Below are 468,428 nucleotides of genomic sequence, written 5' to 3'. Positions count from 1 at the left end.
GCAGGGGGAGGCTGACCTGGCCTAGAGCAGAGACTCCTGCCCTCTGTGCCCAAATGTTCTTCGGAAGGTCTTAAGCAGAGTCCCTCCACCTGTATTCCCTTTCATGCTGCACAGCAGCCCTCACATTAAAAAACAACAAAACAGCCCCTACCTACTTTACTGAGATATTATGTACATACAGTAAATACCAGATGTTTTAAGTCCTGAATACAGTATAGACAAGGGCTCATTTCCCCCACTCTGGCCCAGCTGGAAGGTGCTGTCTGCCCCTCCCTTGGGATCTTCATCTCTCTACTTGCCAGGGCAGGGCTTTGTCACCCTTCAGTTTCCTTGTGTCTAATTGAACTCTTTCCTGCTTTAACCTACTTTTTAATCAAAGTAATACATGGGCACAGCTAAAAGAGTTCAGATGGACATACAAAGCTTACATGAGAAGCAGCAGCCTGGTATGAGAGCCCTTCCTAAGCCTGAAGGTGTAACCATGTAACCCCGAGGCCTTCTCTTCTCTGGTCAGGGTCCCCTTCTTCCAGTCCTCCAGTCCTCCACTCCCCCCTGCTCTTCCTTTGTCCCCCCTGCTCGTTCATCTTCCTCCTCCTTGTCAACATCTGAAATCAGGACTAGACTCTAGGAAACTGAAAGACAGGTGCAGAGCCTGTGCTGGAACTGTCTTCAGTTCCTCCTCTCTCTGCCCTGGGCCCACATGGAGCGGGACAAAATTCTCAGGTGGTGCAGGCTCTAGAACAGCTGAGGTCCTGGCTCAGGTCCTCCTGTGGTTTTTCTAGCTCACAAGTCACAGGTCAGTTGTAGCAACAGTGTTTCCTGTCTCATCCGGAGGCTAGAAGGAGCTGGGATGGGGAGTCAGCAAGCACCTGGGTAATGACCTGGCTCTGCCACCAACTAGACAGATGTGTGACCCTGGGCAGGCTGATTCCTTTGTCTGTGCTCCAGCTTCTCCATCTGTAAAATGACACTGTCGTCTGTAGAAAACCGCAAAGCTCTAATGTCTTGGAGGTAAGTCACTTGAAATAGTCCTGGCCCTCTGCGGCCAGGATGACTCTGACCAGTATCCCATGGCTTGGCCATTGTGATGCCCTCCTGATTCGCTGTGCCCAACCAGCTCAGGAGCCTTGGTGGTGGGGGGCATCCTGCCTGCTTTACCATTTCCTCAGCCTGCCTAACAAAGCAGCTTCTTCTCTTGGCCCCCAGGCAAAGGATGGGAGGAAGCAGCCATGGCATCATGGGAGGGAGTATTTGGCCATTTGATTTAAAGGATGCTTTTTACCCCAAAGGAAGATTTGAATTAAAACACTTAATCCAAGTTACACAAATCCTGATTAATTTTTGGACAGAATTTTCCAGAGTGAACTTCACTAAGCTGACAATTACTTCATCAATTTTTTTGTGTGATTTTTCTTTCTTTTTTTAAAAAATTAATTTTATTGATTTATTTATTATTTTTGGCTGCATTGGGTCTTCGTCGCTATGTGCAGGCTTTCTCTAGTTGCGGTGAGCGGGGGCTACTCTTTGTTGCATGCGCGGGCTTCTCATTGCGGTAGCTTCCCTTGTTGTGGAGCACAGGCTCTAGGTGCGTGGGCTTCAGTAGCTGTGGCATGCAGGCTCAGTAGTTGTGGCTCGCGGGCTTAGTAGTTGTGGCTCGCGGGCTCTAGAGCGCAGGCTCAGTAGTTGTGGCTTACGGGCTTAGTTGCTCCATGGCATGTGGGATCTTCCCAGACCAGGGCTCGAACCCATGTTCCTTGCATTGGCAGGCGGATTCTTAACCACTGTGCCACCAGGGAAGTCCCAATTTTAAAAAAATTATACAGTTTTTAAATTTTTAATAGACTTCTTTTAATATAATTTTTTAAAACTATTGATTTAATGCCTACCTTAATGGTTCTACTAACATCTTCTGCTCCTGTATGACACGAAGTGCTCAGACATCAGGTGTGTGCACCGGAATCAGCTTTGCCTGGGACCGCTGTGAGTTTCAGTTTCCAGCGTGGAAGCCTCATCTTCTCCCTAAAACGGGAAGGGAAACCACAGAATGTGAAGAGTGTGACCTAGGTCTGCCTCCCTCAGCTGTGTGATCCTGCATCACTTGCTTAAATCCCCTGAGCCTCATTTTTCTCACCTATAAAATGGGGATAGTAATACCTACTGCCTACCTCAGAAGAGCTGTTTGTAGTATATAAAAATAAGTAATTATTACCATAAACCACAATAGCATTAAATAATCACTTGTGTAAAGCTCTAACCCCCAGCGCGCAGTGGGAACTCCCACCTGTTATTTCAGATAACAAATGTTATTCTGTTATCACCGTCATGATTAATGAAACAAGCACCATTTGCTTGCTCTGACCACTGGGTGGCACCACAGATTTGGTTCTGTGACTATTTCGGTCTCAAAGGCAGCATTTGTGTTTGAACCATGTAACAGAGCTGTTTTTGGAAGGTCAAAACTAGCTGATTGTTGACAGTTTCATATGGTTCCGCCTGAGTTTCATGGTGCTGCCTGACTTGGGCTGTTTCCTTTTGGATCTGTCTCAGCAAAGCAGGGACTAACCAGTTGAAGCCTTTAGGAAGCCTGGGCTGTATCTATGACATGGACGGCCTAGGCTGCTGGACTCGCCGCCAGAGACTTAGGGACAAGGGCCCATCCAAGCTGGGAAGAGAGAGCTAGAAAGACAGCATCAGAGTTAAGGACAGAGCCAGAGACACAGAGAAGCAGTAGGCTGGTGATCACAGGGACTTGCTCTGTAGAAGTGAAGGTCTCCCATTTTCCATGAGTTCAAATTTCCTTGCTGAGCCCAGAAAGCCATTTCCCAAGAAACTCACAGGACATAACATGCCCAGATGACACTGACCTTTGTTCCTTGCTTCCCGTTCCCTCACTCCCTCATGAGAAGTGCTGGCCTTGGGCCCCCAGTATAGTGAAAGAAGTTGAGAAACAGCTCTCAAATCATTAACAGAATTGACTGGTGACCCTAAGAGGTGGGAGTGATTCACCTGAAGGCTAGATGGGGCTCCAGGCCTCATAGCTCCCTGGGCCCAGGGATGGTCCTCAGGCAAGGACCTCCCTTGTCTGACCTAAAGCTAAGCAAAGCTTCATATTTATATTGGCAGGGAGGGGTTTCCTTTGGGCCATTTTCTGTGCCTCTCCAGCCATAGGGAACCGGGTTTTTCATATATAAATCAACTTGGATCTATTAAAGGAACAGGAGCACTTGATGAGTAGCTTCTTTGTATTTGCACATTTAACTTTTTTTTCAGAGACAAGGGTTCAAATAAGAAAGTTTCTTTGTGTGTGAAGAATTCAAGTAATTTAAAAAAAGCTATCTTCCAGAAATATGAGAATCATTTAATATTAGGAAATCCATCAATATAATTTACCATATTAATAGATCAAAAGAGAATCATATGATTACCTCTATAAAGGCTGAAAAATTCAACAACTGAATCTTGGTAAACACTCTTAATAAAATAGGAGTAGGTGTATACTTCCTTAACATGGTAAAATATATTTATCTCAGTATCAAAGGCAGCATTGTGCTTAGTAGAGAGAAGCTCTCCCAACTCAAAGTCAGGAACAACAGAGATCTGTCCACTTTTACAGCTGTTATTTTACAGCTACATCCATTTTTCTGTATGTAGTAGCCAATGTGATTTGACGAGAGTAGAACATAGAAGTATAGAACTCAGAAAGGAGGAGGAAAAATTATTATTTCCAGATAGCATAATTTTATACCTGGAAAACCCAAAAGATTTGACTCAAAATGTATTAAACACCAAATGCTGGTGAGGATGTGGCACAACAGGAACTCTCATTCGTTGCTCATGGGAATGCAAAAGGGTACAGCTACTCTGGAAGACAGTTTGGTGGTTCCTTACAAAACTAAACATATTATTATCATACAATCCAGCATTGTGATCCTTGGTATTTACATAAATGAGTTGAAAACCTATGTCCACATGAAAAACTGCACACAAATGTTTATAGCAGCTTGATTCGTGATTGCCAAAACGCTGTAGCAACCAAGATGTCCTTCAGTAGATGAATGGATAAATAAACTCTGGTAGAGGCAGGCAATGGAATATTATTCAGTGCTAAAAAGAATGAGCCATCAAACCATGAAAAGACATAGAGGAAGCTTAAGTGCATATTGCTAAGTGAAAGAAGCCAATCTAAACAGGCTACATACTGTAGCCAACTGTATACTGATCTCAACTGTATAATATTCTGGAAAAGGCAAAACAATAGAAGTAGTATAAACATCAGTGGTTACCAGAGGTTCACAACAGGGGAGGAATGAATAGATGGAGTACAGAATTTTTAGGCCAGGGCAACTATTTTGTATGATACTATAATGATAGATACATGCCATTATGCACTTGTTAAAACCCATAGAATGTGCAACACAGAGAGTGAACTCTAATGTAAACTATGGATTTTGGTTGGTAATATGTCAATGTTGGTTCATCATTTGTAATAAATGTACCACTCTGATGTAGGATATTGATGGTGAGGAAGCTTGTGTATGTGGCAGGGGAAGGGCAGGGGCAGGGGGTATATGGGGACTCTTTATATTTTCCATTCAATTTTGCTGTGAACCTAAAACTGCTTTAAAAAAACATGTATTAAAAAGAAAATATTACAAATAGCAAAATAATGCAGTAAGACGTCTGGTTTAAAATTAATATTCAGAAACTATAGATTTCACATTTACAAACAACAGCTAGTTAGAAAAACTAATGGAAGAAAATAATCTATTTAAGAATCTGTAATTAAAAAAAATCCATACAAACAAAAGTCCAGGACCAGATGACTTCACAGGAGAATTCTACCAAACATAAAAAGAAGAACTTAAACTGATCCTTCTCAAACTCTTCCAAAAGACTGAAGAGGAGGGAACACTCCCAAAGACATTCTGTGAAGCCACCATCACCCTGATATCAAAACCAGACAAAGACATGGCAAAAAAGAAAATTACAAGTCAATATCTTTGATGAATATAAATGCAAAAATTCTCAACAAAACATTAGCAAACCATAAACCAACACTTAAAAAGATCATACACCAGGACCAAGTTGGATCCAGCCCAGGGTTGCAAGGATGGTTCAACATATGCAAATCAATCAATGTGATACACCACATCAACAAAAGACATGACAAAAATCAAATGATCATCTCAATAGATGTAGAAAAAGCATTTGATAAAATTCAACATCCATTTATGATAAAAACTATTACCAAAGTGGGCATAGAAGGAACATATCTCAACATAATAAAAGCTATCTATGACAAACCCACAGCCAATATAATGCTCAATGGTGAAAAGTTGAAAGCCTTCCTACTAAGATCTGGAACAAGACAAGGATGACCATTCTTACCACTTCTATTCAACATAGTATTGGAAGTCCTAGCCACAGCAATTAGACATGAAAAAGAGATAAAATGTATCCAAATTGGAAGGGAAGAGTTAAAATTGTCATTATATGCAGATGACATGATACTATATATAGAAAACCGTAAACACTCCACACAAAAACTACTAGAACTGATAAACAAATTCAGCAAAGTAGCAGGATACAAGATTAACACACAGAAGTTGGTTGCATTTCTTTACACTAACAATGAAATATCAGAAAAGAACTGAAAACAAACAATCCCTTTTTTTTTTTTTTTTTGTGGTACGCGGGCCTCTCACTGTTGTGGCCTCCCCCGTTGCGGAGCACAGGCTCCGGACGCACAGGCTTAGCGGCCATGGCTCACAGGCCTAGCCACTCCGTGGCATGTGGGATCTTCCTGGACCGGGGCACGAACCTGTGTCCCCTGCATCGGCAGGCAGACTCTCAACCACTGTGCCACCAGGGAAGCCCCAACAATCCCTTTTAAAATTGCAGCAAAAAAATAAAATACTTAGGAATAAATCTCACCAAGGACAAGAAGACTTATATACTGAGAACTATAAAACATTAATAAAGGAAAGTGAAGCTGATTCAAAGAAATAGAAAGATAACCCATGCTCTTGGATTGGAGGAATCAATATTGTCAAAATGGCCATACTACACAAAGCAATTTACAGATTTAATGTGATCCCTATCAAATTACTCATGGCATTTTTCATAGAACTAAAACAAATACTCCTAAAATTTATATGGAACCGAAAAAGACCCAGAATTGCCAAAGCAATCCTAAGAAAAAAGAACAAAGCAGGAGGCATAACCCTCCCAGGCTTCAGACAATACTACAAACCTACAGTAATCAAAACAGCATGGTATTGGCACAAAACCAGAAATATGGATGAATGGAACAGAATAGAGAGCCCAGAAATAAACCCACACACCTATGAATAATTACTCTTCAACAAAGGAGGCAAGAACATACACTGGGGAAGACACTCTCTTCAGTGAGCGGTGTTGGCAAAGTTGGACAGCCACATGTAAATCAATGAAGTTAGAACACTCTCTCACACCAGACATAAAAATAAACTCAAAATGGCTTAAAAACTTAAACATAAGACCTGACACCATAAAACTCCTAGAAAGGAATATAGGTGAAACATTCTCTGCATAAATCATACCAATATTTTCTTAGGTCAGTCTTTCAAGGCAATAGAAATAAAACAAAGATAAACAAATGACACCTAATCAAACTTATAAGCTTCTGTACAGAAAAGGAAACCATAAACAAAACGAAAAGACAACCTATGGACTGGGAGAAAATATTTGCAAATGATGTGACTGACAAGGGCTTAATTTCCAAAATATACAAACAGCTCATACAACTCAACAACAACAACAACAACAACAAAAACTCAATTGAAAATGGGCAGAAGACCTAAATAGACATTTCTTCAAAGAAGACATACAGATGGCCAACAGGCATGTGAAAAGATGTTCAACATTGCTAATTATTAGGGACATGCGAATCAAAACTACAATGAGGTACCACCTCACACCAGTCAGAATGGCCATCATTAAAAGGTCTACAAATAATAAATGCTGGAGAGGTTGTGGAGAAAAGGGAACCTTCCTACACTGTTGGTGGGAATGTAAATTGATACAGCCACTATGGAGAACAGTAAGGAGGTTCCTCAAAAAACTAAAAATAGAGTTGCCATATGATCAAGCAATCCCACTCCTGGAAAAATATTTGAACAAGTTTATAATTTGAAAAGACACATGCACCCCTGTGTTCACAGCAGCACTATTCACAATAACCAAGACATGGAGGCAACCTGAATGTCCATCGACAGATGAATGGATAAAGAAGATGTGGTACATATATACAATGGGATAATACTCAGCCATAAAAATAATGAAGTAATGCCATTTGCAGCAACATGGATGAACCTAGAAATTATACTAAGTGACGTAAGTCAGAAAGAGAAAAACAAATACAATGTGCTATTACTTATATGTGGAATCTAAAACATGACACAGATGAACATATCTAGACTTACAGACATAAAGAAGAGACTGTGGGGCTTCCTGGTGGCACAGTGGTTAAGAATCTGGCTGCCAATGCAGGGGACATGGGTTCGATCCCTGGTCTGGGAAGATCCCACAGAGCAACTAAGCCCATACACCACTGCTACTGAGCCTGTGCTCTAGAGCCCGCGAGCCACAACTACTAAAGCCTGTGCACCTAGAGCCCATGCTCTGCAACAAGAGAAGCCACTGCAATGAGAGGCCTGCACACCACAACGAAGAGTAGCCCTGCTTGCTGCAACTAGAGAAAGCCCGCGTGCAGCAACGAAGACCCAATGCAGCCAAAAAAAAAAAAAAAAAAGAACAGACTTGTGGTTGCCAAGGGGGAGGGGTTGGGGGCGGATGGATTGGGAGTTTGGGGTTAGCAAATGCAAACTATTGTATATAGAATGGATAAACAGCAAGGTCCTACTGTATAGCACAGGGAACTATATTCAATATCCTGTGATAAGCCATAATGGAAAAGAATATAAAAAAGAATATATATATGTGTGTGTATGTATGTATAACTGAATCACTTTGCTGTACAGCAGAAATTAACACATTGTAAATCAACTATACTTCAATAAAAAATTTAATAAAAGAAAATCTGTTTACAATTACAAAACAACACAAAATGAAAAAATTAGGAATAAACTTAATGAGATTTATGCAATATATTTATTAATAAAACTTTAAAATTCTACTAAGGGATACAAAAGACGATTTGAACAAACAGAAAAAAATTCCACATTTTTAGAAAGTCCATTACTCTAGGTTGTATAAATTTAACAAGAGTCCAATAAAAATAACAACGGGTTAAATATTATAAGTCAATGTTACCTCAATTAAAAAAAATACCAACAGGATATTTTTTTTAACCAAACAAGTAGGAATATCCAGGACAAATGAGAGGGAGCCAGACTTATCAGCAATTAAAATGTCTTATCTTATCATGCCTGTTATAATTAAACTAGTGTAGTACAGGCACAGGGTGAGACAGATCAATGGAACAGAATAGAAAGTACAGGAAAAGATTGAAATACAAGGGAATTTAGGATATGATAAAGTCACAATTCCAAATCAGCAGAGGAAAACTATTCAATATAAAACTGCTAGGCAAACAGGGTAGTCATCTGAAAAAAAAATAAGAGTTTTATCAATACCATATACTTCACAGCAAGATAATTCTGAGATGGACCAAATATGTAAATATTAAAAAACTGAAACCACAAAATAATGAAGAAGCAATGGAAAAGTTAAAAAATAATTTTGCAGATGAGAAAGCACTTCAAAGTATGGCACATACCCAGGAGCCTTAAAAGAAAAGGAGAGAGCTTCCCTGGTGGTACAGTGGATAAGAATCCGCCTGCCAATGCAGGGGACACGGGTTCGAGCCCTGGTCCGGGAAGATCCCACACGCTGCGGAGCAACTAAGCCCATGTGCCACAACTACTGAGCTCACGTGCCACAACTACTGAAGCCTACACGCCTAGAGCCCATGCTTCGCAACAAGAGAAGCCACGTCAATGAGAAGCCTGTGCACCATGATGAACGGTAGCCCCTGCTCGCCGCAACTAGAGAAAGCCTGCACACAGTGACGGAGACCCAATGCAGCCAAAAAAACAACAGTAATTCTTTAAAAAAAAAAGAGAGAAAATGGTACTACATAAAATTAAACAAATTCTCTGTGGCAAAAGACACTATAATCACAGGCAAAGGCAAAAAATTAGGAAAGAATAACTATAACATGTCAACAGATTCATGCTAAAAGAAATGTAAATTAAAACTCACTGAGATAACATTTTTACCTATTTGTTTAGTAAAAATCATAAAGTCTGGTAATAGGTTATCAGAGAGTTGGAGAAATGGGTATTTTCTTATGTTGCTGGTGGCTATGTAAACTGGCAGAACCTCTGAGGTTGATAAAATCTATAAAAATTACCATTATTGTTTTTAAAGACAATGGTTGTTTGGTTTATATAATGTTATTTCCATTTACTTACTCAGCACACCCTCTTTCATCTTAAATCTTAGAGTGCTCTTGTGCAGTCATTTTTTTCCCCTATAGTACAGGTTTCTTGATGGTAAACTCTCAATTTTTATCACCCTCAATCTTGGAAGATAGTTTTATGGGTTCATAACTCTAGGTTGATAGTTATTTTCTATCAACATTTGCAAGATTATATTCACTGTCTTCTGACTTCTGTGTTGCTGCTGAGGAGTCCACTGTCTTTCTAATTGTGGATTCTTCGTGGGCCACCTCTCCTTTCTCTCTGGCTGTCTTTAAGATCTTACCTTTGTCTTTTGTGTCTTCAGTTTTATTGAGCTGTGTCTAGGTATGGATTTATTTTTATTTATCCTGCTAAGTATGCATTTTTGTTCCTAAACCTCTAATATCATGTTTTTCACTAGTTCTAAAAATTTCACAGCCATTATCCCTTTAAATATTTTCTTTCCTTCATTCTCTCTATTCTCCATTTTTGAGGATCTGATTATATACATTTGCTTATAATAGAGCTTTTTAGTCTAACCTTCCTATCTCTTAATTAGTGCTTCCTTTATGTTTTCTCTCTACTTATCTCTCAGTGTTGCACCTTTGGAGTTTATTAACTCCCACTTCTCTTTATCTGTGCCTAACTGATATTTTAAGAATTATATTTTTCATTTCAAAAAATATTAATCTGTCTGTTCATTCGTGGTATTCTCTTGTTGCTTTATTATTTCTCATCTCTGTGATTGCTTTATTATTTCTTTAAGCTTTTCATATATAGCTGTATTTTTTAAACTTCTATTTAAGAATAATTTTAGATTGCAGAAGAATTGTAAAGATAGTTCATGTAGCATGGCTTCCCTTCATGTTAACATTTTATATAACCATGGCATATTCACCAAAACTAAGAAATTAACATTCCACTAATGCCTTTACTGTTCCAGGATCCCATTAGGATATTGTGATGCACTTAGTCATCATTACTCCCTAGATTCCTATAAGCTACAATTGTATCTGTCTTTCCTTGTTTTTCATGACCTTAACTTTTGAAGAATGCTGGTCAGTAATTTCATAGAATCTCTCTCAATTTGGGTTTGTCTGATATCGTCTCATGATTAGTCTGGGGATATGGATCTTGGGGGGAGAATCCCAGAGAGATGAAGTGCTCTCCTCATCAAATCATATCAATCATAGGATTGATAACAACGTGATTTAGTACTGGTAACATTAGTCTTGTTCATGTGGTCAAGGTGGTGTCTGTCAGACTTCTCCACTGTAAAGTTACTATTTTTCCCTTTCCAGATTCTATTCATGAGAAGTCAGTCACTAAGTCCAGCCCATCTCAAGGGGAGAGGAGTTAAACTCCTTTTCCCTGAGAGAAGAGTATCAAAGAAAACTGTTAAAACTAGTGTAGTAATTAACAATATTTTGGAGGAAATACTTTGAGTCTATGCAAATATCCTGCTTCTTCTGAGGGTTTTGCTCCCTGATTTTAGCATTTACTTGCGGGTCTTACCTGCAGGAATCACTGTGCAGTATTCTAATGTTGATTTTCTATTTCACTCATTCCTCCTCCGTTTATCATTTGAAATTCTTCTGTAAGGGAGATTTGTCCCTCTCCTCCAATTTATTTATACAATCATTCACAGGTGTGTATTTTACATGGTTATAAAAAAAAACACTTTCAAACCAGAAGAAAATTGGACTATTTAATTGAAGGCAGGAAAGTAAAAAGCAACAATAAGATGTATATTAAATAGAATATATAAAATAAGGTAGAAATAAGTCCTAATATAATAGTATTAATAATAATTATAAACAAAGTGTCACTAATTATAATTATATAAAGGCTGTATATATCTAGACAGAAGCACTTACTGTTGATACCTTGACTATAAGGAATACACTTAAAACAAAATGATAGAGAAAGATTGAAAAGAAACAGAGAAAAAGGTGTATCAGGTGAATATGAACCAAAGAATGCCAGAGGAGCAATATTAATAACTAACAAAATATAATTCAAGACTAAAAAGCATCATATTGTCAAAGAGTGATATGACATATGGTAAAATGGCCACAAATATGTGCATCAAACAATAGTCTTAAAATATATAAAGCAGCCACTGACAGAACCGCAGGAAGAAAGAGCTCACCAATTGTGGCTGAAGATTTTAATGAAGCCATTTCCTCAGGAAGAGATAGTTTAGGGAAAAAAACCCAAAAAAACAAAAAAAGCAAAGATACAGATGATTTGTCTGACTCAGTTAAAAATCTTAAGAGTGAAGGTGTATCAGGAGATGGTGGCACCTGGTTGACCATCTCCCAAAGGTGACAGCCAGGATGAAATCCTCTGTGAATTAGAAGTACATCATGGGATCTGGACTGGTTTGTAAAACATCGCATTAAGTGAAAGATAAAGTGAGAAGGAGAATGAGATTTATTAGTACAGGACAATGTATATTAGTTCAAGACACATACCCATGAAAACACACATGCTTTACACAAATGCAAGGAAGCACAACAAACACAGTAGAATGGATGCCCCTGGTAGCGTCAAGGAGGAATGGGGGCAAGAACCGGGCCCAGGGATAAAGGGGGATAATAAATAAATAAAACAGGAGATGGGCCTTGTGGGTTGGTAATAAAGATAAACTCTGAACTGAGGCAGATGATAAACTCACCACCTTCTGGATACAAACCTGATTGTAATCTTTCCTATCAGCAGAAAGGTCTCAGCATGTGCTAAGTGACCCTAGTGGTCATGGGACCTGTGGATAGCAAATTCTCCCCAGAAAATCTCAAGTGACTGGGAGCCCAGAGGCAGTTTTGGAGGTGGGCACTGCCCATTCCCAGCACTAGGCACTGGGTCAGCTGCCCTCCCAGCCCAGGCAAAACCCCATCAAAACTGGCATCTCTTGGGGGAGGCATGCATTCTGAGCTGAGCCATCCAGAAACTGGCTCCAGCTCAACTCAAGCTTCTGGATTTCTCAAGGTTTGAACTCCTGAGAGCAAAGTCCTCCAGGCCAGGTTCCAAGCTGGCCGAGACTTCTCTTCATGGCTCCCTCACCTCCTGTTCCCACAGGAATGTCTGGGTGGCAGCAGATCTAGCCCCAGGATGGGCTGCAAGAAATCTCAGAGAGAAATGGTCCCAATAACAACCTTCAGAGCATTAAGAATAGGAGTTTAAAAAAAATCTTACATTGTCTAAGGACTTGAATAGACATTTCTCCAAAGAAGATATACTAATGGCCAATAAGCACAGAAAAGATGCTCGACATCACTAATCATTAGGGAAATGCAAAGAAAAGCACAATGGGAAACCTCTGCACACCCAGTTAGGATGGATAGTACAAAAAAGAAAAATAAAATAACAAGTGCTGAAGAGGATATGGAGAAATTGGAACCTTTGTGCATTGTTGGTGGGAATGTAAAATGGTGCAGCCTCTGTGGAAAACAGCATGGCAGTTCCTTAAAAAATTAAAGACGAAGTTACCATATGATCCAGCAATTCCATTTCTGGGTATATACACAAAACAATTGAGAGCAGGAACTCAAAAAGTTACTTGTACACTCATGTACATAGTGGCATTAAAAAGGGGGAAGCAACAGTGTCCAATGACAGATGAATATATAAACAAAATGTGATAGAGACATACAATGGAATATTATTTAGCCTTAAGAAGGAATGAAATTCTGACACACATGACATGGATGAACCTTGAAGATATCATGCTATGGGAAATATGCAATAAGCCAGTCACAAAAGGATAAATGATTCCTCTTGTATGAGGTCCCTAGAGTAGTCAAACTCATAGGGACAGAAAGTAGGATGGCTGTTGCCAGGGGCTGGGGAGGAATGGGAGGTTAGCGTTTAATGTATACAGAGTTTCAGCTGGGGAAGAGGAAAAGTTCTGGAGACGGATGGTGGTGATGGTTACAGAACAGTGTACATGTACTTATTGCCACAGAACTGTACACTTAAAAATTATTAAAATGCTAAGTTTTTATGTCATGTATATTTCACCACAATAAAAAAATATATAAAGTTGCCTAAGACGAGATTCTGCAAAGTAGATGCATTTCTATTAAAGCAACCTCCACCTCACCACTTGTAGGTCTCAGAGGAAACCTAAGGTTGGGAGAGGAAGGAGGCCTGACTTTTAAAAAGTTCTTTAGTCTCTGATGGAAATGGAAATGGGAAGAAGAGTAAGGGCTTTAAAAGCTTGGAGTCCTAAGACACCTCTGGGGGAGGACATTTCCTGTCATCCTCTCTTGAGCAGGAGCCAGCAACCCTGTCCTTTTGCAGGAGGAAAGGTCTGGAAATGGGTGTACATGCTTACACGTGTGTACACACATCCATCATGTACATGTGGGTACATGCACATACACTGATGCAGGCTGGCATCTCTTACTGAAAGAAATAAGTTAGTCAAACCACCCCCGAGCTTAGTAGCTGGGGCAGGTGGCCCTTGTCAGCCTGCATGTCCCTTCTCCCTAGTCATACCCATTCTTTGCTGTAGGTCTCTGGTCCAGGAGGGCTGATGGCACAGACCTGCAGGCAGAAACTGCTCTCAGCTCTTGGTAGCCCCTCAAAAGGAGGGACTTTATGCCCTGACGCTCAGCTGAGCAGCCAACGGCTAACAAGCTTTGCTGCAAAATTCTGTCCTTTCAGAGATAAGCTCAGTCCCCAACCCATCTCTAACCTGGGCGGAGCCAGCACTTCTGTTATCAGTGAGAAGCCCACACTCCCACAAACGTTGACCCAGGCTTCCTGGCTTGGGTCAGGGACCCCCCTGACCAGGGCCCTGAGATGATCGTGTGGATCTGAGCACAGGAGATAAGGGCAATTGCACCTGGACTTTGGCTGGGGTGTTCTGGAGGCTGCAGGCAGGCAGTCCTGCCCTCGCTATGGCAGGTGCACTGACGCCAACTTGCCACCACCGTGCTCTGCTGGCTGTGCCTGGGTTCAAATCCCAGGAAGTCCCGTGATTCTCATAGCCTCACTTGCCTGTCCTGTAGAATGGGAGTGGCAGGAGGAAGAGATGAGGTAACGACGAACGTTGGTAATTGATGGTACAAAATGCAACATCCTGGGAAAATGCCACACTGCCCATTTGCTTCCTTTCCAGCCCACAATGGGTGAAGCCAGTTTTGATACCCTAGGGCAGCTGGAGCTGAGAGGGAAAAAAGAAAGTGGAGGAGAGAAAGGAAGGAGGGTGGGGGAACTGGAGCTGGGGCATGAGCACACTCCAGAGCAACGGCACTGGGAGAGCCAGCTGCTTCTCTCTCCCAGATGTTTCATAGCTGTGGAGAGAGCTCTGAGCCAGGCTCTGTCTATCTGCAGGTCAGACCTGTCTGAACCTGCTCGTTTGCCTCTTCACTGAGGGAAGGTAAGTGGAGGGTCAGAGCACATCTTGGGGCCGGGGGATCCCACCCAGACATCATCCATCTCGATAGCTCAGCATTGGTAGGGGTAGGACAGAGACACTGTGAGGCATTCTCTGCCCGACCCTGACCAACAGAATACGAGCAAACTGTCATGGGTTGAACGGTGTCCCCCCAAATTCCCATGTTGAAGTCCTAACCCCCAGTACCTCAGAATGTGACCTTATTTGAACATAGGGTTGCTGTAGATGGAATTGGTTGAGATGAGGTCATTAAGATGGGCCTGAATCCATTATGACTGATATCCTTATGAAAAGGGGAGATTTGGATATAGAGACACAGGCACATAGGGAGAATGGCATGTGAAGATACAGGCAGAGATTGGGGTGATCTACAAGCCAAGGAACCAACCTACTGACATCTTGATCTTGGACTTCTAGCCTCCAAAACTGAGACAATACATTTCTGTTGTTTAAGCCACCCAGCAAACTATATACACATCCTGGGAAAGGGGTCAGCCTCAGGACCAGGAAGAGACACTGGCCAGCCCTGATGTCAACAGTAACCCTTTTTTTAGCAGCTCCATATTCTGGGAGTTGCCGGGGAAGACCAGGCCACTCAGCGCTCTGGGGACTTCCCCTGGAGCAGTCCACTTCCAGAATGCGAAACTACCATCTTCTCTCTCTCTCCCATTCTTTCTTTCTCTCTCCCATTCTTTCTCTCTCTCCCATTCTCTCTCTTCCTTCCTTTCTTTCTCTCTCTCCCTTTCTTTCTCCCTTTCTCTTTCCTTCCCCTCTTCCTTCCTTCCTTCCTCTTTCTTTCCTTCCTTCCTTCTCTCTTTCTCTCTCCCTTTCTCTCTTCCTTTTTCTGTCTCTCTCTCTCTCTCCCTTTCTCTTCCTTCCTCCTTTCTTTCTCTCTCTTTCTTTCTCTCTTTCTCTTTCCTTCCTTCCTTCCTTCTTTCCTTCCTTCCTTCCTTCCTTTCCTCTCTCTCTCTCTCTCTTTCAGCAAACACCTTATTAGGTCCTAGCTATGTTCCACATGGAGCTTGGCCCTGGGAATTCAGTGGACAGAGGGCAGGCTCAGTCTCTGCCCTTGAAGAACTGGGGTGGGGGGAGGCAGACCTTTCCCAAACACAAATTGTTAATTGAGGAGGGGAGAGAAGAGCCTGGGGAGAGCATGGCAAGGGGACCTCTGGTCTGTTCCTCCCTGTCAGCCTTCCATGTATAGCTGCCAGGCTTCGGGGCACATGGATCTGGGTTCCCAGGACAGCCCGTCATGGGTAGAGAGGGCTCCAGCCCACCCCAAGGAGGAAACACACTATTTCCAAGGAATGTGGGGTTGCTGGCTGTCAAAGGTCAACTTCTATTGGGGCTGGTGATGCTGCAGAACACAACTAGCACTTGTGGTTTGCAATGTGTATTATAATTGTTTCTCGCCAGCAGCCCTCTCAAAGGGACCTGCTGGAGCAAGGCAAGGATGATAATGGGGATGGCCCCCATTTACAGCTCTGTAAACTGAGCTTCCTGGAGTCCAAGGACCAGGGCTCTGCGGCAATTGTGGGGCCAAACCTTGGGTCACCTGGTTGGCGCCAGTACCAGTGGCCCTGCGCAGAGTTGAGCTGTGAGCAGAGGGGAGGCATGGACTCCTCCGGCCAGACTTAGAGTAGGGAGCCTGCAGGGCAGCACAGACCCCGGGTGGGCTCAGCCTCCTCAGCCAGCTGTCAGTCTGCAGACCAGTGGGCAACTCACAGAGGTCAAGTTCACCATGCTCTCCTCTTACTCCAAAAAACATTCAAAAAAATGCACATAATCCACAAGCTACTGAACAAGGATCCAATTTGTCAGTAAAGTATGGCTTTATTATGTAATGGTTCTGGGCTCAAATCCTAGCTAATAACTGAGTGACCTTGGGGAAGTTACTTATCATCACCAAGCCTCAGGCTCTTCAACTGTAAAATGTGGCTGTAATACTATATACCTGCTTTTGAGGGTTGCTTTGAGAGGTAAGCCATATAATTTATAGATAGTGTCTGGTACAATGCCCAGCACAGTAAGCACACCCTTTAAGCATTAGACATTCATGTGAGTATTGAGATTAAGATGTGGGCTTTGCGTGCTCTTGGGTTGGAAGAATTAATATTGTAAAAATGGCCATACTACCCAAAGCAATCTACAGATTTAATGTGATCCCTATCAAATTACCCATGACAATTTTCACAGAACTAGAACAAATAATCCTAAAATTTATAAGGCATCATAAAAGACCCAGAATTGCCAAAGCAACCCTGAGGAAAAAGAACAAAGCGGGAGGCATAACCCTCCCAGACTTCAGATTATACTAAAAAGCTACAGTAATCAAAACAGCTTGGTACTGGCACAAAAGCAGACAGATGGATCAATGGAACACAATAGAGAGCCCAGAAGTAAACCCACACACCTATGGATAATTACTCTTCAACAAAGGAGGCAAGAATATACAATGGGGAAAAGACAGTCTCTTCAGCAAGTAGTGTTTGGAAAGTTGGACAGCCACATGTAAATCAGTGAAGTTAGAACACACCCTCATGTCAGACACAAAGATAAACTCAAAATGGTTTAAAGACTTAAATATAAGACACGACACCATAAAACTTTTAGAAGAGAACATAGGCAAAACATTCTCTGACATAAGTCATACCAATGTTTTCTTAGGTTAGTCTCCCAAGGCAATAGAAATAAAAGCAAAAATAAACAAATAGGACCTAATCAAACTTATAAGCTTCTGTACAGCAAAGGAAACCATAAACTAAATGAAAAGAGAACCTATGGACTGGGAGAAAATATTTGCAAATGATGCAGCCAACAAGGGATTAATCGCCAAAATATATAAACAGCTCATACAACTCAACAAGAAAAAGACAAATAACCCAATAGAAAAATGGGCAGACATTTCTCCAAAGACAACATACAGATGGCCAATAGGCACATGAAAAGATGCTCATAATCACTGATTATCAGAGAAATGCAAATCAAGACTACAGTGTGGTACCACCTCACACCAATCAGAATGGCCATCATTAAAAAGTCTACAAACAATAAATGCTGGAGAGAATGTGGAGAAAAGGGAACACTCCTACACTGTTGGTGGGAATGTAAATTGGTGCAGCCATTATGGAGAACAGTATGGAGGATGCTTAAAAAACTAAAAGTAGAGTTTCCATATGATCCAGCAATCCTACTCCTGGGCATATACCCAGACAAAACTATAATTTGAAAAGATACATGTAGCCCTATGTTCATAGCAGCACTATTTACAATAGCCAAGACATGGAAACAACCTAAATATCCACCAACAGATGAATGGATAAAGAAGATGTGGTATATAAATACAATGGAATATTACTCAGCCATCAAAAAGACTGAAATAATGCCATTTGCAGCAACATGGTTGGACCTAGAGATTATCATACTAAGTGAAGTAAGTCAGAAAGAGAAAGACAAATACCATATGCTATCACTTATATGTGGAATCTAAAATACAACACAAATCAGCATATCTACAAAACAGAGACAGACTCACAGACATAGAGAACAGACTTGTGGTTGCCAAGGGGGAGAGGAGGATTGGGAGCTTCAGATTAGCAGGTACAGACTAGCATGTATAGGATGGATAAACAACAAGGTCCTACTGTATAGCACAGGGAACTATATTCAATATCCTGTGATAAACCATAATGGAAAAGAATATATATATATATATATATATATATATATATATATATATATATATAACTGAGTCACTTTGCTGTACAGCAGAAATTAATGCAACACTGTAAATCAACTACACTTCAATAAAATTTTTTAAAAAAAGATGTGGCTTTCGCCATCTGGATTTGAATTCAACTGCATCATTTACTGGCTGTGTGATCTCAGGCAAGTTTCTTCCCCCCGCTGTAGTGGAGGCTGTGGTCTGCTGCCCAGAGCCTCTTCAGGACTGAGGCTCTCATTCCCCTGCTGCTGGGTTTCCCTCTGGGACTTGCCCTCAGCTGAAGACAGCCACCCTGCTTAAAGTCATGTGTGCCCTCCCCCTCAAACCTGCATCGCTGGAGGGCTGAGGTAGGAGTATGAAGGCCAGACCCTCCTGCTGTAAGGCGGGATAACCTGAGGGACATCAGAGCTCCTTGTAGGATCAACCAGGTTCTGCGTTACTACAGCATTGCATTTCAACTCCTCTCTGCCCATTCCATGAATCCTTACTCCCTCGTAGGTATTGTTCCTGAATGTTCTCCTCAGTAAACCTGCACACATCTGTCTCAGAGCACGTTTTCTGGGGAACCAACCTACGACAGTGAATAGTGGTGCCAGGAGTGCTGATAGGAATAGACATCAAAATGGGATTTTGTTGCTGGATCACCTATGGTCCACTGGCCAATGAGGACTTCCAGCACATAGTTGTGGCACGATTGTTAAAGCTTTCCCAGGTGGTGAACTGGGTTGGGGTACTGGTGGAAGGGAATGCACTGGTGTGTGCTGGTCACTGTGCATTGTGTTCTGTTACCCCAGACCTGGGGACTAGACTCTGAGTTTGAACCTGGAGCTATGTTCCCATCAGTAGAAACTCCTGCCCTTGTAGGTCTTGTTTTCCTGAAAAATAAGGGCGTGGGTCGCACTGATTGGACAAGCTGATTTACTGAAGGCCCTTCCAGCTCTAGCATCCTCCACAAGCTGTGAACTACTGATGGAAGAGGGTGGGGGGCTGGGGGCTGGGATAGGAGTGCCCTGGAGCCAAGAGTGTGAATGAGTGTCGGGGTGGTGGGTGGAGGGGCCTGGAGGCGATTTTCTGTCCCCACCTTGCCTGAAGCAGCCTGTCTGATCCTGGGCTCAGGCCCCCAGACCTCCCCAAGGCTGGTGGGTTCTAATTCTGAGGCACTTGTAGCTGACCCCACTGAGCTTGGATTTTTGTCTGCTTCCCTCAGGATGATCCCGGCCTCATAGATTTCTCTTTCTTCCTCCCATGTCTGCCCACAGTCTGGCAGGATGGTGTGGGCTCAGGATCACACAGCTGCAGAAGCGGGAGGGGTCAGACTTGCAGGCATGGGTGTCCGGTCCATGAGGCCTTGAGTTTGAACTCCTGGACTGGCCTGGGCAGGCAGGACCTCACTCCATCCCCTCCAGAAGACCACATGGGCACTTGACCCACTCTTACTGCCTCCCACCAGCCCATGAGGCAGACACTCAGGGAAGAAATGGAGGCTCTGAAGGGTTCACTGGCTTCTTGAAGGTCCCACAGCTCGTGGTAGAGCCACATCCACATCTAGCACGGAGCAGCTCCCAGCCTGGTCCTCCCGCAGCCCTGCTCCTTGTTGGGGCCGACTCAGAAGCGCTTGGCAAGAGAAGAGAGGACGTGAGACATCAGGACTGTGATTGGGACAGTGGAAGGTTTTATTTTTTGTTTGCTTGTTTATTTATTCATTCCCAAGTGAAAATGATTCGTTATTTAGAATGCTTTAAAATTCAAAATCTAGAATTTAAAGAACAAAGTAAAAATTGCCCTTAAATTCCACCAACTGGAGATACTTACTGTTAACAGTTTGGTGAACAGATTTCCAGACAGCTCCGTGTGTGTGTGCGTGTGTGTGTGTGATATCTTATGATAATGGGATCATATATGGTTTCATAACCAACTCTTTTTACTCAACAATATGTCATGGAAATCTTTCCACATGGGTAAATATAGCTCTGTCCTTCATTTGTTGGCTGCAGACCATCCATTGTATTCCACTGCAAGTGAAAATATACATCATCTTTCATTTATCCAACTTAAAATGCTGGGCATTTAGCTAGTTTCCAGGATTTTGCTGTCACAGAGACTCTTGGATAAACATTATCACACCTCTACCTTGGCCATTTGTCCACCTGCTATCTCCAGGCACATTCTGATCTTAGAGAAAAATTTCCACAGCAACGGCAGTTACTCAGCTGCCTCATTCCAGTCACAGATTCTTGTTTTCCAGGGGCTCCTGAGGGGAGAGTGGCCTCCATTCCAGGTGCTCTCCCAGCAGCTCAGCAGAGGCACACTTAGGAATACAGCTTTTTCCTTGGGCAGCTGTGAGTGAAGGGCAAGGATGAGCCCTTGCCCCCGACCTGTGAAATTTCCAAGTCCAAATCCAAAGACACAACCAGGCCACATGAATCAGTCCTGTCGAGTTTGCTGGGGCTTGAGGGTGGCCTGCAAATCAGCAAGGTGCTTGGCTTTGCCCTCTAAGAGGCCAATGGGCCAGGTGGGGCCTAAAGAAACTTGGGCCAAATGCTGCCAGTGGGCCAAGATGGAAGTCTGGGCTTGGTGACCCACTGATTCATTTATCGATCTGTGCTTTTATCCAACAAGGCAGGTCTGTGGTAGGGCTGGTTATGCAGAACTGAGGAAAGGGAGGCTCACAGTTGGTAGTGTAGAGCCCGCAGACAGGTAGGGTGACTGATAATCCTCATGCATTTGAGGGGAGAAAGGTGGGGGATTGGAGGGTTTTGGGGGTAGTCACTTCATTACCAGACTGTAGGCTATACCTCAGCCAGGCAAGGCCTACTTTTAAAAAAAACAAAGTGAGAGTAACTTTCATCATTATGATTTCGCTCCCCCAACACTCACACATCACTTTTTGCCCAGGGGGTGAAACTCTTTTACCATTTTCAAAGGCAAGGTTTCCTCTGCAGCCCTGCAGTGTGTCCCAAAGTCACATGTTGGTTTACTGGGGTACAATGATTACATCAAGGGCTAGGCTTGGGGTCTGGAGGGGGCCTTCTAAAGGGGGTGAGAAGGGAGTGGGGGAGAGGACAGGAGAGTCCCAGGAGAGTCTTGGCATTGGGATCCTATTTACGAGGCCCTCGGGTTGTTGCCATAGAGGTGAGCATACATGAGCTGACTCCCACCAGCCTGATCATGAACTTGGCTGTCATGGTTGCCAGTTAGTGCCTCCACCCAGGAGACGGCCTTCAAAAGTGCTTTTGAGAAAAAACCTGCAACCAAGAATACTCTACCCAGTGAGGCTCTTGTTCAGATTCAATGGAGAAATCAAAAGCTTTACAGGCAAGCAAATTTAAGAGAATTCAGCACCACTAAACCAGCTTTACAACAAATGCTAAAGGAATTTCCCTAGATGGAAAAGCCCACAACTAGAAACAAGAAAATTACAAATGGGAAAGCTCACTGGTAAAGGCAAAATACAGGAAAGATAGGAAATCATCCACAGAAAATTATGATATCAAAACCAGCAATTGTGAGAAGAGGAGAGTACAAATGCAGGATATTGGAAATGCATTTGAAATTAAGAGACTAGCAACTTAAAACAACCTTGTACATATATAGACTGCTATTTCAAAACCTCATGGTAACCGCAAGCCAAAAATCTACAACACACAGACAAAAAAGAAAAAGCAACCCAAACATAACACTAAAGACAGTCATCAAATCAGGACTTCCCTGGTGGTCCAGTGGCTAAGACTCCATGCTCCTAATGCAGGGGGGCCAGGTTTGATCCCTGGTCAGGGAACTAGATCCCACCTGCCACAACTAAGAGTTTGTGTGCCACAACTAAAAGATCCCAAGTGAGGCAACTAAAGATCCTGCATGCCACAATGAAGATCCTGTGTGCTGCAACAAAGACTCGATGTGCCCAAATAAATAAATAAATATTAAAAAATGTTTAAAATGAAAGGATAATCATCAAATCACAAGAGAAGAGACCAAAAGAAGAAGGGAAGAAAAAAGACCTACAAAAACAAATACAAGACAATTAACAAAATGGCAATAAGAACATACATACTGATAATTACCTTAAATGTAAATGAATTAAACGCTCTAATACATACTAATAATTACCTTAAATGTAAATGAATTAAATGCTCTAACTGAAAGACATAGACCGGCTGAATGGATACAAAAACAAGACCCATAGATATGCTGACACACTTAAGATCTAGGGACCCATACAAACTGAAAGTGAGGGGGCAGAAAAAGTTATTCCATGCAAATGGAAATCAAAAGAAAGCTGGAGTAGCAATACTCATATCATACAAAATAGACTTTAAAATAAAGACTGTTACCAGAGACAAAGAAGGACACTACCTAATGATCAAGGGATTAATCCAAGAAGAAGATATAACAATTGTAAATATATATGCACCCAACATAGGAGCACCTCAATATATAAGGCAAATAAGGCTAACAGTCATAAAAGGAGAAATCGACAGTAACACAATAATAGTGGGGGACTTTGACACCCCACTTACTTCAATGGACAGACTATCCAGACAGAAAATCAATAAGGAAATACAGGACTTAAATGACATCTTAGACATGATGAACTTAATTGATATTTATAGAACATTCCAACCGAAAGCAGCATAATGCACATTCTTCTCAAGTGCACAAGGAACATTCTCCAGGATAGATCACATGCTGGGCCACAAAGCAAGCCTTGGTAAATTTAAGAAAACTGAAATCATATCAAGCATCTTCTCCTACCACTAACGTTATGAGATTAGAAACCAACTACAAGAAAAAAACTGTAAAAAACACAAACATGTGGAGGCTAAACAACATGTTACTGGGACTTCCCTGGTGGTCCAGTGGTTAAGACTCCATGCTTCCACTGCAGGGGGTACAGGTTCGATCCCTGGTTGGGGAATTAATATCCCGCATGCCGCGCATTGTGGCCAAAACAAAACAAACTACCAATATGTTACTAAACAATCAATGGATCACTGAAGAAATCAAACAGGAAATAAAAAATACCTAGAGACAAATGAAAACAAAAACATGACGATCCAAAATCTATGGGATGTTGCAAAAGCAGTTCTAAGAGGTAAGTCCATAGCAATACAATCTAACCTCAGGAAACAAGAAAAATCTCCAACAACTTAACCTTACACCTAAAGCAACTAGACAAAGAAGAACAAAGCCCAAATTTAGTAGAAGGAAAGAAATCATAAAGATCAGAGCAGAAATAAATGAAATAGAGATGAAGAAAACAATAGAAAAGATCAATAAAACTAAAATCTGGTTCTTTGAGAAGATAAACAAAATTGATAAACCTTTAGCCAGACTCATCAAGAAAAGAAAAGGGAGAGGGCTCAAATCAATGAAATTAGAAATAAAAAGGAGAAGTCACAACACCACAGAAATATAAAGGATCATAAATGACTACTACAAGCAGCTATATGCCAATAAAATGGACAACCTAGAAGAAAGGGACAAATTCTCAGAAAGGTACAATTTTCCAAGACTGAACCAGGAAGAAATACAAAATATAAACAGACCAATCACAAGTACTGAAATTGAAACTGTGATTTAAAAACTTCCAACAAACAAAAGTCCAGGACCAGATGGCTTCACAGGTGAATTCTGTCAAACCTTTAGAGAAGAGCTAACACCCATCCTTCTCAAACTCTTCCAAAAATTGTAGAGGAAGGAACACTCCCAAACTCATTCTATGAGGCCACCATCACCCTGATACCAAAACCAGACAAAGATACCACAAAAAAGAAAATTACAGGCCAATATCACTGATAAACATAGACGCAAAAATCCTCAACAAAATACTAGCAAACCAAATCCAACAATACATTAAAAGGATCATATACCATGCTCAAGTGGGATTTACCCCAGGGATGCAAGGATTTTTCAATATCTGCAAATCAATCAGTGTGATACACCACATTAACAAATTGAAGAATAAAAACCATATGATCATCTCAATAGATGCAGAAAAAGCTTTTGACAAAATTCAACACCAATTTATGATAAAAACTCCCCAGAAGTAGGCCTAGGGGAACCTACCTCAACATAATAAAGGCCATATATGACAAACCCACAACTAACATCAAACTCAACAGTGAAAAGTTGAAACCATTTCCTCTAAGATCAGGAACAAGACAAGGCTGTCCACTCTTGCCACTTTTATTCAATGTAGTCTTGGAAGTCCTAGCTATGGCAATCGGAGAAGAAAAAGAAATAAAAGGAATCCAAAATGGAAAAGAAGAAGTAAAATGGTCACTGTTTGCAGTTGACATGACACTATACATAGAAAATCCCAAAGATGCTGCCAGAAAACTCCTAGAGCTCATCAATGAATTCAGTAAAGTTGCAGGATACAAAATTAATACAGAGAAATCTGTTGTATTTCTATACACTAACAAAAAATCAGAAAGAGAAATTAAGGAAATAATCCCATTTACCATTGCATCAAAAAGAATAAAACACCTAGGAATAAACCTACCTAAGGAGGCAAAAGACTTGTACTCTGAAAACTATAAGATGCTGATGAAAGAAACTGAAGATGACAGAAACAGATGGAAGATATACCATGTTCTTGGATTGGAAGAATCAATATTGTCAAAATGACTATACTACCCAAAGCAACCTACAGATTCAATGCAATCCCTATTAAATTACCAGTGGCAATTTCCACAGAACTAGAACAAAAAGTGTTTAAACTTATATGGAAACACAAAAGACCATGAATAGTCTAAGTAATTATGAGAAAGAAAAATGGAGGTTGAGGAATAAGGCTCCCCAACTTCAAACTATACTACAAAGCTACAGCAATCAAAACAGTATGGTACTGGCACAAAAACAGAAATATAGATCAATAGAACAGGATAGAAAGTCCAGAAATAAACCCACGCACCTATGGTCAATTAATTTACAACAAAGGAGGCAAGAATATACAATGGAGAAAAGACAGTCTCTTCAATAAGTGATGCTGGGAAAACTGAAAAGCTACATGTAAAAGAATGAAACTAGAACATTCTCTAACACCATACACAAAAATAAAATCAAAATGGATTAAAGACCTAAATGTAAGACCGGATATGCTAAAACTCTTAGAGGAAAACACAGGCAGAACACTCTCTGACATAAATCGCAGCAATATCTTTTTGGAGCCACCTCTTAGAGTAAAGAAAATAAAAACAAAAATAAACAAATGGTACCTAATTAAACTTAAAAGCTTTTGCACAGCAAAGGAAACCATAAACAAAATAAAAAGACTACTCACAGCATGGGAGAAAATATTTGCAAATGATGCGACCAACAAGGGATTAATTTCCAAAAAATATATACAAACAGCTCTTGTAGCTCAATAGCAAAAAAAAAAAAAAGCACATGAAAAGATGCTCAACACAGCTAATTATTAGAGAATTGCAAATCAAAACTACAATGAGGTATCACACTGGTCAGATGGCCATCATTAAAAAGCCTACAAACAATAAATATTGGAGGGACTTCCATGGTGGCGCAGTGGTTAAGACTCTGTGCTCCCAGTGCAAGGGGTCTGGGTTCAATCCCTGGTCAGGGAACTAGATCCCACATGCATGCTGCAACTCAGAGTCCCCATGCTGCAACGAAGGTCCTGCAATCGGCAACGAAGTTCCCACATGCCGCAACTAAGACCGGGCGCAGCCAAATAAATAAATTAATTTAAAAAACCAAAAAACAAAAAACAATAAATGCTGGAGAGGATGTGGAGAAAAGGGAACACTCCTATGCTGTTGGTGGGAATGTAAATTGGTACAGCTATTATCGAGAACAGTATAGAGTTTCCTTCTAAAAATAGAACTACCATATGATCCAGCAATCCTACTGCTGGGGATATATCTGGAGAAAACCATAATTCGAAAAGATACATGTACCCCAATGTTCATTGCAGCACTATTTACAGTAGCCAAGACATGGAAGCAACGTAAATGTCCATCAACAGATGAATGGATAAAGAAGATGTGGTGCATATATACAATGGAATTTTACTCAGCCATAAAAATGAATGAAATAATGCCATTTGCAGCAACATGGATGGACCTAGAGATTATCATACTAAGTGAAGTAAGTCAGACAAACATCATATGATATTACTTACATGTGGAATCTAAAAAAATAATACATGTGAACTTATTTACAAAACAGACTCAGACTTTGAAAACAAACTTATTGTTAAGAAGGGGAAATGTGGAGGGAGGGATAAATCAGGAGTTTGGGATTAGACATACACACGACTATATATAAAATAATCAACAAGGACCTACTGTACAGCACAGGGAACACTACTCAGTAGTCTGTAATAACCTATATGGGAAAAGAATCTGAAAGAGTGGACATATGTATATGCATAACTGAGTCACTTTGCTGTACACCTAAAACTAACACCACATTGTAAATCAACTCGAATATAAATGAAATTAAAAATTTAAAAAGTGCTTCTGATGTATTCTTGCTCTTGCTGGGACAGTAGCGCCCCACCCTTGCGTGCTCAGGGAGCTCTCAGAATCGGCCGGTGCTGCTAGGAATCCATTTCAGGACAGGGCCGTGGCTGAGCCAGGGTGGAAGATGATACGGCTCCTAGCAGCCTCTATCCATTTCCCAGGCTTTAATCACAGTACTCTGATTTCCTCCTTCCTTCCCTAATCTTAGGCCTTGTACTTCTAGGGGGATGGCTCTGCCCCCCCACCCCCAGAACTGGGGCTCTAACATACGACACAGGCCTAAGCCAATCCATACATCACAGAGGACAACTCGTGACCTGGCTGACACCAATCAGAAGTGTCTCAGGCTTCTCTCCTGCCATGGCACCAGGCTCTGTCCTTCCCAGGGGCAGCTAGAGCTCCAGCTGGCCATCCACCTGACTACACGGACTGTGGGGCAGGGCACAGGTCTGCACAGCTACCCCAGGGCTCGTTTCAGGGACAAATGTGAACCACTCTGGGGACACTCAGAGACTTACGACAACTGGACTGAATTACTGCTGACACCTCTAATTCTGTGCTTCAGCTGAGCACTGATAAGACACAATCCTCACCGTTGTCACCTATTCCTAAGGTCACCTCCTGCCTTATCACTGAAATTCCCCCCTTAAGCCCAGCCCTGGAACTCTCAGGTGGGACCAGCTCTGGTTCTTGATTTTGAGCCACGGAAGGGCACAGAAAGACCCTGGAGACCAATTCATCCCCACAGATGAAGAAACAGGGGCCCAGAGAGGGGCCATGACTTTCCCTGAGACACACAGCCTATTACAAAGCCAGGACAGGTCCCCAAAACCCATCTCATGCCCTTCCCACTGTTAGTGCTGTATCCCTTACCCATACATTCAGCTGCAACAACGGATTGGAAAATCAAATTAGAACAGTCCTGGCCTGGGTGCTGTTGCTCGCTCGACCGCAGTGTTTTCCTCTTTTTGCTCTGCTGTGTTCACCGTGGCCTCTTCCGAGTGCTTGTTGCCTCGCACAGCAAGACAGCTGCTCCATCTTCCAGCTCTCATGTCTGCTTTCTGGGTATGAGAAGAGAGAGCGCGCAGGGGCGCAGGGCTACGCTAGCCCAGGTGGTTCCTGTTAAATGCCTTCCTGAAATCCATACCCTGTAACTTCCACTTATCTCATCAGCCAGGCCTGGTTGCCTGGCCATCCAGAGTGAATATTTTTAGCTGAGCACATTGCCATTCCGAAGCAAATTGAGGTGTGCTAGGAAGGAAGAAGGGGAAGGGGATATTGGAGGCCACAGGCAGAGTCGGCCGTGAATCTGCCTGGATGGGGATTTTGGCTAAGAAGGCCCTGCCCAGCATGTCGCCAGGCCCTTCTCTTCATCCCCCAGTGTCCCAAAGGCTGGCCACAGTAGAGACTATAACGTGGAGTTGGAGGTTTCTGGGGATGTCAGAAGCTAGGAAGGTGGAAGGGGGTTATTCTGACTACACGTCCTCCTCATGCTAGTCTTCGAGGGCTTTCCCCTTCCTGAAAGCCGCACTCAGAAATGCGCGGCGGGGAGCACGGGGGCATAGGACCAGGGGAGCCGAGAGCCACGTGCTGGGCAGGAAACTGAAGTCAGGACGCTGCTCCCACCCTCGGCTACCTTGCTGGGACCCCTGGGCTCCCTGCTTCGGCACCATCCTGCACCTTCCACCCCTCCCCCATGGAGGGCACGGAGCGTGGTCATAGGCCCAGCCCTCCTTCTGGGCTGGGCCCAGCTCCAAAAGGGCCTCCTAACCACTCGCCCTTCCCACCGGGCCTCCCGCCCCGCCGGGGTAGCACCTGTCACGCTCTCAGGACGTGTGTGCTCACCATCTTTACCAGTGAGACGGCCTGACGAGCAGCATCAGAAACGCAAGTTCTTGGGCTCCACCCCGGCCCCGTGGAATCAGACTCTGGGGGTGGAGCCAGCACTCTGCTTTTACAAGCCCTCCAGGTGGTTCTGATACACTGTCCGGTTTGAGAATCACTAACGTAATTACTTGCAGGCTGTGAAACAGCTTCTGGGCTGTTAGTGCCGACCCAAAGGCAGCTGGGAAAGGCAAAAATAAAAAGAGCTCACGTGGCCCCTCTGCACTCAGCACCCACCAAGGCAATAATCCTGGGAAGACTGAGATTTTTGAGTCTAAGAATAATTGTTAGAGCTAGGAACTACAGAAGGACCATCCAAATCTCCATTTTATAGACTTGGAAACTGAGGTTGGGATGGGAGAAAGCATTTGCCTGAGGTGAACACCAAAAGTGGAACTAGAATTCAAGTTTCTTGAATCCTAGGTTTATTTTTTCCCCAAATTGTAATATCTTTTGAAAAACTGTAGCATGTATACCTATTGTGTGAATCTTTTACAGGTACGTGGTCCTAAGGAATCCATCCTCAGTGCAAACGTGTAAAGAAAGCCCTGGGGAGGAGTCTGAAGGTGGGGTGATGCCTCATCCTCAATGTGCTGTGGAGCCAGGTGTCCCTGCGCCTCTTGTTGGGGGGTCACTCACCTTCTCCCGGTCCCTTCTTCCAAACATTAGCCCAGTGGCCTCACCAAATGAGCCCAAGGGCAGGGCCAGGAGGCTTTAACCGAACGTGTGTCTTCCAGAGCCCTGACAAGAGGGGTGTCAGAGCTGGACAGCTGTGCACACAGCAGGCTGGCACAAAGCTGCCATCTGCGGGGCCTGTGATAAGGGCACCAGTGGAGGCCCATCTACCACGTGGCTACAAATTTAAAACTTACAAACCAAGCTAACAAACTTAAATGTGTCCCGTCCTCCTACTTTGACAAATAAACCTTTATATAGACTCAGTCGAATGGAATATAAGTTTCAGAGGGTACAGGCTCCATCCCATAGCTCTTCTTACCCAGGCTCCATTCTGTACTTTGAGGGCCTGTGCACATGCAAGAGGACACTGTGGCCTGTTCATCAAGCTCCAGCTCCACCTCCCTGCAAAGGGCCACCTTTTGACCACCCTTTGGAGGCAAGATCTGGAGAAGAGGCCTGTCCAGACCCTGGAAGCTGGCTCAGGACTGCTTGGGATAAGAATTCCAGGAGCATGTCTAAAAGATGGGGTCTGGGCTTTGGGTGAACACCTCCCATTTCCCCACGACTCCTCCAGCTGTGGGGGAGGGATGTGGTCAGAGGAGGGCTCCAGGAGAGACCTCTGAGGGCTCGCCTCTCAACATGTGGTCCCTGGACTGGCAGCGTGGGCGCCACCTGGGCGCTGGTTAGAGCTGTAGCCTCGCTCCAGACCTACTGAATCAGAACTGGCGCTCTAACAAGATCCCCAGGGGATTCATGTGCACACTGAGGTTTGAAAAGCACTGTTCTAAACCACAAAACCCAGGCCCAGGGTCCCTCTTGTCCAGGTCTACGGGTACTAACAGTGGGTATTAATAAACATTTGCTCAGCGAATGCCAAACATCCCCTAAAGCAGCTGGGGTGGCTGGCTGCTCGCTCACAGTGCTTTAATCTCTTCTTTCTCTGGGGCCTCAGTGGCCAAGTTTCAGCTCTAGGCCCTGCTGTCGGCCTGAGCTGACTGGTCCAGCAGGAGTCACCTGACCCACATTGGGTCCATCAGATGATCTGTCCCAGGAATCTGCAACTTAAGCCCCAAAATCAGGTTCCCAGAGCAGCAGCAATGGTAATAGCCAATGTCTTTCTTGCACCGGTTATGTGCCAAGCACAGCACTGAGTGTTTTACATATAGTATAAATATCCCATCTTCACAACCACTTCACCAGGTAGGTATTATTATTCTGCTGTTGTTTAGATGGGGAGCTGTGGCTCAGATGTTAAGTAACTCTCCCAAAGGTTTGAGGGGGCAGGGACGGCACTAGGAGAGCTGAGCGACCGGCCAAGCCCGAGCCGTGTGGTGTACAACGTCATCAACGCCATTCACATATTTTTTTTTTTTTTTTTTGTGGTACACAGGCCTCTCACTGTTGTGGCCTCTCCCGTTGCGGAGCACAGGCTCCGGACACGCAGGCTCAGCGGCCACAGCTCACGGGCCCGGCCGCTCCGCGGCATGCGGGATCCTCCCAGACCGGGGCACGAACCCGCGTCCCCTACATCGGCAGGCGGACGCTCAACCATCACACCACCAGGGAAGCCCCACATATTTTTTTTATGTGAATATGTTTTTAGTTTATTTAAATGGTTTATTTATTTATTTATTTTTGCATGTTTAGTATGATCTTTTTATAAAAAGAGTGTGTATACAAACATGTAAGTACAAATACATAAAGTACTAGAAGGTTTTGGATCCAAGTGTCTGCTGCTGTTTCATGTGATTGGTGGAAATAGGGGCAGGACAGGAATAAAGACGCAGACCTACTAGAGAACTGACTTGAGGACATGGGGAGGGGGAAGGGTAAGCTGGGACGAAGTGAGAGAGTGGCATGGACATATATACACTACCACATGTAAAATAGCTAGCTAGTGGGAAACAGCCGCATAGCACAGGGAGATCAGCTCGGTGCTTTGTGACCACCTAGAGGGGTGGGATAGGGAGGGTGGGAGGGGGGCTCAAGAGGGAGGGGATATGAGGATATATGTATGCACATGGCTGATTCACTTTGTTATACAGCAGAAACTAACACACCATTGTAAAGCAATTACACTCCAATAAAGATGTTAAAAAAAAATTCGTCATCAATTTCTGCTGCCAGGGCCTGGGGCTTCCGGGCTTCATGGTGGTTGGGCGAGCAGGAGGCCCAGCTCTGTGAAGCGGCTGCAGGGAGGGAGGGAGGCCTTGGGGCAGAATGAAGGGCAGGAGCTGTGGGAGAAGGGAGCCCAGAGAACCTCCACTCCCCACGCGAGCACAGGGCCCCGGCCAAGAGCAGCCCACTCACCACACTTCAGTACAGGCCAGAGAGCCCGCCGTGAGGACTGACCCCTCCTTTCCTCTGTGGGTGATTTATTTTGGAGACATAGGGCAGGGGCGGTGGAGAAGTCTGCATCCTGCTCTGAACCTGGTCCCCAGAGGAACGGACACCTAAGAGGCCGAGAGGGTGGAGGCAGCCGGGATGTGCTGGGACGGCTAAGGCCAGAGAACCAGTCTATACTGGAGAAGGGAGCTGGGGGCCTCCCTGGCTGGAGGCCCTGGCTGATTCCTGACTCTGGCTCTGAGTGGAATCTGCCATTTGGGGTGGCAGGGGGATGGCCTGGGGCACGTAGGCCTCTGATCACCTAAGAGGAAAAAACTAATCGTCAGCAGCAGGTTTCTATCAGAATCCAAGCCTCAGCAGGTGCAGGGCTGTTTGGCTTTATTTAAAAAACAAACCAACATCTTTCATTAGCATTAACCCAGCGGTGGCCACACCTCGGCAGGCTCACAGTACAGGGTTACACCCTGGGCACCACCCTGGCCCAGGGCAGCCACACAGAAATACACTTCTCACTGCACAGATCTCCCTTAAAAAAAAAAAAAAATCAAACAATCATCAGGTCAGAGAAGAATCACTTGCTCCCCCAGTGAGTACACACTGGGTAGCGGAAGCCGGCTCCTCCTGGCTTCGCACAGTGGGGCGGGGGCCAGGACTCCTCAGGACCGTGTGACCACGGCGGGGACACTGCCAGCAGCCTCACTCCCTGCTGAGGGCGGAAGGGATCCACCCCAGCGCCCACGGGTGGCGGCGAAGTGCTGGGAGCCCAGCCTGTCATCAGCATCCCCAAAGCCCCCGCAGACTGAGATGCAAATAGCTCCAGGCCCACGCGGCTCCCCGTCTGCTGACGAGGGTGGCTCGCTCCTGTTTCTTCTCTTGCTTCTTACTTTTTTCAGGGAGCAGAGTTCAGAGTAAGAGCTGGCAGTTCTGGAAACTTTCTTGCTCCTCAGACAACCACGGCGATCATGGAGACCCGCTCCAGACACCTTCCACTGACTCAAAGGGGATGGGAAGGAGGGACCCTTCCTTTGGAGTGAGTGGCCCTCGGGCCCAGTCAGTGCACGGCTGGGCGAGGAGACCCCGGGCTCACAGCTGAGGAGATGGAGCTCCTCTCAGCACCTCACCTGGCCTGTAGCTCCTCTGACAAAGAGAAAGGCATCTTCCCCTTCCCGGCCCTTCAGAGGGCCTCCTGCTGCCTTAGCGACCTGGGCCACCTGCTGCTCCAGGGCCTGGAGATTACTGGGCCGCCCTAGAGGCTGAACCCTTCAGTGTGGAGGAAACTACCGCTGCTAGAGATACAGGAGTAGCTCCAGAGCAGTGGACATCACGCTGGGGTAGGAGGGGATAATCTGAGATGCCGCCTAAGGGGAGCAAACACAGGAGGAGGGATTCCTGCTGACTGGGCTTAGCCCCAGGACAGAGCCGGGTGCAGCTGAATCACCAAAGGGCGGGGCACACAGAGCACGAACGGTTCTGAGGCCTGCTGTCCTTACCACAGACAGGTATTCAGGCAAGATTTTAGACCCCCAACCCTGCGTCAAGCCCCCACCTAGTAAAAGTTCTTAGAAACACTTCCTTTGTTCTAGGACCCCTTGAGGGTTTCACCCCTAGGGCCCAGCCCTGGCTCCCTGCCTTCCCCAGCCCAGCACAGTCAGGGGCCCGGTGGTCTGGGCCACGCCTAGCCACAGAAGACAAGGACAAAGGGCTGCGTGTGCCCAGCAGCTTCGCCTCCTGGCGGGGTGGGGGGTCTGGCTCCAGCCTCATCTGGTGATGCCTTGGTGAACAGACACAGCATCCTGGGGGGAGGCTGGCATGGGGAGTCCAGAGGACAGACGGAGCAGGGGCTGACGGGAGGTGCTGGCTGTGGTGTCCCTTCTCCAGAGGGGGAGGTGGGAACTGTCAGGGAGGGGCCGGCAGGCCTGTCATCTCAGCAGGCCCCCTGGGCGGCTCAGCAGGGCAAGCTCCAGCAGAGAGGGCGTGTGGGAAGCTCGGGTTCAGCCTGTTTCCCTGGCAACCGGTCTCTTCCAAAGCCGAGGCTGGCGAGGATCCGTGTGGTGGGAGCCTGCAGATCTGCAGGGCAGCGGCTGTACCAGCCTGTGGGTGGGACGTGACTGGGAGGCGGGCCAGCGCACCACCTCAGGTAGCAGAGGGACAGGCGGCGCCGGGGAGGCAGCGGCTGGGTTCCAGCAGGAGGGAGAGACCTGCTCGGTCCAGCTGGGGGACTTTGCTGTAACATCTCTCTTTATCCCACTCTGGAGCGATCACAGAAGCTTCAGTGTTGGAATCGCAGCGCTGGGGAGCTCTGTGGTTTCTCACGCTTCCTCTCCCGGCACACGTTTCCCCCTGAGCAGTGTTAACTGGATTTACTGAGGAGAGCGGCCTTATTTAGGGAGATTTCTGAATAGGCTTCCATTCCAAGGGAGGGCGAGGCTTGCCCAGAGCGGCTTCAGAGGTAGGGCTGGAGGAGGCTGGCCGCGAGGGTCGGCGGGAGCAGCAGCAGGAGTGGGGAGACCCTGGAAGCGACGAGCGCTGAGGGATTAAACACAGGTGGTTAAGGCCTCCGAGGGCCGAGAGCCGTATTTGTGGCCCGCTGGCACTCATGTGCAGGACTAGATGGAGAATACTTTCGGGCACTAAACTCACCTCGGGCTCCCTCTGGCTACCCTATTACAATTTTTCTTTCCCCTGGTTTCTTTACATATCCATTTCTTTCACAATTATACTACATGTATATTTATGCAGTTGCCTGAATCCTCTTTGGGTGACTATTTTTAGCATTTATAATCATTATCCAGGTCTGTCTGGGTTCCACAGCCAGTGTTTCAGACCCTCCCAGGACACTTCACCTTGATCGTCTGCAAAGACCCAGAGTGCCCTTCAGTTCACTCAAGGTTTTGGGTGAAAGATGCCCAGGGAGTATGCCCACTCTTCCTCTGTGGGGTGTGAACCCGCCTGTCCCGCCCTACCTGTGTCTGAGCACTGCTGAGACAACATCCCTTCCAGAGCTGCCATGTAGTCGGGGCCTAGCCAGTCACGGTAAGTAGTCTTCTCTCCCACAGGTACTGCCCGGAGGGTGGCATCCTTGAAAAGCAGGTCTTGGCCATGGTAGTTGGAGGAGTCGAACATTTTGAACCCATTCTTATTGTGGTCATCTCCAAACAGGTCCTGGAAGCACACAGCAGACCTGCTTTGCATCTGGGCTCACAAAGGGTCACCTGGGTATCACTTGCCACTAACTGCTTTATACACCAAGGAGCAAGGAAAGTCAGGTGCCAAGACTCTGCTTTGAAATCATAAGCTTGACAACTCATTGACCTCTGTTACCAAAGCAGATTTGGAGGAAGAGATGACCATAGCCACCACAGTAAGACAGCCGTTCAGAAACATCACACCAAACCAGCTCTTGGATACAGAACTGAAGCCTGAGCCTTACAGGCAGAAGGACCCAGAAATGAGAGATGATGTAGTTGAGATAACCGAGGGGTTTGCTAAACCTGCTCAGCACTCCTCAACCTCTTCTACCAGGCTTCCTCACTCTATCTTATGGGTGTCCTTTTCCCCAAACCCAAATGATTTCATAAGACAGCCTTTTGTTCTGTCACTAGAAGGTACTAGGCGAGTTGAATATCCTTTACTAACCCACCCTCCTAGCACCCAAGAGATTCTTGCAGCAGCTGTTGTCTTCCCTTGCTGAGGGTCCTCGGGGTGAATGTGCTATGGCTCCCGCCCTGAGTCACTAAAGAGGCCAGAAGGGATGTGAGAAATTATGAATACATACAGGACATCAGGAGAACATGGACGAATGCTTCTGTCAGCTTTTAAATACCAATCAAGGGGGAAAGAAAGAGTAAGGTGGTTATTGATCTTTCTGGGGGAACTCAAGGATCCTCTTGAGGATCTGATGAAAGTTCTCAGCCTTCTCCCCAGAAAAGGGCACATCTACACAGAGCTCTTCCCCCACATCACTTCAGAGGGTTTGGGGACCCGTGGGGAAGCCCAAGGACCCAGAGTCAAGAACTCCTGGGACAGAGGGACTCTGTGGGGAAGATGAGAGCAAACATCATTTCAAAGGTTACGAACTGGCCTGGAGAGCCAGCTGGCTCTGCGAGTCTGTGGCGCTTATGGGTGGAGGGAAAGGAGGTCAGTTTCAGCCTATGTCAGGTTGGGGGTGCGTAGAGGGGGAGGTTGGGAACCAGGGGCCCTGCTGTCAGACAGCCTGGGTTCAAATTTTAGGTGTGTTTTAGGTATTTGTTTTTAGGCCAATAGGATTTGCTGATGCACTGGAAGTAGAGTGTTAGAGGAAGACAGGAGTCTGAGCTGACCCCTGAGGAAATGGAAAGGCTGAAGCTGCTATTCACTGAAGTGGGGAAGATGGAGGGAAAAAGGGGAGTCCAACTTTGATTTGTTCAGCTCAAGATGCCTGTTAGAAATTGAAATGTCAAGTAGGTAGTTGTTAAAGATGCAAGTTTGAGATTAAAGGGTGGGACTGAAGCAGGGCTGAGGATGTACACTTAGGAGTCATCAGTATATAGACTGTAGTTAATGACCTGTGGCTGGACGAGATCGATATGGGTTTGCAGGTGCCGACAGAGAAGAGGGCTTAGTATTGAACCCTGGGGCACTCAGGTGGTTACCAGCCAGGGAAACGAGGAAGAACCAGCAAAGGAGACTGGGAGGGCTTCCCTGGCGGCGCAGTGGTTGAGAATCTGCCTGCTAATGCAGGGGACACGGGTTCGAGCCCTGGTCTGGGAAGATCCCACATGCCGCGGAGCAACTAGGCTCACAACTACTGAGCCTGCGCGTCTGGAGCCTGTGCTCTGCAACAAGAGAGGCCGCGATAGTGAGAGGTCCGCGCACCGCGATGAAGAGTGGCCCCCACTTGCCACAGCTAGAGAAAGCCCTCGCACAGAAACGAAGACCCAACACAGCCAAAAATAAATAAATTAATAAATTAATAAATAAATTAAAGTACCCTTAATTAAAAAAATAAAATGTATTTCACACCAGGGTCAAATTAAAAAAAAAAAAATGGAGACTGGGAGGAGAGGCCAGAGAGGTAGGAGGAGAGCCAGGCAAGCGTGGGGCCCTGGGAACCAAGCGGGGGAACTGCATCCAGGAAGGAGGTGAACTTCAGGAAGAGGGAGCCGCAGCCAATGCTGCTGAGGGGTCAGGGAGAGGCAGACTGAGAAACAGCCGCTCTATTCAGCAACATGGGTCACTGTGACCTTGACCAAGGCAGTTTCAGGGCCCTGGTGGGGCCTCTCCAGAGTAGTCTCTATCTTTAAGAGAGACCAGGAGAGGAGGAACTGATGACTCCGGAATAGAGATGGCTCTTTGAAGGAGTTTTGCTGTAAAAGGGAGTGGGATTACGGCTACAAGGGGATGTGAGGCCAAAAGAGGGTTCATTTGTTTTTACGAGATGGTAAAAATAACAGCAGGTTTGTATGTTGGTGAGAATAGTCCGGCTGAGAAGGGAAATTAATGATGTAGGTGACAGAGGGCACAGTGGTTGGAGGGATGGCTTCGGCTAAGTGAAAATCAAATTCCCCTCAGGCTTGCTCAGTTTCTCCTCAAGTCTGCTCCAGGTAGACTGAGGCGACCCAGGGGCTTGGCTCCCCTCTGTCACCCTCCTCCCAGTGAGGCAGCCCCTGCCCTGGCTCACCTGGGCCTTGTCCAGCAGTCCATACACAGTGAAGATGTTGGTGTCCGGCCGGACCATGACAGCATGGGACGGTATCTGTGCCAGGTTGCAGGCTGCGAACTGGGTCACCTCGGCCCGGGCGCCATTGGGACACAGCAGCTCGTACTCCTCCGACATGAGCTCAGCAGCCCAGGGCTCAGAATTGTGGCCTGAGGGGATGGAGCAGAGGCAGGGAGAGGAATAGAGAGAGGCTGCTCTCCTCGGGGGATCCCCAAATCCTTGGCTGGGGAGGGGCGGTGATATCTGGCCAGCTCCCCAGCCCTCTCCATTCTTCAGTTGCTCTGCTGTATTGTCAGGGTGAGAGAACCCAGCTGGGCTAATAAGGTTATTCATAGGGAATAGGAAGTATGCACTATGTAACTCTGCACTGGATGATCACTCCCATTTTACAGGTGGAGAAACTGAGGCTCTTAATCACTCCCCGGCAAAGAACTCCATCTGTGTGTTACAGGTCTCAGGGTGGGATGGGCTCCTCCCCTAAGAGCTGGAGTTCTCAAGCCAGAAGAAGTATAACATCAAGTATGGATCTGTAAGATGCAGTTTCAAAGGCCCCTCCTTGCAAAGAATCTCATCAGGTAGGTCTAGAATGGGGCCCAGGAATCTGCATTTTAAACTAGCAACCCAGTCATTCTGATGCAGGTGGTTGGTCCGAAGGCTTCCTGACAAACACTACTCTTAGGAATCACATTATTTTTATGTCTTCCTGTATTTCCAGGAGGAACTCCAGGTGGGCTCACGAGCAGAGATAAAAGAATTTGAGTGACCCTGGGAGGCGGTCACCTCCCTGCAGGTGACCTCGCAAGGGCCCTGCCTCCTCCCCAGCCCTCACCCCAGGACCACAGAGGGCACAGGCTGGGACCAGGCAGGGCTCACAGCTCCTGCAGGAGCATGCGGTTCCCTCCTTCTCGGGGATGATCCCCAGTGTTCTTGGTGGGAGGTTGGCAGGGGAGGGGGGGTATGGCAACAGGGCCTGGAACCCTTCCAGCTCTCTTGGGGCAACTGGTGTACAGCTTAGTGACTTTCATAGGCAGGGTGGGATCTGAGTTTTGAAACACTGACTGATGTTTCTTCCCTGCGTGTCTCGCTTTCCCTTTGCCAATGTCCTCCTCCTCTTCGGGCCTTCTGCCTTTCTGCCCTGAGCTCCTGGGAAGAGATGTGTTAGAACAGAGTGGAGAAGACTTAACCTCCAGTGTTTGGGGTTTCAAAGCCAGGGGTGTAGGCAGGGTATATAGAAAATGCAAACAATAAAGTGTTGAGGGAAACAGCTTTCAGTCTTCAAAATGGGTAGATTCCCTGAGGAGGGAGAACAGGATGGGGCAGGGGAGTGATGCACGGTCAAGGGCCTGCACACCGATAGGACCTCAGGTGGGGGCTTAGGGGTCCTGGAGGAGTTCCTGGGCTCTTCTTCCCGGGTGGAGCCCACAAAGGTGACTCCAGAGAAAAAAACCACCTGTGTGATGTGAATGGGGGTGTGCCTTGCCTCACACGGCGTGGGGGCTGCCGAGTGATTTCCCTGCGCGTGTCATTGACCTGCTCAGGACCAAACACCAGATGCTGATGTGAACTGATAACCCTGGGGAGAGAGGCCCCTGCCACCTCTACCCACACACCTGGGTGCCATATAAACACCCCAGAAGGGGTTCTCTCCAAATTGATTGAGTTTCTACCATTTCAGTGGAATGGGGATTTGGATTCCAGACAAATAAAGACTGTCATGTGACCTGTGCATTTGGATACGTGGCCTGAGGTCTGTTCTTACCACTCGGCCTTTGGAGCTCCTGGGATCCCCAAGGGGCAGAGCCTTCTAGACTCAGTCTTTCCTGGCTGCCACTTGGCCCACAGTCCCAGCACCATCTAGCGCCTGGATTCTGCTGGAGATGGGGAACAGCCCCGCCAGGATCTGGCCCTGCCGTGTCCCAGCACCATCACATACCATTTGTGTTGTCGAAGACAGTCGTGTGCTTAACGAAGGCAACGTCCCCTGCATTCTCAGCCAGGCATCTGCCACACAAGAAGCCAAGACAGGTGTTGGCAGAAGGTCCCACCCCTGTGCCTGGCCCCAGGACCACCTCCCCACACCCCTCCCAGCCCGCCAGGTACCTGAAGGCGCCACTGTAGCCATAGTACCTCTCCTGGCTGTTTCCCACACACTTGTTGTGGCCTTGCTCATCTCCCACGCAAAGTGCGCACAGTGAGGATGGGTAGTGCTTGGGGTTGTTCACGGGCACACAGCTGGCGCTGAAGAACTCACTCACCGCTGGGGCAGAGGGGAAGGGCTGTGCTGAGGGGCCAGCAGCAGAAAGAGTGGCCAGCGGGGAGATGGGTGGGCTGCTCCCCGCACAGATCTGCCCACTGGCCCGCCCCATGGCTCAAGGCCACCCGTCCGCTCCAGTGCCCAACCAGCTCAGAGTGGCGTGTCTCCTCCTGTGAGGATCACAGGCACGGGGGCATTGCAGACGTTGTCTAGATACAGGAACCCCCAGTGACAACCCCTGGTAAGTGGCCGCCCAGCCTTCCCTTGAACTCCCTCAGGGACGGGGAACTCGCTACCTCATAAACTCTTCTGTTCCAGTCAGAGCAACCGCCCAGCTGTCTAGGAGTGGGAACAGCCAGTTCTAACACCTTACATGTGCTTGTGTGGGTGGTTAGGAAAAAAATGTGTTTTTTTCCCCCGAGGTGCCAGCCAGGACAGAGGTGTGTGTGCAGCCAGCTTCCTCCTGCCTTCCCTTCACCAGGAATGTGCATGATTTAACACCCAGGGAGGGCCCTGTGTATAGCATATGGTGGGTGCCTGGTGAACGTGTCTTCTTCAGCACTTATATAGATGGCTGGCCACTTTCCAACAAGGTCCCCCAGATGCCCAGGGGGACAGCCCATGACTGGATGGTGGTACAGCCAGGCCCAGGGCCAATGCATTCGCCCTGCTCCCCATGCCCATTGGAACTATTCCACTCTGAGTGAGTAAGTGGGTAGGGGCACTGGCACCTTCAACAGAACCAGACACCACTGACTGTCTCAAGTGTAGTCAAGAATATTCCCCAACCTTCCCAAGCACAAGGGGCATGTCAAGGAGGAAGAGGAAATCTCTCTGGGGCTGCCTTCTGTGGGGTCTTGCTGGGAGAGGACCCCAGCCCTCAGAGCTGGCCCTGATGCCAGCCAACCCCAAAGAAGAGCTTGCACATCTGTGTGTCTATAGAGGATGGTACCTGTGAGGACGTTGCAGTCCCTGGGCCGGATGAAGCCCCTCTGCACAAGGGCACCCACGGGGATGTCCCAGCCTGCAGGGCTGCCGAAGCCTGGGTGGCAGGAGCGCTTGCCCCGCAGCTCGTCCAGGGTGAAGGCATAGGAGCTGTTCCGCTTCACCACGGCCACCACGAAGTACGAGTTGCTCCTGTCCTCCGCTGGGGGAGGGAACACCAGTGAGGCCCCTCATCGAATGCTTAGTGGCCTCGGCTGAGCACGAGTCAGGGCTGGATCCTGATGGGGCGTTTCTTCCCTCAAACCCGTTCCCTCTTGCTGCTCTTGACCTCGGAGCAGTGGTCCTGGCCCCATACGCCTCTACCCGCTGGTACTAGGCCCTGGCTGCCTGGGCTCAGGAGCGCCCATGCCAAGGGCCGGGTGGGTGTTCAGGGAGCACATCCAGCAGCGGGACCCCTGCGTGTCCCCTCACTGCTGAGAAGCAGCCCGTGGGGCTCCACTTTTCAGCATTCTGTGCACCCTCCAACAGTCCTCACCCAGAGGAATTTGTTTCTTTCCTTACACTCAGGTGGTATTTTTCTCATCTCCTGGGAGAAAGGTGGAGGCATAGCTGAGGCTGCAGAAGTGCTTTCCCTAAGATGAGAGAGTTTTCACGTCCAAGTGGAGGAGACCTGAGGTCACTAGACCTCAGCACAGAGCACCTGGGTCCTGGCCCAGGCCACTGAGAAGGTGTTCTTGAGCCGACAGGAAGGAGGGTCCCAGGGCCACCTTCCGTGAGCCACATGGTCTGGATGGAAGAGGCCAAGGAGGCTTTCTAGTTCAGGGCTTGGCAAATTACTCAGCCTGTTTTTGTACAGCCTGAGTTGCAAGTTAAAAATAATTTTTATATTTTTAAAGGGTTGTTAAAAAGAAAAGAGAAGAAGAAGGGGAACATGCAGCAGAGTCTGTGTGTGGCCTGCAGAGCCTGAAGTGTTTACTCTCTGACCCTTTACAGAAAGTTCTCCAAAGCCTGCCAGACTTCCAGTGACTGGCTGGGCACCCTGTGCCCGGGGCCAGTGTGGCTTGCCTGTGATAGACAGCAACTGGCCCGGGGAGAAGGGCTCTGATGAGTCGTTTTTATAAATATAAAAATATCAACCACCTCCCAGCCGAGGCCAGGTGGCTGGCACCTGCACTCACGGGCATAGTGCTCCCCAGCTGCTGGAACCAGGCCGTACATCTTCCCCGCTGTGTAAATGTCCTGGCCCTTCAGGGTCACAGCGTCGATTTGCCCAGCCTGCAGGGGGACAGAAAGAGTGGCCAGGCTAGAGTGGGCCCCAGGACAGCTCTGGGTGTCGGGATCTGACAGAGGTGCCAAGGCTGGGTCTCCCGGGGACTTTGGCCGCAGGCTCCCTTCCCCTGGGAACCCCATCTTGCCCTATCTGCCCCTTCCTCTCCTTGTGAAGACGGGCAGGCAAGAGAGATGCTTGGAGGACCAGAGGCCCGAAACAAACCACCACCAGCATTCCCATTCATGGGTGTCTTTCAATCTTTCAGCAAGTGTTTTCTGAGGGTCTCCTGTTGCCAGGCCCTGTTCTGAGCAGAACCTAGCACAATGCCTGCTCTCGTGCTCGGTGTGGGTCTCCCCACGGCTTGCCAGCCTCAGAGACCTGGGGCACTGTACTGCATCCCCAGCACCTGGCCAAGGGCTGGCACACAGCACGAATGCAGTACATATTTCTCAAATGCATATGTGAATGGATGAATGAGCCAGGTCTGAAAAGATGGCAGTCTCAGGGTCTGTGAGAGGAGGCTCCAGGGTTGAGGGATAGAGTCCTGCCTCAGAAGCCAGCAGGAGGGGCCCAGGACCCTTCTCCCTCGGAAACCTCTAGAGCCCTCCAGGTCAGCTGCACCCCACCCCACGTGTCCATTCTGAAGTCTCTGGACAGGTGGCTCCTCAGAGCCTGCCAAGAGGTTAACTGATAATCAAGCCATACCCCAAGGGAAGAAGCTGGGGCCCGGGGACAGAGGGGACACCTGCACCCCAGGAAGGTGCCCGATGCTGTTCAGGGCCAGAGGCATGAGGTTATGACGATGGAATAACGGGCAGTGGCATTGACATTTTGAGCCTGGAGGGTGCCTCTCTGGGGGACCCCTTTTGCTCCCACCCAGACCTTCTCCACAGTGGTGTGGTGCTGGGGAGGAATCCAGACCCTAACCCACAGCCCAGGGGTTGAGCCAGCTGACCCTTCCTTGCCTGCATCACTGTGCTCAGGCAGGAAATGGGTGTTAGAGCTACACTGGACATCACCTCTGAGAACCTTAGAAGTTAGAACTGAGGATCTCTGAGCCTTTGGCTGGGGTTCTCAGGGACCCCCCAGATCTACTCCTCTCCCCACAGGCCCCTGCGCAGCCCCTTGGCCCTCTGTGAGCTCAGGTGGAGAGAAGGATTGTGCCTGGAGACAGCTGCATCTCCCTGCATCTCTCCCTGCTCTGGTGCCCCTGGAACAGCCGCTCCTCCACAGGACAGCCTGCCCAGGATGAGGAAAAGAGTCCCCACCGCTAAGTCCCCCTTCCTCGATTCCTGCTGGGCTCCCCTCCCTCGGTGCCACATCCGGCTCTCATCAACCCCTGGGGATAGGGGCTCCCCCGCCCTTGAGCTGGGTGACCTGGGGCAAGTTACTTCCTCAGCCTCTCCCAGCCCCAGTCTCCACGTACGATAGTAATCATATCCACCGCACAGTGTCGTTGTGAGGATTAATTGAGGAAACCCCCATGAAGGCTTAGCACAGTGCGCGGTACACAGGAAGTGCGCGCTTGTGAGACTGTTAGTGTCCCGATCCCGGGCCCCGGTCCTTCCTGCCCACTCGCCTCTTCTCGAGCCATGTGCTGCCCGGCTGGGGCAGGGTGGACGCACCTGAGGGGCTGTGACTTGGCCTGCACTCGGGGACCACCTTGAAAAGGGCTCCTCACCATCAGGCCCCACCTCATAGCTCTTGAAAAGCAGGAGGAAATGAGTCCAGGAACCCAGGGGTGGAGGAGAACCCTGTAGGACTTCATCCCTGACTGCAGGGCCTCGGGCGCGTCTCCCACTCCTGGTCTCAGTCTCCAGTCAGAGAAGCGAAGCAGGACAGAGCTGAATGGGCTTTCAGAGACAGGCCTGTGCTTTAAACTACAGGCAGCAGGCATATTAACGAAGGCTTAGTCAATTTAATGGGCCATGACAAGCTTAAAAAAAAAAGACTAGGATAGACTACCCCAGAGACTATCGGTGCACATTGCACTTAGTGAAGGTAAGTACTGTTTGGCTTCATATCTCTCTATAGGGGATACATATCTTTACATGTTTATATCTGAAAGAACAGTTTTTGTGTACTAGACTGTGATTGATGGAAAATGTATTTCTGACTGGGTTGCAGTTTAATAAATGATGAGCCAAGGCCACCCCGTATTGTGCACAAGGGGAAACTGAGACTCAGAAAGGGGGAGGGGCTTGCCCAAGGCCACAGGGTCATGAGTGCCAAGCTGAGCCAGTCTCACGGTCCTTCTGCCGCCTGCCCACTTGCTCAGTGCGGGGGAGCCCCCCTCTGCCCCGCCCCCCAGGTGGGGTGGCTGTTTGCTGCGGCCACTTCCTCTTCCCCCTTCTCTGTGGCGTTGTCACAGGACACTTTCTTCTCCTCCGCAGGCTACCCTGTGTCCTCCAGACCAGGTGGGACAGACGGAGGGCCGGGAAGGACCGACCATCCCACCCACCCCGAGTGTTACAGCCCCCCGGCAGCAGGGCTCGCCGAATCCCGGGGCCGAGGGAGCCAGACCCGTCGCCATGCTCTTCCCCCTCCCGGGCGCCCACCCCCGCGGGGGCCTCTCCCGCGAGGGGGCGTTCCCCGCGGGGTCGCGCCGGTGTCCGCCAGGGGGAGTCGGACCGCCCCTCCCACGGCGCGACCGCTCTCCACTGCCCACCCACCTGGCCCGCTCTGCCCCTCTCGACAGGGCTCCCACCTGGATCCGTTCCATGCAGTGCTGGGGGGACTCGGCGGACACACACTGGATCTCCGGCTTGAGCCTCTGCCGGCTGAAGGCCACAGCCATGTCTCCACACTTCTGGATCTCGGGCGTGGACAGCACACACCAGCGCAGGTAGTGGGGCAGCCCTGTGTGGGTGTGGGCGTGTGGTCACGCTGGCCTGCCTCGGGGCTGGCCCCCAGCAGGAGGAGCCTGGAGTCAGACCCAAGGGAAATTCTGGCTCTTCCCCTGGTTAGCTACAAGGGGTAAGTTATTTCACCATCTGATCCTGTTTCCTTACCCAGAAAGGGAACCACCGAACCTCTTTCAAGGGGCTGTGAGGACGCTTGAGGCAGATCATGGCTGTCGTGTATACAACTCAGGCCCGGCATACCATGTCCCTGGCTGTAGGTGGTGGATACGCGGGGGCGGGGGATAGATGCAAAACCCATTTGTAGACTACTTTAAGGGTCCAGGAGAGAGACAGTGCCAGAGCCAGGGCCGTGGCCATGTGGTGAGGAGGAGTGAGGCACGGTGGAGGGACAATGACAGGACTTGACACATTCTGTATGGAGGGGCAAGGAGACCCTTCGGGTCTGGATCCCACCCCCTGGAGCAGGTGGGGTTTCCAGGGTCCAGCAGGCCATGCGACTCCAGAGTCTTCTTCCCCTACCCCCAGAGGCAGGAAGGTGGAAGCAACAGGTTCCCATTGAGGCCAAGAGACACGCACACCTTCTGGGGTGAGTGTCCTCCTTTGGCCACCTCTCCAGAAGGCCTGGCCACGCCTGCGGTCAGGCGAGGACCGGCGGGAGAAGAGACAGCTGGACTTACGGTTGGGGTCACAGAGGAGACCCTTCATGGCATGCAGGTACTCGCGGCCCAGCCATGCCTCATAGGTCTGCGTGGCGATGGGCACCAGCTCGGAGGTGGTGTCTTTGAACAGCAGGTTCTTCTGGCCGTAGGCCTCAGAGCTGAACATCTGGAAGCTGCTGCCCTCATGGCTGAACAGGCGCTGTGTGTCAAGGGGTTGGGGTGTGGGCTGATGAGCAGCTGCAGGGGCAAATCCTTTCCTCCCAGTTCAGCCACCACTTCCTTCTTCCTGGGCTCTCAGGCCAGGCACCCACTCTGAGGACCAGGGGGGGCTCCATCTCCCTCCTTGCCCTGTGCTCCCCCAGTGCATTCTGCCTTCTCATACTCAGCCGGTTGAACACGTGGCTCGTGGCCCAGGTGTGCGATGGTACTCAGCACAAGCAATGGGGCTGAGCATCGGTGGTATGGATGAACAAAACTAACTAAAGCTGGTGTGGCCCACGGGCAGAAACTTGCTGCTCTTGTAAGCAGCGGTTTCAGCAAAACATTATTCACCACACTTAATTAATGGTATACTTTGACATTTATTGGTTTTGTCATTTTGTTTATTTGCTCATATGTTCTGATTTTCGTTTTAAGAGCCACAAGTGCCAGGAGCTTTCTCTGAGGGGTGCCTGAGTCCCCTGGTCTCCCCACTCTGGCCAGCCCTCCTTGCTGCCAGCTGGCACAGTTGGTCCCTTCTTCACGCTGAGTTGGCCTGAGGTTGAACGCCCCAGAGGTCTGGCTCCCCAGCTGGGGTCTGTCCCAGGGCAGGGCCTCAGGGTCCTGGCCCTCCTAGTCTGGCTGGCCCAGCCCCAGGATGGCTCTGAGCTCCAACCCCAGTGAGAGATGAGAAGGTCCAGCATCGCCCTGAGAAACTGTGTGGGGGACCCTGAACTCACCTGGCCTTCGTTGAGCAGCCGGAAGATGAGACCCCCATCTGTGTCGGCCCGGACCACCACGGCATGAGCAGGCACCCGAGCCAGGTGGCATCGCCTCCATTCAGTGACATCAGCCCGGCTGCCATCCCGGCACAGCAGCTCGAAGTTCTGTGACAGCAACGTCTGGCCCCAGGAGGGCAGGGTTTTCCCTGGGGAGATGGGAATCCTGTGGTGAGCCAACTCCCGTCCTGGGTGACGCTTGGTGGGGACATCAGGGAGGACCCTTGAGAGGGAGCCTGGGGAGAGCTTAGGGTTTCATGGCCACAGACCCACAGTGAAAAGAAACCCTTACGGGAGGTGAGAACCAGAACCACACCAGGAGGTGAGACCAGAACTCAGAATGAAGAGGAGCTCGGTGGCTGCACCGCACAAAACCAGGTGTCTCTGTAGACTGTGTCTATTTACTTACATTTTTTTATTTGTCACCAATTTCTAGTAATAAAATGGATTTGAAATCTCTGACAATAACTCAATATATATAAACAGAACTGCTCATTAAAGGTAAAAAGAGTAAGAAAGTAAGAGAAGCTTAGGATGAGAGAGAGAAATGTGTCAGGAGTTCACCACTGCTGTCTGGCACTAAATTTAGCCCTGAGCAGAGGGCAGGGGATGGGTGGGGCAGGCCATGGTGGAAACAAACCCCAACAGAATTCACCAGAACCGTGGCCCAGAGAGAAAAGGGTAAATTCCCAAAGCTTCAGCCACAACTCCAGCTATTAATATTTTGGTATTTTTCCTCCATGTCCTTTTTCCTATTCTATTTTCTAACTATTTTAAATATGGTTAAGGACGTACACGATAGGCAATTTTGCACCCTACTTATTTAAAAATATTTTTCCACATTACTGGAAGCTTTCCATAAAACTCATTTATAAGAGCGAATATCAACACCAAATAGGAATATTAAGAAGACGAATTTCAAGGATTGTAACTCATGCAATAAGACATACCACAGATGGCCCTACATAACAATATTTTAATGACTTTTAAATTTTAAAATGAGTAGGATAAACCTCTGCTAGAAAATAGGAGGGAAAAAGATAATTTGTGGGATCATGAACACTCTATTTACTATTTAAAAATAAACCAGAAAACCAAGAGAGTAATAGTTTGGAAAAGTCCATAAAGGTCATTTTTAATGTCTGCATGATATTTTTTTTTTTTTTTTTTTTTGGTGTAACGCGGGCCTCTCGCTGCTGTGGCCTCTCCCGTTGCGGAGCACAGGCTCCGGACGCGCAGGCTCAGCGGCCATGGCTCACGGGCCCAGCCGCTCTGCGGCATGTGGGATCTTCCTGGACCGGGGCACAAACCCGTGTCCCCTGCATCGGCAGGCGGACTCTCGACCACTGCACCACCAGGGAAGCCCCTGCATGATAATTTATAGCACTCTCAACAATTACTCAGTGTCATTCTCTCCCCACTCCCCAACTTTCCTCTATTTATAAACTGCTGCAAAACCTTTGCAATAGAGCTCCAAGGGATCATTTGGCCTTCCCTCAAGACAAATGCATCATTTAGGTATTTCGATCTGCCACTCCTGTTTTTCTTCACTAGGGACAGTTAAAACCATATTACTTCACTACTTTGAACATTTATGTCAATTCTACTCTTTTGCTCTTACCAACCTTTTTGCCTGAAGACAACTCTTTAAAAAATTACTTCCTTAGGTTTCCTTAGACTATCCTCAACATTTTAAAAGAGATGGGTTTAACCCAATACACCCCTAATTCTTTCTCCATCTTCCAAATTCTCGTTTGCTTGACTCATCATAGGATCGTCCTGCTCTGAAGACAATCCTATGTCTCCTTTTTCAGATCAGTTTTTTCTCCAATCTGGTTCATGTTGTTTGCCTTCATGAATGTCAGACTACATGATGGACCTTCTGATTTAAAAGGAAAGATTAACAAAAAAAAGAGATAATGATTCTTTTAAAAAGACAATGATCAGACATTATGGAACAGGCAAAACTGTAGAGACAAAAGTCTGACTGGTGGGCATCAGGGAGGAGGTTGGAAGGGATTGACCAGAAAGGGGTATGAAGGAACTTTCGGGGTGAAAGGTCTGCCACAGTCACTATGTTGATTGTGGTGGTGGTTATATAACAGTATGTTTTTGGCAAAACTCATAGAACAGTACTTCAAAAAGGGTGCATTTTGCTGTATGTAAATTATACCTCAATTAAAAAAAAACTAGAAGATTCTTAGGCAAATCCAAATTAGGGTACATTCTATAAAATAACCGGCCTGACTCTTCAAAAATGTCAATGTCACTAAAAACAAAGATTGAGAAACTGTTCCAAGTTAAAGGAAACTAAAGCAACCTAAAAGCTAAATACCACGTGTGATCAAAGATCAGGCCCTGGCCTGAAAAAATTGCTACGAAGGACAGAATTGGGACAATTAGTGAATCTGGAACATGGACTGTAGCTTAAATATTGTGTCGATGCTACATTTCCTGAATTTGATAATTGCACTGTGGTGAGGTCCACATCACCTTGTTCTTAGGAGACATGTACTAAAGGGTGTGATGTGGGCAAACATAGTCTCAGATGGTTCAGAAAGACACACACACGTACAGAAAGAATGATCAATTCCACGTGGCAAATGCTCAACGCTGGAATCTGGATAAGGAATAAATGGGGGTTCTTTGAATTATTCTTGCAACTTTTCTAAAGCTCAATTATTTCAAAATCTAAAAAGTTTTAAATGACAATGGTATAATGGATCAACACCTAACACCAACCCATCTTTAACAAGTCCTCGTCCAGGGATAAGGGATGGCTTCTTCAGGAAAAGGAACAAAGGCTGGAAGGGACAGTAGATGACAGCTAGTGCAGAGGTTTGCAAACTTTTTTTCTTCAAAAGCAGAATCTTCAAACGGAAACGGAACCCAAGGCCAGAAACGTATCAGAGCGCGGCAGAGCCGCTCAGCGGGTTCCCTTGCCCGCAGAGCCGCTGAGCTTCATCCGTGAGCCCCACCTCTTTCTTTCTGTCAGGGAGCGTTATGGGCCCTGAGATCCGCCGCTGGGGGCAGCCCCTCCACTCACCGTCTGTGTTCTCCAGCACCGTGCTGTGCTTCACAAAGGCCACGTCCCCGGCCCCTTCTGCCAGGCACCTGCACAGGTGGAAGCAATGAGCGGCCATCCTCCACCTCGGGAGGTCTGGCCTGGGCATGGGGGGTGGGGTCATGGAGGGCAGGGGTTTCACAGTCATGATGTCCTGGGTTCCAGTTCCCCAGTTTGTTGGCTGTGTGGTTTTGGCAAGTTGTGGAGCCCTCCTAGCCTCTATCGCCTGTAAAGTGGCGATGAGAAAGTGGCTCCCATAGGGAGAGATCCTTTATAAGCCGTATAGATCCTGTACAGCTGAGCTTGGGGCCTGAAAGGAGCGGGTGATCATATGGCAGCTGCTTGATCAGGAGCCTTAACACTCAGGATGTGTTAAAGATGATTCCTGAGGTCATACCAAAAGCCCTGAGCGGAAGGGACAAGGATTTTGTGGATCCTCTGTCACTGCCCAGTGACAGAGGCAGGTCAGGGCCTACTAGGCAAAGGGGCTGCCTGGGTCCCTACAGCCAGCAAACAAGCAGGGACTGGACTGGGGGGATGACACTAGGAGAGATGGGGTGGGCGAGAGTCTTTGGCTTGGAGGACCAAGAACTGTTTTTCTCTCTGTGCCCCAAACTGCATTTCCCTTATTACACCCTGGGGCATGGGGCCCCAACAGGCTCTTGGGTTCCAGGTGGAAACACTGTGGCCAGGGCCGTCAGAAGGACCTGGGAGATTCCCATGCCAGCCCCCATCGAGTGTTTCCTCTTTTGTGGACAGATGGAAGTGCACCACAAGCAGTTAGAGACTCTCTTGTCTCCATGGAGGGCTGCTCTAAAGTGCCAACCTGAACAGGGGCAGGGAGAGGCCAGCCCTGAGCATCAAGCCTCGGGGGTCCCCCCCATGCTCCCCCACTCCAGCATCCTCCTTCCAGGTCTCAGACACCAGAACGGGGATCTGGGAGCCAAAGGCTGTTTTGGCCATTTTCTTCTCTCTGAGCCCTTACTTCTCTAAATATACCAAACATGTTGATTTTATGAGCAAATCCCGCCAGGCATATACCAGTTTGAGGTTTTTAAACTAACCAGGCACATGGACTATATAAAGGGTGCTTTGATGAGAGGCAGCTGACATCACCACTGCCCCAGGGGCCCTCCCTGTGCCGAGGTGTTTTTCCCCTGCGCTTGTGGCCCCGTCCCAGCCCCTCTCACCGGAAGGCCCCGCTGTAGTCGTAGTATCTCTCCAGGGGGCTCTTGTCACACACCCCTTCCCCAGCGGTGTTGCCCCGGCAGAGTCGACAGAGGGACTCTGAGTAACTGGTCTCTCCCGCCCCGGGGACGCAGCTGCCCCCAAAATAGTCGCTGACAGCTGTGGGAAAGAGACAGAGGGGGTCAGTCACACAGCATCAGACCCCGCCCCATCCTCCAGGGACTGCTCAGGCCACTCGGGTTGGAGTCAGGAGGGCTGGGCTCCCCAACTCCCCAGGCTTCAGTCTGAGCAAAACTGGAGCACTGGATCTGCTCAGTGGTTCCCAGACGGGGGCCACAAAAGTGTGGGCATTGGAGAGTGACTGCTGTTATTTAAAAATGGCTCAGGGGGATAAAACGTTTACCCCCAAATGGCCACACAGGACAACTATCAACCAGATAGTGTTCTCATTGAGGGTTTCATTTCAGAAGGAGTTAATCAGTGAAAGTAGGGAAATAAATGATTACTTAAAGAGTATAATTAATTTTATAGACTACACTTCTCAAAACACAGGGAGGGGAGGGAAACAGCAGAGAAGGAGGCCTGGCTGGGGACGAATTCAGGATCTGCAGGATTCTGGGGCCCTTGCCAGCACCCAGGCCCCGAGTCCACCCTCCTGGCAAATATTTATCCTGCGCCCAAGAACTCCCTAGTGCCATGTAGGGTGAGCCAGTTGCATTGTGCTCGGCTAAACCAAGCTCTTCCAGGGCAGGTTCCTTTCTTGGTCTTTCTGCATCCTCGCAGGGGAGTGGATATTTAATAAATGGGCCAAATTACTGGTAAACCTCCCACAGCTGGGCGCCATCTGAGAGGACGTGGCTTCCAGGCCCTTGTGCGCGGTGCTGTACGGGGGTAGAGTATCCACGTGTATGTGTGTGTGCAGGTGGGGGCAGCATGCATGTGTGTAGTGTGTGGGTCTGTGCCTGCATGGATGCGTGTGCTCACGTACGCGTGCACGTGTGCACAGGTGTATGCGTGTGTGTGTGCATGTGTGTATGCATCACGTGTGTGTGCACCACAGTGACCGGGAGGGAGGGAAGCTGAGCTCATAATAACAGCAGGTCCCTGCAGTGAGCACAGCCCCTGTGCCATGCATTCTGCAAAGATGTTGTGGAGATTACCCCAGTCCTCCCAACGCCACAGCATTGGAGTAAGTGTTAATTTCCCCATTACAGGTGAGGAAACTGAAGTTCAGTGTGTAATCTTTCTGAGGGCAGGTCATGCTGAGCCCGGGTGTAAACTCACATGTACCCACAGCAAAGTCTGGGCTCTGAAAGACCAGGTGCTTGCCTATGTGCAGAGCAAACCAGGAAGCAGCACACTCAGGAACAAGGGGTTTGGGGACGCCTGAAACTCCTCAAGGGGTGGTGTGGTCCCAAGAGGGCAGTTTGGAAGGTGGTCATGTGTCAGGGGCCACCTCAGACTGACACAGCTGGGTGGCCAGCGGGTGACCGGGAAAAGAGGCCCAAAGCATGGGCCTCTGTCCAGGTCACCAGAACCAGGGCTCTGGGCTCCCAGCCAGGTCCCCTCAGCACCTCCTGCCCTCGCTCAACTTTCACGGGGCACATGCTGGAGGGCCCTATTCTCACCACCTGTGAATCAATGGCAGGTCTCTGATTAGCCACTTGTGAGCTTTCTGGGCACAAGTCCGCAGCTTGTTTGGGTCCTGAAAAAAATACGGCTTCTGACCCTGTAAAGCTAAGGACACATTCGTGGCCACGGCAACCATGTCTACACCAGGTGAGAGGTGCTCCTGGGCGATTCGCCACCTCCCGTGAGGTGGGCCTGCAGGGCCTGTGCTTGGCTGTGCCGGGGGCCCCGGGAGGAGTGAGTGAGCGTTGAGTGCCTGGAGGAGCCAGCCAGGCAGAAATGTAAGTGGGGGCAGGAGCAGGCCGGCCAGCGGACAGGAGGGAGTCATGCCGTCAACAAGGGGTCCAGGGAGGCCCAGGGGAGGTGGCTGTGCTGCCCCTTAAAAGAGGCGTAGTGAAGGTGAGCCCGGAGGGAGGCTGTCCCACGAGGGGAAACGCAGAGGCCCTGCGGGAGAAGCCGCTGGTGGCCAAGCCCTCACCTTTGAGCACGTCACAGCCCATCACCGAGAGGCGGCCACTCTCCACCAGGTAGCCCACGGGCACGTTCCAGCCCACCGTCCGGTTGATGCCCGTGTGGCAGGACGTCACGCCTTTTAGGGTGTTGATGGTCACGTGGGAGCCTCTCTTCACCACAGCCACGGCATAATAGGAGGTACCGACCTCTAGGAGGAGGGGAGAGGAGAGGAGTGAGGGTGGGAAGGAGGCTGGGACCCTGCCTGGGAGGGCTGCGGGAGAAGGGTGCGGGGGTGTGCACGGATGCATGTGTGTATGCGTGCATGTATGTGGATGTGCACGTGCGTGCGTGCATGGCATTCCAGTACCAAGAGAGCAAGTGGTTGCAATCCACGTGTTGTATCACAAGACCCCGCCCCCTCCAGCCTCTGCGGTAGCTATTATCTTGAGATGTTAATTGATTCATTAATTTCCCCCTTGTCCTTCCCGAGCCAGCTGGCACTCAGCTGGGTCTACATTTGCACACATCAAGGGAGCTCTGTAGCCAAACCAAAAGCCGAAGTAGCCTGAAAGTCTTTCGTCTTCCAGAAGTCTAGCCCCTTAGGAGAACTTAGAGGATGTGAGGGGATGGTATCACGTTATGGGAAGAAAAGTGGTTGGGAGCAGCAGGGGGAGCAGGGCAGGGACTTCCCTCAGATTAGAAAACGTGAGTTCTCAGCGCCGGGCCAGGGACGCAGGGGTAGAGATAGAGAGAGACAGACACACAGACACTCACACACACACAGAGAAGGAGAGAGACATGAACGATTTGGTCCCAAATCACTCAAGACCTGAATGGGGTGCATGTGGATGGGCGAGGGTCTACAGCCTTGCAAAAGATTCCCCTGGGCCAGAGGTTGCCTGGAAGAGGCCATTCAGACAAGACAGGGATGACTCCTCTATGGCGCTGATGACCAGAGGGCATCCATCACACAGAGACATGTACACGACTGCCCGGGGGTGGTCTGATGCCCATGATCATAACGAAGCTGAGTTCTAGAAAACCAAGCCAGTGTTATTTTTTGCACCCCTAAGCCTGGCCCCTGTCAACCTAAGCAGCCTGTCTAGTCCCACCCTCTGGCTCCCCACTCTCTTTCTAGCTTCTTGAACTCACCAAGCTCTTTTCTACTTGGGACACTTTTCAGAGTGCAACAATTTTTTTTTTTTTTTTTTTTTTTTTTTTGCGGTACGCGGGCCTCTCACTGTTGTGGTCTCTCCCGTTGCGGAGCACAGGCTCTGGATGCGCAGGCTCAGCGGCCATGGCTCACGGGCCCAGCCGCTCCACGGCATGTGGGATCTTCCCAGACCGGGGCACGAACCCGTGTCCTCTGCATCGGCAGGCGGACTCTCAACCACTGCGCCACCAGGGAAGCCCCAGAGTGCAACTTTAATGTCACCTCTCCAGACAAGCCCTCCTGTCTGCTCTATTTTAGCCGGTCTTCCACAGCCCTTATCTTCTCTCTCATGGCCTTTCCTTCCTTCACAGCACCCAGCACATTTGTAACTACAGTTTTTGGTGTTTGTTTACTATGTGACTCTTGCTCTTTGAGGGCAGGAATGGGTTCTCTTGCTTACTACTCTATGCTCATGACTGGCATGTAGTAGCTGCTCAATGAATGTGCTGAATTAATTAAAAAGGAAGAGCTGTGTTTGGGGCCCACGAGGCAGGGCTGTTTCTGGTCATTGAGTGGAAAGCCTGGCTGGTTTGCAGGGTTGGACTGTGTCTTGTGTCATCTGACAGTCATCAATTCAACAGGTGACCAAGCGAGGCCCTGTGCTGGGTACCAGGCACCAGGGGTATACAGGCATGAAGACCAGGCTTGCCTCAGGGGACTCGCTGTGGTGAGGACAAAAAAAAAACAGAGGGGAAAGGACCTTGTGGAGTGAGTCAGTGCTCTGGAAAGCAGGAAAGAGAGGCCCTCTGCAGGGGTGGGAGGGCCCAGGGGAGCTCTTTGGAGGTGACAGCTAAGCTGGGCTGCGGCAGACACTATGCACTGGACAGGTAGAGGCGAGGGGTGGGTATCCAAAGGGCAGGCTGTGCCAGAGGCATGTCTGGTGTGAGTGCAGGGCCGGGGCAAAGAAATGCACCATGTGTCAGGTGCACACAGACTGGCTCATTTAATCCATGTGCCAGGGCAGGGACCACTATCCTGATTTTATGGTCAAGGAAGTGGAAGTTGTTCAAGGTCACACAGGATGACAGGAAGGGGCAGAACGGGGCTTCCTTCTTGGTCTGTGGGCTCTGCAGCTCCTAGTCACCACTTCCTGAATGGCCCCATCCCCCCTCCACGCTGCATCTGACAGAGGGCACTGGAGAGTGCGGGGAGCTGGGCATCACTGATGCCTCGTTCACCTGGCAGTCATGCCCCGCACTACACCAGCCACGGGGTAGCCCCTCAGTAAGAGCTTGTGGGTGACGGTTAGGGGGCTGCTGGGCTCCCCACGAGGAAGAACAAACTCAGGTCAGCCCTTCGTGTCTCTGGCACCCATGGCTCTGGGGACAGGACTACTGACCAGCTATGGGGCTGCAGGGTCGGGCCAGGCCCAGCAAGGACATACTGCTGAGTGACCTCCTCTCTCCTTCCAGCCCCCTCCCACTTGGCCCTCTGACCTTGATCATACACCTCGCCCACCACGGGCTTCAGGCCGTGCTCCTTCCCCGCCTCGTAAATGGCTCCTCCATCCAGAGTGATGGCGTCAGCTTCCCCGGCCTGCTGGGAACAGGTGGGTCAGTGTAGGCTGGCCCCAGGGGCACTCAGCCAGGAGCTCAGGGACACCTGCTCAGGGCCCCTTGAAAAGCCCTGGAGGTCCACGTGGTCCTCATCATCTGGCCTGGGAGCCCTGTCCTGGCTCAGCCTCTCAGCCCCCTCCCTGCCAGGGCCTAGGTGTCTCCCCCGACCAGGACCAAGGGCTCACCTTGTTTTTATAATTATGTTATTTAAAAAATATTAATTTTATAGGACTACACATAGTTAAAAATCAGATAGCACAAAATGAAAAGTAGTGAAAAGTGAGCCTCCCTCACCTTCTTGTTTCTCAACCCCCTGCCTCTGCTACTAACCTGTTTCTCGGGTTTTCTCTCTAAGATGCAGATTGAATCCTACAAATATCATCTTCAATTGTTTCCTTTTTGTTTTAAAACACAAATGGGGTCCACGGGTAAAATGGTACTTCAACATAATTGTTTTCCACCTTCACGGTGGAGCCTGGCCCAAGCCCTTGGCCACATGGATTGTGACTGGATTAGCTCTGGGGGCGCACCAGGGGCTAAGCTGGAATGAAAACCCGGGTACCCTTGTGTTTGCCCCCGATGCTTCTCTCCACACCTCGTCCTGTACTGAAGTCCTGCCTCTTAATTGAGTCTGTGCCAGTTAGCAGATCTCCTGCCCCTCAGAACAGCTCTCCCACCCACCATGTACCCACCCAGGACTGCTGGCCCTGTTCCTCCTGCCCCAGAAAACACACAAGCCCAGTTCTGGAAAACTCCAAGGAGTGAGTAACTGCCATGGGCCGCGGAGGGGTCTGCTGTCTGGGCTCCCCTGGGTGGGGCGGGTCATGTCCCCCATGTAGAGGGGCTCTGTGCAGGGAAACTCTGCCTCTCAGACACCTTTCCCCACCGGTGCCCTGAGCAGGGCCCTCCCTGGGCCTCCCAGCGCCTGGGCAGGAAACAAGCTGGCCCTTGTTGTGGGGGAAACTCAGGAGATCCTATCGCGGGGGCCCTGGCGGTGGCGAGAACTCTGGAGCCTTTCCCGGTGAATGAGGCTATTGTGCGCTCCCTCCTGAGTCAGAGCCCTCTCGTCTGTGCAGAGCGGAAGGGAGAGGACTCACCGTGATGAGCTGGAGGCAGTGGTCAGCTGAGGTGCCCTGGACGCACAGGAGGGAGGGCTGGATGCTGGCTTGCTGGAAGGCCTTGCTCATGTCACTGCACTTTTGCTGCTCCGGGTCTGAGATGGTGCACCATCGCACCTCCATCCCTCCGAGTGCTGGGACCGGGGTGGGGGTGGGGTGGGGGTGGTGGGAGACAGTGAGGCCCAGCTCCAGCAGCCCCAGCCCGAGTGTCCCCGTCAGCATGTATAGCCAGTCCTGTGCAGCAGCCCTGCCCTCTCACTGTGGGGTACTGGGGCACAAAGAGGTGTCACAGGCTGGGAGGGGGCCGGGCTCACTGGCAAAGCTGTGCGTGGGCCATGCACTCCCTGCACTTGCCCAGCGCGGCTCAGAGCCGGGCCCTTTGCATAGGCCCTGGAGGGTTTCCCTAGGTAGCAGCTGGGCTTACCCCGCCCGCCCCTCCCTGGCCTGGAGCACAGCCTGGTGGGTGGAAGGAGCACTGGCTGTTTCCTGCCCCTCTTGGGTCTGTGTGTCTCCAGCAAGAGGGTGCTGGACTGGGTTCTCTCACTCAGTGGTGTCCCTGGGCCCTCCTCATGAACTGGGACGTGGTTGTGGCTGACCTTGAGGAGCCTTGCACCCTTTGGAGCATCTGTGATTATGCCCCCTGCAGACCTACCCTCTGTGGGCACAGCGCCAGGCCCCTGACAAGGGGAGGGTGAGGAGTCAGCAGGTTGGGTTCAAGTTCCTGCTCCTCCAGCTGGTGACTTCAGGTAACCTATTTGACCTCTCTGAGCCTGTTTTGTCATCTGAGAAAGCAGATGAGGAAACCACCTTCTGCGTTGTAAGTAAACCTCTGTAGAGCCAGGACACAAGGTCCTCAGTGGACTGCCTCTTAGGCCCCTCCTCCTGATGGGGACCCTCTTGGGTCCCGTGATCTGGGGATCCTGGGGGCCCAGCAGACATGGTGCCCAGCTCCCTGAGGTTGCTGCCTTTGCAGACCCGAGGTCCTCCACCACTCACCCTCCCAGCCAGCCCTGCCAGGGATGCCTGTGCTCCTGGGAAGCCTGAGGCTTTGGGTCCATTTCCACCCGCCAGGGACCCTCTCAAGGCAGCCTGTGCTTTCCATCCCCACCCCAAGGGTCAAGACTGCCGGTTCCTCCACAGCCTCCCTTTGGCCCCCTCCGCCTCCCCTGGCTCCGGGGGGCCCCCTGGAATGTGGAGGTGCCCTCGCCCTCTCCAGTGCTCCAAGGCTGCACCCTGGTAGGCCTAGCAACTGCCGGGCCCGGACCGGGGTGGCAGGTCCATTTTTTGTACTGACGAGGTCAGAGCGGTGGCTTGAAGCCATCCTTTCAGCAGCTTCCTCCCGCGATCCCCGCGAGCCGCTCCCGGAGGTCCGGCCTCACGTCTCAGCGTCCGGGACCGTGACTCCCTTGGGAGCGGCCCGTGCTGACGCGAGGAGTCCCGGTCTGCGCCTCCCACCCCCCCGTCCATGCAGGGCGCCCTGGAGCCCGCTCCCGGGCAGCATCTCTCTCCTCCTCCCCTCCAACCCCCCCGAATCTTCTCCCGCCTCCCTCCCCACGGGGGCTCAGGAGAAGTAGAGCCGTTCTGGCTCCCAAACCCTCCTTGGGCTTCCTCGCCCATCAAGAGCATTCACCCTCCGGACCTCCCCGCCCCTCCAGGGCTCTCCCCTCCACGCCTCTGCCCGCGCCTCTCCTTCCTCCAAGAAGCCCTCCAGACATCCTGGTCTGCCCCGGTCAGTGCTTGTTCCCTCCCCCGTCCTTCTTCGCGCCTCGCGCTTTTCTAGCCTCCCCTCTTTCTTGGGAGACAAAGGTTCAGGACACTTTTTCCAGCCCGCGGGACCCTCCTGGGTGGGTGGGTGGGTGGGTGGGTGTGTGTCTGGAGAACTCCAGGACCCCCGGCCCAGCTCCTACTCCCAGGGCCGGGCGGCGGGGTCTCACCAGTGCGCAGAGCCAGGATGAGCCACAGAGCCACGCTGGGGCCCCGCATGGCGCAGTCTAGAGCTAGCTGGGGCTGGGTTTGGCGCGGGTTTTGTCTAGGTGTGGGTCCAAGTGGGTCAACAGCAGCCGGGGCTTTCTTCCTCCTTCTTCCCTGGCACTGGCCCTCAGCTCCTTAAGTGCGGCCGGGGTGTGCCTTGGCGGTGTCCACGCCCCTAACGTGCACCCGCCCACCCCCGACTGGACACCTGGGCGCTGACCGGACTGGCCTTACGCTTCTCTGTGGCGCCCCCTGCTGGAGCCTGTGCCGGTGCGGGGGCTGAGTCTAACCGCAGGCCTCTCTTGATCCCCATGCTCCTAGGCCTGGACACACACGCTCAGCTGTTTCTGAGAGTAAGGTATCTGCTGCCTGGGGCCTGATTCCCGCAGCTCACGGGTGCTCCAGGGCTCTCTCACCTCAACAATCTGCCCTGAATTCCAGAACATCCCCACCTAGAAAGATCCCAAATATCTGGTCCAACTGGAGAGGGAAAAGTTCAGATTTGGAAAGAAGAAGAGGTCAGAATCCTAGGGCCTGAGCTGGAAGGAAGCTCGAAGGCAATCAAATTCATTCACCAGCATCTCTTCAAGCACAGATTGTACAAAGGATCTGGGGCTACAGAGATGAGCCCAGGTTGATGTGGCCCTGACTGGGGAGGAGCTGCCAGTGGGGGTATCTCACTGCCTCTCTTTGGGCTTAGAGACAGGAAGTGACTTGCCCTGGGTCACATATTTAGTCAGTGACAGTGCTGGAACTGGAACCCAGGTCTCCAGCAGAGCCTCGCTCATTCCATCATGCTTTGGAGGATGGGAAGAAGACCAAAGATGGACTAGGCTGGTGGCTCTCAGAGTGTGGTCCCCAAATCAGCAGCATCAGCATCACCTGGGAACTTGTTAGATACGCAGATTCTCAGGCCCACATGTGACCCACTGAATCAAAAGCTTTAGGGGAAGACAATCAACAATCTATGTTTTTGATTCTGGTGCACAGCAGGGTTTAAGAAGCACTGTTCTATGTAGACCAGAAGTGCGGTTCTCCATGTGTACTGGGGACGAGGGGACTGGACTGCAGAAACGGTTACTCAGTGATCCATTTATGTCCTCATCTTTTGTCATCGCCACCCCTCCCCCACCCCCGTGAGTACCCAGGAGTGAGCTCCTCCCTGTCTTGGGTAGAGGACATGTGTAAAAAGAACACTGAGTGAGCGAGAAGGGAACTTGGGTCTGGGTTTGTCAGTCCTTGAGCCTGCTCTGCTCGCCGGGGAAGGGAGCCCTGGGTCCTCCGACTGGGCCATGAAACTGTTGCTTATCACACCCTGAGATGATCTGTGGACGTTACATGGGCTGGGCTTTAGGAGACCTGAGCTGTACTCTTGTCATTACTGACTCACTGTGTGACCTTGGGCAAGTTCGTTCTCCTCTCTGGGCTTGTTTCCCCTGTAAAAGGCAGGTCATGATGGCTCTGATGTGCCATTCTTCTTTCCCCAGTAGCTGTCTGCTCTGGAGAATCTGAGGGGGGCATGTTTGGTGGAAGCTGTTTTTTCATCCCCAGCTGGATCCATCCGAAGGAGGGGCACCTCTTTCTAATTTGCATGAATAGATAGTAGGTGGCCCTGGCAGAAGGGCTATGGCTTGTCCTAAGGGGATGGAATAAATAGGTGTCCTTAGCAAGCCTCACCCCATGAGGATGAAGAGGCTCACCTTGTCACACTCAGGAACAACCAGAAGTTACTGGCAGGATTTGTGTTCATTAAGTCGTTCCTTTAGTAAAACTCCTGGTGACACCGATAAGGTGTCAAACAGCTACAAGCTAAGAGCTTGGGTGAGCTCTTTCACAACGGGTCTTTCCCTATCTCTCAGGAGTCATTCCTCAACTGTGGCTCATCAGGGAACTTGCTGTTGCTGGGCTCCAGGGGCTTCTACATCAGACCCATTTGCCTGGCCTTAGCATGGACATAGCTTTGGGTTGATACCTGTGTGTAATGGGGAACTCTGCCTCAGCTTGAGCCTGGATCCTAGTTCTGGGGTGCAGACATAGCTGGGTGAATCAGAGGAGTGGGTGGGATGCAGTGAGAGTAGTTTAACCCAGGAATAGCCTTATAGAGGGCAGAAGCACTGAGGATAGTTTGGTCCCCATTCTGGACTCATACTGAGGTTAGAGGGAGAGAATAAAAAATATAAGAACTGGTTTCACTAACACTTCCGTAAGATGTTAGGGCCTAAGCAACAATGCTTTGGGACCTCCTGACCCTATTCCATAATATGAAATACAGAGAGCTCTTCTCTACCAAAGACACAGCTCTGGTTCTCCAAGGATTTGGGAGCTTGCTTGTCATGGAACTCAGGAACAGTAGCAGATGCTATTGGATGGAACACACTAAAGATAGCCTCTGGGGACTCAGAAAGAAGAGGGGGCCTTTGACAAGGAGCAGAGAACCTGTATTGGCAGATATGGGGGCTAATGAGACAGCAAAATGTGAACAATTCTTTTACTCAGAGTCTTAGGAAAATTCATATTTTTTCATTTCAACAAACCATAATTTGTATTTTTCTATTTCTATGGGTTTTCAGGCCTATGACTAAGAAAAAGTCCAGACAATTTTTATTCTGGGGGACACTTGGAAGGGCTGGTATGCACAGAGAAATCAGGAATGGTGAACATTTGCAGCAGTAAATGTGTTATAAAAGGATATTACATTCTTACCCCTGATGTCACTCCCCAAGTATTTGCTGTTTAATACATCTGAATATGTATATTGAGATCAACAGTAGGCGTATTAAGCAAGTTTTGTGAATAAAAGCTTTTGCCTCTCTAAAAGTATTTTCCCTATGAAACTGGACTTAGGGGAAGCCCTGTGTATTTGGGCTACGTGATATTCTATGTGTAAGCTTTTCAAAGGCAGATTCTCTGTACTCATCACAGGGCCTTGAACAGGGAGGATGATTTCTAAGTGTGAGCTATTAGGTTTGAGGATGTTACTACTTATTGTTAAGGTGTCTTGTACTGCTGGAGGGGGAGGCTGAGAAGAACCACAAAATTTGGGGACTAGGTCCCCAGAAGCTTTGTCTGAGCTGTTTCAGTGGCAATGGCAAGGGCTGAGCCTTGGACAGGAGGCTGAACTCCACAGGGGCCTGGGTGGTGTCTTGTCTGCCATCATTCCCAAAGTCTAGCATCATGTCTGAGATAAGTAGGCACTCAATAAATATTATTTAAGTGAAAAGTGGACAGTGTGTCTCTTTCAAGATATTTGTCTAGGAAAGGAAGAGAAGAGGGGTTGTTTTCAGGAGATTTGGGGTCAAGGGAAAGTTTTTTTTTTTTTTTTTAAAGGAATTTTGCTTTTTTAAAAAAATTATTTATTTATTTATTCATTCATTTATGGCTGTGTTGGCTCTTCGTTTCTGTGTGAGGGCTTTCTCTAGTTGCGGCAAGTGGGGGCCACTCCTCATCGCGGTGCGCGGGCCTCTCACCATCGCGGCCTCTCGTTGCGGAGCACAGGCTCCAGACGCGCAGGCTCAGTATTTGTGGCTCACGGGGCTAGTTGCTCCGCGGCATGTGGGATCTTCCCAGACCAGGGCTCGAACCCGTGTCCCCTGCATTGGCAGGCAGATTCTCAACCACTGTGCCACCAGGGAAGCCCCAAGGGAAAGTTTTTATAGGATAGGAGAAATTTGATCATATAGTCAGAGCACAAGTAGCCCATGGAGGAAGGAGAATAACAGTACAGGAAAAGAGGGTAATTGAAGAAGATATGAGGAATAAAGACCAGGAGGACAAGCAGAGGGTGATCTTCAAAGGAAAAGAGAAAATGCTTCTTCCTCAGAGATGGGTAAAATGAAGGGTGGAAAAGGCTCCACCAGGTGTCAGACCTGCATTCAAGAGTAGGTCTCTCATCCCGGAGCTCAGTTTATTATTTAATTATCGAACCACAAAAGTTTTTTTCCCCCCTTAAAATTCTCCTTGCAGTCCAGACTTTAAAATTTAGAAGAAGATTAGAAGGCTCCAAGATTAACTCTGGAGATACAGGTTTAAAGCCATTAATAAATCTTCATCTATTTCATTGAATATAAGATTTAATCTGAGTGGAAACCAGTATAAAGGGAGGCTAAAGAGTAAAATCAAGAATACTATATTTGGCTCTGTCAATAAGACTTTCAGAGAAACTATTCATACCCAGCTACTTCCGAGAAGGTTTCAGATGACTTATAATGAAAACATATGCACAAGAAAGATAAAATTTATACAAAAAATGTCACAAAGCATGTTCAGGGAGAGAGATTGTTATTCCAGGAACCAGAAAGGAAAGGACTATAATTAAACAAAAAATTTAAGCTAATTTAGAGATTTATAGTCAGACCTTTTTATCTATTCTCATCCCCTACTCCATGCCCCCAACTCTACCAATTTGCAAATGAAGTCATTGCCAACACTTATACAAGTCTGTTTTCAGCCCATTAAAAACCACAGCAGTGAAGATGACCATGCTGTACAGAGGCCGGCAGGCTCTGGACAAGTAGAGGAGCTGTGTGCCCTGATCACCTGCCCCGGGCACTTCACTGGGGCAGAGGAATACAAGGTGAAGGCCACCTAATCTGTAAAGGCAGCACAAAGAGTGCACACCCAGTATTAAGTGGACACCCAATAAGTACTGCAGGAATTCAGGCATCAAGGGCTATAACTGGGAAGGCTTCTGTAGCAGGGATTTAGGGTGGGTCTTGAAGAGAGGTAGAGTCTTGATGAAGGGACTTGTGTGGGGAGGACACAGCAATCAGCACAGTAAGAATCTGCATGACCACCAGCCACAAGACAAGCGCTGCAGGGGGTGTGTGACTAAAGATGACTGGGGAGGTAGGTGATTTATTGACCACATATTACGTTCCAGGAACTATATATGCAGGTCAATTGATTCATTTGGATTTAGTACCCATGAAGGTCATGGAAGAGAGGAGATGCACAATCCAAGCTGCATCTTAGGAAAAGTCATCTGGTGGCTGACAGACTGGATTAGCAAGGAAGCAATTAGAGGTTGGGAGATGATTTAAGAGGCCACTGCAATAATTCAGGTCTGAGGGTGGGTTAAGGGCCTGGATTACAGTGATGACAGTGGAAATGACAGCAAGAAAAAATATGATGTTAAGGAAGAATCAATAGTATCTAGTGACTGGATATTTGAGGAAGAGAATGTCAAGCAGCACTAAAGTTAAAAACCTGGGTGATGATGGGGCTTCCTGGTGGCACAGTAGTTGAGAGTCCGCCTGCTGATGCAGGGGACACGGGTTCGTGCCCCGGTCCGGGAAGATCCCACATGCTGCGGAGCAGCTGGGCCCGTGAGCCATGGCCACTGAGCCTGCGTGTCCAGAGCCTGTGCTCCGCGACGGGAGAGGCCACAACAGTGAGAGGCCCGCATACCGCAAAAAAACAAAAAACAAAACAAAACAAAAAACCCCCCAAAAAACACAAACAAAAAAACCCCTGGGTGATGGAAAGAATATTCTATTAAGTACAACTATTATTAGCCACAGGTAGAAAAATAGTTAAAAAGTTAGTAAAGCTTTTTCCTAGTAAGGAAGTAGTGAGGAATGTCAGATAAACTAGATCTGAACCAAGTACTGAACTTTCAGAAAAAGAAATGGACCTATCATCAAGAAATATCCTTTCTAGTCTTAAATACCACTAGGGAAGTAGATATTTTTGTTCAAATGCCTCTCACAAGACTTAGAAAACCTTTCTGTAGAGATTTATAGTGTGGAACATATGGGACCTTTCTCTTGTTTTTAGCCCTCCCATCTGTGAGGTAAATGAACCTAATTTTATACATCCTAAAGAAAGATTACATCACTTGTTCTAATCTTTCCTTCCACCAGCAAATTCACTATATCTTGGTTCACATGCTAATTGCTTTGCACACTGACTTCTGTATAACTAAAAAAAAAATCATTCTACTGTGGTTAAAAACTGTCCAAATGAAATTTGTCATTAACAGCTAAATAGCAGAAGTAGGGATGATTATATGCTCGAGTACTTTATTCCTACTTTGGGTAAACACCAGGTAGTTCCTAAGGTTTAGTCTAGAACCAATTTAAAGGCATGACCTAATTTTGTTTTGAAAACACACACATGAGAAATAAGTCATATTATGATAAGAATGGAAAAGACCAACAAGGCTGAGTGTGCCATCCGCATGCAAAAATGTTGAAGTTCAAACCAATCAATCGGGGCCCAGCTCTGGTTCAGATTCCTTGAGTACACTGCACTAGAATTAGATTTCTGTTAATCACATATTAGTAATAATTAAGATGCAGAGAGAAACTCACAGCCAACATCATTCTCAATGGTGAAAAGCTGAAAGCATTTCCTCTAAGATCAGGAACAAGACAAGGATGTCCACTCTCACCATTATTATTCAACATAGTTTTGGAAGTTTTAGCCATGGCAATCAGAGAAGAAAAAGAAATAAAAGGAATCCAAACTGGAAAAGAAGTAGTAAAACGGTCACTGTTTGCAGATGACATGATACTATACATAGAGAATCCTAAAGTTGCCACCAGAAAACTACTAGAGCTAATCAGTGAATTTGGTAAAGTAGCAGGATACAAAATTAATGCACAGAAATCTCTTGCATTCCTATACACTAACAACAAAAAATCAGAAAGGGAAATTAAGGAAACACTCTCATTTACCACTGCAACAGAAAGAATAAAATACCTAGGAATAAACCTACCTAAGAGGGCAAAAGACCTGTATGCAGAAAACTATAAGATACTGATGAAAGAAATCAAAGACAATACAAACAGATGGGGAGATATACCATGTTCTTGGATTGGAAGAATTAACATTGTGAAAATGACTCTACTACCCAAAGCAATCTACAGATTCAATGCAATCACTATCAAATTACCAGTGGCATTTTTTTTCACAGAACTAGAACAAAAAAATTTACAATTTTGTATGGAAACACAAAAGACCCTGAATAGTGAAAGCAGTCTTGAGAAAGAAAAATGGAGCTGGACAAATCAGGCTCCCTGACTCCAAACTATACTACAAATCTACAGTAATCAAGACAGTGTGGTACTGGCACAAAAACAGAACTATAGGTCAATGGAACAGGATAGAAAGCCCAGAAATAAACCCACACACAAATGGTCACCTTATTTTTGACAAAGGAGGCAAGAATATACAATGGAGAAAAGACAGCCTCTTTCCCAGTGCTGGGAAAACTGGACAGCTACATGTAAAAGAATGAAATTAGAACATACCCTAACACCATACTCAAAAATAAACTCAAAATGGATTAAAGACCTAAATTTAAGGCCAGACACTATAAAACTCTTAGAGGAAAACATAGGCAGAACACTCTATGACACAAATCACAGCAAGATCCTTTTTGACCCACCTCCTAGAGTAATGGAAATAAAAACAAAAATAAACAAATGGGACCTAATGAAACAAAAGCCTTTGCACAGCAAAGGAAACCATAAACAAGATGAAAAGACAACTCTCAGAATGGGAGAAAATATTTGCAAACAAAGCAACTGACAAAGGACTAATCTCCAAAATATACAAGCAGCTCATGCAGGTCAATATTGAAAAAACAAAGAACCCAATCCAAAAATGGGCAAAAGACCTAAACAGACAGTTCTCCAAAGTAGACATACAGATTGCCAATAAACACATGAAAAGACGCCCAACATCACTAATCATTAGAGAAATGCAAATCAAAACCACAATGAGGTATCACCTCACACCGGTCAGAATGGCTATCATCAAAAAAATCTAGAAACATAAATGCTGGAGAGGGTGTGGAGAAAAAGGAACCCTCTTGCACTGTTGGTGGGAATGTAAATTGATACAGCCACTATGGAGAACAGTATGGAGGGTCCTTAAAAAACTAAAAATAGAACTACCATATGACCAAGCAATCCCACTACTGGGCATATACACAGAGAAAACCATAATTCGAAAAGATACATATACCACAGTGTTCATTGCAGCACTCTTTACAATAGCCAGGACATGGAAGCAACCTAAATGTCCATCGACAGATGAATGGATAAAGAAGATGTGGCACATATATACAATGGAATATTACTCAGCCATAAAAAGGAACGAAATTGAGTTATTTGTAATGAGGTGGTTGGACCTAGAGTCTGTCATACAGAGTGAAGTTAAGTCAGAAAGAGAAAAACAAATAGTGTATGCTAACACACATATATGGAATCTAAAAAAACGGTACTGATGAACCTAGTGGCAGGGCAGGAATAAAGACGCAGATGTAGAGAATGGACTTGAGGACACGGGATGGGGGAGGGGAAGCTGGGATGAAGTGAGAGAGTGGCATGGACATATATACACTACCAAATGTAAAATGGATGGGTAGTGGGAAGCAGCTGCACAGCACAGGGAGATCAGCTTCATGCTTTGTGACCACCTAGAGGGGTGGGATAGGGAGGGTGGGAGGGAGGCTCCAGAGGGAGGAGATATGGGGATATATGTATACATATAGCTGATTCACTTTGTTGTACAGCAGAAACTAACACAACATTGTAAAGCAATTATACTCCAATAAAGTTATTTAAAAAGAAAAAAGATGCAGAGAGGTTACCACCTAAATTGGTAGTTTATAATTGAAAGAACTACAGTCCTTAGGGTGTTCAACAAACTAGATTTTCTTAAGAGATTAGGGCTGTCTCCACGGACTGTTTTCTGAATTATGTCTATTAGACAATTTCATGTTTGACAAATAGCTCTTTTCATTTGTTGCTCAGACTACCTTCTTCTCACTACCGTCCTAAACAAACTACATTTCCCTTAGGACACTGAGAATCTGGCACCAGTAACTGGCACATCCAGCTACTGAATCATCTGTTGTTCCCGGGAATTTGAAATTCTACAAATCCTGAATTGCTTATTCTAGCAGTCTCCTACTTTAGGCACATGTTTGTTCTGTAAACAGGCTCTTGGGATCTATTATTCTGCATTTAAAGTTTGTTTTAGGACGATAGGATCCTGTGCAACTGCCAAAATGCATGGCTGCTCACGGCAGATAAAGGTGGGCGTGGGGAGGGCCTGCTGCGGCTGTCAGATTCGAGGCCCATTTCTGGCTTTGCTCCTTGTTCCTGCAGGCCTATGGTTGTAATAAAGTACAAAAGCATAGTGGGGAAAACTGGAGATAATCCCAAAGTCCTTCAATCAGTGAATGGATGAATGAATTGCAGCACATTCTTAAATGGACTACTACTCAGAAGTGAAAATTAACAAACTATTGCAGCAAAAGGGATGAATCTCGGATGCATTTTGCTTAAGTGAACGAAGCCACACTCCAAATGCTACATATGATATGATTCCATTTATATGACATTCTGGGAAAGGCAAAACTAGTAGAGGCACTAAGGAAAGATCAGTGGTTGTCAGAAGCTGGGGTTTGGAGGGGGTATTGGCTACACAGAGGCAAGAATAAGAGAAATTTGGGGGATAATGGAACTCTTGTATTCTTGACTGCGGGGGTGGTTACAGGACTCCACGCATGTCTCAAAACCCATAGAATTGTACACCATTTTACTGTACATAACTAAGAAGTATATACAGTAAGAAAATGAGGATAGTGGTTTCCCTTGCAGCAGGAAGTAGTGACTGGGAGTGAGCTGAGGGGTAGGGGTGCCTGAGGTGCTGGTCCCGTTCTGTTTTTTGAGCTTCACGCTGGTTATTACATGCAAGACACTGGTTTGTAAAAACTCACTGAGGTATATGTACACTTATAATAATGCATTTTATATATGTATGTTATACTTCAAGAAAAAGTAAACGAGAGAGGGTGAGAGAGAATTCCAGCCTTCACTGTCCTTTGGTCTCGTCCCCCTAATTCTTCACGTATCTGTTTACTAATACTATAGGTGACAGAAACGGCTAGTGTGAAACTCTCCCTGGTAAGGTTTCATACCTGTTCCTAAAAGTCTCAAACAATAATACCAGGTTACCTGACCACCAATTCTGTTCACAATGCTGTTTAGCAGACCAGGATGTTCTGCCAGTTCTCATGTAACCATATTTGGGGGTGGAATGGAGAAAGAGTTGGCAGTGGTAGGAAACGAATGAGAAACCAGTGAGTAAGTAGTGACTATTTTATTCTTAAATTGAAAGACAATGTATTTTATCTGGGCAATTTAAGTAATTTTTTCCAGACCTGTTTCTAGACTCTCAATAATTAATGTTCTGGAGAATCGATAGGGATGGTAGGGTCTAACACTGTACAGAGATGTGAGAATGGCTTATGAAATCTTGATGTCTTCCAGTTACATGTTTAAGGCTGTTACGGTAGGTCACAATCACAGCATCTCTGACAAAGAGTAGGAATCCTTAGAAGAGATGAGTTAACAAGATGATAGAGACTGAAATGTAAATAATTTAACTAAAAGTCTGTCAAAATTTCTCTATAGGGATAAAGAATGGTGCACCATATTCTTCTTTCTCACTCTTCTGCAACCATAAACACACTCTAGAGCAAGAGGAAGAACAGATATTGAGTCAAGTATCAGATGCTGTGATTCGTGTTTTGTACACACTGCTCTATTTAATCCTTATTAATAGTCCTGCAAAGTAGTCAATCAAATCTCATTTAAAATATGGCAAAATGAAGTCTCAAGTTAATCTATACAAGGGGAGTTGGAACAATTCCAGGCTTCTGATTCCAAGGAAAAGGGAATTAACTTTTAGGGTGCTCCCTTTATTTGTAATCTTACTGATTCTCAAAATATCTCCGTTTTACAGATAAACAGAAAGAGGGATGACATGACTTGCCCAACTAACGTTACATAACCAGTAAGTGGTAAAGCTGGCATTCAAGTCAAGTCATTCCATAGCCCACATTCTTCACATTATAGTACTCTGCTGCCAAAACCAACGAGAGCTATGTTGTGCAATCCTGGAGGGAGATCAATGGAATCTTCAACATTGGACTAAACCAGATAATCTAAATTTGGGTCAGAAAAGTGACATTTGTGTTTTTCCCTGATATCTTTCTAATCTGACCACCTCAATAAAATCTCTTAATTTCACTAATATTTACTTTCTTTTAGTCAATAATTCAAATCCCGAGGGACTGAACAGCCCACTAAATTCAGCTCACAGCAAGGGAGGAAAAGTAACTGGAATGGTAGAAAAGCTACTGTTCCAGGAGCCAGGAGTTAAAGGCTCTAATCCTGGCTCTGTTCCTGGTTGCAGTGCAACTTTGATTAGGACACAGGGATCTCTGGGCTTCTGTTTCACCACCTGTAAATTAAGAGTATTCAAGGCAGAATCTTAGAAGGTAGCTGTTTGGTACTTTAGAAAACAAATTTTTCTCATTAGTAAAGTCCCCAAATTGCCAAGTTTGGAATTTAAATACTGTGTGGTGGTTCAGCAGCTATTTGCTGACCAGAGTGTATTCTGCTGGAATGAGCCCGTCAAGCGCGCTCCCGTCATTTTTTGAAGAGCCCTGAGCAGATATGGAATAGGAAAGCAACCAAAGACGTATAGTCACATTTAAGAGGCATTTTTATTTTTGCCGAATTAAGGGTATTAAGAAGCATATTAAAAATATGGAGTATTTCATAAAACATTCAAAATAGTATTATTCCCTGTGTATTAGAATAGTGGACTTTCCCCCCTAATGAATAGAGTTCCATTTTTGGTTCTAAAGAGTTTCTTTCCTTGTATGTCACTATGACAGTGCTGGGCTGACTTGTTTCCCAGAAACAGTCCTTCCAGCTGTGATGGGAATGACTTGTTCTGTGGGTCTGTCCTTATGTACTATGAGACTCTGGGCAAGGACCTTCATCTAAGTCTATCTTTATCTGTAAAGGGGCAGTAACATAACATAATTTAAGTCATAGTGCCTTCCACAGTAGGGGCTGAGAAATGAGGCAGCATAGTATATTAGAAAGAACTTGGGACAGAGAAACTTTGATACCAATATCCAGCACTGCCATTTACTAGCTAAGTAATCTTGGCCAAGAGATTCTGCTTAAGCCTTATAGTGCGGCCAGTAATTCTTATATTCTTTTGAAAAATTAAATGATACTAAAGTGTCTGTTGCATAGTAGTACTAAACAATTAGTACTTTTATTAATAATTCTATACAATCTAGAAAGGTGCACAAAAGTATCTTCTTACAAAAAAATCACTTAACAAGGACATTCAGAAAGCAATGTCATATACATTTTAACACATAAATGGTGTCATTTTAAAACCTCCTGATATTTTACAACATTCGACCAGTAAATACTTCAAAATGGCTTATGCTGGGGTCCTGCTATAAGGTGATTTCTGAGGCTCTTGAGATCATTTTACAATAGTTTTCTTCTAATCTATTTATGTTTGGAAACAACTTATTATATTAGCATGTAACAGCTATGGTGTATATTTCAATGTGTTAACATATTCAATTCCAAACCTATAGAAGAAATATGATTAGGTTGCCTAATGATTCTTGAATTCAGTTTACAAATCATGTGATGCCCCAAATTGTTCCAAGAAAACGCTAGCTTGTAAAATAATTTTTTCTTTCAGAATACAAGACACATTTAACATACAGATTTTACAATAAAGTTTATTAGCTGTTCTCCTCTTTCTCATAAATGGAATGGATAATGTTGATAATTCTTTACAAACCAGTACTCATTTGTTTAAGAAACTGTAATGAGGAGGTTGTCAAAAACACATATTTAATAAACTCCAAAAAAGCAATGGGAAGCCAAACAGTAATATTAATATAAAAGACCAGAGAAATTGATTTCTGAAATTGTTATCTACTTTTCACTATAATTTCTTAATTGCTCACCATGAAGATCTGTGCAACTCTACTGCAGAGCAGCTACAAGAGATGAAAGGTGTATAGTCTGAGGGGAAAACACTCATACACATGAGGTTTTTGCCTGTTTGCCTATTAATGAAAGGAGAACTGGAAAGAGGTGGAGACCAAATCCAAACCCAATGACAAGAACAACGGGAACAACACCCAACCCCCCCTGAAAAAAACCCCCCACAAAAAACCAACCAGGAACCATTTGAAAACTTTTATAGAAAAGAGGAGAACATGCCCATATTTTTATGTATAACCTGATTTCCCTAAGGGGTTCTTTCCACAACCACCATCCTCCTGTTTTCACTTCACAAGATTAAGGAAGATAAAGTCCAATCAATTAATATTTAACTTAAAACCAAACCAACAGAGTAGGTGGCAAAAGAAAAAAAATATATTTTAAATATACATATATATGTTTGTGTGTGTGCAACTATGTAAAGAAAATAATTCCCATAGTTACAGAGTTTAAAGAAAGTTATATATATATTTATATATATATATTTTATTATAACAAAATAGTCAGTTATTGTGGGTAAAATATTCATTAAAATCTGACCCCTAAAATGCATTTAAAATTTTAGACTATGAATTGGACTCCTTTCCCACTGCCATAATGATTACATCATCACTGTAATGTCTATTTTGTATTTATGTCTATGAAATTTTCTCAACCTTATGTGTAAAAGGTAAACTCCCCTAGCACCTAAACATGGCCTCAATTCAGAAAATGTGATGATCATTATGTATGAACAACTTTTGTAAGACGCTATAAATAGTGTTGCACAAGTAGATTAAAAACATTTAAACATTGTTATCCTAGCAAATCTACTGGGAGGAAAAAAAAAACTTCAAACAATAAAAGACTTTAAGAAGATATGAATATGAATATCCCTTGTGAAATTATTAAAGTTAACTCAGATATTAATTTTGAAATTAAAAAACATATTTTCCTTATTTGTCTATAATGAAACATTTGCTTTGATAACGGAAGTCAATTGAGAAAAGGACTTGAGAGCTAACATGTTGGCCAAACCATGCTATTAAAGTTAAGCGTGCATTGTTGCTCAAAGTTTACTAAATCATTGATTAAAACCACTTTTCTTTCATTTATATTGAAATTTGGAAAGAATGTATATAAAGCTTCTCTGAAAATCTCTTAAAGTTACTTTCCCTTAAACATTAAGGAATTTTACCACAATTTCCCCGTCTCCCCAAATCCTATTAATAGCTGGTCAGGCCATTCCATCTTCATTTGTGAAAAATGGCCACAAACCAATAGTGAGATAAAATAATACAGATGTTACAACTTGAAGGAGACACTAAGATGTCAAAAATAAGTGCAACTGCAGACCATGATGAGTGGGATATGATTCAACATGGAAGAAGTATTGAAGACAGACTCCAGAAGGAAAGGGCAAAGAAGTGTCAGAGAAAATGAGACTGTGGAAAAGAGAAACAGAGAAACATCAGTCCTCATAACTTTTCTTTTGCTGGAACCCAGATGTAAGGACCAGACTGTTCTTCTATGATCTGCTTCACTTGGTTGTAAATGTCTTCCAGCGTATCTCCCTGTATAATAGCTGTAATGATAGAAACAAAATCAGAAACCTCCATTAAAATTGTCTATCTTCACCATTACAATCGTTGGTAAAACAGCAGAAGCTATATCTTAGAAATACTCATTCAGGAAGAGATACCATCTATGTATTGTTTGCTTAGAAAAGGCTCATTTCATGAATTTTCTTATTTGTAAAATAGAAAAAATTTTATTTTAAAAATTTATCAGAAAGCAAGATTTGGTGATTTTTTACTTTGTTTTGTGTATTTGGGAAATAGACACTGAAGTAATTAGAGGCAAAAGAGTATCTGTCTGCAACTTACTCTTAAATGTTTCAGCAAAATTATAAATGCGGTAAAATGTTAACATTTGTGGAATACAGGTATATGAGAATTGCTGGTACTATTCTTGTGATTTTTCTGTAAGTCTGAAATTATTAAAAATCCTTAAAACACACACACACACACACACACACACAGGTTACAACACCATGACACTTAATGGTACTTAATATGAATACCAAATATAAGCTAATCATTATTTCAAACAAACAATAAACAACAACAAAAACCTATCCAAAGATACCTAAGGAATAATTTAAAGAATAAAATGAATTTGGGAATTGCTACCTATTCTTCTCTTTTTAAACAAATAATATCTTAAAATGGATCAAAATTTATAAAGAATAAGAGAAAAGTCAGTTTCATTGAAGAAGTTAAGTCTGAATGTTTTCCTCTGGTCAGTATGAATTATTCCTGTACACGCTATCCTCATCGACAACCTAAGAAACACTAAATTTCAAGATTCCTCATCACTGCAACCTAGATTAGATGAATTATCCTGAAACTTATAGCACTTATTATTACTACTGGTAAATGTGGGCATAGTTCAAAATCCATTTCAATGGGTCAGTTCATATGGCTCCAAAGCAAAATTCTACCATAAAGGGCACTGCTACACATCATGCTAACCTGTGAAATGTTCAGTAAATTCTTGTTCCAGTTTCATGGCTCTCTCAAACGTCTTTCTGGCTTGTTCTTCCGTGAGACGCTTATTCATTTCCCTATACAAATAAATTTAGAAATTAGTAATTACTACATTATAATACTTTTGAAAAAGGATGACAAAGGAGAGAAGACATATAAAATCATGAAAAGTTGAGCTCTGTTGAGAATCTTAATGTCATTAAAAACTACATCCAGTCACTGACTATGTAGCTTTTTACTTGGAATGACAGAAGGGTTTCAACACGTTTTTGCATTAGTTCAAGACAGCCAAAAAAACTAAGCATTAATTTGACAGTTTTGACTTCGATGAAAATTTCATATTAAAATATGACTTACAGATCTACTTACCAATTTATAGATAGTAAAGGGGATACATGAACACATTAAATAATACCATGAGAAGGCAATCAGCAAAATATAGTCTGGGGAAAACTGCAGAATAAATGAGTTGGTTTCTTCAACAAATAAACAGAAAAAAGAGAAAGATATGAAGGGAGAATCTGTAGATCAAAAGACTTAACAACCAACTGTCACAAACAGACCTTGTTTGGAACTTGATTCAAACAAATTGAAAAAAATTAAACAAAACTTATGAAACAATCAAGAAAACATGAACTGATGATATCAAGGAATTACTGTTTTTAGTGTGACATAGTGATTTTTTTTCTTTATGCTTTTACATATTGCCTGAACCTTCTACAATGTGTACGTATTTTTTTATACAGCAGGTTCTTATTAGTTATCCACTTTATACATATCAGTGTATATATGTTTTAGTGTGACATCACAGTGATATTTTTTAGTAAAGAATTTTATCTTTCAAATATATACAAAGATGTACGGATGAGATCATATAATGTCTGGGGTTTGTTTCAAAATAATCTGGAGTGGAGGGGTAAGGAGGTGGGGGGATAGATGAAACGAGATTGGTCACAGTTGATAATTAATGTTACAGCTGGATGATGGATAAATGGAAGTTTGCTCCCAACTTAAGAGGGAAAGCTTTCAATGTTTCATCATCAAATATGATGTCTGCTTTGATATTTTGTAGACGACCTTCATCAGATTAAGGAAATTCCCTTCTATTCATAGTTTACAAAATATTTTTGTCATGAATAGATGTTAATTTTATCAAATGCTTTTTCTGCATTTATTAAAATGATCTTTTTTTTTTTTTTTTTGCTGTACGTGGGCCTCTCACTGCTGTGGCCTCTCCCGTTGCGGAGCACAGGCTCCGGACACACAGGCTCCGCGGCCATGGCTCGCGGGCCCAGCCGCTCCGCGGCATGTGGGATCCTCCGGGATAGGGGCACGAACTCGTATCCCCTGCATCGGCAGGCGGACTCTCAACCACTGCGCCACCAGGGAAGCCCAAAATGATCATTTTTTTAATACTAAAAGCTGTTTTTTTTTTTTTTTTTTTTTTGGCTGTGCCGTGTGGCTTGCGGAATCTTAGCTCCTCAACCAGGGACTGAACTTGGGCCACCACAGTGAAAGCACCGAGTCCTAACCACTGGACTGCCAGGGAATTCCCCGTAAAATCTGTTATACGGTCGGTACACTACACTGATTTTTTTAAAAACTGAAGTATAGTTGATTTACCATGTTGTTAGTTTCAGGTGTACAGCAAAGTGTTTCTGTTATTTATATATCTATTCTTTTCACATATATATATACATATTCTTTTTCAGATTCTTTTCCATTATAAGCTATACAAGATACTGAATATAGTTCCCTGGGCTATATAGTAGGTCCTTGGTGTTTATCCATTTTATATATAGTAGTGTATATCTGTTAATCCCAAACTCCTACTTCATCCCTCCCCCTCCCCTTTGGTAATCATGTTTGTTTTCTATGTCTGCGAGTCTTACACTACACTGATTTTTTTAAATTACTTTAAAAACTGTGGTAAAATATACACAATATAAAAGTTACCATTTTAGCCATTTTAAAGTATACACTTCAGTGGCATTAGTACCTATGCAAGCATCACCACCATCCATCCCTATAATTCACTTCATCTGGTAAAACCAAAACTCTATACCTATTAAAAATAACTCCGCACTCTTGCCTCCCCCTGGCCCCTGGCAACCACCATTCTTTCTGTCTCTATCATTTTGACTACTCTAGGTGCCTCATATAAGTGGAATCATACAGTATTTGTCTTTTTGTGACTGGCTTACTTCACTTAGCATGTCTGCAAGGTTCATCCATGTTGTAACACATTGCGGAATTTCCTTCCTTTGTATGCATATACCATATTTTGCTTAACCATTCATCTGTCGATGGACATTGAGTTTCTTCCATGTTTCAGCTATTGTGAATAATGATAACATGAACACGGGTGTACAAATATCTCTTTAAGACCTTGTTTTCAATACTTTTGGGTATATACTCAGAGGTGGAATTGCAGGATCATATAGTAATTATGATTTTTAGTATTTTGAGGAAGTGCCATAACCGTTTTCCACAGCAACTGTACCATTTTACATTCCCAACAGTACACAAGAATTCCAGTTTTTCCACATCCTTGGCAGCAATTATTTTCTGTTTTTTTGACAGCAGCCATCCTAATGGGTGTGAAGTGGTATGTCATTGTAGTTTTGATTTGCATTTCCCTAGTGATTAGTGATAATAGGTATCTATTCATGTGCTTATTGGCCATTTGTTTATCTTCTTTGGAGAAATGTCTATTCAAGTCCTGTGCCCATTTTTGAATCAAGTTTTTTTGTTGTTGTTGTTGAGTTCTAGTTTTCTATATATTCTGGGTACTAATCTGTTATCAGACATATGACTTACAGATACTTTCTCCCATTCTGTGGGTTGCCTTTTTATTCTGTGGATAGTGTCGTTTGATATAAAAAGTTTTAAAATATTCACAAAGTCTAACCTTCCTTTTTTTCTTTTGTTATCTGTGTCTTTGGTGTCATATATAAGAAATCACTGCCAAATCCAGCGTTACAAAGCTTTTGTCCTATGTTTCCTTCTAAGCGTTTTATTGTCTTACATTTAGGCCCTTGATCCATTTTTTTGTTTGTTTTTTTTTTTTTGCAGTACGCAGGCCTCTCACTGTTGTGGCCTCTCCCGTTGCGGAGCACAGGCTCTGGACGCGCAGGCTCAGTGGCCATGGCTCACGGGCCTAGCCACTCCGCAGCATGTGGGATTTTCCCGGACCGGGGCACGAACCCATGTCCCCTGCATCGGCAGGTGGACTCTCAACCACTGCACCACCAGGGAAGCCCCCTTGATCCATTTTTAGTTGACTTTTGTATGTGGCGTTAGGTAAGGATCCAACTTCATTCTTCTGTATGTGGATATGCAGTTTTCCTAGCACCATTTGTTGAAGAGACTGTCCTTTCCTCATTGAATGGTCTTGCATCCTTGTCAAAAATCAACTGACCATTTCTTCCCCCTGGTCTTTTATCTCTGTCATTATGCCAGTACCACAGCATTTTTATTTCTGTAGTTTGCAATAAAAATTGAAATCAGGAAGTGTGAGTCTTCCATTTTTTTGTTCTTTTTTAAAGATTGTTTTCGCTATTTGGGGGTTCCTTGAGATTCTATATGAATTTTAGTATGGATTTTTCTATTTTTGCAAAAAATGTCATTGGGATTTTGATAGGCATTGCATTGAACGTGTAGGTCACTTTGGGTGGTACTGACATTTTAACAATATTAAGTGTTCCAATCCATGAACATGGAATGTGTTTCTACTTATTTATATCTTAATTTCTTTCAGCAATGTTCTAGTTTTCTTTTTTTTTTTTGCGTTACGCGGGCCTCTCACTGTTGTGGCCACTCCCCTTGCGGAGCGCAGGCTCCGGACGCACAGGCTCAGCGGCCATGGCTCACGGGCCCAGCTGCTCCGCGGCATGTGGGATCCTCCCGGACCGGGGCACGAACCCGTGTCCCCTGCATCGGCAGGCGGACTCTCAACCACTGCGCCACCAGGGAAGCCCAATGTTCTAGTTTTCATTGTACAAGTCTTTCATTACTTGGTTAATTCCTAAGTATTTTATTCTTTTTGATGCTATTGTAAATAAAACTGTTTTTGTAATTTCCTTTTCAGATTGTTCATTGTTTATGTATGGAAATGTAACTGATTTTTGTATGTTGACTTTGCATACTTCTACTTTGCTGAATTTATTAGTTCTAATGGCTTTTGTGTGGAGTCTTCATGGTTTTCTACAGATAAGATCGTATCATCTGCAAAAAGAGGTAATTTTGCTTCTTCCTTACCAATCTGGATGGCTTTTATTTTCTTGCTTAATTCCTCTGGATACAACTTCTAGTACTACATTAAATAGAAATGGTGAAAGCAGGCATCCTTGCCTTATTCCTGATCTTAGAAGAAAAGCCTTCAGTCTTTCACCATTGAGAATGATGTTTGCTGTCAGTTTTTCATAAATGGCTTTTATTATGTTGAGATAGTTTCCTTCTATCCTGATTTTGTTGAATATTTTTATCATGAAAGGGTGCTGAATACTGTCAAATGCTTTTTCTACATCAGTTGATGATCATGTGATTTCCCCCTTCATTTTGTTGATGTGGTTTATTACAATGATCCATTTTCATATGTTGAAACATCCTTGCATTCCAGGAATAAATCCCACTTGTTCATGGTGTATAATCCTCTTAATATGTTGGTGAATTGTTTGCTAATATTTTGTTGAGGATTTTTACATCAATGTTAATAAGGGATACTGGTCTACAGTTTTCTTGTAGTTTTTTTTTTTTTTTTAAAGAAGATGTTGGGGGTAGTTTATTAATTTATTTATTTTTGCTGTGCTGGGTCTTCGTTTCTGTGCGAGGGCTTTCTCTAGTTGTGGCAAGCGGGGGGCACTCTTCATTGCGATGCATGGGCCTCTCACTATCACGGCCTCTCTTGTTGCAGAGCACAGGCTCCAGACGCACAGGCTCAGTAGTTGTGGCTCACTGGCCTAGTTGCTCTGGGGCATGTGGGATCCTCCCAGACCAGGGCTCAAACCTGTGTCCCCTGCATTAGCAGGCAGATTCTCAACCACTGTGCCACCAGGGAAGCCCTTCTTGTAGTTTCTTTGTATGGTTTTTGTATCAGGGTAATGCTGGTTACACAGAATGAGTTAGGAGGGATTGGCATTAGTTCTTCTTTTAAATGTTTGTTATAATTCACCAGGGAAGCCATCAGATCCAGAGCATTTCTTTGTTGGGAGTTTCTGACTACTGATTCAATTTTCTTAATATAGGGTGTATAAGTTATATGTATACAAAACTTACTATAGTTACAGGTCTATTCAGATTTTCTATTTCTTTGTGATTTAGTCTTGGTAGGTTTTATGTTTCTAGCAATTTGTCCACCTAGGTTACCCATATTTTTGGTGCCCAATTGTTCATAATACTCTCAGAATCCTTTTTATTTCTGTATAATCAGTAGTAATGTCCCTATGTTCATTTCAGAGTTAGTTTCAGAGTCTTCTTTTTTTTCCTTAGTCTGTCTACCTAAAGGTTTATCATTTTTCTTGATCTTTTTGAAGAATCAACTTTTGTGGCCTAACATATGGTCTACCCTGGCAAATGTCCCATGTGCCCTTGAGAAGAATGTGTATTCTGTTATTACTGGCTAGAGTGTTCTGTATATGTCTGTTACGTCTATCTGGTTTATTGTGTTGTTTAAGCCCTCTATTTCCTTATGTATCTTCTGTCTGGTTGTTCTATCCATTATTTTGAGTGGGGTACTGAAGTCTCCAACTATTATTGTAGAGCTGTTTCTCCCTTCAATATTGTCAGCTTTTCCTTCATATATTTTGATGATCTGTTATTAGGTACATAACTGTTTATGATTGTTATATCTTCTTGCCATATTGAAACTTTAATTAATATACAATGTCCTTCTTGTCATATATAACCTTTTTCGATTTAAAGCCTACTTTGTCTGATATTGGTATAGCTACTCCTGATCTCTTTTGGTTACTATTGGAATAGAATATCTCTTTTACTTTCTCAACTTGTGTCTTTGGATTGCATGTGTTTTATCCAGTCTGCCCATCTTTGTCTTTTGATTGGAGAGTTTAGTTCACTTACATAAATTACTGGAAATAAGGACTTCTGTACTTGATAATTCACTTCTCTCTTGCTGCTTTCAAAATTCTGTCTCTGTCTCTTAATTTAAATGTTTGATTAAAATGTGTTTCAATGAGGGTCTCTTTGAGTTCATTTTACTTAAAGATTGTTGGGCTTTTTGGATGTTTATATTCATGTCTCTCATCAAGTTTGGGAAGATTTCGGCCATTATTTTTTCAAATATTCTCTCTGCCTTTTCTCTCTTTCTTCTAATACTGGCACTCCCAGATGCATATGTTCTTCCGGTTGATGGTATCCCACAGGTTCCTTAGGATCTGTTCATTTTTCTTCAGTCCTTTCTCTTTTTGTTCATAGCCTTGATAATTTCCATTCTTCTATCAAGTTTGCCGAATCTTTGTTCCTGCCTGCTCAAATCTGTGTTTGAATCCCTCTTTGAATGAAATTTTCATTCAAAAATTTGAATGAAATTTTTCATTTCAGTTATTGTACTTTTTGGCTCCAGAATTTCCTTTTGGTTTCCTACCTCTTTATTGATGTTTCCATTTTGTTCACACATTGTTTCCTTGACTTATTCCACATCTTCTTTGAGTTTGCTGAGAAACTTTAAGACAGCTGTCTTAAAGTCTTTGTCTAGTATATATGCCATTAGGTCTTTTTCAGGGACAGTTTCTACTGATTTATTTTTTCCCTTTGAATAGGCCATACTTTCTTGTTTCTTTGTATGCCTTATAAATTTCTGTTGAATACTGGACATTGGAATCTTATAACGTGATAATGCCAGAGGTAAAATTCTCCTTCCTTTAGGGTTTTTTGTTTTTAATTGTTACAGAGGTAAAATTCTCCTTCCTTTAGGTAAAGGAGGTAAAATTCTCCTTCCTTTAGGGTTTTTTGTTTGTTTTAAATTGTTATAGGATGCCTCCATGCCAGGGATTAGCCTGAGGTATACACATAAAGTCTTCTCAGATCTTTTCCGAGCCTGTGCCTTTCCCTGGGCATGTGTGTTGACTTTCTGAATACTCCTGTATATGTGAACATCCTAGTCTGGTTCCCAAATGGAAAAAAGAAAACGTAAAAGAGGGGGAAAAAAGGCACCAGCCCCTTAACTCTCTAGAAGTCACTTCAGCCTGAGAGGTGGGGCCCCGTAACAGTGGCAGTGGGGTTTACAACAATGGCTCCCTGCTTCTGTGTCTGCACCTCCACAATCAGAAGCAGGAATCAGCTATCTGAGTACAGATTCCCCAGTGTTTGGAGGACAAGGTCCTTATTCCCCACCTTGGCTCCACAAACTTTATGTAAGCTGCTCAAGGAATGAGTGCATGGCTACCTGCTAGGGGGCTGAAGGTGGGGAAATGGGTAGTTGCTACCATGGTAAGAGGTGAAATAAATCAAATTTGACAGTTCAAACCATCCCCTTGAAGCTTCAAGCCTTCAATGAATTCCTGAGTTCCAAAATACAGTTGACCCTTGAACAATGTCAGGGTTAGGGGTGCCAACCAACCCTCCACGCAGTTGAAAATCCATGTATAACTTAACAGTCGGCCCTCCATATGCTTGGTTCCTCTGTTTCCATGGTTCTGCATCCACAATCAACTGCAAATTGAGTAGTACTGCAATATTTACAACGGAAAAAAATCCATGTTTAAGTAGACCCATGCAGTTCAAACCTGCAATGTTCAAGGGTCAACATCAGACAGATCCTGCAAGTCCAGCTGTTGTCTAGGTGGGGAGATAGATTCCTGGTGCTTCCTACTCCATCTTCTCTCTAGCTCTATCACTGATTAATCTTAAATGTTAACCTAGCCTTGCATTCCTTAAATAAACCCAACTTGGCTGTTGTATTTTATCTTATTAAAAAAACTGTTGGATTCAAATTGCTCATATTTTGGTAAGGATTTCTGTATCTATATTCATGGTAAGACTGGTTTGTCATTTTCATTTCCTGTGAAATCTTTCACAGGTTTTGGTATTAAATTAATGCCCATAAAATTAGTTGAAGAATCTTTATAAGACTGGTATTACTTCTTAGCTTTTGGTAGAATTCAGTAAGTCCTTTTGGCTCTTTTATTTGTGGGAAGGCTTTTCATAACTAAGTCAAGTTCTTTAGGAGTACAGGTCTAGATTTTCTATTTCTTTTTTTCCTTTTCTATTTTTTCAGATTTTTTTAAAGTATAACTTTCAAACATAGAACAGAAATATCATAAATGTATATCTTGATGAGTTTTCAGCAACTTACACTTACCTGTATATCCGGTACCTAGACTGAGATAAGAGAACATTACATCAGCACCTAAGAATCTGGGTGTCTTCAGTCCAGTCACCAACCTACCCTCAAAGAGTAACCTCTATTTGATTTCTATAAGCAATTATTAAATTTGGGATCATGGAATATATATACTTTTAGGTCTGAGTATTTTTTTACTCAAATTATGTGAGATTCTTCTATACTTTTGTGTGTAGTTGGAGATTGCTCATTCTCATTACTGTAGAATATTTCATTTTGTGTGAATATGTCATATTTATGTAGGCTCTGATGGGTATTTAGATAGTTTCAAGTTCTTAGTTATTTAGTATAGTATTTCCATCTAATCTAGTACATGTCTTTGGTAAACATACGTAAACATTTCTGTTGAGTATATATCTAGGAATGAGACTTTTGGGTCCTAAGTTATGTGTATGTTCAGCTTTAGGAGATACTGTAAACAAGTTTACCAATGTGGATGTACCAATTTACACTCCTATCAGTGTTATGAGCTTCAGTTGTTCCACATCCTTGCCAACATTTGGTATTTTTTCATTTTAGCTATTTTAGTATAATATATGACCTTGTGGTTTTAACTTGCATTTCCATGATTAAGCACTATCTAAAATGTTTATTAACTATTTGGATCCTTCTGTGAAGTGTCCAAGTCCTTTGCTTATTTTTCTACTGGGTTGCCTGTGTTAACATTTGTAATGTCTACTGGATGTGTAGTGATATTCCCATTTTCATTCTTGATGTTATTTATGCCTTTAAAATTTTCTTTCCTTGATCTTTCTTATTAATAGTTTATAGTATTTTCAAAGAAAACATTTTTGATTTCTTAATCCTCTCTACCATATGTTTGTTTTCTAGGCTACTACATCCTCCAAATTTATTTACTTGACAATTTTATTACCATTGAGTTCAAAACATTTATTAACTTATGGAGTGACTTATTCTTTGATCCACAGAATTTCCAAACATTTGGGGATTTTCCAGTGATCTTTAAATTATTCATTTCTACTCTAATTTCATCATGCTCAGAGATATTTGTTTTTAATCATTTGAAATCTGTGGCTTAGCATATAATTAGTTTTGGTAATTATTTTAAGTGCACTTAAAATCAAGGTGCAACTTTTGCAGATGTTGAGTGCAGTGATCTATGTATGTCAGTTAGGTAAAGTTTTTAATTTGTGTTGTTGTATATCCTTATTTATTTTTTTATTTGTCTGTTTTCTTATTCTATTACCTTGTGATTCTTCTGTTACGTTCGCCCACTATGATTGTGGAATTATTATTTTTCCTATATAGCTGTCAATTTGTGCTTTAGATATTTTGAGACTGTGCTACTAAAAGTGCAAAACAAATGTATAAATATATCTTTGTAATGGAGTGAACCTTTAACTTTTATGAATGTCCCTCTTTATCTCTAGTAATACTTCTTACCTTAAAGTATACTTTGAAAGTAGTATAAACCAGCTTAATTTATTTAGTGTTTGCGTGGTATATCTCTTTTTTCTATTCTCTTCTAGCCCTTCCATAGACTAATAATTAAGGTATGTCTTATGAAAGCAACATATAATTGATGGGTTTTATAGCACACTATCCCAAAATATGGTACCTTGGCATACTGAATATTTTATGTTGAAGGAATTTGAAAAATGACAGGTACAGGAAGGACTCTCTGACCTTCCCCTGAAGCAGGTCAATAAGGCCCTCATGTGAGAGGTGACCTCCCTATACCTGAAGAAAAGGACCATCTTTATCTCTGACGATGGAGGGAAGCTGAGAGGAATTTGAATGAACAAGTCTTACTAAGTTTCCACTAGTTTACTACTCTTAAGTCATATCGTCTGGTCCTATCACATTTTCCCATCACTCTCCACTCATCTAACCTCGTATAAAAATGTTCAGGTTTAACCATTTCTTTGGGTTTTCATTTTCTTATGAGGGTTCTATGTCATGTAAAACTTAAATAAATTTGCATGCTTTTCTCTTGTTCATCTGTCTTTTGTTACAGAGGCCCAGCTGAGAACCTGGAGGAATAGAAGGTAAAGATTCTTTTCCTTTTCTACAAAAGCAACATATAGTTATTTATTTTTCATTCCTCTATTCTGACAATTTTTGTATTTTAATTGGACCATTTAGTCTAGAATTTAATTAATGAAACATTTGGGTTAATTTATACTATCTTACTATCTGTATCCTTTTACCCCACCTATACTATGTTTCTATTTCCTCATTCCTCTCTTCTTTTAATATTTATTTAAATTCTATTTTTTGTCCTCTATTAGGTAAATATACATTATTTTATTCTCTTAATGGTTAACCAGAGCTGCACTGCCCAATTAAGTAGGTACTGGACACATGTGACTATTTAAACTTAAAAGTTCTAACATATGTTACTTTATACTTTAGTATATTAATGTTGATGATTATGATAGTTAATATCAAGAGTGCTTATTTAATCCTCACAACAACCCTCTGAGGTGGGTATACTATTATTACCTGCATTTTACAGATAAAGGAATTGAGATGCAAGAAGGGTAAGTAAATTACCCAATCTAATAAGTAACAGAGACTAGATTTGTACTTAGAGGCTGTGCCTTAGGCATTTACACTTACATGATATTTTCCATGGATTTGGGTTTAATAAAAATGGAGATTGGGTAAAGTTGTGCAATCTGTAATCTCTTTATGGCATTTCCAGACACATCAAGGATACAGTGTTTGCCCTAAAACAGAGGGAATAGGGAAGAAAAACAAGTGAACCAAGTATTTTCAACTATATCAAAGGTACATTTCCTACAAGTACAAAATCTGAATTATGATATGTTTGGATCCTGTTCACTTTAAGCAAACTTGTCATTTCTGTTATGAAGACAATGAATAATGACTATGGATAACTGGTTTTCCATTCTCAAATATTACATTTAAAAAGGAATGAAAATACAGTTCCCTTACTCCTAGCTTTCACAGATCAGTAATCTCTCAAAATGGCAACCGATATGGGGTTCCTATCTTTTACTTTGCTGAGAAAGGGCACTAAAAAATACCCTAAGCTACCATCTTACCACAACCATCATTTCATAAAAGAATATATGATCAAACAAGAATGTAAAAGTGTAGGATAAAGGCGAATCTTTAAAACTGAATAAATTTAAATTTATAAAACCTCACTACCACTCTCTGTTCTATTTTTCATCTTACTGGTGACCAGTAACAACTTTATCACAAACTGAAGCATTTGGAAACCCCAATTCTGAATTTAAGACGCTTTCCTGACATGCTTAAATTCACTGCCAAAGGCCATTAAGGATTTTAGTAAAGATGAGCATTTCCATGTTAAATAGGGTAGTACTTCTAATTTATCAAACAGATTTTATTATAACATTTAAAGTCAGGTACTACCCCATAACGCATCTTGTAATCTAAGGGCTTGAATCCACCTGACTGAGTGATAATTTCAACTCAGTAGGACTATTTAAAATAAAAAAATTAATATTTTATGAATACTTCAAACATATAGAAGGTAAATAACAGATATACATGTACCCACCACCTCCTTTTATTAGATATTACTATTTTACCTGATTGCTTAGAAATTAAAAAAAACTTTACATTGAAACATTAACATTCTATCTTGTTTGCTTTATTTTACCTCCCTCTATATATATGTACACAATAGTTTAACAGTAAATTGCAAACATAAAACTTCTTTACCCCTTACTTCCTAAACACAATGACATCTCTTAAATAACCACAGTATAATTTCAGTTGGTCATCTAGTATCCTTTACGGCAAAAGGAGAAAAAGTACTCTTGCTCTAGGGTCCAATCCAGGACCACACATTGCATTTAGTTGTACTGTCTCTTTAGTCTCTGTCAATCTGGCACAGTTCTTTAGTCTTTGTCTTTCATGATCTTGATATTTTTCAAGAGTACAGAACATTTTTTTTCATAGAATATGCCTCAACCTGGGTTTGCCTGATGTTTCCCATCAGATGGCAGGATACGCATTTTTGGTAGGAATACCACAGAAGTGATGTTGCATCCTTCTCAGTCCATCATATCAGGAAGCATAAGATGTCTACTAGTGATGTTAATTTTGATCACTTTTTAAAGGTTTTTGTCTGCCAGGGTTAGATTACTATTTTCCTTTTGTAGCTGATAAGTATTTGGGTGAAGGATATGTTGAAACTATGTAAATATCCTGTTTCTCATCAGGTACTGATCCACTCATTAATTTTAGCATACACTGATGATTCTTGCCTGAAACAATTATTATCATGGTGGTTGTCAAGAGAGGTCTCCTAATTCCATCATTCCTTCTAACCTTATTAGTAGACATTCTAATAATGTAAGGTAAAGCTTTCCCTTCTATCTACTTATTTATTTATTCATATATTTATTTATGCCATTATGGACTCCTGGATTCTTGTTCTCTATGTTATAATCAGTTATTATCATTTATTTTAATATTCCAATTATGCCAGACTTGGCCACTGGGGGGCCTTACAGGTTGGTTTCAGTGTCTTTTTGACATATTTGTATCATGCTTTAAGCACTTCCTTAGTTTTCTGACAGAGCAAAATGTTCTAGGCTCATCTTGTACTTTCCCAGTGGAATCAGCCATTATTCTAATGAGTTCTGGACCTTTTTAATGGAGGGTAGTATTTAGAAGCCGAGATCTAGACACTAGATATTCTCACTGTTTATTGAGGAGTCATCATTTTTAGCCCTTCTTTGTGGACAGAGCAAGAAAACATATATACACATTTATATTTCTATATCTGTATTAAGATGCATGGGCTTATATTCATATCTCTAATTCCAATCCAACTACCATAGAGTTTATTCTACTCTCTCCCCTTTCCATATTTCTAAAATCCCTTCTTTGACAGTGAGAAATCTAGCTCCCATCAATTGTCAATACATTAATTTATTTGCTCAACTCTAAAATATACCTTAAAGTAGTTTCAGACCTATTAACCCATACCACTCCGATTAGAGTTCAATATTTGTTCATAGGCTTTCTGTCTTTAGCCTGTCTTCAAGGATTATTGGGATTAAGACTTCTCCTCTCCCTTCCTCTCTTCAATGAAGTTATTTGAAAATTAATTTAAAAATAACTATTTGAAACAGACTAGGTTTAGTTTGCTTATATATCATTCGGCTTTCCCCTCATCTTCTCTTTTTGTTTTAATATACAAAATGTTAACACAGTTCTAAAGTCAAAATTATACAAAAAGGTATACTTGGAGAAATGCTACACCTCCATCCCTTCTACCTCAATCCCAATCTCCCATCCTTTCCACTCCTCCCTCGTAGGTAACCGATCTTAGGTTTGATTTATCATTTTTATATCTTATTTTTGTGTGAATTGTGTATTTATATCTTTCATCCATTTTCTAATAGATTTTGGTCTCTATTCACTCAATTTTTAAGAGTTTTTAATATTCGGGAATATCAACCCTTTTCTTGAAGATTTTTTCTGTCAGTTGCTTTTTGACATTGGTAATGGTGTTTTCTATTAGTTTTAGGAAAAGTTTTTTGGTCAAGCAAAAGTCTTTTTGTTTTCATGTGTTCAGAAGTTATCAGTCTTTTACTGCATATGAATTTTGATTCATGGTTAAAAAACCTTCCCTATGCCCAGGTTATATTTTCTTCTGTCAATTGTATTAGAGCCAATTTTTGTGTATGGTGTGAAGTATGGTTCATTTATTTATTTATTTATTTATTTATTTGGTTGGTTGGTTGGTTGGTTGGTTGCACTGGGTCTTAATTGCAGCACCTGGGCTCCTTGGTTGCAGCTTGCGGGCTCCTTAGTTGTGGCATGCGAACTATTAGTTGCAGCATGCATGTGGGATCTAGTTCCCTGACCAGGGATTGAACCCAGACACCCTGCATTGGGAGCACGGGGTCTTATCCACTGCGCTATCAGTGAAGTCCCCCTGAAGTATGGTTCTAATTTACCTTTTCTCCAGTTGTTCCAGCACTATTTACTTAAAAGCCCATTATTAAAAGCCCCAGTGATATGAGATTGCACCTTTGTCATATACTATATTTTCATATGTACTTGTGTCTTTTCTGGATTCTCTTTTCTATTCTACTCGTCTTTTTGCCCTATCCATGGGTCATTAACACACTGTTTTAATTAAGAAGTCTTAATAGTATTCTTTAATATCTGGTAGGGCTAGAATCTCTTGTAGCTTTTCTTTTTGTGTTGCCTTGGCTTCTCTTATGAACTTCAATTCAATTTGTCTAACCCCATAAAAAAGCTGGTAGTTATTTTTACCAGGATTGTGCTCATATATAAATTAGCTTAGACAGAACTGGCAGCTTTACAACATTGAATTGTCATAGCTAAGAACAAGGGATGTCTTTACATTTGATCAAGTCTAATATTCTGTCTTTCAGGAGTGTTTTACAGATTTCTTCATGTAAGTGCATATTTCTCATTAAGTCTACTAAGTATTTTACATGCTATTTCTTACATTATAAATGGGGTTTTCTCTATAATCATCTTCTGATTACTGTTCATGTAAAAGAAAGCTATTAATTTCTGCATATTAATTTTATATGCTACCTTACTCTAGCTTTTTATTTTGTCTTTGATTTTATGTTTTTAATTTTATAATAAATTTATATTTTACAAAATAAATTTTATAATAAATTTTGTATGGTTTCTAGGTTGCTATATTATCTGAAAACAGAGATAGTTTTATTTCTTTTCCAATTCTTATGCCTCTGATTGATTTGTATTGTGTAATAGCATTGACTAATACCTTGAGTAGTAGTAGAGATAATGGACATCCTTGCCTTGCTCCTATCATAATGGCACTGCCTCAATGTTTCTCCCATTAAGGATTTCGAGCCGTCCATCTCAATCTTTTTCTTTTTTCTCTTTAAAAAAATAACAACAATCTCTGTATTTTTGAGATTTCCCCCTCCCAGTAGAGGTACTGGATTTTACCAAATGCTTTTCAGGCATCTGTGAATATATGATTTTTCTCTTTAGATCTGTTAATGTGGGAGATTACATTAATGGATTTCCTAATATTGAGCTGACTTTAAATACCTTTAATCCCATTTGGTCATGGTATATTATTTTTCAATGTGGTATTGGATTCTGTTTATTAAAATATTTAACTTTTATATTAATATTTATCAGTGATACTGATCTATAATTTTCACTGTCTTCATCAGGTTTAGATATCAATATTAGACTTGCTTCATAAAAAGAATGCTCTTGAACAGTATTTATGGAGCTTTAGGATGATCTAACCTTTCAAGATTTATTAGAATTCCCCCATGATGTCATCTGGGCCTCATATTTTTTGTGGCATAGTTTCCTGATAACTTGCTCTATTTCTTCTAAAAATTTCTTCTTCTATAGAAATCTTTCCATCTCTAATAGGTCAACTTTGGTAAACTGTATTTTTCTAGGAAATTATCCATCTCAACCAAGTTTAAAATTTTATTTATATAAAGATATGCAATATAGTCTTTTATGATTTCATAATATTTCAATGGTTATGTCCCCTTGTCATTTCCTGTGTCTAGTGTTTGTGATTTTCCCCTTAAAATAAAATCAGGTTAGCTAGTAGTTTGTCTATTGTGTTATTTCTTTCTAGATCTTCTGCTTTTCTCTTCTCCACTTTAATTTCTTACAAAAATCTATTTTATTAATTATTTTTATTATAAAGAATATGTATGCAAGTGACAAAAATCTTAAGTAGTTCAGAAAGCATATAATGTTAAAGATACAAGTTCTGTTTTCCCCCAAAGCACTAGGAGGAATGTCAGTTAAAAGAAAAAAAGGCTCAGTTAAGGCATAACTGACATACAATAAACTGCAGATATTGAAAGTATACAATTTGGTAAGTTTTGACATGTGTATACACCTTGAAATCATCACCATAATCAAAATAATAAGTATATCAGCCACTCCCCAGTTTCATGCCTCTTTGTAACCTCTCCTTCCTGTCCTTCTCCAAGCAACCACTAGTCTGCTTTTTGTTAATATAGATTAGTATGACATTTCTAAAACTTTATATAAGTACAATTATTCAGTATGTAGTTTACTGTCTGGCTCCTTTCACTCAGCATAACTACTTTGGGATTCATCCATGCTGTTGTGTAACATCAACAATTTATTACTTTTTATTGCTGAGTAGTAGTCCATTACATGAATATACCACACTTTGTTTATCCATTCACCAGATGAGGGACATCTGGGTTATTTCCAGTTTTTGTCCATTATAAATAAAGTTGTTACAAATATTCATGTTAAGTCTCTGTATGGACATATGATTTCTTTCCTCCTATCTCTGTCAAAACTTGGTAATGGTCAGTTTAAAAAAACTTAGCCATTCCAATGGGTATGTAGTGGCTCCTCATTAAGGTTTCAATCTGCATTTACCTAATGACTGACTGTGTTGAGTATCTTTTCACGTGTTTATTGGCCATTTTTATATCTTCCTTTGAGAAATGTCTTTTCAAATCCTTTGTTCATTTAAAAATAGGGTTGCCTTTATTATTGTAATGAAAGAGTTCTTTACATGTTCTAGATACAAATCTTTTATGAAATATATGATGTGAAAATATTTTCTCCTAGTATATGGTCTGTCTTTTTATTCACTTAACAGTGTTTTTTTCTTTTTCCCCCAAGAGCAGAAGTTTTAACCTTGATGAAGTCCAATTTATCATTTTTTTTTCTTTTATGGATCATGCTTTTGGTATATTATCTTAGGAATCATTGCCAAACCCAAAGTCATGAAGATTTTTCCTATGTTTATAGTTCTGGGATTCAGATTTAGGATCTATTTTGAGTTAATTTCTGTGTATGGTATGAGGTGTGGCTAGTCAATTGTTCCATCACCATTTGTTGAAAGAATAACCCTTTCTCCACTGAATTGCCTTTGCACCTTTGACCACAGCTGTCCATATATACGTGGGTCCATTTACGGATTCTCTAGTATGTTACACTGATCTACCTATCTTTTTTTTTTGTGTGTGGTACGCAGGCCTCTCACCGTTGTGGTCTCTCGCACTGTGGAGCAGAGGCTCCGGACACGCAGGCTCAGCGGCCATGGCTCATGGGCCCAGCCGCTCCGCGGCATGTGGAATCCTCCCAGACCAGGGCAAGAACCCGTGTCCCTTGCATCGGCAGGCGGACTCTCAACCACTGCACCACCAGGGAAGCCCTGACCTACCTATCTTCATGCCAATATCTTTATGCACACCATCTTAAGTGTATTTTTATAAATTTCAAAATGAAGTAGGGTGAGTCCTTCAGCTTCGTTCTTTTTCAAAGTTGTTTTGGCTATTTTAGATCTTTTGCATTTCCATATGAACTTTAGTATTATTATCATGTCAATTTCTACAAAAAGAACTCCTGGGATTTTTGATTGGGGTTGTACTGAGCCTAAAGTGCAAGTGAACAAAACTGATATCTAAACAACACTGAGCCTTTCAATCCATGAGCATGGTGCAACTCTCCATTTATTTAGGTCTTCTTTAATTCTCTCAGCAATGCTTTGTAGTTTTTAGTGTACTGATCTGCAAATTTTTGGTAAGATTTATCTCTATTTAATATTTTTTAATGCTGCTACAAATAATGTTTTTTAAAATTTCAATTTGGTCTAGTATATAGAAATACAATTGATTTTTGTATATTGATCAATACTGTATCCTTTGATCTTGCTAAACTTATTTACTAGTTCTAGTAGCATTTTATTTTTTTGGTAGATTCTATCAGATTTTTTACATAGACAATCATGTTGTCTGCAAATAAGGACAATTCTACTTCTTCCTTTCCAATTTGGATGACTTTTCTTTCTCTCTCTTGTCTTACTGCACTGGCTAGAACCTCTAGTACAATGCTGAAAACAAGTGGTGAGAGTGGGTATCCTTGACATGTTTCTGATTTTAGGGGGAAAACACTGAGCTTCTTTTATCATTAAGTATGATGATAGGTGTAGGATTTTTAGAATATTATTTATCAGTTTGAGAAAGTTCTTTTCTATTCCCAGTTTGTGGAGAGTTTAATCAAGAATGGATGTTGGGGGACTTCTCTGGTGGTGCAGTGGTTAAGAATCTGCCTGCCAATGCAGGGGACACAGGTTTGATCCCTGGTCCGGAAGATACCATATGCTGTGAAGCAACTAAGGCTGTGCATCACAACTACTGAGCCTGTGCTCTAGAGCCCGTGAGCCACAACTACTGAAGCCCGTGTGCCACAATTACTAAAGCCTGCGTGATCTAGGGCTCATGTGCTGCAACTACTGAGCCCGCGTGCTGCAACTACTGAAGCCCGCGCGCCTAGAGCCTGCTCTCTGCAACAAGAGAAGCAACCGCAGTGAGAAGCCTGTGCACCACAATGAAGAGTAGCTCCCGCTTGCCGCACTAGAGAAAGACCGCACACAGCAACGAACACCTAATGCAGCCAAAAAAAAAAAAAAAAGGATGTTGGATTCTGTCAAAGCTTCTCCTAAACTATGGGGATAATCATATGGTTTTCCTTCTTTAGTTTAATATGGTGAGGTAAACTGACTGCTTTTCTCATGTTAAAATTTACCTGGAATTCACTGGATAAACCCTAACTTGGTGGTTATATTATCTTTTTTATATTGTTAGATCAAATTTGTAAAAATTTTGTTTAGAAATTCTGCATCTATGTTCACAGAAATTGGTCTGTAGTTTTTTTGGTAATGTGTAGTCAGGTTTTGAAATCTAAGTAATGCTGGACTCAGAATAAATTGGGAAGCACTCCCTCTTTTTAAATTTTATGGTAGAAAATGGGTATTATTTCTTATTTCTTCCTTAAGTGTTTGGTAAAATTTATTAGTGAAGCCATCTGGGCCTGGAGTTTTCTTTGTGGAAAGGTTTTTAAATACAAATCAATTTCTTTAACAGATGTAGGGCTATTCAAATTATCTATTTCTTCTTGAGCTTAAGTAGTTTATTCCTTTCAAGGAATTTATCCTTTTCATCTAAATTGTTGAACTCAGTGGTATAAAGTTGTTACTAATTTCTGACTTTTCTTTAAATATTTGTAGATTTTGTTATTTCTCTCATTCCTGATTTTGGTAATTTGTGCCTTCTTTCCTTTTTTCTGATCAGTCTGGTTAAAGGTTTATCAATAACTTTGATCTTCTCAAAGGACAAGTTTTGGTTTCATCGATTTTATCTATTGCTTTTATTAGTTTCCTCTCTGATCTTCATTTTCTTCCTTCTGCTTACCACATAATTTCTGCTTTTATTTATATTATGTTCTTCCTTTATCTTTTTCTAGTACTTTACACTAGGGATTTGGTTTATTTATTCTCATTCATTTAAAAAATTTATTTTATTTAATTTTATTTTTGGCTGCGTTGGGTCTTCGTTGTTGCATGCGGGCTTTCTCTAGTTGTGGTGAGTGGGGGCTACTCTTCGTTGCAGCACGCGGGCTTCTCATTGTGGTGGCCTCTCTTGTTGCAGAGCATGGGCTCTAGGCACGTGGGCTTCAGTGGTTGCAGCACGCAGGCTTGGCAGTTGTGGTGCACGGGCTTAGCTGTTCTGCAGCATGTGGGATCTTCCCCGACCAGAGCTCAGACCTGTATCCCCTGCATCGGCAGGCAGATTCTTAACACTGTGCCACCAGGGAAATCCCTATTCACATTCATTTTTCTTTGGAAAAGTTCTTAAGGCTATGAATTTTCCTTTGATCACTGTTTTAAATGTATCCCATGGATTCTGATATGTACTACTTTCATTTTTAAGAAATTCTGTAATTTCATTTTGTATTTTCTCCTTCACTTAAGAGTTAAGAGGTGGCTTTAAATTTCCTAACTGGGAGAGAGACTGGCCAAGATGGCAGAGCAGAAAGACCCTGAGCTCACCTCCTCTCATGAGCACACCAAAATCACAACTACCTGCAGAACGACCAGGTATGAAAAAGATCAGAACCTACCAGAAAAGATCTACAACTAAACACATAGAGAAGGAATGACAACAAGACAGGTAGGAGGGGTGTACTTGTGATATAATCAAGTTGCATACCCCTGGATGGGTGACCCATAAACTGGAGAATAATTATATTACAGAGGTTCTTCCATAGGAATGAGAGTTCTGAGCCCCATGTTGGGCTCCCCAGCCTGGGGGCCCTGCACAAGGAAGACAAGTCTCCACAGCATTTGGTTCTGAAGGCCAGTGGAGATCAATTTGTGAGTCCCAAAGGACTGGGGGAAATAGAGACTTCACTATTAAAGGGTGCACACAAAATCTCACATGCACCAGCACCCAGGGCAAAAGCAGTAATTTGATGGGAGCCTGGGCTGACCTACCTGCTGGTCTTGGAGAATCTCCTGGAGAGGTGGGGTGGCTGCCACTCACCCTGGGGACACAGACACTGGTGGCAGCCACATGTGGGAGTTTTCTACCATGTGGATACTAGTGTGGGTGGTCGTCATAGTGGGATCCTCCTTATGGCTCATTAGTGCCAAGACCTGGCCCCACCTAACAGCCTGTAGGTGCCACTGCCAGCACCAGGTGCCAGTGATGCCTCAGGCCAAACAACTAACTAGGTGGGAATACATCTCTACCTATCAGCAGATAGGCTGCCTAAAGACTTCCTGAACCCACAGTCACCTCTAGACATGCCCCTGCCCAAGAGAGGGCCATGACCCAGCTACATCTACCAGTGGGCAGGCACCAGCTCTGCCTTCCAGGAAGCCTGAACTAGCCTCTAGACCAGCTTCACCCACCAGGGGGCAGACACCAGGTGCAAGAAAACCACAATCCTGCAACCTGTGGACCCAGCCTGCCCACAGCAGGCCAACAGAAGCTTTGGGACTCCCCGGACACTAACCAACTGTATGAGGAACCGCTCCGCCACCAGTGATCTGACACCAGCTCTGGGATCCCACAGCCCTGCAGCCAGACTCCAGGACCTGGCTTTGCCTGCTAGTAGTCCAGCACTAACCCCAGGACCTGGTTTCACCCAACAGTGGGTGGACAACAGCCCCAGAGTCTTTTGGGCCATAACTCTGCCCATCAGTGAGCTCGCATAAGCCCTGAGGCATCCTGGGGTTCTGCAGTCACCCACTGTGTGACCAGGCCATGCTAAACAATAGCCAGCAGCCTCTGTACAAGGCAGGGCCTGGCAACCAACAGGGCTAGGGGCCAAGCAAGCCTACCACACTGCCCACATAGTCAGCCTCTCACAATAGAATGACCCCCCTTCATAGGGAGATCACCTAAAGCATGTATCTTGGATGACGAGACAGGAGTGTGCTGCTGGGACACATAGGGCATCTCTTACAGAAGACCACTTGTCCAAGGTTGGGAAATGTAACTAACCTACCAGATACATAAAAATACAAATAGCAACTTAGATAAAATGAGGTGGCAGAGAAACATGTTCCAGACAAAGGAACAAGATAAAACCCCAGAAGAACAACTAAGTGAAGTGGAGATAGGCAATCAACCCAAGAAAGAATTCAAGGTAATGATTGTAAAGATGATTAAAGAACTTGGGAGAAGAATGGATACACAGAGTGAGCAGGTAGAAGTGTTTTTTTGGCTGCTCTGTGTGGCTTGTGGGATATTAGTTCTCCGAGCAGGGATTGAACCTGTGCCCTCTGCAGTGGTGTGGAGTGCTAACTGCTGGACCATCTGGGAATTTCCAAATTAGAAGTTTTTAACAAAGAGTTAGAAAGTACAAAGAACAACCAAACAGAGATGAAGAATACAATAACTAAAATGAAAAGTACACTAGAAGGAATCAGTAGTAGACTAAGTGATACAGAAGAATGGATACAGTGAGCTGGAAGACAGAGTAGTGGAAATTACTGCCACTGAAGAGAAAAAAGAAAAAAGAATGAAAAGCAATGAGGACAGTTAAACAGACCTCTGGGACAACATCAAGCACATCAATATTTGCATTACATGGGTCCCAGAAGAAGAGAGAGAGAAAGGGGCTGAGAACATAAATGAAGACATAATAGCTGAAAACTTCCCTAACCTGGGAAAGGGAACAGTCACCCAAGTCCAGGTAGTGCAGAGTTCCAAAAAGAATTAATCCAAAGAGGAACATACCAAGACACATTGTAATTAAAGTGACAAAAATTAAGGATAAATAGAAAATGTTAAAAGCAGCAAGGGAAAAGCAACAAATAACATGCAAGGGAATGCCCGTAAATTTCTGATTTTTCATCAGAAATTCTGCAGCCCAGAACGAAGTGGCATGATATATTTAAAGTGATGAAAGGGAAAAACCTATAACCAAGAATACTCTACCCAGCAAGGCTCTAATTTAGGTTTGATGGAGATCAAAAGCTTTACAGACAAGCAAAAGCTAAGAGTTCAGCATCACCAAATCAGTTCTACAGCTAATGTTAAAGGTACTTCTCTAGGTGGAAAAGAAAAGGCCACAACAAGAAACAAGAAAATTACAAAATGAAAATACTCAATGGTAAAGGCAAATATACAGTAAAGGCAGTAGGAAGGTTAAAAGAGAAAAGTAGTAAAATCATCTACATCCACAATAAGCAGTTAAGGGTTATATAAAACAAACAGATAAACAGTAATCATGAGGGGAAGAGAGTACAAATGGCGGGTCTTTAAAATGCATTTGAAATGAAGAGATAAGCAACTTAAAACAATCACGTATGCATACAGACTGCTATATAAAAGCCTCATGTTAATCACAAACCAAAAATCTATAATAGATATACACACAAAAAAGAAAAAAGAATCCAAACATAACACTAAAGACAGTCATTAAATCACAAGAGAACAAAAGAAGGGGAAAAAAAGACATGCAAAAACAACTGCAAAGCAATTAACAAAATGGAAGGAAGAACATACATACTGATAATTATCTTAAATGTAAATGGACTAAATGCTGGAATCAAGGATACAAATATAAGACTGGTGTATATGCTGCCTACAAGAAACTCACTTCAGATCTAAAGACACACACAGACTGAAAGTGAGGGGATGGAAAAAGGTATTCCATGCAAATGGAAATTAAAAAAAAGCCAGAGTAGCAATACTTATATCAGATAAAATAGACTTTAAAGACTGTGACAAGCGACAAAAAAGGACACTACATAATGATCAAGGGATAAATCCAAGAAGACACAACAACTGTAAATATATATGCACCAAACATAGGAACACCTAAATATATAAGGCAAATATTAAGAACATAAAAGGAGAAATTGATAGAACACAGTTGTAGTAGGGGACTTTAACATCCCACTTACACCAATGGGCAGATCATCCAGATGGAAAATCAATAAGGAAACACTAGCCTTAAATGACACAATAGACCAGATGGACTTAATTGATAAAGAGCATTACATCTGAAAGCAGCAGAATACATATTCTGTTCAAGTGCATACGGAACATTCTCCAGGACAGATCACATGCTAGGCCACAAAACAAGCCTTGGTAAATTTATGAAAACTGAAATCATATTAACCATCTTTTCTGACCACAATGCTATGAGACTAGAAATCAACTACAAGAAAAAAAAACTGCAAAAAACACTAATATGTGAAGGCTAAATAATAAGCTACTAAACCACCAATGGATCACTGAAGCAATCAACGAGCAAATAAAAAAGACCTAGAGACAAATGAAAACAAAAACATGATGATCCAAAAACTATGGCACACAGCAAAAAGCAGTTCTAAGAGGGACGTTTATAGAGATACAAGCTTACCTCAGGAAAAAAGAAAAATCTCAAATAAACAACCTAACCTTACATCTAAAGGAACTAGAAAAAGAAAAAAAAACCCTCCAAGTTAGTTGAAGGAAAGAAATCATAAAGATCAGAGCAGAAATAAATGAAATAGAGATGAAGAAAACAATAGAAAAGATCGATGAAACTAAAAGCTGGTTCTTCACAAAGATAAAGAAAATTGATAAACCTATAGCCAGACTTATCAAAAAAAAAAAGAGAGGGGGTCCAAATCAGTAAAATCAGAAATGAAAAAGAAGTTACAACTGACACCACAGAAATACAAAGGATAAGAGACTACTACAAACAACTATATGCCAATAAAATGGACAACCTAGAAGAAATAAACAGATTCTTAGAAAGGTACACTCTCCCAAGAGTGCAACAGCAAGAAATTGAAAATATGAGCAGACCCATTACCAGTAATGAAACTGTATCAGTAATGAAAAACCGCCCAACAAACAAAAGCCCAGGAACACATGGTTTCACAGGTGAATTCTATCAAACATTTAGAGAAGAGTTAACACCTACCCTTCTCAAACTATTCCAAAAGATTGCAGAGGAAGGAATGCTTCTGAACTCATTCTATGAGGCTGGCATTACCCTGATACCAAAACCAGACAAAGATATCACAGGAAAAGAAAACTAGAGGCGAATTATCAAGGATGAACATACATGCAAAAATCCTACACAGAAATTTAGCAAAGCATATCCAACAGTACATTAAAAGGATCATACACCACGATCAAGTGGGATTTATCCCAGATGCGGGGATTTTTCAGTATACACAAATCACTCAGTATGATACACCACATTAACAAACTGAAGAATAAAAACCATACTATCATCTCAATAGATGCAGAAACAGCTTTTGACAAAATTCAGCACCCATTATGATAAAACTCTCCAGAACTTGGGCACAGAAGGAACATATCTCAAGATAATAAAGTTCATTTACAACAAACCCACAGCTAACATGATACTCAAAGGTGAAAAGCTGAAGCATTTCCTCTAAGATCAGGAACAAGACAAGGATATCCACTATTGCCACTTTTATTTAGTAGTAGAAGTCCTAGCTACAGCAACCAGACAAGAAAAAGAAATAAAATGAATCCAAATTGGAACTGAAGAAGTAAAACTGTCACTGTCTGCAGATGACATGATACTGTATACACAGACTCCTAAACATATCACCAGAAAACTACTAGGGCTCACCAATAAATGTGGTATAAAGTTGCAGGATACAAAATTAACATATGGAAGTGTGTTGCATTTCTATACACTAACAACAAACTATCAGAAAGAGAAATTAATGAAACAATCCCATTTACCACTGCATCAAAAAGAATAAAATATGTAGGAATAAACCTACCTGAGGAGGTAAAAGACCTGTACTCAGAAAACTATAAGACACTGATGAAATAAACTGAAGATGACACAAATACATGGAAAGATATATCATGTTCTTGGATTGGAAGAATTCATATTGCTAAAATGAGCATACTACCCAAGGTAATCTACAGATTCAATGCAATCCCTATCAAAATACCAATGGCATTTTCCACAGAACTAGAACAAATAAATTTAAAATTTTTATGGAAACATGAAAGACCCCAAATAGCCAAAACAATCTTGAGAAAGAACAATGTATGTGTAGGAATCATGCTCCCTGACTTCAGACTATACTACAAAGCTATAGTAATCAAAACAATATGTACTGGCACAAAAACTGATATCACTGGAACAGGACAGAAAGCCCAGAAATAAACCCATGCACTAATGGTCAATTAATCTATGACAAGGAGGCAAGAATAAACAATGGAGAAAAGACTTCTCTCTTCAGTAAGTGCTGCTGGGAACACTGGACAGCTACATGTAAAACAATTAAATTAGAACATTCTCTAACACTATATACAAAAGTAAACTCAAAATGGATTAAAGACCCAAATGTAAGACCGGATAGTATAAAACTCCTAGAGTAAAACATAGGCAGGACACTTTCTGAAATAAATCACGGCAATACTTTTTTGGCTCTGTCTCCTAACACAAATGAAATAAAAGCAAAAATAAACAAATAGGACCTAATTAAACATAAAAGCTTTTGCACAGCAAAGAAAATCACTGACAAAATGAAAAGACAACCTACTGAATGGGAGCAGATATTTGCAAATAGTAGAACTGATAAGGGATTAATATACAACATATATACAGCTCATACAACTCAGCATCAAATAAACAAATAACCTGTTTAAAAAATGGGCAGAACTGAATAGACATTTTTCCAAAGAGGAAATGCAGATGGCCAGCAGGCACATGAAAAGGTGCTCAACATCATTAATCATCAGGGAAATGAAAATCAAACCACAGAGAGATACCATCTCACACCTGTCAGAATAGCTATCATCAAACAGAGCACAAATAACAAATGTTGGCAAGGATGTGGAGAAAAAGGAACCCTTGTACACTGCTGGTGGGAATGTAAATTGGTGCAGTCACTGTGGAAAACAGTATGGAGGTTTCTCAAAAAACTAACTACTACTAACTAACTACTAGAACTACCATATGACCCAACAATTTCACTCCTGGGATATACCTGAAAAAACAAAAACACTAATTCAAAAAGATACACGCACCCCAATGTTCATACCAGCATCATTTACAATTGCCAAGATATGGAAGCAACCTAAGTGTCCATCAACAGATGAATGGATAAAGAAGATGTGGTATATATACATAATGGAATACTACTCAGACATAAGAAGAATGAAATTTTGCCACGTGCAGCAACATGGATGGATTTGGAGGGTATTATGCTAAGTGAAATAAGTCAGACAGAGAAAGATAAATACTGTATGACATCACTTATATGTGGAATCTAAAAACACAACCAACTAGTGAATATAAGAAAAAAGAAGCAGACTCACAAATACAGAGAACAAACTCGTGGTTACCAGTGGGGAGAGGAAAGAGGGAGTGGCAATACAGGGGTAGGGGACTTAGAGGTACAAACTATTATGTATAAAATAAGCTATAAGGATATTCTGTACAAAATGGGGAATACAGCCAATATTTTGTAATAACTATAAATGGAGTACAAGCTTTAAAAACAGTGAATCACTATAATGTACACCTCTAACATACACAATATTGTACATCAACTATACTTTAATATGAATAAATAATAAAAATTTTCCAGTTGGCCAGGCTTTCAGTTTTTGATTTTCTAATAATTTATAGCTTTACTGCATTGTGATCACAGTGTTATTTGTAATATTTCTACTTTGTGGGACCTCCTGATATTTTCTTCTCCACAAGGTTTGCAGAAGAAATAGTTTGCTACGATATGGTGTTATTTTTCTATTTATCAATAATCTGAAGTTTGGATATTATTTGTCAGGCTGAGGTGTGTTTTTTAAATTTTTAAAAAATTTAAAAGAAATACAATATTACAAGTAAAGCTAAAGCTACAATTTCCTTCCTTTTCTCCCAAAGGAAAACCACTGAATAGCAGCTACATATACACCTGAAGTAGATGTGTATCATTCCCATGCATTTTTTTTTCCTGGTAAATATTTTTTTTAAAATTGAGGTATAGTTGATGTACAATATTATATAAGTTTCTGGTATACAACATAGTGATCACACTTTTTAAAGGGTATATTCTATTTATAATTATTCCCTGGGCTGTACTATATATCCTCGTAGCTTATTTGATACCCATTCGTGTTTTTATGTTTATGAAAACACGAAATATGTATTAATGAACTACATTATGTTAATTAAAGTTTATAGGAATAGTGTCATCCTGTATATATCCCTTCCAACTTCATTCATTCACCATTATAATTTTGAGATTTATTAATGTGGATACACCTAACTAGTGGGTATTTTAGTTTATTCGCTCTAGTTTCTGTATCCTACTGCATGAATAAATAACAGTTAATTATCCATTCCCCTTTGTTGAGTCCAGTTCTTCACTACTATAAAGTGCTACTATGCACATTATTACACATAATCCTTATGTGTGAATCTCTACTTAGATATCAAGAAATAGAATTTCTGAGTCACAGGTTATGTACATTTATTTGGTATTGCCAAATCATTCTCAAATGAAGTTCTATTAATTTTACCCCCATTAACAGTATCTAATAAGATTTTCTATTTTACCAAATTCTTGCCATCACTGAACATGTCCATTTTTTCGATTTTTAAAACTAATCACAATTAACCAAACCTCTTATTAAAAAAAGGAGCAGTTACAGATGGAAAACTGAGATGTTGAATTACTGCTTTATATTTTGTAAGTATTTCATGACTAAGTCTTTAACTACTATAGTTTTGAAAGTATAAAATAATTTGTTGATGTTTATTTTCTAGGCCCAAAGACTGATTTAAGTATAGCAGCACATCTGGAGTACACTGTTTTGGCTTTACCATAAAACTGCCTTAACCCAATGTCAATATATCATCAGACTGCTTTCAAAAAATCTGTTGCTGTTACAATGTTACTGAGTATTTTTCCACACTGTCTTTTATTAAATGACCATTCAGGAGAAATTTTTTGCCTAGTCTCAGTACCAGGAACCATTTACACTTATCTTGAACATCTGGCTCATTTTTATTGATGATCTTAGCTTCTTAATTATGCTACTTGTTGGAAAGCTAGGGCTAAACACAAGGTCTATCTCTAGCAAATGTACAGGACCCCAAAATAATAATCTCCCCTCCTGCAGAGATTCATGTTATCATTTCTATTCTTATTTTCTTTGTTGATTTTCTTATTCTACTTTATCTTATATATATTTTTCTAAGTCACCTAAAAGTAAATCTTTAGTTGAATAAATTCATAACATTGCTTAAAGTAATCAATGCTGCAACATGTATCTATATTTTTTCAAAAACACGAATTAAAAGTTTCTATCCATAATTCTTTCATACTGTCAAAGGCATATCTGAAAAAAAAAAGCTTATCTGATTAGAAACTTTAGTCTGGGATCACTTTGATGCTTACCTTTTCTGCTACTTCTCGCACAGACTGAACACTTGTTCCATACAGATGGTTGTTATACTGCCCAGCTTCAATGAATTTATGCTCCTGGATATCTTTTTCCATTTGCTCTCTTGAAGTCACAAAATGATAATCTCTTCCATCTACCTCATAATCTCGTTTTGGTCTAGTTGTATCTTTAATAGAAAAGAACTTGAGGAAGTGTTTAATATTAAAAGGCACAACAAAGCCATTTTCTACTTAAAGGATCATTTTGTAAAGTTCACTACAACAGAGATTGATTTAAATTTGAAAAGTGACAATAATATGGAGGATGAATAACTGATAAAATAAGTATAAACCATTAAAAATTGATACTGTTTACTTTGACCACACACAGTGACAAAATGTTAAGAACAATAATTAAGAATTTTTATGTGGGTTACTCACGAGGAACACATGATCCAAATTTGTCAGGAAATTCTGAGATCAAGTCATCATTTATCCTGTCTTTCATAGGTCCCAATATGATCACTGGTCGAGTATAATTAACTATAAAAATATACTGCATGTTAAAAGAAATAAACACTCAACAAACATCTGTGTATTTTACTTCACTAGAAAACAAAAGTATCCTTAACTGTTATGAAGAATTTCTTTTTTATTCTTTCTCCACCAATGATGCCTAACTTGATAGTTTACAAGCTTTTATTAAAATCTTACACTTCAGTCAATCTCCTGTTGGAAGTCATACACTTAGATAATTCAACCAAGTTAAATTCAGCATTTTAGCAGATAATGTTTCTGTACACTGCTAACATCATCTCATTACAAATGAGAAAACACAGCACAGTGTTTTACTGATCCCTTTTCAAGTAGAAACTGTAGGGAAGCAGATCAAAGAAGGGCAAAAAAGAAACTGGGTATAATCAGAGTAGTCATCAAGAAAGATGATCTAATATATATGCTGGACTGTAAGGGACCATGTTGGAAGCAGGGAGACTGGTAGTGAAAATGAGACTTTAACATTGTGGTAGGAGGGGTGAAAGGTATGATAAGAATAAATAGGGCCTAGAAACTGACTAGACAAGGGAGATGAGGAACAGAAAGATCAAAGATGATTCCAAGATTTTGAACAAGGATAGTGATACTATTATGAACACTGGAAAGAAGTTGCTTAGGAAATAATACACCAATATAAAATGATTAGATTTTAATAATCTATGGGCTAAACCATGTTTCATAAAATACATATAGTAAATTTCTCTCTATATATATACATGTAGAGTAAGAAAAAAGACTCAAATTCTAATAAAACTTTTTTTAAGCTATGAGTTGAGTTAGACCTATTTTTCAAATTACTTTTTTCCATAAGATTGTAAAACATCAACAGGCTTCACAAACCTTCTTGTTGATTCACTGGCTCATAAGATAAGACATATTCTTCTTGACCACCTATTAGAAAGTTAAAATACAGATGAGAAAATCTATAAAGAAAACTATACTAATTTAATTCTTTAATATAACATATAGATTACTAGAACTTTCCCGAGAAAAGTAGCAAAGATGTAAGAAAAAAGGGTACTTTATAAATTAATTATGGCATAATTTAGGAAAAAAAGTGATAAATTACAAAGTTTGGTATGTGCAAAAAGAAAATATAAAATGTGCTAGTTGATAACTACCTTTCTGTTATTCTGGGTTTTACAGATTATTAATAGACCGAATTAAAATCTTCACTTGGGATGTCAAGTATAAGCTATTAATTTTTTATTTAGAATCTAAGAGCTATTAAATAGTTTTTTAAAAATTAATACTTTAATGAGCAGTTCTACATATATGCATATTAGGTAATTTTCTGTTATTAATATGCTGCTTTTTTTTGGTCCTACCAGGTATAACATTTAACATAGCACATACATTTTTATACCTACAACTATTTTCTAATCAAAAGATTTTAATGCAAAGGTAAAACTAGTGTCACTATTTCATTGATGAAAAAAATTCATTATTATAATAATTCATTTATTCAATTTTTAAAAAATAACATTTTGAGTTAGAAAAAGTTTTAGATAAAATTAAATCCTTCCCTTTCAACAAAATGAATCACATAGATAGTAAAGGAGAAAAAATATATTTTGCTTTGATCTTAAAAGCACTTCAGAAGTTATATTCTCTATGATTAAATTAAAAGATTAGAGCTTATAAATATCCTAAATAGAAAAGTCTACGAATTATATCTCGACTCAATGAAAAAAAGAGTTAAAAATTTCAGGAGTTCTTAGCACACACATACACATACACACGCACACGTGTAGAAAACAAACAAGGAAGAGCTGTTAAATTCAAGTGGTTCAATGAAATCAATACAGCAGAATGTATTTGAAGATTTTCTTCTTGATTATTATGATTCTATAACAATCTTTTCACTAAATTTGTCATTGGTTTATATTACATGTATGCAGCTGTAAATCTTTTAAATTCACATACCGACATAAATATTCTTTCCTGCTTTAAAGTATATTTTGTTGTTTTAAAATTTATAATACATAAAAAATATATATTTACAAGCTGCTTTTTAAAGTACTGTATGTTAAACATGTTTTACATGTTATCAGAAACATGCAATTTGAATATCCCACACCTAATAATTCATGCAAATGGTGAGACAGACAGTATATACTTTCATTACCTCTTTTTAGTCTAGAAAGCTACTCAGCTACTCTCTGGTGAGTTCTGACTGTAAGTTAATAAAATGCTAAAATACGAGAAATCACATTCCCATATCAAAAAAGAAAATCGCTAAATAACTATTACGCAGCAAAAATAACAACCAATCAAATGAATGAGGGTTAAAAGTATATACTGTCAACATGAAAAATATTAGAGACTGATATTAACAGGATGGACCTTTTGAGCAGCCATACTCATCTGTAATCAAGATTACTTTCATATTAGACAGCAGTAAAAAAAAAAGTTAGAAAAGCAATTTTAATTTTTAAAGTGCTACAACTGATAATATTCATGTACTCTCCCCTCCTCCCATGCCCAAATATGTTTAAAAAGTTCACATGCTTATATAGGTCCCTTAATAATATAATACCAAGACAGTACCATAAGAACCAAAAAAGAGATCAGTATTACTGTTTGAGCAACTGTTGAAAATTTTCCCTTCGTCATTTCCTATGTTCACCAAAAGCTGGCAATAAATAGTATCTTGACCCACACCAGTATTGGTGACACAGAATAAAAAAGGAAATAAAGCTAATTATAATTTAGCATTACTGAAAAATATTTTAATGATTAGTTAGAAACAGAATTACTAAATAAAATGGCAAAATACAAGTTTACTACTCATTTAACTAGATATTTACTTCTTATAAAAGATACAAACACACATACACATACTGTGTACACGAATAGCACTTTTGTAAAATGAACTTTTGTATTTTATGAAAACTTTGGAAATTAATTTCTGTACATAGAGTATGATTTATCAAGTAAAGAATTTTACTTGGCTCTCCCTGATTTTAAAATATTAAGCACCTAATTTTCAGTTTTCAGAATACATCACTAAGGGAAAAAAACTCCAAAGGATATATTACTTGAGATAACAAAAGAACAAACAACTGAAAACACTTACGGTAACTACTTTCGCTATCACTGGCATTAGAAGTTACATGTTCTGAAATTGCAGGACAATGGAAAAAATAAAGAAAACACAGTGTCATGAGTTTAAAAAAAGCAAATTATCAAAATAAACACAAGGCGACTTAACAAAATGTCGAGATATAAACCACAGATACCCAAAGAGTTTTTAAAAACATTTCTGATTTTCTTTGAAAAGTTTAATTATTTCAAATAAATGAATATGAATTAGCAAGGAAAAAAAATCTGCAATCAAGGAAAATGTCTCATTTTCTGTTCAACAGTTTATGAACAAAACCTTATTATGAATAGATTATAATAGAATATAACAAAGTAGAATATAACAAAGTGATCCTAAATCAGTCCAACTGTCGTCATAAAAACCACAAAGAGAAAATGTCATTGACACCATTTAATTTAGGTTATGATACAGTAATGACTAACAAAGGAGACAAGTTATATCTGAGCAAACAGATGCCCATTTCAATGAAGTGATATCTTAAAAAATAAATAAATGATCTTGCTTTTAGTTCAGCTTCTTTCTTGTTCCTGAAGAGAAATGAAAATTCATGTCTGAGATCATACAGATAAAGCATTTTGGATATCACAGATTCAGATGCCTCAAAAAAAAAGTCAAATGGAACGGAATTCTAGAAGGTGGGATTGTATTTTAAAGTAGATTAATATTTCTGAGAAACTCGGCTTTGATAAAACTGACAATGGTTACTTTGCAAAACAAAAAAGATAAAGTAAACACACCCATCTGCTGCCTGGCCCCTTCTTCAAAGTGACCCCCATTTCATAACTTGACTGTTCAGTAAACAGCCAGCACTTTTCTCGTGTAAATGTAATCTCTTGCGCTCTCTCAATACGTGTCTCCTTTAAATAAAAAAAGGTAATTTTATCTATGAAAACTAAAAAACTAAATTTTCCATGGGAGAGAAGTAAATCTAAACTTCTTATGTCAGGCAAAGGAAAAAAAAATTAACGGATAAGGAAAAAGCTTGAGGAGAGATATCTGCTGCACCATACCACCCACAGTCTCCTAAAATCAAGTAGCACTACTGAAAAGTTTAGAGAATGGTAGAACTTAATGGCAGTACAGTTCTTGAAAAACTGTCATAGTGAAAAATAAGTCTGTTATTCTAACCTACAAAGACAAGATACAACTTTCTTAATCATTATTATGTATATAGGAGGAACATTAAAAATTACAAGACTGAATAATGTAGAACAGCACATATAAAATGGTGGTTTTCTAAAGTTTATATTTAAAAATTTCTTCTCATGTTACCACACAGATGTCAAAACAATCATTTTAAATTGTTATATAATATTCTATTGGACTGTTACATCATGATTTACCTTACTACTTATTTAGATATTTTAGTTTGCTTTAAACTGTTTTCCACAAATATCAACAAATTATTATGAACGTCTTCATTTACATGGCTTTCACCTTTTGTCCTATTTCCTTAAAATTCATTCCCAGAAGTAGGAATGCCACATAAAAAAAATTCTTAAATTTATAGTAGGATTGGTATTACACTCTGCAATCTCTAATATACAAAAGAAAGAAATGTTATTTATTGCACTTGAGTGGAGGGGAAAGTGGGAGTATAGAAGAAACAAAATTAACCATGATTTGACAATTAGAGAACTTGGATAAATGAATACTTGTGGGGTTTATTTTATTATTCCTCTACTATTGAATATGTCTGACATGTTATACATGTATAAAAAATCGAAGTTACTACAATCTCTTTTCTGGGAATTTCCCCTACTCATCGTGAGTTCTCTAAGATTACCAATAAGTACGAAGCAGTCAAATTCTTCAAGTTCTTTCAAGTATCCTTTAAGTAACTCCTCTACAATAAACTCTTGCTACTTAAAGTATTGTCCTTGGAATGGCATCATTATCATTGCTTGGGAGCTTGTTAGAAAGTTAAAATGCTTTTTTCCTGAAAATTAAAAATAATCTTTTTCAAGCATGTCATCAAAGAAGACATTCAAATATCCAATAAGTATAAAAAAGTGTTCAAGCTTACTATCGGGGAAATGCAAATTAAAACCACAACATATATCTCTATCATCCACCAGATTGACCAAAATGAAAAAACAAAAACAAAACAGGTATGTCAAGCGTAGAGAAAGATATGTAGCAACTGGAACTCACATACTACTTGGGGGTGGGGGTGGGGGTGGGGTAAACTGGTATAACCACTTTGGAAAACTACTTGGCACTATCTACTAATACCTAACATATTAGTCTGTGACCCAGCAATTCATTTCCTAGGTATTTTCCCAACATAAAAGGCATATATGCATACCAAAAGATATGTATAAAAATGTTCAAAGCAACACTATTCAAAAATAGCCCTAAATATATGTGTTTATTTACAAATCTGAGACAATATATGTACAGTTTCATAGTTTACTTTTTTCATTTATATTGTGAGCATTTTCCAGACCATTATATTTTAATATGATTTTCAATGGCTATAAAATATTATACTATATAGTAAGTCATAAGTCATTAACCACTTCCCAACTGTAAGGCATTTTAGGATTATTTGAATTTAGGGGGTGCTCTACTTTCTAAATATTATTATTATTATTATTTTTTCTTTTCCTCTGCGGTACGCGGGTCTCTCACCGCTGCGGCCTCTCCCCCTGCGGAGCACAGGCTCCGGACGCGCAGGCCCAGCGGCCGTGGCTCACGGGCCCAGCCGCTCCCGCGGCATGCGGGATCTTCCCGGACCGGGACACGAACCCGTGTCCCCTGCATTGGCAGGCAGACTCTCAACCACTGCGCCACCAGGGAAGCCCCTCTAAATATTATTAAACAAAACATCCTGATATATAAACCTTTGTTTCCACCTCTGATTACATCCTTAGGATAAATTCCTTGAAAAAGAATTAGTAGATCAAAAGATATGTTTTTCCAAAAAGGCTGTACCAATTTACACTCCCAGTAGTAATATGTTAAAAGCAGTCATTCCACAGAACCATCTCCATCACTGGATTCTCCTTTAAAAGAAAAGTCTGCTAAGGTGATGGGTAAAACATACCATTTTGTTTATTGATTATTAGGGCCGTTAAACATTTCTTATATGCTTATTTCAGTTGCTTATCTTTTGAGCATTTTTCTTATATCCTTTGTCCAGTTTTCTAATGGGGAGTGTTTGTTTCTTATTGATCTGTTAGAAATTTATGTGCAAGAATATTATCCTTTTGAAATAGTATAATCAGATTCTTAAAATTTTAATTTTTGTTTAATTTATATGTTTGATGATCACAACCATTTCAAATCTCTCTGACCAAGTCTCACCTTTCTAGTCAAACATTTCTTCCTGAGACTATATCATGTGTTTTCTCTTTGCTCTCTCTAAATACAACACATCCTCAGTCTTAAACAATACTACTACTCTTAACACTTATTCTTAACACAAATGAAAATAAGTCTGGTTTTGGCATCTTAAGAGCTCTGTACCACTCTACTTAAATAAGTCTTTAAAATAGAAAAAGAAGAGATGTAATAGGAAACCTATGTGCCTAACTGTAGAAGTTTCTGAGGTGTTTTACAAAGTGGAAAGCTATAAAAATAAACTGCATACAAAAGACAGGTACAAACCTTGTCTGAAACTGTATAGCGTAATTTCATTTCTGAGCACCTTATATAACTGCTCCTGAACTACACTTACTTTTAGTCTCTTTTAAAGGAATCTTACCCACTTTTTTCCTCTTGAATGCTTTCAAAATTGCCTTCTAAAAGCATAAAAACTACACAGATTTCTATTTCTAGCTTTTTACAAGTACGATAATTTAGTTGTATCCTCCCAGATTTCCATCATACTTTAATTAGTTCTGTTAGTCAAAATTAGGTTTGGAAAGGCAATTTCTATTATTGTTTCGTCTACTGTCAATAGGATAAATCAAAAATTTATTTGATCCTCTTCTTTGTAGAATCACTGGATTCTTGTCTATGGAAAGTATTCTAGTGTACCACTTTTGTTTCCCTCTCTGCTTTTTTTTTTTTTTTTGCGGTACACGGGCCTCTCACTGTTGTGGCTTCTCCCGTTGCGGAGCACAGGCTCCGGACGCGCAGGCTCAGCGGCCATGGCTCACGGGCCCAGTCGCTCCGCGGCATGTGGGATTTCCCCGGACTGGGGCACGAACCCGTGTCCCCTGCATCGGCAGACGGACTCTCAACCACTGCGCCACCAGGGAAGCCCCCTCTCTGCTCTTTAATTAAATACCCTACTTTTTCATAGGTTGTGTGAAATTACATGCAGGTGTACATCTTTCTTGATATTCAGTGTTATTCCACATCTCTTCAACAGGTTTATCTGGAATAATCTGTCCTTCTGTTTTCAGTCCCTTCATGAGTCCTGTTCCAGCAAGGCTTAATGAATACCAATATGAGGTCACATTTATTTTCTTATATTAAAATCGCACAGGATTTTGCTTAGTTTTTTCCCTGTATCCTGAACTTTAGAATACAGGTAACTGAGATCTTAAATAATGCCCTTAACCCACCCTTCTTCCCAGTATTTTCTACTGTATAATAATGAGCATCTTGTCAGCTGCTAGTAATGTTTTATGTGATAACCTCCATCATATCCAGTTTAGAATTTTACTGATATTTTTCTGTCTCCGTCAACCTTTTCTAAATAAAATCTTTTTGATCTGATCAAGTTACCACGTGAATAAATTCTTTCAGTTCTTGTGAGATGAAGCACAGAAACCTACCATTCAAGGGATCTTAAGTCACTGACCAGAAAATTAAATCAACGACATTGGTAATCAGTTATCATTTTTCATTTGTTTCTCTTCCCAAGTCTCAAACCTCAATTAAAATGAGAGCTGAAAATACAATGTGGTCAAGATGTAGTTATCTACTATAAAAATATCAACGTGGGAACCGAATTCTTCATTTAGTTCCTTTTTCCATGAGCTTTCCACAGTTCTCTGATGACTCAACAGGTAACAAAAATATGTGGGTTCATTTGATGATCTACACCACCTCATGATCATTCTCAAAATAAATTATATAGCATTAAGAATCTGTGGGAATATTTTCCAGTTTCTGAAGATTTCACTGATAATTTTTCCCAAAGGTAAGAGATTAAAAAAGGGTGCCACTAGTGATAGTAAATTTGTGGCTCTTGCCAGATCCTAAAAAGGCAAATGCATAAATAATAAAGTGTGTGTAACAGAAATAATTACATATAAAGCATACTGCTTTCAATCTAATATAAACCTTTAATTGTTAAAGTTGAAATAAAAGTCAAGTACTTATAGTTAAGGTTAAAAGTCAAGTTAGCATTAATCAGGAAAAAAAATCTGTGAAATTTAATGTTTATTAAGGTAAACTTAGAAAGTTAAAAGATACTGGCTACATCCTTAATGATCGATGAATTATGAAGAAATAAGTTTTCAAGATGCTTAATAATGCAAACGGAAACAACTACTTAGAAAAAAACTTTAGCCTAAAAGATTACTTCTATGAGTCACTGTCACCTAAAAGAACTTAGTAATATTTGGTAAAATTTCACATTTAATCAATTTGTAAACATTCACATTTAAAATTTTGTTTGCTAAAATGACTTCTTGTTTCATTCACTCATTCCAACATTTATTAAATGACTCCTACATTATCAGACTCTGTACCAAGCTTTATATGAAGATTAAGTACTAGCTAGAAAATTAAACAGGAACAACACACACAAAAAAAACTCCCCCCAAACAGAGACAACACCTTGGTTAAAGAAAAAACAAAGGATAATATTTCTTATAATTCTTTTCATAACTTACAGCTTCCTTAAAAAAATATACAATTTACCTACTACATAGACTGCTACTTGAACTTGAGTTCTACAATTCTTCTTTAATATTTAAGATCTATTGTGTTTTATAGTTTCACATTATAGCAATGCTTTTCTAACACAGGCTCAAAGCAATTTTAACTTGTTTTAACAAAAAAAAGGGGGGGACATAAAACTGTAAGGAAGATTATATTCTACCTTCTAATAATGAGGGCAGATAGCAGTATTTTAAAAAACATTAAAAGTCTTTCTTCATATTTAAAAAATTCCTAGAGAAAGTAATAGCCATAAAAATTACAAAAAGGAAAATATAATTATGAGCAGAGAGTTTTTCAAATGACATGTGAAAAATGGAGGAAAAATAAAAGGTGTGTATTACAGAAATAAAAATCCCAAGCGTATTATTAACATGAAGAATCTAAAAACAATCTAAATCATACACCTCCTCATGCCAGAAGGGCGCTACCATGAATCTCAAAATGTATCTGAAAAAGGTAGGTCTGTAGATGGAGGTTAAAAATAACTTGGGAGTATTTTAATCACTTACTCAGGCCTTTTGATCCCATGTCGTCAGGGATCTCCTGTAGAGAGTAGTTCCCAGAGAGCAAGCAATAAAAAGATAATCAAAGAAAATAGTTGTCAGTAATGCATAAAATTGGTGCTACAATAAGAGACAGTTCCAAGACCATTACAGGTGCACGTATCTTACAGAGCATTTTTGTATATTTCTGAAAGTTTAAAATAAGCTAGCAGCTAGATATAATCTAATAAAAGAACGAAAGTTTTATATGAGAAGCTGATTAGGGTAGAGAAGCAAAAATTTTGACTATTTCTTGCTATTTTAAAAGTAAAATTCAGATTGTCTACATATAATGAAGAAATGGGATAAAACGGAATGACTTGAGACAATCTATTATCAAAGATTGGCAATGCTATACCTAGAAATCAATAAGTAGCTTCTCAGGTACCCATGTTTCTCCTCTAAAATATTCTTTTGAGAGTATAAGTGTTTCTTATAAGAACCTTTACATAAAAAAATTATATTTTAAACATAGCTTAAAAATACCATTTACTTTAAATTAAGAATTCCTAAGGTGCTAGAAAAAGTTAAGATTGGTATACAAATTAATTTACGCCTGTTAAATTGCCCCTAGTTAAGACAAATAGTAACCTGTTGCAGCTCTTGAAACTGTCTCCATGGTAACAACCAACTGCAGGGCAGTAGGTCCCTCTACATTTATCTTCAGTTGACCACTGGATCCACATACTTACGGTCAGCATCACTTGTTTCCTGCTCACTCTGGTCCTTGTTCTTGTAGAAGGGGAATTTTCGGGAAAAGAGGTTCTTTTTACGCTTGTCATTGAATGACTGCTGAAGAAGAGAAGGAGGGGCAAAACAAAGGGATGTCTACTGTCTGTGTGTACAAAGGCCCAGCCTAGTAGCTCTGTGAAAGCTGACTCTTGTGACCACAGTGTGCAGTTTGTATATGAATTTTGCTTTAATCACATATACAGTGAATTTTAAATTTAGTATTAACTTCTCTAATTCTAACATTTTATAACTGAAAACACAGAAAAATTTCAAGAGTGTAATTCAATGATACCTAAAAATAAGGAGGAAGTGCTATTTGATAAAAAAAGGGAAGAGTAAATCAGATTAGCTACTACTATAGTCCAAATCAAGCTTGCATCTGTTCATATCAATCCATATTTTTCTAGATTTCCAAGTATTAGGTGCTCTACAGCAAAAGTTATTACTTTAGCTGTTCAAATATTTTTAATTTTCCTTTCCTTCATTTTCCTTTGGCTTCAGCACATTTTTCCCCTTCTCTCTTTTTTTTGTTGCTCCAACAAACTAACAAAAAGCCACTACTAAAAAAGAGAACCAAAACAACTGAGCAAGTTGCTAGTGCTGAATATTTAAAAACAATCTTTTTTTTTTGAAGAGAATTAGGATAACTAAATGCTTATCAGAAAATGGGAAGAAAACTAAGATGTGTCCATCAAGCACAGAGTCCAGCAAAAGAATTATCAATGCTATCTAACCAAGGAAGAAGAGTCAACTCTCCTGGCCAATTTAAATGTCATCATAACTGATTTATTAGCCTTTAAGCGCTACCATATTATCTATTTTTAAAGTATATATAAATAAAATAGAACCAAACTCAATTCATTAGCACCATGTCCTGAATAGGGAATAAAAAGTTTGGTGCGGGCTTCTCTGGTGGCGCAGTGGTTGAGTCTGCCTGCTGATGCAGGGGACATGGGTTCGTGCCCCGGTCTGGGAAGATCCCACATGCTGCAGAGCGGCTGGGCCCGTGAGCCATGGCTGCTGAGCCTGCGCGCCCGGAGCCTGTGCTCCACAGCGGGAGAGGCCACAAAAGTGAGAGGCCCGCGTACCGCAAAAAAAAAAAAGTTTGGTGCTCATAATGTCAAACAGGCAATTAAAAATCTAGTAGTTTATACATAATTGCTATGACAGCTGATTTGACGTTCCCTGTTGCACAGATGTCTGAGACAAGTTTTTTCCCTTCCTGAATGTCCCATTTGGGCATTCACACTTTTAAAAGCAGGTAGCACACAGAAAGATGAGGCTAAAGAGGAACAGCTTCTTCTGTAATTTGTCACAGGCACCCATGTCTTGAAGGAAATGGCCTTGCCTACCAGTGACAATAGGAATTATATTTTTTATTATTTTTTGAAGTGGGAACAATATAAAGGATAGAAATTCTGTTTTAATTTTTCTTGTATTTATCCATGTCATAAGATGCTATCAATGTTGTGAAGTATATCAACACCAGGCAGTATTTTTTTCTGGCATGCCGGTATTTTTAGTCATGTGATGCCAGGTGATTAAGGTGATGAAATGGATTAAAGTGACTTTTAGCTCAAATTCTATTACTTGAAAAGACTTATTTTGGTAAGAATCTTTACAAAAATTTTCATTTTTATCTTTTTCATATCAATAATTCAAAATTAATAAGTTCATAGTCATTAGACAAGCAGACTGTCTTAATATCAATCTTAAATCTGAAGGCTCAGATAACCCTAAGCAGAAGTTAAAAATTAAGTTGAGAAAAAAATACCGTGGAGAAATCTAAGCTTATAATTGTTTTATAAACTGTCAAGTAGCATTACCTAAATAAAAATCTTTGCTTGAATCCAAATTTTAGAAAAGAGAAAGAGAAGAAAACAAGTTTCAATAGAGAAAAATTTATGGTAATCTAATTTATGGAAGGACTAAGTCTTTTTGTTCATGACAATCACTGATTTTGAATTTAGTAATAATTTTTATGCTAACTGATAAAACTGATACATTTTTTAACAAAAGGTTATTTACCTCTCCTACTGCATATATAGTGGTCAGAGTCAGTTTCACAGCAAACAACCAAAAGAAACATGAAGTTTAAAATGTTTTGATTTTTGATATCTTTTGCAGTTAGCCAAAATGAGATATCGTAAAGATATCATAATATAGGACAGAAAGAAATGCTTGTTAGTTAAGAAATGTATTAACTGTATTACATCTAACATCCTGCAGGTGAAGAATTTATTAAAAGTGAAAAATAGCACAAGCAAACAGGACAAAAATGTGTAGGGAAAACACAAAACTGAAGAAACATACTAACTCTAGTTTCTTTATATTTTCAATACAAAACAATCTGTTTAATTACTTAGTTATTAATGTTATATTGCAAGAGAGAGTGTAATAAATATGAGGACTGATAAAATATTACGAATTCATGAAACATATATTAAATATCTAAATATATAATTTCCATATGTAGTATTTCAAAATAGGTAAATGAATGTTAAAAATGTTAATGAGAAACTGAAATGTTTTTTAAAAGTCTGTATTGGAAACAAAGTCTATAACCCACCATATAAGGAAAGGAAAAGAAGAGCTTAGAATGGGAAATGGTGTTACAGAGAGAAATGCAGTTCTGTATCAATGGCAAGCGTATTTTTACCCCACTCAGTATCATGCATACTTTTGGTGCTGTGTTAGAGCACAGTGACTGTGTATAAAGTTGGTTATAGTCAACAAACAAGACTAAGATTTAAAAATGTCGTTAATTCAGTTAACTTCTTACAGTTTGAAAGAAAAGTTACAACATGCAACCTCTTTTACAAAACACTGACAGTGTATTTTACTAAAATACTTTAAAATACATATATAAAACAAGCACAAAAACCATTGTATATATTTCAAATACTGAGCATTTACTTGGGATTTTTTCTTCCCAAGATTTTCTATTTTAAATATTGTTTCAGATTATACTATATAATTTTGTATTTTCTGAAAGGTACAAGTAAATTTTAAAGGAATTTATCATTTCTAAAATAACTGAATGCATTATATATAATTTACTCAGATTTAATTTCTTTGATCAAGGATCATATTCCTTTAAAATTTTAAAGCTTTTAAGTCTGAGTGCTTAGTGATATCAGACACGTACAAAGAGTAAGGTTAATTTATTTGCTGAGTTAACTTTCCATATTCATTTGAAATTTGATCAAAAGATGTATAAAACTTTTGCTTTAGATAAAAAATCCCCCAAACACAAAACATTGTTATAAATAGTATTTTTTTCTTTTTTTTACATCGTTATTGGAGTATAATTGCTTTACAATGGTGTGTTAGTTTCTGCTTTATAACAAAGTGAATCAGTTATACATATACATATGTTCCCATATCTCTTCCCTCTTGTGTCTCCCTCCCTCCCACCTTCCCTATCCCACCCCTCTAGGTGGTCACAAAGCACCAAGCTGATCTCCCTGTGCTATGCGGCTGCTTCCCACTAGCTATCTATTTTACGTTTGGTAGTGTATATATGTCCCTGCCACTCTCTCGCTTTGTCACAGCTTACCCTTATAAATAGTATTTCAACACAACATGTGTTTCAGCATTTTCTTCAGGCCTATTGCTAGAATGTTCCATTGCACTAATTACACACATACTATAGGGTGAAGCCTGTGATATCATCCATTGACATCCACTAGATTCAAGAAGGACAAAGTAAATGAAAACAAAAACATGTCTAAAATATATATAAAAGAATTTTGATATATTTCTTGCCCACCTACAAAGTCCTCCTCTTGACTGTCCCTTTCTTTATTCCCTTAAGATAAAAATTCATATGATTTAAACATTTAAAAGATGGATTTTATTAGTGAGTAATATTAGCAATAAACGGGGAAAAATAAGAAAATTTCCATAAGTTCGCTTGCAAAAACCCGTAAACTTACATTATGAACTAATTATGAACTAATAGTTTTGGGAAGGCCTATTTTCTCAGATATATTATTTATTAGCTTCATGACTAATACTGGTGACACAAGTTTATAGTTAATTGTTCATCTGAGTGAAGGCTGAATTCATTTCATTTATAAAAATAACGACCAAAAGTATGTTGTTAAGAATATATCAAACGACAGTTTTGATAATCTGGAAAAGTCTGTGAAATGGATGATTTAATTTAATAAATTGTTTACTTTAGCATATCTACTATTGTAGGCCACCACAGCAAGAGCAGTTGATAGCTAATTCTTATGGCAAAATCCTTCTCATTTTAATAATGTGCCTCAAACAAGAATTATGAAAAGGCCTATTGCCTTCAATTATTAATTTTTAGAAATAATAGATTTCACATACTCACCCCTTTATCTCCTCTTGCTTTAGAATTGAATTTCACTGTTTTTAATCTGGCTCGTTCTTTCTTCTCAACCCTGGCAAAGCACAGATTATTTTTTAAGTATAATAAACATATCTAAAGCTCTAACTAGAAATCATCAGAACTGAGACTTTAATATGGAGCATTTTTATATTCTAAAGCCTTCAGAAGTCATTTGAATCCCATAATTTATAAGAATTTCTGAGAAATGAAATAATACAGGGCTCATTTTATTATGAAACAAAACCACTTGTGGAATATCAAAATACAGTACAAGTATGTGTACTTATATATGCACTCTATTCCATAATTACACTGAAATTATGAAGCACCACTTCTGAGTTTAGCAATTTTCCAGGTTTCCATTTGTTTTGTTGTTTAAATGTTATCTTAGCATGGAACACATATGCTAAAAACTCAGTGTTAGAGAGAAAGCAGATGGGGTAAAATATTAACTGATGAAATTAGGTGAAGGATATGTGGGTGTTCTAAGTACTATTCTTGCATTTCTCTTATTTTTCTATAGCTCTGAAATTTTTGAAAATAAAAAGGAGGGAAATAAAAAAAGTTAAGCTTAATTCCAACGATATATTTGTGTAAATACATAAAGTAACCAATTATAGTGTATGAAATAGAGGGTTTATTAAGAAAATATTTATTTGGTTGTACTGGGTCTTAGTTGAGGCATGCGGGATCTTTGTTGCGACATGCAGTATCTTTTAGTTGCGGCATGTGGGATCTTTAGTTGCGGCACATGGGATCTTTAGTTGTGGCAAGCAGAATCTTTTAGTTGCAACATGCAGAATCTTCAGTTGTGGCATGTGGGGTCTTTAGTTGTAGCATGCGGGATCTTTAGTTGCGGCATGAAAACTATTAGTTGAGGCATGTGGGATCTAGTTCCCTGACCAGGGATCAAACCCAGGCCCCCTATTTTGGGAGTGCAGAGTCTTAGCTACTGGACCACCAGGGAAGTCCCCAAAATAGAGTTTAAAGTATCTATGGGAGGATATAGAACTGGTAACCTTAGTTATCCCTAAGAAGGTGACATGGGTGCTTGGGGAACAGGGTTAAGAGACAGCCTGTACAGCTTTTAAATCTTTTGAATTTTAAACCGTGTTAAAAATGCTACCTTCGAAATAAGCAAGCAAACAAAACTACAACAAATGTACAATCTACAATCGTGTAGATTGTAACACCAATATGAATCGTGCAAAATTTCATATAAATTAAGCTTTACAAATCCTTGATTTCAACATAGCAATTATATTAGTATATAGCAGAAAAATGTACCAAAACAGCCTATGAATAAATGCATATCTTTATTTTTTATTATCTAGCTATACAGTTTTACCATGGGTACAGAAGAACCCTAGCAGTCATGGATTTAAAACTTGCTTTTTCTATTCCAGAGCAATCCTGAGGGTCCATGATATGAATAATTAATTTATAATTCTGCCTAGGCGCTTACTGAGGGCACTGAAAAACTAACATTTAGTGAGTAAACATTTACAACTCAAAATGGCTTTGTTTTCTAATCATTATCTTGCTTGCTAAATAGTTGAGTGACTTCAATTGTGTTTATTTGTCAACACTGTTCCCAAAAGAAAGCTAAGAATTGTAGGAACTACAATTCCTTGTGCTATTATTAGACATAAAGAGGTCTAAGAAAGATATCATTCTATTTAAGAAAATATAAGTTTAGAATACACTGAAGAATGAAATGGCATAATTGGTTGTGATTTCATACTGCATTTTATGGAAGGAAAATTATATTCTATAATATTATTCATAAATTTGGGGATCTGTAGAGGTCTCAAGGTATATCTCATCTCTTTTATCACTTCTGGCTTCAAAATCCAACCTTATCGAATTTTTATACACAAAATGAAAAATATCTCTTTCTACCAAAGTCAGCTGTATTTCTCATTTGTTGCAAGTACATGTAAAACCTTTGCAAGATATAAGACTCCAAGGGATAAAGACAATTTTTAGGAACTCTGACGTTGATATTTAAGATATGAGGTTTCTACTGACTCAGCAAGGCACAGTGGAAGCATTTCTGGATTTAAAGTATACTATATTCTATTCCAGGAAAAAAGTTATGCAGCTGAGGGCTGCATTACTAAAAGAGGAGTTGCCACCAAATGTAAGATCCAGCCAAATAGTTGGATCTTGCTAAAAATATGGATCTAGCCAACAACAGTCATAAATTCCAAAACCACAGTTACAAACCTTGGCAGTATTTTAACATTTCTACTCTTCAACGTCTAAAAACAGGTGTACAAATATATATAAGGTAGAGAGGTTTATAAACAGGCATATGATTTGGCATAAGTATCGATTTTAGAGACTCTTAACAAAATAAGTCCAACTTATTAATAAGAAAAGAACAAGTTTATTACGTCATAAGCTTGACTTGAAGTGAATTAACTGGCTATAATAAACATTAATGTTCCACTGACAATTTTTACTGGCTATCTTAAAACTTTTAAGTTTTAGGCAATGATTTGGATGAATCAGATCTCATAAATAAGCTCTTTTGAGGAAACTATGAACTGATGTTTTAATACCTTTCCCATAGAAGTAGACATTGAATAGCATTTCATTGACCTTAGAGGGGGTTCTAAGTTGGGATCACCCTTTTCAAAGACAATCTGCACTTAACCACTTTTGCCACTAGATGGTTAAGTATGTACCAGTGAGCGAATCACTACAATAAACAGTTAAAAGCAAAGAGGAAAGAGCAGTGAATGCATGGATACTTTTAAATTAAGCAAGAAAACAGAGATGTGAAACACATTCTTAGATATTTCTAAAAATTTTGCATTTACTTAAAATGCTTTCATTTTTTAAGCCTAGAGGAGGCAATTCACACAATCAAAACACCTGAAAATTTAGGTTTTAACACCATCTACATGGGAAAACTAGAGGCTTTTAATTCTCTCTCCCTCCACTGGTATAGATATATGGCACAGTGACTTAAAATATACTCATTTTGTTTTTAGCAACTAGTAGGAGCTTTAGAGAAATTTCTATTTGGGGGCATCATATTCTCTTACTATGTCATTGGTTACAACATAAGGTGAACAAAATTAAATGGTTGTGAAACACAATATATAAAACTGAGCATAAAATCACCACTTCAGTAAAAGAAATTTAAAGAAACAGCAATTATTTATGTTGTCCGATTTTCAAGTGGTAAGACTGTAACAGACTTATATTTACCTGCGTTTACTGGGAATCACCCCAACTTCATCACTTTCACCATCTGGTGTAACCTGCCTGGCCTGCCACCATTCGTCATCAGAAGCATTAATAACATGGAGGATATCTCCAAATTTGAAGTTCAATCCCTGACTAGGAAGGCCACTGTCTTTAGTCTTGTCATAATCAAAAAGGGCCCTAGATTAAGAAGAAAAAAGTCCATAATTATTTCTTATAATGATATTATGAATATTAAATAAACAGGATCCTAAAAATATATATATAATGTGGGTAGATAATTAAACAATGTACCATGGTAGGCAGAATAATGCCAAGCTCAATTTTGTGCTATATTATTGGGTCGACCAAAAAGTTTGCTAGGGCTTTTCCGTGAGACGTTACAGAAAAGCCCGAACGAACTTTTCGGCCAACCCAATACAAGACAATGAGACTAAAAAGAAATAGCAAAATTAACTTGTTATGTTAATAGATATACTACCTTATTTCTCTCAATACTGTATGAGAAATTTAAAAAAATACTTTTAGTACAATCCAATGGCAACCTGTATTGAATTCTAAAATGAAGACAAATCTGGTCAGTTGTTCTAAATTAATAAAGTCAATATTAAAAGAGACTCTTCTCTTTATTTTGACTAGACACACTTGGGTAAACAAATTCCCTGACTGATCTGATTCACCATTTGTGGACTTTAAGACTAGATCAACAGAGTGATTATTTTCCCAGTTAACTATTCCTTTCATTTGTTCGTAAAACTATAATTAATAGGGTTTTCAGAGTCAATAACAATGATGAAAACTAACTACAGATGATGATGACTTTAACAGCTGCCAACCATTTTGGAAAAAATACTGTATTAATTTAATATAGTACTTGCAAAATGTTAGGAATATTTTAAAACTTGATAACAAGAAAATAGTGTCCTGATACTTAATTAGTGTACAATATTTAAACAAATTAAATTCTTTTTCTTTAACATCTTTATTGGAGTATAATTGCCGTAGAATGGTGACAAATTAAATTCTTATATTCAAAAAACCTCTAACAAGAGTACAGGAAGGATTCCAGGAATTACATTTATAATACAATTTATTCATTCTTTTGTTCTAATTTGGCAATGGGAAATTAGGATACAAATCATATTCCTTTTCATGTTACCCAACTTTTAAGACTCTATCTCTTGAAGTAAAACTGAAGAGGGGTGAAATTATTTGATGGCTAAATGAATGAACTAGTTAATGGTTTTCAAATGTTTCAAATGTTCTTTCAAGACTTTTCAGTGGCTAACAGTGTGAAGGAAGTAGGTGAGAATCAAAAGTGGGAAGGCTTACTTAAACATATATTAAAACATATCCAATACATTGGATTTTATTTGAAGAAAGAATTCTACAACTGTAAGATAAAGATTATAAATGATATAAATGCGAAGTCATTACTTCAATAAACTCTGAATACTAAGGAAACGTCTTTCTACTGGAAAAATATAGTTAACGTCAAATAATACAAAGGTTTGATATAGTTAGTAATTTATTAAATATTTATTTTAAAAGGTAATTAAGTAGATATGGCTAAGATAAAGATGACAAAGATGATGAAGATACAAATAAACAGAATATAAAATAGCAAATAAAGTACCTTAAGAGGTAGAACAAATGCCACAGGATATTCAGAAAAGGGAAAATACTACATCTCAACATTTTTATTATCATAAATTAATCTTTTGAACTACAAAATCAACACAACTATATTACCGATGAGCAACGAAGAAATCACTCACAATCTCTACTCCCTATGTTAGCATTTAAACTTTGTCTTTTAGTACTCGGATTAATTAAAAGAAGGAACTCATGGAATACTTACTTGAGCTATTAATCATAAGAATATAATGAACACCTGTTAATCTACTCTCCAACCTAAGACTATACACAAAACTTTTATCAGTAACTTACATTCACCTATGTATTTTTCCCCTTGATACTGTTTCCCTCAGATTAAGAGTTAAGCACTATTAGAAGGTAACCACCATTCTGAATACAGTGTTTATTATTTCCTTGCTCCTTACCCTTTTTTGTTGGTTTGGTTTTATCACACACATATGGGATGACTAAGTAATTATGTATGATTTTACCTGTTTCAGAGCTTTATAAAAAGGTATCATACTGTATGTAGTCTTTTGTAGCCTTAACTTTATTTTTACTTTTGAAATTAAAAATACATTTACTAAAAAGAACCATAAGACTTCTGGTTAACTATGGCAGATTGGCTACATGTATCTACAGGCATACCTCATTTTATTGTGCTTTACCTTATTGCACTTGCCAGATATTGTGTGTGTGTGTGTGTGGGTGTGGGTTTAACAAATTGAAGGTTTTGTGGCAACCCTGTGTTGGGTTGGCATAACCCTGTGGTAATCCCAAGTCTACTGGTGTCATTTTTCTGACATTTGCTCACTGCATGTCTCTATGTCACATTTTGGTAATTCTCCCGATATTTCAAACTTTTTCATTATTATTATATTTATTATGGTGATCTTTAACGTTACTATTGTAATCATTTTGGTGCATCACGAACCATGCTCTTATAAGATGGTAACTTAATTGATAAATGTGTGTGTTCTGACTGCTCTACCAACTGGCCCTTCCCCATCTCCCTCCCATCTCCTTGGGACTCCCTATTCCTTGAGACACAACAATATTGAAATTAGGCCAATCAATAGCCCTACAATGGCCTCTAAATGTTCACATGAAAGGAAGAGTCACAGGTCTCTCACTTTAAATCAGCTAGAAATGGTTAAGCTTAGTGAGGAAGGCATGTTGAAAGCCAAGATAGGCCAAAAACTAGGCTTCTTGCATCAAACGGTTAGCTAAGTAGAAAAAAAATGAAAGTGCTACTTGAGTAAACACAGGAATAATAAAGTGAAACAGCTTTGCTGCTGATACTGAGAAAGTTTTAGTGGTCTGGATAGAAGATCAAACCAGCCACAACGTTCCTTTAAGCCAAAGGGTAATCCAGAGTAAGGCCCAAACTCTCTTCAATTCCATGAAGGCTGAGAGAGGTGAGGAAGCTGCAGAACAGTTCAAAGCTAGCAGAGGTTGGTTCATAAGGTTTCAGGAAAGAAGCCATCTCCATAACATAGAAGTGCAAGGTAAAGCAGCAAGTGCTGATGTAGAAGCTGCAACAAGTTATCCAGAAGATCTAAATAAGTAATGAAGGTGGTTACACTAAACAACAGATTTTTGATGTGGACAAAACAGCCTTATAGATGCCATCTAGAACTTTCATAGCTAGAGAGAAGTCAATGCCAGGCTTCCAAGCTTCAAAGGGCAGGCTGACTCTCTTGTTAGGGGCTAATGCAGCTGGTGAGTTTAAGATAAGCCATGCTCATTTACCATTCTGAAAATCCTACGGCTCTTAAGAATTATGCTAAATCTACTCTGCCTGTGCTATAAAAATGAAACAACAAAGCCTGGGTGACAGCACGTTTGTTTACAACATGGTTTACTGAATAGTTTAAGAACACTGTTGAGACCTACTGCTCAAAAAAATTTTTTTCTTTCAAAATATTACTGCTCATTGACAATGTACCTGGTCACCCAAGAGCTTTGATGGAAGTGTAAAATGAGATTAATGCTGTTTTCATGACTGCTAAGACAACTTCCATTCTGTAGCTCATGGATCAATGAGTAATTCTGACTTTCAAGACTTACTAGTGATAGTGATTCCTCTGATGGATCTGGACAAAGTAAATTGAAAACCTCCCATAAAGGATTCACTATTCTAGATGCCATTAAGAACATTGGTGATTCATGGAAGAGGTCAAAATATCAGTATTAACAGGAGTTTGCAAGAAGTTGATTCCAATCCTCACTGATGACTTTGAGGGGTTTGAGACCTCAGCGGAGGAAGTAACTACAGATGTGCACCCACTCCTGGTGAAGATGCTGTGAAGATTATTGAAATGACAACAAGGGATGGAAATATTACATCAACTTATTTGATAAAGCAGCAGCAGGATTTGAGAGAGCTGAGTGCAATTTTGAAAGAAGTTGACTGTGGGTAAAATGCTGTCAAATTGCCTTGCATGCTCCAGAGAAAATGTTCATGAACGGAAGAGTCAGTCAGTTTGCAAACTTCACTGGTGTCTTATTTTTAGGAAACTGCCACAGCCACCCCAACCTCCAGCAACACAACCCTGATCAGTCAGCAGTCATCAATATGGAGGCAGGACCATCCATCAGCAAAATAAAACCATGACTTGCATAAGGCTCATTGGTGGTTAGCATTTTTAGCAATAAAATATTTTTAAATTGAGGTATGTATTTTTTTAAAAGACATAATTCTATTGCACATTTAACAGACTACAGTATAGTATAAACATAACTTTTATATACACTGGGAAACCAAAAAATTCGTGACTCGCTTTATTGTGATATTCACTGTATTGCAGTGGTCTGGAACTAAACCTGCAAAATCTCTCAGGTAATGCTTGTATTTCCTTTCCGTCCTGAAACTCACTAAAATGACACCACCACTACCACCACCACCGAAAACAAATACAAAAGAGAGATGACAACAAGGAGGAAAGAGAGTTTAACATGGTTTTGGATGACGGTAAATTTAGCAGAGTAGAGGAAGCTCTAAGTGGGGTGCCTGAAGAGAAGGATATTGAAACAAGATTTACTCCACGAGACCCTAGAAATGCTCACAAATTAGAGGTGTACACTATCCAGGTAGGCAGACATAAATTACTGCCGTGAAAACAGAACTGGTGGAAATTACTATAGAAATTAAATGTTACTCAAATGAAGAATATTTTATTATAAAAAGATACAGGTAAACACAAGTGTTGGATGATATGACATATCAAGCTACACGAGACACCCAGTAAAATATCAACTTAAAAAATTTTCTGGTTTGTATTTATTTTGTCTTTCTTTATCATACTATTATTATTCAAGAGGTTATATAACTTTCATTAATAAAATTATAATAATACTCCAACTCCTGAAAGACACACTATCAGGAAATCAATCATAAAAAAACATTCCCTTGGTTTGCAATACACTTTTCTACAGTAAAACTAAGTCATGGTGAAAAACCTGAAAGAATCTGCATGCATGCATAAAGACTGCAATAATTAGAAATTTAAAAAATTTACCTGACATAGAGGGATCGCTTCTGGCTAGTTCGAAGAGAACCTGAACCTGAACTAATGCTACTATTCATCATCTGCTCCCGTAAGTCATGTATTTTGGCTTCAAAACGACTGTATTCTGATGGAAGAAAAAAGAGAAATAAATTCATATTTTATATTCTAAAAAAACAAATTACTTGAAGATAAAGTATTAAATATGTAAGCTGTCTTATAATTGATTAAATGTGGTCAGAACCTTAAAAGAGTAATCTATACAAGATTTTGCCCAATATGCAAATTTTAAAACTTAACAATCTCTAAGTGCACCATGAATTAGAACTGGTTGAAAATAGTATTTTCAGTATGCTATTTTAAAGTTCGTATCACATTTAATAAAGGACAATTTCCATGCATCAAATAGCAGTATCAATTTTACTGTCGAATTTAACTGTAAATTTTAAAAAGTAGGATTTATTCTAATTTTTATACTTAAAAAAAGCCTAAATAATGTATACTAGATGCTTTGTTTACTGACTTTTTCTGTGAAGAAATCAGCTAATCCTGTATTTTCAAATTATAGAACTTGTGCAGGGTCAATAATATGCAGAAAATATGCCTTAATAAGTTAATAAATGAAATTAAATTTACTTCAACTCATTTTATAATTTATAAATTTTCAAAATGTTAAAATAAGATGCACAAAAGCAATCTGAAGGAATAAACATTTTATTTAAGATACTTTTTATACAAAAACAAATATGATTTTGAAGATGGACTATTTTAAACTATATCATACATTAAAAGCTACCAGACCTATTAATAACAAAAAGTTTAAGCACTTTTTCAAAAATACTGCAATTACACGGTTATACACACTTATACCTTTTTCTCTATTTACAATAAACAACTAACAGACAAGTCAGATTTCATTAGATTTTTTAATAAAACTAGTCTTATAGCAAGAGCAAGTAACTTGTCTGGAGCGTGTATAGTTTAAGGAGACAGAGTAAGAGTAAGCATGACTATTGCTGAGTTACTCTTCCTTTCACCACCGTCATCAAGCTTGTTTTCTGGATACCAAGATTAAGGAATTGAAGCAACAATTCATCAAAAAACTCAGAAATATTTAAATGCTCACAATAATATGTAATAAAATATTCTTTTCTTGCCCTTTAAAAATATGATAGAAAATTTAAAGTATAAACATTAGTAGACTGATTCGTAAAAATGAATCCCTGACAATTCAACAATTATCAACTCATGGCAAATCTTTAGTCTATGTAGACACAGCTAAGATACAGACAGATTGATGGATGAAGATAAAGGTTAAAAATATGAAGTGAATCCTGAGTTTATACTGGTTCTTCTAATTAAAAGTTAGGGTCATTAGGTTTTTACTTAATCTCTTCTTACTTTATATGCTTCCTTGCATATGAAGAATCCTGGTTCTCAAGACACTGGGGATAACAGAATTAGAGGACCCATCACGACTTACTTGTTTTAACCGATATTATATTCACAACAGTCTTAAAATAATACCAAAACTACAACCATGACATGATTACTAAAAACAGTTAACTACCTTTTCTAGTTCTTTTTATCTTTGGAGTATGGCTTATTAGGAATATACAGTTGAATACTGTATATTCTGGGAATAGTTCCTTCCTAGGTGTTAAGGCTGCCAGCTGGATATACATCCAGGTTCATTTGTTCATTTTAATTTTCAACTTCAATTTTTAGGGGTTGCTTTTTACATTTTCATTGTTTTTATAGGTAGGTAAAACAGTTCCAAAGTCAAATCTATAAAACAAGGATATCAAACAAGAATATCCCTCTCTCCCTATCCTACTCTGTCCTGGTCATTATAAACATTTAAAGAAATATTTATACTGCCACTTTTAATAATACAAGTAAACATATATGTAACAAACAAATATGTTTATATTTATTCTATATTATTTTAATATATGTATATTTAAACTATACATATATTTTATAATTATGTATATGTACACACACATATATGTATTGTTCCTCCTTCTTTAATAAAGAGTAACATACACATTTCTCCACATTGCTTATTTTATTTTTTAAAATTAATTAATTTATTATTTTTGCTGTGTTGGGTCTTTGTTTCTGTGCGAGGGCTATCTCTAGTTGTGGCAAGCGGGGGCCACTCTTCATCACGGTGTGCGGGCCTCTCACTGTCGCGGCCTCTCTTGCTGCAGAGCACAGGCTCCAGACGCGCAGGCTCAGTAGTTGTGGCTCACGGGCCTAGTTGCTCCACGGCATGTGGGATCCTCCCAGACCAGGGCTTGAACCCGTTTCCCCTGCATTAGCAGGCAGATTGTCAACCACTGCGCCACCAGCGAAGCCCTGCTTATTTTATTTAATAATAAGTAGTCTTATTGCAGTAATAGTAAGAATGCTCCATAGCAGCATATACAGATGTCCCTCATTCTTTTTTTTATAGCTATATGGTTTTATTTCTAACCTCTATCTCTTTGTTACAACAAGATTCTATATAGGGTTAGATTTTGCTTTACTAGCAAATCTGAAAATTGTTTTCTTGTAACAATTAAGCTGAATTAACTTTTGATATAATTGAAGTTGTGTGATCTCCAGTTCTATTCATTCTATTTTATGTTTTATATTTTATGTTCGTATGTTGAATATATATATATATATATACATGACTTTTATACACATAGTTTGTGGCAGATTATATATTCCAAAGATGCCTGGCATCCCACATGTTCTTGTACTATGTGACCTTGCCATTCCCCGAACAAGAGGTGGAGTCTAATCCCCTTCTTGAATTTGGGCTTATGACTCAACTGAATTTGAATCTGGTCTTATGACTCAATTGTAAGCAAGTGAATGTGGTAGAAACGATCATGTGACTTTCTAGGTTACATCAGAAGAGTCCATGGAACATTTGCCTGGTTCTTATGGGATGCTTGATCTGGAGGAAGCCAGACACCATGTAAGAAGTCTAACTACTCTCAAAGCACCACTCTTCAGAGGTCATGTGATAGTTCTCTGAGCCCAAACTTCTAGCTGGTGCCAACAAGGTCCCAAGACAAGGGGAGTGAAGCCATTTTGGACCTTCCAAAGCAGCTCATCCATCAGCTGAATCCCATTAAGTGACCTCGGTCTATGCTACAAGGACCATACAAGCCAAAATTCTGGCTGAATTCCTAACATAGTGAATCCATAAAATGACTGTTGTTTTAATCCACTGAGCTTTAGGGGTGGTTATGAAGTAATAGCAACTAGAACACAGTTTCACTGTGCAGTCTATTTGTTCATATATACATACACGTATATACATACACACACACACAAAGACAAGCCTTCCTAAATTTATATATATATATATACACGCACACGCACACTAGATTCCTAAACAAGGGATCATATTATATGAATATATAAAATATTTATATAAAATTTATATTTTAATAAATGTTTATAAAACACTTATAAACATTTATATATACTTAATAAAATTATTTAAATAAAATTTAAATAGTTATAAAAGTAAATATATAAATATAAAATTAGGAAGCTTTATTCTGTTGTTCTAATGATAACTCTTGGTTTGGCTTTTGGTCCCCTACTATGAGCAATCTCCCCAGATCTAATTTGAAATATTATCCTTTTATATTAATAACTTCAAAGCAATCAGAAAGTTTATTCTAATTTCTTTTATCCTGCTGCGCTGGGTCTTCATTGCTGCATGCGGGCTTTCTCTAGTTGCGGTAAAGGGGGGCTACTCTTTGTTGCAGTGCATGGGTTTCTCATTGCAGTGGCTTCTCTTGTTGCAGAGCGTGGGCTCTAGGTGTACGGGCTTCAGTAGTTGCAGCACGTGGGCTCAGCAGTTGCAGCATGCAGACCCTAGAGCACGCGGGCTTCAGCAGATGCGGAGCATGGGCTCAGTAGTTGTGGCTTGCAGGCTCTAGAGCGCAGGCTCAGTAGTTGTCGTGTGCGGGCTTAGTTGCTCCACGGCATGTGGGATCCTCCCGGACCAGGGTTTGAACCCGTGTCCCCTGCATTGGCAGCTGGATTCTTAACTACTGCACCACCAGGCAAGTCCTTCTATTTTCACATTACCTACAATTCTACCCCCATTTTCTGATAACTGCATTTTTTCCAAACTGTCATAGCATACAGTTTTTCATATTATACATTTTTTTCCTTATAACTATCTTAATTACTAACACCAGTCTTTATGTTAGCATCTCTTCCATTTTTGGTGTCTGAAGTTTGTTCTTTCTCCTCAGGAAGGGTTTATGTGAACAATATCATCCTAATTCTCTGTTGATACATTTGACTGCAGTCTTTATATTTCAAGCCTGTTTGATTCACAGTTTCTTTCTTTGATTCTTAACTATGTTGACTCCATTGTCTCTTATAAACGATGGAAGATGAAGTTCTGATGACAACCTCATTTTCTTTTCTTTAAAAAAACATTTTTTGGGGGCCTGGAATTTCACCAAATTTTTTCTCTTAATTCCAATAATTTTATTAGAATGTTTCTCAGTGATGGTTATTACCTTAGGTACCTGAATTGTCCTTTTGATATGTAGCTTAAATTATTATTATTTTTAATTTCAGAAAAGTTTTCTTGTTTATATATTTTTATTATTTGTTTTGTTGTACTGTTTTGGTTTTTTCCTATGAGACTATTATATGCATGTTGAATATTCTCTGCCTACTTTCTACACCTGTCACTCTCAAACCCTTTCTTATTCTTTTTTAAAAATTAATATATTTTTAAAGATTGAAGCAATCACAAACTTTTTCCTGAACCGTTTGAGAGTAACATGCTACTCTGATGTCACTCTTGAATTCTCAGTGTGTAATGCCTACAAATAAAGATATTTTCTTATACAATCACAAAACCATCAAAATCAAGAAAGCAATGTTAATACATTACTACATCTAATGCTCACATCCTACTGAAGCTTCTCCAATAATGTCCTTAATAGCAAAAGGATCCATTCTGAAATCATGAGTTATATCAGAGCATATAGGCATTAAAATTGTCATGTTTTTAAAGTCTCCTCCAGTCAGAGCAGCTTCTCAGTCTCTCCTTGACTTTGTAATCTTGCTACTGTTGAAAATTAGAGGCCAATTATTTTGTAGAATGTCTCTTTAGATTTACCCCCACATGATTAGTCCTGCAACTTTGGCAGGAATGTCACAGAAGAGACGTATGTTCTTTTCAATGCACCCTACCAGGTGGTATACATTTTTGATTTGTCCCATTACTGATGCTATAAATTTTCAGCACTTGATGAAGGTTGTGTCTGCCAGGTTTCTCTACTGCAAAATTACTTTTTTTCCATTTGCAAATAGCAAGTTATTGAAACCATGTACACATCTCCAATCTCATCAAACTTTCAATTAATTCATTTATTTATATTAGTAAAGACCCATGATATCTTAGTTTATTCAGTGGATTACTATCAGGTATTATTATCATCAATTTGATGTTCAAATTGTTCCCAATTTGGCCAGTGGGAACTCTTTCAAATTGGATTATGTGCCCTTTGACATGCCCCCATCATTCCTTGAGCACTTCCTTGCTTTCTGGAATAAAATATTACAGAGTAATCTAATATTACAGAGTAATCTGTAATATTTCCCTGGCCCACTCCTGGAACAGGCCATTTATCCAAACAGCCTTGGTAATTTAGATGGGGAATAGTATTTAGAAGCTAAGATCTGAGGCTTAGGTGTGCTCATTGCTACTGGGGTGGCATTGAGCCCAGGCCTTCTCAGTGGATAGAGCCAGGGAATTACATATATATATATGTAAAATAGATACACATTTATAACTATATGTTTATATTATGTAAACTGAAAATAATATGTTCATAAAAATTTCTCCAATTCTAATCTAATAATATATGGTCTATATTTAGTTTTCTTCTTTTCAATATTTATAACTCTCTTCTCCAACACTGAAAATCACAGACAACATTACCCTTAAAATATATATTCCTTTGATCAATCTCTCTGTATGTAACTAGCCTTCTACTTCTAGTACCATCGACTTTCCAGACTGGCCTCTGACCAGTCCTATGTGTAACCATCTCACTCTGCTCAGGCTCCAACTCCTCACAACAGGACAGTTGCTTGTGTGGAAGCCCTCATCATGGTTAAGTCCTAACGGTTTACCATAGATGTCCCCCACCTTCCCAGCCCTGCAATGCACATAATTACCTTGCTATGCTTCACCTAATGGCTTTAATACAAAATTGATCAGGATGTGGAAGGGAAAGAACTCTTTATTTTTGATTTTTAAAAATTCTTTTTTACCTACCTGCTTTAAATAACTATTGTGTACTCCTTCTAGTTAAACTTAATTTTTGAAATAGAATTTTTCTTTATTTTAATAATTTCCTGAGTTCTATTAACTCATTTATATTGTTCTTCCATATATTCATTTTCCTTTAACTTGTTTTGCAATATTAGGTTATACTTTTCATTTGTTTTGTGGGCATGTCTTTCTGGCATACTTTCATTGTAGAGACATTATTCTGATTCTTATTTTCATTTTTCAAATAGGTTTCCATTGGATTCAATCTTGATCCTTTTCTGTTGTTCATTTTTATGAGAAATTAGTTTTCCTGAACTTTTTTAGGTAAGAGTATTGCATCAGGATGGCTTTTCTATCTCCACAGCTCTAAAACTCCCTTTTGCTGTTTCTGTCAAGTGTTCAAAGATATATCTCATATACTGTGAGATCTTCTGGGCTTTCTTTCCCCCCACTCATCTGAACTTTCTATGTCCTTTGGCTCTATTATCCCTATCCTGCTCAATTTGGATTTTATTCCTAGTAATTGTTCCTTGGTGTGGGGCTTTGAACTAAAAGGGAGCTATAGCTGGTTAATTGTGTCATGGGGCTCAGACTACTCCATCTTCTTCACACCTTATTGCAGATCCCTTGCACTCACATGTAGATTGTGCAAAAACCCTTATAGTTTCAGAGGCAGCTCTCAATAGATCCACTTCGTTTTTTAAATGAGTACAGATAGGCTTTTGGGCTTCTTCTACTGCTTCTCCGGGTACAGATGCTGATATCATGGGGTCTTACAGCTGCTGACAGCTTGTTTATACCTATTGAGGTTCATGGGGATAACTTTTCATCTGGTTTTGCTATCTTAATTTTATTCTGGGGGTGGGGAGTGGGGAGTTCTGGGCAATTCAGTTTTTGGTTTTTCTTTGCAATTCAGTTTTAAATCTATCTTATTTTTTTTTAAGATTTGAATTTTTATTTATTTATTTATTTTAAAAACACCTTTATTAGAGTATAATTGCTCTACAGTGGTGTGTTAGTTTCTGCTGTATAACAAACTGAATCAGCTATACATATACATACGTCCACATAACTCCTCCCTCTTGCCTCTCCCTCCCACCCTCCCTATCCCACCCATCTAGGTGGACACAAAGCACCAAGCTGATCTCCCTGTGCTATGCAGCTGCTTCCCACTAGTGATCTATTTTACATTTGGTAGTGTACATATGTCCATGCCACTCTTTCACTTCGTCCCAGCTTACATTTCCCCCTCCCCATGTCCTGAAATCCATTCTTTATGTCTGCGTCTTTATTCCTGTCTTGCCCCTAGGTTCTTTAGAACCTTTTTTGTTTTTTAGATTCCATATGTATGTGTTACCATATGGTATTTTTCTCTTTCTGACTTACTTCACTCTGTATGACAGTCTCTAGGTCCATCCACCTCACTACAAATAACTCAATTTCATTCCTTTTATGGCTGAGTAATATTCCATTGTATATATGTGCCACATCTTTGTTATCCATTCATCTGTCGATGGACACTTAGGTTGCTTCCATGTCCTGGCTATTGTAAATAGAGCTGCAATGAACATTGTGGTACATGACTCTTTTTGAATTATGGTTTTCTCAGGGTATATGCCCAGTAGTGGGATTGCTGGGTCATATGGTAGTTCTATTTTTAGTTTTTTAAGGAACCTGCATACTGTTCTCCATAGTGGCTGTATCAATTTACATTCCCACCAACATTGCAAGAGGGTTCCATTTTCCCCACACCCTCTCCAGCATTTATTGTTTGTAGATTTTTGGATGATGGCCATTCTGACTGGTGTGAGGTGATACCTCATTGAAGTTTGGATTTGCATTTCTCTAATGATTAGTGATGTTGAACATCCTTTCATGTGTTTGTTGGCAAACTGTATGTCTTCTTTGGAGAAATGTTTGTTTAGGTCTTCTATCCATTTTTGGATTGAGTTGTTTGTTTTTCTGATATTGAGCTGCTTGTAAATTTTGGAGATTAATCCTGTGTCAGCTGCTTCATTTGCAAATATTTTCTCCCGTTCTGAGGGTTGTCTTTTCATCTTGTTTATGGTTTCCTTTGCTGTGCAAAAGCTTTTAAGTTTCATTAGGTTCCATTTATTTTTGTTTTTACTTCCATTTCTCTAGGAGGTGGGTCAAAAAGGATCTTGCTATGATTTATGTCATAGAGTGTTCTTCTGCCTATGTTTTCCTCTAAGAATTTTACAGTGTCTGGCCTGAGATTTAGGTCTTTAATCCATTTTGAGTTTATTTTTGTATATGGTGTTAGAGTGTGTTCTAATTTCATTCTTTTACATGTAGCTGTCCAGTTTTTCCAGCACTGGGAAAGAGGCTGTCTTTTCTCCACTGTATATTCTTGCCTCCTATATCAAAGACAAGGTGACCATATATGTGTGGGTTTATCTCTGGGCTTTCTATCCTGTTCCATTGAGCTTTATTTCTGTTTTTGTGCCAGTACCATACTGTCTTGATTACTGTAGCTTTTTAGTGTAGTCTGAAGTCAGGGAGCCTGATTCCTCCAGCTCCGTTTTTCTTTCTCAAGATTGCTTTGGCTATTCGGGGTCTTTTGTGTTTCCATACAAATTGTGAAATGTTTTGTTCTAGTTCTGTGAAAAATGCCATTGGTAGTTTGATAGGGATTGCACTGAATCTGTAGATTGTTTTGGGTAGTACAGTCATTTCCACAATGTTCATTCTTCCAATTCAAGAACATGGTATATCTCTCCATCTGTCTGTATCATCTTTAATTTCCTTCATTGTCTTATAGTTTTCTGCATACAGGTCTTTTACTTTTTCTTTTCTGATTTAGATTCCTTTTATCTTTTTCTTCTGATTGCTGTGGCTAAAACTTCCAAAACTATGTTGAATAATAGTGGTGAGAGTGGGCAACCTTGCCTTGGTCCTGATCTTAGTGGAAATGGTTTCAGTTTTTCACCACTGAGAACAATGCTGGCTGTGGTTTTGTCATATATGGCCTTTATTATGTTGAGGTAAGTTCCTTCTATGCCTACTTTCTGGAGGGTTTTTATTATAAATGGGTGTTGAATTTTGTCGAAAGCCTTTTCTGCATCTATTGACAGGATCATATGAGTTTTCTCCTTCAATTTGTTAATACGGTTTATCACATTGATTGATTTGCATATACTGAAGAATCCTTGCATTCCTGGGATAAACCCCACTTGATCATGGTGCATGATCCTTTTAATGTGCTGTTGGATTCTGTTTGCTAGAATTCTGTTGAGGATTTTTGCATCTATGTTCATCACTGATATTGGCCTGTAGTTTTCTTTCTTTGTGACATCTTTGTCTGGTTTTGGCATCGGGGTTATAGCCTCGTAGAATGAGTTTGGGAGTGTTCCTCCCTCTGCTATATTTTGGAAGAGTTTGAGAAGGATAGGTGTTAGCTCTTCTCTAAATGTTTGATAGAATTCGCCTGTGAAGCCATCTGGTCCTGGGCTTTTGTTTGTTGGAAGATTTTTAATCACAGTTTCAATTTCAGTGCTTTTGATTGGTCTGTTTATATTTTCTATTTCTTCCTCGTTCAGTCTTGGAAGGTTGTGCTTTTCTAAAAATTTGTTCATTTCTTCCAGGTTGGCCATTTTATTGGCATATAGTTGCTTGTAGTAATCTCTCATGTTCTTTTGTATTTCTGCAGTGTCAGTAGTTACTTTTCGTTTTTCATTTTTAATTCTATTGATTTGAGTCTCCTCCCTTGTTTTCTTGATGAGTGTGGCTAATGGTTTATCAGTTATGTTTATCTTCTCAAAGAACCAGCTTTTAGTTTTACTGATCTTTGCTATCGTTTCCTTCATTTCTTTTTCATTTATTTCTAATCTGATCTTTATTATTTCCTTCCTCCTGCTAACTTTGGGGGGTTTTTTGTTCTTCTTTCTCTAATTGCTTTAGGTGTAAGGTTAGGTTGTGTATTTGAGATGTTTTTTGTTTCTTGAGGTAGGATTGTATTGCTATAAACTTCCCTCTTGGAAATGCTTTTGCTGCATCCCATAGGTTTTGGGTCATCGTTCTTTCATTGTCATTTGTTTCTAGGTATTTTTTGATTTCCTCTTTGATTTCTTCAGTGATCTCTTGCTTATTTAGTAGTGTATTGTTTAGCCCCCATGTGTTTGTATTTTTTACAGATTTTTTCCTGTAATTGACATCTAGTCTCATAGTGTTGTGGTCAGAAAAGATACTTGATACGATTTCAATTTTCATAAATTTACCAAGGCTTAATTTGTGACCCAAGATATGATCTATCCTGGAGAATGTTCCATGAGCACTTGAGAAGAAAGTGTAATCTGCTGTTTTTGGATGGAATGCCCTATAAGTATCAATTAAGTTCATCTTGTTTAATGTATCATCTAAAGCTCGTGTTTCCTTATTTATTTTCATTTTGGATGATCTGTCCATTGGTGAAAGTGGGGTGTTAAAGTCCCCTACTATGATTGTGTTACTGTCGATTTCCCCTTTTATGGCTCTTAGTATTTGCCTTATGTATTGAGGTGTTCCTATGTTGGGTGCAATAAATATTTAGAATTGTTATATCTTCTTCTTGGATTGATCCCTTGATCATTATGTAGCGTCCTTCTTTGGCTCTTGTAATAGTCTTCATTTTAAAGTCTATTTTGCCTGATATGAGAATTGCTACTCCAGCTTTCTTTTGACTTCCGTTGGCATGGAATATCTTTTTCCACGCCCTCACTTTCAGTCTGAATGTGTCCCTAGGTCTGAAGTGGGTTTCTTGTAGACACCATTTATACGGGTCTTGTTTTTGTATCCATTCAGCCAGTCTATGTCTTTTGGTTGAAGCATTTAATCCATTTACGTTTAAGGTAGTTATCAATATGTATATTCTTAATTGTCATTTTCTTAATTGTTTTGGGTTTATTATTGTAGGTCTTTTCCTTCTCTTGTGTTTCCTGCCTAGAGAAGTTCCTTTAGCATTTGTTGTAAAGCTGGTTTGGTGGTGCTGAATTCTCCTAGCTTTTGCTTGTCTGTAATGGTTTTAATTTCCCCATCGAATCTGAATGAGATCCTTGCTGGGTACAGTAATCTTGGTTGTAGGTTTTTCCCTTTCATCACTTTAAATATGTCCTGTCACTCACTTCTGGCTTGCAGCTTCTGTTGAAAGATCAGCTGTTAACCTTATGGGATTCCCTTGTATGTTATTTGTTGCTTTTCCCTTGCTGCTTTTAATATTTTTTTCTTTGTATTTAATTTTTGATAGTTTGATTAGTATGTGTCTTGGTGTGTTTCTCCTTGGATTTATCCTGTACGGGACTCTCTGCGCTTCCTGGCCTTAACTATTTCCTTTCCCATATTAGGGAAGTTTTCAACTATAATCTCTTCAAATATTTTCTCAGTCCCTTTCTCTTTCTCTTCTTCTTCTGGGACCCCTATAATTCGAATGTCGGTGCATTTAATGTTGTCCCAGAGGTCTCTGAGACTGTCCTCCATTCTCATTTTTCTTTATTCTGCTCTGTGGTAGTTATTTCCACTATTTTATCTTCCAGGTCATCTATCCGTTCTTCTGCCTCAGTTATTCTGCTATTGATTCCTTCTGGAGAATTTTTAACTTCATTTACTGTGTTGTTCATCATTGTTTGTTTGCTCTTTAGTTCTTCTAGGTCCTTGTTAAACGTTTCTTGTATTTTCTCCATTCTATTTTCAAGATTTTGGATCATATTTACTATCATTACTCTGAATTCTTTCTCAGGTAGACTGCCTATTTCCTCTTCATTTGTTTGGTCTCGTGGGTTTTTACCTTGCTCCTTCATTTGCTGTGTGTCTCTGTCTTCTTATTTTGCTTAACTTACTGTGTTTGGGGTCTCCTTTTCACAGGCTGCAGGTTTGTAGTTCCCGTTGTTTTTGGTGTCTGCCCCCAGTGGCTAAGGTTGGTTCAGTGGGTTGTGTAGGTCTTCTGGTGGAGGGGACCGGTGCCTGTCTTCTAGTGGGCAGGACCGCGTCCAGTGGTGTGTTTTGGGGTGTCTGTGACCTTATTATGATTTTAGGCAGCCTCTCTGCTAATGGGTGGGGTTGTGTTCCTGTCTTGCTAGTTGTTTGGCATAGGGTGTCCTGCACTGTAGCTTGCTGGTTGTTGAATGAAGCTGGGTCTTAGCGTTGAGATGGAGATCTCTGGGAGAGCTTTTGCCATGTGATATTACATGGAGCCGGGAGGTCTCTGGTCAGAGGCACAGGCCTGACACCCAGCCAGAGCACCAAGACCCTGTAAGCCACATGGCTGCTAGTGTTGGAGGGTCTCCTGCAGAGGCAGGGGTTGGCTGTGTTTCACCGCGGGGACAAGAACACTGGCAGAAGTTCTGGGAAGTAGTCCTTGGCATGAGCCCTCCTGGAGTCCACCATTAGCCCCATCAAGGAGCCTGTCTAATTTTATTTTTAATAATGACCATGTTGGGACTTCCCTGGTGGTGCAGTGGCTAAGAATGCTCCTGCCAATGCAGAGGACACAGGTTCGAGCCCTGGTCCAGGAAGATCCCACATGCCACGGAACAACTAAGCCTGTGCACCACAACTACTGAGCCTGTGCTCTAGAGCCCACAAGCCACAACTACTGAGCCCACGTGCCACAACTACTGAAGCCCGCACCCTAGAGCCCATGCTCTGCAACAAAAGAAGCCACGGCAATGAGAAGCCTATGCACTGCAATGAGAGTAGCCCCCACTTGCCACAACTAGAGGAAGCCTGTGCACAGCAATGAAGACCCAACACAGCCAAAAATAAATAAATAAATAAATTTATATATAAAAAAATGACCATGTTTAATGACTAGTTTGCAAAATTCCTGAAAGTTTAACTGACCCTTGTAAGCCAGTACATCACTGCACTTATTCAAGTAACTTCTGTGACCCTTTAGTTCTCTGAGTTCCCAGTTTCCATTCACTTTTTGTTTGATAATTCCTTACTGCCTCAGCAGCACTTTGATGCTTTTAATAAGATGTTCATTATATTTCACGTAGCATTATTAGTTGTTTTCAGCCATTTTGCCAATTGAATTAACCAAAGTCCTAGTGATTTAAAATATTCTACATTTTAGAAATTTTAAAACTTTCTGTAAAAAGATCACATTACCTTATTTTATAGTGAGGCAAAAAATGTTCTTTCCTAAGAACTAAGTTACTACAAAGCAGTTACCGTCTCAGGTAGTCAACATTTAAGATATTGGAGACCTAAACTCAATTCCTGATAATTTCTTAAATATGTGCCTTATTTATTTTGTTCACTCTGTTCAGATTTTCATATTTATGGTCTTTACTTACTATTAATAATTCCTCATAACCATCTGTCTCTCTGTTCCGAGATCCTTCAATACTTTCCTCAAAGTTACTTTTCCTTTAAGCCTTCCATTTCATTCACATAGCTAAGATACCCATCTTTTCCTTTTGTTTCAATCAATTCATACTTTCAGCTCTAACAATTTCCACCTTATACCCATCCCGTGTACCCTTTCTTATATTTTATTTTGGAGGAAGAGTCTCATTTCTTTTTTTCTGCTAAGTCATTTGCACCCCTCTTCTAGAAATTACACCACAACTCATTTCAGGAAAGCTACCATTGGAGAGAGCTAAAATGTTACCTAAGAGATAATCTCCACTAAGCATTTCAGAAATTCCTGAACCAAACTGTATTTCCTGTCATGAAATATATTAGGGAGTCTCTGAACTATCGGCTGTAAGTTAAATAATATGTTTATGGTTATAAGAGGAGAGAAAATGTTTAATAGCGAACTTTCTGCATTTTATTCCGTTTTCAAATTCTCATCTTAGTTTGCACCTCCACACTTCAAGTGAAAAGATGGAGGAAAGCAGGGGGCAGAAGAGTGGGGAGAAATTTTACCTCCCCCAATTTCTTTGAAACTCGCAATCCCAACTATGAAGAATAAAACTCATTTATACTCTATAATGAAATATATTAATTAAATACACAGTTAACATCTGAGAGCAACAAATATCAGAGAATGGATATTACGACTGGTCTAAATAAGAAAAATGGAAAGTTTCTGAGTAAGAAGTCAGGCTGGTTGTTTTAAGTAGTTAGGAGAGGGGAGAAAGGTACAGGAAGGAAAGTAAGATACTGAAAAAATTAATTAGGAACCTGCTATAGAAAACCACTTTAAGAGATGACATATGTTTGCAAAGAAATGCCACTAATCCAATACAACCTCTCCATTCAGTCTCCAGACTCTCTTTGGTTGTTACCAAAAGTAATTATGAAAATAAAATGAGAAGATGAGTTAAAACTCCATCTCTGCAACTCACATTTAAATTAAACCTTTGAAACACAGAAAAGTGGCTCTGGCCAAACCTCTCAGCTTTTCTAGACTTCAGTCACTTGAAGATTAGGGACAGTAACACCAATCTCAAAGATTTTTTTTCTTCTTACAAAAATGAAATGAAAATACCTCACAAGCTTAAGACATGTTCAATGGGAAACAGAACATACATTTAATATAAGTTTAATTCTTTCCCTTTGCTTTTTTTCCTTTATAATATCAATATAATTAATATTTTCTGAACCAAAAAATAAGGTCTGAAAGTTGGTATAGTATACTTGAGGAACACTGAGATAAAACATTTTTGAGTTTAGGGCTTTTTTGTGAAGGGAGGTAGCTTTAATGTGTAGTTGAGAGGTGTTCAAGGTGTGGGGACCACTTGGAACTCCAGAGTTGTCACAGAGATTATTTTACGCTGAAGACATCTGAGGTTCAACAAATGTAGAAAAAAGCCTTCTTAGAGTTTCCCTTATCTGATTAAAAGGAGCAACTTCTGGGAATGAGGCTATTGTAAATCTCCTCTCTTGGGGAGCTTTATGGCCTTGAAGAAGATGGAAAGACCACTCACAGTGTAGAGACAAACAGTATCACAAACTTTCTCCTAAAAATGTAGTTTTCTTTCCTTAAGAAACCTATTTACTTTTCCCACAGAAGGCTTTTATCTCCACTTACTTTTCCATACTATGTTAGGTAGATAAGCCTTTAACTTTAATCATTTAATGAGTCAACTCTTTCTTTTGTTGGCTCTGTGTATGCAGGCAAAATAAAATATTTTATTTTGTTAATCTGTCTTCTGTCAGTTTGATTCATAGGCCCCAGCTACTGAAACTAAAAGGGTAGAGGAAAAGTTTTTCCTCCTCTACAAAGGGCTAGAATGAATCTTAATCACTTAACAGCTATGTAACTGGCAAGTTAGTTAACCTTTTTGTGCCTTATTTTACTCAACTGTATGTAAAATGATGGTAAAAGTGCCCACTTTATAGGGCTTTATGGGAATTAAAAGAGCTAATAAATATAACATGGTTAGATGCCCCGCATACATTTTTTTCTATTATAGTCTATCACCCACCCCACAGGAGAGTCTATAACTATAGACCAGGAACTATTTGTCAAAATTTTGTAACTTCTGGATATGGAGCAAAAAACTAGAATAGTATTTCCAGTGCCCATGTTTGATTTCTGATTGTAATGCCCCAGAATGATTAGTAGTAAAGCTCTAAAAACAAATTGTTGCTTGTCTTTGCTTTGGAGTTAGCAAAACTGGGGGAGCTAGGAGTTAAAGTCATTCTAAATGTATTGTGGAGATTATTTTTTCATACTTAGAGCCTATGTCATAAAAGTTCAAAGTATACAGGCTGAAAAACTCATAACAGTATTTCATGGGAGACCAACAGGCAAGCTATAGATCCTAAAAGATAAAAACTTACTCTTACCAAAAAGTTTTCCTCTTCGCTCTTTGTCTGTTTGTATGTATGTATATATGTCAGATTATCAATGAAGCAAAGAATCCCAATGGATTCGTCATTAATAAAGTGAAGATACTAACTGCAAGGAGATGACTGATTATCAGAGTATCAGGTGACTCCTTTTGTACTTTGTAAAATAGCCCCCTCACCAAGAAAGAAAATCTGACTCTTATCTTCAATTTATATCCTTGGCCCTCACAGCAGTTACACACTGATGACGTAGAATATGTTTTTTAGAAAACGTGCTGTAGAACCAAAATACATTTGTTAAAACTACATAGTTGGTATTAAAACAAAACATAAAGCCATCGAGTCACTGCCTAATAAACAAACATAAGGTAAGTAGCAACACAGCAAGGAGAACAGGTAAGTTTTTAAAGTACCCAAAAGATGCTTTTAAATTTTAACTTTCTTATCTTTGGTCTTCTGTTATTCTTTACAGAATGTCATTTCTTCTCTCTGCCCATCTAAAGACTACCCATTCTTCAGGTTTCCAGTTAAGCCCCAACTGTACTCTATGGCATTTTTTCCTCATACCAGGCAATATGATTTACCTCCTTTTGAATTCCTAAGGCAATGTTCGTTTTCTGTGCTCTATTGGTTTTTACCTTGTGTTTATTAGGCAATGACACCATAGCTATGGTAAAAGAATATAGTATAAATCAATACTGCCAGACTAAATACTCATCAAAATATTCCCAGTGAAAAGTATCTAGATTTTGGGGCTTCCCTGGTGGCGCAGCGGTTGAGAGTCTGCCTGCCGATGCAGGGGACACGGGTTCATGCCCCGGTCTGGGAAGATCCCACATGCTGCAGAGCGGCTAGGCCCGTGAGCCGTGGCTGCTGAGCCTGCACGTCCAGAGCCTGTGCTCTGCAACGGGAGAGGCCACAACAGTGAGGGGCCCATGTACCGCAAAAAAAAAAAAAAAAAAAAGTATCTAGATTTTGAAGGCAACAGACCTGGGACTGAAGCCTAGCTATTACTAGCTTTGTTATTTGACTCTATATCATCACCTGTATGTAGGGATATAGCTATGTGTTTCATAAGGCTCTAGAGCAAGGCTTAAATAAACAAAAAGCCAATAGGCACCTAAATGAACATAAAATTATAAACTGTGTTAAATTGTTTAAAGAAAAAGAAGTCACAGTGCTATGACAAATGGAATTATGAGAAGGAGCCAATCATATAAAGAATAGGGGTAAAGAATATTCTAAGAACAAATAGAATGAACAGAGAATTAGGAAAATACCTGGTGTAATCAAGAGTCTGAAAGAAGAAGGCCTGTGTGGTTAGAGCTGAAGGAGCAAAGGAAGGAATAGAGGGCATGCAGTGAAGCCAAATGTATTGTGCTATGCTCAATCACACAGGGCCTTGCAGGCACTATTAAAGGCTTTGGATTTTATTCAGAGTATAATCGGAAGTGTTTTAAATAGAAAGTGATACAATCTAATCTTTGTATTTAAAAAAGATCATTTTGGCTGATGAATGGATTGGAGAAAGTCAAGAAAGAAGTAAGAAGACTTGCTAGAGGCTATTAGAATAGGTAAGATATGATAATGGGTTTGGTAAGGGTAGTGGCTGAGACACAGAGGTTGAGAAAAGGGGAGGGAAGTCAAGGATGACTCCTCGCCTTCTGGCTTAACCATCAATGGAAGTGCCATTTACTGAGGGAGGAAAAGAACTGTTTCAGACATGCTCAGTTTTGAACATTAAAGAGATATACATATGGAAAAATCAAACAGGACAAAAAGTCAGGTGTTGAGGAGATGTTTGGAAAAAAAGATATATCACAAGAGTAATTAACATAAGGGTCTAACCTTGAAACATAGAAGATGTCTGCTAAATAGCAGCTACTTGAATAATCAACATACAATGCAAATTCTCCTTGATACAAAAGTAGCTCCATCAAGATGAGAATAGTTTAAAGTTTTGAACACAACTAAAGAAAAAGTATCAATCAGAAAGAGTCATACAGAAGAAAAGTACAGAAATCACAAAAAAAGAGCAAAAGAAAAAAAAAGAGTACAAGCACAGAAAAAGATAATCTGAAAGAGAGATTCCTAGGTCCACGCAATAACTATCCTAGGAAAAGGGTAGCCCACCCTTGACAACCATCAGTGGCAAGTATACCTACTGCATACAGGGGTACATTAGGCTTAGTTAAGAGTCACTAAACATAAAAATGGTAAAATTAACGATCCTTGTTCAGATCTATGTTCACCAAGCATTAGAGCAGTTCTTCCTTTTATCAATCTTTACCTCCTTATTAATAACTTAATATTTTTATTGGGTTCCAGAAGTTTCTTTTTTTTTCTAATTTTTTAACTCTTTATTTTATATTGGAGTATAGACAATTAACAATGTTGTGATAGTTTCAGGTGCACAGCAAAGGGACTCAGACATACATATACATGTATCCATTCTCCCGCAAACTCCCCTCCCATCCAGGCTGCCACATAACATTGAGCGGAGTTCCCTGTGCTATACAGTAGGGTCCTTGTTGGTTGTCCATTTTAAATATAGCAGTGTGTACATGTCGATCCCTAACTCCCTAACTATCCCTTCCCCTACTTCTTTCCCCCAGGTAACCATAAGTTCATTCTCTAAGTCTGTGAAATCTGTTTCTATTTTGTAAATAAGTTCATTTGTATCATTTCTTTTAGATTCCGCATATAAGGGATATTATACGATATTTCTCTTTCTCTGTCTGACTTACTTCACTCAGTATGACAATCTCTAGGCCCATCCATCTTGCTCCAAATGGCATTATTTCATTCTTTTTAATAGCTGAGTAATATTCCATTGTATATATGTACCACATCTTCTTTATCCATTCCTCTGTTGATGGACATTTAGGTTGCTTCCATGTCTTAGCTACTGTAAACAGTGCTGCAGTGAACACTGGGGTGCATGTATCCTTTCAGACCACGTTTTTCTCTGGATATATGCCCAGGAGTGGGACTGCAGGGTCAAACGGTAGCTCTATTTTTACTTTTCTAAGGAACCTCTATACCGTTCTCCATATGGCTATACCAATTTACATTCCCACCAACAGTGTAGGAGGGTTCCCAACTCTCCATACCCTCTCCTGCATTTACTGTTTGTGGGTTTTTTGATGATAGCCATTTTGACTGCCATGAGGTGATCTCACTGTAGTTTTGATTTGCATTTCTCTAATAATTAGTGATGTTGAACATCTTTTCATGTGACTCTTGGCCATTTGTATGTCTCTGGAGAAATGTCTATTTAGGTCTTCTGCCCATTTTTTGATTGGGCTGTTTTGATGATATTAAGCCTCATGAGCTATTTGTAAATTCTGGAGACTAATCCCTTGTTGGTCACGTTATTTGCATATATTTTCTCCCAATCTGTGGGTTGTCTTTCCATTTTGTTTATGGTTACCTTTGCTGTGCAAAGAATTTTGAGTTTAATTAGGTCCCATTTGTTTATTTTTGTTTTTATTTCCATTATTCTGGGAGATGGCTCAAAAAAGATATTGCTGCGATTTATGTCAGAGTGTGTTCTGCCTATGTTTTCCTCTGGAGTTTTATAGGGTCCAGTCTCACGTTTAGGTCTTCAATCCATTTTGAGCTTATTTTTGTGTATGGTGTTAAAGAATGACCTAATTTCATTTTTTTACACGTATCTGTTCAGTTTTCCCAGCACCATTTGTTGAAGAGACTGTCTTTCCACCATTGTGTAGTGTTGTAGGTTAACTGACCGTAGAGGCATGGGTTTATTTCTGGGCTTTCTATCCTATTCCACTGATCTATATTTCTATTTGTGTATCAGTAGCATACTGTTTTGATGACTGTAGCTTTGTAGTATAGTCTGAAGTCAGGGAGTCTGATTCCTCCAGCTCCGTTTTTCTTTCTCAAGATTGCTTTGGCTATTCAGGGTCTTTTGTGTCTCCATACAAAGTTTAAGATTTTTTGCTCTAGTTCTGTGAAAAATGCCATTGGTAATTTGATAGGGATTGCACTGAACCTGTAGATTGCCTTGGGTAGTGTAGTCATTTTGACAGTGTTGATTCTTCCAATCCATGCCATCTGTTTGTGTCTTCCTTTACTTCTTTCATCAGTGTCTTATAGTTTTTGGAGTACAGGTCTTCCGTCTCCTTAGGTAGGTTTATTCCTAGGTATTTTATTCTTTTTGACGTGATGGTAAATGGAATTGTTTCTTGAATTTCTCTTCTGATCTTCCATTGTTAGTGTATAGAAATGCAACAGATTTCTGTGTATTAATTTTGTAACCTGCAACTTCACCAAATTCATTGATGAGCTCTAGTAGTTTTCTGGTAGCGTCTGTAGGATATTCTACATAAAGTATCATGTCATCTGCAAACAGTGACAGTTTTACTTCTCCAATTTGGATTCTTTTTATTTCTTTTTCTTCTCTGATTGCCATAGCTAGGACTTACAAGACTACGTTGAATAAAAGTGGCAAGAGTGGACATCCTTGTCTTGTTCCTGATCTTAGAGGAAATGCTTTCAGCTTTTCACCATTGAGTATGATGTTAGCTGTAGGTTTGTCGTATATGGCCTTTATTTATGTTGAGGTATGTTCCCTCTATGCCCACTTTCTGGAGAGTTCTTTTTTTTTTATCATAAATGGGTGCTGAATTTTGTCAAAAGCTTTTTCTCCATCTATTGAGATGATCATATCGTTTTTATTCTTCAATTTGCTGATGTGGTATATCACACTGATTGATTTGCGGATCCTGAAAAATCCTTGCATTCCTGGGATAAATCCCACTTGATCATGGTATATAATCCTTTTCATGTATTGTTGGATTCAGTTTGCTAATATTTTTTTGAGGACTTCTGCATCTATGTTCATCAGTGGTACTGGCCTGTAATTTTCTTTTGTGGTATCTTTGTCTGGTTTTGGTATCAGGGTGATGGTGGCCTCATAGAATGAGTTTGGGAGTGTTCCTTCCTCTGCAATTTTTTGGAACAGTTTCAGAAGGATAGGTGTTAGCTCTTATCTAAATGTTGATAGAATTTGCCTGTGAGGCCATCAGGTCCTGGACTTTTGTTTGTTGGGAGTTTTAAAATCACAGTTTCAATTTCAGTGCTTGTGATTGGTCTGTTCATATTTTCTGTTTCTTCCTGGTTCAGTCTTGGGAGACTGTACCTTTCTAGGAATTTGTGTATTTCTTCCAGGTTGTCCATTTATTGGCATATACTTGCCTGCAGTAGTCTCTTATGATCCTCTGTATTCCTGTGGTGTCAGTTGTAACTTCTCCTTTTTCATTTCTAATTTTATTGATTTGAGTCCTCTCCCTTTTTTTCTTGATGAGTCTGGCTAAAGATTTATCAATTTTGTTTATCTTTTCAAAGAACCAGCTTTTAGTTTCATTGATCATTGCTATTGTTTTGTCTCTATTTCATTTATTTCTGTTCTGATCTTTATGATTTCTTTCCTTCTACTAACTTTAGGTTTTGTTTGTTATTCTTTCTCTAGTTCCTTCAGATATAAGGTTAGGTTGTTTACTTGAGATTTTTCTTCTTTCCTGAGGTAAGATTGTATTGCTATAAACTTCCATCTTAGAACTGCTTTTGCTGCACCCCACAGGTTTTGTATCATTGTGCTTTCATTTTCATTTGTCTCTAGGTATTTTTGATTTCTTTCTTGATTTCTTCAGCTATCTACTGGTGGTTTAGTAGCATATTGCTTAACCTCCACATGTTTGTGTTTTTTATAGGTTTTTTTGTAGTTTATTTCTAATCTCATAGCATTGTGATTGGAAAATATGTTTGATATGATTTCAATTTTCTTAAATTTACTGAGGCTTGCCTTGTGTCCCAGCATGTGGACAATCCTGGAGAATGTTCTGTGGGCACTTAAGAGGAATGTGTATTCTGGTGCTTTTGGATGGAATGCTCTACAGATATCAATTAAGTCCATCTGGTCTCATGTGTCATTTAAGGCCTGAGTTTCCTTACTGATTTTCTGTCTGGATGATATGTCCATTGATGAAAGTGGGGAGTTAAAGTCCCCCACTATTATTGTGTTACTGTCAAATTTTCCCTTTATGGCTGTTAGTATTTGCCTTATATATCGAGGTGCTCCCATGTTGGGTGTATACATATTTACAATTGTTATATCTTCTTCTTGGATTGATGCCTTGATCGTTATGTAGTGTCCTTCTTTGTCTCTTATAACAGGCTTTCAAGTCTATTTTGTCTGATGTGAGTATTGCTACTCCAGCTTTCTTTTGATTTACAGTTGCATGGAGCACCTTCTTCCATCCCCTCACTTTCAGTCTGTATGTGTCCCTAGGTCTGAGGTAGGTCTCTCGTAGACAGTGTATATATGGGTCTTGTTTTTGTATCCACTCAGCCAGTCTATGTCTTTTGGTTGGCGCATTTAATACATTTACATTTAAGGTAATTATCGATATTTGTATTTCTACTGCCATTTTCTTAATTGTTTTGGGTTTGTTTTTGTAGGTCTTTTTTCTTCCCTTCCTCTTTTGTTCTCTTCTCTTGTGGTTTGGTGACTATCTTTAGTGCTGTGTTTGAGTTGCTTTTTCTTTTTTTGGTGTATGTATCTATTGTAGTTTTGGGGATTGCTGTTCCCATGAGGTTTTGATATAACAGTCTATATGTACAAGGCTTTTTTGCTTTTTTTAAAGTTTCTAGTCTCTTTCCTGCCTAGAGGAGTTCCTTTAGCATTTGTTGCAAAGTGGTCTGGTGGTGCTAAATTCTCTTAGCTTTTGCTTGTCTGTAAGGCTTTTGATTTCTCTGTCAAATATGAATGAGAACTGGGTACAGTATTCTTGGTTGTAGAGTATTCTTGGCTGTAGATTGTAGGTTCTTCCCTTTCATCACTTTAAATATATCATGCCACTCCCTTCTGGCTTGAAGAGTTTCTGCTGAGAAATCAGCTGATAACCTTATGGGAGTTCCCTTGTATGTTGTCATTTTTCCCCTGTTGCTTTCAATAGTTTTCCTTTGTCTTTACTTTTTGTCAATTTGATTACTACATGTCTCAGTGTGTTTCTCCTTGGGTTTATCCTGCCTGGGACTCTCTGTGCTTCCTAGACTTGGTTGACTGTTGCCTTTCCCATGTTAGGGAAGTTTTCAGCTATTATTTCTTCACATATTTTCTCAGGTCCTCTCTCTTCTCCTTCTGGGACCCCTATAATGCAAATGTTGGTGCGTTTAATGTTGTCCTTAGGCTGTCTTCATTTCTTTTCATTCTTTTTTCCTTATTCTGTTCTGCAGCAGTGATTTCCACAATTCTGTCTTCCAGGTCACTTATCAGTTCTTCTGCCTCAGTTATTCTGCTATTGATTCCTTCTAGTGTATTTCTCATTTCAGTTATTGTATTGTTCATTTGTTTGTTCTTTAGTTCTTTTAGGTCTTTGTTAAACATTTCTTTCATCTCCTTAATCTTTGCCTCCATTCTGGACCATCTTCACTATCATTATTCTGAATTCTTTTTCTGGAATGCTGCCTATCTCCACTTCATTTAGTTGTTTTTCTGGGATTTTATCTTGTTCCTTCACCTGTGACATAATCCTCTGCCTTTTCATTTTGTTTAACTTTCTAGGATTGTGGTTTTCATTCTGCAGGATTATGGTTCTTCTTGCTTCTGCTGTCTGCCCTCTGGTGGATGAGGCTATCTAAGAGGCCTGTGCAAGCTTCCTGATGGGAGGGACTGGTGGTGGGTAGAAATGGGTCTTGCTCTGGTGGGCAAAGCCTTGCTCAGTAAAATTTTAATCCACCTGTCTGCTGACGGGTGGGGCTGTATTCCCTCTCTGTTGGTTGTTTGGCCTGAGGCAACCCAGCACTGGAGCCTACAGGCTGTTTGGTGGGGCTAATGGCAGCCTCAGGGAGGGCTCATGTCAATGAGTACTTACCAGAACTGCTGCTGCCAGTGCCCTTGTTCCCCTTGGTGAGCCATAGCCGCCCCCTGCCCCTACAGAAGACCCTCCACACTAGCAGGTAGGTTTGGTTCAGTCTCCTATGGGGTCACTGCTCCTTTCCCTTGGGTCCTGGTGTGCACAAGACTTTGTGTGTGCCCTCCAAGAGTGGAGTCCCTGTTTTGCCCAGTCCCGTGGAAGTCCTGCACTCAAATCCTGCTGCCCTTCAAAGACAGAATCCCTGGGGATTGCTAGTCCTGTTGCTGGGCCCCCAGGCTGGGACGCTGACGTGGGGCTCAGAACCTTCACTCCATGGGAGAACTTCTGTGGTTTAACTGTTCTCCAGTTTGTGGTTCGCCCACCTGGCAGGCATGAGATTTGATTTTATCATGATTGTGCCCCCCCTTCCCATCTCACTGAGGCTTCTCCTTTGTCTTTGGATGTGGGATATCTTTTTTGGTGGGTTACGGTGTCTTCCCGTGAATGGTTGTTCAGCAGTTATTTGTGATTTCGGTGCTTTTACAAGAGGAGGTGAGCACACGTCCTTCTACTCCGCCATCTTGAACCAATACTCCAGAAGATTCTTTCTTGATAAAAATTAACTAGAATATGTCTGAATTTTGACCATTCTGAGTTAATTTTTTATCATGTTGTGTCTTTTCAATGTAAAGTTACTTCTTTTAAATCTAGTAACGTTTTCTTGAATGAATTATAATTGCAAGCATTTATTCTTTTCTTTAAAAAAAATTTACTTTTTCCAGAAAGTCTAATTAAGTATATCCTCTGTGTGTGTGTGTGTGTGTGTGTGTGTGTGTGTGTGTGTATGTGTATATGTATATATATAATATATAATTGCCTGTCTTTTCTCTCTAACCTTTAAAAATTCTCTTCGGTTCTATTTCATTTTGTTTACTTTTCCTATTGTATCCTTTATGTCCCCTATTGATTGTTCTGCAGTGTTTCTTTGCCTTTGTGTTCCAATTTAAGAAAATGGTTTGCTTTCTTCTTTCCTGGGTTCTGCTAGCTCAAAATTAAACTCTTCTGGTTGTTAAGCCATCTTTTCCTACAGTTCTTTACATATCTACTTTGTGGTCTTCTTTCAAAGAAGTGAATGCATAAATTGTTTAAGAACATTAAAATCAAAGTTTCATCTGATATGTGCCAATTTTTTTTGTGTGTGTAAATGCATGTTTGTGACAACTTTTATCTCTTGCTAAGCTTTGCTATTTGTTTCCATGTCTCCTTATTAATATCTTTGTATGAATGCCAGGCTAGTTCCTTTTAAATTGCTTATTACTGAGTGAGTTGGCTGGACCAGAAAGTTTGGGGTGCAGGGTGGGGATGGAAGCACAGGTTATTTTTACAGCTTTTACAACCAAAAGACTGCCTTGATAGCATCAGATAATCTGACAGACTGTTTTAACCAAATACTTCCTTTAAACAAAACCACATCAAGGATAGCTTCCGCTCTAGCTTGCTCACTCCAATTTCTATGTGGCCTGCCATAAACAAGGGATGTTTTTATACATCAAAAACAAGCCCCCCATCTTCAGGAAGTACAATTTTCTGTCATATTCTATGTTCTGCTACCACTGAGCATTCTCAACATTCCATGCTTTTACTCTTCCCTTCTTTACATGTAGCTTTTGCCAGATCTTAACCTGCTTAAGCAGCCTTTGCCTGTATTTTGTTGTCCAGGTATTATACCTGTCTTCTTAGTTTTGCTTAATGAGAAGTGAAGCTGTACGGGTAGAAATATGTGTTTATTTTCCTTGTTGCTTTTGTGTGTTTTCTGGGGAGGTCAAGGAGCAGATATTGACTTACCCTTAATCATACCTAAATAGTCTATATTCCTCATAAACATATAAATAAGAGGCTTTCTATAATACTAAGCAAGCACTGATTATAATTTGTTTCCGTATAATATGCCTATTGGGCAAGAATGTGTTGGCCAGAAGATAAAAGCATGTGTAGTCACACTGGTAGTTTTGTTTCTCACAAAAATTAATGAATTAGCATTCTAACTTCATATATTAATCCCTATTTGCTTGATTAATGTGATTTATTTGGAACTTACCCCTTACATAAATAAATTTATTCTTGTTCAGTTACTGAACCTAGATTGCTGAGGTTTATAAGAAATATTATGAAATAGCAAGCAATGCCCAACATACTACTTTGATCAGGTTTTGTTACAGAAATAAATTCCACTCCAAGAAAAGAATAATACATGTAACAGCTGCTAAATCATAGAATGATTCACCTGGCTCCTTTAGTCACATCATTCTTTCCTTCTTCACCTTGTTTATGAACATTAACTAGTGTGCTATGTATTCTTTTGGGTGTTTAAGCTTTTTAAATTCCACTGAGGTTTTACTGAAGTGGTTATGTTGATGTAAACTAGAACCTTATGTATGTTTAATATGACCTCAAATTTTCCATTATCACCTTCTCCCAGTAGGAACTTGGTAAGGTCAAGTCCATGATACCTCACTATTTAGAAAAATATCATATCTCAAACTTACATTCTTTCTCTTTAAGTAACAATAAAGGCTATTAGAAACATATCTTAAACCCTGTTATTAATAAATATAACCTAATTCAAAGGTCAGAAAATACTGAGATAACCTAATTTTCTTTGGCAAAATTAATATCTTTGCTTTTCAACCACTGAGTTAGTCAAAGGTATACTTAAAGGTATGTGTTTGGCTAGATGACACATTTAAAAAGATAAACTCCTGAAAATTAATCCAAATAATAGAGAAATATTCAGAGAGTTGGCAGATACAAGTTCCTACATTCTATTAAAAACTCTTTGATCTGGATAGTGAATTAAGTTCAAACTAAACAAATAACAGATTAATAAATCAGACAAAAATATAAAAAGAAAGTTAAGCTTGGGAAGTTAAACATTATTAAGAGGAAGACTTCTAAAAACTGAAATAAAAAATAAATACAGACAATAAGAATTTATTACCTTCAGGTCGATATTGTGCAACAATTGTGACAGCTTGGCCAGCATTTTTTAAAGCAGCTGCTGCCTGCTCATGGCTGGCAGTTCTGAGGTCAACACTGTTTACCTGTAAATCAAACCACATATTAAATTTGAAAGAAAATCATCACACTGATTAGAAATCACAATAGCCTATTCTTTGAGCAGGCAGAGATTTAAAAAAATTACTTGCAATTACTTTATCACTAAAATATTTTCTTGTTCTGATTTACTAAAAATATGTTATACAGTAAAACAAAAATATATTGTATAGTCAATCAAAACAATTTTATTCACTTAAAATACTATGTTTACTGTCAAGTGAACAAATCCAAAACATTTTCCCCTAAGTTTTCCAGAAGGTTGTCTATCAATCTCGAGAAATGTACCTTAATTTGACAACTTGAAAAATCAACAAGTGTCATCATTTTGTACATTTCATTTCACCAGTAACTCAGGCAATGTGAGGGAAATTCATTTTGATTACAGCATCCTTTCAACTCCTGCCACATCTTCACTATTACTCATCTCAGTTTCAATTCTCTTCCTTCCTTTCCAAAACTAAACCTTCCATTCTTTTGGAGTAACAGGAAAGCAATTACTTTAAGTATTAAAATGGCTCAGATTTCACGGACTGACATTTAAATACAGTAAATGTTATTAAATGAGCAAGAAGACTTTTTTTGACCACAGGGACTTTCCTTGGGTAAAATAATTAATGAGGTGATCAATCCCACTCTAGAAGAATAGGCAACTTCATTCTTATTTCTGAAAGGCTGCCAGCACCTAGTATGCTGCAAGGTACACTGTCTTTAGAGACTGAACCTTTTCCACTACAAGAAAAACTTAATAGGACATTAATGTGAGCATTAAACTTAAATGTAATTAACTTTAAATATTTAAGTTGGCTTTTTCCCTTAAGAACCATGAATGAATAAAATATAGCAATGAGGGCTTCCCTGGTGGCGATGCAGGGGACACAGATTCGTGTCCTGGTCCGGGAAGATCCCACATGCCGCGGAGCAGCTGGGCCCGTGAGCCATGGCCGCTGAGCCTGCGCATCCGGAGCCTGTGCTTCGCAACGGGAGGGGCCACAGCAGTGAGAGGCCCACGTACCGCAAAAAAAAAAAAAAAAAACAAAAAAAACCAGCAATGTTTGGGACCTTTACTGAATATTTTTGGAAAGAAGAACTGTCGCACAATTTTAATATGACAGCCTGCTTCATTGACATCTAATCTAAAACCTGTTAAAAATTACATACCAATTTTGGAAAATCTGACTATAGCCCAGAAATTCCTGGGATCATAAAATTTACATAAAAGAACATATTTAATGTTTAATGTAAAACATTTAAAGACCTAATGTTTTACATTATCTATAAAGGATATTACTATGTAACTAAGTTAAAATGTACAGACACCTCTCGAATGAAAATCAAGATCCAAAAACCTTAATCTGAACAAGTGTAACATAATGTGGCTTTATTAGAGAATATCTCTAGCTTAATATCTTATTAGAGAATAACTGAACACAATGTATAAATAGTTCTACCTTGAACATAAAGAAAATCCTCCTAATTTCTAGCAGAAAAAATTAGAGAATAAATATAAAAGGTAGACAAACTTTCACAGATTATTTTAGAAAAGATCACAATTTTTAATGAATTATTCCTGAGCATTGGATCCCTTTGGTACAGAAAAGATCTGAAAACAACCTACACAGATTCAAAGGAGAATAGTTTGTTAACAAGACTACAAATTAAAAATGTTCCTAAATAACACCAAACATTTTAATGGAATACATTACCAAGGATACTTTAGAAGAAACCCTGGTACTGAGAAACATATCGTGTAAACAGACTTAGGGTCACTTTTTTATGGAGATACAATTTATATAAAGTCCAAACTTTTAAAGCGTACTATTTAGTGTTTTTCAGTACATTCACAAGCATGTGCAACCATCACCATGCTTTAATTCCAAAACATTTTCATCAGCCCCCACCCCCAAAAAACCCACTACCCATTAGCATTCATTCCCCCCTTCCCTCTCCCCTTAGACCCTGGCAACCACTATTCTACTTTCTAACTCTAAGGATTTGTCTGTTCTGTACATTTTAAATAAAAGGAATATTACAATATGTGGCTATTGGTGTTTGGCTTCTTCACTTAGCTTGTTTTCATGGTTCATCCTTGTTTTAGCCTGTTTTAGTACTTTGTTACTTATTATGGCTGAATCATATACCCCATTGTATGGAGATTCCATATTTTGTTTATCCACTTTGTTAAATTTATTCTTTTTGATACTACTATAAACAAAATTATTTTCCTAATTTCACTTTCAGGTTGTTCAACTCTGGTGTATAGAAACCCAACTGTTTCTTGTATAGTGATTCTCTGTCCTGCAAACTTGCTGAGCTTGGTTATTATCTCTGATAGTTTTTTTGGATTTCCTAAGATTTTCTATATATAAGATCATGGCATCTGCACATAAGAGATAATTTTCCTTCTTCCTTTTTAATCTAGAAAGCTTTTATTTCTTTTCCTTGCCTAACTGCCCAATCTAGAAACTCCAGCACAATGTTGAATAAAAGTGGCATGAGTGGACACCTCTGTCTTGTTCCTGATCTCAGAGGGAAAGCTTTCAGTGTTTCAGCATTTAGTGTGACATAAGTTATCAGTTTTTCATAGACATCCTTTATCAGGTTGAGGAAGTTCTCTACTATTCCTAATTTGTTTGGTGCTTTTATGATGCAAGCTGTTGGTTTCTGACAGGAGCTTTTTCTGTTGAGATGGTCATGTGGCTTATATCCTTAACTCTATTAACATGGTGTTTTACTTTGGTTATCCCTGTGTTGAACCAACTATGCATTCCTTGGACAAATTCCACTTGGTTATGGGGTATAATCCTTTTTTACTGCTGGTGTACAATCCTTTTTTTATGCTGAATCCAGATGGCTATTTTGTTGAGGATTTTTACATATAAATTCATAGGGGATATTGTAGTTTTCTTTTCTTGTGATGTCTTTGTTTGGTTTGATATAAGAATAATATTGGCCATGTAGAATGAGTTGGGAAGTGTTCTTCACACCTATTCCCTTTTTGGGGAAGAGTCTGTGAATGGTGCTAATTCTTCTTTAAACGTTCTATAGATTGCACTTGTGAGGCCATCTGGTCCTGGGTTCTTTCCTTTGTGGGAAGTTTTGATTATCAATTCAATCTCCTTAATTGTTACAGGTCTACAGTTATAGTTTCCATTTCTTCTTGAGTCAGTTTCAAAAGTTTATGTCCTTCTAGAAATTTATCAACAATTACACAATATGTATAACTATATATCACACATAATCTATATAACACATGTATTATAAAATGTCCTTAGATTTTGAGAAACAATTTTTTTCCTGAAGTCTACTTTGTTTGATACTTGTACAGCCATTTTATGTGTTTCTTGGTTTCTGTTTGCATAGCATATCTTTTCCAACCTTTTACTTTCAATGAAGATTGAATCTAAAGTGTGTCTGTGGTAGAAAGTATATAATTTGATCTTTTAAAATCTACCCTGTCAATATCTGTCTTTTAGTTGGAGTATTTAACCCATTTACCTTCAATGTAATTTATCGAAAAAAAAAGATTTATGCCATCCATTTTGCTATTTGTTTTCTTCACCCCTTGTCTTTTTTGTTCCTCTATTCCTCCATTATTAACTTCTTTTGTAAAATAGGTATTTTCCACTGTACTATCTTAATACCCTTTAAAAAATTATATGTATTTTGAGTTATTTGCTTAGTGGTTTCTCTAGATCATAATTAACATTTTATAACTATTTACTTTGAATTAATACCAACTTAGTTTCAATAGTATATAAAAACTCTGCTCTTATAATTCTGTGCCCTCTATACCCCCTGTGATACTACTGTCATATAAATTACATCTTTATACAGTGTGTGCGCCCATCAACACAGATTTAAAATTATTGCTTTATTTAGTTGTTTAAATTATAAAGGACAAAAAAAGAGTTACAAACAAAAAATGCACTTATGCTGTTTTACATTTACCTATATAGTTACTTTTAACAGTGCTCTTTATTTCTTCATATGGATTTGGGCTACTCTCTAATGTCCTTTCTTTCTGGTCTAAGGGATTCTCTTTAGTACTCCTTGTAGGGCAGGTTTACTGTCTATAAGAGAAGTTGAGATTAATAACTTCCTTAGCTTTTGTTTACCTGGGACTTGGATTTGTCCTTCGTTTCTGAAGGATAGTTTGACTGGGTATAGAAACCTTGGACAATGGCTTTTTTCCTTCTGGCCTCCATGATTTCTGACAAGAAATCAACTGTTAATCTTACCCTGTAATCAGTGATTTCTCTTTGCTTTCAGGATTCTCCCTTTGTCTTTTGATATTTGGTTATGATTTATCTGTGGTGTGGATCTCTTCAAGTTTATTCTACTTGTAGTTCACTGAGCTTCTCAGATGTGTACAATGTTTTTCATTAAATTTGGGAAGTTTTTTGCCATTATTTATTCAAATATTCTTTCTGCCTCTTTCTCTCTCTTTTGTCATTCTGACTTCATTATACATACATTGGTATACTTGATGGTATCCCCACAGGTCTTTGAGCCTCTGACAATTTTTCTTAATTCCTTTTTCTTTCTGTTCTTCAGCCTGGGTAGTCTTAATGGACATATCTTCAAGTTGGCAGATTTTTTTCTTTTGCCAGGTCAAATCTGCTGTTGAACTTGTCTAGAGGATTTTTTTTTTCATTTCAGTTATTGTACTTTTCAACACCAGAATTTCCATTTGTTTCTTTTTCATAAAAGAAATCTCTTTATTGACATACTCTACTTGGTGCGTATTGTTCCTATACTTGCCTTACATTCTTTAGACATGGTTTCCCTTAGTTCTTAGAATATATTTAAAATATCTGATTTAAAATCTTTGTCTAGTAGTATAGTGTTGGGCTTCCTTACAGACAGTTTCTACTGATTGCTTTTCCCCCTATGTACATTTTCTTGTTTTGATGCATGTCTCAATTTTTTGTTGAAAACCAAACATTTAAAATAATATAAAGTAGCAATTCTGGGTATACGATCTGTCCTCCTACCAAGGGCTTGATATTACTGCTGTTTGTTATAGTAGTTGTTTGGTGACTTTTCTGAATTCTGTAAGGTTTGTATTGTTTGTTGTATGTGCCAGTGAAGTGTCTGCCTGATTAGCAGAGTGGTCAGTTAATGACTGGACAGAGATTTCATTAAATGTGCGCATGTTGGGTAATGCCTTCAACAATCAGCTAGGCAACTGATGATTCTGCCTTAATCTCCACTTCTTTCTTGCACAGAGGCTCATGGTCAGCCAGAGGTGAGAGTTTAGGGCCTCTTCAGGTCTTTCCTGAGCAGGCACACAGTCCAAGACCATGCATGTGTCCTCCTAGATTCCAAAGTATAAGAGCTTTTCAAAGGTCCTATGGAGAGTTCACTCCCTAGCTTTTCAAGGTTTTTTTTTTTTTTTTTTTGCGGTACGCGGGCCTCTCACTGTTGTGGCCTCTCCCGTTGCGGAGCACAGGCTCCGGACGCGCAGGCTCAGCGGCCATGGCTCACGGGCCCAGCCGCTCCGTGGCATGTGGGATCTTCCCGGACCGGGGCACGAACCCGTGTCCCCTGCATCGGCAGGCAGACTCTCAACCACTGCGCCAACAGGGAAGCCCTCTTTTTAAGTTTTTGATTAGTCTACTGTTTGCCCCAACTGTTACCAATGTCTCAGGCAGCCATAATATGCCTTTAATTGTTTTTGCAATTACCCCAGGGGAAAAGGCTTTTGCACTGGTGGAGCTTTGAATCAGGTCAAATACAGGGAACCTTTCAAATACGATGTTCCAGGAACCCACCAGACAGGTCAAATTATGACAGTTCTTTGGAAAAGAAGCTCTGAACGTTCTACCACCATTTTGCTCTCTCTAGTGGCTGTTGGGCCACTTGTTCTCACTGAAAAGGTGGGCTCTTTTTCAAGGCTAATGTGGTGATAGAGAGCCAGGGATGGGACTTAGGCAAATTAAAATTCCACAAAGCTCATTCTTACAGAGATTCAGCAATTTTTTTTTTTTTGAGTAAACACTTTCTGAATGGCTGTCAGTCTTCGGTTAATTTCCCGAGTTCTGAAAAAGTTTATTCTAAAGACAATTTTGGTCACTTTTCTCATTGTTTTTATGAAGGAGAGAATTTTTGTTGAAGTCTCTTGGGTCAGTTTCCATGTTTCTAAATTTTCAGGGAATATCAACTATATCCTGCCCTATGCTTGTCATCACTGTAAATAACAGTAATATTTCCATTTATAACCATAGTGAAAAATGCACTGTTCAACATCTGTACAATAATAAATCTTGACTTCAAAAGCTTCTTTCTTCAACAAAATTAAATATATCAAAGGGAATATTTTATAAAAATTATTTATTTCCTTGCCTTCCCAAATATTTTGCTTTTCTCAGTAATGTGGGTTATCATTAAGAACATCAATAACAGGGATGTCTTTAGAACAGTGGTTCACAAGGTTTGGTCCCAGGAGCAGCAACATCAGTATCTCATGGAAACTTGAAAGAAATATAAATTTTCAGATCCTATCCAAGTCACACTGAATCAGAAACTTTGGGGATGGAATCTAGGAATCTGTTTTTTAATAACGCCTTGAGGTTATCCTGATACAAGCTGAAGACTGAAAATAGCTAAATTTTGTGTAAAGAGATACTTAAATAAGTGTTTCTGGGTTTTATTTTAGTTTTGAATATCTTTTCTCATGTTTTTCTCTTGTTCTTAAGGTCCTGCCTATTGCTTCTCAGGGTATTTCCCTAGGGTATTTCCCTAGAGCAGCTTAGTAACCATTAAAATATTTAAGATTATGGATGCATACTGACAAACAGAAGGCTGAATTTAACTTACAGTAACATTAGGCTGAATTTAACTTACAGTAACATTAGGGCAAGCAACTGGTTGGGAGGGTCTGGGACTTTCAGTTTTAAAACTTAGCCTAGGGCTTCCCTGGTGGCGCAGTGGTTGAGAGTCTGCCTGCCGATGCAGGGGACACGGGTTCGTGCCCCGGTCCGGGAAGATCCCACATGCCACGGAGCGGCTGGGCCCGTGAGCCATGGCCATTGAGCCTGCGCGTCCGGAGCCTGTGCTCCACAACGGGAGAGGCCACAACAGTGAGAGGCCCGCGTACCGCAAAAGAAAAAAAAAAAAAAAAAATTTAGCCTAAAGGAGTTTCCAGACATGGGGCTTTCAGTGCTAAAACTGGGAAAGTTCTGGGTGAACCACATTGTGTTCGTCAGACTAACATATTCTAGCAGTGTGACAGTAACCCACATAAAGAGGTCCCACATGGACAATTTTAAAAATATATATTTTTGTTTTGAGTTTTTCACACATACCTCTAAGCCAACTGAGAATTAATTTTGACACAAGGTGTGAAGTGAGGCTCTAAGCTAATTTTATTCCACTAAGCAACTAGCTAATTTCTCCAACATTTATTTTTTAAAAATTCATTCCTTATCACTAATTTGCCCTTACACTGTAAATTATTTTTAAAACTTAAATTACAGTATAACTTACAAGCAATAAAATGTACAAATTTAAACAGTTCAGTTGGAAGGATTTTTGACAACTGTATATGCCCATGAAACTATAACCCCAAACAATTATCTTTTCCATCAACCAACCCAGAAATCTCCATTATGCCTCTTTATAATAGGACAATTAGCATCAACCATGTTCTGACTTATCAATACAAATTAGTGTTGCCTGCACATGATTATAATTAGAATCATACAGTATGTATTTTTGTGGTGTGTTCTGTTTTACTCAACACGATGTGTTTTAGTGTCATCCATGCTGTCTGAGTTTTATTATGGATAGGCTATTATGAACATTCCTGTTATAGTGTAAACATAAGATTTCTTGGATAAAATCTGGGTGATAAGGTTAGGTGTATGTATAATTTCTTTAAAACTTCCCCAAAAGTTCTTGTAGTGGTTGTGTAGTTTTACATGCCCACCAGTAAAGAATAAGAGTTATAACTGCTCCACATCCTCTCTAATGTTTGTTGTCATTATTTTTTCTTTAGCCATTCAACTGGATAGGATATGTATTTCACTATGGCTTTAAAAATATTTTTACTCAGGCATAATTTACATTCAATAGAGTAATCGTTTTTAGTTTACAGGTAAGAGTGTTGACAACTGTGTATGTTGTATAGCCACTGACACAATCAAGATGTAAAAAAGTGACATTGCTCCCACCAAAATTCCTGTCTAACCCTGTTTTGTTTATTCGTTGTGTTTTTTGCCTTGCCCTGATGCCTAATGTTAAGTAAATTTTCATGTGTTTACAAGCCACTGATACACCTTGTTTTGTGAAATATCTGTTTAAGTCTTTTGCTCATTTATTTATTTATTAGTATTATTATTTTGGCTGCATTGGGTCTTCATTGCTGCATGCGGGCTTTCTCTAGTTGCAGCGAGTAGGGGTTACTCTTTGTTGTGGTGCGCAGTCTTCTTATTGCGATGGCTTCTCTTGTTGCAGAGCACAGGCTCCAGCTGTGTGGGCTTCAGCAGTTGCAGCACGCAGGCTCAGTAGTTGCGACACGTGGGCCCTAGAGGGCACAGGCTTCACAGTTGTGGTGTGTGGGCTCTAGGGCACGTGGGCTTCAGTAGTTGTGGCGCACAGGCTCAGTAGTCGTGGCTCGCAGGCTACAGAGCACAGGATCAGTAGTTGTGGTGCATGGGCTTAGTTGCTTTGTGGCACGTGGGATCTTCCCGGACCAGGGATTGAACCCGTGTCCCCTGCATTGGCAGGTGGATTCTTAACCACTGCGCCACAAGGGAATTCCCCTCCTTTTAAAAAATTTATTTATTTGTTTATTTATGGCTGCATTGGGTCTTCATTGCTGTGCATGGGCTTTCTCTAGCTGCAGGGAGCGGGGGCTACTCTCTGTTGTGGTTCACAGGCTTCTCACTGCGGTGGCTTCTCTTGCTGTGGAGCATGGGCTCTAGGGTGTGGGCTTCAGTAGTTGTGGCACACGGGCTCAGTAGTTGTGGCTTGTGGGCTCTAGAGCACAGGCTCAGTAGTTGTGGCACATGGGTTTAGTTGCTCCTCAGCATGTGGGATCTTCCCGGACCAGGGCTCGAACCCGTGTCCCCTGCATTAGCAGGTGGATTCTTAACCACTGCACCACCAGGGAAATCTCCCCTCATTTTTAAATTGAGTTACTCATCTTTCACTGCTGCTTTGTGGGAGATGTTTATATATTCTGGATATAAGTTTTTTGTGAGATATATGTACTGAGAATCTTTTTTCCCATTGTACAGCTTGCCTATTTGGTTTCTTAATGGCACATTTTTTTATGGTTAGTGTTTAACATATCTTGTCCAAGAAACTGTCGTCTACCTCAGGGTTGCAAAGATATCCTTCTATGTTTTCTTCCAGGAGGATTATGGTTCTGGGCTTCACATTTAGATTTATAAGATTTATAATCATCTAGAATTAATTTTTATATCTGGAGTAAGACTGAGTTGAAATTTGTATTTTTCCATAAAGATATCCAGCTGTTTCAGCATCATTTATTAAAAAGACTTTCCTTTCACCACTGGACTGACTTGGTCCCTTGGTACCATTTAAGAAATCTTTGACTAATCCAAGTTCACTAAGATTTTCTTGTATGTTTTTTTCTAGAAGTTTAGTTCCACAATCCATTTCAAGTTAATTTTTATAGATGATGAGTGGTAAGGATAAAGCTATTTTCTTCTTTTCTCTACTTATTCTACCAGTTATAGAAGAGGGTGTTTAAATCCCCAACTCTGTAGATTTGTCCATTTCTCTCTTTAGTTCTGGGAATTTTTGCTTTATGTGCTTTGAAAGGATTACTAAGTACATGCACAATGAGGGCTGTTATGTCTTCTTGAAGAAATGATGCTTTCATTATTATAAAATCTCTCAGAAATAACACCATTTGCCTTGAAGTCTATTTTGTCTCATATGAATATAGTCACACCATCTTTCATATGTTGTTTATATAGCATAATTTCTTCTACTCTTTTACTTACAACGTATGAAACTTTATATTTAAAGTGAATTTCTGACAAAGGGTCTATATTTGGGTCTTGGTTTTTTTGAACTAAGCTGACAATTTCTGCATCTTAATTAAAGTGCTAACTATAATGTAGATATTAATATAGTTGCATTTTAACCTCACACCTTGGCACTGCTTTTTTCTACCTTGTCTTTTCTTCCTTTCCTACCTTTGTTTGGAATAAGCATGTATTTTTTCATATTTCATTTTATTTCCTGTATTGACTTACAAAAACTATACCCTTTTGGAGTATTTTTAGTGTTTCCTCTAGAGATTATAACATGCAAGTATAAATTATCACAGGCTACTTTCAATTAATTTTACACCACTTCTCAAACTGTATAAGAACCATTCTCCCCCTCTCTGTGCTCTGGTGGCCTTATATCTTACTTCTACATATGCCATAACTCACAAAATACGATGCAGTTATTTTGTTTTAAAGAGCCAATCATCTTACAATGAAACATGTAAAATTATTTTCTAAAAATGTATCTTTTATACTTATCCAGGTATTTACCCCTTCCGTTATTCTTATTTCCTGTCTGCAGATTTAGGTTCCATCTGATATAATTTCTCTTTAACCAGAACAATTTCTTCTAGTATTTCTTGTAGGTCTGTCAAGAACAAATTCTCTAAGATACTGTCTGTTTGAAAATGTCTTTATTTCAACTTCATTTCTGATGACTAATTTAAGGAGATACAAGATTCTAGGTTGAAGGTTTTTTCTGTCACCACTTTAAAGATACTGTTCCATTCCTTTATGTCTTCTAATATTTCCAGTGAGAATCCAGCTGTCATTTGTACTGTTCCTACATATGTAATGTGTTTCTATGTTTACTTTTAACATGTGCTCTTTACCATAGCTTTCTAGCACTTTACAATGTATCTAGGTCTGGTTTCCTTTGCATGTATTCTGCCTCGGCTTTGCTGTGCTTCACAGATCTGTGGGTTGATATCTTTCATCAGTTTTTGAAAGTTCTTTGTCATTATGTCTTCAAAGATTCTGTCTCCTCTTTATTGTCTGACGTCTCCTCTTTATTTCCATAGACCTTGGATGTTCTGGTCTACTTTTTTCCCGATTTTCCCTCCACCCCTCCTGATTTACGTTTCAGTTTGGAAATTTTCTTTGACCTATGTTCAAGTTCACTGATTCTTCCCTCTTCAGATTCCAGTGTGCTGTTATGCCTTTCAGACAAAATTTTCACTTGTGATAGTTAAAAAAAAAATTTCTAGCAATTCCATGTGACTCATTTTTCATATGTTCTATATCTTTGCTGAAATTCTCCCATCTTATCATCCATATTGTCTACCTTTCTCCTATATCCTTTAGTATTTTTATCATCATTTTATCTTATTTTAAAATACCTGTTTGATAAATCCAACATCTGAGCTTTTTCTCAAGTTACTTATATTGACTGTTTTGTCTTGACAACCAGCTTTTCTTTCTTTTTTGCATGTTTTGTAATTTTTAATTATAAAGTAGACACTTGGGATAAAATAACAGTAGAGGTTGAAATAAAAAATAAATAATATTTAATTCCAGAATTGGGAATAACCCTTGTGCCAGGCAACCAGAGTGGGGCAGCTGTATCTATATGATCTGTAGTTGAGCTGCTACTGGATTTTGTTGTAGCTTTTAGTTTCAAATGTTTTGAGAGCAGAATTAAGACTTTTCTTTCTGAGGCACTTAGGCTATGAGCACTGGTAAAATTCCCTTTACTGGTGTAAAGATCTCATCTCATTACACACACACACACACACACACACACACACACACACACACACCCCTTTATAACCCTGCTGCCAGCTTCTGAGGTTGCTGTTAAGTTTTCTTTGCTCTCTAGACCTGTCCCAGGCTTGCTGTTTCTTGGAGGTAACTCTGTCCACACTGCCTCAGAGGGCTTTTTCTCAGCTTTCTTGCTCCGCTCTCATCCCTGAGCAGCTCAAAGTACGGAGTTGCTGAGATTAGTTTTCACAGATCTTCTGCTCAAGGTCCTCTATTTACTGGCAGGTGCCTTGTATTTTGGGATGCTCTGTATGACTCAGTAATAATTTTTTCTTAACTCCCTGTTGTTTCACAACCTTTGGTTTACAAGCTCTGAGGTCTCAGTGAAGACCCATGGAAAAGAGTTGGCAGGTAGGTACAGACTTGCTCTGCAGCTTCCCAGGGTTTTTTTTTTTATCAGTTTCACCAGTCCACTGAGGCCATTACATGTTAGGGTAAAGTTTGGCTGGTTCCTCACTATCCCCGTCTAACCCTTCTCTTTCTCCCACTGCTCTTCTAAGGAGCAGCTGCCATGGGTGTCTTCTCTTCTATGTAGGGCTAGTTACTATCTGGAAGTTACTTTACTTAGGTCACTTTGAATCCTCAGTTCTCTGATGAGTTTAGTTTTTCTAAACTTATCCAGATGGTTTTGGTTGTTATGGTTAAGAGTGATGGTCTCTTAAGGCCCTCAACATTCTAACACTGTAACTAAGGTGTATTTCTGCTTCACAAATCTGTTCTAATAATCACTATTTTTGGGTAGTACTATGCTATTTTAGTTGCTGTAGCCTGAAGCATATGGGTACAATTTCCATTTACTTGCACTGCATATTAATAATTTCCTTTATTTTCTAAAATTGTAGTACTATAATCCTTAACAAAGTACCATAGCCTATTTGAAGACTCAAATTCCCAAGACTTTCATTCAAATATCAGTTAGTTATACCAATATCTCAGAACAGCTAAAACCAGAAAGAGCTCTACTTCTTTTGTAAATGATTAGCCACCTTCTTTCTGTCTTGGACTCAGTCTATCTTGAATTATAAAGGATCCTCAAAAAGATAGGCTGCAGGAATATGATGATATGTCTAAGTATGTGCAGGGAAGGATCAGGTGGAAAGAGGGACTGCAATCTGAAAACTGCAATAAAAGATCCAATTTTTGGAATGCTTTTCCTATCATGTTCCAGCCACATATATCTTCAGTTTGAAGAGTACTTTCTGATTTTCTTTACTTTATTTTGAAAAAATGATTTAAAACAGTTATCAATACTGAATAGCATTGCTGACCCAGGATATAGGTTTTATCCCTGTATCTCAGATCCTGAAATTTCAGAAAGTGTTACTTAAATTTTTAATTAAAAACAAAACGACATAGCATAATATAGTGGTTAAGGTAAATCCTGCCTATACCACTTATTAGGTTTTATTAGCTACTATGAGCAAATCACCCTCTAAACTTCAGTTTTCTCAATGGAAAAATGATGATAAGAATGATGCTCCCAAGTCTACCACAATCAACTTAACATATTTTTCAAAGAATACCACTCCCCAATTCAGGCAGCACTGAATACCCACATGTGAAGTACAAAAAGTACTACTACATTAAGTTCACAAAACAATGTACTGTAAGTCACCATAAAGTAACATGTATTAGATACCTAGAAACTTCAGAAAACAGAACTATTATTTATAGAATACAGGCTTATCTCATTTTACTGTGCTTCACGTTATTGTACTTTGCAGGTATTGAAATTTTTTAAAAATTGAAGGTTTGTGGCAACCCTGCTTTGAGCAGCTCTATTGGTGCCATTTTTCCAACAGCATTTGCTCACTTCATGTCTCTGTCACATTTTAATAATTCTTGCAATATTTCAAACTCTCCACCAGCAAAAAGATTATAACTTTCTGTAGGCTCAGATGATGGTTAGCATTTTTTAGCAATAAAGTATTTTTTAAATTAAGGTATGGACATTGTTTTTTAAGATATAATGCTAATCTAATAGGCTACAATATAGTATAATTATAAGTTTTACATGTACTGGGAAACCAAAATATTTGTTTGACTTGCTTTACTGTAATATCTGCTTTTTGGTCGTGGTCTGGAACTGAACCTGCAATATCATCGAGGTATGCCTGTATAAGATAAATAGGTTTAAAAGAAAAACCTAAAAGAACATAAGAAACTTTAATCAAGACTCCCCCAAAACCACCAAGGAAGATTTGAAAAAGAATTAGAAAGAACTTCTAGAAAGAAAATGGTACTTTGAAATGAAAAAGTTAGTTTTAGCCTAAAGAGCAGATTAGACACAGATGAAGAAAATTTATGAGCTAGAAAACAGATCTGACCGAAATTAAGTACAAGGAGATAGAGTTGATAAATATGAAGTTGGGATTAAAAGACATGGAGAACAGAATGGTAATGTCCTCTCACAGAAGTTCAAGGATAGAATACACACAATGTGGGAAAGGCAAAATTTAAAAATATACTGGCTAAGATTCCAGAATTGATGAAACAGGACTCCTCTGATTCAGCAAGCATAACGAACTCCAGATAGAATAAATAAAATGCTAGACACAGACACATTTTAGTAAAACTGCAGTGCACCAAAGACTAAGAGACTTAAGAGCAATTGGTGAAAAAAAGAAATCACCTATAAACAACAAAGAGTGATTTTTGTTAAACAACAACAAAAGAAGACAGATAGTATAAAGTAATATGTTCATAGTATATTGAGAGACAACACTTGTCAACATAGAGTTCTAGACTAAATTTATAAGTGAGGGCAAATTAAAAACAGTTCCAGGTAAATGCTAAGAGTATTTACCATCAAGAAATCACGGCTGAAAGAACAATCTAAGAGCTCCCACTAAGGTGCATTTGGATATTTGAGGGACATTTTTGCTTTATGAAATAACTAAGGAGTTCTACTAGCATGAGGATGAGAGCTAGAAAAGCTAAATTTTCTACAGTGATCAAGAGAGTCCTATGCTACGAATCCAGTCCCAATGCTGTTAGTGACTTGCTGAGAAACACATAAGAAGTGAGATACAAGAAAGGATGATGAACAAAAAATTGTAGAACACTTGGATTAGCTGTTCAAAAACAAAAAGAAAAATGACTAAGTTTGAGGGATATAAAAATGAAACAGAAGTAAAATACTAGAAACAGCCCCTTTATAATTAAGGTTTCCCCAAATCTGAGTCATTTGGGAAAACAGCTGAATTACTGATAAACTTTTAGTCTAAAATTGTATGGGTAATAGCCACATAAGCACAGACACAAACTGAAAGTGAAAAATGGAGAAAAGATGAGGCAAATATCAAGCAAAAAAGTCAGCAGAGCCACAGTAATATCAGGCATTATAGCTTCTAGGGTAAAAACCATTATTACAAGTAACGAGGATCATTACCTAATGGTAAAAAATTTCAACTCACCAGGAAGGAATGCTGATTCTAAACTTAGATGAACCTAGTAACATAGTTTCAAAGATATACGGAAAAAAATTGCTGTCAGGACAAACTGTTAAACCCACCATTCAGATAAACTTAAAAAGTTTCCTTTAATAACAGATAAGGTGATAACAGATTGAAGTATAAAGAAGATATGAACTATGCAAGTAACAAGGATGAGTTAACAGACATACAGAAAACCTTGCAGTCAACAAATAGAGAATACATACTTCCTTCAATCACATTCATAAAGACTGACCTCTTACAAGTAAGTCAAATACCAAAAGAAAATCTATCATACAGAACATGTTCCCGGTCAACACTGTAATTCTACAATTAAGTTGTAAAATGTTAGAAGAAAATAGCCAAAATATCTCCCATAACTTTAGAATATAAAAAACAAAATGTTTAATAATTAACAGGTCATAGTTAAAATAATAAGGACATATTTTGATTAACATATCCTACCGATATAATACGATCTCCTTTCCTGAGCTCTCCACTAAGATCAGCAGGTCCGCCAGCCAAAATAAAGGAAATAAATATTCCTTCTCCATCTTCACCTCCTACAATGTTGAAACCAAGGCCTGTTGAACCACGATGAAGAACAACTTTTCTAGGTTCCCTGAAAATTAAAAAAATATTGAATACCTTAAAACACAAAGAGAACTTGACTTTCTATCAATGAGAATTCCCTATTGATAAATCATATTTCCATATTATAAAAAAAGTCAGATGAAATTTAAAAGTTTTCTAAACTCTGGGGTAAAGAGATTCTTTCCAAGCCTAGAAATTAAAAGGAAAAATACTAATTTTATATAGAAGCTAAAAATCCTTTTTAACAAGCAAACATAAAACTAAAATAAAAAGGAGAAAACAATGTGGAAATTTAAAAATAATGATATAAAGAGCCTACTCAAAAAATAATACTCATGAAAAGCTGATGTTGCACACACTTTACTGCCTAAGAAACAGTCACTGTCTCTACTTCTTACATGTTGTAAAAGGCAGATATCCCTTTGTCTTAGAGAAGGTAGGCAGGCCCCCTTTCTACTCTCAAACGGATGAATCATGAATAGCCTACGCCAGTCACTGCAATTTCACTCGTTTGCTAAGGTGAGGCTATGACCCTATTCTGGTCTCTAAGAAATAACAGGAAATTTTACTGTCACTTTCCAAAGAAAGACTCTAACAAGGCACAAAGCATATTCTGTCCCCATACAAAGCATATTTGTTCCCCTCCTTATTCCAAATCACTCCCACACAAAAGAATGAACTATAAAATCTTTACTGGTTTGGACATATTACAATCATGAAGATAGCCAGCAGAATTCCAGAGATACCATGGACCTAGTTTTGCTACACAAATGTTAGAAATGCCCATCTCTAGACTTTCTATATAAAGTAATTAAATATCTTTATTTCTTAAGTCACATCCCTCCAATTCATCTACCTATCTCTGCTTTCCATCCATTCTAAGATGCATCTCTTTTGTTCCCTCCAACTCCCAATTTAAAATCTCTGAAATCAGAATACATCTTACCACTAATAACGTTTCACATTTGCTGCCACTTATACATAATTGTGTGAAAACTATTTACATCTTCCAGTAAGACCATGAAAATTCCAAGAGCTGACTGTTTTAGATATGATGAATCACAGAATATCATTTGAGATTAGAATGTATCATATTTGGTAAATATTTAAAAAAATTAATCTGCTTTTTCTAAAACACTGCAGAAAGCTCTTGGTAACAAACGGCTTAACAGAAGTAAATATTTCTAAAAACTGAATTTTAGGGATCCTTCCATATAATGTGGAATTAACCTTCTTAAATATTTGTCTGCTCAAAACTTAAAGTGGTGTTTTCTAGTCATACATAGGTATTCACCATTAATCAGCTTTGTCAGTTCACTTACAGGATTAACAAAATTATACTAAATATTTTCTTGTCAAAAATAGCAAAATTCAACAATATGTTGTTTAGGAAATATATACATAAACACCTATATGAAAGAAAAAAGGGAATAATAAATCCAAAATTCAGGAAAGGAGTTAACTTGGTGGGGCAATGTAGGAGAAGCAGGGTAGGATCAGGGGCACAAGACAGGTTTCACTATACTGGTCTTACTTCCTTGTTAGATTGTGGACTCATGGTTTAGGGTTCCTATAATACATTAAAACATATGTATGAATTATAATTTTGCATTAGCAAATAATAATTTAAAAATACCCTGCTGAAATCCAATAGTATTTCCAGAGGAAAATAAATTGATTTTTCAAATAACATAAGCATTTGAAGAGATGCTCAACATCATTAGGCACTACGGAAATGCATCAACATCACAGTAAGATACATCTCACCTATAACAATGGCTATAAAACAAAACAAAAGAGAAAAAACAAATGTTGCTGAAGATGTGGAGAAATGGGAATCCTCATATATTGATGGTGGGAATGTAAAATGGGGTGGCTGCTACAGAAAACAGTTAGGTGGTTCCTCATGAACCTAAACATAGTTACCATATGACCCAGTAATTCCACTTCTAGGTATGTATCTAAAGGAACTAAAAGCAGGTATGCAAGCAGCTATGTGCATGCCAGTGTTTATCAGAGCATTATTCACAATACCCAAAAGGTGGAAACAACCCAAGTGTCCATCAACAGATGAATGGATAAACAAAATGTGGTACATACATATAATTAAATGTTATTCAGCCATAACCAGAAATGAAGTTCTGATACATGCTACAACATGTATGAATCTTGAAAACATCATTATGCTACATGAAAGAAGCCAGATACAAAAGGTTAAGTATTATAAGATTCCACTACATGAACAATTTTAGAATATGCAAATTCAGAGAGACAAAATGTGGATTAGAAGTTACCAGGAGCTGGGAGAACAGGGAAATGTGGAATTATTGCATAATGGTTATAGAGTTTGTCTGAAGCGATGAAAAGGGTTTCTTTTCTTTTGCTGTGCCATGTGGCATGTGGGATCTTAGTTCCCTGACCAGGATCAAACCCACGCCCCCTGCATTGGAAGCGTGGAGTCTTTTTTTTTTTTTTTTTTAAACATCTTTATTGGAATATAATTGCTTTATAATGGTGTGTTAGTTTCTGCTTTATAACAAAGTGAATCAGCTATACATATACATATATCCCCATATCTCTTCCCTCTTGTGTCTCCCTCCCACCCTCCCAGGTGGTCACAAAGCACCGAGCTGATCTCCCTGTGCTATGCAGCTGGGAAGCGTGGAGTCTTAATCACTGGATCACCAGAGAAGTCCTGAACAGGGTTTGGAAAAAGATAGTGGTGTTGGTCGTAAACATCGTGAATGCAATTAATGCCACTGAATCGCAATTTGAAAATGGTTACAATAGCAAATTTTATGTTATATACATTTTACCACAATTTTAAAAATTTATAATGTAATATACTAAAAATCACTGTTGTACATTTTAAATGGTAAACTGTATGGTGTAAATCATATCTCAATAAAGCTGTTAGAAAATGAACTTCAGAATTATTAACTGTTTGTATGTTGGGATTTCTTTTATTTTCTCTTTTTATTGGTGATGTGATATAATCTCTGAAAAATTGTTTAGGGTTAAATTGTGGAGAACTTCTAATATGAAGTAAAGATATCTGTACTTCATTATCTGGGCAAAGGAGTATAATGATCAAAAAGGAGTGATAAAACACTCACCATTTAGGAAGACATATTCAATAATCAACTGCCTGATTTTTATAGAAGAATACAGAAAACAGGTAGGCCTGTTGTGTAATACTACAGAGTCCAACAAATATTCTAGACAAGAGATATGCAGTGAAAAAAGATGGGGAACAGCAATCAAGATGCTAATATGACATATTTTTAATTTGAAAAATATGCTGATTAAAGACTAGATAAGCCATTAACTACTTCCTCTTTACTTCTATAAATAAGCAGTATTAGAGAATAACAGCAACAATAAAACGACCACGACAGGTCAGTATACTAGCACAGCCTAAAGATTAACAGGCGAGAATTCACACCACAGACATATAATCACAAACACTATTCTTTCCGGTAATTTTCATCCTAAAACAATTACTGAGCGCCTATTAAATTAAGTTCTCAATATTGCTAACTCCTGAAGAAGAGGACAAAGACAAACACCCCTATCTGACATTTAAGAGATCACTGCTTAGACTCAAGAGTCTGACAGATAAAGAATAATTATGATTATAAAGGTTCAAAAATAATAATGCTAACAATAATACAATTAATAAAAACATAAAATGGCATGAATTGTCATACATTTTAACATTAAATGCTATAATATGAAATACTTCTACAAAATTTACTTCTACAAAAGCTATAAAGCAAACTGTTCAAACATAATATCATATTACTATGTTGAATAATGTGAAAAAGATCTAAAATATTTTTTCATTTTTTTTTCCCACTTAGATAAAAGAGTTTTTTGGGGAATAAAAAGACAGTTAGGGCTTCCCTGGTGGCACAGTGGTTGAGAGTCCGCCTGCCAGTGCAGCGGACACGAGTTCGTGCCCCGGTCCGGGAGGATCCCACATGTCACGGAGCGGCTGGGCCCGTGAGCCATGGCCACTGAGCTTGCGCATCTGGAGCCTGTGCTCCGCAACGGGACAGGCCACAACAGTGAGAGGCCTGCGTACCACCAAAAAAGAGACAGCTAATCTAAAAAACTGTCAGTGAGTAACGTTAGTAATGTTAGATGGAAGTAAATTTTAGGTGTCAGAATAAATAGCAACACTAAAAAAAAGCAGTGATTTATTTGTAATATATTTTTACACTTATGGCCCTTCAATGAACCCTCCAATAAAAAAAGTAAGGTTTAGGTTCATTATCTGTTAATAAAATTAGTCCTGAAAATTGTGACTATCCTAGTTGGCTAATTATAGCTCCATCTAATAGTTGGCTTTATGTAAGAAGGATGACTATTCAGTTTATTACCTTGTAATTTCATCATCTCCAAGCACTGCTTTCGAAACAGGTGAATATCTGGCTGGTGATGCTGGTGTCTGGCCCAAGTAGGAAGATGTGCTAACATGGTTATCAACAGGCTGAGAAGAAGCTTTAAAATAAAGTAAGTAAAAAAAACACTTGAAAAAGGAAACATACCATTCAGTACCACATTTGTGGATTATCAGTTTCAAAGTTAATTAATGTATAATTCATATTCACTCATTTATATAATAGAATTTGGTAGAGAAAATTTATTTATTAGGTAAAAAAATTAGAGAAGCTCAAGTTTCCAGGTGAAAACTAGTTTAGAAATTCAGATTAGTAAAGCAAACTTATTCCATTTTGTTTCTCTGAGAAAACAGAACTAAAAAGGAGTTTATAGTTTTACAGTAACTGGAGTTACAGTAATTGATTTGCACAATGAAATCCAGGAAAGATTATTCAAAAGACTGTCAGAGGAAAGACTGAACCAAATCAGTCTTAAGTACAATAACTTTATTTTTCTAAGAAGTTATTTTGCAGATTAATGTTTTTAGAAAGTATATATGGCTGCTCCCTGAACAACATGGGGGTTAGAAGCACCGACCCTCCAAAAAATTGAAAATGCACATATAACTTTATAGTTGGGCCTCCATATCCATGGTTCTGCATCCACAGATTCAGCTAACCGCAGATCTGTAGTACGTACTGAAAAAATCCACGTATAAGTGGACCCACATAGTTCAAACCCATGTTGCTCAATGATCAACTGTATACTCAAACTCTGGTTGTGAATAACGAAAACCAAAAGCTTAAAAATAGGTGCAAAAAGACTATGCTTGACAAAGTTTTAGAATAAATTGAGGGACTTCTGGTTTCCAGCTTGGCATATAAGAAGCTTTGAGTCATTACTCTGTCCTAACAACAACTAAAAAGGTGAACAAACTGAAAAATCAACAATCCTTCTTAGATGCTTAAGATAGAAGTCATAGGGCAAAACACTGTCCCCCCAATTAAGGAGACTGATAGGTGAATACAGAAAATCACAACTTACTAGAGCAGAAATCTCTGTGGTAACAAGTGCTGGGGTAGAGTAACCTGAACTGTAATTAACATATTGTTGGGGGCTCAGTGTGGATGACTTTGGGAGTCAAAAACTCCGGGGGAACCCCATCATCAGGGGCTCCACATTTTTGTGAGTCTTACCTCCTAGAACTCTACAGGTTCTCACAGTGAATACTGGAGAAAAATTCTGTCATGCTTCTGGCAGAAGGAGGGGAAAAGGAACCATTTTGAAATACATTAAGAGCATTTTGTTCTTCTTAACAGTCTGTCCTCAGAAGAAACTATTTAACCAGAGCCTCACCTGCTGGGGTTTTGTCAGAGCCCAACAGAGCTGGGGGAAGGGAAATAACCAAATCTAGCCAATTCTAGCCATCCTGTCCTAAGGGAGCAGAACAGGGGAGAATACTGAGAAGCACTGTGAAGAGCACTGCAGAGGCACAAGGTCACTAAGAGACTGAGACTTAATCACAGGCCTATTCAACACTTTTCCACTCGAACACCTTATCACCATATTACTAAAGGCGTATTTACAGCCGTTCCTTTTATCCAGTACATCATGCCTGGCTATCAAGAAAAAACTACAAGACATACAAAAAGGCAAAAACACAGTTTGAAGAGACAGAGCAAGCATAAGAGCCAGACTCATATATGGCAGTGAGGTTGGAATTATCAGACCAGGAATTTGAAGCAATAATGATTAATGTGCTAATGGCTCTAATGGATAAAGAACACAATATGCAAGAACAGATGGGCAATACTAGCGGAGAGATGAAAACTCTAAGAAAGAAACAAAAAGAAATACTAGAGATCAAAAACTCCATAACAGAAATGAAGAATGTCTTTTATGAGCTACTAGTAGTCTGGACATGGCTGAGGAAAGAATCTGAGCTTGAGGATATCTCAATGGCAACCTCTAAAACTGAAAAGCAAAGAGAAAAAATGACTGGGGGGAGAAAAACCAGAACAGAATACCCAAGAACAGTGGTAGAACTACAAAAGGTGTAACATATATGTAATGAGGATACCAAAAGGAGAAAAGGGAGAGAAAGGAATAGAAGAAATCTTTGAAACAATAATGATGAGAATTTCCTCCAATTAATGCCAGACACCAAACCATAGATCTAGGAAGCTCAGAGAACACTAAGCAGGTTAAATGCAAAGAAAAGTTACACCTAGGCATATCCTTTTCAAACTACAGGAAAAAAAAAAAAAAAAAAAGGAAGAAAAGCCCTAAATAAAGTCATGGGAAAAAACCTCACCTTACTGATAGAGGTGCAAGGTAAGAATTACATATGACTTCTCCTCAGAAACCATTCAAGCAAGACAGTGGAGTGAAAATGCAGTGTTAAGAGAAAAAACCCACCTGTGAAATTATCCTTCAAAAGTGAAGAAGAAATAAAGACTTCCTTAAACAAAAATTGAGGGAATATTTATTGCTAGTAGATCTGCCTTTTGAAATGTTAAAAGAAGTTCTTTAGAGAGAAGGGAAGTTAGTAGGTCAGAAACTCAGTTACACAGAAAGAAAGGAAGAGCACTGATGAAGGAATAAGCAAAGGTAAAATAAAACTCATTTTTCTTATTTTTCTTATTCCTGATTGATCTAACAAATAACACTTTGTTCAAAACAATAGCAATACTGTATTCGACTATGTCTGTATATATGTTTATGTATAAATGAAATGAATGTCAGCAATGATACAAGGGATGGGAGGGAGGAATTAGGATTATTTTGTTATTATAAGGAACTCACACTACCCATAAAGCTGTACAGTGTTGGGCTTCCCTGGTGGCGCAGTGGTTGAGAGTCCGCCTGCCGATGTGGGGGACGCGGGTTTGTGCCCTGGTCCAGGGGGATCCCACATGCCGCGGAGCGGCTGGGCCCGTAAGCCATGGCCGCTGGGCCTGTGCGTCTGGAGCCTGTGCTCCGCAACGGGAGAGGCCACAACAGTGAGAGGCCTGCGTACAGCTAAAAAAAAAAAAAAAAAAAAACCTGTACAGTGTTACTTCAAAGTGGACTTAGATTACTATACATGTATATTGCAAACTCTAGGGCAACCACTAAAAAAAGTAAAAGAGAATGTAACTAATACACTAAGAAAGGAGAGAAAACAGAATCACGCAAAATGCTTAATTAAAGCCATAAAAGGCAGGAAAAAAATGGATACAGGAATGTAAAAAAAATGTAAAAAAAATGTAAAATGTAATGTAAAAAAAGTACATTACAGAATGTAAAAAAAAATGGATACAAATACAGGAGCAAAGAACAGGGTAACAAATAGAAAAGAGTAGCAAATATCATAGACATTAATCCAACTATATCAATAATCACTTAAAACATCAATGGCCTAAATGCACCAATTCGAAGACAGATACTGTCAGAGTGGGTCAAAAAACCAAGATATACTGTCTACAAGAAAGCCAATTTAAATATAAAGGCCTATATATTAAAAGGAATGGAGAAAGATATACCATGCTAACACTAATCAAAAGAAAGCAGGAGTAGCTATATTAATTTCAGACAGAGAAGACTTCAAAGTAAGGAAAATTATCTAGGTTAAAGAAAGGCATTTCTTAATGATAAAGTGGTCAATTCTCCAAGAAGACATGATAATCTTTAACACCTAACAACAAAGTGTCCAACTATGTGAGGCCAAAACAGATAGAACTGAAAAGAGAAACAGATTAATCCACACCTCTTTATCAGAAATGAACAAATACAGCAGGCAGAAAATCAGGAAGGACATAGCTGAACTTAGTAACATCACTAATCAACTGGATATGATGGACACCTATAGACTACTTCATCCAACAACAGCAAAACACATATTTTTCTTAAGCTCCCACATAACATTCACCAAGATAGACCATGTTCTGGGCTATGAAACATACCTTAACTAATTAAAAAAAAATAGAAATCATACAATGTCCGTTCTCAGACCACAGTGAAATTAAACTAGAAATCAATAACAATATGATAGCTAAAAATCCCCCAATACATGGTGATTAAATAACACAAACACACTCCTAAATAACACTTGGGTCAAAGAAGAAATCTCTGGAGAAATTTAAAAAATGTTTTGAACTAAATGAAAATGAAAACACAACCTATCAAAATCTGTGGGATAGGGGCTTCCCTGGTGGCGCAGTGGTTGAGAGTCCGCTGGCCGACGCAGGGGACATGGGTTCGTGCCCCAGTCCGGGAAGATCCCACATGCTGCGGAGTGGCTGGGCTGGTGAGCCATGGCCGCTGAGCCTGTGCGTCCGGAGCCTGTGCTCCACAACGGGAGAGGCCACAACAGTGAGAGGCCCGTGTACTGCAAAAAAAAAAAAAAAAATCTGTGGGATACAGCAAAAGCAGTGCTTAGAGGGAAATTTATAGTATTGAATGCATATATTAGAAAAAAAAGATCTAAAATGAATCATCTTAGCTTCCACCTGATAAAACTAGAAAAAGAGTAAATTAAATTCAAAGTAAGCAGGAGGAAAAAAATAATAAAAATAGAGCAGAAATCAATGAAATTAAAAACAGGAAATCTGGGCTTCCCTGGTGGCGCAGTGGTTAAGAATCCACCTGCCAATGCAGGGGACATGGGTTTGAGCCCTGGACCAGGAAGATCCCACATGCCGTGAAGCAATGAAGCCTGTGCACCACAACTACTGAGCCTGCGCTCTAGAGCCTGCGTGCCACAACTACTGAAGCCCACGTGCCTAGATCCCGAGCTCTGCAACAAGAGAAGACACTGCAATGAGAAGCCCGCGCACTGCAGTGAAGAGTAGCCCCTGCTCGCTGCAACTGGAGAAAGCCTGCGTGCAGCAAGAAGACCCGACGCAGCCAAAAATAAATAAAATAAATAAATAAATAAATAAAACCAGGAAATCAACAGATTAAAAAAATCAATAAAACCAAAAGTTGGGTCTTTGAAAAGATCAATAAAATCAATAAGCCTCCAGCCAGGCTAACTAAGAAAAAAAGAGAGAAGACAGAAATGAAAGAGGGCATATCACTACAGATTCCATGGAGATTAGAAGAATAGTAAGTACTACGAACAACTCTATGCCCACAGATTTGATAACCTAGATGAAATGGACCAATTCCTTGAAAGACACAATCTGTCAAAACTCACAAGAAAGAAACAGGCAATCTGAACAACCCTATATCTATTAAAGAAATTGAATCAATAATGATAACCTTCAGTGGTGAGTTCTACCAAACTTTTAAGAAAGGAATTACACCAATTCTCTATAACCTCTTCCAGCAGACAGAAGCCAAGGGAATACTTCCTAACTCATTCTATGAGGCCAGCATTATCCTAACAAAACCAAACAAAGAAATCATAAGAAAAAACCCTCTAGAACAACATCACTCATGAACATAAATGGAAAAATCTTCAACAAGATATTAGCAAACCAAATCCAACAATATGTAAAAAGAATTATGTACCACAAGCATCTGGGATTTATCCCAGGTATGCAAGGCTGGTTCACCATGCAAAAAACAATATGATCCATCACAACAACAGGCTAAAGAAAAGTCACGTAATCATATCAATAGATAAAGAAAAAGCATTTGATAAAATCCAAAATATTAATTTATAAGAAAATCTCTCAGTTAACTAGGAATAGTGGGAAGTATTGTCAACCTGATCAAGAATACTTGGGCTTCCCTGGTGGCGCAGTGGTTGAGAGACCGCCTGCCAATGCAGGGGACACAGGTTAGTGCCCCGGTCCGGGAAGAGCCCACACGCTGCGGAGCGGCTGGGCCCATAAGCCATGGCCACTGAGCCTGTGCGTCCAGAGCCTGTGCTCTGCAACGGGAGAGGCCACAACAGTGAGAGGCCCGCGTACCGCAAAAAAAAAAAAAAAAAAAAAAAGAATACTAACATCCTACAGCTGACATAATACTTAATGGTGAGGAACTTGAAGCTTTACCACTAAAATTAGGAGCAAGTGAAGGATGTCTTAGTTAATGCATTAACATAGGAAAAGGAAACAAAAGGTATGTAGATTGAGAAAGAAGCAATAGAACTGTCTTTGTAGATGTCATGATTGTTTATGTAGAAAATCTGAAAGAACTGACCAAAAAAACTCATGGAACTAATAAGCAATTATAGCAAGGTTGCAAGATATATTATATATATTGTATATATTAACCTTTATACAAGGTTAATATATAAAGTTGACTGCTTTCCTGTATACCAGCAATGAACAAGTGAAATTTGAAATTAAAAACACACTACCATTTACATTAGCATCCCCTAAAATGATATACTTAGGTATAAATCTAATGATCTACGTGAGCAAAACTACAAAAACTCTGATGAAAGATATCAAAGAAGAACTAAATATCGAGAGAGAGCCTATGTTCATGGATAGGAAGCCTCAATACTGTCAAGATGTTAGTTCTTCTCAACTTGATCTACAGATTCAATGCAACCCCAATCAAAATACTAGTAAGTTATTTTGTGGTTATTGTCAAACTGATTGTAGAGTTTATATAGAGAGGCAAAACACCTAGAATAGACAACCCAATAATGAAGCAGAAGAACAAAGTTGGAGGGCTGATACTACCTGAGTTCAAGACCTCCTAAAAAGCTACAGTAATCAAGACAGTGTGATATTGGCAAAAGAAAAGGAAAATGTTAGATCAATGGAATATAACAGAGAATCCAGAAATAGACTCATATATAGGCAACTGATCACTGATAAAGGAGCAAAGGCAAACACAATGGAGCAAAGGCAGTCTTTTCAACAGGTGTTATTAGAACAACTGGACATCCACATAAAAAAAAAGAATCTAGATATAAACCATGTGAAAATTAATTCAAAATGGATCACAGACATAGTAAAACCCCAAACTATAAAAATCCTAGAAGATAACATAGGAGAACATCTTGATGATCTTGGGTTTGGCAATGGTTTTTCAGATACAACACCAAAGGCATGACCCATGAAAGAAAACTGACAAGGTAGACCTCATTAAAATTAAACATTTCTGCTCTGTGAAAGACACTGTCTAGTGAATGAAAAGACAAGCCACAGGGCTTCCCTGGTGGCGCAGTGGTTGAGAGTCCGCCTGCCGATGCAGGGGACATGGGTTCGTGCCCCAGTCCGGGAAGATCCCACGTGCTGCGGAGCAGTTGGGCCCGTGAGCCATGGCCGTTGGGCCTGCGCGTCTGGAGCCTGTGCTCCGCAACGGGAGAGGCCACAACAGTGAGAGGCCCACATACCGCAAAAAAAAAAAAAAAAAGACAAGCCACAGACTGGGAGAAAATATCTGCAAAACATATATGTGATAATGAACTTTAGCGAAAATATGCAAAGAGCTCTTAAACTCAACAAGACAATAAACAATCCAATTTAAAAATGTGCCAAAGACTCTTAACAGACACCTCACCAAAAAAGATATACAGATGGCAAATAAGCATATGAACAGATACTCCTTATCATATGACATCAAGGAAATGCTTATTAAATCAATGTGATACTGCTGAATAACTATTAGAATGGCTAAAAACCAGAACAGTGATAACACAAAATGCTTGTGAGGATGTGGAGTAACAGAACTTTCATACGTTGTTGGTGGGAAAGCAAAATGGTACAGCCACTTTGGAAGACAATTTGGCTGTTTCTTATAAAACCAAACATATTCATACCATACGATCCAGCAATTGCACTCCTTGGTTATTTACCCAAAGGAATTAAAAACTCATGCACATTACTACGTGAAAGAAGGTTTGTTTTTTTCAAACATCTAGGCCTTCTTTAATTCAAAAGTTTATGGAAAACTTTAGCCTGTGCTATATTTTAAAATATTTACTGGATTGTTATCTCAAATTTCACAAAATCAGCAGAGGGCTTAATTAATTATTTTAATTGTTTTTAAGGAGTTTGAGGCTTTTTGGTGTAATTTGGGTATTTCAATTGGACATATGTGATATATTCAATGCCATTTTGTGAGTTTCAGGTAAACTGGAAATGTTAATCAAATTATCTAAAATGTATTTTATGAAAAGTAAAATATGACATATTTGGTTTTTGTTTTTAATTTTTATTGGAGTACAGTTGATTTACAATGTTGTGTTAGTTTTAGGTGTAGAGTTAAGATTTTAAAAGGCTACATACTGTATGATTCCAACTACATGATAATCCGGAAAAGGCAAAACTATGGAGGCAGTAAAATTATCAGTGGATGCCAGAGGCTAGAGGGGAGGGAGGGATGAATAGGCAGTGCACAGGATGTTTAGGGCAATGAAGCCACTCTGTATGATACTGATAGTGGGTACATGTCATTATACATTTGTCCAAACCCATAGGATGTACAACATCAAGAGTGAACCCTAATGTATACTATGGGCTTTGGGTAATGATATGGCAATGTAGGGTCATCAATTGTAACAAACGTACCACTCTGGTAGATGTTGGTAATAGGAGAGGCTATGCACGTGGGACATTTCTGTACCTTTGCTTAATATTTCTGTGAACCTAAAATTGCTTTAAAATATAAAGCCTATTTAAAAAAAAGACATGCCCTGACACCAGCTCAGATCTGTCAACCCAATTTATAATTATTCCTTTTAATGCACCATAAAAGAATGGAAACCCGATAAAAAATAGGAATAAAAAACAAGCAAACATTATTTATTGGTTCATTTCAATAATAAAAAACATCATTATAGTTCATCAACTGTAATTCTAGTGAGAGCTAAGAACAGAAAATTACAAAGTTATTCCTGGCCCAGGTAAGCAACACATTTCAGTTTTAACTTCCAAAAGCACAACACATCTGAATTATGTGCATTATTATCAAAACACATAGAAACAATATTTAACTTTCTTGAGGTATTAACTATGATAAAGTTACTAGGCATTTCAAAATCTAGCTGTAATATTTATTATTTAACCATGAATCTCTTCTTTCACTACATTACCGAGTGCCTTCCATGCACAAAGCATTATAACACCCACTGGGAAAACAAAAATGCAAGGATCATTAATTCAAATTACTATAGTGGCCAGACAGGTTACATATATGAGTGAAGTAACCTGAGTGAAAGACAGTAGGCAGTGACTGGAAGTATGGTGTACTGGAAACCATTATGTGCTATCAAAAGAACATAGCAAAAAAAAAAAAAAAAAAAAAAAGGAGATAGCATCCATACATCTCTTTCTGTAATCATACAAAAAGGAAAAAGTCTATAATGTCTATTAATAGTATAGGGCTTAGACGTCCAGAGCCATCTTTGAGTTTACACGTTTGCAGTCTCCAATAGCAATTTCTTCCCGTCCAATTCATATATAAGATACTCTTCTGCATTTGAGCCAAAGGATTTTCTACCAATGGCTCTTCTGAAGTCCAAAGTCTTTCTTGGGTGATGTGTAAGAATATCTGTGATTTTCAAGGGAACCGGCATGTTGCCCTAAAGCAACAGACATGCATGTGAACCACTGTAATCACTGGCCATTTAAAGTCCAGAGTTTACTGATTTTTTACTCAAATTTCTTTGCTACATTATCAAGTTTGGCTGAAACAGCAAACAAACAAAGAAACAAACCCAACTGGGCAAGAAATTCAGTCAACTTCTCAAGCCAGAAAATGTACCTTTTCCCTACCATATCCAGACTGTGCCTTTTACTCAATGGACCTTTTCTGAAGGAGTCATTCTCACATGTAAGGCATAGTATCTCATACGGCAGGAACTAAAAATCAATGTTCCTGTCAAAGAAATGACTGCCCAAAGAATGATTAGTTAAAACAGTGCTATTTCCTATACCCCAAATCCTAAGTAAAAAGATTCCTCAGAGAACTACAAAACAAGGGAGGCTAAATTATTGTCCTTAGATATCAAGATTAATGACCCAAACCCTCCAAAGTTTAGGAAAGAGGCCAAGTGGAAGAGCTTAAAGTAAAAGCAGGAAGAGAGCAGTGGCCAAATCAGAAGTTTAACAAGGCCTTCCACCTGAAGAGAATATAAATTAAAAGTGAAAAGATATATAAATGCAAAAGCATGAGAATTTTAATATCATCAAAGAAACTATGTTCTCTATCAGATCCGATGAACTTTTTTTTTTTCAGTAATAAACCTCCTTTTATTCCTGGGTACCATATTTTGGCTATTATCCATATGTGGATTACAGCTATAAGAGTGTGACCCCATCTGAGATTTATGGTCATAACTTAAACTACAATTCTGTGCTTTTCTCCAGGTATGTTCTGCTTTTTAGGGAGCAGGAATGGATGAAGACAGCAGGTTGAACCAGGGTTGGGATTCTGCCAGTGAAGATGGAGAGGGCAAGAAAGTGGAAGATATATGCAATGAAGTGAATATCACGACAAACCAAGGAGGCTAAGTTAAAAAAAAGTAGACAAGTAGAAACACAAGGGGACAACCAAGTAATGGTGCCAAATGATTGAAGGTCAAAATGAGGATGAATTGTTAGAATAGGAGTAAATAAACTGATGGATGTAGTCAGAGAACGGGATGATTTAAATCAAGATTTTGGAGGTGGTGAAGGTATCGACGATAATAAGATCTAAATTATTGTCTTGGAAGCAAGTATCTGAGTTGGAGTGGAGGGCAGGAGAGCTAGAAAGAAAGAGATCAACAAAGAAGCCAGGTTGCTGAATGAATCAGTGTGCATTTTGGCTGGACATCACTAAGAATGAGAATGTGAATGTGTATCAAAGGACAATGGGCTCGACACTAAAATCTTCAGTGACTAAAGCCAGATTGATGAGGAGGAAACTACATGACTAACAACATAAGGGACAGGCAGGTAAGTTGAATAGTCTGGTGGCAAGGGCTTCTCAAGAGCTGACAGGTGAAAATCATTTATGTAAAAAGTTTTCAAATACAAATGCTTTTTAAAACACACATAAGTTACTTATGAATTGCGTCTATAGTATGAGCATGGACTGTAAGTGTACAACAAAATTCATAAGAAGAGAAACAGAACAGAAGTTGAACTAGCATGGTAAACTTTAACTTTTTCACAATATTCTATTAGTTCAATAACATGGAAAAAAAGGGACGAAATATCCTACATATGCCTATAGGGAAAACAATTAATCATTATTTACTACTCTTTAGGACTAGCTCTGCCATTTTTTAAATGTCATATTATTTTATATAAAAAGAGACAATTCAATAAAAAGTAACATTTTTTCCAGTTCAACATATTTTTAAGAAGCAGCTTGGCTATTTGTATATTTGGCCACAATCAGGATGCCAATTCTCAATCTGTGGAACAACTGGGACATAGCTGTCTTGAACAGATAAAGCAGCGTAATAAGTAAGATTAATATTTAAATTGGTGAATAAAAGAGCTTATCATTGAATTTGCATCTCCTAATAACAAATAAAAATACATCAAGCCCTTATATAAAGCTTCTGTGAAAGACCAAATATATGGAGGAACTTTAAACAAGTAGTAAAGTTCTTTTCTAACACAAATGATGTATAAGACATCATCTCTGTCCATTAAAAAGACTGAATACTATTAAGAAAATAATTCAGTTATACTTGAGTAATTAATGAATCAATGAGCAGATAATGAAGATGCATCACTGGAGGACAGTATATACACTTTAAAATATAATTTGTATTTAGCTTCTAGTGATTACTGATTGCAATGAACTTTTTGACATTTTAAAACTGGAAACATTGCCACTTACAAAATCACAAAATCACAAATATCTTTAAAATTCTACAATTTAAAAAAGGAAAACTTGGAAAAGCAGATTATAGAGTACATTTATGATCTTTATTACACATGGATGATTCTAGTATTGACTCAACATACCAAACAAATAAAACTTTCATTTTTCAAACAACATGAACACATTAAGAATATATTTAAATCTCATCTCGGCTTGTACATTAAAAAAGAAAATCAAATAGGAAACTTAAAATTATATAAGTACTTTCATTACAGTTCATTTCTAGGCAATACAATTGTACTGTGCACTAACAGAGTGAGGTAATACACTAAGAGCTTGAAGTACAAAGATAATATCTGTGCTCACACAGTTGAGAGTATAGAAAAGCCCAAGTTTTACAAATATTTTAAGTTACTGTTTCTCAAAGTGCAGCCCATGAACCAGAAGATCAGAAGCATCAGAATTGCCCTGCTTGTTAAAAGAATTAATTGCTTGTTAAAGTATATTTCTGTGCTCCATCCAAAAACTATTAGAACAAAACAAGAAGCCACATTACCTGCAAATACCCTTGGTGACTGTTACTTATATAAAAGTTTGAGAATCAATGCCTTAAATGTTAAAAGTAATTACTGCTATGAAATTACAGGTGAAAAGGTGAAAAAGCCATCTCCACTTATTATTATGAAGATTCTGACTTAAAATTGGTTTTTAAAATGATCAGGTTAAAATGCTTTATAGTTCTTTTAAAAATATTTGTATAATGTTTAAACTTTATATTGGGAACCTTCATTAAAATACATCACATCTAAGGAAACAAGATTTAAGCAAACAGACTTACAGTTGGTGATATCAGGTGGTGCATAGCCATCATTCATATACATACTTGTGGGTTTTGCCACTTTCAAAAAAACAAAATCAGATGTGTTCTTTAAGGCAGTTACTGCTTCTTCATGAGTAACTTCTTCTAAACACACACTATTCACCTAAAAGAAAATCCCAAAAGTTTTACTTCTTCCTTCCCACTTGGAATGTCATTTTTTTCCCCCTTATTGCTCTGGGTACAATCTTCGGTACAATGTTGAATAGGAGTGGTAGTTTGTGTCTTTCTAGGACTTTGCCCATTTCATCTAAGTTACCTAATGCGTTGGTATAGAGTTATTCATAAATAAAAGTATTCCCTTATGTTCTCTCTTTCATTCCTACTTTTAGAAATTTGGGTCATTTTTTTTTTTCCTGGTCAGTCTAGCTAAAGGTTTGTCAATTTTGTTGATCCTTCCTAAGACCCAAGTTTTGGTTTTGTTGATCTTCTCTACCAACATAGACAACATGGTTGTCCTATTTCCTATATTGTTAATTTCTGTTCTAATCCTTTCTCTTCTGCTAGCATTAGGTTTAGACTGCTCCTCTTTTTGGTAAACATTTTCTTTTAAAAAGAAATAAAACACTATAAATGTTTCTAGTGTTTTAAATTACAGTGCACTAAACAAATGTTCATTTTAATATATTTTCCATTTCCCTAATATGTGACTTTATAATCGACTGCAGGAGACTTTTAAATGTTTTGATGAAAACTTCTAAAGGTCATAGAACAATCCTGACTTTCCCCACTGATTACTAATAATGCTTCACAGGATTTCAACTGCATGGTCATTTTTATGGTCCCACCCTACTGTGTACAGTGAGGACCTGCTGCATTTTGAAATACACAACTGTGGTATACTGTTCTTCTGATGGCCTGAAATGAGACATTAGTAACTGTGATGCAAAGAGAGGATTAATAAATGCCACACATTAGAGCTGTCTTCTTGGAAAGCTCACTCTGGCATGTACCTCTTGGAACCTGGCCACCACTTTGTGAGAAGCTCAAGTTAGCCATGTGGACAGCCCACTGGAGAATTGAATACCTGGCTAACAGCCCCAGTTGAGTTCCCAGATGACAGTCAAAACCAACCGGTCCACTATACGTGAGCCAACTTGGAGGTGGACCCCTGGCCCTAGTTGAGCCACCCCAGTAGACATTATATGGAATAAAGACAGGCTGTCCTGGCCAAACCTATCCAAATTGCAGAAGTGTAAGCAAATAAATAATTGTTGTCATTTTAGCCACTAATTTTTGTTTTTTCTTGTGCAGCATTAGATAACTGATAAAAGAGCTGACAAGATTTGCTGAGGGATTCAATGTGGAGTGGGAAAGAAAAAGAATGATCCTAAAGTTTTAGACTTGGGGAAATTAGAAGGATAAAGTTCCCATTTAATGAGATGTGAAAATTATGCAAAGAGCAGAATTTTGGGGGGCAGGGTGGGGTGGGTTGCCGTGATTTGAAAGTTCATTTTTAGATACAGTTGTACTTTGGTATCTGTGGGGGAATGATTCTATAACCCCACTACCCCCCCATTACCCTCCTTGAGGATAAAAAAATTTGCAGATTCTCAAGTTCCTTATGTAAAATGGTGTAGTATTTGCATATAAGCTACGCACACCCTCCCTTATACTTTAAATCATCTTTAGTTCACTTATAATACCTAATATAATATAAATGCCTGTAAATTCAAGTTTTGCCTTTTGGGAACTTTCTGGAATTTTTTTCCACCAAATATTTTCGATCTTCAGTTGGTTGAATCCACAGATGTGGAACCCATGGATACAAAGAGCCAACTGTATATTATATGTGAGATGACTCTTGAGACATAGATAAGGAGACTGAAGTTCAGAAAACAATACTTATTACTATCATGTACAATAAGACCCAGTAAGTTATTTGACCACCTATCAAAGAGAGAAGAGAACTCAAGTATTGAGTCCTGGATCACTTCAATGTTTAGAAGTTAGGGAGAAGATGCACCGAAAAGGAGAATGAGAAGGAATGGCTGGTGAGCTAAGAGGAATAGCAAGACAGAGGGTGACTATCAGGCAAACTGGAAACAGTGTTTTAAGAAGGAAGAAGGTGTGTCAAATGCCTGATACATCAATTAAGGTGAGAATTAAGAATTGAATAATTTCAGTGGCATTATGGCAACAAAAGCCTCCCTAAACGGTAAATCAGCATGAATTTCTGGCTCCCTACCCCTAAAATTGATTCTGGAAGAAGGATAAAGAAGAGACAGTATCTAAGAAATTAAAAATAAAAGTGAGAAACGCAGTGGAGAAAGAAGGTTGTTTGCAACTGGTGTGTGTTGGTGGGGGGGTGTATGCGATGATGCGGGAGTGTTGGTTGTAGCTTGGGGGAAAGAGTGGCAAGTCATAGCTGTGAGAGGATAAGTTAGAGAGAAGCAGTTGTAGGACAGTTCCTTCCTCCTCCCTATCATTAACTCAAAAATAATCAGTTGCTCTTCCTAGCCGAACTATTAAAAAAGGGCAAATAAATAAATAGGAGATAGACCAAATCACCACTATACCAGACTTTGTTTGTATGCCTTTTCAGATTCACTTGAGCCTACGTGTCCACTAGGCTTTGGTTGCTTGGTTAGGGGAGAGTCCTAGCTACTGCTACTCTCATATTGTCCCCTACCATTATAAGCTCTTTCAACCTTTTCTGGAGTAAAGGCTGGGCTTGCGTATGGCTGACGTGTTCCACATAGTGAGAGCTGTAACATATTAGAAGACCACATCTGACCTGTCTAGACCACGAGGCTCTAGCTCTTCTCACGACTTCTGGGTTCAGGGGAAGTGCTGTGCCAGAGTGTGGGAACTGGCTTTCCTAGCATTTGTCCAGAAGGGCTGGGTAACACAGTCGAGAAATCTAGGACAGTTAACCCCCGTGGGGGTAGACTCTAGCTAACAAGAGACAAGAGACTAAAAGGGGTCAGTAGATAAAATCCTTTCTTTTCCTTGGATGGCTGGATCTAAGGTTTAGCAGTTCCACTTTGCCTGCCTGGAAGACTGTCCTACATGACAAGCAATCAGCTACATTTTCTTATGAAATTATAGCCAGCTCAGAAACATAATACGTTGTATTGGCCTTCCCTCATTCTCTGCCTCACTTTTCATTTTCACTCACTCTAGCTTCTCTGAAGTTATACCTCCCAATAATACCTTAGCAGAGTAGCTTTTCTTCAGGTTTTGTTTTTCTAGGGAACATGAACTAAGACAGTTATTGATAAAGATTGGATAAATAAATTGTGATACAGTCTATAGTCCCAGAATAGAATATTATGAAGAGGGTAAATGAATAAATCTCAGCTCTAGGCAACAATATGGATAAGTCTCAGTAAAACAATATTGAGTGAGAAAAGTATTTAAAAAGACTATATACAGCACAATAGCCTTTAAAATTTTTTCAAAACAAATACTACTAAACAAAACATTTAGGAATATGTATGTGATTAAGCAATCTTTAAAAAACAAAGGAATGAGGAACACAAGTTGTTGATATTCTAGTTCTTGGGTTGGGTAATGACTAGCAGTTTTTACTATATTATAAATAAAATAATTGATTAATTAATTAAAGTAAGAAAGGGAAAAACAAGGTCACACATGAACAAAGGATGATGATGTTACGAACCTAAGGATTACGACTAAACAATTCTGTGCATCCAAGCCCCTAAACAGAATGAAAGAAAAAGAGAGGGGAGCTGGTAGAGGAAATGGTAGTGGCAAATAAAGAATCATTTTTCAGGTTTTGACTAAAGCAAGACTAGTATTCACTCATGGAAATATCATTTAAACATTTTGGCGTGTAGAAATTCAGTCTGTCAGAAAAAAAAAATCAAAGTAATTTTTAAAACAATGGATTTCTTATACTTACTGCTAAAAGTTTATCTCCAATCTGAAGTTTACCATCTTTATGTGCTGCGCCTCCTTCAATTATTTTGGTTACATAGATGCTATTATCCCCAGGAATATGCTGATTTCCAACACCTCCAGCAATGCTGAACCCAAGACCTGTATGGAAAGCACTAGCTTTAGAATTTCACCAATATATGTAAACTTAAGTCCAAATGACTGAAAACTAGAAATCCTAAGTATTTAAAAATCCTAAGTATTTTGTAATCAGGGGCAATTACAAATATAAGTGCTCCTATAGTTACAAATGAGTACCTTTTTACCCCCAGGTCACTTTTTAAAAAAATAATTAATTAATTAATTAATTAATTAAATTGGCTGTGCCAGGTCTTAGTTGCGGCACGCAGGATCTTTGTTGTGCCGTGCGGGATCTTTTAGCTGCGGCACGCAGGCTCCTTTAGTTGTGGCATAGGGGATCTAGTTCCCTGACCAGGGATCGAACCCGGGCCCCCTGCATTGGGAGCGTGGAGTCTTTAGCCGCTGGACCACCAGGGAAGACCCCCCACCCCACCCAGGTTACTTCTTAAAGTGTCTCTGTAAAATGCATTTGTTTGTTAGTTCAAAGAGATGGTGTAAAATTGCTTCACTTTTGTTTCCATCATAATTGCACTTCTTACTAACACTTTTAACACTTCCACAAGATTAAAACTGAGAAAAAAAAATTGGTGGTGGGCAGAACCAACAGCTTCAGAAATGCAGATGCTTCTTCTCTTTTCAATATTCTATGAATTAATTTTAAGTAAGGAACTTCAATAATTCATAAATCACATAGCTTTAACACCAAACCTGTAGCTCTCTATGCATTTTTCCATGAAGCCACAAATTAGAATCAGTATTTCCATTTATCCTCAATCCCATCCATGTTTTCAAAATTCAGATCACATCCTAACAGTCTTCACTGCAGATGTAACTACTAATGACATGTTCATAATTTTTTTCTTTTAGCCTGTGTATCTGCATTTTATGCACTTTGTAGATTAATGATTACAAGTTAATATCAACACTACACATGACTGCAAAATGTTTGCACAGTATTCTACTTAAGACAAGAATCAGTAGAAATGGGCTTCCCTGGTGGCGCAGTGGTTGAGAATCTGCCTGCTAATGCAGGGGACACGGGTTCGAGACCTGGTCTGGGAAGATCCCACATGCCGCGGAGCAACTAGGCCCGTGAGCCACAACTACTGAGCCTGCGCGTCTGGAGCCTATGCTCTGCAACAAGAGAGGCCGCGACAGTGAGAGGCCCGCGCACCATGATGAAGAGTGGCCCCCGCTTGCCACAACTAGAGAAAGCCCTCGCACAGAAACGAAGACCCAATACAGCCAAAAAGAAACAAAAACCAGTAGAAATAACACAGAAATTCTAAAAATTCACTAAGTTCTGTAGATTACCAGCACTGTTAATCTTAGAATGTGTGTTATAAATAACTTCATAGTTACATTTCACTTAGAGATTTCTTACTTAATAATTTATCTTTGTTTGATTTATTTCATACCTTTAGGACCTTTAATGAGCTTTATTTCCATTATTTTTTCTGATACTGGTTTCCGTCTTTTTACGTACAAGCGTACAATAGATCCTGCTTCTTTCAATGCTTCAACTGCTTTGCTATGTGTCACATCACGAACGTCTACTTCATTTACTCGCAATATACAGTCATTGACCCTGAGGAAAAAAAACATTAAAAATCAAATATTAAAAATTTAATATCAATTTTTCTCTTTGCCAATTTTCTTTTCTTGACAACAGAATTATTTACTAGAATTATTTATAAGAAACTTCATGTTAAATTCCAATGTATCAAAAACTCATATAAATACAAACATTTCCCAAGGGCCAGCAAAGGAAACAGTGCAAATAATAGATCATTATACAAAAATATTAAATAATAACAACAGCTATAATTTTTTTTTTGTTTTTGGCTGCGCCTGGGTCTTGGTTGCTGCACATGGGCTTTCTCTAGTTGCGGCGAGTGGGGGCTACTCTTTGTTGCGGTGCATGGGCTTCTCATTGCAGTGGCGGTCTCTTGTTGGGGAGCACAGGTTCTAGGCACGCGGGCTTCAGTAGTTGCAGCACGTGGGCTCAGTAGTTGCAGCACATGGGCCTTAGAGGGTGTAGGCTTCAGTAGTTGCGGTGTGTGGGCTTAGCAGTCGTGGCTCCCGGGCTCTAGAGCGCAGCCTCAGTAGCTGTGGCGCATGGGCTTAGTTGCTCTGTAGCATGTGGGATCTTCCCGGACAAGGGAGCGAACCTGTGTCCCCTGCACTGGCAGGCAGATTCCTAAACACTGTGCCACCAGGGAAGTCCCGACAGCTGTAATTTGTATGATTACGTATAGAAATTAAGATATTTTAGAAAAACAGCAAATATTTATTTAGCACTAACCACATGCTAGGAACTTCTTTTAGTGTTTTAACCCTTACAACAATCTGTAAGGTAGATACATATTTATATCCCCATTTTATAGATAGAAAAACTGAGGTACAAAGTTTAAATAACTTTCCCAAGGCCACCCTGATAATGACTAACAGAGCAGTGATTCAAACATAAAAAATCTGAGGCTCAGACTGAATAACTAGCTTAAGGTCACAGCAGCAAAACTGAGATTAATTCATTGATTTACCAAAAAATAAACTAATCTCAGTTTCAACTGCATGGTATTCATGTAGAAAACAAATAAAAAGATGGTCATCTCAAATTGGGCAGGGACGGGGAACAAAACAATTAAAACATTTAAAGTGATCATGATAAACTTCTATATCTAATTAACTTTCTTTAGAGAAAAGAAATTCTATATCCAAAGACAGTGATACCTCAGAGTTAGTACTATAGGTATGTTCTCCAGTGAAACAAATGGAACATACTAATTTTCACACATGAAGCACAACTAAAAGGCCAATAACAGAATCAGGAAGTAAATATTTACATTTACATGAAAGTCAAATTATTGATTTCATATCTAACTTCATTAATATACCACTTATCATATCCAGTCAGAAGTTTAGAAACTGAAAAGCTGTATAAGGCATGAATAGCCTTAAAATAAGATACTGTTTTTAACAGACCATATATAATCCTTAGTCCTAAAACTTTAGGAAACCATAACTATGTATAAAAAGCAACAAATAAGGCACCAGGAAAAGTGCCACAATCTATGGTCTAAGGAAACAACAAACTATGCTAAAGATATTTTCTGAAATGGAACATTACATTTAAACAAAAGACCAATGTGACTTACATTTATTCAATTTAGAAAATAGATTAATTTATTTAAAATTTGCATAATCTTTACTACTCTTTGTGGTCTGGGATACCAACTCAGATATATATGATTCCCTGTACCTTAAATAAGCGTATACACGTTTCCCACCCAGAAAATAACACATTTTGTGAATGTATTTGAACATACAATGGGAAATCTATGACTTCTATAAATTTTCTCAGAAATATTTAGACAGTCAAATTTATTATTCAAAATGCTTAACTTCTAAGATAAAATTGAATTCCTAATTGAAAAGAGGGAAAATGCTTAAAGCACAATTATCTCATTCATTCATTTGATATCTGAGCATCTACCTTATGTTAGTTATTATGATAGCGTTCATTTGTATTTATTCATTGTTCAGTTTGCCTCAAGAAAAAGATACAAAGAGGATTTGGTATCACAACATAAAGTGCAAAACATACCGCAATCTTCCATCTTGGGCAGCTGCTCCCCCTGCAATTATTTTGGTAATGAAAATACTTGAGTCATCTCCAATGTGTGGGTTGTCTGTACCTCCTGCAATGCTGAAACCAAGCCCTGAATTTCCCTGGGGATAGAGGGGAAAAAAATTGAGTAATAATTATCTTTATTGATAGGTTCCCGTCATTATAGGACCTAGAAACTGTACTAACATAGGGAACACACACATAAACGCCTATGTATAGGAAATATCATGATTTTATATTAAGAAATATAAGGAAAGCTCTTTTTTCTCTATGAATTCAGAGGTATTACTGCTGAATAGGTGAGGCTGATGATGTACTGAGTACTTCCGGAGTCTGGTCTATACGTCTTTCTTTAAAATTATGTGCAGTTTGTCCTTGGAGAGGTGTCACCATTAGGTCTCTTTCTTTTAGACTGCATCTTGCTCACGTTTGGTAAGGCAAATTGCTCCCAAGAGAAAAACAATGAAGCGATCCTTCTGCTGCTGTTATTTCCGAGTAGGTAATACCAATATATTATTTCAGCCTAAATTTTTTAAAAAGGGGTACTGGGTGGTGCTTTTCTTCTGCTAACTTTGCCATCAGCTTATTTTAAAATGACCAAATTGTATGAGCTAAGTAACACAGCCATCATCCTTGATGTGTTTAACCAAGACACCTGACCAGCAAAAGGCAGTTTTTAATACTGCAAGTCCAACTGGAGAACTTAACATTGGTGTAACTTTCTTGACAGCAGTCAATTTTGCCAAAGTAGCATTACTTCTTATTTTATTTACGTACTGGATATTTGAATAATATTTTCTTTGAAGAAAGGGTTCTACTGCTACAAAAAGCAAAACTGATCTAAGCAAAGGTATTAAACGTTTGTTTTTGCAAGAATGTTCTAACTTTGGTTTTCAGGCAGCTCAAATAAGTGGGTATAGCTGGATCTATTACTAAACTGTATTAAATAGCTTAGAATTTCACTAGACTATGACATGTCCTAAAGTTCTATTTTAATAAAAAAATTTTTTCAGTCTAAACTCTTCAAGAGTTACTAGAGTATCAATAATAGTATCAATAGGTTGTATGGGGCTACCAAGTTACTCAGGTATTCGAGTTCTCTTTTTTACTTGCTTTTTAAAAAATTGAGATATAATTACAAATAACTTTGTGTAAGTTTAAGGTGTACAACATATTGATTGATACATTTATATAGTACAATATGATTACCACCTTAGCTTTATTTAGCTAACACCTCTATGAGGTCACATAATTGCCATTTATTTTTTGTGGTGAGAACATTTAAGATCTAGTCTCTTAGCAATTCTGAAGATTATAATACAGTATTGTTGATTATATTCACTACCTGTGCATTAGATCTCTGGAACTTATTCATCTTCTAGTTGCAAGTTTTTATACTTTAACAACATCTCCCCAATTCCTGGTACACAAGCTCTTTAATCAGTGAAAAATACAATGTACAGTTCTGACTAAATAAAGGAATTTAAAAGGTACTGGGAAAAGGTGAAAAGATGAATAAGATAAAAAGTTAAGACTATATGTCAAGAAATCTCAATAAAGCTGGGAAAAAACCAACAAAATGCCACAATAAAATGTGTACAATACATTAATACTCTATTTACTTGTAAGACTCAGTCATCCATGTCACTTGAACAGGTGGGCCCAAATTCAGGTAAATGGGCAATAAAAAACTATTATCCCTCTGAAGTCTATTTTTACTCAGTTTATTCTGGCTTCAAACATAAACAAATTTAATTATCTAGGATTTTAAATATACATTCAGTTATTAGAAAATTCACTTATGAGGAGCACTTCATTTCCCAAAAATGCTGGTCAGACAAGGTGGCACTGCTAAAATACAGTATCAATTGAATGCAGATATTCTTTTTTTTTTTTTTTTTTTGGTACGTGGGCCTCTCACTGTTGTGGCCTCTCCCTTGCAGAGCACAGGCTCCAGACGCACAGGCTCAGCGGCCATGGTTAATGGGCTCAGCTGCTCCGCGGCATGTGGGATCTTCCCAGACCAGGGCACGAACCCGTGTCCCCTGCATCGGCAGGCGGACTCTCAACGACTGCGCCACCAGGGAAGCCCAAATGCAGATATTCTTAAGGGGAAAATACATCAAGAAAATTTACACGTCTGAATTGTATCCTTAAGTTATTTTCTGACTGGGGGAATGCATAAGAAGTTTTCAATAAGGTCTTTTCCATTAAATCTATGGTTATTATCTTGTTGGGAAACAAAACTGATACAATGACCATATTACTAGGATATTAAATACTTATTTAAAATAAATATTTTATTATGTGAAAGATAAATAATAAAATAAAAAACTGAGAAAAATCTGAGAAACTGTCAGTCTAGAGGAGCACAAGGAGACATCATAACTAAATGTAATGTGGTATTCCAGATGGGATCCTGGAAGAGAAAAATATAAAAAGTAAGGAAATCCAAATAAAGTACAGACTTCAGTTAATTATAATGTATTACTATTGGTTCATTAGTTGAAAAAAATGTATTCTAGTAATGCAAAGATGTTAATAATAGGTGAAACTGCGTCCAGGTTAAATGGAAGCTCTCTGTACTACTTTTCTGTAAATCTAAAACTATGTTAAATAAAAAGTTTATTTAAAAAAAAGGTTATTAAAGAAAAGCAACGTGCTCTGAAAATGCCACGGCTAATTTTATACGTGGACGCATTAAAGAAACTAATATTATATGGTTCTGACAGGTGATCTTCCTTGGATCCTATATGAAAGAGCAGTATATTTAAAGAGTTCTTTAAAGCAACAGGTTTATGCATAAAAACTTAAGATAATTAATAGTTTTTACCCTTTCAAGTGTGATTTCTTCATATTCATAATCTGCATCAGTGCCATTAACCTAATGGGGGAAAAAAGAAGTAGCACAGAAATTTAGAGTGTGAAATTTAAAATGGCAAGACATAATTTTTGCATGATTTCTTAATGAAAACCTGTTAAATGTCATAGTAATCGAGTAATATAGCTTGATTTTAGCAGTTTTAGGGAAGATTTTCAAGGAATGGAAGAATACAAATGTGATTAATGAGTTGACACTCATGGTATTGTGACTTTCAAATACAGAAAGGGTACATTCAGCTTTTAATACTTACTGAACTCTTGCCTCTCTTCTCTGCCTTGATCCACACATCTAATCAGGTGCCAATTCTTACTGACTTAAATATTTCATTTTTTCCTGAAAACCATCACCCCTTCATTTTCATTTCTATTACCTTGCTTCAAAAGCCTTTGTTAACTCATCTGGACTACTGCAAGTGTAATCTACCCAATCTCTTAGATTACTCTTCTCCATTGCTCAAACCATTCTAATGTGTTTTACATAGATAGATCTTTATGGAGCCCATGTATAACATACTTGCTCCAAAATTCTCAAAAACTCTCATACAAGGCTCTGTATGAACTGACCCCAATCTATCACTCAACTTCATTCTAACATGTTGCTCACCTCTTCATGAGCCTTATATACCATCACACTTGAATGACTTGCTCCTTCCTTTACATATCCTGCAAGTTCCTCCCTCCACATCTGTTACTTTATTGCTTCCTGTCAAATTTCAGTTACTTATTTCATGTCCAACTTTGATTCACCAATCGCACTCTTGCTTACACCATACAGACCAAGCACTTTATCTCATTCCTTCTAATTTATTCCATATCTCCTCCTGGAAGAAGTAATTCCCATAGCAAAGGCCACTGGTGAAGGGTGAATAGTGCTTGGAATCAGATTAACTGGGATTCAAATCATTGCTTTAACATTTCTGGTGATACGAAGCTGGGCAAAATACCCAATCTAATAAGTCAAATAGGGATTGTGATAAACTTCATCTCTAGATGCATCCCATCTTCCATCCCAAGTGCTCTTTTGCAATATGATTGAACCATCCTACCATGAAGAGATGTTATCTACTTCCCCTTCCCTCGGATCTAGGCAGGTTCTAGATGACCACTGTTAAAAAGAATGTGGCACAAATGTTTTGTGGTTTTTGAATCTAGGTCATGTGATGCCTTGTAGTGTTTGCCTTTGTCTTAGAATGCACTTTCTTAGAATCCAGAAGCTATAATGTGAGGAAGCTCAAAGATCCTATGCAGAGATTCAAATGAAGGAGCATCAAGACTCCTGGCCAAAAGCCCCAGCTGCACCTCTAACCAGCAACTAGCACTAACTGCCAGCCATGGACAATGAGGCTATTTTGGATCTTCCAGTCTTTTCCAGTGCCCCAGCCAAGATCATGTAAAACAAAACTATCCAGTTAACCCAGAAAATCATGAGAAATAATGAATTATTTTTAAAGTCACTAAGTTTCAGGGTGGTTTTTTATACAGCAATAAAATAATGAAACAACAGAATAATGAAATCTATGTGAGGTAATCTGTTTTCTTCACCATACTACAAGAAAGCAACCCCTAATTCAGGTCCAATGCAGGAGCTAGGGGTTTTCTTCCTGAGGATTTTTGAAACTCATCTCTACTACTTTTATGGGTTCTTAATTCTTATGGTTCTAATGGATACAAACCCAATTGCTACTTTGTTTCATCTTCTTTTTCAACTGAAGATATTTTCTTCTTGTTTTTGAAATTATGTTATATATATGTGTGTATACACACACATATACACATATATATACAAACATATATACATACACACAATATATATGTGTATATATATATAAATCTATGATTTATATGCCTAAAGAGTGCAGGAGGGTTATACATATGCATATCCTGCCAACTTGACTGGAAGTTCTTTTTTATGAGTAAAAATAAAATCTGTATCTGCAGCTATACCACTCTTCTTATTCTAAAGGTTATTTGTATCATTTTTATTTTTTCGTGCTCAGACTTGCTAAAAGTCTATCAGTCTTTATCAAAGAAGTACTTTTAACATCACTGAATTATTACATTCTATGCTATTACATTCTGCTTTTATTTTTTATCAATTCTTTACTCTTTCCTTAAGCCCTTTTTAAAGCTTCTTGAGTTGAATGTGCAATTCATTTACGATTATTACTTTTTCTATTTTTAAAAACACCCATTAAAGTTAATAAATTTTCCTTGGCACATGGCTTTGGCCAAATCCCCAAACTGCTACATTGGGCTCTATTTTTGTTCATTTGTTTATTTCAAAATAGCCTGAAATTTTATTCTGGAAAACATTTCCAAGTCAGTATACTTACATAGTCCTTTTGGTATTAATATATAATACAGTATAAATTTTTGTGTTGTGAGCTTATGGACTTCTGCTTTAAGGAATTTGAGATTTTCACCATTAAGCCTTCTCAAAAGGCAGGTACTCCAAGCTCTACCCACCACCAGTCCCTCCCATCAGGAAACCTGCACAAGCCTCTCAGATAGCCTCATCCACGAGACGACAGACAGCAGAAGCAAGAAGAACTACGATCCTGCAGCCTGTGGAACAGAAACCATATTCACAGAAAGATAGACAAGATGAAAAGGCAGAGGGCTATGTACCAGATGATGGAACAAGCCAAAACCCCAGAAAAACAACTAAATGAAGTAGAGATAGGAAACCTTCCAGAAAAAGAATTCAGAATAATGATAGTGAAGATGATCCAGGATATCGGAAACACAATGGAGGCAAAGATCAAGAAGATGCAAGAAATGTTTAACAAAGACCTAGAAGAATTAAAGAACAAACAGAGATGAACAATACAGTAACTGAAATGAAAACTAAACTAGAAGGAATCAATAGCAGAATAACTGAGGCAGAAGAACGGATAAGTGAACTGGAAGACAGAATGGTGGAATTCACTGCTACAGAAGAAAGAAAAAAGGATAAAAAGAAATGAAAACAGCCTAAGAGACATCTGGGACAACATTCACATTATAGGGGTCCCAGAAGGAGAAGAGAGAGAGAAAGGAACCGAGAAAATATTTGAAGAGATTATAGTCAAAAACTTCCCTAACATGGGAAAGGAAATAGCCATGCAAGTCCAGGAAGCGCAGCGAGTCCCATACAGGATAAACCCAAGGAGAAACACACTGAGACACGCAGTAATCAAACTGACAAAAATTAAAGACAAAGAAAAATTATTGAAAGCAGCAAGGGAAAAGGACCTACAAAAACAAACCCAAAACAATTAAGAAAATGGTAATAAGAACGTACATATCGATAATTACCTTAAACGTGAATGGATAAAATGCTCCAACCAAAAGACACAGGCTTGCTGAATGGATACAAAAACAAGACCCATATATATGCTGTCTACAAGATACCCACTTCAGACCTAGGGACACATACAGATTGAAAGTGAAGGGATGGGAAAAGATATTCCATGCAAACGGAAATCAAAAGAAAGCTGGAGTAGCAATACTCATATCAAATAAAATAGATTTTAAAATAAAGAATGTTACAAGAGACAAGGAAGGACACTATATAATGATCAAGGGATCAATCCAAGAAGATATAACAATTATAAATATATATGCACCCAACATAGGAGCACCTCAATACATAAGGCAACTGCTAACAGCTGTAAAAGAGGAAATCGACAGTAACACAATAATAGTGGGGGACTTTTAACACCTCACTTACACCAATGGACAGATCATCCAAAATGAAAATAAATAAGGAAACAGAAGCTTTAAATGACACAATAGACCAGATAGATTTAATTGATATTTATAGGACACTGCATCCAAAAAGAGCAGATTACACTTTCCTCTCAAGTGTGCACAGAACATTCTCCAGGATAGATCACATTTTGGGTCACAAATCAAGCCTCAGTAAATTTCAGAAAATTGAAATCATATCAAGCATCTTTTCTGACCACAATCCTATGAGAATAGAAATGAATTACAGGGGAAAAAACATAAAAAACACAAAGACATGGAGGCTAAACACTACATTACTAAATAACCAAGAGATCACTGAAGAAGTCAAAGAGGAAATCAAAAAATACCTAGAGACAAATGACAATGAAAACACGACAATCCAAAATCTATGGGATGCAGCAAAAGCAGTTCTAAGAGGGAAGTTTATAGCTATACAAGCTTACGTCAAGAAACAAGAAAAACCTCAAACAAACAATCTAACCTTACACCTAAAGGAACCAGAGAAAGAAGAACAAACAAAACCCAAAGTTAGCAGAAGGAAAGAAATCATAAAGATCAGAGCAGAAGTAAATGAAACAGAAACAAAGAAGACAACAGCAAAGATCAATAAAACTAAAAGCTGGTTCTTTGAGAAGATAAACAAAATTGATAAACCATTAGCCAGACTCATCAAGAAAAAGAGGGAGAGGACTCAAGTCAATAAAATTAGAAATGCAAAAGGAGAAGTTACCACAGACACCACAGAAATACAAAGCATCCTAAGAGACTACTACAAGCAACTCTATGACAACCAAATGGACAACCTGGAAGAAATGGACAAATTCTTAGAAAGGTATAACCTTCCAAGACTGAACCAGGAAGAAATAGAAAATATGAACAGACCAATCACAAGTAATGAAATTGAAACTGTGATTAAAAATCTTCTAACAAACAAAAGTCCAGGACCAGATGGTTTCACAGGTGAATTCTATCAAACATTCAGAGAAGAGCTAACACCCATCCTTCTCAAACTCTTCCAAAAAACTGTGGCGGAAGGAACACTCCCAAACTCATTCTACGAGGCCACCATCACCCTGATACCAAAACCAGACAAAGATATTACAAAAAAGGAAAATTACAGACCAATATCACTGATGAATATAGATGCAAAAATCCTCAACAAAATACTAGCAAACAGAATCCAACAACACATTAACAGGATCATACACCATGATCAGGTGGGATTTATCCCAGGGATGCAAGGATTCCTCAGTATATGTAAATCGATCGATTTGATACACCATATTAACAAATTGAAGAATAAAAACTATATGATCATCTCAATAGATGCAGAGAAAGCTTTTGACAAAATTCAACACCCATTTATGATGAAAACTCTCCAGAAAGTGGGCATAGAGGGAACCTACCTCAACATAATAAAGACCATATATGACAAAGCCACAGCAAACATCATTCTCAACGGTGAAAAACTGAAAGCATTTCCTCTAAGATCAGGAACAAGACAAGGATGTCCACTCTCACCGCTATTATTCAACATAGTTTTGGAAGTCCTAGCCATGGCAATCAGAGAAGAAAAAGAAATAAAAGGAATACAAATTGGAAAAGAAGTAAAACTGTCACTGTTTGCAGATGACATTATACTATACAGAGAGAATCCTAAACATGCCACCAGAAAACTACTAGAGCTAATCAATGAATTTGGTAAAGTTGCAGGATACAAAATTAATGCACAGAAATCTCTTGCATTCCTATACACTAATGATGAAATATCTGAAAGAGAAATTAAGGAAACACTCCCATTTACCACTGCAACAAAAAAAATAAAATATCTAGGAATAAACCTCCCTAGGGAGACAAAAGACCTGTATGCAGAAAACTATAAGACACTGATGAAAGAAATTAAAGATGATACCAACAGATGGAGAGATATACCAGGTTATTGGATTGGAAGAATCAATATTGTGAAAATGACTATACTACCCAAAGCAATCTACAGATTCAATGCAATCCGTATCAAATTTCCAATGGCATTTTTTATGGAACTAGAACAAAAAAATCTTAAAATTTGTATGGAGACACAAAAGACCCCAAATAGCCAAAGGAGTCTTGAGGGAAAAAAACAGCTGCAGGAATCAGACTCCCTGACTTCAGACTATACTACAAAGCTACAGTAATCAAGACAATATGGTACTGGCACAAAAACAGAAACACAGATCAGTGGAACAAGATAGAAAGCCCAGAGGTAAACCCACGCACCTATGGTCAACTAATCTATGACAAAGGAGGCAAGGATATACAATGGAGAAAAGACAGTCTCTTCAATAAGTGGTGCTGGGAGAACTGGACAGCTACATGTAAAAGAATGAAATTAGAACACTCCCTAACACCATACACAGAAATAAACTCAAAATGGATTAGACACCTAAATGTAAGATCGGACACTATAAAACTCTTAGAGGAAAACATAGGAAGAATACTCTCTGACATAAATCACAGCAAGATCTTTTCTGATCCACCTCCTAGAGTAATAGAAATTTAAACACAAATAAAGAAATGGGACCCAATAAAACTTAAAAGTGTTGCATGGCAAAGGAAACCATAAACAAGATGAAAAGACAACCCTCAGAATGGGAGAAAATATTTGCAAATGAATCAACGGACAAATCTCCAAAATATATAAACAGCTCATGTAGCTTGATATTAAAAAAACAAACAACTCAATCCAAAAATGGGCAGAAGACCTAAATAGACATTCCTCCAAAGAAGACATACAGATGGGCAAGAAGCACATGAAAAGCTGCTCAACATCACTAATTATTAGAGAAATACAAATCAAAACTACAATGAGGTATCAGCTCACACCAGTTAGAGGGCTTCATCAGAAAATCTACAAACAACAAATGCTGGAAAGGGTGTGGAGAAAAGGGAACCCTCTTGCACTCTTGGTGGGAATGTAAGCTGATACAGCCACTATGGAGAACAGTATGGAAGTTCCTTAAAAAACTAAGAATAGAATTATCATACGATCCAGCAATCCCACTACTGGGCATATACCCAGAGAAAACCACAATTCAAAAAGACACATGCACCCCAGTGTTCACTGCAGCACTCTTTACAACAGCCAGGTCATGGAAGCAACCTAAATGCCCATTGATAGACGAATGGATAAGGATGATGTGGCACATATATACAATGGAATATTACTCAGCCATAAAAAGGAATGGAATTGGGTGATTTGCTGAGATGTGGATGGATCTAGAGACTGTCATACAGAGTGAAGTCAGAAAGAGAAAAACAAATATCGTATATTAACGCACATATGTGGAGCCTAGAAAAATGGTACAGATGAACCAGTTTTCAGGGCAGAAATTGAGACACAGATGTAGAGAACAAACGTGTGGACACCAAGTGGGGAAAGCCGAGAGGGGGGGTGGGGGGGGTGTTGTGATGGATTGTGAGATTGGGATTGACATGTATACACTGATGTGTATACAAATTGATGACTAATAAGAACCTGCTGTATTAAAAAAAAAAAAAAGGTAGGTACTTAGTAAACGTCCTTGACACTTCACTTAATGCAAAGTCATGATGTATTGATATCTGGTGAGGATTCTCGGTAGCATAGAGTAATTTAAAAAAGGTAAAAAGTGAGAAGGCCATATGAACCCCAGATGACTTTATTCCTATATGCTTAATAACTTGAAACTGTCTGATAATTTCATGTATAGAGAGAATTCAATAACATCATTAAACACATTCAAACTGGGCTTCTAAATGCCAAGAATACATTATCAAAACCACAAATTACTCTACAAGTACCACTTTATTAACAGTAAAAGTACAAAAAAATAATGTTGGTGTAATATTTTCAAAAGCTATATGGTTTCCAGCAAAACTACAAAATGGTTGATTTGCTTAGTTTTCTTTTTATAATAGCTTTATAAAATGCAGCTTCCAACAGGAAAGAAATGCTTGGCTAATGGGTTTATCACTCTCAATTAACAGGATAAGGTGAGAGGTAAGCTGTGTATAAAATGCGAGAAGAGAGATCAATCTTTAGACAACATAATATTTTACTGACAAAATATTTGGTTTTTTTCGCCCCTTAAAAATAGAAAAGAATAGATTTAGAATACTTCTTGAGAACTGTCATTGCTACTACTTCCTAGGTTTTGAATTTAGTCCTATTAACAAAATGGGATTGTGTATTGGGGTGGGGGTGAAAGATGGAGAAGAAACTAGAAGTGGATTGGAGCCTGATTGTGAAAGGTCTTGAATGCTTTCCTGATGAATGAGAAATATTCTTGAAAGTTTGGGAACATCAAGTAGGTTTAATAGATTTTCCAGAAAAAGAACTGTGGCAGTATGTAACAGAAATGGAGAGAAATTGGAGAAAAGTAAATTGATAAAGAAGTTATGGCAATAATTTGGGTAAAAGGAAGAAATTCCAAAGACACTTAAGAATTGGTGGTAAATTTCTAAATATTAAAAAAAATCTTAATATTAACGGGGAAAAAGTCCCATAAAGTCATAACTAAGAATAACTACTCTATAATAAACCTGACCAGGAAAAAAAATCAGATTATATAACATATAGCAAAGATGAGTTGTATTCCACTGATCTAATATGATTTGGGACCAGAACTATGCTGCTTTAATTAAACAGTGTTTTATTATCTGCAGGGAAATCCCCCCAAATTACTTTTATTTAAAATTTTACTTGGTTATTTTGAGTTTTTAACTTTGCTACATCAACACTGTCCAAAAGAACTTTCTGTGTGATGGAAGTGTAAAATAATCTGCCTTTTCCAATACAGGAGTTACTTACCCACACATGGTTACTGAGTGCTTGAAATGTGACTACTGAAACAGAGAAACTATATTTTAAATATTATTGAATTTTGATCAATATAAATTAAATACCAACACATGGCCAGTGGCTTACTATTTTGGAAGATGCAGCTCTAGATGAATCATTAAGTCTAACTCCATCCCTCCAAAACACATGTACATATTCTCTTTTTTCTCTCCTCCTCCTTTTAAGTATTAATATCAATTTATACTTAAAACTGAGTATAATACATCATACTTAATGGTAAAAGACTGAAAGCTTTCTCCCAAGGATCAGGAACAAAACAAGAATGTTTGCTCTGCAACTTCTATAAAACATTTTAAGGGAGGTTCTAGCCACGGCAATTAAGCAAGAAAAATAAATAAAAGGCATCTTTATTGGAAAGGAAGAAGTAAAACTATCTCTGTAGATGACATGATCTTATATAGAAAATCCAAAGGAATCTACATGAAAAAAACCGTTAGAGCTAATAAATGAGTTCAGTAACATTGTAGGTAGAAGATCAATACTCCCAAATCCATTATATTCCCATATGTTAGCAATGAAAAATCCATAAATGAAATTAAGGAAACAATTTCATTTATAATAGCATTAAAAGAATAAAAATACACAGAAATAAATTTAACAAAAGTAGTGTAAGACATGTACACTGAAAATTATAAAACATTGGTAACAAAATTAAAGATGTAAGTGAATGGAAAGACAGTCTGTGTTCATGGACTGAGAGACATAATGTTGATAAAATGACAATAATCCCCAGATACTTGTATGCCAACGTTTACCACAGCATTATTCACAACAGGCAAAAGGTGGAAACAACCCAAGAGTCCATCAAGAGAAGGATGAATAAACAAAACGTGGTGTGTGTGTGTGTGTGTATGTGTGTGTGTGTATATATATATATGTAAAATGAAAAATAATTCAGCCATAAAAAGGAATGACATTCTGACACATGCTACAACATAATGAACCTTGAAAACGTTATGCTAAGTGAAAGCAGCCAGATACAAAAGGCCACATATTGTATGATTCTATTTATATGAACGGTCTAGAAAAGACAAAGCCATAGTGACAGAAAATAGATTAGTGGTTGCCAGGGGCTGAGGTAAGGGCAGAATGCGGAGTGACTGCTAATGGGTACAGGGTTTCCTTACAAGGTGATGAAAATGTTCTGGAATTTGAAAGTGGTGGTGATGGCACAACATTGTGAATAGACTAAAACCACTGAATCGTATACTTTAAAGGGGTAGATTTTGTGTTACGTCTCTCAACGTAAAATTTTTTAAGGTGAAAAAGTTGAAAAAGGTGAGATATAACATAAATTCAAATTGAAACAATGAGTTAATACATTTTAAACATTATGCTAACAAAAGATCAAAAAGTTAATTACCACCCCATGCTAGTGACAGTATGGGGTAAAAACAGTAATAATTTTTGTTGAAGTACAAATGGATACAACTCTGTGAAGTACAATTTGGCAATAATGATCAAATCTAAAAATTGACACACCCTTTGAGCAATCTATGTATCAATATATAAATATACTGATTATATAATTGCATATATACACAAAAATATCTATACAAAAATTATCAGTGGGGGCATTGATTTTTATATGGTAAAAGTCTGAAAATAACACATATATGCTTGTACATGCACAGAATGTTTACAGAAGGATATATATATATTATATATATATAAATTACTTAATTTTAGAAAGCATGGTGACAACAATCAGAAAAAAAAGTGTTATAAAGCAATAGCTGCAAGTTTTCTTATTTTTATTCAGCAATACATAGCTGGTATTAAACGATCAGGACTTAACAAAGGAATAACAAGTTTAAAAACCATTTTGGAATGTATTTTAAATTTCAGAATTAAATTAAAAACCTGAAAAGAATAGTTATTAAACATTTTACACAGTGTTCTTCAAGTATGATAAAGTACCACACTCTGAAAAATCTTGCTTAAGAAATTGGAATTTATGTTTTAGCCTTACGTACTGAAAAAGTTTAATAAAGCAGGCCCAAGGGTGCTATCACTAAAAGGGTCTTAGCAGGCATTTGAGAAATTGATTTTGGGTGTGTTCCCACCATTCCCTAAATGAAAGGGCTGCTTACTGTGGCTAGACTTTGCAAAGACAATGCATTTTATGCTGAACACCTGTTTTTCTTCTGGGAGCTTGGAAATTTGGTATGTGCTGGACAAAGGATGCCTATGTGATCATCACCAATAAATAACTTTGTGCTGTGTCCATAATGGGCTTCCCTGGGCAGAAAAACTGCAAACGTGTTGCTACATTTTCACTGCTAGGTGAAAAGAGTGCTCTGTGGACCCCTCTGGGGAGGAAGAAAGTAGAAGGAAATCTAACCATGGATTCTTCTGGGCATACAGCCTTATAATCTGACTGTAGATCCTGACTTATCACATAGCTGTAATAAATCTTAGCCATAAGTACAACATGCTGAGCCTTGTGAATCCTTTTAGCAAATTTCTCACCGTGGGTAGTGAATGGTTTTCAAGACTCCCAACATACCCTGCTTTAGCAGGAAAAGTATTTTTTGAATAATATGTCATACAAACTTAAAATTAATACAACTTTTACTCTAAGTTTGCTGCTTGTATGCTAGTCCTGCTTTTAATTTGTTGACATTTCCCCTAAAATGCATGTGTATTTATTTTCCTTGTTGATATCATTTTCTGTTAGTTCTTACATATTAACCTTTCAGTTGAAAGGGTTTTAAAATAAAAATATTTAATCACTGATTCTGTCCTTAAGCAAAACATAAGTCAACAAAAAGAAAAAGTGAGGGAGAAAGAAATGTGAAGAATATTGACAAAAGTACAAACAAAATTCTGCTTAAGTATTCTTTATCCATGTGAAAGGTGACACTGACTGAAAAGAGTATTTTTGGTTTGTATTAAGTATTATTATTTGAAGTTTTCAAAAATTCCCCCAAAATTTGATATACCCATAAAATATAAACAGAAGATAAAGCCAAATATAATGTTTTAAAGTATAGACTGAAATCAACTAGTTAAACTAGTTAAACTAGTTAAAAAATTGGAGAAAAAGATTTTTACAATCTATTAAATTATGCACCATTTGCTTTTTTTAAAATGTGTGAGCACAACTTCTACTTAAACATCTCTGAAGATATTTTATTTGGGGTGAAAAATGTTAGATTCTGCTGTTCTGGCTATTTATCTCTAGGAGAAAGAAGGCTTTTTAACAGAAGAAGTTTAGAGAGAAGCACTAATCAATTTAAAGTTATAAAGTTATAACTAATTATTTTAATATGTGAACACCTATAAACCTGGTCACTAAAAATCTAGTCACTCAATTAGACTTCAAAAATGACTCTTTGAATATATGGCATTGTGTAAATGACCACTGGTCAGATAGCGAAAGTTATTCATTTTAATTTAAAAATAAAATTTCTTATTTCAACATTTCTGCTTTTCAAGTGTATAGAAAAAGAACAATCAAAAAAGGACGGTACTGCTTCATTTACTTTAACAATTACAGCTTAGTGATAGAACACTGTAAGCACAATGTATTAGAGAAAATAATGCTGTGAGTTTTGTATCTATATCAAAACCTACAAAAGAGAAAACAGAATTATTTAAATATGGCAATGAATGGAACTTACATAAGTTGATGTTTCCAAGCTATCTGTGTTGACCAGTACTGGAGGAGGATTTGCCTTAGAGAAAGAATTGTAAATGTATTAGGCTTAACAGGAAAATGGACACATTACATAATAATGTTCACAAATGTTAGAAGCATATGAAAGATTTGCTATTTCTTTAAGTATAATTTTATATGAACTTTTCATATGTTAAACTATGTACCCAGTTTCTAGCACCAATAGAAAGATTTAGGTATAGGCAGTTGTTATATTTGCTTTTGAGAAATAAGTTCTTATTTCTGCTAAAACAGACACAATTTTCTTAAGATTTGCAAAGAAGTTCACCAGCCTTCTCAAAAAATCCACAAATATTCTCTAGCATAACAAACAACTCTTCCCAAATTGGTTAGAAATCATTTGCTTTTCTAGTCTCAAGGATCCCATGAAGATTCCAATCATTTTATCACCCAGAAAAAAAATTCTGTCCCACACTGAACTGTGTTTAAACACTGGAAAAAAGCCATACAAAGAAATCAATCGCAAACTTTTAGAATACTGGAAACACATTCAACGTAAAAGCCCTCAATTGTTATCAACTGCGATTACTGCTTTCCATGTGTTATTCTAGACCACTCACAGAATAACTAGTGGTCAAAAAACCCCACAAAAAAACCCACAAAAAAACAAAAACAAAAAAGCCAAGTAGAATAATAACATAGCTCTAATTAAGTTTAGAATAAGAAAAGCTTGGCTTTCTGCTTAAGTTGAAAAGTGTTTATTATGTAGGTGCAATAAAACTTAAAGAATAAAATGCAATTAATACCAAATGAAAAACAGACCAGAATATACTAGAAAACTGATGTGATTCCTCTTAAAATTATCTTTCTTCTGCATATTTAAGAGTATAAAGTTACCAAGTCAAATGACATCTTCAGAGAATCAAGAAGATGACTATCCTTTAAATAAATTTTAAGAGATGTGTTTAAACATTAACAGTTCTTCTACTCTAATTAACTAAAGAATTACACAAAAAGGTTGTATGAAGGAAACATAATACACAAAATAACCGTTTTCTTCCAAGTGTATGGGCTTTTCTAAAAGGTGAATGAATATTCAGAATTCAAATGTTTTACATTATTTTCAGCAAAGTACTAGATCTGGATGATCATATGATAAAATGCTTAAAGACAACACCACTGCATGCTTAAATAATTGTACAGTATGCGTCTCAGCTACATAAAGCAGCAAGTTAAAAATGAGTAGGGACAAGGATTTACTGTACAGCACAGGGAACTATATTCAATATCTTGTAATAACCTATAATGGAAAATAATCTGAAAAAATGTATATAACTGAATCACTTTGCTGTACACCTGAAACAATAAAAAGTACCCTGAAAAAAACAAACATACAAAATGAGTAGGGAATACTTTAATAAATATAAACATGACACTAACTACTTTATGTGTAGTCCTACCTTTGACTATAATAGTCTGTTTTCGAATGATTCAGTGAAAAGCAAACCTAATAGGTAAAAATACTATTTGTGAGAATGATATTTAAGCAAAGCTAGTCAACTAACAGACATTTGAGATTTTATGAACATTTGAAATTATTCATTTCCCAATGACTACTGAGATTTCTCAAATTGATATTTTAATTCATTAAAAAATTAATGGTACTTCACCTTTTTTTGCTTAAGAAAATACAGAGGAGGGCAAGAAAGAACAAGGCTATTTAAAGTTATAAAAGAAGTTACATTATTCAAAAATTATGGCAAGAAAACCATGGTTCTCTCTGCTCATTTATTACCAAAAATATAGTGGAAAAAGTTGTTTATTACCAAAATCTAACTTATACCAAAATTATCACAACACTAGCTGTTCATGATCACCAACTCATCATCACTGTAGATAAGTTATCTTTTGATTCTAGTCATATAAAAAGTCTAACTCATATTGAAATACATACAAACCAAACTATATAAAGGGTTAAATTTACTTCAAAATAAAATAATGACAATGAGAGATCAGGAGAAGAAGGGGCTATGGATCATATAAGAGTACATGAATTGAGGACTGTTGTAGTTGGGTGATAAGTATACATGGGAGTTCACTGTACTACTACCTTTATGTCTGAGCATTTTTGAAGTTTTTCATAATATACAGCAAAACAATTTTATTGAGTCAAGTACTCAGTTTGTAAGAGGTTAATAACTAATACAGTTGTGAAATATTATAGGTTAGAGTTGCTATTAAGATATTAGCATTCCCATCATAAAATTAATTTCAATTTTAAAGTTCAGTTCTGAATAAAGAATAATACAGACTAGTAAAAATAATTTGTAATTTTGACTTAATGAATGATTAGATAATTAATATATATACAATAAGTTTATTTGTAGCTGTATCTTAGAATTAATATGAGTGAATGATCACACCTGAAGGGAAAGCATGGGAATAAAGGACTTGAAACTGAACAAAAACTGGGAATGTTCACAATGCGGATTAAGAAAGAATTTCATTCAAAACTAATGTCAAGATAAGACAACCTAGCAATTTGAAAAAGACATATCACAAAATATAGTTTAAAATAAGAGCCTACGTAAATGACACTCAAGAGGCATGATTTGACGGCCTCAAGTTTTAGCCGCCTAAAATAATGATAAAAATATTTAAGACTGTGTTAGCAGGTAGAGAATTAAAACATTACCTTAAAATTTACCCTTACTAACTTGAGATTTTCTAAATTCTTATATTACAGAATACAGAAATGGTATCTGACAAAGTAGTACTCCATTCCTCTCAAATTTGGAAGTGGTGGGAATGAGGTAGCACAATGGGCTTGGAGGGTATGATATACAACTCAGAAAGACATAATAACCTAGCGCCAAAGCCAGAACAGGTACTTCTGAAGGAAGAGATAGAGAAAAATTTGGCCATGGAATTTGCTACTTTCAGATAGCTGAAGTAGAGAGCACTAAAATAAAAAACAGTAGCGAATCTGGATAGTTTAAGACCTCGGGATCTGTATCTAGGACAGGGGATAGCAGAATAGGTAACATGGAATTATCAGCTTTGCTTAAGGGAGGAAATCAAACAACAGTAACAAGACTTGAGAATAATCTATGTGAAAGTTATTTCAAATGAAGAAAAAAACCCCTTCCCTGCACCTCACTTTAAGTGACACTTATCAAAAGACATGGTTCTAGATCTCTCTCTACCCTCACTCTACCATTCAATGACTTTGAATATACAGATAAATCACAAGTATTACTGAAACTTATTTTTTCCATCTGTAAAGAGATATACCTTTACCCAAGAGGGCTGTGTGAGGACCTAGTGAAGTAATATTAAAAAAAAAATGTGTTGTAAACCACAGAAACTTATTGCTAATCCATTATTACTTACTAACAATATATACCATTGTGTATGTTTCAACTTAGACAATAATGAAGTCCTATAATTCACTTAGAAATGGGGGTGATTAGTAAGGGGGCAGGGATATACCAGAAAGAGAAACTTAACAAACCCCTAAAGAATATGACCCATGAATTAATAACAAGACTTAAGAAACATAATTTTGCTCATCCAACTTGTACTATTTCATTAATAAAGGGCCTCATAGGGTCCTGTTGCTGTTAACACACTGCAGCATCCTTACACAATTTCAGAGCACAATATTACATCTTAAAAATTTTGTGTTAAAATAATTCTAAGATCCAGTTACTTAAAAACAGGCCAAAATTAGGAGTTTAGAAAATGCTGTTATGCTGTGTACTCTATTTCTCCTTCTTAGCATGGATCAAAGTTTCATTATATTATTGGCTTAGTGTCTCTTTCTCCCCTACTCAATTATAAACAAATGTTGTTCAAACACAGAACTCACAAACCCCCGAGAAAACATCTTGGATTCTAACCTGAGACACACACTGCATTAACAGTTCAGCGCTGCCACTTCGGGGATCACTGTAAGGTAAAGTGACTGTAAAAACAAACAGGGTGAATTCTGGGAAGATGGCAACACAGGACGTCCCATAACTTTGTCTCTCCACCTAGATAACAACTGCACTGGCAAAAGCTCAACTGCCAGTGTGATGTAACTATTTTGGAATTCTAGTCTATTGAAGGCTTACAACTCCCAGGGGAAGTATTAGATGGCAAACTGTGGTTAATCCAGTCAATTTCAGTTCTTAGCACAGTAGCAGCTACCCAACTCCCACCCCTCTTAAGTGTTCCTGGAGAAGCTGGCACAAAGCCTGCATAAACCGGGGTGGAGTGGGGATGGGGGTGAGCAGCAAAAAAACACCCTGTCTCCAAATATAGGGAATCAGTGCTCTTACTGCTGCTTCTGATCATGGAGGTGCAAAGAGGCAGTGGCCATTGTTGCTGAACCTCCCCCAAGTGATGTAAATCTCTCCCTCTCTGACTGAAGTGACTCCCAGGAGATTTAAAGGGCAAGTGTCTCCCCCCACAATTTCATTTTTCTCTCCCTTTTGAACGCCAGACATTGAAGATTAGAATATTCAAAAGCAACCACATATATGAGGAAAATTAGAAAATCACTGCATATGCCTGGGGAAGGTACAGGCATAGAAAAAATCTGCAAAGATCTTAAAGTTATACTGTAGGCTGATTTTTAGCACAGAGATAGCCTACAGCAATCAAAAAAACAAAAAACCCAGCAAACCCTAGGAAAGGGGAGAATCAGGTTTCCAGAGAAATCATAAGATTCAAACGTCAAATTTTCAACAAGAAAAATATCACAAGGCATGCAAAGAAACAGGAACATATGGTCCATTCAAAAGAGAGAGAGAGAGGAAAAAAGAAACTGTCTCTGAAAAAGAGCTGGCGGCATATCTATTAGACAAAGGATTTAAAACAACCACCTTAAAGATATCCGAAGAGCTAAAAGACAAGGTGGACAAAGTCAAGAAAATGATGCATGAACAAAATGGAGATAAGAGATAGAAAACCTAAAGAGAAACCAAAAGGAAATTCTGAAGCTGAAAAGTATAATAACTGAAATGAACAATTCACTAGAGCAGACTGGAGCACAGAGAAGAATCAGCACACCTGAAGATAGGACAATGTAAATTATTAAGTCTGAAAACAGAAAGACTGAAGAAAAGTGACCAGAGTCTAAGAGACTTGTGGGCCATCATTAAGTGGACCAACACACACATTGTGGGAGTCCAAGGAAAAGAAGAGAGAGATCAAGGGGCAGAGAAAATGTCTGAAGAAATAATGGCTAAAATATTCCCAAATTTGATGAAAGACATGAATATAAACATCCAAGAAGCTCAACAAACTCAAGGTAGGATTAACTCAAAGAGATTCACACTCAGACACATTATAATCAAACTCCTGAAAAGACAACGACATGGAGAATTTTGAAAGTAGCATGAAAAAGTGACTCAATATACAAGGGATCCTCAATAATATTAATAGATTTTTCATCAGAATTCTGGAGGTCAGGAAGCAGTGGGTTGGTATATTCAAAGTGCTAACAGAAAACCACTGCCAACCAAGAACCTTGTATCCGGCAAAACTATCCTTCAAATATGAGGGAGAAATTAAGACATTCCCAGATAAACAAAAGCTGAAGGAGATCATTACCAATAGACTGGCCCTGAAAGAAATGCTAAAGGGAATCCTGCAAGTTGAAATGAAAGGACACAGGACAGCAACTTGAGGTGTTTGGAGAAATAAAGACCTTGGTAAGGATAAATACAAAAAAACTCATTATTTTAATAGTGTTTTGTAACATCACTTTTTGTTACCTACATGATTTAAGAGACTAATATTTTTTAAATTATATTTTAAAAATTAGTCTAAAAGCTACTTATTAGTACAGAAGTGAAGTCAACATTAGTAAACATTAGTAAACATTAGTAAAACTAAAATCAATTACTAGTCCAGAAGCTAGTATTATAGTAACTTTGCTTTGTAATTCCACATTTGTTTTCTACATAATTTAAAAGATGAATGCATTTAAAAATTGTTAATTTATGTTTTTGTTCATACAATGTATAAAGTTGTAATTCTGTGACATCAACAACTGAAACGGGTGAGGATGGAACTGTTAAAAGCAGCAGAGTTTTTGTACATTACTGAAGTTAAGCTGGTTTAAATTCAAATTAGAGTGTTATAACTTTGGGATGTTAAATGTAATCCCCATGGTAACCACAGAGGAAATAGCTAAAGAATATACACAAAAGGAAATGGGAAAGGAATTTAAACACTTCACTACCAAAAAATCAACCAAACAAAATATAAGACACTAACGCAGGAAATAAGGTACAAAAAACCTATAATGAGTACCGAAAACAAATAGCAAAATGACAGAAGTCTCTCCTTATCAGTAATTACTTTAAATGTAAACTGATTAAACTCTCCAATTAAAAAATACAAACAAACAGCAGAATGGATAAAAACACATGACCCAACTCTATGTTGTCTACAAGAGACTCTGTTGAGATCCAAAGACACAAACAGATTGAAAGTGAAAAGGTGGAAAAAGATATTCCATGCAAATAGTAACCAAAAGATAGGACTGACTATACTAACATTAGACAAAATAGAATTTAAAATTTAAAAAGTTACAAGAGACAAAGGACATTATATATTAATAAAAGGCTCAAAACAGCAATAAGATGTAACAATTACTAACATTTATGTACCTAATGACAGACCATCAGAATCTATGAAACAAAAAAATGACAGAATTAAAGAGAGTAGACAGTTCTACAATAATAGTTGGAGATTTCAATGCCCACTCAAAATAATGTGTAAAATAACCAGACAAAAGATAAGTATGGAAAAAGATGACTTAAACCATCCTGACCTAACAGACATATTTAGAACATTCTGTCCAACAACAGGATACATTCTTCTCAAGTGCACTTGGGTCATTTTCCAGAATATACCATATATTAGGCCACAAATTAAGTCTCAGTAGATTTTAAAAGTCATCATACAAAGTACCTTTTATGGCCAAAACGGATGAAGACAGTAAGCAATAATAGAAGCAAACTAGAAAATTCACCAAGCTGTGGAAATTAAACAACATACTCTTAACCACTGAATCAAAGAAGAAGTAGAAAAGCAAACTGGAAAAGACTTAAATGAAATGAAAACACAACATACCAAAGCTTATGAGACACAGCAAAAGCAGTGGTAAGGGGGAAGTTTACAACTACACGTTTACCTTAAAAAACAAGAAAGACCTCAAGTCAACAAACTGAACTTTACAAATCAAGGAACTAGAAAAAGAACAAACTAAACCCAAAGTTAGTACAAGGAAGGAAATAATAAAAATTAGAGCAGAGATAAGTAAAATAGAGAAAAGAAAAATAATAGAGAAAAAAGACCAACAGTTGTTTTTTGAAAAGATCAACAAACTGACAAACTTTTAGTTAGATGGACTAAGGAAAAAAGAGAGAAGACTAAATTACTAAAATCAGAAATGAAAGTGGGAACATTATTACTAATTCTACAGAAATAAAAAGGACTATAAAGGTATTATGAGCAAATGTAAGCCAACAAATTGGATAACCTACACAAAATGGACAAACTCCTACCAAGGCTGAATCATGAAGAGAAAATTTAAATAGGCTTTATAATTAATAAGGAGATTGAATCAGTAATCAAAAATCCCCTGACAAATAAAAGCCCTTGAAATCTGATTGCTTTCCTGGTGAATTCTACCAAACATCTGAAGAACTAACATCAATTTTTCTCAAACTTTGCCCAAAAATTAAAGAGGAAGGTACATTCCCTAACTCATCCTATGAGCCAGCATTACCCTGATACTAAGGTCAAAGGCAAGGACACTATAAGAAAACTGCAGACAAATAGCCCTTATGAATATTTTTTCCTTTTTTTTTTTTTTCAGTACGCGGGCCTCTCACTGCTGTGGCCTCTCCCATTGTGGAGCACAGGCTCCGGACGCGCAGGCTCAGTGGCCACGGCTCACAGGCCCAGCCGCTCCGCGGCATGTGGGATCTTCCCAGACCGGGGCACAAACCCGTGTCCCCTGCATCGGCAGGCAGACTCTCAACCACTGCGCCACCAGGGAAGCCCCCTTATGAATACTGATCCAAAATTCTCAACAAAAACTGAATCCAGCATCATATTAAGAAGATTATATACCATGACCAAGTGGGATTTATTCCTGGAATGCAAGGATGATTCAACATATGAAAACTGATCAATGTAATACACCATATCAACAGAATGAAGGAAAAAAAGCAACACGATCATCTCAATCGATGCAGGAAGTATTTGACAGTATTCAACATTCTTTCATGATAAAAACGTTTAACAAACTAAGAATATAAGGAAACCACTGCAGCATAATAAAGGTCGTATATGAAAAACCTACAGCAAACATCATACTTTCATGGTGAAAGACTGAAAGCTTTCCCTCTAAGGTCAGGAACAAGTCAAGCTGGCCCACTTTCACCACTTCTATCCAACACAGTATTAAAAATCAGTCAGTTAGACAAATAAGAAAAATAAATGACATTCAAATGAGAAAGAAGGGAAATTATGTGTCTTCTGATAATTTGATCATACATGTAGAAAACCCTAAAGAAACTACACAAAAACCTGTTCGAACTAATAAACTTAGCAAAGTAGCAGGATATGGTCTACACACAAAAATCAGTTGCATTCCTATACAATCTGGAAAGAAAATTACAAAAACAATTCCATTTATAACAGCATCAAAAAGAACAAAATAATTAGGAATGAACTTAGCCAATGAGGTGAAAGATTTATGCATTGAAAACTATAATGTTGCTGAAAGAAATTAAAGACAACAGAAATAAATGGAAACACATTCCCTGTTCATGAAATATTAATACTGTTAAGATGTCAATACTACCCAAAGCAATTTACAGATTTCATCCAATCCCAATCAAAATTCCAATGATGTCTTCTGCAGAAATAGAAAAATTCAACCTAAAATTCATATGGAATCTCAAGAGATCTGAATAGACAAAATAATTCTAAAAAGGACAAAGCTGGAGGACTCATACTTTCTCATTTCAAAACTTACTACAAAGCTACAGTACTCAAAAGTTTGGTACTGGCATAAAGACAGACATATACCGATGGAATTGAATAGAGACTGCAGAAATAAACCCTCACATATATAGTCAAATTGTTTTCAACAAGGGTGCTAAGACCATTCAATGGGGACAAGATAGTCTTTTCAACAAATGGTGCTGGGAAAACTGGATATCCAAATGCAAAAGACTGAATTTGGACCCTTACCTAACATCATATACAAAAATTAATTTAAAATGGACCCATGACCTAAATAAAAGACCTAAAAACTATAAAACTATAAGAAGAAAACACAGGGTAAAAGCTTCAGGACACTGCATTTGGTAGTGATTCACTGGATATAACACCAAAGGCACAGGCAACAGAAGAAAATGTAGACAATTTGGACTTCCTAAAAATTAAAAATTTTGTGCATTAAATGACACCATCCACAAATTAAAAAGGCAACCCACAGAATGGGAGAAAATATTTGCAAATCATATATCTGATAAGGAACTAATTTCCAGAATATATAAAGAACTCCTAAAACTCAATTTAAAAAACTGCAATGCAATTCAAAACTGGGTAAAGGTGGGCTTCCCTGGTGGCACAGTGGTTGAGAGTCCGCCTGCCGATGCAGGGGACACGGGTTCGTGCCCCGGTCCGGGAAGATCCCACATGCCGCGGAGCGGCTGGGCCCGTGAGCCATGGCCACTGAGCCTGTGCTCCGCAACGGGAGAGGCCAAAACAGTGACAGCCCCGCTTACCGGAAGAAAAAAAAAAAAAAAAGGTAAAGGACTTCAATAGACATTTCTCCATAGAAGATATGCAAATGGCCAATAAACACATGAAAAGATGTTTGACATCACTAATCATTTGGGAGCTGCAAATCAAAACTACAATGAGATACCACCTCAAAACCATCAGGCTGGCTACTATCATGAAAAGAGAATATAAGGAGTGTTGGTGAGGATGTGGAGAAATTGGAACCATTGTGTTCCGCTGGTGGGAATATACAATGATACAACATTGGAAAATAGTATGACGGTTCCCCTAAAAATTAAGTTACAAAGTGATCTAGTTATTCCACTTTCAGGTATACACTCAAAAGAATTGAAAGCAGGGTCTTGAAGAGGTGTCTGTACACCTATGTTCACAGCAGCATTATTCACAAGAGCTAAAATGTGGAAGCAACTCAAGTTGTTCATTGACAGATGAATGGATAAGCAAGGTCTCATATATACATAAAATGGGATATTATTTAGCTTTCAAAAGAACGGAAATTCTGATGCTACATATGCTACAACACAGGTTATCCTTAAGGACATTATACTAAGTGAAATCAGCTAGCCACAAAAAGACAAATACTGTTATGATTTCACTTCCATGAGGTACTTGAGTCAAAACCATAGACACAGGAAGTAGAATAGTAGTTGCCAGGGCCTGGGGGGGAGGGAGGAATGGGGAATTCAGTGTTTAATGGGTATAGTGTTTCAGTTTTGCAAGATGAAACAAGTTCTGCAGATGGATGATGGTGATGTTTGCACAACAATATGAATGTACTTAATACCACTGAACTGTAAACTTAAAAACAGTTAAGGTGGTAAGTTTTACATTATGTGTATTTGGTCACAATAAAAAAAATGGAAAACAAATATATGACCTCAATCTAATTATTAAAATGCATCAAACACAAATTGCGGGATATTCTACAAAACGACTAGCCTGTTCCCTTGTAAAAGGTCACACACATAAAAGACAGATTGTGTAGCTACTTCAGATTAAAGTAGACTCATGAAAACTAACTGTGGTCTTGGATGCGCCAAAGTACCTGTTTTTGTTTTTCATATAAAAAAAACATTATCAGGGCAACTGGCAAAACAGAATTACAGTGGGTAGTATTATATTAATGTTAATTTTCTGGTTTAGCTCACTGCACTATGGTAATATTTTTGTTCTTTGGGAAAATATTTAGTATTGTAAAGTATTAATATTTAGCGGTAAGAGGGGCATGAATAAGACTCCCTTTTAACTGGTTTACAAAAAACAGTATTATACTCAATTACAGAAGAACAGAAATGGTAAAGCAGATGTAGCAGGTAAAAATATTAACAATTGGGAGATGTGGGTCAAAGTATACGGAATTTCTTTGTACAATTCTTGCAACTTACTGTAAGTCTGAAATGATTTGAAAATAATATAAAAACAAACCAACAAAAAACCCCAAAACACAAATAGAACAGTGGCACTGCAGTCAGATATTAGTGTGTGGTTTAAAAAGGCTCATCAAGGCAATCCAAGTATACTATTCTATTTAAGATTACTAGTAAAATGAAAATGTATCAAGCCATGTTTTAGATTATACTAATGATCAACTCATTTAAGAGTCAACACTCAAATGTTCTGTGGGCCCTGAATTATCCAGAAGCAACAGGATTTCTATACTGGTTATACCTCTAATGTTAACTACTCTCATGTCATGTGGGAGTTATTTGTTAAGTTGTGATTTGCATAAACAGAGAGTAGGCTCCTAGAGGACAAGAACAATGTTACATTCATCTTAGTATCCACATGATTGGAACAATAACAAATAATTGAACAAAAACCAATCCCTCCAAAGCACCTGTTTGCGTGTGAACAGAGACTTTCACACAAACACACAAAATTAGCTATAAAGCATTTTCAACAATACTTTAATTACCCGATAGCTCCTCAAAACTGGTAAAAAAAGGCGGTCTAAAGAATCTGGTTTTAAAGCAGAGTATTTATTCTGGGTGTATATTTAATAGGCCAGTATCATAGAGATTATATGATTTTATCTCCAGCAGGAAGAGCTAGCATCTGTTATACAACTACTGTGTGCTCAGTTTCTATGTGGAGAAACTGAGGCTATGAGAAACTGAGTAATGTCCCCACAATCACACAACCAGGCAAGGGTGAGGCCAGGAAGTGGTAGGGTCAGGTGTCACTATAAAGTCCAGGTTCTTTCTGTAACTTCAAAAAGTCATTCAATGTATCCTTTTCTGTACCACTCTGAGTAATAAGCATGATAATTCCTACTGCAGAGGGTTTTCATAAAATTTAAATGACATAATCAATATAAAAGTACTGTGAAAGTTTAAAGTTCTACAAATAATCAAAGACAATATTAAAAAAAATTATCATCTACCTAGCTATTTGTCTGTCCTCAAACTCATTTTAAGTACTCAGGGAGGCGTCAGCCACCCTTTTTAATAGATGATGGGAGTAGAAACTCAGAGAGGTTAAGTAACTTGTTTGAGTCACAAAGTAGGACTAAATCTAAATCTTGTATCTTCTGTTTCTACTTCTATTACATCCTGATGCATCTAAAATATAAAGTAGTAGATCTTTAGAAGAAAATTATCTATTTAAAATGTTAAAATCAGGTTATGTATTAGGTGTGGATTTCAAAATTCAATTGGGGACAAATATTTTAATCACTTTTATTAATTTTATAATGTGCGTTATACTCAATTACTCAGGCACACACTTACTTATTCTGGAAAATCAGGCACACCCACAGCTTTCTCACATAAACAACATCAATGGTTAAACTACTCTACTTTTGGACTTCTCTAAGTATATTTAAAACCTAAAATGAAGCTAGGCAGTATAAATAAGCTTCTTCTGTTCATTTGTTTTTTTAACTTGTTCCTTGGTCTACTGTCTCAAGGAAATATGAAACAACACTAATAATACAAATAGCCAAGATCATGTGCCAGCTGCACACACACACTCTTATTCTTTCAATCACTGTAAAACATTTCAAGTAAGTACTATCATCTTCAGTGTTACAGATGAGTAAAGAGAAGATCAGTGTTAAGTAAACTGCTCAGTTACACAGCCAGTTAAGTGGTAGGACTGGAATTCTAAACCAGATCAATCTGACTCTAAGTCCTTTATTTATAACTACATGGCTATGCAATGTCTCAACAATTTCCAAGTGTAGTGTGATGCTAAGTTAGGGACACTGGAGTAAATAAGTCAGAGAACTCTGAACTGGAAGGACTGGTTCCCTATTGAATATAAGAACAGAAACTACTACAAAATTTCAAAGGATTCTAGAAAACTATTTTAACATCAAAAGACAAATTGAGGTGACAAGAGTAAAATAAACTTTCAAATGTCCTACTTTAAAAAATATTGTACTACTAAATCCTAGTTACTTGGAAAGGTGTTACATTATTACAATAACCCTTTGGCTGCTTATGTAGAATTATATTTTAGTCATAAATTCAATTTCTTCTCTGCAATACAGAGGAAATATCCATCTGGACTTATCTATTCAATTCTTGGTAGTTTTACAATAATTTGACTTTTAATGATTTTCATAAAGGGTCAGAGATTATATAGAAGCAGTAACATAATAACATGGACTGAAGTTTCAGTGTATTACCTATAATTTCCCCTAGAATCCTATTCTGTATAATGTTCTTACTGATTTTCATTTTTAGGAGAGGGGAAGGGCACTGAGATGTGAACAATCACAGCTGATAACCCATTTTTTCCCACAATAGGACTTACTTTGACACTGTGTTTTCACAGCAAAAACACCATTTTCACTAGATTTTATGCTATAGATCAATAATAATAAAAATACCTAAAGATGCATTTATTTACACTTTAAATGAGGTTGAGATCTTTCACACCAAAGATCACTATTAGGGCTTCCCTGGTGGCGCAGTGGTTGAGAGTCCGCCTGCTGATGCAGAGAACGCGGGTTCGTGCCCCGGTCCGGGAAGATCCCACATGCTGCGGAGCGGCTGGGCCCATGAGCCATGGCCGCTGAGCCTGCGCGTCTGGAGCCTGTGCTCCGCAACGGGAGAGCCCACAACAGTGAGAAGCCCACGTACCACAAAAAACAACAACAACAACAAAAAAAAAAAAGATCACTATTATTATATGTAATAATACTACCATTATTTTAACTTTGGATGACTGTTGGTTGGGTAGTTAATGTCTTAATAAGCCATCCCTTGGAACTATTAAATAAAGCTCTGAAAGCTAAAAATGTTCAGATTCTCTGACATTTGGCTATTGTTTCATTTTATTTTTTGACTGTTATAAATTAACTTTAAAAAAAATGAACTTATGATTTTAGAATAGTTTTAGATTTACAGAAAAGTTGCAAAGATACCACGAAGAGTTCCCCACATACTTTATATACATTAGCTATTGTTTTTAAGTAATAAATGTGAAGTATGTTATCCTACCAAGTGACAGAAAGATGAGTATTTTCAAAGATAAATATATACTAGAAAACAAAATGCTATATATAAAATGACCCATCCAGTACAAGATCAGGAGGACAATTATTTTTATTATCTTTAGAAAATAAACAAAATTTCCCAAAGCAAATAAATTAAAAAACTGTTTCAAACAGATTTACAAGTATAAAAGGCATGATAACAAATCTAAGGCGGTTCAATATGATGAAGTTTAGAATGTATCTTATTTCACAGATAACCTAATAAAATGGCAAATATTAACCCATATTATATTAAATCCCAGATATTTAACTCCCTAAAAATACCATTTGAAGCCCAACGTGAATTACCAAATCTAACAAAGAAATAGTTAAAATGATTTGAAAAGAATACAAATGAAACATTAAAAACAAATGAAATTTTGATAAAGAAAAAAGAAAACTAATAAAAACCTGTGGTATGGTGGGTAGGATGACAGTATTCTCAGCAGGGACTGGCAGGACAGGGATCACAGGGACAGTGGGAGAAGAGGGAGGTACAGCTTCTGTTGGCTAAAAATCATCAATGACAAAAAATCAGGAAAAATATCAAATAAAAAGGAAACACATAATAGAAAGTTTTGTCACAAAGATAAATTATAGTTTCCAGAAATAACTGAAATTGGTAAAATAATATATTACTTCAATTTAAATGAGAAAACGCTCAATTATACCACCAATAATAATTTTAATGACTCTAGTTAAAACGAGTGACTACTCTTTAGATGTTTAAATGAAAATAATAAAAGATAATGATTTAACAATACTCCTCCACTGGGAGGCAAGACACTCACTTCACAGACAGACTACAAAATATTTTTGTAGCATTCAGTATATATTTGACTACTTTCCTCCTTGCATTCAAAGAATCAAAAGTAATTTCATTAGCCCATGAGGTAGGCAATTGGGGCCTATAAGTCCACAAACAGAAGATTCAAAGGACTTAAAAACTGAATTTATATCATTTTAAAGAATCTGTGCTGTTAACCTCTACTATCAAGAACTGTAATAACCTGTCTTAAACCTGCCTGTAAAGTCATTAAGTGGGAACTCTAGTGACATAATTTAAACTAAGAAGTTTTGATATTTATACTCAATTACTCTATCAGGCCTAATTACTATTTTTAAAAAAAGGTGTTAACTGGAACACAAAACAGGTGTCTTGTAACAAGTTCCAATCTCTATAAACTGGATTAATTCATAAATATTTGCTATACCAATGACATATTCTACATATTTAAGAAAAACATTAAAATCAAATCTATAAGAAAACAATGTACATTAGAAGACACTTAAAACAGGAAGAACCAATTGCCAAACTTGAAACTATGCTTCTCCTCATTGATAAAGAAACACAAAATAAAATTATAATGTTGACCTTTTGTTGTCAATCAAATCAATCAAGATTTATCAAAAATGTATGGCATCTCTTCAATAATGGTGCTGGGACAACCAGATAGCAACATGCAAAAGAATAAAGTTAAACCACTACCTCACATCCTATATAAAAACTAACTGGAAATTAATCAATCACCCAAATATAAGCATTAAAACCATAAAACTTTTAGAAGAAAACATAGGGATAAATCTTCATGGCCTTGGATTTGACAATGGATTTTTAAATATGATATCAAAAGCATAAGTAAAAAAAAAATCAATTAGACTTTATCAGAATTAAAACCTTTTGTGCACCAAATGGCATTATCAAGAAAGGGGAAAGACAACGCATGGAATGGGAGAAAATCTCGTAAATCATACACCTGATGATAGTTTAATATGCAGAATATATAAAGAACTCCTACAAATCACCACAAAAAGACAATTAAAAAATAGGCAAAGGACTTGAACAGACATTTCTCCAAAGAAGATACACAAATGACCAATAAGCAATGAAAATATACTCAGCATCATCATTCATTAGGGAAATATAAATCAAAGTTACAATGATATATCACTTCATACCTACTAGGATGCTGTAATAAAAAAGTAAAAACAAAAACAGAAAGTAACAAGTGTTGGCAAGGATGTGCAGAAACTGGAATCCTCAAAAACTGCTGGTGGGAACGCAAAATGGTGCAGTCACTGTGGAAAACAGTTTGGTTTGGCAGTTCTTCAAAAAACTAACCCTAGGATTACCATATGACCCAGCAATTCTACTCCTAGGTAAATACTCAAAAGAACTGAAAAGAGGGACTTGAATACTTTACCCCAGTGTTCTATGATGCATTATTCACAACAGCCAAAAGGTAAAAACAATCCAAGTGTCCATCAACAGATAAATAGCTACAAGATGTGGTATATTTATACAATGGATATTAACTCAGACATAAAAAGGGATGAAATTCTGATACATGCTACACATGGATGAATCTTGAAAACATTATACTAAGTGAAATTAACCAGACACAAAAGGTCAATATTGTGTGATTCCACTTATATGAAATATTTAGAATACGTAAATTCATAAAAAGTAGACTAGAAGTTACCAGGGGCCAGGGAGAGAGGAGTATAAGGCGTTTACTGCTTAAGGGTTACAAAGTAAGTTTGAGATAATGAAAAGGTTTTGGAAATAGTAGATAGTGGTGATGGTTGGGCAACATTGGGAATGTAATTAATGCCACAGAATTGTGCAGTTAGAACTGGTTAAAATGGCAAATGTATTTTACCACAGTTAAAAAACTCAAAAAAACTTTAATGCATGGAAACAGGTCCTTTCACAGTGCTGTTGGATATATAACTTCATACAAACTTTACGAAAAACAATCTAAGTAATTATCTATAGCTTTAAAAATGTTCAAACTCTTTGACTTAGTAATTGTGGAAATCTATCCTAAGGGAATAATTCAAAAAGCAAATGTCTTAACACTCACTATATTCTTTTGAGCATTGTTTATACTTGGGGAAATGTAGGATATCCTAAATATAAGGTGTTGGAATGGTTGAGCAAATAATGATAATTTTATAAGATTAAATATTATGCATCAGTTAACAAGCATCTGAAAGAACAGCCTGTAAGTCATAAAGGATATTGCCTATGACATGGCATTAAGTAAAAAAGGGAAGATAAAGCTTTTATTTAAAAAATGGAAAGAAATGTTTGAAAAGTAAACCTCTGAGGGCAGGATTATGAATGGTTTTTCTCCCCTGCCTCTTTATTTCGAATTCTACTTTTCCAGTTGTCAACCATGAATACACAGTGATGCTATAATGCTGGGTGAGGGATGGAAGACCTATTCATATTAAGAGAAAAACAATTATTATGATCTTTTACCATCTCATTCTCTAGAAAATAAACTGAAAATGCGTTTCCCATTAATTGTTCTGAAAGATGCTAACAAATTTCAATGATTTTACAAGACTATTAGAGTTGAAGAAGCTAGGGATCAAGTTTTACCCTTCATTTTACAACTGAGCTAGGCTCACAAAAGGTAACCTGTGAGGAATTAGGAAAAGATTTGCTAGACTACTGTTACCTGGATTTCTTATATCCTGTAGAAAGAGATTTTAAGCCATTAGATTTTGTTTCCTTTTTTTCTTTCTTTTTAATGTTCCCAGTCTAAACCAGTTCCCTCTTTGGGATGATGGAAAAAGTTATAGAGATGGACAACGGTGATGGCTACACAACACTGTGAATGTATTTAATGACAATGAATTAATTGTACACTTAAGAAAGGTTAAAATGGTAAAATTTTTGTTATGTATATTTTACCACAATTTTTTTAAAAAAGGACATTAGGAATAAAGCCTGTGGGTCTTACTTGGGACTCCAGTCACCAATTATACATTGTTCCTATAGAAAAAAAAATTTAAATTCCATAGTATGAGCTTAAAACAAATAATTTAAATGCTAACTAATTTTCAATGGAATACTTACAACTTTTAAAAAATGTCTGAAAAACCCAGAGATTCTAACTCCTAATTTATGACAAAGAGAAAAAGATAGTTTTAAAAGAATTTACGTTAAGTGAAATAAGTCAGAGAAAGACAAATACCACATAATCTCACTACAAAACAAAACAAACAAAACAAAATGAAAAGAGACTCATAGATACAGAGAACAAATGTGTGGTTGCCAAAAGGGAGGGAAGCAGTGGGGTGGGGGGGCGGGGTGGACGAAAGAGGTGAAGGGAATTAAGAGGTATAAACCTCTAGTTATATAAGTCACAGGGATGTAATATACAGCACAAGAAATAAGGTCAATAATATTATAATAACTTTGTATGGGGAGAGATGGTTACTAGACTTACTGTGGTGATCGTTTCACAATGTACGTAAATATCAAATCATTTAGTACACCCAAAACTAACATAATCCTGTACAACAACTGTATTTCAATAATTTTAGAAAACTGCTGCTGAATCAACTGGATATACATATGGAAAATGAAATGAACCCTATTCACTCCCTTACACCATACTTAAAGTTAATTCCAGATGGCTTACTGACATAATTAAGAGATGTACAAAAATTAGGTTTCTAGAAGATAGTACTGATAGAATATCATCAGGATCTTGGTGTAGGCAAAGACTTCCTGAATAGGAAAGTACAGGTTGTTGAAGTCGAGCAGGGTGAGGAGAGTCTCTGTGCACAGGGAGTGGAAGGGTGGCAGCAGTCTGGAGCAGGGTGTTGCGGAGTCCGAGCAGGAGGAGGAGGGTATCCCACGTGGGCAAGCAGTGGCAGCAGCCTGATGTGTTTTGCTGGATCCCGAGTGTGATGGAGTATCTATGTGGCAGCAGTAGTAGTCTGGCACGAAGTATAGGGACCCCAGTGGGACAAGGTGGGGATATCTTGGATCTTGAGCTGGGTGGGAAGGATGTCTACCTAGAGCATCGACAGTGACAGGAGACTGCTTACATACAGGGGAGTTTTGATCCAAGGATAAAGGAAGCAAGGTTCCTCATGTCAGAGAACAGAGTCACAAATATGGAAAGGGAGAAAATTAGCCTGAAATCTATGGTTTTAGACTAGATTTGGAGGCACTGGTATGACTGCATGGTTTTCAATATATATAAATACAGAAATAAATGCATGTGTTTATATGTACATATATACCCTAGCTCTGTCTACAGAGAAGACCTGGGAGCAGTAACACCTCAATAGCATGAAAATACTTGGCATTCAGATCCTGGTTTATAAATACCCATTCTTTGATTTAAAAAAAAAAAAGAGGAATCTTTGGAGAAAAGGCTGATTCCAGTGCTAGAGTCTAGCAGGTACAATATGAGCCTAGAATATTCTGCTGTTCCAGAAAATAAGGAGGTGCTCGAAGAATAACGAGGGCATGACAAAGGACACTGAGAGTCAGCTTGAAGGGCTCTTATCAGTCAGATTGGGAATAATTTGAGACTCAAAATAAATAACGATAATGATGGCATAAATCCCACTGAATTAAACAGGACTCCAAGAGTCTACACTGATATAATTACATAATAATTAAATGAATAGAGAGAAGAGGGAGCACTTCCTTACAGTAGAATGCCAATTAAGAAATGCAGAAGGAATGATGGAGTTACAAAATCATCATTTGGCAACCATCATAGTAATAATTCATTCAAGAAACATCAACAAATGTTAAAACTTCCATTGCTACTGAATGAACCCTCCATTTCATTCTAGTGGAAGACAGTTTGAATGTGACACACACACACACACACACACACACACACACATACACACACGTATCTCCCCTACAAAGATTTATTAATTACAGTGAAGAAAGGAAGCAGATACTATCTTAAAGTTAACATCACCAGGACAAATCAAAATCATATGCTACCTGATAGGATGTAATAAGAATACATCGCTTCTGTGACATTCTTATCAAAGATGCATAACTTTAACATTAAACATCAGACAAACCCAAATTGAGTGATAAACTAGAAAATAACTGGCTGTAGTCATCCAAAGTATCAAAGACAAAAAAGTCTAAAGTTTATCATTTTTTATTTAATTTTTTTAAACAGCTTTGTTAAAGTATAACTGATATACAAAAACTGCACATATTTAATGTATACGATTTGATGAGTTTGGACATACGCATACACCTGTGACACAATCACCACAATCAAAGTAGGAGACATATCTAACACCTATAAAAGTTTCTTTATGCTTCTATAATAGGGTCAGCTATTAGCTAATTAATAATCCATTTTAACATAAAAAAGACAAAGTTGTATGCTTATATCAAATTTCAAGGCCAAGCAAAAATTTCCTCCATTAGGCAGTTGCTCTCCAAAACCCTTTATGATAAACTATAAATTCTTTAATATTACATTTAAACCTCACTGTAATACTGGCTCAGAGCCTATTCTAAATCTATTTCCTTTCAATACGATAATCTAGAGGATCTGACTACCATTTTTTAAAAATCCTAAAAAAATGTGCACCATCTGAATCCACCCCTCTCTCTACAGGGCACTGAGCAAGTACTTTGAAAAAGAACATATGCCCCTGCTTCTTCCTTAAGAAAGGCAAATACTGCTGAGAAACTCTTCAAAACCAAATGGGTACCAACACACACAATTTCCTAGCCACAGCCAATAACCAGTTCAGGTAACACAGAATTACAGAACAACAAATCATTTAGTTCATATGAAACAAAAATACCACACTAAACAAATAATATCTAATCAAATGAAGGTTGAGTAATGAGGAACAGCATAGATGTTAGATATGATAATACATATGAAGAGACAAAGGCTATTTTCAGTGCAGGATTGAGAGCATGGTAAAATTCTGGGGAGTTGTATAACAAGATTCTAAATTGGAAAATGGCAAACTTAAGACTCTAAACAATGAGGCAGCAATATACAGTAACCATTATATATGGGTTATTACAGAAAAGAAGGAAATCACCATAAGTATTTTAAACTTGAAAAATCTTACATACATATTTTATTAGACAATATGACTTTTATGCCATCATCCTTCTTCTGCTCCATTTGTATATATCACTCAATAAGATCAGCTCCAACGAGTTTTAGGTTTTTTTTTTTTTAATCTTGACCATGTGACTAACAACGGTCTCAGTTGTTTCTATCCATAGCAACACTATGGAATCATTAGCCTCGAAGGCTGCCTTCAGAGACTTGTTTCCATGACAACAGAGGCTATAATATTAACACTGTCTCAAAGAACACTGCAGAAAATTGTAAATTCCCGGAAAGTAACTGGATTGTACATATTTTTAAAGTACTTTTTAAATGCCAGTATCGAATTGACAGCTTTCTGAAAAATGTTTTAACTAATTTTTAGAGATTCTTGTTATTTATTCACAGCTTTATATTTTAAATTTCATTTAAGATCTTAAAATTATGAAAGCAGCTTTTAAAAGAATTTTGATAAAAAGTGGTCTGAAACCTCATTAGGTATAGCCACATGCTTAATGCGTACTGCACATCTACATTTATGACCATGTAACTCCTTTTCACTTCCATTAATTCAACAATAAATGAAAAACAATATATAAATTGAGTGCCCTTACCTTTAATAAATCTCTATTTGCTTAAAATAGTTAAAGTGGTTTTTTTTTTTTTTTTTTTTTGGCGGTACACGGGCCTGTCACTGCTGTGGCCTCTCCCATCGCGGAGCACAGGCTCCGGACGCACAGCCCCAGCGGCCATGGCTCACGGGCCCAGCCGCTCCGCGGCACGTGGGATCCTCCCAGACCGGGGCATGAACCCGCGTCCCCTGCATCGGCAGGCGGACTCCCAACCACTGTGCCACCAGGGAAGCCCTAAAGTGGTTTTTTTTATATGTGCATCTGAATCCTGACTGATACAGGAAGAGACAGAAGGAACAATTAGGAAGCTGCTATGATAATCCAGCTGAGAGGTTATCAGTGGCTTTAGCCAAATGATGGTGATGGTGAAAATGGACATGAGTAGTCAAATAAAGATAGATTTTGAATGTAGAATTGGTATATCTAGTGACTGATGGGAAGGTGGGAGGAAGGACTATTAAGAATAACACCAACAATGGCCACTAAAAAGTATCTTTTACAACACAGTTAGACCCAACCACAATAGATTTACAAGGCTTTCTGAACATATTTTTAAACTCTTTCTCACTTATTTTCTTTTTAATTTTTGGCTGCACCCCATGGCATGTGGGACCTTAGTTCCCCGACCAGGGATCAAACCCGCGCCCCCTACATTGGAAGGCGGAGCCTTAGCCACTGGACCACCGGGGAAGTTCCTCTCACTTATTTTCTTGCTTATTAAAATGGTCATCATAGCATAAGATCAAACTCTGAAGAAAGATAACTAATACCATACTACCAGGTAATTAATAATTGTTTACATCTTACATTAACATGTCACATGAATGTGGTAAACTGAGCTTAGAATACACACAAAGATTCAATAAGGTCAAAATAAATTTATACCACATTTACAGAAGATGAAATATATGAAATAGCAACTCTTTTGTTATCAATATCTTAGATAACAAGGAAAAAAAATTACCCCTATGCCACTGTTGGTCAATAAGGATTTTATTTTGTTTTTGTATGGCACAGTTTAATATTCTTAAACCAAGTTCCTTTGCTTAAATATCTACTATGTGGTAATGAGACATGTTTCTCTGAATAAATGTCAAAGAAGCTATCTAAGAGGAAAAGAGAAACCAGGGGAAAAAACTTCAAGCCTTTTTTATGTTTATAGAAGGATAAAGTACAGCACAGTAGATTTATCAAAACTGTTTGGGAATCACTGTACTTAACAGGGGTCCGGTATCTTCAGAATAAAGGTGTTTTTCATTGCTTAGATCCAGTTCTTATTTGATTCAAATGCTCTTTTTGCCACAGTTACTCCAAATAAGTACCTTCAACATAAACTCCATGTTATTTGAACCAGCTGTATATGATACCTGTGTCATAATTATCTCAGAAGCAGATAGCAACGAAACCAGATACATTTTTTAACAAATGCTAAGGAATTAAATATAAATTTTTGATTTTAAAATAACAGAGAGGAGGGCTTCCCTGGTGGCGCAGTGGTTGAGAGTCCGCCTGCCAATGCAGGAGACATGGGTTCGTGCCCCGGTCCGGGAGGATCCCACATGCCGCGGAGCGGCTGGGCCCGTGAGCCATGGCCGCTGAGCCTGCGCGTCCGAAGCCTGCGCTCTGCAACGGGAGAGGCCACAGCAGTGAGAGGCCCGCGTACCACAAAAAAAAAAACAAAAAAAAACAAAGAGGGGATAGGGAAATAGATCTAGTGATTAACAATCCTAGTATAGAAGCATGGGTACAGATTTGTTAGTTCACACAGACAGAACATCTAGTTTACGGATCTATTTCTGCTTGCAAGATTCATGATAGTTAAAGTATGTCATCCCTTCATTATAAAAAGATGGTATTCTATCAGCATTCAGCTGATCACTTTGTATTGGTAGAAGGATGAGCCAACAATCACTAAAAATTTCAAGTAAACAGAGATCCAAAACTTGGATTCAAAGATGTGGTTACATAATTAACAAATAGGTATGAAACTACCAACTGCAATATGCTGCCCGCCCCCCACCCCCCAATTTTATCAGACTATGGCTACAGAAACATACACAACCGTGGACTCCATAATGACTAACCTAAAACGGGCCCTTAAATCTTCCTAGTAATCATATATTTACCCTATTCTATTCATTCTTGTACAAGTCCCTAGTGATTCAGGCCACTGTTACCTTTCTGAAGTCATCTTCTACTATTCTCCTCCCACTCAGCGTTTCAGCCATATTGACCTCTCTGTTCTCCAAACACTATTTTTTTTTAAAAGATGTTGGGGGTAGTTTATTAATTAATTTATTTATTTTTGCTGTGTTGGGTCTTTGTTTCTGTGCGAGGGCTTTCTCTAGTTGTGGCAAGCGGGGACCACTCATCGCGGTGCACGGGCCTCTCACTATCGCGGCCTCTCTTGTTGCAGAGCACAGGCTCCAGACACGCAGGCTCAGTCGTTGTGGCTCACGGGCCTAGTTGCTCCGCGGCATGTGGGAACCTCCCAGACCAGGGCTCGAACCCGTGTCCCCTGCATTGGCAGGCAGATTCTCAATCACTGCGCCACCAGGGAAGCCCCTCCAAACACTCTAAACATGCTCTGGCCTCAGTCTTTTATTCACTCTTCCTCTGCATAGAATGCTCTTGCCCCAGACATCCATATGGCTCAACTCCATAACTTCTCTTATGCCGTTGCTCAAATATCGCCCTCCAGCTGAAGACACTCTTATTCTACTAACCCCACTCCACCCCCACCACACAGGCACAAACATACACATTTCCTGTTGTCTTCTTTTTACCTTTCCTCCAGCATACTACATATTTTAATTACATTTGTCATCTGTCTTCCCCCCCTTTAATATAAGCTCTAGAAGAGTGGGGATTCTTGTTTTATTTACTCCTAAATGCCCAGTGCCTAGAATAGTATCTAGCACACAGTAAATATTTACTACATATTTGTTGGACGAATGAAACCATGTGATTGCCAAAAGAGATTGAGTTCATCAGCACTCTAAAGTGATAAAGTGACTTGGAATGGACTGTGTACATCCTCCCTCCCCATGCTATACACAAAGCAGATATTGCTAAAAGATTCTGTGTGGTTGGGCGGTCACTACCAATCAGAAAGTGTTCAAGATGTTCTACCATACGATGACCTTATCAGTTTCAAAATACAAAAATGCCAAAAAACTGCCAGTTTCATGTTGTTCTCTACCTAGCAACAGCTAATTGCCTAATAATATCCCAGCTGAAAATAAACATGTCTTGGTGAAGAACACTTGCCCAAAAGATTTTTACCTCTTTCCTTTTTAAGCTGTATTAGAAAGTAAATATCACTGACAGCTCATATTTAAAACCTGTGGTGTCCTTCCTCCAAACTTCTGGGTTCTACTAACCTTAACCTGGCCCCTAGGTCCCTCCTCAGAGGTTAGCTGCTTCTCTGTTTTACCTTGGTGTTCCATGTTTCCTTTTCAGTTTCCTTTTTAACACCGCCCCCCGCCCCCCGTATTACATTTTCCCTGTTAAAATAATTACTGTGGTTTCTCTTTTCCTGGCTGGACGCAGTCAAGGTTACCAATCCTCTTGTTAAAACATAATTCTTCATCATTCTGTAATGAGGTTGCTTCTCCGTATCTCCAGATTCCTCACTTAAAAGGCCAGAATATTTTGTGGGACCAATAATGATGGTGGTCGTGAAAGTGGTGATAAAGATGATGATGATGATGATAGGCACTTTACTGATGTCAGATATTATAATAAGGGCTTTGCAGGTTTGTCCCATTAATTTTCACTAGATCTTAATCCCTGTTTTCTGTAGGTGGAAGAAAGAGACTCAGAATTTAGGCTATTTGTCCAAGGTGCTACAGCTAATAAATACAACAGAGATTTAAACCCAGGCCATCATCCTCTAAAGACAGCATTCTCAACTACTACACTACACTGTCTCTTCAGAATAGCTCAAAAAGAGCTTTATTTCGTCTTTATTGTTGCTATTGTATTTTATTGCAAAGACAATATATAATATCCCAGAAAAGAAACAATATTTCATCAATCCTTAGGTCAAGGGTTGGCAAACTTTTTCCATAAAGGGTCAGGTAATAAATATTTTAGACTTTAAGGGCCATGTAGTTTCGGTTGCAGCTACCCAACTGTGCTGTAGCAGCTTGAAAGTAGCCAAACGCAATTCATAAATAGGCATGGCTGTGTTCCAATAAAACTTTACACAAACAGGTAGCAGGCTGGATTTGGCCTACAGGCTGTAGTATGCTGACTCCGCTTCAGGCGATTTTAAAAAAGAAAAAAGTCTGATTAGGTCATGAAGAGAACAGAATATAATTTCGAGACACCTACATTAGTTTTTACTAACTATAGTTGGTTTAATTCTCTTGTAGTGCTTAACCTATGATAATAAAAACAAGCAACTCCTCCCCCAAAAAGGGAATGAGAGAATTAAAAAACAATAAATACATATGAAAATTTCAAGTTTCATCTAGAGTTTAAAATATTTTTACAAAAAAGGCCTATATAATAAAGCTGTGTTCTTATAACTGAAAGAATTTAGGATCTATACTGTATGTAGCCTTTCAGTTTGGAAAAAATGATTAGAATGATACAATTTTTGCTCTATTTCCCCTCTCCAAAATCCTGCTATGGCATTTAGTATAGCTGAAACAATTAATTCCTAAGGTTGGTATTCACCTTTGTTTTTCTTTTTCTTAAAATTAATTAATTAATTAATTTCTGGCTGCATTGGGTCTTCATTGCTGCACACAGGCTTTCTCTGGTTGCGGTGAGTGGGAGCTACTCTTCGTTGCAGTGCGCGGGCTTCTCATTGCGATGGCTTCTCTTGTTGCTAAGCATGGGCTCTAGGCGCACGGGCTTCAGTAGTTGCGGCACGTGGGCTCAGTAGTTGTCGTTCACGGGCTCTGGAGTGCAGGCTCAGTAGTTGTGGCACACGGGCTTAGTTGCTCTGCGGCATGTGGGATCTTCCCGGACCAGGGCTCGAACCCGTGTCCCCTGCACTGGCAGGCAGATTCTTAACCACTGCACCACCAGGGAAATCCCATTCTCTATCTTTCAAAATAATTACAAACTGATTATTTTTCAAATTTATAACGCTTTGATATATTAGATGGTTCTACCAAGATTAGTCAGAGTTAAATACAGAAAAATGACGCTGGGATATGTTTTGATTCAAATTGCAGATTATAATCTCCAGTTATTTTCCTCAGGACCAACAAAAATTCTGTAAGGCAATCAGCTGGTCCCATTTTGTCATAATAATAATTTCTTCACACTCCACAGCTGGCTGAGTCAATAGTCACAGTTCAGATTTCAAAAATACTGAAAATACTGTTCAGAAACGGGACTAAATTGGGGTTAACTAATGGATGAAGAATGAATAGGCAGGGCTCCTGTTAAGAGGTGAGGGGGAAAACATCTTTTAAATAAATTTATCTAGGGGCAGAAGTTGTACTCAGGATTCTCCTAAAATTCCACTGCTTCCAGATGTGACACCGGTTGGTTTATACTTGCACAAAATAGGTCCAGCCTTTGTTGACTGATTTGCATATGCCTGTAAAATTGTCACATCAGTTAGTTTATTTAAAGTTTGTAAAATAAGGTGATAATTGTAGGCTACTGTTCTCCACATGGTCTGAATAACTATGTTTACCTTTATCAAAATTCTAACTTTTGATATAAAAATGGAGGATTGAAAATGTTATCTAAATAACAGTGCCAAGAAGTACAAAGAATAACGCAGTGAGAGCTCTTTAAAGAAAACAATACTAAGTCAAATTTTGACAATAAGAATTTAAGTTCTTCATATGTTAAGAAGATATATGCTTCACAGTTTTTTCACAGAGGGCTTTGAATTACTTTAGAAATATACATAATTTTATAAAATCTTGTAATGGAGACTTGCTAATTTTAAAGCCATAGTTCTATATAAAAATGGCTTGGGAAATTTACAGTGGCCAAACCATATTTAGAAGTTCCAAATTTCCCTGTAGCCATCATCAGATTAAATGAAAACAGACACATATATTAACATTTGTTTATTTATTCAACAAACAGTCAACATGTGCGTTTCACTATGCTAGGCTCTAGGGATTAAGAGAAGAAAACATACATCAGTACTACCAGCTCTTGGGAAGCTTATGGTTTAGCAGCTGATAGTAAACAAATCATTACCTAACTGATTGCTGAAATGCAGCTGTGATAAGAGGTATGGAGTACAATTCTCAGGAAAACAAACACTGCTTGAAATAAGCAAAGGGCAAAAACGTTGTGCAGGCTGAATATCCTATTCTGACCTCAAAGCATATGGGCCAGTCATTTTTCAGCACTGTTATTAACACATTATTTTAGAAGTTAACTCTAAAACTACATATATATACACATATACATATAAAAAATACATATATACACATATATAATATACATACTAAAATACATAAATTGTAGCTTGTGAAATTTTTTTTACCTATTTGTCCTTGACAAAAGGACAATCTAACAATCATGATACTCTATAGAAACTACAAAGATGAATGCAACACACTTCCTAGTTATTAAAGAGCTTATATAACAGATTTCACTTACTTAGTTCTTCAAACTATAGCCAATCTAATCCACCTTAAGATACCAATGTTGCTCTTTTAACAGACTTTATTTTTTAGAGCAGAAAGTATAGAGTTCCCATATAACCTCTGCCCACACACATGCACTGCCTCCCACTATCAACACTCCCCACCTGAGCTATACATTGTACAGCTGATGAACCTACACTGACACACCATTATTATCCAAAGTTCGTAGTTTACACTAGGGTTCATTCTTGGTGTTGTACATTCTATGGGTTTGAACAAGTTTATATATAATGTCATGTATCCACCGTTATAGTACCATACCTAAGAGTTTCACTGGCCTAAAAATCCTCTGTGCTCTATCTATTCATCCCTCTCTCTTTCCTAACCCTGGGCAACCACTAATCTTTTTACTGTCTCCGTAGTTTTGCCTTTTCCAGAATGTCATATAGTTGGAAGCATACAGTATGTAGCCTTTTCAGATTGGTGTCTTTCACTTAGAAATATGCATTTCAAGTTCCTCCACATCTTTCCATTTCTTTTTAATGATTAATAACATTTCATTATCTGGCTGTACCACAGTTTATTTATCCATTTACCTACTGAAGGTCATCTTGGTTACGTCCAAGTTTTGGCAATCATGAATAAGGCTGCTATAAACATCTGTGTGCAGGTTTTCATGTGGACATAAATGTTCAACTCATTTGGGTAAAAACTAAGGAATGCAACTGATGGATTGTATGGTCAATCTGGTTTTTTTAAAAATTAATTAATCAATTTCTTTGGCTGTGTTGGGTCTTCGTTTCTGTGCGAGGGCTTTCTCTAGTTGCGGCAAGCGGGGGCCACTCGTCATCGCAGTGCGCGGGCCCTCTCACTGTCGCGGCCTCTCTTGTTGCAGAGCACAGGCTCCAGACGCGCAGGCTCAGTAGTTGTGGCTCATGGGCCCAGTTGCTCCACGGCATATGGGATCTTCCCAGACCAGGGCTCGAACCCGTGTCCCCTGCATTGGCTGGCAGATTCTCAACCACTGCGCCACCAGGGAAGCCCCAATCTGGTATTTTTTAAAAGCGAATATAACCATTGTAAATTTTTTGTTTAATCTTCATCTTTATGCTTTTCTAAAGTGTCCAACTATACAAATGACTGGGTCTCAAACACCATTTAAACATATTTTTGAGTAGATATTCTTTGGGTGAAAAGGGATACAATTAATTTCCGAATCTGAGTAATGTTATTAATTTTACAAAATTACTGGCCTTTTGAGTAGGAAATTAAACTTTGCCAACAGACAGCATCTCACAACCAAGTATAACAGAATTTTTATCCTAACTTTGATTGCTCGGTTAATCAATACTCAAAGAGACTATTTCTACCCATCCTCCTGGAAACTATTCTACTATCAGACTTGGCATTTCCAAAGTCGTTTAAGAGGATTATCTACTTACTCTCTATATATTCTAGTTTAATACAAAGGCATTATACTACTGAATATAAGCAATTTCATTCCTTAGAGATGAAGAAAAAAATGTGTATATATATATATATTTGATCTATCACTTCAAAACGCAACTATTATTAGGCATGAGGCCAAATGTTTGAAACATACATAGATAAGAAGATTAGGCCAATCCGTGTTGGTCCAGCGTGGAAATGCCTTGGTGTGAATATTTAGACCTGCTGCCCGGTAGGAATTGTCAGAAGATAAATGGTTACAGATGATGACACCACATGCCTCTGTTTGCCTGGGAAGTTCCCTCTTTCCATAAAAGTACTCCAAGTTTGGTCTATGAATTATATACTCATCCTAGTTATAAGGAAACCGAATGTTTTTTCTCCTCTTCTCTCCCTGCCTCACCTCCTCAAGGGTATTTCTTTCCATAAGGGTAAATAACAAAAGAATCATCAGCTAGAGGATCAGTATAACATTAGCTAAAGTGTGATATATGTTTCACAGAAGGTCTAAGAGAGAATTCAGACAGATTAAAAATATATAATAATAAAGAATCAAGTACTATTAAGTGCTATGAAGAAAAATATTTCAAAAGGTAAGAAGTCAGTGACATTTGGAGTGAAGAAGTGCCTTCTACCTTAGACAAGAATCTAGGAAGACCCTCTGAGAAGGTAACAGATGAGTAGAAATCTGAAGGAAGTGAGGAAATGAACTATGAGAATATGTGAGGAAAGAATGTTCCAGGCAGAGGAAACAGCAAGATTAAGGTTCTGAGATGGCCACATGCTTGATATATTTGAGGAACAGGAACAAGGCCAATACAGCTGGAACAAAGTAATTGAGGGAGCAGTAGGAAATGGGATTAGAGGTACTGCCAGGGGCTAGATAATAAAGGGCCTTTTGAACTATGGTAGAGAAGGATTTAGGATTTTATTATATATCGAATTGGAAGCCATGGGAGAGTAAAAACAAGGTACTGACAAGAACTGACATTCTGTAAGGATGACTCTGGCTGCTGGGTGAAGAACAGACTGGTGAGAGTAAAGAATGGAGCTAGGGAGACCAGATAGATATCTACTGCGATAGTTCAGGCAACAAATTAAATAAGTTGAATTAGTAGTTGTAGAAGTGGTGAAAAGTGGTTAGATTATAATATATTCTAAACACAGAGCCCTCTCAGAATTTGCTATTAAATTGCATGTGGAGCAAAGGGAAAAAGAACAGAAGATTATTCCAAGGGTTTTTATATTCAGCATCTCAGTGACTGGTACACTGAATGAAGATGGGGGAGAACAATAAAATTAGAAACTCTGTTTTTGACATGTTAACTTTCAGATACTTAATCCAAGTGGAGATACTGAGTAGGAAAGCCAGATACATAAGTCTAGTGTACGGGGAATAGCTCTGGACTGAAGGTATGAGTACTGATGTATTTAAAGGCACCTGGATGAGATCACCTGAAATATGAGTATAAAAAGAGACTGCACGTCCAGAGCCTGTGCTCTGCAACGGGAGAGGCCACAACAGTGAGAGGCTCGCATACCGCAAAAACGAAAAACGAAAAACTTCCTACGGGCTTCCCTGGTGGCGCAGTGGTTGAGAGTCTGCCTGCCGATGCAGGGGACACAGGTTCGTGCCCCAGTTTGGGAAGATCCCACATGCCGCGGAGTGGCTAGGTCCGTGAGCCATAGCCACTGAGCCTGCGCGTCTGGAGCATATGCTCTGCAACGGGAGAGGTCACAACAGTGACCCACGTAGGCCCACGTACCGCAAAAAAAAAGGAGAGAGAAGTTCAAGGACTGATGCCCTGAGTTACTCTAACTATTAGCGGTAAGAAGAGGAGGAGGATACTGCAAAGGAAACTGAGGTAGGGAGAGTATCAGGAGAATGGTGTTCAAGAGTCAAAGGAGAAAAGAATTTAAAGGAGAGAGCAGTTAGTTGTGTAAAAAGCTGTTGTGGGGTCGAGTAAAATAAAGATTGAGAACTGACCATTGGATGTGAGTCTATACTCCTAGAGGGGTTCTGGCTGGTTGTTTTAATGAAAGGTATTTTAGCAGGTACGTAGGCTGATGGGAATAATCCAGTATGGAGGGAAAGACGGACAATGCAATGAAGAGAAGAGAGAATTTCACAAGTCCCTGAACAGTCAAAAATGAAGATCTAGTACAGAAGTGAAGGGTGAGATTTAAGAACACAAATGGATCATTTATTTTAACAGGATGGAATACAGAATAAGACCATCAGTTGAGAATGAGGGCCAGGAAACAGGTATTGGAAGTTTAATGGGCAGCTTTGGAGCTGACGTGGAGGAGGCAGAGTTGCAGTTAACCAAGGTTAGATCTTACCAATGAAGTGACAGGGGAGCGAGAGAGGTAAGATTATGAAAGGCAGTGTTTATAGTCACGGACCAAGGAATGTGAGCAAAGCCAGGAGGGAAGTGAGAGCATGAAAGAAGTGACAGGTAATAAAAAGTTGGGCTGAAGGTCTTTAAAGGGTAAAAAAAAATTGTTGTAAGGGAGCTGAGCTGAAAAGAAAGGAAGTGCTAGTCCGTTTGAAATGCCTGCAGCTGAGATTTTGTAAGTGGTTCAGTCAATGGTAATGAGGTCTTGAATATGACCATTTCAGCAGGTCACTCAAGTGAAAGAAAAAATAGACTCCTAGAGGCAAGGATATCAAAGAACTGAGAAGTCAAGATTTTGGAAGGATCACACCAGGATACTGAAAATCACTTAAGAATGATTACATGAATAGTGGACAGAGAAAAGACAGTTCAAATCATCAAGGAGTAGGAGTGACTGTGAAAGATGCAGATGACTAGACAAGGAGGGGAAGTAGAAAATACTGTCTGATGATATATACATTTTTAAAAGGAAGGAGGTACAATCATCCATAAATACCAATGATAAGCAAGGAAGACATCAACTCCACTTGTCGGTCCCAAGGTACATGGGATATGACAGATAAAAATTACACTTTTTGTGAGAGGGCTAAAGAAAAAACAGTACTCTCGGGGGAACACCAGGTTTCTGTGAGAGAAAAAAAGGTGAGATGAACAATCACAGAAGAGTTTGAGGAAAAAGGAAATTTTGCTGATCACGAACTGGGAGTTCCAAAGGGCAGAGTGAAAGAAATTGGGAGGTCACAGATAAATGGGAGTTTAAAACATACTGGAGATATACCAGCGTCAAACAGAGATAAGGAAATTAAGTGAAGGTGATCTGGAAGGCTTCAACTTTTTTTTTTTTTTTTTTTTTTTGCGGTACGCGGGCCTCTCACTATTGTGGTCTCTCCCGTTGCGGAGCACAGGCTCTGGAGGCACAGGCTCAGTGGCCATGGCTCATGGGCCCAGCCGCTCTGCGGCATGTGGGATCTTCCCGGACCGGGGCACGAACCCGTGTCCCCTGCATCGGCAGGCAGACTCTCAAACACTGCGCCACCTGGGAAGCCCCAAGGCTTCAACCTTTTTTAGTGATTAAGATGTCCTGATGGTATGCTTGGTAAAAGGTGGGTAATCAGTTAAATTTAGTTGTCTACTTGTGACTGGTTTAGCATTTGCAGAAGGGAGTGTTGGGCGGGAAGGCAAGGTCAGGAAATTGGTGTCTCACCAAGAATTTGAAGTGCTCTTTGGGGTCCCTCCTTTATATCCTGCAATTGAAGGTGTTGAGATATGTGGTTCTTTAAAAACTGTACAGCCTGCACTCACAGGAACTTATTCAGTCAACACTATTTACTGAATGTCTGAATGAACTGCACCATCCTAGATACTGTAATTCCTAATTATCTAATTTGAATTTGTCGAAGACTATTAAAATTAAGCAATATAAAAATAAAATAATAATAATAATAGCTTCCAGGCACTGTTCTAAGTGTTACATGCATTTAATCATTTAATACGATTAACTCAATGAAGTTGATGCTATTATCTTCATTTGCGGACAATATAACCAGTGCATAGCTCTAAAAATTAAATCCTTTCTACTCCAGAAGGTACCTGTTTAGGACAAATAGTATTCTTTTCATACAAATTAGCCTATTTATTTTTCTGGTATCTGAACAGTGGGCATCTATCTGAACAGTGTTTTCCTGTATTTTGATCTAGGACAGAGTTTTTTCCTCTAAAAAGCAGATTATTCAATTCATGTGGCTAATATTCACTCTTGTTAAAATTTTATTGTTCTGCTTAAATTATAAGTCATTATGCCTGCTCCATTCACTCCTAGGAAGAGAATTTTGCTGTTTTCAGCTTAATTTGGCACGTCAATTGTCTGGGGGAGGGGGGAAATTCTATTTGAATATCTATAATGACCCACAATAGGGATTTTGAAGTAATCCAAAACATGGGAACAATTGCCAAATACACATTCGAAGTGACCTACCACGTTACAGCTGTTCAAAGTTTATATATGACTACTATTTTTGTTAATAAACACTGACATCACCAATTATCTCCTTTTACTTAGGAGATAATCAAGTAGCAAAGTCTAGAAGTATTGTGCTAGAGTTCTTTATGGCCCTGTTGAATATAAAAATTGGCCTTGGATTTAACAGAGCTGCATCACTAAACAGGACAGAGCAGACTGGCATCAAAGGATCATAAATACAAGAACAGGAAGAAGGGTGAAGTGAGGAACTGAGGAGGGCTTGACAATGAGTAGACCACATTTTCTATATTATAATGACTATTCAAAATTAAGAACATAAGTAGTATGAAGCTCAAAACAGAAAACCTTACACCAAAGTAAAATAATTCACAAGAAACTCATCTTAGTTTAACATTAAAAACAAACAAACAATAAAACCTCACATTGTAAACTTTTGGGACACAGCCAAATGACAAAAATTAGACATAGTCTTTAAGCTGTATGGTTATCATCATGGGTAAAGATTCAAAAGGGTGAGGAAATCAGGTACATGGGGGGTTTGTGCGGCTTGAAGAAAATCTGAAGAATGGAGGGGAAGAAAAGGGAAGTGGAGGAAGAGATGGGCTACTGTGAAGAATCAAAGGCATGTATGACGGCAATAGAGTGAATCCGATAAATATAGGTACCCAAGAGGTTTCAGGTTAGGTGCCATTATTTCAGAAGGCCATGAGCTAACAAGGTTTCAGGTGACTGAAATGGTAATTAATCAATCAATTCCATAAACATTTACTGAGCACCAACTACATGGCAAGTCCCATCCTAGAAGCTGGGGTCCTGCAGAAATTTATAACCACTTGGCTTCCCTAACATTTAAAAATATTAATGACTTCCTACTAAGTTCCACATATTACAGTAGAATCTGACACAAAATCTTAGTTGTGAACACACATATCTTAAACAGATGAGCAATTTAAGTGAATCTGTAAAGTAAGTAAATTTTATTTTTTATTTATAGAGGCTATTTGGTGGGATATTAAATCAGAGTAATTACTTTCAAATTACTAAAACTGCATTTAATAACAACTCTCCAAACTGCTAAAAGTACCATGCATCATAGTTATAAGGAATTAGATTCAAAGTTAATCTTGCTATCCAATCTTAGAAAAGAATATTTCTGACTATAGTGAAACAGGAGACCTGGTAATCACTTTTGCTATTTATCACTGACAGAACAAAACACTATCATACATATATATTCATAGGTATATAGCACATGCTCAATAAACTAAAATTTCATTAATCTACTTTGTTTTTAACAATATAAAAATCCTCTTATGTTACAAAATAAAACTGCTAGCCATGAGTCAGTAAATGAAACAGAAAAATGTATCCTAGCATCAACTAAAATCTAAATACGCCTAACATTCTCAGTCCTATTATATTTTATCCTGTAAAATAAATTCCAGTGAGTTACAACAAAAGACTTGGATATATAAAATTTCCAACTCATTAGTGAGAAAAAAAACATAGAATGAAAAATGATATGTTGGTCCTCCAGAGCTGGAGAAATAAAAGCTAAAACTCTGACCTAAAGTCTACATTTATAGATATGAAATACAAAGATAATGAAAAAGACAAAATAAGTAACAGAAAGAGGGCTGAAAGAAAAATAGTAATTTTTCAGTATACACAAGTGATCTGAACCAAATGGGAGGAAGATAAAATTTTAAATGGCTTTGTAGGATCAACTGCAAATAGAGTTTTTATTAAAATTGTGGCTATTTAAGTGCAATACAAGAGTAACTTTTCGGCCCAACTCCTAAGTAACTATAATGTAATTCCATGGTTTCAATAGTTTTATATGTAAACTATTTTGCTTGTCTTTCATTTGTATGCCTTTTACAAGATGAATTATATATCATTGGTTGTGTGTGTATATATACATATAGTTGTGTGTATTTGAAGTTTTTAACAGATCTTTCTTATTGACAATGGAAAAATATCACTTAATACTAACACAGAATGAACAACAATGCCAAGCTTTAGTCTCTGTGTCCCTTTTTGGTATATGTAATTGTAGTCAAAATCAAGTTAGTTAAATTCTTGGGGTGGTATTCAATCTAAGAGTTAAATCAATCGTTGCCTCTGAATAAGTTTTGATTATAAGTAACCTCACTGCCTACATAAAAACTATTTATGACTCTCCCTAGCCCAGTAATTCCATCCCTCTCAAACATCTAAGAAAAAACAAGTAGGATATTTTTACTTAAGAAATTTGACATTACTTAAAAATAAAAACTATTTAAAGAAAATTCTAGTAACCAAAAACAAGAAGAAGCTGTTGACAGTTACTTTATACTTACTGTGCTGCTTCTAATTACTAAAAAAAAAAAAAAAAAAAAAAAAAAAGATGGTTTTAAAGGAATTTATTTTTTAAAGGCCCTAAGGTATGTGTATACATTTTAATTTAAAGGACAAAAGCATTCTCACCTTGTTTTTTAAATTAGACTAATTCTTATGCTTTCATTTTTACTAAAGTTGAATATCTATTAAAAATGTTTTAAACTAAAAATATTCCCCCAACCCTCCTTTAATACCAAATAATAGGTATTTCACTCAAATTATGGCTAACTTTATATTTTCCTTATATTTTTAATACTCACTCCTCAAAAAGAAGTGGTTTTATGTGATTTTTTTTTAATTTGAGGACTTTTAGTGTTTGCTCAGCTCCTTACGCTGTCAATTGAATATTTGATAAAATATTCCTATAATCATGTAATTACACAAGTTTACTGCTTTCCAATTAACCCTAGATAATATATTTATAGAAATGGAAGGATTCATTAAATCCCTTGAATAAACCATATTGTAATAATTTTAAGATATTAGTATATACAAAAGCCAACTGTATTCAGTTTAATCTATACTCAAAACACTAGAAAATAAAAATATTTCAAATTATCTTCTGTTCCTTTACTATAACAATCTCCTGAGGTTATCTAATGACATATAAAAGCTACACAAACAGGTATTTTCTTTGGTCAAACATCATACTTTATAGCACTTAACACAATCTGAAAGTAAGGAGACAAGCATTATTAATTTACATTTTAATTTATGTATGAATGGCTTTATATTTTTAGAGAAGTCATTCAACAGAATCTGAGACTGTTTTGTTTGGCATTACATAAGAGCAAAAGGGAAAATATTTTTGTTTCCCCTTTCACACTAAAGACCTGCATAGATGGACTGAAAACATACATTTCTGCGTATCCAAGGTTTCAGGGCACAAGACTATGTTTTAATAATAAGAAATCTATACTAATACATTTTTGCAAAGCAACATGAACCGAAAATAATTTCAACAAGTGGTATGTTACCTGGGTGGAGCTGGTGGCTACCGAGATGCAGTCAATAAAGCTGTGTCTTCGAGTGAAAAATGCAACTATCTGCTGCCAGCGTGAAGGTTCTGGCTCAGCTTGCAGTTCATCTGATGAGCCCTTTTTTGCCCAGTGTTTCTGCTTTGGGCCTACTGAGCCATGGCTAGAGCTAGTATTGCCTCCTCGACTGGCGCGAGAGTACAGAAGTGTGTTGTTCCCGAAAATGTAATTCATCTCTGCAGCCCTGCAGGTGGTTGCCAAGCAGTCTTACTTCTCTAGCAGCTGCTGAGTGGTGAATGATCGGTAAAAACTGCAGCTAGGATTACAGCAGCATCACTTGTAGATCAGGGAAAATAAAAACCTTGAGAAATGATGCTCATTTTCTCTGTAATTTCTTCCCATGAAAGAGCTTGTATCTTCCCTCTGTACCTGTTAGCTGTATGATGGCTGAGTTTATATTTCTAGACAAAAAAGACGACATAAGGTGGTTTTCTTTCTCATGATTATTTTTTCACCAGCGTCTGCAGGCAAAGCTGTTCTTTTGTTAGCTGATAACTAGACGGACTGAAATCCAGGAAGTGAGGTCGATTAGCAGGTAAAGAAGGATGTTATAAACACTGGACTACCAAGACCCTTTGGGGCTGCCTGATTTAATGCACTGGGTGGAGAAACCCTGGATTACCAAGTTTCAATCACAGTCTGAAGTAAAATCCAATGGCATCTTCGCTGCTTATATAAATTATAAATATGAACTGAATTTAAAAATACAAGAGGATTCTCTCTGCCGATAGTTCTGATTGTTTAAAACAATTTTACTAAAGGAATCTTTCTATTCACATATAAATTTCTACATCAGGAAGGCACTTACATTAAATAGCACTAAGGTTTTAAAAGGTACTATCTACATTAAACTCTGAGGATCTAATGACAGAAATCCATTTGGAATGTAACTTGATAATTTTATTTAACATATTGGTTTTAAATGCTTTGATTAATTGAGTCTGAAGACAGAAATAGAATAATTAGCTAAATAAGTATTTGGCTTCTGGGACTTTTGTGATAAAAAAGCGCTATTATCAGCATCATCTCTCTATGTTATAAACATTAAGATTACCAAGTTATGAATTTGTAAAAATTCAGAAGAATTAAACGTAAATTTTTTGTTTTATAGCCAGTAAAACATATTTTATCCAACATGACATAAATAATACTCTGGTTCAAAAAATAGTACTGTTTGATTGTTAAATAGATACTTTCTAACATCTAATATCTAGGTCTGTGTTTCTCAACACAGTAGTCCACCTCAGAATCACCTCCAGTGCTGGTTTAAAAAAATACAGACTGGGGGCTTCCCTGGTGGCGCAGTGGTTGAGAGTCCGCCTGCCGACGTGGGTTCGTGCCCCGGTCAGGGAAGATCCCACATGCCGCGCAGCGGCTGGGCCCGTGAGCCATGGCCGCTGGGCCTGCGCGTCCGGAGCCTGTGCCCCGCAACGGGGGAGGCCACAACAGTGAGAGGCCCGCGTAACGCAAAAAAAAAAAAAAAAAAAAAAAAAAAATACAGACTGATATCCCCTTCCCATCAGAATTTTTAGGGGTAAGGGAGATCTGGGAATTTTCATTTTTGAAAAGCCCCCCTAAGAGACTCTTAAGCACCCTCAAGTTTGAGAACCACAGATTCCTAAGTCTGTCCTCTTAATACTATGCTACGTTAGTATATAACACAACATATCGCCATTAAAAACAATATATGAATAAAAATGCTACTTGATAACTTACTAATAGTTGAGTAATTCAATTTTTAAGTTGATATAAGTACACCATAATCCCCAACCTCAGCCATGAATGAGGACCAACAAAATCTTGCTTGCTTTTGCTTACCAGCACCAACTAAATGCAGTCTATTGGAAAGTAGCATTGGCAAACTACAACCTCTAGGACTACTGCAAATCCTGATTTGGCAAGAAAAGATGCGAACACTGTCTCTATGATTCCGTCTCTAAGATACAAACACATGCCCAAGAAGGGCTGAGAGTCATGTGGGACTTCTGGAAGTAAGATGTTTTGTGACAGATTATAGCAAAGTTTGCTTCTTCCCAAGAACTGTGCAGACAGTAGCTGGCAGTTTTACGGCCCGACACAGATTGATCTTATCTATTTGGGGGTAGGGGACTAGAGGAAAACACTAAGGGTAGACAGAGAACTAAGAATCCTCTCTAAAGGAAAAAAAAATAAAACCTCCTAAAAATAAATTTTACTATGGACCAGGTACTTAATAAAGAACTGATTAGTGTGGTTTATACAAATGCTCTAATAATTGGTTTGGCCCCCAAATATGTGTCTTGATCTGTATATGATGGAAAGCCAGGGTGGGAGGGGGAACCTTAGAATTTATATAGATTCTGTTACTCTGGATTTGTAAGGATGAGGATATTTTTATTTTTAAAATTTTGGCTGCACTGGGTCTTTGTTGCAGCGTGCAGGCTTCTCTCTAGTTGTGGCATGCAGGCTCCAGCACATGAGGGCTCCAGAGGGTGCGGGTTCAGTAGTTGTGGTGCACAGGCTTAGTCGCCCTGTGGCATGTGGGACCTTAGTTCCCCAACCAGGGATCAAATCCACGTCCCCTGCACTGGAAGGCAGATTCTTAACCACTGGACCACCAGGGAAGTCGTGGATAAGAATACTGAAAATGAATGTTGAATGCAAATATCCTACTCAAGTTGCAAACAGTACCAACACAGATGGAAGAGTAAGTCATTCGTATACAATGATTTCTTATGCTAGAGAGCCAAAGAGCTTGGGAACAATCGAAAGTTGATGAATGTTCCATCCCATATATCCCGAGTACAGAGAAGAAATACTTCTCAATATATAAATTTCCTATTCAAATCCACTGACATCAAGAAAACAACTTTGAGTTTTGAGAAAGGCTTTTTTATGAAAATGTCCCATTACCTGAGCTACGGAAATCTAGGATCATCTCATCAATTGCGCAACAGTCAATACACACATACAAAACCATATATGTACCTAAATCACAATTGGTTTCATATGATTTGATTGGGAAGCAGAGGCAACCAACTCCTCACCGATCTCTGCTTTAGAATAACCATACCCATGTCACATATCTGAAATATAAACTCTATTCCATTAAACCAAAATTTAAATTCATTATAGAACCTGGAAAGTCTATTTAAAATAGTGAATTTTAAAAACTACTACACAACATTTAAATCACCAAAAAGAACACTATTAAGATTTTAATATGATATACAAAGAATGGACATTTTTTTTCTGCAAATACTCTACCACTGAGCAATACTCTGCACCTAACATTCTTTTTTCTGTAGTTTTTCTTTTTCACAGAATGGTAATAATATCTATAGCAGAACTCTAAACAGTAAGAGAAAGCGTGAGTAAACTAAGTACATCCATTTAGTGATTACATACTTTAAATATGATTATGAAAAATGTATGACTGTTAGAAATGTTTATTTTATAACATTAAATGGAAGTAAAGACAGTTCAAAAATTTATATAGGATAGGCCCTCAATTATTTGTACCCTTTTCCAAACTTGCAAATAAACTCAGAAGTCTTCAGGTATAGTAACAAAAGCAATGATTAAGTAATTTTAGTGAAAAATTTTAAAAGGTTGAAGGATGAGAGGAAAAACAATATTGAAACTCTAAAATATTAGGAAAAAAATTACTAAGTAACCACAAAGCCAACATACTGTAAATGCAACAAGCATTTTCCTTACCTTTTTATTTTTATAATATGGCCTATTAAATTTCAAAACATGCAGCTATACTAAGTTAAGACAAGACTAAGAAGATTGATAACATAGATTTGTTATTTATCTAGAAAAAACTGATCATATATATACAAATAGCTTCTGTATGAGCGCCATCTAGTGGTCAAATTGTATGCAAACTGTGTGCTCCACTTAGTACTCCAGGGTCATCCAAAAAGATAAAATTCAAAAGTATTTTAATATATTCCAGAGCTGTAAAAACAAAGTTGACTTCAACAAAGCACTCAGTATGCACTCAAAATAGGAAAGATTCTCTTCCTGTAGCATTTAGTTCAACAGGCATATGTTTGCTTATATCCATTCTTCTGCTACCTCCATTTCTCACAATATTTGAAAAACTACCAATTGCTGCTGGTGATTTCATTTGATAGTATTCTCAGTACTACTGGATGAAATGTGTCCAGGCTAGAAGATTCACTTATTTAAAATAATTACCTGTTCACATACCCTGTTCTGTCTTCAGTTTCAAGCCCCTTGTAACTACATTTACTTTGCACATATTAGTTTAAACATAATTTTCCATCATTGAAGACAAAAGCAAAATATGAACTCTTTTATTCAATGACCATTGCAACATTCCACACTAAGCCATGTCACCCTTGTCACTTCATCTAGATTTAAATCTATTTTGAAAAAGGCTGAGGTTTTGTTTGTTTACTTGTTCAATTTACTGTTCTGACCATTTTTCCTAATTCTTAGATCATTTTCAGTTTTAGGAATCTTGACACTGTTCTTATTAGTACCATACTACTATATTTAGAACTGTTTAGAATTGAAGCTTACTTTTAAATATTTTCATATACCACAAGAATTTACCCACTGTGTCCTTTTCTTCCACATTATGGTTTTTCACCATTATATCACCGATTTCTTTCTTGAAACTGTCTAGCACTGGCAAGAAACTTTCCCTTTTCGAGTCCTAAATCATAATTACTTTTTGAAAAAACTTTATTATTATTTTTTTTGGCTGTGCCACGTGGCATACAGGATCTTAGATCCCTGACCAGGGATCAAACCCGTGCCCCCCGTAGTGGAAGCATGGAGTCTTAACCCACTGGACGCCAGGGAAGTCCAAATCATAGTTACTTTTATGTTTTATGCTAAGGCCTGAATAAAGTAACTTTCAATCACTATCTTATTTCATTCATTACTTCAGTAATGAGAATCAGCACTAGCACTACAAGACCCTGACAGATTATTTCACAGCATGTTTCATGGTGGCGAACCCTTCATAAGCCCACTCATCAGCTCAGGATCAAGGTCCTTCACACCTTGTCCTCATTTCCTAACAACCATCCTAAACATCAACTACAATATAATGAACTTTCCTGCATTTTTACAGTCTCCTCAGACTATCAGCCTCCTACTGTACTTATTTTCTCCAGTAACTGCCTTCTCCTCTGAATTAGCATATTGTATACATCCTTCAACACCTTGTCCAAATATCAACTTTGTTTTTTACAATACTTCAAAAATTTAATTTCTCTTTATTTTTTCATGTTACATCATACCGTGTTATAACTATCTCTCCATAAAAAATACCAGTCACTGAAGTCTAACAAACTTACTAACATAGATGTTTAATAAATGCTAAATGCATGTTATCTGATAAACAAAACTAATATTCTGTTGATTTTTAAAGCAATCATCTATTAATCTTATTTTTCTATTAGCTTTTACAAGAACTGTGAAGAACGAAGCAGTGCCTAATTTACATTCCACTCAGCAAACTGCTACTATTCAAAGATAATTTTTCAAATTACAAAAATAATAATTCATATACTGGGTTCTATGTATAGTACAACAGTTACTTGCTTCATTCCAAACCATAATACTATAAAAGTGGAAAAGCTCCTTATATTAGCTTTTTTGTTTCTAAAAAAAGACTGCTAATCTGGTAATCTTATTTATATTTTAAATAAAATATATTCCATTGTTGAGCTTCCTAAAACATTTGCAGTTATTTGAAAAAATTTTAAAAACATTAAAACTTGCCTTATGTCAAAACAAAGTTATTTTTTAAAAATTTGGTTCTCTAACAGGAAGTTAAAGTAATCCTAACCATTTTGCTATTACACTACCCCAATCCTATGCTCACTCCTCAAATTTTAATCTATGCATGAGATAGGAGAAGCAGGAAGAAATACCCCAAATGGGGCAGCTTTAATAATTCTTAAATTACAATTGTATCAGAATATAGTTTGTCAAAAGTCCAGCCTATCAAGATTTCTGACCCAGTAATTTGACTTCTGGAAATCCATCCTAAGAAAACAACCAAACATACTTTTTACGGCCCAAGATGATTCACTGCAGCCTTCTTTACAAAACTTAGTAAAAATGGAAATAACAAATAGCGAAGACCAGAAGTGTTCAGCAAGTTAAGGTACCAATATACTATGTAAAAACTTACATATCAAGGTTTTAAAAAATTTAACATGGGAAAATGTGTAAAACAAGTTTATAATAGGAAAAAACTCACATTTAAAAAAGTAAGATGTAAAGTATGATTTAGAAACAGATGAAGGAGAAATTAGATAATTTCTTCTACTGGAAATGAAAATCCTTATCTGTTCAGTACCCAGATATAAATCAGAGAGCCAGCAAGCCAAAGGGGGAATACGATGATGATACCCAACTGCTCTACCAATTTGCATCAGAAACTTATATTTATAACTGTTTCAGAGATTGATGCTGTTAATATCTAATAAAAGAAGACAAAATGAAAAGGAGCAAGAGAATGGCATGTAAGGATGGATAGATCCAGCTGCTTTTCAATGAGACCAGCTGAATTATTACCACAGTACACTAAGATGCTTTGAGGCTAGTACTTTCTTGATCTTAACCAAATTTGTCAAAGATTTGCATACAAATACTCAAACTGCCACTGCACTAAGGCAATAGTATAACACCAGCAACTATAAGATGTATATCAATTGCAGAAAAGATAAAATGTGAAAAAGATGTGTTTTATAACTGTTAGTAAAAGAATATTTTAATCTCAATAACATACTCTTTTAAATAAGCCTCCGTCAAATTTGTCTTTAAAAAGCCCTGGTGGGGGGGAAATGCTATGGGAGACATAATCCTTTAACATGTAATAATTAACTGTATGCAAAGGACAAGAGCATTTTTAAAGCAGATACCAAAAGAATCAGGCAAAATTCACTTAATTCTCTTATGGTAAGGAAATCAAGGGAAAAAGAGTCAAATTAAGGAAGCAAGTGAGAATCTTAAAAAAGTAATAATGCTTTCTCACTCAATAACTAGAAACACTTAAGTCTCACTGCAGAGTGAGGATTAAATAAAGAGATGTCAGAAATTTACTTTAAAATACTTCAAGACAGACAGTAAAGAAATATGTGTATGGTGGTTCAATTAAGCTAGGTTCTAGTGCAGTACTTCTCAACAGTGGCTATCCCCTAGAAACACCTGGAGAACTTGTAAAACTCTCCAAAGCCAGACTATACCCCAGACCAATTAAATCACAATCTCTGAGATGGCACTCAGATATAAATTTTAAAACCTTTTTAGGTGGTTCCAATATCCCACCACAACTGAGAACCATTACTATGGACAGTCAGTTGTCCTAATCAGGAATTAACATTCCTAGACTGATCAGCTAACATTTAGTTATAAAGTAAATGGCTGCTATAAGATATTTGTTATGTTAATCTTTGATCAACACCAAAAGTTTGCCAATTATCATAATGAATGAAGTGGGCTTTCACTGGTGAAATCCATTGTATTTCAGTTATATGGATTGGCTAAATTAGACACAATCCACCCTTGCATAAGGGAAAGACAGACTCTGAAGAAGCTTATACCCTTAGAGATGGCACCTTAAGGTTCAATACCGAAGATGTCTGGAAACTCTGGGTAACAAAATCTTGGTCTGTGGAATATTGTTTTATTTGCCTAGAGTGAGCATTTTATGCAACAAAAAAAAGTTGAGGCTTCATCACATTTAAAGAGGCTATACACAATATGTTATGTGGCTCACTGTCTGTTTAAATGTCTGCCTGTGTCAGAATCGCATACACACAGAACTACCAAACAACCACCAAAAGACTGAGGAGCTGGGTGTGTACAAATTGCCTTTGGATAATTTGTGACAATCATAAACATCAAAAATTCAAAATATCAGAAACAAAAGAATTATACATACCTGGGAAGGTTTCTCGACTAAAGTAAGAAACAGGCTTTATTAATTCAGTCAAGAGAAAATAGGCATAGGCTGATAAGAACAGCATATAAAGCAGCAGGGAGTGCTTAGAATTCAAGTGTTCTAAGGTTCTTATGTTGTTCAAAATCAGGGTAAAAGACATATATTGAGTCTAAATTTTTGTAAGCTAAATATGTATATTAAAATTAAAAAAAAAATTCTAGGATAACCATTAAAGGAAGAGAAACAGAATAGCTTCCAAGCTAAGAAGAAGGAAAAATGAGATGAGAAAATGAAATCTAAATTAAGACATGTTGGAATAAATGTCTTGTATGTTTAAAATTAAGAAACATACTTTTAAATAACTCATGGGGCAAAGAAAAAAATCATAATGAAAGTAAAAGAAAAAGTTTGAATTATGATAAACATTGCATATTAAACCTGTGGGTTACAGCTAAAGTGCTATTTAAAGGAAAATTTACAAATTCAAATACCGTTAGAAAAGGCTGATAATGCAGTTAAGTAACCAACTTGAGAAACTAGGGGAAAAAACCCAAACGGAATAAACTCAAAGAAAGCAGAAGAAAATAAAATAATAATGATAAGAGGAGAAAGGGGAAAAGATAAAATGAAAACTGTCTCTGTCACTAATAGACAACTGATTTTTTTCCCCATGTGTATCTCTCATTTAGCGTCCCAAAGTAAGATCAGATTGCCTCTGCCAAACACAATCTTTGATTGATATGTAGGCTGTCCACACATTTACATATTACATCAACGTGTATATATTCATGTTTATGTGTGTATGAAAGGGGATGGAGGTGACAGCACATGGGGGAGGGGCACAGGAGATTTTTTTAGACCTTTTTTTTCTTATTTACTTAAGTATAGTTGATTTACAATGTTGTGTTAAATACTGCTGTACAGTAAAGTGATTCAGTTATACATATATATACATATATATATATATATATATATATACACTTTTAATACTCTTTTCCATTATGGTTTACCAAAGGATATATAGTTCTCTGTGCTATACAGTAGGACCTTGTTGTTTATCCATTCTATATATAAAAGTTTACATCTGCTAATCCCAAACTCCCATTCCATCCCTCCTCCAACCCCCTCCCCCTTGGTAACCACCAGTCTGTTCTCTATTAAAAGACATGGTTCTTTGAAATTGATCATCCTTTGGCAAGAAGGATCAAGAGGAAAAAAGGCACAAATAAACAATACTAGGAATGAAAAAGGGGCTACACCTAAATATGCTATAGATATAACAAAATAATAGGATGTTGAGAATATTTCAAAGTAAGTATGAAATGGGCAAATACCTAGAAAAACTAACTATTAACTGAAATCTGACTGGTACTATATAATACATTACAATTTTTAACCAGTAATATGTAATCATCCCTCAAAGAGAATTACAAAACCCACTTCAAGGTTTACGAGTAAGAAATGATCCTTATACACAATACATACAACTAACAAAGGATTATTGTCCAGAATATATAAAGAACTTGCACAAATCAGTAAAAAGAACAATGCATTACAAAAATGAAACAAAATCTTGAGAGGGTATGTCACAGAATAGGAAACCTGAATGATCGATCAATATTATCAAATAGTGAAATGCACATTAAAATCACAGTAAGATACTAATTCAAACCCAAAACAATGGCAAAAATAACAATACCAAATATTGATGAGAATATACATCAATTAAAACTGTTACATACTGCTGCTGAAAATGTAAATTATAGAATCACTTGAAAATAATCTGGTGTTATCCACAAAGATGTGTATACATAACCTATGATTTTAACAGCATTTTTAATACTAGTAATAATTCGAAAATAACTTAACATCCATCAAAAGTAAGGTAAATTATAGTATATTCATAAAATAGAAAACTCTAGAGCAGTGAAGATAATAAATCTCGGGCATATAATGTTGATCAAAAACTGCAAGTTGAGAGTAGATGCAGTATAATGCCAATTATATAAAAACCAAAACAGGCAAAAGAAACAATATATTGTTTAGAAATCTAAATATGTGAAACCAGGACTGTGGTTATTTCTGAGGGGAGAGACAAGGTGATGGGGTCAGGTAAAGTCACACACTGGACTTCAAAGATACTGTTAATGCTCTTTTTCTAATATATTTTTTTAACGTTTAAAGATATTTTGATGTGGGTATTTGAAATATAATAGTTATTTCCTTCATGAGAACTCTTAGGCCTAAAGATCATATCACTGAATAAAATTCATTTATAATATATATTTTAAAAAATGTTTTTAGAATGCTAACAAATACGATGAAATTCCTTATAATTACAAAACCAGAACTATCAAGGGGGGAAAATCCTACATGAAAAAATAGTTCTCTCTAAGCATGAGCTACAATAGTAACAAAAGTAATTAATAATTCATAGCAACAAAATAAAGTTACTATCTTACCTTTATTGGTGAAATATGAGAGTGAGAAACAAATCCATGGACATTTTCAATTTCTGACAGGTTCTTCTCTGAGACATGAACCAATTCCGGACCTATCACCTCATTAGTGATTTGTGGGGAAATGTGCTCTTGAGGAGGTGTATCTTCATCCTGATACCGGTATTTCTGTAATGTACAGCAAAGTATTAAATATGAGGAAACTCTGAAAAGCAACATGAGTTCAATCCAAATCATGATTTTCATAACTACCCAAATCATAATATTTAACTATATGAAATATGTCTTTTACAGTTTAATACATAAAGTCTGAGAGAAATGGTTCTCCATTTTAAAGTCATGCCAATATTTTAATAAACTTATCTGATTTTTAAAAATAAGTCAGACTCTGGAAAGATGGCAGAGTAGGAAACACCAGGAATCTGTTGCCCACCTAAACAATAATTACAGAGGCATAATCTGTCTGATGTAATTTTGGAACTCTGGAGTCTGTTGAAGGCTTGCAACTTCAGGGGAAAACTTGGATGTAAACTGCGTTTAATTTGGATCAGTTTTACCACCTCTATTCAACATGGTACCGGAAGTCGTAGCCAGAACAATTAGGCAAGAAGAAACAATAAAAGGCATCCGCTTAGAAAGGAAGAAGTAATATTATCTCTGTTTTATATCAATAAAGACTCAGCAAAAAAGCTGTTAGAACTACTGAATGTAGCAAAGCAGTATGATACTGCTTTGTATCCTACAAAAGTTGACACACAAAAATCAGCTGCATTTCTATACACAAACAGTTGCATTTTATACACAACCTGAAAATTACAAAAACAATTCAATTTACAACAGCATCAAAAAAAATAAGGTGAAAGACTTGTGCAATGAAAACTACAAAGACTTGTGCAGTAATTAGAGTGAAAGACTTGTGCAATGAAAAGACCTGCTGGAAAAAAAAAGTTAAGAACAACAGAAATAAATGGAAACACATCCCATGTTCATAGGTTGAAGATTTAATATTGGTAAGATGTCAATACTACTTAAAGCAATTTACAGATTTAATCCAATTCCTATCAAAATCCCAATGACATTTTTTACAAAATAGAAAAACCCATCCTAAAATTCATTTGGATCTCAAGGGATTCAAATAGTCAAAATCACCATGAAAAAAAAGAACAAAGCTGAAGGACTCACTCTTTCTCATTTCAAAACTTACTACAAAGCTACAGTAATCAAAACAGTTTGGTACTCACATAAAGACAGACATACAGACCAATGGAATGAAACAGAGAGTCCAGAAATAAACCCTCACGTACACAAATTATTTTTTACAAGGGTGCCAAGACCATTCAATAGGGAAAGACAGCTTTACAACAAATCGTGCTGCAAAAACTGGATATCCACACATAAAAGAATGAAGTTGGACCCTTACCTAATACTATATACAAAAATTAACTCAAGGTGGATCAAGGACTTAAATGTAAGACCTAAAACAATAAAACTCTTAGAGGAAAAGCTTTAAGACATTGAGTTTGGCTATGAGTTTTTGGATATGACACCAAAGGCAGAAGTAACAAAAGAAAGAACAGACAAACTTGACTTCATAAAAACTGAAAAATTTTGTGCATCAAATGACTTTAATCACAGAGTAAAAAGGCAACCCACAGAATGGGAGAAAATATTTACAAATCACATATCTCATAAGGGATTAATACCCAGAATATACAGAAAATTCCTAAAATTCAACAAAAAACTAAACAACTCAATTCAAAAATGGGCAAGAACTCCAAAGAAGATATACAAATAGCCAGTAAGCACATGAAAAGATGCTCAACATCACTAATCATTACAGAAATGCAAATCAAAACTCGAGGTACCACCTCACAACCACTGGAATGGCTACTATTAAAAAAAGCCAAGGTCCTACTGTACAACACAGAGAACTATATTCAATATCCTATGATAAACCATAATGGAAAAGAATATAAATCAAAAAGAAGTATACATATATATTTATAATTAAATCGCTTTGTTGTATAGCAGTAATTAACACAACGTTGTAAATCAACTAAACTTCAATAAAAAAATTATTAAAGAAAAGAAAGACTGGTTAAAAAAAAAAGCAGAAAACAAGTGTTGGTAAGGATGTAGAGAAATTGGAACACTTGTGCACTATTGGAGGGAATGTAAAATAGTCCAGCCGTTGTGGAAAATAGTATGGTGGTTCCTCAAAAATTGAAAATACAGTTACCATATGATTCAAGAATTCCACTTTTGGGCATATACCCAAAAGAACTGAAAGCAGGGTCTTGAAGAAATATTTGTACACCAGTGTTCACAGTAGCGTTATTCACAGTAGGTAAAACATGGAAGAAACCCAAGTATCTATCAATGGATAGATAGATAAGCAAAATGAGGTGTATATATATATATGTGTATACACACACACACACAAAATGGAATATTATTCAGCCTTTAAGGAAGGAAATTCTGCTATATGTTACAACATGGATGAACCTTGCAGACAGTACGCTAAGTGAAGTAAACCAGTCTCAAAAAGACAAATACTGTATGATTCCACTTACATGAGGTACTTAGAGTAGTCAAAATCATAAAGACAGAAAGTAGAATGGTGGCTGTCATGGGCTGGTGGGAGGAGAGAATTGTGAGTTACTGTTCAATAGGCACAGAATTTCAGTTTTACTATACTAAACGTTATGGGGATGGATGGTGGTAATGGCTGCTCAACAATGTGGATGTATTTAATACCACTGAACTGTAAACTCAAAAATGGTTAAGGTGGTAAATTTTATGTTATGTGTATTTTTACCACAATAAAAAAATAAATACAAATAAGACTTCAAAGCTAGGTGAAAAAGAAACCTGAATACTGATTTGTCCATTTTTTACCCAATGTTAGCTGAACACTGTGTCTCTAAAGATACAGCTGTTTAAGTGAAGTCAACATAAAAAGCCAAAGCTGTTCAGCTAATTAAGTCTGGTCTTCTTATTCAATTAACTTGTACAAAAAAAAAAAAGTCAGCCTTTTCAAATTCTAACTGAAAATTAATTACTAGATAACAGTATTTTTCTTTTACCTATAAAAGAATACTTGTTCCTTTCTCTCTCTCTTTTATGCGCACGCACGTAGAAAACCAAATCTACCTCACACCATACACGAAAGTAAAGGAAATCCTAACTATAGGAACGGGGAGAAAATAAAAGTGCATGTTTCTCAAATCAGGCTGGGAATGTGTATGCACATATACAAAAACAAAACAAACTTAGATACTACACCGCCCCCAAATTAAACACACATATAAAGAAAAGACACAAAAAAGGTACAATAGAAAACAAGTGTTTCTAACAATAAACAGGATTATTAGCCACTATAAGCTGGCTTTTAGAAATCATTGAAAAAAAGAGTCAGCAAACATTAATAAAGGGATACTCACAAAAGGCATACAAATGGGTCAATAAACTTATAGGAAAAACATGCTCAACTTTTTTAGTAAGTAAGAATTATAGTGCCAACATTCAGAGAAATGGGCATAAATCATCACATTCCTGGCAGAGGTCTTTTTCTGGTGGGCAGTCTGGCGAAATGTTTCAGAAGTCCTGAAAATGTTTCTATTCCTTCAGTAATTCCACCTCTAGGAATTAATCTTAGAAGATATAGCATTAGTGAGGAGCATAAATATTTGTTGTATATAGACAAACATGTACATTGTAAAATACATTTTAAAAAACTTAGCTATGAATTTGCTGAAAGTTATTACACAACTTCCAGCATCACTTTTTAAACAACATCCTTCTGTGAAATGGTACAATTACATGGAAAATAAAAATCAAGCCCACATCAACATCAGTTAGTTTATTTAACATGATATAAGAAAGCTGTTTTTACATGTAGACTTCAATTATTTTCAAAACCAATGAAAAGAATTCACTAACTTTATCCTGAGTAAGGCTGAAGTTAACATAGACATACTTACAAAACTTAACAGGTTATATGCTCAATTGAGTGAAAGCAAAATTTAAGTATTCCTATACCTTAGTAGTAGATACACTATAAGGAAGGAAACTTGATACCATGTTTTCAAGCTTTAAGGATACTCCACAACTTAGTATGTATTTTAAGGAGAGATACATGTGGAAGGATATTCCCTATAGTATAGTCTGGAATAAAGAAAAACTGGAAACAAGCTGCCTATCAATAGATTTTTTTAAAAAATTATGGTACAGTCATCCTAGGAAATGTTATGTGGAAGTTAAATTGGGTAAAAAGCTACTTATTCTAACAGAAAAAGATAAAGACACAATTACTGAATGAGGAAAGCATGTTTCAAAGCTAACACACACAACTTGAACATTTTAAAACAAAGCAATAGTGTATTTATATATGTGTACGTATGTATTAACATTATATGCACATGCAATATGTGCGTGTGAAGCATATCCATGAATGTCCATATGTAATTTGGGGGGTTATGAAAAGATTTAAAACAAGAAATGGTTCATTCTGAAAAATAAAGAAAGAAATCACTAAAAATTTTATGTCTTTTATGTATCTTTAATGTATGTTGCCCCTTGATCCCTTTTTATTCCTTATAATTACTGAGAAACTCAAGGCATTTAATCTGTAGGGTCCCCAGTATAATCACTTCATACTCATGGGACCATTCAGTGTGCTCCCTTGGCTTCTGTACTTCCTGCAAATTGGCAGCTGAATGTAACAGCTTGGTCAGTCTCATGTTCAATCCTTTGGCAAGACTATAGATGGTACTATGTTCTTCTATCAAGAAGCACATAATGTCTGGTTGTATCTTTTTGTGATGTTAGGAGCTCTTGATACTCAATGCCTGAATCAATTCATTCAATGATGGTTTGCAAAGTGATGACAATCTAATTCTATTATTCCTTTTTATTTATTAAACGATATATGTATAAAAAGAGTAAGTCTCTTCACTTACTATTTGGTTACCTATTGGTATGATTCACACATGAATAACATGTCATTTTATCTACTACTTTTCAAGACAGATAAAAAACTGGTTCCTTATCATCCTCCTAAAGCAATTAGGAGGTTTTTATATATCAATCAATACAATTCCGATCAAAATGCCATCTGGCTTTCTTCAGAAATTGACAAGCTGACCCTAATACTCATAAAGAGCTGGAAAGGACCCAGAATAGTCGAAACAGTTTTGAAACAGAAGAAGAAAGTGGAGGATGCACACTTCCCGATTTCAAAACTTCCTTCAAAGCTACATGAATCAAGACTGTCATACTGGCATAAGGATAGACACAGAGCAATATAATAATAGAATTAAGAGTCCAAAAATGTATCCTTAGATTATGGTCAACTGATTTTCAACATGAGTGCCAAGACAATTTAATGAGAAAAGAATATCTTTTCAACAAATGATGCTGAAACATCTGGATGCAAAGGAGTTAAATTAGACCTCCTTCTCATACCATGTATAAAATTTAATTCAAAATGGATCAACACCTAAATATAAGAGCTAAAACTATAAAAGTCTTAGAAGAAAACATAAGTGCAAATCTTTTGATCTTGTATTAGCCAATAAGCAATCAAAGTGGGGGGAAAAAACAAGATAAATCTGCCTCCATACAAATGAAAAAAATTTTGATCATCAAAGGACATTATCAAAAAGGCAAAAAGATAACCCACAGAATGGGAGAAAATATTTGCAAATTATATATTTGATAAGGCTATTCACAAACAGTACATAAGGTAAGTATCTGGTAAATACCCAGAATACATAAGAAAGTCTTTCAACTCAACAATAAAAAGACAACCCAATTTTAAAATGGGCAAAGGATTTACACAGACATTTCCCCAAAGACGATACACAATTGGCCAATAAGCACATGAAAAGATGTTCAACATCATTAGTCATTGCAAAAATGCAAATCAAAACCACAATGAGATATTACTTCACAGCTACCAGGATGGCTAGAATCAAAAAGACTGACAAAACATATGTTGGTAAGGATGTAAAGATATAGGAATCCTCAAACAGTGCTGGAAGGAATGTAAAATGGTACAGGCACCCTAGAAAGCAGTTTGGCAGTTCCTCAAAGGTAAAAAGAGTTACCATATGACTGAGCAATTCCACTCCTAGGTATGTATCCAACAGAACTGAAAACATGCATCCACACAAAAACCTGTACACAAATGTTCATAGCATCACACTTCATAACAGCCCCAAAATGGAAACAATCCAAATGTATATCAATTTATGAATGAATAAACAAAATGTGGTATACTCATACATTGAAATATTATTCAAATATAAAAAAGGAATTAAGTATTTATACATCCTACAACATGGAGCTTTGATTACATTATGCTAAGTGAAAGAAGCCAGATGCAAAAGGCCACATACTGTATAATTCCATTTATATGAACATATGTTCTGAATAGGCAAATTCACAGAACCAGAAGGTACATTAGTGTTTTCCAAGGATGGGGTAGAGGGAAAATGGGAATCAAGTGCTGTGGGTACGGAGTTTCTTTGGGGTGTGACAAAAATGTTCTGGAATTAGTTAGGTGATGGTTGCACAGCCTTGTATACAGAACTGTACAGCTTTAAAAGGTAAGTGTTATGGTAGGTGAATACTTTAAAAATTATTATATAATGATGGATTACACATATACGATTGGTTTATATCCATTAAAAATGTCCTTTTTGATGCTGAAATTGTCTTATTTCTAGCCAGTAGAAACTCTTAATTTTCTGAGTTCCCTTGTACTTGGCACCTTTAAGAAAGCCTAATAGGGCTTCCCTGGTGGCGCAGTGGTTGAGAGTCCACCTGCCGATGTAGGGGACACGGGTTCGTGCCCTGGTCTGGGAAGATCCCACATGCCGCGGAGCGGCTGGGCCCGTGAGCCATGGCTGCTGAGCCTGCGCTCCGCAACGGGAGAGGCCACAACAGTGAGAGGCCCACGTACCACAAAAAAAAAAAAAAAAAAAGAAAAAAAGAAAGAAAAAGAAAGCCTAATAAAACAAAACAGTTACCAAAAGGAAAATTCTATTACTTATTAGTGATTCAAAAAAAGGGATTAACTTTGGTTACAATTATTATTTGAGAAAGCATTTCCAAGTAGCTTTCCAGGCCCTCTATTACATTGCACAGCAACATTCATTTGTATTTCTTACTACCTAAAGGTTGATTTCAACCTATTTTCAAAATAATTTTAACATAAAATTTCATATAAATACTTTGTTAACAGTTAGAATGCATAAAACTAAGCCTCCTACTGTGGTCCAAGCATAACTTATCTAACACCTACACTAGAAAATAATTACAAACTGGGGATGAGAGAGTAGGGATAAAGGAGGAAGGGGATTTTAAAATGACTGTAATAAGAGCATTTTAAAACAATTGTAATAAGAGCATTCTAAATACATTTCCCCATCTTTTTTATGTTTTTAAGGCCTGTATCCTTAGTATAAAGCCTTCTACTGTCCATAATCTAGAAAATATAAAAAAAGAACCAGTCAAACTGAAGAATAACTGCAACAAAAAACACACTAGAAGGAATTAACAGCAGACTAGGTGATACAGAAAAACAGATAAGTGATCTGGAAGATAGAATAACGGCAATCACCCAAGCAGAACAGCAAAAAGAAAAACAAAAAAAATGAGAACCGTTTAAGGGATCTCTAGGACAACACCAAGCGTACCAACATTCACATTACGGAAGGCACAGAAGGAGAAGAGGGAGAGAAGCGGGTCGAAAACGTATTTGATGAAATTATGACAGAAAATTTCCCAAACCTGAAGAAGGAAACAGATATTCAGGTACGAGGAGTACAGAGGGTCCCGAAAAGAGTTCTCAAACAAACTCACGTCAAGACATATCATAATTAAATTGGCAAAAATTAAAGAGAGAATTCTAAACGCAGCATAAAAAAAAAAAGAATCAGGCTATCAGCTGATTTTCCTGCAGAAACTTCGCAGGCCAGAAGGGGAGGGCATGATATATTTAAAGTACTAAAAGGGATAAACCTGCAACCTAGGATACTATACCCAGCAAGATTATCATTTAGAATTGAAGGAGAGATAAAGAACTTCTCAGACAGGGACTTCCCTGGTGGTCCAGTGGTTAAGAATCTGCCTTCCAGTGCAGAGGATGCAGGTTCGATCCCTGGTCGAGGAACTAAGAACCCACATGCTGCGGGGCAACTAAGCCTGTGCACCGCAACTACTGAGCCCACATGCCACAACTAGAGACCCCACGTGATGCAACTACTGAGCCTGCACACCACAACTACTGAGCCCATGCACCACAACTAGAGAGAAGTCCACACACTGCAACAAAGAGCCTGCGTGCCGCAACAAATGATCCTGCATGCTGTAACTAAGATCCAACACAGCCAAATAAATAAATAAATAAATAAATAAATAAATAAATAAATAAATAAATGTGATAGATTTATCACATTAAAAAAAGAAAGAAAAGCTTCTCAGACAAGCAAAAACTAAAAGGTCCATCAATACTAAATCTACCTTAAAAGAAAGGTTAAAGGTCTTCTCTAAGTAGAAAATAAAAGCCTATAACAAGAAGTATAGGAAAGGAAAAATCTCACTAGTAAAGGTAAATATTTAGTAAAGGCTAAGAATCAACCACTAAGGGCTTCCCTGGTGGTGCAGTGGTTGAGAGTCCGCCTGCCGATGCAGGGGATGTGGGTTCTTGCCCTGGTCCGGGAGGGTCCCACATGTCGCAGAGCGGCTGGGCCCGTGAGCCATGGCCGCTGAGCCTGCGCGTCCAGAGCCTGTGCTCTGCAATGGGAGAGGCCGCAGCAGTGGGAGGCCCGTGTACCGCAAAAAAAAAAAAAAAAGAATCAACCACTAAAATAAGCTGGTATGAAGATTAAAAGAAAAAAATTATAAAAACAACTACAATAATCAGTAAAGGAATAAACATGAAGATGTCAAATACATCAAAAACACAAAACGTTGGGGAGGAAGAGTAAAAAATGTAGATCTTCTACAATGTGTTTGAACTTAAGTGACTACCTGTTTAAAACAAGTAGGTATAGTTACAGGTCAAGATATATGAGCCCCATGGTAACCACAAATCAAAAACCTACAATAAATACACAAAAACTAGAGAGAAAGGAGCACAAGCATACCACTAAAGAAAATCATCAAATCACAAGGGAAGAAACTAAAGAAAACAAGGGCAGAGAACTACAAAAACAACAAGAAAACAAGTAACAAAATGGCAATAAGTACATACCTATCAATAATCACTTTAAATGCCAATGGACTAAATGCTCCAATCAAAAGAGATAAGGTGGTTTTCTGGATGAAAAACAAGGAAGGCCCATCTATATGCTGCTTACAAGATACACACAGAGAAAAAAGTGAGAAGATGGAAAAAGATATTTCACGCAAATGGAAACAAAATGAAAATGAGGACTGTAATACTCCAATCAGACAAAATAGACCTTAAAACAAAGTCTATAACAAAAGACAAAGAAGGACATTTTACAATGATAAAGGGAATCAATACAAGAAAAGGGTATAACACTCATTAACACATATGCATCTAATACAGGAGCAACTAAATACATAAAGCAAATATTAACAGACATAAAGGGAGAAATTAACAATAATACAGTAATAGTAGGGGACTTTAATACCCCACTTACGTCAATGGATGGATCATCCCGACAGAAAATCTATAAGGAATCAGTGGTCTTAAATGATACATGAGACCAGTTGAACTTAATAGCTAGCTATAGGATATTCCATCCAAAACCAGCAGAATACACATTCTTTTCAATCGCAAATGGAATCTTCTCCAGGATGGATCACAAGCTAGGCCACAAAACAAGTCTCAACCAATTTGAACGAATAAAAATTGTATCAAGCATTTTCCCCAACTATAACAGTATGAAACTAGAAGCAATTACAGGAAGAATAGTGGGAAAGCACAACCACATGGAGACCAAACAACATGTGACTGAAAAACCAACAGGTCAATGAGGAAATCAAAGAGGAAATCAGAAAATACCTTGAGACAAATGAAAATGAAGACACAACTTTCCAAAACCAATGGGGCGTAGCAAAAGCAGTTCTAAGAGGGATATTTATAGCCTACCTCAAGAAACAAGAAAAATCTCAAACAACCTAAGCAACCATCTAAGGGAATTAGAAAAAGAAAAACAAAAAAAGCCCAAACTCAGCAGAAGGAAGGAAATAATAAAGATCATAGAGGAAATAAATAAAATAGAGACCCCCAAACAACAGAAAAGATCAGACCAAGACCTTGTTTTTTGAAAAGATAAACAAAATTGATAAACCTTTAGCCAGACTCATCAAGAAAAAAAGAGGACCAAAATAAACAGAATAAGAAATGAAACAGGAGAAATAACAACTGATGTCACAGAGATACAAAATATCTTAAGAGAATACTACCAATAATTGCATGCCAACAAACTGGACAACCTAGAAGAAATTAGCAAATTTCTAGAAACATACAATCTTCCAAGACTGAATCAGGAAGAAATAGACAAACTGAACAGACCAATCACTAGCATACTTGCAGTCAAAGTCAATTTGTATAAAGATGAGATAATATCTATCCTTCTCAAACTAATTCCCCAAACGGAAGAGGATGAAACACTCCCAAATTTACTCTACAAGGCCACCATTACCCTAATACCGAAACCAGAGAAAGATACTACAAAAAAGATAAGTACAGGCCAATTATCTCTGATAAATATAGGTGCAAAAATCCTTAACAAAATATTAGCAAACCAATTTCAACAATATATAAAACGAATCATACAGCATGATCAAATGGAATTTATTCCAGGGATGCAAGGGTGGTTCAATATTCTCAAATGAGTCAGTGTGATACACCATATTAACAAAAGGAAGGATAAATAAAAAAATCACATGATCATCTCAATAATCGCAGAGAAAGCATCTGACAAAATTCAACATCCATTTATGATAAAAACTCCCAACAAAGTTGATATAGAGAAAATATATCTCAACATAATAAAGGCCATTTATGATAAACCCACAGCTAACATCATACTCAACAGTGAAAAGCTGAAAGTCTTTCCTCTAAAATCAGGAACAGGACAAGAATGCCCACTCTCATCACTGCTATTTAACATAGTATTGGAAGTCCTAGCCACAGCAACCAGACAAGAAAAAGAAATACCAGGCATCCAAATGGAAAGGGAAGAACTAAAACTGTCACTATCTGCAGATGGCATGAAACTATATATAGAAAACCCTAAAGTTTCCATGCAAAAACTATTAGAATAAATGAATTAAGTAAATTTGCAGGAATACAAGATTAATACACAGAAGTCTGTTGCTTTTCTACACACTAATAATGAACTATCAGAGACAGAAAACAATACCACTTGAAATTGCATCAAAAAAAATAAAATAAAATACCTAGGAGTAAACTTAACCAAGGAGATGAAAGACCTATACTGTGAAAACTGTAAAATACTGATGAAGGAAACTGATGATACAAAGAAACAGAAAGACATTCCATGTTCTTGAATCAGAAAAATATTGTTAAAATGTCCATACCATCCAAAGCATTCTACAGAGTCAATACAATCCCTATCACAATACCAACAGAACTAGAATACATACTCCTAAAATTTATATGGAACCACACAAAAGGCCCTGAAGTGCCAAGGTAAATTCTATGTGATTCTTTACAGGAACATTTGCTGACCCCGGATTTAAACTAAAAGCAATCAATCAGATGATATAATGAAATAAAAGACTACATTTACAACAGAAGCAAAAACGGTATGCCTAGGAATTAATAAATCTAAAGTACCCAAATGTCCAACTTTACCAAATACAAAGGTATACCATGTTCTTGGCAAAGAAAACTAAGATGCCAACAGTAGTTAAATTAAAAGGGAGTACTTAAAAATATTCAAATAACCCAAAAGGAGGCAAGAGAAGGAGAACAAAGAAGCCTAAGAGAGAGGGTATAAAGAAGAAAAAAAAATTTTAATAATAAAAAGCAGATATTAATCTAATCTTATTGATAATTATAGTAAATGTAAATAGACCTAAACACTAAGTAGAGTTTATCAGAATGGATAAAAAGGCAAGAGATGTACTTTATACATAAAGACAGAGACAGGGTGAAAGTATATGAATGAAAAAACATATATCCTATAAATTGTAAGCATAAGAAAACTGGAGTGGCTACACTGATATCTGATAAAACAGACTTCGAGAAAAAGAGCATTACCTAAAGAAAAAGAGATTTCAAAATGATAAAAATTTAATTCACCAGGAGATAAAACAACCGTAAATGTGTGCACCTAATCACAGAGCCTTAACATACACAAGCAAAAACAAAATAATTAAAGGGAGAAACAGACAATTCCACAATCTTAGTAAGAGATTTCAACTCCTTGATCAGGAATTGATAGAACTATACAAATGTCAGTAAACACAGATAATCTAAACTATTAACCATCTTGATCTAACTGATATTTATAGCTCGCTATACTCAACAACTGAGGAAAATATATTCTTTTTGTTGTACATGATATGTTTGCCTAGACAGAACATATGTTAGATCATAAAACAAGTCACAAATTTAAAAGGACTGAAATCATAAAGAACTTATTCTCTGACCACTACAGAACTAACTTGGGAACAAACAATAAGACATCTAGCTACAACTCCTAATATCTAAATAATAAATAACATACTCCTAAAACTCATGCATCAAAAATGAACTCAATAAGGAAATCAGAAACATTCTGAAACTGAATGATAATGAAAATAAAAGTTTTAAAATTTGTAGAATGAAGCTAAAGCAGTACTGTGTAGTAAAGAATTTAACTTTGCCCAAAGAGAGTTTGGCCTTTGTACTCAGCGCCTGGAAGGTAATCTCTAAACCCCTGGAATGTCCTACCTGATATGAATGTCTTTGCCAATCTGGGGGCTTTGTGACACACCAGATAGTATAACCATGTAATTTATGGTGGAGATTTTGGATCACATATTATCAGCTTAACCTCTAGGGGGGGCTGGAGATAGGTCAGCATCATGAGCAGGCACCCATATAGATGTGACTGGGTCCCAATAAAAACTCTGGACACCAAGGCTTGGGTGAGTTTATCTGGTTAGAAATATTCAGTGTGTATTATCACACATTGCTGCCAGAAAAGTTAAAGTCGTCCATGACTCCACAGAGAGAACACCTGGAAACTCCTCATTTGTAACTCTCTCAGACTCTACCCCATGTAACTCTCCCTTTGCTGATTTTAATTTCTATCCTTCACTATAATAAACTGTAACCATGAATATAACAGCTTTCAATGAGTTCTTTGAGTCTTCTATTGAATTACTGAACCAAAGAGTGGTTTCAGGAACCCCTAAACCTACAACTGCTTTCAGTGAATTCTTTGAGTCTTCTACTGAATTACTGAACCTAAGAGTGGTTTTGGGAACCCCTACACCTACAACTGGTGTCAAAAGTAAGAGTGGTCTTGTGAATTGTTCCTGAACTTTACAAGCACTTAGAAATAAATGTGTAGCTTCAAATGCTTATACTAGAGAAGGAAGTTTAAAATCAGTGACCTAAGGATTCACCTCAAGAGGCTACAAAAAGAAGACTAAAGTAAACCAAAAATAAGAGAAAGAAGAAAATAATAAAGGACAGAAATCAATGAAGTTGAAAACAGACAACTGGGAATATTAACAAAGTCAAATGTTAACAAACTGAATAAACCCTTTTTCTAGACTAGTAGAGGAAAAAGAGAATACAATCACCAATATCACAAATGAAAGAGAAGTTATCACTACAAAAAAACCCTACAAACTTTAAAAAGACAAGAAAATAATTACGAACAACTTGAGGCCAAATAATTCAACACATTAGATGAAATCAAGAAATTCCTTGAAAAATACTATTTTCCACACACAATATCTTGACACAACATGAAAACACAGGTCTGAAGGGCCCCATATCTATTTAAAAAAAAAAACTGACTTTGTTATCAAAATTCTTCTACAGAGAAGTCCCAGATAGGAATTCTACCAAACATTTAAAACAGAGATGACATTTTTACACAAATTCTTTTAGAAAACAGAGTCATTTCCCAACTATAAGACCAGCACAGCCTTAATATTAAACCCTGACAAAGACATTACAGAAGAAAATGATGAACCAATGTCCCTCACGAACACATGCAAGAAATCCTTTTTAAAAAGTAGCAAATTCACTATGAAAATGATAATCCAAACAATAATACATCATGACTAAATAATATTTATCACGAGACAAGGTTTATTTAACATCTAAAAAAAACTAATTCTCTGTATTAACATAATAAAGGAGAAAAACTACATGATCATTTCAACATATGGGAAACGTATGACTCAATTTAACCCAAATTCATGATAAAATTCTCAGCAAACTAAAAATCCAGAAAAATCTCAATCCAGTAAAGGTCATATACAAAATCCCACCGCTAACCCGTCTAATGATGAAATGCTGAACATTATCCTCATTAAGATGGGGAACAAAACAAAGGATTCTCATGCTTCTTACTTCTATTTAACATGACGTTGAATGTCCTAACCATGGCTAGAGGGCAAGTAAAAGAAATAAAAGCTTAAGAGCCAGTAAGTAAGAAGCAAAATTGTCTCTGTTTACAAATGACATGATTGTTTACACTGAAAATTTACAAAGAAATTACAAAACTACTAAAACTAATAGTTCAATTTAATAAGGTTGCAGGATACTACGTTAAGCAATCAAACTGTATTTTTTTCCTAGCAAAAGCAAATAATTGGAAACCAAAACTTTCAAAAAATTCAATTTACACCAACTCCAAAAAAGATAAAATATATAGGACTAAATTGTAACGAAAGATATGCAAGACATCTTCACTGCGAATTACAGAACATTGCTAAAAGAAATTAAAACCTGAAGAGAGACATAATATGTATGTGGCTTGGAAGACTCAACATTCTTAAGATGTTTGTTTTCTTCCAATGATCTATAGATTCAATGCAATCCCAATAATAATTCCAACACACTTTTTAAAATTTTTATTTATTTTATTTTTGGCTGCATAGGGTCTTCGTTGCTGTGCGTGGGCTTCCTCTAGCTGCAGCGAGGGGGGGCTACTCTTTGTTGCGGTGCATGGGCTCTAGGCACACGGGATTCAGTAGTTGTGGCTCGTGGGCTCTAGAGCACAGGCTCCGTACTTGTGGCGCATAGCCTTAATTGCTCCACAGCATATGAGATCTTCCCGGACCAGGGATTAAACCCGTGACCCCTGCATTGGTAGGCAGATTCTTAACCACTGCACCACCAGGAAAGTCCCTCCAACACACCTTTTGTAGAAACTGATAAACTGATTGCAAAATGTTAATGCAAATGACCTAGATTAGCCAAATCAAATTTTCGAAAAGAACGATGTTGAAAGGCTTACACTACTTGATGTCAACACAGTGTAGTATTGGTCAAAAGGTGGACAGATTTATCAATGGAACAGAATAAAGAGTTCAGAAATAAATGTACACATATATGGTTAATTGTTTTTTGACAAAGTGCAATACAAATTCAGTGAAGGAGGGAAAAAGGCTTTTCAACAAATAATGCTGTAACTACTGGATATTCATACAGAAAGACATTAACATTGACCCTTACCTCACCTCACATGCAAAACTGATTCAAAATGAATCACAGACCTAAAAGTAAAATCTAAAACTATAAAATTTCTAGAAGAAAATATAAGAAAAAAATTGCAAACTTTGGGTAGGAAAAGATTTATTATACAGAACACACAAAACAATAATAAAAACATTTCACAACCTAGGCTTTATTAAAATTTTTGCTCTTTAAAATCACCACTAAGGAAAGTAAAAGGCAAATTACAAAATGAGAGAAAATATTTGCAATAAATAAATCTGACAAAGGACTAATATCTGAATATATAAAGGCCTTTTACAACTCAGTAACAGGAAGACAAACACTCCAGTTTTTTAAACTGGGGAACAAATTTATATAACACTTCATGTATTAGTTTTCTAAGGCTACTGTAACAAAGTACCACAAACTGGGTGGCTTAAACAGCTTAAAAAACTGAAATTCATTATCTCACAGTTCTGGAGACTAGAAGTCTGAGATCAAGATATTAGCAGAGCTGGTTCCTTCTTAGGACTGTGAGGAAGAATCTATTCCATGCCCCTCTCCTGCTTCTGGTGGCTTGCTGGCACTCCTTGGCATTCCATGGCTGTGGATGCAGCACCCAGATCTCTGCCTTTATCTTCACATGGCACTCTTGCCTGTCTCTTTGTCCAAATTTTCCCTTGTTATAAGCACACCAGCCATATTGGATTAATGCCCACTATAATGACCTCATTTCAAATTAATTATAACTGTAGAGACTCTATCACCAAATAAGGTCACATTCTGAGGTACTAGGGGTTAGGACTGTAACATATCTGCTTTTTTGAGGGGATACAACTGAACATATAACACTTCCCAAAAGAAGAGCTACTAATGTCAAACATGAAAGGATGGGCAACATCACAAGTCATGAGGAAATGTAAAATAAAACCAAAATGAGATACTACTGCATACCCACCAAAAGGGCTAAAACTTTTTTAGAAAAGTCAAGTGTTGATGAGAACGTAGAGCAAGTGGGATACTCATATACTGCTAGGATATGAAAATAACCATTCTCATATCTAGGATATGAAAACAACTGTTAGATATCGAAAAGAAACAAAAATTGCTGTCCACAAAAAAACTTGTACATGAAGGTTCATAGAATCTTTATTCAAAATAGCCAGAAACTGTTAACAACCCGAATGTCCATCAACAGATGGTTAATAAGGTTAAATATATCCATTTGTATAGAATATACCTTTGCAAAAAAAGAAGCAAACTACTGACACAAGCAACAACCTAAATGACCCTCAAAAGCCTTATGCTGAGTTAAAGAAGCCAGAAACAAAACAGTACTTACTGTATTAATTCATTTATATAAAATTATTGAAAATGTAAAATTATTTATTGCAACAAAAGGCAGATCAGTGGTATCTGGTAGGGAATGGTAAGTTGGATGGAATGCAAAGGAGCACAAAGAATACTTCTGGAGTGGAAAACTTGCACAAGCCTCTTAGATGGCCTCATCCACCAGTGCGCAGAGAGCAGAAGCAAGAAAAACTACAATCCTGCAGCCTGTGGAACAAAAAACACATTCACAGAAACATAGACAAGATGAAAAGGCAGAGGGCTATGTACCAGATGAAGGAACAAGATAAAACCCCAGAAAAACAACTAAATGAAGTGCAGATAGGCAACCTTCCAGAAAAAGAATTCAGAATAATGATAGTGAAGATGATCCAGGACCTCGGAAGAAGAATGGGGGCAAAGATCAAGAAGATGCAAGAAATGTTTAATAAAGACCTAGGAGAATTAAAGAACAAACAAACAGAGATGAACAATACAATAACTGAAATGAAAACTACACTAGAAGGAATCAATAGCAGAATAACTCAGGCAGAAGAACGGATAAGTGACCTGGAAGACAGAATGTTGGAATTAACTGCTGCAGAACAGAATAAAGAAAAAAGAATGAAAAGAAATGAAGACAGCCTAAGAGACCTCTGAGACATTAAACGTAACAACATTTGCATTATAGGGGTCCCAGAAGGAGAAAAGAGAGAGAAAGGACCAGAGAAAATATTTGAAAAGATTATAGTAGAAAACTTCCCTAACATGGGAAAGGTAATAGCCACCCAAGTCCAGGAAGCTCAGAGAGCCCCATACAGGATAAACCCAAGGAGAAACACACCAAGACACACAGTAATCAAATTGGCAAAAATTAAAGACAAAGAAAAATTATTGAAAGCAGCAAGGGAAAAACGACAGATAACATACAAGGGAACTCCCATAAGGTTAACAGCTGATTTCTCAGCAGAAACTCTACAAGCCAGAAGGGAGTGGCATGATATACTTAAAGGGATGAAAGGGAAGAACCTACAACCAAGATTACTCTACCTAGCAAGGATCTCATTCAGATTCGATAGAGAATCAAAAGCTTTACAGACAAGCAAAAGCTAAGAGACTTCAGCACCACCAAACCAGCTCTACAACAAATGTTAAAAAGGAAGTTCTCTAAGTGGGAAACACAAAAGAAAAAAAGGACCTACAAAAACAAACCCAAAACAATTAAGAAAATGGTAATAGGAACATATGTATCGATAATTACCTTAAACGTGAATGGATTAAATGCTACAACCAAAAGACACAGGCTTGCTGAATGGATACAAAAACAAGACCCATATATATGCTGTCTACAAGATACCCACTTCAGACCTAGGGACACATACAGACTGAAAGTGAGGGCATGGAAAAAGATATTCCATGCAAATGGAAATCAAAAGAAAGCTGGAGTAGCAATACTCATATCAGATAAAATAGACTTTAAAATAAAGAATGTTACAAGAGACAAGGAAAGACACTACATAATGATCAAGGGATCAATCCAAGAAGAAGATATAATAATTATAAATATATATGCACCCAACATAGGAGCACCTCAATAAATAAGGCAACTGCTAACAACTGTAAAAGAGGAAATCGACAGTAACACAATAATAGTGGGGGACTTTAACACCTCACTTACACCAATGGACAGATCATCCAAAATGAAAATAAATAAGGAAACAGAAGCTTTAAATGACACAATAGACCAGATAGATTTAATTGATATTTATAGGACATTCCACCCAAAAACAACAGATTACACTTGCTTCTCAAGTGCGCACGGAATATTCTCCAGGATAGATCACATCTTGGGTCACAAATCAAGCCTCAGTAAAATTAAGAAAACTGAAATCATATCAAGCATCTTTTCTGACCACAATGCTATGAGATTAGAAATCAATTACAGGGAAAAAAAACATAAAAAACACAAAGACATGGAGGCTAAACACTACATTACTAAATAACCAAGAGATCACTGAAGAAATCAAAGAGGAAATCAAAAAATACCTAGAGACAAATGACAAAGAAAACATGACAATCCAAAACCTATGGGATGCAGCAAAAGCAGTTCTAAGAGGGAAGTTTATAGCTATACAAGCCTACCTCAAGAAACAAGAAAAATCTCAAACAAACAATATAACCTTACACCTAAAGGAACTAGAGAAAAAAGAACAAACAAAACCCAGTTAGCAGAAGGAAAGAAATCATAAAGATCAGAGCAGAAGTAAATGAAACAGAAACAAAGAAGACAACAGCAAAGATCAATAAAACTAAAAGCTGGTTCTTTGAGAAGATAAACAAAATTGATAAACCATTAGCCAGACTCACCAAGAAAAAGAGGGAGAGGACTCAAATCAATAAAATTAAAAATGAAAAGGGAAAAGTCACAACAGACACTGCAGAAATACAAAGCATCCTAAGAGATTACTACAAGGAACTCTATGTCAATAAAATACAACCTGGAAGAAAGGGACAAATTCTTAGAAAGGTATAACCTTCCAAGACTGAACCAGGAAGAAATAGAAAATATGAACAGACCAATCACAAGTAATGAAATTGAAACTGTGATTAAAAATCTTCTAACAAACAAAAGTCCAGGACCAGATGGCTTCACAGGTGAATTCTATCAAACACTCAGAGAAGAGCTAACACCCATCCTTCTCAAACTCTTCCGAAAAACTGCGGAGGAAGGAACACTCCCAAACTCATTCTATGAGACCACCATCACTCTGATACCAAAACCAGACAAAGATACTACAAAAAAAGAAAATTACAGACCAATATCACTGATGAATATAGATGCAAAAATCCTCAACAAAATACTAGCAAACAGAATCCAACAGCACATTAAAAGGATAATACACCATGATCAAGTGGAATTTATTCCAGGGATGCAAGGATTCTTCAATATACACAAATCAATCAATGTGATACACCATATTAACAAACTGAAGAATAAAAACCATATGATCAGCTCAATAGATGCAGAGAAAGCTTTTGACAAAATTCAACACCCATTTATGATAAAAAACTCTCCAGAAAGTGGGCATAGAGGGAACCTACCTCAACATAATAAAGGCCATATATGACAAACCCACAGCAAACATCATTCTCAGTGGTGAAAAACTGAAAGCATTTCCTCTAAGATCAGGAACAAGACAAGGATGGCCACTCTGGCCACTTTTATTCAACATAGTTTTGGAAGTCCTAGCCACGGCAATCAGAAAAGAAAAAGAAATAAAAGGAATACAAATTGGAAAAGAAGTAAAACTGTCACTGTTTGCAGATGACACGATACTGTATATAGAGAATCCTAAAGATGTCACCAGAAAACTACTAGAGCTAATCAATGAATTTGGTAAAGCTGCAGGATACAAAATTAATGCACAGAAATCTCCTGCATTTCTATACACCAATGATGAAAAATCTGAAAAAGAAGTTAAGGAAACACTCCCATCTACCACTGCAAAAAGAATAAAGTATCTAGGAATAAACCTAACTAGGGAGAAAAAAGACCTGTATGCAGAAAACTATAAGACACTGTTGAAAGAAATTCAAGATGATTCCAATAGATGGAGAGACATACAATGTTCTTGGATTGGAAGAATCAATATTGTGAAAATGACTATACTACCCAAAGCAATCTACAGATTCAATGCAATCCCTATCAAATTACCCATGGCATTTTTTACATAACTAGAGCAAAAAATCTTAAAATTTGTATGGAGACACAAAAGACCCCGAATAGCCAAAGCAGTCTTGAGGGAAAAATACAGAACTGGAGGAATCAGACTCCCAGACTTCAGGCTACACTACAAAGCTACAGTGTTTGGCACTGGCACAAACACAGAAATATCTATCAATGGAACAGGATAGAAAGCCCAGAGATATACCCACACACCTATGGTCAACTAATCCATGACAAAGGAGGCAAGGATATACAATGGAGAAAAGATAGTCTCTTCAATAAGTGGTGCTGGGAAAACTGGACCGCTACACATAAAAGAATGAAATTAGAACACACCCTAACACCATACACAAAAACTCAAAATAGATTAGAGACCTAAATGTAAGACTGGACACCATAAAACTCTTAGAGGAAAACACAGGAAGAACAAAAAAGAAAGGTATTTTTTGATCCACCTCCTAGAGTAATGAAAATAAAAACAAAAATAAACAAATGGGACCTAATGAAACTTAAAAACTTTTGCAAAGCAAAGGAAACTACAAACAAGACGAAAAGACAACCCTCGGAACGGGAAAAAATATTTGCAAACGAATCAATGGACAAAGGATTAATCTCCAAAATATATAAACAGCTCATGCAGCTCAATATTAAATAAAACAAACAACCCTATCCAAAAATGGGCAGAAGACCTAAACAGACATTTCTCCAAAGAGGACATACAGATGGCCAAGAAGCACATGAAAAGCTGCTCAACGTCACTAATTATTAGAGAAATGCAAATCAAAACTACAATGAGGTATCACCTCACACCAGTTAGAATGGGCATCATCAGAAAATCTACAAACAACAGATGCTGGAGAGGGTGTGGAGAAAAGGGAACCCTCTTGCACTGCTGGTGGGAATATAAATTGATACAGCCACTATGGAGAACAGTATGGAGGGTCCTTATAAAACTAAAAATAGAATTACCACATGACCCAGTAATCCCACTCCTGGGCATATACCCAGAGACAACCATAATTCAAAAAGACACATGCACCCCAATGTTCATTGCAACACTATTTACAATAGCCAGGTCATGGAAGCAACCTAAATGCCCATCGACAGACGAATGGATAAAGAAGATGTGGTACATATATACAATGGAATATTACTCAGCCATACAAAGGAACAGAATTGGGTCATTTGTAGAGATGTGGATGGATCTAGAGACTGTTATACAGAGTGAATTAAGTCAGAAAGAGAAAACAAATACAGGAAGCCCCTGTAATTCCTTTTTAAATGAATTGCTGCCTTATGTCTCTTACTAATTTTTTAAATTGAGTAACAAGACTTTATTATACATTAGAAAACGGGCTCTTGGGCTTCCCTGGCGGCGCAGTGGTTGAGAGTCCGCCTGCCGATGCAGGGAACACGGGTTCGTGCCCCGGTCCGGGAAGATCCCACAGGCCGCAGAGCGGCTGGGCCCATGAGCCATGGCCGCTGAGCCTGTGCGTCCGGAACCTGTGCTCCGCAACGGGAGAGGCCACAACAGTGAGAGGCCCGCGTATCGTGCAAAAAAAAAAAAAAGGAATTACAAACAGCCAATAAACAATATGAAAAGATGTAGGGACTTCCCTGGTGGTCCAGTGGTAAACAATCCACCTTCTAATGCAGGGGATGAGGGTTTGATCCTTGGTCGGGGAACTAAGATCCCACATGCTGTGGGGTAACTAAGCCTGAGCGCCACAACTATTGAGCTCATGCTGTTCAACAAGAGAGCCCGTGCGACGCAAACTACAGAGCCCATGCACTCTGGAGCCCGCACACCACAACTACAGAGCCCACGCACCCTGGAGCCTGTGCACCCCAACTAGAGAGAGAAAACCTGCACGTCACAACTAGAGCGAAGCCCACACACTGCAACAAAAGATCCTGCGTGCCTCAACTAAGACCCAACATAGCCAAAAAAAATAAAGAAAAAAAATATGAAAAGATGTTCACCCTCCCATTCATAAAGAGATACACTTAATATCTGGGCAGATCAACAAAAACATAAATGCCTAATGATACCTAGTGTTGATGAAGGTGTGGAAAAAATAGAAACTCTTAACATGTGAGTGGAAATGTAAATGAGAACAGCTTTTTCTTGCCAGCAATTTAACACTATCTATCAAAATATAAAACACACATAACTCTTGACCCAGGAATTCATTTTTTATGATAGCAGCTAGGCTGTCATTATTCACAAATGATATTACTGTTCGTATAGAAAATACAAAATAATATATAAGTAAACAATTAGAACATTTATAATTTTAAACATGTAGTGATTAAGATAATGAGTATTGGCGTAGGGTTAGATAAACCCTATGAGTGGAGCAAAAGAAAGAATCTAGAAACGGACTCATATACAGGAATTTACAACACAATACAGATCACTGGGAGAATGGAAAGAATCTGTCAATAAATGAGACTGGGAAAACTGGATAGCCATTAGAAAAAAATGAAATGGGACTCCTATATCTCATACCAAAACAAAAATTATTTCAGGCAGATGAGAAAGTCAAAACCATAAAACTTTTAGAATATAATATGAGATGTTACCTTTATGACTTCTGGCTCTGGAAGAAAATTCAAAACAAGACATGAAATGTATAAACCTTAACAGAAAAGACTGGTAGCTTGACATTAAAATTATGTGATTCTAATGATCAAAAGAGATCAAAAAAGAGCTGGACAAAAAAACACCATAAGCCATAGAATGGGAGAAGGCGTTTCTAACCCTTACAACCAACAACAAATTCAAATTCAGAATATATTTTTAAAACCTCCTACAAACCAGTAAGGAAAAGAAAAACAATCCAACAGAAAGAAAAGTAGGCAAAAAAATGAATAGTCACACCATTACCCAGTAGTCCAAAACTGTGCACAACAATTGTTTAAAAATTATAAAGAAAAACAAGGAATTCTAAATACAGAATTATGATTACTGAATATGAAAGCAACGAGACTGGATCTGAGGTGGGCAAACGGGGTACTTCTAAAGGACTAGGAAGTATTCTTTGATTATTCTTAGTGTTATGTAGAGATTCTTTATATCTAACATGTTTCTTACATACTAGTTTGTATTTACTCAATATTTAATAAACGCAAATTTTAAATAGCATGCAACTGACTAAGAAACTACACTTTATTAAACCTTTTGTAGACCATCAGGATTTAATGAACCCAGTTCTAGTTTGTGTGTGTGTTTGTGTGTGTGTGTGTTTTAAGCAATTCTAACTATTTGTAAGGATTGCATGATACAAATGAACTTACTTACAAAAACAGAAACAGACTCACAGACTTAGAGAACGAATTTATGGTTACCAGGGGAGAAGGGTGGTGGGGAGGGATAGATTGGGAGTTTGGGATTGACATATACACGCTGTTATATTTAAAACAGATAGCCAACAAGGACCTACTGTATAGCACAGGGAACTCTGTTCAATACTTTGTAATAACCTAAGTGGGAAAAGAACTTGAAAAAGAATAGATAAATGTATATGGATAACTGAGTCACTCTGCTCTACACATGAAACTAACACAACATTTTTAATCAACTATACTCCAATATAAAATAAAAAGGATTGCTTTCCCATAATTTTTGTTCTTTCGTAAGGTCTTCCATATAACAAAGAGGAAATTTACTTTTTATAGATAGAATAAAAGTCATTCTATCTTGAAATAAGTCATCACTATTACATCATCCTTCAGACATCACCTTTGTAGAAGGAAGTGTTATTCAGCATAAATCATACTGTTTGCACAAACAGTTTAGGCACAGTAACCTTTATCAGTTAGTGGTGGGCATCCTCTTGAAATCTAAGTTCCCAGACACCAGCCAAGGACCCAACCTTGCAAGCAGACATTTTCAAGGATAGAAATTTAGGTTGTTAAATTCTTTCTGCACACCATCAATGGGAAAGAGAAGAAAACTGACAAAGACATTTTCCAATTACTAGCTGATCAGAAGAATGAAATGAATTAATGAATGAAAATAGAGCACTGTACATTAATGATGCTGGTGAATTTGGTTATATATGTGAAATCTGAGACTCCAAGTCTTCAGATGACAATACTCTAAATAAATTTTCTCAAATTCAACAACAAAAGAGTGAAAAACTTAGGGGCCTCCCTGGTGGCGCAGTGGTTGAGAGTCCGCCTGCCGATGCAGAGGATACGGGTTCGTGCCCCGGTCTGGGAGGATCCCATATGCCGCGGAGCGGCTGGGCCCGTGAGCCATGGCCTCTGGGCCTGCGCGTCCGGAGCCTGTGCTCCGCAACGGGAGAGGCCACAACAGTGAGAGGCCCGCATACCGCAAAAAAGAAAAAAAAAAAAAAAAAAAAAAAAAAAGAGTGAAAAACTAAGGATCAAAAGGAAATACAGCATTTCCATCCACTTAGTCAAGGACTTTATTATGCAACATTTTGTGAAAATAACTTGGACCATACCACTACCCTAAAAGAAAGCGTGACAGCACGCTCTTAAATTCTGTAGTTAAGCACCATAGTTTTCTGCACGTAGTTCATATGCAGACGACTGTTCAAGCTAGCTGTGTATATACAAAGGTGAACGGAAGGAAAGAGATGATGCAAAAATGAAAAAGTTCACTGAGTTGATCATACTAATTGATGCTGATAATCTAAAAATGAAACGCTTTGCAATTATGGATCAAAGACAAATGAATGTCCTTTTTACTACAAAATTATGAGCTATCAAAACTTATAAAAGTATCACACTTTGATGTCAAGTGAAAAGCCAGAAATTATTTGTTATCTTGAATCAGTATGTACCAAATGGATATAAATTACATGCACATATATGTTAGTTGATGAGTGGTTAGTTATATTCAAAGGACACTGAACATTTTGGGTATAAATATCTTCAAAACTAAATGTGTTATATACATATAATGGAATACTACTCAGCAACTACAAAGAAGGAATTACTGATAAATGGAATGATGTCAGTGAAACTCAAAATAATTAATCTGAAAGAAGCCAGGTTAAAAAATTGAATGTATTTTATTATTTCATTTATATAAAACTCTAGAAAATTCAAACTAATCTATAATGACAGAAATAAAACCAGCAGTAGTCTGGGAGAAGGACAAGAAAAAGGGATTGAAAGAAGGAAACTCATGGGAGTGATGGATATGTTCACTATCTTAATTGTAGGGATGGTTTCAAAGGTGTATACATATGTCAAAACTCATAAAACTGTACCCTTTAAATATGTACAGTTTATTGAATGTCAATTATATTTTAGTAAAGCTGATTTTAAAAACTGGGTTTGTTATGTTTAGATTCTAATTAAAATTTCAAATGAAGTTTTTCATTATTCCTCTTAAATTATTTATAGAATGACTTAAAATATTCAAAAAATAAAAAGAATAGCAATAAAAAATAAAAGGCTCACAAAGAATGATGAATAATTTTCCAGGTACACTGAGGGTTAACTGATTGACAGCTAAGAGGAATGATCAAGGCAGTCTGTATAACAGACACCTACCTTCACGAGAATAATGAAAAGAACATAATGGAATTTACAAGAATCATAACTTACTTTACATTTGAGGTACAAACTACTAAGTATAAAATAAGCTACAAGGATATATAGTACAGTACAGGGAATTAGCCAATATTTTATAACAACTTTAAACTGAGTATAATCTATAAAAAATATTGACATACGTTGTACACCCAAAACTAACATAATATTGTAAATCAACTATACTTCAAATTTTATACTTCAATTAAAAATTTGTGAAATTTGTCAAACTTGCATTGTTTTTTTCCCTCTAAAACCAACTGAGGATCCCTTTAAAAATTCTGCCAGGAGCTCCCACTGGTCTGGTGCACCACATTTCTTAATGGCTATGAAATTCAGGGGAAGATTTCCTTTACATGTATTTTAATTGCAGCAAATGCCAAGGATAGTTTAACATAGATTTGTTTTTCCTTTAAACAAAAAAACCTCACAGCTATATCAGAACAAACCCACTCTTGGAGCTTAAGTCCAGAAAAACATAGCCAATTTGTTTCACTCCTCAAAATGTAACTGTCAAACAGAAGTTATCATTACTTTCTACTTCTGCAAGACAAATCAGGAACTATAACTTCTGCTGCTGCCCAATGTTTTTAAAGACAGTTCCCAATTGATAAATAAGTTGTATTCCAAAAATCAGTACTTTCTGATTGTTTACAAACTTGAAATCCTTACAATATAAATTATGAATAGGTTCCCCCAAACACAGGTAGCCAACACACACAGGTACACATATATAGAGATAATACTGTTTTGAAATTAAAACTCAGATTACCAAAACATCCTTTGTCTTCTTTCCTACCTTCCACTCCCAAATATAAGCTCAAGAAATTTCTTCTTTGGTAGTAGCAAATAGGAATAGGGTGGCCAAATTGAGAAGCAGAGGCTGCACTGACTTTCTTAATCTGAAAAATTCAAGTAGTTTTTAAAATAAATATTTTAAAATCAGAGCACCCTTACTTATTCATTTGGCAATCACCACTGACAGAACATGTTCAAACCAGCTTTATGAATGCTCAGTAAACTTTATAATAAAATGTTTTCCAAGAATGTGATATGTCATAAATGTCTCACATTCAAAACTTCCCTCACATGTTTGTGGAACTTTGAAGTCCTAATTCTTCCTTAATTAATAAGATCCTTGTTTTGGGTTGAACTGATCCCCCAAAATTCATCTGTTGAAGCCCTAGAGTCCCAATACCTCAGAATAGGACTGTATTTCGAGATAGGGCTTTTAACGAAATGATTATGTTAAAATGAAGTCATTAGGGTATAATAATCCAATCCGACTGGCGTCTTTAATAAGAAGAAATGTGAACACTGAGAGACACACCAGGGGGCGCCTGTGCACAAAGGAAATAGGATGAGAAAACGCAGCATGAGGACCGCCACCTGCAAGCAAAGGAGAGAGATCTAAGAAAAACCAACTTTGCCAGTATCTTGGACTTCAGCTTCCAAGAGAGAGAAAATAAAACTTTGTTGTTTAAGCCATTCAGTCTCTGATATTTTGTTATGACAGCCCTAGCAAACTAATACAGAGCTTAAAAAGCAATCACTAATCACACACACTGCAGTTTTTCCTACTCTGAGTTTTTATTCCAACATGCTTGTTGACAGAATTTCTAAATTAGAGCAGGATTTCCTTTGTTCACTGCTATATCCCCAGACACAGATGCTCAATAAATAATTACTGAATGAAATGAGGAGAGAATGCATGAATCAATGAATTAGTCAATTAATGACTATGATTTTCAATTAATGACTATGATTTTCTTTGTAAAACTTATAAAAGACATATATCCTCTTCTATATTCCTGAAATAATTCCACTCTTTCAATGTTATATAATCAAACAAGTGGCGTTTGTCTTAAAGTGAAATATTCTTTCAAAACTTGTCAAGTAGGCCTCCCTGGTGGCGCAGTGGTTGAGAGTCCGCCTGCCGATGCAGGGGATACGGGTTCGTGCCCCGGTCTGGGAGGATCCCATATGCCGCAGAGCGGCTGGGCCCGTGAGCCATGGCCGCTGGGCCTGCGCATCCGGAGCCTGTGCTCCGCAACGGGAGAGGCCACAACAGTGAGAGGCCCGCATACCGCAAAAAGAAAAAAAAAAAAAAAACTTGTCAAGTTTTCCATTCCTAACAATTGTGTAAAATAAAATTTCATCTATATATAAACAATACATTCTTAAAGGAACATAAGAAAAACTACATTCAAAAGTAATAGATTTTCAAATAAAGAAATTAAAAGGCTAATTATTAATACAGCACCATAGTTCTGAATGGATATGAGGGAAAACAAATAAGCAACTATTTCTAGCTGTAGACTTATTATGGGCCCAGTGCTATCAACAAACTGTTACTAGAAGCTATTTACCAGTACATGAAATAATTATTTCCTTTAAACATTCACTTTACGGAAGGAATTTAATACAGCATACTGAAAGACTGAGGAATTAAGTCCTGGAGTTACTGAAGAATACCTTTTCTCCCTTGGAGAAACCATGCAGTCAATAAAAAAGGATTCCAGGGAATTCCCTGGTGGTCCAGTGGTTAGCACTCTATGCTCTCACTGCTGAGGACCTGGGTTCGATCCCTGGTGGGGGAACTAAGATCCCACAAGCCGCATGGCACGGCCAAAAAAAAAGGATTCCAAAACAGAACAGTACACTAAAGATATTGGTTTAATGTCAAAGTCTGGCAACAAAGCCAAGAAAAATGTATACTCAATCTTAGAAAAAAGAGGAGATATTAGAGGAAGCTTGTGCTTTAACATAAGGCATTTAACATTACTGTTAAAAATTATTCTTTGGGCTTCCCTGGTGGCGCAGTGGCTGAGAGTCCGCCTGACAATGCAGGGGACACGGGTTCGTGCCCCGGTCCAGGAAGATCCCACATGCCACGGAGCAGCTGGGCCCGTGAGCCATGGCCGCTGAGCCTGCACGTCCGGAGCCTGTGCTCCGCAACGGGAGAGGCCGCAGCAGTGAGAGGCCCGCGTACCGCAAAAAAAATAAAAAATAAAAAATAAAAAAAGTTCTTATCTAATTAGAATGAATGGTCTGCTATTAGTCATTATCCCTTAAGTATTTCTCAATTTGTAATCTATTTTGAAACTGTATTCTTAAATAAGAATATTTTAAGTCACCTATTAATGTTTAGTAAACTGCTTTGAAGGCAGCCTTAGCTACTATATACCATAACCTAAGGCTAAAGGGGCATGCTCCTTATACTTCAGCACGTACAGAACTAATCCAAAGGTAGGTTTTTGCAAGTTTGCTTTTGCTTCTGGAGGTTGTGGCAAAGAAGTAAAAGAAGTGAAGAGAGCTCCAATTGGACTTTACTGCTTTATTTCAACTAAATGGACATACCACTTGATCAGCAACATCTACTAGCATGTCTGCAATCACTCACATTTCAGGAAAAGAATACTCCACTTATACATTAAGGCAGACTCTTAGGTTACTTCACCTAATACTACAATGTTTTCTTTGCTTTTCTCTAATATAGAGGCTATAAAAGCTAAATACTAGGTTTCCTACTTTCCCTTACTACTATGACATATGACAGTCTGTATGACACAGTTCTAATCAGGGAAATATAAGCAGGTGCCTTCTAGCTTTATGAACCACACGCTTCCCCCTTCCCACTTCTTTCTGTTTTTAGGGGCTACAGATCCAAAAGTCACCTTTCAATGAGGCAAAGGCCGAGATGTCAGCAGCTGTAGCAGCTGCATACTTCCAAGCTGATTATAATTATGAAAAAAATAAAGGCCCACTTGTTTCAAGCCATTTTCAGCTTAGTATTTAATTATGTACAAACACAATCTTTAAGCATGAGTGAACTAAGTGAAGTAAATGGGCCATACTGGTCAAATCTAGGCTGTAAGACTTTTTCCCTCCAGGGAAGGGTGTGGTGGGAGGTGGTGAGAAGGGGAAGGCAATTATATAACAGTAAGACAGTGCTTCTCAAACTTTACCACCAAATGTCTTCTAACAGCAAAAAAAAAAACAAATCATCACTTCAAGGATAGGAGATACAGCAAGGAGTCCTAGCTATACATACAATATTTCTTAAAAGCCTTACCTTTTATCTTATGTGAACTCACACATATATAATTACACTTATACAAATTATCCATACAAATTATACATTAACCTACTCAAACAATTTATCACAAGTTTCAATATGAAAATATTTTAAAGTCTCTTTTTATTTAAAAATACAGTCAAGAAAAATTGACTATATATAAACTTTTTGATCTCCATTAACACATCATGTTTGTTCCTGAAGCTACCTGTATTCTAGGCCAAGAACCATAGCTGTAAGGGAACTGCATCTCTTCTGATAAAACAGAACCACCAAAGTTCAGCATCTTGGGATATCGTCCTGTGAGAAGACACTGACAAAAACATTCCTGGGCTTCCCCGGTGGCGCAGTGGTTGAGAGTCCGCCTGCCAATGCAGGGGACACGGGTTCATGCCCCGGTCTGGGAAGATCCCACATGCCGTGGAGCAGCTAGGCCCGTGAGCCATGGCCGGTGAGCCTGAGCATCCGGAGCCTGTGCTCCGCAACGGGAGAGGCCACAACAGTGAGAGGCCCACGTACTGCAAAAAAAAAAAAAAAAAAAAAAAAAAAAAAAAAAAAACATTCCTGACTTTCTCCTGGCTGTGCTGAGTTCTCTCTGGGATCCTCTCACTTTAATAACTGCTGCCACCAAATACAATTTAATGTTCTATTACAAAAAGCTTTATAATGGCTTCCCTTAGGGACAGCTGGTAAAAGCAAGAACTTATAAGAGCTTCTACTCTTATAAGTATATTACATAAGAGTAAAAAAAAAAAAGGTAACTTCCTTTACAAAATACAAGTTTTGATCTTATTAACACAGCTAATTTCCTCCCAAGGAATCTTAGGCTCTGGTCTTATTGCATCTACTATTTTGAAATAGCTAATTCTAATCTAGAGTGGGCACACCCTGGCACAATAAATCTGCTCAGTCTGTTAACATCCAGCCCTAAGGAAATGCACCCTAGACAGCTTTGTAACCTAGATTAAGAATCTGAGTACTCTCTGCATTTGCTCTACATTCTCCAGGGTCTTTACTCTGAGTTCTAAAACTAGAGATGAAAGATAACCAAGCCTCTTTCTGGACACTGACACTAGAAAATAACTCACCTTTTGGTGATACTACTTCACCTACCTACCTACCAACCTAACTACCCATACAAAGACGCTTTAACAGTTGACTCCTTCCTCATGACAACCAGTTACTGTAACTGTCTTGGGTGGCTGTCTCATAAAGACTCATACAGTCAGAGGTACGCTCCCGTCACACAGAAATCTGACTTTAAAAAAAATATTTCATTTCCAACAAACAAGGCAGGGCTTTTATTACTTTTCAAAAGTTCACAGCCATAAATGAAAATACTAAGTTTATTTTAAAATGTGATTTCGAATTTACATGCGTAGCTTACTTGCTATTTACCTATAAACTAAGTAAGCAAACAATAATTGATATTAAAAGTACTAGCAGTATTAGAAAATAAAGCTCATGCTCACGTACAGTACTGGTATTATGCTTATGCACTGGAAAGGAAGATCTGTTTATCCGTATCACTGCAAGCTATTTTTAATATGTATTAACCAAAGTTGCAGGGTAATTTCACCTTTTATTAGTATTTTCCCCTGTCCTCCCCAAAAGTGTTCTGCTTTGATTGCATATTAAAATTTTAAATCCAAATTTAGTTGTATTTAGATACAATGCTTTAAATGATGAATTCTGAATATGTAAAAATACATTAATGAAACATGCAGCTAGGACACTTGCAGTCTTAGAAACTTTATTTCTGTATTCAGGTATTCCTCCGTTTTTCGAAGTTCACTTTAGGCCCCTTCGCTTTTATGAAGACCTACATTATTACCTGTTTTCCCTAACTGAAAGAAATCCAAAGAAGATTTTGGTTTTTATGAACAAAGGCAAAAAGCGAAAAGCGTTCATCACTTGTTTTGCATCTCGCAAGCAGCGAGAGCGGCACCACCAAGCTCCTTCCCTGGGAACTACAAGTCAAGCTGCCACAGCTTTGAACTGTGCCTGTGAGTATCTGTGCTTTATCTCAATTTACTTCCTACATCCATTTAGTAAGATACGTCCCAAGGTAATTGCTTCCTTTAGCTTTCAGAAGGGTTTCATAGGAACGCTCTACTTTTGGATAGTGGGGGAAACCTGTACAGTCTTTTATCAATGCTATCTGCTGTATAATTCAAACAATTTCGAAAAAAGGCTTGAAAAATTCTATCCACAAAAGTTTAAGCAAAGAAAAAGCATTCTTGGGCTTCCCTGGTGGCGCAGTGGCTGGGAGTCCGCCTGCCGATGCAGGGGACGCGGGTTCGTGCCCCGGTCCGGGAGGATCCCACATGCCGTGGAGCGGCTGGGCCCATGAGCCATGGCCACTGAGCCTGCGCGTCCGGAGCCTGTGCTCCGCAACGGAAGGGGTCACAACAGTGAGAGGCCCGTGTACGGCAAAAAAAAAAAAAAAAAAAACAGAAAAAACATTCTTTTTTACTATACAAATTAAATTATCTAATGATTTCCTAAGTAGATAAGTATAATGAATTAGATGTCCTTTTAACTATCTTAAATCGCCAAGTATGAGCACAGCAAGACATTCTCAATAAAATATTTTCTCAATTTTCCCACCAGGGGGCAAACAAGAACCTCAAGTGGTATTCTGAGAACCACAGGATGAAAGTGGTTTAAGGGGTGGTGGGGGTGCTGGGGGTAGAGGTGAAGTTCACAGACATTATTAAACTAATTATAAGCAATGGTATACCACCTTCTTAAAACTGATTCTGTGATAAGGACAGCATTCTTAAAACATCTTATAATACCACATAAGGTATTTAATTTGCCTAAATACAAAAGAAGGAAAAATTTTAGTATGGTTGACTTTGTAAAAATATTATTTAAAAAATTCAAAACCCTTCTCCTAAGAAATCCTGTTGCGCATACTGTGTGAAAAAAGCAGGCTTGACACTCAGGGAAAAGCAAAAATGTAGCCTGAGCTATTTAAACCATGCATATGAATTTCACACCGGTTCAGTTTAATGACCTACACAAATCTTAAAACAAATTCTTTAAAAACCTGTTCCCATAAGCAGCATATTTTTCTTGCACAATCTTTCCATGTTAAATGTTTCAGAAAATTTCTGAAATATCATTAGGAAAATAAGATTTCTCTGACATTGCAAAGAGTTTAAAGTGGGGAGAAATAAAAGCCTTAGGGGACCAGAAAAGCAATATATTCTCAAATAAAAACATTCTCAGTATAATTTTTTTAGTCAATTAGCAACTTGGACACCTCTTCACATCATCAATTGGGAAGTTTCAGTCCTACAAAAACTAAGAAAAAGGTTTCATTCAAAAACCATACTTCAGAATAAGTAATTATTCCCCCAATACTATATTCATTAGAAAGCTCTTCCTGCTTTCAACTTGGTTTTAAATCATACGCTGTTTTTTTATTACAGAAATCAGGTAAAAATACATTGGTTCCTTATGCCATTTAATATTTTATATAAAGAAACCATTTATCTTTAAGGCAAACTTTACATTTATTTTATTTCTATATATACATCATATCACAAATTAACATAACCACTGTTTCACTTATAGGGTATGGGTAGGGTCATGTTTCTTTTGTTGTTTGTATTGTTTAAAAGCTTTTTTTCCCCCCTACACAATCTTAATACCAACATTTGATTTAGTACCAAAATTACAAAGCCTGTGACGTTAGTTTAAACACAAAACCTGCCACCAATAACTTCTTCCAACAAATGATACTAGAAGGCATTTCCAGTCCTCCATATCTACGTTGTTTCCTGTATATTTAATTTTCCACAATAGCAAAACATAAAAACCAAGTCAAGGGGGCCTCCCTGGTGGCGCAGTGGTTGAGAGTCCGCCTGCCGATGCAGGGGATACGGGTTCGTGCCCCGGTCTGGGAGGATCCCATATGCCGCGGAGCGGCTGGGCCCGTGAGCCATGGCCGCTGGGCCTGCGCATCCGGAGCCTGTGCTCCGCAACGGGAGAGGCCACAACAGTGAGAGGCCCGCATACCGCAAAAAGAAAAAAAAAAAAAAAAAAAAAAAACCAAGTCAATAATTAATCTTCATTAATGGATAATGACAACATTTTACATACAGCTTGTATAAAAATTGTCAAAAAGCAATTTTTCCATTACACTTTCACTGTACACAAACCAATTCTTTACTTGTGTCAGATACACAAAAAGGACAGTGAATTATACACCATGAATTAAAGTCAATTGAACCATCTAATCTGAATTATAATTATTTCTTTGCTGAAATACTACTAGATTTTAAAACTAAGCTTTTTTAGAAGTATTCAAACCCACCTTACACCCAAACAGTAAGGATACTGTGCTGTTGGTGCATGCTACTTTACAGTGGCATAACATCAGAGAAAAGCAATCCAAGTTTTTAATGCCAGGAGACATTTTTTCAGACCCTGAGCACTTCAATCGATCCAAGAATGAAATTCCAGAAAAATGCCTTGGTATATGTCGCTTGCTGACTGTCTTGAACATGTAATACAGACCCAAAACACTCTTTTAAAAAATTTATATGAGAATGTTGCATTCTTCGGCCAATCCACCCCCACAACAGAGATCAGGTTGGCATAATACAAATGGAATCAAGATGCTGTTTCTTTTTCCTATATAATAAAACTGTTTCAAATTCCCAGAATAAAACTACTCATTCAGCACCAAAGCCCAAAGCCTTCTAATAGCTTTAAAATTTAATCCAGGATCGGATTCATCATAGAAGCTCCACCCGCTGCAATGTAAGCATTGCTACCTCATCCATGAGAATGAGATACAACAGGCGTAGAACCACTGTGCTGAAAACTATATGCTGGCTGCTTTGTGGGGAGAGGCAAGAGGCTGCAGCAAGGGACTCATTATGTAGTTCGACAGACGAGCCCAGAACATATTGGGCATGATGCTTTCTTACAACCACACTAAACATTCTACGCTAATTTAAAATATAGTTTAATGTAGAAAGAGTGTCTTAATCACATATTTTGTGGCTTGATTCCTCGTTACACCATTCAATAAACAAAAAAAGTCAATTATGTGGCAAAATTAAAGAGAATAGGAACAGAATTAAACTTTGACATTGAAAAAGTTCAGTGAGATGTAAATATTTTTAATACATCAAAATAACTTAAATTTTTGGGAAATGTAACTGAACCAATTTTGATGTATATCCAAACCATGTAGAAGATTTAAAGGCAAAAAGTCAAGCAATTTATTTCACTGATAGATCACTGATTTATTCGCTCTTCCAAAGATTTTTTTTTTTTTTTTGAGGTACGCAGGTCTCTTACAGCTGCGGCCTCTCCCGTTGCGGAGCACAGGCTCCGGACGCGCAGGCCCAGCGGCCATGGCTAACGGGCCCAGCCGCTCCGCGGCATGTGGGATCTTCCCGGACCGGGGCATGAACCTGTGTCCCCTGCATCGGCAGAAAGACTCAACCACTCTCAACCACTGTGCCACCAGGGAAGCCCCAAAGATTATTTTCTATGCTTTGGTTTTTTAATCAACCCATTAGCAGGAAAGTATCATTACCTAATGACATCCAAAGCAACAAATAAAACACCGTGAAAACGTCATTCTCAAAGTATTTCGTATTTAAAATCTTGCATTACATTTTATGCCATAGCTTCACTATAATTAAAATGGGCAATATTTATTTAAACTTAAAAGCTGTATTAACCAGTGATGGCAAAAAGCTGGGTAACAGTGAAAGGAATACTTATTTCTTCATCTCTGTAATTATCTTTTCTTTCTTCCACTATATTCGGGGCTTTCTAAGCACTGTATGTATATTGCAGTTAGCAAATGACTAGGATAATTGCTAATGAAGACTGCTGAATTTTACAGAACTAAAGTTAACAATTCATATACTTGTACTCAAAGACCTATATCTCTAACTTAATAAAGTTTTCTGTGGAAAGGTATACTTTGCTGTATCAAAGAGACAGTGAGCTAAAAGACAAGAACAACTCCTTATCAACAATCACTAACTCTAATTCCAAACCTGCCCACGGATACTTTCAATTCTAATTTCCTAAACTATTCCCTATTCTGCCTCATTCCTACTTCAGCAATTTTTATCAGGGTAAGAGAGAGGAGGAGCTAAAACAGTACAGAAAATGGCTGGTTCTCCAGTAATTACCTGATAGATAAACACTCACTAATCACATGAACTTTGTGAAACTTAAATGAAAGGTCAAGTGTCAAATGTAACTATGAAAAGAAAAAGTGTGCTCCTTAAAAGACTATACATGTAAAAACAAATTTACTAAAACAGAACTATAGTTGTCAAACTACAGTTCTCAGGATATTTCACTGCTGTGCTTCACAGGTCCCATCGATGTTCCTTCATTTTAAAATCTTCATACTCATAGTTCTCAAAATTTTAATTTTAAAAATCAACAAGCACAAATGTATAACAAGTTTTAACACTGGCATTTATCTATAACAACTTACACTACCAGCTAAAATTGGTAGATCTCAAAATACAACATCTCCAATTTTTAAGCACATGTGGGATTTATCTCATTGATTATGTATCTGTAGTTCTGCACTGAGCCTTCATGAAAATTCAGCACATGAATTTAAGTGCACATCTGTTGACCTAAAAATATATAACTAAGTACATTATTTTGGCATGTGTCTCACTAAATAAAATGCCATGCAAAATTCAAACACATCTACTCAGCCTACGCCCTTAACATGGTTTAGCTTAGAGTTTTTGGCTGTACAATAAACGTGAACATGTAATATATTCAACTATAATAACAGTTATGATTGTTTTAATTATTATTATGAACTTATGAGTGGTTCTTGTCTTATTTTTAAAGAAAATGAATAGGTTCAAGCAATATATATATATATTTTTTTATTTTTTTTATTTTTTTTATTTTTTTTTTTTTTGCAGTATGCGGGCCTCTCACTGTTGTGGTCTCTCCCCTTGCAGAGCACAGGCTCCGGACGCGCAGGCTCAGCGGCCATGGCTCACGGGCCCAGCCGCTCCGCGGCATGTGGGATCTTCCTGGTCCGGGGCACGAACCCGTGTCCCCTGCATTGTCAGGCGGACTCTCAACCACTGCGTCACCAGGGAAGCCCAAGCAATATATTTTTGATTAAAATTTATGGCACTTAAAACTGCAGAGAGAATGTGAGGAATGTGAATTTGGGTCTTTACATGCAAAACGTAATTCTGACTGTTTTGAAACTGACTAAATCTGACAGATAAGCACTGAAGTATCTAGGGATTTTTTTGTTTGTTTGCTTTTAATGACACTGTTTAATAAATCAGTATCAGAAATACATTCTACAAATAATGACTTTCAAACTGCTTAAGGAACAAGATATTAGTAATAATAACAAATAATAGTGTCATCATTGTTAGTAATAGCAGTCATTATTTAATAATTATCTACTGCTTGTCAGGCATTGGGCAAAGTGTTTTGCATGTGTAAGAAAAATTAGTGTAAGAAAAATTACCAAAAACTTAGAAAAAAGGGGAAAATTAGGCAGCATATTCTTACAATGTTAATATGGGTACAAAGGCCACTTAAGATTATCTAGGGTGATGGTTCTCAACCAGGGACAATTTTGCCCCCCAGGGAACATCTGACAATGTCTGGAGACATTTTTGTTGCTACATTGGAGGAGGGAGGGTCTACTGACATCTAGTAAGGAGGAGTCAGGGATGCTACTAAAAGTCTTACGATGCACAAGACAACACCCCACCACAAAGAATTATCTAGCCCTAAATGTCAATAATGCTGAGGTTAAAAAAATCCTGATTTAGGGGAATGTACTTCAACTCACTATTTGCTATTGATTAAAAAAATCCCAGATTTAGTAAAGTTATATGTTTACCTGTAAATTGTTATCCAGTAGAGAAGTAAATAATTTCTGCCCAGTTGAAAAGGTAACTACAAAGATTAAGTTTATGGTCTTGTTGGATATTAATCAGTTTCTATCTAACTCAGCAATCCTGTGTTAACACTGCCTATAAATAGCTAGATTCACAAATGCACTCTAGACTGGTTTAGCATCTTACTGGTTCCCGCATTTAATAAGTGGAATAAAATCTGTGATATGTGTTCATTTTCTGTTTGCTTAGTAGTAACTTCCCTTTTTTGAAAAGCATGCTTTAACACAAGTATTTAGCTTATTTAATCCAAAAACTTCATGAGGTAAAAAATTACAATGTCTATGTGGTAAATGAGGAACCCAAGGCTTTGAGAGGTTAAAAAATTAATCCAAGTTGTCATAGCTAGCAGAAAAGAGAATCATGTTTGACTCCAAAGCCCTTTCCAACAATCAGGAAATGTAAGTAATGGATATTTAGTGAGTCAACTTTGAAATTCAAAGTCCTTACTACTCTTTCTAGATGCTAGACAAATTAATATTATAAGGCAAGCTTCAAAACACTGTTATCAATTACTTATCTGTGTAAGGTGGCATTTTCTCAATACTGTACAACAAAATTAGAAAAAAAACCATGTTGAGTCTAATAATATTGAAATGTTTTCTATTATCAAAACTACTTACTGTTCACATTTATAATAAAATAAGCAAATGTTTTATAAATCTGAACTTATAAGCAAACATGTGGTAATGAATACTACCTGTATTACATATTACAGTTCCATGTATAAGATTTCACTTCCACTTAAAATCTTATAAAAAGGGGTGAGGGGTTAAAACACAAGAGGAATATCCAACCAAACTTTTAAACCTATCACATTAACAAGAGATCAGGGTTTAATATTGTGGAAAAATTACTTAGCAATAAAAATGATCCATCATATATAAACTGTGGTTACTAAAAAATGCTGAATTATTAAGTTAGTATCATACAGCTAGGGTGAGCTAACAAATTTTTCTTCTTACGTCCATAAGAAGAAGCTAAATTTGTAGACCAGCAGCCCTTAAAAATGAGCAGGGTTCTGCATTTTTTTTCAGACCCCTTGATGAACCTGTCATGTCCCTGTCCCCTAATCCACTCACGTTGAAAACATTACAACAGAGCTATCAATAGATATTTGAATTCAGTACTGAGAACTTACTACCCTCTATTTTTTTTAATAAAACAATTATAATTCCTGCAAAGAGATGTTACACCTAAAGACCAGAAATTTAAATCTTAAAGAATATCTGAATTTAGGTTTCACACTTGCCAAAAAAACAATAAGACTGCTAAGTAGTATCTGCTAATAAGATATGGCACTCAGGGCTTCCCTGGTGGCGCGGTGGTTGAGAATCTGCCTGCTAATGCAGGGGACATGGGTTCGAGCCCTGGTCTGGGAGGATCCCACATGCCGCAGAGCAACATTACTCTGAGCCTGCGTGTCTGGAGCCTGTGCTCTGCAATAAGAGAGGCCGCGATAGTGAGAGGCCCGTGCACCACGATGAAGAGTGGCCCCCGCTTGCCACAACTAGAGAAAGCCCTCGCACACAAACAAAGATCCAACACAGCAAAAATAAAATTAATTAATTAATAAAGTTATTAAAAAAAAAACATACGGCACTATTTGCCAGGACTCTTCCAGTTGCTTTATAATAGTAATTAATTTAATAATTTTAATGCTAAGTTTAGGTAAATAAGTTATAGATTATAACTAACTGATGTAACATCTGTGTTTCCATGGTAATGACTCAATGAAGAATTAACATTTACTGATAATTTCAACATTAGAAACTACTCCAAAGAGAAGCTCCTAATAATTCTTACAATGAAGAAAATGCAGTTAGATCACAACACTGCCAAGAAGGCCATATGGAATTCAGATGGTTAATGGAGTTAGAGAAACACTATCTTTCTTAAGCCATGTGAATGAAGAATTAATGTTAGGGTTTTGCTTATTTGCTTTCTTTTTTAAACAGTAAGAATACAGCAATAACATCATATACCTATGAATTTGCTATCAGCTTTTCCAGCAAAGAGTAGCCCAAGATAACATGCACATTTCTGTTTTAAGTAGACTTAAAAAGCTGATTGAGCAAAGATACCATAAAACTGATTAAATAGGTGGCCACAATGGTGGAGTAGGAAGATCCTAAGCTCATCTCCCTGCATGCGCACACCAAAATTACAATTATTTACAGAGAAACCATTGGTGAGAATGATCCGAAGGCTAGCAGAAAAGACTTTCCACAACTAAAGATATAAAGAAAGAACCACAAGATGGGTAAGAGGGGTGGAAATGCAGTATAGTCAAGTTCCACACCTCTGGGTAGGCAACTCACAAACAGGAGGATAATCACAACTGCAGAGGTTCTTCCCAAGAACCAAGGGATCCAAGCCCTGCATCAGGATCCAAAGCCTCAGGAATCTGGGCTGGGAAGGTGAATACCCAGAATGTCTAGCTTTGAAGGCCAGTGGGGCTTGTGTATGGAAGAGCAGGAGGGCTGTAGGAAACAGACTCTGCTCTTCAAAGGCACACACAAAATCTCACATGCTTTGAGACCCAGCACAGAAGCAGTCATTTGAGAGGAACCTGGGTCAGGCCCACTTACTGATCTTGGAGAAGCCTCCCAGAGAGGCAGGAGGGACTCCCAATGGGGACACTGGTGGCAGCCATTTTGGGAGCTGGTTCTACCACTAGGACACTGACACTGGCAAGCACCATTCTGAAGTCCTCCCTCTAACTATTGGTACTGGGAACCAGCTTTGACAACCAGTGGGCTGGCCCCAGCCCCAGGCTCACTCAGGCCCCCCAGCATGTCACTCAAGAACCAGCACCACCCACCAGCAGGCTGGGAGCAGCTCCAGGACTTTCAAGGCACCAGCCCTGTCCACAAGTGGGCCAGCACCAGCATAGGGATCCAGGTACCCTCAGCCAGCCACCATGGGGACTGCCAACACTCACCAGCTGACCAGGAACAGCACTCCCTGGCAGTGTAGCTACTGCATCAGTACCCAGCCTTGCCCAGGCCCTGCATGAGGTAGGGCCTGGTTATGAACCTACCTAATACATACAAATAAACATGGAGAATTAAGCAAAGTGTGGTGACAAAAGAATATGTTCCAAATGAGGGACACGACAAAACCCTAGAGGAACTAAGCAAAGAAGAGATAAGCAATCTACCCAATAAAGAGTTCAAAGAGTGATCATGAAGATCTCAACAAACTCAGAAGAATGGATGAACACAGTAAGAAGTTTAACAAAGAGTTAGAAAATACAAAGAAGCACCAGAGCTGAAGAATGTAACAACTGACATAGAAAATACACTGGAAGGAATCGACAGCAGATTAGATGATACAGAGGAGCAGATCAGTGACATGTAAGACAGTGAAATGGAAATCACCCAAGCCGAACGGGAAAGGGGAAAAAGAAGTTTTAAAAAGGAGGACAGTTTGAGAGACCTTGGGAAAACTTCAAGCAAACATTCAAATCACAGGGGTTCCAGAAGAGAAGAGAGTAAGAAAAGGGCAGAGAACTTATTTGGAAAGATAATAGCTGAAAAATTCCCTAACATGTGAAAGGAAACAGACATCTAGGTCTAGGAAGCCCAGAGAGTCCCAAACAAGATCAACCCAAAGAGGTCCACACCAAAGCACACTGTAATTACAATGGCAAAAATTAAAGGTAAAGAGAGACTATTAAAAGCATCAAGGGAAAAGTAAGTAGTTACATTCAAAAGAATTTCCATAAGGCTGTCAGCCAACTTTTCAACAGAAACTCCGCAGGCCAGAAGGGAGTGGCATGATGTATTATAAATGATGAAAGGAGAACACCTACAATCAAGAATACTCTACTCAGCAACACTATTATTCAGGTTTGAAAGAGACAGTTTTACAGACAAGGATAAGCTAAAAGAGCTCAGTACCACTAAACCAGCTTTAAAAGAAATGTTAAAGGGACTTCTCTAAGTGGAAAAGAAAAAGCCACAACTAGAAATATGAAACCTATGAAAGGAAAAATCTCATTGGTAAAGGCAAGCATACAGTAAAGGTAGTAGATTAACCACTTAAAATCATGTATACCCACAATAAGTAGTTAAGGGATACACAAAACGAAAAGATGTAAAATATGACGTCAAAAACATTAAATGTGGGTGGGAAGGAGTGAAAATGCAGGGTTGTTAAAATGCATTCGAACTTAAGTGACCATCATCTTAAGAAACTGTATATATAAACCTCACAGTAACCACAAACCAAAAATATGTAATAGTACCCACACACAAGAGAGAAAGAAATCCAAACATAACACTAAAGATAGTGATCAAATCACAAGGGAAGAAAGGAAAAGAACAAAGGAACAAAGTGCAAAACAACCCCCAAACAATTAACAAAATGACAATAAGTACATACCTGTCAATAATTACCTTAAATGTAAATGGACTAAATGCACCAATCATAAGACAGAGTGGCTGAAAGGATACAAAAACAAGACCAATATATATGCTTCCCACAAGAGGTTCACTTCAGATCTAAAGACACACACAGATGGAAAGTGAACAAATGGAAAAAGGAATTCCATGCAAATGGAAATGAAAAGAAAGCTGGAACAGCAATACTTATATTAGACAAAATGGACTTTAAAACAAAGATTGTAACAAGAGACAAAGAAGAGCATTAAGAAGAGAAAAAAAAGAGCATTAGGTAATGATAATCTTCCCACAAGAAGATATAACAATTGTAACATACATGCACATAATAAAGGAGCACCTAAATACATAAGGCCAATATTAACAAACATAAAGAAAGCAATTGACAGTAACACAATAGTAGCAGGGGTTTTTACCACCCCACTTACATCAATGAACAGATCATCCAGACAGAAAATCAATAAGGCAACACTGGCCTTAACACATTAAATCAGGTGAACTTAATAGATATATAAAGAACATTCAACCCCAAAGCAGCAGAATACACATCCTTGGAACATTCTTCAGCATAGATCACATGCCAGGCGACAAGACAAGTCTCAATAAACTTAAGAAGACTGAAATAATACCAAGCATCTTTTCCAGCCACAGTGCTATGAGACTAGAAATCAACTGTAAGAAAAAGAACTGCAAAACACACAAACACGTGGAAGCTAAAAATATGCTACTAAACAACCAAATGGTCACTGAAGAAATCAAAGAGGAAATAAAAAACCTGGAGACAAATGAAAATAGGAACACAACAATCCAAAATCTATGGGACACAACAAAAGCAGCTCTAAGAGGGAAGTTTATAGTGATACAAGCCTACCTCAGGAAACAAGAAAAACCTCAAACAACCTAATCTTACACCTAAAGGTACTAAAAAAATAAAATTAAAAAAAAGACAAAAATTAGTAGAAGGAAAGAAATAATAAAGATTACAGCAGAAATAAATGAAGTAGACACTAAAAAAAATAGAGAAGATAAAGAAACTAAAAGCTGGCTCTTTGAAAAAATAAACAAAATAGATAAACCTTAAGCCAGATTCATCAAGAAAAAGAGAGGATCCAAATAAATAAAATCAGAAATTAAAAAGTTACAGTCAACACCACAGAAATATAAAGGATCATAAGAGACTACTATATTGGCATATTTTACATGTCAATAAAATGGACAACCTAGAAGAAATGATAAAGTCACAGAAATGAACAATCTCCAAGACTGAATGAGGAAAAAATAGATTATATGAACAGAATAATAACCAGTAATGAAACTGAATCAGTAATCTAAAAAAACGCAACAAAGAAAAGTGCAGGACCAGAGAGCTTCACACATGAGTTCTCCCAAATATTTAAATAGGAGTTAACACCTATCCTTCTCAAACTATTCCAAAAATTGAAGATGAAGAAATGCTTCTGAACTCATTCTACGTGGCCAGCACCACCCTAACACCAAAACCAGGCAAAGACACAACAAAAAAAGAAAATTACAGGTCAATATCACTGATGAACATAGATACAAAACCCTCAACAAAATATTAACAAACTGAATTCAACATTACATTAAAAGGATCATATATGATCAAGTGAGATTTATCTCAGAAAGGCAAGTACAGTTCAATATATGCAAATCAGTCAATGTGATACATCACATTAACAAACTGAAGAATAAATTCATATGATCATCTCAATAGATACAGAGAACACTTCTGACAAAATTAAACATCCATTTATGACAAAAACTCTCAACAAAGTGAGTACAGAGGTAACCACCTCAACATGATAAAGGCCATATATGACAAGCCCACATGTAACATCATAATCAATGGCAAAAAGCTTTTCCTCTAAGATTGGGAACAAGACAAAAATGCCCACTCTTGCCACTTTTACCTAAGCCATAGCAATCAGACAAAAAAAAAGAAATAAAAGGAATGCAAATTGGAAAGGAAGAAGTAAAATTGTCCAAATTGGAAAGGAAGAAGTAAAACTGTCACTGTTTGCAGATGACATGGTATTATATACACCACCAAAAAAACTACGAGAGCTCATCAATGAATTTGGTAAAGTTTGAGGATACAAAATTAATATACAGACATCTGTTGTGTTTCTATATAATAACAATAAACTATCAGAAACAGAAATTAAGAAAACAATCCAACTTACAATCACATCAAAAAGAATAAAATATCTAGTAATAAATCTAACTAAGGAGGCAAAAGATCTGTACTTGGAAAACTGTAACACACTGATGAAAGAAACTGAAGATGTCAAAAAGAGATGGAAAGATATACCATGCTCATCGCCTGAAGAATTAATATTGTTAAAAGGACCATACTTCCCAAGGCAATCTACAGATTCAATGCAATCACTATCAGAATGCCATTTTTCAAAGAACTAGAATAATTTGAAATTTTTTATAGATATATGAAAGACCCAAATAGCCAAAGCCATCTTAAGAATGAAGGACAAATATGGAGACGTCACGCTCCTTGATTTCAAACTATACGACAAAGCTACAGTAATCAAAACAGTATGGTACTGGCACAAAAACAGACACAACAATCAATGAAACAGAATAGAGAGCCCAGAAATTATGCCACACTTATATGGTCAATCCAACTATGACAAAGGAGGCAAGAATATACAGTGGGGAAAAGACACCCTTTTCAATAAATGATGTTGGGAAAACTGGACCGCTACTCGCAGAAGAATCAAACTGGTCTACGTTCTCACACCTTATACAAAATAAACTCAAAATGCATTGACGACTTAGACATAAGACCTGAAACCATGGAAGCCCTAGAAGAAACCATAGGCAGTACACTCTCTGACATCAGTCTCAGCAATACTTTTTTTGGATATGTCTCCCCAAGCAAGGGAAACAGAAGCAAAAATAAACAAATGGGACTACACCAAACTAAAAAGCTTTTGCAGAGCAAAGGAAACCAGCAACAAAACAAAAAGGCCATCTACTGAATGGGAGAAGATATTTGCAAACGATATATTCAATAATGGGTTAATATCCAAAATACACAAAAAATTCGTACAACTCAACTTCAAAAAAACAAGCAACCTGATTAAAAAAGGGTAGAAAACGGGAAGAGACATTTTTCAAGGGAAGACACACAGATGGCCAACAAATACATGGAAAGATGCTCTACAACAGGGAAATGTAAGTCAAAACCACAATGAGTTATTACCTCACACCTGTAAAAATAGCTATTATTAAAAAGACAACAAACAAGTGTTGTCAAGGATGCAGAGAAAACAGAACCCTCGTAACACTGCTGGTGGGGATGTAAATTGGTGCAGTCACTCCAGAAAACAGTATGGAGATGTCTCAAAAAATTAAAAACACAGCTACCATACAATCCAGCAATTCCATTTCTGGGTATTCTTCCAAAGAAAACAAAAACACTAATTTGAAAAGACATATGTGCTGCTACATTCATCATCACAGCATTATTCTCAATAGCCAAGATATGGAAGTCACTTAAGTGCCCACTGACAGATGAATGGATAAAGGTGTGTGTGTGTGTGTGTGTGTGATGGAATATTAGCCATAAAAAAAGAATGAAATCTTGCCATTTGAAACAAGATGGATAGAACTAGAGGGGATTATGTTAGGTGATATAAGGCAGAGAGAGAAAGACAAATACCATACGATTTCATTTATATGTGAAATGTAAAAAACAAATGAACAAACATAATAGAAACAGACCCATTGATACAGAGAACAAACAGGTGCTTGCCAGGGGGAGGCTGGTGGGGGGGGAATGAGTGAAATAGGTAAGGGAGATTAAGAGGTACAAACTTTCAGTTACAAAATAAATGAGACACAGGGATGAAACGTACACAGTGGGGAATATAGACAATAATAATGTACTGTCTTTGTATGGTGACAGATGATAATGAGACTTATTGTGGAGATCATTTTGTAACATAGAAATATCAAATCACTATGTTGTATACCAAGAACTAACATAGTGTTGCAGATCAATTACACTTTAAAACAAACAAACTCATAGAAAAAGATCATATTTGTGGTTACCAGAGGTGGGGAGGGGGGAGGGGGAATTAGTGGAACGTGGTCAAAAGGAACATACTTCCAGTTAAAGGATAATTAAGTACTAGGGATGTAATGTACAAAATGATTTATATAATTAACAGTGCTGTATATAATATATGAAAGTTGTTAAGAGAGTAAATCCTAAGAGTTCTTATCTCACAGAAAACATTTTTCTTTTATTTTGTAACTATACAACATGATGGATATTCACTGACCTTACTGTGATAATCATTTCATGATGTATGTAAGTCAAATAATTATGCTATACACCTTAACTTATATAGTGCTGCATGTCAATTACATCTGAATAAAACTGGAAAAAATTGATTACATTTTGCTGTAATTAAGAATACTAAAATGCTACTCTGTCAAATAAGATGTTGAATAATTAAAATTAAAACTAATGTTAAATCAAATCTATATTCATTATTGATCAAACTATACTAACTTGACTGATTTCAATTAACTATAGAATTTCAGCTTTCACAGTTGAACAGAGCCAATCAAAAAAAAAAAAACAGACAAAAACAAAAAAACAAATTCAACTGTGACTATATACAATTTCAAATAATGGGGCAAATCTGTATGCTGCAAACTGTACCATGAAACCTCAATGTATATGCCCAAAATAGAGACTGTGATAGTCCAACTACAGGAGCATCAACAAATTAGTGTGATTTGCTTCATCATATGGCTATTACTTATAAAGCGGTTCTAAAAGGAAATCTAGCACCATCTCAATCACCCCAATATGAATACAAGAAAGAAATGTAGCCCTGCTAAAATGATACTGTTCATGGTAACAACAACAACAACAAAAGCTATTATTTTAGGAAAAGTTAGAACTGGGCTCATTATTACTTAGGTTTTATAGCTATATATTTAGATGTTTAAAAACTGCTTTTAAAAATTTAGGGCTTCCCTGGTGGCACAGTGGTTGAGAGTCCGCCTGCCGATGAAGGGGACACGGGTTCGTGCCCCGGTCCGGGAGGATCCCGCATGCCGCGGAGTGGCTGGGCCCGTGAGCCATGGCCGCTGAGCCTGCGCGTCCCGAGCCTGTGCTCCGCAGAGGGAGAGGCCACGGCAGTGAGAGGCCCACGTACCGCAAAAAAAAAAAAAAAAATTTAAACTCATGGAATAAGCAAAACTTTGTTATCATGCATCCGAAACTCTAACCTAGTAAATCTAAATCTTTAGTGTTCATCAGAATCTAGTGCATTTGTTAGAAACACAAATTGCAGGCATTTCATGAATATTTGTTGAATGAATGACAGCAAATCATCTTTCATGGTTCTCATTTAAATCCAAATGATACGCAATGCACCAATGATACTAAAATCACCACTTATGTTAAAAAACAACAACATGAAAACCTTTGTGTCAAATTAAACATCTTTTTAAGAAGTGTCTCAATAGACATATAAAAAGCATGTGACAAACTCCAACATCCATTCACAATAAAAATTCTCTCAACAAACTTGGTAAATAAAGAAAATTCCTCAACCTGATAAAGGGCACCTATAGAAAACCTACATCTAACACCATACTTAATGGTGAAAGGCTGAATGTTTTCTCCTTAAGATCCTTAAAACAAGGAAAAAATGTACAATTTAGTCACTCCTAATCAAAACTGTATTGGAGTTTCCAGCCAGTGCAATCAGGCAAGAAACAAAAGGTATCTGGACTGGAAAGGAAGGAGTAAAACTGCTTTATTTGCAAATGCCATGATCCTATATGTAGAAAATCCTAAGGAGTCCCCCACCATCCCCCCCACAAAACCTATTAGAACTAATAAAGTTCAGTAAGGATGTAGAATACATCAGCAATATATGAAAATTAATGTAACTTTATATACAGTGAACAATCTGAAAATGAAATTAAGAACATAATTCCTTTTACATTAACATAAAAAGGCACTAAATATTCAGAAAAAATTTAATAAAAGTACAATACGCATACACTGAAAATTACAAAACATTATTAATGTAAACTAAAGAAGATTTAAATAAATAAACATTCCATATTCACAGATTGGAAAAATTACCATGTATAGGTAGCAACTATGATTTTTCAACTTCTATTCAAAGATTTTAAGTATTGGATTAAAATAATTTATTAAAAATTTGTTCAATATACTCAACCATAAAGTGAAAATTATAACTTAAGAGTATGATATTTGGGAAACATCATACTTATATAACCATTTAAATAGTTATCATAACTTTAACAAGCCATAACTCTTATGCAGTTTGCAGCTACTTCTTTATATTTGAAGAGATAAACCCATCACACATCAGAGGCAGAGCTCTGATAAGCTATTACTGTGGTAAACACATTTCCCTTCCCATAAAACTTCTCTGAAACCATATCTTAGCTGGGTGTCCCCCCCAGAAAAAAATAAATAAATAAAAGCAGAGAGGCTCTGGCTGAGGGTCAATGAGTTCCATCATATGTTCTTATACATCCTCCTGAACCAATCAACGCACAGGTCTTTAAGTATTCCTAGAGTACCAGAGATCATGTTTTGAATAGTGGTTCCCTAATGGTGACCTATCTGAATAAGATTCCCAGGTATTCAGTCTAATTCAAGCCTAAGAATCTTTATTTTTAACAAGCTCTCTATGTGATTCTAATATACAGATAGGCTTACAAATACAGGTGATCCAATTAATAAAAGAAAAGCACAGTTCTCAAAGTGAACCGAGTCCAAAATTTCAACACAGAATACTTTCCTCAGAGAGGATGAAATGGATGAAACAAGGAAAAAATATCCCAAAAAAAGGATAGCAGACGAAATTAGGAGTACAGTCTTTACTGACTAAAGATCTTACATTTGGAAATAATAAATGTTTAATCATAATCAATCCCATGTTGTCTGAATAAATGATTATACATTATTGTGATAAAAATCTTTAACTGCCATTATAACACACACAAATAGACATACACTTTTAAAGAAAATGTAATGCCACAGAAAGCTATTCCAACCTGTATTTTCTAAAAGGAAAAAAAATTGAAATTGGAGTAACAAAGAGGATTATGTGTTTATGTGTGCATGCCCCTCAATTACGTTTATAAGAAGTTACATATGCACCTAGAAAAATTAGTAGAACATACCAAAATGTTAACAGCGGTAGATATGGAGCCTGAATTTAGAGATGAGCCTTATGTACATTGTTATCTATTTCTGTAGTTTTCAATGAAAATACATTACTTTTATATCTCCTTTATTGCCAAAGAGCAAGAATGTTATTTTTTTAAGGCAACTATTGAAAAAGAAGTTCATATTCCAGAGTAGGCCATCTTAAATCTATAACAAAGTGAAATAGGATCTAAATAAATAAAATAGGAAAAACTGTGTCAGGCCACAAAGGAGTAACTGGTACAGAACTTACTCTTTTGCTTTAAAAAACTGGAAAACTAGGGAAAAAATACATGCAGTAACAGTTTACAGACACTGGAACAACAAGCGGGACAGGATTGTGATACCTGAGAGAAAGAAAACAAATGAGATGAACAATACCATCTTTCTGGCTTTCTGCCTGGAGGCAAATTTGAGAACCTGGCACACAATGGGGAAATTCAAGCAAACACAGCCATCTCACGGAACTGAAGAGATCAAGACTGGTTGAAGACATCAACACTGGTTTTCAGGGAGTCTAAAGCAGTTGGAATTTGCAAAACAGATTATCAGAAAGGAGGGAGCTAAGCAGAGAAAGAGCTCCAGAAATATGTAGAGGGAGTGCCCTTGAGATTCTGGTCTGAATGTTAATCTACTTGATAACGTGAAACTCCACAAGGCCAAGAACTGTCAGGGAGGTGTTTAGATCTATATAGTCAGAGAAGAGAGACCTCAATGAACACCTGGAGTAATCAGTATACACTCCTAGACAGTCAAGCCTTAGTAGTAAACCTAAGAAGAGGCTAGTGGAGACCCAACCTAAAAAAAGCCTAAAAAGAAGCCTTGAAAGTTATCAACCTTATGTGCAAAAGACCTAGCTGCCCATGAAAAAATATGGACACTCTTTAGCGAAAACAATATGGAGCAACACTCAACAACATTCACAATGTCTGGCATATAGTGAAACACGCCAAGACATACAAATCAGCAGAAAATTGTGACCCGTTACAGGAGGAAAATCAGTCCATGGGAGCATATATAGAAATATCAGATGATGGAATTAGTAGACAAAACTTTGAAACACTTTCATAAAATTATATATATATGTTAAAGGATTTAAAGGAAAACATGAACATGACACAAACAGATGCACTAAAGATGTATCAAATGGAACTTACAGTGATGAAAAATGTAATATCTGAAATGAAAAATCCACTAGATGAGATTAATAGCAGATAAGACACCAATGAAATCTTATTCAGTGATAAAAAGAATGTGCCATCATGTGCCAAGCATGAAAAGACATGGAGAAACCTTACATGCATATTATAATGTGAAAGAAACCAAACTTAAAAGGCTATATACCACATAAGTTCAACTATATGACATTCTGGAAAAAGCAAAACTATGGAGGCAGAAAAAGATCAGTAGTTGCCAGGGGTGCACAGGGGGGAAGGAGAGATGAACAGGTGGAGCACTGGGGATTTTTAAGGAAATAAAACTATTCTGTATGATAATATAGTGGTAGATACATGTCACTATATATTTTCAAACCCACAGAATATACAGCATACACAGTGAACCTTAATGTAAACAATGGACATTAGTTAATATTGTATCAATATTGGCTCATTAACTGGAACTCTGCATTTTCTCAATTTTTCTGTAAACCTGAAACTGCTCTAAAATATTAAGTCTATTAATCTGAAAAGAAAAAGATAAGTTTCTATTTAAAGAAAAAATAATAAATAGCTTATAGGGTTTATGATACATGTAGAAGATGTATGATAACAGCAACACAAATGAAAGGAGGAGGAAATGGAAGTGCATTGTTGCAAGATTTTAACATTATATGTCAAGTGCTATAATATTTGAAGGTAAACTATGATAACTTAAAGATGCATATATTGTGTATCTCAGACTCTGGGACCTGGAACAACAACTAAAACAATAAAGCAAAGAGGTATAGCTATTGTAATAAACCAATAGCTGAAGATAAAATGGAATCATAAAAGATACCCAATTACTACAAAGCAAGGTAGTAAAAGGAAAAAACAAAGAACAGATGGGACAAATATTAAACAAACAACAAGATGACAGATTTAAACCCAACTATATTGATAATTACATTAAATGCAAATTGTCTAAATGTGCCCATCAAATGGGGCATTCAAAGCCATGTGTCTGATCCCCAAATTATATTTTTAAAATATCAGACTGCCAAAATTATAAATATTACGTTTTTATTTACATATCACAAAATTTCTAATTCATTGAGTAATTTTATTTTCCACATAGATTTGTAAACTAAACAAAGTAAACAATTACAGAGTGATAAGCACTGAAAAGGAAACAGTGTGTGGTCAAGGGGGAACAGGGAAGATTTAAGTTAGTCAGAGAAGGCCTCTTTGAGATGTGTCATTTAGGCTGAACCCTAAAAGATTTGAAGAAGGTTGATATGTAAAAATCAAGAAGAGGGGCTTTCAGGCAGTAGGAGTACCTGATCCAAAAGTATTGGAATTTTAGGATCTGAAAGAAGGCTAGTATAACTAGAGGAGACTCAACCAGGAGAAGGGTAGCTTAAATCAGAAAGGTGGCCAGAGTCTAGCTGAGGTAGGATCTAATATTCCAGAATGAGGGAATTCTAACTGGATTTTATTCTAACTGGAACCGTGAGCCATTCAGAGGATTTTAAACAAGGAAGAGATGAGACTCTGATTTAGATATTTTTTCCCCATTCTGGTTTATGTGGAGAATAGGTTATATATCTAGGCAACAGAGGAAAGAGAGATCAACTACTAGGAACTTGGGTCCAAGTAAGAAATTACAATGAATTACAGAAGGATGCCAACAGTGTTGATAAGAAGAAGGGTTATGGTTCTATCTTGAAGATGCTGGAAGTTCTAGCCAGTGCAATAAGGCAAATGAAAGGAAATAAAGACATAGAGATTAGAAAGGAAGAAATTAAAAACTCCCAATTTTCAGACGGTCTACATTAAAAAATCTCAAGGAACCTACAAAGAAACTCCTACAACTAGTAAGTGAGTTCAGCAAGGTCACAGGGTACAAGATAAAAATACAAAAGTAAACCATATTTTTATACATTAGCAACAAACACATGACTATCAAAAGATTTGCCACGAAAAGCATGACTCATGAAAGGATATGTTAATAGACAGGACTTCATCAAAATTAAAAACCTTTGCTCCATGAAAGACCCTAATAAGAGGATGAAAAGACAAGCTACAGACTGAAAGAAAATATCTGCACGTGACATATCTGACAAAGGACTAGTATACTAGATTATGTAAAGAACTCTCAAAATCCAACAACAACAAAAGTCAATTAGAATATGGGCAAAAGACATGAACAGGTATACAAGAAGGATATACAGATGGCAAATAAGGACATGAAAAGATATTCAACATCACTAGCCATTAGGAAAATGTAAATCAAAACCACAATGAGATATCACTACATACCTATGAAAAGGGCTAAAATAAAAATTATTGACAACACCAAATGTTGTCAAAGATGCAAAGAAATTGGATCAATCACACATTGCTGATAAGAATGTAAAAACGGTAAAACCATTGTGGAAAGCAGTTTAGCAGTTTCTTTAAAAAATAAATATGCAACAACCATATGACCCAGCAATTTGCACTCCTGGGTAATTTATCCCAGAGAAATGAATACTTATGTTCACACAAAAACTGTACACAAATGTTTAATAGCAGCTTTACTTGTAATAGTCAAAAACTGGAAAATCCAGATGTCCTTCAACAGGTGAATGGTTATCAGTCATACAGCCATATCATGGGAATAGTACCCAGCAACAGCAAAAAACCAAATTACTGATATAAACAACAATCATTTTCTGGATGAATCTACAGAAAATTACAGAGTTAAAAAAAAAAAGCCAATCCCAAAAGGTTACATACTTATGATTCCATTTATATAAAATTCTTTAAATAACAAAATTACAGAAATGGAATATTGATTAGTAGTTCCTGTGAATTAAGAGGGTGATGGGGTGCAAGGAAAGTAGGTGTGGCTAGAAAAAAGCAGTATAAGGGATCTCTGTGGTGATGGAAATGTTCTGGATCTTGACTATATTAATGTTAATATCCTGGATAGTGACACTGTACTACAGTTACCTTTGGAGGAAATTGGGTAAAGGGCACATGAGATCTCTATACTATTTTTTACATACATACATGAATCTACAATTATCACAAAAAGCTTAATTTAAAAAAAATGGAAACTTCTGAACACAAATTAGTCTCAGGAATCCAAATTCCAAAGAGATGAACCTTTTCTAGAGAAGGCAGACACTTAACCTAAACGGAGTTTTGAGCAAGTTTTGACCCAGGTGGGCAAAGGACTGGGTGTGATCAAGGTTAAGGAACTCTGCTGGGATAAGCAGTGGAGTTTTTAATCACATGTGGGTTGGCATGTCCAGTTGGAATGTGGAGGAACCTGAAATGGAGAGCTTGTTGTCCCCACACACTGGATCACCCTCATGGGACATTTACTGAGAATACTGAAGTGTAGGAGGCTGAGAATTGGGCTGGAAAAGCAGTGAAACATTTCTACAGTGTCACAGTTCTTAGGTCTTAACGTCCTACTGGTGGAAAGGGAAAGGTACAGAACTGATCTCATCCGCATGGTATTTGAAAATTGAAGTGAGCTGAAAGTAACTAATGTAGCAACCTAGCTCTAAACAAACTACTCCTAATTGATTAGTTTCATTCTAGCTTCTTACAAGGAAAATAACATTGGTTCAGTCTCAATAGTTCTTTCACACATTACTTAAAGTACACAACAAAAAAATTTCAAGATCTGGGAAGAATCAGAAAAACATGAAAAATAAGAGAACAACAATCAAAAGTAGACCCATAGCAGAACCACAGAAGACACAGATGTCAGAACTAGAAGAAAAGGAGTTTAAAATGGCAACTTTAAATATATAAAATATATTAAATACAAATGATCCCACTGTTCTGCCGGGTCCTCCAACTTTCTCCAATCTCTCAGTCACGACAAAGACTACTAATTGATGACAGCACTCTTTCCTTCAACCTGCTATTAGACTTCTTAGCAAAGACCTCTAAACACCCAACATCAACCAAAGCTGGCATCAGAAAAAAAAAAAAAAAAACCTATCTGAGTTAGTCAAAATGTAGGTTGCCTTAGTCACAGGGTTCATGAAGAAATGTAAAGATGTCACTTTGTAATGGAGAGGTGGACAAGTCAAACTAAGTAAGTAGCTGAAAATGTGTCTTAGATTCCACCCTCCCACCTTGTCCTATTAAACAAACACTTTCTGGTAAGGACTCTACAAGATGAATTTAAAACTCTAACTCCCAGGTATATATGCCCAAGAGTAATAAATGCTTATGTCCACAAAAGACTTCCACAAAAATGTTCAAAGCAGCTTTATTCATGACAGCCCCAAACTGGAAACAACCCAAATTCCAACAACAGCAGAATAAAGTTGTGGTGTAGTCATACAATGGAATACTACACATCAATAAAAAGGGACAAACTACTGACACACACTGAGACACACATGCTGAGTAAAAGAAACTGGAAGTGACCATATACACTGTATGACTACATTTGTAAGAAGTTCAAAGCTAATCTACAGTGATATAGGTCAGAAAAACGATTACTTCTGGGGAGGCCAAAATGTTTTAGGAAGAACAAAAGGGAGTATTCTGGGGTACTGAAAATGTTTTATATTTTTACATAGGTAGTGGTCACAGTTATAAAAAGACACTGAAGTGCCTACATAGATTTGTGCATTTTACAAAAAGAAAGTCATAATGATAACGATGATAATGAGGTTGTGAAGCAGGATACTTGCTAATGTCTGATAAACAGCAATCTCTGGGAATTACTAGAAGATGTTAGCACACTACTGAACTGGGAAGAACGGTGTTGATGAAAGCATATTTTCCTTTATTGCATGTTAACTTTATTTAAACTACTCCTGGCATTTTGTTTGTGTGTCCTTTATAAATGCCCATTCTGAATTATCTTTTTAGATACTTATCTTCAACACCAGACCCCAAGTTCATCTGGGGCAAGGGTCAGAAAACATTCTCTATAAAGGGCCAGATAGTAAATATTTTCAGCTTTGCAGGTCATATGGTTTCTGCTGCAACTACTCAAACTCTGCCACTGTAGCACGAAAGCAGCCATGACATTAAGTAAATGACTACGGTCTGATTTGGCTAACTGGCTGACCCGATCTAGAGCAAGAACTATACTAATCATCTTTGTTTTTCCATTTCTATCTTATATACAGGAGATTACTTCATATACAATAGGTACTCAGTAAAACAAAGCTGAAGGTAATCTTAAAAATTATCTCTTCTAATCCCTTCATTTTACAGTGAAAAATCTGAAATCCAGAGGTTAAAATTTTGGTCAACATCACCACTGTTTAGGCAGGGCTTCCTTTTAGTAAACATATGCAGATCTTACATCCCTATTTAATATTGATTAGAATTTCAAATCAATTACATAACTTAAGGTATTAAAACAATTTTTACTTTAGAAAAATATCTTTACCTGTAGAACTTTTTAGTTTGCTTATAAGCTATCAATACAAGCTCTGAATCGCACAACCATACGGAATCAATCAAGTGACCACTTAAAGCTCACCATGTAAAATAAGAAGCTAAGACTTTTGTTCCAAGATCCAAGTTTTTCTAAAAGCCAAAAAATGATGACAATGAACATATTTAATGGGAGTTAGCACTGAGTAATAAACATAATTTAACAATTATGTTATCAGAATATTTTATATAGTTATACTCCAATCTAATAGTATACTCCAATCTAATACTTTTAAAAAAGTTATCCTAGTAGACGTTACTGAACATTTTTACATGGCAGTAAAACAACTAGGCAACAGTAGAGGGCAGCATTTCTATATATTATTAAAATTCAACTTTCTAAAATCTAAAAAACCTGAAATCTCTGTACGAGGATTTTCTTTAAAAAGGTCTCACACGCATTTCAAAGCTGCTGGCTAATATACAATTTTCATACAACCCAGCACAACTAAAAGTGTCCTGACGTATAAATACGAACATTTAAATCAAAGACATTTCTATTCATAATTCTCAAACTGAAAAGCCAAAACAATTCAACATTTCTCTGGTGATTTATTACCTACCATTATCAGTTATCTACCTGAATAGTTGTTGAGTATCCACTGGAATCACAAGTAAATATCTTTTCCCACATATGGACAATCCTTTTTCTTTATCCATATAAGATGGTTACATACCAATCACCAAAAGAAGAATATATAGTCATAAAATTTTGGCAGTCAGAGATTCAGGGAGCTGTCTCCAAAGACAGGCACTAGCATAACTCTAAAATCCAAAATAAAAGCAGCAAAAGAAGAGGTAGATAAAGCAGAAACAGGAATGTGTAGAAGTATCTTTAAATCTCATCCTTTTTCATTTTCCTTTTATTCCTAATGCCGGTTTGCCTAAATATACAGCTGTACCTAAACCATCCACCACCCTTAATAAAGAAAGAGAACCAGTACACTAGTCATAAAAGGCAGGGAACAAGAATTATAAAAGAGGGAACACCAACAGTGTAAAGGCAGAGAGAATATTCAGAAAAGATTGTTCTGTCCAACCAGAAGGCTATATATTTTACTACTACTTAATAAAAATTATTAAAAATATCTGTTAACATTATTATTAAAGTCTTACTATGTGGTAGTCATCATTTCACACACTTGACAGTAATTATTAGCTCAATTAATCTTTAATAACCATGTAAACTAGGTGTCATTATTTCCCCTATTTTAGAGATGAGGAAACAAAACACAGAAGGAATAAATGACTTGTCCAGGAATCAAGGGTTGAGACTAGAACCTCAAAGGTCTCCAGAGCTTGAGCTCTTAACTATTATTCTTTATTCTCTGTCCAGACTAAACTGCACAATTTCAGTTGAGTGACTGCTGCCGAATGCAGACTATAAGGAATTTTAAAAAGTGAGAGACTGACAAAATAAGAGAAACAGAAGCCTTAGTTATCCTCATTCATTTGAAAGTTCAATTGTAAAAGGATAAGCAGAAATAGATAGTACTTGAAAGCAACCTCTATTTTTCCAATGCAGTAGGTCCCAAATAAGGTAAACCCAGGGTGAACACTGACTGGATATTAAAAGTTAACAAAAAGTGAAACAGTCAAGAAAGTCAATCATTATGGATAAGATCAAAAGCTATAATGAACCTTTCCACATGTAAATGCAGAACCAGTTCAGTGAAAACACACTTAATATAAAATAGGGTACTTTAACTGGAAAAATAATCTGAAGGTAATTAAAGTTTAGAAATTGTGGCAATATTTATCAAAACATTAAAAATGTTCATACCGGGCTTCCCTGGTGGCGCAGTGGTTGAGAGTGCGTCTGCCAATGCAGGAGACATGCGTTCAAGCCCTGGCCTGGGAAGATTCCACGGGCTGCAGAGCAGCTAAGCCCACGCACCACAGCTACTGAGCCTGTGCTCTAGAGCCCACAATCCACAACTGCCGAAGCTCACACGCCTAGAGCCCGTGCTCCGCAACAAGAGAAGCCACCGCAAAGAGAAGCCCGCGCACCACAGCGAAGAGTGACCCCCGCCCACTGCAACTAGAGAAGGCCCGCGTGCAGCAACAAAGATGCAACGCATCCATAAATAAATAATTAAATTAAATTTTTAAAAAATGTTCATACCTTCTATACTGAAATTCCTCACCTAAAGAATAATGGCTATGCTCAGAGACTGAGCATCAAGTACATCATTTTCAGAGAAAAAAACAGAATCCAAATGTTGACTAAGTTATAAAACATCCAAACAGTGGAGTCATTTAAAATGCTATAAGGTGATAACGTGTAAGGATTTTCAAAACATATTAAATACAAATGATCCCACTGCTCTACCAAGGCCCTCACCCTTCTCCAATCCCTCAGCCATGGCAAAGCCTATCAATTGACGACAGCACTTTTCCTTCAACCTGTTAGAATTCTCAACACAGCCCTCTAGGCATCCAACACAGAACGGAAATAAACTTCTTTCACTTAGTCAAAAGGCAACTTTAGTTGACTGGTAAACTTTGGCAAAACTTATTAAACAGGTAAAATGTGTCTTTGATTAAACAAAAATCAACTGATAAGAACTCTTAAGAGATGAATTTAAAATCCTGTTCCCCAGGCTAGGGAATCAAAAAGACTACTGTCTACCCTTTTGTTGGCAGTTTATACTATTAGTTGGTTTATACTATTAGTACAGTCATTCCTCTGTATCCACAGATACAGAACCTGAGACTACGGAGGGCTGACTGTACATACTTAGAGGTTGTTCCCAATACCAAAACACTTTCTCAGACTAGATAAGTTGACTGTAAAATCTATATGGATAAACAAACAAGAAAGAATCATCCTTTTTGTTAATAAAAAACTCAAAAACAGAGAAGCAAAGAGAAAAGAATAATTATATTAGATGTTAAGGCATACTAAAAAGCTTCAGTAAGTAAAATGCCATCAAGTTGGTTCTTAAATGGACAAACCAATGAAACAATTCAATGTCCAGAACAGACCTAAATACATATGGAAATTTATTTGTCAAAAAGTGGCATCTCGGGCTTCCCTGGTGGCGCAGTGGTTGAGAGTCCGCCTGCCGATGCAGGGGACACGGGTTCGTGCCCCGGTCCGGGAAGATCCCACGTGCCGCGGAGCGGCTGGGCCCGTGAGCCATGGCCGCTGAGCCTGTGCGTCCGGAGCCTGTGCTCCGCAGCGGGAGAGGCCACAACAGTGAGAGGCCCTCATACCGCAAAAAAAAAAAAAAAAAAAAAAAAAAGTGGCATCTCAATCAAGTGGGGGTATATATGAACTTTTTAATAAATGACACTGGAACAAATGGGTAGCCATGTGGAAAAATATTACACCAGTTCCACAACTAACACTACAGATCAAGATAATCTTTAAATGGTCCTAAGACTTAAAAATGAAATCTTGGGCTTCCCTGGTGGCGCAGTGGTTGAGAGTCCGCCTGCCGATGCAGGGGACACGGGTTCGTGCCCCGGTCTGGGAAGATCCCACATGCTGCGGAGCGGCTGGGTCCATGAGCCTTGGCCGCTGAGCCTGCACGTCCAGAGCCTGTGCTCCGCAACGGGAGAGGCCACAACAGTGAGAGGCCCGCGTACCACAAAAAAATTAAAAAAAAAAAAAAAAAGAAATCTTATATAAAGTACCAAAAGAACACTTGGGTGAATTTTTTATAACACCTGGGTGGAATTCCTTATAACTCTGGAATATGAATGTGGAAGGTCTTGCTATGACCTCAAAATTCAGGAGAGAAGAGGGGAGGGGAGAGGGGAGGGGAGAACTAATAATAACACCATGACAAAGTGTGGGGAAAAAATCTGCAACTCATCAGGGACAAAGGTTAAGCTCCCTGTTATTATATAAAGAGCTCCTAGAAACTGAGAAGAAAAAGACCAACTCAGAAGGGAAAAAGTATGAAATATAATAAACCTTGCTTAAATATATGAGAAATGCAAATTAAAACTACATTTATATACCATTTCTCACCCAAGAAATTGGCAAAAATACAAAAATTTGAAAATACATTCTGTCGACAAAGTTGCAGGGAAACAATCACTCTCATACATTGCTGGTGGGAATGCAAAATGACACAACTCCAGTGGAGGAGAATCTGGCAGTAGATACCTAAATTACAGCACATTTACTCTCTAAACCAGCAATCCTACATGATACAGATATACATGCACAAATATAAAATGACACACATACAAAGTTTTTTCATTGAAAAAAAAAATTGTTTATAATAAGAGGTTAGAGAGAACTTTAGTGCTTAGCAAAAATATATTTATAACTTTTGAAACTTTGGAATTTTTCATGATATTCAGTGCTAGGTATGTATCCAACTTTCATCTTTCTCCAATTAGAACCAGCTGTTACAGGTCATTTATTTAAAAGACCATGTTTGGTTAAGGAAGCTGATATCACACAACTAAACATTATTTTTCTGAAAAATGAATGAGAAAAAGTTATGTATACTAAAATGGAGAGCCCTTCAGGATATTATAAGTAAAACCAGCAAGGGACAAAAGATTATATAAATATAAAACACGTTATCTGTTGTATAGGGAAAGGGAGAAATAAAACATTCTTAATTCCTGTATATGCATAAACACTGAAAAATATAGAAACAAACAAAAAATAGTTCCCTATGGGGACCAGGGTGAGAAGGGACAGAAGTGAGATATAACTACATAATTTTTTAAAATGATTTTTGATTCCTGAGTTTATTTTGAATAATATGTGAGTTTATTACCCACTCAAAAAATGTATAAAAAATTCAAGAATAAATAAGTGAATGGTTGGCTGGTGTATGGAAATTGTTTTTACAATCAATAATCTAAGTCTACTTAAATTAATTAAAATTTAGTTCCTCTGTCAAACTGGCCATGTTTTATGTGTCAGTGGATAGGACAGAACAGATACACAACATCTCCATCACTGCATCAAGTTCTACTGGACAGTACTTAACTTGTTAGTCAACATTTTGCAGTCTAGAGATGGAAGTAAGCCCTGTAAAATAAAAAAGGATCTGACTCTCCCAAATTAAGTATAAGCAAGAAAAAAAATTATATATACAACCATTCAAAAAAAGTCAGTCAAATATTTAAGTGAATAGTAGACAAGTAAGTATCAAGACAAGATAATGTGGTCCAATATATACACTACCAACTGTAAAATAGATAGCTAGTGGGAAGCAGCCACATAGCACAGGGAGATCAGCTCGGTGCTTTGTGACCACCTAGAGGGGTGGGATAGGGAGGGTGGGATAGGGAGGGTGGGAGGGAGACGCAAGAGGGAGGGAATATGGGGATAGATGTGTATGTATAGCTGATTCACTCTGATATAAAGCAGAAACTAACACACCATTGCAAAGCAATTATACTCCAATAAAGATGTTAAAAAAAAAAAAAAGATGATGTGGTCCATCCCCACCATAAACTAAGAAAGAGGTGGAAAACACTGGGAAGATGGGCCGTTTTCTGGATCCTTTTGAATTCATAATAAATATAGAAAGATAAATAAATTTTAGTGACAATTTTCCAGGATGTCAACATACAACCACATTCAAAAGAGGGCTTAAAATGCATTACAAAGTAAAAATATTCATTTATTTTTTTTAATCCACAAGTTTGGAACATCTGTGCCAAAGCCTCATTCATTCAACAATTATTTACTGAGTATCCACTATATGTAGATACTCAGACACTTGGTCAGGCCTCGGGAATACCATGAGGATAAAAGTCTTATTTTATAAAGTTTATAGTTCAGTGGAAGAAACATACACTAATAAAGAATCACACAAATACATAATACACTGTGTGCTGAAAGGAAAGGAAAGTATACTTATAGAAGTTATCAATAAAAGAACCTTATTTAATCTTGGGCCTCAAGGAAGGCTTCCCTGAGGAAATAATCTATAAACTGGAATCTGAAGGGTTAGTAAGATTTGGGGGCAAGGACTTGCAAACAAAGGAAATCATTATGCATGAAGATCTCAAAGAAGAAGGAACCACCTCACAAGAGCTGGGGGAAAAAAAAAAGACCTGTTAATAAAAACAATGAAAACCTGGTCTGCAGCTCCTAAAACATTTGTATTGCCAGTCCCTTAACTGGAAGAGACTCCCCAAGACTGCACAGACTTCAAATATTGCCCTAACAGAATTTAATATGGACTCCAAGTTTTGGCAAACAAGTTGAATAACAAAAATAATAACAACTGGTACTGAGTGCAAGAGAATCTCCTGAAATATGGACACTCTTTTCCACCTAATAAGCTTAATCAAGAACACACGAGAAATTTTTTTCTTTTCAGGTCTTTCTCCTGCCACCTAAACTTCTGCTAAATGACCCTAAAATGAATAGAGAGAGAGAAAACATCCCTTTTCTACTTGATGAACAAACAGTATAACAAAAGATGGAGAAAGACATGATTCTACTGCAAGAAATTCTAATACGAAAGTTATGCAACTCCCTTTCTCAGAGGTTAATAGACAGATGGGAAACCTCTATACTAAAGAATATGAATGCCTTTAGCTGAAGCTGCACAGTGCTTATCACTAACAAAAGAAAACACACCGTATACAATACTCCCAAATCACTCTTGTTGGACTTCGTATACTTTGAGTTAATTTTCCCATAGTGATAGTGAGTCTGACAAAACTACACATCTCTTCCTGGCCCTCTAACAATATTAATTCCACCTCAACTGACATACATTTACAAAGGAGCTAATTAAGAACAGAAGGATTTACAAACACAAAAACAAATATCTCTTAGACATTATGTGGAAAAGCACAAAATAAAATATTGTATCCAAGCTGAGTAAATTACATAAAGATCTATGTATGTATACTAACAATAAAGAAATACTGCACAAGAGAAATGCTCACTAGGATCTTTTCCCCTGCAAAATACGTAAATTCAGAACAATTATTTTCAAAAATTCAGACTGAAGAGGAAATACATTTTCATTTCCCACTAAGAGGCAAAACAAACATTACATGTGTTTAAAATGTATTAATCAGAAAAGGAACTAGAGCTATTTATAACTGCATTAATACTACTGTAAATGGAGGCCAAAATTTGGCTGTTCAGCAACAGTGATGATTTAGTCATCACATCTCACAACCCAGTCATTTGCAAACATTTTAAAGTAACAGTCTTCATTGTGAAGAACATATAGTTATGGGGTGGGGGGGAAGCCCAGAAAACTAATCATCATTGCTTTAGCTCAACCCACATGCCTGTTCTTAAGAGTATCCATGGTAGCAGTGATGCAACATGCCTACCTAGCTCACCATGCCTACACAAGTGGGAGAGAGGGGAGGCGGATGATGAAAAAAATTTCACTTGGAAAGGTGTTTTAGTATTAACATGATAGAATTACATCAACTATACTGTCAGACGTTAAAAATATATATAAAACCATGAAGCTCTCTAAAGATCAGAAAAGCGAGAAGAGACTCGAGGGGGAGAAAACATTGCAGCACTTCAGTTGAAAAGAAAATTAAGATTTTTGCTCTTCCTGCTATAGCTATTGGTTAAATACGTTCAAAGGGTTTACTTCTAATAATAAAAGAAATCATTTTAATTTAGCTCTTTCAAAAGTAGCTACAAATAATATTTTAGGCTTCCTAATTTCCAACCTACATCTTTTCTATTTTTGCTTTAACAGTTACATAATAAAAACTTATTAAAACTTTAGATATTGATTCCATACAAATTTTTTTGACAATGGTAGCTCTCTTTTGCTTAAAAAGGATCAAATACAAAATATTTTAATCTATCAAAAAGGACAGGGGAGAGAGAAGATAGATCATTTCAAATAACCTTGCTATAATATTAGAAATAAAAACTAAAGTGAATGAAGTGATAAAAGGTAAATCACAGAGAGAACCAACCACTGACAACCATGAAAAGAACTTAGAGAAGGGGAAAAAAAAAACAAACCAAACTAACTAGACTAAACCTGTGTCCCAGGCTTACTGCCCTTTAAACATTCTGTAAGAATATTTTGATAAGACAGTTTTACACAGAGGTACATGGAAGACATCTCTGATAAACAGAATGGGACCAGATAATGGGTATGTTAGTATCTGATGAAAACTCTTACTGTTTGAATTATAATTTTGAACAAAAAGCAAACAAAACTAATTTAGATCAATTTTCTTGCTTTTCCTCTTGTGAAAAATAATTCACTACATAAAAATAGACTACTTTCAGAATTCACAAATTTACTGATTCTTTTATTACTGAACATAATTTAAAAATCTCAACAATTCTGTCTAACACTGTGTCATAAGTTTATAAAAATAAAACCCCCAAAATAAATTATTCCATATTTTACAAACCAATGTATAAATTTTAAATGTAAGCATCTTGAATCTTACACAATCACACAATGTCCACAAACTGGTGCTCAGGAATAAAAGAAACCAAACTCAGCGCTTAAGTGAAGCATGTTGCACTTTGAGGATGAGCATAACAGACTGTAAAACAAACAACTTCAAGGAGTTCTTACACAAGTTTAACCATTTTAAATCCAATCAACATCTTTCTAATGGCAACACAATCAGAACTTCATTATTCTTCTTAAAAAAAAAATTAACTATATTTGCAATAAATAAATGGGAGAGTCCAGAAAATGTTCTCAAAATGAGTTATACTTTCAACCAGCATGACATATGGGGACAGAAAATAAAGTAGAGGGGGAGAACTTTGAGCATATATTTAGAAGATTTAAATATAATCAGGGCCCTATAAACCTTTGCTGTTGGGAGAAATGCTTCCTGTAAATCTCAAGGAAAAAAATATCCATTCAATATACTATTTTTAGCTATCTGAAACACATTTCAGAATATTACCTTTCCTAAAGGATATATACTAAGCATCAAATGGATTCAAATATCTATTTTCAAATATATAACAATGGTTGCACTTTATTTTTTAAATATATTATAAACAAAAAGGTCTCTCACACTCTGTCACTAACAAAAGTAGAAAGCATACTATATCTTACCTTTGTGGTTACAATGCACAGGCAATCCATTACTCTACCATTACAATATTTAATACATAAAGCAGTTTACTGCAAACTATTTTAAGTTGCCTATATGAATAAAAAGTAAAAATAAAGTTGTGAGATAAAACCACTGATGAAAAGTTATAACTGTGACAAGATCTCTCCAGGATCCATTCTTAGAGGTAGCAATTTTTCTACTACCTGAAATACAGGAAACCAGAATGTGTCACGTGCCCTACAATCTTCTTTATGTAATCTGTATCTGAAGAACTTGAAATTATCCCACAAAACACTGTGGAAGAGGTCAGGGTTTATTCCACAAGAGTTCACTGCTGCTTCAGATGCTGTTTCATTAATCCCTCTTTTAAAGATATGAGGTTGACAGGGAGTCATCTAATGAAATGTTCCACAAAAAGGTTTCCCCGATATAAATTTAAAACTCCTTCTCCTTGTTTGCTACAGTATGGATTTTCAAAAAATAACTACCAAAAGAAAAAAAAAATCATTAAAAAAAAAAAAATGCAAGCAAACATTTCTTCCACTAAACCATTTCAGCAACTGCAGCTTGCAAAGTAATGACTTTCTCAGACAGTAATGAATGGAATATTCCATGTGGTATTTTTGAGAAGGGGAGAGAGAAGAACAAAACGCAATAATTTAAAATATTATCTCTAAAACTTACCTTTTCTCCCTTTATTAAAAAATGGTAATAATAACATTTTACCAATTAAGTCAGATTTTAACTTTAGTGCCCTATTAAATCTATTTCACTTAATCCCTTAAAAAAAAGTACACCACCACAAAAAGATAACTGTAACTATGTACCATTTCAAACTCTTCAAGACTTCATTTTTAACCCAGAAGTAGCCTAACTTTGTGAGTTCATGTCTTGTCCTCAAAATCATTGAAAATAGGACTAGACAGGCTGACAGGACAAGGCATAGGGCTGCAACTGGCTTTCAGTCTCATAACCTTGCAGGCATGCTCCCCTGTAAAAATGTGTAATACGGAAGATCATTACCTGCAATTTCTGTCCACAAGGTTTCCTCATAGTCTACAGGTATTATAAACTGCCTCAAATTCAAACAAGTGAACTGTTCCCATTTTCTTCTTATACCTCACTCCTATTCCTAATGTTTCAAATGTCATGGACTGCGTCAGCAACTTTAACACTAAACCGAGTTTCACTATAAAGGGTTATGCAAGAGTTAATACATGTATATCACTTAGTACCTGTCACATTATTATTATTATTATTACTATTTTTGATCAGCTATCAGGTGATAGCCTTTTGTCTCAAGTCTAATATATACCTAAGACAGATCCAGTGGGATCTTACCTTAAACAGAGTTTAATGGGAGTGTTGTAAGGATTAAAAAATAAATGCACAGCACTTAAAATAATGCCAACCTCGTTAAGTGCACAACACAAGTCAGTTACAGCTATCTACCTATATACATACATATGTAGCTATAAGGCTTGAAGGGGGGCAGGAGTAAATTTCACTATTGGTCAACATATCCTTTCCTCCATGCAGAACAGATAGCCTGGGAAATACATGCTCAGTTTGAGACTGAGAGTACCCCCTTCTTCCCACCTACCCCAACCACTGTTTCCTCCCGACACGAGAGTCAAGTCCACTCAAGGCTCATGATCCCTTAAAATAAAGTTTATCATTTTTAGAAAGAATACTGAAAACAGTGTAGGTAATATCTAAGTACTGACTAGGCACTGCATTCTATGAGGGAAAATAAAGAGGTATGTGAAACTCTTTAGTTGGTTTCTCCCTTAGTGTTCTGTGTTTATGTGTAATTTTTATTATCTAAAATAGTCTACCCTAGAGAGAGAAGGCATTCCTAAGTCTGGCAGACCTCATAACACTGGAGATTGAAAATCACTATAGCAACAGTCAGAAAGAGTGTTTCAGCCCATTAACAGATTTGAAACTGTTTAACTTTTAAGTAGTCATATTCTTAGGTGAATACAGATGAAATAATCAAATATCTACTTTAAACAGACTCAACATATAAATATTTAACAACATATTATTAAAATAATGTATCTAAAATATTACTTTATTCTACTCACATTCAGAAAACAATTATAGTCAAACTTCACATTCACCTTAAATGTTAGGGTCGTCATTATAACTACAGCCACTTTTTGAATTAACTCATATCTCAAACATCATTTTCATTTCCATTTAAGTTGTTTAGATGCTGTACTTTTTTTAATCCATGTATTAAAATATCACCTGAGTCCTTTCTCTCTCTCTTCTCCTTCTGGGACCCCTATAACGCGAATGTTGGTACATTTAATGCTGTCCCAGAGGTCTCTTAGGCTTTCAACAAAACACTAGAAAACAGAATCTGACAACACATTAAAAGGATCATACACCATGATGAAGTGGGATTTATCCCAGGGATGCAAGGATTCTTCAATATATGCAAATCAATAAATGTGATACACCATATTAACAAATTTAAGAATAAAAACCATATGATCATCTCAATAGATGCAGAAAAAATAGCTTTTGACAAAATTCAACACCCATTTATGATAAATACTCTAATGGGCACAGAGGGGACCTACCTCAACATAATAAAGTCCATATATGACAAACCCACAGGAAATATCATTTTCAATGGTGAAAAACTGAAAGCATTTCTTCTAAGATCAGGAAAAAGACCAGGAGGTCCACTCTTGTCACTATTATTCAACATAGTTTTGGAAGTCCTAGCCACAACAACCGGAGAAGAAAAAGAAATAAAAGGAATACAAACTGGAAAAGAAGAAATAAAACGGTCATTGTTTGCAAATGACATGATACTATACATAGATAATCCTAAAGATGCCACCAGAAAACTACTAGAGCTAATCAATGAATTTGGTAAAGTTGCAGGATACGAAATTAATGCACAGAAATCTCCTGCATTCCTATACACTAAAAACAAAAGATCAGAAAGAGAAATTAAGGAAACAATCCAATTCACCATTGCAACAAAAAGAAAAAAATACCTAGGAATAAACCTACCTAAGGAAAGAAAGGTAGGTTTTTGTACTCAGAAAGTTTCTGTACTCAGAAAACTACAATACGCTGATGAAAGAAATCAAAGATGATACAAACAGATGGAGAGATATACCATGTTCTTGGATTGGAAGAATCAATATTGTGAAAATGACTAAACTACACTACCCAAAGCAATATACAGATTTAATGCAATTCCTATCAAATTACCAGTGGCAGTGTTTACAGAACTAGAAGAAGAAATCTTAAAATTTGTATGAAGACACAAAAGACCCCGACTAGCCAAAGCAATCTTGAGGGAAAAAAACGGAGTTGGAGGAATCAGACTCCCTGACTTCAGACTATACTACAAAGCTACAGTAATCAAGACAATATGGTACTGGCACAAAAACAGAAATATAGGTCAATGGAACAGGACAGAAGGCCCAGAGATAAACCCACGCACCTATGGTCAACTAACCTATGACAAAGGAGGCAAGGATATACAATGGAAAAAAGACAGGGTCTTCAATAAGTGGTGCTGGGAAAACTGGACAGCTACACATAAAAGAATGAAATTAGAACACTCCCTAACACCATACACAAAAATAAACTCAAAATGGATTAAAGACCTAAATGTAAGACTGGACACTATAAAACTCTTAGAGAAGAACATAAAAAGAACACTCTTTGACATAAATCACAGCAAGATCTTTTCAGACCCACCTCCTAGAGTAATGGAAATAAAAACAAAAATAAACAAATGGTACATAATGAAACAAAAGCTTTTGCACAGCAAAGGAAACCATAAACAAGATGAAAAGGCAACCCTCAGAATGGGAGAAAATATTTGCAAATGACTCAATGGACAAAGGACTAATCTCCAAAATATATAAACAGCTCATGCAGCTCAATATTAAAAAAAACAAACAACCCAACCAAAAAATGGGCAGAAGACCTAAACAGACATTTCTCCAAGGAAGACATCTCCAAAGATGGCCAAGAGGCACATGAAAAGCTGCTCAACATCCCTAATTATTAGAGAAATGCAAATCGAAACTACAATGATGTATCACCTCACACCAGTCAGAATGGCCATCATCACAAAATCTACAAACAACAAATGCTGGAGAAGGAGTGGAGAACAGGGAACCCTCTTGCACTGCTGGTGGGAATGTAAATTGATACAGCCACTATGGAGAACAGTATGGAAGTTCCTTAAAAAACTAAAAATAGAATTATCATATGACCCAGCAACCCCACTACTGGGCATATACCCAGGGAAAACCATAATTTAAAAAGACACATGCACCCCCATGTTCACTGCAGCACTATTTACAATAGCCAGGTCATGGAAGCAACCTAAATGCCCATCAACAGACGAATGGATAAAGAAGATGTGGTACATATATACAATGGAATATTATTAAGCCATAAAAAGGAATGAAATTGGGTCATTTGTAGAGACATGGATGGACCTAGAGACTGTCATACAGAGTGAAGTAAGTCAGAAAGAGAAAAACAAATATCATATATTAATGCATATATGTGGAATCTAGAAAAATGGTACAGATGAACCGGTTTGCAAGGCAGAAACAGAGACACAGATGTAGAGAACAAACATATGGACACCAAAGGGGGAAAAGAGGGATGGGATGAATTGAGAGATTGGGACTGACATATATACACTAATATGGATAAAACAGATAACTAATAAGAACCTGCTGTATAAAAAATAAATAAATAAAAATATTTTCACACACCCCAAAAAATAAATAAAATAAAATATCACCTGACATTTTATCCCAAATCACTGCTAGTACCTATTCACATAATAGACAATTTTTCCCATTTGTTTTCTCAGTATATATTATAATCTCTATAATATAATCACTTACTATGTTACTCTTTAGTATACTTTTTAATCCAATGCCTATAGTTTTAAGGCCATACTCAGGAATGATTATTTAATCTGTGTTAAATTCTACACTCATTGCATCTTTTATAAACATCCAACCTGGCTCTGATTAAGGACATATCAAGTCAATGTATTCTTCTCAAATAGTCATTTGCCATGCAAAATAATATATAAATTACGCTGTAATATGAGCAAGTTTAGAGGTCTCAAATATAAGCCTTTTGGGATGGCGACACCTCACCTAATATTCAGGCACATAAGGTATTTAACAGTATTTTAGAATACCTATGGCTTTCTATATACAGGCAATTGTTTCCAACCATGATAGAATAATAGGGAACAGACTAACTCTCCCACTTTAAAACAACTAAAAAAATAGGACAAATAAGAAACAATGATTTTCAGATGTTGGACAAAGTCCCATAAATGCCCAGGAAACTGCCTGGAAAAACTTTCCATGCTGCAGCAGAGGGAGGGGAAAGCTAAACAAAGTCCAGCAATCTAAGATAAGGAGACAGAGTTGAGAATTCAGGAAGGCCAAGGTGTCTAAAATTCACAGGTAAGAGTACCAGAAAGGAGAGGTGCATAGTGAGAGCTCCACAGATCTGCAGAGTTCCTCTTCAGTCTTCATTAGTTCTATTTTTTTTAATTTTTATTGCAGTATAGTTGCTTTACAATGTTGTGTTAGTTTCTACTGTCCAGCAAAGTGAATCAGCTATACATATACATATATCCTCTTTTTTGGATTTCCTTCCCACTTAGGTCACCACAGAGCACTGAATAGAGTTCCCTGTGCTATACAGTAGGTTCTCATTAGTTATCTATTTTATACATAGTATCAATAGTGTATATATGTCAACCCCAATCTCCCAGTTCATCCCACCCCACCCTCTTCCCCCTTGGTATCCATACGTTTGTTCTCTAGTCTGTGTCTCTATTTCTGCTTTGTAAATAAGACTGTCTATACCAATTTTTTCAGATTCCACATATATGTGTTAATATACGATACTTGTTTTCCTCTTTCTGACTTACTTCATTCTGTATGACAGTCTCTAGGACCATCCACGCCTCTACAAGTGACCCAATTTCATTCCTTCTTATGGCTGAGTAATATTCCATTGTATATAGGTGCCACATCTTCTTTATCCATTCGTCTGTTGATGGACATTTAGATTGTTTCCATGTCCTGGCTACTGTAAATAGTGCTGCAATGAACACTGGGGTGCATGTGTCTTTTTAAATTATGGTTTTCTCTGTGTATATGACCAGTAGTGGGATTACTGGGTCATATGGTAGTTCTATTTTTAGTTTTTTAAGGAACTTCCATACTGTTCTCCATAGTGGCTGTATCAATTTACATTCCCACCAACAGTGCAAGAGGGTTCCCTTTTCTCCACACCTGCTCCAGCATTTATTGTTCATAGATTTTGTGATGATGGCCATTCTGACTGGTGTGAGGTGATATCTCATTGTAGTTTTAATTTGCATTTCTCTAATAATTAGTGATGTTGAGAATTTTTTCATGTGTTTGTTGGCCACCAAATATCTTCTTTGGAGAAATGTCTATTTAGGTCTTCTACCCATTTTTTGATTGGCTTGTTCCCTCAGAATGGGAAAAAATATTTGCAAACAAAGCAACTGACAAAGGATTAATCCCCAAAATATACAAATAGCTCATGGAGCTCAGAGTCTTCATTAGTTCTGATCAGTCATGCATATAAGGAAACTTGAGGCTGGGGAAAGAACCCTAGAAAGAAGCAGGTAGAACAATTCCCAGAACTCACACAGGGCCAAGAATAATGGAAAAACTCATAATATACAGGCTCTGGGTGGAGTACCCAGAAGAGTACTGGGACAAAATTAACCCTATACTGAAGGCTGCTTGGTCCCACTAAAAAAAAGCTTTTTAAAAGCAAGTTTCAGGGCTTCCCTGGTGGCACAGTGGTTGAGAGTCTGCCTGCCAATACAGGGGACACGGGTTTGAGCCCTGGTCTGGGAAGATCCCACATGCCGTTGAGCAACTGGGCCCGTGAGCCACAACTACTGAGCCTGCGTGTCTGGAGCTTGTGCTCCACAACAAGAGAGGCCGCGACAGTGAGACTGCGATGAAGAGTGGCCCCCACTCACCGCAACTAGAGAAAGCCCTAGCACAGAAACGAAGACCCAACACAGCCAAAAATAAATTAATTAATTAATAAATAGTCATGTCTAATTCCTTTAAAAAAAAAAAAAAGCAAGTTTCAAAAGGATCCTGCTGTTTCCAAGTAATTTAACTGCATCCCAAAACAAAGCTCAAGAATATTTAAAGCAATAGAAAAATATTTAGGACCTGAAAAGGTAAAATTCATAATGTCTGCCAAATCTAATTTAAAAGCTACCAGGTATTTTAAAAAGAGGTACATATAACCCAGAGACGGGAAAAAACAATCAATAAAAAAACCCAGAACCACAGAAACAGACCCACAGACATAGAAAACAAACTTATGGTTACCAAAGCGGGAGGCAGCGGGGGAGGGACAAATTAGGGGTATGGGATTAACAGATACAAACTACTAAACATAAAATAGATAAGCAACAAGGATTTATCTGTATAACACAGGACATTATACCCAGTATTTTATAATAACCTATAATAAAATATAATCTGCAAAAAAAATGAATCACTATGCTGTACACCTGAAACACAATACTGTAAATCAACTATACTTCAATAAAAACAAACAAAAAAACCTACCCCAAAATGACAGATGATAGAAGTAGTACCCAAGGACATTTTAAAAATTGTTATAAATTTATCCCAAATATTCATGAAAACAGAGGAAAGCATGAGCACGTTAATGAGATAGAAAATAAAAAAGGAACCAAATCAAACTTCTAGAGATAAAAATTTAAATGTCTGAAAAGAAAAACTGATTAAATGAGATTAACAGTAGATTCAGTACTTCAGAAAATTAATGAAATGATTCAATACAGCAATAGAAACTGTCCAAAATATAACACATACAGAAAAAAAGAAAAAAAAAGAATCACATCAGTGAGCTATGGGACAAATTCAATCAACCCAATAAACATGTATTTAGAGTCCCTAAAACAAAGGAGAGGGAACAGAAAAAATATTACTGAAATAATGGAGAAAAAAATTTCCATATTTGGTGAAAACTATAAACCCACAGATCCAAGAAACTCAACAAATCCCAAAGGCATGAAGAAAATTGTAACAACGTAAAGTATACGGGAATGATAAGCACCAAACTCAGGACAGTGGTTAATTCTGGGGGATGAGGCAGAGAAGGAAATCAGGGTGGAAAATAAAGGATCTTCAACTATGTAACATTTTAAGTTACCTTAAGCTAGGTAATAGGTACATGGAGATTCAAAATATTCTCTTTGGTTTCTGTATAACAAAGATCTTTTTTTTCTAATAATGCTTACACAAAAAGAAGACAATCCAACAAGACAGTTGCCAAGAAGACAAAAAAATTTCAGAAACAGAAAGCAGATTGTAGCAAATGACAAGAAAAATCAGGGAAGGTAAAGGGCTAAAATGACATGGAAAAGGGATTTATGTTCTTTATCCTTTGCTACATTGATAAATTACTGAGTATGCAACATTTTAACATAAATAAAAAGATTCTTTATTTTAAAAATCTACCATTTACTGACCACTTAATGTGTGTGTCAGACTCTGATATAAGTTTTATATAAATTATCCCATTTCATACTTAAAGGCACCAAAGGAAGTGAGTTCTGTTTTCATCTCCACTTTACAGATGATGAAACTAAAAGAAGAGAAATTAAACAATCTGCCCTACATTATACAATATAATGCAACAAACCTAAATACAGACATGGAAAGAAAATTACAGAATGATACATATATGGCTTTCATTTTAAATATATATATGAGCTAAACAATATATTCATTAACATATAGGATTAACTGAATAAACACATACCAAATGGTTAACGGTGGTTGTCTCAGTGAAAGAATATTTTAAAAAAGACTAACTTTCAACAACGTACATTTCTCTGTATATGTATGTTTTAAGATATGCCTGAATTATCTTTGTAATCAGAGATTTTTTTTTCTTTTTAAGTAAATAACTGAAAAAGAGAGCAATTCCTGTGGAAAAGAAGCATCAGAAGCCAGGTTACAGTATATTGGGAATGAGAAGGAAGGACAGAATAAATGTAAACTACTTTTTTCAAGAAGCTTAAGCTAGGAAGAGAAGGAATACTATAGAGGTCTTACTGAGAAGAACTTTTTCCTGTTTGTCTGGTTTTCTTTTAATGGAATCTTTGAACATATTTATAGGATAAAGGGAAGAAGGGAACAAAGGTCCAAGAGAGAGGAAGAGGTTATAGATATTACATGAGGAGTGCAGAGAATGAGATTCCAAAGATAAAAGGATCAAGAGCACAACAGAAGCTGTTAATATTTATTTGAGAAAGTGACTTTCACATAATTGAAAACATATTTTTCTATAAAGTTAGGAATTTTTGCAGTAAGTATGTATTACTTTGGTAATCCAAACAAGAGGGAGGGTTTTTTTTTTAATTTCCATACATTTTACTGGGAAAAATTATATATGTATTCTATTCCAACTCAAGATCCCCATATTTTTCACATCTGAAGAAACAGAAGGGGGAGGGTTTAAGAGCATATGAGAAGATATCAATGCTCTAATACTGAAGACAGTAACAGATGCAGATATGGATATATAACAATCAAAATTATTTAAATGAGTTATTGAAAATGCCTTATAATCAAAACTCATAAGTTAAGAATAATCGGGGATGCCTTCTTGCAGCACATAAATCTATAACCACTGTGGCATACTTAAGTTTTAACAGAGATTTTTATTTTCTTAGTAACTATAACATTTTGCCAAGTTTTCTCCTAGATTAACAGCTTGGCATAATATGGTAGTTGTTTCACTTTTCTCATAACATTTCATTGTATTTCACTTCCATTTCAAAGTTATTGATTTAGGGGTATGTCCTTCAGTTCTAGAACTGGCAACTACCATTTAAACACTGCAATAAGACTGTCAGAGATATAAACATAAAAATATAAAAATTACATAATAGTGAATGTAAAATAACAGCATAGTAGTCATCAAAATCACTTGCAGAAACATTTAATGTACAACTCACTTAGGACACAGACCTGTCAGTTTTGGTCTTGATGAAATTTTTCAATTACAGGATTTTTGCATAAGGGTTGTGCATTATTTCAAATTTTGTACATTTTATTTTCTTTGTAACACACCACTTAAAAACTGGAATTAAATGAGACAGCACTGTAAATCCGGTGGTACAGAGAGGGAGTTCAAACTAGTGTCTCTGGGATGTATTATCTGAGAGATAGAGACATTCTGTTAGAGAAATAAACATTAGGGAGAAGGATGAAAACCTTGAGAACACTGATAAAGGAAACAGGAAAAGGAACTGACCTCCAATATAAAGGACTGTCAACTGGAATTCAAAACTGTGAAAAATTATGAAGCTGTGCTATAAAATTTGGTCAGCTGTCTTCTAAAGTCCATAGTAAGAACTGAAGTGGAGGTCTGCATTAGGGATATAGAATTATAAGATAGATGGTACCAAAAGTACTGAATTTGAATATGGACTGATAATAGCACTGTGTAGATAATAGGATTGTATCAATTTTAAATTTTCTCAGTCTGATAATTGTATACTAGATGTTTTTAGAAATGTTCATATAAAATAAAATAAATTTTTTAAAGAAAATATCCTCGTTCATAGGAGATAACGTGCTAAAGCATTTAACGGTAAAAGATCATGATGTCTGCAATTTGCTCTCAAATGGGTCAGCAAGAATAAAATTAAAAAGTGTGTGTGTATGTGTACAGAGAGCAAGCAAATGTGACAAAATGGCAATTTTACTATTCTTGTAAGTTTCCTGTAGATAAACATTTTTTTCAAAATAACAAATTTTTTACGAGAGAAATTGAAAAAAGGTCCAAAATAACAGTAAAATATAAGTCCTATAAGAAAAGTGCTATAGGCATTCAGAAGGGATTCGTTTCCGAGAAAAGATGAGTGAAGACCTCACATGGAAGGTTTCTGAGCTGGGCCATGCAGGATAGGTAAAGTACAGACATTCCAGTTGGAATATATATACCAAACCATTTTCAGCAGCCACTGTTGCAGAGAGGGATTTCACCTTCTTATGTTAAATATCTCCTATTTTTTTTCTGCAAACTTGCCTGTTATGTTTCTATCTCTATTAAAATTACTAGCTCTTTCTCTTATTTTATTAACTTTATTGTGGCATTTTCATTTGTCTAGGTAAAAATCCAATTACCAAGAAAGTTATTAAATAAAGTTAAGACAGAAACATCTGCCTTTGAAGCCTGAAGTTTTGAGCTCTAATCTCAGGTTTTCTACATGATAATAACGTAAGTTTGGGCAGTCCCTGAACTAAAGTTTGCTGAATTCTAAAGTTAGTATCAGCTCCAAGTACTAAAGACCAAAATCTGGCTTACCTCATATATATTAGGAGACTACCAAGAATCCATGGTCCTATAAAATCTCAAATAAAATTATGTGTGTGAAGGTGCCCTTTAAAACTATGCAATTTGAAAATAATTAAATTATTTTTATAATCCTTTTCTACGGAACACGTGAACATTTTTTTAAGAAAGGAAGAACATAATGTATCAGTTTTAAAAATTAATACCATAAGCCATTATTCCTGGCTGATTCTAGTTCTGGGGCAGTGAAACTTCAAATGAACTTGGGAAAACTGTGCCAGCATGCAAGGACATGCTGAAAGACTAATGAGCTCATGTCAAGAGGACATGGAGGGATCTCTTCAAGAGATCGCCCAAATTTGGAGTAATCTGAGTATCCAAAGAATAATAACTGAAATGGATTGTAAACACTAAATAAAATCCTTCAGTCCATAGTGACATTTTTTTTTAAAGAGCAAGAAAAAGGGGGGAAACTTATCAGTCACTTTTGCAGGGGATCATCGCGCAAACAGAAAATACAAGCTTTACCCTATCTTTCTAGGAGAAACAAAGTTTCATCCCTAGCTGATGGAGATAAGTACTTTTTACAGAAGAATACCAACTAATAAATATAAATGGAATGATAAAATTAGAAGGGAAAATCAACATTTTGAAACCTCTAATGGAATAAGTGATTCAGGCAAGGATCATTAATGGCTGAATCAGGTAAATATGCACTCAATACAAGGTGCTAAAGTACTACTCCCATAGATACTTAATAACTACAAAGAGAAAAACATAACTATACAAGGAGGACTTGGAGGTCACCACCTTTAAGTAATCACACTTAACATCACAAGCACAACTTGATATTGTGTGCTTCCTGCTGCGAAGCAACATGAAGTGCTATATATCACTATGAAGTCTGCTTACCAAAAATGAGTCTAATCAACCTTGACATCTAACTTCCTGTTATCAGAAATATAAGACTTAGTGGAATGACTTAAACAACATGAACAGGCTACTAAACAAATACACAATGGGTGTTATTCTATAAGACAACTGGCATGGTCTCTATAAAAAGTCAGTCATTTAAAGAGGGGGGAAAAAAAGATGGGGAGGCCATTCCTGTAGATTGTAAGAGAGAAAAGACAATGAACCAGATTTGGTATGTGCCCTCCCGACTCATTCCAATGCCTGCCCCCAGATCTTCACATTTGCTTTCCACCCTGAGCAGCCCTAGCAACACCTTGTGCCTCTGGCCTGCTGTCCACATCTCATCCTCTCACCTCCTCACTTGGGGCTTTCCTGAAAACCACAAAACCAAGTAACATATGCCCTGCACCCACAAATCCACAACCCTGAAGTGCAGGGGAATTCTTGCTTACTAGAAGCCAGTACATAAATTCTTGCCCTTTCCCTCCTTGGATGCAGTATATATGGCTTCTCATGGATGCAATACCCAGGATCCAGCAATCAGTCACACTTAGTGGCAGGAAGCATCCCTGTATTAGTTTTTCCTTATTTCCAGCTTATTCAACTTTTCCCTCACTTGTGCTCCCTAGCAGTGAATGAACTCCCTAAATAAAGTACATAATAGCACCTTAGCCCTCTGCCTCAAGTTCTGTTAATAGGGAAATCCAGATAATAGCAGAGACTTAACGTTCAAATGCAGTACATGAATCTTACCTGGATTCTGACTTTTTAAAAGTCCTAAAGATAGATCAGAAACGACTGTAAATATGGATTGGAGAGAAAATTTAATAATTATCAACTTTCTTAGGTGTGATAATAGTTCTAAGGTTACACAGGAGAATGTCTGACTATTCTTACTCATAGGAGATATGTGCTGAAGTTTTTACAGTTTAAGTGCATGATGTCTGCGCCTGATTTTCAAATCGTTTCCCCAAATACACATATAGAGAAAAGGCAAATACTAAAAAATATTAGTAACTGTTGACTCTATATGTATGTTTGTTGGTCTGTTCTTTCAACTTGACTGTACTTGGATATGTTTTATGATAAAAATAAAAAAATATAATCACCTTTAGCCTATTACTTAACTATAATATGGAAAGAACCACAGTTCTCACTTCATTCAGAAAACATTTACTGAACAACTACTATGTGCAAGTACTAATATATTTCAGTAAATAAGACAGTCCCTAACTTCAGGTACTTACACTCAGGTAGAGAGACTAAAATACACACAAAATAATGTACATTGGAGCATTTAATTACGACAGTAATGAACACTATCAAGTAGAGGTAGAAAGTGCTATAATAGGAACTCTGGCAATCTGAGAGGTAAAGGAAGCCTTCTATCAGGAAGTGACCTTGTAGTGATCTTTGACTCTCTTGTAGTGATCTCTGACTCTTACAACCCATTTCCAAACTGTCCTCAAATCCTTGAGATCTACATTCAAAATATCTCATAATTGAGCCATTTAGCACCTCCATTATCACTTTGGTTCAAGCCTATATCCATCCTTAACTGGATTACTGAAACAGACTCCTAATAGGTCTCCTGCTTCTACCCTTACTACCGTGTATTTTCAACAAAATAGCCTGAATGAGCCTTTTTAAAGTTAGGTTAAATGATGTCATTCCTCTGCTCCAAAACTGCAAAAGCTTCACATGATCTGCCCCTGTCTTACCCTCTGACCTCATCTCCCATTACTCTCTCCCTTTCTCACTCTGCTCTAGCCATACTGGCCATCTTGCTATTTCTCATATATTCTAGCCTTCTTCTTGCCTTAGTCTTTGCAGTGGTTATCCCCCAAATAGCTGCATCAACTTCCAATTCTTTGTACAAGTATCACTTCAACAAGGCCCATCATAAATACCCTACTTAAAACTGCAAAGCACACCCCCCATCTGGCATCCCTGCTCCCCTTAATCTGCTCTACCTTTTTTCCTCTCCCATCACTTATCACCTTCTAACATGCATGATGTTAGATAAATGCATGATATACAATAGGTGCTCAGTATTTGACATTTAAAATAAAATGCTAAAAATGAGCAGGAGTTGGCAAAAGAAATAAGAATCTTCTTGCAGAAGGGAACATTATGTGGGGACCCTGAGCTAAGAGGAACCAGTGACCAAAGAAGGAAAGCGCTCTAAAAGATGGCCAAATAACTAAAAGTGGCCAAATAACTCAGGATTTCTGAGTCTCATGAGGGATTTACTACTTCACTCTGAGAGGAATGGAAAACCAATGAAAGGTAATAACATAATTTGCATTTTATAAAGATAATCTTGGAAGCAAACTGGCCATAAATTCAAAAAGGGAAAGTGTGAATGCAGACAGGCCAAAAATCTAGGCAAAAAATCAGGGTGGTTTAGACTAGAGTGGCAAGAATGGAGACACACTGGAATGCTGATTCATGTGAAATTTTGCAAATTGCAGCACAAATCAGATATAAACGTGAAAAGCAAAATAAAAGCTTCTGACAAATAATACAGTAGAGTATCTTTATCACCTAGGAGTTGGAAAACACTTCAGTAGGCACAAAAAGCATTAAACATAAATTGGACTATATTAAATTTAAGAAATCTTGATCATTAAAAGACTTCACTAAGAAAAGCATGCTTCAGAGTGGGAGAAAATATACATTACACATATACCTGACAAAAGAATCATATCCAGATAGAGACCTCCTACAAATCAGTAAGATAGAAGATGTAAAGAAACAAAAAAAGTGTTAAAAACTTGGACACTTCAAAAAGATAGCAAAATGAACAATAAACATATGAAATGGTGTTTGTTAATTGTTAATCTTGTTAATGATAAGGAAAGTACAAATACAACAATATGAAGTACCAGTACACACCTAATGGAATGGTTGAAATTATTAATAAAAAGACTGACAATAACAAGTGTTGACAATTATGCGAAACAAATGAAACTTGCATATAGTGGTGGTAATTATAAAAACAGGCATAATCACTCTGCAAAACAGTTTCCATTTTGTTCTAAAACTAAATGTATCATTTTCATAATTGGGTATATACCCAACAGAAATGCGTACACAGGTGCCCAAAAAACATACACACTCAGTTCTGCTATAATGTTGTTCTGAAAATGCAAATTTGTTCCAACACAACTGATATATTAGGAAACAGTATGAACAAAGCACAAATTTCATGTTTGCTTATGTTCAATCTTATCTATGAGAAACACTAGGTAAGGGCAGAAAACTGAACCCAGAAGAAATGAGCCACATAGGAATACATAAAATGCACATATTTCAGGCTTTAGTTTGAGTGTTACCAGTCACACTCATCCATATCTGGTGTTATAACTTTTCATCCACTTTCAGATAACTCTCCCTGCCAGCACTTCACAGTAACTCACAAGTTGCAACCTGAACACACACTCCCATAGCAAACAAGATTTTTTCAAGGTAAAATGTCATATTTATTGTAATATTATGCATTTCTTAGTCACTTAACATGTGTGAAACTGTGCTGCCATTTTTATTAGGTTCTTACCTTTTTTAAATGTGGCACTCACCAAGTTTTAAGTTTTGAGTCCCCTATTTTCTCAAGACATAAGCCCTGTGGTTTTTACTGCACACCTTTGCACAGTATGATGATTTTTAAGAACTTAAACATTATGCTATGGCAGAAATAACTGTAAAAGAATATTCAAAGCAGCACTAACCCAAAACTGGAAACAAGTCAAATATCCACCATCAATAGAATGGATAAATATAGTGTGGTGTATCATACAATGGAATATTATACAGCAGTAATAATGAAAAAACTTCAAATCATGGAAGAAATTCACAAATGTAAGAAAAAAGCTAGACACAAGAAGCTAGAGTACATATTGTATTAATGTGTTAATATAGTTTTAAAAGAGGCAAAAAACACCAACACAATGGTGTTAGAAATCAGGATGGTCCTTTGAGGAAAAGGGATTAGGTAGTGAATAGGAAAGGTACAAGGGAGATTTTGGGGGTACTGGTATATATTTTTTTAATTGAGATTTAATGGACATACCATAAAATTCACCAAATTTTAAAGTGTACTATTCACTGGTTTTTAGTATATTCACAGAGTTGTGCAACAATCATCACAATCTAATTACAGAATCCGTTAGCAGTCATTTCATTTTTTTTCCCATGGCCTGATGTATTCACAATGCAGTAATTCATCAAGCTGTATATTTATGATTTGTGGACCTTTATATATGAATATTACAAAGAACTTCAATAAATTTTTTAAAGTTAGTATTTAGAGGACTTCAGATTAAACCTAGCAGGCTGAATATACACTTCAACTCTGTCTCCTAACTCTACTTAAATTAAAGCAGATGGATTACTTTAAAGCATTAAATACAAGGTCAAAGAGAAGGGGAAAAGAAATATCCTCCCTATACCACTGAGTCAGATAATTTCCCTCCCATAAAGATGAACTCAGAAGGAGTTCCATCAGTCCCCATCTAATACAGGAGACCTAGAGATAGCAGGGACAACTGAAAACGTGAGTACGTTACTGAAAGTGGGTATTCCTCTTAACCTACCTAAATTAATACTTTCTTTTTTCACAGAATCATACTATATCTTCTGATCTGCAACCTGCTTTCAATCATTTAATAACATATAGTAGATACAGAAACTATATATTTTTTTTTTTTTTTTTTTTTCTTTTTGCGGTACGTGGGCCTCTCACTGTTGTGGCCTCTCCCGTTGCGGAGCACAGGCTCCGGACGCGCAGGCCCAGAGGCCATGGCTCACGGGCCCAGCCGCTCCGCGGCATATGGGATCCTCCCAGACCGGGGCACGAACCCGTATCCCCTGCATCGGCAGGCGGACTCTCAACCACTGCGCCACCAGGGAGGCCCAGAAACTATATTTTTATGCCTGCTATTTTATATTACATTAAGTGGCTGTATGATAGTATGTTTACCCAGTTTCTTACTGATAATCATTTAGATTGTTTTGGTTTTTATTAATATTACAAATAATACTGCAATGAGCAGGCATATATTTTTTAGTATATATTAATAATTTTTGAGAGTACATCTGTGACATATACTGCATCAAAGGATATGACTATATACTGTCAGGCTGTCTTTCAAAACTGCTGCACCATTGTATTCTCCTACCAACAGAATAAGAGTTTCTGCTTCCTCACATTTAATTAATTTTTGACAATCAAGTTAGTTAAAAATATTCTGTCAATTTAATTTGCATTTTTTAAGTTACATTGAACATCTCTTCATAGGCTTATTGGCCCATTTGTATTTCTTTTTCTCCAAACTGCCCGTTCATGTCCTTTGGTCACTTCCCTATTGAATTTGGCTTTTTCCTTCTTATTGATCGGTAAGAGGTTTTCTTGAGTTAAAAGGGTTAGAAATTAGTTCCTTTTCATAAATGTGACAAAATTTTTTCCCAGTGTAACATTTCTTATTTGTTCATTGTATCTTTTAAGATACAGATATTCTATAATCAAAGTTCAAACAATCAAACTTTGTAAAATCCACAAAGAAATTCTACAGTCAGTATTCTTAACCTTTTCTTTGAATTTTTCAAGGTTTTCTTTGTTGTGCTTAGAAAAGCTTTCCCTCTACCCAAAAAAGACTGAAAAGTTTATTTTTATGGTTTCATTTTTTTTAACCTTTTGATCCATTTGAAACGTACTGTATCATCAGGAATAGGACTGCCACAGATTAAATGTTTGTGTCCCCCTCCAAATTCACAGGTTGAAATTCTAACCCCCAAAGTGACAGTATTGGAGTGGCCAAAAAGTTCCTTCGGTTTTAAGTAAAAATAAAAGACATATTTTTCATTTTCACCAAGAATTTTATTGAACAATGTACTCACTGTTTTGTTCCACTACCTTCTGCCATTTTTCAGGCAACTTCATAATTCCACCTTCCCAAAACTTTTTATCTTTTTGAGCAAAGAACTCTTCCAGGTGCCTTTTACAGTCTTCCAGGGAACTGAAATTTTTTCCATTAAGAGAATTTTGTAAAGATCAAAATAAATGGAAATCCTAAGGTACAATGCCTGGTGAATACGGCAGATGAATGAGAACTTCCCAGCCAAACTGTAACAGTTTTTGCCTGGTCATCAAAGAAACATGTGGTCTTGCGTCACCCTGATGGAAGATTATGCGTTTTCTGTTGACTAATTCCGGAAGCTTTTCATCGAGTGCTGCTTTCAGTTGGTCTAATTGGGAGCAGTACTTGTTGGAATTAAACGTTTGGTTTTCCGGAAGGACCTCATAATAGAGGACTCCCTTCCAATCCCACCATATACACAACATCACCTCCTTTGCATGAAGACCGGCCTTTGGTGTGGTTGGTGGTGGTTCATTTTGCTTGCCCCACCATCTCTTCCGTTCCACATTATTATTGTACAGTATCCACTTTTCATTGCCCGTCACAATTTGTTTTAAAAACGGAACATTTCGTTACGTTTAAATAGAGAATCACATGCAGGAACACTGTTAAAAAGGCTTTTTTCACTTAACTTACGTGCAACCCAAACATCAAAGCAATGAACATAACCAGGCTGGTGCAAATGATTTTCAACGCTTGATTTGTATATTTTGAGTGTGTCAGCTATCTCCCGCGTGGTATAATGTTGATTGTTCTCACTTAATGTCTCAATTTGATGGCTATCAACTTCAACTAGTCTACCCAACTGTGGAGAACTGTCCAGTGAGAAATCTCTAGCACAGAACTTTGAAAACCACTTTTGACACATTCGATTAGTCACAGCACCTTCTCCATACACTGCACAAATCTTTTTTTGCGCTTCAGTTGTGTTTTTACCTTTCTTGAAATAATAAAGCATAATATGCCAAAAATGTTGTTTTCTTCCATCTTCAATACTAAAATGGCAACACAAAAATTCACCAGTTCTGGTAAGTTTTTTTTTTAAATGTACGCTGATATGACAGCTGTCACAATACAATCTAACAAAATTTTTTTCAAATGAAGTTAAAGACAACTAAGCACTAATAGAGCCATCATACAGAAAAAACCGAGTGAACTTTTTGGCCAACCCAATATTAAGAAATGGGGCCTTTGGGAGGTGATTAGGTCTTGAGAGTGGAGCTTTTGTGAATGGCATTAATGCCTTTATAAAAGAGACCCCAGAAAGCTTCCTCACACCTTCCTCAACGATAAGGACATAGCAAGAAGATGGCCATCAATGAACCAGGAAGTGAGATCTCACTAGACAGTGAATCTATTAGTGACCTGATCTTAGACTTCCCAGCCTCTAGAACTGTGAGGAATAAATCTGTGTTGTTTATAAGCCACTTAGTCTATGGTATTCTGTTATAGCAGCCCCAAAGAACTAAGATAGAATAGTACATCCTTCTTTGTTGGAATTTCTCCTTAAATCAAACAATTTCTTCTACTCTTGCTTTTACTTCCTTTCATATATTCTTCTTTACAATCTCTAAAAGTAATTGTTCTTATTTTAGAATAGATTTGTTTTTATAAAAATGACACATGCTCATTATTTTTAAAAAGTAACAGAAAAGTACTAAAAAAAATTGAAATCCCCATTACCCACAATCATTAATATTAAGCAAACATATGCAAACATCTCACGAGACATATATTCAAAGTAAAAGACATACCAAAACCAAAAAAAGTTATAACTAAATGGAATACTAATTATGTCACTTTAAAAATAAATGGTATTGGGCTTCCCTGGTGGCGCAGTGATTGAGAGTCCACCTGTCGATGCAGGGGACACGGGTTCATGCCCCGGTCCAGGAAGATCCCACATGGCCGCGGAGCGGCTGGGCCCATGAGCCACGGCCACCGAGCCTGCGCGTCCGGAGCCTGTGCTCCGCAACGGGAGAGGCCACAACAGTGAGAGGCCCGCGTACCACAAAAAAAAAAAAAAAAAAAAAAAAAAAAGGTATTAATTTTCATTTTACTACACCAGAAGAAATAGAAGAAACACAGGCACAAGGCCATATATTAACCGACAAATGGGAATCTGGCAAGAGTTAGATCAGTTACCAACTGTTAAAAAAAAAAGAAGACAAGAAAGAAAAGTGGATAGATGCTTTACAAGACAAAGATTTTTCTTTAAGAGAATAAGAGAGGCAAGCCCTGGTGGAAATTGATCAATCTCAAATAATTTTTGCAAAAATAACTCTCTTTTAAGATAGTCCTGCAAAAGTGAACATAAGGTGAAAGAGGCAAGATCATGTTGTGTGCAATTTTGTCAGAAAAAGATTACCTTACTTTTTAATCCAAAAATTAGTGCACAGTGTAATAATAATCTAATTTTTTTGTATAAGACAAAATATTTTCATGATTTTAATTTTTTTCAAGTTATAGTCCAATAAAAACTTTTTCTGCATTTGTTTTGAGTCAGTGGATTCTCTTCAACTGTAAAACACTTGAGGTGAATTAAATTATCCAACTCTCTTTTCAGTCCCAAACACTGTGCCCCTAAGAGTTTAAAGTAGGAATTGAAATGAGAGATAAAGTTAAAGGTCACTTAGCCAAGTTTTCTGTCCAAATGAAGCATAAATGAATGGGTAATAGGGGAACATACTTTCCTTCTTTCCCTCAAAAGAAATCAAATCTCCAAATATTCCAAGCTTTTTTTTTTAAGTCTTATGACTGTCATCCACCAGTGTGTTTCAAAACTACTTGCATTTTCAGACTAACATCTTCAGGGTATCCTGTCCTCTCTGAAAAACAGTACTTCCCTTTAACTGACCTTAGCTCACAGATTTTTCTCTTTTTAAAAATCTAGGACTTGGGCTTCCCTGGTGGCGCGGTGGTAGAGAGTCCGCCTGCCGATGCAGGGGACACGGGTTCGTGCCCCGGTCCAGGAAGATCCCACGTGCCGTGGAGCGGCTGGGCCCGTGAGCCATGGCTGCTGAGCCTGCGTGTCCAGAGCCTGTGCTCCGCAACGGGAGAGGCCACAACAGTGAGAGGCCCGCGTACCGCAAAAAAAAATAAAATAAAAAATAAAAATAAAAATAAATAAATAAATACAAATCTAGGACTTGATGGATATATCCCCATGTTCCCCTTACTAAGTCCACCCATGAATGGGTACAGATTTCAAACATTACTACAGCATCTTCCATGCACCAAGCCCTAAACAACATTTTGTAACCATACTCCCTTCTCCTCCACATTCCTAATTAATAAGATCTGATATTTCAGTCTGAAAGGCCTTATTCTCCTCTTAATTTTAGATACCTTTATTATGTCCATAATACACCTTTCAGGACATGTAGAAACCAGCAATGCAGAAAGCATTCTAGGTATCAGTGCCTCGTAATTTTATAAAAGTTGAAATGTTTCCAATACCATTCTTAACGGAATTCAATGCACACTGATCTTTCAGACGGAAATCTATACGGAAATTAACTTGCAGCTTGCAGAACTGTCCACTTATTTAACCTTAATGAACATTTACTGGTTACACTGAGCAGGCCATTATCTAAACAATCACCTATAAAAACAGACAAATCAACTTCAATAACTCTATGCTTTATAATCATAGTTGAGCATCATAAATCAGACAATAGAAAAATAATTAAGTTATTAAATAAGAAGCCAATTCCCTTAAAATTTAACATGTTTCTTAAATTTTTTTAACCTAGGACCACAATAAATGTGAAATATAAACTGTATTACTGATTAACATTCTAAAAATCTATCTGAAATGGACTAACATAAGTGCAAATGATATATCAATTAAAGGGAATGGAAACTTAAACTATCTAAGAGAAAACGACGAAAATAAGAAAAGAGAAAAATAAAGATACATAGGCAATACAACACTACATTCTCTAACCAAAGAGAAAAATACAAGGACATACTATGATTAGTAAAGAGAACTGTGAAATGGGTATTAAGATGCCTAAAATCCAAAGGTAAACTTGCCCAAATTAGCCAAATAAGCTGGGTCAAGTCATTCCTTTTCTTCTGGATCTCAGTTTCCTCATCTTTAAGATGAAGGGGAGGGATCAGATGTTCTCTGATTCTTCCTGCTCTAAAATTCTATAGCTCTATGTTATTTAATATAAGAGAAAACTGAGAATCTGTTTCATTACCAAATGGCTGTCTGGTTGCTGCCTACCACTACTTTTCCCTGATTCAATTTTCCAGGCACTTCTCCAGCAGTAAGATACTAGAATCAAAGTCAGTCAGACAATCACCTTCAAATGACTAATGTTCCTCAGACAGAATCCTCATTACAAAATGCTTCATATCTCTGTTATGTCATATCTACCAGCAACAGTAGATCACAACAAAAAAAGAACATTACTAAAACAGTTATGAAAACTCAAAGAAGTAAGAGTTTTAGCTACAAAAAAAAATAGAGAAACCAATGCTGTCCTTAAGATTTCTTTATCAGTCTCTAGTGAGATTTAACAATGCAATCCTTCAAGCCAATAAGGGAAAAATGCAGCAACTGCTTTCTGAGAAAAAATACCAGAGCAAAACCATCTTTTCAAAGTAGTTTCCATCTAATTATTGCACAGATGGGGCCTCACTAAGGTCTACCATGTAAAGTAATTTTTAATAAAGTAATATACTTTAAGTAATATTAATAAGCCTGAAGCATTGATAATACTAAGTAAGACTAAAGTAATACTTTAATAGTCAAGTATTTCAGACTTTGAACCATTCACAACATTTTAAGACAGGGGTACCAGAAATTCTGAGCTTATCCTTTCAAAAGTATTTTTAATCCCATCCTTTTTATTCTATTATAAATGATACTTCCACAAAATATCCACTTTAATAAAATGAGAAAACTTAGGAGCCCCAATTAATTTATCGCTGAAAAATAGCTTAAGGAAAAGTTTTTTTATCTTACCTCTACACTAGGGCTAAGGCTACTTGGTAGTGTTTCTGAAGTCACAGTAGTGCTTGGAAGGCTGGAAATTTCCCAAGTATTCACAGGCTGTATTGGTTCAGACTGCTTTGAACGATCTATACATTTTGGATTATCCAGTAAGGTCACTTCATAAAATTCTTGAATATCTAGATGTGAGGAAAGGAAAAGAAAAATTCAAAAGTATTTATATTTTCTAATTAAACTATGCATTGCTGAAACAACATAACTCAAAAGCAAAATTTTTACTCTAGATTAGTAAAATAAATCCAATCTTATAATGTACTTATACAGTGAATATTTTCTCATTTTATTATGTCACAGTCACATCAGAACCTGCAGGGCACAGTGTAAAAGTCATAGGCTTTTTATAGTTTGAAGTCAGTGCTGAGTTCAAATCCCTATTCCATCATCAATTAGCTACATGCATAGGCAAGTTACTTAATCTCTGATAACTTGCTTCTTATCATTGTGAATTGTTTCAAGTATTCAGTGCAATACATGTAAAGTGCACACTGGCACACACTCGGCTCCTAACAGACAGTAGTTAATACCATTATTGTGAATTCTGCAGACATAAGTCATCACTGATATTTTATATTTTTGTATCACCAATATCCAGGCTGGGAATGTAAACCCCTCAAGTGGTTTCAACTGGCCTTGTAACCAAAGTAAAACAAAAGAAGAAGAATACATTAAAATAAAATAAAAGAACTAGGAAGTATATTTTAGATAGCCTTGAATTTGAATATTTGAAATAGTAAGTTAAATTATTTTGTTATTTTAGAAATAATCAGTTAAAAGTATGACAAAACTCTGCAAGAAATGATAAATGTACTTATAGCAACACAGGATAATTTGGAAGATCAAGTTACTCTGCTATCAGCTGGAATTATATGAACTTAGTATATTAACACTGGTTATTCATGCTGCTCAGAAGCTCTGAGTGGTAGTTATGTCACGTTTAAGTACACCACTACTAGTTTTTTATTCACCTCCTGGTATAATTTTGAGTTGATTTTTTTTAAAGGAGGGAAATTATTATTTAGCAGTAAAGATGGGGTATTATCTTGTATAGAATCAAATAAAGCTGTAAATAATACTTAGAAAGAATAACTTTTATTTCTTGTTTTCTCAATATGATGAAAAGATTAGTATCTCCCTTAAAAAACAACATCAGGGGCTTCCCTAGTGGTGCAGTGGTTGAGAGTCCGCCTGCCGATGCAGGGGACACGGGTTCGTGTCCTGGTCCGGGAAGATCCCACATGCCGTGGAGCGGCTGGGCCCATGAGCCATGGCCGCTGAGCCTGCGCGTCCGGAGCCTGTGCTCCGCAACGGGAGAGGCCACAACAGTGAGAGGCCCGCGTACCGCAAAAAAAAAAAAAAAAAAAAAATCACAAGATACTAGAGACAAAGTAACTCCCTTTTTAGTTTTGATAACCAGTGGAATTGTAGAACTTTCTAGATAAGGAGCTAATAAAAACTCAGGTCTGACAGTGAGAATAATATCGACCTACTTCACAGGATGTTAATATTGCTGCAGAAAATTGTATGTGAAAGCATTTTATAAACCATGAATCACTATATAAAACTGTTCACATAACCATCATGGAAAAAATTAAAAACTCAAATTCAGAGCATTAGCTACAAATGGTTGTTACCAAACAAAAATTGTTTAATCTGAACCTAAGTCAAGTCTTTAGAATCAACTTCTAGTTCAGAGGGAATACAGGGGACAAAGAAACAAGTTAAATGACACCAGAAAAGCAATCAATAAAACTGATTCAGAGGGAGACATTCTACAAGACAACTGGACAGGTATCTTTAGAAAGCAATGTCACGAAAGGGAAAATAAATTGTTTGAAAGTAAGAATTTCTGTATAAAGGAAACAAAAAAGACACACCAACTAACTGCAATGTCAGAGCCTTAACTGGTGTGTGTGCGTGTGTGTTTGGGGAAGGCTGGGGAGGGGGGATGAACTATAAAAGACATTGTGACAAGAACAGGGAAACTCAAATACAGACTATTTTCCAGAAGATATTAGGGAAAAAAATTTTTTTCTAGAAGATATATATGTGTGTGAGAGTATGTATATATTTATGTAGCAGGACATGTATTTCTATATATGTAAGAGGTATAGTTTTTATATATGTAGGAGATAAATATTTGTAGATCTATCTACCTACCTGTCTATAGAGATCTCTTACCCCACCCAAAACAAACAAACAAAAAACAGAGCTCCTAATACAGTATTATGCCTCCCAAGAGCACTAAATGAGTGTTGATCAATTGGTTAGTTACCAGTCTCAATATAAATAGCCCACATCACTACATAAAATTTTTATTATCCAATACTGTAAGTCAAGTTTCAAATCTTAAATTTCTATGTGACCTTTCATTCTATAATTAACTAGCAAAATACTGATATATTGTCCTTTAATAACACCTCTTAAAATTTTAGGCCAGTGCTGTCCAAAATAACTATCTGCAGTGACAAATGTTCTATAGCTATACTGTCCAATATGGTAGCCACTAGCTATATATGGCTCTTGAGCATTTAAAATGTGACTAGTGTGACTGAGGAACTGAATGTATAATTTTATTTAGGTTTAATTAATTTAGGTACCCACATATGGCTAATGGCTATGGTAGAGGACAACAGAGATCTAGACTAAAATAATTCAGAGTAACACTTTACTATCTAGTGTGGTCAAGGAATAAAGTGTTCCCTAGACTTTATTATGAATTTTTCCAAAGTTCACTTGCAACTTGCTACTATCAATTGAAATACCTCATTTCTAGGTCTTACATTAATCTATCAAACTGTCCTTTCTAATTTGCTGTAGCTGAGCTCCTATGGACTAGAGAACCAAATATCCACATTATTAACTATATCACATTTAAGAAAGAACAAGCTGAGTAAACACCCACTAGGATGGTTATTATCAACAAAACAGTAAATAACAAGTGTCGATAAGGATATGGAGAAATTAAACTCTCGTGCATTGCTGGTAGGAATATAAAATGATGCAGCCACTGTGGAAAACAGTATGGTGGTTTCTCAAAATATTAAAACACAGACTCACCATTTGATAAAGCAATTCCACTTCTGGGTATATTCCCAAAAGCACTGAAAGTAAGGACTCAAATAGATATTTATATACCCATGTCCATAGCAGCATTATTCACAATATCCAAAAGGTGAAAACAACCCAAATGTTCATCAACAGATGAATGGTTAATAAACAAAATGTGGTATATACAAACAATGTAATATTATTCAGCCTTTAAAAGCAATGAAATTCTGATACAATCTACAACATGGATGGATGAATCTTGAAGACACAATGCTAAGTGGAGTAAGCCAAACACAAAAAGACAAATATTGTATGATTCCACCTATATGAGGTACCTATAATAGTCAAATTCATAGAGACAGAAAGAGAAGTTATTCCCAGGGACTGGGATAAGAAGAGAAGGGGGAGTTACTGTTTAATGGGTAAAGAAATCCAATTTGAGATGGTGAAAAAGTTCCAGAGATGAATAGTGGTAATAGCTACTGAACGTGAATGTACTTAATGCCACTGAACTGCACACTTATTTTAAAAATGGTAAATTTTATGCTATATATATTTTATCACAATTTAAAAAATGAGCTGAATTGAGAGTCTAGGGGAGTTTAAATGAGTAAAGTGCATGGGATACAATATGTGGGTTTTATAGTATTTTAGTTATTTAGATATCTGTTTCTTACTAGGGTCAGGATAACTGATATTGCCAGATAAGACCCAACTTAAAAAGAGATTAGTTACCATACTTGGCTAACTAAAACCATAAGCAAAAGTACTGAAATATTTGTTAACATACGTACAGTGTGGTGACATTTCTGATGACAGTCTGTCACAGTAGTTATCACTTTCCTTAAAAAAATGTATTTATATACACACACACACACCTTTAATCTTGACCCATATTCCATCTTGACTAACATTCCAAAGTTTATACACTTTATTTCATTTGTCCACCATATTTCTTCATCTTTAGGGTTTCCCGAGACAATGGAGGTGAGCAACATAATAACACTCCTTCAGAAACTATTTCTCAATTACAATTCCTTCAGTTTTATCAGTGAAGCTTTTTCAAAGGTGCACCCAATCAAAAAAGGCACCCTCTGGAAAAACTGCACACACACGATTGAGCTTTTCTTAGTAGTCCCAAGTATTAATATTTTATATTTCCCATGCAGTCCCTGTTCTTTATAGTTAATCAACATTTTATATGTCAGAAGAGAATTATTATAACTGTTCATAACTATGAAGATTTAGAAAAAAAGGTTAGATTATCATTATGACAAGATTAGCATTTCTACAAAGTAACATTCTAGAATTCAAAATATTATCTTCTATTTTTTCTTTAGTTTTCTAAACTCAGGAGTATAACATGGAGTACCATAAAATATCTAGTCTAAAGTAAAACAGAAGTTACTACTGAAATATAAGACAAAAACAAACATGGTAAATTCTAGTATAATCCCAATCTCTCCTATTTCCTAGAAGTCTATTCAACATGCCAATGTCTGAAAATCCAAGTTATTCTCAAAAGACCAATTTCATGAAAATAAAGAATTAAATTAATGAGCTTACTCTAAACACTTAAGACATTCAGCCAATAAATATTAGTGGAGTGAGGGACTTCCCGGTGATACAGTGGTCAAGAATCCACCTGCCAATGCAGGGGACACGGGTTCGACCCCAGGTCCAGGAAGATCCCACATGCCACGGAGAAACTAAGCCCATGCGCCACAACTACTGAGCCTGTGCTCTAGAACCCACAAGCCGCAACTACTGAGCCCGTGTGCCACAACTACTGAAGCCCGCATACCTAGAGCCTGTGGCTCTGCAACAAGAGAAGCCACCGCAATGAAAAGCCTGCGCACAACAAAGAGTAGCCCCCGCTCGCTGCAACTAGAGAAAAGCCCATGAGCAGCAACAAAGACCCAACGCAGCCAAAAATAAATTAATTAATTTAAAAATATATATATTAATGGAGTGAATACCTTCTGGAAGAGAAATAAGAGAATTAAAATATGAGATACAACCATAATGTCTTCGAGAGATTGAAATAACTGAGAAAAAAAATTATACAACACCTGAAGTTTTCCAATTTAAAGCACCTAAAAAGGCAGAATTCTATAGAAGTTTGATAGCTATATTTTAAATCTTAGTAAATCAAAGTGTAAAGAAAATGAGAGAATGCAGTTGTAGTTAAATGATTGCCATTAAATAGACAAGAGTGATCCCATACTCATCCAAAAATACATACAGTTCACCCAGATATATACCAGACATATAATTTAAATGTCTAATATATTTTTATCACCCTGAAAAAAATTATTTACTTAGAAAATAATGATGCATTAAAGCAAGTAAGAAGAGAAAACAAGAAAATGCAGGAATGTTAAAACATGCGTTAGAGGGAAACTACCCTTTAGCTGACTCCCAGTTGAAAATATTAATTTTGTCGAGCCTACAGATCAGTATTATCACAGTCTATTCCTCACTTTCCATTTATAACCTGCAAGTGCCTTCACTGTTTTGGACTAAATTGGGTCCCCACAAGTACAGTTCCTGAACAAAGATCTAAATTATAAGGTCACAAAGCTATAACACGTACAATAGAAAAATTCTCAAAAATTAAACTTAAACACAACTAATTAGTCCAACAGAACTGAGGAGAATCATTCCTATCTATTACAAAATTTTTTTTATTTGGAAATCTCTAAGATTACATGTATTTCATAAGTCTCCAAATCTAAGTAAAAATTTCTTTATTATTTTCTTGCTAAAATTCAAAGTTTGCAAACACTAGGAGTAAGGGAAGTACAGAATTCCAGAAACTCCCTCAAAGGAAGTTGAGAAAAGTTTTTTAGCTTTTAGTGATAACTTACATCATCCTAAACAGAGAAACTCACAAACCATAAAACATTTCTCAAACTAAAGAAATAAGGCAGTACTAACTCAGGATCAGAATAGGAAGTCTAAACACAGGCTCAAGAATGTGTAATAATTTAATATAGGTAATATCTCTAATCTATGAGTAATATTTTAGTTAATGGAAAAAATATTAAGACCTTAACAGACACCTCAGCAAAGAAGATATACAGACAGCCAATAAGCATATGAAAAGATGCTCCACCATATATCATCAGGGAAATGCACATTAAAACAAAAAGATACCACTATACATCTATTAGAAAGGCCAAAATACAGAACACTGACAACAAATGCTGGCAAAAATATGAAACAATGGGAACTCTCATTCACTGTTGGTGGAGATGCAAAATGATACAGCCACTTTGGAAAGCTATTTAGTGGTTTCTTACAAAACTAAACATACTCTTATCATACAATCCAGCAATCATGTTTCTCAGTATTTACCCAAATGAGTTGAAAACTTATGTCCACACAAAAACCTGCACACAGATGTTTACAGGAGCTTTATTCATAACTGCCAAAAGTTGGAAGCAACCCAGATATTCGATAGGTAAATGAATAAACTGCACTACATCCAGACAACAGAATATTATTCACACTTAAAAACAAAAACAAAAATTAAAAAAAAAACAAAAACTATGAAGCCATAAAAATATGTGGAGGAACCTTAAATGCATATTACTAAGTGAAAGAGGCCAACATGAAAAGGCTACAGGCTGTGTGATTCCAACTATATGACATTCTGGAAAAGGCAGAACTATGGAGACAGTAAAAAGATTAGTGATTGCCAGGGGCTGGAGGTAGAAGAGACATGAATAGGCAGAGTACAAAGGATTTTTAGGGCAGTAGAACTACTTTGTATAGTGTGGTGGATATATACAAATATAAATCTAGAACGGTAGACAGATGTCATGATACATTTGTCCAAACCTATAGAACGTACAACCCCAAGAGTGAATACTAAGGTAAAACTATAGACTTTGGGTGATAATGATGTGCTCATGTAGGTTCATCAATTGTGACAAATGCACCAATCTGGTGGGAGATGGTGATAATAAGACAGTCTATGTATGTGTGGGGACAGGGGGTATATGGGAAATCTCTGTACCTTCCTCTCAATTTTGCTGTGAATCTATAACTGCTCTAAAAAATAAAGTCTTTAAAAACTTAAATTGAAACAGATATGAGCTATCAAGTCATGAAAAGACATGGAGAAACCTTAAATGCATATTGCTAAGTGAAAGAAACAATCTGAAAAGGCCACACACTTGTGATTCCAACTATATAACATTCTGGAAAAGGCAAAACTACAGAGACAATAAAACATAATTTTTGCCAGGGAATCGAGAGGAAGGAGAAAGAGATGAACAGGTGGAGCAAGAGACAGCAGAAAGATCAGTGGTTGCCAGGGGTTTGGGGGTAGGGAGGGAAGGGATGAATATGTGGAACACAGATTTTAAGGGGAGTGTAAGTATTCTGTATGATACTGTAATAGTGGATACATTTGTCAAAGCAACAAATGTGTATGTCAAGTTTATCGATGTATAATGCAAAGAGTGAACCCTACAGTAAACTATGGACTTTAGTTAATAACAATATATTAATACTGGCTTATCAACTTTAACAAATATACCACACTAATGAAGACGTCAATAAGAGGAGAAACGGGAGTGTGGGGTGGTAAGGATATGGGAACTCTCTGCTTTCCACCCAATTTTCTGTAAACCTGAAACTGCTGAAAAAGTTAAAAGCCTAATAATTTTTTAAATGTTTAAGGTAGCATAATAATGAATTTATATTACAAAAACAAGCAATCTCATACTGTATTTCAAAATAATTTCCAAATGTATTAAGGATTTAAATGTTAAAAAAAGAAGCCATGACAGAATTTGAATACAGTAAAGATTTTTTATAATCTCAGGGATAGGAAAGGCTTTCTAAGCATAATACCAAGGGTAAAAGCACAACAAAATTGATAAATCTAACCATATATAAATATATGTTTTTTTAATTAAATTTTAAAAACAAATGACACACAATGGAAGCTATTTTGCAACTTGCAAGGCAGACAGAATTGGTATCTCTAATGTAGACTTTATACCTCTAAGAAAAAAATGAAAAAAAAAAGTGAGGATTAAAATATTTGACAAATTGAATCTAGTTTCCTCATATAAGAAAAAAATGAAAAAAAAAAGTGAGGATTAAAATATTTGACAAATTGAATCTAGTTTCCTCATATTTTTCTACCTATAACACTTATATAAATGGTGATTATTGATATTAGTGTTTCATTTTTATGTATTTCATTAATTTGTTTTTGTTATTAAACTCGTAAAACAAACAAACAAAAAGTGGTTGGAGGGGCAAATGACATGAACAAATAATTCACAGAAATTAAAATAAACAACAATGTAAGAAAATTCTTACATCGTTGGCTATTTATTTATTCAAAGAAATACATAATAAAACATCAAAATGACTGAAGGTGTATTCCACATATCAGAATAGAAAATATTAAAAAGACAGACAGGGCCTCCCTGGTGGCGCAGTGGTTGAGAGTCCGCCTGCCGATGCAGGGGATACGGGTTCGTGCCCCGGTCTGGGAGGATCCCATATGCCGCGGAGCGGCTGGGCCCGTGAGCCATGGCCGCTGGGCCTGCGCGTCCGGAGCCTGTGCTCCGCAACGGGAGAGGCCACAACAGTGAGAGGCCCGCATACCGCAAAAAGAAAAAAAAAAAAAAAAAAAAAAAGACAGACAATACTCCGTAGCTTAAGGTATAGTAAATTAGTCATTCTTCCACATGTCTAAAAAATTAAATTGATATAACATTTCTGACAGTGATTTTTAAAATTACATCAAAAGCCTTTTTAAACTGCACATCCCCTTTTACTAAGCAATTCAAAATTCTAGGAACTTACCCAAAGGATATAATCAAGGATGCAGAACAGAGAGGCATATACAAATGCAATGTTGTTTATAATTCAGAAAAATTATATACCTAAATGCTCCTAGGAAATCATTAATAAAACTACAATAAATCTATACAGTGAAACACAGTCTTTAAATGGTACAAATCCATTGATACGGAAAAGCACACAATGATAAACTTTGTGGGATAAAAAGTTAAAATGTATAGCACAGAGAAGTCACACTGTATATACTTAAGCAAATTCAACCATAGCACCTCTTTCCACCAAAAAAAGGGCAATTCTACCTATCAGTCCACCTAGTAAGTAAATGTCAGCAAATAAATAATGAGAAGGGAGGAGACTGTTCCTTCAGGTAGTCTCCATTTTCATAGCATCTCTCTATATCTCACTGTGCTAAATGTGATTCTAGAATTATGTGCTTTTAATACAAGAGGTCACTTAAACACAAGCCAACTACTTCACCTGTTGATCAACTGAAGAAACAATGCTTTTGGGACTTCCCTGGTGGTCCAGTGGTTAAGAATTCGCCTTCCCATGCAGGGGACGTGGGACGGATCCCTGGTCTGGGAGCTAAGATCCCATATGCGGCGGGGCAACTAAGCCCGCGCACCACAATTACCGAGCCCATGCGCCTCAACTAGAGAGAAGCCCGCACACCGCAAACGAAAGATCACGCCTGCCGCAGTGAGGACCCGACGGCAACCAAAAAAAGATTTTTCTTGGCTGAAATCAATGATTTCTTTCCACTACGGGGAAAAACAACTGTATTGTAGTTAATGAGACAGTGTTAAACTCCTGAAGAATGTTTAAGGATAATTTTAATTCGATATTTTTCTCTTTATACACTGATTTTAAGTATCAATTCCCATTGAATTGTAGGAACAATTATACTATGTTTTATTTGTGTAGGGAGTTTGTTTTGCAAAATGAAAGTGTGTATATATACACAAGAATAGCATTCTAGAAGGATATTCACCCTATGGAAGAAGTAGCAGGTGTTGGTGTGAGAATTTTCTTGCTTATAATATTTTATATAAAGTACATGTATCTGACCTTAAATGTTTATAAATTCCATTTTGGAGGGTTAGAGAGAAGGCAACTAGAAAGCTAAAAAACAATGAAATATAACCCTGCCATTTCAGAGGGAAAAATTTTATCAGTTAATTAATAAAAAGTACAATGTTTTTATAAACTAAAATACACAATAGTCAAACCTACTGAGGCTCAGATACTCTGCTTTCATCTAAACCAACATGGATTTAAAAAGCCATTTTGACTCCCAAAGAGAAAAATATATAAAATTTTAAAGTATGTATTATAATTTGTTGTTTCACACACTAGAAAGAGAAAAAATGTCAAGCCAGTATCCAAAATAAATTATTCCAACACTTTAAATACTGTATGACTAACAGTCACATGCTATTCCTTAAAACAAGGTATGTATCAAAAGGACACAGAGCTTCTCAAAGAAATGGTTGATCCTAAGGCTGGGGCAGGATATGTACAAGATGAACCTGGAACATCTTGTTATGCCAAAAAGCAAGAAAGTGCTAAAAAAAAAAAAAAATGAGGGCATGTCATAAAGTCATAAGAGCAAGCTTGAGAAGCCTCCTACTAGGCAAATCTGACACAATCTGAACACCAAAATCATTAAGGATGGTAATAAATTATCCACCACTGAAAGAAATATGATAGCTAGCTAGCTAGGTAAGTAGCTAGATGGATAAATGGGAGAGGAGTGCTCTTAATTACAGTAAAATGCCAAGAGTTAGCTGGAAACTGTAGAAAAGGGCTGCTGTTAAAAATACATATATAATTTTTCAACTGTCATTTTCAACATAGTAAAAACTGATCCAGGCAAGCATCATCAATGGATGCTAAGTCTAGATGGAAATTTTGCTAAAGAACAGGGTACATGCAAGGTGTTAGTGTCTCCCCCACATGTTGCTTAGAAGTTGCAAAGGGGAAAAAAGTAACTACAGAGAAATCAGACAACACCTTAACTGGGTGATTAAAATTAACACTACCAATGAAGGGCAGAAGACATCATGTACCTCTGGACGTACAGAACCATACAGAATACATAACCTGAGTCTAATCACAAGCAAATATCAGACAAACCTAAAATGAGACACATTATATATATAAAAAAAATAAGAGCAGAGGGGAACTGTATTCTTCAAATACGTCAATGTCATAAAAGACAAAAGGCTGTGGAAATGTGCCCAGATTAAAGGAGACTAAAGAGACATAACAACTAAATGCAGTACCTGGATAGTGTACTGGAAAAATAATTTGAAAAGGAAAATTTTAGTAGGAAAAAATTTATCCCTACATAGATGAAATAGCTTAGACTAGAAGAAATATTTATAGATGCTTTTACAGCTCTGTGATTGCAAGGTTCTAAAGAGAATTCAACCAGATTCAGCATAATCAAAGCACTGCTTCAAAGCAGGAGTAAGTAAAACTATTAACAAATAAATATCAATCCAATTCAATCAAAACCACCAACAGAAAAGTTAATAAAATCTTCCTCCAATTCCATAATTTTTAGTCAACAGTCTGAGCCATATCCTGTTATAAATGCTTTCCTTTCTCAAACCTAGCCTACAAAGTTACACAGACACACACACACACACACACACACGCACGCAGGTGCACAAAGTTACCAACAGACTAAAAAATAACATCACTGGGACCAATAATAAACAAAAAAAACTAAGGAACTTTGACATTTTACCATTATAGCTGGAAGTTTGTAAACCTTGATAACTAAGTAAATACCTTTCAAAGTGTGTAAATTCCATCATTATAAACATCATTCCATCATTACAAACATTCTCCTTCAAAGTAAAAACTATTTTAAAAACCATGTTTTAAAAACACTGACCCTGGGCTTCCCTGGTGGCGCAGTGGTTGAGAGTCCGCCTGCCGATGCAGGGGACACGGGTTCGTGCCCCGGTCTGGGAAGATCCCACATGCTGCAGAGTGGCTGGGCCCGTAAGCCATGGATACTGGGCCTGCGCGTCCGGAGCCTGTGCTCCGCAACGGGAGAGGCCACAACAGTGAGAGGCCCGCGTACCACAAAAAAATTAAAAAATAAATAAATAATAAAAACACTGACCCTACAGATCATCATCTATGTTAAACATATTGTCAGTGTTCTTTATCACTATATTTAAGTACAATGTTCTTATAAATTAAAATACACAATAGTGAAACCTACTCAGGCTTTTGTCTAAACCAACGTACATTTAAAAAGCCATTTCGGGGGCTTCCCTGGTGGCGCAGTGGTTGAGAGTCCGCCTGCCAATGCAGGGGACACGGGTTCGTGCCCCGGTCCAGGAAGATCCCACATGCCGCGGAGCGGCTGGGCCCGTGAGCCATGGCCGCTGAGTCTGCGCGTCCGGAGCCTGTGCTCCGCAACGGGAAAGGCCACGACAGTGAGAGCCCCGTGTACCGCAAAAAAATAAAAAAATAAAAAGCCATTTCAATTCCCAAAGAGAAAAGTACATAAAATTTTAAAGTATGTATTATAATTTGCTTGTCTTACAATTTATTGTTTCACACACTAGAAAGAGAAAAAATGTCAGGCCAGTGTCCAAAATAAATTATTCCAACGCTTTAAATACTATATGACTAACAGTTATAGAATATTCACATTAAAATGCTCAACTTATGATAAAGAGCACCCTAATGGTTGAAGGTGAAAAGAGGCTCTGGACTCAGATTAGTTGAGTCCAATTTCTGGCTCCACGATTTACTATGTGAGAGTCCTTGGGCAAGCTACATAATCTCTCATTTCCCCTTTTTTCTAATCTATAAAATAGTATAATCACCTCATAAGTGAATATATGCCTCATAGGATTATGATGACTAAACGAGATACTTTTATTAGCACAGAGAAAGTGTTCAATAAATGTTAGCCATTATTACTTCCTACATACTTAAAAAGGAGTCATACTCTCACATCCATCAGTATGGCTACTATCAAAAAAACTGAACATAACAAGCGTTGGCAAGGCTGTGGAGAAACTGGAACCCTTCTGCACCATTGGTGGGATTATAAAATGGTGCAATCTCTACGGAAAACGTTATGGTGGTTCTTTAAACATTTCACATGTGACTGTCATATGATCCCACAATCCCACTTCCGGGTGTAGATTCAAAGGAACTGAAAGCAGGTTCTAAGAGATACTTGCACACTCACATTCACAGCCACACTGTTCACAATAGTCAAGACGTAGAACGCAAATGTCTATCAATGGGGGAATGGATAAACAAAAATTTGACACACACACATTTATATACATATACCCCACCACACAAGAATATAACTCAGCCTTAATAAGGAAGGGAGTCCTATCACATGCTACAACATGAATGAACCTTGAGGACATTATGCTAAGTAAATTAGCCAGTCACAAAAAGACAAATACTTTATGATTTCCCTATATGAGGTATTTACAGTAGTCAAAATCATAGATACAGAAAGTGGAATGGTGGTTACCAAGGGCTGGAGGGAGGAGGCAAAGGGGAGTTGTTGTTTCATAGGTATCGAGTTTCAGTTTTGCAAGATAAAAAAGTTCTGAATTGTTTCACAACAATATGACTGTACTTAACACTACTGACTGGTACACTTAAAAATGGTTAAGATGATAGATTTTATGTTTTTTTACAATTAAAATAAAAAAGAAGTCACACTTGATACTCAGTACCTCCAAACTTAAAATGTCCTTCACCATGTTTACAAGGGCAAGTGAAACTGTTAGTTAATAAAGCAACAATAAATGAATTAGAAGCTAAAAAAATCTCAGAAATGGACAGTTTTATTACATAACCCACCTTCATTCTGAATATCTGCAGAAATAGTGCATTAAAATAAGCTTGCTATTTATCACAGACAAAATATACAAATCAAATGACTCACTCACTGAAGTCTCTAAAGCCAGCCTGATCTTGAGACCAGGTTTTGCTCCTGTGCACAAGGAAAGTAGATGAATTCTCTTATCCCGTAAGTAAACCCAGGGGTCTAGATTGGTACGAAATCTTTGAGGACTACCGAGGTCCTCTCAGATCCCAGACAAACATAAGAATCAGAAATGACCTCAAACCACTATGGACCTGGAGAACAGAGCTTTGACTGTTATCAAACCATATCCAGTCTATTTTACTCACAAAATTTTCAAATATAAGTACACAAAATGAGAATACAAAAATCAAATATATTTAGTTTTCAATCTGCTCTCACCTAAATCAGGGATTAAAATTAGGCAGACTTTGGGGCTTCCCTGGTGGCGTAGTGGTTGAGAGTCCGCCTGCCGATGCAGGGGATACGGGTTCGTGCCCCGGTCTGGGAGGATCCCATATGCCGTGGAGCGGCTGGGCCCATGAGCCATGGCCTCTGGGCCTGCGCGTCCGGAGCCTGTGCTCCGCAACGGGAGAGGCCACAACAGTGAGAGGCCCGCGTACCGCAAAAAGAAAAAAAAAAAAAAAAAATTAGGCAGACTTTATCTCCCATTTATACAAAAATAATCACCAGATGTTTGGGGTATAAACTTTAAACAAATGTATAGTTCATGGACTTTTTTTTTAAGCTATAATTTAAATATTCACCTTTAAAGAAACAACTTAGCTGAAACTCAAAAGTTAATAAAACCTTTTCTGTTTTCAATGATTTTAAAATCTTCAAGCCATCCTTCAAGGATACTACCAAGCATCAGGGCAAGAACAATGATTGCCATATTTCACTGAATTGAGGATATTGATATGGAGGATACCAACTGTAAAATGCACCATTATTTCACATGCCACTAAGAATGTAAAACCAATGCCAATATATATCCGTTAAAAAATGCATCCCAAATTCAGAGATACCAATATTTCTAAAAACTGGTATCTTAGAACAGATGTAGTGCAATATGTGCATGCTTGTTCCTCTGAATAACCCGAAGGTACCAGAAACCTAATCTTAATAATAAATCAACTACGGGGCGGGGGGGGGGGCGTGGAATCAACATTTCTGTAACACCAAACCCCTAGGGCCTCACACAAAGTTTTTTTAAATGCATGAAAACAGCCGATACAAACTACCAATTCAAGAAATCAATCAATAAATAACCACTGCAGAGTGCAAGTCCAAAGAAGTAACTAGATAATTCACTATAGCCTAAGGAAATGATTTCCAAACTCTAGAAGTCAAAAACCTAAGCACCATAGGACTTTCAAACAATTAGTGGTCAAGACCCCATGTCTCCTTTAATCCAATGGTCCACAGGTATCACCTTAGAGGATAGAGTGCTACCTACTAAAGGAAAACACAGTTAACACAGAATTTTTCAGTACACACTATGAACACAGTGGACTCTAGTTTAGCTTAGGGTAATTTACAGGATTAAAGTACGTTACCACACTGTTTCAAAACCAATGGTACAGGTGCAAAGCAAAAAAAATCTTACTGACCTAAAAATTTTCAAAAAAAGGAATAAAGATTAATACATTAACCCAACTTAAGCATGCACCAAAAAATGCATTTATTAATTTAGTAGTGTCAACAATTAATTCAACTACAGTATGGAAACACAAAAATTTACCCAAAATACTAAATTTACCCATTTCAAAATTCCTAAAATCTATTACTTTTCTTACACCAAAATCTGATCCCACATTCTATAAAATCTTAAAATATAAGTAATTCTAAATATCAAAGTAAATTCACAACCAATAAAATTATACAGGACAAAGAAGATTCACAAATATAACTCACAATTAGAAAACTAACTCTACCAGAATTCAATTATGCATAAGGATAAATACATTCAAAACATGCAAGGCAGAATACATTAAAAAAAAAAAAATCCCCCTAAACATAGTAAATCTACCTCCGATCTATGGAGAAATCTAAGTGTAGGTTCTGTTTGGTTACTTCACTAACCATTTAATTTTAAGTCGCAGACTCCACACAGAGGACTCCATCTATGTCCAAAGGTAGAAGAAGACATACAAGTCATACTATTTTTTTCTAAACAGTGACCCTACTAAATAAAACACTCCTAGGTTTAATGGTGATTTAGAAAACCAAACAACTAAAAATGATTTTTCCCTTCCTTTTCTGTTTTTTCAGAGGAATCCAATTTGATCATCCATTTGGACCTTAAACCTCAGAGCTTAGAAATCCAAAAGTAAAAAATGTCCATCAGGGGCTTCCCTGGTGGCGCAGTGGTTGAGAGTCCGCCTGCCGATGCAGGGGACGTGGGTTCGTGCCCCGGTCCGGGAGGATCCCACATGCCGCGGAGCGGCTGGGCCCGTGAGCCATGGTTGCTGGGCCTGCGCGTCCGGAGCCTGTGCTCCGCAACGGGAGAGGCCACAACAGTGAGAGGCCCGTGTAGCACACACACACAAAAAAATGTCCATCAGTTTAAACAAAAAAGGCAAAGTGTTGGTAATTTTGGAAGATGGGTGACAGATAACATACTAGTTCATTATACTGTTCTCTCTTTTGTTGTATATATTTTCAAAAGTCTATAATAATGCTAAAGTTAAAAAAATTATTCAGATGTATTGAGTGATCTTCTTTAAAGTCTTCTTTAATTCTAAAACTAATTTAGTATAGTATCAATTTACCAATAAGTTATTTGACAGGATACATTAACTTGAAAGTAGCCCTCAAGCCACATCAAAATTTACTCCATCAATAGATAGATATAAGGCTGTAACTACTCTGAAGTTACTGAGGAAAAAGTTGTAATACAATGAAATATATGTCTTATTTTAATACGTCATATAGCCAATGACTAATAAAAACACATTTTATTCTTAGTGTTGAAAGGGACAATTTTTCTAGTTCACTGGTTTGTATACTTTTCAAGGTACCTAGAGAAGAGGGCCAGAGGCAGAGCATCCTGTTTTATATATTGGGGATTATGTACAAAATATAAGATCTTGCATTAAAAAGGGGTCTAGCTACTTTTTAGAAAAAGGCTTAAAAACCACTGTTCCATTGCACCCACATGCTACAGATGACAGTGACTTAGAAAAGATTAAATGACTTGTACCATATCATTTAATCAATGGCACTGTCAGGAGTAGAATTCAGCACTCTTGACTATGTATGTATTCAGTTCTCCTTTAAAACAAAGCACCACACCAAATTTAAGTTACAGTTAAGAATAAAATTGTTTCAATATTCTTGCCTGTAAAATAAGATTAGACAAGATCATCTGTAAAATCATTTTCCAGGTCTAAAATTCTGACTTCACGAATGCCAAGTTTAAACAGAGGTCTGTATTAAGGGAATGAATGTTCTTAAACATAGCAGAAATCCTCAAACATTTTCAGGGATTCCAGACAAATAGCAAGTCAAATACAGAAACAAGCTAACAGTTATTCAGTCATTACTTTTTGGATCCTGAAACATTTTTGCAACTTCTTCATCTTTTAATGTTAGGATGTTAAACTCTTGTTATCAAAGACCACTGAAATAATCATACTGAAAGTTTTTTTGGTTATTAGATACTTTTGGAAAGAATATTGGCCTAAGTATCAAAATACACAACTCACTGGATGTTCAAGTTATTGAATGCCTCACAGAGAACCAAGTATATCACTCTCTGAAGTTTAAAATAAATGAACTCAGAGCAGCATTACACCTAGCTGACACATAATGGTCACAAATAAAGTTTTAATTCCCACCTATTAAAGCCTGAAAGAGGTTGCTCTGAAATATGTTAATAACCCGTTCTATGGAACTTCTGAGCTGTCTGTCTTCTGTTTGGCTTAGTTTCGAACGATAACCTTCCAAAAGGTGCAATGCTCTCTGGGTATCTGAAAAGAAAAAAGAGTCTGATTAGGGACTTCCCTGGCGGCACAGTGGTTAAGAATCCGCCTGCCAATGCAGGAGACACGGGTTCGATCCCTGGTCCGGGAAGATCCCACGTGCTGCAGAGCAACTAAGCCCGTGCACCACAACTACTGAGCCTGCGCTCTAGAGCCCACGAGCCACAACTAGTGAGCCTGCGTGCCTCAACCACTGAAGCCCGCACACCTAGAGCCCGTGCTCCGCAACAAGAGAAGCCACTGCAATGAGAAGCCCACACACCGCAATGAGCAGCCCCCGCTCGCTGCAACTAGAGAAAGCCCGCGTGCAGGAATGAAGACCCAACCAGCCAAAAGAATAAAAAGTTTTTTAAAAATTATATATTTACAAGAAAGTATTACAAACTAGCTATGCAGCAAATGATTCTGCAAGGCACCTAAACAATTCCCAACATCCTCCAAGTCAATCCATGCCACTATGTTCATGTACACATATATATATTCCCTAGAATGATCCAAAAAATGTTCAACGTGTTACAATGAAGGAAGAAGGTGAGCAGTTTGTAATGAATGTGTACTAGTGATCATCTGATCAAAGTATTAGTAACACTGTTTCAGCTGATATGATATACAAAAGCAGAATATCTACAATTTGTCATTATAATTCAAATATTACGTGCTTCAAAACTAGTTCTTAGCCAGGATCCCACATTCGCTCACAAAAGTGTTTAGTAAGAACGATAAAATGAAATATTAAAACACCAATACAGAGTCTTTAAAAAGACATTTCAGAAGGAAAATGTCAATTTAATTGCCTCTCCAGTCACTAGAGAGATGTCAAGGAAAAAAGCTTGACAAACATTTAGGTGTTTCCATCGTCTGAATGATGTGAGGCTTAGATTCCCTAAGTAGTAAGGCTAGGGCTGTGATGTCTCATCAGAGTTACACAAACATCTTTAAAACATAGCAATCACAAAACAGACATACAGAAAAGCAAGAGACACCCACAGAAGAGTTCCGACATAAATTCTCACCTTGCTTCCGGACCGGCATTGTTCTCCAGAATCAGGAAGAGGGCACACACCTTTAGGAACACAAAACATAAAGAAACAGAGCTAAATTTAGAATAGAATCGAGGTTAAACTAGCATTTCCCCCTAACTCTCAAATCGAAAAACTCCTAGCCCTATTTGAAAAGCCCACCTGGCAAAGTTTTCCCAAGTGAAAGGAAGAGCCGCACAATCCAGCAGTGTCAATCCAGAAAGCTTTTATCTAAGGTTGGGTTCCCCTGCAAATGTTAAGAGCAAATAGAAGCAAGATGCCAAATTCTCCTCGAAAGCTGCCCCCTCTCCAAAGGGCACTAAATGCCTGGACATGGGGCCAGCCTCCCCCGGCATAAGTATACATACCCCCCACCTGCTACTGGGGGGCTGAAGAGGCTCTCCGACCCTTGGCCCCTAAGCCAGCAGCGGCTGTAGTGCACTGGGAGAAGGGATCAGCTGGACTGATCACCCCGCCCTGCTCGGGCCCCCTCCTCTCGCTTGCCTGTCTCCTTGCTCGCTTCCTCCGAGCTACTCCAGCGAGGGCCGGACAGGGCAGCGGCCGTTCTCCGCGACGCCCTCGCGCCCCACATGCACACCTCCGCGGGCCCCCACACCTGCGGCGCGGCCACAAAGTTCCAGCGAGTGGCGTGCGCTCGGAGCTGGGGTGCGCCCCGGGCGGTCTCGGGGCGGCTCCCCAGCCCTGCCCCGCTCCACGTCCCCCCGCCCCGCCCGGGGCTCGCGGAGCTGAGCAGAGGGGGGTGAGGGAACGGGGGAGGAGCTCCCCTCGGCGGCCGCACCCCCGTTGCCTCTTCTTCCTCCTCGGCCGCCGCCGCCGCCTCCACACTCGCCGCTGCCCGCTAGCCCGCTCGCCCTCTCCGCTCTTAGCCGCCCCACCCCCAGAACCTCGCCTCCTTCCGCGCCCCCAACCGCTCTCCCCCCAAACTTTCCGCCAAGATGGCGTCCCTGGATCTGGACTGCCGCGCCCCCACGTGACCGCTTTCCCGGCGCTCGCAGCCAATGGGAAGTGAGGAGGCGGCTCGCGCCGAGCCCCGGGCTCCCAGCGCTGCTACCTTAGGTTGGGGGAGAGGAAGGCCAGGAGGGGGCTGGGGAAGGCAAAAGGGGACCCGGGGAGCATCTAAGTGCACTTCCTCGCTTAAAGAGGCGGCCACCGAAGTGGCTCTGAGGACAAAGGAGTTGACACACAGACTCTACAGGTGGCCCGGGGGGGCCCTGGAAGAGCCCGCCTTTACCTCTCCCTAGCCCACCGGTGTGTCCCGCGATTCTGAGCGACTAACGCACCAGGCCAGGAAGGGTGAGGGTGTCGGAAGAGAGACGTGACTTCACCTACGCCAGATCCAGGACACACATTCCGAGACAACCTTTAACCTCACTAAACACGTGCCTGGCACCCCCGAGGGTGGATCCCCAACCTGGAAAAGCGTTCTCCGGGAGGAATCATCAGCACCACCCAAAATAGGGGGCGGGAAAGGGCGGAGCCTGGGAGGAGGGAAAAGGGTGGCGTTTGGGCGGGTGGCGGGGAGGGCTGCCGTCTCTGCACTCTTACACTTTGTACTAATATTTTAAAAGTTACTATTAGCCCCTCGGTAAAAAGTTTTGGGGGGATTGAATTAAAGAAGGGTAGGTAAAATAGGGAAATTAGTTAATTTGATAAGAGTTTGAGGGTTTCACTAGAGAATTTTTTAAGTCTAAGTGATTAATTCCAAGTATGAATGCATTTAAGGATGGGAAGAGAAAGTTGGTTCCCTCGTTTACTCACTCATTCATTCAACCCCCGCCCAGTCAACAGCTCCAGGTATTACCCAAGCTCTGGCTGCTCCTTTAAGAACTCACCTGTAGCTACCTCCTCCCAAGCCGCAAGTCAGCTGCCGCGGCTAGTTTAAGTTTCGTTTGCAACTGGAAGCGGGACTACTGGCCGGCCAGGACCCCGCTCTGGGGCTGAGCCTCCCAGGTTGTCGAAAGAGAATCGGGAAAAGCAATCCAAGTCACTCCCAGGTCTTCGAGCCTCTTCTAGCAGGGACCTCACTGCTCTGAGGTCCAGAGAGGATTTGCCTAAGATCACCAGAGTTCGTGACAAAACTGGAACCACGGTGATCATGTCTTTCAACACTGGAAGGCTCTTGCCAGTAAACCAGATAGCCTTTCACCGAGGAAGTATCCTTGGGCTAATAAAGGCAAGTCCGGGGAGCTTTGTACTGTAATCCTAACAGTTGCTCAGAGGTATGCGGGTTTCACTTTTGGATTGCACCTTTGAATCCTAACTTGTTAAGAGAACCCAGCGATTTAAGAGTTCATCTAGACCTACTGTCTCAGTGTAAGATAAACTGATGTCCAGAGAGGGGAAGCAACTTGCCCAAGGACACATAGGCTAACTAGTGACAGCAGCCCAGAATTAACTCTCATAGCCCCAGTCCAAGGTTCCTTTCACTGTGAGTTTGGACAACTTGACCGTAGTATGTTGCTGGTATATTGGTAGCAAATCTCTTTATGCTCTCCTGCCTCATGGGAGCTTGAGTAACAGTTAAAGCAGCATTTCAGAGAAGAAATGGGATGGAAAAGTGAAAGGAAGCTCTTAAAACCAAAGAGCTGAAATAGAAGGATTTTTAAAATAGTGAAATGGCGGATGGGGAGGGTTAATAGTGAAAATGGCTGATGGCGTGCATGCTATTATTATCAAGACTTCATTGATGAACTGTGAATGAAATGGTTCCACTTAAGGGAACATTCTAAGAATGGAATCTCTGCAGAATTCAGAAGGAGGGAGGGATTTCACCTACCCCCTTAATTTCAACTATTGTTCATGTATGTTCACTTGCCAGGCAATGGGGATAGAAATAAAGATCTAAGCCCTGCTCTCAAGGACCCGCAGCCTAGTAACAAATGGATAAAGAACAACACAGGTTTTCTCAGGGACCACTGAAAAATCAAAACCAAAATTTGTGTGAGTTCTCAATATCTTCCTAGTCCTCTCCTAAAAACAAAAAGGAGGGGGAGGAAGAAGAGGAGATAAGAGGACATGAAGCCCTTCCTTCTTGTCATCTTCTAGCCCTATGTGGTCAGCAGTGTCCAAAATGGACATGAATGAATGAAGCTAGTACCTGTTCCACCCTTGGGGGCCAGGACAAGTCCAGGCCTTGAATGAGAGACCTTTACTCTTCATTCCTCCCTTCTATCCATCTGTATTAGTTCCCTATAGCTACATAACAAATTCCTCAAAGCTTAGTAGCTTAGAACTCAGTAGCATAGTAACTAAAACAGCAATAAACATTATCTCACATTTCCTGTGCATCAGAAATTCAGGAGGACCTTAGCTGGATGGTTCTGGCTTGTAGTCTCAAGAGGTTGTACTCAAGATGTCTACCAGGGCTGCAATCATCTGAAGGCTTAACTGGGATTAAAGGAGGCTCTTCCAATATGGCTTCCTCACAAGGCCTCTGATTGTTGGCAGGAGGCCTCAGTTTCTCACCAAGAAGTGCTGTCTATAGGGCTGCTCCACTGGCTTCATGACATGGTAGATGACTTCCTCCAGGGCAAGTGTTCCGAGAGAGCAAGGCAACAGCCACATCTTTTCTGACCTAATCTCAGAAGTAACATTCCATCATTTCCACAAGCTCCTATTTGTTATTTAGATCAGCCTCAAGAGTATGAATACCAGGAGGTAAGAATCATTAGGGGCTGTCTACCACATCATCACAACATACAAAGCAATGACATCTGGATTTTTCCAAACAACTTTTATTTCCTTGAAGTTCTCCTTACTTTATGCAGGTAGCAGCTGCCATCAACTAAGACCCGATACAGAATCTGATTACTTTTCCAACCTCCTCATTAAAAAAAATAATAATAATGAAAAAAATGTATGTAACAATTTAAACTTTCCAGCTCCAGGTTAACTTTCCTTTCAAATAGCTTCAAAGCCTTAGGGAGTCAAAGGATACAGGGAAAGGCTCAAATCCCCCATTCTTCTATTGAGATGTCAGAGATTTGATTCTCAAAAAAATTGTTTCTCAGTTTTAAACTTTCCCTTCCCAATAATCCTTCTGCCCAAGCCACCCTTGTAGCTCCACATCTCTATCTTTGTCCTCTCCCCTATCCAGGTCCCCAGCCCATCTTCTGTAAAAGTACTCAGGTCCTGCCAAACTCTACTGCGTCCTTTGCTCTCACTCCGGCAAGTGGTAGTATGCTGTCAGTGCCACGGTAATCAATAAAAGGAAAGGATATGATGCCGTCAAAACACTTATGCCAGCTTAGGCTACAAGAAGAGGAACAATGTTGAGAATGATAAAAGTGACCACGGTGGTTTAGACCTCCAGGAAAAGCTCAGCAGGCCTTTCCTGGCAGCACACTTTAAGAGGGATCTAGACAACCAGCATCTGGAAAGAAAAGAGTAACCCGAGCAATCGGGATGTGAAACCTTACCCCAAGGGGAACAATTGTAGAATCTAGGGTCAGTTTTTTCAGAAAAGAGAGGGCTTTAGGGAGCTTGACTTTAATCTTCAAACAAGCTTATTCTGTGTAGCCAGGGGACAGTACTAAAACTAATGGATGAAAGTTACAGGGCCACAAGAAGTTCTTCTTTAATGTAATTTGTCATAACTGTCCAAAATTCCAAAGACCTGCCCCAAGGTGGTAGGAATTTCCCATCAAGAAGAGTCTGAAAGAATCCAACAAGGCTTCCTTGTCAGAGAGAGGTAGATACCCAGGACAGAAGATTGGACTAAGTGACCTTTGAGATGGGAGTTCTAAGCGCTTGAAACTTCTGTCCCTGCTGTGGTATTAGTACCATTTTATCTACATCAAGAATCCATTCTACCCATTTTTAGTGGTACTGAGACTGACCTCCTTCTGCAAAGATAACTCTTATCAGAATAGAAGGTACAAGTTGAAATCAATTCCCTTTAAAATGTGGACAGTTGCCCACCTCCATGACAATTAGGCACTGAACTCATGCTTTTTAATGGATGATCCACCCTCAAATTTCTATATTATGCTGTAAAGCATTCTTAAGTGGGTATCGGACTCATAACTGCCTCCCATTTAAACTGGTATACTTTCATACTGCTCTAGCCCTTCATATAGTGTTAAAAGACAGATTTAACTCATTGCAGTCACACAGCAACCTATGAGATAAATTTATTGGTTATGACCTCCCACTTTGCAGAGGAGGAAAAAAGAAATAAATAACCCAGTCTAGGACACCACAGCTAGCTGGTAATGGAGCTGGGACTGACTGTTAGTTCACTGTTTATTCCATTAAACTGTGTTGCATTTTCTCTACCTGACTCCCTTCTAAAACAACAAACAACAAATAAAGAAACAAACAACTGTGTGTGCATTGGGGCAGGCGGCAGGTGTATGAGAGACAGATTGGAGATAAAAAGACCGAGAGATACTAAGAGAAAGACAGAGAAGAGAGACACAGAGAGATTCTGATAAAATGAAGCACAGGCAATAGGCTAGTCTGTTACCTATTTATCATATATTTGAATGCTTTTTAACAGTGGAGATAGTTTTGATGGAAATAGGAATGTCGCCTCTGACCACAAAGAAATAAATATCCACACCCTAATTATATGTTATGACTAAATAAGGTTTTTTTTAAATGCAAAGTTGTTTATCTAAAACACTCTGTAGCTTCCTTCTTGCCTTCCTGACAAGTACCCTTGAGTATTAATGAGAGGTTTCATAAATGTATGGGACATCCGGCCTGGAAGGGCCCTTAGACACCATCTAGTGCCATCCTCTCATTTCACAGACAGAAATGCTCCCAGACAGTATCAGCACACAATTATCAAAAGGCTTTTCCCTGATAGCAGAATGCTACTGGCATTTCAGGAATAATCAGTCTTCCTCTGGGCGGGGAGAGGGAGTGGGAACTAGTAATATTTTCTAAAAATACATTTCTAAGTTTAACCAGATTTGCCTTTCTGCTTGTGAAGAACTTGGGGTATTGACAGAAACTCTAGGATCCCATATTGAAATCCTTAAGATTATACTCAAATCTCTTTGAGACAGCCCCCTCACCCCACTTCCTGCCAAAAGGATTACCAGTGTCTATTCAGAGAAGGCTCTGGGTAGGGCCCCCTGGTCAGATTATCCTTTCATAGGAAACTTAGTTGGAATTTGAAGAAACACTACTAGAATTTTAGGAAATCATTTGTATTCCATTTCTGAGATGTGGCTTGGCTAATAGAATTCTGATAAGCAAAAGAATCCAAAAGCTTCTTCATAATTGGACATGGATTGAGTCCCAGTGACCAATCTCCTTTAGCACAAAAAACTGCCACAGTATTCCAGAAGCTTTCTGTGCCAGTCTTTCATTTTGGGGAAATGACACTGGCTAGAGCTGTAATTTTCCTGTTCCTCATGTTGTATAACCCCATATTCTTTTATTATTTCCTTTTATTTTAAGCTCACCAGAACAGTAACAACAAAGAATCATTTAAATCTTACTTTCTATTTAAATTTCCTTTATGTTAGATTAATTTCTTCCAAAAGATAGTTTTTTTCAACTGAGATTAATTACCTTTTATTAATAAATCGGGCTACAGTTCAGGAAACTTCCAGATATGCTTTTTAAAAACACTGCAGGGGCCTCCCTGGTGGCGCAGTGGTTGGGAGTCCGCCTGCCGATGCAGGGGATACGGGTTCGTGCCCCGGTCTGGGAGGATCCCATATGCCGCGGAGCGGCTGGGCCTGTGAGCCGTGGCCGCTGGGCCTGCGCGTCCGGAGCCTGTGCTCCGCAACGGGAGAGGCCACAACAGTGAGAGGCCCGCATACCACAAAAAGAAAAAATAAATAAATAAATAAATAAATAAATAAATAAATAAATAAATAAAAACACTGCAAAAATTCCACAAGTTGGAAATCATTTCAAATTGCAAATTACTTTGTGAATAAATAAAGCCAACCCCAAAGTGGGTGGAGGACAACAAAATAATACTTACAAAACCAAAAATTAATAGGAGGGGACATTATTAATTGCTAATAAGGGGATTAAAGTCTTTAAGGAAAAGGAAGGAGCAGATATTTGATAAGAAATGCTACCATAGTAATTTAGAGAAGCTTGGATTCAGGGGAGCAGAATAAACCTATATCTCTATTCTTTTTTCTCTCAGAAAATCACTCCCAAAATATTAGAACAAAAATGAACTTGTTTCTTCATCCCCAATGAAAATAAGAGTGCTCAGTAACCTCAAAAAAGATAGAAAGTAGTTAGAGAATTGGTCAAATTCAAGTGCCCGGGATAGGGGTTGAGGGAGTAAAAAATAAATAAATAAATAAAAATTAAAAAACCAAGTAGGGAAAAATGTGTGTGTGTGTCTGTGTGTGTGTCTCTGTGTGTGTGTGTGTGTGTGTGAGTGAGAGAGAGAGAGATGTATTAACATATTGATTAACATAACAAGACTTCCATTTATTGTCTGTATTTTTGAAATATTTGAAATATTTCTTAATTAAAATTTTATATCTAAAAAAAAGCAGGTACACTTGTCTTGAAGAAGCCTAAAAGAGCTTAGGAAATAGAGGCTCCAGATACCAGTGAAGATGAGGTACAGCTAGGCATGGTGGGGCAGGGTTGGGGGGGAAGCTGAAAAAGGAGAATGGTTATATACCTGCATAAGGAGAAGTTAGATGCTAGGTTCCTACACAGTCAGACATGTAACCACCTTCCCCTACTACTCCAGAAGACAAGAGTTTTATTTACCGGGTAAAAAGAGAGGTTTTAGATTTGGGGACACTAGACACAGAAGGTGGTGGTGAGTTACATCAGTAAAAATAGGAGACTAAGAGAAAATCTGCACACTGAACCCAGAGATTCTCCCTCACCAGCCCACTTCCTCCCCCTAGATCCAGGAGCCATAGCTGGACACATAGACTCCAGACAAACAAAACAAAACAAACAAACAAAAATGGAACTGCCTGAGAAAAAAAGACCAATAGATATAGTTGCGAGGTTCACAACAAAAGTTAGTCTGAGCCATTAGGAAAATGCAAATCAAAACCACAATGAGATACAACTTCACACCCACTAGGATGGTTATAACCAAAAAGACACATCCGTTAAGACATACCTGTTATTATAACAAGTGCTACCTAGGATAGGGAGCAATCAGAACCCACATACATTACTGGTGGGAATGTAAAATGGTGCAGCCACTTTGGAAAACAGTCTAGCAGTTTCTCAAATGGTTAAACACATGACAATTCCACTCTTGAGTATACACCAAAGAGAATTGAAAACATATGTCCAAACAAAAGTTGTACGCAAATGTTCATAGCAGCAGTATCCATAACAGCCAAAAAGTGGGAACAGTCTGAAAGTTCATGAACTGATGATGGATTAATAAAATGTGAAATATTCAAACAATGAATTATTATTCAGCAATAAAAAGAAATAAAGTAGTGGTATATATTATATGATGTAAGTATGATCTTTGAAAATATTATATTAAGTGAAAGAAGTCAGTTGCAAAGGACCACATATTGTATGTTTCCATTTACATGGAATGTCCTGAATATGCAAATCTATAGAGATAGAAAGGAGATTTGTGGTTGTCTGGGGTTCAGGGGCATGGTTGGTGGTAGAAGGCTATGTGGTGAGGAGTTTTTTTGAAGTTAATGAAAATGTTCTAAAATTGATTTTGTAGTGGATGTGCAACTCTGTGAATATACCAAAAGCCATTGAACTGTACACTTTAAACGAGTGAATAGTATGGTATGTGAATCATATCTCAATAGAACTGTCTTTAAAAAGTCAGATTGGCCACTTTACTGCCCTTCAAGAATGCTGATCAGTCACAAAGCCCCTCCCATGTACACAGAACTTCTAATCAGTTCTGTTTTCACCAGGAGGAGGGAAACAAGGGTCACCAGACATTTGGGTAATGACTCCATCATGAAGGATGGTGACCAAAAATGGACAAACTAGGAAAAAAACTCCTGGAAAATAAGAGTTCTGAGTCAATGCAAGGAATATGGGAAAAATCAAAAAGTTATAATTAATATCCTCAGAGAAGATATTGAATCCATGAAGTGAACATTATAAACAAAAAGGAAGAAAAGAGTTCTTTAAAATTAAAAATTTGAAAACAAAACATAAAACTCAACAAAACTTTGGAAGATAAGGTCAAGGAAATTTCCAGAAAGAAAGAGAGGGAGGGAGGGAGGGAAAGAGAGAGAGAAAGAGAGAGAGAGAAAGAGAGAGACAGAGAGAGAGAGAAAGAAAGAAAGAAAGAAAGAAAAAGAAAGAACGAAAGAAAGAAAGAAAGGAAGGAAGGAAGAAAGGAAGGAAGAAAAAGAAGGAAGGAAGGAAGGAAGAAAAAGAGAGCAATGAGAAAGAAAATATAGGAAAATGGTAAACAAAAGATTATCAAGTAGTAAATATTCTGGAAGAGAGATCAAGGGAGAAAACTAAGTAAATAATACTAGAAATTAACAAAATAAGGGAAGGAAGTGAATAAATAAATAATGCAAGAAATTTATCAGAACTGAAAGACAAGAGTCTACAAATCAAAAAAGGCCCACTGACCATCAAGCTTAATGGATGTAAAAAGACCCACACCAAAATAGATCATTGTGATATTTTAGAACAATAAAAATGCAGTGTAGGGACTTCCCTGGTGGTGCAGTGGTTAAAAATCCGCCTGCCAATGCAAGGGACACGGGTTCGGGCCCTGGTCTGGGAAGATCCCACATGCCGTGGAGCAGCTAAGCCCATGTGCCACAACTACTGAAGCCTGCATGCCTAGAGCCCATGCTCCACAACAAGAGAAGCCACCGCAATGAGTAGCCTACGCACCACAATGAGGAGTAGCCCCCGCTCTCCGCAACTAGAGAAAGCCCGCGTGCAGCAACGGAGACCCAAAACAGCCATAAATAAATAAATAGATAGATAGATAGATAGATAGATAAAATTAAAAAAAAAATGCAGTGTAGATCCTCAATGCTTCCAGAAAGAAAAAACAGTCCATATACTAAGAATTGGAAATCAGAATGGCATCAGAATTCTCAATAACTTTGGAAGTTAGAAGATAGTTAAACAATGTATTTAAAATTCTAAGGAAAAATTGCTTTTCCTCAGGATCATATGCTAAACAGATTGCCAATCTGGGTACAATTAAAAAAAATTTTTTTTCACTCTCTCAAAAAATTTATCTCCCATTCATGCTTTTTCAGGAGGCTTCTAGATGGATGTGTTTCAGCAAAACAAGAGCATAAACCAAAATAGGAAATGTGGGATCCAAGAAACAGGATCCAACTGGGAATAGGTGAAGGGAATTCCAGGATGCTGGTTTAAGACAATTTCAGTACTACAGCTGTAGAGCAGGACTTTGAGAGGAAGCAGTACAGATTGGAAGGTGGGAGGACTTTAGGATCAGTGTTTCCAAGACAGACATGGAATTGGTAAACTAGCTGATAGCTTTGATCACATGGAGAATTTGATCAAGGAACGTTTCTCAGAGCTGTTGGAGGGGGTGGGAAAACTTAAGAAGATGTTGAAAGAAATCTAAACAAATGAAAAACATCTGTTAACTCCAGGAAAATAAATTGTGTAAGAAAGAAAATATCACTATATACTATTTGGCTCAAAAGTACAATATTTTTGTAGTCCTAGTAATGAAAACATAATATAGTAATGAAAAATAATTTAACAACAAAAAAGAGAGATACAATTGTAAAAGCAGGATGAGAATCAATAAATTAACAGTCTCAGATAAATCGTACATAGGTAACAGAAAGTCAATTGATGATTTCAACTGCTGAATAAAAGTATCAATCTTCTATATTACTTAATAATATGGAAGTAAATTCCAGAAGAAACAGCTAAAAGAATTGAAGATTTTTCTCCAGAGTGGGATGGGCACATTGGAGAGGTGGGTAGAGGGCAAGGACCTTGTATTCTTTTATTATTACTATAGGACTTTTAGCACTCTTTGACCTTTAAAAACTCTTGGCATGAAAAATTTGACTAGGGATAAAGATTATTTTTAAATTTATATAGGGAATTCCCCGGCTGTCCAGTGGTTAGGACTCCGCGCTCTCACTGCCGAGGGCCCAAGTTCAATCCCTGGTTGGGGAACTAAGATCCTACAAGCTGCGTGGCACAGAAAAAAAAAAAAAAAGTATATTGAAAGTATCTTATAAAATTTATATAAAGAGAAGTTAGGTGATGCACAGTGACTTCCATGCACATTGACTCCTTAAGCAGCATTCCATTACTAAATGTAAATGGAAAGATTCTGATAACTCCAGTTGCTGCTGCAGGAACCATCCCTCCCAGAGACTGAGACGGCTGAAGGAAGTGGACATTACAGGGCCAGAATGACAAGACTGCAGAATCTCCTTTCTAGGGGGTGTCATATTTTTTCCAGGAAGGTTCAGATGTGGTTCTATTTGTAGACAGTTTTATATACTTCTCAGAACTTTTCCAATTTGATATGTGCATGAGTCCCTAAGATTTCTAGAAACAAATAGAAGACCCTTTGAAAGTGAAATGTCATGTCTCCCCCGCCTAAATCATAAACACTCTAAGAAAAAAATCACTCTTTATTAGCGTCCAGTATTAAAATTTTAGTATGCCTTAAAGCAATTATACTCCAATAAAGATGTTAAAAAAAAGTAGAAAAATAAAATAAAATAAAATTTTAGTATGCCTTAACTTATATTCTGATGCTTTCTTTAAGGATATATTTTTAAACAAATATACAATTTAAAAAACTATGTAACTAAGATCTGTTTATGGTTAAAAAAGAAAACTGCAAACAGTAGAAGCATGTATACTTAAAAGTAAAGTATGCATTCCCATCTTTGGCCCCCTGCTCTGACTCATTCTTTAAGAGTGGATTTTAATAGCTTGGTAAATCACTTTGTGGGCCACTACCTTTTGATTTTTCAAAGCGGAAGGAGGTGAGAAAGCAACTCAAGAAACTGACTGCTATATATGATGAGAGACTGAACATATACACAGGTGTTGGCTAGACTGTACAGGACAATAGATCTCTGATCCACAACCTCTGCAGCGACCAGCCCAGGGAGCCAACCACAACCTCTGTAGCAACTGGCACAGAATGATCAGGACTCTGTGAATGACTGCCAGCTTCCCTATGTTTTGCCCTTGCTTCTAACTCAGGACTAACCAGAGAAAACCAAATATGCTCCCCAAATGTCCTGCTGGTTATCCCACCTCCAACTTTCCTGTGTCAACAACCTCCAATCAGAGCATACCTGATGCCTTTTTTTTTTTTTAACTGTAAGCTTTCTCACTCCCCTGTCTGCCTTTGAGTCTCTGCCAAACACAAGAGATGGTAGCTGATCCCACACTATAGTAAGCTTTGAATAAATAGCCACTGTTCTTATTCAGGTGTTCATAGTTTATTTCCACAATGACAAGAAAACATTCCTACAAGGAGCAAAAATGATATCAGAATAACGCTTCACTGAAAGCTTCATTTATTAGCCTCAACTAATATGTATTATGCTAGTATGAGCCAGCCACTAAAATAAATTGTATTTCCCTAGGACAAACTTAAACTTGTTTAAGAAGGAAACTACTGAGCTGAAGCCTTTAGGAGTTGGAACTTTGAATCTGAGTCATTGTTTATGGTCTGTAACAGGCAAACTATTTATTTCAAACTTCTCAAAGTTCCTTGGTTAAACATGAATGGAGAGAAGGCCTCAGCAATTAACATAATAGCATAAAAGGAATTAATAATAATGTTTCTCATGCCAGTCTTCTTATTTTTAAAAAATCTCTTATTTCCCTTGAAGATTTGCAACACTATTATTAGAGTTGGTTTTTTAAAAATTATATAAATAATTACTTGTCTAAGGATATTTGTTCCTCTCTTGCTCTCAATTATGTTCAATTTACTAAACCAGACTACAAATTTTTTCTTTAATAAAGTTGGCAAACAGAGCATCTGAAAACATTTTACTTCAGGGAATGATATTCTGGTAAGTTTTACTGAAGATGACATTTTCATTAGCACTGCTAATGAACTATGCTTATTCCTTTGGGAAGCCATGATTTATTAAAAGAATTAAAAGTTTGAAAAAAACACTAAATTGCACTCATTCATTTTGAATATGACTACAGTATTTGCAATAGAAAAATTAGTGAGTATTCCCTAAAGTTGTGGTGGCTTTTAAACACTGCATAATTCTGGGTATTGCCATCAGGAAAGCATTGCACCGTTGCTCATTAGAAGGATAATGTCATTATAATAGCTTTACTCTGAGGCATAAACTAGTTAAATGAAGCACCAGAAAAAGAAAGGCAAAGTTTGTTTAGTGAATCAATCTTGTTCTAAAGTTTGGTGACTCTACATCAAGCCAGAAAGAAATTCAGCTAGTGGCTTAATTTGAAGAATCTTCCAAGGAAATGCTGCAAGAGTATACAATTCTTATAATTGGTCTCTAGGCTTCATTATGTCTTGTTCATGAAGCTGTCTGTTCACACTTAGCTTTGCAAGTTAATTGTGAACAAATCAGGAGAGAATAAAAACTCAAACAATACAGCATTGAGGAAGATCTTTTTGGATCAGTGCTTTTGATTCCCTTCTTTACATTGTGACCTTATACTGGAAGCTTGGGTGTGACTGGTGCTCTTCTGGTCCAAAGTACCAGGAGGTTCAGATCAGGTTAAGGTCAAGCTCAGTGCAGGCTGACTCTGAGGTCAGCCTACTGACATGTCCTCTTTTAGGCTGGTATTGCTTGAGGAACACAGGTTACTGGAGGTGAGTAGAGCTATTCTCCAAAGCCGAACCAGTTGGCTAGTCAGCAAAATTGCGCTGTTTGTTTGATCTGGGTTCTGAGCACAGAATCCTGTTGAATGCCTTTTAAATTTGGTCATGGAGAGAAGATGGTGCAGGAGTGAGCAAGGGAAATTCCTCTTCAGAGAAAGCTCTTACCCCAGAATCCTCTATACTCAAGGAGGAGACTGCTTCAAAATTTATAACTGTGGGGCTTCCCTGGTGACGCAGTGGTTGAGAGTCCGCCTGCCGATGCAGGAGACACGGGTTCGTGCCCCGGTCCAGGAAGATCCCACATGCCGTGGAGCGGCTGGGCCCGTGGGCTGTGGCCACTGAGCCTGTGCGTCCGGAGCCTGTGCTCTGCAACAGGAGAGGCCACAACAGTGAGAGGCCCGCATACCGCAAAAAAAAAAAAAAAATTTATAACTATGGTCTTCTTAAATGTGAAAGATAGGTTTCTGAAGAAGTGATGAGGTCAGGGGTTTTTATTATAAGATAAAAAAGACTTCAGCCAGCCCTGAGCTAGTGCTGGTAGCAAGAGAACTGCATTGGTCCTTCTGGCCCTCCTTTCCAAGGAACCTGGTACAGGATGCTCTTGGGGATGGTGCCAGTGGATAGTTCCTTTGGTGGCTCTAGAAGGAGGCTGGATCTCAGGAGGTCCTAGAGGTTGGTCAATGCATCCAACTCAGTTGTCAGTGAAAAGGTTGCTCACCTTCAAGTAGGAAATGTGAAAGCCTTAGCAACACGAAAGTCTTAATTCTTCAATAGGTCAATTCAGTTCAAGCAATATTTAATAGTGCTTATTATGTACCAGGCACTGTGACTACACAGATGAAAATGACGGAGTTCTTACCCTCAAGGAACTTTTGGTTAAAGGAAGGAAGTCGACACAGATACCTTAGGTATACTGTGATATGTAGTAAGAAAGCAAACCCTGTGCTGAGCCCTGAAGGATAAATTAGCTGAAGGAAGAAAGGTGGCAGTCGTTTCCAGGCTGGAAAGAGGAGGATGAAAGTCAGCAACAAGGCATGGGATATTCAGAGGCAAGCTAGGTACAGTGAGGGTCCTTCCTATTATCACAGATTTAGATTCCTCTGTTTTCTGAGAAGAGGAGTCTGAGTCTCTTTAGGCACAAGTGGTCGGGTGATGACCTGCACAGCCAAAAGCTGTATTCAGCACCTCGCTGAAGTTGCTACTGAAGTTGCTGCTGAAACGTGTACTATGTCCTCCTGCACAGAGGGCTGGGATTTAGCCTTCACCCTTTCCTCCTTCCTCCCCCATGAGCTTCTCACATCTTCTGACATTTCTCTGTCAATCTTATATCCCTCCCTTTTCTTTGCTTTCCCCTTGAACTTCTCGAAAATGACCTCATTTCCTAAGGCAGGGAATTCTGAGCTGAATTCAGGTCTATAACATGGTCCCACAGGTGAGATACCTTGGAGTTCCCAACATCCTTTGCTCCCAGGGTACATAAGCAGCCTGCTATCAGGCTAGTATTTGGGAAGTGATCCCATCAAGTGGGTGTTCTAGGAAGACAGCCTAATTGAGCAGCAGACTGAAAGGGGTGGAAGGCACAGGGAGGATGGGAGGAAGGGAGAGAAGCGGGCTCTGAGGGCCTGGATCTTCCTGGGTGAGCAGCTGGTCTCTCACAGTCCTGCTCCTTCTGCAGATCCAAGCTGACCTGCAGAGGGATTCTTAACTGCTGGACTCAGAAGAATAGATTGACACGGTTACCAAAGTATTCTTGAAAAATTTGCCATCGGATGGAATGAACGTTAGAATTACTTTTTTCCCCATTAACATTTTCTTCTAGTTTATGTGCTCACTAAGAAACATTAGAAAACAGAAAAGTACCAGGAAAAAGACAAAAATTAACCCAAATTGCACACCCCAAAGATAACTACTAACATTTGCTCTAGATATTTCCAGTCTTTTCCATGCATATATATTTTTCTCACAGAAATAGTATCCTACATGTTATTTGTAGCCTCTTTTTTTAAAGGGAATTTACATTTATTTTTCAGCTTCAAAGGAGCTTAACGATAATGACAGAAAATTAAGGATCTGTAGAGTGATATGTACTTCTTGGGAAATGGGTGGTGCAATTCAATTAATGGGTTAAACATTAGACATTGCAGTATTAGCTTTTTATAAAGATGTTTACTGGTTTAAGATGATCACTAAACATACATCATATGTCTACACAAACATACATCCTCTAACCAGGAAATCAGGAGATCTGAGTGATACTGTCAATATTCTGCCCTCAACTCAATAAGCAGTCTTAAGCAAATCAACCAATATTGCTTTTCTAGATAAAGTCCAAATTCTTAGACATCGTGTATGAGGTCTTGTATTGTTTGGTCCATCCAGCTATATGGAATCACATGTAGTTTCCAGAATATACCATGCTTTCCTGTGCTTGTTTTTTTGTTTTGTTTTTTTGCCTGAAACTTTCTTTCCATATGCCTTATTAATTCCTCCTTGCCTTTGAAAAAATTTTAATTATGGTAAAGTACATATAACATTAAAATTACCATCTTAATCATTTTAAAGTGTATAGTTCAGTAGTGTTAAGTACATTTACATCATTGTGCAACCAATCTCCAGAATCCTTTTCCTCTTGCAAAACTGAAACTTTATACGCAATGAACAACAACTCTTCCGTCCCTCCTCCCCCCAGCTCTTGGCAACCATCAGTCTACTTTCTGTCTCTATGAATCTGACTACCTTAAGTGCCTCCTGTGAATGGAATCATACAGTATTTGTCTTTTTGTGACTGGTTTATTTCATTTAGCATGTCAGGATTGCCTTCCTTTTTAAGGTTGAATAATATTTCATTGTATGCATATACCACATTTTATTCATCTATTCATCTGCCAGTGGACACTTGGGTGGCTTCTACTTTTTGGCTGTTGTGAGTAAAGCTGCTGTGAACATGGGTGTACAAATATCTCTTCAAGATTCTGCTTTCAGTTTTGAGGAGTATACATCCAGATGTGGAATTGCTGGATTACATGGTAATTGTTTTTGTAGCCTCCTTTTTAAACTTTGCTTTTTTATACTTCTTTTCCCCACATTAATAATAAGCCACACTTTTCCGAAATGGCTTTTATTATCCCTGGAGGATTTTTTTTCAAATGACATGCTTTTTTTTTTTTTTCAGTACGCGGGCCTCTCACTGTTGTGGCCTCTCCCATTGTGGAGCACAGGCTCCGGACACGCAGGCTCAGCGGCCATGGCTCACGGGCCTAGCCGCTCTGCGGCATGTGGGATCTTCCCGGACCGGGGCACGAACCCGTGTCCCCTACATCGGCAGGCAGACTCTCAACCACCGCACCACCAGGGAAGCCCTGACATGCTTATTTAAAGGGTTGTTTCCAATTTTCCATTATTAATAACAATGCTAGACGAATAAATATTCATCAACTGAAAAGTAGTATATACAAACTTGAAGGGACTTTTCATGTTTATTTAGAAGGGCCATTTTAAAATGAAATGAGCCAGTCACAAAAAGACAAATACTGTATGATTCCGTTTACAGGAGGCACTTAAGGTAGTCAAATTCATAGAAACAGAAAGTAGAATGATGGTTGCCAAGAGCTGGGGGGAGGAGGGAAGGAAGAGTTGTCGTTCATTCATACAATGAATTCCTAGAAGTGGAATTGCTAGGTTAAGGAGCATACATTTTTAATTTAAGGTTTTGATGCATAGTGTTACAGCACATGCACAAGCTTCTAAAGGCTTCTTTTTGTGTTACATCAGCCTCTATTGCCAGTACCCTGTGTCAGCAGGGCAAGGGCCCCAGCTTGAGGATCCTATGGTATCTTTAAACTTTACTCCCAAAGAAAACAAATCTCTATATCAAAATTCTTATTCAGAAGTGAAAGTGTTGCATAAGTCATCAGTCACAAGAAACAAAATGAACGATCAGATATTGCTGCTTAAATTTTCAATTAATATAAGTGATATCAATTCCATTTTAAAATGGCCCTTCTAAATAAACATGAAAATTCCCTTCAAGTTTGTATATACTACTTTTCAGTTTACATACCACTTCCAGTTATAGTCTTTATAATTAGTTATCATTTTCCCTGGATTACACATGAAGAAATTAAAAAGAAAGAAAGGCACCATGAGAAAGACCCAGCAGAAACAACAGATGGCAGAAGGAGATGTTCAGGTGTAAGTTACAACTAAACAACAAAAAGTTGATTAACATGTTTAAGGAAATGAAGATTTTAAAGAAATAAAATAAATTTAGCAAAAAAATTAAATTAATAAATTTAAAAAAAGAAATTTGAGGCCCAGAGACATGACTTGCCTGAGGTCACAGAACTGATCATCTGTGTCTTCTGGTTCCAAGTTCATTGCTGTTCCAATTACAAATGATTTATTTCCAGTCCTTGAGATCTGATCACGATGAGTAAGCATAGTATGGACTTTTCTAAGACTTTTTTTCCCCCAAACTGGAAAGGTGGTAATGGTTTGGCGAAGTTCGCTGAAAACTGTGATTTAATAAGAAGACATTTTGTGGCTGATACATAGTACAGAAATACAAATAGTATTTCTTCCTTCCCTGGGATTGTGTGATGCCCTTCATTATGGTGGTACAGTGTGGTGTTGAGCATGGTGGGCTCCGGGGTCAGCCTGCTCGGATTTGAACCTTGGCTCCACACCACAAGTTATGTGATCTGAACAAGTTAACTTCTCTGTGCTTTTGTTTCTTCACTTATAAAATGGACATGAACGGCTCCCACCTCACTAGATTATTGTCAAGATTAGACGAGATAATGTGAGTGCCTGGCACATGCTAATTGCCCGATACATAACAACTCGTATTACTAGTGATGAGGACCTAGGTAATAATGTTCTTTTGTTTTATCCTGGGGAGGAAGGTACGTGGAAGGGGCTGGTGCAGAACAAGGTAAGAGTGAAAATAGCTTTCTCAGATGCTGGCTGATTAAAAAACATAATTAAAGGGCTCCTCTGGTAGACTATCACCCGTTTTCAGAAATTTGATTACAATATGGTCTAATGTAGTTTAATTTGTGTTTGTTCTGTCTTGTGGTTTGTTGAGCTTCTTATATCTGTGGGCTTATAGTTTTTGTCAAATTTGAGGTATATTTGGCCATTATTTCTTCAATGATTTTCTGCCTTCCCTTCTGGGACTCTGATTACAAAAATGTTTAACAGCTTGATATTATCTGACAGATCACTAAGACCTAGTTCAGTTATTCCCCTGCCTTTTTTTCTCTCTGTGCTTCCGTTTGGAAATCTTGCATCGTTATGTTTCTAAGTTTATGGGCCCTTTATTCTGCAGCATGTAATCTGCTATTAATCAAATGAAATCATCATCATTTCAGATATTGTATTTTTCAGCTTCACAAAGCTCCATGTTGGTTCTCTATATCTTCCATTTCTCTCCACGAGATATTCATTTTCCATTAAATCTTTGAGCATTAAAGGAGGAGCGACACTGGCTTCTGTCAGAGAAAGATCCAGAACAAGAAGATTCTGCCCACGCAGAAACAACAGCAATAGCACCTTTCATTTACACAGCACGCTGAGGTTCACAAAGCACTTTCACTGCTGTTATCCTCCATAACTTACACAACATCCTTTCCTGGCAACTGGGACAGGTACTACTATCACCAGGTTACAGATGAGAAAACTGATGCTCAGACATATTTAAGTGACTTGGCCAGAGTTCTATTGGCTCAGAAGTCTACGAGCCATCGTTAACGTTCTTACTGACCTCTGACATTTTCCGTTCAGGTGTTTAGAAAAGAAGCTTAGATTCTCTGCCTCAAGAAATTCTGATGCACACACGACACTGATAGACTCTCAGAGTTCTTTAACCTGCCTCCATCCCTTTGTAAATTTTTTAATGTAAGACTAAAAGACATTTGCTACCACTACCAATTTGTTAGTTCCTCCCAGAGTATAAAAGGCATTGTGCAGTGGATTGGGAGGATTCAATAGTGTGTTCCTCATAAACTTATTGACATTTATTAGCAGGGAGTCCACTGATGTCCTATGATGATCCTGGGACATCTAACTCACCTTCAGTCACTAATTAGCCCTTGCATCACTGCTATATTGTAGCCTTCATTTTCAACTTTGGAGAGTCTAGTCTGAAAATCGTTGAATGATTTATACCTAGTGTAGTATAAATTGGACTAGGATTCATTTCTCTTTTTCCTTTTTCAAGAAATTACATCAGCAAATCAGTATCTATATCAGTAGTTTTAAAACTTCTTCTTTTTAGCAGAAGCATGCCTTTAAAAAAACAAAAGCTTTTTTTTTTTTTTTTGCTGCACACGTGACTTGCAGGACCCCAACCAGGGATGGAACCCAGGCCCCCTGCAGTGGAAGCGTGGAGTCCTAACTACTGGACCACCAGGGAATTCCTATAAAAATAAAACCTTAAGTGGAGCCCAACTACATAACACAGATAAAAGTGGAACTGATCTGGTTGAACAGGGGTGGGACTGGCAGAGGCGGTGCCACCAGAGTCCTGCCCTTAGATCCCACATGGGAAACCTGAGGCCCTTCTGCTGAGCCCTAGAGCTCCAAAGAACTGGAAAAACACTGACTTGTATAATAAAATTAAAACATCCATTCATCCTTCCTTCTATCCAACAACATTTGCTGAGTCCCCATAGTGTGAGATACTGTATTAGACCTTGGAGAAGCAGTAGTAAGAGATAATGCCTTAGCACAGGGTCAGGCACCAGGCAAGTGTTTGACAAATAGTATAGAGAATGAGGAAAAAGAAGCCCGAGGAGCTGAGGCTGGATACAACAAGAATAATTCTAAGACTAAAACGAAAAAGGGGATCAAGAATGCAGGTGGAGTAGGCAGGGATAAAACTTTCCCTCAGGTAGCTTCTCTTCAAGAAAGACATTTTGTTGACCTCATCTTTTGCCAAGATCTGTTGCCACCTCACTTCCTGGGTTCCTACAACTCTATTTCTCTTCACTTCACAAAGTGGGGTCAAATTAGTTAGGGCTATTTTGCTTTAAAGTAACAGAAGCTTAATTTGTGAATTAAAATATAAAATAAAACCAGAGTGGGGGCGCACTTTTTTTGGAGGGAGGCTTGGGAAACTCTTAAAACTTAATAATGAGAAAACAAACATCTCAATTTAAAAAGGGCAAATACCAGAATAGACCCTTCACCAAAGAAGATATACAAATGGCAAATAAGCACATGAAAAGATGCTCAAAATCAGTAGTCATTAGGGAAATGGAAATTAAAACCACAATGAAATACCACACCTACTGAGATGTCTACAATTAAAAAGACTGACTAGACCAAGTATCGACAAAGATGTATCAATAGAACAAGTGGAACTCTCATACACTTCTAGGGGAAAGTGAAAATGATACCATGACTTTGAAAAACAGTTTGGCAGTTTCCTACAAAGTTAAATGTACATCTACCACATAACCCAACTGTTAGGCATTTACACTAGAGAAATAAAACATACGTCTATATATAGACTTTTCACATCCATGTTCATAACAGTTTTGCTTGTAACGTCCAAAACTGTAAACCACCCAAATTTTCATCAACAGAGCGAATGGATAAACAAATTGAGGTATATCCATGGACTGGAATACTATTTGGCAATAAAAAGGAATTAATTATTGATACAGATGGATGAATATCAAAATAATTATGCTGAGCCAAGGAAGCTGGACACCTCCTGAAAAGAGCATGATCTCATTTATATAAAAGTCTAGAAAATGAAAACTGATCTATCATGATGGATAGCAGATCAGTGGTTACCTTGGGATGGGTTGAGGGGGCATGTAGGGCAGGAGAAAGGGATTACCAGGGGCCATGAGGAAACTTTTGGGGGGTAAAGGATGCATTTATTGTGGTGATGGTTTTAGGTTATACACTTTTTATTTATTTATTTATTTATTTATTTATTTATGGCTGCATTGGGTCCTCGTTGCTGTGCGTGGGCTTTCTCTAGTTGAGGCGAGCGGGAGCTACTCTTAGTTGTGGTGCACAGTCTTCTCATTGCGGTGGCTTCTCTTGTTGCGGAGCACAGTCTCTAGGCACGTGGGCTTCAGTAGTTGTGGCATGCGGGCTCAGTAGTTGTGGCTTGCAGGCTCTAGAATGCAGGCTCAGCAGTTGTGGCGCACAGGCTTAGCTGCTCCGTGGCATGTGGGATCTTCCCAGACCAGGGATCAAACCCATGTTCCCTGCACTGGCAGGCAGATTCTCAACCACTGTGCCACCAGGGAAGCTCCCTCAGGTTATATACTTTTGTGAAATCATGAAATCGCACAGTTTCAATACATGCAGCTCATTGTATGTTGATTATACTTCAGTAAAGCTTTTTTTTTTCCTTTAATGCTAACAAACAAGGAATTTCTCTTAAAAGTAAACCTGCAGTTACCATACCCAGCAAATTTCACTCTTGGGCATTTAGGCCATAAAAATGAAAACTTATGTTTACACAAAAAAACTGTAGGAGTGTTCACAGAAGCTTTATTCATATTAGTGAAAACAAAAAACCAAAAAACTGGAAACAATACAAATATTCTTCAGTGGGTGAATGGCTAAACAAATTCTGGTACATTCATACAATGGCATACTACTCAGCAATAAAAAGGAACAAATTATTGATACATGCAACAGCTTGGAGGATCTGAAGTCTATTATCTTAGTGATGAAAGGCAATCTACAAAGGTTACGTACTGTATGATTCCACTTATAATCATCCTCAAATTACAAAACTATAGAGGGCTTCCCTGGTGGCGCAGTGGTTGAGAGTCCGCCTGCCGATGCAGGGGACACGGGTTCGTGCCCCTATCCCGGAAGATCCCACATGCCGCGCAGCGGCTGGGCCCGCGAGCCATGGCCGCGGAGCCTGTGTGTCCGGAGCCTGTGCTCCGCAACGGGAGAGGCCACAGCAGTGAGAGGCCCGCGTACAGCAAAAGAAAAAAAAAAAAAAAAAAAAACACAAAACTATAGAGATGCAAAGGAGATTCGTGGTTGCCTGGGGCCAGGGATGGGTCAAGGAGGTGTGACCTTAAGAGGTTGCATAAGGGAGTGACTTTGTGGTGATGGAACTGTTCTGTATCCTGATTGTTCTGGTGGTTACATAATTTATGTGGGGTCAAATTGCGTAGAAATACACACACACATTCATACACAACAGATGAGTGCATGTGAAAACTGAATGAGGTCTGTAGTCTACCTAACGTCAATTTCCTGGTTTTGATATTGTACCAAAGTCATATAAGACGTCACCATTGGGAGATGTTAATAGCTCATAACTCTATGAGCTATTTTTGCAACTTCCCGTGATCTATAATGATTTCAAAATAAAAAGTTTACAAACATGCATAATGGACAATAAAAAAAAAACTCTTCTGGCGATGGCAGTTTGGGCTGGTAAGGTGAATGCTCTCTAAGGCATACTTTCCCCCCAAAGCTCTACCTAAATGCCTTTAATTAAGTAGCCAGTATGAGACAAAGAACAAAGGAATTCCTATTCCTTCTCATTTTAAACAGAGGCAAAAACCCCAAAATGTTGAACAAGTCTATGAACAAGTAGTCTTGATTGGTCTTATTTCTTCAAAGCAGGAGGCACAAGAATGTGAGTTTGTAGAGGGCAGGGACAGTGTCTTTATGATTCTAGCACCTAGTCCAGGGCTTGGCTCATAGGAGAAGCCCAGAAAAGGCTTTTGGAAGGAAGGAAGATAGGGAAGGAGGGAAAAAGAAAGGTAAGGAAAGGGAAGAGACCTCCAGGAGAACTTGAACCATCTTCTCTTTTGTGTCAGTGCAGAAAGGTCATGTTAGTTAATGACAGACCAGTGTACAGGACCCATTCCACATATGGGGAGGAGTGTGGACAAGGAAGGATAAGGTCCTCTGTGTGGACCTCCTCATCCTTAGAACATGAAAATCATAACTCCTGCTGGACTTCCCTTTCATCAGGGGTCAGGGTGCCCTGTATAGATGAGGCTGCATCTAAATAGGCTAGAGCCAGGCTGGGAATGGGAGGGCCTGAAAGAGTCACTGAATCAGTCTGTAGTGGAAGACTTTAAGGATGAATATGAACTGAGGTCTTGACAGAGAGCTCAGATTCAGCCAAAGGTGAACAAATTCCAAACCCAGTTCAGAAGTCCAGAGTGAATCCCAAGGGGAACCTATAATTAGGAGTCAGATGGCGCAGGACTGGCATGATCAGAGACAAGCATGGATGTCTAAGCAGGGGCTGGGGTGGGGGCATTCCTTGCCCTCATCTGTCCTGGGGCCCACCCGATGACAGAGTTACAGACACAGCCAGAACTGATGACTTCATTGTGACTTATTTCATAAAGGAGTTACCAGAATATGAAGCTTTCTAGAATACCTTGAACTCCTCAAAACGTTAGGAAAATAATTCATATTTATTCAGATTCTCAGGGTTCTTTTCTCAACATTATCTTGAAGGTTCTGTAATTCAGCTTTTGTAGATTGTCTGGGCTCAATGTCATCTAACCAAATTGTCCCCTTGTTCTAGTTCATACCTCTTTCTCCCCCTGGATTCCAAGGTTTTGTGTTTTTAAAAGGGTCAGGCTGTTTGGGGCCTGTTTGCACTTCATTATTTGGTTATACTGCCTCCCCCTATACTTATGTGACTTCAAATTCCACATTTCCTCTTACAATCCTTTACACTATGGCATAGCTACTCAAGTTTACAGGGCTCAAGGATATAGATTTAGCAGAAATATGGATAGCTTGTTTTATTAAGAAATACACTGAACATAATACCGTGGGGCTACATTTTCCCTCGTGACAGCTCTGGACTTACATTTCTCATCCATCTTCTTAACCTTTCACATCATTTCCTGAAGCCATTTCATCTTCCTTCTAAAATGCCAACCTAAAAATAAGTAATCACACTGAAGAGGATCCAGATGGAAACAAAAACATGGACACACTCATTCCGTACGCAAAACATTTTCTATATTTGTCAGTAGACAAGTTTGCTTCTCATCTTCATGTTTGCCTCATTACAGGGGTGTAGTAGAGATTAAAAGAAATGTTTTGGCCCGTTGGAACAAAATTCATTCTACATGGCTTTTGACTTCAGGTGGTAATAGTTTATTTGGGCACTGTACAAGCCTAAGAAAATCCTCTGGAAATAAATATGACTAATTTATATTTTTTTTATTTAATCAAACTAAGACTTCAGATTATTGTATGCATTCTTAAGAAGTATATTTTTGTTTCTATCAGTTGGGGAAAGAAGGCTGTGTCAGGCTCAGAGCTTGGCAACTTCTGTCGTTTTTCTTGGTATAGGAATATGGAACACTTTGTAAGGCATGTTTTTAGCTTCTTAGACACAATTACGACATGAGAGTCATGAAAACCAGAGGAATGCTGTAGATTACAAGTAAAGTCATAAATGTAAAATAGACTAATCAGAATCCACAGTGAGCTACTATTTTTAGAATGTTCTCATTTTATTCTCTTTTTAGAAGAAAGAAGAGCAACACACACAAACACACTTTTATCAGAGGGGATTTTGTGAGTAACTTTTTTTTCAAAGGAATCTTCCTGTGTCAGTACACATTCATCTAAAACCCCATGTTTTCTGTATCTTCAGTCTTGTTCAATGGCAATTGGCATTCAAAACGAGAAAGCTGAGAGGCCACAAGATATTGAATCACCAAAGAAAAAATTAACATTCATCATCAAAGTAAGCAATCTTTCGACACCATATCAGAACAATTTTCAGAATAAAGAGTTGAAACAAAAAGTGTTTACTGAGTAACTATCTTTCTGCCAGGAGAGGCCTTGTTCCCTAGGCAGGGTGATGAATCTTTGTGAGATTGTATTAAAGAGTTAAAAATTTTAGGACCAAGTTAACGATGTAAACCACTGAAGTCTGCAAATTATTCCCCCACAATTTGAAAAAACATTAGCCCTTAAATTGTGTGGCTTTAGAAAATGGCCCATGTGTGCGACTTAGACTTTCTATCATTAAGTTTAATCTATGTGAATTGTCAGTCATGATTTGATTATCTTTTAGGCTCCAAAAATGTTGCTAAATTTCAAAGTACAAGTGCTGCAAAGGCAACCCAATGGTTGGTATGCACAGTTCCCTGAAAAAGATGTTGAGCCTCAAAACCAAGGGAGCACATTTTAAAATATTTTCAAGGCGACAAAAGTATAGCCACTCTATGCTGCACACTCACACACCCAAATCCCACCATGTAGGTCCTGTGTAGACACAGCCCTGGCCCAAAGCTGGATGTGGTCTCTCCCCTTTCAAACTCTCTGAAACGTGAAAGTACTAGCTTGTGATTCCAGGATATCTGTTCATTCCCTGGTCAGGAACTTGGTTTTTCTTGTGACATGTACTAAATTGTACTCTGTACATGCTTCATCTCCCCTACTAGATTATAAACTTTTCGAGTGCAAGGACCGTCTCTGTTTTATCTTCTTTGACATAACATAGATGAACATGGTAAATTATAAATTACTTTCGCAGGTCTAAGTTTCTATTCTTGTGGCGTTCTTTGCATCTATTAGTACGTTACACATCGTAGGTGCCTAAGAAAGATTTGTTGACTGACTGACATACTGAACAAGTGAACGCCTTCAATTATTTCCAGAATTACTACCAGAATTCCACATGGTATCTAGAAAAGAAAGGCCCAGCAAACAGAAGGTCAGCTCTCTAAAGGGCATTTGTTGGAATGGAGCCTGGCAGGCTGACCTGCCACCCTCAGTTCACAGTCCACCAGACACCAGTGCCACCACCGATCCTTCCAGTTCACGCTATAGGATTTGGTTGCACCCTGTGGCATACTGGCAAGGGGTCCTCAGGGAAGTGTGGCTGTCTGACCCCAAGCTAAAAGGTATTTCAGGACTGGTGAGTGCAGAGGTTGCCAAAAACCACCTCCACCCTTTGGATGTGCAAATAGCAAGCATTAGCACAACTCTCCTCCCTCGAGAAGCAAGGGAAACTAAAAACAACTAAACCCACGTGAGGGTCTAATTAAAAGAAACCAAACCAGGCACTTTGCTTTGTTGCCCTTTCTATGCCAAATGCCTAGAACTGAATACGTGCAGAAAACTGTCCCATTTTCCAAATGCTTCCAAATTTTTCAAGGCTTTCTAGACTGTTGATCAGTTATAATCTGTCCTGGAACAGAGACGTCATCTTTAGGGGAAAAAGCACCACCTCATTTGAGTAGTATATGTGGGAAAACTCTCAATAAATCACTTTCTCATTACTAAATACTTCTCCTGTTTTAAAATCCAGAAAGGAAAAAACTGAGATTTCAGAATGGTCACTTTCTATGTTGAATTGGTAATCTAGAGGCCCACTGGCCACCTCCTCATCCTTCATCCTTAGCCAACCACAGGTGAAGTCAGGAGCACCCAGCTTCTCTGACGTTTGCAATGCCTCCCTTAGAACATTTACCAACTGCTGTATTTTTTTCCACAGAGTCTCACTATTCGCTATAAATACTAAAAGAACAGGCCCCTTGTTCTCAGGCAAGAAAACACAGAAGCTTCATTTGTTGACTATTTGTAGCCACTATGCATTTTGTGTGCTTTATAGCTTCTTGAATGATTGTTTAATTGTGAATATATTGGCATGTGATTTGAGGTCAGCTGTTTGTTCCCTGGGTGGTACAGTCAATCCATAATCCTGACAGGGAGAAATCTCATTAAAGTTCAAGCTTCAAATTCTAGGCTATCAACATATAATCTCTAGCTCTTCAAATCCTATACATCTCATGAAATATTTCTCAAACTATTTAATTTTCCTTGGATATAGTTTTAAAGCAGTTTCCCTTTTCTTCATTGCTCTAAAAAAAATGCAGATTGGCAAACAGAAAAGAAGACTGGTTCCAGTTTCTCCACCCAAAGATACAATTAATATTTTGATACATAGTCTTCTCAGCTGGTTGAGAGAGTTCTTTGAAAGAGCACCGAAACAAACTCAAAATAAGCTTCACCAGGGCTTTAAGTGTTGCCACATTCTTCAAAATCTTTTCTTCTTTTTTTAAAGCCAAAACCACATAAAGTAAGATTTTCTTTGATTTAATGTTTTCAGTTTGCCATCAGTATACAGCTCAAGTGGGCCTTCAGTCTCTGGGGAAACGGTGTTTTTAAGAAAAAAGGTGGATTTCTGCTGTTTCAAAGCCCGTTACAAGAATGACTTAACTGATCACTGATGTCCTGCTCCTCCCAGATTACCTGCCACCCCACCCCAGCACTTCTTAAACACCTACTCTGGGATCCCTACTTGGGGATCTTTGGCCTCCAATTTTGTCTCTGAGGGGTGAGAGGAGTGTCAAAGGAATAATATTGGAAGCAAATAAAACAATACTATAGTGGTCAACTCTGGAAAATTGGAACACAGATGTTGGTTGTATTAGTTTCTATATTCTTACAGATATTTTTAAAGTTCTAAATATCAATAAAACTAAGCAAAAGATATGGTCCTTGTATTCAAGGAGTTCAGGGTCTGGTGCAATGCTCAATTACAGGACATACAAGATTTGCAAACAGATCATCTGTCTAGAGAGCCTTCTAACAGAGGTTAATAAAAAGTGCTAGACTCTAGCAGCTAGAGGAACATAGAGCAGGGAGCACCTGACCCCTCCTCAGCAATGTCTTCTTAGAGAATGTAGGAAGGCTTCTGTAAGGTGGAAAGCTTGACTTGGGGCTGGGAGGATGAGTAGTTCTCTGTGGTTTCAAGTGTGAGTAAGAGTGCGCTGCAGAAAAAAAACCATGACCTGTGTGAAATCAGACTCTGAGACCATACTGTGTGCTTGGAGAAGAGAGCATATTTTCAGTAGGACTGGGCTTGTTCTGTGTCAGCTGATGAGCTTGGAGAGGTGGGCATTTACTAGGTGGTGAAGAGTCCCATATGACAAGTTACCCAATGGTTGATAAAGAACCAGTGAAGCAAGTGAAGGGAATAATGCAAATTTTGTGTTGGCAAAATCCTTCAGGGGACAGTGTGGAAGACAGATGGGAGGGAGGTGGAAAGGAGGCAGAGAAACCAATTAGGAGGCTCCTGCAATGATCTAGGTGAGAGATGATGAAGGTCTGTAATAGGCCAATGGCAGAGGGGGAGCGGAGGACAAATGGGAGATCTTTAGAAGATAGAATCCACACTTCATGGAGACAAATTGGATATGCAGGGAGGGAGAGGACAGAATTGAGAGTGACTGCAGGTGGGTTGGATGATTGCGTAAATTCACTGAGATTGGGTGGAGAAGGAATGGAGAAGGACACATGAGTAAAATTTGCAACATGCTGAGTTTGGGGAACCTGTGATACATCTTGAAGTTGCCCAAGAGACCACGAGGTACAGAGATTTGAGGTGAGTGTAGCAAGTGTGGTCTCTAGGCTAGAAGTAGACTCATCCATGCTGAACCCTGGGGCTGAGGCCATGACTCTGCTGAAAGTGTTCTGGGAAGAATGAGGGAGAGAGAACAGAGGCTGCAACTCTGGGGATGCTCAGCGATTAAGAGGCTGAGGGGTGGTCCAAAGGGAAGAAGACTCGAAGAGAGATGATGTCAGTCAATGTTGCATCTGTTAAAGGAGGAGATCACTTCAAGAAGGAAGGAACAGGGCTTCCCTGGTGGCGCAGTGGTTGAGAGTCCACCTGCCGATGCAGGGGACACGGGTTCGTGCCCTGGTCCTGGAAGATCCCACATGCTGCGGAGCCATGGCCGCTGGGCCTGCGCGTCTGGAGCCTGTGCTCCGCAACGGGAGAGGCCACAACAGTGAGAGGCCCGCATACTGCAAAAAAAAAAAAGAAAGAAGGAACAGTCTCTAGGTTAGAGCTGGCAGACAAGCCATGTAAGAGTTGGTGTTGCCAGATAAAATACAGAGTGCCCTATATGATCATCCATGCCAGTAAATAAAGCCAAAACTAATTAAAAAAAAAGAGTGCCCAATTAAATTTGTATTTCAGATTGAAACAAATTTTTTTAGTATAAGTAAATTCTCTACTTTTATTTGCTAATTACAGCAACCCTAGTAAGATAAAGACTAAAGTGTGCATGTCAGTGTGGTAGCTAAAGCAGGGTCAGCGGATGGCAGGGAGCAGAAGCAGGAGGAGACTTAGAGGCAGTGCATGTGAACCAACCTTTCCAGAAATCAGGCTGTGAAGCAATAGGGTCAGGGCGGGGTTAAGACACAGAGGATTTTCCTAAGGGGAGCAGGCACTGTATGCTTCATCCCTAGCCACCCCCACCAGCCAGAAACCACAAGGTTCAAGGCCATGTCTTACCTGTCTTTGTAATCAAAATGCTGACCTGCCCAGACCCTTTCTCTTGTGCATCAGAAACTCAGTAAGAGGTTGCTAAATTAAATCCTTAGACTGGGTTTTTCCATACCTGTAGTAAAGAACTAACGTAATCCAGGAGATGCCTCACTTTTGCCTCTAGCTGAAAATTATGACCCAATATATTTGGGGCAAATATCGTTCATGTTTATCAGAATGACCTGAGAAACTGCCTCAGCTCCCCATTTCTACTTAGCAACAAACGCACTTCTAAGAGGCCAATTGTGCTCTCTCTCTGCCTGCGAATACACAGTAGCAACAGGAGCAGCTGGGAATCTCTTAATTGCCTTGTGCTTGTCAAGATGATGCAACTTTCCAGGTGAGTGAAACAGATTCTGAATATCTGGCTGAGGGGAAAACAAAATAAAACAAACCTTGCACCAAACCAGGAGAGTAAGTTTCTCAAGAGGCTTTCTGAGGCCAGTGGGAAACTTCAGTAGCCTTCAGCTCGAGCTGACGTTCGCTGCACCGCGCGGCTCACACACTGCCTTTCCTCCTTTACACAGCTAAGTGAAATCCACTCACCCTGTCGGAGGAATACACCAAACACAAAAACAAACCCATTAAAGGGCCGCTCAGCCTTGCTTTAAGTGATCAGAAGCAAGCAAGCAAATGCACAGGTGCTTCCCAAGACAGGTCTTTGCCATTTCTGCTCCTAATGCACCGTTGAGTCAACACTGGAGATGCCCTGGACTCTGCTCGGGAGGGAGGAAGGAGGCCCTGGTGCTGAAGTGAGGGCTCTGGGGCTTTGCCCCTGCTATGGCACAGAAAGGAGGCCCCAGGATACATCTGGAGGGAACAGGGTCTGGGGGTGCTTTCTGTTGGTGGAACGAAAAAGAAAAATGGCTTAATGGAAAAGCTTGGATTTTGAGGTTGGATTAGACCTGGGTTCAATCCCTTACTCTAGTTTTTTTTTTTTTTTTTTTTTTTTTTTTTTGCGGTACGCAGGCCTCTCACTGCTGTGGCCTCTCCCGTTGCGGAGCACAGGCTCCGGACGCGCAGGCTCAGTAGTTGTGGCTCACGGGCCCAGCCGCTCCGTGGCATGTGGGATCCTCCCGGACCGGGGCACGAACCTGTGTCCCCTGCATCGGCAGGTGGACTCCCAACAACTGCGCCACCAGGGAAGCCCCCTTTACTCTAGTTATGTAGTATTGGGATCTATAACATGGTGGTTGAGAGCTAAGCTTTAGAGTTGGACACTTTTGGATTTAATTTCTAGTGCTACAAGTGGAACAACGATAACACTTTTCAAAATACCTTCCTTATATATTCTTCTTGCAGTCATTCTGCCTTTATGGCTCTAAGAAAGAGAATAAGATGGACGGCACCGCAAGAAGGAGGAGGATGTGACATGGGCACCATCGCTGTCAAACAGTTGGAGGGAAAGGAACAAGGAGACAAGGAGTGGGAGGCAGAAAAGGAAAGGAAGAAGTGCCCAGAAGGTGAGGATTAGAAACCGTCAGTTCAGTTGAGGAAGATTCCAGAGCAAAAGGCTGGGCTCCTCTTGCTGCCTAAGAGACTCTGGGAGGAGACTGCCTTAGAGGATCCCACACTGACCAGGGGTCGGCTCACAGAGCAGAGAGCAGGCCTGAGGCAGGACTGCCCCCAGCTTGGTGCTTCCCAGCCTGAGCCAGAAGCTCCTGGGGGCCCCCAGTGGGGAATGCAAAAGGTCACCAAGAGCTGAGGCCAGCAGGCCCGCCACAGGGGGAAGTGACCCAAAGCAGAGTCTGTGAGGAGGACCGCCCACACCATAAGGGACAGGCCAAGACCCAGATCTGCTGTATTGGTGACAGCCGGGGTGCCGCTGAGCCAGCAGCAGGGCGGAAAGAGGGAGGGGACGTCACATCGTGCCGGGCCGGAGAACAGGCCACATGCTTGTGCGGCATGGACTTTGGCTGCAGGTGTGAATAGGGCCCTGTGAGCAGGCATAGTAGGGACTTAGGGTGGTGAGAACCTACAGAAGCAGACAAGGACCAGCCTTCTCAAGGGGCAGAGGGGAGGAGCAATAGCCTGGAGAGGGAGAGATAGCCTGGGAAGAAGTTTGAGCCTTGAATTATTTAAATACTCGTTCAAAAGAAACTGAGAAAACTGGGAAAAAATAAACACAAAAAATAACATCTCAAAAAAAAATTTCTTTTACACCCATTCTTCCTCAAAAAAAACACCCTGAGATCTTTGACTTGACAAATTTTGATTTTTTTTCCCGCTCCTCACTGAGATTTGGGGCTCTAGAGGTCAAACTCATCAGTTATGGACAATAAAGGACCCCACCAAGTATGCACATTTGAGGTACAGTGTATAAATTTACAGGACCCCCCTCTACTAGAGGAGCTTTGTAAACTTGGTTTATCTTAACTTCTTTGGGCCTCAGCTTCCTCATCTACAAAATGGGAATAATACTACTTCATAAGTGTTGTTGGGTGTATTAAATGAAATGATGCATGTGAAGCACTGTACAGTACTCAGCACATAATTGTGCCTGTTAATGGTTATATAACATTATTACTTAGCTTCCACCAGCTTCATTTTCTACCGCTGTAAACTGGGATTGCAATATTCATCTCACACAATAGGTTTGCAAATAGCGTTACTTTCCCTTTCTCCTCTATTCCCTTTTCTGAAGAGCTACCGTTTATCTTATCTCATCTTCTACCTCAAATAAATACATCTCTATTCATTTATTCAATCAAGACTGTTTTCCGAGTTTCAGCTTCGTGCAGATCACTCTCCTGCGGGTTTCTGAGATGATACATGCACAGTATTTATCATTCATGGTCTGCTGGTTGAGGGGGGAGGGGCAATATTTTTACATCTCTATCGTTCGTAGAAGGGAAAAATGATGAGTGGATAGCAAAAGTACTGCAGTAATTCAGAGGAGGCAGTGCTGATTTCTAGTTAGAAGTCAGGGAATGCTTCCTGCATAACCTGGAATTTGAGCCAGACCTTGAAGAATGAGAAATACTTAGGCAAGTGAAGATTGGGGAGGGCACAAGGATGTGTGTTGAGATGGTTCTGTGTGACCAGTTCAGAGAAGATGAAAGGTTGGGGAAAAGATAGTAGGCTGGAGAGCTGGGTACAGGCTTGATATGATGAGCCCACGATGCTATTAAGCTAACAGTCATCAACTTTTCACTTTCTCATATTTCATGAAAGGAAGGAGAAGGAGAAGGAACTAAAATGTATTGAGCTCCAGATACACGTGAGCCACTGCACAGAGAAGATTGTTCTATGTATAGTATCTCTAAACCTCATGGCCATGCTGGAAGGTAGTATTCACAGAGGAGGGCACTGAGGTTCAGGGAGGTTAAGTAACTTACCTAAGATCACACAGCTAGAAAGTGATCCACTGAGAATAAAATCTGGGCTTGCCTGATCCAAAACTAGTGCTATGAGACAAGGCCTTTAGGCCTTACCTGTTCTACCTGTTTCCTTGTGAAAGCATCACTTCTTTCCAGCTCCTGTGTTTAAGGAGGTTCTCTCACCAATAACTTAGCAGTCAGGGTGAGGTGGAAGCATTCTGAGGGACTGAAACCCAGTGGTGTGATGTTTTTGATTCCAGGATTCAGGGTCATGGAAAACTGCCAGAAGGATATGGGTCTTCTCCTCCTGCAAATGGCCCCATGAGTGTCCTGGCAATCTTGAGCCACCTAAGGAGAACAGTGTCGGGGATGAGACTCAGCTTTGGAAGGTAATGGGAGCCTAAATGAGGGACACCCAAGATACTTTCATCTTCTGTGTATTTATGCTCCATTTAAGTCCCAGGGGATTACATTTTGAGGTGGATCTTAAGGCAGGATATATGACAGACTAATGTTTATTTGAGGAGGCTCAGAAATACGTGTCTCCCCAGCTGGAACCAAAACAGCGAGACCCAGGACAGTTTTGGTTTTGTACCATAAATCTTCTCTCTGGGGAATGAGAAACCAGATCCGACCCTGTGAGCCCTGGGGTAGTGACTGAGGCTCAAAGAGATAGGTTGACTTCTCCAAGCTCACATATGGGAAGAGGCGGAGTCAAGATGAGAGCCCGAGGACTGTGCTCCTGGCTTCCTTACTGTGCTGCTCACAGGAGAATAAACTCACCTAATCACAGGACTAGAAACCAGGTTTACAATCTCAATGGCCTGTGGCTGGTTCTAAGAGAATCATAGAATTTTTACAATTAGAAGAGACAGTAAAGATCATTTCATCCAATTAACTCATTTTATAGACGAGAACACTGAGGTTCAGAATAGGAAATTGACTCGCCCAAGGTCACAACACTTAGTGCTGGGACTTGGCCTAGGTCACAGACACTGCCTGTGGTCAGTGCTCTTTCCACTGAGGCTGAATGATACGTTCCACGGACTATTAACCACACCAACTCCCACGCCCCCATCCTGCCCACTCACATGTGGAGAGTCAAGAGGTCATCAATCACTACTTCCATTTAGACAGGCATACCTTTCTAATTTTATGAAGGAGATAAAAACATGTCCTAATTTCAAATCAACCAGAGAAAGCAATTCCCCAGACATCTGGTACTTTTCTGGTTTGAAAGCCCCTACATTTTTTTCCGGCATAAGTCTTAGAAAGTCAAAGCAGAGAGTTGGCTCCCATGCTCCAGCTCATTTTTCACGAACCTCCCCAAATGCTAAACAGATTTCCTGTACCCTTGGTGACAAGAACCTCCTCCCTGGCCAAAATTGTGCCCCACTTTCTTACCCCAGTAATATGATATGCATGGCCTCACAGCCATCTCCTGCAGGGGCAGCCAGCAAGCATCCTAGGCTGTCTCATGCTCTGTAACAAAATGCCTGGAGCCCACCTCTTTCCTAGTCTCCTTTTTCTAGGAGGGGGCCATGACTTGCTCCCATGAACCCAGGCAGGGACTCTTTCCCATCACTTCTTGCAATGAGGTATTTCATGGGGCCTGAGAGAGGAAATCAGGTCTCTGCTCCCCCTCAGAAGGCCCTTTCTCTAGGTCTGACATAACTTTCTACTCCAAGACAGGGCCAGTGAGTATCCATTTGTGTTCCTGCCCTGCATTCCAGCAGGATCCCTCGGGCACTGTGGCTGGAAATGATTTGTGTAGGGAACTTGGCCAGCTTCTCTTTTAATCACTCACATACTCACAGATACAGGGAATCCCACCACGTTCACCTGGGGGATGGAAGAAACCTTCCTCACTTTGACAGGGTCTCCCTAAGTGATGCAATAAACAGTGAGGCTAGTCTCCAGGAAAGATGTTCTAAAGAGCCTCCTTCTCCGAGGGTTAATTGTAAAATCAGTATCTTCAGGAACCCCTCCCCCTTCCTGGGAGCTTCTGCAAAGCAGACACTTCTCAGATAATGTCCAGACATCCATTCACCCTGCAGTGCTTCCTGAACACTACTCTGACTGGGGAGGAGGGTAGGGTGGAGCTGGGCCCGGAAGAAAGGGCAAGATTTGCTGACAACATTTAGGCAGGGGGATGGTGGAAGCCAAGGCCTGGGAGAATGAATGATCTGGGGTGGATGAGGAAGGGGGAGTCAGGGGGCAACTGGAGGGAAACAGAGGTCTTGTTGGGGAGGAGGGAGTGATGACTAGTCAGGGTCCCAACAGGAAACAGAGGGCACACCCAAGATGGGATAATTTGAAAAGGGTTTATCTGCAAACGTGTGGGTGTAGGAGAACCACAAAGAATAGCCCAGTAAACCAGGCTCGGTAAGAGGCAAGGAATTACACCTCTAGGCACAGAGAGACTATGACTAGAACAGAGAGAGAGTGTGCAATAGAACAGCTGCCTTAGAAGAACAGAGGCCTCAGTCAAGGATGCAGCCAGTTCCAGGCAACCTTGCAGGGAGAGGTCCTGGCAGAGGCGGATTTACAATGAAACTGGTCAAGTTCAAGCTGTAGGGTTCAGAGTTGCACAGGCCCCTTCCCAGGCCTGGGAAGGAACCCTAGCAAAGTTCATATGTTCCATGTTTTTATAAATTTTGGGGGGTAAATTTTGTAAAAGTAAGATATTTTTGATCCTAGTTTCCCTCTGCCACACACGTCCTATGTTGGGTGGCTTTGGAGGCGTCATGGGCATTTTTAGGATCTGGTTAAGGAGGAGATGAGTTTGGGTTTGGTGTGATATATTTAAGTTGCTCACAGTCACTCTGTATATATTTAATTCACCGCTAGCTGTCTTCATGTAGGAATGGCTTCCAGGAATACTCTTACCGCCAACTCATCTGATGTCATGACTTGAAGGTACAGAGAGGTCAGTTGTAATAAGGATGTGTCCTTTGGTGCCCAGCATGGATGTATGTGGGTAGTGAAGAGAACAGAGGTTTGTGTGAGGAACCAGGGCTGGTCTGTGGCCCATCATCAGACGTAAAATTTTAAGTCTAGAATTCAGTTCTCATTGTCAGTAGTATAACGCAGCACCTGCAACTATAAACGCACCATACTATTTCTTTTTAAATGGAATTTCACATACTAGTTCTCAGATTCCTGTGTTTATAGCCTATAGGCATAAAAAAATTTCACATCATATCAAAATTAGCAATTTATTAAGACGAAGAAAGAAAATGCAAATAGAATTAAAGGACCTTGGATTATTCGATAATCTTATTAATGGAGGAGTAAAGCATATGAACTCATTGGCAAAAAATTTACATTTCTTACTGCTTTGATACAAAATCCTGACATCTATGAAGATGTCCTAGATGGGGTTCCCTAGAAATGGCCTATGAAATGGAAAGTTGCATGTAACTTTTTTACCGTGGAGAGCTCTCAGGAGTTATACTTGTAAGGAAATGAGGATGGCAGGACTGGGAAAAGCCGACCAGAATGTGGCCCCAGCAGATCCTATATTCCAGCAGCTGAGAGATGGCTGCGCTGACCCCATGAGGGAATCTGGGCAAAACCACACAGCACCCTCTATAAAAGATAACATAAAACTCATGGTATGCCACCACTATAATGGGGCCCAAAGGCAAGCTGGTTTATAAGTCTGAGCAATTCAAAGAGTATTTAAGATTAATTCCTGAACAAGAAAATTTGAAATGCTCTAAATCTTAGTTATATATGGAAGAAAATGATAGAGGTCTTCCCAAATGGGACAGCAATCTCAGATTTTTACATGACATTACAAATGATGAGTTGTGAAACAGAAATGGTTCTATGTTACCAATATAAAAAGAATCCAATTCCAATCAAACCCACTAGAGGAAAGAATGGATTATATTTCTGTTCTTTCTCTAGAAAAATTTATTACAAATTTGTCAGATGAAGAGGCAAAGAGTATGCTGCTGAAAACAGAAAAATATTGCTATTTTTCTGCATTTGGTGATATTTTTGGTTTTTGTGAACCAATAAAATTGCAAGCTTTAGTCTCATAAAGCCAGCATCACACTTAGACCCAGAGGAATAAATACCCTGTCATCACCCGCCCCCCCCGCACCACTCAGGTATCCCTCTGGAGCTCCCCAATAGCTGAACCCAACAGAAGCCAGAGGCTACTGTAGGATAGCCCCTGGGGCAGGGAGCAGGATGGAGAAGGGTAGCACGTACTGAGGACACCAGCCACAGCTAAGTATTATGGAACCAGGTTATGGTAGCCTTGACTGTCAAACTGAGCTTGCATTTTATTCATAGAAAGATGAAATCTGAAAGACATAAACATAAACTCATATGGAAGGAGCATTTAATCTGGGGTTGTAAAACATGCCTGCCACTCACCACTCACCAGCAGCCCACTAAGGCAAAGTCCTGAACCCACATACAGGCAGGAGGACGTGTGTGCTCCTTGTCTCCTCTCTGAGGCTGGGGAGAGTGGGCTCCCAAGCTAGCCGTAGGGGAGGAGCCAGTGGAGAACACCATGAAGGCGAGACGCAGAGCACCGTCACCTTGGACATGACCCCTAATCAGAGGATGTGGTTACTCCTTTCACTATTTAGCAGTTCTTATATCCTGAATGTCCAGTTTACACCCCTCCCTCCTCCATGCTGTAAGCGAGGCCCTCTCTTCTTGTCTCTGCCTCACCCGGTCGGCTCCCAGCTGCAGCTCTGTGCAGCCAGTGCCAGATGCACACACAGAATCAGATGGGCCACCACCCTTGGAGGGTAGGAGCCCAAGTTTGAGGTGGAAATGCCAGAACCCAATTCCTCTGTTGGCTCCTTTGTAACCTTCCTGGGTAACTGAAGTCCTGGCATCTTTCCCTAGATCTTTCCCTGTTTTGCTGAGATTCCATAATGACCCTCTCCTTTCCTGGTCCCACACCAAGTGCTCTCCTTGACTGATCCTTCCCATGCTTTGTCCTCCACCCAGAAACAAGGACTCCTGAATCTGCTATCTCCAGCCAGCTGGCCTTCCCAAGGTCTTTTTTTTTTAAATTTTTATTTGATATTGGAGCATAGTTGATTAACAAAGTTGTGTTCGTTTCAGGTATACAGCAAAATGTATTTATTGTTTGCCCCAGACAACCTCTCCCCTCTCCCACCATTAGGCAGTGAAGTTCGTTGGCACTCAGGAAGCATTAGATAAATAAATGAACGCTTTTGCCTTGGTTTCCCTTTCTAGCTGTATCATTTACTATTCTCTCCTACTTCCTCTCCCCCCCCCCCAGGCTAGTCAAACTCAAGTGCTTACTGTTCTCGCTCATCTCCTCCCAAATTCTCTCCTCATCTGCTCTTACACACATCGTTCTCCACTGGGCGTCTTCCTATTTCACTTACTGGTTTACACGTCTTATCTCCTCTGCCAGACAGAGAATGCCTCCAGGACTCAGCTACGTATGAGTCATTTCTTCTCCCCAGCAGCTACTGACCTACAGTGGGCATTTATGAATGGATTAATGGACGTATCTGCCCTTCAAAGCATGAAGGTCTTTCTTCTTGTTATGGGTTAAGTATATATTTAAATTACACACATGTGATTCATGATTACATTCGTACGGTAAAACACTCAAACAATATAGACAAAACTAAACTCCCCTTTGCTTACCTCCAATCCCAGTTCCCTCCCCATTTATATATCTATGCAATGAAGGTGTAATATAGTTTTGTGGGATTTTTTTTTTATAATAGAGGTATATTATATAAATTATTTTGCAGCCTGCTTCTTTCACATTACAATATGCGAAAAGTATCTTCTCGTCTTTCCATACACAAATGGATTCTCGCTGGTCCTGTCTTGGAGGAGAAAGTTATGTCAGACCTAGAGAAAGGGCCTTCTGGGGGAACAGACGAGAGAATGGCACTAATCCCAAGGGCAGCAGAGACCTGATTTCCTCTCTCAGGCCCCATGAAATACCTCATTGCAAGAAGTGATGGGAAAGAGTCCCTGCCTGGGTTCATGGGAGCAAGTCACGGCCCCCTCCTAGAAAAAGGAGACTAGGAAAGAGGTGGGCTCCAGGCATTTTGTTACAGAGCATGAGACAGCCTGGGTTGCTTGCTGGCTGCCCCTGCAGAAGATGGCTGTGAGGCCACGCATATTACTGGGATGAGAAAGTGGGGCAGGATTTTGGCCAGGGAGGAGGTTCTTGTCACCAAGGGTACAGGAAATCTGTTTAGCATTTGGGGAGCTTCGTGAAAAATGAGCTGGAGCATGGGAGTCAACTCTCTGCTTTGACTTTGTAAGATTTATGCCATTGAGATATTGAGAATACTTCTGCTTCCCCCATTTTCTTCTCCTTATCCCAAGAGCCTCTGGGATGCTTTTACTCTGTATGCCCTGCCCCCAACACCTAGGTTTTGCTGAAGTAGCGTGGTACTTTTCTTTCTAGATCTCATTAGAATTTCCTTTGCAGTATTTCACCTCTATTTTAAGAATTCTTATTCAGCATTACACATTTCCAGTCTATCATTATCCATTTATACTGAACTATATATATGTGTATAAATCTATGCACATGTATACATATATACACATATGTGTGTGTGTGTGTGTATATAGGTAAGCATGTAGATATACATGTGTGTATATGTATATATAAGGAAACATGATTTATTGCTCACCCCTGTTTCCTCTCTTCTCTAACCTATTTGATTTTGGTCCGAGTCTTTTTGAAACTATTTTCTTCAGAGAGTGCTATAATTGTTGGATCCTTGCATATCTGTAAAAAAATAATATATATATATATATATATATATCAACTTCTGTGGGTGAATAATGTCTTCAAAGTTCATCCGTGTTGTAGCATGTGTCAGGATTGCCTTCCTTTTCAAAGTTAAATAATAGTCCATTGTATGTATATACCACATTTTGTTTGTCCATTCCTCTGTTGATGGACACTAGGGTTGTTTTCACCTGTTGGCTATGGTGAATAATGCCATCACCCAGCTTTAACAATGATCAACTCAGAGGCAATCCTGTTTCATCAGTAACCCCACTGCTTTCCCCTTCCATATTATTGTGAAGCAAATCTGAATGGGGTATTTTACAAATTATATTTTCTATTTGGTTGAAGGTCATTCCCAGGGAGAATCAGAGTCTGGAAACCAACAGTATTTCACCCCAAATAACTTAAATCTGTTTGGCATAAAGACGAAGTGCAGATGAGGTGGGAAAGCTGCCACAGAAGTGGTAGATGAGGAAGGAGGAGCAGGACAGAGAGTGGCTCAGGCCGATCAGATGTACTTGAGCTGCTCTCCCTACTCTCACCTCCTTCCCCCTCACACCTCTACTCCCCACATCCCAGAAGCATGAAAGACTCCAAAGCTCACAGACTGCTGCAACCATCCTGGCTTTGGGGACCTCGGAAAAGGCTCTATAAAGCTCTGTCCACTTGTCTACAGCCAGGGCATTTTGCTTTGGCAATGCTAGGGCTCAAGTCAAGCTATGCCTTGAGCTCACTGACACTGCCTTGGGAGCCAAGGTCTATTCCTGGAGAAGAGATTAGTGGAAATGCCTCCAGAAGAAATTGGCTGCCTGTGAATGCCAAGAGATGTCACTAGATAAACTACCCAGAAACAAGAGTTCGTATGTTCATTATCACTTTAAAATTATGCTGAGCACCTGAGTATGGCACAATTTAAGTAAATTAACTTGGCCTCTGTTGAGCCATCCTCCAGAGCACAAGGAGGCTCTCTTCTGGAACTCACCTTGGAGGTATGGTGTCCTTTGCCTTTGTTACCTTGAGACATGAAAACTTGTGCTAAGGGAACATGGCAGTAGCTGTTGTGGAAGGGCCTGAATTTATCTTCCAAGTGGCCCTGGAGAAAAACACAGTCATTCTCACCCTCCCTTAAAGGTCCCTTTACTGATGGTCCCCAGTTTCCTCTTCCTAACCCCATCAGTATCATAAATATCCCCTTAATATTCTGCAGGGACAGCTCAAACCTGGGATACATTCAAAGGAAATCATTGCAAGCAGAAAATCTTTTGGTCTCTTCCCCCAGGTCAGTAGCCCTGTCCTCTCCTCTCTTTTCTACTCTGCTGGTCTGAGATTTCTCTCCATCCTCAAGAGGAGCATCAGTAAGTGTGGGTTAGCCCAGAGTTTGACATGAACTTTGTCCAACGGGAGCTGAAGCATCTGGGGCCTGTTTGTACCTCAGTCAGTAGGCGTGTGTCTGGGGCTGGCAACATGAAGTCGCTCTTGGGTGTCAGACAGGCAGCATCCCGCACTGCAGACTCGGGACATGCATCTACCACGTCTACTCCATTGGGCTTGACCCCATCTTTCTACCATCTCTCTGATAAACATGGACCTATCACTTCTCTTCCCTCAGCCTCTGTTTTTTGATAAAATCAGGGGATTGAACTGGATGGTCCCAAAGTCCCCTTCTAGCTCTGAGTCTGTGAAAAAACTCACAAACCCTGGAAATTAGAAGCACCTCTTTGGCTCCAGGCCCTAACTCCAGAGGCCCTTAGAGGCCACCTGGGCCAAAGATCGAGCCGGGAGGGAAATGGGAGCTCCAGGTGGGGTTTCCCAAGGTGGACTCTTGGAGGTCCTTTGGCATGTATGAAAAAGAGACTGGAGAACATGGAGCAGCAAATGAGCCGGTCCAGCCTGGGGTGGGCTGCAGGGGCTACCTGGGTTAGAAAGGCTCGTTCCTGACAGCGTTCCTGGAACACCACTGCATTTAGGTGGCTGTGGATCTGAGGCCCAAGCTGGACTTGGGGCCAAAACAGCAAAGAATCCCTTTTCTTCCTGCATTAAAGCAGCTGCAGAGATCAACCAGGATCTAGGGTCAAAAAAGGACTCCAAGATTTAGAACCCAAGGAGGAGCCCGATGGGAGCTGCAATAAGAAATGTCCAGGAGAGGAAAATGGAGGCTCCTCACATATTCTAAAGAGGGCTTGGCAAGCTTCAACACACATTGGAATCCCCTTTAGGGCTTGTTGAGACACAGAGTGCTGGTCCCACATCCTAGATTATGATTCTGTAGGTCTAGGGTAGGGACTGGGAATTTGCATGTCTAACAAGTTCCCAGGGGATACCAATGCTGCAGGTCTGGGGGCCACTCCTTGAGAATGACTTTATTAAAGAGACAGAAAGGAGCCGTCATAGGTGAGTGGCGAAGAGCTCAGCTAGCAGCTCTGCCCTTTACCAGATGTGTGCAATCTACATAGCCTCTCCAAACCCGCTTCTTCATCTGTAGTTTGGGACTGATAATAAGTGAGGAGTGGAGAAGAGATACACCTAAATAACTCGGAAAAGTTTCTGGCACAAAGTGAATGCTCCAAAAATGTTAGCTCTCTGTGCCTCTCAGCATGGTGACTGATGAATGCAAAGCCTCCGGCCTGTGGAAAGTGGTCAGTAGTGGTTGTTTTATACATATTATTAGGCTTATGCTCAGGCACAAGTAAAAGAAACCAACTAGAGTGGCTTGAATAATTATTTTAGCTTTCCAGACTCTGTGGTAGGGATGGCAAGAAAAAGGAGGGGATCTCTCTCTCCTGTCAGAGGAGCCCAGCGGTGAGCAGTCCAAGGCAGGAGTGGCACCGCTTCAGGGACCTCTCAGAACCCAGGTTCCTACCGCGTCCTTGCCTGACTTGTTTTCGTCCTCATGGTTGCAGAATGGCTGCTGTACCTCCAGTCCTCATTCCAGGCAGGAAGGGGGGCTACATGAAGGCCAACAAGGCAAACACTTTCTCCTTGTGATGTTTGCCTTTATATTCTCAAAGGGAAGTCCTCCCAGGGACTTCTGCCAACATCTCACTGGCCTCATCTCATTTGGCTAGGGATGACCATTTCATGTGGCCATCCTTAGCTGCTGAGGAGGCTGGGAAGTTAAGTAGTTTAGCTTTTCAGACTCTATGGTAGAGATGGCAAGAAGAAAAGAGGTTGAAGTGGGTGTTGAGAGAGCCACTCAAGGTATCTGCAATTTGATTGTTCAAAGCTATGAAAACTATGGCCAGTTCAGCTAGTCATGGGAGTATGAAGCCCACAATTCATCCTATGCCCTTAATTGACTCTGCATGTGTGTGTGTGTGTGTGTGTGTGTGAGAGAGAGAGAGAGAGAGAGAGAGAAAGAGAGAGAGAGGGAGAGAGAGAGAGAGAGAGATTTTGCTATTTCTCTTAGAAAACTTATGTCGCTCTGTCTTGTAGGATAATTTGTGAGCAGGCCTCCTGTTCCTCATCCCTTCTCCATCTCACATCCACCCCTGCAGGCCAGGAGCTTCCCCAGGTTCATGCTTTTCTAGACTACTCACTAGACCAGACACCATCTCAGCATTGGAGACAAACTGTGCACAGGGCACATCTGCAGCCCAGCCGCCATGCAGCTTAAAGCCTAGCAGGAAACACATTAAAAATTAAAATGAAAAAGCATTAACATTATTTTTTTAAGTCCCTAAATAATAGGGACTTGCTCGTGAAATTAAATTGAGTGTGGTTTATTTGATCAAAAAAGGGAGCCAAATTTGCCATCAGACTTCCTCCAAAAAGCTTTTTTAAGGAATCCTTCATTCTGAATGCCTGGCACCTAGTAGGCCCTCAAAAAACATTTGTTGACTGTTGAACGCCCCTCCCTCTTTGAGTACCTATTTGATCTCCCTTCCTAGAGTGAATAAGCTCTTCTGGGTCAGAGCTCTGTGTCTAGTTCAGCACTGGCACACAATAGGAACTCAGGGAATATTTGTGGAATGGAATGGAATCAAGTTCATGTCAAATGAAGACTGCCAAATTAGCAATTGGGCCCAAATCCACTTTGGGTGTATATTCTCTGGGTCACTATTGTATTATTAGAGTAATGCATTCTTTTAAACCTCATAAACTTTTTTTGTGGGTGAAGCCACAGCCTTATGCTGGCGCCAGACATACACATCTTGTCCCCGTGAGGTCACTGCAGTGAGAGATCAACTCCAAGAGCCTCAGCAGGTTTAAATATCCCCGAGTGGGTGTGGCGTGTTGCGCTGCCTGGCTGCCTTCCAAGCCACCCTTTTCTCCCCTCTTGTTCGCAGAAACAAGGGCTATGAATGAGACTCTTCTCTTCACTGAAAGAAGTAAGGAAGAGTCTACAGATAGATGGACCAAGTGTCTTTTTTTTTAACCTTTTGTTTCTGAAGTTCTCTCTGACCTGAGAAGTGTAAGGCACACGCAGTCCTCCTAATCACTGCTGATCAGAGGAGCAGCTACATTTGGGAGGAGGTCCCCCGGGAGCCCTTCCTTCCCTTCTTAGACCTTTGGGTCAAATCTAGTGAACAGGCCTTCCCTGGTGGCGCAGTGGTTGAGAGTCCGCCTGCTGTTGCAGGGGACACGGGTTCGTGCCCCGGTCCGGGAGGATCCCACATGCCGCGGAGCGGCTGGGCCCGTGAGCCATGGCCTCTGAGCCTGCGCGTCCGGAGCCTGTGCTCCGCAACGGGAGAGGCCACAACAGTGAGAGGCCCGTGTACCACACACAAAAAAAAATCTAGTGAACAAAGTATCCTGCCACAATAATGAGAATGATGTCAGTTTTATCCCAATTCAAAGAAAAGAAAAAAATACTAGAATTTTATCAATTGCAAATTTTTCTTCCATACCTTTTTCTTAAGCTTTTAATATCTGGTTTTTGTTTTTGTTTTGACCACTGGTAAGATGCAGCAAATGGAATATTTCCTGAAGCTCCACAGACATCACTGTGGGCCTTTGCTACCTAGACTGATCGGAACAGCACTGCTCCTGGACAAGCTGAGAATCCACATGCTGCCTGGAAGGCAGGGAGGAGAGGTGAACTTGACCAGATGCTTAATTGTCTCCAAATGTTCCTATCAGTATATTCTGATCCACTCACAGAAAGGACACTCAGGTATGAAAAGAACCATTTCCAAGTGACTAAAAATTTTTCTTCAGGGTGACAATGGGGCAAGCATGCAGCCTGGAGCCTGATGGTCCTAAATTCTAATCTTAGCTCTTCTACTCACTAGTTGTATAACTTTAGGCAAGTTACTTAACCTCTCTGAGCCTCAGTTTCTCCATCTGTAAAATGGAGAGAGGACTACTTACCTAGGATTTTTGGTAGGATTGACTAAGATATTATAATATACAAAGAGTGGCTGATAGTACCGCTGACCCAAGAGAAATGGCCCCTATTATTACTCTGATTCATATATTGGTTGCTGGGTGGCAATTTTTTTGTGGTGGTGGTCGCGGGGGGTGTGGGGGATGAACTGGCCCCAAGTGTGTACAGTCAGAAGCCCTGGACTCAGCTGCCCTTTCAAGTCTTTCAGGTTATGGGGCTCTGCATTGCTGTACCTATTATATCTTCAGTAATTCTTTACCTATCCCTCAGCCCCAGCTCCACTCCCTCCAGCTCACTTAGAAAAAGCAGAAACCTGTGGTTTTCCAGCTGGCATTTTGTTCAGACGCTGGTTTCTAAAGGTCTTTCCTGCCACTTGGAAGGACCAAAGAATACAGAGAATGAGAACACTGGCTCCCTGGGAGGAAGACACAGGGCTTCACGGATTCGTGGACACAGCATGTAATCACCTTTCCTCCGTGTCTCCCAGGATGAGTGGAGCCGCCCAATACTGTTGCTTATTTTTTGTTGTTGTTGTTAGCATTTCTTTTTTTAACACCTTTACTGGAGTATAATTGCTTTACAAATGGTGTGTTAGTTTCTGCTGTATGAGCAAAGTGAATCAGCTATAAGTGAGCGCCCTCAGAGCCTGCTGTGCATGCCCAGAATGCCCTGGTGCCAGAGACAGTCTTCACGTGGCCAGAGGGCAAGTTCCAGCAAAATTGTTGTGCCCACCTGTCACATGGGCCTGGCCCAGTGTCCACCTTGCCCTGTTCTGTGGGGCCTCTGGGAGGCCCTCGGTGCTGCTGGAGGTACAGTCTGGGCAGCTTTATTCAAGGATGAGAGAGAGACAGAGAGAGCAAGAGCTGATCAGAGAGCGGCCAAGAGAGACTGAGGATGAAAGAGACAAAGACTGAAAGGGAGGCACAGAGAGAGACAGAGGGACAAAGAGATAGGAGAGGCAGAGAGAGAGAGACAGGGACAGAGACAGAGAGGCACAGAGAGACAGGGAGAAACAGACACACACAGAGACCCCTAGACACATGCAGAGGGGCGGAGAGAGAGAACTGTAGAGAGGCAGCTACAGACACAGAAAAAGAGACCTTCAGAGAGAGAGGGAGAGAAACTCCCTTTTGAGGGAGATGAGGCTGGAGAGAGAAGCCAGACTTGGGGGTAAGCAGGACCAGCGGGGCTCCCTGGGGAGATGTGTGCACTTTGCACCCAGGAGTCCTCGCACTGAAGTGGTTTCTTAGTTCTCAGCAGCCAGCTGAGTGTCACGTCATGTTCAGAGGATACGCTTCAGAAGCAGCCTGGGCAGATGACCAGGGACAGCTGGCCTTCGGCTGGGGTTTACAGCTGCCGGCCCTTCACTCCACGGGCTGGTGGCCACAGGCAAGGCCTAGGAGCTCAGGGTAGCCTCTCCCCACGACTCCCCACGGGACCATGACATAGACCTGCAGCCCCAGGCAGCCAGGGCCGACTGAGCTGAGGGAGAGGAGTGGCCTCCTGCACAGCTGGGCATCCATCAGTCAGGAGCCTGCAGGGCCACTGGGGCTGCAGCCTGCAGCGGCTGGCCGGGCCTGGGGGCCCCGGCTCTGGGTGCGGGCCTCTGCTGTCATCTAAGGAATGGGGGGGGGGAGCAGCCAGTCCATTTGCTAAGCAAACCCCTCCCCCTTGGGCATGCATGTGTCCCGGTAGATTTAAACATTTTCCAGTCTGCTGGGGGAATGGCGTCTCTGAAGCAGAGAGGACTTAGTAATTGAAGTCAGCTGTTGCAGAATTTCCCCATTTCCCAACACAGTGGGGCAATGTGCTTCACCTAGGAAATCCTGGCTGCTTTCAGCATGGAACCTCCTGGAGGCCCCAAAGGCAGGGACCCTGGGCAGGGGAATCACCCTCAAACATCTGAAATGCTAAGAGATCATTTTGGGGCCCCTGTTCCCAGAGCCTCTCCCTCGCTCCTTCCAAGTTCCCACTCCCCGACCTGTCCTGTGTGCCCCTAACCCCTGCCTTTTCCCCTTGTGCTCTGAGGACCACGGAGGCGTCTCTTCCTCCACCCTTGCTCTCCTGGCCTCACAGTGTTGGCCCACTCCCACCGCACAGGCTCTTTGGGAGCTTGTCTTTGTCCCTGGGACCCTACTTCGGGTGACTGGCTCTCTTGTGGGCCAGACCCAAACGTGGATGGGGGCATGAGGCATTGTCCCGCGGCTCCGGGAGATGTGCTACCATCCCCCTGTTAGAAAGGAAGGTGATACCCTTTGACCCGGGGTCCTCAAAGGAGAAGTTGCAATACAAACAAACTTATCAGAGAAATCAAAGCCCACCTGTGGATTAGGAAACTGGGCCCAGGTAAACGTGCAAGAAAATTGCATTCCTGTGCCTGTTCTTAGGGCATTTGAAGCAGCCAGCGTCGTCAGTTTACCAAGCAGAAGGCCTGTATAGGACCTCGGTGTAGTGTTATAGCTGGGTCAGATGCACCTTGGGGACCTGGGGACCAGCCAGAGAGCTGGCACAGCACGTGGCTCTGTCAGCAGGCCGGCTCGGAGCCCTCATCAATACTAGCAGTCTTACTTTCTGTTTCCATTGTACTTTAGTTGGTAAAGTACCTTCCTGTTCATTATCATATTGCATTCTCCCCACAGTCCTTAGGAGGTAGGCAATCCCCTTTTTGCTCCACAGGTAAAGAAAGTGGGGATTGGAGAAGTGCATAGCTGCCTCAAATGAATAGTGCCCAAGCCATGACCCAACCTGGATCGTCAGGATTCAAAAACCAGGGGTGCTCTCCATTCTGGACGCTTTTATGGTGAGACACTGTCCAGCCCCTGCCAGCATCCTATCTCCTGTCCTTTATTTTTCTCTGCAGAGGAAAAGCCAAAGTGGCAGGAGAGGTCTTGCCTGTCATTCCTTAGGGTGCTAGACAGTCCTAGACCCATGCAGAAAACTTCCAGCCTGAAGGCTCCTTTTGCAGCTGTCTGACTCGCAGTCCTCCCCACCTCCCCAAACATTCAGGCACCCTGCCCTGCACGTGGGCCAGAAAAAAGGCACAAATCCTTGGCCACAGAATGAGCACAGGCCACTGGCTCCAGGGTGACACAAGGGGACTGGGGGATGAGGGAGATTTGTTGCACCTTGTTGCTGGTTACTGCTAAACTGTAAGAAAGCTACTGCTCTGAGGTGTGTAGCTCAGATCCACCCCTTTGCTGAAATCTCATTAATACTGGTAGGTGTTTCCAGTTGATTCTCTGGGAGTTTCTAATGATAATTTTCTCTCCTTTCCAAGAATTCTACTTCTTATCTCTACATCTTCATTCCTGATTTTAATGAGATTATGTCTAATGCTTTACAGTTAAATATTATGTTTGCTACAGTCATGAGTAGCATGAGTTGCATTTGATTGTGTTGAGGAAGTATTTTTCTATTCCTAGTTTCAAAAAAGAGTTTTTAACAAGTCAGTGTTAAATTTCTCACAAAGATTTAGCAGCTGCAAAATGCCTTGAGCCAAAGGACTGGATCAAGAAGAATGTCTGTTGGAACATGTCATGGTTGGCAGTGCAACTGTGGAGGTCTGACAGCCTTTGCCAAGAAGGCCTGGAGAGACATGGCTCTGCCACTTGTCACCTGAGAGACTTGGGAGGTCACTTAACGTCTCTGAGTCTTAATCACCTCATCTGTAAAAGGGGATAAATAATGGCCTCCACCTGCTCATTTCATGAGGCTGAAGCAAGATGGTATGTGTGAAGCACTGAGATGGCTTGTCTCCAAGATGCCCCTAATAATCTCTGCCTCCTGATGCTGATACCATATGTAATCTTCTCCTTTAGAGCATTAGAAGTGGTCTGTGTGACCAGCAGAATACAGCAGATGTAATGGTGTGTCACTTCTAAGGCAGGGTCATAAAAGGGCATTCAGGTTCCCTACTTGGTCATGCTCCTTCTGGGTCACTTATTCCTGAGGGAAGACCACATGTTGTGAGCAGCGCTATGGAGAGGCCCACAAGGTAAGGAACTGAGACCTGCTGCCAACAACCATGTGCGTAAGCCATTTTAGGGATAGATCCTCCAGCCCCAGTCAAGCCTTCAGGGACAGCAGCTCCAGCTGACATGTTCACTGCAACCTCAGAGACCCTGACCCAGGACCATGCAGCCAAGCCACTCCTTGATTATTGACCCCTGGAAACTAATAAATGACATAATAAATGTTCTTTGTTTTAAGCTGCTGAGTTTGGGGGTATTTTGTTACACAGCAACAGAGAACTAATACAAGTTCCTAGCCTATAGTCAGTGCTCAATCAAGGTTATCAATTTCATCAGAATTAGTATTAATGAGCATTTGAGTTACTAAAAAATAATCCAGTTGACCCTAACATTGAAAACCAATGTAAAAGTTTAGCAAAAACCTCCATTCTTCAAAAGATCTTTCTTGTTATTCAGGCCTTAAGTTCTAGCCATGTCAGGATTTCTAATAAGCACACCTGGCCTCAATTACACAAAAAGAGTTACATGAAAATGGAAAAGAGTTGCACGAAAATCAGTTCTTATTTTAGGGAAAATAATTTTGCTGAGAAAGTCACTTTGTTGGTTTCCTCACATGGGAGTTGAGGAGGTTGGAACAGATCTGTCCTGTCCAAAATGGTAGCTACTGGCCTTGTGTGGCTATTTACACTTATATTTCAATTAATTAAATTTAAATAAAATTACATATCAGTTTCCCAGTTGTACTAGCCACATTTCATGTGCTCAATAACCACATGGGGCTAGTAGCCACAGTATTGGCACAGAGAATGTTTTCATCATCACAGAAGGTCCTATTGGACAGCACTGGTCTAGATGTCTAGTGAGGGTGGGTATGTGGCTTGTATGGAGCACCGGCACAATTCCTAGACCATACCAGGTTCTCTTTCTTTCTTTCTGCCTCTTCACAGCTCTGAGGCAGGTGCAGCTAGGCCTTTGTCTTGACATAAATAGCCAAGAGAGGTAGCAACTCACCTTGGGAAGAACTTTCCCACCTTCACTTGCTCACCGTCATTTCAGATTTCTATGTTACTATTACAGTTGTCTTATCAAATTGGGTCCCGTATCTCCAATACCAGTTCTACAATTCCAACTTGATGTCTAGTTGGCACCTCAAAAATGCACAAAACCAAAGTCACTCATTATCAGCTCCAGTCAGCATGTCCTCTGGACATCCATGTTTCCTCCACGGGACCCCCACCTTCCCTTGGAGGACTTCTCTTTGATTCTTCTCTCCCCTTGCCACGTTGGGTCTCTACCGACCACTTAACCCAGATCAAGTTCTTTCAATTCACCTTTCAAACTACTTTTTGTTCCTGTTTCCTCCTCTCCTCTCCTGCCAACACCCTATTTTGGGCCCCCGTCATCATTGCTGCATGAGTGGCCTTACAAGTGTCTTGCTTTGTTAAAGACCCAGTGGAAAATCAGGAATGCAGCTTGGAAAGAAATGCAGACTGGTCATGTGGGGCCAGAAATAGGGAGTCTGCAAAGAAGTCAGACACAGGAGAATGACTTGGGGGACCAGTGGGCCACCATGATGTTCATTTCTAATGACAAGCTATCTGAGTAGTTGCCAGGAGAAAAGCGAGGCCCCTGAGAATCCCTAAAACACAGAGAGGTGAGGCCATGCACATGTGTATCAGTGACCCTCTCATTCCTCTCTACTGTTCAACTGCTCCCCTCTCACCCTTTAGCAATCAAATCCTACTCTTCTATCACTCACTCATTCATTCATCCATTCAAGTAACACTTCCTGAACCTCTAACCTGGCTAGGGCTCTGAGTTGGACTTTGCTGTTCAGGACTCAGAGAAAAATAAGAGGTGTATTCTGCCCTCTGAGAGCTCACAATCCATTTGAGAAAAGTAGGTGGGTAGTTGGAGGCCCAAGGGATCCCAGAGAAGAAGTTCTCATTTTCTCCTGCCTATATCTTGCCCCCTCAAAGGGACTCCGTGAACTTAGCAAGGACACTGACTGCCACAGCAAGGACTTAAGAGAATAGAGTGTAGAGGCTGATGTGCAGCTGAGCAGCGCACAACCTGTGCAACTGCTCATGGAGGCCCTGGTGCTGATCTAGGTAAAGTATATACCATAAGCTGCCTGGAGGAGCAGAATCAAAGGGGTGGGTGGGAAGTCAGGAACCAGTGCTTAAGGGGGATGAGGTTCAAGTGACTTTTGCTAGCCTATAATCAGGAAATCAGCCCAGGAGTGTGGAGCCAAGAATAGGAACAGGACAAAGAATGGCACATTACATAGACAGTGAGCAAAGTTTTGGCTGGGAGTATTGAGGGCTATTTCTCAGGAGGTTTGACTTCCTGGTGCAGGGACATATGAGTGAGGGGATAAAAGAGAATTTTTTGTTTGTTTTGTGGAGGGGTGTCATTTTTTCTCTTTCTTTTCTTCTTACCTACAAATCTGTATGGCAATGAAGGAGAGAACCAGAACTAACAGTGGAAGTTACAGGGGTCGAATTGCAGCAGAACAAAAAGAGGAGACTGCTAATACAGCCAGAGTTCACTCACGATGGGAGGGGCCATCTGGGGCTGGTGAGCTCTAAGTCATTTAAAATGCTCAGACAAAGGCTGGGTGGCCTCTGTCGGGGATGGTGTGTGTAGGGGGTTGTGGGGTGGGTGGGGAGTGATTTCTGCTGACTAGGGACTCTGAGGTGCTTCCAACTCTTACAGTGTATGAAGTGTCGAATGCCGTGTTTGCCAAGTGCACTAGGATAGCCAGGGATCTGTTTAACAGTCTGAGGACAGGCCTCGACTCAGTAGGGCCTTAGAGCATGTGCGTGGATACTTCTCAGTCGTTGGCATATTTGAGCAAAGATTTTCTTCTGTCCTTTCTCAGATCTCCGGCCTCATAGGACAGAAGAGGAGCCAGGGGTCTAGTGGGAGAGCTGGGTGGCTGAGAGTCATCGCCATGCTGGCACCTGGCCCAGGGCATCAGGCTGGAAGTGGTTCCATGTCCCAGGTGGAAGGTGGGGGGCCATGGAGCAGGGGGCGGGCAGGGAGGGTAAAGCTGGAGAGGATTATATAGAAAAGCTGTTTGGCCATATCCCTGTCAGAGCCACAAGCCCATAAAACACATCTGTGTGGATTAGAAAAAGGCACTCCCTGCTCCAGGAAGACAGCAACCCACAGTCTTTTGACTTGACAAGAGGAGGAGGTCTGGATTTTAGTTCCCACTTACTCTCTCTTGTGCAGTGGTTAACATGAACCACCATACTCAGTGGCCCTCATGCCTATCCCCTGCCTTCTGTCAGCTGTGTCTCCTGGGTGCTATGAGCTCAGGACTGGGATGTAGAAGAGAACTGGATCAATCAATGAGAATGAGTGGAAACTCGAGGAACAATTCCATGTAAGAAATCAGCCATCTGGAACACAAAGCCACACGAAGCCAACGTCTAATATTAGGACTGATGTCAGCTCTTCTGGGCCTTTCCCAGAGCTGCAGAGCACAGGGGAGGCTGAGGACAGAGGGAGACCTTACAGGAACAAGTCCCCAGACTCCTTCTTCCCTCACCGGTTCATTAAATGCACTTACTCCTTTACTTGCACTTAAATACTTGTGTTAAATAGTTTTTGATTTATGTATATGTTTAATCTATGCCTTCAATATATGTCCCTAATTTCATTCTCTGTCTTGAATTCCAAGTTCCTAGAAAGTACACTGCCTTACATGATTAATATTGTTCAGTAAAATGCTGGGCACATTGCTACCTGGTGCTATGCCATGATACCAATGATAATAAGTTCAAATCCCACATTCCAGACTTTCTATCACCTGAACCTCCCCCAACCTACTCCCCTCCCCACACCCCACTGTTTGGTTTTAGCATCTGGTACAACAGCCAAACTGGCTTACGTTCCTTGGGCATCCCATTTCCACGACTCATCTCAAGTTATTTCCTTCATTTGCCTACCCCTATCCCCCTTCTCCTATTCCTGAGTGTCCAAATCCAACCCATCTCTGGAAGATCTACTCTAATACTATTCCTTATGATATGTTTCCTGATTCCTTATGCAGGAGTGATCTCGCATCTTCGCTCTCCCATGATACTTCATGTCAACTTTTTATGGATCTAATTACATACTACCCTGTATCATTGCTCTCTGAACAAATGACTGCTTCCCCTGATAATCTGGGACTCCTCGAGGGCAGAGGCTGTGTCTTATCCATCGTGACCTCCACAGGGCTAACTCCAGGCCTGGCAACCTGGTTTTTATCTCTGTGACCTGGACAAGTCCTATCCCTACTTTGAGTCTTGATTTGCTCATCAGTAAGCAAATGGGAGGAGATGATCTCTAAGGAGTGTGGTAGCTCCGAGGCCTGCAAAAGTCTCATTGAATGACTAGAAGGCTGTGAAGAGGGCATTCCCCACCAGAAGAGGGAGAGCTTTGGAGACCTATTTACAGAGGCCTAAAAATTCCTGGATTGCCAAGAAGTTGGAAAGTCAAACTGGTTAGTCGTATGCACCAGATTTCTCTCTTCCCGTGAATGGGAATTACATTAAGTGACTCAGAGAATAGTTGGCACAAAAACGCAATCTCTGTTCTTCGAAGCTGGTGCTAGGGCTTCTCCTGCAGCTCCCATCCGTCACCTCAAGAAGCAAAGGCGGGGTCCATGATACTCCCCCGGTAGCAGCTGGGGGTGCCGCCCTCACAGAAATCCAGCCCCTCCCGTGGTGATGATCAGGCTGCGCATGAGGTGTCCTGGTCCCTTATCAAAGGAGCTGCCTACGTCAGCCCCAGAGACCCTGAACCAATACCTATTCCTGGCAATAATTATCAAGCCTTTTGTAAGAGCCTGAGTACGCAAGCAGATCTTTTAAAAATAGGCTGATATTGCCTCCCCAGATTCCTGGTGGTGACTCAGCGTAGCGTACAGTAGCTGTGATTCATGGAGTGTGTGGGCACCGAAGGCCTGTGGGTGTCTTGGCAGCCGTTCAGCTCTCCCTACTAGAACCCATAAGGTCACAGCCAAGGAGAGGAGGTATGCACACCCCACAGCCCCTGTCTTCCAGAATGCCACTGTCACCACCAAGACACAGGCTTCTCTGCCTTATAGACACGGCCAACCATCATGGCCAAGAGCATTAGGCAGGACAGCTCCAGAGCTGGGACAGGGTAGGGAAGCAGACACCATGGGACTCTGACAGCCCAATGTAGGGGCAGATGTCTACCTATGGCCTGGGGGAAATGAGGAGAAGGGGGTCCCTAGGAGGGGACAGGGATTGCCCCAGCTGATAGAGGCTCAGCCAGGAGTTTGGGGCTTGGGGCCCAGCTGGGCTGCTGACTCACTGTGGGCTCTTAATCTCCTGTGGAAGGCAGGCCCAGCTCCTAGAAGCCTAGAGGGCTTAGTGGTATTTGTGCAGCTACAGAAATGGGGCCTGGGGGCTGGCATGTAGCCCTGCTTGGCCATGCGCAGGAGGGCAGGGGAGCAGAGTGGGGCAGCAGAGAGCAGTGAGAGGCAGGATGAAGTGTTTGGAGAGAGAGGGGTGAGCCTGCAACGACCTGCGACAGGAGTGTTTGCAGAGGGGATGACACAGAGACAGACATGCGGGTGGGGTGGGAGTGAGGGTGAGTCAGGTAAACCTACACCCATGGAGGCGGTCCAGACTGTACACCCAGGTTTACGTAGAGATGGCTTACGCATTTCCCAGTTTTCATAGCCGAGTCAAAGACTTCACTTTTCTCAATAAACTATATTAGACCTACCCAGAGGTTTAAGGATCCAAAGAATTTCAGTTCATTAACAGAAACTCAGGACCCACTTCAGAGCTCTCGTTTCTCTCCTTCTGGCCCCTCTCCTCCACCCCTGCCCTCTGAGGGCCCCAATGTTCACTGAAGTCTCTCCCCTGTCTCCTTGTGCAAATATGAGATGGGAATGAAAATGCCCCCCTTCTATCTGCCTCCTCAAATGCTCTGACAATGGTGACAGGGAGATCCAGGAAGAGGCTTGTGCATCCAAAGGCTCTGCGTAAAATGCTGAATCTTGGCACAGAAATGTGGAGATCATGTGATTTTGAAATATTTTTAGAAGTGTTTTTGTAACCTATACGTCTTGTTGCTCTGGGGCCTCCCATTGTGTGTAGCAGGGAGCGCCAATGCTTCAGGGAAGGGCAGTCTCTGCCTTTGCTGAGGTTTCACTGTCAAATCAGATTTCCATGAGTTGAACAAATGACAATAGGCTTGAAAGTCAAGTGCTAGGGAGAGAGGATTTTCTAAAGGCCTGGAGGATCCCATCATAAAATTTTATCCGTCCCTCCAAGGCAGGAAGAGGAAGGGGGGAGCTTATCCCTCTATTTCCAACAGATCATGGGAAAAGGAAGACAGAGGGGGATCAGATAGGCGTGTGTCTCCAACTCCCTTGGGGGAGACATGTTTGCTAAGTTGAGGAGAATACTTTGTCTTTTCAGAGTCTGCAGGGAAGACCAAACACATTCCCTGCACCAGGGAACATGCAGGTGTCTGTGGCCACATCAAAGGAGACGCAGCACAGCGTGGGAATCTCTGTGGCTCCTAGAGGCTGTTAAGGAACTTAGTTGAAAGTCTGACTGCGGAGCTGGTTGTGGAGGTGCTTGGCACTGTAGCCGAGATCAGAACCCGGACGTCCCGCAGGGCCTTGGGCCTTGTGGGACCCAGAGAAAGTCCTGAGAGAAACAAGTCATCGCAGGGACAACTGGCCAAATTGCAGCAGACATCAGCAGAACATCCATCCATTATCTGTGGCTCATGTGAGCCCTCAGACCAGCAACTCTCCACCATGGCTGCACGGCAGACTCACCTGCGATGAGTGAGCCCAGGGTCCATACCCAAAGTTTCTGATTTAATTGGTCTGGGGTGAAGCACTGATATTTTTTTAAAAAGCATCCTGGAGGGGCTTCCCTGGTGGCACAGTGGTTAAGAGTCTGCCTGCCAATGCAGGGGACACGGGTTCGAGCCCTGGTCCTGGAAGATCCCACATGCCGCGGAGCAACTAAGCCCGTGCGCCACAACTACTGAGCCTGCGCTCTAGAGCCCGTGAGGCACAACTACTGAGCCCATGTGCCACAACTACTGAAGCCTGTGCACCTAGAGCCGGTGATCCAAAACAAGAGAAGCCACCGCAGTGAGACGCCCGCACACTGCAATGAACAGTAGCCCCCGCTCACCGCAACTAGAGAAAGCCCACGCGCAGCAACGAAGACCCAACACAGCCAAAAAAAAAAAAAAAAGCATCCTGGAAAGCTTTTGCACAGCAAAGGAAACCATAAACAACACGAAAGACAACTTACAGAATGGGAGAAAATATTTGCAAACGATGTGACCGACAAGGGATTATTTTCCAAAATATACAAACAGCTCATACAGCTCAATATCAAGAAAAGAAAACAAAACAAAACAAAAAACAACAACAACACACATCAAAAAATGGGCAGAAGACCTAAATAGACATTTCTCCAAAGAAGACATACAGATGACCAATAGGCACATGAAAAAATGCTCGACATCGCTAATTATTAGAGAAATGCAAATCAAAACTACAATGAGGTATCACCTCCTGTGGTCAGAATGGCCATCATCAAAAAGTCTACAAATAGGGCTTCCCTGGTGGCGCAGTGGTTGAGAGTCCGCCTGCCGATGCAGGGGACACAGGTTTGTGCCCCGGTCTGGGAAGATCCCACATGCCGCGGAGCGGCTGGGCGCGTGAGCCATGGCCGCTGAGCCTGCGCGTCTGGAGCCTGTGCTCCGCAACGGGAGAGGTCACAAAAAGGAGAGGCCCGTGTACCGCCAAAAAAAAAAAAAAAAAGTCTACAAATAATAAATGCTGGAGAGGGTGTGGAGGAAAGGGAACCCTCTTGCACTGTTGGTGGGCATGTAAATTGGTGCAGCCACTATGGAGAACAGTATGGAAGTTCCTTAAAAAACTAAAATAGAGTTGCCATATGACCCAGCAATCCCACTCCTGGGCATATTTCTGAAGAAAACTCTAATTTGAAAAGATACATGCATCCCAGTGTTCATAGCAGCACTATTTACAATAGCCAAGACATGGAAGCAACCTAAACGCCCATCAACAGATGAATGGATAAAGAAGATGTGGTACATATCTACAATGGAATATTACTCGGCCATAGAAAAGAATGAAATAATGCCATTTGCAGCAACATGGATGGACCTAGAGATTATCATACTAAGTGAAGTAAGCCAGACAAATATATGATATTGCTTATATGTGGAACCTTAAAAAAAAGATACAAATGAACTTATTTACTAAACAGAAATAGACCCACAGACATAGAAAACAAACTATGGTTACCAAAGGGGAGAGTGTTGGAAAGGGATAAATTACGAGTTTGGGTTTAACATACACACACTACTATATATAAAATAGATAAATAACAAGGATCTACTATATAGCACAGGGAACTATACCAAATATTTTGTAATAGCCCATAAGGGAAAAGAATCTGAAAAAGAATATATATATATATATAAAACTGAATCATTGTGCTGTGCACCTGAAACTAACACAATATTGTAAATCAACTATATTCTAATTTAACAAAAGCATCCTGGGCTTGTGACCAGGGAGGTGCTTCCTTCAGAGTTAGAAATATCCTCCATGGGACTTCCCTGGTGGCACAGTGGTTAAGAATCCACTTGCCAATGCAGGGAACATGGGCTCGAGCCCTGGTCGGGAAGATCCCACATGCCATGGAGCAACTAAACCCGTGCGCCACAACTACTGAGCCTGCACTCTAGAGCCCACGAGCCACAACTACTGAAGCCCACACGCCTAGACCCCCTGCTCTGCAGTCAGAGAAGCCACTGCAATGAGAAGCCTGCGCAAAGCAACGAAGAGTAGCCCCTGCTCAACGCAACTAGAGAAAGCCCATGCACAACAACAAAGACCCGACACAGCCAAAAATAAATAAATAAATAAATTAATTAATTAGTTAAGAAAAGAAAAGAAATATCCTCCACACCAAGGCTAGGACTAGGGTGAGGCAAGTGAAGCACCGAGGATGCACAATTTAGGGAGGTGCTCACTCTCAAGGCCATTTAAGTGCAGGGTAGGCACCTGAGAGTGTCTCCATCCATGTGTGCCCCGGGTGCTACCCTGCCTCACCTAGCCCTGCTCCACCTCCTCTCCAGGTAAGTGCCTTTCCTGGTCCGATTTGAGGAGGTAAGCCAGGCCATGAGTCCCTCTCCTTTAGAAGGCACCGGAAAGTTGCTGATGAAAGTGTCACGGGGCCAAGAGACCTCTGGGGAATGGGGGGAAGAGAGTGGGCAGAAAACCAAAGAATGGACAGACTAAATCATTACCTTACATGCTTTGCCAGTTTCTGGGATGAGAATGACCTGCCATGACCACTGGCTGCAAAGTACAGCTTAGTCATTTTCACCAGGCCTCTGAAGCCAGGACACTTTGATTTAACTCACTATGGGGGAAGGTGGACAAGTCCCAGGGTTCTTCAGGAAGGGATACAAGTTGCACAAACCAAAGTGTGCTCATGTTCTGTCACAGTCAGAGACAAGGTAGGCACGTCTGCCTGCAACAGTGTGTGGGCGAGCTTGGGGGGCCCCTTCCCGGCTCTTGGTTGCTCATCATTTGTCTCACCCAGAAATCCGTCCCTGTGGCAATGAATCAGAAATTGGCACCATGGAAGGCAGACTTCTGAGAAGCATTTGGAACTGATTAGTTGGTTAGTATGAGCTCAGGGCTCCAGTGAATGGCCCAGGACTGTGTGAAAGCTCGGGGCTTACACGCTGGGACAAATGAGTTCTTTGTCAGTAATAAGTGACCTTTGTTTCCCTCTGCCCTGCCTCCCCACCTCCCTGCTTCATCCTGGCCTCAGCCCAGATCCTGGGTCCTCCAGAAGAAAACCCGACCTGGCCTTGCCAATGGTGTTGGACATCCTGAGCCTCCATACAAGGGGGGTGGGGTGTCATTCTGTGTTTTAAGCCAAAGTCACTCTTACAAGGGGTTGGACAAGGGCCCTGGCCTTTAGGAACAGAGCTGTGTCCTGAACTGTGTCAGAACACTGTTTAAAACCTGGTTTTGTCAAAAAAATTCACAATTTGTATGGAAACACAAAAGACCCCAAATGGCCAAAGCAATCTTGAGAAAGAAAAACGGAGCTGGAGGAATCAGGCTCCCTGACTTCAGACTATACTACAAAGATACAGTAATCAAGACAGTATGGTACTGGCACAAAAACAGAAATATAGATCAATGGAACAGGATAGAAAGCCCAGAGATAAACCCATGCACATATGGTCACCTTATTTTTGATAAAGGAGGCAAGAATATACAATGGAGAAAAGACAGCCTCTTCAATAAGTGGTGCTGGGAAAACTGGACAGGGACATGTAAAAGTATGAGATTAGATCACTCCCTAACACCATACACAAAAATAAACTCAAAATGGATTAAAGACCTAAATGTAAGGCCAGACACTATCAAACTCTTAGAGGAAAACATAGGCAGAACACTCTATGACATGAATCACAGCAAGATCCTTTTTGACACGCCTCCTAGAGAAATGGAAATAAAAATAAAAATAAACAAATGGGATCTAATGAAATTTAAAAGCTTTTGCACAGCAAGGAAACAAGACGAAAAGACAACCCTCAGAGTGGGAGAAAATATTTGCAAATGAAGCAATGGACAAAGGATTAATCTCCAAAATTTACAAGCAGCTCATGCAGCTCAATATCAAAAAAATAAACAACCCAATACAAAAATGGGCAGAAGACCTAAATAGATATTTCTCCAAAGAAGATATACAGATTGCCAACAAACACATGAAAGGATGCTCAACATTACTAATCACTAGAGAAATGCATATCAAAACTACAATGAGGTATCACCTCACACTGGTCAGAATGGCCATCATCAAAAAATCTACAAACAATAAATGCTGGAGAGGGTGTGGAGAAAAGGGAACCCTCTTGCACTGTTGGTGGGAATGTAAATTGATGCAGCCACTATGGAGAACAGTATGGAGGTTCCTTAAAAAACTAAAAATAGAACTACCATACGACCCAGCAACCCCACTACTGGGCATATACCCTGAGAAAACCATAATTCAAAAAGAGTCAGGTTCCACAGTGTTCATTGCAGCTCTGTTTACAATAGCCAGGACATGGAAGCAACCTAAGTGTCCATCAACAGATGAATGGATAAAGAAGATGAGGCACATATATACAATGGAATATTACTCAGCCATAAAAAGAAATGAAATTGAGTTATTTGTAGTGAGGTGGATGGACCTAGAGTCTGTCATCCAGAGTGAAGTAAGTCAGAAAGAGAAAGACAAATACCGTATGCTAACACATATATATGGAATCTAAAAAAAAAAAAAAAAAAGTGGTTCTGAAGAACCTAGGGGCAGGACAGGAACAAAGACACAGATGTAGAGAATGGACTTGAGGACACGGGGAGGGGGAAGGGTAAGCTGGGACGAAGTGAGATAGTAGTAAGGACTTACATACACTCCCAAATGTAAGACAGAGAGCTAGTGGGAAGCAGCCACATAGCAGAGGGAGATCAGCTCAGTGCTTTGTGACCACCTAGAGGGGTGGGATAGGGAGGGTGGGAGGGAGGCGCAAGAGGGAGGGGATATGGGGATACATCTTTTAATATGGGGATACATCTTTTAATAAAGATGTTTAAAGATATTAAAAAATAAAAAAATTACACTGTAAAAAAAAATCTGGTTTAGTTATCTCCTTTTTCTCAGGTTTTTTTTTTTTTGCGGTACGCGGGCCTCTCACTGTTGTGGCCTCTCCCGCTGCGGAGCACAGGCTCCGGACACGCAGGCTCAGTGGCCATGGCTCACAGGCCCAGCCGCTCCGCGGCACATGGGATCTTCCCGGACCGGGGCACGAACCTGTGCCCCTGCATCGGCAGGCGGATTCTCAACCACTGCGCCACCAGGGAAGCCCTCGGTATTTTCTTTTAATAGATCTTTATTGGAGTGTAATTGCTTTACAATGGTGTGTTAGTTTCTGCTGTATAACAAAGTGAATCAGCCATATGCATACATATATCCTCAAATCCCCTCCCTCTTGAGCCTCCCTCCCACCCTCCCTATCCCACCCCTCTAGGTGGTCACAAAGCACCGAGCTGATCTCCCTGTGCTCTGCGGCCGCTTCCCACCAGCCAACTATTTTACATCCAATAGTGTATGTATGTCGCTGCTACTCTCACTTTGCACCCCCCGCCCCCCGCCATGTCCTTTTTCTGTTTTGACAGCAGTGGGGAGAGTTAGTGTCAGCAGGGGAAGAGTGGGGGCCGGAGAGCAGCTCCCATCAGACGGCTGACTCCTGATCGCCGCACAGGGCCCTGTCAGCAGCCTCTGGTCCCAGGTCGCACACCTCCAGTCCCGAACCAATTTCCTGTAGAACTAGAATTTGAGGTCTGACTTCTTTTGGCCAGATCTGCTGGCAGAGGGGATCTGCCTGCTCTCAGGGCTCTGGAGAGGGTTAACACGTGAGCAGCCACTGAGGCTTCCTAACGAACTAGGCCACTTCTTTCTCTCTCAATCTTGATTTCTGCTGAGAGAAGCAGGATCAATGACCCATAAAACTTGAGAGCTTTCCCCTTACCCATTTGCTAGGATCTGTTAATCTCTTCCAAGAGCCAGCAGCTAACCCATCTGCGAGACACCTGGTCTTGATTTAATTAATGTGCAAAGCAAAAGAACATCAGGCAGGTAAAAATCTGTAATTAGCAATAGTCTCTCAAGGTTTTCTTTGTTGGTTCCCCCCTCCTCCTCTTTCCAGGCAGTGAGAGGGGATGAAAAGGAGCCAAAGGTAGTTTGGCTTAATTCCATCTTGAGCTAATTCCATCTTGAGTAATTACTCTGGAAAGCCCTCTGAAAAACTGCTGGCTGTTTAATTCAGCAATTTCAGCTTGCATTTGGGAACATCATCAAACTGTAAATGCTTTGATCTTTTTCATGCTTCTGTGCATAAGGAAAACCAAGTACACCTAATTCTTATGCCGTGTTGTCATAAGCATTAGAGACTCTTGGCACATGGCCACTGGTAGGAGGCTCGAGAGGGGCTGGCTTTGTCTGAGGAGGAAACAGCTGGATGCCTTGGAGCGAACATCACAAGAGAAGCCAAGAAGCCAGAGCTCTGATCCCTGCTCCCAGTGGCTCACGAGATGACACTGGGCAGGACATGCCCCCTCCTGACTTCCACTGTCTCGTCTTAAAATAAGGGGTAAGGTCAGCTGATTTCTAAATTTCAAAGTCCTCTCTCCCCAACCCCCCAAGCTCTGCCATACTTCGCTTCTAGGAAACACATTCCTTTCTTACATCACAAACCCAGAGGTGAGGAAGGTTAAGCAGAAGCAAAGGTAACTGGGTCCAGAAACTTGCTCTGCAAGCTTGATTATCAGAATGTTTAAGGAAAAGATCAACCAATTGTGGATTATGAGATTTCTTTGAACAGTGGGACACCTTGGATGCAGTGTAGAGCCTGTAGCCACAGAGGAGAAAAAAATTAACTGGCCTCCAGGGGGTTTGTGGGGCACCTGTGACCTCAGCCTTAAGCAGCATCTCATGCTCTCCTACCTACAACACTAGAAAACCACATGGATTTTAGGCAATCACCCAAATTAAACCAATGCCATTGCCTTCCATGCTATTACATGCTCCCCTTCTATGAAGGAAGAAAAGCAGAACTGGGACAACAGGGGCAGAGGTCTATTCATTCATATCTTCATTCAGGCAATTATTCAACAGATGCTAAGCACCTGTAACACATGAGGTCCTGGGCAGGTATTAGGAACTGGATGAAGCCAACCCAGAGGCTGCCAGTGGTTCTTTGAGCATCTATATTCACATCTTTGGCAATTTCAGATTATATAGTAGATCTGTAACAAGAGAAAGTCATTCACAAGCAGACGTATCTTCTAGTTCTTAATGAGCCCCTGGATGGCCACAGGTCCTTAACTAAGAATGCCCACCTCTGTCTGGAAGGCAGCTATGTTAACTAACCACTGTACCACCACCAACTCTCCCACCTCTGTCGAGTTCCTAGTCTTCCTTCAAGGCCTGATTCCATGCCACCTCCCCTGCGAAGCCTCTCCTGATATCCCTAGGCAGATGTGATCTCTTCGTCTTCTGGTCATCCATGGCATTTGGCTGGTCCCACTCAATTGGTTATCTTGTATCCAAACTTGCACTATCTTTGATTCTGCACATCTCTTATTTTCCTTTATACTGGTAGCTCCTCAAGGGCAGGGGCTTCTGAGGCACAGGAAGGACAGACTTTGTTGGAATAGTCAATATCCTGATTGTGAGATTGTACTAGAGTCTTGTAAGTCTTACCATTGAGAGAAACTGGGTAAAGGGCGCACCGGATCTCTCTGTATTGTATCTTATAACAGCATATGTGTCTACAATTATGTCCAAATAAAAATTTTAATTAAAAACAAAGCACACAGAAGCATAAGACCTGAAAGATGGAAGAAACTCAAGAGGTCCTCTAGTCCTGTCTTTACCCAATGGATGAATTTCTGCCACAGCAGCCCACATACAGACCTACCAGCCTTTTCCAAACCCCAGCAATGGAGAATTCACTGTTTCATGGGGGGAGAGCATTCCATTTTCAGACAATTCCAGTTCTATTCTGAAACAAATGGGCCAGGCTATAACTTCCCCTTGGAGCCCACACAGAAGAAGCTGCTTCCTTATCCCCATGACAACCCTTCAGGGACATGAAGCTGGTCGTTATGTTCACCTGAGTCTCCTCTAGGCTGCAGGGTTTCTGTTCTCTTAACTTATCTCCATGTTTCAAGTTCTCATACCATTCTGGAACCTTTTCTCTGATTGTAACTCATATGTTACTCTGATCTGAAACAGGATTAACAGCCTCCTTTGCTCTGGACACTCCATTGGCTCCAAAGCTGTTAAGGACTACATTAGCATCTCTATGCTAACTGCATACCATTGGCTCATATTAAATGTAGAGTCCACAATAACCCTTCAATCTTTTTGTTACACCAGCTACAGTCAATCTCCCCACCCCTGACACTGGCAATTATTGTTTTGTTTTGACTGAAAAGTAGGACTTTACATTTCTCTATACCTGGCTGCAGTTCAGTTGACAACTTGAAGGAGGTCTGAGTCTGTGGTGGGATGTGGATGGCTGGGAACGAGAGGATGTGTGCATTTGAGCATGCTGTCATGGATTGGCCTTCATCCTGCCGCACTGTGCCCAGAGATGTCTGAGTACTTCCAGCTTTGGCAACCCTAGGGTATTGTTCATTGCTGTTGAATAGCAGGATAGGTTTATTTTTATAACACGTACTTACTGCAGAACATCCTAGCAGAACCTCCTGGGATTCACAAGTCTTCTGGCTCTATTACATATGCAGAATGATGCCAGCCCGGCTCTCATCCTCATTCCCCATCCCCATAGAGACGCCGACTGGGAACCAGAGCATCGGGTTAAGGCTTAGTGTCAAGCATCTGTGCCCGCAGCTCAGGGAGATAGGGAGGATGCCTCTGTGGGACATCAGAGGGCAGGGCCATCCTACCCCTAACAAAATGAGAAGAAAAGGCAAGGCTTCCAGGCTCTTTAGGGCAGGGTAGGACAGAGTACCTGCTTATGTAAATTCGGTGAGGTCCACTTCTGTTTGGGGAGGTATAAACACAGTCTAGAGCCCAATGCCCAAAGCTTCAGTCTATCCTGTGTTCTCTGCCTTTGCCTGTCTTGGCATCAAGCATTGTTGCATTGGCCCCTGAGAGGCCAGCGGAAGCATATCCCCATCTCTCCCCCTGTTCAAACACCGTCAGTGGCTCCTGTTATCTTGGATTCCATTCCTGCCGCTCTCGCCACATGATTGACATGTCTTCTTGGTGTGTCCTTCCTCTCCATCTATTGTCAAATAGATGGGACTCCACTCAAATGCACACTTACATGAAGATTTCCTTAGTTCTTCCAAGGATTGTAATCTCACTCTTCTCTGTGCTTCTTTCTCTCTTCTCAGTATCCAAGGGGACACATCCTGGCAGGTTTCACAGAGGAGCTGCTGTGCTTGGTATCTGTATTGGCATTACATGGACCCTATCTTGCCTTGTTTGCATCTAGTGTATGCCTGTGGCAGAGACTGCTTGGTGTCCCCCAATACCTACTCTTCCTTCTTCCATGGCAGTAGACATTTTAGCAGAGCACATGGTCCCCCAGAATAAAGACAACGATCCCCATTCTCATTTGTAGCTGGGCATTGCCATGTGACCAAGTTCTGGCCAGTGGGATGGGAGTGCAAATGGCAAGAGCAATCTCTCTGCCTTTAAAGGGAAGGAGGCTCCTCCCCCTGCCATGGCTCCTCCCCCCTTTCCGTAGGCTGGAGTGTGGAGGTGGCGGTGAGCCTCGTTGGGCCATGCAAATGAGGACAACAACCTAGAGATGACCTGATGGAGCAAGAAAAGAAAAGGAGCCTAAGCCTCTGATGATTCACTGAGCAGAACCATTTTACCAGCTCAGACTTTACTCGCGAAATACACTTCTGTCTTGTTTAAACCACAGTTCCTCTGGGTCTCTGTCCCACGTAGCTACACCTGCATCCTAACTAATATAATGTCCCACCCCACTTAATTCTTGGCTTCCTCTTCTGCTTCTGCCCTCTCCCTCCCTCTCTAACTATTAGTTCACTGCTTCATCTCCCAGCTTTTGGCTTGTCCCTCCCCACTTGACCTACCCTGACCTCTCAAGGCACATTTGGATCCTTTCTCTGGCAGCTGTCCTGACAGGCAGGCATGGGGGCAAGGGTGGCATTTTCAGATTCTGTTTGCTCTCTGGTTCCAACCTCTGCTACGTGGGTGTCAGACACCAGGCACTTAGTGCCTCCTGAGCCCTTACCTTCTCCACTTGCCTTAGTGAGTCCATGCCTTATTCCCCTGTGACCAGACTGTGAGCTCCCTGAAGGCAGGCATTGTACCTGCCTCCTCTTGAAAGGTTCCCCAGTAACTTGTCCATAGCAGGCCCTTAATCAATGTGTAGATTCGCATCTTAGGATTCCTAGAGCAGCACACTGAGTCCTGGACAGTGCAGAGAGCTGTGTGCTTGTCACTAGCTTTTCCCAGTTATTGAAGCCTTCCCAGGTGGGAAAGGCAATTGGATCAATAAATCCATTCACCAGCTGCTTCTCAATTGGGTTCTTCCCAGAAGTTCTCCTCTCCACACAAAGAAGAAGAGGGTTCAGCCCGACTCCATCCCCCAGCACTTCAGCTTTCTGAGATGAGCTATGCCCACTCACTGTTGACCTTTAAGCATTAAGCCACAAACCCAGAGCAGGCTAAATTTTAGTCACTGAGTTAAGAAGAAAGGATTGGTCTGTACTGTACTTCCCATAACTCCCAAAAATAACTTCTCCCCATGAGTCTGAGTGGGGGAAATGACTGGGAAATACAGTAGAACCCCTTAATTAAGTAGCGGATGACAGTACACCCTCTGTACCAGCCTTTCCAGGGCTGGAGGAGCTAGAAGATGCACGCCTACGTGCTGAGGGCATGGTGCCCCTGAGGAGTAGATCAAATGGGGGGGGGGGAAGGAGGCACACTGCAGTGGGGCTTTACCACGTCCACTTCCAGCGACTAGTGTGGAGAGGGTTCCACGGGAAATCGGAAGCTGCTGGATGCAGAAGACAGAGCTCCAGCTTAGAAATGAGAAAACTGTCCCAAGTACCAGCTCTGCCACTGCCTGCTTCCCCCAGTGACCGGTCCTGAACAAGTCCCCGAGGCTTTCTGGACTCACTTTCCTCATCCTCTGATGGGAAGGGTGGACCAGATGCTCTCCAAGTCCTTCCTGGCCACAGCATCCTGGGAGTCTGGCTGTTCCTCCTGGTCATCTGCTTCATAGCTTCCTTCAGTCCCTGTCTGCCTTCACCCCGCCTGGCCACCCACACACACTGATGCCTTTCCTCACTCCTCCCTGCTGCCTTCTCCTCGCGACGCTGGACTAAAGAAACAGGCAAATCAGAGTCTCCAATAAACACAGACTCCCGTGAACACCAAACAGAGAGGGTCTAGGAGGGGAAGGCTGTGCACGAGCCAGGCCCTGTGCACCCGGCTCCTTGGGTGACTGAGGCATTTGGTTACTGACTGCCTGCTCTGTGCGCAGCCAGGGGCAGAAAGGAGGTGGGAAAGGGCGGCTTGGAGCCCTCGGCACACGTTAGTGATTTCTTTAGGGCTCTGACTCCATTTTATTTTATTTTACTTGTCTGGCCGGTTCCAAAGTCTTACCATACATCCTCATCACCTCTTTGCTCATCAACATGAGCCTCCTTTTAGCCTCTCTTGTTTCCTACCCAGATGAATAACCATAAGCTGCAACTGGTTCCCAAAGGTAAGCATACCAAAATAGTCAATATGTGGATCCCGCTCGCTGTCTCCCAGCAGTTCCTCAAAAACCATGTTCTACTGCAACAGCTTGGCCTTATTCAGTTAAATGCCTGTCCACTCGTACAGCAGATGGCAAAAATGGCCACAATAGTTTGTAGCTCCTCTCGTTAATAGGGGAGCCAAGTTCCCCAGTCCTTTGTTTATGGTGGTAAGATACACATAACCATAAAGCTTACTGTTTTAACCATTTAAAAATGTACAGTTCTGTGGCATTAAGTACATTCACACTGTTGTGCAGCCATCACCACCATCCATCTCCAGAACGTTTTCATCTTCCCCAGCTGAAACGCTGCACCCGTTAGACACTAACTCCCCAGTCCCTCCTCTCTCCAGCTCCTGGCAACCACCATTCTACTTTCTGTCTCTATTAATTTGACTACTCTAAGAAGTCCATATACATGGACTCACACAGTATTTTTCTTTTTTTTTTTTTTTTTTGCGGTACGCGGGCCTCTCACTGTTGTGGCCTCTCCCGTTGCAGAGCACAGGCTCCGGACACGCAGGCTCAGCGGCCATGGCTCACGGGCCCAGCCACTCCACGGCATGTGGGATCCTCCCGGACTGGGGCACGAACCCGCGTCCCCTGCATCAGCAGGCGGACTCTCAACCACTGTGCCACCAGGGAAGCCTCAGTATTTTTCTTTTTGATTAGCTTATTTCAATTACCAAAATGTCTTCCAGTTTCATCCATTTTGTAGCATGTGACAGGATTTCCTTCCTTTTTAAGACTGAATAATACTTCTATTGTACACAGAAACCATATTTTGTTTATCCATTCACACTTGGATTAACCATTAGACACTTTCACCTTTTGGCTATTGTGAGTAATGCTGCTATGTACAGGGGTGTACAAATATCTGTTGAAGTCCCTGCTTTCAATTCTTTTGGGTATATACCCAGAACTGGAATTGCTGGATCATACAGTAATTTTGTGCTTACTTTTTTGAGGAATCACCATAATGTTTCCCACAGTGGCTGTACCATTTTACATTCCCACCAGCAATACACAAATGTTCCAATTTCTCCACATTCTCTAACACTTGTTATTTTCTATTTTTTGGATAATAGCCATCCTAATGAGTATGAAGTGGCATCTCACTGTGGCTTTGATTTGCATTTTCCTCATTATTAGTGATGTTGCACATCTTTTCGTGTGTTTATTCGTCATTTTATATCTTCTTTGGAGAAAGGTCAAGTTCTCCATTCTTTGCACCTGGGCTGGCCGTTAGAGTGACCAACTGTCCTGGTTTGTTCAGAACTCTCCCAATTTTTGTACTGAAAGTCCTGTGTCCTGGGATACCCCTCAGCGCTGGGCAAACTAGGACAGTTGGTCACTCTAGCTGGCCTTTGATCAGTAGAATGCATTGGAAGTGAAAATGTGCAGCTTTCAACCTAGGCCTCAAGGGGCTTTGCCACTCCCTCTCATGCAGCTCCTGGAAATCCGCTGCCCCATAAACAAACCCATGCTAGTACACAGGATGATGAGAGGCATGTGGCCGGGTCACATAACTCTTACTAACAGGCTACTGGCCACCAGACCTGTGAGTGATGCCACCCTCAGTCATTCAACTGCCAGCCGATTTGCCTGCTGATGGCAGGTGCGCAGCCCAGCAGAGCTCAGCCAAGCTGGCCCAGACCAAAGAATGGCCCAGCCAGCCCACAGAGCCGTCATTTCAGTAAGCGGTTGTTGCTTTAAGCCACTGAAGTTGGGGATGATTTGTTACTCAGTGCAAACTAATTCATACAGCTCCACAAAAAGTCTGCTATGTTCAGGGTACCTCTAAGACCTTTGCTGCAGACAGGACCCTCCTGTCCTTCCAGTGCCCCTATCCTTAGTGAGAAGAGCTTCACCTACTCTTTTATTGCAGCATGGCCACTGAAGCAGTCAAGGGCCCTTTCATTCTCTCTGCCAAAAATAGAGAAAAGCTTTCCCCTCTTCCCATCCCTTTATCCTCCCCTCACTATTCACTTCTCACTGCACAAAGAGAGATGCACTCATTAGACTTAGGTCCTGAAGTAGACTTAAGGGCCTCTTCCATATACCACAGCCAGCTAATTTTCCTTACACAGTTCCCATTTTTCTCTCACCAATCTTTTTCTTCTTGATCACAGCACATCTGAAAGAATTCTGACTTGCTTCAAATGCTCTTTCTCCAGTTGGCTGAAGCTTTTGTGACTCCAGCCCTGCTCCACTTGCTTGGTTCTCTGGGCAGTTGCAGCACGAGGAGTTGTTTCGACACAGGAGCCTGGTCATTGCCATCCTAGAAGCTGTTTCAAAGCTGTTCAGAGGGTCTCATTCTGGGAAGTCAAGGTCAAGCAAGATTAGCCCACTCTTCCAAAGGAGACCTGCTTCTTGCTGGAACTTTCTGGCTCTTATCTCTCTCAAGAAACATTGAACTGTACTTAAGTGTCCAATGATAAAGGCCTAAAACATGCAGACTTCTTTCTTTCTTCTCATCAACCCTTGGTGAGCCCTTGCACCTGCAGTGAGAAGGATCTGGTCATAATGCTACCGTGGCCTCCAGGGCATGCAGGTAGCTGGCTGTGGATAGCAGAGTTCATTCGCCCCCTCAGAGTGACGAGAATTCCATTTCAAGACTCCTTCCCTCATCCTGGGTCAATAAAGATCGAGCAATAGAAATGTCAGGACTTTAGAAATCACCTGCTCCAACACTGTCATTTTACAGATGAGGAAACTGAGGCCCAGACTTGCCCAAGGCAACCCAGCAAGATGGTGGCAAAGCCAGGGCTAGTACCATGGCCCTCTGACCTCTAGACTGGTGCTGTCTCAACTATCCATTGCTCCTTGGTTGCTTTTTGAAAAATGAGTTAGGAGAAATGAAAGGAAGCCAAGGATTTTCTACAGACCAAACTGTTGGGTGGCAGAAGCCTAGGGTGGAGGGCAGTGCTGCCAAGATGAGAGATCTTAGAAAGCCTCCTCCTGTCCTCTCCTTGAGCGGAGAACATCCACAGGACAGAAACAAAACTTAAAGAAAAAGGAGCCGAGCCCCTTACCCAAGCCAGCATAGGAACACCCACCAGAGGAGAATGCCTTGTCCTCCCACCTTTCTATTTTATTTAGGAAACACTTTTTTTATGAACTTACACAACTTTTCCACAGGAAAACTCCATTGTGTATTAAATACCTATGTTCCTATTAATTCCCTTCTGATGCTTGTCAGGTTTTCACACTGTGCAATCACTGTAAGGATACACTTCTCAGGGTGTTTTTTCTCTAATATTATTTCATATTCAGGTTTTTTTGTGTCAACGGAGGCCTCATGTTTGCCGATTATAATTGTAATACTGTGTCTATTATATGGGTGCATCAAAATTTGCTTTCCAATTTGCCTCAGGTTGAATATTGTATCATTTCTAATTCATTAGTATTAACAACACCAATATGGTTCTTTCTGTATGAATAGTTCTTTTATCCCTTTGGGTTTATTTATTTGGAGTATGCTCCCCTGGACAGAATGGCTGGATCGTGGCAAGGACTCAGTTCTTACTATTGCCAGATTACTATCTAGAAAGGTGCAATCAGTTTGCAGGGCCTTCACCTTCATTTAAATGTGCCATTTCTCCTAGCACAGAACTGGGCTATCATTGAGTTTTGTCATTTATATTCATTTTTGCCATGTCAAATGGGGGAAGCTAAACAGTCAGGATTATAGGATATGAATCAAGGGAGGAGAACCTGTGAGATGAAGCCAAGAAGCAGAACTGAGCAGAAGCTGTGACAAATGCTCCAAGTAGGACGAAGTGAATGAGAGTTATTTGTTACAGCCCCTTGTCCCTGGATATGTGGTGGGCTGGCCTGGATTGAAAATTCAGAGTTAGGGTGCACCCCAGCTTAACAAATGTGTGGTGGACCCCAAAACCTGCTTCCAGCTTTGCATTTCCTTCTCTTTTTAAGTCAGGCTGTGCATCTTTTTGTGGATAGTTTACTATCTGCACTCCTTCTGTGCATTATCTTTGATTTCTTGTCCTGAGGACTCTTTTTCCTACTTTCACCAGCAAAAATCAGAGCTCCTGAATCATAAAGGAGCATAAGAACCTTTCCACATGGGCTTCTCCTCACCCTGGGCCCCCGTGGCTCACAAGAAGACATGACTCCCAAGAGTTGTTCCTGAGAAACAGCTCTTCCTGGTTGTGTTTGATGTGGCCAAGATGATGATGACCAAACAGAGCTTCTCAGAAGTTCCAAGGAGAAAGGGGTGGCACGGGGAGCACAAACAGTGAACCAGCTCCTTGGGCCATCTCTGCTTTTGCCCATCCTTCCTCACACACATGCAACTTTTTTCAGAGTGGTTTCGTACAGCCTAACATTCAAAGGTCCCCTCAGGGACTGGTAGGCCAAGTTTTGAGCCCACACCAAGAAGTCTGTCAACCACATGGTCTGCTCTGAAGCCTACAACATGTGAAAAGTTATATTTAATATCCCTGGGAGAAACCAAATATAGGAAAGCCAGTTTGTGGGATGCAACTGCTCTTTTTTTAAGAAACGTCTCTACCTAAGTGTTTGGTGAACTCTTAGCCCTTTAGAGTTGGGCTATGGATTCTCTGGTTTTAATTAGACACATGGACAAACAGAGGCTTTAAGAGGTACAGGGACATTCCAGGATCCTCGACAGCCCTAAAAAAAGGTCATTGCCGTCCTACTAGACCTGGTCAGCATCTGACTGACACCAGAGCAGATAGTGTGAGCACAGCGTGACAGCACAGGCAGCGCAGCGTCCTGTCCAGTGGCCTGACCACGGGCTGGGCTAGACTCCTTTCTTCCTGAAAGTCTGGAATCGATGGGGTAAGAGGGTGGTGGTGCAGAATGGATGATCTAAGTTTCCACTGGGATAGTCAACAACTTGATCCCTACCACTGAGGTCTCTCCTTCTGTGACTATTTACCTACCTATGGACTGGGTCTCAAGGCTTCTGAATAGATGCTTCCTAGACAACCACACTTAGAATCTTAAAACATGGCACAGCCTCCTTCCTTTCCTCACTGCTTCGGAAAGAAAAAGCCACCCCCAGTCCCTTTCCTACCTGCTACCACTCCAGGCAGGCTAACGCTGGATAAAGCCCTCCTATACCCCTCAGAGTAAGGACCCCAAAAGTCCACTAAAAGGCCTTCAGCCAAGCTGTCTTCGTTTAAAACACAGCGGCTGGTCTTTGAAGCAGCTAGCAGAGGTTCCAAACACTGATCGTTACATTTAAAGAAGACTTAAAGGAAATAGGAGGTTAATTAATGGACTTCCCTGAGCTCCTATCATATACCCAGGGCAAAAGAAAGAGGGGAGAAGGAAGAGGAGAGGTTAAGCCCTTCTGCCCAGAGTGGTCCTGTTCCCTAGCTACAGAGGAGCAAAGTAACAAGCACATTGAACTCTGGCCTTCTGGGTTTCAGCAAAGCTACAAAGGTCAAATGAGGGCCCTTTCTAGGCCTCTTGGGCCCCAGTCAGGATATGACCCTTCTCCAAAGGGAGCAGATGATATAGGCCACCCCCTGTCACAGCGTGGGATCCAGCATGGGTCCAGGACAGGGACACACACTCAGGTTAGACAGAGAGAGCCAAGGGGCCAAGCAATCAGATTTGTTGGCCACTCTTGAGGTAAACATGTGAAGCCAACAACCAGAATTTTGTAGAGCCACTGAGGGAAGAAACACAATCCATACAAATCAGTTGAAGATGTCTGTTCTCAAAGACTTTGAACTTAGAAGTAAGAGCTTGGAAAACAGGAAGGGGCATGAGCCTCATACAGCAGCAGAAGATGAAAACAGCATGAGGGAGAAAGGAAAGGTACAGACACCCAGCAGAAGTCAGCAGAACTGGGTCCATGTGAGGGCAGGTGTGCAGATTGGACCAAACAGAGGTGATTCTCTCGGCCTTACAGTCCTTAGTAAAGAGAAAACGGAAGTTCACAACATAACCCATGCCCTGGTGGAGCCTCAGCTCCATCCAAGAGCAGATTCTACATTTGGAAAGACTTGCCCTCTCCTTGAACTTGGTTTTCAAGGTTTCGGCAGTGTCGTTTCATTCCCCCTCAGCTCTGACGTGTCTGAACCTGCAAGCACCTCCAGAGCTGGAGCACGCGTCATCTTCACACCACGGATGAATAACTATGGCTTGCTCACAGGCTCCGCATTATCACAAAACAAAAATGCTGCTTGCCTCAAAGCTGTGGTTTTGGGAACAGTGGGTTTGAAAAGCTGCAGGAGCAGCAGACAGAGAAGGTGGCAATGAGTTAACCTTTTGACAGGCCCTTGCAATGCTCAGGAGCACAGGCCAAGCAACCCGGCATCCAGATAGGGTTTTCTCTTTGGCGGGACAGTATTGTTAATATCATTCATTACTGCCTCTGATTAGGTTCCCAGGCTCATTAAGATCTCTGAGCCTTTGAATGTTTCTCTTGGATCAGATTGGATTCCACTTTGCAGAGAATTGTCAGGGCTTTCTAGTATCCAATGCAGGCCAGATAGTATCTCTTGGCTTGACTCCTTCCTAAAGTCTCTACCCTGTGCTTCTGTGTGTGCACCGCCGATGACGCAAATCATCGTCCCGGCATGCTGGCTATCAGACCCCTTGCTGCCAGATGAACTAGGGCTTCTAATCCAAACAAAGCCAACATATAAAGTCCAAAACACTGAAACTAAACTTATTCTAAAAATTATGCAGGTATGTGTTAACACTCCAGGTAGACACAGAGAACAACAGCTAAGCCAACTTTTAAAAAGGAGAGTGAAGAGGGCTCTTACCCTCTCCGATATTAAGACACATTATAAAGCCATCACAATAAAAACAGAAATTAAGAAAATGTACAAATAGACCAACAAAACAGAATAGAGAGCTCAGACACAGAGTCATGTATATGTCTGAACTTAATATAGGACAAATGTGCTACCACAAATTGGGGGAAGGATAGATTGTTTAGTAAATGGCATGGGGGACTGGCTTACTATATGGAGAAAAATAAAACTGAGTCCCTACTTAATACCACATACAAAAGAGGGCTCTGGGTCATTTAAAGACCTAAGTGTAAAAGGTTAAAGAAAAGTAGTAGAAATAAAATTTGTAGGATTAAGTTCAGGAAAATATCTTTGTGATTCAGGAAAGCTCTTTTAAAATGAAATTTCAAAAGCATAGACCATAAGGCAAAATTTTATGAATTTGATTACATCAAAATTAAAGATTTCTAGTCAGCAAAATATCCCATGGACAAAGTTAATAGACTGATTAAAAAAATAGATATCTGTAACATCTAAAACCAATGGGGAATTTATACGAAGAATATGCAAGGATCTTGAACATTTATGACTGCAATAGAAAATGGGGGACTGATATAAACTGACACTGTACAGAAGATGAAACTCCAAAGAACTAACAAGTTAGTGTAGGTCAGTTTTCCTGGGAAGCAGATTCTGAGATGGAGAGTTTTGAGCAGGTTTTTTGGGGAGTGGTGAGGGAGTGAGGAAAGCAGCATTGGGTGGAGCCAGAATCTGAACTGTGATGCAGTTGCAGCTTAGGCTGACCCAATGGGGGAATGTGGAAACTGGGGTGTCTCTTCAGAGAGGTCCTGAATTCAGCAAAGTTACCAGGCTTTATTTCCCTGCAATGACTAGTCATTGGATGGATGCCACCCCCAAGGAGAGTTCATAATCCTGGGTGAAGCAGATTCCTCTGGCTGAGGATAATTGCTGGGGAGGGTCTCATCTATGAGCCATCAGCAACCAACACTACTGGCAGCTGGGTTAACAAGGACCTCGGTCTTAGAGCAGGAATCTGAACAGTACACTATGTAGCCACTATGGCAGATATGAAGGAAGGCTCAAAAGCATTAGTAGTATGAAAAATGTAAATTAAAACATCAAAGAGCTATCACTGTATGCCTTTTATATTAGCAAAATATAGAAGGAGTGTAGTACCAAGTATTGGCAGGATTATGGGACATGACAGATCTTATGGACTGCTGGTGAGAAGACAAACATCAGAAAAGTGCATCAGCAAATATTCTTGGGAGCGTTCCGACATTATGAATCAAATTCAGTGTCACATCCTAGCAATTCCTCCACTAGGTATACATCCCAAGAAATTCTTATACAATTCCGTAAGGAGACGTGTATGTGAATGTTTTCTGCATGGTTATTTGCGGTGGAAGTGGGGGGCTACCTGAGTTTCCGTCACTAAGATTGAGAAATAAAATGTAGTGAATGCACACTTGGGAATTCTGTGTAGTGGGATTGTAGCAAATGATCAGATGTACACACAGCAACATGGATGGATCTTAAGAATGATGAAAAGATGGGGAGGGGGCGGGGGAGGAAGAAAGGAAAGAAACGTGATGAGATGGAACGTTCACATAAATTAAAAATACTGAAAGCACAGGGAAATACATTCAGTATCTTGTAATAAACTATAATGGAAAAGAATCTGAAAAAGAATATGTGTGTGTGTGTGTGACAATCATTTTGCTGTACACCAAAAGCTAACAATATTGTAAATAACTATACTTCAATAAATAAAAATAAATAAATAAATACTGCAAGCAAATAGTGTTTGTATGAAAGCAAACGAAAGGATACATCCTAAACACATAAGAATCACCGTGGGTGAGACAGGGGTATGGAACTGTGGGATGGGAAGTAAAAGGAATAAGGCAGTAAATAAATTCAAGAGAGGGGTCTTGCAGAGACCAATGATCTTGGCTAGTTCCATGGCTCCATGAACCAAGGAGTCAGGTTAATCCAACTCTCTACACCTAATTTCTAAAACTAGTGGCGGCAGCAAACACCACTTGAGCCCTGGAAAAGCAAGCTCATGTTCTGTACCTTCTCCTTCTCTGAGATCTCTCCTAAAAGGTCACAGGCTGAGTCACTGGAAAATCACAGAGCCCTGCTACACACCGCTCCCTGCTCTTACCTGGGAATGAAATGACATCAACCTCCGATCTTCAGTGGGATGAAATGGCTGGCACCTGGATAAAGGTTCACGCCTCTCCTGGGCAGAAGGACTTTGCTCACAGGATGCCTTTTCATCTTCTATCCCTTGAACTTTCTCACCTGAGATTCCAATCAAAGTCACCACCTTAACTGAAATGCAATAGGCAAAACAGCCACCGCCACCCGCCCCCCTTGATCAGTACTGGTATGCAAGATAGGGGAAATACAACCAATTTGGGGTGCTGTCTTAGACCTTGCCCACCTTGCCCTCTTTGGGAGAGGGCACCAAACAGGGAGATGACATCCCACTGGGGAATGGTCTCGCTTTGGCCCACTCATCTGGCAAGCCCTCTCTGTTCATGGGGAATGGGCGAGGTGTGAACTCCCCTTGTGAAATCTATCCTGCATGACCCATCAGTCCCAGAAAAACTGGAGATCCTGAGAGAGCCAGAAGAATAATGAGGCTTATCAGTCGGTCTTGGATCCCATTCCCCACAGTGGCTATTCCAAACCCCAACTGCTGTCCCTGAAGTCCCCCACAAGCAATTGAGAACCAAGTTCAGGTTACCAGTCCAAAGGGAGGAACACAGAGATTAAGATCTAGGGATGCAGAGAAGAACTGAGCCGGGAAGTCTGAGAGAAGCCCTGCTTCTCAGGCTCAAAAGGTAGAACCAGAATGTCAGGGTGCCCATAAACACTGCTCTGAACCTCTTGGCTGGCACCAGGCCCCAACTTCAAGGTTAACCCCTTCCTTGCCCAGGGCATGCCTTCCTCAGCACTATAGAAAAGGTCTCTTCTAGACACCAGCATCGTGTTCTCTTCTAGACACCAGCAAGTCTCTATAATAAATAGGATCCCTAGGCAAAATGAGAATCCCAGGATACATGGTAAGAGAGTTGGTGTGGGTACTATTTTTATCATGCTTTTTTCTGTATCCAGAAAGTAAACTTCTGTGCCAGCTTTAAGACTTTTAATTCAGGAAAGTGCAGGGTGAGATGGGTCTTGCTGTTTAAAGGCTTCCTCAGGACAGAAGTTGTCTGGTGAACGTGTAAACTGCCTGTGCCCGGTAGGCCTTCTGCAAGTGTTAACTCCCTTCCCCACCCCCGCTTCTTCTTCTCCCCTTTTTGGTGTAGTTGAGGAGTCATGCAAGAACCCAGGAGGCGCGGCCTCTGCTCACGGCTCAGACATCTTTCTACAGAATGATCTCAAGCAAGAGGCTCTCCCTTCTCCCGGCCCTCTGCTTCCTTGCCTCTAGTTTCTCATGTTTAGAATGGGAGGGAGTAAACTCTGTCTTGCGGGTGGCCGGGTTGGTCCCTGCCCCCTTTTCTCTAGGTTTTAGGGAGTGAAAAATATTATTAAATTTTAATTTTCTAATAGAAAACTATGAAGTAGAAGCAAAAACATTAGCCTAATCCTATGATCTAGGTAAAATCTGTTGGCATTAAGAAGATGGGGTGTTAGAAAACAGAAGCAATATAGAAACATACAAAATGAAAATTGAAAGTCACCTTCTCCCATTCACACTGTCCACAGTAAATAACTACTTCCCAAAGGTAAACAACTACTATTGTTTCTTATCATTCCATTCAGAAAAATTATGCATATGTATTTATATGTATTCTTTCTAAAAAGTTTGCAGAAGTGATCATACCGTATATGGTACTATCTAATTTGCTCTTTTTTAACTTGATACATCATATATATATATATATATATATGTATGTATATATACTTTACTCTTTATAATAGCTAAATAATATTTCATCAAATGCATTGTAACTCAGTCCAGGAGAATTGTGAATTTCTCTCCTTTTGTGAACACCAACCAGCTCAGCCTCTTGATTTCCTCCTGAGGGTCAGAGTTGGTGAGAAGCTGTGATTCAGGTGCCAGGTGAGACAGAGAAGTCCCCATACACTCAAAATTTCCAGGTAAGTCTCTGTGAAACCGTCATGGTGCCAGTGTTTGCTTATTTCCCTTTCTGGAGAAAATGTCCATAAGCCAGTGGCCAATTTGCCACACATGTTGATGGTTGAACATTTTGGACAAACTTCAGTGTGTCCAAATGATGAAATATCAGGTTTGGAAAGGACCTCAAGGTCATTTGGCTTAAGCTCCTTGAACCCACTGTAGGAATCCCTTCTACAAGCTTCTGTGTTATCATTTATTTACCATCACTCTACCATACCACGGAACAGCTTTTACTAACAGAAAATTCTTTCTAATTTTCCCAAACCAGCTCCCATGCAATGTACCTGCATTGGTCCTAGCCCTGCCCTTTTAGACATCCTTGAACAAGTGTGTTTCTCTTCCCATGGCCACCCTCCAGAAGTTTGACAAAAATGCTCACATCCCTCGGAGTCTCCCCTCTATTCATTTAACAAATATTCTTCCAGAGACTATGTACGTACCAAGCGCTGTGTTAGGCATACTGTAAACTCTGTGAGGGCAGAAAGCTTAGTCTGTGTTATTATGTGCTGTCTCCACACCACCGAAAAGGGCCTTACATACAGTAGGCATTCAATAAATATTTGCTGAATGAATGAATACAAAGATGAATCCCATAGTCTCTGCCCTCAAGGACCTCTTAGTCTAGTGGGAGGCGGAACAGAACAATAAGCAATTATAATCCAGGGACAGAGAAAGGATGTGGGTTAGGAGAACCTCAAAGGAGAGGTTCTAACCCAGCATTCATCGTTCCCACCTCCTTCTTCCACTGTAACGTTGATCACATGTTGATCACATATCATGTTGTTATGATATATCTGCACGTCTGTCTTCACCACTGGATTGTTAGTTAGCTCTTTGAGGACAGAAACTGTACTATGTGTCACTTAGCTTTGTATCCCTTACACTTAACACAGGGGCTGGCATAGGGGAGGCATTTCATATTTGTTCAATGAAGTGACTGATTAATGGATAGCTAAATGAATTAATATACTAATATTCCCAGAGGAAAAAAAAATTAAGGAAACTGCTTTTATTGGCCTAAACTGGTGTTACCTTAAGTTTCACCAACACAAAAAATTGGTGAAGTGGCAGTGACAGAAATCTTGGGAGAAAGCAACAATGTCATCCTAGGGGTCCCCAAAGTCTCATTTTTGCAACAAACATTTAATGAGCACCTCCTCTGAGTTTGATACACTGCCAGATTCTAGGACAAGGCAAACAACACATAATTCCTACCTTTCAGGATCTCCCAGACTAGCTGGTGATGAGTGCTCTGACAATGTGCAGAGGCTGCTGTGAGGGGCCAGGGGGTCAGGAAGGCTTCCTGCAAGTGGAGATGGCTGAACTGAGAGTTGAGGAAACTGTTCAGGTGAGGAGAGGGAGGAAGCAGTCCTAGGCAGAGGGATGCGCAGGCAGAAGTCCAGAGGTGTGAGAACTCAGCAGTTTGGGAGTATCATGTTTGGGGAGTGGGAGGAAGAAATAGAGATGGAGACAAGGCCCTGCCAAGGAATTGAGATTTGACCTTGAGGGCAGGGAGCCACTGAAAAAATCCTAAAATCCCACAATGACCAGACTTGCATAGTAGAAGATTATTCTTACGGCAGTGTAGAAAATGGATTGGAGGAACAAGAATGCTATAAGAGAGAGCAGTTAGGAGACTATTTGGAACTTACTTGGAAAGCAGATGGAAAGAAGAATAGACATCAAAGACATTAAAGAGTAGCTGCCAGAACTCAGTGACCCACTGTGTACACTGGCTCTCAAGCTTCAGACTTGGGTTACTGGGTGGGTGGAAACACCATCACCCAGAGGGGAGAATAGGCGAAGGAGCAGGTTTGGGAGTGAAGACAATGAGTTCAATGGGGAGTCTGAGGGCCTGGAGGCCATCTAAGCTGATCCTCGAGAAAGATGGACATGTGGGTCAGGAGCTCAAGGAAGGGAACTGGCCATGATACAGACCCAGGAGCCTCCAGGGGACACAGGCAGAGGATAAAAGAGTGGGAGTGTGCCAATCACCCAGGGAGAGGGCGTGGGGTGGGGAGAGGAAGGGGTTATCTGAGAGCCTCAATAATCTTTCACAAAGATTTCCAAAACATTTTAAAGAATCCTCAGTTATTACCAATTTAGAGCAGCCTCCTGTCTCAAAGCTAATACAGCAATGCATGAAGAAAGCAATTAGAGAAAAACAGCAGTACTGAAAGAGGAGCCTGATTTTCAGATGTCCTTTGTGGGTAACAACAAAGGGACGTGAAGGGAGCTTCATGAAGGAAAAGAGGAAGGCATCCAGACGAGGCCTGCTTGAGTGATGTGGTTTTTGCTTATTTGAGATGATACCTGTACCCCCCCATCCCACCCCCAGGTCCAACATTAAGCAGCAGGCTTCCCAGGAAGCTGCATCCTTGCCTCCCCGGCTGCTTCAGTCATGAAATCTTTGCAAGTTACAGGCATCTGAGGCACATGATGGCCCAATCAAGCCACATCCCTGTGTAAAGCTGCCTCCTGGCTGTGAGGAATAAAAATCAATATTTTCAAATCTGAATTATTCAGATGCTGTACCCTGGAGGTGATTCATAACCTAAGGAGCTCCTCAGTAGGAGGACAGCAGCTGAGGGTTTGTGTGAACATGGCTTAGCCCATGATTTCCCATGCCATCAGTCAAAGGACTAACAAAAGATTAAATAACAGAAGTGTTAGTGTCCCGAGGAGTGCCCGAGGAGCTGGGCTACTCTGGCTAAGAAGTCTAGACTGTCCTAATAAGGAGAGAAGCAACTTGCCCTCATGAAGGAGCAGAGAGTCCCCTGGGCTCTCCAAGCGTTGGTGTCTTCAAGTCTCCTGGGTCCTTTGCACAAGGGAAAGCAGGTTAAGCTGGGGGAGAGGGGATTCTTCCAAGTACTCCCTTATTAGAATAAAATTTAAGAGCTCCCCTGAGAAAAGTGACAACGGTCATATCCCTGACTCCAAATCCCCATGTCATGTAGGTAGGCACTTAAACCTATTGCTGTGGCTGGGCAGGGCCTGTGCTACGAAGACCATGAACTACGTCTGGACTGGCCTAGGGGAGGGGGATGAGGATGGAGTGTAATTGGTTTGGTGACAACTCACCTCACAAAGGGAGGAAGCACAGAAACCCATTGTAGAGAGAGGGACGCAGTGTGGCCTAGCACATGTTCCCTGGACTTGGAGGGACGAAGACCTGAGTTTTGGGTACTTGGCTCCACCACCATGTGACCTTGGACAAGACAGTTATCTCTCTCGGCCTCAGATTCTGTAACACCAAAATGTTGATAATAATCCCCTACTTACTGGGTTCCTGGGAAGATCAGATGAATAGAAGCAGAAACACGTTGCTGCTCCCTCACACTGTGTACTAGTTAGGATATTACTTTGGTCGTTCTAACAGAGGGACCAGAATAACAGTGGCTTAAACGAGGTAGGCGTTTATTTCTCTCTCATATAAAACGCCAAGAGGCTGTGGCCTCTCTGGTCTGAGAGCTCATCAGAGGCCCAGGTGGCTTCTATCTGGTCACCAGGGGTGTCACCTTCTTTGACTTACTCTGAGAAGGCTCGCCACCACTGCCACGTTGCAGCTGGTAGAAGGGGCAAAGGGGCAAAAGGAGGGCCAGCTCCCTTCCCAAAATCCAGGAGTTTACACTCCACCTCTTTTCATTTCCCACGGGCCAGAATGTAATCACCTAGTCACATCTGCCTGTAAGAGGGGCTGGGAACTGTAGTTGTTTTCTGGGAAGTCATAGACTCAACAGAAAATTCTGCGATTATGGAAGAAGAGGAGGTGGATCCTGAGAGACAATTCACAGTCCCTGCCACCCCACTTTGTCTAACTCCTCTTCATCCCCAGATCTCGGATTTACGTCATTCCCTTGGGAGGCCTTCCCTGACCCTCCAGGCTACTTAGATGCTCCTCCATTGGCTCCCTCACATCTTTAGCTTGCTGTCTGTTTTTCTGACTAGAATGTAACCTCAATGAGTTTGGGGATGTGTCCGTCTTCCTCCCCACTCTCTCCCTGTGCCACCCAGAGCTGGGCACAGAGTGGACATCAGTTACACCCACACTGACTAAGAAGGTCTGTCACCAAAGGGCCTTGGGATGTCCTTGGGGTGCAACTTTATAGCTTTGAGGCCAGCAGTGCTCTCCAGCCCAGGATTTGTTTGGAACAAAACTGGTACCTCCTGCTGCTGCCCAGGCAATGGGGGGCGGTCGTCGCTCTGAAGACAGGTGGAATTTTCTTTTTACCCCTTAGTCCTCTCTCTGTGTACATCTTTAGAACTGTGCCCATCCTTCATCAGAGCCCTTGGGTGGGCAACTGTGCCCTTTCATGATAAACGCTGGCTCTGCAGCTCTGTTTTTCAGATCTGGGAATGAACAGTTGGGGGAAGAGCTTTCCCTAGCACAGTGGCCAGAACTGAGGATGCAGGTAGAGACTTGGTTTTCCATTCCCAGTCTCTACAGTGCAGCAGCCAGCCTGAAGCCTGCCCTGTGAGGAGGGGGAAGGGACCTCAGAGAGGCTGTCCCAGGGCAGTCAGCCTGCACCCACCGTGGGGAAAAATGGCCTCCCAGGGTCTGGGCCGTGTGAACCCACTGTTTAGTCCCTGAGCAGCTCCTTGGGGCTTCAGTTTAATGCCCTTCAGCTCACTCCTGATTTGACATAAACCTCACCATTTTCTTAGAAATCTCCTTCTTCTTAGCTCATTTTCTCTGTTACCAGGATTTCTTTAGGGATCCCAGCAAACATGACTCTGGTTCCCGTGAGGAGGGGAGGCTGTACCCCAGGACTGACCTCCAGCCCCTCAGACACATTCTCATCACCTTCCATGTCTTCCTTTGATTGGAACTCGAGGACAACCAGGCCTGAGCTCTGAGCGACCAGCCCTTTTTGGCAGTCTCCAGAGTCACTGAGGGGTAAGTCACCAGAGACGAAGCCCTGGGGGTTGCTGGGTGCTCACGTTACACTCATACACAAAATGAGCCTATTCAAGAACCAAGTTCAAATTTCCTTGCTTGTATTTTTCCAGAGAGCTGGGGAGAGAACAGCCATATCCTGCCAGCAGCCCCTGGGAACTTGCCCCTGCCTCCCCCCATGCCTGGCATCAAGGGAATCTTTGCCCTCCTGACTGTGGCACTGGGCTTAGCTGGGAACAGACAGTTTCATTCCAGTAGCCGGGTTATCCACCCCATAAAATGGCAGTGTCCCTTTAAGTCCCTGCCCGTCTCCTCTCTTGGACTGGCTGTAGGTTAAATAAACGAACTGACCAGACTTTTCTGACTGGGGGTTCTGAGCTGGAAATTCCTCCTACTTGCTTCAGCTTGTGTGCGGGAACAAAGAGCAGTTAAAAAGGGATTAACTTTTACCTCTGTTGGTTTCTCTCTTCTTTCTCAGAATAATTCCATTTCTAACTCAGGGATTTAGGTTCCTCTTGGAGCGCTGCTTCTTTCCTGGTTCTTTATTAACAGTCCGTAGAGCTACAGAAAGTTTCCCTGCACCCAACGTGGGGAGCGAGTGTCTCTCTGCATGGATTTCACAGCGTGGCTTCTTGCGCCCCTGACTCTTGGATTCACCCATTTCTCTCCAGCACAAACCCTGGACTGGCCCTCTGAAACTCCGAGTAACATTCTATTCATCATGTTATTTCCCCAAGCAGTCTGCTCTTCTGGGAAAAGAATATGCTCATCAACTTATACACATAGTCTGGTTCTCATTAAAATCTGAAAGTAAAGGGTGGTAGAAAGAGCATTGTTTGGGAGTTGGGATTTCTGGGTTCTCTTCCTACCTCTGGCATTAACTAGTGTGTGACCTTGAGAAAGTCCTTTCTCTTGGCTGAGCCTTACAGACCCCTCTGTAATGTAAGAGGTTCCTTCTAGTGCTAACATTCTAGTGTCTATATTAAATAGTCTTGCAATCCCCAATGACACTTGGTCATCATGAATATGCACAGATGAAGAGTTGACCTGGGGTCCAAGGTGGTTATACTCAGGAGTAGGATCCTGCAGCACCTGGCTTCAGCAGCCAGTTACCCCAGACTAGATCTTGCTCTATCTGTACCTTTTATAGAAAAGAATCTAGCAGGTTAATGGAGCCCAGTGGTAACTGGGGCCAGGCTCAGAATGGACAGACCAGAGGCCTGATATCCCAGGATCTGTGCCATTCCATTTTTACTCCCAAAAAGGACACTAGGTTTTTCTGTAGTCTCATGCTAAATAGAGGCCTGAACTAGAATCAACTGGTGTCTAGGACAGGGTCAGGGTGGGGTAGGGGCATGGTTCAAGACAGACCATCATACACCTTGTTCGGTTCTTCTCTCTGAGGTCTCTGCAGGCAGAAGTACCACTCTCAGCAGCCCTGGGGCTGTTCCACAACAGTTTCACCCCTCCCTCCTCCTGGCATGGCCTAAAAGCAGGTTTGGCTATGCTGGGAACAAGTGATGTTTGCACTCAGCGACAATATCACTCAGCAGCCATGTGTCAGTGACCAGCTTTCCAAAAACCTGGAAAGAAATCTGCTCGCCAAACAAATGTGAAATATTTTGCAAGTTTTCAAAAAGAAGCTGGGTCTGTCTTCCGTAGGAGAGAAAAGGGAGCTGTAAATGTTGTAATTCGAAACAGACATTTCTTCCATTCTTTAAAGCAACGAAGATGTTATAAGGCTTGCAGATCAGACCTCTCTGTGAGAAGGACCATTTGGGGACACATGAATTTGGCAAACAAATTCAGGGAAGCAGGTTCTGCCTCAGCAGGGAAGCTGCAGACCTGCAGCAGCCAAGATGTCTTTTCTGGAGTGTGGTTGTGTCTGGTAAACAGAGCTGCCTTCAGGATTGGCCCAGGGTGTGTGTTTTGGGGGTCGGGGGGGAAGGGTGGATGTGGTGGAGTGGAGAAAACATCCTTGAGATGGATGCTTCAGGTTGTCATGGAATTCTCAAGAAGAAGATGCCACAGTCTTCAGTGGTCCCAATGTTGGTGTGAGGAGGCTGTGTCCTGGGTCTGATCTCAGTTGTCCCCACCCCCCAGTAGTGCAGTTAGACCTTGGCTTCCAACCAGACTCCCTCAACGGAGAGGATGAAGAGTGAATGTTGACCACCTCAGACAATCACACAGCCCCGGGCTACTAGAAACGTGCCAGATAAGAAACTGGTTGCTAAAACGTTTTTGGCCAGATTAGTTTGTTTATGTTATTGTTTTATGACCTCCAAAGATCTGGCTAATCTAAGTGGCATTGGAACATGTCTACTTTTCACTATATAGATATAGCTTCCTGTTGGCTTTATTTGACTTAAAGTGTGACTATGTTAAGTTTCATACAAATATTAAATTAATAGTCATCGTGCAAGCAAAACTCATACTCATTAGTTTTGATTGTGTTTAAAATAGGGATTCGCATCCATGGCTGCACATTGCTAAAACCAGGGAAGCTTTATAAAAATTCCCATGCCTCAGGCCCACCTCCAGAAAATCCATTTTAATTGATTTGGAGTGGGGCCTGGGCATTGATTTTTTTTTTTTAAAGGTCCCCAGATGATTCTAATTGCAGCCAGGGTTGAGAACCATTGTCCTGAATGATGCCTGAGAAATGTGCTAATTTAGTGGGGGGAAAACAATCAAATGAGATCTTAGTTCAAACTGGCTGGCTTGTTTTGTCAGTGTTCAGCCCAGTATCTGGATAGGAACAAAGCCAAGATTACAGTGCAGTTATGTAAGGTTTGGAGGGTAAGACACTTCTCCTAAAACCGACTTATTACTGTATGTGTATTTCATCTACAGCAATAAATTGGAAATATTGGGAAAGAACCTCATGCTCTGTGAATACAGAGTCCCTTAATATTCAATAATAATCACTCCATGATCTGAATGGACAGGAGACAATAATAAAGAACTCTCATATTTAAAACAATCGGCACTGAAAATGTTTCTGGTAATACCAGTTCATAAGGAGCCAAATGGCACAGATGTATATTGCCTTGAATTTCAAGACATCACCAGTGATTTATGATGGCCAGATGCTCAAATCACCGTCTCTTGCCCCTCAGGTGGACTTTTGGTTCAATGTATCTGAAGGCGGAGTGAGGAAGACAATTCAGGTAGCAGAGAATTGAACAAAGGCCAATCACTGAATAGGCGAATTTGAGCTCGTTATCGGGCTGGGACTGATCACCTCTCAGCGGGATGATTCAGGAGTCGCAAATGGTTGGAAGCTTTGTTTTCCCTTCTCTGGGAAAGACAGGTCCATTAGCTCTCCTGCTGCTTTAGAGCTTAATTTGTTTTCTTTTTTTTTTTTTTTCCTGACACTATGGAGGGGACAGTACATTCCAAAAATTAGAGGACAGCTAAGGAAAATTCTCCTTCTTTATAGGATATCATTAAGCACATGGTGCCTCAGGAGGGTAGGGAAGGCCATTAACAGACAGGAGCCAAGAGAGGGATTAGCTCACAAAAGAGAAGGCTGTTGAGAGCAGTTCGGCTAGATACAGGAAAAGCTGCCAGGTAGAGACCCAAGCGTGGGCATTAAAACTCAGCTCTCATCGCGTTTTTAAAGAGTTATCATCTTTTGTATATAATAAAGGTAGAGTTAGGAACTGCCCTCAGGAAGGAGATGCATTAAATTCATTGAGGACAAAAACCCCCCAAAGCTACAGCACCTGGGGCCATTCCCGTGGGGGCGGGGCTGATTCCTAGACAGTGTGTCTGGCTGCCCCCCACTAACGTCAGGGATCCTTGGCGTAAGAGTACAGGTTGACGTACTCAGGGGGTTACCTTATCCCACATTTGCAGAGGCAAGAAGCTGACATTTAAAGCTTGACTAGTGCTCCTTTTACAAGTAAATGACTACCTGGAGAGAGGACTAACTAAGTCACGTGCTTGGCATTTTCTAGCTGATTTTCTATTCAAAGAGACCCAGATTAACTTTCACTCCCATCAAGCTTTCCCCCAAACCTCCTGGTGGAAAGGGAATCCCCAGGCCCATCGTGGTCCCTGAATGATGCTCAGTCACGCGCCTGGCTTAGCCTGCTGTCCCTTCCCCAGGTCTGTGTCTTCAGTGGGATGAGAAAGACTCTGGTGGAGGCTTTTAGGCTGCGAATAAGCCAAGTGCGTATAACTGGCAGTGTAAACCACAGCAAAAAGATAAGGTGGAGAAAGTGGCTGCGTAATTGTGGACTGAGCAGAACTTTGAGACCGAATCCTGGGGAGGTCCTGTTTCCATGGCCCTCGACTGGTGGTTGTGGATTAAATATAAATATCTACCCATACTGGAGGCTGAATTCAACTCCTTTACCAAATAAGCAAAATATCGGTATCTGTTATATACAGGTAGATCTCTAGTTGCCGACCTATCTCCTTCTACACTCCCTGATGGGCCTGAGACAAGGCAAACCACCTCTCCTCCGTGCTCCCGAAGCAGTGCCTTCCATGGGTGTTACGGAGCTCGTTGCCTTGGACTGTGGCTGGCAGGGAAAGCGAATCTCCCAGGCTCCGATGGACCCGTGTCTTACTTATCCAGCATCCTCATCAGTGGAAGGCTCTCGGTGAATGTCTATTGAATGAACCTGTGTGTCCCTGTATTACATCTATCATCGCTAATAAACGTTGAAAGCCAAAGGACAAAGATGGAGTAATCAGGAAACAGAGAAAGAGGTATCCGGTAATAATAAAGTAGAAGTAGAGGGTTGAAACATATTATTAAACCATTCACAGAAAGTTAAATTCTCTCTCTCTGCCTATGTCACCTCACTCTCCACATCTGCAAAGGAGGAAGTGCAGTGGACAGTTCTATGGCAGGGGGCCGGGATCAAGAGTCAGGGGAGCTGTCTTTTGTCTGACTATGTGACCTGCGGCAAGTCCCCTCTTATGGAATGAGATTACACTAGATGATCTCCCAAGGTCCTTATACTTCTGTCATTTTTGTAATTTTATGCTTCTAGCACCATAATCCCAAGGTATTTCATATGGCTGAAGTCTGTCCAGTCGGTTCTCAGTGAATCCTGCCTACTCAGGTCGTTGGCTCTGGGGCAGTTCTTTTCCACCCAACACCGGTCCTAATGATAAATGCAGGCTCTCTCCAATTCTGGCCCCAGCTCTCTCAGGAATCAGACTTGAAAGTCATTTTCAAATTCACCTTTTGGCTGCCTTTTAAAAGCATCCTCCAGAGGAAAAAATCACAAAATGCTTTCACTAGAATGGATTTTAGAGATCATCTCGTGATTCTAATTTAATCCCCTGTCCGTGGAGAAACACATCATCCCAGGTAGGGAGGTGCCTTGCTCAAGGTCACATAGAGAGGTCAAGGGGAAGCATCCTGATGCCCATTTCAGGTTCTTTCCATTTCCACACCACCTCCAGCCACAGGGCCAATTCCCTGCTACCTTCTCACGCAGCTGTTTCCAAACCAATTAACCTGCCAACCAGGTAACCAACCTGTGCATGCTTCCTACAAACCTAGGACTGTGAACTCTGAGGTAAGTTATGTTTTTTTTTGCGGGCCTCTCACCGCCGTGGCCTCTCCCGTCGCAGAGCACAGGCTCCGGACACGCAGGCTCAGCGGCCATGGCTCACGGGCCCAGCCGCTCCGTGGCACGTGGGATCTTCCCGGACCGGGGCACGAACCCGCGTCCCCTGCATCGGCAAGCGGACTCCCAACCACTGCGCCACCAGGGAAGCCCGCAAGTTATGTTTTTATTGTCCCAAAGTGCAAGAGTAAACACTCACCTTTTGGCATAGAGCAGGGCTGGCCTGCATAGTTGAGTCTTCCTTTGATCTCTGGAACTGGCACTTAGAGTTCCACTTATTCCTTGAAAAACATCTAGAGTTAGTTAGAAAGAGTTGCCTATTTTCCAGTGGGTCAAGTCCCGGTTCTGGGGCAGGATGGTTTAGGTCTGGGTAGTGCTCCGACCACGCAGGCAGCAACTCCAGGAAGAGAGGAGGCCCCAGCCAGAGCAGGTGCAAACCCAGGCGCCCGCCCAGCACAGCCCCCTCTGTCTGCTGCAGCCACACCCCCTCTTCCTGAGGTTTCAAGGCTGGACCAAGTGCAGCCCTTGCCCAGATCATGCACTTCAGGCTCACTCACTCGAGATGGTAATAGCCCCTTTCCTTCTTAGGCCACCACAGACAAGGATAGAATCTTTTTCCATGTAAATATATTAAATATTTAATGTAACAGACAACATAAACATTTATACATACATGTATGTATGGTCAAGCCATTCAAGATGGCTGTTCTCTTACTCTCTGTACATCCCCTGCTCAACCAGTCCCTGCTTCACTCACATGATTATCCAATCCTCTTAATTACATAGGGCTTAATTAGTCCCTGGTAGTTGATGAGCCCACCTGACGTCAATTCCCCCTATAAATGGTAGCCTCCTTCTTCCCTGAGTGGGGGGGATTGCTGCCATGTCCTGCCCACTCTCTGTTGCACACAGTGGGGTGTTGCTCCAGGACCCTTTGTGTAAGATCCCATGTCCAATAAACCATTGGTGCCTCTGTCGCTGTCTCCAAGCTCTTTCTTTGGTCTCGAGGCTGGGCAACTACAAGGCTCACAAGCCTGTGGGGTGCAGCCCAACAGTGTATTTTATATGTTTACAAATACTTGCACCATAAAGTGATTTAAGAAGACATTTTTTGAATTGCTTACTCACAGGTATCTCTTGGAAGTTCTTTGCTGTTCATGTTACTGCTGTCCAGAAATGGTATAATCTCTTATTTCAAACTTTGCTGCTACATGGTAGGAAATGATCCCCTCGGTGGAAATGATCCATTTTAAGAGGAAACATTTACTAAAATAAAATTGAAAATAAACAAAACCAGATGTGATAACATTTATAGATTGGAGATTTGTAAAATAAAATTTAAAACATGTTTGTGGTAGAAAACTTGAAAAATACTTTTTAAGAATCTGCAATACCGTCACGTAGCGTGGTGCCATCTAATACGGCAGCACTAGCCACATGTTGCCACGAGCACTTGAAATGTGAAAATCTGAATTGAGATGTGCTATAGGTGTAATATACATCCTGGATTTTGAAGATTCAGTATCAAAAAAAGTATAAAGTCTATTATTAAACACTTAGGTGCTTGACATATTTTGGACACATTAAACAAACTATATTATTAAAATTAATTTCACCTGTTTTTTAATGTAGCTACTAAACACCTTGAAATGACATAGGTGACTCATGTTACATTTCTATTAGACAGCTAGGTAGGTCTAGAGAAAACACTGCTAATATTTTGGTGTATTTCATCCACTGTGTGTGTTTATACAGTTGAGGAGTCCAGCTCCTGCTTACAAACCCGTGTGATTTTCCAGGCCTGACCCCAGGTAAGGTTTTCCCTGGCAGCCACACCGGGAAAGCTGCCCTCCATGCACTGGCCTCGGTGCACAGCCCAGGCAAAACAGTCTCTGGAGAGAGTCGCAGCCCCTAGTCTCAGGCTCCCTGGCCAGTCAAGCCCTTCACATATTTACATCCCTATCCCTGGTGTCTTCATGCTCAGGCCTCTTTATCTGAGGGCTTGGGCAGAGGTCTTCCAGGCACCTCTGCTGAGACCTCTGTATAAAGGGAGGTGGGAGGACCTTGCCATTTCTCCCCACTGGGTCTCCGTACCCAGCACTTCTCCATTCTCGGCCCAGCCCCCCATCCACTCCCGGGTCTGTCAAGCTGCCAGAGCCTCTTATTAAGAACCCCTTCAACACTGAGGTCACCCCACAGCAGCGCTGATCCACCTGGCCCTACTCCAAGGTGTCGTTTCACGGAGAAAATGACACAGGAGGGAATCAGCGCCTTCTCGGGTTTAGCCTCCTGCTTATAGTATCACAGCAAGTGATTAAAGGCTTCACTGTTCCTTTCATTTTGGCTCATTGCTGCTTCAGTCAGCCATTCTGCCACCTGACTGCTCTTTCTTCCAGCTCAACTGAGCTCCTGACTATTTCTTTTGTAAACAAAATGGGGATCTTACTGAAATACGATTTTCTATCTGTATCAGTCGGGGTTCTAACAGGGGACAAACAGCACTGTCAAATCCGGATAACTCAAGGAGGTTTTATTTATAAAGGGGCTAACTAATAACAAAGGTAAGGTTGGAGTATGGGACAACCACAAAGGACAGTTTAGAAACCCAGGGCTAACGCGCTCCTCTCCCTAAGTCTGACAGGAGAAGGAGACAGAGAGGTTCTCAGAACCAGGAAAGAGAGCTGTGCAGAGTTGGGATGCATTGAAAGGAAGGAAACAGCCAGACTAAGGCCATGTCATAGGATGGAGTTGGAATAAATTCCTGACATCCCTCCCCTTCCTTCCCTCTAATGCTGAGGTTCTCCATGGGCTGAAACCAATCAAAAGCCAGAGGACAGGGAACCCCTGCGGCTGTGGTCCTCTGTCCGTGCAGAAAGCAGAGTGGAGAAGGGGGAAAGTGAATCTAGAAGCAAATTATTATCCGGCACCTTCCTCGTGTAGTGTTGCCCTAAGTCATAGCCTATTAACCTGATTTGCTTCCTAATATAACCAGTGCCTAGTCCTAGTGTCTACACTGACTGCGTGGGCACAGTTTACAGGACACCCAACCCAAATACCTCAGTCACATTTGGGTTTCTAGCCTGGGGTAGATTCAGAGGATACTGTTTGATGCTGTGTGTGTGTGTGTGTGCGTGCACATGCACGCACATGCAAACGTGCATGTGTTATAATCTCAGTCCCTCCCAGAACATGCCTCCTTCAATATTAGCTCTGGGTAGGACCCTACCGCTCCAGGGCCTACATGCCTATGGCTTTGCAGAGGTGACCCACCTCGGGTGGGCTGGTTCCCACCCACCCTAGAGTCTTCTTTCTTTACCTTGTCCCACACCTCTCACCCACCCACCTAACTCCACTACTGTTTCTCCTTGCTGGGCAACCACAAGTGACTGGTGCCCTCCCAGACACCAGTAATCCACTAAGAGGGGTGTCTGGGAATGGTGAATCTCCCTGGGACAGCATGCAGAATGCCCCACTCTCTAATTGAATCTCCAATTGTCTAGTCCAAGTGTGCTGGGAAATTAGATAAAGAAACTACCAAGGCTAAACAATCCTGGAGCTGAGGTCCTGGGAAGGTGGCAGGGAGAGGACTGCACGTGAGAAGACAGGGTTGACCTTCCTCTTTTATCATCTGTCTACAAAGCCAAGGGATGCTGAGTTGAGGCTGAGACCTGCCAGATGCCAGGCAAGGGGTTCCAGTGTCAGTGGGGAATCTGTGCTCAGGGACAAGGAAGCTCCTATTTGAAAAGTAAGCTGGAGCCCAAGAGAGGACTGTAGAAAACACTGAGAGAAGGTAATGCCATGGTGGGGATGTGGCGAGCAGAAGGGAGTCATTTTATAGAACAGGAAACATCTGTTGCAGCGCTTATTATACCTCAGGAGGAAGAAGAGACAATTTAAGTTTTGGGGGAGAAGGCAATTTGAATGTAACCTGATGAGGGTGCCATCTGAAGGAGCATTCATTCTGTGCTTGTCAAGGCCCTGAAAATGCAGGAGGACCCACAGCCACCAGGGCAAGCCCGAGGGGCAAAGAAGCCTTTCTGGCTGGGAGGGAGGTGAGCCAGCAGCAGTGATGTCCTCCCAGCACAAAGGAGGCACATTGATGCCAGCCTGGTCATCAGCGTCTGCCCAGTCATCTGACGTCCATATCAGATGCAGCTTTATATGCCTTCATTCATCCCCTCGTTCATTCACTGGTCCAACAAACATTTAATGGAGCTCTGTGCTGGGTGAAGTGCCAGGCACAGAGAGACATGAAAGAAAAACAAGTCAGTGTTTCCACCACCAGGGAGCTAATAGTGTTGTGGAGGAGAAACATTTCCAAGTTTCCAATGCAGTGAGGGGCTGTGATGGGAAGGAAGGAAGCTTTAAGGATTAGGGAGGAGTGAGGAAGACTTCACTTAGACGTGGAGGGCTGTGGGAAGGAGGAGGAGAATAAGAGCTTGTCAGGCAGGTTAGGGCTAACAAGTATTTCTCGACCTCCTCCCAATAAAAATGGAATGCAGGGGCTTCCCTGGTGGCGCAGTGGTTGAGAGTCCGCCTGCCGATGCAGGGGACGCGGGTTTGTGCCCCGGTCCGGGAAGATCCCACATGCCGTGGAGTGGCTGGGCCCGTGAGCCATGGCCGCTGAGCCTGCGCGTCCGGAGCCTGTGCTCCGCAGCGGGAGAGGCCACAACAGAGGCCTGCGTACCACAAAAAAATAAAAAATAAAAAATGGAATGCAAAAAAGCAAACCCAAAACCAAGACAAAACAGTGGAATGCATAATTCATAAGGATGTACTAATCTTTCTTGTGAATCCTGTGACAGAGTTTTTCTCTTGGATTTAAGGTGGCATCTACACGTTAGGTTTTCTATGGATAAGGATGAGGGACCCTGGAATCCCTTTGTGTTCCCAAGTCCTCCAGGGGCTGGCCCTTTGTCAGCTGCTGAAGAGTATACAGATCTGAGGAATCACTAATGGTGGAAAGCTGTGAAAAGATCCCTGGGTAAGGATTCCAGGTTTCCAAGTCAGAGAGATTGAGAACTGCCAACGGCAGCTCACAGCCTTTAAGATGCTCCTGGGTGAGAACCTGGGAGGCTGATCCCACTGAGCCCCCAGGCTTGAGGCACCTCGGATGGAAGGTTTTTTCTTCTGTCCCCCTTGTCAAGCCTCACCCTCCAGGTTACACTCAGCTATGTCTCCTGCACTTGGGAAGTCTGCTCCCCTTAGAATGGGGCTCAGCGCATATCCCATTCCCAGCTCCTCCATCCTGTCGTAGATTTCTGGCACAATACCTTCTCCTACGCCAGACCTAACAGGGCTCCAGTTTCCGCTTCTGTTAAACCCAGGGGAGTCTGGACACAGTAGAAACGATAGCCTCTAAAAAGCACTCACTTTTTCTAACTTACCTTACTGTTCTCTTCCCCACAGGACTGGACCCTCTGGCCTTCCCATTGTCAATCTCTACTGGCCCTTTGAGAGCCTGCCATCTTGGAACCCACTCTCCCAGCCACAGGTTCAAGGTAACCAATAACCTCCAGCAGAAAGAACATAAAAATACAACATGCACATAGAGCCTGTCTCGATGAGAGTGAGCAGAAATGATGCCCAATCTCCAATCTCCAAGCAGCCCAAACTGAGTGTGTACCACACACGGTCTGATAGCCTGAGAGCTGCAGCCAGACCGAAAACTTGAAAGAGGCTCTTTAAGGAACCAAAGCAATGGCAAGGAGAAGTCTGATGAATCCACCAAGGGCTCATCTACATATCACCAAACAAGTGTCTATGTCTTGTTCTCCTCTGTGTTCCTTGGATGGTTCATGTTTTCCACATGCAAGACACTCAGTACTTATTTTTTGGATGAACGAATGAATACATGAATACTTAGATGGATTTGTCTCAAACTGTCTGAGGTTTTGACTACTCTGATGAGATATTTTGGGGTCATAAAGACCCAGGCATTGAATATTTCAGTACATATGAAAACATCTGGAACTCACATATTTCCTTGTCATTTGCACCCTAGGAAACTATGCATTACTGGGCAGAAGCAAGAAGAAAACCTCTGGTGCTTGTTGATAATCATGAGGGAAAGAAGAAATTGTGGTGTGTATGTCTGTGTGTGTGTGTAGCTGAGGATAGGGAAGAAGAGAAATCATTCAAAAATGGAATATCTGAAGTTTTAAATATTATTCTTTCTGAGGACTTCCCTGATCAGCTCCCTTAAAGAGGACCCCATCCCTTGCCATCCGCATCATCCATCAATCAGTCTTCAGGGCTCTGCTCTGAGGTTGTAGTTGGTTGGTGTCCACTTTCCCAGCTCTGGGGCCTCCCATGCAGGTGTCAGGGCCTTGTGCAGGAATGATAACAACATCTAACTCCGTGGCTCTCTCACTGCAAGAAAGACCATCCTAACTGTCCACCAGATGCCGGCTGTCCCCTCTTAGGGATGATGATGCGTTGGGTAATTCTATAATTAGGGCTAGACCCGCTGCAGAAAAGGTAGAAGCCCTGTCTGGGGTCTTGGCTCAGTACCGGCCAATGGAGTAGTGGATTCTGCTTCCATCCTAAGGGGTCAAGGGTGCTGGAGAAGGAGGTAGGCAGCTAGAGCTGTGTAACAAAGGTTGGAGGGGAAGAGATTGTTTCCCGTGACCCCGGTGGCCTGGATTGGGTCTGGGTAGCAGCTTAGGTGTGGTGAATGCCAGGCAAACCTGCCAGCTCCACAGAGACAGGACTTTTGCCTCCCAGCTGATGCACAAGCAGGGGAAGCCAGGGCTGCCGCAGGAAATGGGGTGTTCCTGGGGTGCAGCCACCAGTGTGGTTCGGGGGCCTCACAGTCATGCTGCCTGGGAGAAGAGGGCTCAGGGAGCAGGCAGGGGGGCCGTGGCTGACAGGCTGAGAACTGGCCACATTTGAGAAGTCTCTTCCTCCCCACCAAATCGCAAACTTTCCCTAAACACTGACATGAAGCTGTTTATATTTCCTAGCCAAAGATGAAATCTCTCACTGACCAGATCTGAAGACAAACAGATTGTAAACTTTCTTTCTCTTCATGTGGTATTGGGGTGGGAGGCCAGAGAGACATTCATAGAAACACACACAGGCTGACACAGCCATGATGAATTAGTCTTTCTATGAAGTTTTTGACCACACACATGAAATTAATTGGAAATCAGCAGTCAGCCCTAATATCTGTTTATACCCAAGTGAAAAAAAAGTCAGACTAAGTTTCTGTTTTTCTGACATTTTAAATAGCATGAAATAAAAATCCAACAATGACAGACAGCAAATGCTTTGTTTCTTTTATCTGGGGTTGGGGAGTGAGGGATAAAAATATATCTCCTACCCTTGTCAGTTAATAGATTTTAGTGGAATTGCCAGGCCAGAGAGTATCCTATTACACTGAAAAAACCAGATTGGGTTTCCACTTTATTACTAGCTCTGGGATCACCTTCACGGTTTGACTGATGTTTTCTTTTTTTTCTTTTTCTTTAATAAAATGAAAGTCCTTTGTTCACAATCTCTCTAAACTTTTAGAATAATCTAATTGTTCTTAAGTCACATGGTTCCTGTGCGGACACACGAAGGGCACTTCTAAAACCATAATCCTAGGCTATAAAAAAAATCTAGGGCGAATGATCAAAGGTGAACTGCCCATTTACAACCCCTCTTTCAAGGCCCCTTCCCATCTTCCTGACAGTTTTATAGAAGTGTTTCTCTGTTGCTGCAACCCAGATCAAAGATTTGGATGCGAGGTTCTCCCCACCCCCGACCTGGCACGGAAGGAAGGGATTACCCCAGGAATTAAAAACCTCAGAGAAGTGGGCTTACCCACCTCCCTGGGGGGCGGGGGAGAGGCCTGGAGCCTTTTCTTGATGATAGGAAAAGAGCCAAATGGAAGCAGGGGTGCCCTCTCTCTGTTCTTGCAGCGGCGGAGATAAACCTACTCTGTCACCCAGCCTTCAAAGAGAAAATTTCTGATCTTTTGTGCATAGTTTTAGTTAATATCTACAAGTTGCTAGAATCATGTTTATTTATTGGTCAATGACCTTCTTTTTCCTCCCACCCATGTTAAACCCAAGCAACAATCCCCCTCCCAGGGCACTGGAAGCTCCCCCGAAACCCTGAGTCTGGGCCGCAGTAAGCAGAGAGGGAGGTGGGAAGAAGCTGCAGGCGTGTTTCATCCTTTTAGTCCACAGCTTCATCCATTTGGTGATTTGTTTTCAATACTACCTGCTACCTTTTCCTGGTCACACCTGGATCTGCTTTAGATTTTAATGGTCAAGATAAATTTCCTGAGAATGCTACTTTGAGGGCTGGACCTGCCTCCATCCCTGGGGACTCAGTGCCTAATCCTGTAAAGAGATACCAAGATCAGGAACAGGAGTGCCATGAAGCTCTGCTTCCTCTGGGAAGCACCAGACCAACTTCCCCCACTTCTGTTTAGCCCTGACCCTGCATACCAGGGTTTGATTAGGGCAGACCCTCATGGCAGGGGTGTTGACAGGGGTGGAACACGCAGAGTCCCAAAATTATGTAATCTTTTTGTTTAAAGGGACTTGAGAGATCATCTAAGATCCCCCCACCCCACCCCTGTGGTATAGGGGAATCCTACAGAGAAGCAGGACAAGCCTGGTTCACCCAGAGTCACCCATCCAAGCCAGATCCTGAAGCCAGATCTCCTGACTCAGGCCTCTGCTACCTTAGAGCTCAACATAGGATGCCCCCTAAAGAATTTAAACTCTTGGAGTATTTGGTCCCTTGGGGACTGCTAGTTTGACTGGCTGTTCAGGGTTTAATGACAATGGGTATAGAGAACTGCTTTGGGAGATTGTTAATCCAGGCATATTCTCCAAAACTGCCACTCCTAGGGGGGACATTCAACCCCCGAGGACCCTCTGCATTCTGGCTGGGCCAGTTACTCCACCCCCAGTTCCCTAGTCCCAGTAATTGCCCTTGCTCTGGCCAGATCCCTCTACTCACTGTTCCTGCTTCCTCTCCTTGCATAGTCCCCTTTGTCCTGCCCGGAATGCATCCTGCTCTCATCTTCATTTAAGCAATTCCTACCCACGCTTTAAAGCCCATTTCAAGTTCCAGCTTGTCTTCCTCCTGGAGTAGTACTTGTTATCTACTCTAGACCTTTGCCACTCAAAGTGTGGCCACAGACCTGCAATACCAGCCCCACCACAGAACTGCTTAATCAGAGCCCGCATTTTAACAAGGTACCCTGGTGATTGGTATGTACAATCAAGTGTGAGACTCACTGCTCTTAAAGAGTGCTCCAAGTGTAGTCCGAGGACCAGGACCAGCAGCATCAGCATCACTTGAGAATTTGTTAGACATGCAAATTCTTGAGCCCCACCCCAGGCCTACAATCAGAAACTCTGGGGGTGGTACCCAACAATCTGTGCTTTGACCAGCCCTCCACAGGATTCTGATGCATGCTAAAGTTCAAGAAACCATACACAGTCCTTATCTTACCCAGGGACTTCACAGGCATATGATCATGGTTTAAGGCTCCATACTGCTGTCTTGAAATTCCTGACTTTATCTTTGAACTTGTGTTTTGCAAGTGAAGTCTGATGAGACACTGGAGCCCGCACGTGAACAGAGGAGATGTCCACCACCATTCCTTGCTCCTCCATTTGCATATAGCATTCACAAAGCCCATGAGTGCAGAATGCCAGTTGATCCATAATGCATGGAGTTCAGCCAGACTCAAAGTGAGTACAAGGTAGGTGTGTTATATCTATGACTGAGTCAGTGGGGTGATGACAGATCTGAGAAGCTACATTCTCCCTTAGAACTAGAACTTGCTTTGTAAACTGAAGAAGGTAATTTAAGAAACACAAATGACCATGGAACCCTATCATATCCTTTCTTACTCAAGTTACTTCCCTACAGCCAATCACTTATGCTGAATATTGTGACACAGAAGGAAAGGGAAACCAAGGACAACCCATAGTTCCTTTTCCTTTCCATCCTTTCTTTCTCATCAATAAGCCAAAGGTAAAGAGTGTTGGTAGAATGTATGAATGTCAAAAGGTTAAATAAAAACAGCTTAGTCTGTTTTTGCAACATTTCCTCTGTTCTGGTAAGATAGAATAAATAGACACATACAAACTGCAAAATGTGAATTGTGTAATTTTGGTGGTTCCAAACGCTAGTTAAATGCTCTTATATTGCATTACATAATATAAAGATGAAAGGCAAAATTCATGTTAATAATTGAAAAAAAATTTTAATTAGAACAACATAAAATAAAAAACACCACAGCAAGTCAAGAGAGACTGCAGAAGAAAGGAAAAAGTTTTATATTTTAGTACCTTTAATGGCACTTTTTTCCTGCTTTTTGCACAAGGGCCTCCACATTTTAATTTTGTACTGGGGCTAGTAAATTATGCAGCCATTTCTGTCCTATCTTGTCCAGTATTCAAACGGGAACACTTCTGAGAATGACATGGAATGCTATTAATAATTCCCTCAGGCCACAGGTACAACTGGGCCTATCCTAAGCAGCCTAGGACATATGGTCATCCTAAATTTAAAAGTCCATAATGGTGAAGGAGGAAGCAAAATAGCAGTAAAGGCATTCTGCTTTCTTTCTGTCAATTGTAGGAAACTTTACAAAATTATATTTTCTAAATGTGCATTGTGTTAACTAGCAGGCTAACTCTAGATGTTTTAACAGACCATACGATGGGCTTGGAAATGGATGATGCCTGCTCTTTCCCTGTTCTTCTGCACATAGTCAGAAGAATCTTCTTGGGTAGTTATCTTTAGCTTCCCCACCCTCGAAACCTCAACTTTTTGTGTGCTTTTGCTTTCCTCTGACATTCTTAAAAGTTTGTGGCATTCTATACACATCCTTGATTTTGCGCCCCTCCTCCCATCTTTGTGTGTGTGCCCTCTTAAAATCGGAGCTCATCAGCAGAAATACTGTTTTCTTTAGACATTTTTTTTTCTTCCTCATCAGGATCAGTCACAATTTTAGGCTCTGAATTTTATTTTTAGAACCATCCTTTTTTTAGCCATACTCCCTTTCAGAGATTCTCACCATGAGATCATCCGTTTTGAACTTTTTGAAGTCTGCTTTCTTCAAGTCTGTAAGTCTGAAGATACACATCTGACTTGTCCTGCTTGAATGGGATGGGCACTCTCTTCGAAACTCTCATGAGTTTCGCCTCACTAACAGTTCTTTGCTGGCAGAATCCAGTCTGGACTATGAGTACCCCTTTGCTGTCACCTGTTCCTTTCAAGTGATGAGATTTTCAATCAAGCCGCTTAAGAATTTACTAAATATCCTGCTTTTCAAAAAAGTAGGGGACTTACAGACTTCCACCACCTGTCTGTTTAAAAAGTCAGCATTTATCATTGTGTTTTATCTATAGTTTTCAAAAAATGTCTGCAACAGTATCTCCCATCCAATTTAATCTTCTTACTATGTGACTATGACATTTCTCCCCTCAATAGGTGGGATCTGTATTCCCATCTCTTAAACAGAGTAGTCTTGTGACTGTGGCAGAAGGAATGCTATGTGACTTCGAGGCTAGATCATAATGTGTGATACAGCTTCTACCTGGTTCTCTCTAGGGACACTCATTCCTGTAACCCAGCAGCCACCCTGTGCGGAAGGCCAAACGAGGTCAGGGGGAGAAACCACATGGAGAAATCACATGTAGGTGTTTGGAAGACAGCCCGGGTGAGGTCCCAGCCAATAACCAGCAACAATGGCCAGACTTATGAGTGGAGAAGCCTCCCAAATCAGATGATTAGAGCCTCCCAGACTTCACATCTTCCCAACTGAGGTCCTAGAGACTGTGACACAAAGACAAGCCATCTCTGCTTTGTCCTGTCCTAATTCCTGATCCACAAAAACTGTGAGAGAGAATACATGATGGTTTTGAAAGCCACTGAATCTTGGGGGATGATTTGTAATGCAGCAATGGAGAACTCATGCAATAAGTTAAAAACACATTAACTAAGAAACAAAAATTAAGACTAATTAAGAATGCATCGGGGCTTCCCTGGTGGCGCAGTGGTTGAGAGTCCGCCTGCCGATGCAGGGGACACAGGTTCGTGCCCCGGTCCGGGAGGATCCCACATGCGGCTGGGCCCATGAGCCATGGCCGCTGAGCCTGTGCGTCCGGAGCCTGTGCTCCGCAGCGGGAGGGGCCCCAACAGTGAGAGGCCTGCGTAACGCAAAAAAAAAAAAAAAAAAAGAAAAAAGAATGCATCGGACTTCCCTGGTGGCACAGTGGTTAAGAATCCACCTGCCAGTGCAGGGGACACGGGTTTGAGCCCTGGTCCGGGAAGATCCCACATGCCGCAGAGCAACTAAGCCCGTGTGCCACAACTACTGAGTCAGTGCTCTGGAGCCCGTGAGCCACAACTACTGAGCCCATGTGCCACAACTACTGAAGCCTGCACTCCCAGAGCCTGTGTTCCGCAACAAGAGAAGCCACCACAATGAGAAGGCCGTACACTGCAACAAAGAGTAGCCCCCACTCACCGCAACTAGAGAAAGCCCGCGCGCAGCAACAAAGACCCAACGTAGCCATAAATAAATAAATAAATTTATTTATTTACAAAAAAAAGAATGCATCATCTCTACCCATTCTTCTGACTGATTGTTACTTGGTTTTATTACCATTCCAAAAAGCTATCCCTGTAATTCAAATTCCACTCCACCAGGTGGAAGTGAAGCAATGATTGTACTAATCCCCAGTGACTGGGCAGAGGTTGTACTCCCTTTTCTACTTTAAAAAAATTTTTTGGTCACGGCTGTGTGGGTTGTGGGATCTTAGTTCCCAGATCAGGGATTGAACCCGCATCCTCGGCAGTGAAAGCACAGAGTCATAACACTGGACAACCAGGGAATTCCCTGTACTCCCTTTTATAAATCATACTTTTGTATGACATTTAATCTTAGTTATTAAAGCAGTTAGATCATCCCTGCTTAGTATACTGTGTGAATTCAAGAAAGAGCAAAATTAAAACATTTCTCACATACTTCTCTAGCTGATTAACATAACACACAATTCTAATTTCAGACCCCCTGCTGGAAAATGTTCCCTCCTAATTTAATTTATTGAGTCAGAGATCATTTGGTTACAATGAACAGAACCCATTCAAACTGGCTTAAGCAAAAAAGCAAAGTGATTAGAAATAGAGGGATCTGGTGGAACCCAAAGACAGGAAGTGAGGCCAGGCTTCATAAAGAATGATGCCAGAAATGGCAAAACTGATGAGAGCCAGACTGGCTTGTCTCTCCAAATCTCTTTGGAGCTGTATTGTCTCTCTCTTTTCTTAAAATTAATTAATTTATTTATTTTTGGCTGTGTTGGGTCTTTGTTGCTGCGTGCAGGCTTTCTCTAGTTGCAGTGAGCCGGGGCTGCTCTTCGTTGCGGTGCACGGGCTTCTCATTGCAGTGCTTCTCTTGTTGCAGAGCACGGGCTCTGGGCGCACAGGGTTCAGTAGTTGTGGCACGCGGGCTCAGTAGTTGTGGCTCATGGGCTTAGTTACTCCATGGCATGTTGGATCTTCCCGGAGCAGGGCTCAAACCTGTGTCCCCTGGCTTGGCAAGCAGATTCTTAACCACTGCGCCACTTCCTCTACTGTCTCTTATATCTGACTCTTTAGGGCACATTCCTCATCTCTCTCTCTCTCTCTCCTCCTCCTCCCACGTGCTGCCGACCACTTCCAGGGAGCAGTTTAACATATGGTTATGGACACTCTGAAGTCAAAATGCCTAGATTCAAATACCAGCTCCACTAATGTCATGGACAACTCAATAGTGCTTTAAATCACGGAGCTGAGCTAATTAGTTAGTGGTCCTCCCTGGGAGATGAGATGGCTGCATCTGCCCACTCAGTGCCAAGCCTGCCTCCAAATTGGCATGAGCTGACCTTTTCCCTGGGCTTGCTTATTCTTTTATTGGTGATTCTTTCTGTAAAGTCTCAGAAACCTTACAATGGCTGATATTCTCATTGTTTTAGGGTGTTACCATTAGACTTTCTTTCTTAGTTTCTGAGCCTTGTGCATTCTCTTTCAGAGAACATAAGAGGTTTTTAGGGGGAAATGACCCATGACTGATCATTAGCTCTGTGAAATGATGAACTTG

The 468,428-nt window shown here is 39.4% G+C and overlaps 2 protein-coding genes across 11 annotated transcripts; both read right to left on the bottom strand.

Moving 5' to 3' along the window:
- Window positions 1–33,536: 33,536 nt before the first annotated feature.
- Window positions 33,537–58,945, bottom strand: MELTF (melanotransferrin). The gene is made up of 16 exons (XM_081234828.1): window positions 58,812–58,945; window positions 56,857–57,011; window positions 55,640–55,739; window positions 53,016–53,198; window positions 50,911–51,067; window positions 49,703–49,770; window positions 46,618–46,805; window positions 45,698–45,878; window positions 44,864–45,015; window positions 42,065–42,161; window positions 40,894–41,088; window positions 39,788–39,944; window positions 39,621–39,688; window positions 37,649–37,836; window positions 34,953–35,151; window positions 33,537–34,515 (listed from the first exon to the last, which is right to left on the bottom strand). The coding sequence occupies exons 1-16, from the start codon at window positions 58,858–58,860 to the stop codon at window positions 34,433–34,435; spliced, it is 2,220 nt and encodes a 739-aa protein (XP_081090954.1). The 5' UTR covers window positions 58,861–58,945; the 3' UTR covers window positions 33,537–34,432.
- A 12,465-nt stretch (window positions 58,946–71,410) lies between these two features.
- On the bottom strand, window positions 71,411–366,430 carry DLG1 (discs large MAGUK scaffold protein 1). 10 transcript variants are annotated; one of them, XM_081235926.1, is made up of 27 exons: window positions 365,520–365,922; window positions 365,178–365,262; window positions 365,010–365,059; window positions 363,853–363,984; window positions 346,219–346,385; window positions 257,379–257,543; window positions 224,086–224,184; window positions 209,374–209,427; window positions 197,087–197,137; window positions 194,230–194,354; window positions 192,041–192,210; window positions 190,507–190,643; window positions 186,600–186,744; window positions 174,049–174,169; window positions 169,535–169,691; window positions 153,728–153,830; window positions 126,799–126,913; window positions 121,643–121,819; window positions 118,403–118,472; window positions 114,015–114,114; window positions 106,910–106,951; window positions 104,671–104,721; window positions 103,717–103,818; window positions 103,291–103,463; window positions 85,173–85,282; window positions 74,213–74,304; window positions 71,411–73,263 (listed from the first exon to the last, which is right to left on the bottom strand). In XM_081235926.1, exons 3-27 carry the CDS (start codon window positions 365,026–365,028, stop codon window positions 73,157–73,159), a joined length of 2,784 nt encoding a protein of 927 aa, XP_081092052.1. In that variant the 5' UTR covers window positions 365,029–365,059; window positions 365,178–365,262; window positions 365,520–365,922; the 3' UTR covers window positions 71,411–73,156. The 10 variants fall into 10 exon arrangements, with proteins under 10 accessions (XP_081092052.1, XP_081092053.1, XP_081092050.1 ...); XM_081235927.1 differs by lacking the exons at window positions 365,178–365,262; window positions 365,520–365,922 and adding an exon at window positions 366,317–366,430; XM_081235924.1 differs by lacking the exon at window positions 365,178–365,262.
- Window positions 366,431–468,428: the final 101,998 nt, after the last annotated feature.

The sequence above is a fragment of the Mesoplodon bidens genome, assembly GCF_964165515.1.
Source record: "Mesoplodon bidens genome assembly, chromosome: 5".
In the NCBI taxonomy this organism is placed as follows: domain Eukaryota; kingdom Metazoa; phylum Chordata; class Mammalia; order Artiodactyla; family Ziphiidae; genus Mesoplodon; species Mesoplodon bidens.
This window is presented reverse-complemented; position numbering and strand designations above follow the sequence as displayed.

Excerpts from the sequence above, each read along its gene's own strand:
- MELTF (XM_081234828.1), bottom strand. The coding sequence starts at position 58,860 with ATGCGGGGCCCCAGCGTGGCTCTGTGGCTCATCCTGGCTCTGCGCACT. Across the intron at positions 39,945-40,893 it reads GGACTGCAACGTCCTCACAG|CGGTGAGTGAGTTCTTCAGC; the intron begins GTACCATCCTCT and ends CCTCTGCCCCAG. Across the intron at positions 37,837-39,620 it reads TGTCTTCGACAACACAAATG|GCCACAATTCTGAGCCCTGG; the intron begins GTATGTGATGGT and ends CCATCCCCTCAG.
- DLG1 (XM_081235927.1), bottom strand. Across the intron at positions 186,745-190,506 it reads TTGGAGATAAACTTTTAGCA|GTGAATAGTGTGTGTTTAGA; the intron begins GTAAGTATAAGA and ends ATTTTCTTTTAG. Across the intron at positions 106,952-114,014 it reads GGAAACAAGTGATGCTGACC|AACATGTAACTTCTAATGCC; the intron begins GTAAGTATGTGG and ends CTGCAATTTCAG.